At 47.0% G+C, this 567,241-nt stretch overlaps 20 protein-coding genes, 1 long non-coding RNA gene, 1 other non-coding gene and 1 pseudogene across 42 annotated transcripts; 12 read left to right on the plus strand and 11 right to left on the minus strand.

Annotated features, from left to right (window-relative positions):
- Positions 1-1,256: 1,256 nt before the first annotated feature.
- Ncan (neurocan) lies at positions 1,257-26,245 on the plus strand. Its single transcript, XM_036166376.1, has 15 exons — positions 1,257-1,394; positions 5,473-5,552; positions 7,008-7,406; positions 8,172-8,346; positions 8,444-8,571; positions 8,886-9,179; positions 10,227-10,787; positions 11,803-13,047; positions 16,514-16,630; positions 17,826-17,939; positions 18,501-18,659; positions 21,445-21,527; positions 23,795-23,939; positions 24,720-24,902; positions 25,596-26,245. Exons 2-15 carry the CDS (start codon positions 5,480-5,482, stop codon positions 25,724-25,726), a joined length of 3,807 nt encoding a protein of 1,268 aa, XP_036022269.1. The 5' UTR covers positions 1,257-1,394; positions 5,473-5,479; the 3' UTR covers positions 25,727-26,245.
- A 4,760-nt stretch (positions 26,246-31,005) lies between these two features.
- LOC118597817 (hyaluronan and proteoglycan link protein 4) lies at positions 31,006-47,658 on the minus strand. 2 transcript variants are annotated; one of them, XM_036209519.1, is made up of 13 exons: positions 47,400-47,653; positions 46,079-46,182; positions 45,280-45,377; positions 45,092-45,195; positions 44,626-44,708; positions 44,011-44,135; positions 43,511-43,612; positions 43,092-43,184; positions 38,028-38,132; positions 37,230-37,350; positions 36,645-37,007; positions 34,365-34,688; positions 31,006-33,386 (listed from the first exon to the last, which is right to left on the minus strand). In XM_036209519.1, exons 1-13 carry the CDS (start codon positions 47,492-47,494, stop codon positions 32,995-32,997), a joined length of 2,109 nt encoding a protein of 702 aa, XP_036065412.1. In that variant the 5' UTR covers positions 47,495-47,653; the 3' UTR covers positions 31,006-32,994. The 2 variants fall into 2 exon arrangements, with proteins under 2 accessions (XP_036065412.1, XP_036065413.1); XM_036209520.1 differs by lacking the exons at positions 31,006-33,386; positions 34,365-34,688; positions 36,645-37,007; positions 37,230-37,350; positions 38,028-38,132 and adding exons at positions 41,277-41,706; positions 42,573-42,692 and having other exon boundaries at positions 47,400-47,658.
- Positions 41,546-44,314, plus strand: LOC118597818. The gene is made up of 3 exons (XR_004946897.1): positions 41,546-41,652; positions 42,929-43,124; positions 44,143-44,314. It is a non-coding gene; the product is annotated as an uncharacterized LOC118597818 (long non-coding RNA).
- A 4,345-nt stretch (positions 47,659-52,003) lies between the features above and the next one.
- On the minus strand, positions 52,004-82,231 carry Sugp1 (SURP and G-patch domain containing 1). Its single transcript, XM_036209252.1, has 14 exons — positions 81,257-82,231; positions 75,081-75,252; positions 71,758-71,858; positions 68,887-69,105; positions 65,581-65,704; positions 65,146-65,246; positions 64,356-64,479; positions 59,190-59,551; positions 54,513-54,619; positions 53,985-54,162; positions 53,651-53,757; positions 52,652-52,797; positions 52,303-52,432; positions 52,004-52,165 (listed from the first exon to the last, which is right to left on the minus strand). Exons 1-14 carry the CDS (start codon positions 81,288-81,290, stop codon positions 52,139-52,141), a joined length of 1,932 nt encoding a protein of 643 aa, XP_036065145.1. The 5' UTR covers positions 81,291-82,231; the 3' UTR covers positions 52,004-52,138.
- Positions 81,602-105,490, plus strand: Mau2 (MAU2 sister chromatid cohesion factor). 2 transcript variants are annotated; one of them, XM_036209253.1, is made up of 19 exons: positions 81,602-81,945; positions 90,194-90,211; positions 90,690-90,755; positions 92,150-92,245; positions 93,047-93,141; positions 94,124-94,151; positions 94,536-94,691; positions 95,529-95,675; positions 95,746-95,836; positions 96,550-96,653; positions 97,044-97,121; positions 97,402-97,467; positions 99,461-99,547; positions 99,953-100,002; positions 100,178-100,255; positions 100,366-100,477; positions 102,898-102,988; positions 103,383-103,510; positions 103,636-105,490. In XM_036209253.1, exons 1-19 carry the CDS (start codon positions 81,652-81,654, stop codon positions 103,708-103,710), a joined length of 1,860 nt encoding a protein of 619 aa, XP_036065146.1. In that variant the 5' UTR covers positions 81,602-81,651; the 3' UTR covers positions 103,711-105,490. The 2 variants fall into 2 exon arrangements, with proteins under 2 accessions (XP_036065146.1, XP_036065147.1); XM_036209254.1 differs by having other exon boundaries at positions 99,461-99,544.
- Positions 105,491-124,348: 18,858 nt separating this feature from the next.
- Gatad2a (GATA zinc finger domain containing 2A) lies at positions 124,349-217,066 on the plus strand. 7 transcript variants are annotated; one of them, XM_036166389.1, is made up of 13 exons: positions 124,349-124,685; positions 170,102-170,203; positions 185,643-185,900; positions 205,087-205,219; positions 205,322-205,453; positions 205,649-205,738; positions 206,347-206,478; positions 206,577-206,744; positions 208,166-208,445; positions 210,102-210,403; positions 211,063-211,137; positions 211,418-211,610; positions 214,227-217,066. In XM_036166389.1, exons 3-13 carry the CDS (start codon positions 185,644-185,646, stop codon positions 214,355-214,357), a joined length of 1,893 nt encoding a protein of 630 aa, XP_036022282.1. In that variant the 5' UTR covers positions 124,349-124,685; positions 170,102-170,203; position 185,643; the 3' UTR covers positions 214,358-217,066. The 7 variants fall into 7 exon arrangements, with proteins under 7 accessions (XP_036022282.1, XP_036022285.1, XP_036022281.1 ...); XM_036166388.1 differs by lacking the exon at positions 124,349-124,685 and adding an exon at positions 150,980-151,280; XM_036166393.1 differs by lacking the exon at positions 124,349-124,685 and adding an exon at positions 150,980-151,280 and having other exon boundaries at positions 206,580-206,744.
- On the plus strand, positions 156,980-168,340 carry LOC118597790 (SPRY domain-containing protein 7-like). Its single transcript, XM_036209451.1, has 2 exons — positions 156,980-157,047; positions 167,762-168,340. Exons 1-2 carry the CDS (start codon positions 156,980-156,982, stop codon positions 168,336-168,338), a joined length of 645 nt encoding a protein of 214 aa, XP_036065344.1. The 3' UTR covers positions 168,339-168,340.
- Positions 217,067-220,170: 3,104 nt separating the features above from the next.
- Tssk6 (testis specific serine kinase 6) lies at positions 220,171-221,573 on the minus strand. The gene has a single exon (XM_036166585.1). It carries the CDS (start codon positions 221,386-221,388, stop codon positions 220,567-220,569), a length of 822 nt encoding a protein of 273 aa, XP_036022478.1. The 5' UTR covers positions 221,389-221,573; the 3' UTR covers positions 220,171-220,566.
- Positions 221,574-221,705: 132 nt separating this feature from the next.
- On the plus strand, positions 221,706-231,455 carry Ndufa13 (NADH:ubiquinone oxidoreductase subunit A13). The gene is made up of 5 exons (XM_036166586.1): positions 221,706-222,164; positions 230,081-230,159; positions 230,968-231,039; positions 231,129-231,198; positions 231,279-231,455. The coding sequence occupies exons 1-5, from the start codon at positions 222,071-222,073 to the stop codon at positions 231,396-231,398; spliced, it is 435 nt and encodes a 144-aa protein (XP_036022479.1). The 5' UTR covers positions 221,706-222,070; the 3' UTR covers positions 231,399-231,455.
- On the minus strand, positions 224,169-224,231 carry LOC118569258. The gene has a single exon (XR_004943047.1). It is a non-coding gene; the product is annotated as a small nucleolar RNA SNORD43 (small nucleolar RNA).
- A 53-nt stretch (positions 231,456-231,508) lies between the features above and the next one.
- Yjefn3 (YjeF N-terminal domain containing 3) lies at positions 231,509-237,547 on the plus strand. Of its 4 annotated transcripts, none has more exons than XM_036166580.1 (6): positions 231,509-231,690; positions 234,415-234,717; positions 235,773-235,883; positions 235,976-236,089; positions 236,164-236,314; positions 237,296-237,547. In XM_036166580.1, the coding sequence occupies exons 1-6, from the start codon at positions 231,640-231,642 to the stop codon at positions 237,499-237,501; spliced, it is 936 nt and encodes a 311-aa protein (XP_036022473.1). In that variant the 5' UTR covers positions 231,509-231,639; the 3' UTR covers positions 237,502-237,547. The 4 variants fall into 4 exon arrangements, with proteins under 4 accessions (XP_036022473.1, XP_036022475.1, XP_036022476.1 ...); XM_036166582.1 differs by having other exon boundaries at positions 234,528-234,717; XM_036166583.1 differs by having other exon boundaries at positions 234,609-234,717.
- Positions 237,548-237,990: 443 nt separating this feature from the next.
- On the plus strand, positions 237,991-244,931 carry Cilp2 (cartilage intermediate layer protein 2). Its single transcript, XM_036166579.1, has 8 exons — positions 237,991-238,054; positions 238,728-238,826; positions 239,002-239,274; positions 239,662-239,817; positions 240,804-241,082; positions 241,271-241,379; positions 241,831-241,988; positions 242,077-244,931. Exons 1-8 carry the CDS (start codon positions 237,991-237,993, stop codon positions 244,440-244,442), a joined length of 3,504 nt encoding a protein of 1,167 aa, XP_036022472.1. The 3' UTR covers positions 244,443-244,931.
- A 6,476-nt stretch (positions 244,932-251,407) lies between these two features.
- LOC118569111 (peptidyl-prolyl cis-trans isomerase NIMA-interacting 4-like) lies at positions 251,408-251,838 on the minus strand. Its single transcript, XM_036166840.1, has one exon. The coding sequence runs from the start codon at positions 251,821-251,823 to the stop codon at positions 251,428-251,430; it is 396 nt and encodes a 131-aa protein (XP_036022733.1). The 5' UTR covers positions 251,824-251,838; the 3' UTR covers positions 251,408-251,427.
- A 1,438-nt stretch (positions 251,839-253,276) lies between these two features.
- On the minus strand, positions 253,277-293,197 carry Pbx4 (PBX homeobox 4). Of its 5 annotated transcripts, none has more exons than XM_036166923.1 (8): positions 292,978-293,197; positions 272,000-272,073; positions 262,624-262,862; positions 262,163-262,353; positions 260,220-260,355; positions 255,325-255,478; positions 254,949-255,055; positions 253,277-253,579 (listed from the first exon to the last, which is right to left on the minus strand). In XM_036166923.1, exons 1-8 carry the CDS (start codon positions 293,118-293,120, stop codon positions 253,487-253,489), a joined length of 1,137 nt encoding a protein of 378 aa, XP_036022816.1. In that variant the 5' UTR covers positions 293,121-293,197; the 3' UTR covers positions 253,277-253,486. The 5 variants fall into 5 exon arrangements, with proteins under 5 accessions (XP_036022816.1, XP_036022814.1, XP_036022817.1 ...); XM_036166921.1 differs by having other exon boundaries at positions 292,957-293,168; XM_036166924.1 differs by lacking the exon at positions 254,949-255,055 and having other exon boundaries at positions 292,957-293,168.
- A 4,832-nt stretch (positions 293,198-298,029) lies between these two features.
- On the minus strand, positions 298,030-302,398 carry Lpar2 (lysophosphatidic acid receptor 2). 2 transcript variants are annotated; one of them, XM_036166781.1, is made up of 3 exons: positions 302,374-302,398; positions 300,469-301,210; positions 298,030-298,799 (listed from the first exon to the last, which is right to left on the minus strand). In XM_036166781.1, the coding sequence occupies exons 2-3, from the start codon at positions 301,199-301,201 to the stop codon at positions 298,486-298,488; spliced, it is 1,047 nt and encodes a 348-aa protein (XP_036022674.1). In that variant the 5' UTR covers positions 301,202-301,210; positions 302,374-302,398; the 3' UTR covers positions 298,030-298,485. The 2 variants fall into 2 exon arrangements, with proteins under 2 accessions (XP_036022674.1, XP_036022673.1); XM_036166780.1 differs by lacking the exon at positions 302,374-302,398 and adding an exon at positions 302,058-302,201.
- A 994-nt stretch (positions 302,399-303,392) lies between these two features.
- On the minus strand, positions 303,393-316,576 carry LOC118569195 (GEM interacting protein). 2 transcript variants are annotated; one of them, XM_036166932.1, is made up of 21 exons: positions 316,458-316,576; positions 315,582-315,612; positions 314,678-314,765; positions 314,540-314,597; positions 314,134-314,259; positions 313,976-314,040; positions 313,778-313,885; positions 311,721-311,801; positions 311,457-311,627; positions 311,226-311,363; positions 310,763-310,959; positions 309,867-309,973; positions 309,706-309,795; positions 309,280-309,357; positions 309,045-309,199; positions 308,523-308,711; positions 308,295-308,432; positions 308,005-308,201; positions 307,351-307,738; positions 304,326-304,395; positions 303,393-304,215 (listed from the first exon to the last, which is right to left on the minus strand). In XM_036166932.1, the coding sequence occupies exons 1-21, from the start codon at positions 316,474-316,476 to the stop codon at positions 303,836-303,838; spliced, it is 2,874 nt and encodes a 957-aa protein (XP_036022825.1). In that variant the 5' UTR covers positions 316,477-316,576; the 3' UTR covers positions 303,393-303,835. The 2 variants fall into 2 exon arrangements, with proteins under 2 accessions (XP_036022825.1, XP_036022824.1); XM_036166931.1 differs by having other exon boundaries at positions 315,528-315,612.
- An 838-nt stretch (positions 316,577-317,414) lies between these two features.
- On the minus strand, positions 317,415-335,145 carry Atp13a1 (ATPase 13A1). The gene is made up of 26 exons (XM_036166434.1): positions 334,560-335,145; positions 332,232-332,321; positions 331,958-332,148; positions 329,474-329,546; positions 329,141-329,296; positions 328,974-329,043; positions 328,789-328,895; positions 328,301-328,430; positions 328,151-328,206; positions 327,570-327,696; positions 327,362-327,499; positions 327,153-327,273; positions 326,687-326,844; positions 326,237-326,412; positions 326,053-326,163; positions 325,062-325,187; positions 323,908-324,016; positions 321,986-322,185; positions 321,809-321,905; positions 319,978-320,138; positions 319,793-319,907; positions 319,512-319,708; positions 318,298-318,440; positions 318,059-318,170; positions 317,834-317,977; positions 317,415-317,750 (listed from the first exon to the last, which is right to left on the minus strand). Exons 1-26 carry the CDS (start codon positions 334,944-334,946, stop codon positions 317,640-317,642), a joined length of 3,606 nt encoding a protein of 1,201 aa, XP_036022327.1. The 5' UTR covers positions 334,947-335,145; the 3' UTR covers positions 317,415-317,639.
- Positions 335,146-363,886: 28,741 nt separating this feature from the next.
- LOC118568858 (zinc finger protein 709-like) lies at positions 363,887-382,316 on the plus strand. The gene is made up of 4 exons (XM_036166356.1): positions 363,887-364,001; positions 378,503-378,629; positions 379,202-379,262; positions 380,457-382,316. The coding sequence occupies exons 1-4, from the start codon at positions 363,999-364,001 to the stop codon at positions 381,826-381,828; spliced, it is 1,563 nt and encodes a 520-aa protein (XP_036022249.1). The 5' UTR covers positions 363,887-363,998; the 3' UTR covers positions 381,829-382,316.
- An 11,096-nt stretch (positions 382,317-393,412) lies between these two features.
- Positions 393,413-401,049, plus strand: Znf101 (zinc finger protein 101). Its single transcript, XM_036166357.1, is given in 4 exon segments — positions 393,413-393,680; positions 398,408-398,534; positions 398,744-398,804; positions 399,447-401,049. Coding segments are annotated over 4 exon segments (1,479 nt in total). The 5' UTR covers positions 393,413-393,677; the 3' UTR covers positions 400,735-401,049.
- Positions 401,050-410,167: 9,118 nt separating this feature from the next.
- LOC118569021 (zinc finger protein 627-like) lies at positions 410,168-419,234 on the plus strand. Of its 2 annotated transcripts, none has more exons than XM_036166658.1 (5): positions 410,168-410,301; positions 412,997-413,361; positions 416,289-416,415; positions 416,586-416,646; positions 417,169-419,234. In XM_036166658.1, the coding sequence occupies exons 2-5, from the start codon at positions 413,323-413,325 to the stop codon at positions 418,535-418,537; spliced, it is 1,596 nt and encodes a 531-aa protein (XP_036022551.1). In that variant the 5' UTR covers positions 410,168-410,301; positions 412,997-413,322; the 3' UTR covers positions 418,538-419,234. The 2 variants fall into 2 exon arrangements, with proteins under 2 accessions (XP_036022551.1, XP_036022552.1); XM_036166659.1 differs by lacking the exon at positions 410,168-410,301 and adding an exon at positions 410,560-410,811.
- A 12,189-nt stretch (positions 419,235-431,423) lies between these two features.
- On the minus strand, positions 431,424-432,866 carry LOC118597791 (annotated as a pseudogene).
- A 20,276-nt stretch (positions 432,867-453,142) lies between these two features.
- LOC118569049 (zinc finger protein 20-like) lies at positions 453,143-460,749 on the minus strand. Of its 3 annotated transcripts, none has more exons than XM_036166752.1 (4): positions 460,648-460,749; positions 456,160-456,286; positions 455,906-455,966; positions 453,143-454,695 (listed from the first exon to the last, which is right to left on the minus strand). In XM_036166752.1, exons 1-4 carry the CDS (start codon positions 460,648-460,650, stop codon positions 453,363-453,365), a joined length of 1,524 nt encoding a protein of 507 aa, XP_036022645.1. In that variant the 5' UTR covers positions 460,651-460,749; the 3' UTR covers positions 453,143-453,362. The 3 variants fall into 3 exon arrangements, with proteins under 3 accessions (XP_036022645.1, XP_036022646.1, XP_036022644.1); XM_036166753.1 differs by having other exon boundaries at positions 460,479-460,749; XM_036166751.1 differs by having other exon boundaries at positions 460,001-460,749.
- Positions 460,750-480,389: 19,640 nt separating this feature from the next.
- LOC118568860 (zinc finger protein 14-like) lies at positions 480,390-493,906 on the plus strand. The gene is made up of 5 exons (XM_036166359.1): positions 480,390-480,508; positions 486,734-487,096; positions 491,041-491,167; positions 491,339-491,399; positions 492,324-493,906. The coding sequence occupies exons 2-5, from the start codon at positions 487,058-487,060 to the stop codon at positions 493,363-493,365; spliced, it is 1,269 nt and encodes a 422-aa protein (XP_036022252.1). The 5' UTR covers positions 480,390-480,508; positions 486,734-487,057; the 3' UTR covers positions 493,366-493,906.
- The last annotated feature ends 73,335 nt before the right edge of the window (positions 493,907-567,241 follow it).

The following is a 567,241-nucleotide window of genomic DNA, read 5'->3' on the forward strand; positions in this document are numbered from 1 at the left end:
GTGAGTGATGGTGAGTGAGTGGTGGTGAGTGATGGTGAGTGATGGTGAGTGAGTGATGGTGAGTGATGGTGAGTGATGGTGAGTGTTGGTGAGTGAGTGATGGTGAGTGAGTGATGGTGAGTGAGTGATGGTGAGTGATGGTGAGTGATGGTGAGTGAGTGATGGTGAGTGTTGGTGAGTGAGTGATGGTGAGTGATGGTGAGTGAGTGATGGTGAGTGATGGTGAGTGCTGGTGAGTGCTGGTGAGTGATGGTGAGTGATGGTGAGTGTTGGTGAGTGAGTGGTGGTGAGTGATGGTGAGTGATGGTGAGTGAGTGATGGTGAGTGATGGTGAGTGATGGTGAGTGATGGTGAGTGAGTGATGGTGAGTGAGTGATGGTGAGTGGTGGTGAGTGGTGGTGAGGGATGGTGAGTGATGGTGAGTGTTGGTGAGTGAGTGATGGTGAGTGATGGTGAGTGATGGTGAGTGATGGTGAGTGTTGGTGAGTGAGTGATGGTGAGTGAGTGATGGTGAGTGAGTGATGGTGAGTGATGGTGAGTGATGGTGAGTGAGTGATGGTGAGTGTTGGTGAGTGAGTGATGGTGAGTGATGGTGAGTGTTGGTGAGTGATGGTGAGTGTTGGTGAGTGAGTGATGGTGAGTGGTGGTGAGTGGTGGTGAGTGATGGTGAGTGATGGTGAGTGCTGGTGAGTGAGTGATGGTGAGTGCTGGTGAGTGCTGGTGAGTGCTGGTGAGTGCTGGGCTGCTGGAGCAGTTTCGCTCCCTTGCCCAGTCTCCTGGTGACTTAACATCTATCTCTTGTGTGGCGCAGGTCAGACACAAGCTGCTGGTCCCTTCTCTCCTTCCACCCTGCAGGCCTCAGGTTTGGCAGCAAAACCTTTTACTGCCGAGGAAAGATTGTTGCCTTACCTCCCGGGTTTGCCGCCGCGTGACCAGCGGCTCCTCCAGCCCACGTCTGTTCTGGACAGTGAGTTGGAGTGTCTGCTCCGCCCTTTCCCTCTGTGACCTTAGCAAACACTCCTCCCTCCCTGAGGCTGTTTCCCCACCTGTAAACTGGAGCAGGTGGCCTCAGGAGGCATGGGGGGCAGTTTGTGGGGTGCCCCTGGGCTGTGTCAGAGAGAGACTTGAAAGGAATCTCAGGCTGGGCGCCACCCCCGACCCCCACCCCGGACCCCCGACCCCGACCCCCGACCCCCCCACCCCACTCCCGCCCCGCCCAGCGCAGCTGGGGGCCTGGGCTGCGCATGCGCACAGCACCCCCGTGGTCCTTTATAAGCAAGGAGGCTGAGCCTGGCTTTCTGAGCGCCCGGCGCAGGGGCTGGAGAAGCGCTGGGAGCCGGCGGCGCGTCCTTTGTGCCCGGGGCCGTGGGGATGTGTCCGCGCTAAGGAGCCAGGTGTGTGGGGCCCGCAGAGAGAGGCAACAAGGTTTCGGACTTGGGGAAGACTGACCAGGATGAAGGCGAAGCCCGGCTCCCGGGTGGCGCTGGGCAGGGGGGGGGTGGGGGAGGGGATCCGAGTTTGGGGGGCCAAGCACATGAGGGGCGGTCTTAGGGGTGTTGGGAACGGAAGGGAGTCTTTAATGAAAAGATATCCCCCTCCCCGGTGGGGAGCGTTCCTGGTTGCGGATAGTTCTCTGGATCAAGCAGGAGGCGCCGGGACCTAGGGCTAGGGGAGGGGCACCCCGAGTTGGAAGAAAGACAAGGGCATCCTGGACATAACCCAGGGAATCTTGGGACTCAGCACCCCAGTGTTTTAGCTGAGACATCGCGGGAATTTGAAGTGGGGACCTCCAATTTACAAGTGAATGGAGGGCTGCGGTGGGGAGGAAGCCCCAATTCAAGAGTGTCTGCCGGTGAGCCTAGGTCTAGCTGCATTCTGGGCTCAGGCTGCCCCATCCTAAGGGGGACCCTGTTTTTCTAACAGATGTGGAGTTGGGGTGCAGTCCCTTTTCCTAGCGAGCATGCTAATACTGGGTGTGGGTTCTGATCTGCCCCAATATGGATGTCCAGGACCTGGATGGACCCTGCGGGGAGACAGGGAACCCCCAGATGTTGCACATCCCCACGTCATCTCAGCCCTCCACACCGGTTTTCACCCCCAGTCTACGGTGCATTTTTTAAACTATTTGGGTCTAGGTGCTAGGAGGGAGGGGACCTGGCAATGAGGTATTCGAGTGACCCCCATCCATACCACAGTGTGGCTTTGTTCATTCTAAGTGTCTGGGATGAAGCCAGGCTGAGGCAGGCCAAGGTGGGCGATGTCCCAAGCTGGGCATGTTGGGATGGGATGAATGCATGCACTGTACCGCCCCAGATCCTGGCAGTCTCAGTGGCCCCTGAACATCCCCACAGGGAAATAGGGAAGGTTCCCACCCCTTTTGTGGGGGTCTTTGTGTGTCATCATGCTATGAGGAGAGGCATAATCAGGGGACCTGGGGTCTCCTGTGGCTGATACAACTGCAGTTAGTGTCTTTTGTTTCAAAACTGAGATGGGGACCACATTACCAGTGGCCATGCATCAGACACCAAGGCCACATGCATCCCAGTCTGTGCTCAGGGCTGGTGTGACAGCCTGTGGGAGGAGCCAGACCTGGTGGTTGATCATTGGGGGCTTCAGCAGAGGGCTCCAGACTGTGGGTGTCTTTGTGTAGAGGCTGCACAGCCTACCCAGTGAGCGCCTGCATGGGTTCTCTTTGTTAGTGTCCCTGGAAGTCGCCGTGTGTCTCTCCTGGGGTGTATGTCTGGGGTGTGTTCTGTGAGTAGGGACAGGTGACCCAGAGCATGGGGGTGCAAGGCTGAGGAGTTACAGTGCGAGGGGTGGGGATCTCCAGCTTGGCCTCCCTTTTCCTACACAGTATTCCACGTTCATGCCTGTGCACACAAATCCAGTGTGAGTCTCAGGCAAGGAATCCACAGTGTCTGCAAGTGCATGTGTGTGAATGTGTGTGGCCTTTGCCCAGGACCAGAAATCCTCCTGAAGCTCATGTAACTGATGTCCCCACACCATAGGGTGCAGACAGGTACACCCTTGCTCAGACACAGCACCACAGATGCAGTCACACACCCAGTGACACTGGATGGTAAGTGCCCAGCTCGGTGGAGAGACCAGAGACAGGGTGGGTGGGAATGGGACAGACAGACACACACACATATTCACTTGAATGTGTCTCCCCTTTCCCGGGCAGGCCCCTGCTCGCATATACATGAGGCTAATGCATCATTCATGAGGGGGTGGGCCCAGACCTCAGCCCAAAAGCTGCCACTTACCTCTGGCGGCCCAGGGGAAGTATTTTAAGAGAAGGTTGTGGGTGTGTGAGGGTGTGAGGGGAAGGGAGAGAGACAGTGTTGAGGAGCATGAGGCTGACATGTGTCTGTCACTGTGTTGGGTTACCTTGGGGTATTTTTAGGGTGTTCCCAAGGTTTTGTGTACAAAAAGCTGTTTTTTTTTGGGGGGGGGGTTCGAGACAGGGTTTCTCCATATAGTTACGGTGCCTGTCCTGGACCTCACTCTGTAGCCCAGGCTGGCCTCGAACTCACAGAGATCCACCTGGCTCTGCCTCCCGAGTGCTGGGATTAAAGGTGTACGCCACCACCGACCTGCAAGAGCTGGTCTTAAATTTGGTGTATTTTTACAAGTCTTAGCTCACTCCTTCCAGATAACTTCAGAGGGTTTGGACTGGATGAGGCTTATTTTACAAGTGGGGAAACTGAGGTATGGGGGAATAAGGCCCCTGGTGCAGAGTTGCAGTAGAATGTGACATGGATTCTTTTGGGGGTTGTTTTGGAGACAGGGTTTCTCTGTGTAGCTTTGGTTATCCTGAAACTCACTCTATATACTGGGCCGGCCTTGAACTCAGAGACCCACCTGCCTTTGTCTCCTGAGTGTTGAGATTAAAGGTGTGCGTCACCACACCCAGTTGGATTCTTTTTTGAGACTGGGTCTCAAGTAGTCAGGTTTACTTTAAATTCAAAATGAAGTTCAGGGTAGCCTCAAATCTTTGATCCTCCTGCCTCCACCTTCCAAGTGCTGGGATAACAGTCTTTGGCCACCACACCCATGTGAACTCAATTGTGTGGAGAAGGCTGGGGAGAAGAGAGAGAATGAGAGAACACACATTTTCTGGCCTTGACCTCTCCTAAAATCCTGATGGGTAATCTCAGCCATTAGTGTACCTCACATTGGCTCAGGGTTCCAGGGGAAAAATGGGGATGGCCTGGGTTGAAGTTAGAGGTTGTAGACATTTGCAAGTTGGTAGCCTGTGCTCTGCTGTGCACTCCAAAACAAATAGCTAGCCTTCTCTGGGTGCTCAGGCAGGCCAGACAGGGTTCAGCACCAAGGACAGGTCCATGGCTGGCTAGTGCCTGGAGAAACAGCGAGGAGAGCAGAGAAGAAGGAAGCTGAGCTCTTCAAGGCCTCTGGAGACCCCACCCACAAGGGCCTGCTTTTCCACAGACTGAAGAGTTTGCAAGGGGCCCTGTGACTTACCCTCTCCAGTCCCCTGTGAGAGGCCTGAGTTGAGAGAAGGCCAAAGTTTTGTTGAAGAATCTCTGGGGAATGGATTTATTTTAGGCGCCCGAGGTAGAAGTCACTCAGAGGCATTTATAATTGCCTACCATATACTGGATGGGACACAGCACCTCTGGAGAGGATGGCCCCAGGGCAGGGGAAGTTACTTCTGTGGGTTGTAAACAGTCACCTGGGAGGACTGGGCTGGGGAAGGGCCTGGGGGCCCCCAAAAGGATAAGGACCCTCTGCTTCCCTTAGGAACTCCCAATCTAGTGGTGGAAGCTCACTTGAAAATCAGGATTTCAGACTTGGCAGCATGAAGTTGAATGATAATATTAGCCACAGCTAAGATGTTCTCCTTCAAGAGAGTTGCTGGAAACATTGTGTATAAGTTGACTCATCCATCCCTTTAGCCAGCTGTTATCCTCATCTGACCCATAAGGAAAGGGAGGCAGAAAGAAGCTAAGCTCCTTGCTAAAGCCACACAGAAAGGAAGAGGCAGAGTCATAGAACTTGCTGTGCTGCAGATCATGCTGGCCTAAACCTGTGCAGATTCTGTCTCCATGAGATTGTATGAGCCACCAAACCCAGCGTGGAGTGATATGCAGGACTGAAGCCCCAGCCTCAGGGCCCGGGGCTAGAAGTACAGTCCCCACAGGAATGTGGCAAGGACTGGAGAGAACCCAAAGCTATGTAAGCCTGGAAAGTGCTGGGCCAGAACCCAGGCCCTGTGGGCTCAGCAGGTGTCCCACCACTAAGCTGCACTCTGCCTCACTGCTTGGATTCTGAAGTGAGATGCTCTAGGTTCAAATCCTGCGTGGCCCCTTCCTGACCTTCAGTGACATGCTGGCCTTCCTGAGTTCTGGTTCCTAATTCTTGCTGGTGCCATCTGGTTCCTCCATGTTTGGGGTTGTGGGAGGGGGTCTGTGCCATGATTCACCCTTCCTCCCTCTCCTTTGCTCCTAGCTCCAGTATGGGGGCCACATCTGTCTGGGCCTCAGGCCTCCTGATGCTGAGGCTGCTGCTCCTGGTGGCTGGGGATCAGGGTGAGTGGGGCCTACGGGGGTGGGGGTGGGAATCCTGTCACTCTGCTGTCAACCATGGGCCAGCGGGATGGGATGAGGCCTTCTCATTCCAGAACCTTCTCCTGCTGGTCCTCTAGCTGGGTCTACAAAATAAAACAAGAATAGCTGAAACCAGTCTTTGAACAGTCAAAGGGAAACAAGGTACCTGAGGGGTTATTTTTAGTTATAACCAGCAGAGGCTGGAGGTTCCCACCTCTCACTGTCTTTTGCTAAAATGATCTGAAAAAAGAAAGGTGGGGGAGCGCAACCTAAGTCAGAAGCTCATTTTCTAGTAAAAGGAGGGACCTGTAGGGCCCTGCGGGACCACCCCCTTGGGTAACTTACCTTGCTTGCTGACCTTGACCTTGATATCCTCCCTATGCTAATTCCCTGAGAGAAGCAAACTTCTGCCCTCCGGGGTTCTCCCATTGTGCTGTAAGCCTGTATTTAAGGCCTCCTCCCTCCTTCAATAAACGACATTCAAAAAGGAAGGAAGGAAGGAAGGAAGGAAGGAAGGAAGGAAGGAAGGAAGGAAGGAAGGGGAGAGACAGCAGCACAGGGGTCAGCTACTGATGCCTGCCACTGGCAGGACAAGGAAGGAAGATCTCTGTGCTTCCCCTGGAATCTCCCCAATGGTGGTCAGTTCCAGACTTTATGAATCCCTTACTAAGTTTCTCTGTGGCCATAGGCAAGAATACTTGTTTCTTTGATCTTCAGTTTCCTAGTGTCCCTAAAAGAAGACAAGCCTTTACCACTGCAGATGGTTATGGGTATTCAGTGACTGGACTTCACCATCCACATAGTGAGTGGTATGGCTCTGTAATCCCAAGCATTTGGCCAATAGAACAGGAGGATGAGAAGTGCAAGGTCATCCTGGGCTATCCAGCAAGTTTGAGGACAACCTGTGCTACAGGTGACCCTGTCTGAAACCAGAAGAAAAAAAGGAAAGAAACAAACACACCTTCCAGTGTCTGCCTCTGGCTTAACTTCTAAGGCTTAGAGAAAGAAAGGGATTTTCCCAGGGCCACATAGCAAGCCAGAGATAATGACAGCCATAGTCCGCCCATGTAAGCAGCCTTTGGAATTCTACCGAGAGAGGAAGAGCCATGAGTGGTCTGGCCCAGCAGTCCCTTTTTGCACTGTGAAACTGTGTGGACAGCCTGGCCTTTCTGGCCTCTATCTCTTTGTAAAGTGTTAGTGTAGCTGAGTGTAGTGCATGCCTTTAATCCCACACTAGGGAAGCAGAGGCAGGAGAATCTCCTGAGTTTGAGCCATCCTGATCTATGTGGTGAGTTCCAGGTCTACATAGTGAGACACTATCTCAAAAAGCAAAACAAACAGTTAGTGAAAGAAAAAAGAAAGAGAAAATAATCCACTAAAGAAATGTTAGTGTCCTGCTGGTCCCTGCCTCTGATTCAGGTCATCTTTCCATCCCAGATACACAGGACACCATCACCATGGAAAAGGGGCTTCACATGCTGAAGTCAGGGTCGGGACCCATCCGCGCTGCCCTGGCAGAGCTGGTGGCCCTGCCCTGCCTCTTTACCTGGCAGCCACTGCTAGGCACCCTTCGAGACATTCCTCGGATCAAGTGGACCAAGGTTCGGACTGCATCAGGCCAGCGACAGGATTTGCCCATCTTGGTGGCCAAGGACAATGTGGTTCGTGTGGCCAAGGGCTGGCAGGGTCGGGTGTCACTGCCTGCTTACCCCCGGCACAGAACCAATGCTACGCTTCTCTTGGGGCCACTTCGGGCCAGTGACTCTGGGCTGTATCGCTGCCAAGTGGTGAGGGGTATCGAGGATGAGCAGGACCTGGTGACCCTGGAGGTGACAGGTGAGTTGGCAGCAGGTAATGGGCAGGCCAAAGGTGAACGGGGTGGGGCCTAGGATGAAGGGTTGAGGCTGGGAGGAGAGGCAAAGGAAGAGGAAGCTGGATAGAGAGGGTCTGAGGATGGAGATGAGGTGCCCAGGACAGAAGGGGAGTGCAAGGATGAAGGGAGAGAGAACACAAATAAAGGAAGAGGAAGCAGGGATGGAAGGGGAGGAGCTAGTGTGCAGGGGTGAGGAGATATCAGGGAAGGACCCAGCGATAGAAGATGAGGGCTAAAATAGGCAAGGGGCTAACACAGAGGGGGTCTGAGGAAGAAGGGCATTGTAGGATTGAAGGGAGGGGCTAGGATGGAATGAGAGGGGCTGAGCATGAGGGGAAGTTAGACTAGAGAGGGAGGAGCTGAGATGGGAGGGGGGAGCAAGCCTGAGGCCCAGACACTGGGGTCACCTTACAAGTTGTCCTGTGACCTTTAATCCCGTCACTTGAGAGGCAGAGGCAGGTGGATCTCTGAGTTCGAGGCAGCCTGGTCTACAGAGTGAGTTCCAGGACAGCCAAGCTACACAGAGAAACCCTGTTTCAAACAACAACTAAAAAAACAAGACTTTACTTTTTTATTTTATTTTATTTTTATGTGCTTGGATGCTTTGCATGAATATTGTGCACCACGGCCCAGCAAGACCATCTTTTAAAAAGTCTGCTCGAGGGAGGTCTGTTCTCTTAAGAGTCCACCATAAGCCTCTTTCCGGCCTCCGGGCTCTTACCCCACAGGCGTGGTGTTCCACTACCGGGCGGCCCGAGATCGCTACGCTCTGACCTTCGCTGAGGCCCAGGAGGCCTGCCGCCAGAGCTCCGCCACCATCGCCGCCCCGCGGCACCTGCAGGCCGCCTTCGAAGACGGCTTTGACAATTGCGACGCTGGCTGGCTCTCAGACCGCACGGTTCGGTGAGGGGGTGCGCGGGAGGCTTGGGACTGGGGGTCGCTCCTGGAGAAAGGGGCTCCCGGAGCACGGGGCTGATAGCTTCTCCCCTCCCACCGTCAGGTATCCAATCACTCAGTCGCGTCCTGGTTGCTACGGTGACCGCAGCAGTCTGCCTGGGGTTCGGAGCTATGGGAGACGCGACCCGCAGGAACTCTACGATGTCTACTGCTTTGCCCGCGAGCTAGGGGGTAAGGCGAGCGCGGCTGGGACCCCGAGGCCACCTGTCCTTGAGTGTCAGGTGCTTTCCCAGTCCTCGTACTTCCCTAAGCCCACACGAATCTCTCCGAAGTCTCAGTGCCCTCCAAAGCTGCACTTGGAACCCGGGCCACCTCTCCCTGAGTGTCAGGTGTTCTTCCAGCCCCCGAGTCCCTCTAAGTCCCCTCAAAGCTCTCCAAAGCTGGAGCCAGGACCTGGGCCACCGTTCCCTGAGCTTTCCATCCTCAGTTCCGAGCTTCCCTCCTTTTCCAACCCCTCTCTGACCTCCACCCTGTCCCTCTCCCAGGCGAGGTCTTCTACGTGGGCCCCGCCCGCCGACTAACTCTGGCAGGCGCGCGGGCGCAGTGTCAGCGTCAGGGTGCTACGCTAGCCTCCGTGGGGCAGCTGCACCTGGCCTGGCACGAGGGCCTGGACCAGTGCGACCCGGGCTGGCTGGCAGATGGCAGCGTGCGCTACCCGATCCAGACGCCACGACGGCGTTGTGGGGGTCCTGTCCCGGGTGTGCGCACAGTATACCGCTTTGCCAACCGCACAGGCTTCCCTGCGCCTGGAGCACGCTTCGACGCCTACTGCTTCCGAGGTGCGTTTATGATATGCCCCCCTGGGGGGTGCTGCAGGTCACATCCACCACAGCCATAGTCTGGGGCCACCCTTTGTGCGTGTGTGTCATCCAGACTGACCCCAGTTGGAAGTGTCTGACTAAACTAAGCCATGCCTCCAGGTGGTGTCCCTGCCTGACTACATACACCTGGGCCAACCCCTGCAGCTACTCCCTGTGCGTTGTGGATGTGTTCCCTTGGGACCACAGACCCACCAGGAAAGCTTGGTTATGGCCATGCCTCCATGAGTGTGTCCCATCATCTGCATTGGGTGGAACAAACCACATGCCAAAATCATTGGAGGCCACATCCCATAACCCTACCAGGACCATTGAGGATGGGCGTGCTCCATGGCTGAGTCTTCCGTGGACATGCTTCTAGATACAGGCTAGTGAAGGCCACATCCCTACCAGCTTTCATTTATTTGTTTCTCTTGAGACAGGGTCTCAGTGTGCAGCTCTGACTGGCCTGGAACTCTTTATGTAGACAATGTTGGTCTTGAACTCACAGGAATGCCCCTGCTTCTGCCTCCAGTGCTGGGTCCAGAAGCATTTCTTTCTATTGTTCTTGGCTGTGCCTGTGGTTCAGCTGGCAGAGCACATCCCTTGCAGACACAAAGCCCTGAGTCCCATCCCCATCACCAGGTAAAGCCAGCTGTGCGCCTGAGGGCCTGGGATGAAGAGGCAAAAGAATCAGAAATGTTAAGATCATCTTGGGCTACCCAATCAGTTCAGGGCAAATCTGGGCTACATGAGATCCTGTCTCAAAAAGCCAGAAAAATCATTCCCATGCCCTTGTCTCCATGGAAACCTTGTGACAAGCCGTACCCTCTGGAGGAGATTAGCTTGGGCTGCAGACAGACTAGGAAACACAGCACTAGTGGGCAGAGCTCTGGAGAAGTTGCATTCTCCCCTTGGGCTCTATTTCCCTGAGATGCCTTAACCCTAGAAATCCCACCCTGGCTGGGGCTTCACACCATAGGCACTTCCCAGGCTGGGCCATCTCAACCACTGCTGCTTTTTCTATAGCTCATCACCTTACACCACAACACAGAGACCCGGAGACCCCCTCTTCTGGAGATGAGGGGGAGATTGTGTCAGCAGAGGGACCCCCAGCCCAAGAACTAGAGCCCAGCCTGGGGGAGGAGGCAGCACCTGAGTTCCAGGAACCTGTCATGTCCAGTGGAGAAGATGAACCCCTGGACTCAACATGGACGCAAGAGCCTCAGAAGACCCTTGGTTCTATTCCAGGCCATCCCACACTGGCTTCCTGGGTGTTTACAGGTGTCCCCAGTCCCAGCAGCATGGGAGAGGACATGGTAGAGACAACACCCTCGGGCACACAGGTAGCCTCCACCCCCATGGCAAGGAGGGGCCGCTACAAAGGGTTAAATGGTCGACACTTCCAGCAACAGGGCACAGAGGGTCAGCTGCTTGGGACAGCAGAGGCCAGTGCCCAGCCTCCGACTCTGAAAGTTACTGCTGACTTCCTGGGGCCTTCTGCAACCACAGAGGCCTTGGACAGTGACCAGAGCCGCAGCCACAGTCCCTGGGCCCTTCTGACCAACGAAGTGGACATGCCAGGAGCAGGTGAGTGACCTGGGGAGAAAGGAAGAGCTAGTGAGACTCACATTGTCCCAACCCCAACCTTGTCACAGTCCCTGTGTGTGTGTGTGTGTGTGTTTGTGTGTGTGTGTGTGTGTGTGTGTGTGTGTGTGTGCAGTGTGTATGGTATGTGAGTGTGTGTGAGGGTGGGTGCATGCTTACAAGCTAGTGGAGACCAGAGGTCGACTTCAAGTGTTTCCCTTTATGGCCCTCCACCTCAGTTTTTGAGGCAGGTCTCACTAGACCTGGGCTCCCTCTTGGCTCCCCTCCCCACCCCACACCCCTTCCCCTGAAAGAGGTAAAGACCTGGGCTGCTGTGGCCAGCTTTTATGGGAATACTGTGGATCCGAACTCAAGTCTTCCAGTCTTCATAGCAAACATGTTACCCTCTGGATCCGTCATTCAACCCTGACTTTTGTGTTTTGAGGCAGAGCCTCACTCTGTACCCAAGGCTGGCCTGGAACTCAAAGCAATCCTCCTGCCTTGTTCTCCCAAGCACTGAGATGACAGGTGTGTGCTGACACACTTAGCTTTTATTGTTTGTTTGCTGGGGAGGGTGTGTTAAGACAACTTTTGTAGCTCAGGCTGGCCTCTAACTTCCATGTATCCAAGGATGACTCTGAAGCCCAGATTCTCCTGTCTCCTAACGCATAGAGCAGGCTTGTTAGCCACATCTGCTAAACGTGTCTCTGGAGGCCCTGCCTCTGTGTAGTGCAGACTGCCCTTAAATGTTTATCCTCCTGCCTCCGCTCCCAAGTGCTGGGACCATCAGTGTGTGCTGTCAGGCCCTGCTAATGAGAACTCTTTTTTTTTTTTTTTTTTTTTTTTCCGTTTTCTGAGACAGGGTTTCTCTGTGTAGCTTTGCGCCTTTCCTGGATCTCGCTGTGTAGACCAGGCTGGCCTTGAACTCACAGAGATCTGCCTGGCTCTGCCTCCCGAGGGCTGGGATTAAAGGCGTGCGCCACCACCGCCCAGCCTGAGAACTCTTTTGATGTCACAGGTCCCCATGGCAGCAGGAGTCCTCCAGAGCCCTGGATGTGGTCTCCGTCTTTGATCTCACCTACTGTCACAAGCCCTGACCGTGACCCTGGCCTGAAGTCAGGGACAGCTGAAGCCCCCATTGTTAAATCAACCCTCCGCCACCTGCCCTGGTCTTCCTCAGAGCCCCCTGTTCCTCCTTCCAGTCCCTCGGAGGCCCCAAGTGTTGTCTACCATGAGGCATCCCCTGATGATACCTCTCCAGACTTCCCCATTGTAGCAATGCTTCGTGCCCCCAGACTGTGGCTTCTGCCACACTCCACATTCATCCCCAATGTGACTCCCATTCCTCCCTCCCCAGCTTCTCCACTCCCCTCCTGGCACCCAAAAGAACAGGATAGGGATATCACTACTGCTGGGCCCATCAGTCTTGGAGAAGAAGGCCTTGAAACCCCATCTCAGACCACTATGGATGCCCCAGTTGAAGCCAGCCACAAATCCCTTGCTACAGATTCTAAAGAAATTGGGGGTATCAGCTCCATCCAGGCTACCAAGCACCCCAGCTCTGGCCCATGGGTGTCCTTGGACTCCAGTAATGTGACTGTCAATCCTATCCCCTTGGATGCTGGCATTCTAGGGAATGAGTCTGGGGTCTTGGACATATCAGAGAGGCCTACATCCAGTGGACAGGCCACTATGGGCAAGATGCTGCCCACCTGGCTACCACTGCCCAGCCAAGGACTGAACACTGGTTCCCAGTCCTCGCCATTGGGAGGCCATGGAGTCACCGTGAGTGTGAAACCTACACTGGCTTTGGAGGGAGGCATCACCGAGGGTCCTATGAAGGCCACCATGGAACTGGTCCTCAGAGGTGCTGATGCCACTTGGGGGTCGGAACCTCAAAGTTCCATTTCTAGCACTCATGTGGCTGTGAGTCCAAGCATGGACCAAGGAACCATGGCTGGAGCTCAGGGTATGCCTACACTAGTCTCCACAAGCTCTCAAGACCATCCAGAGCCAAAGGACCAGATGGTGGCCCAGGGGTCACCAGGGCCTCACAGCAGTCTGCCTTCTCATCCATGGTCATCCCTGGCCTCTAGCATGGATGAAATGACCTCAGTTTCCTCGGGGGAGCCCACCGGGCTGTGGGACACCCCCAGCACCCTGATGCCTGTGTCCCTGGGGTTAGATGAATCAGACCTGAATATTGTGACTGTGAGTCCAGGATTGGAGGACTTCTGGGAAGAGGTGGCCAGCGGGCAGGAGGGTAAGTTCTGGGTTCTCCATCTGTCCTAGTTTGGTCAGGACCTGGGGACTGGAGGCTGGGGCTTACCTGAGCAGGGGAAATGCCCTGGGTGGGCTGGAATTTTCTAAAAAGGATGATGCTAAAGGTCAGAAGTCAGGAGGCAAGTTACATTGGGCTTTTCTGGGTTATTTTGTGCTGCTGTTTGGACAGGGTCTCTCTATGTAGCCCTTGCTGGTATGGAACTGGCTATGTAGACCAGGCTGGCCTTGAGTGCACAGAGTTCCACCTGCCTCTGCCTCCTGAGTCCTGGGATTCAAAGCATTCATCGCCTTGTCTAGCTAACACTGGACCCTTTTACTACTCAAGGAATGTGGCCATTGGCCAAAGCATGGGCTCCATGAGGCACTGGGGAATTGAATTTGGGGGAGTTGAGTTTCCAAATATGCAGATCACTTTGAGGAACAGGGCAATGTGATGTCAAGGGCCTACCTTCAACAATTTTGATGTCTGTAAAAGACATCTGGATCTGGTTGCATCCCAGGCAGAGTAGGAAGAACAGGTTCAAGCAGCGTCTAGGATGGGCAGGAACCAGAGCTGGATTGACTTAGTCATGGAGATGGCAGGGGCTAGACCCCTGAAGAGAGTGGGAGGCAGGAGCAGTTTCAGTGACCAGCAACACTGCCTGCTTGGCCACTGTGTAACCCAGGGTGGCCGTGACAATCCTCCTTCCCTAGCTCTCTGAATGCTGGGATATCAGTTGTATGTCATCATGCCCAGTGTCTCAGTCACTGTCCTAATGCTGTGAAGAGACACAGTGACCACAGCAGCTCATAAAAGAAACATTTGCCTGGCGGTGGTGGCGCACGCCTGTAATCCCAGCACTCAGGAGGCAGAGGCAGGCGGATGTCTGTGAGTTCGAGGCCAGCCTGGTCTCCAAAGTGAGTTCAGGAAAGGCACAAAGCTACACAGAGAAACCCTGTCTCAAAAAAACAAAAAACCAAAAAAAAAAAAAAAAAAAAGAAAGAAAGAAAAAAGGAAAGAAAACATTTAATTGGGGCTTGCTTATAGTTTCAGAGGCTTAGTCCATTATTATCATGTGGCAGGCATAGTACTGGAGCAGTAGCTAAGAGCTACATCCTGGCACACAAGCAGAGAGAAGAGAACTGGGCCTGACATGGGCATTTTAAAGCCTCAAAGCCCATCCCCAGTGACTACACACTATCTCCAATAAGGCCACACCCCTAATCCTTCCCAAGCAGTTACACTCCCTGCTGACTAAGCATTCAAATTTATGAGCCCAAGGGGGCCATTCTTACTCAAACCACCACACCCAGCCTGTTTTTTAAAATTCATTAATTTTTTTATTATGTGCAAGCAAGTGCACACTTGTGTAGGTGCAGCTATAAACACATGCATGTACAGTGCAGAGGTGCCTATCCTCAGGCACTGTCTCTCTTGTTTATTTTGTGATTATTTTTGTTTAATGTGTGTGCATGTACATGGATATATGCATGTCATGGCACTCTTGTGAATGTCGGGGCAATTCTGGGACTGGGTTCCCTCTTTCCGCCATGTGGGTTCCAGGAATCAAACTCAGGTCATCATCTTAGCATTAAGCATCTTCATCTGCTGAGCAACCATGCCAGTTCTCCATCTTGTGTTTGAAAACAAGATCTCTTACTGGCCTATGAACTTGCCAATCAAGCTAGATTGGCTAGTCAGTAAGCCCTGGGATCCCTCTGTCTGCATCTCCCCAGAGCTAGGACTGCAGGCACACACTTATTTGGGGGGGGGAGTTGCCCACATGTATGTGCACTGCATATGTGCCTAGTGCCCATGGGGATCCTTTAGAACCAGAGCTGCCAATGGCTGTGAACTGCCATGTGCATGCTGGGGATCAAACTCCTAAGAACAGAGTGCTTTTAACTGCTGAAGCATCTTTTCAGCCCCTCCCACTTTGAGACAGGATCTCACTCTGTAGCTTTGCTGGCCTGGAACTTGCTCTGTAGATCAATAAGGCTGGCCTCTAATTCACAGAGATCTGCCTCTGCCTCCCAAGTGCCTAGATTAAGAGCATGTGCCACCATGCCCAGCCACACCCAGCTTTTTTGAAGTGGATGCAGAAAATTGAACTCAGGTCTAAGTCACGTCTACAGAATTACCCCACCCCACCCCACCCTTTTTTAGACAGGATCTCACCCTGTAGCCCAGGCTGGCCTAGAGATTTCACCAACCCTTCTGCCTCAGTCTCCTGAGTGTGAGGATCATGGGCATGTGTTCCCGTTCCCAGACAGAATGCCAGAATGGTTCAACTTTGTAACATCATGGGACAAGCTCTTGTGTGAGGGGAGACTGAAGCACAGGGATATCTGAGAACTTAGTGTGTTCATGAAGCTGTGGCTGGAGACAGAAAACAAAAACCAGAGCTTATGAGTTTTGAGCTGGGCTTGGCACAAGCCCGCCATCCCAGCACTGGGGAGGAAAAGGCAGGGGTCACAGGTCAGAAGTCAACCTCAGCTAAGAAGTGAGTTCCAGGACAGCCCAGATTACTACATGAGACTGTATAAAGATGGAGTGGGGGAAGAAGGGAGACAGGGAGGAGGGAAGGAAAAGAGGATGAAAGGAAGAGAGGCAAAGAGGAGCCTCTGTCTCTGGCACTAGCCTGCAAGATGCAGAGTACAGGCTGTGTAACACAAACAGTGGCAGCCTGGGCGGTCAGATGCTGTGGGGAGGTGGGTCCCCAAGAGTGGCAACATCTGGAGGAAAGTTAAATAGAGGTTCTGCAGTCAGGACTCTGGGTGCCGGAAGGTGGCTGTGGTGGGAGGGTGGCAAGACACCCACAGCACAGATGCTAATAAAGCCAAAAATACACCACCCTAGGGACAGATGTCTAAACTACTGCAGGACTGTTGAGTCAGCCAGCAGTGATTGCATGCCTGCTGTGATCTAGGCCTTGCAAGCTGATATTCTACAACATTCTCTGAGTGGTCAGACTGACATGTGGCTCATAGAAGTGCATGCATCATCTCGTTTTAATTAATTTAAGCATGAATGAGTGTGGTTGCCATATGGACTGTCACTGCTCTCAGAGAGAGAAAAACAGTAAGTACGGAAGGAACCCGGCAGGGCTGGCAAGGGTTCAGTGGCTAAAGGTGCTTGCCACCAAACCTGAGGATGTGAGTCCGAGCCCCGAGACCCACACAGTGACAAAGAATTAACTGCTGCAACTTGTCTTCTGGTCCCTGGGTAAACTCACTAGGCCGGTGAGTCTAGTATGACCTGAGAGAGAACTTTGCTGTGAGCAGGGCACTCCACAGATGCTGTGGTGCAATTCTTGAAAGTGGTAAGGTCTTTATCACAAAGCATGTGAGCCATTGTTCATTGGGGAGGCAACGGAGGGGACTTCACAGACAAGGACTAATTTGTGGATTCCATGAAAGATGACATGGTGGCCAGTCCATCCTCACAGTGCCTGTCCATCCCACAGACCCCACAGATCCCTGCGAGAACAACCCTTGCCTGCACGGGGGCACCTGTCGCACCAATGGCACCATGTACGGCTGTCGTTGTGATCAGGGCTATGCTGGGGAGAACTGTGAAATTGGTGAGTGTCCCAGCCCAGAGCACTGTCTTGCCCCTGTGCTTTGAGTCAGGTGAATCAACCGAAGTTAGCTGAACCTAAACTAGTTAGCTGAGGGGCTGTAGCCCAGAAGAGCCATTTCCCACCATGAGCATTAGAGGTTAGGAGGGGACAGCAGAAGGGTCAGATGATCCCTAGCAAGCAAACTATTATTGCTAAATGTGAGATTACAACACTAAGTATAAATGGTGGTTTTTTTTTTAAGATTTATTTTTAATTTATATATGGGTGTTTTGCTTACATGCATGTCTGTTGCACCATTTGTGTGCATTGCCTGCAGAGGCCGGAAGAAGGCAACTGGAGTTATAGATGGTTGTGAGCCACCATGTGGATGCTGGGAATTGAACTTGGGTCCTCTGGAAGGGCAGCCGGTGCTCTTAACCTCTGAGCCGTCTCTTCAGGCCCTATGGTGTAATTTCTTGATCACTGTGCATCCTCTGCTTGACTTCACAACCACACTAGGAATTATAGAGTCATAACTAAAAACACAAACTAGGCATGGTGGCAGCGCACACCTTTAATCCCAGCACTGGGGAGGTAGAGGCAGGTGGATCTCTGTGAGTTCAAGGACAGCCTGGTCTCCAGAGAGAGTTCCAGGACAGTCAGGGCTGTATAGAAAGATAGAGACCCTTTCTCAAAAAACAAACAAAACAAAACAAAACAAAAAACCCACACACAAAAAACAAAATAAATACTTTTTTAAAATGTTATATTTCAAAAATCCAAGAGTGACAACTGAGTAACAGCATCTAAGATTGGCCTCTAGCCTCCCACACATACGTGTGTGGGCATGCATGTGTGTGCACATGTGTGTGTGCGCGCGCGCGCGTGCGTGTGCATGTGGAGTTAGGTAACACAGAGGTTAACTGAACTGCTTGATTCTGTCTACAAACACTACCAGTGGAGCTCAGGGGCCCTTTCAGTTGTACAAAGGACACACTTTCAGGCTGCATGTCCCTGGGTGCCCGGGTCCCGCTCCTCTGTCTGGTGGTGCCTGCTGCCATTCATTCCTCTCAGCCTCCCCTTGTGGCTGCAGAGCTGTCCCACTGTCCCTACCGTTACCCAGGGGATGGTCAGAAGGACCTTGACCCATCTGTACCTGCGGTCTGGGAGCTGAGTGGAGGCTGACCTCTGACCTCTAACTATCCATGTCTCCCAGACATTGATGACTGCTTGGGCAGCCCCTGTGAGAATGGAGGCACCTGCATTGATGAGGTGAATGGCTTCCTCTGCCTCTGCCTCCCCAGCTATGGGGGCAGCCTGTGTGAGAAGGGTGAGTTCAAGTCTCCTCTGGGTCTGGCTGAGTCCCACAGGGTGTAAATTAGTTCTATTATTTATTTTATATAGTTTAAAACTTATGTGTTCTGTGTACGTGCATGGTATGGGGCATGTGTATGCCATGGCATGTGTGTGGAGGTCGGGAAAACTTTCAGGACCCCTTTCATTTGTGTCTAGTCTGCTTGCTGGGCATGGTGGCGAGCACCCTCATCCATGTAAGTGTCTCGCTAGCCCTATCTATTTTTAGTTTATTTAGTTATCTTTTTTTTGTGACAGGGTTTCTCTGTGTAGTTTTGGTGCCTTTCCTGGATCTCGCTGTGTAGACCAGGCTGGCCTCGAACTCACAGAGATCCGCCTGGCTCTGCCTCCCGAGTGCTGGGATTAAAGGTGTGCGCTACTGCCGCCAGGCTATTTTTTTTTTTTTTTTTAACAAATTTTAATTAATCTGTTTTTTTGTGTGTGTTTGGGTGTTGTGACTGCGTGTACATCTGGGCATCACGTGTGTTGCAGCCTGGGAGGTAACCAGCCCACCTCACATTCCTGTCCCACCTCCCAGACACCGAAGGTTGTGACCGTGGCTGGCACAAATTCCAGGGTCACTGCTACCGGTACTTTGCCCATCGGCGTGCCTGGGAAGATGCAGAGAGAGACTGCAGGCGCCGGGCTGGCCACCTGACAAGTGTCCACTCACCAGAGGAGCACAAGTTCATTAACGGTAGGGACAGTGTGGTGAGCTGAGTGGGGCTTGTCCCTGGACCAGTGCGCCACCCAGGAGCCCTGGAGACCTCCCTGACCGTCACGTGTCTGTTGAGTCCGCATTAGTTTGTTGATGCTCCCCAAATAGTCTCTGCACGCCTGTTATCTCCCTTGTGTCAGGCCCTGAAACATGCAGTGAGACACTCACAGGGGCTGAGGAATTTGACCATCAAGCACATGTCTAAGTAGGTAATGTGTGGCCTGGTGCTTGGATTACTTCCATGCTTTATTGTATTATTCCATATCATTATTATTATATATATTTTTTGAGACAGGGTTTCTCTGTGTGGCCCTGGCTGTCCTGGAACTTGCTCTGTAGACCAGGCTGGCCTTGAACTCACAGAGATCCACCTGCCTCTGCCTCCTGAGTAGTGAGATTAAAGGCGTGCGCCACCACACCCAGCTTTATTTTTAACACTATAGGAATTGACAAATAAAACAGAGCCAGGGATGGACCTTGGAGGCATCTGGGTCTCTACAGAGTGGCATGAGTTGGAAGTGACGCTCATTACTGCAGTCAGTGTTTCCTCACCTGGCGCTGACCCTTTCCCTGGTCATTGTGTGGTTCACTGCGTCAACCCTGTCTGACCATCCATGGTCTCAATTGGCTTCTGGTTCGGGTTCCTCACTGCTGTCCCTCCTGCCCAGCCAGCACTGCCCAGGGTGACCTCCGTTCCCCACTGTTGCCTTTCCAGAAAGAGCTGACGGGGCCTGTGCCTGTTTTCTCCTGTGCCACATTTGTCCTTTCTGGCTGCCCAATTCCCCTTCCCTCACATGACTGGACAGGGCTCCAGGCCTTCCTCACCTCCGTGCTACAACACTCATACTACACTACTCTGTATACTACACTACTCTGTATACTACACTACTCTGTATACTACACTGCTCTCTGTATACTATACTACTCTGTATACTACACTACTCTCTGTATACTACACTACTCTGTATACTACACTACTCTCTGTATACTACACTACTCTCTGTATACTACACTACTCTGTATACTACACTACTCTGTATACTACACTACTCTGTATACTACACTGCTCTCTGTATACTATACTACTCTGTATACTACACTACTCTCTGTATACTACACTACTCTGTATACTACACTACTCTCTGTATACTACACTACTCTCTGTATACTACACTACTCTGTATACTACACTACTCTGTATACTACACTACTCTCTGTATACTACACTACTCTGTATACTACACTACTCTGTATACTACACACTCTGTATACTACACTACTCTCTGTATACTACACTACTCTCTGTATACTACACTACTCTCTGTATACTACACTACTCTCTGTGTACTACACTACTCTCTGTATACTACACTACTCTCTGTATACTACACTACTCTCTGTATACTACACTACTCTCTGGGTACTACACTACTCTCTGTATACTACACTACTCTCTGTGTACTACACTACTCTGTATACTACACTACTCTGTATACTACACACTCTGTATACTACACTACTCTCTGTATACTACACTACTCTCTGTATACTACACTACTCTCTGTGTACTACACTACTCTGTATACTACACTGCTCTCTGTATACTACACTACTCTCTGTGTACTACACTACTCTCTGTATACTACACTACTCTGTATACTACACTACTCTGTATACTACACTGCTCTCTGTATACTACACTACTCTGTATACTACACTACTCTGTATACTACACTGCTCTCTGTATACTACACTACTCTGTATACTACACTACTCTCTGTATACTACACTACTCTCTGTGTACTACACTACTCTCTGTGTACTACACTACTCTCTGTGTACTACACTACTCTGTATACTACACTACTCTCTGTGTACTACACTACTCTGTATACTACACTGCTCTCTGTGTACTACACTACTCTCTGTGTACTACACTACTCTGTATACTACACTACTCTCTGTGTACTACACTACTCTGTATACTACACTACTCTCTGTGTACTACACTACTCTGTATACTACACTACTCTCTGTGTACTACACTACTCTGTATACTACACTACTCTCTGTGTACTACACTACTCTGTATACTACACTACTCTCTGTGTACTACACTACTCTCTGTGTACTACACTACTCTGTATACTACACTACTCTCTGTGTACTACACTACTCTGTATACTACACTACTCTCTGTGTACTACACTACTCTGTATACTACACTACTCTCTGTGTACTACACTACTCTCTGTGTACTACACTACTCTGTATACTACACTACTCTCTGTGTACTACACTACTCTGTATACTACACTGCTCTCTGTATACTACACTCTCACTGCTCCTCTCCAGAGCCCACCTCTGAGCTAGGGGAAGTTGAGTCCTCCCTTCCACAGAACACTGGACCCACAGAAACTGCATGTTACTGATGGTGGGGCTCTGTTCTCCATCCGCTTCCCATTCACCTGCTGAGTCTCTCACAACTCCTTCCCACCCCACTCCCGTTTTCCTTTCTTCTCTCCCAAGGCACTCACCCTCAGGTCTCCTGACTCATGGGCCCATGCTTATTTCCCACCCTCCTCCCTTCATGTCCACCCTGTTCACCCTCTCCTGCCAGCTCCTCCCTGAGTGATTCTCACTAGCCTCAGACTTTACCCTCCTCCAGCCTCCTCCAGTCTGGGAAAGAGAAGGCCCCTGGACATCATCTCTTTTCCTTCAGCCCTGGGGAGGAGCACACTCTCATAGGCCTCCCTCCCAACAGGCTTTGGACATGAGAACTCGTGGATTGGCCTGAATGACAGAACAGTGGAGAGGGACTTCCAGTGGACAGACAACACAGGACTGGTGAGTGGCACGTCCCTGTCTTCAGGCTGCTAAGCCCCAGTGGTCCTGCCTAATGGCCCCAGTTCACCCTCCTGTGAAGCAACCACTGGTGAGCATCGTAGGTCCTCAGAAGCTCTGGGGTGTGGCTTGGCATAAGAGCCCTTGCCTAGAACCTCCAGTGAGGGGGCTGGGGGCGTGGTCAGGGTGGAGCCCCGCCTAGAACCTCCAGTGAGGGGCTGGGGGCGTGGTCAGGGTGGAGCCCCGCCTAGAATCCCCAGTGAGGGGCTGGGGGCGTGGTCAGGGTGGAGCCCCGCCTAGAATCCCAGTGAGGGGCTGGGGGCGTGGTCAGGGTGGAGCCCCGCCTAGAACCCTCAGCGAGGGCCGGGGGCGTGGCTCAGCCTGGCTTATATCTGGTTCCATCCCAACACTGTAAAATATGAAGAAATAGGAATCATTGAAGTGATGTGGTTATTGCGGTGTTTGTCTGACATTCCAGTACTTGAGAAGCTGAAGCAGAAGGATCATTGCGAGCTGGAGCTTTAGCCAGGGCTACAAAGTGAATTGTCTCAAAAAGCATCAGCAAGCTAAGCAACAGGTTAAAGGCATCAATACCCAACTGCCTGCAGAGGAGCCGTGGGGTGGGGGCGGGGCAGGCGGCAAGTGCCAGGCGCCAGGCAGGCAGAATGAGGGAGTATTTTTTCCTGGATTGGTGTAGAATTTTGGTTTGTCGTGATGAAAATTTCTGGAAATAGATGCAGTAGTGATGGTTATACAACACTAAGATGGGGGTAACGTCATGAACCACGGCCTTAAAACGGTTTACATGGGGTCGGCGAGACAGCACAAGCAGGTATAAGCTTGTTGCCAAGCCTGATAACCTGAGTTTGATCCCTGGGGATCAAAGAAAAGGGGTTTTCAAAGGTGTCCTCTAACCTCCAAAGGTACATGCTATGTGTGTCCCTCTCTGGAATAATAGTTTTTGTAAGACAGGGTTTCTCTGTGTAGCCCTAGCTGTTTTGGAACTCGATTTGTAGACCAGGCTGAACTTGAACTCACAAAAAAAAAATCAACTATCTCTGCTTTTGGACTGCTGGGATTAAATGTGTGTACTACCATGCCTGGCGCAAATAAATAAATTCTTGTAAAATTTTATTTACTTCTTTATTTAATGTGTAGGAGTGTTTTGCCTGCGTGTATGTCTGTACACCGTGTACATGCAGTGCCCTCAGAGGCCAGTGGAACAGGAGTTATCAATAGTTGTGAGCCACCATGCAGGTGCTGAGACTCAAATTTAGGACCTCGGAAAGAGCAGCCGGTGCTCAACTGCTGAGCCAGCTCTCCTACTCGAAAATTTTAAATGTAATAAAAATACCTTTAAAGACAAGTTTCATGGTATTCACACACTACCACAAATTGTAGAGTACCCATTTCTTCTTGCCGCCTATGAGATTTGGCTCTGCCCACTCTCTGTCCTGACTCCTTCCCTGCCCCTGGGTCTGTGCAGGAACGTCCCTGTGCTTGGAACACTGTTCTCTGCCTGGGTGCCCCTGCCTGGGTGCCCCTGCCTGGGTGCCCCTGCCTGGGTGCCCCTGCCTGGGTGCCCCTGCCTGGGTGCCCCTGGGCTCCAGTGCTTGTAGTTAGAGTTGTCCTGTCTAGCCACAGTCAGGACAAATCTCTTACCTGCCAGTCCCACAGTCGCTCAGACCCAACCAAGTAAACACACAGAAACTTATATTGCTTACAAACTGTATGGCCATGGCAGGTTTCTTGTTATCTACTTCTTCTATCTTAAATTAACCCATTTCTATTAATCTATACTTTGCCACATGGCTTGTGGCTTACCAGTGTCTTTACATGTTGCTTGTCATGGCGGCGGCTGGCAGTCTCTCACCCCAGCCTTTCACCTCCCAGAATTCTCTTCTCTCTTGTCCCGCCTATACTTCCTGCCTGGCCACTGGCCAAACAGCATTTTATTTATACAGAGTGATGTCCACAGCAAGTGCTCCCTGTTGCCTCCAGAGGGAAGCCCTCCAGTACTTCCAAGCTGGGGTCAGCATTTTTTCAACTATGCTGTGAAGAGGGTATAAATGAGGCAGGAAGAATAGAAAAGGTGTTGCAACCTCCCAGCTAGAGAAGGGTGCCCGTCTAGAGATGGCCAGTGCCTGTTGGGGGGGGGGGCACCAGTTCTCCTCTTGTTGGAGGATCTGGCCACAGGAATCACTCAGGAAGTGCCGGGAGCTGGGCTGACACACAGGCATCAGAGTGACCACAGCTCTTTCTTTCCAAAGCAATATGAGAACTGGAGGGAGAATCAGCCAGATAATTTTTTCGCGGGTGGCGAAGATTGTGTGGTGATGGTGGCACATGAGAGTGGGCGCTGGAATGATGTCCCCTGCAACTACAACCTCCCGTACATCTGCAAGAAGGGCACAGGTACTGCACAAGCCCTTCCCACTTGTAGCTGTTTTCCTGACTATTCCTATGAGTGCCTTGGGGTTAGTGATTTCTTTTCTTTATCTTTTTCTTTCTCCGCCCACCCCCTCTTCAAGACAGGGTTTATCTGTGTTGTGCTGGCTGCCCTGGAACTCAGTCTGTAGACCAGGCTGGCCTCGAACTCACAGAGATCCACCTGTCTCTGCCTCTGGAGTGTTGGGATTAAAGGCGTGGGCCACCACTGCCTGGCATGATTTCTTTTTCCTTCCTTCCTTCCTTCCTTCCTTCCTTCCTTCCTTCCTTTCTTTCTTTCTTTCTAACTTTTTATTTGGTTTTTCGAGACACTGTTTCTCTGTGTAGCCCTGGCTGTCCTGGAACTCACTCTGTAGACCAGGCTGTCCTTGAACTCAGAGATCTGCTTCTCTTCCTCCCAAGTGCTGGGATTAAAGGTGTGTGCCACCACCTGGATACTTTCTAAGTGAAGGAAATAATTGTATGCATTCTGTCCACTTTTCTTTTGTGCTTCAGTTTATTCTTGTGCCTTATGCCCTAGGGAGTGGGGTGTGTCCAAAAGATTCCACACACACACACATACACACACCCCAAGGAGCTCCTTCCTGGTTTAGGTAAAAGGCAAGAGACAGGCCTAGTCATGTGGAGTTTTCTGGGCTCAGAGCTGTGTAGAGGTGGGAAGCTGACACCTGGAGATGTCATCTAACAAGATGTGTCACTGGCTTATCCTCCCCTAGCCACTCCCTTAACCACAGCCCTCTTCCCCAGTGTTGTGTGGCCCCCCTCCTGCAGTGGAGAACGCTTCCCTTGTTGGCGTACGCAAGGCCAAGTACAGCATCCATGCCACTGTGCGGTACCAGTGTGACGCAGGGTTCTCCCAGCACCATGTGGCTACTATCCGATGCCGGAACAATGGAAAGTGGGACCGGCCCCAGATTGTCTGCACCAAGCGTAAGTACTGTGCCTGATAGCCTGTCCCTGACAAAATTCCAGATAGGTCATCGTGCCCTGCCTCCACACCGTGGGATGGCATCATCTGTAATCCCAGCATCGATCCTGTTCTCAGCTGCTCTGAGGTCAATGCAAAGAAGCTGCAGATCCCAGGCCACCCTGGGCTGTAAAGTAGGACCACACAACCCAGGAATGCGGCTCTTTTGGTAAATGAAGCCCAGCACACAGACATGGCAGCTCACAACTGTCTGTAACTCCAGTTTCAGGGATCTGACACCCATGGCAAAACACCAATGCACATTAAATGAAAATAAATAAAATTAAAAAAAAAAAAAAAGGCAACAGGTAAATGAAGCCACACCTCTAGCGCCCCCAGCAAGTTGTTTTTTGTTTTGGTTCTTCGTTTGTTTTTTGTTTTACAAGACAGGGTTTCCCTGTGTAGCCTTGGCTGTCTTGGAACTCGCTCTGTAGACCTGGCTGGCCTTGACTCACAAAGATCTGTCTGCCTCTATATCACGAGTCCTGGGATCAAAGGCTTATGCCACCATAACCTGGCTTGGTTCTTTGAGTTCTTTTGAGACAGGGTCTTACTATGCAGCTCTGGCTGGCCTTGAACTCAAGAGTTCTTCCCTGAGTGATTTCTTCTCTTTCCATCCATCTTCACCCCTTCTCATCTCTTTCCCATCCCTACAGCCAGGCGGTCACATCGGATGCGTAGACACCGCCACCACCAGCACCGACGTCACAAACCCCACAAGGAGCACAGGAAACACAAGAGACACCCAGTGGGAAACTGGGAGAAGGACGAAGGGGATTTCTGCTAACCGTCCAGACTAAGCAAGCACATGCTCCCGCACCTCCTCCAGAGCATTCACCTGGGGAGCCAGAACCCAGACAGCCATGAGAGAGGGTGGAAACACCCTTGAGACCACACCCCTGCGGTCCACTGTACAAAGCTCAGATCTCCCCTTCCTTCCCTCCTGAGGTCCTCCTGGCAGGGATGGCCAGAGTGGTCAGCCCAAGCCTCTAGGAGCATCTCCCAGCCACGGGAAAGGGGATCCCGAAGTCTGGCTGCTAGCCTTCCAAGAGGGGGCGACAGTATGTTTGTGTGTGCTGGGAGTGGCTTTCACACCAGAGATTCAGGCTTAGTAAACAGTGGACCATCCTGAGTCCAGGGTGAAGCTATGGCTAAAGGTCACCACTGATTTGAGAGTGGAGGCTCAGCTGAAGCCCACAGTGAAACGTGACCTGCTCTGGCTTCCTGGGATTCCCCCTAAGGGTGGTCTTTGATCTGTCTGGTTTTCTTTCTTCCTTCCCCACAAGCTCCCATCTCCCCCATCCCCATAGACTAGGCAGGCCTTGAACTCACTAATGTAGCTGTGCACCACCATGCCTGCCTGGTTCATTTGGTGCTGCAGATGGGACCCAGGGCCTCATGAGTACAGCAAGTGCCCTCCCTCTACTAACTAAACCCCAGCCTTGATCTTTGGTCTTGGTGCATAAATTTAGTGTGGGGCTCTCCGTGTACTGAATTTTAGGATGTCTCTTAGAGCTTCTGGCCTCCTTGGCTTCTGAGGGAGATTACTTAGAGTGATGGGGGTTGTGTATTGCTCACTCTCCCAGGTTAGTGCAGTGCTGAGATACAGTGGCTCTGTTTTGAGATTGTTTTTGTTTTGAGACAGGACTTCACTGTGTAGCCCAGGCTAGCCTGAAACTTGCTATCTAGACCAGGCTGGCCTGGAACTCAGTGATTTGCCTGCCTCTGCCTCCTGGGATTACCATGCCCAGACTTCTTTTGTTTATTGACATAGGATCTCATTCTATAACCCAGGCTGGCTTTCAGCCCACAGCAATCCTTGTTCAGCCACGTGAGTGGTGGGATGTCAGACATACACCATCATGTGTGGCAGTTTTGTGGGTTTGCGATGACAGATCTTTCACACCATGTGTACAGAAATGAAATCTGGATGCCACTGCATTCCTCCCTCCATCTCTCAGGGAGACAGATAACCTCCTGCCTGGACCAAGATGGTGCCACATTTTCTACCCAGAGCCTGTCCTTACTAAACCCTTTCAGCAGACCTCAGTAAATCCCTTGCTTCGGGTCCTACCCCTGCCCCACCCTTTCCTGTCTCCACACTCTGCCAGTGGACTAGCAATGCTTGAAGGGACCCCTCCTTGTGGTCTCCTTGTAGAAGTGACACACACACCCTTCTCTTGTAATTTCACATTTTAAAATGTGATAGAGGCCACCTTACACTCCCTCTTCCCATCTGCACCTTAGAAAACACTTCTCCAAGCCAGGGATGGGGTCCCTCACCCAGATGGGCCAGAGATTTGTCTCCAAGGCCTCTGTCCACTTTCAGTCCCTCCAGTCTGGGGAAAAAAACCTGTGAATTTGTGTTAAAACCACAGTGTGGAGCCTGAGCACAACCTAGCAGATAAAGATGCTAGCCGAAGAAGCCAGTTTAATCTCTGGAACCCATGTTTCAAAAAGGAAAAGCCAGGTGGGTGGCATGAATCTGTAATCCCAGGGTTAGTGTTGTGAGAGAGGAGGTGGGGACAGCAAGCTTGTGAGCCAGCTAGTCTGGAGGGAGTGGAAGGCCAGAGCTGACCCCTAAAGGTCGTCTGACTTCCACATGCTCACCGTAGCACAAGCGAAGCCATCTGCACAAACCCACACACACACTGCACAAGCACAAAATTAACAAGTAAAAATTTCAAAATGTGTGGGAGGGAGCTGGTGTGGCAGGTGGGGGCAGGGCAGCTCGGGGAGAGTGCTTAGCCAGCCCTACAAGGTCCTGGGTTCCATCCCCAGTGCAGTCTCTATACGAGAGGATGACAAAGTCACAGACAGGTAGGACTGTGTTCTATGCACTGTAATTAGTGTAAGGTTGTTTGTTTTTTAGACAGGGCCTCAAGCATCCCAAGCTGGCCTTGAATTTACTGTGTAGCTGAGGATGACCTTAAACTCCTGATTTTCCTGCCTCAGTTTCTCAGGTGCTGGAATGACAGGTGTGCACCACTGTTGCTGATATATACAGTACCGGGGATTGAACCCAGAACCTGGTGTGCTTTGTGCACACCCACTGAGCTGCAAACACTACCACCTCAGCCCCATTCTCAAATTCTGGTCTTGATTTGTGCTCCAAACACACACACACACACACACACACACACACACACACACACACACACAGTAGACTTGAGAAATGATTGAGAAAAGCAATGTGGACCCTGATCCCTAGTGGCCCCTAGTGCAGACAGCCACTGTCTGCCTCTGGCTGTGGCTGGGAAGCCGGGAGCCACAGCTGTATTCATATTAACATTTCATGATGCAGAAGGGAGACCCTTAGCCAGCCCCTGGCAATCCAGAGCTGGAGGGACTGGCGCGTGGCTGTCGGGGGCTCAGTGGCTGCTGGGGCATGCTGTTCCCTGCTCCAGCCCTGCTCCATGAATGGAGAGGCTTTGCTTTGGGCTTTTCTGGAGTGGAGGCTCATCTTTAGCTCTTTTCCTCCGTGGGCCACATCTGTGGCAGGAGTGTGTGTGGGAACTGCTACAGGTTCTGTGGTTTTTCTTGGAGCTTTGATGTTCCGTGGATCTGACACTGTGGATGTTAACGTACTTCTTGGGCATTTTAATAAAATTTTTTAATGGTTCAGCTTTCCTGTTGCCCCCTGAGACTGTTTCTCACCCATTCACCTGTCTGGTATTATTGACTGTGTTTCTTTGAAGTAAATGGCTCATGTAGCCCAGGCTGGCTCAGAATTCCCTATTTATCCAAGGATGATCTTAAACTCCTGATTGTTTTTGTTTGGAAACAGGGTTTCTCTATGTAGACCAGGCTGGCCTCGAACTCACAGAGATTTGCCTGCCTCTGCCTTCTGAGCACTGAAATTGAAGGCGTGCACTGCCGCATTTGGTTTATGGGATGCTGGAAGCTTTGTGAATGTTAGCAGAGCACTCTACCAATTGGGCTACAAGCACCCCACCAGGTGAACCACAGCTGCAATTTGAGCGTTATCACAAGCCATATACTATGCTATGTGCAGAGCAGAGGAAATAGGAATCCCTTCCTCTTTCTTCTCCTCCTCTTCTCCTCCTCCTCCTCTCCCTCCTCCTCTTCTCCCCCCTCCTCCTCTTCATTTAGTTAGTTTTTAACAGTCTCACTATGTGTCCCAGGTTGACTTTGAACTCAAGATCTTCCTGCACTTGTCTCCCAGGAGTAGACCTGCATGCCAGGCGAGGAGGGTGGAATGGAGACACAGCATGAGCTAGACTTGGGGGCGGGGAGATGGCCACAGTTTTGAAAAGACCAAAGTCATCCTATAGAACGGTGATTTATTTGAAAACATGAAGGGGCTGGACAAGAGTACTGGTGAAGGTGCTTGCGGCTAAGCCTCTCGGTTTTAGTTCAGTCCCTGGATCACATGGTAGAAGTAGAGAACCACAAGGGGACCATGAAGTGAATCCTCTCCTCCCCCCCCCCCCCCGCAAAATAAAGAAATGTCACAAACAAAACATAACCAAGGAGAAAATGGTGAACAGCAGCCTTCAGCAATCCACGTCCTTACTGTGAGCACAATGTGATCCAATGCCTCATGTCCATGCCATCAAGACACTCCGATTGTGACAGACTGTATCCTGGAACTGAGAGTCTAATAAACGCTTCCTCCCTTCATTTGCTATGGCAGGCATCTGGTCACAGAGAGAAGAGAAGTGATCCACACACACATCTCAACAGAGCAGGAGTGTGCACACGCCATGCCCCAGCACTCGAGGCTCAGGCAGGAAGAGCAGCCTGGGTTACACATGACCCTGTCAAAGACAACAAAAGCAGGAAACGAAAATACATGCTGCTACATGAGCTGGAGAAGAGCAGGTATGGACAGCCTGCCAGAGGTGCAGAGTTAGGGGGCTCATTATTGATTGGTTGTCTTACTCTGTAGCCCATACGGCCTGCAGTTCATAGCAATCTTCCTGCTAAGTAGTGAGATAAGAATTGTGAGCCCAGCCAGCTACAGGGAGAAACTCACCAAAACAGCCAGGCGGTGGTGGCATACTCCTTTAATCCCAGCACTTGGAAGGCAGAGGCAGGTGGATCTCTGTGAGTTTGAGGCCAGCCTGGTCTCCAAAGCTAGTTCCAGGAAAGGCTCAAAACTACAGAGAAACCCTGTCTCGAAAATCAAAAAATAAATAAATAAATAAATAAATAAATAAATAAATTTTGTTGCTACTTCATAACTATAATTTTGCTGTTATGAAACATAATATAAATATATGTGATTCCCAAAGGGACCGAGACCCACAGGTCAAGAACCACTGCTGCAGACCAAGTTGACCTTGGACTCAAGAGATCGGCCTCTGCTTCCGGAGTGCTGGAACAAATGTTGGGTGCCACCACGTGTGATTAGGGTGCTGGGACAGCATGTGTCAGGGTGGGTGACATTTTTCCATCCCTGGAGTGGGTCCAGCTTCTGAGCTTTCTCTTCCTGTGTAAAGTCCCTGTTCACACTGGTGAAGGGAAAGAACCACCTCTTCCCTCAGCCAAGAATGGCCTGGCGCATTTCCCAGAGTAACCCTGATTGGTCCAGGACTGCATGAATGTCAACCACTGAGACTCAGGCCCATCCTCTGACCACTTGTTACTAAAAGAAAAGGAAATAAATAAGATTTACAAATAAAGATTAGGGCTGGAGAAGCGGCTTGGTGGCTGAAAGCACCACTGCTCTGGCCGAGGACCGAGGCTCAAACCACAATCCAGACATCGAGTTGTGGGGTCAAACTCCCTCTTCAGGCCTCCAGGCACATAAGCAGTGGAGACAAAACACAAACACTTAAAAATAAATGAAAATTATAGATGGCTCCCTCAATTCTACAACCAAGGCCTGACTGAACACATTTTTGAAATTACAGAATTATTATTATGGACACATCTCACAATGCACTTGAGGATGTCAGAGAGTATCTCATAGGGTCCTGGTCTTGACCCCTGGTAAACTGTTCCACCTTTTTATGTTGGGCGGTGGGACTGAATGAGGGGAGCTGTTTCCAGCCCAGCCTAAGAAGTCCACTACACTTAGGACAGAGCGTGACAGCCATGTTTCTCATTCATCAAAAGGAACAAAGGTTTATTGAATGCAAGGCTGCAGGCTGCACTGTGGTACCTCAGAACAATCCTGGTTCAAAGCAGAAAACAGCCTGGATAAGTTCTATCACTTGGTCACACATTTTACAACAAAAGCCCACAGCCACTGGCTTCCAGACTCAGAGATGGGTTTTTGCAGAAATAGATGGGGCAGGCAGGGGGCCACCAGCAAGGGTACTTGCTGCTCCAAGCAGCACCTTGGAGCTGGGAGCTCCTGCATCTGGGATGGTCTGTCTACAGTCTGCGAATGCTGGTCCTGACTCTGGAGCACACATGGGTCCTTCGAAATGGTTTGGTGTTTTCAGGCACATCCCACCCTTCTTCATCTCCAAGGAAGGAAAACTCTGGCATGCGCAGTGCCACAGCCTGTCTCTTCACCTGTCGGGCGATCATTTCAAACACTGCAAGGGCTGCGGTGGTGGCTGGTGCTCAGCTGCTGCCTGGCATAGAGTTAGCGTGCAAATGAGCTGTTGCAGACAGCTGCTCCAGAAGCAGAGCCTTATCTGAGCCCATCTGAGGAACACAGCAGGCGGCTGCAGTCAGAGGTACTCTGCCCATGGCAAGAAGTTCCTGAGAGCTGCAGGTCAGTTGTCATGGAGACATTGATGGTCTCTATGGCAACAGCTGGGCAGGACTGGACCCTGGAGGGAAAGCCTTGGAGGGACAGGTGTTCTGTTACCTTGGACACCAGAGTTTGGTCTCCATGGCAACAGTTGTGAGGTACAAGCTGTCTGGGGGTGGGGCTTGGACAGCTGAGAAGAGGCAGAGATGCACCTTGGGAAAGGGGCGGCTTGTTTCCATGGAGAGGCCTGGAGACACGAAGGCTAGGTCACCCTGAGGACACTCAGTGGGGAAGATGGTCTCCATAGTAGTCCATCAGGATGGGGACAGCCAGAAAAGGAATGGTGGGTGTCTGGGCTCTAGGCTAGTGAGAAAGGAAAAGTGTGGTAGCCATGGTTACAGAGGAAGGGAGGATGTACCATTTCGGTGGGGGTAATAGGTGAGACCTATAGTGGGTGCACTCTAAGAAGCAGAGCAGCATGTTTCTACAGCAAGTGAGATTTTTTTTAGGGGTTTCGGGTTTGAGGGAATAATCTCTTTGGTGACAGCCTCAAGGAGCCTGGGAAGGGACATTCAGGCAAGTCTACTCTCTGGCCAGAGAGATACCTGAGGGGTAGGCATGGCCACTATTCCTGGGAACCAACTGGGGACATTCTCCCATGAAGCCAGAGGTGTTGGGGCTGTCCTCCATAGTGACGAGGGACAAGAAATTACCTTGGAAACTTAGACTCTCTGAAAGAGTGGAAATACCCAGCCTCTGGGTTACCTGCCGGCACAGGGCATGGTCACCTTGTGACCCACGGTTTTCTGTTTCTTCACCAAGTGATGGGGAGAACTCAGTGGACAGCTGACTGTCCAAGACCAGTTTTCCAGCTCCTGGGAAATGCAGAGGCTTTGTGTGGCCAGTCTCCAGTTAACCCTGGGGGTCCAGCCTCCAGGTGAGTGAGGGGACTGTTTTCCAGGAGGCCACAGAAGAGTGGTTCATCTTTAGGAAACCGTGGGGTCCTGCTGGTCTACTGGGATCCTGGGGGTTGGGAGAGAGCATGGCTCTTCTAGACAAAGTCTGGAAGATGGCACATCCATTGTCCAAAGAAGAAGGCTTGGCCACTATCAGGCTATCTCAGAGGGTGGCATAGTCAGCGACCAAGGACCTCAACAAGTGGGTCAGTCTGCAACGCACTGCAGGGTAGGTACATCACGTATCCAGAAGACCTCAGAAGGTGTGGTCAGTGTCCAAAGACCACAGGTAGCTGAGTCAGCCTGCAGCGCACCACAGGGGTGTGTCGTGTATCCAAGGGATCTCTGGTGCATAGTCTGTCTTCAGGGGGTGTGCAGGGCCCCTGGATCAGCCACCAACATCCCCAAACGCCCATCTTCACGGTCCTAGACACGCAGCGGAGTCCAGGCAGCCGGATCCCTCGACCCTCCCGCCCAGCCTCCTCCGCCCGCCCAACCCCAGCCCCAGCCTCCTGGAGCCGGGTCTGGGGCACCTGGAGCGCGGTAGCAGTAGACGCCGAAGAGGCGTCGGGAGGCGTCGGGGAAACCCAGGCTGCGCACGCCGGGCCGAGGTCCCCCGCAGCGAATTCGCGGATTCACGATGGGGTAGCGAGCGCTGCCATCGGCCAGCCAGCCTGCAGTGCAGCGGTCCAACAGTTGCAGCTTCCACGCGGCGAACAGCTGCCCGACCTTGGCCACGGTTGCACCCCGCGCCGCGCAGGCGCGAGCCGCCCCGGCCAAGGCCACCGGCCGCAGAGGCTTCAGGAAGAACACGCGGCCTGCGGGACCCGGGGGCGTGTCAGCACAGGACGGGGCTGGGCCCGCTGGGCTCCTGAAGCCTGGAACTCCCAGCTTCGGGTCCATCCCATTCCCTGCCATCGGCTTCTGCCAGTGCGGTACCGGTGCCATGTGGCATTTCACTGCCCCCCTGTGGCAGCCCTGGAAAATCTCCTTCCTATAGTAGTGAAGGGCAAGCAAGGAGGAGGGGGCGGGGCCTGGTCACTTAGGGAGTGGGGCTGTTGCTCTTGGAAGCAAGGTCTATGTGCTTCAAGGAGATCTGAGTCCATTGGGCAGGCCTCCTATTTGGGGCGAGACCTATGTTTGGGAGAAGGTTTTCGCCAGTGGACCGAGCCTATGTGACGGAGGATGTGTTCTTGGGGGCATGGTCTTCACTTTTGAAATGGACCTCCAACCACGGGGTAGGCCCTATGCATTTCGGACAGGTCTTCCTCTAGGGTTCAAGGAATATGCGCTTGAAGTGGGCCTCTCTTTTTGAGGCAGAGCCTACTGTGTGTGTGTGGAGGGGGTGTCTTTACTCAAGAGCCTGTGCCCTTAGGAATGGGGCCTATGCTCTGGTCTGTGTTTCTAAAACAAACCTCCCTCCCTCTGCCAGGCCAGTCCTCCCCCAAGACTATGCACTTGGGGTGGGTTTCCTTCTAGGGGGCGGGACACATGCGCTTGGGGAGGACCTCCTTCTAGGGACTAGACCTATACACTGGGAGTGGGGCCACCCTCCGTGTGTCAGGGCCTGTGCATATGAGGTCGGTGTCCCTTCAGGGCGGGGTCATTTGAACTTGAGGGATAGGCCTCCTTCCTGGGAGAGGGCATAATGCTTAGGAGGGAGGAAAGCGGGCAGGGTTCCCTTCAGGGGGTGGAGCCTATGTATTTACGGATGGAGCCTCACTTCTTGGGGCCGGTATCTTTCCAGAGGGGCTGGGTGTAAAGACACGCTTCTTCGAGGAAAGGGCTGAACTCACCAGGGAGGTTGGACGTGAAGCAGAAGGCATCATAGCGTTCCTCAGCGTTATGGCGATAACCGTAGTTGCGCACACCGCCGTTGGTGCCTCCACTAGCTCCAGTGCTCCCGGCTCCGCCACAGGGCTCCCGGACCTGGCTCACGGGATACTGCACGGAGCCATCGCGTAGCCATCCCGCATTGCACCAGTCCAGGCCATCGCGCCAGGCCTCGTGCAGCTGCTCTGCGGACGCCAGAATGCCATCCTGCTCGGCGCATGCGCGCTGTGCTTCCGCGAAAGTCATCTTGTAGCGGCCTCCACGCGGGTGATAAGGGAAGACCACGCCTAGAGGAAAACCAATGGGAGTCTGTCAGGGTACCCCGGTTTCTCATGCACCTTACATGAACCAGAACCTTCCAGTTCATTCTTCTCTCTGGCCCTCAGACCTGGCCACACCTCCAGCCAACTCACACACATTACGGGTCCTTCAATTTTCGCTTGGGACTTGTCCCCCCTCCTTAACATACTTAATCATGCCTACTCCTCTTCTACGGTCGAAGACCTTTGCTCATGCTCTTTATACCCTTCTTCACCTGCCTAAGTCTTATTCTATTCAGCCTTCAAAACTCAACTCCGACAGGGTTTCTGTGTAGCCCTAGCTTCCTAGAACTAGTTTGGTAGACTAGGCTGGCCTTGAACTCACAGAGCTCTACCTGCCTCTGCCTCCTGAGTGCTGGGATTAAAGACATGCGCCACCACCGCCCAGTAAACTCAACTCAACCCTCCTCAGTCTCAATGTTCTGACAGCCCAACAGAATGGAATCCTTCCCAAAGGGACGATGGAGCTGGAAATGCCTGTTCCTAGCTCAGGATTCCTCTACACTGGCCCCTGAAAAGCTGGGTAGAGTGTTGAGTTCTTTGGTTTGCCAGTATTTATATTTAAAGTGCTTCTGTTACAACTTCTGTGTGCTGACTCTGAACTTGTTTCTGTGCCTAAGGACAGGGCTTGGGCTGAATCACATGCTCTCAGCGATCCCAAGACAGATGTTAAACAAAGCTGCAGTGAAGAACCAGAGCTTGATGGACAAGATGTGGAATCTTCGCCAGGACCCTCACTCATTGGCCAGGGCAATGCCGAAGACTTCTTGAGACTGAGCTCATCTCCTGGTTCATAGCTGTCTACCTTGGGGATTTGGGGGAATTAAATGAGAAGCTCCAGAGAGCCCTTCAGCTAAGTGGCTGGCAAACAGAAAGCATCTAACGAAGACAGCTACTATTATTTGCCATTGTTAAAATGTCCAAAGAGGCCAGTGAAATGGTCTTGGAGGGTAAGGGCATTTGCCACCAAGCCTGATGAATTGAGTACTATTCTAGGACCTACTTGGTGGAAGAAGAGAGTCCATTCTGTAAGTTGTTTGTGACCTCCATGCAAGCACCATGGTAGGTACACACCCAGATGCATACACCCACTATAAATTCAATAAATTTTTCTTTAAAGACCATGAGTTCGCTGGGCGGTGGTGGCTCAGGCCTTTAATCCCAGCACTTGGGAGGCAGAGCCAGGTGAATCCCTGTGAGTTTGAGGCCAGCCTGGTCTATAGAGTGAGTTCCAGGGCAGCCAAAGCTGTTACATAGAGAAACCCTGTCTCAAAAAAACCCAAAAAAAAAAAAAAAAAAGCAAAAACAACAACAAAAAACCCACTTTCTTCAGGCCAGGCGTGGTGGCACATGCTTTTAATCCCAGCACTGGGAGGCAGAGGTAGTTGAATCTCTGTTAAGTTTAAGGCCATCCTGTGGGTTCCAGGACAGCCAGGGCTAAATAGTGAGACCCTGTCTAGAAAGGGGGAGGAAGAGAAGAACTCTTGCTTCTCTTTCAAAGGATGATGAGAGTTCCCCCACATTGACATTAGGAAGTATACAACCACCTGTAACTCCAGCTCCAGGGGATCTGAGGCAAGATGCCTTGACCATGTGCACACACATTCAAACATATACATATAAATAAAAGCTGTAATAAACTTTTTTTTTTGTTTTTGTTGTTGTTGTTTTTTGTTTTTCGAGACAGGGTTTCTCTGTGTGGCTTTACTCCTTTCCTGGAACTCGCTTTGGAGACCAGGCTGGCCTTGAACTCAGAGATCCGCCTGCCTCTGCCTCCCGAGTGCTGGGATTAAAGGCATGTGCCACCACCGCCCGGCCTGTAATAAACATTTTTAAACGAACTAGTCCCCTGCTCACTAAAATCTCTACCATGTCAACTTGATTTGGTTTGTCCCCTTTCTCCTCTGCCCACGCTTCAGTCACCTTCCAGGTCCAGCTTGACCATGCCGGCGTCATCCTCTAACTCATTGGTGACCTCGCACTCATAGCGTCCATAGTCCTGCAGGGTGACATTTCGGAGGACCAGGGAGGCGTCCCCAGGGCCGTCGTTCTGCAGCTCAGCCCGCCCTCGGTAGGGGCCGAAGGCTCGGTGCTCGGGACCCAGAGCCACGAAGACATCGGCGAAGGCCAAAGGATCTACTACCTTCGTCCACTTGAGGCGGACGCCGTCTTGGCCGTGGGCGGACGCCTCGTAATGGTAACGGCAGGGTAAGACGATGGTGCCACCGCGGTGGCTCACCACCTGCCCGGGCGCCGTCTGCACCACCACAGAGCCGGAATCGCCCTCTGCGGGGCGACCAATCAGGGGTCAAAGGTGCAGTAGGGCGGGACCCAGGGAAGGGATGTAAGTCTGGGGTGAGAAAGGAACTCCGAAGAGACTGAGTGTTGGGGACCACCGCAACCCGCCACCACCCCACCTCCATCGTTGGCTCTTGGCCACAGCGGTATGTTGCGGGGGCGGGGGCGGTGGGAGCGGGGACGGGAACTAGAGCTACGCTCAAGACTTACCCAGCACGTGCACGACTTTCTTCCTACCACGCTGCGCCCCGGCAGGAACCGGGACCAGCAGCAGGAGTCCCCAGGCGACGGCCCAGAGCGCGCGGGGACGGAGGGCCGCCGGAGCGCACGCCTGCGGGCACAGGAGCTGCGCGTTGCGTTCAGCTGTACTGCCCCGACCCTCAGCAGCTCGTCCTGCCCTCCCCAAAGGGGTCTTAGCCTCGGAGCTGCCCGAGCATCAGAGGACTCCTCTCGCCTCCCTCAGGTCCCCGCCCCCGCTACCGGAGCGCACGGGAGGGGGAGCAGCAGCCCGCACCCGGGCCGCAAGGTTATCTGAGCGCCAGGAGACTGCAGCAAGCCCGGCAGCGCGTGCGGGGGCTGGGGCCAGTGGGACAGGTGCGGGAGGAGGAGGGAACATCGGGCTACTGAGCTAGGCCAGGAGAGACAGCGGGAGAGAGACATGCAGACCCAGAGACAGAGACCCAGAACAGAGACCCAGAGACAGAGACGCAGAGACTGAGATGTAGACAGAGACCCAGAAACAGAGACGCAGAGACAGAGATGCAGAAAAAGACAGAGACTCAGAGGCAGAGGAAGGAGAGACGGGTGGGGAGAAACGGAAAAAGTAAAAGTGAGCACTCTCCCCTCCCCTCAAAATAAAGGGTAGACATTGAGGGGGCAGAGAAGGGGAAAGTGCCAAAGAAAGAGAAAGAAGAGGCAAGAGGAAAACAAAAGAAGGCCAAGAGAGGCAGTGAGGAGAGAAACAGCGACAAAGCCAAGATCGGGACCCCAGTGCAGCACAGCACTCACCATCCTGGTCGCGGCCCCCGCTGAGCGGCCCGTAGCTTCCCGACTGCGCACGCGCACAACGTTCTGGCCAGCTGGTCCAGAGGGCCGTGCAATCCCGGCGTCTGCCTGCAAAGGGAGGAGGACGTGTGAGGTATTAAAGGTGCAGCGCGTGCTCACCGCACAGCACGGGATTGGGGGGGAGGGGGAGGGGGGAGACCGGCAGCCCCGGCGCTACTGATCTGGGAACACCGTGATAGTGACCTTGACCCACCACGACTTCCCAGCTATGTGGATTACCTTAGCCAGCGGAGTCTCTCAGGCCCCAGTTTTCACTCCACCCTTGGGATGGCAGGTGTGCTGCAGCCCAGAAGTATGATATAATCAACCAATGAGCAGATGGGTAAACGGAGGCTAGCTGGTCAAGCCCCTTAACCAACTCTCCCAGCTCCTGCCAGCTCAGGGAAATCTCAAGCCCACCAACCTCCCTGCCACCTATACACACTTCATTTTATGGTGGTGACTCAGTCCTGTTACCCACGTACTCCGGGGAAGAGGGAGGAATCAGTAGTTCAAAGTAATCTTCCACTACATATCAAGTTTGAGGCCAGCATGGGATGAGAAGGAAAAAAGGGTGCAGGATTGGCTAGCCTGGCCTCTCTACCCAGGCCATGTATCAGCTGGAGGCTTGGGCTGAGGCTCAGCTGGAAGAGGGCTCACCTTGCATGCATGAGGTCCTGGGTTCCATCCCTAGCACAGTATAGCAAGTGTGGTGGAACATACCTGTCATCTCAGCACTGGGGAGGCTGAAGCAGGAGGATTAGGAGTTCAGAGTCATCTTGGGCCAGTTGTAGTGGTGCATGCTCGTAAGATATGCTATAGAGGCAGAGGCAGGAGGATCATGAGTTTGAAGCCAGCCTGGGCTACATATTTGGTGCTGTTGTGGCTTACACCTAATCCCAGCACTCAGGAGGTAGAGACAAGCTGATCTCTGTGAGTTTGAGTCTACATAGTGAGTTCCAGGACAGCCAGAACTAAATAGTGAGACTGTGCTTCAAAAAGCAAATTGGGGGAGAAGTTACCTTAGGCCACATTGAGAATTTAAAGCCTGATTGGGCTGCATAAGACTTTGTTGCCAGGTGGTGGTGGCACATGCCTTTAATCCCAGCACTCGGGAGGCAGAGCCAGGCAGATCTCTGTGAGTTCAAGGCCAGCCTGGACTACAGAGTGAGATCCAGGACAGGCTCCAAAACTACACAGAGAAACCCTGTCTCGGAAAAAAAAAAAAAAAAGAAAAAAGAAGAAGAAAGAAAGAAAGATGGAGTTGGGGATTTAGCTCAGTGGTAGAGTGCTTGCATAGCAAGCGCAAGGCCCTGGGTTCGATCCTCAGCTTAAAAAAAAAAAAAAAAAAGACTGTCTTCTACAGAGTGAGTTCCAGAACAGCTAGGATTACACATTTTTTTTTTTTTTTGTCAAAAGGGGGAGTGGTGCTGGAGAGATGGCTCAGAGGTTAAGAGCACCAGCTGCTCTTCCAGAGGTCCTGAGTTCAATTCCCAGTACCCACATGGTGGCTCACAACCATCTGTAATGAGATCTGGCGCCCTCTTCTGGCCTGCAGGGACACTGTATACATAATAAATAAATAAATCTTAAAAAAAACCAAAAAACAAAAAAAGTAACTGGGAAAGCCAGTCATGATGACACAGAATGTGTTCCTAGAACTCAAGAGGCTAAAGCTGGGGGATAGCAAGTTCGAGGCTAGCCTGGGCTCCATATCCAGACCCTATATCAATTTTCTGAAATGATAGAGTGGATTAAGGGCTGATGAGCCTGAGTCTGCTGTGCATTGGCAGGAGCAGAGAGATGGCCTGATCAAGAGGTCTGGCCGGTTAGCCTCGTGTGTCCATCTGCTCACTGGGTAGTCATCCTGGAAACCCGGGCTCCAGCAGGCACCAGAGATGTGCGTATCCTCCAAAAATCCTATTCCAGCACCAAGACCCAGAGGGCATGTTCCACTCTTGCCCGTGCTGGCTGTGCCACTCGGGTAGACCTCTCAGCCTGTGTGGATCTCCAGGCAAGGCAGGGCTTCCTGTGCCTGGGTTTCTACTAGAAACCTGGTGAATGGTTGATCCTGGCCAGAGCACTGGGCCCCAGTCACCCCTAAACTACCCCCTCACCCAGTTTCTAGACTAAAGAACAGGAAATAGAGAACCCTTTCCAGCCATTTACTGCCTAGCTAGCCTCAGTTGCCCTGGAAAGTGAGCTCGTTAGGCTGGAGTTGTTCCTAACTCAGCTGTGCCCAGGTATGACGTTCTGATCTCAGTCTAGAATGTGGAGGCTTGGTGCGGCAGTCTGTTCACTGGGTCCCTAACAACGCCACCATTTGGTTATGTTGCATTCTATGTGTGTGTGCTGTGTGTTTGTATTACACTTGTGTGTGAGTTCAGGTGTGTGTAGGTCAGAGGGCAACATTAGGTGTCTTCCTTACTGATGGCCTTCTGTTTGTTTGAAACAACCTTGACTGGCCTGGAGCTCATTGTGTAGACCAGGCTGGTCTTGAACTCACAGAGATCCACCTGCCTCTGCCTCCTGAGTGCTGGGATTAATGGCATGCGCCACCACAGCCATCAGTTTCTACCTGATTGGGGGCAAGGTATCTCACTGAACCTAGAGCTGGATGGCCAGTGAGCTCTGGGGACTCTTTCTTCACTCCCTTACTCCTGTGCTGGCTAGTCTCTTACATCGTTCCCACAGCAGCTGGCATTTATGTGGGTGTTGAGGATTTGAACTAGGGTCTTCATGCACTTTGCTGACTGACATATTGCCCCTGACCCTTTTATGGGTGGAGGCGTGAGAATGTAGTACAGGCTGGTCTCCAACTTGCTGTGTGGCCAAAGACAATCTTGTGCCCTGATCTCCGGCCTCCACCTCCCCTGTACTGGGGTGACAGATGCGTACCACCATGCCCAGTTAATGTGGCACTGGGGACAAACCCAGGGCACCAATGACAACTCCAAAAGCACTTTACCAACAGCTGCATCCACAGCCCCAGATGTGCTGTGACTTCCCCATTTGACCTCAAGCATGTGTCTCAACCCTTCTGAGTCTGTCTTCACATCTGGAACATAGAGCTGTGCATCCCATTGAGAGGCTGACTGTGAGTATCCTGGCCATCTGACTCCTGACAGTGGCTGTGAGCACCCCACCTTCCTCATGGGTACAAGAAGATGGTCCCTTGCTCCAGCTCCCTGAAACACTCAGGTGGTGATGTCCTAGACATCAAAAAGGGCTTTTATTAAAAGGATGGGGGGAGGTGATGGGTAAATTCCAGGAGAGGGCATTGGAGTCCTTGTGGTCTTTGGGTCTCCTATGCTCCTTTCTGGCCTGGATTGCAATTCACCCAGATGTCCATCCAGCTTTAAAAGGGACAACCCATTCTTGGAGGGCAAGGCCTACTGCACAGGTAGAGTGCCTAGCAGAGGAGTGCACATGCTCACTGCTGCTTCTTGCTTTGGTCCTGGGGTGCCAAAGGCCGTGCTTGCATGAAGAAGGCAGGCCGCCACAGGCAGCGGAAAGCCAGCAGGTGTGGACCCAGCGCAAACATCACGTTGCTGAGAAAGAAGGTGGTCCAAGTGTCCTCGGGCACACGGTAGGTGAAGGGTGTGCGCAGGTGCATGGAGGCCCCCATGTGTGAGAACTGCGCCTGGCGGGGGGAGAGGGGGCAGGGAGGAGCACAGGTCAGGCCAGCCCTCTCAGGCCACCACCCACTGCCATGTCTTCTTCTTTCCCCAAAACAATTGTTTAGCGATAAACATCCCTACCTCTGACATGGATCCCATTCTTCCTCCTCACAAGTGTTATCACGACTTGCAGAGACTTCCTCTGTCTTGGCTGGGTCTAGGCTACCTAGACCCTTCCTACCCAAAACCCCCAAAATAGCTCTGGGCCCTCCAGTGCTCAAACACCTCCTATGGCTCCCTGTCTCCCTTCACATGGCTAGAGCCCAGGGTTCAAAGTCTTCAACATCCAGCTCCGATTTCTCTTCTTTCTCTCCCTTGATGTTCTATGCTGTTCCTGTTTGAGGTTGACCTTCCCTGCATATATTTTCGTAGGTCACACCCTCTTACCACTCTGCAGTCCTTCTCAGTCCCATCCTTCCTTCCTTCCAGGTTTCTGTTCGTTAGTTTTTGTTTTTAAGTTTTAGATGGGGTTTCTCTGTTTAACAGCCCTGCTGTCCTGGAACTTGCTCTGCAGATCAGGCTGGTCTCGAACTCACAGAGATCTGCCTGCCTCTGCCTCCTGCCAAGGTGCTGGGGAATGTCACCACACACAGCTCATTAGTTTGTTTGTTAGTTTGTTTCCAGTGCTGGGGAATGGAAGTTATGGGCTTGCACATGCTAGGCAAGCCCTGTACCACGATTCACACACTAGCATGGTTCTTTTTAGCTCTGACCACAGAGTTTGGAGCTACCTGTGGCCTAAGGGTTATGTACATCCAGCCATCTCCTTCACAACAGGGAATTCTGGAGCACTGGGCCTGGGGTCCATTATCACTACCCCACCCCTTACCTGGCCAATGGCTCCAGCGAACACCAAGGCCCAGTCCGGCAGCCAGGAGCAGCCAGGGAAGGTGAGGGCATAGGCAGCCAGGCAGTAGAAAGGTAGAGCATAGAACAAATACATCAGCATCTGGGGAGACCATAGACTATGAGAACACAGGTAGGGGCTCTACAAGGGGCTCCTCTCTTCCTCTAGCCGATCCTCCCCATCACACACAATGAGTTACACTTAGCTGCCAAGATGGTGCAGAACTCTGGCCTACCAAATTGAAACGCCCTATTTCCAAGGCTAACATGATTGACGGGGCATATGATTCAGGCTGTGCTAAAAACAGAGCCTCAATGAAACACGTTCTTAAATCCTAGAGTTCCCAAAGGGGTGAGTGAAACCCCGGAGTGCTTCTGGGACACATGTTCACCACCTGGATCCTGCCATACCTGAAGTCTACATGTGCATCTGCCTGCTGGCATGGGCTTCAGGCAACTGCTTCAAAGAAGTTTGGGCCTTCCCTTCCACCTGTCCTCTCACCTGCAACTTTGGGTAGACCACAGGGTCCCGCAGGTATGGCTCATATTGGTAAATGTAGATGAAGCAGGCGTCTGTGGGACAGTCAAGTACCACCTAAGACACATAGATAACCACCATCCATCTCAAACCTCTCACAAGGCTCCTCCCCTCTCCAGCTCCCAAGCCAAACCCACACCAGTCACCCTGGTCCCTCTCAAGCCTCCCTAGTTCTCTCCCTGTGGCTGTGGATTCATAACAAGAAAGCTGAGGCTGTGGGGAATAGGCATTTGTCATGAAACCTTCATGTTGGACTTGGTGAAGAACTTTCTCGGGTGTCAGAAGAATGCTGTCCTTTTGGCAATGAATAAGGAAATAAATGTGGGTGAAGGCTAAGGAGGGAGACTGGAGGCAAAGTGGGGAGGCAGCCGAGGCAGACTCACCAGGCCCCGGAAGAGCGTGAAGAACGCAGCCAGGATGAGATACACAACGAGTATCAGGTCAGCTGGGCGCTGGAGAAGGCCTTTGTTCTGCTCCTCCTGTACCTGCCCCAAATGAGAGCGAGCAGAGCTAGCCAGAGAGACCTGGAGTCCAGCAGATGCCCAGTAAATGCTCCCTCCCTCTATCTTCTGAGAACCAAGGAGGCTCTCCCAAGTAGACAGTTGTTTATTCTTGAGCTTACATAGGCTGAGCAAGTGTTCTACCCCTGAGCCATACTCCTAGTCCCTCACTAGGGGGATCCTAGGCCAGTGTTGAGCCACATTTGATTCCTTGGAGTTTTGAGAAAGTCTTACCATAAAACCCATGCTGGCCTTGAACTCATGGCAACTCTGCCTCAGTCTCCCCAGTGCTGTCATGATAGGCATGAGCCACCATACCCCTGGCTTGACACAAAGCCTTTGACCCAAAGCCACTCACAAGCGTGGTGTGGCAGGGCACTCACCATGTCAGGGGTGCAGGAGGGGGGTGCACAACACTGGCTGAAGATCCTCACACCAGCCCAGCATGGGACCAGCATGTATAGGATGGCTAGGAAGAAGGCAGGTCTGATCTCTGAACTGTATTTACCTGCCAGCATGGGGAGAGCATATGATTCAGGAAGATCCAATGGCAACTGGGCCACGCAGGAGCCCCACCTGGACATCTGGAGTTACACTATGCTTGCTGGAGCTCTCCTGCACTCCGTGGCTCCCCAGCATGCTCCCTGCCCTGGCCTGGCTGAGTTTACCCCAAATAGAGTCCTGACACTTGTGAGGATATCTTAGTCTCCCATCGAGTATGTCTCCTTGCTTATCATTTACAGAGCCATCTTAACATTGGGGCTTGCATTCTGCCTCCAGGATCCACCCTAAAACTCCCTTCCTGTGTGAAGAGCATTCTGGGAAACCCTTGACATCACGGCCAGTATCCTGGAGAAGAAGCAGGATTAATGTTGTCCCCCCTTCACTTCCATGAGGAGTGGAAGTCGAGGGGGTCTTGGCTGCTTGCTGGCCAGGGCACTATGTTACTAGGTCTTCAGACACGTGGAAGGGTAGAGTCTCAGAGGCTGTGTCCTTACCAAGGATGTTTCCTGGGAGGAACACCAGGAGGCTCATGGCGAAGGACCCCAGCCAGTAGAGCCCAAGGTTCCGGTACCTTTTCCTGGGAAGCGATAGAGAGTAGCTGTGGACCACTAACTCGCCATCTGAGGCCCCTGCTGGGGCCCACAGGCCCACCTTGACTCTTCAGCTGGGTCTCTCTTGGACTCTATTTATGGTAGCTGAGGATGGAATGTGGGTCCTGAGCATGCTCAGTATGTGCTAGGATGGCACCTCACACAAGGACAGTAAGCACTGGGAATGGCACCAGTGGTTCAGAAGGTGTGGGTCTCCAGTCAGCCACACCTGTGGACAGTCTCCGGAAACATCTTCTAGCCATCCATGGGTGATCATACCCCTTCTCAAACACTTCCGGCCCCCCAGTGACCTGGGACCCACCTGAGGAATAACTTCCTCCTGGGTTCCTAGTCTCCTGTCTCCCCTCACCTTTTGCGGATGGCACCAGCCATGGCCAGATAAAGTAGGTAGTGCACAGTACCATCCCAGTAGCAGATGAAGATGCCATGTGCTGTGCGTAGGTAGGGCTCACCCTGTGGGCAGGAGTGGGGCTCAGGAGCATGCACAGTGGGGCCAAGACCACCCCAGCCACCCTGCTCTTGGTAGCCACCACCTACCTCCTTGGTGTAGAAATCCATAAAGCCCATCATGTAGCCATCTTCTTGGAGTGCAATGACAAGGTCCACCACCGAGGTGAAGGAGAAGATCTCGAAGACTGGGGGAGGGGGAGGGGTGGAGCTGAGCAGGTGAGTGGCTGACCGGCAGGACTAGGGCCAATTGTGGGTGTGGCTAAAGCCAACACAATGGCAGTCTGGGCCTGTGCAATCTCAGCTTCTGTTCTTTTGACACAGGGTCTGAGTCTGTAGCTCAGGCTGCTCTTGAACAAATGGCAATCCTCCTGCTGCAGCTTCCCAAGTGCTGGGATTACAGGCCTGAAACACTGCACCTAGGTTTTAGCTCAGCTTAAAACTGGACTTGAAACATCAGGTCCAGGATGAGGTGACCAGGCAATGCTCTAGGCCCAGGCTGTACATAATAGCATCTCATTCTACATGTATGGAGGAAACACAGCCCAGGTGTCAGAAGTCCCTAGTCTAGAGCCATACAAGGTGCCAATGTTATCCCAGCACTCAGTACTCAGGGTGGAGGCATGAAGATCAGGAGTTCAAGGTCAGCCTGGGCTACATAAGTGTGTGTGTGGCCTCGTCTGATCGGGGAGACATAATTGCTTCTCTCTGGAGTTCCAACTCTGAAAGAGGATGTCTTCAGAAGTTTCCCAATCTAATGTTCCAGGCCCTCTGAGTTTTACAGTTTAATGGGAATCCTTCATAGACTGATGGAGGTCCTTGGTTGGTCCCAAGTCTAGAATGCCTTTTCCCAGACAGCCCTGCTCCCCACCACCTCCCAGTGACTCACCAGCATAGAGAGGGTCATAGGTGATCTCCCCATGAGATAGGCTGTAGACGGCCATGAAGAGCAGACCAAGTATCAGCGCACTCATCAGCACTGCGCACAAAGGCCTATGGGGGTAGGGGAATGCCAAGGGAGGACATGCTTGGGTGAGACCTCCTGGAGGAGTTACTCAGGAAGTACTAGCAAAGGAAAATGAAACTTGCCTTCCCATTCAGTAGCTTCTTCCTTAGGAATGCTACTCAACAAACTCCTACTCATCCTTCAAGGCCCATCTAGATTGCTCCCCCTGGAAACCCTCCCTGATTTTCCTGCCCCTTCTGTTAATTCCATCATTAGCTCATTCATTTGGATTTTCCTGCTCAGTCATTGAGCAAGGCTCACCCCTCGTGGTCAGACTCAACCCCTATGGGGAGAGTTTCCAGTATTCCCTGAGGCTCCCAGTTCCTCCCAGCTAAAGTCCAAATGCCTCCATCTGCTCCACCCTATCCTTGCCCAGATCTACCCCGCCGACCAGATAAGACAGGTCAGCTAGTTGCAAAGATAACAGAATCCAAGTCTCTGGGCTTCCCTGCACACAGCTGGACAAACAAACCAAAACCCAGAGAGGGGGCCTCTACCTGTCCAGTCCACACAGCAAGGTTTTGTCCAGTTCTCCTACACTACCCAGGTCCACAGTTCATGAACCTCAGCCTGGTTTTACCTAACCAGCAATGCCAATCAAACACCTAACCTTGACACTGCACAGAACTTGTGATCCTCACTCATGACTACAGTGAAATTTAGATAGAGGGAGGAACCTAGGCTCCCATAGTGCACTTGGCTCACTCAGATCCGGGAGACAGATATTGGTACCCAGGAGTCAGACCTATGGCTAAAGCCTCTCTATCCCATTGTTTGGGTCCCCTGAGCTTTGGAGTAAGGAGCTTGCTAGACCTCCAGGGTCTGTCTAGAATCAGAAGACAGGGACAGGAGTGACCACTCCGTGTAGGAGAAAGTTACTCTAAGCCTGAGAAACAGGCGATGGAACAGGGCATGCGTGCCAGAGGAGCTGGGTCAGTAGGGCTTTATCTAGGACAAAACTTTGACCCTAGCCGACTTTGGAACCTGCGCGGAGTGCATCCCTGAAATACCCATAAGCGCCCCAAACAGTAAGGCTCCACATTATTTTCCCCCCAAAACCCCACCACAGCATCCCCTTGCCTCGGCGAGGCGGGAGAGGGATTTCTTCTTGCATGTGCATCCCCCAGGCCCAGCTCCGACCCTCTTGGGCTCCACCACCCTTCATCTACCCTCTAGCCCGGTGGTCCTCGCGGACGAAACGCACTGTGAGAGCGCCGAGATGTGGTTGAGCGCGTAGGACACTGGCAGGGCGCCAAGAGACATCGCAGCGGTCTTGCCGGCCAGAGGCGGGATGTCCATGGCGGCGGTGCCCCGACACCAGCGCGGCCTCCGGGACGCTTGGTTCCGCGACCGCAGCGAGTCTGAGCTCTGGGGTGCCAGGAACCTGCCCCGCACAAAGGTCGTCCCGCGCAGAGCCTAGCCGCCAGCCTTACTGGCGCTTGTATTCCGGGCCAATATGCGGGGCCCCGCCCCATGAGACCCCGCCCACCAGCTCCCGCCCTCTGTCCGATCAGCGATTGCACTCCCGTAGCCACGCCCCTTACCTCAGATCAGTTTATAGCTCCACCCCCAGATCCTATTCTCAATGCGGCTGAACTGTAGCCACGCCCCTTCACCCTAGTCCACAAGAGCCACCCCCCCCCCCCCCCCTCACAGCTTTTTCTCTGCTGTGGCCACGCTCCCAGGCCCTACTCACAGCGGCTGCAGGACGGTAACAACGCCCTGCACAGCTCCCTCCGCAGCCCCTCACAACCGCTACATAGCTGCAGCCAAGACCCTTACCACATAGCCCTACCCTTAGCTCCGCCTCGGCCTCTCACCGTCCTCAACTCCTGTTCTTTTGTGCCATGCTCCAAGCAACAGGTCTTCCTCTTTGGATTTGGGGGAGGGAGATATTGGGGAGATGGGTATGTCTGTTTGAGTGCAAAGACCGAAGGAGGAAATCGGTGGGGTGTCCTAATCACTTTCTTTCTTATTATTTTGAGACAGGGTGTCTCACCGAACCTGGGGCTAGGCTGGCAGCCAGCCAACAATCCCCCATCCTGTGGTCATCTTCAACAACACCTGGCTTTTTACATGAATAGTGGGAATTTGAACTGGGTCCTAATGTTTGCAGAGAAAGCTCTTACAGGTGTGGATCACCATGTCTCCTTTTCGTACCTCTGCCTTCTTCGACCTGACACACTGATATCACCACCTGAACATGGAGAGGAACCCTGTTTAATTAAAGATGTGTCTGTGTGCGTGTGGGCATCACTCCCCATCTATTCCTTTGAGGCAAAGGTCTCTCAACGAACATGGAGCTTATTTTTCTTGGCTAGGCTGGAAATCAGCAAGTATCATCCTCCTCCATGCCCCAGGAACTGTCACAGGTGTACTGGGAGCATCAAGTTGTTGTGTTCTGGAATCTGAACTTTTATCCTCATGCAACAAATCTTAACCACTGAGCCTTCTTTCTAGTATCAGGGACACTTTGGAGGCTTTAAATTTAAAAATTTTGTGTATGGGTATTTTGTCTGCATGTATGTCTTTGCCCCATGTGCCTTTAGTGGCCTTGAAGGAGGCCTTGGGTCTAAAGTTAACGATGGCTGTGACCCTCTGTGTGGGTGCTGGGACCTGGACCCTCTGCGAGAACAGCCATGGCTCCAGCTCAGGTTTTTTTTTTTTTCTCTCTCTATCCCCCACCCCCCCCCCCAGAGCTGAGGATCGAACCAGGGCCTTGCACTTGCTAGGCAAGCACTCTACCACTGAGCTAAATCCCCAACCCCAGGCTTTTGTTTTTGAGAAAGGGTCTCACCAAGTATCTCTGAATGGCCTGGCTTTAAGATCCACCTGCCTCTGCCTCCTGAGTGTTGGTATTGAATACACTACTATGCTGGGTCTTTAAAATTGATATTTTGTGTGCATAATGTAGGAATGGCAAGCATGTGCCACACTTCTGTGGGCAAAGATCAGAGGACATCTTGCCTACTCTGTGGGTCCCTGAGACTGCACTCACGTTGCTAGGCTTGGCAGCTGGCACCTTTACCCATTGAGCTATCTCACTGACTGGCTCTATGTATGTGCATATGTGTACTGCTGGGTGTCCTGCTCTATCACTCTTCTCCTTTGAGACAAGGTCTAACTTTGAGTAGAAATTTCAGCTAAGCTGGTGTTCAGTTTCCATTCTCTTGTTTCTGTTCCCTGCAGTACTAGCCATATCTGACTTCCTGCATGGACACTAGGATTATAACTCAGGTCCTCATGCTTGAGCATCAAGTACTGTTTGTTATGTGACATCTCCCCAACTGAAAGGGACCCCTCCCCACTTTATTTATTTATTAATTTTTTTTTTGGTAGCACACACCTTTAATCTCAGTACTTGGGAGTCCCACGCCTTTAATCCCAGCACTAGGAAGGTTGAGACAGGAAGTGATATGGCTGGGCAGAAAAAGGAACATAAGACAGGAGACAGGAGTTTGGCACCCTAAGGACTCAGGGGGACTCAGTCTGAAGACTCCTGGAGACTGGATCTTCCCTTTTCGGCTGATGAGCTGGTGAGGTGAGAAGTGACTGTGGCTTGTTTCCTCTGGTCTCTCAGCATTTACCCCTGGCTCTGTGTTCTTATTATAAACCAATTAGGATTTATGCAACACTGGGGAGGTATGGGAACACTTATTATTTTTTTGGTTTTTTTTTTTTTTAAGATTCATTCATTCATTCATTCATTCATTTATTTATTATGTCTACAGTGTTCTGCCTGCATGCTTCCTGCACGCTTTGCTTGAAGGCCAGAAGAGGCCATCAGATCTCATTATAGATGGTTGTGAGACACCAGGTAGTTGGTGTGCCTTTAATCCTAGCACCCGGGAGGCAGAGGCAGGTGGATCTCTGTGAGTTCGAGGCCAGCCTGAGCTACCAAGTGAGTTCCAGGAAAGGCGCAAAGCTACATAGAGAAACCTTGTCTCGAAAAACAAAAAAAACAAAACAAAAACAAACAAAAACCAAAACAGGTTATAATCCAAAAGTCCAGGGTTATTTGAAACTGGAAAATATTTTCTGTAGAAAATTGTAAAAAGTGTTAACATTTTCCAAATAGCCCTTTTAAGCCAAATAATAGCTGAATGACACACATATTGATTAGATCTGGGATACAGAAGAAACCTGTCTTCATCTGTTCAGAGCTATGTTTTACTTAAGTTGTGTGAGGTTCCTATTCATCTTCCCCTTCACTGTTCCATTTACGGCAGACATTTTTCTGTAGGCTAATCCATAATCTAAAAAGATTTAGCCTCCCCTCCTGAAAGTATTTTCTTTCATCAGCTTGATATGGTACAAATTCTTATCCTAATAGTGAAATATTTCACTAAAGCCTGTCCAGTGATTGGGCAAAATCAAAACTTATTATAAGCCACAGCCATCTTAGGGTCCTCCCTGCTAGGTAGTCTCCCTGGATCTGTGGGTTGCAGTCTTTTGCTTTATATCTAGTATCCACTTATGAGTACATACCATATTTGTCCTGAGTCTGGGTTACCTCACTCAGGATGGTATTTTACTAGGTTGTTTCCAGGTTCTGGCTATTATGAATAATGCTGCTATGAACATAGTTGAGCATGTATCTCTGTGGTATGATCGAGCATTCCTTGGGTATATGCCCAAGAGTGGTATGGCTGGGTCTTGAGGTAGATGGATTCCCAATTTTCTGAGAAACCACCATAATGATTTCCACAGTGGTTGTCCAAATCTGCACTCCCTATTTTTTTTAAATCAATTAATTAATTAATTAATTTATTTATTTATTTTGTGTAGCCCTGGCTGTCCTGGAACTCTATATTATAGACCAGGCTGGCCTCCAATTCAGAGATCTGCCTGTCTTTGCCTTCCAAGTGCTGGGGTTAAAGGCACGTGCCACCTCCATCTGGCAACAGGGACTCTTAAGCCCCTCATATTTCCAGACTACTGCCACTCACAACCTGTGGATCAAGAGAGCATCATGGTGCCAGGCAGTGGCGGCACACGCCTTTAATGCCAGCATTCAGGAGGCAGAGGCAAGTGGATCTTTGAGTCTGGTCTACAGAGCAAGCTCCAGGACAGCCAAGGATATGCAGAGAATGGATGGTCACTGAAAGGGGAGCCATGTCTACTTGGATACAGCATGAACATCACTGAACTTGGATTTGAGAATGTTCTTGAAGTGACCACAGGCAAATGTGAACCCATGTCTGGGTGTGAAGCTTTGGGGTGTCATTCCCACAGGTCCTGGGGCATAGGAAGTGGGAACATACTCCTCTTAGCAGGCGTCACAGGTACAAGAGAGGTGCTGGGCAGCAGGAAGGCTCAGCTAGGCAGGGTATGGTGGAAAGGGAGGTTGGAGAGGTGCACTGGGGATATTAAGGCAGCTGTGATTAAGAACTCTGAACAGCTGGAGAGCTGTAGGCAGCACAAATGGGATGGAACCCAAGGGACCGACACTAGAAGGCCACCTGTTGACCACCGCCCCCAGCTGGGCTCCTGCTCATGTGAAGAAGGCCACCTGTTTCTACAGTGAGCACTAGCTCTGGTTTTTCAAAGACCCTTGCAGTAGCTTCTGGTATGAGACAGCCCCTCTCCCAGGTCTCTGCCTCCAGATAGGCACCATCTCCACCCCAGCTGTGCCCAGGACACACCAGCCCATGCACATATTACGAAGTGTTAGAGTCCTCTTTTTCTCCTGCCTGGGTAAAGCCCTCACCAACTGACTGGCTTCCAGTTCCTGGGAACTTAACAATGAGCCACACTGGGACCACATTGGGTCTGGAGGAAGGACAAAAGGGGTTCTTGGCAACAAGATGCTGGGAGGAGAGCATTAGGACTTTAATACACAGCACAACACTTGTGACAACAGGGTGGCCAGAGATGTAGGCCAGAACATTTCACAGTCCCAGGATGGCCGATCTGAAAGTAGACTTCGTGTTTCCAGAGTATTCAGTAATAGGGCCGCCTGGGGTTGTTCTGTGGGAGACCAAAGATCAAAAGTACTAGTGTTAGTGGGAACCTTCCAGGTAGCAGAGCTGATACCCTCTGGGGGCTGGGGCAGGGGGTTAGCTGTCACCTCCCCACCTCCAGCAGGGAGTCAGGGAGGCACACACCAGGGGGTTGGGCCGGAAGCGGTAGGCCAGCATCATCCTCTTGCGAAAGGCCTCATACTCATCATCTTCCTTAGAGAGCTCAGCTGGCCGGTCAATGCCAAAGCCAGCTCCGTCTACTGTGGTGGCACCCCTGTGGAAAGCCGCGGTCATAAGAGGGGCCCAGGATGGGACAGACAGGAAAGGACTACAGGGTGCTGGGGTGGGGATGAGTGGCAGCGCTCAGCAGCCCGGGAAGAGGTCCCAGACCCACCCACACAGCAGTGAGGGAGCAAGGCTTCACACTCAGGACAGTTCTCACTAGTCTCTGGAACCTTAAGTGTCCATTTGTGTGCTCCCTGCCAGCACTCACTTGTTCACTGGGTTCTTGATGCCCTGGCCCTCAGTGCCCAGCCCCTCGCCCTCCTTCCAGCCCATCTTCATGAGCATCTGGTAGCCAATGTTCTCCACTGTCAGCTTGAACTCCTTGTACTCTGAGTAGTCTGGCTCTCGACCCTCCTGCAGAAGAAGAGAGGACGTTACCAGCCATGGGGGCTGCAGTTATCTGCAGCTGGGCCCCAACTGCTCTTGGCCTCAGGCCAGCCTCAGACCATCCATGTGCCCCACTCCCACCAGTGGCAGACTCCACTGAAACAAATCAGGCTCTTCATCCTTCTGCCATCTCCAAGGGGCAGTCAAGTCAAGAGGGGCAAGGTGATGATTGACACGGTCTCATTGGGCTGTTAACAGTTTATTTCAAAGAATAGCTCATGTTTTAAAAACAATTTGTTCTGAATAAAGACCCAGCCAAACAGGCTCAGCTATGGAATACAAAGAGAGCCCAATTTTTGTCACAGCAGCGTGAACAGCATGCAAGGTGGGTGGCAGAGGTAGGATGACAGAAGATCGAGGCCAGCCTGGTCTACACAGCGAGTCAGGACTGCACAGCAAGCCCCACCCCCCACCCCCATTTGTTTTTTCTGAGACAGGGTTTCTCTGTGTACCCTGGCTGTCCTGGAACTCACTCTGTAGACCAGGCTGGCCTCTGCCTCCTGGGTGCTGAGATTAAAGTCATGCTCCACCACCACCCAGCAAGACCCTGTCTTGAAAACAAAGATAGAAAGAAAGAAAAGGAAGGAAGGAAGGAAGGAAGGAAGGAAGGAAGGAAGGAAGGAAGGAAAGAAAGCGAGTGAGTGAGCGAGCCCGCCTGCCCCTCTGCTTTGGAGGTGAGTGGGTCCTCTGGAAGTATTTCCTGATAGCTGGGAAATGAATGCTCCACTGTTTGTTAATTCCCTACCTGTCAGCACCTACTATGGCACAGAAAGGCTGAGTGCCTCCCATCAGCTTCCCCAGGTCTGTGCCCAGGGCTCACCTTCAGGGCCTTGAAGGTCTCCATGAACTTCTCCAGCTCATCAGGGGGCAGGAAGTCACCAATGAAGTGCTTGCCCCGACCCATCTGTGTTAGCTGCTCTGCCCACTCTGCCCAGAGAAGAGGGAAAATGAATGGTGAGGGATGAGGTGGCAGCAGATACCAAAGTTGCCCTTTCTTGACTTGCAACCTTGCCCAGTGTTCCACACAAAGCCCAGTGACTGCTCATAGAGGCTCACCCCCTTACTGAGGAAGCAGAGGTAGCATCTCTGGACCATGTGCCATGGCCAGGTGGTGCAGATAAATGGGGTCCTCCCCTCCCTCATGCTCTGCATACCCCGTGTCTTGTCCATCTCCATGCGCCGCAGCTGGTGCTCCCAGGTGCCCAGTTCGCTGTCCACCTCCTCATCACTGTCGTACCCATGCTGGTGTTGCTGTAGCGCCTTCTCCCACAGCAGCTGCATGTCCTGCATAGCACGCTTGTGCTGCATAATCATGTCATACATCTGCTGCATCTGAAGAAAGGACAGACAGGGACTTGGTGAGGATGTCTCCTTGCCTAAGAAACCGGGGCAGGACAAGAGCTGCAACCTGTACCATCCACATTCCAGCACACTCAGCCACAGAGCAAGTACTGCAGAAGACGTTAGGCTGAAGGACTGTGGCAAGGCAGTGCTGGGGGCTCTCAGGCTGTGATCCCACCTGACCTGCCTAGCGGAAGACCTAGATGCCAGAGGCCGCGGGCACTGCCCTAATGCTGGCTCTGGGACTTCCTGTCATGAACCCCTCAGGCAGCACTCATACACGGAGACAAAAGTGGCACCTTACCATGGGGCAGAGCCGAGTCCCGCACTTGTGGCCTTACCTCCTGCTGTTCCTTCAGCTGCTTCTTCTGTGCATCAGACAGCTCTGTGACACCCACCAGGCCCACAGGTTTCCCCTTCTCGTAACCAAGTCCCTTGAGATCCTGGACTGGAGGCAGAAAACAGATGGCAGGGCGGTAAGAAAGTGGCCACCCTGTGCCAGGGCTCCAGGTGCCTGGTGTCAACTCTGCCCACAAAGCCCCAGGTAGGGTTCACAGAACAGGCCCTCTTGTCCTAGATGTTGGCCTGGAGAGGCCCCACTATGGTGGAGGCTGTCATGTGTACTGGTTGTTCACCTCTTTAGGAAGAGGTCCTCTCCAGGATGGTTTCAAAGTCCCTTAGCCACCAATGTTGACACCAGGGATCAGAGAGGGTTCCATAACCCAGGATAGAAACCTGGTCTGAGTCCTTACTCAATACCACACAGTTAACGGTTGACAGGGCAGGGGCCTGGCAAAGGGACAGAAAGGACCTGTGCACGTCCATGAGCCACACATGTGCTCCCTCATGTAGAGGCCCATTGAGTTGGGTCTGACATCAGTCTCTGCCACATGGCTCTCCTAGCTCCCTTTGGGGAGACAGCTAGCTATCCTCAAAGCCACTAACAATTAATTTAACGTTATCTTAGAACCTAGCTGGAGCTACACTGATCCATGTGAAGGTGCTGTGACAGCCTATACTCTGGGAAGGGAAACCACGTCCCTATGCAGACTCCTCTAGGAAGATAAAGGGCTGAGTCCACAAAAGTTATCAAGGTGCCGGGTGGGGTAGTTGTGGTGGTTCAAGCCTTTAATCTCAGCACTCAGAAAGCAGACATAGGCTGATCCTGTGAATTTGAGGCCAGCCTGGTTTACAAAATGAGTTCTAGGCCAGCCAGGGCTGTTACACAGAGAAACCCTGTCTCAAAAAACAAAACAAAGTTATCAGGGCTGGGGTACTGCCCTTTAGAACTGCCTACCAGGGATGGATGTGGCTCAGGGGGCAGTGTTTGATCAATATAAATAAAGTCCTGAGTTTCACCCTCAGCAACACACAAGTATATGCAAACATGTGCGTGTACACACACACACACACACACACACACACACACACACACACACACTCTACACTCGGCTCCTAGTGCACATGAGAGTAGGGACCCATGACGCTGAGAAGAGACCCCTTCTTCTCTGGCCACTTCCCAACGACAGGCAGGGAATACAACACAGACTATTGCGATGTGAACCTCAGCCTATGTTTGGGAGCCTGTGCTGCTACTCTGGACCACAGCTTGAATGGACTTCAGGACTCAGGATTCTCTGCGGCCAGCAGAAGCACTCAGCCTTGAGTGGCAGTCTGTTTCTTTTTTTTTTTTTTTTAACAAGTGGTTATGAGCCACCATATGATTGCTGGGAATTGAACTCAGGACCTCTGGAAGAGCAGTCGGTGCTCTTAACCTCTGAGCCATCTCTCCAGCTCCTCACAGTCTGTCTCTTGCCTGGCACTATCGTGGCACTCAGATTTTTTCCTTGACCTAAGAACTGAAGGCCCTGGGTCTGGAGACTGGCCCTCAGAGCTAGATGGAATGCCCACCCACAGAAACCAGGAAGGCAGCCTTTCCTGTGGGCTGTGCTGGCTGAGAGCAGGCTCCCTCAACTAAGAAAGTGAAAGTCAGGCTGCAGCCAGGCAGTGGCAGTACACATCTTTAATCCGGCACTTGGGAGGCAAAGGCAGGTGGATCTGAGACCGAGGCCAGCCTGGTCTACAGAGTGAATCCTAGGATATCCAGAGCTACACAGAGAGACCCTGTCTCACAAAAAAAAAAAAAAAAAAAAAAAAAAGAGGAGGAGGAGGAGGAGGAGGAAGCAGGGGAGCAAGCCAGTAAGTAGCGCCCTTTCACAGCCTCTGCCTCAGCTCCTGCCTGGAGGTCCCTGCCCTGTGTGAGCAAAGTCCCTGTCCTGACTTTCTTCCATGATGAGCAGGAGGAATCATAAGCCAAGTAAATTCTTTCTTCCCAAGTTACTTTTGGTCATGGTGCTTCATCACAGCAATAGTCACCCTAACTAAGACAGGGACCATTGTCCTGCTAATGTGAGTGACTGGGGTACAGAATGGTAGTGGGTAGGAGAGGGAGCCAGATGGCAGAAGTTCCTCAGCCACTGTCAACTCAATGACAGAAGATCACCCCCACACCCACGTGGGCTTGTGGCAACAAATGAGACACATTTGGCTGTCCCTCAAACTCCTATGAGGAGGGAAGGTCAGAGGTGATTGTACGATCACAATGGTGGCTGGCTATGGTAACTTCTCATCTTGCATTTCCTTAACTTTCTATAACAAAAACATAGCCATGTGCTTCAAAGCCTAGGACAGAAAATAGTACCATTTTCTGTGTGACCTTGAGTAGAGGCTGACTGCAAATCATGGACACAGACAGGGTGGAAACAGATATGCCCCGGAGATAGTAACTGAGAGCCCTGATTTGGTGCTAGAGCTCTGGGTAAAACCTGCTTAAGTAAGTAAAGGTCAAGAGACATGCTGAGGAAACACTCCTTACAGAGGAAGGGACCTCCTAACACATGCTGGAGATGGATCAATGGGTGAAGGAACCTGTTACTAAGGTGATGACCCAAGTTCTAACTCCAGGACACACATGATGGAAGAAGAGAGCCAACTCCATTGGGTTATCCTATGGCGTTCACATTCCTGCCATGACACATACTTGGTGGTGCACACCCTTTTTTTTTTTTTTTTTGGTTTTTCGAGACAGGGTTTCTCTGTGTAGCTTTGTGCCTTTCCTGGATCTCGCTCTGTAGACCAGGCTGGCCTCAAACTCAGAGATCTGCCAGGCTCTGACTCCCAAGTGCTAGGACTTGAGGCAGAGTCAGGTGAAGTTCAAGGCTAGCCTGGTCTACAGAGTAAGTTCCAGCACAGCCAGGACTACACTGAGAAACTCAGAAGGAGGTCAGACTTGCTATCATCAGAAGGTTGACAGACAGAAACCCACTCCAGCCACAGTGGCAAACACATCATACCAGCACTGGGAGATAGAGGCAAGAGGATCAGTTCAGTCAGCCTTGGTCACATAGTAAAAATTTGAGACTAGCTTGGTTATATGAGACCATCTCAAAAAAGAATGAAGGGCTGGAAAGATGGCTCAGTGGTTAAGAGCACTGGTTGCTCTTCTAGGACCTGGGTTGATTCCTAGCACCTACATGGTGGCTCCCAACCACCTCTAACTGCAGTCCCAGGGAACCCAATTCCTTCTTCTGGTCTCTGTGGGCACCACATACATGTAGTATACAGACATACATGCAGATAAACACCCAAGCACATAAAATAAACCGAAAGAATGGAAGCTAGTCACGGTGGTTCACACCTGCCATCTCAGAACTCAAGAGGGCTGTAGCTGTAGCTCAGAGGCTGCCCAGCATGCTCAAGGCCCTGGGTTTGACACTCAGCATCAAAAAACATATTCAGCCCAGTGGTGGTGGCATGGACGCCTTTAAACCTAGCACTCGGGAGGCAGAGGCAGGCAGATCTCTGTGAGTCTGAGAACAGCCTGGTCTACAGAGTAAGTTCCAGGACAGCCAGGGCTACACAGAGAAACCCTATCTTGGGGAAAAATAAAACAACAACAACAAAATATATATCATTTATCATTATTAGCTTCTTAGGTTCTCTATAAAGTTTTTTGTTGTTGTTTTTGTTGGGGAGGCATCTTTACTATGTAGACCTCAATAGCCTGGATCTCACACTCAGAGATTCACCTGCCTCTCTGCCTCCTGAATGGTGGGATTAAACTATGTGTTACCATGCCCAGCCCTTTATAACTCTTAATCCTATTTCCTCACCCACCACACACAGCTCCTGGAGTAAGGTACTATTGACTACACTTTGCTAAACATGGTAGAATACACCATCCTAGCATCTAGAAGGTAGAGAGGATCGGGGTCTGGTTATCCTCAGTTACATGAGTCTATCTCAAAACATTGTCCCCTAAACCAAAAACCACAATGAGATTGTTTCATATCTACCAGGATAGACATGTATGTATTTATGTATACATGTATGTTTTGAGACAGGGCTGGCTGGGTGGTGGCGGTGCACGCCTTTAATCCCAGCACTCAGGAGGCAGAGCCAGGCAGATCTCTGTGAGTTCGAAGCCAGCCTGGTCTATAGAGTAAGATCTAGGACAGGCACCAAAACTACACAGAGAAACGCTGTCTCCAAAAACAAAACAACAACAAAAAAAGGAGATAGGGCTGGCCTGGAACTTGCAACTGCCCTGAAATAGTTTTCTGAGTGTTAGGATAACAGGGCTATACCACTAAGCCTGGCTCTGAGTTATGTCACTGTACAAAAGAGGCACTTCTGGGCTGCGGTGGTGCACACCTTTAATTCTAGCACTAGGGAGGTAGAGGAAGGTGGCCAGCCTGGTCTACAAAGTAAGTTCCAGGACTGCCAGAGCTGTAACACAGAGAAACTCTGTCTTTAAAAAAAAAAAAAAAAAAAGGCACCAATTTTAGTCATAGGCTTTGTTGTCTGTGTGGGCCCAGTCCCCACTGGAGACTCAGGGTTACTTCCAGTTGCATGGGTGCCTATACACAAACAGCCTGAGAATCCAGCCACAGGAGGGAGGTAAATTGTGGCCCATGCTCTGAAACCACCTCTAGGACCAACAAGTCAGGGTAGCCCACCTGACAGAGGTGAAGGCGAGGCATCTATGTCCCTCTGTGCCAGTTCGGCAGGTGGCAGTTCCACTTTGTCCTCTTCAGGCCCCCATCGACTCTTCCGCTTCCTCTTCACAGTGGCCGTGGTGGTGGGCTTCCCAGGGATGGATGGAGTGGGGTTGACAGCAGGTGCTGGGGCCACTGGAGTGGGGCAGGCAGTGATGGGGGGCACAGCCCCTGACAAGGTTTCAGGGGCTGACTTGCGCCGCAGGCTGGGGTTGGGAGCAGGAGCAGGGACGGAGCCTGTGGAGCCTGCCTTGGCTTTCCGAAATTCCTCCAGCTTCTGCCGGTAGTGTCTATGCCCTTGGCTGTTGGGGTCATAGAGAAAACTGCAAAGAGAAGTGGGGTCAACTTAGCTGGGTTGAGACCTGGTCCTGTTACTGCAGTTAGCGCAGAGCAGGCTGCGTGCATTCAGGGTTGTTGGAGTCACTGTCCAGTCATGCCTCAGTCAGAGGCAGTATACTGCAAGCCTGTATAAAGGCCCCTGTAGTCAGAGGCTCCTGCTGGGATGTGACTGGCACCCTCAGAACCTCCCCACCCAGTAATGACCTTACTATCAGGATATTCTGAGCTGCTGGGAGACCTTGGGTACCCCTCCTTCAAATCCAGGCAATCTCCACTGCACCTCCGTGTGCTGGGTTTCAGTCCCACCTTGAAGGTAAGTAAGTGGCTTGGTGGCAGAAGTACTCACTCCCTAAGAGCTGTAGGCAGACGCGAGTGCAGCAGACTGAGTCAACAAAGACCTCAGCTCTTCTCCACTGCCTGCTTCTCTAACAGGGCAGAACGGAGTGACTTGGCCCAGTGTTCCCAGTTTCATGTGGCAAATACCAAAAGAGACTTAGCTATTTGTACACACAGTGCAGGGGACTTGGTCCTGGATTGAGGACTGAGGATTCATGGTGTGGACCTGTGCCCATTAACCTGGAGCTGGTCCCAGCAGAGCTGTACCCCACAAGAGGGCTGTGGTCTTGGAACCCGAGGGGCTGCCTGAAGTCTGTCGCTACCTACCTACCTCTCTGTGCTCTACAGCCATAGTTTTCTCAGGTCCTGCCTGGCCCTGAGGTCCCTCAGTCGTTTATAAAATAATCATTCAGAGGCTTAATATTAATCATCAACTGTATGGCCTATGACAGGCTTCTTGCTAGCTAGCTCTTACAGTTTAACTCAACCCATAATTATTAATCTATGTATCACCACATGTTCTGTGGCTTTACCTGCATCCCATCACATGGCATCTCCCCAACTCCGCTTTTCTCTTTCCTGTCTCTCTCCTTGGATTTCTCACCTGACTCTAAGATGTCTTGTCATAGGTCAAAGCAGCTTATTTATTAACCAATAGGAACAACATATATTCACAGCATACAGAAAGACATCCCCCAGCACTTCACGCCAGTAGATTTGATGAAAGAGGCAGAGGCAGGAGGATCTCTGTGAGTTTGAGGCCAGCCTGGGCTACCGAGAGAATTCCAGGACAGGCTCCAAAACTACACAGAGAAACCCTGTCTTGGAAAAAAAAAAAAAAGAAATGGAATAAATAGAAAATGCTGTGTGGCTGTGTGGCTGTGTGTGTGTGTGTGTGTGTGTGTGTGTGTGTGTGTGTGTGTGTGTATGTGTGTGTGTGTGTGTGTGTGTATCTCCCACCCCAGCAGCCACGCCCCAGGGCATGTACCTCAAGGACATAGCAGTGTTACTAAGGGCAGTGATTCAGGGAATGGCTCAAACAGCTGTCCACTCTAGTGCGCAGATGCTCAGTTTCACCTATAAACGCTGTAGATTTGCACAGAGCCTATAAATACACTCTTGAGAGCAGAAATCAGCTGCAAGTGACTGGAAATGTCTTAAACAATGGCAGTGGAGCTGCCCTGTCTGTTCAGGGAAGAACTGTAGTCTGCACACATGGCACTGAGGAAGTATGCCTTTGAATATTTTCACCATGTGGCTTGCAAAATGCTTGGTGGTGCACCAGAGGACACAGGAGCGGACAGCACACAGTCAGATATGAGGCTTCCTTTTGCATGAGCAAGAACCTCCCACAAAGCTCCATAGATTCAGTCTATGTGTCCACACAAGCCCTAGGAGACAGCTGGAAGAAGTTTGCTAACACCTGCCACCTGGGAAGGACAGAACAGGAAAACCAAACCAAAACAAAACAAAAATCGGTGGTGTCTCCTTTGTATTCCTGGGTCATAGTATAGGCATGACCATGTATGTATAGGCCATGAGAAAAAGAGACAAGGGGGTTGGAGAGATGGCTCAGGGGTTACAAGCACCGGTTTCTACTAAGCAAGACTAGGGTTCAGTTCCCAGCAACCACACGGCAGCTTACAACTGTCTGTAACTCCAGTTCCATGGGATCTGACATCCTCTTCTGACCTTTATCATATGGAACACATACAGACAAAACAATCATAAAATTCAAAAACAGATTTTTTTTTTTTTTAAGAGACAAAGCTCTGGCCTTTAATCCTTGTACTTGGGAGACAAATGTAGAAGGATTTCTAAGTCGACAGAGCTGCAGAGTCTCCTGCCCCGCTCCCTCCACACCCCTAGGATCCCAGTACTTGAGAGGCTGAGACAGGAAGATGGAGAGTTTAAGGCCAGCCTGGGAGACAAATGCAGAGGAGCCTGCCCTTAAATAAAAATGGGAAGCAGCACAAAAAATGCACACCCCTTAACTTTGGGCTAGAAAGATGGCTCAGCCATTAAGAGCACTGGTTGCTCTTCCAGAGGACTTGGATTCAGTTCCCAGAATCCACATAATTGTTATAACTCCAGGCCCAGGAGACACAACACACTCTTAAGGCTCTGCAGGCACTAGGCATGCAAGTGGTACACTGTCACCCATATATACAAAACACACATACACATCAAAACAAAACAAAACAAACAAAAACCTGACAGGCTGTAGTAGTGAACGCCTTTAATCCCAGCATTCAGGAAGCAGAGGCATGTGGATCTCTGTGAGTTTGAGGCCAGCCTGGGCTACAGATCGAGTTCCAAGACAGCCAGGGCTACACAGAGAAACCCTATCTCAAAGAACAAAACCAAACACCAAACCAAATCAAACCCCAAAGTAAGCACAAACACACCCTCAATCCTCTTTGGCTTTTGCTCATACCATGGACTGCAGAATGAAGAACCAACCAGACCTCCCTCCTTCCTCTCTAGAAGCCACCAGGCCTCAGGAGCACTGATGGCCCAGAACTGGACAAAGACACTGTTCAGTGTGTGTGTGACGCACTCCTCAGACTGAGCCGCTTGCCTAGGTTTCCTTGCCCCTCAGAGCTCAGCATCTGAACTGGGTGTGGTGGCGCACGCCTTTAGTCCCAGCACTCGGGTGGCAGAGGCAGGTGGATCTCTCTGAGTTCGAGGCCAGCCTGGGCTACAGAGTGAGTTCCAGGAAAGGCTCCAAAGCTACAGAGAGAAACCCCGTCTTGGACAACAAAATAAGACAAAACAAACAAACAAACAAAAAACACCAAAAAATAAAAAATGAACTGAACATGCCAGTAAGTGGCTCACACAGCGAGAGGCCGGCTGCCTTCCAGCAACTGTGCAGACATTAGTCTCTGAGGTTGGAGGTTAAATCTGTGATTAACATTTCTGTTTTACAAGGTAGTGCCTTGCTAATCTTCCTGCCTCAGCCTCCTGACTCTAGTTTGTCACTACTGCTGTATCCTAATTTCAGATGACATATCTGACGTGCTTTCTGGGGCATAGCTTAGCAATGTGTTGGCTTGCCAAAGGAACATGCCTGACCCATGGCTACAAAGGGGGCTTTTCCTGTTGTTTGTTTGAGATAGGGTCTCACTATGTAACCGTGGCTAGCTAGCCTGAGACTCACAGACTCACCCGCCTCTGCCCTACTGAGTGCTAGAAACAAAGGCTTGCACCACCAGATCCAACTTTCAAAAAAAAATTTTTTTTGTTTTTTGTCTTTGTTCTTGAAGACAGGGTTTCTCTGTGTAGCCTGGCCATCCTGGAACTCTCTAGATCAGGCCTTGAACTCACAGAGATCTGCCTACCTCGGCCCACTGGCAAGCATGCATTTATTCTTCACGCTTTTGACTATGGCTGTGACTAGCTACTGTAAGTTACTGCCACCTCTCCCTAGGAAAGACTGGAACCTGGAACTGAGAGCCAAAATAAGCCTTCTCCTTTCAGCTGCTTTGCTCAGAAACTTTTCCATGGCAGCTAGAAACAAAGCTAACCCAGCAAGTGAGACTGAGCTATCCATTTTGTTCAAACTCACGTCTTGTGGGCACTGGACAGCAAATGCCCCATTCCATCCCCTGTCTGGAGAGTCACAGGAATGGGAGTGGGAACAGTCTCCTGTCAGTCACCCCACATCCCAGCTACCCACCCAGTCTTGGCCCAGTGTCAATGACAGTTATCCTAAGGCTAGGCATCTACTGCCAGATCCTTCAGGCAGACAAAGAGCCAGGCAGGAAGTTCAGGGCCACCTGAGTCAACCTTGGTGAAAAGCTGCATGGAGCTGTACCTTGACCTCCTGAGGCAGGGGCTCAGAATAAAGTCCCATCAGTCTGCCCAGTTGTTCTGTGCCAGATAGACCTCCACAGAAAATAGAACATTGAGTTTGCCAGGCATGATGGTGCACACCTTTAATCCCAGCACTCAGGAGGCAGAGGCAAGAGGATCTCAAGTTCCAGGCCAGCCTGATCTACAGAGTGAGTTCTAGAACAGCCAAGGCTACAATAGTAAGACCATGTCTCAAAATAAAAAACATAAAAGAAAAAAAAGAAAAACCCTTACAACATGAGTTCTATACTTCCACCTGCATGGGCCATGGCCAAGGTGAGCCTTTCCAATAAGCTAAATTTGAAATATCCACCACAAATTAATGTTCTCAACACCTGGTCCCTTTAAGTGGTGATGCTCTGGAAGGAGCCTTCAGGAAGTGTCCACCAGTGGCCCTCTGAGGATCATTGTCTGGCCCCTGACCCAGGTGCTCTCTGCTTCCTGGTCAGTGGAGGAGACAGCAGGACCTCCTGCCGACACACTGTAGACTCCATACTGCCTTCCTAGCCACAGTGGAGAACAGCCGGGGAGACATGAGCCCAAACAAACCCTCCCTCCCCTGTTTACTGTCTGTATACACATACAGAGCCTTACCTGAAGGCCTGATTCTCGCGGTTATTCTGTAGGGCGATGGTCTCCACCTCAGGACCCCCGTCTGCTATGAACCTGGCCAACTTTTCTGCAAGGTTCTTGGCCTCTTCATCCTCTGGGGGTGAAACTTTAAGCAGGCTGTCAGTACTGAGTTCAACTCACCACACCCAACAGCCTAATTCCTGCTAAAGAGCCCGCAAAGGCGAGCGGGGCTTGTCTTAGGAACGGTGCAAAGAGAGACAGGCAAATGGGAATCAGATTATTATAGGGCCAAAACCAGAGAAATATCACAACTATACAATCCCACCCCACCCCGAAAGTACAGGGCACTGGGGGCTCACCCTCCTTTCCTGGGGAGGACAAAGAAGAAGTCTGCAGTGATTCAAACATGTTTCCACATATCAGACTCCTGTTGCCTACCAGAGCCCTGACCCACAGACCCATCCCATCCACCTCCTGCTGTTTGTCCCCAGTCCACCTACTTGGCATTAGGTACCACACCTGCCTTGGGCGCACATGGAGCTAGAGCTAACCCACAACTTGTCAGCATGACAATGGAATGCTCCCTTGGCCCATTCCCATGTTCTAATGAGCAACTAGACAAACCCAGCCCCATAAGCCCAACATGCCACAGTCCCACGTCCTAGAGCCAATCCTGGTACTCAGAATTCAGCTGGTCCTGGGGACCTGCAGGTGTGCTGACACATCCCAAGAGTAACTGCCACTGCCCATGAGGGCATAGGTTTTGACTGCCACATCCCACAGTGCTCCTTGCCCTCCTCCAACCACTTACCTTTCTGGGTGGCTGCCTGTGGCTTCTGGGCTTCCTTTCTGATCTCAGCTACCTTCTTTCTGTAGTACAGGAATTCCCTGCTATTCTTATCATGTAAAAATCTGGAAAGGGGATTTGGAACATGGGAAACAAGGTTCAGTGGTGAGCAAAGCTGGGCCCCACTGCAGAGTATTCAGCAGGGCATTTACAAAGTGTCCAAGGCTGGCTGTAGCTCAGCAGCAGAGTGAGACCCGAGTCTACCCCCAGCACTCCCTCCCAAGTGACAATAATAATCTCCTTTGGAGCTGGGGTGTGGCTTAGTAGTAGAGCCCTGGCTTAGCACACAAGAGACTCTGGGTTCCATCCTAAGCTCCAGGCAGGTTTCTACACCTGTATGCATGACCAATGACCACAGCAAATGTGTGAGCAGCATGGCACTGCCCCATCAGTACTCACGTGAAGGCAGGATTATCCTTGTAGTCTTCCATAGCTACTTTCTCTAGCTCAGGGCCTCCTTCTGCCACAAAACGGGCCAGCTTCTCTATCACTCTCCGAGTCTCGGCTCCCTCTGGGGGTGAAACTTTAAGGAGGCTGTCAGTACGGGGCTCCAACTCACACACCCAACAGTCACTAGGTACACTCTCTCTATAGACCGCAACGACAGGGGGAGAGGAGCAGAAGATGCAGGAGGCTGCTGACAGCTATGCACCTGGATCTGGAGGATGCTTAGTCTCTACAGTCAGACAGGTTGTCAGGGCCTCTGGCAGTGAACCATCTCCAGGTTAAAAGAGGCTACTGGGAAAGTATATACAGTCTCTAGTCTAAATGTGTGTTAATTTTTTTTTTTTCCTTTTTCTTTTTCTGGAGCTGAGGACTGAACCCAGGGCCTTGCACTTGCTAGGCAAGCGTTCTACCACTGAGCTAAATCCCCAACCCCGTGTGTTAATTTTTTTAAGTTTTTATCTTTTTTGCATTTTCCAGACAGGGTTTCTCTGTGTAGTTTTGGTACCTATCCTGGATCTTGCTCTGTAGACCAGGCTAGCCTTGAACTCAGAGATCCACCTGCCTCTGCTGCCTCCAGAGTGTGCTGGGATTAAAGGTGTGTGCCACCATGCCCAGCTGTTCCTTTATTTTTTTCCTTTAGATTTATTTTTATTTTATGAACATTGGTGTTTTGCCTACCTGTAGATCTGTGTGAGAATGCCAGATCCCCTGGAACTGGAGTTACAGACAGTTCTGAGCTGCCATGTGAGTGCTGGGAATTGAACTCGGGTCCTCTGGAAAAGCAGCCTGTGCTCTTAACTGCTGAGTGGTCTCTCTAGCTCCTCAACTGTTCCTTTTCATTTCTTGTGTGTGTATGCAGGTGCAGATGTGTGCAGGTAGATGTGTGTATTTATGTAAAGATAAGGACAGAGCATAACCTCCAGTGTAATTCCTCACAACTGTCCACCTTTCTTCTTTTTTTCGTCTTTTATTTAAAAGATTTACTTACTTTAGGTTTTGTATGTTGTTGTTTGGGTTTTTTGTTGTTTGTTTGTTTTTTGAGACAAGGTTTTTCTGTGTAGCCCTGGCTGTCCTAGAAAGATCTGCAGACCACACTGGCCCTCGAACTCAGAGATCTGCCTGCTTCTGCCTCCCAAGTGCTGGGAAGTGCTGGGATTAAAGTCATGCATCACCACTGCCTGGCTTTATGTTTTTGAGTGTTTTGTCAATGTGCACGTCTGTATACCATGTACACAGCTGTTACAAATGGTTGTGAGCCACTAGGTGGGTACTAAGAACCAAAGTTGGGTCCTCCAAAAGAGCAGCAACAAGTGCTCTTAACTGCTGAGCTATCTCCAACTTTTTTTTTAAATTTTAATTTCTGATTCAGGGTCTCTCCCGGAACTTGCCCAGTACACTAACCTGCTAGCTAGGGAGCTGTGCCTGTCTCTGCATGCCTAGCACTAGGATTACAGCATGTGCCACCACACCTCACATTTCCTTTCTCTCTTCAATGTGGGGTTTTTGATCAGACTCAGGATCCCCATGCTTAAGAGCCAAGAGGACACCACCCACTTTCCTGACTGAGCTATCTTTCCAGCTCTAACAATTCTCCTTTAAAAATCACCACACGCTATGAACTGGACATCGGGTGGACTTCAGTTCATTGTGTTGAAGCTGGCTGCCAAGCACACTGGATGTGATTCCTGGAGTTTCTGATGGATTACCTGGTGCTCCGGTAATCTCTTGTACCCTCATACACTCACAACCAGCCATATCTCCAAGTCTGGGTTTGTGTTGGTGGGAAAGTATACTGGCAGCCTGCCTTCTGGGCACCAGCATACCCACTTCCTCATGCTCAATCATTCAATCACTATCTGAGATACAATGGTGTGTGTGTGTGTGTCCACTCCCCTCCCCTCCCCCACCATAGGGTTTCTCTGTGTAGCCCTGGCTGTTCTGGAACTTGCTCTGTAGACCAGGCTGGCCACAAACTGATTGTCTGACTGCCTCTGCCTCCCAAGGGCTGGGATTAAAGGTGTGTGCCACCACAGCTCAGCTCTTTTTTCACAGGCTGTCCTTGAACTAGTTTAAGGTTAGCCTTAAATTCCTGACACCCCACCCCTACCCCCACTCAAGCTTCAAGCTTCTGAGTGTTGAGATAACAGACATGCCTCACCATGTCCTAGCAGTGCTGGGAATGAAACCCAGGGGATCTGTATATGCTGGGCAAGTACTAAACCAACTGACCCCCCCCCCCCCCCCCGCAAGCCTGAGAATATCTCTTTACAGGTGGATTAGGTGCCTATGTGAGGCAGGTGGAACTTGCTTTTGTATTTCTCCCTGACCTAGTCCTGAGGCTGAGTCTGTTAGTCATTGTATGGACCATATCCTTCTATGAATATCACAAGGGAAATAGCTCACTGTCATCTGGTAGCTGGCCATTAGGGTAGATGCTGAGTGCACAGCTAATCTTATACCCCTGGTTGCTTGGTTACCAGGAAGCACAGGAATGGGATAGAGGAGACATAAGTACATATGACCTAAGGTGGATCCCAGGAGTCCTGAGGCATTCTATGCTGGATTTTATTCCAGCTTCACCTTCCTCCCACATGCATAGCAAGAATCCTGTGTAGAGAACACTGTGTAGAGAAGCAAATGTAAGGCCACATCAATTGATGCCTGAAACAGGTGCTAAGGCCTTGAGATGAGAGCATTAGCAGAGCATTGGCAAGGACAGAGGTGTGCCTCCAACCTACTCTGGGGACCCTCATTCAGAAAAGGCTGACATGGCATAGCTAAATGATCGTTTTGACCTCTGTGTCAGGGTGACAGGGTATGCAGCCAGTTCTTCACAGGGTCTTGCTGTCACAGAGCCTTGTACTGAATGTGGAGCTGAGTCACTAGAAGAGAATGACCACTGTCAGCCTAAGACCAGTGACCACCTTCCCCATGTGGGAGCACATCCTCCAATCTTTACATTCTGAACCTCTGGCCCAAAATGTGAACACAGCCACAGAAGCTCCTGCCTCAGGTGACATGAGGCCCTACCCAGGAAAGCCTTCTTTGATGGGCTGGGACAGCAGCCACTAGTTCAGAATGGAACTAGTGTCCTTTGCAGGGCTCTTCCAAGACTTCCCAGGATGGCCCCTCTGCTCAAACCCCACAGCTTCACTTAGGCACCTGTGGGTTGCTGACCCAAGCCACAGCACTGTGTGCCAGGCTCTAACCACAGCTGCCATGACAGTGGGTAGGAGCCAAGGCCATCCCACAATTTACCTTTGATCTCCAGCCATTGCTCATAGTCCTCTTCATCATCATCATCAGGGGATTGGAAGACGCTCGGCCGGTGTGCAACGGGCAGCTGCTTGGCATGTGAGTAGTTCTTCACAGGGCCCAGTGGGCTGCCCAGTCCCAAGCCTGTCCGCTTGCTGAGTAGGAGGGGTCTCTTCAAGGTGCTGGGTGTTGGTATGCTTGGAGGGGCACTGGGGGGTGGATCTGGGTTGGACAAGAGAAAACACACACTGGAGACCCGCAGAGGGCAGTGCTGCGGACACACCCAGAAAGTATGGTCATCATGGCAACAGTCATCTTTGGGCATGCCATGGTTGTGCAGACGCCCTAGACCTCTAAAGCACCACTGCAAGGCCATGGGAAGTGGGTTAAGGCACAGGAGAGAGGACTTTCAGGGTACCTAGCTACAAGAGCATATGCTAGGGCTTGGCAGATGGCAGCTCTTGCTGGATGTGCCTCTGCACATCACACACAGAATGGAAGGCAGTCAGCTCCTAGGTGAGATACCAGCCTCCACATTCCAGGTCACAACCTCCCTAAACTGAACCTGTGGCCCCAAGGGTGAAGGACTTAAACAACGTGTCCTTCTCTGACAAAGGCAGATTGAAAGTCTGTTTCAGTAATGAGCTCCAACTGGGCTGTGTGGCTTCCTTGTGCCTAAATTCCCACCCACTGGGGCAAGCTGCAAGATATGCTGGGGTGTGCCGCTCCTTCCTAAGACCCTACGTGTGGACATGGCCTGGGGTTGAAAACCTGTAACCTTAGTTACTCCTGAGACTCTGGCAAAAGGCAGATCTTCAAGGCCAGTCTGGGATACATAGTGAGTTCAAGGTCAGCCTGAACAACTATGTCTTATCTCAAAATGAAAAGCTAAAACAGGGCTCTTCTGTGTGGCAGAGCACTTGCTGAGCATGCATGAGAACCCAGGTTCGATCCCCAGCACCGCAAAATAGAGTAGTGGTAGCAGTAATAACAACCATCACCACCACCCCCTCCCATGGGTACAATTAAGCCCATGACAAGGCAGGGAGCCAAGCCCCGGAAAGCAGCACTGTAGCACAAATGGGCAAGCGGGCCATAGCACATGTGGCTTTACACTCTAGCCTTACTGTCCAAAGCCTCAGTTCTAAGTGATGCTTCAGAAGCTGAGCTCGGCTTGAGATCTGTAGGTACCCTCTGGGTCTAAAGAGAACCCCCTCACCAAACAGAAGCAGTACCACACTCCTGAGGACAGACAGGACGACCAAGACTGTCAGACACGACCTGTCAGCAATGGGTTCCTGGAGATTGGGAATGGAGAGGGAGCACGCCACAATTTCCCCGTGTTTCTTTACTAAATAAAAAGATCAGGGGCTGGAGGGATGGCTCAGCAGTTAGGAGCACTTACTGCTCTTGAAGAGAACCTGAGCCCAGTTCCCAATACCCATCCATATCAGTGACCCTCTGGCTGCCAAGGGCTTCTGCAACCACAAGATGCACATGAACTCACACAAGCCCACATACATATGAATTAAAAATCAAATCAAAAAGTCTTAATGAAAAATGCCAGGCAGTGCATACCTTTTATCCCAGCACTCAAAAGGTGGAAGCAGGTAGATCTCTAAGTCTAAAGCTAGCTTGGGCTACATAGTGAGTTCGAGGCCAGCCAGGGCTACATGAAACCCTGCCTTTTTTGTTATTGTTACTTACTTATTTTAGATTTTTATATGTTTGAATGTTTTGCCTGCATGTGTATCTATGCACCATGTTCATGCCTGTTATTCACGAGATGAGTGTTGGATCCTCTGGCCACCATGGTGGTGCTAGGAAATGAACCTTGATCCTTTGCAAGGGCAACAAGTGCTCTTAGCAGCAATTTTTAAAAAAAGGATCAGAAGGCAGGCTGGTGGTGGGTCTTTAATCCCAGCACTCTGGAGGCAGAAGCAGGCTGATCTCTGAGTTCAAGGTCAGCCTGATCTAAAAAATGAGTTTCAGGATGGCCAGAGCTACAGAGAAATCCTGTCTCGAAAAACAAAAATAGGGCTGGTGAGATGGCTCAGGGGTTAAGAGCACTGGCTGTTCTTCCAGAGGACCTGAGTTCAATTCCCAGCAACCACACGGTGGCTCACAACCATCTATAATGGGATCTGATGCTCTCTTCTGGCCTGCAGGTGTGCAAGCAGACAGAGCACTCACACATTAATAAATACGTACATACATACGTACATACATACATAAATGCAAACAAACAAACAAAAAGACTCCTAGATGCTAACAATACTAAGCATTTGTAATAAAGGATACTTAACTTTAAAAAAAAGTAAACGAAAAGAAAAACAAAAGCAAACAGATCAGAAGTAAAAATGATGGGATACCAAGCCTATGGACTCAGGTACGAGGATCCATAGTTCATCAACTTTCAAACAGACATGTGGCAGCAGGTTGATGAGGATTCTCTGCTCACAGACTATATGAAGGAAGATGACAGAAAGGCAGGACAGCGGCCTGTATGATGCCAAGTGCAGGAAGCAATGGCTAGAGATGGCACTCGATAAACTCTTGTAACACCCGATCATTAGGTGACTTGGTCACTTCCAGGATGCCTCCCTGTCCTGCACCATCCAAAGCAGGCCTAAATGTGCCATCTTCTGACACAACTTGGGTATCTCAAGCCAGCAACAGTACAACCTACCCGCACCCCACTGGGAATAATCTGGGCCCATTATGGGACATACAGGACCATCCTTCTGGTGGCGGCCTGTTTGTCATCCCACAGGAGAACAATGAGTGCACTTAATGGTTCAAGGTGGGACTTGTCACCCCCAATGTTCCAGGGGACCTGGGGGACAGAGGCTGGAGAGGGCTGGTTGCACTCACCTGTGCTCGTCTGTGCCTTCTGCAACTTCAGAAACTGCTGCAAGAAGCTGCCATCATTGGCAAACTTGTTGGAGATACAGGAGTCATGTGCGTTGGCAATTCTAGAACCAAAGCACGGGTGAGAGTGAGCTGTAGAGGAAGAGAGCCGAGGACAAGGCTAAAGCACTGAAATCCCTGGCCCTACATCCATCTTGTGCTCTTCTGCCGAGAGCCAGATTGCAGCCCCAAAGATGTCAGGGGACAATTTAGGTACAATATTTTTGAACTTACCAAGATAGGATAGATACAGGGTATTTTCTCAGAATTTGTCAAATGTTAGTGGACTAGACATTATTGACCTAATTATTGCCTGTATACATTGTATACAGTTATTGTACTTTTTGCATATAGTTTTTCTTTTATTAGTTATAACCTTTTTTTTTATTGTAGACAAAAAATATGGAAAATGTGATTTTTGTGTATGCTCTAACAAATGAAGCTTGCCTGAAGATCAGAGGGCAAAGCCAGCCACCAGTTAGCCATATGGGCCAGGCAGTGTTGGCACACACCCTTACTCACAGCACTTGGGAGACACACACGCCTTTAATCCCAGCACTAGGGAAGTTGACACAGGAAATGATATGGCTTGGCAGAGAAAGAAATATAAGGCAGGAGGAGACAGGAGCTCAGCCCTTTCAGGCTGAGGATTTGATAGGGGTAAGAAGTTTTTCTAGTGGCTGACTGTTCTATTTCTCTGAACTTTCAGCTTTTACCCTGGTAACTGACTCTGGGTTTTTATTAAGACCAATTAGAATGTATACTACAGTCAATGGTTAAGTGCAGGAAACAGGCATATATGGAGTAGGCTGACAGTACTTCTGCTTTGATGAAAATAACAATGCACATACTTGGGCTACCTCTGCTTGAGTTCCAGCCTTGTGGTCCTTACGCTCTTTCCATGCACAGCACATGTCTTACTGATAATTATGACCTGGCTTATTGTTTACTATGTATTATAGATATCTCTAGAGCAGGATGTGTGTGCACCTTGTGACTTTAGTTTTTTTGAGACAGAGTCTCTCTATGCACCCCTGGCTATCCTGGAACTTCCTCTGTAGACCAAGTTGGCCTCAGATTCAGAGATCCACCTGCCTCTGCCTCTTTGAGTTCTGCAAGTAAGGGCATGCACCACCACGTTCAGCTTTGTAGTTTTATTTTGTTTGCTTTTGTGACAGGGTCTTATGTAGCCAAGGCTGGCCTATAACTCCTGATCTTCCTGACTATACCTCCAAGTGTCAGGATTGCAGGTATCTGCTACTAAACCTAAAGCCTAGTTTGGCTTTTTTCTCCTTGAAACTGTGTCTTACTATGCTCGGTTGGCCTAGAACTCACTACATAGCCCAGGCTGGCTATAAACTTGCAAAGGTCTCTTGGCTCATTCTTCCAAGCACTGGGATTTGTACAAATGTCACCATACCTGGCATTAATGTGTATCACCCACATATGCATAATCTGGCAGAAGCTTCCATAAGTAACACACTCACAGGGAACACCCACAGCAAATGCCCACAGCTAAAGGGATCTGCTATATATTGTGCTGTGTTGGCTTGCTCCTGATCATTCTTTGATTTAGAGACAGTGTCTCATCCTGCAGTTTCCCTGTCTCAGTCACCTAAGTTCTGAGATTTCAGGCAGAGACCATTTGCCTGGAGGGAAAAAAAAGCCTTTTCTGTGTTTTTAGGCAGGTGCAGCAGCTGTACCTTGTGGTCCTGCCTTTTGGGTGGCTGGGGCAGCAGGATGGCTTGAGCACAGAAGGAAATAATGAGCCGCTGTCTCGGGATGAAGAGAACTGGTTTAGCATGTGCAAGGCCTGGAGTCTCCCAAGCACCGAAAACACTGTAACAATTAGTTGTTGGAAAAGCACCCCGAAATTCAAGTGGCATTCAAGTCTGACATCAGGGTTGAATGACACTGCCTTTTCTTTGTTGTTTCTTCTTCTATTTCTTGGATTTCCTATCATGCACATAAGTGATTTTAAAACATTTTTAGGGGACTGGAGAGTAGGCTCACTGGTTAAGAACATCTGCTGTTCTTGAAGAGGACCTGGTTTGATTCTCAGCACCTACACAGTGGCTCACATCTATCTGTAACTCCAGTTCCAGGGGAGCTGATGCCCTCTTCTGACCATACTAGGTAAGCACATAGTACACAAACATACATGAAGGCAAAACACTCACACACATAAAATAATGAAATAAGTATTGTTAAAAATAAATCAAAAATTTATTAAGTTACATTACTTACTTATTGTGTGTGTGTGTACAGGTCTGTGCACATGTGGGGGTCAGACAACTTGCACTTGCAACAGGCCCTGACACTGTCCGCACACTGCCCCAACACCTAAGGTAGAATCTTGTGGCATCTGCATGGGACACACAGTTCTTCCTTAAACGGGTTAATGATCTCTAGATGTTAAGAGTAACTACTGCACCCAGATGCTGTGCAGTCAACTGTCAATCTGTGTTGTTTAGTGAATCATGCTGACAAGATAAACCTGGGGCTGTGTGATCCCAAAACTCAGGAGTGATGCAAGAAAACCTTGTCTCAAAAACTGGGGACAGCTCAGGTCAGTGCTTGCCATGTGCAAGTGAAGACTAGAGCGAAAGGCCAGGCAGAATGGTGTGTGCAGACAGGAGCATCCCTCAGGTTTGTTGACCACTATTTGGTGAGTTATGCCTGGGCCAGTGAGAAGCTCTATCTCAAAAAACAATCTGGCCAGGCATGGTGGTACATGCCTTTAATCCCAACACTTAGAAGGCAGAGGCAGTTGGATCTCTGTGAGTTCAAGGCCAACCTGGTCTACATAGCAAGTTCTACTCCAGCTTGGATTACACAGAGAAACCCTGTCTCAAAAAAAAAAAAAGCTGTGTGACACTTAGGCTTATCTGAGAGAAATCCTGTACTGAAAAACAAACAAACAAAAAGACAATCAAAGTATACCCCCTCCATTTTTTCTCAATTCCCAGAGATGTATCACAGGGCCTCAAGCAGGCGAGGCAACCACTCTACCACTGGACTATGGTGACAATAGCAGTGTAAGGCATTTAGGCCTGTGATCCAAGCACACAGGATCAAAAGGGGTTGTTTTCTGAAACAAGTTCTCATAAAAACCAGGTTGGCCTTAAACTTAACATGTAGCCATGAATGACCCTCCCAAGCTCTGGGTGAACAGCTATGTAGTACCACACCGGGGCTCTGCACGCCAGCCCCACTTCTACTGTCACACTGCCCTGTGTCCTGTCACTCTGAGACTCTGCTGCCCTAAAGCCTCAGAATCCACTTACTCCCCAGGATGAGGGGGCTGTGGGCTGGCTGTATGACTCTGCCTGGCCTTCTGTTCCATTCTGGCCTCGATCTCTCGCTTCTTCTGAGCGATGAGCTCTTCCTGGTGGAGGATGTTCATATTCATTTTTCCAGACTTGGGCTGTGCCATCCCGAACCACCGATTAGCCTTTCCTGGGGAGGGAAAAGACGGGGTCAGAAAATGCCTTTGTTCCATCAGTATTGCTTAGCAGCAATGATGGGCCAGACAGCTACAGATATTCAGAGGACTCAAACGGTCATTTTCTCAGTTCTTCAACAAATGCTTACTGTAGCATGAATCTTAAGTGTTTTTATTAATGAAATCAAACCCGAGGCAGGTTATTGGGGTGAATGCTGGAAGATCAGAGAAGCAGAACAAGCCACGGCTATCTCACCTTGCTAGTTCCTCAGGCGATCCTGTTTCCTCAGACTGGAAGCTTCTGAGTCCTTATCCAAATGACTCTCAGCTGAACTGTGCTGCTCCAAAGCCTGAACGCTTAACCAACCAAATGCTTAACTAACTACATGCTTTACTCCCTTAGTTCCTGGTCCTCAGGCCTTATATACCTTTCTCTTTCTGCCCCCACACCCTGGGATTAAAGGTTGGATTTCTGGGATTAAAGGTGTGGGTCACCATGCTTAGCTGTTTCTAAAGTGGCCTTGAACTCAGAGATCCAGCTAGCTCTGCCTCCCAAGTGCTGGGAATAAAGGCGTGTACCACCACTGCCCAACTTCTGCTATAGCTTACTCTTCCCATTTTCTAGCCACCATTTGTGGCTCTGTATCTAGTGGCTGTCTGTTCTCTGACCCCAGATATGTTTATTTCGGGGAACACACAATATTTCAGGAACACACAACCCACTACATTTCCCCTGTTGTCTAAAATTAAAAAAAAAAGTTATAAATACAAGAAAAATCATATCCATTAAGTATATACAATATACACAGTCAAGATCACATTAATGACGTGTAGTCCCATTATATATAACAATGTCCAGTCCAGTAATATTTGATAAATTCAGGCAAAAAATTTTTCAGTACTTATCCTATTTAAAACAAGTAGTTCTTTTTTTAAAAGTAGATTCCATAATCTCCCTTTTTATCTCATCAGTTTACAGAACATCTGCCATGTACACAGCACTGTGCTAGGCTCTAAACAGAAGCTATGAGGATTCTGTCCAGGTAGGACTCACCTCTGACTGAGAAGGCAAGAGACACATTAACATGAAAAGTTAGCTGCAAGGTTGGTAGTAGGCTGAGGTAGAAGGTCAGCCTTATCTACACAGTAAGACCCTGCTGCAAGGCTGGGAACATAGCTCAGCTGGTAGACTGTGTGCTTAGCATGAGTGCCTGGGTTCCATTCTCACAAGTGTATAAACCAGGTATACTGGTGCACATCTATAACCTCAGCACTCCAGAGGTTAAGGCAAGAACAGAAGTTCAAGATTGGGGCTGGAACAATGGCTTAGCAGTTAAGAGTACTGGTTGCTAAACCCAGGTTTTGTTCCAGTACCCATATGGAGACTCACAAACATTTGTAAATCCAGTTCCAGGGGATCCCTGTTAGCCTATGTGGACATTTTAAGGAACAGGTTGCACATACATACAGTACACCCAGGTATTCACACAAAACACATAATTAAAAGAAGCTCAAAGTCATCCTCTTATATACAATGACTTCTAGACCAGCCTGGTGTACTTGAGACTGTCTCAAGGAAAAAAGTTGTCCTGTGATTTTTTCACACTTGTACAGTGTGCAATATGTGTGTGTGTGTGTGTGTGTGTGTGTGTATGTGTGTGTGTTTACTGTGCAGCATGGGGATGATGTGGAAAGGACAACATCCAGTATTCTCAGGAACCAATTGGGAATTCTGTCAAGTTTTTTTTTTTTAAGCTGAGGATCGAACCCAGGGCCTTGTGCTTACCAGGCAAGCACTCTACCACTGAGCTAAATCCCCAACCCTATTATTTTCATTTTGTGAGACAGGGTTTCTCTGTGTAGTTTTGCACCTTTTCCTGGATCTCGCTCTTTAGACGAGGCTGGCCTTGAACTCACAAAGATCCGCCTGCTTCTGTCTCCAAGTGCTGGGATTAAAGGCATGCACTGCCGCTGCCACCACCCAGGTGAATTCTGTCAACTTTTAAGTATATCTATCCCAATTATATATTCTGGGACTGGGGAAATAACCACAGGATAAGTTCAGAGACCCACTGGACCTACTGTAAGTCAGACATCAGCCAAACTCTGACCTTCATAAGCCCCTACTTTAACTGGAGGGCCACAGTATTTTTGGGGATCTCTGGGAATGAGTGTCAATTCAGAACCAGTAGACCCTGGATAATCCAAACAGACACTGGAAATTCTGATTGTCCCTTTCTCCCAGTGCACAGCTACCCTTGTGAAAGGCTGTAGCCCCTCTGGGGAGGACGGGGGAAAAGCCAACTGTAAACTAGGTTTTTACCAAGGCCCTTCCTGGGGCCGCCTGGTCATCTCATCATTCAAGGGGTTCCGGATCCGAAAACTATCGCAAGTCCGGAAACTGGTTCACTGGCTGAGAGTCCCTCCTGCCATGATCCAGTTCTTTTTTTTTTTTTTTTGTCGGAGCTGAGGATCGAACCCTAGGCAAACGCTCTACCACTGAGCTAAATTCCCAGCCCCAGTTCTTTACTTCCACTATTTGAGTCCAGGAATCATACTCAGGTGATCATGGTTGGCAGCAGAGGACTTTGTCCATTGAGCCATTTCCCCAGCCCAATATATTAAATTTAATTTAAAGAAAGAAAAAAGTGCCGGGCGGTGGTGGCGCACGCCTTTAATCCCAGCACTCAGGAGGCAGAAGCAGGCAGATCTTTGTGAGTTCAAGGCCAGCCTGGTCTACAGAGTGAGTTCCAGGACAGCCAGGATTGTTACACAGAGAAACTCTGTCTCAAAATAAACAAAAGAAAAAGGAAAGAAACTTCAAATTATGGTAAGAACTAAGCTAGAAACACAAAGAGATAACAGAACAGTGCCTGGTACGACAGTCTAGAAATAACCATTAGAAGAGACACAATTCAGCTGGAAACTTATCAGGAACCAGGGTCAGGAAGAACCAAGTGAACGGGGATCAAGGAGAGAAGGAGCAGAAGTCAAAACCAGAGACAGGAAGATGCAGTGTCCATGAGAAGACAGTAAAAACAAAAACAAAACCCTCCCAGTGGGGTCAGAGGAACCACTCAGGAGTGGGCAGGGGCAAGTGTGGCAAGGGTCGTGGATGTTACTTTCAGGGCGTTGGGAATACAGGAGGTAGTATTTGGTGAACAAGTAACAAGACCCAACAAAACTTTTTGTTTGTTTTGTGTGTGTGGTGGGCATGTGTGTTCCACAGCCGCACACATGATCAAAGGGTAAAATGTGGGGTGCTAGTTCCTGTCTTCCTCCTTGAGACATAGGCTCTTGATGCTCATAGCTGTGCATTCCAGGCTAGGTGCCCTGCAAGATTCCAGGGAGCATCCTAGCTTGGCCTCCTATCTCCTCTGGTAGCAGGAGCATTAGGACTACAGAAGTGTTGTAAGGCTTTTCATGAGTTCTGGGCATCAAGCTCAGGTCCCCAGTGATCCATCTCCTCAGCACTCGGAAGGTCTTTTATTTACATTTATTTATTTAGATCTCATATGGCCCTAGCTGTACCCCCAGAGCAATGGTTCTCAACCTGTGGGCTATGACCCCTTTGGTAGCCACACAATCTGTTTACAGGGGTCGCATATCAGATATTTATATTATGATTCATAACGGTAGCAGAATTACAGTTGTGAAGTAACAACCTAATTTTATAGTTAGGTCACCATAACATGAGGAACTGTATTAAAGGACTGAAGCATTAGGAGGGTTGAGAACCACTGCTTCAAAGTGTTATATTACAAGTGTAAGTCGCCTCAGCCAACTCCAGTTTTTCTTTTTAGTTTTTGTATGACCTTGAGTACAGGGTAATCATTCTGACAGAGAAAGTGCACAGACAGAAAGATGACCAAGACAATTACTGAGGCTCAAGCAAAGATGAAAGTACAAAGCGTGGTAGCATACAACAACTATCCAAAGCCAGGAGGCTAAGGCAGGAAGGAATATGCTTTCCACACAAGCAGGGGCTTAGCGAGACTTTGCCTTATTAAATTAGGGTTGTAGCTGGGTGTGGTAGCTCAGCCTTTAAATACTTGGGATGTAGAGCAGACAGAGCCCTGCAAGTTCAAGGCCAGCCACAGCTATGTAAAGAGATGCTGTCTCAAAACAAAAATAAGAGTTGTAGCACAAGGTTCTCAGGAAAAATTTTTTTTCCTAATTTAAAAAAAAATTTTTTTTTGAGTTCAAGGCCAGCCTAGGTCAGCTAGAACTACACAGAGAAAAATTCTGTCTCAAAAAACAAAACAAAAAAAGATCTCTTTTAGATTTGTTTTACGTGTATGAATATGTATCACCTGAGGGTTATGAAAGATTATGAGCCAACATATGGATTCCAGGAATCAGACAGAGGTCCTCTGCAAGAACAACAAGCATTTTTTTTTTTTTAGTTTTTCAAGATGGTTTTGTGTAGCCTTGGCTGTCCTAGCTCTACCTCTATAGACCAGGCTGGCCTTGAACTCATGGAGAGCTGCCTGTCTTTGCCTCCTGAGTGCTGGGATTAGTGGCGTTGTAACACCACCACCCAACATGCACTCTTTTAACTGCTGAGCCATCTCACCAGGCCCTATATAGAGACTGGCTTCTACTTGAAGCAAGCCTCCTGCCTCCTGCCTCCTGCCTCTAACTCCCCAGTGAAGATCAAAAGCATGTGCCATGACGACATTTAAAGACAGGGTCTCAGTTTATGTAGCCCTAGCTAAGCTGGTCTTGAATTCAGAGGTCTACCTGTCTCTTTTGGGATTAAAGGTGTACACCACTGTTCCTGCCTCTGCCTAATATTTTGCGACAGAAGAGTTCACGGAACCTTGAGCTCCCAGTTTCAGCTAGACTGTTGCCGCTAAGCCCCAGAAATCCATCTGTTTCCAACCCACAGTGCTGTAGTTACAGACACACAACATCGTCATCTGGATTTTACATGAGTGCTGAAGATGGGAAGCCTGGTCCTCATAATTGGGCAGCAAGCATTTTAACCACTGAGATGTCTCAACAGCCCTTAAATTCTAAATGTTAAAAGCAAGCTGACTCCCCAGCCATTATCAGAGCTGGCTTCCCTAAAAATCTCCATTTCATCCATGACAATCACGAAGGGACAATCCCAGTTCACTCCAAGGCCTATCCAACCTCTATAGGGGGAAACCTCTGCCTTCCCATAGATGGCATCTACTCATTTCAAACATCTTGAGCTCAAGAAAGGCTTTTCATGAAGTTGGAGAGATGGCTCAGCGGTTAAGAGTGCTTGCTACTCTTGCAGGGGACCCAAGCTGAAATGCCAGCAAAATCCAGTTGGCTTACTAAAGCACCAGTTCCAGGAGATCCTAATTTCTCTCTGGCCTCCGTGGAAACACACACTCGTACTCACACGCACAGACATAAATACAAACAAATAAATTTAGAGCCTTCCCTGGTCTTCAGTATATTAGCAGACACAACCCAGACCTCAGTCACCAGAATAGCTCTTTGCAAAATTTGTTCCCAGGTACTTGGCACACAGGAATTGTGGAAGCATATGGTATTCATCCCGTCCTAGAGGCATTGGGATACCTAACCCCGTGTCAAAGTGGGGTTCGGTAGCCGTGGGAAATCGTGCCCTGGCTGCACCAGTGCAGCTCTGAAACGCAGATTTTTTTTCCACAAAGCGGGACCCAAGCCAAGGGCAGCTGCCACCTGGAAGGGACCTGGAGAGGCAGCAAGGCAGTCCCCGGGTGGCCGCTATGGGCGGCACCGGCCCTAAGGACAGTTCATGGGGAAAGCACGCGCGGGGCCCACCCGGCGCCCAGGTCTTTGGGGAAGACACGGTGTTCTCAGCCCCGGGCGGGGGCGGCTAGCAACCCGAGTCTAGGGTCTCGGGAGACAAGAGCGGTGCACACGCCGTTACTGTAGGCTGCCGAGGGGCTGAGGCAAGGAGTCCGCGTGTCGGTCCGCGACAGAAAGGAGGGTGAAGCGGGAATGTGCAGTCGCGAGAACCCAGGAGGGCGCCGGAGGGAAGGCGGGGGCTCTTACCTGCAACATCCCGGTTGTCCATCTTGAGATTCATCCAATCCCACAATGCTCCGGCGCCACCTGAGAGGAGGGAGACTGTGTATAGTGCGCTTGGTCTGATGGGAAATGTAGTCGGCCTCCGTCAATCACGTCCAACCCCTTCTAGGACATCAACAGTCTTCTCCACAAAACCGCCGGCGTCAGTTCATGAAGGTGTGTCACTCTCAGCTGCGATAATGCAGAGACGTCGTCTTCTCCTCAAACTCTCCCTCAGTCGCAGTCACTGCGAATATACACTATAAATCCCAGAATGCCTTGCGCAGCAGTTCTCGCGAGAACCACCAGGGGCGCCAGGCCCCGCCCCTCGAGGTGCTTCCGCCTCTGTGTGGAGGCGGCTTGTTGTTGTGCAGGCCAAGATGGCGGCACAGGCGGCGGCGGCGGCGCAGGCAGCGGCGGCGGCACAGGCGGCCGCGGCTCAGGCGGCGCAGGCCGAGGCGGCGGAGTCGTGGTATCTGGCTCTCCTGGGTTTCGCCGAGCACTTCCGCACGTCCAGTCCACCCAAGATCCGCCTGTGCGTTCACTGCCTGCAGGCCGTGTTTCCCTTCAAGCCGCCTCAGCGAATCGAGGCCCGTACGCACCTGCAGCTCGGCTCGGTGCTTTACCACCACACGAAGAACAGCGAGCAGGCGCGCAGCCATTTGGAGAAAGCGGTGAGCGTGCGGGGCGGCCGGGCGGGCCCCGGGGTGCTGGGGGCGCGGTGGGGTCGCCTCCTCCGTGTGGGGCTTCCGAAGGCCTGGCCCTCACCTGTGGACGCGGACACGGCCCTGCCACGCCCTCACCCCTTCGCGACGACACAGTTCCCGCCTCGGCCATCTCCTGGCTGGCTGGCTGGGGACCATTGCCCAGAGCGTCAGCCTGTCACTCCTGCCCAAGAGTGACTGGGGAGAAGCAGGAAGAGACCCAGACACCCCTGGAGACGCAGAAGTGAGGTCTCAGGACGGCTGGGAGACGTCCGTCCTGGACCTGGGGTTCTGACACTCGGGGGCTGGGGCTCGGGTCTCTGTCCTTTGTGCTGAGGTTATTGGGGAAGAGGAGACTCCGAGCCTGGGGTTGAGCATCGATGTCCTGTGGGGGTCTGGAGGTCGGTCTCACCCTTGGTGCCGCCTTCTCCCACCATTTACTAGTCTATCTTTGAAGGAATCCCCACTCACCTCCAACCTGTCTTGTGACATCTTATCTTGGTGGTTCACAGAATTTAAAGAAGTAGCTGTCATTCCTACCCTCTGTGAGTGTAGACTTGTTTCTTCTCATCGAAAGGCGTCCCTTTCACACCTCCACCTCACTCTTGCCGTTTACTTATCTCTGTTCTGATTGGAGGAGCTCCCTGAGTCATCTCAGATGTTTAAATGCACTGACCCCTGGTTGGTCTAAGTAAATTGCCTTCAGGAGGGGATGAAATCCTTGCTCCACGCTGTGCAGAGTTAGCACTTCTGATCCTCACCGACCAACCAGCTTCCTTATTTCCAGAGTGAGACCACACGGGCTTACCCAGGTGAAGTGATTAGCAAAGATCACCCTGTGAGGCTTTGGGTTTGGTTTTTTGGGCAAAAGTCTTACTTTTGGGATGTCTGTGATGCGAGCACTCATCACATCAGAGGCAAGAAGTCAATAAACACAAGACTAGCCTGGGCTACATAGCAAAATGTCTCAAAGAAAGAAAGTAGGTCTGGCTAGACAACTCGGTGGACAAAGGCTTGATAACCAGAGTTCAATCATTAGAACCCGGTCAAAGGTGAGAACTGATTCCCAAATGTTGTCTTCTGACCTCAACATGTGTCTGCACTCATACATCATACACACATACACAAGTAATAGTTAAATTTAAAAATAAAATGAAGAGTTGGGTGTGGTGGTAGATGCCTCTAATCCCGACACTCAAGAGACAGGCGGGCAAATCTCTTGGAGTACTGCAGAACATCTGGAACTACGTAGAAGACCCTGTCTCAAAAAGAACCAATGATGGGCTGGAGAGATGGCTCAGTGGTTAAGAGCACTGGCTGCTCCTGCAGAGGTCCTGAGTTCAATTCCCAGCACCCACATGGTGGCTCACAACCACCTGTAATGAGATCTGGTGCCCTCTTATGGCCTGAAGGCATACACGAAAACAGAATTTATATATATATGTGTGTGTGTGTGTGTGTGTGTGTGTGAGTGTGTGTGTGTGTGTGTATAATATATATCTTTTTTTAAAAAAACGATGATGATGAAAACAGAGCAATTAAAAACTGAAATCTGGACTCAACTTTGTGGATTTTATAAAGAGATAATTATTTTTAATTATGTGTGTGGGTATATGCACATAAATGTTGTGCCCACTGAGAACAGAGGCCTTGAATCCCCTGGAGCTAGAGTTAGAGTCAGAGTCATATGTGAGCTGCCCTATTGAGGTGCTGGGAACAGAACTTGGGTCCTGTGCAGAGCAGTATGTGCTCCTAACTGCTGAGCCATCTCTCTACTCCCCTCAGTTTAGTGATCCAGTTCCCGTGCTAGAACACGAGACCATTATTGTGTTAGTAAAGTTGCTTTGTTTTGGTGTTTTGCTTTTTCTTTCATTCGTCAAGGAGATGAACTCCCCCCCCCCCCCCTGAAAGTCAAGCCTGTTTTGGACTCTGGGTATTAGCTGACTGGAACAGTCCCTACCCATGGAAGCTTTTTCTTCAGTTAGACTAGCAGTCAGTAAGGCTGTTAGTATAAGAGTTGTGGACACTGAGCCGGGTGTTGGTGGTGCACACCTTTAATCCCAGCAGAGGCAGGTGGATCTTTGTGAGTTCAAGGCCAGCCTGGTCTACAGAGTGAGATCTAGAACAGGCACCAAAGCTACACAGCGAAACCCTGTCTTGAAAAACCCCAAAAAAAGAAAAGAAAAAAGAAAAAAAAGAAACAAAGAAAAGAGTTGTGGACACTGGACCACAGGAAGGTATAGAGTTGATGTCAGGCTAATTGGGACAGTGGGGATGAGAGAGTCTGTTATTTGGATGAGTGACATTTGAATGGTGTGAGCTAGTGCAAGGAGTGCCTGTGGCCAGCAGTGGATTGGAGAGGCCAGGGCAGTAAGGAGTGCCAGGCTTCAGTGTAGACGCCGGCTGGAGGCTGCCAGGGCCTGTCTGCTTCTGAAACTATTGTTTGTTTGTTTGTTTGTTTTGTCTATTATCAGCTTGATACAGTACAACTTTTTTTTTTTTAAGATTTATTTATTTAGTATACAGAAGAGGGCGCCAGATCTCATTACAGATGGTTGTGAGCCACCATGTGGTCGCTGGGAATTGAACTCAGGACCTCTGGAAGAGCAGTCAGTGCTTTTAACCTCTGAGCCATCCAGCCCCAGTACAAATTCTTATCCTAATAGTGAAATGTTTCACTGAGGCTTGCCCAGTGATTGAGTAAAACCAAAACTTATTATCAGCCACAGTCATCTTAGGGTCCTCCCAGCCTCCCTGGATCTGTGGGTTGCATCTGATTGTTCTTTGCTTTATATCTAGAATCCACTTATGAGTGAGTACATACCATGTTTGTCCTTCTGGGTTTGGGTTACCTCACTCAGGATGATACTTTCTAGTTCCATCCATTCGCCTGCTGGAAACTCATTTCTTTCTTGTTCAGGGCAGCTAATCCCACCACCTCTCTCACTCTTGTTTCCTTGGGTGTTGGTGTGTCCTCATATTTCACCCACTCAACCGTGTGCTGCAGTTGCTTTCCTTTAGCCCTTGGCTTTGAGACCAATAACTGAAACCCTTACCCTTGTGAAGTGATTTTCCTTGATGGAACAGAAACCTGACTCCTGCGAGGTCTCCCACAGAACTACATATTGCCCTTCATAGGTCACCCCAGCTCAATACCTGGAAAACCTTGTTAATCTCAGCTGTTCCTCCATTCAAAATCTGAGGAGTTTCATTTAAAGTGGCATGTATAGCCCCCTTTTTTGTCCTTGGAATGACCCTCAGACACTGTACATAAGCCACTCTGCTGCCAAGCTGTATCACTGGCCCCTTACTTTATTCTTATTGCCCTTTCCCCAAAGCACAGCCATGAACTTTCCTATCTTGGACCCACTCAGTAAAGAATCATAGCATGAATCACACATAGACCTGTAGTCTTAGAGCCCTAAAATGGGTTTCAGCGAGCCCAGGAATTCCAAGCTAGTCTGAGCCACAGGACAAGATCCTCTTTTCTTTAAAAAAACTAAAAGTGTAATTGAGTTCTTTTAGAAAGTGCTGGGTGAGAGGTATGCAGCACCACACCTGGCTAGTTCTTAGGTTTGAAATTGTGCATTCTGTTCCTTCCTTCCCTTGCTGGTCTTCATCAGCATATCCACAGCATGCCCATGCTGAAGATGATACCACCTGTTAACCCTCTACTGTGAGTCCCCATTAGCAGATATCTCAGGTATCAAGTACAGTATGCAGTGCTGCGTTCAAGAGCTCTTAAATCTAGTCACAGTGCCTTTATCGTTCAGTCACCTTGTTAACATAGTATATAGAATAGCAACTCTTACCACAGGTAGGGTTAAGTTCAGAGCAATAAGGTATTTTGAGAAAGAGACCATGAGCCAATACTATTTTGTCATCATTTGATCAGGTATGTGGGAAAGCTGGGATGGGAATGTTGCTCTTTTAATTTTATTTTATGTGGATTGGTGTTTTGCCTGCATGTATGTCTGTGTGAGGGTGTCAGATCCCTGGAACTGGAGTTACAGACAGTTGTGAGCTGCCATGTGCTTGCTGGGAATCAAACCTGGGTTCTCTGGAAGGGCAGCCAGTGCTTTTAACTGCTGTGCCATCTCTCCAGCCCTGGGAGTGTTGTCTTATCCTGGCTTCCTTGGGAAATCCTATAAATAAGAGAAGGCTAGAAATTTCACCCCTCCATCTGTCCCCTCCCTTCCTCCCTCCCTTCCTCCCTCCCTCTCTCCCTTCTTCCGTGCATGTGTGTGTGTGTGTGTGTGTGTGTGTAAGAGAGAGAGAGAGTTGGGGATTTAGCTCAGTGGTAGAGTACTTGCCTAACAAGCGCAAGGCCCTGGGTTCGGTCCTCAGCTCCGAAAAAAGAAATATTAAAAAAAAAAAAAAAAGAAAGAAAGAAAGTGGAATCTGTGAGAATTACCCCATTAACTTCCTTCCACAGAGAACTACAATCATTTGCCAGGCAGTGGTGGCGCACGCCTTTAATCCCAGCACTCAGGAGGCAGAGCCAGGTGGATCTCTGTGAGTTCGAGGCCAGCCTGAGCTACCAAGTGAGTTCCAGGAAAGGCGCAAAACTACACAGAGAAACCCTGTCTCTTAAAACCAGAGAGAGAGAGAGAGAGAATAGGGGTGTAAAGCCATCCTCTTTAGAATCTTTGTGGGGGTGTGGACATGTGGGAATTCTCACTGCTCTGAAATGCTCCAGCAAGCAACAATGGTATGGGTTCTCCTCTTCACAGAATTTGCTTTTCTTGCTGGAGAGCCTGAAAGCTGCTGCTGCAGGCAATCTGAGGCTGCATTATGTCACACAGATCCTGCTATTCCTGTGTGAATCTGGTGTGTTTCAAAGCCAAAATGTGGCTTCTGCTTCATTTTCACACCCTTCCTTTAAGCAGACAGGTTCATTTCAGTGGTCTGCCCATCTCCATGGGACCGATAGACTGTGGGTGGCATCAGTTGTTTTCTCAAGTTTTGAGACGAATGGAAACTGAACCTGGAGATCACCAATTGGGTAAACTGGCTGGTCAGCAAGCACAGATGCCCTCCTGCCTCTGCTTCCCAGAGCTGGAATTATAGGCATGCATCATAGCACCTTGTCCATATAGGTACTGGGTGTCGGAACTCAGAGAGTACTTGCTGACTGAGCATCTCCCAGCCTCTAATTTGTGGTTCTGGGGATTAAACCTAGGCTCTTACCGAAGGCTTGAGCATGCATCCTACTGTATGCAATCTACTCCTCACTCTGCCAGCCCGAAACTTTGTCCTTTTGATCCCATAATCCCTTTTGTCTCTGGACCTGTAAGTGTGAATTATCATTCTTAGTTGCTCCCAGTTTGAAAGCCATGGAGAAGAAAGGAATTATTTTCTGCATCTACAGTTATTCTTTGGCCTGGCTGAGGATACCATGCTGATGGCCTGCTTTCTCTGGGTTGCTTTGCAAATGGGGTTGGCCTCCTAGGCTTGAGTGACCGTCCCAGGCCTCCATAATGGGCTGCAGGTGTGTGCCACACCTGCCCTATCTGCTCTGTGATGATGACTTTGCTTATCTGACCTGGAAAGCAGCTCCAGCTCCACTGGTTCAGACACTGTTACTCTCAGGGTGACCTGGAAGTTTCTTCCCTTTCTCTTGATGCCTGAGGCTCAGATGGAGCAACTCTTTCTCTCCTGGATTTTGACCATGTCCTACTATATTCCATAAGCCTGGACTAGAAACCCATGCCCAGGCTTCGGCCACTGTGCAGAGAGCAGCTCCATGTGCTTTTTCCTGTTTTCCTTTCTGCTCTCTCTGTCTCTCTCTCTTTCCTCTCTCTCACTCTCTCCATCACCTCTGACTTTAGGAACTAAAGTCAGCATCACCTTTCATTCTGACTCACCCCTGCTTGCCTCCTCCACTTCATCCTATCTTCAAAATACTGTTCTGTTTTTATGTTCATGTGCCATCCCTGCATTAAGCTCCATCTCATTGGATCCTCAGTAAACCAATGTGATAAAGACCTCCTGACTTCCCTTTTCACATTGTGTAGTGTGCATGTGTGTACACGGAGCATGTGTGCAGATCAGAGAACAGCTTGTGGAAGTCTGCTCTCTTAGGTGGTCAGGCCTGGTGGCAAGCACCTTTACCCACTGAGCCGTCTTGCCCAGCACCTGATTGCCTTGTGCCCACACTCAGGTCTTAGCTACCCATAGCAGGGCATTTGGGAAGCTCCCTGTTTCCAGTCTTGACTGTGGCAGTCTGTGATATCTCTACTCAGGTTGGTGGATTAGAAGACCTGATTTTTTTTATTTTAAGCTACTTCGTTTTCTATGAATGAGAAGCCTGTAAGCTGAGTGTGCAGACTCATCCCTATAATCCCTGCACTTTGGAGGCTGAAGCAGGAAAAAAAAAAAAATGCTATTAGTTCAAGGCCAGCATAACCGTGCCTCAAAAACCAAAAATCATGAGGCTGGGCAAATGCTCACTGGGTAACTCTGTTGGTGTTAAAGAATGAGGACCTGAGTGTGGATCTCAGTCTCCATGTGAAAGATCTGGCATGTGCACATAACCCCACTGGGAACCCAAGTGCTGTGGCTGCTGAGGAGCAGGGACAAGAAGAGCACTGGGGCTTGCTGGCTGCTAGCCTACCTCCAGTCTCAAGGGAATAAGGGAGAGAAGGACAGAGCATGAGGGAAAGGACCTGACTTCCACAAGCTGCCCTCTGACTTCCACATTCACACCATGGCCTATTGAGTGCATGTGTGTGTGAACGCATATAAATAAATCATATAAATAAATGAGATGTTTAAAAAAATCTGGTCAGGTCCTTTGATTCTTCCCCACGGGATCAGGCTCCACACCTAGGGGTGGACTCCCAGCCACCACTGCTGCATGAGTGGCACTAAGCCACCAGCCTTGTAGCCCCAGCTAGTCCAGGTCTTGGTTCCTTTCTTACCAGCTCTTCTGTATCTGGAACATCCTGCTTTCCCTTTTCTACAGAGCCCTATGCTCACATCCTACTCTAGCCTTCAAAGCCCAGCACCAAGTAGGTGCCCCATCTTCTGTGACCTTTGAACACAGTGGAGTGGGCAAAGGACACAGTCCACCTGTCCACACCTTTTGGGCTCCTCTCAAATGTTAATTCTTAGGTAACTGTTTGTTGGACCCTAGGTTGGCAGGTCAGTGTTAGGTGTGTTCTTAGGAAGTCCCTGAAGATCCAAATGACTGTACACTGCATTACACACTAGCTAGGAACCTGTTGGAACCTGCTTGAGACATAGTGGTTCCCCAAGTCAAAGCTGACCCTCTGAATACTTTTATTTATTTACTTATTTATTTGATTTATTTACTTACTTATTTGGAGAAAGGGTCTCACTGTTTAGCTTTGGATAGCTGTGTAGACCAGTCTGTCCTCAAACTCATAAAGCTTCATCTGTCTCTGCCTCCCCAGTGCTAGGATTAAAGGACCATGCCTGGCTAGTTATTTTTCTATGTCTTCTTCTGTTTGTGTGTACACCTGACTGTAGGTGCCTGTGGAAACTAAAGATGTTGAGAAGCTGGAGTTATGGATGGTTGTGAGCTGCCCAACATGATGGGTTCTGGGAACCAAGCATGAGCCCTCTGCAAGAACAGTAAACACTCGTAACTGCTAAGCCATTTCTCTGGGTTTTTGTTTTGTTTTTGGTTTTTGGTTTTTGGTTTTTTTGTTTTGTTTTGTTTTTTTATTGTTGTTTGGTTTTGATTTGAAGATGTACACATCCTCAGGTTGGCCAGCTGCTGTCCACACTGGCACTCCCCTTCTGAGACTAGCTATGCCCTCTTCAAGCCTCTTTGATATGCTGCTTCCTCAGGAGGGACTTGTCCCCATACACCAACTTCCCCCCCTCAAGTGTAACTCACTCCTCAGGCAAAGCTTTGCTGAATGTCCAAGCTTTCTGCCAGACTTAGTCTTCATCAGCCCTGCTGAATTGTGGAAAATGGCCAAGTTTACCAAGGTTCCCTCCCTGTAGTATGTGGGAGTACTAGCTCCCTGACTGATGTTAGAAGGAGAAGTCCCCTCTTTGTTAGGTGTCTCCCAAGTGCCCTGCAGCTTCCATTCCCACGACCAGATAGCAGGGAAAGCAAGCACACAGCCCCTTCCCCACAGTGCTCTTGGTGATGGGCATGCTGTGCCAGCCTCAGCATGGACCACATAGCCAGGCGCCAAGCCTTTGCCTCAAAATTGATTAATCCTTTTTCTTTCTCTTTCAGTGGTTGATATCACAGCAAGTATCCTTTTCTTGTGTGTATGTGTGTGATGGGGGGTGCCTGTGCTAGGGATGGAACCCAGAGCCTGGGGCATGCTAAGCAAATGTTCTGCCACTGAGCTGTACTCTAAGGCCCTGTACTGTGCACCTGAGGGAATGTTCTGCTTGAATGAAAAGCCCCCCTTCCCTGGCATACCATGTGCCCTAGCTGCCCTGGAAGCCAGCCACCACTCTGGGCAGCAACGTCCTCATCCTGCTCCAAGGTGTCCTCTTCTTGCCCTGCAGCATGGAGGAGGAGGGGACTCACTCGGAGCTGTGGTCCTTTTTAAAGAGATGTCTTTGCACCAGGCAGTAATGGTACACTGCAGAGGCAGAGGCAAGGGGATCTCTGTGAGTTCAAGGCTAGCATGGTTTACATAGAGAAACCCTGTCTACAAAAACAAAAACCAAACAAACAAAGAGATATCTTGCATTGTACTTCCTTAACTGGACTTCTCCAGATCCCACAGTTTGAAGATGTTAAATTTGAGGCTGCAAGCCTGTTGTCAGAGCTATATTGTCAAGAGGTGAGAACATGTTACTGGTTCTGAAAGCAGAGTCTCTCCCTGTCTCCTGAGCTTTGCAGGACATTATGGTTCCCAGTTGGATAGAAGTTCCCATTATGTTCAACCTTCAGAGACCCTGGGGACTCAGCCCATGATTGTTGCAAACACCAGATACAGGAGGTACTCAGAGCCCTTCTGTGGAGTGCTGCAGCCTGTTTACAGAGCTTGTGCATAGCTCACACTCTTATTCCTGTGTTTACTAATTCAGGGCTATGGACAAGAGATGGTGCCTCATCTGAGCTAGATACTGCCACTGAGCTTTATCCTGTCCTCTCCCCTCCCAGTGTATACTGCCTACTATAATAGCAGTGACTCGGCACCATGTCCAGTATTCTTTAAGGGGTCACTTTTCCCCTTTTTTGTGGTCCTGGGGGCACCACAGCCTTATACCTGTTAAATAGACACCTTCTAGCACTGAACTGCACCTCCATTTTTTAGATTTTGTTGTTATTTATGTTTATTTTATGGGTATAAGTGTTTTGTGTATGTAAGTGTACCACATCCTTGCCAGTTGTCCAGAGTTTAGAAGAGGACATGAGATCCTGTGGAACTGGAGTGACAGATGGTTGTGAGCTGCCATATGGGTGCTAGGAACTGAACCCAGGTCCTCTGCAAGAGCAGCAAGTGCTCTTAACCGCCATCTCTCCAGCCTCCCTCAAATTGTGTGTGTGTGTGTGTGTGTGTGTGTGTGTGTGTGTGTGTAATTTTTTAAGCTGTTTTTTGAGACATAGTCTCACTATGCACCTATACCTAGCTGGCCCAGAATTTGCTGTGTGACCAGGACTGGCTTCAAACCTGTACCTCCTGCCTTAGCTTCCCCAATACTGAGACCCCAGGTGACATTGCCACCATTCCTATCTGAATTAAGAAGCTTACTATATTTTATATTCTAAACTTTGTGCTTTGTTTTTTGAATTTTTTCTTTGTTGTTTTGTTCTGTTTTGCTTTTGAGACCGGATCTCGCTAATAGCTCTGGCTGTCCTAGAACTCACTATGTAGACCAGGCTGATCTCAAACTCATAGAGATCTGTCTCATTAATGCTGAGATTAAATGCATGAACCACCATGCATTTATATTTTAAGTTTAAAATTTTTTTTGTGAAAGAGTGTCACCCTGTAGCTTAGGCTGGCCTTGAACTCACAGGCAGTCCTGCTTCAGACTCCTAAGCATTGATAAGAGAGGTGTGAGGCACCACACCTGTCAAGAAGTGATTCCAGGAGCTGTGCAGACACTCCCCAAGTGGCAAGTGCACTGTACTAGCCTTCCCATCTCCCCAGGAGGTGGTGGCGGCTGCACCAGGGTCCAGCTCTGTTGCCAGCTTGTCCTCCTTGAACTTGAAACGGTTTCCTTTCAGAACTCTGTGGATGCAGCAAAGCCACTACTGCGGAAAGCCATCCAGATCTCACAGCAGACGCCATACTGGCACTGCCGCCTGCTCTTCCAGCTTGCTGTGAGTACAGGAGCAAGCGAGTCCTTGGGGCATGAACTCAAGTACCAGTCACACAGACTCCCCTTGGGAGCCTCCTGGCTGCCTTAGAGGGACAGGTTGTTCCGCTGTTAGTCACCTCTTCTTCCTTGCATCCTGTCTGCACCTCTTTCTCAGGGGCACCTGGGTGACCCTTTGCTGGTGTTGCCTGCCCTTGACTTAGCCATCTGTTGTGTCCTGTCTCCTGTGATACAGCCCCATCACCCACATAGCTAAAGATACTGGACTTCACAACCTTTCCCCAAGAGGTCCCCTAGGCTCCCATGCTCACATTATCTCCTTGTAGCCTCCCATGTGCTGTTGCCAGCAGCTGAGGAAGTGGGCTGGGCAGCTACATGACACTGTGCAAGGGAGCTGAGCTCTCTACCAAGGATCTGCATGTACCCTTCCAGGGCTCAGCCAGATTTGGTCTCTCTTTCAGCTGTTCAGGCTTCTGGCTTGAAGCATCCTTATTCCCTGCTCCTGAGGGAGCCCTTCTTAGTAATTCACCTGGTATCCACTGGGTCTGCCCGAGAACCCAGACTGCTGATTTTGTATACCAGTAAGCAGAAGTTACAGCATGGGTCATGTATGCAGCTGTGTACCCCAGCAATCTCTGCTGATGGCTGTCTTGGTGCTTGAGCTCCAAACCCATACTGCAGTGACTGCAATACTGCGGTGACTGCAATACTGCAGTGACTGCTGATGGAGGAGGCTCCGCCACACGGAGGCAAGGTCTGAGGACAGGCATTGGCAGCCATGGTCATTACTTTTTCTCCTCTTCAGCAACTGCACACACTGGAGAAGGACCTGGTATCAGCCTGTGACCTCCTGGGCGTCGGGGCTGAGTATGCCCGAGTGGTGGGATCTGAATATACACGGTAGGCTCCACCCATCCTTTTTCTCCCGCTCTCTAACTTGAAAAGAGTTTAGTTGTCCTGCTACTGACCCTAAACATGGCATCTTACTGTATGGAGGTGGCCTCTGGTGTAGTGAGCCATGCAGTCAATCCTAGCAAGTAGCCCATCAATAGATGAGACGTGAATGGCTGGCTGGGAAGGCAGGGGCACTGTCTCATTGGTAGAGCTGATACTGGCAGTTTCTCTATCTGGTATTTTTGAGACAAGCTGTCACTCAGCTACTTGCCTTAATCCTCCTGCCTCTGCTTCCTCCTGGGATGACAGGTTTGCATTTCCACACACAGCTTCCAAATTTCTTGAAATGGAAAGCACTGGTAGGGTTTGTCTAGCCATGGGTATTATTACAACAGGTGTGATTCTGACACGCCCTTATGGGTGGCACCTGGATGCATGTGGTGCACTTGTGCATGTAGGCACACACACAGACATATATATTTTTCTTTTGCTTTTTTTTTTTTTTTTTTTTTTTTGAGACAAGGTTTCTCTTTTGTATCTCTGGCTGTCTTGGAATTCCATATGTAGACCAGGCTGGCCTTGAACTCACAGAGATCCACCTGTCTCTGCCCCTTGAGTGCTGGGATCAAAGGTGTGTTCTACCATGCCCAGTTAATGTGTATTTTTTAAGTTCAAAGTTAAGCTGGGAATATAGAGCAATGGCGGAGTGTAAGACCTTTCAGTTCAATTCCCAGCATGCTAACCCCCCTGGAAAAGATGTTCATGGTCATCCTCAGCTGCATAGTAAGTTTGAGGCCAACCTGGGTTACGTGAGAACCAGCTTCGTGACCCCCCTCAAAAAAAAAGAAAAACACCACCATGAATATAAACGAGGACAGAAGCAGCACTCTAAAAAGTTCCGTTATTAAGCTCACCTCCCTGAGGGGCAGTCTTATTGATCCCCAGGGTTCCTGGTATCTTTCAAACCTGATGTCTTGTCTCTTTTCAGGGCACTATTCCTGCTCAGCAAAGGGATGGTAAGTTAAGGCTGGGAGGGTGCAGCTGTATTGTGAGCATGAAGACACCTGCAGGGGCTTCACTCTACAGAGTGTTCTCAAGAGCAAGGCTTATGCTCTGACAGGCTTCATTGAGGATGCCTGCTGTGGGGCTACCTGTACAGTTTCTTTGTTTATTGGAGACAGGGTTCCTCTGTGTAGCCCTGGCTGTTCTGGAACTCTCTATGTAGCCCAGGCTGGCCTCAAACTCAGAGATCAGCTTGCCTCTGCCTCTGCCTCCCAAGTGCTGGGATCAAAGGCGAGCATTGCCATTCCTGACATCATTGCACCCAGCTTTGCCCTCTGGAGGGCTGTCCTCAGCTGTTGGACTGGTAACAGTGATGCCCACCTCACCATCCCTTCCAGTTGCTGCTGATGGAGCGCAAACTGCAAGAGGTACACCCACTGCTCACACTGTGCGGGCAAATTGTGGAGAACTGGCAAGGCAACCCCATCCAGAAGGAGTCATTGCGTGTCTTCTTCCTGGTGCTGCAGGTGACCCACTACCTAGATGCTGGGCAGGTGTGTGGTCTTTTGGGCAGGGGGAGGGGTTGCTCATGATATGGTCTCATTGTTGCATGTTTGTGAATGCACTAACATAGATTCAGGTGTCCTGCTCTGGCACAGGTGCAGTTCTGCCACACTTTATAACATAACCCCAAAGGTAGAGTATGCTCAGGTGACAGGCTTTATCCTAGTAGCCCTGTTGTCCTTTGAATAAGAATGTGTGGCCCCACACCCATTGAGTGCTGCACACATGGTTGGGGTCTCTAAGGGAATCGTGCAGCAGGCTCCCCTTCTTCAGTTCACAGCAGCTTTGTGAGGGTCAGTGGGGACCTTGGTGTGGCTGCATGGTTGCGTTGAAGCCCTGGTACCTGTGTTTGTGTGATGGCCTCAGCTATGATGAATGGGAGCCACCTTGCCTGCCCTGGCCCTTGCCTGTCCCTATGGTCCCACTGGCTGCATGCCACTGTGCAGAACTGGGCCAGTGTTGTAGGGACCAGGAAGTGCTTAGTGAGCCTATTGTTAGTAAGGGCCTTCCTATGTTCCTGTTGGGCCCAGCTCCTCATGCAGCATGGAAAACATGGCAGATACGGGTTGTTCCTGACCGCTGAGAGTTACAGCTATCCTGAGAAGCTCAGGATGGTAAACAGGAAGGTTGGCAGAAGCTGCAGTGCCAACAGGGCTTCTGTTTGTGGTAGGCCAGGTGTAACTCAGCCAGTATCTCTGCTCCCTGCCAAAGAGCTAGCCTGGACCTGGGGATGTGGGCTCCTACAATAGGACAGGGAGGTCCCATGCAGGAGCTGGGCAAGAGTGCTAGATCTCCTGGGGTATGGTGCTGAGGCAAGTGTGCTGCAGGTGAAGAGTGTCAAGCCATGCCTGAAGCAGCTGCAGCAGTGCATCCAGACCATCTCCACGCTACACGATGATGAGATCCTGCCCAGCAACCCTGCTGACCTCTTCCACTGGCTGCCCAAGGAGCACATGTGCGTGCTCGTCTACCTGGTGAGTCCTGTTACCCTGGGCCACCTGGGCTGGGAGAGGGCCCTGTGACCACCACCTGCTCTCCTTGCAGGTCACAGTGATGCATTCAATGCAGGCTGGCTACCTGGAGAAGGCACAGAAGTACACAGACAAGGCACTCATGCAGTTGGAAAAGCTCAAGAGTGAGTGCCACCTAGGTGGGGATACCAAGTAATCCCAGCAGCTTCCTTGACATTAGGACATGTCCACACCCTGGGAGGTCACAGTAGCCCTCACCTACCTGCTCTGAATCCTCCATAGTCTATGGGTTCTGTGCACACACTTGATTTTATGCATCCCAGGATGCATGTGACCTTAGTATTGCTCTAAATCACATTGGCACTGTGCCCTCCTCAGCACTACTGAAGGAGGAATAAGATGGGAACACCAGAGCCTGTGGAACTGCTGCTTTTTACCCTTAAACTGGATTGGACAAGAACTAAGACCCTTTTTTTCCTTCCAAGGAGAGCTGTGCGGGCTGCCAGGAGCTGCCTGGGGTCCCCATAGCTTGGATATTGGCCCAGGCACACACAGTTCAAGACATCTTAGAGAACCCACTCAGCGGGTTCTTGAGCTCTTAGCAGGGTGGCAGTTGTGCCGGCTTCTGCAGAGCTTACCTGTGTGTGGTGTGGTGCTCAGCCCAGAATGTCCTGTGGTTTTTGGTGCTTGGTATCCAGGCCAGGACCTGTGCTTGCTGAGCCCCTGCTATACCTGAGCACCACCCAGTGGGGATTTCTTCACAGTGGCCATGGCTTGAGCTCATGTCCTTATCTAGATGGGAAGACGTAGCAGGGATGGTGTGCGAAGGGCCCTATGGGACCATGCCTGCATGCTCACCCCTACCTCCTGTCTCCAGTGCTGGACTGCAGCCCCATCCTGTCATCCTTCCAAGTGATCCTCCTGGAGCATATCATCATGTGTCGGCTCGTCACAGGCCACAAGGCCACTGCACTACAGGAGGTAGCACGCACAGAGCAGGATGGTGGGAGCCAGCCTGGGTAGGGGCACAGGTGTCAAGAGGGGAGGGTGTAGCGACCTCACTGTCACTGCTCTAGCATGGTGAGCTGTAAAATATAATGTAAAGCCAATAGCCTGGCTTCCTAAACTTTCTTTTTTTTTTTTTCTTAAACTAATGCTCAGGGAACATTGTGGTGTGACTGGGATCTGTGTCACCAAAATGCCCATCTTTCTAAGAACATCAAGAGAAAGAAGTTGGGCCAGTGGTCAGCATGGGCAAGGAGAAAGGAGATCGGGGTCACCCTCCTCCCTGTGCAGCATACCTTCCAGCCTTGAAGCTGTACTCCCAACACTGGGTACCAGAGCAGGCAGTGATTTCCATTCTCTTCTCAGATCTCCCAGGTCTGCCAGCTATGCCAACAGTCCCCTCGGCTCTTCTCCAACCATGCTGCCCAGCTGCACACACTGCTGGTGAGTGTGTCCTGGGTGGTGGGTCCTACTCTTGGCAGAATCCCGAACCTAGAACACACCTAACAAAGAACATGGTCTACCCTGAAAGAATCTGGGTGTCCCAGTAAATAACCCTGTGACACTACCCAGTTAGTTTCCAAATGGTTCCTTGTGAGCTCTGTTCTGTCGGGGGAGGGTGTCCTTTATAATAGTGTGAAGCTCATCCCAGAGGCCCAGGTACACATCATGCTTGCCTGGGGCCACTGTGTCAGCTGCCCTACATCTATCCCTGTCCTTGCAGGGCCTGTACTGTGTTTCCGTGAACTGCATGGACAATGCTGAAGCCCAGTTCACCACAGCCCTGCGGGTAAGGCTGGCTCTCTGAGTGGCAGTTTGTCAAGTTGGGTACCCCTAGTGACGATGGAGACCAGCTCAGGTCTGCTGCTAGAACTGTGGGCTTTCAGCCCACATCCTCTGCAGTCAGCTAACACTGGCCATGACAGTGACACAGTTCTTGTTTGGGGAGCTGACTGGGGTGGAGAGGGCTCCTGAACACTTTTGGCAGATATAAGGAAGGACATATGTATCGGGGCCATAGGGACACCGGTAAGTGCCAGGACACTCTCGGTCAGTGTCAGCTTGTGGTGCTCCTGGAGTCATGAGTTCTGAGGTTGTGGAGAGAGCCAGTGACTGGGCCGTGCCCTTAGCCTACCTAAGTCCTTTGATAGGTGCTCAGGGACAGAGGACAGGTTTTACCTCAGAGAGGGGGCTCCCCCACAAGACACCTACACCCTTAGGCTACTGACCTCCTACAGGCTCCTGCTGGTCCCTGAGAAACTGGTCCATTTCTCCCAGAGTGGCCCAGATGTCTCTTGGGCCAGTTCACCTCCCAGCTCTGCCCACCTGGCCCAGGAGCAGAGAAGGATGTCCCTACTCTGGCCACAATGTCCTTGCAGGAAAGCGAGGCTACTGACCCATTCCTTCAGGGAGCCCCCAGTAGACATTTTGGTGAGCAAGATTCTGTTCTATGAGCAAGGTGCTGGGGCATCTCTGATTGTGGGATGGGGGTTCCTTTCCTTGGTGGTTTACATGTCTTTGGGTTCTGGCTCTACCCTTGTTTGTCTCCCTGGGCCTCACTCAGGCCTGCCTGCTGCAATGCCAAGGCCCTTCTTCAATGCCAGAAACCTCATATTCTTATTGGTTGTCTTATTTCTATATAACTTTGGCTCAGCAGCACAATGCCAAAGTCATGTGCTGAGGGGAGTCCTTTTGGAGAATCCATGCAGGGGAGGAGCTAGGACAGACAAGGACCTCACCCTCAAACTCAGGCTCCTCCTGTTACCCACAGCTGACAGCCCAGTGCTGGTGCAGGTCAGGGAATGGTACCCCAGGGTTTTGTGTGCCCAGCCTGCTGGCAGGCTCTGTACTTCAGTGGACATGCCCACTGCACGGACCTGGGCTCAAAGGGCTTGGGCTGCCTAGAATCTCATATCCTTTCCTCCTTCCTTCTGTCCCATACTGGAGATTGAATCTAGAATTTCACACATGCCAGGTAATTGCTATATTGGCAAACTGCAGTCCCTGCTCATGGTTTTTAAGAGGATATCTCAGTTGCACAGGCTGGCCTTAAATTCTGATCTTGCCTAGCTAGATGTGGTGGCACACACCTTTGATCCCAGAATTCAAGAGGCAGACACATGTAGGTCTCTGAATTTGAAGCCTGCATGGTTTACAGAGTCAGTTCCAGGACATCCAAGACTGTTACACAGAGAAACTGTCTTGAAAAACCAAAAAAGAAAAATAAAATTTCTGGAGATTAGAGAGATGGCTCAGTGGTTAAGAGCACTAGCTGTTCTTCCAGAGGTCCTGAGTTCAATTCCCAACAACCACATGTTGGCTCACAGCCATCTAGAATGAGATCTAGCATACATGCAGACAGGACACTGTATACATAATAAATAAATAAATAAACATGCTTCAAGGCTTGGGTATACATCTGTTGGCTTGCAAAGAAAAAACAAGCCAGAGTGGTTGCAGGCCTCTCATCTTAGCACTCGGGATACTGAGGCAGAAGGATGGAGAATTCCAAGCCAGTCTGGGCTGTGTGGTGAGACCATGTCTTGCCATTGTCATCCTCTTTTGGTCATTGATAGGATCAGGAGAGCTAGCTTTCCTGATCATGTCCTAAATGTCTCCTGACAGGGCTGATGGAGAAAGAGCTAACCTCTACTTTGTGCTTAGGTTTGGAGTGAGCTGGGTGAGTTGGAAAGGAGCCCTTGAATAGCTCTGGGTTCAGTCAAGCTCCAGCAAGGTGTGACAGTGGCCAGCCTGGCCACTAAATGCCATATCTTCCATTGCAGCTCACCAATCACCAGGAGCTATGGGCCTTCATTGTGACCAACCTTGCGAGTGTGTATATACGGGAAGGAAATAGACACCAAGAGGTAGTAGGTGACATGCTTCATGTTCGGTATCCTTTCTCCATCTCTGCCCAGTGGCTGTGGGTGTTTAAACCTAAATGTTTACCTTTCTATGAGGATACATTTGAGGAGTCGGGACTGGGACTGGAGCTACAAAGTTTTTGTAGTGCTAGGTTCCAACCCAGGGCCTCTTGTATGCTGCCAAGCATTCTGCCACAGAGCCACAGCCTTGCCTCAAATCAAGGCCTAATGTCCCCACTTCTACATGGTTCCCTCAGATGGACACCCCCATCTTGAAGGTGTTCTGGGCAGGCATGCTGCATATTGTTATATTCTTCCATTGGAGTGGAGGAAGCCCTGTCCCCTGTAGCATGTTCAGGGCCTGGCCTCTGGGTGGAGCTCAGTCCTCACTGACTGACATTTCTCCACCAGCTATACAGTTTGCTTGAGAGGATAAACCCAGACCACAGCTTCCCGGTCAGGTGAGTAGCCTATACCCAACACAGATATCCCATGCTCCCATGGCTCATGGAGTGGTATGTGATCCTGTGGGCCCCAGACTTCCATACAGACTCAACACTGCTTAGACCCCATCCTTCAGACAGTCTGTAGGCCTCCCTTTCTCCTATAACTGACTGTGACTCTGCTTCCCTGCAGCTCACACTGCCTCCGAGCTGCAGCCTTCTATGTGCGGGGGCTCTTCTCCTTCTTCCAAGGCCGCTACAATGAAGCCAAGTGAGTTTGGGTTGGGGTACCATGTATGATGGTCTCTCCTGCCTCAGGCCACCTCTGCTTCTGTGTGACTGATAGGCCTACAGGATGTCAGCATCTGTCTCCTTGTGCAGGCGATTTCTACGAGAAACTCTAAAGATGTCAAATGCAGAGGACCTGAACCGCCTCACAGCCTGTTCACTCGTGCTGCTGGGCCACATCTTCTATGTGCTGGGGAATCACAGGGTGAGTCCCTACCTGGCCAGTGGGCAGGATGGAGACCTGGTGTACACCACTGTGGAGCCTGGCACTTCCTGTTCTGGAATCCAGGAAAACATATTGCAGAAGACCACACTACTGACATGCAGGGTGTGGAAGTCATGGGGGCCTGGGGTCAGGGCATCCTAGACAACAGGTTCCCTTCCAGGGTGTATATGTCAGGCTCACAAGCCTCAGACATGAGAAAGAGAGAGCTGCCTCCTGCCATGCTCCTGTTGGCTCCTCAGCACACCATCCCTCTGGAGTACATAGTCCCCTGGGACTGTCCCAGGACCTTAGATGGAACCAACAGTGTCAAAACCACCTGTGTCTGTGGCACCATCAAACACATGACTTCACAAGACTTAACTTTATTTCACTTTATGGTAAAGTATAGTGAATAATAGCCAGTGAGGGTAGCTTGGCTATAGAGAGCAGGGAATGGCCTTGATGTTTCCAGTGCCATGGCCTGCTGAGTGGGGCAGCTGCCTGGGCATTGGGCAGGACCATGTGGTTATCCCGTGTGATGGTGGGACTCTAGTTTGGGGTAGAGCACTTGAAACAGGGATGTTGGCCAGAAATCTGCTTGTCTGGCAGTGATTACCACTCCCATGGCTTGCCATAAAATACCCCCTCTGCCTGTGTGAGCCTGACTCAGGGACAGCTGGGCCTGGCATGAAGCACCAGGGACAGGTCAGCCAGGCCAGACCCTCATGGGTGAGACAAGCAAGAGCCACAGCCACATGACCAGGAGAGGGCTGGCTCCCATGAGGGTAAAACCTACCCCAGGCATCTATAGAGCCAGCCCATATTTCAGCCCTTCCTTGGGCCAAGAGGAGGGGAACAGTTCTGCCCACCGAGGCCTGAGAATCCTCTCCTGGGTTTGATTTTGGTTGTTGGAGGTGGAGGTCTGACTGTAACCCTGCCTAGTTGTGTTTGGTTAGGTTGTTCTCCCACTAAGCTGGACCCAGGCCTAGAATCTGGCTTAAGGCTTTTACATTTTTATTATTTATTCATTTTTAGATTTACTTATTTTATGTGTGTGAATGTTTTACCTGTGCGTGTGTGTGTGTGTGTGTGTGTGTGTGTGTGTGCGCGCGCGCGTGCGCGTGTGCCCATGTACATGGTACCCACAGGGATCAGAAGAATGGGGTCAGATCTCCGGGTCCTGAAATTAGACATTTGTGAGCTGCCATGTGGGTGGAAGAGCAGCCAGTTCTCTCGGCCTCTGAGCCATCTCTCTGGCCCCTGGTTTGAGGATTTGGTGTTCTGCTGCTGGGAGCTGTCACAAGACAGACCCAAATCCAGGCCTGCAATCTGGATAGGTAGAAGAGGGCAGAGTCTGGACTTTGAGAGCAACCTCCTGTTCCTCAGTGTGGGGTCACCATTAGGGGCGTGCTCCCCAGGACTCCCCTAGCCTCATCATGAGAGCACTGGGCTCTAGGTCAGCAGCTTAGCTCACACAGAAGCTGAGTAGAAGGGGTTATGGGCCAGAGGCCCCACCTATAGAAGCTAGATCAATGGAGCAGACCTTCCCATCAGTCCAGCGGCTGCTTCCTCCTGAAGCAGACCTTTGGCACAGGCTGCTTTCCCTCAGAGGCCCAGGGACACCTATGTAAATTCACAGTTCTTTTCTTTTCGTTTGCTTTTGTCTTTCAAGACAGGGTTTCTCTGTACCCCTGGCTGTCCTGGAACTCATTCTGTAGACCAGGCTGGCCTCAAACTCACAGATCCACCTGCCTTTGCCTCCCGAGGGAGGGATTTGCTGGGATTAAAGGTGTGGACCACTTCCATCTATCTAATCATTGCTTTCTTCTTTCTTTCTTTCTTTCTTTTCTTTTGTTTTGTTTTGTTTTGTTTTGTTTTGTTTTGTTTTTTTGAGACAAGGTTTCTCTTTGTAGCATTGTGCCTTTCCTGGATCTCACTCTGTAGACCAGGCTGGCCTCAAACTCACAGAGGTCCTCCTGCCTCTGCCTCCTGAGTGCTGGGATTAAAGGCGTGCGCCACCACCACCCAGCTCATCTAATTATTTCTTTCATTCTTTCTTCTTTTTTTTTTTTTTTTTTTTCCTGGTGCTGAGGACTGAACCCAGGGCCTTGAGCTTGCTAGGCAAGAGCTCTACCACTGAGCTAAATCCCCAACCCCCTAATCATTTCTTATGAGCTGTCTTTTTCTTTAGCTGGCAAGAGGCACACTGTGACCCGCTTAACTGCCTCATGTGCAGAGCTCAGTGTGCAAGGATGCTCAGTTTGTTTTTTAAGGTGGACAAGAGTACTTCAGAGGACCATTTTAGGTGGCACTGAGGTCGGATGCCTAGTTTGTCTGGCAGCACTAGAACATGAAATGGGCAGGTGGAGTCAAAGCCACTCTTCAAAGCCACCAGTTCATTCTTAGCTTTTGATTGGCAGGAGAGTAACAACATGGTGGTGCCTGCCATGCAGCTGGCCAGCAAGATCCCAGACATGTCTGTGCAACTGTGGTCATCGGCCCTCCTGAGAGGTGAGAGTGAACAAGGCTACCAGGCATACTTTTGGGTCCCTGATAGCATATGAGCAGGGTGTGCATCTTCAGAGGATTTTTATTTTTGTTTATTGAAGACAGGGTCTTGATATGTAGCCCTGGCTGGCCTGGAATTCTATGTAGACAAGGCTGGCCTTGAACTCACAGAGATTTACACTCCTTTGTCTGCCAAGCCACTATGCCTGGCTTTCCAGGGAACTTTGAAGGACTATGGCAGGTGGAGTTGGGGCGTCTCCTTATAGGGCTTTATGGATGATCCTCCTGGACCTCAAGATGGGTTTGGATCCCTGAGGACAATTCCTGTCTGCTCTGGGTGGTATGGGTTTGGCCACCCAGGAAATGAACTAGACAATGACACCTGCCTCATCCTTAGATCTAAACAAGGCATGCGGGAATGCCATGGATGCCCATGAGGCTGCACAGATGCACCAGAACTTCTCACAGCAGCTGCTGCAGGACCACATTGAGGCCTGCAGCCTCCCAGAGCACAACCTCATTACGGTACACAGGGTGGGGAAATGGACATGGGGATGAGGGACTCTGGCTCCTCAGGTGTGGAGGGGCTATGTCAGTTGTCCCTCTCTTAGAAGGGTCACCAGGCTTACCTGTGTGTGTTCTTCCCACAGTGGACAGATGGCCCACCCCCTGTGCAGTTCCAAGCTCAGAATGGACCCAACACCAGCCTGGCCAGCCTTCTGTGAGGCCCCTAAGACCTTTGTCCCCATCTTGGACCCAACACTGGAGCTTTCCGGAACAGAACCACCAGGGTGTCCACCAACCCCTCACCATTGTCCAGAGCTGAGCCCCAGTAGTGCTGCAGTCATCATCTGCCTCTGAGGGTGACAGCCAGTCCTGCTTGTACCAGGACTCAGTGCCGTCTGTTGGAGAGGACTGATGACCTAATCTGTGTCTGAGTCTCATCTGTGAGGAATAGGGTCTGTGTGGGGGGGCATCATCAGACTGCTCAACCAAACCTTGGTGCCGACTACCTAAGTACAACTGCACAAAGCAGCCCAGGGCAAGCTGAGGGAAGAGCAGTAGCCCTCACTTTCCTCATCCTGCTGTTCTTCCAGTGTCCCTGCACTCAGGGACTTCTGAGGACCTGGAAGTCAGCCTCTCAACCTGACTGTTCCTGGAAGGTGACTCTAGTGCAGAGGAGGAGCTTGGGACAGGGTGTGCATGTACAGTTGATGCAGCGGAGACCTTGTGTTCCCACCATGCCCTCGGCAAGCTCCTTGCTTATATTCAGCAGCCACCTCTTGGCTCTGCCTGGGCACTAGGCGGGAGTCCCACTGGACCTGGACGAAGGAGTTTCCTTCTGGCAGCTGTGTGGCCTTCCCGTGAGGACAGTCATGGAACCAGCTTCGCTCCTCCTCCTAGCTTGAGGGCTGCACCAAGGTGACACAGTGATGTCAAGGGACAATGGTTCCTGCCAGCTTGTGGTACCTAGGCAGGTGTTCTTTTTGGTGGTGAAGGCGGTGCTTGGGAGCTGTCATCCTGCTACCGTGAAGGCCACTTCACGGAGCTTTGGAATCCATGACTGAAGGGACAAGGCTCCAAGGCCTTGCTGTACATCCTCACTGAGCCATGTGGCAGCCACTGCCCATGGCCAGGTGCTCCCTACCTTTCTGTCTTCCTCCAGCCCTTTGGGTCCCAGGGACCCCCCTCAGTGTCTTCATCACAGTCCTGCCTATTTATTTAAGCTTTTTTTTTTTTTTTTTGCTTCTAGGGCATTTTGTACATAGAGCAATTCAAACAAGAACCTCGCAACTTGACATCTATCCTGATGTTAGAGTGCTTTTAGTGACCATGTCTCAGGCATGTGACAGCTAAGGATGGGGTCATGACAAACGCCATGATCAATGTTGAGGGTTCCACTGAAGGGAAACCTCCATGACCCCAGTGCAGTCACCACAGTGTCCAGTAACTTAAGATTGAGAGAAAAACCCAAAAGGATCAGCACACACAGGTATTATGTCCCAGGAAGTGCCAAGAGCCGGACACAAGCCACCCAGGAAACCAGGCTGGGGTGTAGCCCTAGAGATGGCTGTCACCCTGAGCTACAGGTGACACTGTTGAATGAAGGAAGGCATGTCATAAGTGAGGAGAAAGTTTTTAATGTGCTGGTGCCTGGTTTTAGCAGCCTATGCTAAAGAACTTAACAGTTTTAAGGGGGCTGTGAGAAGTCTGCCTGTATTTGCTCCAGGGCCACCACTCCCCAAGCCTCTGCATTTTCTCACCCTCCAAGCGTCCTGGCAGTTGCTCTCCTGTGGACTGCAGCCCCTTTCTGGACTCAGCCTAGTGGAAAACTGGTCCACAGCCCCTCTTTATGTTTTGTCTCGGGTGGTTGGTTGGTTAGTTTCATTGTTTGTGCTTGTTTTTAGGGCTCTGCAGTGGAACAGTGGCTGCTTGAAGAACTCAGTTCTCTTGTGTCAGCTTCCCAAGTGCTGGGATTCTAGGCAGATTCCACCATGCCTGGCTCTTTTAGTTTGGCTTTGGTGTTTTGCTCAGAAGGGGCAGTGTTTAGAGCTTTTTTTTTTCTTTGAGACAGAATCTCTTCTTTATGGATGCCCCTGAGCTCTGATTCTCCTGCCTCCACTAACCTAGTACTAGGATGTTAGGCTTTTGCCACCACATCTGCTTTATCTGGTGCTGCTAGACCAGCGGTCTGCCAACTGAGCCATAGCTTTATCCCTTAGTCCCTTGTCTTGATAACAGCATTTGGGATTTGGACCTTCTGTGAAGGGCATTCCACCCTGCAGTTCCAGCACACAAGCCTCTCGACAGGCTTGCTTCTAGACCTGGGTGTCCTTCTGGTCCCCAAGTTCGTTTTTTTGTTTGTTTGTTTTTCAAGACAGGGTTTCTCTGTGTAGCTTTGCGCCTTTCCTGGAACTCACTCCGTAGACCAGGCTGGCCTCGAACTCACAGAGATCCACCTGGCTCTGCCTCCCGAGTGCTGGGATTAAAGGCGTGTGCCACCACTGCCCGGCAGGTCCCCAAGTTCTTAGAAGGAAGAGATCAATTGGATGTGGTGGTTCATAGCTGTTATCCCAGCATTTGAAGCTGAGGTGGGAGACTATTCCAAATTCCATGCCAGTCAGGGCAACACAGTTTGTATGAATAAACCAATAAAAGAAAACCTGGGTCAACTCTTGTGCCCCAGAGTGGGGAAGGCTTTTTGCTTTCCCATGGGATTGGTTGGGATTGGTGGGTTTTGTTTGGTAGTTGAATCTTGACTGTTAAGTTGAAATCCATATAAAATTAGACAGCTTTTGTTGATAAGGGGCTTTTTTGTTGTTGGTTTTGGTTTTGGTTTTGGTTGACTGAATTTGACAGAATTTTACTGTGTAGCCCTGACTAAACTTGTAGCTGTTCCTCCCTAAATCTCAGCCAAGAGTAAGGTGTGAGCCACCACTCACAAGTTTAGACTGTTGTTTTTGTGGCTTGGTTTCAGGATCTCTACCACTGAGCCTAGAGCATTCTTATGCTTCACCCCCATGTCTCTGGGACCATAGGTGGCACCCTACCGTGCCTTCTCTCCAGCCACTTTTTTGTGGTTTTTGTGCTTTGCTGGGGTGGAACTGAAGCCTTGTGCATGCCAGGTACACCTTCCTCACTGAGGTGCACTGCAGCTGCTCCCTCAAGTCACTGTCGAGACCTCTCAAGACCGCAGTGCTAAGAGGACTCCAGGGCAGAGCTGCCTCTGTCCTTCCTGAGAGGATGTGGGTTCCAGCTGTGTGTCCATCCTCCATACCTGTGCATATCTGCCTTTGCAATTCAGCCTAAACTGGATTTCAGGTAGACTGTGCTCATTCTTCGTCAACTTGAAGGTTCTCAGAACAGACAATGTCTCTGGAGAGGGCTGTGCTAGTTGAGTCCTCATGCTTTACTAGTGTGTGTCAGTGGTTGCTCCACGAAGGAAGAGCTGCCTTGTGACAGCAGGTGTCCCCATCTGTCAGCAGTGCCCTGAACTGTCTGAGAGTTTACCCCCGAGGTTGAGGGGTGACTGTAGAGGGATAGCTGCTCAGGAGGGCGGCCTTCCATGCCCACATACATGGTGTGGCCCATAACTATGACCCCAGCACTTAAGAGGTAGAGCAAGAGGAGTTCAGGTCACCCTCGGGTCAGTCTGGGCTATACAAGACCATCTTTAAAAAAAAGAAATGAGCTGGGGAGATGGTTCAGCTGTTAGCAGGAATTACTGCTCGTCCAAAGGACCTGAGTTACTTCCCAGTATGCATGTCAGGCAGCTCACACCACCTGTAACTCCAACTCCAGGGGGTCTGACACCCTCTTCTTGACTCTACAGTTACTTGAGCAGGACATACACATAATTAAAGATAAATCTATAAAAAAGCTCCTAGACCCAAGTTAAGTCATTTCTGTCCCCAGAACCCATGTAAAAAGTCAGGTATGAGTTGACAAGATGACTGTCTCAGAGGGTAAAGGCACTTACTCTCAAACCTAATAACTGAGTTTGTTCTCAGAACATAGTAGAAGGGGAGAATCAGCTCCCAGAAGTTGTCTTCTGACCTCCACATGTACATCATAGCATGCAGACTCAGAATTGCACACGTTTAAAAAAAATAAAAAAGCGGGCGTGGTGGCTTAAGTTTGTGATCCCAGCACTGAGGACATGGAGACAGGTGATCCCTGGAGCTCAGTGGCCACCTGGCTGAGACCTGACACCCCTGTGTACACACAGCGTGCACCAAAAATCTACTGGTTTAGAGACTGCAGTCTTCAAGAAGAATCCACTGAAGCTAGGCATTGCATAAATAGGCCATAGCTGCACCGAGTGTGGTGGATATGAGGGAGAGGACAGCCAAAGGCGTTTGGAAGAGTCCAGAGCAGAGAGAGGGTGGTGAATGGAGAGTGGCCAGCAGACTGAACAGGACCATGAGAGGAGGGGGGAGAGCAAGAGAGGAAAGATGATTGAGAGGACCAAGAGCTGAACACCCAGAGTGACAGGTATGTAAGGAGACGCCACGCCCATGAGCTGTGCAAGTTTAGGGTAAGGGGTTGGGGTGGGCAGAGCTCCAGGTAGTTATGAAACAGGAAGCCTGGAGGACAGCTTGTGCTTTGCTGTTCTGTTTCCTTGGACCTGACAGGCATAGTGGCACATGCCTTTAATCCCAGCACTTGGAAGGCAGGGGCAGGTGGATCTCTGTGATTTTAAGGCTAGCCTGGTCTACATAATTCCTGGACAGCCAGAGCTATATAGTGAGACCATTTCAAAAACAAAAAAGGACCCATTGCTCTGCATGTCACCCAAGGCTGGGTCCCCACTCTGGTGGAAGTTCAGTGCACCACTCGCCTCTAGAGCACACCTCATAGTTAGCATATAGCTATGATGACGGGTGTCTTCCCATGCTGCCCTAAAAGATTAGGCACAAACTGCTCCAGAGTGTTGCTGTGACCCGGAAGTGCATTTCTCACTGTCCTCTGTATGTTTGTCCCTGGGAGCAGGGACATGCTCCTACATTGGCCACCAGAGGTCAGGACAAGCCCAGGAGCCAAAGACAGCTCAGCATGTCCTGCCAAGTAGGGACTCCGGAGGCCTCAGCCTGGATTGAAAATAGCCAGACTGAAGGCTGGCTGAGGGTGGAAAGTAGGGGGAAGAAATGGAGAGATGGCTCTGAGATTAAGAGCACTGATATTCTTCTAAAAGCTGGGTTTGATTTCTGGCAACCCCATGGTAGCTCAGATCCATTTGTAACTCCAATTCCCAAAGATGTGGTATTCTAGTTTCTGTGGGCATACATACAGTGCACAGACATATATGTGGACAAAACACTCATACACAGGAAATAATTATATATAAAAACTGATTTTTTTTTTTTTTCAAAACAATTTCTCTGTGTAGCCTTGACTGTCCTGGAACTTGCTCTGTAGACCAGGCTGGCCTTGAACACAGAGATCCACCTGCTTCTGCCTCCTGAGTGCTGGGATTAAAGGCTTGTGTCACCATGCACAGCTAAATATCAATTGACAATTGTTGGGTTATGTTGTTTTGGGTTTTGTTTTGTTTTGCATTTTGAGACAGGGTTTCTCTGTGTAACAGCCCCAGCTGTCTTGGAACTTGCTCTATAGACCAGGCTGGCCTCAAATTCACTGAGATCTGCCTGCTTCTGCCTCCCAAGTGCTGTGATTAAAGGCATGCACCACCACCACCCAGCAACAATTTTTTAAATAAAATAAAAGAAGGGGAAGTTTCGGGACATGGGAAGGGAAAGAAACTTGTCACTCTGGAATGTGAATGAAGCCTCTTGCCAGAGGAAAGCAAGAATTCCAGCCCAACTACATCCTCCCTTCCCAGCTATAACCTGTGATTTCCTCAGGATCTCATTATACATCTCATTATCACATATACAGGGACAGGACTTGTGGATGTACTGACCCCTGTGCAGCTCTGATGGCCCTGGTTTCACTTCATCAGATTATAACCTCACCCAAGGTTTCTGCAGAGCCACCTCACATCTCCTTTCAGATGAGCAAGAAGGAGCCTGCAAGATGGTTCAGCAGGTTAAAGAGCTTAGAACCCACCTAAGTTCAACCTCCAGGACCTACATGGTGGAGAAGGGAACTGGCCCCTGCAACTTGTCACCTGACCTCTGTTCATGCCGTAGGAGACACATACACACATAAATTAATACTGACATGTACAGGGCTTTTGTTGTTTAAACAGAATCTCACCATGTAACCCTGGCTGGCCTGGCTCTCACAACATCCCCCTGCCTCTGCTTCCTGAGTAGTGGGGTTAAAGATGTGTGCCATCACACCCAGCATTAAAGATTTATTTTTATTCTTATTCATGTGGATATTTGTGTCTGCCATGTGTGCGTGCATTGCCTCGGAAAGCCAGAAGAGGGCATCAAATTCCTTTGGAACTGGAGTTGTAGGCCTTTATAAACCCAAATGAAGTGCTCTGGAAAAGCCCTGTGTGCTAACTGCAGAGCAGTCTCTTCAGCCTAGCACATGTCATTTTATAAAAAAGAGAAAAGGGAGAAAGACAGTTTCTTGGCAACATGCGAAAATGATATAAATATTTAACGCTCCATGTGACCCTCTGCCCTCTCTGGCCTAAGAAGTCATGTACATGCATATACCCACACAGATGTGCACATAGACATGATTATAGTAATAATAAAAATTTCAAAGTTGTATCTTTAATTTTTGTTAGTATTTTATTTATTTGTTGTCACATGGACTTTGTAGCCCTAGCTAGCCTGAAACTTGCGCTGTAGATCAGACTAACATTAAATTCGTAGCGGTCCCCTGCCTCTTGCCTCTTGAGTCCTGGGATTAATGATGTATGCCATGGTGCCCAGCTTTAAAAATACGTATCTTTATAAATACATATCTTTAATAAAATTTCCAACTCTGATTCATAAACTGGCCAGTCATAGAAGTTTTTTCATTGCCAGGCGGTGGTGGCGCACACCTTTAATCCCAGCACTCGGGAGGCAGAACCAGGCGGATCTCTGTGAGTTCAAGGCCAGCCTGGGCTACCAAGTGAGTTCCAGGAAAAAGGCACAAAGCTACACAGAGAAACCCTGTCTTGAAAAACCAAAAAAAAAAAATTATTTTCAATGTCAAAGCCACAAACCCCAGCCTGAGTCAAGATCCCTGAAAGTTGAGGATGCTGCTCAAGCTGATTAATGAGGGTGGCAGTGTGGGGCTGTCTCTGTCACCTCACTACAGACATGTCCAGGCTCTGACCTCATCCACAGGGCTTTGGGGTGACTGTTCCCTCCCAGCCTCTCAGTTCCCTGTGACTCTCCAATCAGCTAAGAAAAGGCTCAGGGCTTCCCAGGCATCATGACACCACTTCAGTGACTGGACAGACATTTGCAGAACAGCTCTGAGCCAAGACATGGGGGAAATGGCTGGGGACTCTATAGGCACACCAGGCCACCTCCCTCACATAGGGGATTTTGAAATATATATGTTGGCCGGGCAGTGGTGGGACATGCCTTTAATCTCAGCACTGGGGAGGCAGAGGCAGGCGGATCTCTGTGAGTTCGAGGTCGGCCTGGTCTGCAGAGTTCCAGGAAAGGCGCAAAGCTACACAGAGAAACCCAGTCTCAAAAAAAACAAAAAAAGAAAAAAGAAAAAAGAAATATATATGTTGTTATTGAAGGACGTGTGGTGGTGGTCAGAGGACAACTCTGTGTAGACCACTCTCCTCCCACCTTTATTAGGGGGACATCAGGGATCAAACTCAGATCATCAGGCTTGTTTGCAGATGCTCTACTCTATCCTCTGAGCCTTCCCCCAGAGGGGACAGGGAACTTCCAGCAGTGGGCCTGTCTGTAATAAGGGCCCAACACCACTGGGGGCAAATAACTCTCGGCCAAACCAGTTATCCTGGCTTTGCAGAAGTGGAGGCAGGAGGATCAGGAGTTCTTGGGATCCCCAGTTACACAGACAATTTAGGTCAGCCTGGCTCCATGAGACCCTGCCTTACATTTTGGGACTGGAAGAAGCTAGAGAGATGGCTCTGCTGTTAAGAGCATTTACTGCTCTTGCAGAAGACTGGAGTTTGGCTTCTAGCACCCACATGGGTGATCACAACAACTCTAGCTGAGATATCTTTTTCTGGCCTCCTTGTCCACCCTCAGACATGTGCACAAACATACATGTACACATAAATAAAAAACCTTTTTTTTAACATTTGCTTTTGCTTTATTTTATGTGTATAGGTGTATGTATGTATGCATGCCTGTGCACCATGTGTGTGCCAGATACCCACAGAGGCCAGAAGAGAGCATGAGACAGTGGTGAGCTCCCATGTGAGTGCGGGGAAACAAACCCAGGTCCTCTGGAAAAGTAGCAGTTACTCTTAACTGCTGACCCATCTCTCCATCCTGCTGTGGAATAATCTTGTACACTGTAAAGATTTGTCACTCGAATTGGTTTACTAAAATGCTGATTGGCTGGTAGCCAGGCAGGACAACCAAACTAGGAAATGATGGGAAGAAAAAGGGCAGAGTCAGGGGAGATGTCAGTGAGCTGTGGAGGAAGCAGCATGTGTAGAAAATGAGATATCAAGCCATGAGCCATGTGGCAACGCATAGATAAAAAAAATATGAGCCAGGGATCGCTGTGAGTTCAAGGCCAGTCTAGTCTACAGAGAGAGTTCCAGGACAGGCTACAAACCTGCCTGGGGGAGGGGGAAGTTGAAGTTAAAGAAGAAAGAAAGAGAAAGAAATATGAGACAAGTGGTGGTAGTGCGTATCCCAGCACTTTAATCCCAGCACTCGGGAGGCAGAGGCAGGCAGATCTCTGTGAGTTCGAGGCCAGCCTGGTCTACAGAGTGAGTTCTAGGACAGCCAAGGCTACACAGAGAAACCCTGTCTTGGGGGAAAAAAAGACATATGAGTTATTTTAAATATAAGAGTTAGGTAGTAAGAAGCCTGAGCTATTAGCTGATCATTTATAATTTATATTAAATCTCCGAGTCAGTTATTTGGGAAGCACTTACCAGATATTTGGGAGCAGGCAGTTGGGACAGGAAAACTCTACCTACACCATCCCCTTAAAATTAATAAAACAAAACAAAAACAAAGTGCAGACGGACTGGGGAGATCAAAGGTCCTGGAGTTCTGATTCCAAGAATAGTAAAAGCCAGGTGGGTGTATCGGCCTGCTGCAGTCCCAGCAGTCAGGAGGTAGAGCCAGGTAGGTATATCGGCCTGCTGCAGTCCCAGCAGTCAGGAGGTAGAGCCAGGTGGGTGTATCGGCCTGCTGCAGTCCCAGCAGTCAGGAGGTAGAGCCAGGAGGTCCCCTGCAGCAAGTGGGCCAGCTAGGCTGGCAAAACTCAACGAGTTTCCTGTTCAGCAAGATACCCTGCCTAGATTGATTGAGGGAGACACATGACATCAACCTCTGGCCTCCACACATGGATTCATACGCCTGCATACATGTGTACACACATACAAGAACACTCACCAGTATGTGTGTGTGATAGAGATGGCTCAGAGGGTGAAGGATTTGACACCAAGCCTGATGACCTGAGTTTGATCCCCAGGATCAATGTGGAAGGAGAGAACAGATGCTTGCAAATTGTCCTCTGGCATCCACATGTGTACCTGCACCATGGCAAACAAACACACATACACAAAAAATAAAATGTAGTAAGTTAGGTGTGGGTCTTTCTATACCGAGCTCACAAGTTCCAGGTCAGCCTGGTCTACATATTGGCCTCAGGACAGCCAAGGCTGCATAGTGAGACTGGTTTTTTAATAAAAGGAATAAAGTAATAAAAATAAAAGAACAAGAAGACCGCAAGAGTCGGGCAGTGGTGGTGCACGCATTTAATCCCAGCACTCGGGAGGCAGAGCCAGGCGGATCTCTGTGAGTTCGAGGCCAGCCTGATGTGAGATCCAGGACAGGCTCCAAAACCACACAGAGAAACCCAGTCTCAAAAAAAAAAAAAAAAAAAAAAAAAGAAAGAAAGCAAGTGTACTTTAAAAAAATAAATAAATAGGGCTGGAGAGACGGCTCAGCAGCTAAGAGCACTGGCTGCTCTTCCAGAGGACCTGGGTTCTATGCCAAGCAACCACATGGCAGCTCACAACTGTCTGTAACTACAGTTCCAGGAGATCTGACACCCTCACACCAATGTACATAAAATAAAATTTAATAAATTATTAAAAAAATAAAACAAAAGAAACTAAGCCTCAGGTCTCCAGACTGCCTGACTGACACTCTCCTGTCTGTCTGCTCCGAGAGGACACCAAGTGGATAGGCTGCCAACCCTGCTGCTGGTGTTTGTGGAGGGTAAAGGCTCTCCTGTCACCTTGTATATTATTAACATCTAGAGGAACATCCTTAGAGGATAGAGGGCTAAAGGGAAATGAAGAAATGTCTGCAACCTCTATCCAGAACCCTCTCTGTGCTCTGTCCTCAGCTCTGGAACCATACCTTGTGTAGTGTTGGCACATCCAGACCACACATGTGACGGGTAGGTGGTTCTGAAGGGAACAGGGCTGAGTTAGTCCCAACTCCTGGGCCAGCATGGATCCAGTCACCCACAGGGATGTGGCTTGAGCCATTTTCCACCAGGAGCAAATGCAAACAATGCCTCAGTGGTGGGCCCCAACCCAAGTACCCCAGTCACCCTGTTCACTGTTTCCCTACCTTCCCTGGGAAAACAGACTTCATCTCTCCAGGAAGCTCTGCCTTCCTCCAGAACCTTCCTCTCCAGAACATTCTCTGGCACACACAGAGGAAGTCCCTATTGGGCCACACCCAGGCCACTTGTTCACAGGACCAAGGAATCTCTCACCAAGGAACCCTTCTTAGACTCTAAACCCAGATGACAAAGTATACTTTCCCAGAGCCCAACCCAGATCATATCTCAGAATGGGCTTTGGCCTGGTAAGGCTGAGTGGCTTTTGCATCCAAACTGACCCAGAGACAGTTCCAATGTGATCCTCTGAGGTGGTTTATGACCCACCCATTTTATCTTCATACAATCCTTCAAGGTCTTGCCTTAATTTAGCTAATAGGGATCTCAAGTGCTGGGTATACCTCCATCCCTAAACTCCTGGGCCCAAGCCTTATTGTGCCAGTCCCTAAGAAGCTGGGGTGATGTGCTGTGGGTTGGTTGGTTGCTTGAGGTGGGGTGGGACTAAAGGCAGTGTCACTACTCCTTGCTATTTTTTTTTTCAGTGTACACCGGCACTCAGAACACAGAGGCAGGAGGATCTCAAGCTCCAGGCCGTCCTGGGTTACATAGGAAGACCCTGTTTAAGGAGGTAGGGGTTATCCTAACATTTGGGAGGCAGAGGCTGGCAGGAAAATAGCCATAAATAGAGGCTGCCTTGGATTACAAAGCAAGACCTTGTTACAAACAAACGAACAAGGATGTGACGAAGATGTTTGAGTGTTTTTAGCTATGTTGGGTGGTGCTTACTTAGCATGCACAAAGCCTTGCACCATGTAAACTGGAAACTGGATATGGCAGCAGGCTCAGCATTTGGGAAGTGGCTGCCGGAGAATCACGAGTTCAAGGTCAGTGGTGGTGCATGCCTTTATTTGGGGGCAGAGGCAGGTGGATCTTCGAGTTCTAAGCCAAAATGGTCTACAGAGTAAGTTCCAGGATGGTCAGGGCTACACAGAGAAACACTGTCTCAAAAAACAACAAACAAAAAAGAGTTCAAGTTCGTAGTAAGTAAGGCCTGGTCTGGAGGAGAGCCTGAACCTGCTGCACCTATGAAGAGCAAGAGAGTTCAAGGTCATCATCCTCAGCTACAAAGTGAGTCTGTCCTTTGGCAATCATCCACAAGAAACTTCCCAGGGAGACGCTTCAGGTCTCCTACAGTGTCTTGGACAATATGTGGAATTCCTCAGGACAGAGTGCTCTCAGGTCTTGTTCAGTGGGTCACACATGTCCCTTTAGTGAGGGACATTTCTAAATACACGACCTGCTGCCTCTCAGCATCTGTTTCCAGGCCAGGCATCTGCTGGGAGCAGCCCTTAGTTTCAGCCAGAGCCAGGCCTGTCCTTCCGGCCTTGCAGCCTGGACACACCCTTTGCTGACCGAGGCTTTTGCCTGCTCATGCTTTCTTTCTTTCACACATTCTCTCTCTCAACTCGTTTCTGTGGGCTGGAGAGATGGTTCAGCAGTTAAGGGCTGCTCTTCTAGAGGACTGGGGGTTTGATTCCCAGCACCCACATGGTGGCTCACAGCAGCCAGGCAGGATTTCCGGTGACCATTCAGACACAGAGCAGATGCATGGAACAAGTGTTCCCCAGAAACCAGAAACTTGAGAAGCCCCCTGAGCGGTCACCCTCTGGGCTGGGTTAGCTGTGAGAGTCAGAGGAAGGGGTGGGGATGGGGGGATGAAGAGGCAATGACACCACAGACGCAGGTGGGGTGCACACACTCACACTTAAGGAGGCAGAGAGACTGCCACTTCCATTCCAGGGCACAGGCCAAGAGGTGTCTGAGATGGGGACTTCTGCCTTGTGCTCACATGTGAACAGGTGTGGGATGCTGTCTTCAGACCCACAGAAGCTCCCGTGGCCATGAGTGAGCTCACTTCCCCCTTCTTTCGGTGCAGCTCTGGTCTAAGAAGAATGCTTTCTCTTTCAGAAACTGGAAACGCTCTTCCTGGTGGTGGGGAGTCACTGTAGCTCATCGGTTAAAGCACTTGTAGATCAGCTGACATACGAAGCCCCTGGGTTCCACACATGGTGGCACATGCCTGTCATCCCAGCAGCTGGGAGGTGGAGGCAGAAGTTCGTGGTCATCCTTGGCTACATAGAGAGTTTGAGTCCAGCCTAGGTTACATGAAACCCTGTCTCAACAAATAAAAACATTGTGGTGCAGGAGAGGGAACTGAGTTCAGACTCAGCACTACATTGAATGGCTAACAACCACCTGTAACTCCTTCACACACTTCCTGCATGCACATACTCAGCCCCCATCATTAAAAATAAAATAAATATGTAGCTTGGTCCTTTTGTGGGACTTCTAACAGTGGGAACAGGGGCTGTTTCTGACTCTTTTACTGGCTTTTGGGACCCTACTCCTCATACTGGGTCACCTTGCCCAGTCTTAGTACTGGGGAGGTGCTTAGTCTTACTGTAACTTGATATACCATGTTTTGTTGATACTCATGGGAGACCTGCCCTTTCCTAAACAGAAATGGAGGAGGAGTACATTATGGGGTGGGAACAGAGCGGGGATGGGAGGGACTAGGAGGAGAGGAGGGAGGGGAAACTGCAGTCAGGATGTAAGATAAATAAACAAATAAATATAATTACGGGGTTCGATCCTCAGCTCAAAAAAACAAAAAACAAAAACAACATCAGAAGTGAACTTCTGCCAACCGGGGTTCCCCCATTGTGCTGTAACCCTGTGTTTAAGACCTCCTCCCTCCTTCAATAAATGGCATTCGGCATTCAAAAGAAGAAGAAGAAGAAGAAAAAGAAGAAGAAGAACAAGAACAAGAAGAAGGAAAAAAGAAAGAGAAGAAGAAGAACAAGAAGAAGAAGAAGAAAAAGAACAAGAACAAGAAAAGGGGGTCAAGATCATGATGGGGAAACCCACAGGTGCTAGTTGGAGCTCACTGACTCTGGACTGACATCTCGGGAACCTGCATGGGACCCAACTAGGCCCGCTGAATGTGGGTGACAGTTGTGTGGCTTGATCTGTTTGTGGGGTCCCTGGCAGCAGGACCAGGATTTATCCCAGGTGCATGAACTGACTTTTTGGAGCCCATTCCCTGTGGTGGGATATCTTGCTCGGCCTTGATACAATGGGGAGGGGCTAGGCTCTCCTTCAACTTGGTATGCCAGACTTTGTTGACTACCATGGGAGGCCTTACGCACTCTGAGGAGTGGATGGGGGCAGAGTGGGAGGGAGGTGAGGAGGAGGGAGAAGGGGAGGGAGGGGGAAACTGGGGTAGGTATGTAAAATGGAAAAAAAAATTGTAATAAATAAACATATTTAATAATATATATAACAAATACACACACACACACACATATATATATATATCTATAGATACATACATACACATATATATTTGAGACAGAAATCCACCTCTGTCTCCCATATGCTGGGATCACCATGCCTGGTAAACAACAAAAATAAATCTTTTTTTGTTTGTTTGTTTTTTTTTTGTTTTTCGAGACAGGGTTTCTCTGTGTAGCTTTGCGCCTTTCCTGGATCTTGCTCTGTAGACCAGGCTGGCCTTGAACTCAAAAAGATCTGCCTGGCTCTGCCTCCCAAGTGCTGGGATTAAAGGTGTGCGACACCACCGCCTAGCCTAAAAATAAATCTTTAAAAAATAAAATAAAATAGGCATGGTGGGACATAACTTTAAATCCAGTACTTGGGAGGCAGAGCCAGGCAGATCTCTGAATTTGAGGCCAACTTGGTCTACAGAGTGAGTTCCAGAATAGCCAATATTACGTAGAGGAACACTGTCTCAAAGAAGCAAACAAATATATTTCAGGCAGCAGTTGGGTGTGGTGGCACTACCTTAAGATGCTAAGGCAGGAGGGTCAGGACAGCCTGGGCTGCGAATTAAGACCCTATCTACGGGGCTGGAGAGATGGCTGCTCTTCCAGAGGTCCTGAGTTCAATTCCCAGCAACCACATGGTGACTCACAACCATCTGTAATAAGATCTGGTGCCCTCTTCTGGCCTGCAAGCATACATGTGGACAGAACACTGTATACACAATAAATAAATAAATCTTAAAAAAAAAAAAAAAAAAGACCCTATCTACAAAATGCTTGGCTGAAAGGGCCCTGAGCCAGTCTGGCCTTGGTGCTGTATATTCTAGCCAAGGAATGTAAATAAAGTCACAGTCTGCTCCACTCTGGCTCAGTAGGTGCCTACTTGGCTTTCTCTAGGCACTCTTGTAATAGTGAGGCCATTCCCAAGGAGAATCAGGACCAATCCCACAGCCCCTTGAAAGGATGCTACTTTCTGTAGGTCAGCGATTAACACACACCTGGTCACACAGGCTCACACACACTCACACATGCTCATACATGTTCACACAAGCTTGCCAAACACAAATGAACAATGATGGAGGCCAGGTTGGAGGTTATAGTGCTGTGCAGGATGGCTGCTCTGTACAAGGTAGTTCTGTCACTTAATGGCACTGTATAGCTTTAACCCAGTTCCTGTCTTTTCTCTCCCCTCCCTCCTTGACTCTTTCTTTTCTTCCCTTCCTCTTCCTGTGTTCCCCTCACTTTTCGTGTAGCCTAGGATGTCCTGGAATTCCATATGTAAGGAAAGATAGCCCTTAAATTCCTAACCCTCATGCCTCTGCCTTCTAAGTGCTGGAGTGACAGTTGTGGGGTAGCACCTGGTTTTCCTTCCTTTTTTCCTTGTTTTTTTAATTTAAAAAATGGGGGTGGGGATGGCAATGGTGGCCCACACCTTTAATTCCAGCATTTGGGAGGCAGTGGCAGAAGGATCTCTGAATTTGAGGCCAGCCTGGTCTACAGAACTAGTTCCAGGACACAGAGAAACCCTGTCTCAAAAAAAAAAAAAAAGAAAAGAAAAGAAAAGAAAAAAATATATGTATGTGTGAATATATACTCATATATAATTTTTATTCATGTATATATGTGTCTGCGTCCATCTGTGCACGTGTGTCTTGTGGGTGTCCTAGAGGCCAGAAGGGGGCGCTGGATCCCTCGTAGTGAGCTGGCCCATATGGTTGGTTGTCTCGGTCTCTACAGAGCAGCAAGAGCTCTCGAGCTTCCAGAGCTCACTCACTTCCCTTTCCTCTTTTCTCCTTCTCCTCTTCCTTTGCCAGCCAGCCTCAAACTCACAGCGAATCTCTCCTTTTAGTATCTGAAGTGCTGGGATTACAGGCTTGAGGCACCACACCCGATTTTTGTGTTGTTTCTCAAAAGAGGGTCAGGATCCTTCCTGCCTCAGCCTCCTGTGTGCTGACACAGGCCTGTGCCCTTGTGCCTGGCGTCTGTAACCTTCTTGCTGTCAGCAAGCGTTACTACTCACCGGTCCTTCCTCAGTACTGGTGGAACTGCTTCCTCTGTGGCGACTTCCTAGGAGACCAGCAGCAGGTCTTCCGTTGGCAGACGCCCCGCCTTCCCGACGCCTGTGGGGCCGCCGGGGCCAGCTCCCACTTCCCTATATGGGTGTGAATGTCACTCAGCCTGTTCGTCAACTTGGTTTCCCAGACCTAGGAAGGGCCACGCCTTGGTGAGGAGATGCAATCATAGCTGCCACCAGGGAAAGAGAACTCAAACTTCAGGGACCAACTATCAGGTGGCCCGAGCTTTAGTTTTTATTTCAAACCAACCAACCAACCAGGTCTATCGATGTAGCCCATGGTGGTTTTGAACTCACCGAGATCCTGCCTCAAGCTTCCCCACCGTTGGGGACTGACAGTTGTGTACCACCATGCCAGTCTTGCCAGCTCATTTTGACAGAGGTATTTTGGGTGGTTTGGGTCCTGGGCAGGCTGCCACCTGCCCTTGGCTCTGAGGTTCAGGAATTTCATTAGGACATCTACCCAGAGTCTCTCTTCAAAGAGGGTTTACTCCAGAGAAAGAAAACATTTAGGAAATTTTTTTTTTTTCTTAGTCCAGGCTGTCCTTGAAGATGAAGATGACTTTAGACATCTGATTCTCCTGTCTACTTCCTGAATTCTGGGATGACAGCTGTGCACCATCATGCCTAGTTATGTGGTGTTGGGAATGGAACCCAGGACACTGTGCATGCTAGGCAAGCCCTCTACCAACTGAGCTGTATTTCCAGTCTAGGGCTCAGGACATTTGGGGTTATTTATTTTACCAGTATAGGTGTAGTTTATTTTGCGTGTAGGCACATGTGTGTCACAGAGTACATGTGGAGGTTAGTGAACAACTTGTGGAAGTTGGTTCTGTCCTTCCACTACATGGGTCTCAGGGCAGGGGATCAAACTGAGGTTGTCAAAATTGGTAGCAAGTGCCTGTACCTCCTGAGTCATCTGGCTGGTCTCAGGAGTGGTTTACTGAGAACATTGTAAAAGGGTGCAGTGAGCTGGCTGGACAGTAACTAGAGCACTGCTTATCAATTTTTTTAACACTTATTTTTATTTCATGTGTTTTGCCTGCATGTTTTTATGTGTACCACATCTGTTACCCGGTGGATGCTGGGAACCAAACCTGGGTCTTCTGCAAGAATAACAACTAATCTAAACCATGGAGTGATCTCTCCTGCACAAATATTTTGTTTTTGTTATTCAAAACAGGGGTTCTCTGTGTAGCCTTGGCTGTTCTGGAACTCACTATGTAAACCAGGCTGGCCTTGAACTCAGAGATCCACCTGCCTCTGCCTCCCCATTGCTGGGATTAAAAGCATGTGCCACCACCGACTGGCTCCAGCACCAATTTTGAGTCTTCATATGAGCCTGCTTTCCATGAGACCTCAGTGTTTTCTCACCTTTGAGCATGGACTGAAATTGAGATTTAAAATTTATTATGTGTATGAATACTTTGCCTGCACACCTATAACACTTAGCACTTGTGAGACTGAGGCAAGAGGACTATTCTTAGGTCATCTTGGGCTACATAGTAAGTTCTCAGCTAGCCTAGGCTACACAGTAAGACCCTGCCTCAGAAAAATAAGAAGAATCATGTGCAAAAGTACCAAGGGGTCCCTTAGCTAGGCTGATTCTTGTCCTTGCAAAGCTTCCTGATTAGTGACAGAAATTAAAGCAGCTTGTGTGTCCTACTGAGTGCCAGGCACAGTACAAGGCACTTTGACTCACATCCTCAATGCAAGCCTTTGAGAAGGTTTCTGGTTTTGTTTGTTTGAAGCAGGGTCTTGCTCTGTAACCCAGGATGGCCTAGAACTTCAGATGCTCCTGCCTCAGCCTCCCCAGTGCTGGGATGTGCACTGCTAGGCCTGGTTCAGGGTTGTGACTTCTTACATAGTGAGGGCAATAACTGGCCTTTTTAGGAAGTGGCATGCATGGGCTTGTCCCCAGCTCTGGAGCCACCAGGTCCAAGTGTTTGTTTCCTCTGATTGCTTCAAACAGTTGCAGACTGTGGTAGTTCTGAAGCAGAACAAGGGCCAACAAGGTGCAGGGAACAGGTCTTCAAGTTGACCATGGCTTCCTTCCTTAGCCTGTGACTCTGTTCAGCCTTTTCACTTGAGGCCAGGTTGAGACTGAGCTCACTCAAGGAGTCATGGTTCCCCCATCCCTGTTCCTCTCTGAACTTATTTTTCTTCCATAATTTTAGCTTACTTGTAAGCAAGGCCTTCCATGTTTCCGAACTCAGAGTTCTTGAGTTCATTGTAGCTCTCATCCATTACCTTATTTTATTTTGGTTTTTCGAGACAGGGTTTCTCTGTGTAGCTTTGCACCTTTCCTGGAACTAGCTTTGTAGACCAGGCTGGCCTCGAACTCACAGAGATCCACCTGCTTCTGCCTCCCGAGTGTTGGGATTAAAGGCCTGTGCCACCACCGCCTGGCCCATTACCTTATTTGATGGATTCCTCCTTCCATTAGTACAGCAGTTTCTTTGTATCTCTTCAGTATCTCTTCTGTCTGGTGTAACAGGCCTGTTTCCCTTTACTGCATTCTTCCTGGCTCTTAAGTCCCTCCAGTAACAAGTTCCCCTTGGTAATCTGTGTACTGAGCAGTGGCAATCATAGCTCACCATTTGCATCTGCAGAGTTGGGGGTCTTTCTCATCACTACCTTCTTCATTATTTGACTCAATAGGCTACTTGGTTACCTGTTTAGGCAAAGCTGGGTCCGAAATAAGGCAAGGACTTTGGAATGGATTGAGGGTCAGGCAAGGTAGTTCATTCCTGTCACTTTGGCACAGGAGAGATGAGAGTAGAAAGATTAGGAGTTTAATGCCAGCCTGGGCAACAAGAGAATAATAGAAGAGGCTGAGGTTGAAACTCCATTAGTAAGATTAGCATAGCATTGCATAAACTGGGTGTGGTGGCACGTGCTTGACATATTTAGGAGGTGGAAGCCGAGTCTCAGGAGTTCAAGGTCTTTCTTGGTTACACTTCACATTTAAGGCCAATCTGGGCTACATGAGATCCGGTCTAAAAAGGAGATGGTGGGGCTGGAATGATGGCTCAGATGTTAAGAGCATTTGGCTGCTCTTCCAGCCCAGGTTCGATTCCTAGAACCCACATGGCAGCTCATAATTGTCTGACTCAAGTCCCAGGGGATCTGATGCCCTCTTCTGGCTTCCGGTGGGCACTGTACTTGGTGCAGATATGCAGACAAAGCATCCATTCACATAAAATAAATACTTTAAAAAGTGGTGGAAGATAGTTGAAGCCTTTTTGCTACTGTCAGCCTGATGATATGCTGAAATTGTGGGTGTCATGTGAGTTTTATCTGGAAGTGGTTGGGAAACAAAGGTTCTTGGAATGTTCCTATCTAGAGGAGAAATTGTGGAGATGCAGAGACCAAAAGAGTTAAGCAGGGGTAGTAGAATTCTAGATCATTCTGAGCTACACAGGAACAAGTTTGAGGCTAGCCTGGGATACAGGAGACTTACCAAGAAACAACCTGCCGACTTGGTGGCACATGCCTTGAATTAGAGCACCTGTGAGGCAGAGGAAGGAGGATCTCTTAAGTTTGAGGACAGCCTGCTCTACATAGATTTCCAGGGCAGCTAGGGGTACACAGTAAGATCCTGTCTCAAAAACAAACAGGGTGGACTAGATGGTTCAAAGTGTAAAGGTTCTTGTCACCAAGCCTGAGGCCCTGAGTTTGATCTCTGGGCCCCACCTAAGAGGAAAGAGAGGCCCAGCTCCTTCAAGTTGTTCTCTCACTTTAACATGCTTGTCATGGCATACACACTGACACCCAAAAATAGAATAAACGCTTAAAAAGCCCCTCCCCCCCAACAAAATAAAATCGAAAGAATTCAAAAGGCAGGTGAGTTCCAGGCCAGCTCGGGTTACATACTGAGGTCCCGTCTCAAAGGGGGAAAATGAGTTAAAAGACTACACCTTAAGTAAAGGGGGAAGGGGGAATCTAGGATTGCTCCAGTCCCACATCTCTCCCCTTGCAATGGCAGCGTGAGATCTACAGGGATTGGGGTGGGGCTTCCATTCAGATAATGCATACATCCCAGCAGCGTTCAGGAGATTCAGTGATGTTGGATCTCCCGAAGTATCCTCATTCTGGCAGTTCTCAGAAAAGCAGGTAAGAAGGCCGAGCTCGCCGACAGCGTACTCAGAACGGGACCAGCGACGGGAACCTGAAGATTCTCTTCCGAATGGGCGGCGGGGATGGGGGTGGGGTCGTCCAGAGACTCTTCAAAGGTGGCGGCGTCCCCGACGCCCACAGGAACCAAGCCAAGCAACCAGCCACCCGAGGTCTACTCAGAGGCGCCTGTCCAGGCCCGACAGCCTCCAGTGCATTGTGGGTGGGGCGCCCCTGCTGCGCACTGCAGGGGAACCCTCCGCTCTGTCAGTTGCCGGCCGCCGGGCGGTCCAGTCGAACCGCCCTCCGGCGTCCGAGCAAGCCGGCCACGAATTGACGTGTCCTCCAAGGCCGCACCCCTCACGGTATTCCCGCCCCAGACCTAAATCCCACCCTCATGGCGACGTGACTGGCCCTGCTACCCGCTCCATTTTTCCATTGGATGATGGTTTGTCAGTCATTCTGCCCCGCCCCCTCGGGCCCGCCCCAGCCACCGGCGCGATCCTGAGGGCCAGCCGGCCAACGCGCTCATTGGCTGCTGGGAACTGTCTGTCCTGAGGCTGGCCACACCCCCTGTGGGGTGCGGATCCAGAGCGCCCCGGCCAGACTTCATTGGCCTGCGGCGCCGCCACTCGGAGAGACGTGCTTCAACCCGGAAGTGTGAGAGGCGAAATCTGCCTAGCAACCGGGGAAGCCGGGCTGTGAAGCGGGCAATTTCAGTGTGAGAAGGAGCGGCGAGACCGAGTCGCGGCTCCGAGCGCGCCGAAGCAGCTCCTTCCGCCCGGGGTCAGCGCCCCGGCTCGCGCACGCGCACCCTCGCTGCCTGAGCGCGCCCCGCGCCGCCCGCGCAGTCGGTCGGTCGGTCGTCCGTCGTCCTGTCTCCGCAGCCGCCTCAGGCGCCACCCGAGGGAGCCGTCGCCGTGGGACGCGACCGGACCGAACCTGAGCGCTCTGCCCGAGGCCGGCCGGGGCCCAGCTGCCGATCCTGCGGAGCCCAGCAACTTCGGTGAGTGCGGGCCGGCGCCGCTGCCGGGGTCCCCGGCTTCCGGTGCCCCGGGCTCCCCTGGCTTCCGCTTGGCCGGGCTGGTGCGTTTCCTCACTGGACTCTCGGGGGACCCTGCATCTGGGGCCCCTGTCTCCGAGGACTCCCGTAGGAACCCCGCGTGTCCGAGTGCCCTTCCTGGGGTGCCCCTTGCTTGGGGACACCCTCTGGGGAACTTAGCGTCTGAAGGTGCCCTTTCTCCGCGGGACCCCGCCTCGGACGGTCTCCTCCGGGGAGCCCGGGCTTTCCCGAGGGCGCCCCAGAAAGGCCCTTAGGGAGCAGAGCACCGCGTGCAGAACTCAACTTTTGGAGGACCTGGGCCCTTGGTCGCCCGCCGCGCTGGGCACCCACCTGTGAGGGACAGCCTTTCTGCAGAGCTCCCAGCTCTCGGGGAGACCCGGGTGCCCGAGGGGAGCCCCATCTCCGAGGCCCTTGTCGCAGGCACCCTGCTCTGTGAGGGTGTGCAGTCGTTCTCTGCTGCTTTTTCGAGTCTCCGGCCTCAGTCCCCAGCTTCTGTGAAAAGTGGCTTTTTGTCTGATGAGCGCCCCCTCCCTTCCTTTCGGGATTCCTCGCCTCCTCCAGGAAGGTTCCACTTCCCGTCGGAGACACTCACCGTTCTTTCTGAGGACCTTTCGTCTATGGAGGGTGTTTCTGAGAGCGCTCTGCCTCTCGGCGAACCCCCTCCCACAATTTTCTGAGGAGGTCGTTGTTTCTCTGAGCTGTTGTTCTTTTGTGTTTGTTTGTTTATTTCTCTGTATAATAGCCCTGGCTGACCTGGAACAAAGATCCACCTGCCTTTGCCTCCGGAGTGCTGGGATTAAAGTCATGCGCCACCACGCCAGGCCTGTGTGTGTCCCATTTTTTGACAGATCCCCTTTCTGAAATTTCCTCCCTGCTTTTCCATCCCTACTTTGAGTGACTTCTTTCTTTTTCCAAGTTTCACAAATAATCTGAAGTGCTCCTTGGAGGTTTTCCCCACTGTCTGAACTGTCCCTAATTTTTTGGCAAGCCCTCTTTTTTTTGGGGGGGATGGGGCGGTCTCACCATGTAGCTCTCATTGGTAGCCTTGAACCCATAGAGATCTGCCTTCAGAGACCCTTGTAGCTAGAGTTGAAGGCTGGTGTCATCATGCCTGGCCTCTCCACATTTTTAAGGTTTTTTTCTTTTCTTTTTTTTTTTTTTTTGAGACTCAGTCTTGTTGCATTATAGCTTAGGTTGTCATTGAATTAAGATTTTCCAGCCATGCATGGTGGCGCATGCCTTTAATCCCAGCACTCAGGATGCAGAAGCAGGCGATTCGGTTCTCTGAGTTTGAGACCAGGCTGGTCTATAGAGCTAGTTCTGGGACAGCTAGGGCTACACAAAGAAACCCTGTCTCAAAAAAACTAAAAAATAAATCAATAAATAGAAGATTTTCCTAAGCAAGTCCTGGGATTACATGCTATATGCCACCATTCAGGCATACTCTTTTTTTTTTTTTTCATTTTTCGCGGTTATCCCTATGTCCTCCTCCCTCCTCCTTCCCCCTCTTTGCTTTTTTGGGGGTGGTGGTGTTTGAGACAGGGTTTCTCCGTGTAGCCCTGGCTGTGCTGGAACTCACTGTGTAGACCAGGCTGGCCTCAGACTCAGAGATTGCCTGCTTCTGCCTCCGGAGGACTAAGATTAAAGGCGTGGACCACCACCACTGACCCTTCCTTCTTTACACAGGCTGGTCTGGAACTCTGCACCCATGGTAATCACAAATTCATGGTCATCCTCCTGCCTCAGCCTCGTGAATGATAGCACTATAGGTGTGAGCTGCTGAGCCTGGCCTTTGTCCCACTTCAGCTATGCTCCCTTTTCCTTATAAGAGACATGATGGATTTCTCATTTTCTTGAGGGGTCCTTCAGCATAGCAGTTCCCTACCTGCTTGCTTGGGATTTTTCCCTTCTTGAGATTTTCTTTCTTAACCTCTGTGAGAGAGACTTATTATTTAACCTTGGAGCCATCCTCTTCAAGATTCCTCTCTTTATGTGGTGTATCCAAGTCTCTATTGTGAAGGGAAAGACTTAGAAATGACTAAGAAAGACTTTCTTTCTTGCCAATCCTTGGGTTTCTCCGCCATCACTGTGCTTTACTTTTTAGATATAATCTAAAAAATGTAGCCCGGGCTGCCCCTTGACTCCCCATTTATGTATCCGATGTTGTCCTTGAATCATCTTGCTTAGGCTTTCCAGAATGTTGGACTTTTTCATAACTTTTATCTCAGTTTTCAGAGGACTGAGACTTTTGTGACTAGAGGGAAAGTTAAGGGACCTATATGCAAAGAAATAAAACAAAACAAAACAAAAACAAAAAACCAAATAAACAACAACCCCCCTCCCCCATGGTTTTCTAAGTCCTGCAACTTGAGGGGTTTTTTTTTTTTTTTTTTTCCTTTTTGGTTTTTCGAGACAGGGTTTCTCTGTGTAGCTTTGGAGCCTGACCTGGAACTCACTCTGTAGTTAAGGCTGGCCTCGAACTCACAGAGATCCACCTGCCTCTGCCTCCCAAGTGCTGGGATTACAGGTGTGCACCACCACCACTCAGCTTGTTTTTTGTTTTTTGTTTTTGTTTTTGAGACAAGGTCTCTATTATGTCTTCTTGGCTGGCCTGGAACTCAGAGATATGCCTGCCTCTGACTTTCAAGCACTGAGATTAAAGTCATGGGCTGCCGTGCCCACCTTTATTTCTCTTGAGACAAGGTTTTGTTGTGTAACTCAGTCTGACCTCAAATTTTGTCAGTCCTCCTGCCTCAGCCTCTTGGATGCTGGGATCACAGGTGTGCAGCACCACATGCTGCTCTGATTATTAATTTTCCTGACCCCCTAGGCCAGTGTCAGAAGATTGTGGGCACTGAGAGACAAGACAGAAACAATGTCTCCCTATTATCACAAGGTCAAGCCTATGGAACAAACCCACTTCCTGCTGTGACCCTCAGTCCTTTCTGCAGAGAGGACCTTCCCTTCCTGAGAAAAGAGAAGAAAGGGCTCCTTTGCTCTCTCAGGGCTTCCTGCTGCCTTGAGCCCTCTGATTCACCCCTTGATCAAAAGAGGAGACCCAGGTTGTGGCCTTGGTATAAAAGGACAAAAGCAGGAAATGGGTCATCCTAGATCTGGAGAAGGTGCAAAGGAGGCAAGGGACAGAGGACTTAACTACATTTCTGTTAAGTTTTAGGTGACTTTGGCCTGGCTCAAAGGAAGGTTTTCCATGGTGTTTACAAATCTCCTGTGTACTTCTTTAGTGGACCACCCTGGATTCCAAGTTTACTGAAGTAGCTAATTTTATCTGCTTTGCTTAAAGGTAGAGCTCTCAGGAGCCTAAGGGGATGAATGCTGGCATTGAGAGATGGTCCACAGGACAGAAATGAACTCAGCTTGAAATCTGAGTAAGTTCTGCTTTGAGGCCACAGGCTGCTTTCAGGCTGGGAACCCAGAGAGCTGGCCTGAGCAGAGCACTGAAGGGGGTGAGGCCCTTGGCTTAGCATTTCAACAAGTTGTACACCACTAAGTCACCTCTCCCTGTACTTCTCTTTCTAGTTTGACTTAATGCAGTCTCTCCCTGTTCATATCCCTCTGGGTCTTGCTTAATTTGAGTCCTTTGTGAAGACTCCTTGCCGAGGGTATAATTTGAGTTCTAAATCTGTCGGTGGACCATGTGGACGCAAGTTACAACTCGAGCTATTTTCTTCTGTGGAGAAGCACTTGGAGAGTTTCCTGGGTCCTCAGCTCCTGGGATAGTCAAGTCCGGACAGGAGGCTGATGCAGACCTGTTTTCTTTCTACTGCTTTTTGCTGGTCATTTGTAGGCACTGCCCTCAGTGAAGAGGAGCCGTAGTGAGGAGCTTGGGGCTTAGGGACCTGCATATATTTATCACTTAAAAGGAACTCCAGCTCAGATAGTGTTAAAAAAAGAGGTAACTGGTGACTTAGAAGTGAGAATTGTTTCTTGTATCATTTGTTACTGTAACAAAACGGCTGAGTCAGGCTACTTTATGAAGAAGTTTATTGAGTCTTGAGCAAGCACAGGGTGTTACATGGCAAGAGACAGGAGCAGGCTGTTGGTGTGTGTATGTGTGTGTAACTGTACATATGTACACATGTACTTTATTATTATTATTAATTTTTCAAGACAAGGTTTCTCTGTGTAGCCCTTGCTGTCCTGAAACTTGCTCTGTAGAAGAGGCTGGCCTCAAACTCAGAGATATTCTTGTTTCTGCTTCCTGAGTGCTGGGATTAAACCCATGTGCCACACTCAGCTTTCTTTAAAAAATTTTATGTTTATGTATATGTGCCTCAGTGTATGTATGTGTACCATATATGTGCATGAGAACAGGAGGATATCAGAAAAGGGAGTTGAATTCTCTGGAACTGTGGGCACTGGGAAATGAACCTGGGTTCTATGCAAGAGCAGTAAGTGTTCCCAACTGCTGAGCCATCTCCCCAGCCTTTCTCTTAAAAGGTCACCAGATTTAACCAAGGGGGCTTCACCCTAAGGATTAATTCTCTTTAATCCCAAAGCCACCCTCCATTGGACCCAGGCTCTCATGAATACTAAGCAAATGCTTTTGCCATAGAACTGCACTGAGCTGTATCTCCAGTCTTTAAATATTTTTTAAACATTAAAAAATTTTAATTTTATGTGTATGGGTGTTTTGCCTGCATATAAGTCTGTATACCTCATCCATACAGTGTCAATAGAGAGTATTGAATTCCTGGAACTGGACTTACTGGTGGTTGTGAGTTACTTTGTAGGGCTGGGAATTGAACTTGGATCCTCTGGAAGAGCAGTTAGTGTTCTTAACTACTGAGCCATCTCTCCAGCCTCTACCCCTCAATTTTTTTGTTTAATTGTGAGACAGTGTCTTGATAAGTTGCCTAGGCTAGCCTTGAACTCACTTTGTTGTTCAGGAAGTTGTTGATCTTGGAATCCTTTTGTCTCAGCCTCCTGAGTAACTACTATTACAGGTTTGTACCACTAAGCCCACACCAAAGGACTCATGTCTAAGAGCATATAGCCTGGTTAAATTCCCACCCTCTGTTTGGCAGAGGGACATGGTTGAGACAAGGTCTCCTGGAGCTTCTGGGGTATGCTTGCTCTGTGACCAAGACTGGCCTCAAACTGCTGCTCCTCTTGCCTCCCGTCTTCCCGGTGCTGAGATGACAGACACACTTGGCTATAAACCTAAGGACAGCACAGTTGTGGTTTCTGTGTGGAGGACACTTAAACCACACCCACACCATAGCAAGGATGACACCTCTTTTTAGGAGGCTTTCCTTTTTCATTCATTCTTTTTTTGTTTTTGTTTTTGTTTTTTTTTTTTTCAGACAGGGTTTCTCTGTAGCTTTGGAGACTGTACTGGACCAGGTTGGCCTCGAACTCACAGAGATCTGCCTGTCTGTGCCTCCCGAATGCTGGGATTAAAGGTGTGCGCCACCACCACCTGGCACTTTTTGGTTTTTTTGAGACAGGGTTTCCCTGTGTAACAGCCCTAGCTGACCTGATACTAGCTCTGTAGACCAGGCTGGCCTCAAATTCACAGAGATCTGCCAGCCTCTGCCTCCCCGGTGCTAGGATTAAAGGTGTGTGCGCCACCACTGCCCAGCTTTATCCCTTTTTCATTCTTTTTTTTTTTTTTTTTTTTTTTTGAGACAGGGTTTCTCTGTGTAGCTTTGTGGCTTTCCTGGAACTCGCTCTGTAGCCCAGGCTAGCCTGGAACTCACAGAGATCCCTCTGCCTCCTGAGTGCTGGGATTAAAGGTGTGTGCCACCACCGCCCGGCTTCCTTTTTCATTCTTAAAGGAGTTTTTTTTTTTTTTTCCTAGTTGTGTGGCTTACCAAGTTATATCACAAAACTATCATTGTTATAAATATTGGAGCACACTGCTGTGAAGGTGATAACTCCTGCCAGAGGTGCTCAGTAAACTTGAGGGAATGAGTGAATCAGAGGTAATGGACTAGCTGGTCAGCACAGGTTGGTTATAATGCTCATGGGGTTAGGGCCCTGGCCTGGACTCTCAGGCCAGAAGGGGCTTGATACTCTGCCAAGGCTAAATACTCTCAGAGAGAAACAAATGTTGGAAGTTTTTCACTGTTTCTGTCTTCTCTTACCAGATATGAGAAAGGTTTGCTATGTAGCAGGTATTTGCTTTCGCCTTGGCATCTCCTTCTGTTAAATGGGATAATTTGTGAGGGAAGGGCAAGTACAGAGATGGGTAACTAATTAGACTGGAGGCAAAGTAGAAGATGATAATGAATTTGAAGAATTGTGGGAAGCCAAAAAGTAGGTGAGCTACAATTTTTTTAAAAGACTTATTTATTTATTATGTATACAATGCCCTGCCTGTATGTATGCCTGCACTCCAAAAGAGGGCACCAGATCTCATTACAGGTGGTTGTGAGCCACCATGTGGTTGCTGGGAATTGAACTCAGGACCTCTGGAAGAACAGCCAGTGCTCTTAACCTCTGAGCCATCTCCCCAGCCCATGTGAGCTGCAATCTTAAATGATCCTGTGCACATTTTGAAACAGTATAGGATGTGAAGCAGTTACATGGTGAGCTTCAGAACCTTGAAAAATGAGCCCTTTTCATGGTAATGGATCAGATTTGGAAACAAAAGACTGGGAAAGTGACACACCAAGGCATTTGACTACACATACTAATGGTACTTTGAAAAGACCAGTGTGTGGCTTAGTGCCCACATGGAGATCAGAATTCACCTGAGCTCCTGGACCCAGGTCTAGAGAGTTGTGGATGTGCTAACTCAGTTTCTGGGTCTGAGAGGAGTCTGGGGCAAGGTAAATTGGGAGTGAGGGCTAGGACACTTGCATCCCCACACCCACATCCCCACACCCTCTCTCACTTTTTGGGACAGGCTTTTCTATGCAGCTATGGCTGTACTTACTATGTAGTCCAGACTGGCCTCAGCCTCATGATCTTCTGACTTAGGAACCTCTTGCCTCCTAAGGGCTGCTATTACAGGCATGTGCCTCCCTGCCCACATAGGATATTCTATTTTTTCTAGTGAATTTTTTTTCTTAGTAATTAGTGAAAGCCCTATAATCACTGTGGGTGAATAGTGTGGCAACAGATGGATAAAACCCAGGGGGAAAATAATGGGTGAAAATCTGAGCCAGGCCCTCCCATGTTGGAAAAAAGTCAGAGTCTTTTATAGCCTGGGCTGGCTTTAAACTGTATACTTATCCCAGAATGGCCTTCATTACTGATCCTCCTGCCTCTGCTTCCTTAGTGCTAGGATTATAGACGTGTACCACTGTGCTTAGTGACTTTGGCCTTTTTTTTTTTTTTTTGGAGGCAGTGTCTCACATAAAATTAGGATTGTCTGTCTGTTTGTCATCTATCTATGTAAACAGGTAGTAATCTGTAGACCTGGCCAGTCTTGAATCTATAATAATCAACCTGTCTCTACCTCCTGAATGCAGGGATTAAAGGTTATGTTATCGGTGAGCTGGGCAGTGGTGGCGCACGCCTATAATCCCAGCACTCAGGAGGCAGAGGCAGGCGGATCACTATGAGTTCGAGGCCAGCCTGAGCTACCAAGCGAGTTCCAGGAAAGGCGCAAAGCTACACAGAGAAACCCTGTCTCGAAAAACAAAAAACAAACAAACAAACAAACAAACAAAAAAACCAAAATAACAAAAAAGCTTATGTTACCATGCCCACCAATCTTAGACTCTGAAATAGTTTTTGGTTTGTATGTGTGTATATACATTAAATTAATTAATTTGTTTGTTTGAGACAGGGTTCCTCACTGGTCACAGTAGGGTAGGCTTGGTTGGCCAGGGAGCTCCAACGAGTGTTGGGATTACAGGGTATTTTTACCTGGGCTCTGGGGCTAGAAGTCAGGTTCTTATGTTTGCCAGGCATGCATGTTGCCTTTTTGAGACAGGGACTTACTGTGTCACTCAGGTTGCAATCAAGCGTGACAATCCTGCTTTAGCCTTCTAGTGCTGGAATTATAGGCATGAGCCACTGTGCAAGCTAGTATTTATTTATTTATTTGGTTTTTTGAGACAAGGTTTTTCTGTGTAGCCCTGGCAATCCTGGTACTAGTTCTGTAGACCAGGCTGGCCTCGAACTCGAGATCTACGTCCCTCTAAAGGCATCCCTCTTAAGGGTCCCACAACCACCTGGCTATTTTTATTTATTTAATTAAAAAAATTTACATTTATTTACTTATTTGTGTGTGTATGTATGTATGTATGTATGTGCGTATACAAAATAAGCAATTTAAAGGATTTACTCACCCCCTGAAATTCCACCGTCTCTTGAGCCACAGACGTTGCTTGTGGATGGTGGCTCCTCTACTATGTCTGTTTATCAGGAAAATCTTTGACTTTTTTTGAAGGATCTTTACAGCAATAAAAAGCCTTTTGTAGTTAGAAATGTATTGATCTAAGTACATTTATCCAGAATAATGTAATATAGTTATCAGTCGGTGAGTATCGCTGAAACGCATGTGGGTCTAAACACTGCCTGGCCGAGGAAGTGTTGATTTATGTAACTGAAATAGCCAGGGAAGTTAGGGTTTCCTTCCTGCTGGAGACAGCACTGGGGGCATTTGGTCCCTGTGGGATGTTGAGGATAAGAAATAAGCAGTCTCTTTGGGAACTGGGAAATAAATACTGTATAGGGTGGTTCTATTCTAAATGAATGGAAGTGTTATTTGTTATGACCAGAGCTCTGCCTTGCTTCTGTTTGCAACACCACCCTTTGTGTATAGTATGTATCACTGAGTGGATAAATTCCCATAAACTGGCCTGTAAAGGGTACATGAGTACTTAAGGAAGAGTTCTAGCCAGGTAAATACCAATAATTCTAGCATTTGGGAGGCTGATTCAGGGGTGGGGTGGTTGTAGGTTTTCAGTCCAGCCTTGGTAACATCGTGAGAATTCTCACTCCCTACTCCCTCACAAAATCTTGCCATCAGTAAGGTGGTTTTATTTATTTATTTAAGTTACATCAATTTATTTATTGTGAGAAGGCATATGGTCAGAGGACAACTTTTCCAGTGGCTTCTCCCCTTCTACCCTGTGGGTCCCAGGGATTAACCTCACATTGTCAAGTGAATAAAGTGTTTTTATTTATTATTGTGGTTTTGAGGTTGAGAACCTAGGCTCTCAGTCTCACTAGGCAACTACACTTACTATTGAACTACATCTCCAGCACCATTTAAAATATTATTGTTTGATTGGTTGATACAGGGTCTCACTGTATAGCTTTAGCTGGTCTCTACTTCTGGAGTGATATATGCTGCTGGATGTGGTACCACATACATCTTTAATCACAGCACTCAGGAGGCAAAGGCAGGTAGATCTCTGTTAGAGGCCTTCCTGGTCTATGGAGTGAGTTCTAGGATAGCTATGGCTGAAGAAAGAGACCCTGTCTCCAAGAAAAGAAAAAGGTGTATGCCACCACACCTGGCCTGGCTGCTGCTATTAGGTGCTGGGGATCAAATCTTTGCTTTGTGAATATTTATTAATTATTTAAAATAAGTTTGTCTGTGTGTGGTTTTTCAAAACAGGGTTTTTCTCTGTAGCTTTGCACCTTTCCTGGATCTCACTCTGTAGCCCAGGCTGGCCTCAAACTCAGAGATCCACCTGCCTCTGCCTCCTGAGTGCTGGGATTAAAGGCATGTGCTACCACTGCCCGGCCTAAAATAAGTTTTATGTGTATGGGTTGTATTAATTAAGGTTCTCTAGAGTAACAGAACTTATAGAATGAATCTCTCTCGATATATAGGAAAAGGGGGTTATTGGAATGACTTATAGGCTGCAGTTCAGGTAGTCCAACAATGGCTGGCTGTGAGCAGAAAGAATCCAGTAGTTCAGTCTCCAAGCCTGGATGTCTCAGCTGCTCTTCAGTATATGCTGGAGTCTTGAAGAAGTAGGTTCCGATGCCAGTGAAGGAATGGATGTGTCAGCAAGTCGAGGACAAGCAGACAAACAGCAAGTTTCCTTCTTCTATGTCCTATTCCAGCAGAAGGTGTGGCCCAGATTAAAGGTGTGTCTTCCCACCTCAAGATCCAGATCAAAGCATGTGTCTGCCGTCTCAAAGGTCTGGACTAGAAGTGGGTTCAACCACTTCAAACCAAGCAAAAAAATTTCTCACAGGTGTGACCTTCATTTCTGGATTGTAGTTCATTCCAGATGTAGTCAAGTTGACAACCAAAACATTACATTGGGTGTTTGGCTTATATGCGTGTCAGTGTACTGCATGTGTCCTAGTGCCCAGGAAAGTCAGAAGGGGGCTTAGGATCCCCTACTAGAGTTACAGATGGTTATGAGCTGTTGTGTGGGTGCTGGGAATTGAATCCAGGCTTCTGTAAGAGTAGCCAATGCTTTATTGTTATTATTATTAAGAAATTTTTTATTCATTTGACATACCAACCACAGATGCCCCCTCATCCCTTCCTCTGATCCTCCCCAAACCCCCCTCCCCAGTTCACCTCTCATCCCCTTCTCTGAAAAGATATAGCCTCCCATAGGGAGTCAGCAAAGTCCAGCACATTCAGCTGAGATAGTTTCAAGTCCCTCCCCCTGCAATCAAGGCTGTGCAAGGTGTCCCATCATAGGCAATGGGCTTCAAAAAGCCAGTTCATGCACCAGGGATAGATCCTATTCCCACTGTCAGGTGCCCCTCAAACAGACCAAGCTACACTACTGTCTTGCCCATGCAGAGGGCCTACTCCAGTCCCATGCAGGCTCCATAGCTGTCTGTCCAAAGTTCATGAGTTCCCACAGGCTTGGTTTGATTGTCTCTGTAGGTTTCCTCATCATGTTGTTCTTGATGTCCTTTTTCATAGAATTCCTCTTTTCTCTCTTCGACTAGACTTCTGGAGCTGGGCCTGGTGCTTGCCGTGGCTCTCTGCATCTGTTTCCATCAGTTACTGGATGAATAGACAATGCTCTTTAACCATTGGGCCATCAATCCCAGTTCCATAAATGCCTTAAACTTTTTTTACATTTATTTATTTATTTTATTTACTTGTTTGTATATGTGTATGGGTGTTTAGTACATGCCATGGCACATGTGTGGAGGTCAGAAAATGACTTTCAGGAGTCAGTCCTTTTCTGCCTCATGGGCCCAGGGGATTGAGCTCAGATCATTAGGCCTGGGCAGCAAGTACCTTTACCCATTGAGCCATCTTGCCATCCCTTCCTGTTTTTAAAAAACAATTTAGTTACACAGAGAAACCCTGTCTCGAAAAACCAAACAAAAACAAAAACAAAAACACAGTTTAGTGCTGGGTGGTGGTGGTACAAGCTTTTAATCCCAGCACTCAGGAGGCAGGGGCAGGCAAATCTATGAGGCCAGCTTGGTCTACCAAGCAAGTTCCAGGACAGCCAGAGCTTACACAAAGAAACCCTGTCTCAGAAAACAACAACAACAACAAAAAGAAATAATTTAGGGGTGAGGATGTAACTCAATTGGTAGAGTGCTACAGAGCATGCACAAAGCCCTGGATTCAGTACTTAGCCCAGGATAAACTCAGTATGACGGATGCAGGGGTTGTTGGCTACATAGGAAGTTTGATACATGAGGTACACAAGCAAATACATAACTTGGTTTAAATTTAAACATTTGATGTGTGAAGTTAACTGGTTGATGTAATTGCCAAAGCCAGCAAAATACAGTGTTTACCTACCTGAAGTGAGTGCTGGGTGTCAATTAGTCCGTAAGTGAGCAGAATATGGTGGCTCTCACTGAGCTGCCAGCCCAGCTGCAGACAAGGAGACAAGCATGAACACCATAGGCTTTCCTGGAGGACGCCCCTTGGTGCTGCAGCCAATCTCATTGGGAGCCTGGGTGTCTATTTCTAGGAGGTTTTGAAGTGAAACTTCTGCCCATCTAACTTCCTCACCTAGCTTCTGTTTCCTTCCTGGAGGCAGAGACCAGGAGGCTCTGTGGCATTTGTGAAGTTTATGATGGCTGTTGGCAGTAGTTGATCCATGGCAACCGAGAGCAGAATGCTCAGCTTTTAGTCTTTGGAAACACACCATGTGTGTTTCTGGAGTCCTGTGGCATTCCCTCAGGGCAGAGGTATTATACAGAAGTTAATAGCTAGCAAAACCCTCCCCAACTTGAAGCTTTTTTTCTTTTTTTTTGGTGTGGTGCTGAGTATGGAAACAAGAGACCTGCTCATGTTTGGCAAGCCCTGAGATATACAGCTACTTTCTTACCTGTACTTCCCCACTTTCTTTAATTAATTTTTTGAGACAGGGTCTTGCTATGTTACCCAGGCTGCCTGAGGTGCCATCTTTCTGTCTTCCTGCTTTTGGCTATACGGTTAGAAGATCTTCCTTTGTAGCCCAGATTGGTCTTCAAACTCTGTGCTCAAAGGATCTCCCCACTGTGTGTTCTCAAGTAGCCATGACTGCAGGACTACCTGGTTTTTGTTTTTGTTTTAGTATTTTTTTTTCTCCTTAGGGTCTTGCTATGTAGCCTAGGCCAGCTTGGAATTCAGGGATCCTTGAGCACTGCTGGAATACCAGGTGTGTACCACCATTCCTGGTTGGCATTAAATTCCCACAATCCTCCTCTCTCATACAGTTCTAGGATTATAGTAGGCACCACCCTATTGGATTCAAATAAAAAATTCAGGGCTGGGGGTTGGGGATTTAGCTCAGTGGTAGAGTGCTTGCCTCGCAAGTGCAAGGCCCTGGGTTCGGTCCTCAGCTCCAGTAAAAACAAACAAACAAACAAACTCAGGGCTGGAGATATGGCCTAGTGCTTAAGACTGCTTGCTGCTCTTCCAGAGGATTCAAGCAACCACCTGTTAACTACAGCTTCAAGGGATCCAACACCTTCTTCTGGCTTCCTTGGGTATCTGCATACATGGGACAGACAGATGTATCAATAGAAATAAATCTTTTAAAAAATTAAGCTATAGTTATATACATTTCGGTTGGCTTTGAAAGTTATAAATTTACAAACTCAAGTTCCATTTGCTTTTGGGATACCATCTTACAAGGACTCCAATTTGCAGTAAGGCTTGTTAAGGAGGGAATGGCTCAGTTGCCTTTAGCCTGCTGGCTATGGGTGGGTTAGGACTTCTGTTGGTCTTTTCTGTGTCGAACACACAGATTGCAAGCCCAACACCACTTAGAGATCTTAGGCAACAGTTAACTCTGCAGCTCTCACACAACTGAGCCTGTATGATAATGAGTATTCAGAGACGGGTAATGCCTGGGGGGGGGGGGGCTCAGCAACCTAAGACAGAACGTCTGTGTGGCCTGGACAGGTGTCTCCATGATGGGTAAGGTGACCTGCTGACGTCCTACGCAACCTAAGTCAGAAGCTCATTTTTTAGTAAAAGTGTGTGTGGGGGACCTGTAGGGCCCTGGCCCCAGTTTTGGGTAACTGTTAATCCACTCAGGTCAGTGATTGGACAGGTGTTTTCCTTAACTATGGGTTGTGTGTCAGGGCTGCAGGCAGAGAGAGTCTGTTTTTTCTTTGCATCCGCACACTGACTTGGAGAGGGAGAGACGGCCCAGACTGGAGGTAGCTGTGCACAAGTGGCGATGGGCTAGTAATTGGCCCGCCTCTGGGTTCCTGCCCCCTCAAGAAGTGGGGGCTCGCTCCCTACTCCCTCCCTGAGGACTCTGCTCACACTTAGTTCTTGTGCCCCAGTTTGAGCACAGAAAACCAGTTCATGCTTGCGCTCTCTCTCTCTCTCTCTCTTTTAAATCATAAAGTTCTTTGTGAGAGGGTCTGGCTGCTGTACCTACAAACTCATGGGATGGGGAGGGTGGCCAATTGGAGCATTGCTATCCGGTTGTGAAGGTGACCTTTAGGGACAAGTTTTGGAGGGGCTGCCAGGGAGGTGTGGGGAGAACCAAGAAGCAGACATAGGCAGTTTAGCTTTTGCTGCTTTTGTGGAGTTGGTTTCTTCTGGGATGGAACTCAGGTCATCTGCTTTGCCTGTAGAGGCTGTCCTGTCTCTTTGCTGTATGAATGGACTGTTGGAGGCCATGCTTGCAGCACAAATCTTGCACTCCTCCCCTGCAGACTTGAACTTAAGTATGGGTAGTGCCATTCTGCTACCCTGGGACCTCAGAATAGGTACCTAATTATAAGTGGCCTAGTTGGTCAGGCGGTGGTGGCACATGCCTTTAATCCCAGCACTCGGGAGGCAGAGGCAGGCAGATCTTTGTGAGTTTGAGGCCAGCCTGGTCTACAGAGCAAGTTCCAGGAAAGGCACAAAGCTACACAGAGAAACCCTGTCTCAAAAAACCAAAAAAAAAAAAAAAAAAAAAAAAAAAAGCCTAGTCTTTGATACTGTGTCCTCACCTGTGCTGTAGGTATTGGGTACACAGAGGCACTCCATTAAGGCAGCTGTTACAGAGCTATAGCACAGCTGTCTACTTAAGGTTGGACAGGTTAAAGCTTCCCAGGAACAAGCTAATCTATTGTTGTGTGACAAAACTTTTCCTGGGGGGATGCAACACACCTGTCCACTCACCCCAGATAGACAGCACACGGCACACTGAAGTATGAACACCATCAAAGTTCAACTTGGTGAACCAAAGAGTTTTATTGGAGTTACTTATAGAAGAAATGACTTAAAGACAGCTGCATCACCGAAGCCCACCCCAGCAGGGGTGACAGCTTACAAAGCTGGGAGCCTGGAGCACACCGCACAGTTTTCAGAAAGCTGAACAGGTTGACCAGTGACCTTTCCGGGTGTCTTAGTTGGTCTAAACTTTTTCCAGGCAGCTCGGATAGTTTCTGCTTCTGTCAGGCAAGCAGGTCTGGTCTCTAGTCTTCTTTGCAGCTTAGTTCTGCCTACTCTGGCAGGGAGGGGCCTAGTGAATCTGGTCAGTTTCAGGGACTTGCTGAGGCTGTTTGGAGTTGTATACCTTCCTGCTTAAGGAGCTTCCTTTTGGGATGGAATGTTTAAATCTTAGAGGAAAAGGGAAGGGAGGGTAGGGTAGAGGAGGCGAACTTACACAATGTCTGTGCTGGGCCCCAGGCAGGGTACTTGGGATGGAGTCTCCTGAAGTGTAACAGGGTGGATGGGTATGAAGCTCATACCATGTTGCGTGTGACCACATGTGCCCTTGCAAAGATCTGACTTCAAGAGTGTGGACATTACTGATCTTACTTGCTGAGGGTCAGGGATGGGGCTGGATCGGGAAGGACAGAGAATGCTGCATCGAGGATGGTCTGTGTAGTAAAGAGGTTGGGAATTCCTTTTTTTTTTTTTTTTTTTTTTGAGACAGGATTTCTCTATTTGTGTAACAGCCTTGGCTGTCCTAGAACTCACTTTGTAGACCAGGCTGGCCTCGAACTCACAGTGATCCCCTGCCTCTGTCTCCCAAGGGCTGGGATTAAAGACGTGCACCACCATGCCCAGCTAGAGTTTGGGTGTTCTAAGGGAGAGAGTTTGGGTGCAGCAGAGACCCTATGTTGTCCCTTGACCTGATTTCCTTTGAACTCAACATTTTAGCATAGAAAAGCAAAGCCCAAAGTTGGTTTCAAACACAGAAAGTCTGAAATGTGACCAAGTGTGATCCAAGATTGAGCACAAGGGGAACCAGATGTGGTGGCCTGTGCCTGCAAGCCATCCACTAGGGCTGAAGCTAGAGATCAGTGTCAGTTCCATGACCACCTTCCCTGGGCACCAGAGTGGGACCCCTGTCCCTAAAACAAATAAATAAACAGGGAGTCAAATTATATAGATTAAATTTAGTCCTGTCATCTAGACTCCTTGTAAGGATCTGAAATCTGTTAAGATTTATCCTGGCATGCTTCTAGACTTTCTCGGGGGTGGGAGTTGAGGCAGGTAGGGTCTTATTCAGTATCCTAAGCTAGCCCAGAATGCATGCCACCAACACCCAGAGATTTAGGCTTTATATTTAACCCTTTAAATGCCTCTGTTGGGTGGTTATCTTTCTTTCTTTCTTTCTTTCTTTCTTTCTTTCTTTCTTTCTTTCTTTCTTTCTTCCTTCCTTCCTTCCTTCCTTCCTTCCTTCCTTCCTTCCTTCTTTCTTTCCTTTCCTTTCCTTTCCTTTCCTCCCCTCCCCTCCCCTCCCCTTCCCCTTCCCCTTCCCCTTCCCCTTTTCTTTTCTTTTCTTTTCTTTTCTTTGACATAAGGTCAGACTATGGAGCCAGAGTTTGCCTCACACTTGTAACTCTCCTGCTTCTACTTCAGCCTTCTGAGTTCTTAGATTGTACACATGTGCCACCATACCCAGTGAGGGTTGACTATTGACATCCATGAGATTATCTCCCCTCCCTTCAAAGTGCTGGGAATGGAATCTGGGGTCTAGCACATATTTAGCAAGCACTCTACCTCTGAGCTGGAATCACCAAGTTCAAGACTGGTCTTTCAACTCCCCTCTTTAGCTTAGGCAGTTCTTGAACTTGGAGTACTCCCGCCTCAGCCACAGAAGTAGCTAGGATTCCCAGCCTCTGCCAGCAGGCCTGGCTTAAATGAAGTCTTCCTGTTTTCATGCTACAGTGTGGGGCTGCTTTGCATGTAAGGAGGCATGGCTATGTGCTGTGAAGGAGAAAATAAAGTGGAAAGAGCCCCTATCTCTGTGTAGGGCGGGGCTTCTCATCCTAGAAGGGAAGCACTGGGAAGGGTGCATCTCTCTTCTGGGTAAGGAGTGGGATGTGAACTATGGGAAAGTTTGGAAATTGTTTTTCTTAATATCTGAGCCAGGGGTATTTATTGGCTAGTCAGGTCCATCCGAAGACTAAGCTTTCTCTGAGCAGGTGCCCTGAGCCTCTGGCAGCTAGGCTAGACCTCCCATCCTCTTTTACCTTCCTCCTTCCCTCCCTTTTTTCTTTCTCTCCTGTCTGTTTTGCTATTCTCCTTTAATTTATATAAAACATTTCTTTTATAAACTTTTGAGAGACTTAATGTTAAAAGTAGGTGGCATTTTGTAAATCACATGTAGATGCAAAAGGAATATTGCTTGCCCAATGGTGACACATGCAGCCAAGGACAGCAGGAGATGTGCTTCCTGGTTGCAGCAAGACTTCAGAGCAGTTACTGCTTAACCCTTTAGGGCACTGAGGTTGCTGGGAATCCTGTGGGAGCAAGGACACCATCAGAGTAACCTGGAGACTTAAAAACCATGTTCTGGAGGCTCAGGATGAGCTTAGGTGGACTTGGAATTCCATACTGTCAGGAGTGGGGCATGGCGGTTGACAACATGTAGAGCAACAGACTGGTATTGGGTATTGATGAGTGGGTACCCAGTCATCATCAAGCATTGGTACCCACTGGGTCATCTGGGCAGTTCCAGTTCTAGTGCTTTTCTCTCTCTCTCTCTCTCTCTCTCTCTCTCTCTCTCTCTCTCTCTCTCTCGACAGGGTTTCTCTGTGTAGCTTTGGGCCTTTCCTGGATCTCGCTCTGTAGACCTAGGCTGGCCTGGAACTCACAGAGATCCTCCTGGCTCTGCCTCCTGAGTGCTGGGATTAAAGGCGTGTGCCACCACTGCCCGGCACTTTTTTTTTTTTTTTTGTCTTGTTTTTGTTTTTCAAGGTAGGGGTTCTCTGTGTAACAGCCCTGGCTGTCCTGGAACTCTGTAGACCAACTTGAACTCTCAGAGATAGATCTGTCTGCCTCTGCTTAGTACTGGGATTAAAGGGTGTGCCACCAAGTCCAGCCTCTAGTGTTTTTTTTTTCTTCCTTTTCTTTTTTAATATTATTTATTTATTTGTTTGTTTATTTATTTATTTGGTTGCTGGGAATTGAACTCAGGACCTCTGGAAGAACAATCAGTGCTCTTAACCTCTGAGCCATCTCTCCAGCCCCCCAACCTTTTTTTTTTTTTTTTTAAAAGAATAAGTTAGAGCTGGGTGTTGGTGGCACACACCTTTAATCCCAGCACTTACTTGGGAGGTAGAGGCAGGTGAATCTCAGTAGGAAGTACACTTGAACGCATTGGCACAGGAGATCAACTTCCCAAAGATAACATCAACAGCACAAACACTGAGCACAACAATTAATAAATAGGATCTCTTGAAACTGAGAAGCTTTTGTAGGGCAAAAGACATGGTCAATAAGACAAAAAGACAGACTACAGAATGGGAAAAGACCTTTACCAACCCCACATCTAACAGAGGACTGATCTCTAAAATATATAAAGAACTCAAGAAACTAGACATCAAAATACTGAACAGTCCAATTTAAAAAATGGGCTTAAGAGCTAAATAGAGAATTCTCAAAAGAAGAATCACAAATGGCTGAGAGACACTTGAAGAAATGCTCAACATCCTTAATCATCAGAGAAATGCAAATCAGAACGACTCTGAGATACCACCTCACACCTGTCAGAATGGCTATGATCAAAAACACTAATGACAGTCTATGTTGGAGAGGATGCAGAGTAAAGGGAACACTCCTCCACTGTTGGTGGGAATGCAAACTTGTACAACCACTGTGGAAATCAGTATGGTGGTTTCTCAGAAAATTGGGAATTGACATACCTCAAGACCCAGCCATACCACTCTTGGGCATATACCCAAGGAATGCTCAATCAAACTACAAAGATACATGCTCAACTGTGTTCACAGCAGCACTATTTGTAATAGCCAGAACCTGGAAACAACCTAGATGCCCATCAACTGAAGAATGGATTAAGAAAATATGGTACATATACACAATGGAGTACTACTCAGCAGAGAAAAACAATGACAGCATGAAATGTGCAGGCAAATGGATGGAACTAGAAAAAATCATCCTGAGTGAAGTAACCCAAACCCAGAAGGACAAACATGGTATGTACTCACTCATAAGTGGATTCTAGATATAAAACAAAGAACAATCAGACTGCAACCCACAGAACCAGAGAGGCTATATAGCAGGGGGGACCCTAGGATGACTGTAGCTTATAATAAGTTTTGGTTTTACTCAATTACTGGGCAAGCCTCAGTGAAACATTTCACTATTAGGATAAGAATTTATACTGTATCAAGCTGATAATAGAAAAATAAATTAATTAATTAAAAAAAAAAGAATAAGTTAGAGCTGGGTGTTGGTGGCACACACCTTTAATCCCAGCACTTACTCGAGAGACAGAGGCAGGTGAATCTCAATGAGTTTAAGGCCAGCCTGGTGAACTCTACAAAGTGAGTTCCAGGACAGCCAGAACTGTTACACAGATAAACCCTGTCTTGAAATCCAAAAAAGAAAAAAAAAAAGTTAGAAAAAAATAAAAACAAAATAGAAGAAAGCTTGGTACAATTTATTATTTTTTCTGTGTTGCTCAAAATCAAAGCCAGGTTTTGTGCATTCTAGGCACAGAGGCTTCATACTCGTCCCCGTGTACTTTCTTTGTTTTCTTTTATGAGAAAGGGTCTTTCTGTATCCCAAGCTGGCTTCAGGTTGTCTGTCTTTTCTTTCTTTCTTTCTTTCTTTCTTTCTTTCTTTCTTTCTTTCTTTCTTTCTTTCTCCCCTTCCCTTCCCTCTCTTCCTTCCTTCCTTCCTTCCTTCCTTCCTTCCTTCCTTCCTTCCTTCCTTCCTTCCTTCCTTCCTTTTATTCTTTTTTGGAGCCTGTTCTGGAACTCTGTAGATCAGGCTGGTCTTGAATGGTCTTGAACTCACAGAGATCCGCCTGGCTCCGCCTCCTGAGTGCTGGGATTAAAGGCTGCACCACCACCCAGCCTGCTGGCTTCAGTTTTAAGCAGTCCTCCTTCTTCCTCTGCCTCCTGCGTGCTGGGGAATCATGCCTGCATCACCACACTTGCCTTGTTTATTCCTGTAAAGATTTCCTGAAGAAACAAATAGGGGCCTTGCACCACTGTTTGATAATAGTAATCTCAAATTGGTCAAAGCTTACAGTCATTTCTGCTTTGCCTGTGAACCTACATGGACATTTCATTATATGCCGGTTTTTGTTTTTGTTTTTGAGATAGGGTCTTACTGTAGCTTAGGCTGTCCTTGAACTTGCAATGATGCCCCTGCCTCAGCTTTCCAGATTCTAGGGTTAGGTCTGAAGAGATGGTTCAGCATTTAAGAATACTTACTGATGGGGTTGGAGAGGTGGCTCAGTAGTTGAGAACAGACTGTTCTTCCAGAGGACCTGGGTTCAGTTCCCAGTACCCACATGACAGTTTCTGTAACTGCAATTCCAGGGGATGTGACACCATCATACAGACATATACATGCAGGCAACAAAAAGAAAAAAAAACAAAAAACAATGAACATAAAATTAAAAAAAAAATTACTTAACTGCTTTTCCAATATCCACATGGTGGCTTACAACCATCTGTAACTGCAGTTCAGGGGATCCCATACTGTCTTAGTCAGGGTTTCTGTTGCTATGATGAAACACCATGACCAAAGCAAGCGGGGGAGGAAAAGGTTTATTTGGCTTACACTTCCACATCACTGTTCATAATCTAAGGAAATGAGGACAGGAACTCAAATAGTGAAGGAACCTGGGGCAAGAGCTGACGCAGAGGCCATGGATGGGTGCTGCATATTGGCTTGCTCCCCACAGCTTGCTCAGCCTGGTTTCTTAAAAAAATAGAATTCAGGACCACCAGCCCAGGGGTGGACCCACCTGCAATGGGCTGAGCTCTCCCTATTAGTCAGTAATTAAGAAAATGTAATAGAAACTTGCCTAAGCCCAATCTTATGGAGGCTTTCTCAATTTGAGTTTCCCTCCATTCAGATGAACCTAGCTTGTGTTGAGTTGACCTAAAACTAGCCAGCACATATACCCTCTTTTGGCTTCTATACATGTGATGTACTTCTGTACATGCCCACAAATACTTATACATAATAAGTAAAAATACATGAAAAGTTCCAAGATTATATCTATGAGGTACTATATCCAGTTGGTCTCAGACTCTTGAGTTTATTTATCTGTGGTGTTGGGATTGGACTCACTGAGTTTCATATGCTACTCAGACTCCTGAGTTTCAGACTTCCCACCTCTTGAACAGCTAGCTGGTTCTGCAGCCATGTGCTGTCATGTCCAGATACCAGCCCTAATTTTATTGTCTTGGTTCTGGGAATAGAACTCAATTCTTCATCTATGCCAAGCATGAGTTCTACTCTATTAATGAGCAATACCACCAGCCTGGCCCTGCCACTAGTATTTTCTTTAAACATTTATTTATTTTGTGTACACACACACACAAACACACAAAATTACAGGAGTCAGTTTTCTCCTTCTACCATGTGGGGTCCCAGGGATTGAACTCAGGTTGTCAGGCTTGGCAGTAAGCATTTTTACCTAACGAGCCCTCCTGCCAGCTCAAAGCTGGCCTTTTCATCCCCCTTTTCCAAGTATTTTGTTATAGTTCAAGCCAGCCTGCTGCTCTGCTGTTCTGGATGCCTGGAATGCTTTCTATAATTTATCTGTTAGGAGCTTCCTCAAATATCTCATCATCAGAGAGGGGCTTAGTTCTTCCTCTGTGACTCCTCAACCTGCTGGCCTTTCCTCTTTCTTCCTTCTCTTCCTTTTCCCTCTCTTTCCTTCATACTGGGGTGCATCATACTGCATGCTTGGGTCCTGGGAATCAGACTGGGTGGTGAGACAATGAGGAAAGAACAGACACACATACAGAGAAGCTGGGGTCAGGTGGACTGTGCTTGCTCTGATCTATGGCAACTACTATACTATAACCTGGCACCTGAGGGTGTTTATTATTATGTGTAGCACAGGAGGAGGAGTGAGCTAGCCTGGGTAGGAGGTTCTATAGGGAGCAGTCTCCTGTAGTGTCCTGGAGGAGGAAGCTGTGCTTACTAGTTTTTGTACAACTGCCAACATTTGAACTGGGATCAGAGGAAGGATTTGCAGTGCCTCTGAATCTCACCCCAGGAAAAGGCTTTGCCAATTCCCATGTGTCCACACATTGGGTCCTTGACTTGGCTTGGCCTATGCAAACAATACACAGTCACCCAGGACTTCATCCACTCTCCACAGTCACCCAGGACTTCATCCATCTATACAGTCACCCAGGACTTCATCCACTCTCTACCCAGTCACTCAGGACTTCATCCACTCTCCACAGTCACCCAGGACTTCATCCACTCTCTACCCAGTCACCCAGGACTTCATCCACTCTCTACCCAGTCACTCAGGACTTCATCCACTCTCTACCCAGTCACTCAGGACTTCATCCACTCTCCACAGTCACCCAGGACTTCATCCACTCTGCACAGTCACCCAGGACTTCATCCATCTATACAGTCACCCAGGACTTCATCCATCTATACAGTCACCCAGGACTTCATCCATCTATACAGTCACCCAGGACTTCATCCACTCTCCACAGTCACCCAGGACTTCATCCACTCTCTACCCAGTCACTCAGGACTTCATCCACTCTCCACAGTCACCCAGGACTTCATCCACTCTGCACAGTCACCCAGGACTTCATCCATCTATACAGTCACCCAGGACTTCATCCACTCTCCACAGTCACCCAGGACTTCATCCACTCTGCACAGTCACCCAGGACTTCATCCACTCTGCACAGTCACCCAGGACTTCATCCACTCTGCACAGTCACTCAGCACTTCATCCACTCTTTACACAGTGACCCAGGGCTTCCTACATTGGGGATAGAACCCAGCACGTCCACATGATAAGTAAGCCCTCTAGAACTAACCTAACTTTAGCTTTCTCCTTTACTTTTAAACAGTGTCTGTCTAAATGCCAGACATTGTGAAAAGGAATTTCTCGGAGGGACCCGATACTGTTTAAGTTACCCAAGGTGCCTCAAGCCTCTCTGGTAGCAGGATGATGGGCCTGTGTCTCTAGGCCAGATGGCTCTTTGTTTTTTGTTTTGTTTTGTTTGTTTGTTTGTTTTTAATACTGCTGGGAACATAATCTAGGGCCTCTAGCTTGCTAGTCACTGGCTTATTTGTTGAGCTGCAGCTGAGTCCAGCTGAGTCTCCCTCTTCTCTCTTCCTCATTTTAATTTTTTGAGACTGGATCTCCTGTGACTCAAATTAGCCATGAGCTCCTGGTCCTTCTGCTCTGCTTCCTGAGTGCTGGATGATAGATGTGCACCTGATTCTTAGGAGTGTATTCTGTAAGCTGGGGTCACTCTGTCTGTCTGTCAGCTTGTGGAGTATGTTTCTGCTGGCCTCTCACCCATGAAGCTCTCGGGACTCGTGTTCTCCTAGTTCTTGGTAGGAATGCATTTTAAGTTTTGTTCACCAGAAACTAGAAAGGAACTTTCGAATTGAAAGTGTAGTGTTGCCAGGCATGGTGGCATACACTTTTAGTCCCAGCACTTGGGAGGCAGGTGGATGAGTTCGAGGCCAGCCTGGTCTACAGAGTGAGTTCCAGGACAGCCAGTGCTACATGAAGAGGCCCTGTCTTGAAAAAAACCAACCAAACAACCAAACAACCAAACAACCAAACAACCAACCAAACAAACAAAAAAAAAAAAAAAAGAAAGAAAGAAAAGAAAAGAAAAAGAAAGAAGAAAAGTGCAGGAAGACCATCATTCAACAGGGTACACTGCCCAGTTCCTGTGCTCCTGTGCTTGCTTTGGGTCCTTGGGCCAGCCCCAGCTTTTGCTATAAAAGGAGACATGAACGTGGAATTTAGCCCCCAAGGTTTTTTTCTTCTCCCCTTCATTACCTTCATTGTGTAGGAACAGGCTCAGATGTTAGTTTATTTAATAGTGTATTTAAAAGATAATTAGACTGTTTTTACAGTGGTTGGGATATAAGGAGGCCTGGCTATTATTTATTAGCAAAGTTTGGTTTTTTTTTCCTTTTCCTTTTCTTTCTCTCTGCTCTTCCCTGGGGTTCTGGCATGCTGGGCAAGGGTTCCACTGTTGAGGTACAGCTCCTGTTAGAGAAGTGTTTTCAAAGTGTTTCACTAACAGTTTGTTCATAGAGCAAAGAGAGCAGAGGAAAACAGGACTGTTAATTAGGGTGTCTGCAGATGGACAGTGGAGTGAGTAGGTGATTGCCTCATGTTTCTTAAGAGCCTGCCCAAAGCACCAGGGTGGAGAGATTTCCATCCAAGCAGCTAAGTCAAAAAGGGACCCCCAAAGGGCCTGCATCTACCGTTCCCCTGGCTTTGCTGCTGTCACAGAAGGAAACCTTGTGGTGTTTTCCCTTTGCTTTTCACTCAATACTTTCTCACCTGGAGCAGCCTACCTGTCACCAGTCTACAAGGCAGTGTCATTAGTATGTCACAGCTGAGGCCTCCTTCTTTAAACAGGACAGTTTGTCACCTTGGTTACTCACAAAGGCCTCAACAGCTCAGACTCTGGAATTCTTACCTTAGCCTGGAGTTTTAGGTCTCCCACTTGACCAGACTTGGTTCTTTTTGTGGTTGGTGTTAACAGGAACCACCTCAGTACGTGAGGTAGCATTTTGCTTGTTTGCTTGGTTTTGCACACCATCTGATTAATCACCGTGGATTACGTTAGAGCAACGGTGCTGTGTATAATGGAAGCCCTGGATACTGCCTACCCAGTTTTGCACTGGCATGGCCCTGTAGGCTCCTGAACTACAGCTGGTCAAGTTTGAGAGCTTTGTTTGAGCTGAAACATTCACATTTCTTCCTTATGTTCCCCCTTTGGTATTTTGTATCTTTTTGAAGTTGAAGAATGCTCCCCTTCTGAGGTCCTGCAAGATGTTACATTAAACTTGGAAGTTTAGATGTACGGTGGGATCAGTGACAAAGTTGCCAGTCTATGTGGAACTCAACAGATAATTCTGAAGGGCTTTAGGAAGGCAGTGTTGAAGACGAGCATTTCTGTAAAGCTTGTTCCATAGGAAATATTTTTCAAATTTTGGGTGAGATCCACTTGTGGGTGGGAAGTACATTGACAGTTTTCTCAACTAAACACAACGGACGCCATCCGATTATGTTACAGTTGTGTGGTCACATGTTTCAGTTATGTATGTTACAAAAAAGCCACTTCAACAGTTTTCAGGAGTCCAGGTATCTGTCACATCACAAACTGTTTTAAGGCTGGAATAGGAACATGGCAGGAGCTTAGTTCGGTGATTTTAATAATGACAACTGCTTTGTGACACTAGGCTTTCTCCCCCAGCCCCATCTCAAGACAGGGTTCTCTGTGTAGCCTGGCTGTCCTGGGACTCCATCTGTAGACCAGGCTGGCCTTGATTCAGATCCACCTGCTTCAAGGCTTTCTATTCTATTTTTTCTTCTATTTTCTCCTTTCTATTCTATTCTTTAAAAAATGTTTAGATTAAAAAATGTTTATTTGATGTGTATGAATGTTTTGCCTGCATGTGTGTCCTTGTGCACCACATGAGCACTTGGTTCCTGAGGAGATGGGGAGCCTCCATGTGGGTGCTGAGAATAGAACCCAGGTCTTTCACAACAAACAAGAAGTCCCCTTAACCATTGAGCCAACTTTCCAGCCCTGAGCTTTCTTTTCTTAAGGTTTCTTTATGATTTGTATGACGTTTTGTCTGCATGTATGTCTGTTCACTAGGTATGTGCTTGAGGTCAGAAGAAGGCATAGATCCCCTGGAACTGTAGTTATGGACTGTTGTAAGCCACCATAGGGGTGCTGGTACCCATAACTGTGGAGCCATTGCTGCAGATGTGTTTTCTTTTAAATTAACATTTATTTATGAGTGCATGTTTGTGAGAATGGTACTGAATGTCTCGCTGTCTGACAATGGACTTTCTATGAACTTTATACTTTCCCCCGTTGAAATTGTAAATTGGTTTTAGGTGCTTCATGACCTCCCCAAACTCGCTTCCTTTCTGGTTATATTGTCTTCTCGGTGCTAACTGGAGAGGTTTGGGCTCAGGTTTGTTTTCTTGGGGATTTCGTTTTCTCCAGCATAGGCCAGGTGTGGATGACTGAAGGGAGACAGGGGTCCATCACTGTGTCTGGAGGTGGGTAGGCTCCGTGGGTAGGTTGTTTCATCTAAGAACTGTCGGTGGCTCAGGGGAGGGAATCGCTCAGCCGATCGCACCCTCTCCCAGGTCAACACCGAAGTTCCTGAGAGGGAGCCTCGCGAGGCCCTGGACGCGTGTTTCAGAGTTGCCAGAGGTGGCCCTGCAGAGCCCGGGCGAGGTCAGCGTGAGTCAGCCCTGGGCGCGGCCGGGCTGTTCGCGCCAAGCTGGCCACGGCCCGAGGGGGCGCGCAGTAGCTCCTGTGGAAAAGCCGGCAGCCCAGCGCTAAGTCGCAGATCTGCGGGGCGGGGAGGGCGGCGCTTGCGGGGAGGCCCGCCCGACCCCGCCCCTCACCACGCCCACACCAGACCACGCCCACAAGAGCCACTCCCCTTCCAGAGCCCCGCCCATCCGGGCGCGGGCGGGCGGCGTCGCCTTTAAGAGCTCCCCGGTGTTTTGGGGGCCGCGGGCCGGGCGCGCTGACCTGGTGCGCATGTCCCGGGCGGTGACGCCGGCGCCGGGCTCCATGTGTGCGGCCGAGGGGCGCATTATCTGGCCGGCGGCGCGGGCGGGCGGAGCGGCGGAGCGAGCGCCGCGGGCCCGGGCGGCCCCTCAGGCGCAGCGAGCACGCGCGGCCGGTGCCCCCCGCCCCCCGCTCTGTGGACACGCGCGCTGCCCCCGGGCCCGGTCGGTGCGCGGCCCGGTAAGTTCCCAGCAAACTTGGCCAGGCGGGGTGGGGGCGCGGGAAAGTGGGAGCTCGGTCGCATACGGCGAGCTGCGCTGTGGTTCGCTTCGCTCGCGCCGCGGGAAAGTTCCCCGCCGCCCGCGCACGTGGGTCTGGGGGCCGGGGTCCCGGGAAGTGGCCAAGCAGTCTCGCTGCCTCTTGAGCTTTTCGGGATGGGGGGGCCGTACCGACGGGGGCAGCGGGAGCGCAGCACGTGGGCCAGTGGCGTGGGGCGAGGGTCCTAGCGAGGGTCGGGGGTCCCGGCCCCGCGGCTGCGTTGAATCCGGCGGCGGCGGCGGTGGCGGCGGCGGCGGCGGAGGCGGCGGAGGATCCCGTGTCAGAATAAGAGTCCCCGCGCGCCCACGCCTGCAGGGCTGGCCCTCCCCTCCGCACCCCCCCTCGCCCTGCTTGGGCTCGCGCGCCCTTCCTGCTTGACCCCGGGGAGCCAGGGGACCCTTCCCCCTCTCCTGGTTCCTGGCTTCCTCATGACCCTCCACTTTAAATTTGCCTCTGGGTCTATGAGGTGGCTCTATTAATTTCTTTTTTTCTTCCACCTGGAACGGGTTGGCATCAGTGACTAGACAGCAGCAGCTGGCCTTTAAAGGATTAATGCCAAGAATCGGAATTGATCACTTCAACAAGGAAAGGCTTCTGGGCAGGCCTCAGCCGCAGCCGGACACCGATATGGGTCTGTGCTCACAGAGACCCAGAAATGAATGGGGATCCCTTATTAGGACCTGTATGGCAGTCTGTTGCCTCTCTGCCCCTGCAGTTTAGCAGAGGCTGCAAGTTCTACATACCTGACCCACTGCAGGTAGTTCACCCTTATCTTGAGGCTTTGGATTCTTTAGGACAAAGTCCGGGTGAGTCCAGAGCCTTGAATTTTCTTCTTCACGGTGTTTACTTCTTTTTGCCTTCTTGAAGTACACAGCTTTCCTCACATCCCTGTTAATGTGTGTGTGTGTGTGTGTGTGTGTGTGTGTGTGTGTGTGTCCATTCACAAAGTGACACCTGGTTGTGGACAGAACCCTGTATGCTGAGCCTAAGTCTTGTTTTGATCTCATCCTGCCTTTCAGAGAGTACAACTTTTTTAAAAGTAGCATTATACCACAGCACTGTATGTGAATACCCTCCAGTCCATAGCTGAGATCTGGCCCTCAGATATGAGAACCTCCTGTGTGCGAATGCCAAGTTTCCTTTGCAAATATAGCGAGTAGCAGAAATGGTCCCTGGGATGTAGGGTGCGTACTACCTATATCTACTTTCCAGTTGAGGAGTTAAAGCTTCTGAAGGCCTTGCTGTGTGTCCCCCTCTCCCTGTGTCCCCCTCTTAGTGGAGGGGCAAAGATGGGCTTGTGGTTCCTCTCAGCGTTAGTCTGGGAATGCTGCTGTTTTCAGCCTGCCTATGAGAACCCCCCAGCTCCAGAACATGAGCCAAGCTCCTTGTACCTCTGCATGGAGGCGGTGTAATCTGGTGACAAGAACACCATGCCAGCCTTGCTGTGTCTCTGGAGAACGGAATCCAGCTGGCCTTTGAGGGGCACAGCCACTAGGCAGCTGCAGACTCAGAGTTCTCTAGAGGAGACAGCTAAGTGTGGGAATTTTGAGAGCAGTTCCCTAGGCTCTCTTCACTCAATACTCACCTCTCATTCTTCATCTGCCCCTGAAATTCTGAAGCATTTTTTAAAATGTTATTTTTTTGGTGTTTGCGCTCATGAATGTGTGGAGTCAGCGGACAACTTTCTGGAGTTGCTTTTCCCTCCACCGTGTGGGTTCCAGAGAAAAAGCTTGCGTGATCAGGCTTGGGGGCAGGTATCTTTCCCAGCTGAGCACCCTGCCACAACCTTCTCTTTAATTCAAGTGTAGTGCAGGAAATGGGAGCATTTGTGCATTACTGATTGATCACCATGCTTTGTTAGTTCCACTCTGATGACATTTCTTTAAGAGTATTATGTCATCTCTATTAATGTGTCATTTGGCAGGTCCTGTGATGAAGCATATTATGATGGTGACGGATCTGTGCAGTGTTTGAGTCTGAGCCTCCTCAGGAAGCTTTCTGGAAGCTGTTGTGTCTGTGTGCTGCCCCACCCCCAGGAAGGAGTTATTTTATGTTGGTTTGGTTTTGTTCCTTTTTGAGACAGGGTCTCACTGTAGCCAAGGCTGGCTTGGAATCACACTGTAGCCCAGGCTGGCTTCAAACTTTGTATAGTCCTCAACCCTTATTTGAGTAATAAAGCACATTGTTAAGACTTAGATGCTCAGTTCTCCAGTAGCTGCCTGACTTGTTCTGCATCATTTAATCTGTGAATTTCTGGCATTGCAAATAGTGATTTGCAGATTGATTTATTCAGTATATATCAGTGTGTATACTGTGCCTCTGGCTTTGTACTAGAAATCACTTCTCAGGAGAGGTACAGTGAGGGTAGTGGGCTAAGAAAACTTAGAGGGGACAGAAGGAGAAGGGCTGTGTGACCTTATGGGCTAGGGCTTTTCCCTTTTGGGGTCACAGGATAAGTAGAGGTTGAGTAAGTACATCAAGAGAAAAATGGAGAGTTTCTGGAGGGAGAGTGCTTGAGCGGAAGGCAGACTGGAATTGTTCAGTGTGTGTTGATCATCAGTGTGTGGGCCCTCTGTTCTGTGACTCCCGCCCCTCGTCTTGTGGGCAGGCTTGGCAGGCTGGCAGCTGGGATTTCCCCCGAGAGCAGTGGCACTCATCAAAGGGGCCAGACAGCCCAGGCCAAGGCCTCTCTGGGTCTGAACAGATAACCGAAAGGATGTGGGTGGGAAGCAGCAATGTTGGTATCTGTTCTTCTGGAGAAATTAAGATCTTGACTTCAGAAGTCTTGGTTTTCAGCCCTTCTAGAGAGTTGGGCTTAAGACCAGACCAGACTAGCCACTGAGTGCCTGGGTGTTAAGAAAGCCCCTTCTTGGACTCCAGTTTTCCTTCCTCCCTCCCTCCCTCCATCCCTCCCTCCCTTCCCCTTCCTTCCTTCCTTCCTTCCTTCCTTCCTTTTTTTTCGAAGTACCATGTAGTTTTGGTACCTGTCCTGGCTCTTGCTCTGTAGACCAGGCTGGCCTTGGGATTTACAGGTGTGCACCACCACTGCCTGGCTATGGACTCCAGTTTTCTGTCCCTCCCAGGAGCAGCAGGGCTGTTTTCTTTACCCTCATAAGTTTATGCTCAGTGTGGAGAGCTGGGAAGATTATGAAACAGGCTATAGGTGCAGTCTTAGAGGAGCATGGCTGGGGCTTCCTCCTAAGAACCAGAAGAACAAGTTGTCAGTGCCACAGTTAGAGGCTGAATGTGGTTATTGGTTAGGCATGGATGCTGCTTCAGGAGGTGACAGACTGTCAGGTAGCAGGACTGACTTCCTGCTCCACCTGTACAAAGTGGCCTCTTTGGATTGAATTAGGAAGGCAGTGATGGTTAAGCTGACCACACAGCAAAGTATAAGTCCCCATACTGGTATCTTCAGGAGAAAAGAGTGTCCATTCCTCTAGGCACCAGAAGACTCTTGCCAGTGTGATCCAGGAGAATGTTGGGCTCAGTCCCCTGCCCCTCCCCTTCCCAGAGCTTTCCAGGCTGTATTTGTGACCTCTTTTTGTCTGATGAAAATGTAGGTTAGTCTTTTAGAAGACAAAGGGATTTATTTTAATAGAATACTCATGGGTAGCCTCAGGATGGCACTGGGAGCCTTCAGGTTGCCCAGCCAGGGCCTCTTGCCACTTCTGTGGGCCGCACCAGCTTTCTCTTCATCTTCAGAGAAGCACTTGCTGTTTTCCAGGTGTCCTCCTTAGGGACTTAGATTCCATGTTCCGTTCTAGTTCTCAGTTCTGGGGTTCCTCATAGGAAAGGTCTGGTGACGCCTCTTTCAGAGCCAGAGCACCCATCTGGCCTCAGGGGTGGGGAATGGAGAAGAGCTCCTAGCAGGCTGAGGTGGGAGTTGTGGAGGTTTGGGGTTGTAGAACTCTGGGAGCTACTTGTCCTCAAGGCTGACAAGTGCCAGGTGGAGAGCTGTGGCTCGGGAGAGGGTAAAGGCTGCTTGTTTGAAGGATTCGTTGACAACTCTTCTAGACTCCCACCTGGCTAGTTTGATCTTTCTGTTCCTGTAGCCTACCTGAGGTGGTGCTTTTAAGACTGCTGGATGGTCCGACTTAGCCTGTTCTGCATGAGTGTGAGCCCCGCCTGCCACTTGCTAGTGACTGGCTGCTGCTGAACCGCCCTCTGGTCTCCTTTTCTGGAAAAGGGGTGGTGCTTTCTACTGCTTTGGGGGGTTGTGTTGGTGAGATAAGGAATGCTCACAATCTCTTCATGCCTGGGGTGTGGACGTGGGCTTCAGCACAGTGGAGTGCAGTTAGGGATGCCAGGCCATAGTGCATTCCTGTATGGAGCACCTTCACCCTGCAACAGATCATCAATGTCTGTTTGCCTTGTGGAATCTCGCCTCAGCTTTGTGTGACAGCCTGGCCTCATGTTCCATCCAGATGAAGGAGGCAAAGTCTGATACCATGAGGAGGTGCTTGGGAGTGTCACTTTCTGGGCTGTTCTCTGAAGAACTCATCCCCCACTTTTCTCACTTTGTTTTCTCTGCTAGTCACAGAGTCTCTGGTAGTCTAATTTCTGGTAACACCAAATGGCCAGGTTGGCTCTGCCCTCAGGAAAGGAAGCAGCTTTCTTCAGGGCAGATCTGTCATGAGTCCTTTGGGAGCTGTGGGTCCTACTCAACTGTCTTTGTCATGGTGTAGCTGCTGGTGGGTTGTAGGGTGTGTACACAGTGACCTCTGGGAGCCAACAGGTGCAGTTGTTGACACTATGGTACTGGGGAGCCTCTAGCCTCCAGCCCCTCTCTTTCCCTTCTCACCCAGGGTCTGAGTGGGCAGCTGACCTATCATTCACTAGCCAGCATGTGAGCCTCCTCCATGACATAGGCACTTTGGAGATCCTAAGGACTTTGAGAACTGCGTGTCAGGAAAGGGGTGGAAAAAAAAGGAGTTAGTGGGTGGGGGCAGTTCCAGATTCCTGGCAGAGAAGCCATTTCTTCTTTTTCTTGTCACATTTCCTTTAGGTGTCTTTGACAAGCTTTTCACATACTGAGCATCTCAGTGTTGAGCACTTCAGACCTTTCTGAGGCCCAGAGACCCTGGGCTCTGCATATTCAGCATGCAGGTCTTTGCACTTCCCACCTGCTGCTTGGATGTTGGGAGGAGCATCCGCGTCCAGATAGGAGCTGAGACGTTTTGAGGAATGGCATTAATCACAGTTGCCAAAGTAAGAAGTAGTGGTTTCCTGTGGAGGTCTTGCCTGGAGCTGGGGCTGCCACTTGGTCCGCAGCACAGTTCTAAGGGGCTCCAGGAGGGAGGTGGGCTCAGGGGGCTGTGGGTCATCAAGCCACAGCTGGCCAGAATTGCTTTTGAACTTTCAGGATGGCCAGTAGGGAAGGAGGGTGTGATGAAAGTTCCTGCTTCCCGATCCATGAGATGACAGTTGGGGGTTCAGGGTGGGGTACTGTACCTCTGCAGTAAGAGGGATGGGTGCTGGTTAGGTTCTCAGTAGGGACCACTTGCCTGCTATGCAAAGCAGAGGCTCTGGGGTCCATATTTAGCATTGTGGGGAGGGGAGAAAGAAAAGAAAAAGAAGGGAGTGTGTATAGTATGCCAACCACCAGTGCTAAGACAACGATGAGCTCCCAGCAGTCGCGGGAGGAGGCTTTTCTAGACTCAGGGCTGGGCCTCTGGGACCTTCAGCTGTGAGAGAGGCTGAAGCAACAGCTGCTCTCTGGGAGGCCCAGGCTCACACTGGGGGTTGGGGCCCACATGGCTGCCTCCTAGCTTTGGATTCTAAGGAAGGACAGAGTTAGTATTTATGACTGTTTTTGCCTCAGATGTGTGATGGAAACCTTGTTTGTGGGTGCTGACAACATTGTAAGGGGAGCAGGACATGGTCTCAACTGCGTCACCGCATTCTGATCTACCTAACCTGGCTGGGGAGTGAATGCTTGCTTTAATGACAGGGACTTGGATCAGAAATGAATGGTAAGAGGTGATGAGTGGGCATCTTTGCATGGCAGTGGCATGTGCAAAGGATGGCAGTGCAGACAGATGGGCAGGTCTGAGGAGTCGGGGAGAGTCAGGCTTACTACTGGAGCTGTGGTAAGGCGTGTTTGAGTTTGTCATGAACATATGCGAACCACCATAAGGTACTGTGGGGTGTAGATGTGTCTGTCATCTGTCCTCAGGGGATGTTAGGGAGGCTGTGTTGGCTCTATTAGGAGAGATGATCCATCATCCTCTATCAGGGCCCTTCATTTTTCTAGAGTCCCTTCTAGAGAACAGCTCTCCAGGGAGCTCTTCAGCCAGCCTGAGTAGACAGAGCTGTCTGTCACTGCTTAGTTTAACCGTTTTTCGTCTTGGGTAGGCCACCTGGCCATATATCCTCAACTTACTCATCTGTGAGCAGGGGATTTTGACTTTCTAGGATAGCTGTGAGGAAAGTGGGAAATGTCAACAGTCGGGAGTCTCCCCTCTTCTCCTCACCTTGGGGCTGAAATCTCCTAGTGAATTACTCAGATTCAGCAGCCGGGTCTCTTTCTCTTTCTCTTGGAGGAGGGTTAGAGGGGACAGAGTTTCTCTGTATCCCTGGCTGGCCTGGAACTTGGCATATAGACCAGGCTGGCCTCCTTTTTTTAATTTTTATTTTTTTCTGAGACCAAGTTTCTCTGTGTAGCCTCTGCTGTCCTGGAACTCACTCTGTAGACCAGGCTGGGCTTGAACTCACGAAGATCTGCCTGACTCCCAAATCTGGGATTAAAGGAGTGTGCCACCACCGCCACTCAGACTGGCCTCTTAATTTATAGAGACCTGCCTGAATCTGCCTCTCAAGGAGTACACTACTATGTGGCTGGGTTTTCTTTATGGTGGAATCCTGCCACAAGCCAAAATTTATTTAATTTTGTGTATTAGTGTTCTGCCTGTATGTATGTTTGCACCATGTGCATGCCTGGTGCCTGTGGAGGTCAAAAGAGGGCATCAGATCCCCTGGAACTGGAGTTGCCATCATGTGGATGCTAGGAACAGAACCTGGGTCTTCTGCAAAAGCAGCCAATGCTCTAACTGCTGAGCCATCTCTCCAGCCCTGAGTGTGGAGGGTTTGGGGAGTAGGATTCTCTTCTGTGTGTCAGTTGGGCTGTCCTGAAAGAAAGAGGAGCACCTGTGTGCTAAACCCGCTTTCTGACCTACCCCAGCACTGCCCCAGACACAGCTTCAGCAGCACATGGCCTTTGATTTGGCACTGTGGAACACATTCTCACCTTAGCTGGCTGTTCACTTCAGCTGGTGAGCTGGGCACAGGTCTACAATTTCTGTCCTTTGAATTTCTAGGTGTAGGTTTTGTGATAGAGATGCAGAGCTATAATTTCTTGTGTGATTATCCTCATTTGTGTCCATAGATGGAACATTTTTCCTAGCTGCTTTTGGAGGTTTGACTAGGAAAACAGAATGTCAAAAAAAAAAAAAAAAGTGTGTATGTGCACAGCTGTTCTGTGTGCACACCCTCTACCTTGTTCCTATGAGAGAGTCTCCCTGAGCCTGGAGCTTACTTATTTTCAGCTTGGCTGGCCTCCAGTGAGGCACAGCACTGGGTTAGGCAAGTAGCTGTGACGTACTTATATGGTGCTGGGAACTGAGCTCAGGTTCTCATGTCTAAGCAGCTGGTCCTTTTACCTTTTAAGCTATTTATTTAGCCCCCTGTTTTCTGTTTTTTTGACTGTAGCCCAGGTTGGACTTGAACTTGTGGTGGTCCTCCTGCCTCTGCTTCCTAAAGGTTGGGATCACAGGTGTGTTCCATGAGTGCTTAGCCAAACTAAATTGTCTAAGAACTGGATTGAATGGTTGAGTCACTTTGGCCTGTGGCATACTTGGCTTGGGTGTCATTGACGAGACACCTGAGGCTTTTCTGCAGTGTCTCATTTGGTACTCCAGCATCTGAGTAGGTCAGATCCTGTAAGTGGTGGGGTTTCCTCAGAGAGTTTCTTTTTTTTTTTCTTTTTCGAGACAGGGTTTCTCTGTAGTTTTGGAGCCTGTCCTAGACTAGCTCTGTAGACCAGGCTGTCCTTGAACTCACAGAGATCCACCTGCCTCTGCCTCCCGAGTGCTGGGATTACAGGCGTGTGCCACCACCGCCCGGCTCCTCAGAGAGTTCTTGAGCCAGCTTGGTCCTGGAGTTCTCTTATGCCTATTGACTGGAGCACAGTTCTTGGTATGGTTGCCTTTTTCTTAACTTGCTTGGTAGATGAACTGATGGCTCCTCCAGGAAAGTTTGCATGTTTGTTTGAGGCAGAGTCTCACTGTGTAACTCTGTCTCTAGAACTTGATATATTGACCAGGCTGGTCTCATACTCAAAGAGAGCCACCTGATCCACTCTGTCTCCTGAGTGCTGGAATTAAAGGAGTGTGTCATTGTGCCCAAAGGAGATTATTTTTCAAAGGCTTACATTTTGTTTTAAAGATTTATCTATTTATTATGTACACAGAAGAGGGTGCCAGGTCTCATTACAGATGGCTGTGAGCCACCATGTGGTTGTTGGGAATTGAACTCAGGACCTTTGGAAGAACAGTCAGTGCTCTTAACCTCTGAGCCATCTCTCCAGCCCAAGGCTTACATTTTTATGTTTGCATGAATGTCTGTGTACTGTCTGTATACTTGGTACCTGCAGAGGCAGTAGAGTGTGGGATCCCTGGATGGATGGTTGTGAACCTGGATCATATGGGTGCTGGGAATTGAACCAGAGTCTTATACAAGAGCAGCCAGTTCTTTAACCACTGAGCCATCTTCAACCTGTTTCTGTTTCTGTTTTTGCAGTAGAATTTTGTGCCATCTTTTCTCCTCTCCAGCTGTAGAAGTAGTACCTGGTCCTGAATCCTCAGGAAGAGAGTGGGAGCTTGACCTCAGTAACCTGTCCTGCTTTATTTATTTTCGGATTTTTGAGGTAGGGTCTTTCTTCCTTCCTTTCTTTTTCTTTCTTTCTTTCTTTTTTTTGGGGGAGGTGGGTTCAAGACAGGGTTTCTCAGCATAGTTTTGGTACCTGTCCTGAATCTCGCTCTGTAGACCAGGCTAGCCTTGAACTCACAGAGATCCGCCTGGCTGGGATTAAAGACGTGCACCACCACAGCCCTTTGAGTCTTTCTATGTACACTTCATTGCACTGTCCTTGGTACTCACTCTATAGAGCAGGCTGGGCCTTAATTCACAGAGATTCACCTGTCTTTGTCCTGAGTGATGGGGTTAAAGGTGTGCATCACCACACCCAGCTGTTTATTAGTGTGTATGCATGATTTGTAATTGTGGGTATGTCTTTCCACCTTTTACTGGGTTCCAGAGAATGGACTCCAGTTGCCAGGCTTGTAGCATTTAAGTGCTTTTACTGCGCTTAGCCATCTTGCTGGCCATTTTGAAATTTTTTTGTTATTAAGTCCTGAGTGTGGATGGCAGTGTGATCATGTTTATCAGGCTGTTGAATTAGGAGCAGATAGGCTGAGGGTGCTGCTTAATGGTATTAGCATGCTTGAGGCCCTGGGCCTAGCCATAATAGAATAAAGAGTACCATTTGGGGGTCCAGGAGGTAGCTCAGTGGGTGAAGCAGGTGTGAGGACCTGAATTTGGATACCTAGAGCCCCTGAGTAAAGCTGGACACAGAGCATGCATCTGTAATCCTATTGTTCCTACAAAGATGAGAGTGGGTACAGGAGAATTCTGGGAAGTTCAAGGGTTAGCTAGCCTAGTGTCCATAGCAGTGAACGCTTGGACAGGGTACTTTGTTTCTAGGTGGATGGTGAGGACTGAAACCTAAGATTGTCCCTCATCGCCACACATACACTTTGGCATGCGTGCACCTGACCTGTATTGGCACACATGAACACATCTCTCTCTCTCTCTCTCTCTCTCTCTCTCTCTCTCTCTCTCTCACACACACACACACACACACACACACACACACACACACACACGGCGGGGGGGTGGGGGGGGGAAGATTTTAAAAAGTAATTTGTGCTGGGCGATGGTGGCACATGCCTTTAATCCCAGCACTGTTGGGAGGCAGAGCCAGGCGGATCTCTGTGAGTTCAAGGCCAGCCTGGTCTACAGAGCAAGATCCAGGACAGGCACCAAAACTACACAGAAAAACCCTGTCTCAAAAAAAAAAAAAAGGTAATTTAATTTTTGGGGCAGCGGACAGTTGTAGCAGCATCCTTTGTGGGCTTTCCTCTGTGCTCTGCTCTGCTGAACCCCACACTTCAGTGTGAGCCAGGAAACTCTTAATGGTACAGACTGGAAATTAAGACCCCCCCCCCAGGGGTAGACTTCTCACCACTGACTTGCAGTAGCAAAGACAGCCTGGCAGCTTTGCACTCCTAGAGTACCCTGGTTGGTCTGTCTGGTTTGCTTTAGGTTTGCTTAGGGTTAGGTTTGTTTTTGTAGGTCCACTGGCTAGTTTCCTCCCTCCTGGCCTTGTCTGCTTTTGAGCCTGAGGTCATTGTGGGTGTCTCTTAGAGGACAGGACGTGGGGAGGAAGTGATGCAGGGCTGCTGCAGGAATCTCAGGGCTTCCTGTCCCAGAAATCCAGTGGGTGATGGTTTAAAGCTTAAGCATCGCCTCCTTGTCTCATTAAGAGAGTAACTGCACCTAACTGCAGGCACACTATTTCTCTCTTTTGGTAGTAGAGGTAAGGTTTCCTCATTTCCATTTGAGACAGTGTTTTTGGCTTTACTCTGTCATGTTGTAGGCAAACATAACCAGAGGGAGCATTGGTTGTGGCTATATCCCAGGAAAACTATTTGCTTGAATGTGGATAGCAGGCAAATAGGGTGCTGACCCCCAGTTTGTAAGCTGAATGTGGACTGGAGTAGAACTGAGTGACAAGAGTACATACTTAAGTGTAAGTATACTGCTAGTACTCCGGAGGCGGGGGCAGTTGGAGCTCTGAGTTCAGGGCCACCGGGGTGGGGGGTGGGGGATGGCTATATTAAGAATTAGGAAGCCGGTGGTGGTGGTGGTGGTGGTGGTGGTGGTGCACACCTTAAATCCCAGCACGTGGGAGGCAGAGCCAGGTGGATCTCTGTGAGTTCGAGGCCAGCCTGGTCTACAGAGTGAGTTCCAGGAAAGGTGCCAAAACTACACAGAGAAACCCTGTCTCCAGAACAAAACAAAAATTAGGAAGCCAGTCCTTTAATCTCAGCACTTGGGAGACAGAGGCAGGTGGATCTCAAGTTCAGGGAAGGCCAGCCTGGTCTACACAGCAAGTACTACACACAGAACCCCTGTTTCAAAAAATAAAACAAAAAAGAAATTATGATTTTATCCAGCTGGGTGTGCTGGCATGCATTTAATTCTATCACTTGAGATGCCATGGCAGGCTGATCTGAGTTCCAGGAGAGCCTAGTCTATGTAGTAAGCACATACACAGTGAGACCTTGTCTTGGAGTGGGGTGAGGTATCTCCACCTGCCAGCACATGGGGCCTCTTTTGAAGCTCCGCTAGTGCCTGCCTTGGTTCCTCCCTTTTGGTGTTATGAGTTCCACTTCTTATGATTTGGTGGTATGGTTGCTAGGAACCACAGAGGGTCCTGGTGAGCTTTGTGAAGATGCTTGGTTTGTACAGGGCAGGTGGACTTGGTCTGGAAGGGGCAGAGACAGGAACAATGAGAATTGCTGGGTTTGGGGTCTGTCAGGATGACACAGGGTGGCAGATGTTTGGGTGCAGACTGCTGAGGTGTCAGTGAGGTCAGGTGGTAGGCAGAGAGTAGAGGGGTACACTCATGCAGTGCCATACCCAAGAATGTAACGCAGCCAGCCCTTCCTTGTCAAGGGCCAGTGCCTCCAGAGACACCTCCTGTGTTGGCCATTGTAGGCAGAAAGTTTCTCTCTGGCCCCACCTGGCCCTGTGGTCCAACAGCCACTTATAAAATAATCACTCAGAGGCTTAATATTATTTACAAACTATATGGCCTATGGCAGCTTTCTTTCCAGCTAGGTCTTTCATCTTAAATTAACCCATTTCTATTAATCTATGTTTTGCCATATGGCTGTGGCGTTACCAGTCTGCTGGCATCTTCAGAAGCGGCTGGTGTCTCTCCTGTCCTTTCTTCTCTCCGTATATCTGCTTGGATTTCCTCTAAGCTGCCCTGCCATAGGCCAATGCAGCGTTATTTATCAACCAATCAGAGCAACACATATTCACAGCACACAGAAAGACATCCCACAACAGGCCATGAATGGTCTCCAGACAAACCTAGGGGGCTCTTGCTTTTGCCTTCGTCCTGAAGTTAAAAGGGAGCATTCTCCAGGCCTTGCCCCAAAGGATCAAATGACAACAAAAGACAGGGCAGCCACAGGGCCAAGGCTTGATTTCATATGCATGACCATGACTCCCATGGCTGTCTTCCTGTCAGGTGTGGTTTTTCTCCAATTAGGACATGAGATCAGGGTGGGTTATAGGAGAGGTGGTGTGTGTGAGAGTGGAGGACCCAGGTGCAGGGTTAAAGCCAAACCATAATGATTTATCAGGGGAGGTGAAGAGTCTCCCATGAGCTGGTAATTGTGCACTTAAGGGTTACTTAATATTGTTTTACATGTATGGATTTGACATAAAAACAGCAAAGCTTTCTGAACCTAGCTGGTGAGGTGCAGTCGTGATCACATGATTCCCTTTAGTTTCAAGAAGTGCTCCTTGTTGTGGGAGTGCCAGTTGGGCTCTGCTGGGTCTGCACTCACTCCTGTGAGATTCACATTGATTGACGGAGGGCTGTGTCCTGGTTTCCTCAGACTGGCTCCATCTCCATCCCAGTCAGATGTTTTAGGTTCCTGATCTGAAGTCAGGCAAAGTATGACTGCACAAACTGTGTGCCTCACTGCTGGATGGAGGTGGAGCAGGGATGCCTTCCTGGAAAACTCTTGAGCAGATTGGACTGGGGACCACTGGTGGATACAGTGGTAGAAGCAGCAGGTAGACGATGATTCTAAACACCTCCAAAACAGGGACTACTGGAAAGTGGTGAGGTTGTGTGCGGTAAGTGTTTATTAGATTTTTAAGTGTCACAGTGGCCTGGTAGTTATGTTTAAAGTTTTTTTCAGTTTAGAGTGGAGATTAGGAATTGGTGTTTATTTTTATTATTTTGGAGGTAGTATATTGTTTGGTTGTCCAGGTTGTTGGCTCAAACAATCTTGCCTCAGCCTCCTGTATACATGTGACTGCAGGTGCAGGTGTACCTATCTCTTGACCTGTATTTGAGATTCCATCTTTGCAGATTTTGTTTCATATGGGAAATGTCCACAGTGGGAGGGTGCTTGGTGTATAAGGCTGGGACAAAGGCTAAAAATGAGATTCATTTGGGCTGGCCTCTGGGTTATGGAGATGATGGTGCTTCATGTCCAGTTAACTGTTATACATTGATTGATGGATTAAAGAGTTTGTGCTTGTGTGCATGCAGGCATGTACACTCGTGTGGGTCAACTTCTGAGAATCACCTTTCCTTCTACTATGTGGCTCTCAGGGATTGAACCCAGGTTGTCAGGCTTGGTAGTAAGTGCCTTCCTTACCTGCTGAGCCATCTTGCTTGTCCAGATGTTCAGAAACATGCCTCACCTTGGCAGAGAGAGACAGGGTGGCTGAATTCCAGACATATTTAATGTCAGAACTAGCAGGATTGAGGTAGGAGGGAGGTGTACCTCTGATGACAACAGGCAGAGGTGGGAGATGGCAGTAACTTAATGCTAGCTCGGGGCTGTACAGAGAGGTGTCTTAGGTTGACTCCTGAAGTCCAGTGACCTTCCTGTCTCTGTCCCCGTTTTGAGATTGTAAGAGCACGCCACCATGCCCAGCTTCTTTATAGGGTGCAAGTCCTCACGCTTGTGTGATAAGTGCTTATGCCACAGCCATGTGCCCATGGAGCTTTCTGATGGCAAATGCATCATATTTGCAAGTCAGTTGGGAAGAGAATTTGTGCCTTCTTGCCATAAGTAAGGGATCCCTTTCTGTTGTTTTATTTACTTTTGTGATGGAGCCCAGGCAGGCTTAGTGCACAGGTTCTCTGCCAGAGCCACACCTCAGCTCTGTTTTATGTTTTGAGACAAAAATTTCTTGTCCTAGATAGAGTCAAGCCATCTTGCCTCAGTCTCTGGTGACTGCAGTTTTTTCTTGTCCATCATGTTTCTCACCCTCTTTTAAACAGATTCGGTTGTGGCCTTAACTTCTGACCGGTTGATGTGACTTTGTGCACTGATGGCCCCGCGACTCACTGTGGTAAGGGTCCTAGTGAATCAGACAATCACAGATTGAGAACATCCAAGCAGGGGTTGGCAAGGTAGCTCAGCCAGAAGTGTTTACCACCACCTGACTACTTCACCTAAATTTTATCCCTAGAACCTGCGTGGTGGAAGGAAAGAGCCAGCTCTTGCAAGTCTCCCCTGACCTCTAAGCAGTCTCACTGCTTCCTCTCCTGGACGTGGAACTGTGAGCTGGAGGTGTGGACAGGGCCACTGCCCAGGGGGACAGCACCAGGCCATATATTGCTAGCCTTGGAACAAGTTGAAACTCCTTACTGAAAGGTGGCTTCTGCAGAATCTGTTGCTCTTGTTCGATGGTAAAGTTGAAATCCTCACAGGGTGGGGTCTGTCTGTAATGGCCTTGATCCTGCAGAGAAAGGTGCTTGGGCTATGCTAGGGCTTCCTGCCCCTTGCAGAGAGACAGGCAAGTGAGGGTTAATAGCATTCATTGGATTTCTCAGCCTGAACTGAGCCAAAAAGTCAGGTCCTGGTACTGTCTGTGGTGAGGGCCTTACATGGGAGGGGCCTTGTGCTCCTTGATATGCAAAGGTCTCTCTGTATTCACGCCTGGCTTTATTAGGTAAGTTTTCCTAAGATAATATTTCTTACACCCATGAGCCACAAATTACTGGACCTAGTTTAGCAATAAAGGTTTCATTGAGTGGCGGCGGCGGCAGTGGCAGCAGCGCACGCCTTTAATCCCAGCATTTGGGAGGCATAGCCAGGGGGGGGTCTTGGTGAGTTCAAGGCCAGCCTGGTCTACAGAGTGAGGTCTAAGACAGGCACCAAAGCTACACAGAGAAACCCTGTCTTGAAAAAACCTAAATAAATAAATAAATAAATGATGATTAGATAGATAGATAAATAGAAAGGAAGGAAGGAAGAAAAGAAGGAAGGAGCTCGGGAGTCAGAGATTGGGGTAACAACCTGAATGAACATAGAAGTAGCAAAGAAGCTACCAGTGACGGTCTGTCCTGTACCACCCCGCCCCACCCCCATTCCTTCATCCAAAAGGAGCTGAGACCCTTTCTCAGCCCTGCCCTACTACTTTATGTGTCTGCCTGTTGTCTTCAGTCTTCCAAAACCTCTATGCTTAATTTTGGTCAGCTAGTGGCTTAGCTTCACCCTCTGATTCAGAGCAAACTTTATTGGCAGCACTACTTTATTAGGAGCGTCAGAGTGCGGATCAAAATATCACACAACACCTTGTCTTGAAAACAAACAATAAAAAGGGTTGTGGTAAAGGTTTCTTGCTGGGTGTGATGGGGCAAGCTTTTAACCTCAGTGCTTAAGCAGAGTCAGGCAGATCTCTGAGTTCTACTCAGCTAGAGTTACATAGTAACCATGTCTTACAAATCCAAAACTAACTAAATAGAAAAGATTTCTTTTTAAAAAATTGTGTCTGAATCCAAGATCGCAAAAAGCACAGGGACAAATAGCCAGTCGAAAGAAAGCACATGAATTATGAACCAATGGCTGTGGAGCCCTCAGCTGGAGCAGGCCCTCTGGATAAGTGAGACAATTGAACAGCTTGATCTGTTTGGGAGGCCCCCAGTCTGAGGGACCGGGACCTGTCCTTAGTGCATGAGCTGGCTGTTTGGAACCTTGGGCTTACACAGGGACACATGCTCAGCCTGGAAGGAGGGGACTGGACCTGCCTGTACTGAATCCACCAGATTTAAATGAGTCGCCAGGGGAGTCTTGGCCCTGGAGGACATGGGAGTGGAGGGGAGAGGCAGGGGAAAGGTAGGGGTGGGGGCGGGAGGGGGGAGGACAGGGGAACCCATGGCGGATGTATAATAATAATAATAATAATAATAATAATAATAATAATAATAATAATAATAATAAAATTGTGTCTGGAGAGCCAAGAGGATCTCTGTGAGTTCGAGGCCAGCCTGGTCTACAAAGCAAGTTCCAGGAAAGGTGCAAAACTACACAGAGAAATCCTGTCTCGAAGAACCAAAAAAAAAAAGAAAAAGAAAAAGAAAAAGAAAAAAAAATGTGTCTGGGGTCTTCAACCTTTCCTCCGCGGCTTCGCCTCCCTGCCGGGGTGTAGCTATGCGGGCTGCGAAGCTCCGGCGACCCAGAAACACTCGGGCACGGGTGGAGCGGCAGGGCTGGGTAGCTGCGCCATGGCCGCGTCAGCCGGTGCCGCCTGCGCTGCTGCAGGGAAGGCGGGACCCGCCACATTCCTCTCAAGGAGATGCTGGCTGTACAGTTGCATACGCAGCACATGAGAACAGATGTCATCATCGTGAAGAACGGAAGAAGAATCTGCGGCACCGGAGGTTGTTCAGCCAGTGCGCTTCTGCATCAGAACGAAAGCTCCTTTGAGTTCAAAATTCAGTCTGCTGGAATCTGGGGTATAGGTGTTGCAACTCAGAAAGTTAACTTGAATCACTTTCCTCTTGGCGGAGACATGCATAGACTGGTGATGAGAAATGATGGAGCCCTGAACCACAACAACGAAGAAAAAAACAGACTGCCAGCAAACAGCCTTCCTCAGGAGGGAGATGTAGTGGGTATTACATATGACCATGTAGAATTAAATGTGTATTTAAATGGGAAAAACATGCATTGTCCAGCATCAGGTATACGAGGGACAGTGTATCCAGTTGTGTATGTTGATGACAGTGCAATTTTGGATTGCCAGTTCAGTGAATTTTATCATACTCCTCCACCTGGTTTTGAAAAAATATTGTTTGAGCAGCAGATCTTCTGAATGTGTTTTCAAAATTTGCACCTCTGCACCGTCACACAAGTATTCACCATATAATAAAGTTCTCCCTGATCTAGAGATGAGAACACATTCTGAAAATTTCTCTTCTTACTGTTGTCTAAGGGACCTGTGTATTCATCATACCATACTGAAGTTGGATTTAAAATGTCTATTTTAATATTTAATCTTATTCAAACTAATAAACCATGGGTTTGATTAACAGTATTATGTGGTAACATGTATATAAATATTTAAAGGGGTTTTTCTTATATAAAGTATTTGTTTGACAGTTAAAAATAATTGTGTCTGGGATAGCCGGCTGTTGTGGCACATACCTTTAATCCCAGCACTTGGGAGGCAGAGGCAGGAGGATCTCTTGTGAGTTCGAGGCCAGCCTGGGTCTACAGAGCGAGATCCTGGACAGGCACCAAAACTACACCGAGAAACCCTGTCTCGAACCCTCTCCCCCACCCCACCCCCAAAAAAAGTATCTGGGTGTTTTACCTTCATGTATGTGCCTGGCACCCAAGGAGGCCAGAAGAAGGTGTTGGATCCCCTGGAACTAGAATTACAGAGGATTGTGAGCTGCCATGTGGGTGTGGGAACCTAACCCTGGACCTCTGCAAGAGCAGCCAGTGCTCCTAACTGCTGAGCCATTTCTTAAATCTAAAAACAAAACAAAACAAAACAAAACACTAGTTTCTTATTAGAATGTTCTCCTGACAGTCATGTGGACACACACACACACACACACACACACACACACACACACACACACACACACAGAAGAACAGAGGTGGTATGGATGCTGGGCAAAGCCACATGCATAAAATTGTGAGAGTGGGACACAGCCTGGTAACAGCCTCTGGGGCCTGTGATGAACCATTCTTCTGTGCCTGTCTCATCTGCATGGCAGTCTCTTCTTTCCTGGGCACTTGTTGACCCCTGGGGTTGAAGGTAAGCTGCCTCAGTTCAAGGGTGAGCGTGGCTATCCTGGGCACCATGCCTTCCTCTTCCTCAGGGACAAGCTTGTACTTCCGCAGTGGTGGTGGTGGTTCAGAGAGGGAACCTGGCTGATCTGGGAACTGGGCTGGTTTTCTGAGTATCAGACACATCAGGTCCCTATTTTGTAAAGTGTGGTCTGCCCTAAGGCCATCCCCACTGGTCAGCACCTGTGCCAACCGAATCTTACTGTTCTGTGACTCCTGGTTTGCTGTGAGGTTAACCCTCGAATCACTTAACTTTGTGTTCTGTGTGTTGGTGGGAACAATCTGTTGTCATGTTTGTTTTTGTTTTTATTTTTTCAAGACAGGTTTCTCTGTGTAGTTTTGGTGCCTGTCCTGAATCTCACTCTGTAGACCAGGCTGGCCTCGAACTCAGAGATCCACCGGGCTCTGCCTCCCGAGTGCTGAGATTAAAGGCGTGTGCCATCACCGCCTGGCTGTCATGCTTTTTTTGAGCTTCAAAGACAGGTCTGGGATGTTGTTCACAGGTCACTCCCCTCATGTCCACTAGGTCTTAGCAATTGATTTCCTTGTCTGGCCTCTGTTGTGGAAGGCAGCAATGGCATATTTCACTATTTCTGTTCCTATGACTAAAGGCATTTTCTTGTATTGTGGGTGCATGAGACAGAACCAGAACCCAGGACCTTCCATACATTTGGCAGACTCTTCCACTGAGCCACACCCTTTCACTGGAAACGTTTGAAATTGCACAGGTTTCCAACCCTTCTTTAGAACTCAGTGTTTTTCTGTCTTTTGGTTTAGGTTGGCCTGCACATTGAGCCAGCACATCCACATAAGTTGCCTTTTGACAGAGCTGTGGCCATGGCCGCATAGTAGGACCAGCGTCCCAGACCCTGAGGCCAGGTGAGTGCTGGGGACTTGCATCTATGAAGTGGAAAGCTGGCTCAGGTAACCTCCACACACATAATGGAGTCCTGCTTGGGAAGAGAAGGCAAGTCTTACCTGTGAGACCAGGTATGACACTAGAGCCTCAGGGTAAAGACACCACATTCATTGCTCAAAGACCTAAAGAAGGGGGACCAGAGGCTAACGTCTGACCTCCAGATGTGTCTCCTAAATGGCTAGAATTGTTCTTTAGTCACTACCCAGCACTTACGTGGAAATTTCAGCTCTGCAGAACACAAAAGGGCCAGAGCTCCACATGGGGAGGAGGACATTTCTGTTCCCATCAGGACCTGGTAGTGACACTTCTGCTCAGGGCCATGTACCTGTAAAAGAAGGAGGAATTGAGTGGTGTCCTAGAAGTAGGACAAGCCTCAACCTCGGACAGCTCCCTCCTTTTTCAGACTGTGGCATGCAGCTCAAAATAGGCAGGTGTCTTGTCAATAGCTCCTCTCCACCTCCTAGCATCTGGTTGGCTACTGTGTGAGATTGGGCTGCTCTGACCTCCCTGCTATGCTGGGCACAGGCAGGATGTGACAGTGTCAGCGTTAGTGTAGGAGACCAGCTCCCACCTCCTCCAGGGCTCCTATGAGGAAGAGAGAGGGATAAGATAGAAAGACAGCAAAAAGGAGAAAGACAGAAACACAGGATAGCTTCAGGAGGGCCTCGAGGCTTTATTCAAAAGGGCTTTTTATAACATGCAAAAGACCGTTCAGCCAAGTGTAGACCCTTCCAAACACCTGGTAACCACGCCTGTGGTCAAATCATCCCATTATGCAGCCCTGCTGGGTAAAGCAAGCTCAGATTCTCTGACCCTGAGTAATTTGGGCCTGTACAGGTTAGGGGCTTATTCTATTTTTAATTTCATTTTAATTTATATGTGTGAGTGTTATGCTTGCATTGTTGTATAACACTGCCATGCCTGGTACCTGAGGAGGTCACAAGTGTCATCTTGTCCCCTGGAACTAGAGCTAAGGATGGCTGTTAACCACCATGTGAGTGTTGAGATTTGAACCTCCATAGGGCAGTGGTGGCACATGCCTTTAATCCCAGCACTTGGGAGGCAGAACCAGGCAGATCTCTGTGAGTTTGAGGCCAGCCTGGTCTACAGATCAAGATCCAAGACAGGCACTGAAACAACGCAGAGAAACCCTGTCTCAACACCCTCCCCCCAAAAAAAAAGAGAGAGAGAGAGAGAGAGAGAGAGAGAGAGAGAGAGAGAGAGAGAGATTGATTTGAACCTGGGCCCTCTGCAAAAGCAGGGAGTGCTCTTAACCTTTGAGCCATCTCTCCAACCTCATATTTTGTATTTTTGGACAGGGTGTCACCGTGTAGTCAAGGCTAGCCTTAAACTCACCTTGATCTTTTTTTTGTTTTTTGTTTTTCGAGACAGGATTTCTTTGTGTAGCTTTGTGCCTTTCCTGGAACTCACTCTATAGCCCAGGCTGACCTCGAACTCACAGAGATCCACCTGGCTCTGCTTCCCGAGTGCTGGGATTAAAGGCGTGTGCCACCAATGCCCGGCTCACCTTGATCTTTTGCCTTAGACTCCCAAGTGCTCAGATTACAAGTATATACCACCAGCTCTGGCTTGTTTCTTGAGAGAGTGTTTTATTATGCAGCCCCAGATGAATTCCAGCTAATTCTTTGCTTCTGCTTCCCAAGTGCTGGCATTGCAGGTTTTAGTTTATATTTTCTGGGGTGTGTCTTGGTTTAAATAGCAGGTCACACTCACCTTTTATTGCAACTGAGGTCTCTTGGTTCCTGGTTGTCAGTGCACCAGGCAACTCCTGCCCATTACCGAGGTACACAGACTACATGTGCACCCCAGTAGGTCCTTCTGCCTGCTCAGATTCATGGACAAAGTGTTTGTCCTTGAATCTCTCTTGCTAAGAGGTCTTGTTTGTTTGGTAGGGATAATGCTCACTCATGTGCTGGGATCTTAAGGAGTGGCTTTAGAAAAACATTTGCTAGCCTCCTCAGTGGTGGCTCATGCCTTTAATCCCAGCACTCGGGAGCCAGAGGCAGGTGGATCTCTGTGAGTTCAAGGCCAGCCTGGTCTACACAGAGAGTTCCAGGACTGACAGTCAGGGCTACACACACACACACACACACACACACACACACACACACACACACAAACAAAACAAAAAAAAACACGAAAACCCTGTCTCACCCACCTCACCTTCCAGAAAAGATAGAAAAGCATACACTTCCCAGAGAAAGTAGTGCAGATGTGGCCCTTGGCCACAGCACGATCAGCATTGTCTTCCTACTAAGGAGAATTGTGCATGTTGCAGGGTGCCTGAGATGTCTTTGCTGGAAAACACCCACCTGTCGGCTCTGGCTGCTCCTGCGGAGGGCATAAGGTCCTACCTGCATCACAGTGTTTACCCTAGAACCATTTCCCAAAACTATCCTGTGGGTCGTGGAAAAAGATTGTGACAAGGGAGCTTGTTGCTATGCCAGCACTGGGGTGAAGGAGGTAGGGATGGCCCTGTGTTCTGTGTGACAGGGTAGAGACAAAATGAGATGAAAAAAGCAGAGACAGTCCTGACTGGAGCTTCCCTTGTGCATGAGCTCCTGGGAGGTGTGTGTGCATTTGCTCTTAAAATTCACTATTGCACATGTATGACAGGTGTGCTGTTGCAGGGCGTATGCATACCGTAGCAGGGTGGCCATCAGGTGTTGTTTTTCTCCTGCATTTTTACATCTGATGACAGTTTTGTAAAGCTGGTTTTTGGAGTCAAATTTTTGGTTTTAGGGTAAACGTGCATATTTCTTTTTTCTTGTCAGATACTGTAGAAGAAACAAAGGTCTCTAAGTACCAAAAGAGAAGTGCAGAACTTGAGTCAGACTTCAGATCACTGACTTCTAAGTTTGCATTGGGAACATGGCAGTTGTGTTAGAAGGGCCCACACCAGCATCTCAGATCAGGTGGGATAGGTGGTTGCCAGCGAGTTAGATGTGGTAGTAGAGTACTGGCCTACCTAGTGAGACCCTGGCTTTATTCCAAGAAACACAACACAGTTCATGGTGAGCCAAGTGCCAGATCTCAGCTCCTTGGAAGGCTGAAGCAGGAGGGCCATTTGGTCCCAGGAGTCTAGGAGCAAAGTGAGACCCTGTCTCTAAGTAATTAAAAACATAAAAAGTCTCCAACTCATATCAATACTCAAAGAAAAAGAGCTGATCAGTCCCCAGTTTCCTTTAGAAGAGGTTGGGGAGCCGGTGGGGTTTTACATGTGGAGGAGATGAAGGCATGTACGCTGCTTCTCTAGGCTGAACTTGCTAGCACCAGGATGCAAGGGGGAGGTCCATTAACATGGACTACAGAACCTGTGTCTCTCTGGGTTGGTTCTTGTTTTTACAGAGTTTTTCTGTATAGACCAGACTAGTCTCAAACCCATGATTCTCTTGCTGTGGAAATGTGTCGTCATACCATCACTACTACTTGGTGGGTGTGCTGGAAATTTTCCATAACAGAAAGTTTAGGGCCAGCAAGATGGCTCAGTAGGTCAAAGCACTTCACCATAAGCCTGGGGTCTGTCCCCTGGAATCTCACAGTGGTCCATCTATGGGCTGCGAACTCCTGAATCTTCTGCCTCAACTTCAAGCTGGGCTTTGGCTGAGTATATTGTGAGAGTATCTTCAGGGTCTTTTAGAATTAATTCTTCAATTTTAAAATTGTTAGTGGTGAGAAGGCCACTTCTCATAAATACGTAGTATAAAATAGTAGGAGTATGTTTAGGGCTATTTCAGACATTGTTGGAATTCAGTTCTAATCCCAAGCCAAAAATTCATTTAATGATTTTTGTAAAAATTCAAGCCAGCAGCTCAAATACCAGTTTTGTTCTTGTTTTCTTTCAAGCCAGGGTCCCATTAGATAATGCTAGCTGACCTAGAACTCACTGTAGTTCAGGCTGGCCTCAGATTCTAGTCCACCTGTCTTCTCTGTAGTGTGGGCTTAAAGGGCATGTACCACCATGTTGTTGTCAATTCTTCTTCTTCTTCTTCTTCTTCTTCTTCTTCTTCTTCTTCTTCTTCTTCTTCTTCTTCTTCTTCTTCTCCTCCTCCTCCTCCTCCTCCTCCTCCTCCTCCTCCTCCTCCTCCTCCTCCTCCTCCTCCTCCCTCTCAGACTTGCTTATAGGCCAATCTGGTAGAGGCATTCTCCCCCACCCCCCCTTTCTCTTTCTTTCTTGGTTTTTCAAGAGGGGTGTCTCTGTGTAGCCCAGGCTGTCCTGGAACTCACTTTGAGACCAGGCCTGCCTCTGCCTCCTGAGTGCTGGGTTTAAAGGCGTGTGCCACCATTGCCTGACTCATTCTTTAGCTTTTGAGACAGGATCTTAAATGTTGACCTGTGGACTGAAGAGGACCACAGCTTCCTCCAGCATGGATGCTCAAGAGTGTGTTGTCCCATGCATGCTCTACAAGCTGCACTCTCGGATATTGGCACATTTACAGTCAATCCTGTGTGTGGTAAATTGCTGTGGCCCTCTGGGTCCCCCTGAGAGCTACCATGGCTGGTTTGGTGGTTTCAGACTCTGGAGCTGTGCATGATCAAGCATCTTTCCTTAAGAACTGGCTTGTATTACTGATCACCAGGCCCAGACAGCTGCAGCCCATGGGGTTGAGACCCTCCAAAAACAAAAAACAAATCATCCAGGTAAAATTGACATCCTCACCATTTCAAAGTGTGGTGTCTGATAGCATTAAAATAGTCACAGTATTGTATAATTCTCTGTAATTCCAGAACATTTTAAAAAAATTTATTTTTGTATATGTATGTGTGTGTGCCCATGTGCTCTGTGGGTGGGTGCTCAAGATCAGAAGAGGGCAACTCCCTGGAGCTGGAGTTGGCAGGCATTGTGAGCTGTCTGTTAGTCATTTGCATGGCTGCAAGAAATGTCTGTTCAAGTGTTCTCCTAATTTTTGAATTGATACGTCATTTTGCTCTTCCTTGATATGGTAGGGTTGCTGTGAACTCAGACATTCTAAGCAAGCTCCCTTGACTGTCCACAGCCACAAGAAATTTTTCTCTGTCTGAAGATGTTTTGGCTATCAGGCCTTCATGAGGAGATTTTGTCTGTTTCACTGTATTGGTATTTTGTTTGTTTTTTTCAGTTTTTCTGTGTAGCCCTAACTGTCCTGGAACTAGATCTGTAACTGTCCTTGAACTCACAGATCTGCCTGCCTCTGCCTCCAAAGCGCTAGGATGTGCACCACCATGCCCAGTTGTTAGTTTGGTATTTTAAACTTTTTTTGGTGACAGTGTCTCACTCTGTCGCCCGAGTTGGATTTGGACTCAGCAGTCCTCCTTTTGCAGACCCCAGTGCTGGTATTACCTATGTGGTAATCCACTATGCCTGGCTTGGTCTGGAATTTCTAGACGCCTTTCTCTGCTGTCCAGGCTACTTGTGGAGTACTGGGCTGCAGAAGTGTCACATGGCCTGCTGGCTTCTGTGGGCTTTCAGTCATTACCTTCCTTCTTGGCATGAAGACACTGGCTTAGTTTACAGGAGGGGACTGAGGGAAAGCAAGCTTGCTTCTATTTCGTTTTCTAGTTTATTTAGTGAGTGTGTATCCATCTAGTGCCTCTTTTGTACTGAGCATTGTGCCTGCACTGGGCCCAGGTGGCACAGAGGTGTCTCCTGTCCTCGGGAGAGGGGTGGGAATATATAAACAGGTGAACATATAGATAGAAGCTGCAAGTATCAGTTGAGACCTGGTGAAGAGCCCTGTGGGCAGGGAGTGGAGGTGCAGAGCTAGCCTTTCCATTGGGATGCTAGGGTGTGGGGCATGGTGGAGTGGTGGAGGCTACAGAGACTGCAAGCCTTTTGGTCAAGGCCAGGGCTGCTGTTTTTTTGTTTTGTTTTGTTTTTTTTTTTCTTTTCTTCCTCAGCATGATCTGACTGAAGATATACTTTGATTTTTTGTTTGTTTGTTTGTTTTGTTTTTTCCAGTACAGGGTTTCTTTGTGTAGTCCCAGCTGTCCTAGAACTCACTCTGTAGACCAAACTGGCCTCAAACTCAGAGATCTGTCTGCCTCTGCCTCCTGAATGCTGGGATCAAAGGTGTGCACCGCTTTCTGGTTGAAGATGCACTTCTGATTGCCTTCTGTGTAACTCCTCATGTGGCAGCTCAGCTCTGTGGGCTGTAGCTGTGTGTGTGGGGGGAGGGGGGGTTGGCTGTGCACAGGCAGGAAAGTAGTAAGGGTTCTGACCTGATTCTCCGTTGTCATGGACTGTGGGTCCTCCTTTTTTCTTAGAAGTGGGCTTTACAACCCCCCTCCCCACCCAGGGCCTCCATGGCAGAGGGTGCATCTGTGACAGGGACATGGAACACATCTTGGTCCCTTGACTTTTGCTCAGTGTGTCCTCTAGGGAACGATTCTTCTGAACCTTTGGGGACTTCCTGTGCAAAACCATCTGTCCTTCCTAGGCACAGCATGGATGAAGGGTCAGGCTAGGTCCTACAGGAGGGTTGGCCTGCCTGTATGGCTCCATTTCATGGTGTTAGCAGTCTCAGGCTGAAGTGATGGCTGTGGCCTGCTAATAATACCTCAAATCCAGGCCTTGGGTTCCTACGTAGCTCTCAATTTTCCCTCACATGGCTATGCTGGGCAGCACATTCCTCTCCCTGGGCTGCAGGCCAGCAGAGGACACAGCCTGAGGTTGGGTGCCCATGTGGGGCCTCTCCTAGCCTGGCCACAGACAGACGTACTGGGGACAGTAGGACTCTTGATCCCACATGTGTTTATGTACACACTAGTGAGTATTGGGAGTGTATACATGCATGTTTGTACATGTTGAACAAGGCTGGTCCGTGTGCCGCTGACTGGGCATTCAGGAGCTGAGGGTGTATAAGTGTCTGATGTTCCTTTCTGTCCTCTGTTTATTGTCTGCTGTCTGTCCTGTGAGATCTGATGCTCTTTCGTCAGGCATCTTGTCTGGGACTCTATCCCTCTCCTTGCCACTTTTGGTGTCTAGATGTAGCCGAGTGCTCCTTGGTCAGGTTTCAGTAGCCTTCAAGTAGTCATTGGACAGAAGCACCTGTGGGTCACATGTCTTGTTTTTTTAAGAGTCTGTCTCCTAGTACCTATATTGCCCAACACTGGACTAGTTGCCTCACTAGTTTTGGAGTGGAGTGGTGTTACTCAGCTAGGTAGGTCTAAGAGTTTTGAGGAGAGCAGCAGAACTGACTGTACCTAGTGTAGACTTTTAGTGCCCCATGACTTCCTTCTGGGACCTCTGTCTATAGTCGGAAGTTTTCCTGTGTGTCCCGCCTGGTCCCACAGCCACTCAGACACAAGTAAACACACAGAGGTTTATATTAATTACAAACTGGATGGCCTATAGCTCAAGCTTCTTGCTAGCTAGCTATTACAACTTAACCCATTTCTATTTATCTATAAATTGCAACATGGCTGTGCCATTACCAGTCTGCTGGCATCTTGCTGTTCCCTGGGCAGCAGCTGGTACCTTCTCCCCAGTCTTCCCTTCTTTTTTCCGTATTTCCTTGGATTTCCCACCTGCCTCTAAGCTGCCTTGCCATAGGCCAAAACAGCTTTATTAGCCAGTGGGAACAACACATATTCACAGCATACAGAAAGACATCCCACAGCATCCGTCTTTCCCTGAGGACCTTCCTGGGAGTGAAAGCCAGTATGATTCCCCATCCTCCTGGATCTCTCCATCCCCTGCCCCCAATACCTGATAAACAATCTTAGGGTCTCACTGGTGCATGTGGTCCCTCCCTGAGCTGTAGATGCCCTGGAGACCTGTCCTGATCCTGTAGCTCCATCTTAGTGCATTCAGGGTCTGCTGTCCCCCATCCCTCACTGAGTCATCCCGGAGCCCTTGGCTGAGCTCTGCACTGGAGCTGGTTAGAGTCTCATTCTCTGCAGCAGTTGTACTTGTAACATGGTACTACTTCCTTGTCTGCCTTAGAGTTCCACATGTGTGAGGTTTTTAGGACAGACTGAGGCTAACCCTGGGACTAGCTGCTTGTCTGCTCTTTTCAGAGACTTAATTAAGCCCTCCTTGGTCCTGGGTTTGGGTTGAATTTGCTGGTTGCATGCCTCTGGGCAGATCTGCTCAGCGCTGTGTTTGGGAAAGTGTTAGGACTTTGTCACCATTGTGTTAAGACACTGGAGCTGCGCTGCTGTTGCTTTTCCCTGTGGGGTTTTTGTCTGGGAGAAACACTAGCTTAGGTGGCCTGAAGGCTGTGGCCCATCATGGCCCATAGTTTTATTTGGACACAGCTGTGCCCACTTGAGTATGTGATGTCAGGACCTCAAGACAGTCCTGCCACAGAGAGGACATGACCCCAGACACCAGAGGTCCTGGACTGCTCTTGCTGGACTGCTTCCCCAGAAAAGCTCTCAGTGAAACTTACCTACAAGTGCACTGCAAAATGCCACCTCTGCTTGTGGCCATCCTCTTCTTGGGTCCCATGGCCCACCATGACACAGCAAGCTCAGGTCTCCCCAAGGCAAGAGTTAGATTCTCTGTGACATGGGTGTGGGATTTAGCTGTTGTAGCCCATTTTCTTGTGTCCTTTGAGTGGTGTTCCGAAAGGTGGTGTCTTTGGCTCCTTTTGCCCATAGGCCTATGTGTTTCCTGCCTGATTTCACATCCTAAGTGGCTTAGAAGAAACTGCAGCTGTAGGTGTGTTCTCATGGCACTCGGTGGAGTTGAAATGCGTTTGTGCTGTGTGTATCCCAGTAGGACATATCCAATGTGAGGTACACTTACTCCTAGGTTGTTATTGGTCCTGCAGAGATGATTAGGGGAATGCTTTCTACAGGGCTCTGCCTAGAGCAGTGCAGACTGCAGCCCTAGCATCCTCACACTCTCTAGGTAGCGCGTACCTCACCTGACTGAGCCTCCGTTTTGCCCTTATAAACTGGGGGCTGGTGATCACATTCAATCTTACAGGTGGTTGGTGGGCATGACCTTGGGGATGCTACTGGGTAAGGGCTCGCTGGGTATTAAAGAAGACCCTGCCTTCATGTTAACACAAAAGGAGACACAGAGTGTTTGGGTGTGGCCCAAGGGTCTTACCAGCCCCAACAACCCCAGAGAGAAGTCCACATCTCCACATCCTCATTCATTTAGTTAGTGCCTGCTGGGCAGAGAGAGAGAAGGGGGGCAGGGGAGGAAGGGGGAGGAGGGGAGGAGAGGGAGAGAGAGTTTCCTTTGCCGAGCTAGGGACACACCAAGGACATTGTCTCTTACAGAGACAAAGTCCATTCTGAGCTGCTGCTGCCTGCCTTCTTATAAAATACCTTTATGTGAAACCCTTCAGTCACCCTTTGGTGCTGGAGTCCCCCTGGCCTGACCACCCCAGAGCCTGTTGTCAGTGGCCTACTCCCTGATCACTGTACAGGGAGTTTTTGTTTTGTCCAGGGTGACTGCTCCACCTTCCTGGCCTCAGATGTATATAGTAGGGTGCACAGTGTGCCTGAAGTTGAAGACATGCACGGCACCCAGGATTAATGTGTGCCATTATTGTACCATGCAGTGGAGGATGCTGCTGCAAGTCAGTACTGGAAGGAGAATGTGGGAACTTGACTACTAGGCTTACCTAGAGTTTGGTTCCTGTCACCTTATTGAGGGGACACACCTGTCCTCAGCTTGTGAGGCTCTGGGGTGTTTGGCATCTGATGAGCCCTGGCTTAAGTGAGGTATTTGGGAAAGGCCATTTGGTAAGGGCCAGTGTGACCCTCTCACTGCAGGTCACCAGGGACCCTGCAGGAAGGGTTCTGGTCTCAGCATCTCCTCCTTGGGGCTTTCCTGATTTCATGTATGTTAGGTTGGGAGGGGCTCAGAGGTTAAGAGCATTCATTGCTCTGCCAGAAGATCTGAATTCTGTTCCCCACACCACATAGCTCACAACCATCCATAGCTCTAGATCCCAAGTTCCAAGATTTCTGGCACCTTCATCTGACTTCCTCAGTCTGACACAATACACATACAAACATATATTCAAAACACTCATATAGATAAAATATTTTTTCTTTAAAGTGCCAGGTGTAGTGACTGTGAGCATAGGCAGATTTATTTCTCAGTTCAAGGCTACATATTTAGAGACCTTGCTCAAAAAAAAAAAAAAAAAAATAAAAGGTTGAGTGGATATAATTCATGTGAACTTTTTGGGCTGGAGAGATGGCTCAGTTGCTAAGAGCATTGCAGAAGATCGTATCAGTGCCCAGCAGCCACGTGGTTGCTCACAGTCACCTGTACCTAAGAGGATCAGATGCCCTCCTCTGGCCTCTGAACTTTGAGGGCAGTGTCCTCACATGTTCACAGACACAGACCTATGTGTGTAGTTAATACAAGTAATAAATCAATCCCCACCCTGCTATCTCCCGTGACAGGGATCATAAATCTTAGGACACTAAGAATAACCAAACAAACCCCAAACTCGAACATGTATGGCTGCTGTTGGAGCTCCAGCGTCACAGGAGCCCGTCTCAGGGCGGTGGTGTTCTCCCGAGCTGTTGTCCAGGAGCAGCTGTAGTTTTCATCTGAAGAGTTCTTCCAGTTCTTTTTTACCCTGTGTAGGTAAAGCTGTTTGGTTTTTGAGACAGGATCGCACTATAGCCCTGGTAGCTGCGGAACTCACCCTGTAGTTCAGGCTGGTCTTACACTTGAAACAGTCTTCCTGCCTCAGTCCTTTCGAGGTTGAGATAAGAGGCTACTGGTAAGCATTTTAAAGCTCTGTACATATATTACTAGACAACTTGAATTTTTTTCCTTCAATCTGTTTTCAGTATCCACTCCCATGTTTTTTTGATATGCTGGTGAAGTAGGGTGGGGAAACTGAGCCTCCACTCAGTTCTCGGCTCTGGATCCTTTTTACTTGGCCTTACATAGGCCTGACAATATTTAAAGGTTGAGACTTGGGCGTTTTTTGAATTCCTTCTAGAAGAGTCTTAGCTACTCTGTCATTCGGATGTGTGGCAGGAAGTGACTTGGGCCCACCCAGGCAGGTATAAGTGTCTTCTGCTTTTGAGGAGACGTGCCTGTCACAACTTAGCTGTCATCTCCCTTATTCTGGTCCCCCTCCAAATGTTCAGGGGAGTGACTGTGCCATGTGGTCAGATTGGACAAGGCTCCCAAGCCCCAGTTGCTGATATGGGTGACCTGGCCTCCAGCTTGTGTCACAGCTCTGGAGAGTGCCAGCTGCAGGCCAGGAGGAGCTGGGCAATAGGATCTCTGTGCCTGTGATTGGGCTCCATGTGTCCTTGTCTTTGACAGGTGCAGCTGCTTCATGAGACCTGCTCTCTTCCAGATAGGAAGTGATGCTTCTCAAAGCCCCGGAATAGATGCTTCCCTAAAGGAGAGTTCTACTGCATCAAACTGTAGTGTGAACTTTTTCTTCCCCATTTCCCAAGAGTCCATTGCTTGAGTAGAACCAAATAAAACCAGACAGAGCAGCTCTCTTCCCCATTGGTGCTTGGTAAGCTTCAGAGCACACCGTAGGAAGGAAGTCTGTGTGCCACACCACCACCCTTAGTTCTTTAGAGCAAGGTGGACCTCTGTGCACCCTGTCATCATGCTTCCATGCTGGAGTCCTGTCACTTCCCCCACAGTCCATCTGGACCACCTCTATCAAGACTGAGTTCTGATGCACTCTTTCCCACCTGGCCTCTGCCTCTCTACTCCCCTAACCACTCAGACCTGTCACCTGACACCCTTGGCCATTTCAGTCTTTGCCCAGCTGTGCATTCCTGTGCGACAGCAGCTCCCCAGGGCTGCCATTGAGGGGAGGAATGGGAAGTGTTTGTTCCTCCCTCCCTCCCTCCCTTCCCCCTCTTATGTGCTAAGGTTCCCCAGGTTACAAACATCAGCTGTCAGCTTTGTCCATGCTTTACCCACTTACTGCCCTCCTCTGCCTATGTCTGGGCTATACATTTTGGAGTATTACTAACAGGTAGGACAGCAGAGTCTAACCTCTTGAGTGTTGGCATGATGATGCTCAGTTTCAGCTTGGAGAAGCTTTTCATTCTTTTAAAATGTGCAGCTGCTGGCCCCAAGCCCTTTTTGAGGGAGACTTCGCATAGTGTGTTAGTTGGCAGTTGGACTGTGTGACTTGTGTCTATGTGTTAGCAGGGGATGGTCACTGGCCCGCCATACTTAGGCTGTGCTGGGTACCTTGGCTCTAAGAGGACTTCTTAGACATTCTGGTCTCTGCTACAGCATTTGGTCTGTGGCATTTGACTTAGAGCTAGCTTCCTACCCAAGGTTCTCCAGCCTCCAATAGCAGTTAATGGTGTTGGTGCTGCCTCAGAGGCCCACCTTTGGTATACCACAGGGACTCGGTCCCCTTGGTCCCAGGGCTGGCAGAGGCACCTGTATAGGACTTGCTGAGGGAGCCATTTGCTATTCAGTCCCCACTGATGGTTGTGAGGGTTGCTGCACTGTGCAGGCATGGGGCTCAGCCCTGAGTGTTGGGAGAGAGCAGGGAGATTCTTGTTCTCGGTGTTCTAGCCCACCTCCTTAGTAGCTTGATGGCTCTTTTGACCTTCATATCTCTGCGCTTAAATTGACCATCATTTCTTGTGCTGCTGCTATGCAGGCAGTGGTTGGTGAGACTCATTCTCCTACACAGGCCTGTGGTAATTATTCTGGTGGGGCAGCTTTCTTTTTCCCTCTGGGAACTTTGAAACCTACCCTCATTTGCAAGTGAATGATTCAGCCCCTTACTCTGCCTCTTAGGATGCTTCCTAAGGGAGGCTGGTTTCTTCTTGCCCACTTTGTGCCTGCAGTACAGTGGCTGTCAGCACTAGTCCCAGGGAGACCTTGGTCCTGTTGACCTTGAGGCGGTTGGGGCTCTTACCACAGACTACCCTGGTGGGCTGGGTTGGTCACTCCTCAAGGGCACAGCTGTGGAGATGGCACAGCCTACTTGGGACCTCTGCGGTGCCTACCAGTCCAGCTCCGCTTGTCTTTCTGGAGGTGGGAAGGCAAACCCTAGGCATCCTTTCTCCTGCCTTCACTTAGCCTAAGAACCTAAGGTTGGCTCAAGGTTTTGGACCGAGGTGTGCTAAGCGCCAGGCTTCTCTGATAGGCTTCTAACACGTGGACCCAGTTTGAGTTCTGAGCAGGTAACTGTCTGCATGTGACTGTGGAAGGGGAGTTGTCCTAGAGATACAGAGAGCAGTCCCCAACCCTGTTAGACTCTTGCTTTCCCTTAGCCCTTTTCCTGGAACTCACTCGGACTCAGAGATCCGCCTGCTTCTGCCTCCTGAGTGCTGCTGGGATTAAAGGCGTGCGCCACTCAGGGTGGAGAAGATGGACTTCAGGCAGGGTCTCTGGATTCAGAAGATCTAAGAGTCTGAGGCCAAGGCCTGAGGCTGCCCTAGGAAAGCCCTTCCTAGCTGCAACAGAGTTGTAGTGGTGGAGCGTTGAGGGCAGGGCCAGACCTAGAGCTTCACTCTTTCTGGTTTTTGACAGGGTTTCACTGTGTAGCCCTGGCTGTCTTGGAACTCTCTCTGTAGCCCAGGCTGGCCTTGAACTCAGAGACTACCTGGCTCTGCCTCCTGAGTGCTGGGATTAAAGGTGTGTGCCACCACTGCCTGTCAAGCTTCACTCTGACCCCCATTTCCCACGTGCCCTTCTTGTCAGAGGCCCTGGGCTCCCATCTTTTCCTGGCCAGGCCTGGGTGTGCTTGTATCCTGTCTGAGAATACTGCCAGCTTGCCTCCTCACTTGTCCTAGAACTCAGAGCAGCTCTGCTTCAGACAGCCTTGACACCCAGGGCAGTGACTTGTTTGCTTTCACAAGGAGACAAGACAGACAGATTGTCAGCAGATTTGATGGGGTTTCTGGTCAATTGTGTTGGAGGAAGAACAAAGCTGTAGAATTCCAGAGCTGAGAGTTGCTGGTGTAGTGGAGGGGTGGGATGGATGCTCTGGAATCTGGGGAGGTTGCCATGGTCTAGTGTAGAGTGGCAGAGTTGGGGGCAGATGATAGGGTTTGGGACCCTATCCCGATCCACTCTGTACTGAGTCGTACTAGGGTTAAAGCATCAGCCATACCTAGGTGGTGCCATGCTGAAGCTCCTGGGTCCTCAGTCTTCTGAGATGGGGCAGGGAGCCTTCTGGGTCTGTGAAGAGAATGACTGGATGGGAGAGCAGGGGAGGGGGGCATGACACTCTGGTTTGGCCATGGGAGCACATCCTTAATATGATGCCCCTAGTCCCTCAGAACCTGGAAGGGGTTCCAGAACTGGCATTGTTCAGGACAGGCCTTCCCTACCATATTTGCCAGTGGGGAAACTGAGGTACCTGCAAGGAGGTACCCTACCATCTAGGTTGCAGAACCAGAAAGTTTTCCCATTGAGCCTGCTGGAGGTATGAGCTGAGGTTCTCTGCAGAGCGCTCGCGCTCTCGCTCTCTCTCTCTCTCTCTCTCTCTCTCTCTCTCTCTCTCATATATATATATATATATATATATATATATCCCATGAAAAACTAATCCCTGGATCCTGCCAGAACTCAGCCAGATTTTTTTTTTTTTTTTTTTTTTTTTTGTGCCTGTCCATAGTAAACTCTGGGTCACTCTGACTTTCCCTAGTCTGGTGTCCTGTAGTGTTAAGACCTGGGGTTTGAGCGGCCCCTTTAAGAGCGCCTTGTCCCAGACCCTGCTGTGGAATGCCAGCAAGCTGTCCTCCTGTCTCTGCTAGGGTTAACAACACTTCACTTCAGCTGTGTTGTCTGGAACCGGTTCAGACTGGTTTTCTGGAAAGTGCTTTGTCTCTCTGACTGAATCCTGGGAAGGGTCATGTGGAGCCCAGTGATGTCATGGGATCAAAAACTGACTCAGCGGTTTGTGGGTTTTGTTTTATTTTTTTTCCTCCTTTTTCTTTAAATCAAGATGTGTGTGTGCCACAGGTATAGGGCCATGGGGTGGCATGTTGGGATGGACCAGTCTGTACTCTGCTAAGAGTGTATCTCTGCCAAAGAGCTTAATGTGATCCACACTTCTGGTTCCCTGGAGGGGAGCAGCAGAAGGGAGCTCAGGCACACAGCACCTGAGGTCTCCTCTGTCTGGGTCCCCCATGTACCATCGCAGTGCCAGGCCCCTGGGCTGGTTTTCAAGCCCACACTCAGCACTGTTCCTCCATGGAAGGACCCTGTCCAGTAGCAGCTGCTACTTTCCTCCCACTCGGATCCCATGGCTTCTCAGAGAGGGCCACACCCCAGAGCCCTGCGGACCCCTTTCCTGCCCAGTCATCCTGAAGGTGTGAAGAAGTCTTGCAGGGACTTCTGTGGTCCTGTCCTTGCCCTTAGTCAACTAGCTTCCTCCATGAGGAAGACAGTCACCCTCCAGACTTTAAGAAGGGTCTGCTTCTCTGTGCCTGGTTCAAATGCTGTGTCCTCCCTTTCACATACAGAATGAGTGAAGAAGCATGTCGAACCCGGAGTCAGAAGCGAGCCCTTGAACCCGACCTAACAGAGGATGATGTGGAGAGCAAGAAAATGAAAATGGAGAGAGGACCATCAGAGCTAACCGTGGACGGAGACCCCAGGGTGGTGCCTGAACTGGGTGCAGGCCCAGCCCAGGGGTTGCTGAGGACAACAGAGGCCATGGCCACGGGATTAGGCGAAGGAATGATAGGAGACGGACCTGTGGACATGCGTACCTCACACGGGTGAGTGAGAAGAGTTGGTGGGTTGGGCTGGAGCCTAGCAGAGGCTAGGTGCAGGGTCATGGTGTCCCTGAGTCCTAGGTTGGGGCACTGTCAGTGACAGGTCCATGAGTCTCATAGGGAAGGAAGTCCCTTGCTGTCTGTGGGTCTGCCACTTTTGGGGTTCTAGGAGGACTGGAACATTCTTTTGGTGTGAGTGCCTCAGGGGCCTGCCATGCCCTACCTATATCACTTCTCAAAGAAAGGGCTTCCCACTGCTCTGACAGGCTTCTGCCATCTGCTCTGTGGGTTTCTCCTGGTCATCACTAATTACTTCAAGGGACTTTGCTGGTACTCAGGCTTTGTGACACTCAAGGGTGAAAGCCTGAAGGAAGTCAGACTAACTTCCCACCAGGTCTTCACTCAGAAACCTTTGTTTCCCAGGACATGCATTACCCTTTCTTCAGAACACTCTAGAATGGAGCATTTACCCCAGACTCCACTGAGGGCACAGCCTCCCACCCTGTGATGAACTTACTCTGACCCCCTCTTCTGCCCACCAATATCTTTTACCTTGAGGATCCCAGCCCAGCCTGCCTCATGTTTGCCCAGTGAGGGCCAGAACTGGTGGGGTGCAGGAAGCTAGTTCTCCACATGTTCCCTATAGTGCATAGGGATTTCTGTCTGTCAGCTTTGTGCAAAATCCAGAGTGTTGGATTTTCAGCTGCATAAGGAGTTGGAGGTCAGCCTGGGGTACACAGGACCCTGTCTCCCTGACAGTCCTCTTCCTCCCTCAGAAACTTCTCTTCCTCTCTGACTGCTTTCTGCTGCCCTGTTCTAACCTAAGGACTTATTTAAAAATAAGTCAAAGTGACAGGCTTAGGCTCCTTTTCCTCCCTGGGACTTTCTGGGTCCTCAGCCCTCTAGTGAGATTTTTGATGCATGAGCTCCCAAAGCCAAGGGAGAGGGAGATGCCAGATCTGTTGCATATTTTGTCCGCTGGGGCCTGCTCCTTTGTGGATGGGCTGGTGAAGTCCAAAGTGGAGTGTTACAGGGCAAGAGAGCCCCTCTTCGGTTGCCGAAGCCCAGGACTACACCAGGCCTCTGATCCTCTGGGGCCTCCCTGGGCTGTTGGTTTCTAAACAGTCTCTTGGATGTGGCGTTCACTGAAGTTGCTTAGGATGATTTCATACTTAAGGATATGGGAAACAGATCACCCAGAGACTCTGGAATGAGAGGGTTGCCTACAGACTGGAGACCCCCAGGGCCCTGGCTAGTACAAGTGTTAGAATGGAGAAGAAATCTAATCCTGCAGGTCAGTGGGCAGAGTGGGGGCCAGGTTACATGCTCCAGCTCTCCCTGGGCAGAATATCCCAGCCACATTTCTTCCTGTGTAATAGTCACCCTGACTTGCAGGTGATGAAGTAACAGGAAATGTGCTCTCAGTGGCCACCTCTGCAGTGTGGGGACAATCTGAAGGGAACAGCCCTGGTTTCTGTGTTTGGTCTTCCCTGAAGTATCTGGCCAGGGTCACCTTTAGGGACTTTTCCTCCAGCACTGTGTGTGTTCTGTTGGTATCAGGAGTTGGGTTCTGTGGAGACTCATGTAGTGAGTGTGTCCACCCACAGTAGTGAGGGTGAGGTTACCCCCCCTTTTGGGGGGCATTTCGAGACAGGGTTTCTCGGTGTAGCTTTGGTGCCTGTCCTGTATCTCGCTCTGTAGCCCAGGCTGGCCTCATTCACCGAGATCCGCCTGGCTCTGCCTCCCGAGTGCTGGGATTACAGTGCCACCACCGCCCGGCTTGGTGAGGTACTCTTGCTTTGGGCTCACCACACTTGTATTTAGAGGATATTTTACCAGATGTTTTAAGCTGCACATTTCTAGACCAGTGTTACTCTCCATACAGTGCCAGCTCGACCTGGCAAACTAGCACACCTCTGCAAGACAAAGCTAGCTTCCAGATTCAAGTCGTACAAATAAGGGTACATGTAAGGAGCAGTGTGGCCACATTGGTGGCCACAGCTTTCCAGGCTCTTCAGTCAGAGGAGCCAAACTAGAGGCATCCAGGTAGTATGTCAGCTAGAAATTGTGCCCAAAGAAGTGTTTTTATTTTCTTAACTTTTTTTTTTCCCCTTTTTCTTTTGAGGCAAGGTCCTGCTGGTAGCCCTGGCTGGCCTGGAACTATGGATGTAGACTAGATTAGCCTTCAACTCAAAGAGATTCATCTTCCTGCTTTTGCTTTCTATTACTGGTTAAAGATGTGTGCCAACATGCCTGGCTTCTCTGTTAACTTTGGGGGCGGGGGTACGTGGGAATCTGTGCTCATGGAGCCCAAAAGTCAGCTACAGGTATCAATCACTCAGAAGCTGTCCAGAAGTTGAGCCCCAGAAACCCACCTGTCTCCATGACCCTAGTCCTGAGATTATAGGCACCACCAAGCCCTGCTGTTTATGTGGGTGCTTGGGGTGGAGCCATCTCCTCAGTACCTGCTCTGTAGATTTGAAAAGTATGTGCTACCAGGTCCTTGGTCCAGACCAAGAGGTGAACATGGATGGTCCTCTGGGGTTGCAGCCACTGCCCTCCAAGGGTATGTGGTTTCCTGACTTTGGACAGCTTAGTTTTCATCAGGTTAGCTTGGTTTGTATTTGTAGACTTTCTATCTGTCCTCTTTGCCACCTGGCTTTCTTTCCACACTGTGTCTGTGAGATCCGTATGCTGTCTTCATAGCTCAGGCAGAGCTGTCTGTTTCCATGGGTTCCATGTCCCTATGGGTTCCACACTAACAGTTTCAACCAATCACAGTCAAAAATAAGGAGTAGGCTGGGGAGGGTGTAGCCTAGTAGTAATGTGTTTTCACTGCTATGACAGAATGCCTGACAAAAGCTGCTTGACAGAGAAGTTTAGTTGGGTAGTGGTTTGAGGATATAACCCATTGTGGCAGGGAGGGATGGAGGCAGGAGCGTGAGGCAGCTGATCAACAGCAGTGAAAGCAGAGAATGAGGAATGATACTGGTATGCAAATTGTTCCTTTTCATGCAGAATTGGACCCAGGCCACGGTATGGTGCTGTCTTCATTCACGGTGGCCTAGAGGTGTGTCTTTTAGGTGATTCTAAATTCCATCAGGCTAACAGTCAAGATTAGCCATCGAAGATAGAGCGTAGGACCCTGAGTTCAGTGCCCAGCACCAAAAAGTAAAGTGTGTAGGAAGGACTTTCTGGTTGCTAGTCCCTAAGCAGAGTGTCAGCTGTTTTGAGTGATGTACAAACAGTCATCCCATATTATACCAGAGGCTGGAGCGTCTCAGAACTGAGGAGTGGAGAAGGCCTGGGATCACCGGCCACTGGTACCAAGGGTTTTGACTATATGCTTCTGGAAATCCTTTTTTTCTTTATGTATATGTATGTGTGTCAGTGTATATGTCCAAGACAGCGTGTCAGCTCACAGAAGCTGGAGCTCCAGGCATTTGTGAACTACCTGACGTGGGTGCTGGGAATTGAATCCCAGTCCTCTGCAAGAGCCTGCTTCTAGAATTCTAATTGGCTCTTTTTCAAAACTTCTCTTGGTCTCATGCTCCCATCATGGACATTTTGAAGGCTAGGGTAGGCTTTGGTAGTAGCAGAGACATGGAATATCTGTTTTCTTTGAGGAGGAGGCTGGACTCAAATCACTTAAGTAATGGCTCTGTGAATATCCATATGTATCATTGCAGCCAGGTGACTTAGAACATGGATGGCAGATGTAGTGGTGGGGTCAGCAGTCTATACTCCTGTCTTCCATTCCACAGTTTCTCTGACTGTCTCGTAGTGTGTGTTTTCTATTTGGAATAAATTGAGATCAGGCGGCAATTTGGGATTATGACTGAAGAAAGCATCAGCTCTCTTTTCCAAAAGGCGACAGTGGATGGCACAGTGAGGCAGAAACTGCGCTCCTCGGCACCTGGGAGCCTGCTAGGGCTCACAACATCTTCCTGGAAGCACTTTCTCAGGAACTTACTGGCCGTGGGAGTATGTGACCTGGGACTACTACACATTCTCCCACTCCTTGGCGTGTGTAGGCTGAGGACCAGTAGCTTTTTTGGGGTATGGGGTCTAGGGCAGCACTTTGCCCATCATGGATTTTGGTCAATGAATCTTGAAAAGATAATGACCCAGTGCTGTGAGGACCAAGAGTTAAAGCATGGCCTGGGCTTACATAGTGACGACACCTGTCTCAAACAAGGAAATAACTTTAAAATGCAAAGAAGAAAGCAGTGTTTAACATAAACGAAGACAAAGTTGCTGAGGAAAAGAGAACAGGAAAGAAGGCAGAGAAGTATGCAGAGCAGCCACGGCAGTGGGCAGGGGGCAACAGGCTGGATAAAGAAGCCCAGCTCAGTCTTACAGTGTCTCTCTTTAAGTGACACCCTCTAGGTTCCAGGAGAGAGATAACAAAGCAAACACCAGAGCCCTGGGTGAGTTCATGAACAATGAAGTGATTTGAAGACAGAAACTGTTATCTTATAGGATCAACAAGCAAGAGAGGGGCTTTGGGGGTGGGAACTTGCACTGTGTAGTTGAGGCTGGAGTGCAGCACAGAGATCCTCCTGTCTGTCTTCTGAGTGCTAGGATTAAAGATGTGTGCCAGCCCAAAGAGGGGATGTTTTATAAAATAAGGAAGAAATCAGTCACGAGCACATGTGCACCTAACCACATAACTCGGAATGCCCAAGGCCTAGTCCAGTAAGATTCATGTTAGAAATAGATGATTCTTGGGCTGGTGAGATGGTTCATTATGGATAAAAGCACTCGCCACTCAAGTCTGGCAACTGAGCTTAAATCCACAGAACCCATATAAAGGTGGGAGGAGAGACCCAGCTCCACCAAGCTGTCCTCTCTGTCTTCCCCATGCACACTGGCGTGTGCTCCTCCCCCATCATGCACAAACACAATGGTAATAATTTTAAAGGACAGGTTACTGGTGCCACGGTTTACTCTTGGCACATAGTGAGGCCATAGCCACTGTAGACCCATTCGGCCTGGCTGGCATCTGCATAATACAGTGAAGTGCATTGAATATTCTCTGAGTTGGCTGTAATAAAGATGACAGACAATAGCAAGCATTAGCAATGATGTATGGAAACCAAAGCCTCTTGTATGCCCCTGGTCAGACTATGAAGTAGCACACGCAGACATTTTTCTTCAAATTTAGACATGAAGACATGACTGAGGAAAAAATGGAATCACTTTCTTCACACAGGGTAACTCATGTGTCCGTAGTCCGAGCAGCATGGTGCATGCCAGCCCAGAGGACATAAGAGATACCCAGGTGTCTGTAAAGCAAGTTAATATTGCATTCAGAGGAAGGACGTAGAGAACTTTTTAAGACACAGATGAACCACAGCTGGCCATGCTGAAGGGGCCATAGCAGACCCCAGTGACTGGCCACATAAAACTAATTTAGAGGACATGACCAAGAAAAAGGTATGCATGAGGCCTTGAGTTCCATCTCCAGCCCTGAGAACAAAAGGAAGGGTAGGATTAGAGATAAAGCCCACAAAATGGCCCAGTGGATAAAGAAATCGGCTTGCCACCCACCTAGTCTGATAACCTACGTCTGAGCCCCAGGACCCACATGGCAGGAGAAAACTTAAGTCCAGTCTCAAGGCTGTCCCTCACCTCCATGTGTGCCACAGACACACAAAACACAATGTCATTTAAAAATTTAGACTGAGATCTGGAAAGGAAGGCATGGATAGCTATGTGGGGCCAGGCAATGGGAGATTAGTACAAGGGGACATCTTGGTGATTGTCTCATAGCTGTGATGCTAAAAGCCACTGAATTGTACTTCTTTTTATTGTAGTCTCATGTCATTTAGGCTGCCTCTAAACTCTTTATCCTCCTGATTCCATCTTCTGAGTGTGAGTGCCTCCACACTTAATAGTGCTGTTCATGACACTGAGTTCTGCCGTGTGTTACCCCTCAGTGTAGATATTTCAGAAGCAAACGGGGTTCAGCAGTCTGGCTCAGTGGTGAATCGCTCCCTTTTTGTGTATAAGGCCACATGTTCCACTTCTAAAACTGAAAAAAAAAAATGGAAGTTAAAATTCTAGTTCATGGAAACAGAATCCACAGAGGTCACCCCAGGGTTTCTGTCTTGTTCTGCAAGGTCTGTCAGCTGTGAGATGTGGGTGTGTGTCACCCTCTCTGGCCTGGACCTCTGGCCAAGGCTGAGCTGGTGCAGAGGGAGCTGCTTGCTGCCCTCCATCCACTCCCTCATCCTTCCCTCCATCCACTCCCTCATCCTTCCCTCCATCCACTCCCTCCATCCTTCCCCTCCATCCACTCCCTCATCCTTCCCTCCATCCACTCCCTCCATCCTTCCCCTCCATCCACTCCCTCCATCCTTCTTCCTCTCCTTCCCCAGGACTTGGATGATAGGTGGGCTACCATGTGGGACTTGAATGACCCTTTTCTGTGGCATCGTCTCCTTGGGCTGCTGCAGGATGAGTCCTGTGCACTGTTTGGGAAGAAGGCAATGTTGGTAGTGTGGCTTCCTTGAAGGGAATGGCAGTGTTCCCTAGCAAGGCTGTCTCCATGCCCTCACACCCTGAGAGGAGGCTGCAGGGTCTGTGTTTGGTCAGGTTGAAGTTCAGTGTCTACTTCCAACCCGTCGCAGGTTGATGTTGACTTTTGTGTTGGTGGCTTGTTTACTACAAGATGGAGTGAGCACAGGCTGTGGCATACTTGCCTTTCAGCAAGCTTGAGGGCCCTCAATCTTTGGGAACTTGAAGTTCAGTCTTTGGATTGTGGAGTTCAGATCCCTAGTGTGGCATTGTAGCCTGTGATAAGCCAGGACACCAAAAGGGCACTGGTGCTGGTACTGATACCATGTCCTTCAGACAGGATCACTGAGAGAGAGCACTGAAGGGCAGTGGCACATCTGTAGAAACCTGTGGCACTGAGGTGTAGCACACCTATTAGTGTTCCCGTGTCCCCCACAAAAGCCAGGTAGCTCTGTGAAGTGCTGAGGGGAGGGCTGGGTGTGTGGCCTTGCCTCCTCTGTGCAGATAGGGCAGGCCTCAAAACACATGCACAGTGCCAAGGCCAGCAGCCCAGGTGTCTGGCGCAGTGCTTTTTACTAGGAGCTGCTTGGGACAGAGGGTAAAGGTAACTCTGGAATGGCCACCTCATAAAGAGGTCTTCAAGTCACAATGAAGAAAGGGCCTGGCATTGTTGCATGCTTTTAATCCCAGCACTCTAGGTAAGAGCAGGAAAAGAGAAAAAGAGGGAAGGTTTAAGGCTAGAGAGATGGTTCGGTGGATAAATTCCTTGCTGTATAAGCTTGAGGACCAGAGTTTGGATTCCCCAGAACCCATGTGAAAGCTGGGCAGGACATATGGCTACTTGTAACTCCAGCACTCAGGAAGCAGAAATGGGATCTCTAAGGGCAAGCTGGCTGTCTAGACCAGAGTAGTCTGAGTTGACAGTTCAGCAAAACATCCTGCCTCAACGAAGCAAGTGGAGAATTATCAAGGAAAACACTTTTAAGTAAACTCCAGGACTTTACATATGTGTGCATGCACACCACAGATGCATGCACACCACAGGTAAGCGTACACAGAGGAAAGGCTTACTTACGCTCTAGGATGTGGTTGTGTTCTGGGGCCCAATGCGTTTGGGCCTGTGGTGAAGCCACAAATGGTGAGAGTGTAGGTACAGGAAACTGCCCAGCTCCTGGTGGCTGGGGGTAGCAGAAACAAGAGTCCCATGTTCGTCTTTGTGGACACATAACACATGGCTTCTGTTGATGCACGCCGTCTGGGCAGAGCCTCTCCTAATGATGCTCTGTTGTGAGTTCTGACAGGCACACACACATTTGAATCTGCAAGGTAAAGAACCAAATCACCCAGAGCCTCCTGAAGAGCCTTCCAGTGTCACACACTCTCTACCCTCTCTGTTGTCTGGCTTCCTTGGCTCAACGTTGGTATGTGGTGTTGGCTGAGTTCTGAGTTCTGCAGCCCCCACTCTTCCTTACATGGGCTCTGATTTGGGCTGAACACTGCTTTGTATGCTATGTGATTATCTCATATGGACAGTGACCATCCTTGCCTTTACTCCATGCCCTGCAGTTGATAGCAGGCTCCTGAGTTCCGTGTGGTTTAGTAATATTCAGGAAGCGAAGGCCTCCCCCTCAATATGTCCAGGTTTTTAGTATATGTGGTAGCTTATTCCTTATGACTCTGCCACTAGGTCCCTGACCTGCATCTGTGTCAGGTCCTCCTCTGTCACCTTCCCCCTCTAATGGAAGCACAAGGCAGGTCTGTAAGAGAAAGGTAACTGACTGCCCATCATAAGCTGCATTTGGGGGTAACCATACACATGGGGACAGGTTGAACATCTTCCCCAGAATGCAGACTAGGTCTGCCTACCAGCTGTCTGCTAGAATGCATCCCGAATAAACACTTGTGGCTCACATGTTAGGGGGATGTCTTAGGATACAGCCTCAGCATGTGCATATGTGGTTCTTTGCCTCGAATTTTTTTTCTTTCAAGACAGGGTTTCTCTGTGTATCCCAGGCTGTCCTGGAATTCGCTGTGTAGACCAGGCTGGCCTCCAGCTCAGAAATCCACCTGCCTCTGCCTCCCAAGTGCTGGGATTAAAGGCTGCACCACCACCACCACCGCCACCACCATCTCTTTTAGCCCCTGTCAGGAAGCCTGTGTCCTAAACTGTGCTTCTGGTCTGAGGGTAAGTGTAGCTGTTTGGATGGCTCTCAAACCCATCCTCCACCTTGAATCTTCTGCCTGTCTCCAGTGCCCTTGAGTCCTGGTACTTGCTGCCTTTCTCTGTAATTCTGTACGCTATCTGGACTTCAGTGATCACTGGGTGACAGGGAATGCCTCCTTAAACTCAAAAGAGAAGACCATAGGCCGCCTTGTGTCGTAACTATCTTGTAGGCAGGTTCTGCTTTAGGGAATTTAGGTACATGTCCTTTTTGGGCTCTCTCCTGCCCCAATTGCCAGCTCTGGACTCCTGGCCCTTTACATCTCTTTCTCAGTTTCTGCCTCTTTTCACTGGGTTTCTTCTTGTTCCCACCTTCTCCCTCTCTCTTCTCCTGTCCTTGTCCCCCCCCCCCCCCCCCCCTTTTGGTTTTTCGAGGCAGGGTTTCTCTGGCCGTCCTGAAACTCAGTCTGTAGACCAGGCTGGCCTTGAACTCAGAGATTCACTTGCCACTGTCACCTGAGTGCTGGGATTAAAGGTGTGTGCCACCACTGCCAAGCTTTTTTTCCCCTAGACTTGTTTGCATGTGTATCTGTGCACCACATGTATGTGCCTAATGCCCATGGGGGCCAAGAGAGAGTATGTTAGATCTCCTGGAACTGGAGGTGCACAGGTAGTTGTTAGCTGCTATGTGGGTGCTAGGTACCCAACTGAGATTCTCCGGAAGATCATCTAGTACTAACCTCTGAGCTGTCTCTTCAGCCACATCAGTTACATTTGTTTGTTTGTTTTGGGTGGGGGTTGTTTTGTTTTGTTTTGTTTGTTTGGTTTTTTTGAGACAGGGTTTCTCTGTGTAGCTTTGCACCTTTCCTGGAACTCACTCTGTAGCCCAGGCTGACCTTGAACTCAAAGATCCGCCTCCCTCTGCCTCCCCAGTGCTGGGATTAAAGGCGTGCGCTACCACCGCCCGGCCATCAGTTCCTTTTTAATTGATAGCTTTTTCCCTGGCCCAGTGCTCCTGTCCTGATGGCAGAGTGGAGTGAAGAAGAGTCTTTGGTGTATAGAGCAGGTAGAAGCAAGCGTGGTTACTAGAACCTAACAGTTTGGTGGCCCCATGTGCAGCAGCAGGAGTCACATCAGAAGGCAGACTGTTGTAGCCCATGAAAGACCTCTTTAAGAAAAGAATGGTAGGCTTTCTGAGAAGGGTTCTGGATTGTATTTTGACACTGTAAAGAAGATTAACCCAGCGTGATAGTGAGTTTGCAGAGAGGAAGAGCTGGGAGCCCTGGTGTGATGTGTCTTGGTTCCACATGGCCTTGGATGCTTCATGCCTCCCCCTCAAGACCTGTCTCATTGCAATGTAAGACTTTTCACAGTGCTCAAGGGACTAGTGTGTGAGAGACTGGAGAGGGGATGTGCCCCAGACACCCGAGGGAGGAAGGACATGAAAAGCCAGGGAGATATGCTGAGTTCCCTGACGCTCAGGTTCAGGCAAGTGCCATGGCAGCATGGAAGGCCCTGTACTCCCTCAGGAGTGGGAGACGGAGAGGTGGTGTCTGGTGTCCAGAGAGATGGGAGACATGCCAGTAATTGCTGTATGTTTCTATTCTTCTATCCCAAGCCATAGGGCGGGTGTGTGTGTGTGTGTGTGTGTGTGTGTGTGTGTGTGTGTGTGTGTATACACGTGTGTACGCGCTCAGTTTGTTCTGTTTGGAACACTTAGTAGGTTTGCATGGAGAGGCTGCATTAATTAGTTTCTGTGCTATTCCAGTTTAGTATAAGTGCCACCAAAGCAAGTACTTGGGCAAGGTTTCATGTAGCCTAGGTTGTCCTTACTGTGTTGCTGAGGAGAGCTTTGAACTTCTGATCTGCTTCTACCTACAAAGTGATGGGATGGCAGACCTGTGTCACTACACCAGCATATAGCTTAAACCTTTCCTTTTAAACAGTCTCACATGGCTGTCTTACTGAGTACTGGGATAAAGGGTGTGCGCTTCTTTGCTTGGCAGTGACTTGCATTTGAAAACACAGCTTGGCAGCCAGGGAAAAAGTTACCGCAGGTCATGACATGTTGGGATGACAAAATTGGGGAATCCACCCAGCCTCTTTTCTGGAACTGGAAGGATAGCTTGACAGCTGAGAGCCGTAGCTGCTTTTCCAGAGGACCCATGTTAGATAGTTCATACCAGCCTGTAAATATGGCTCCAGGGATCTGATGGCTCCAGGCAACTTGGATCTGTGGAATATGACTGTGGACATCTAATGTAGCAGGAAAAAGTCAGTGATCATCTCTGTTTAGTAAATCTCTTGGAATACTTGGCTGCTGGGCCCTTTGTTTGTCTTTGTGCTCAGTGGTGGCTATTGGGATGGAGCGTGCATAGGAGACCAGCGTTTGCAGTACCCAGGGAGGATGGTAGTGCTGTGGGGTGACCGTGTGTGCTTCACAGGTCCTCTGCTACAGCTGCACCTCCAGAGGAGCCTGCCCCATGGATGTGTGGAAACCACTGTGTTCCTGCACACTGAACAAAAGAAACGGTTTTGTTTGTTCTGGAGACGGGCTCTCTGTGGTCCAGGCTATTCTCAGACTCATTGGAATCCTCCTGCTCCAGTCTCTCTCCAGTGCTTGGATTATGGATGTGAGTCACTATACCTCACCCCAAAGAAATATATTTTTAATGTAAGTTAGTTTTTTAAAATACTTATTTATTTTTATTTTATGTTTATGAGTGTTTTACTGGCGTGCACTGTGTGTGTGCTTGCTGCTGAAGGTCAGAAGACGACATCAGATCCCTAGAACAGAGTTAACTGTTCTAAGTTGCCATATCTGTGCTGGGAGCTGAACCCTGGTGCTCTGCAAAAGCAGTAAGCACTCTTAACCTTGTTGATCTGTGTCTTCAGCCTAGTTTAAATTTTTTGAGTATTTGTAACAACCTCTTGTATAACCCAACATGAACAGATCGCTGTGGACCATGGCACAGACAGCAAACCAAGCTTCTCAAGTATTAACCATCCTGGACTCTGGTCTCGGTGCTTTAGTTATCCTCAAATGTCCCTTTAGTGTCCCAGGTCCCCATATGGTGTTTAGTCTTCACCACATCTTCCATCCCTTGGGGTAGTTTTGAGTCTGCTGACCAGGTGTCCTGTTGTATCCCTCCATCAGGGTTGGATGTTCTGTGGTGGCAGTGGGGCTGGGGAAACCTGTACTGTCAGACTTGGTGCAGCTGGCACCGTCCTTGAGCCTTTAGTCCAGTTGGCATGTTGGTTTAGTCCTCACACACTTTGGAAAGAAAGCTCTTGTACTGCCTGTGCTAAAGTGTGGAGCTCTGGCTGCTTCCTCAAGGGAGGACTGTTCACTCTGATTTCTTAGGATTCTCCTGGGAGTTGAACCTGTTGTTGGAATGATTGAACACTCCTTTCTGTAGGCACAGAGGGACTCCAAATGTCCCAGCTTCACAAAAGCCACATTTCTAAACTTTGCTCATCAGAATATTCTACTTAATTGCTGGTCTCAGTCAGTACCAGGAATATTTTGAACTTAGGGTCTTTGTGTTGACCATTTTGGGAGAAGTTCCTACAGGTACACAAATCTTTACTTCCCCCTTTTTTCATCCAAGAAAGGTCATATGTCACACTACAGGACTGCTTCATCTGTCCCTTTTGTCACAGAGTATTAAAAAAACACATTTCAGGACTCGTGTGATGAACGGGTGTTCTGATCCACAGGTGGAGCCAGCCAAGCATCGTGACTTGAGTGCCCTTCTGTCCACACACTGACGTGCACTGCCTGACTTGGGCTGAGTACACATCTTGAAGCTCAGATGTCTGAAGGGGCAAACCAGGCAGCTGTGCTGGTGCCTCCTCTGCCTCCTTGTGGTTTTTCCCAGTATAACTCCACAAATGGGACAACAGTCAGAGCTGACAGTGCATGGGGACCAGCTTCTCTCTGTGCACATGTTCTTTCCTGAGCAACCCCCATGGGCCACCTTACCCCCCCACAGTGGCATTCTCATCCCTGGAGGGTCCAAGTTGTCCACAGGGCTTGGCTGAGTGACCCTGGGAAGCCACTGACCTAGTCCTGCTATAACTTGTGTCTTCCCTTGCACACTGGCAGTGCTGTTAATAAGGAGTGTCACACTGTAGTTGACATGGGTGGCCACTGTAAATGGTCAGCAGTTCTGTGATTCTGGGGCTTCCTACTGATGGCTTCTGCTGTTTCTAAGCCAAGCACATAGGACTTAGCTTTCCCAAGGCCCCAGCTGTTCTAGCCTCCTTGGGTGGATGATAGGCCTCTGAGCCCATGAACTTGCCACTGTGGTCCCCCAGCTGCTTCCACAACCTTCAGCTGCTCTGTACTGCCCTTACCTGGAAGGAGGTTGCAGTTCAGGCTGGGTACCAGCTAGCCTTGCTTCTCTGTAGTGCAGCTCTACAAGCCATGTGCTGCTTCTTCCTGTATCTGTGTTGGAGCTCCAGAGCAGCAGTCAGAGGTGACGTCTCCAGGAAGAGTGATGGCTGGTTTTCAAAAATTTCACCCCATCTGCTTACCTCTGTGCTGGAAAGGTGGACATGTTCTGCATCCCAGCATCCCAGCCTTTGGGTTATGGCCTGGAGGTGTGATGATGGATGCTGATCAAGGCCCGATGGCAAGGAACAGGTGGGCTCTAGAGCACCTATTTGTGTCCAGTGCTCACTGCAAGACAGGCTAGCCAGGGCTGTTGTTTTTGTTACAAGGATCCCTGAAGGAGAAAGCACCAGAGGGCAGGAGAGGGTAGGGCGTCCATGTAAATTGCTACTATGCCCAGATGGTAAGAAAGGTGTCTCCATATTCAGTCCTGGTGCTGCCAGGTCAGTTGTTGTCTGGTAGGGAATGGTACCCACTGTTAAAGCTCTTTAATAGGTACCATGCGTGGTGGTGCCTTTAATCCCAGCACTCAGAGGCAGAGGCAGGAGGATCTCTTGAATTCAAGGCCAGCCTGGTCTACAGAGTGAGTTCCAGGACACCAGAGCTACACAGAGAAACCATTTCAGGGGTGGGGGCTCTCTAGTAGAACTTCCTAGAAGTGGGTTTGTGTTTGGGTGGCCAGTAGTACAGTGAGTGGAACACATGTAAGTGCTCTTGGCTTTGAGTCAGATGCATTGCTGGTGTTGTCTGAAGCAGAAGTGCCCCCAGGCCTCCCATGGACCTTCCAGGGTGACTCCTCACCCTTTATCCTGTAGCTCTGGTCTACTGTGTGCTTGGCTTAGCCTGTCCTGCCTATAGATAAGGCTGCCTCCACTGTCCTGTGTGGGGAGCTGCCAAGTGTGGCATGGCAGTCACTAATACATTCCTCTCCTGTGTTCCTTCTCACTCCCTGCTTTGTTCCTGTAAGTGTCCTCTGTTGGGGACAGTCTAAGAAAAGAGGCCTAGACCCTCAGTGTAGTAGTTTAAAGCAGTGCTGTGTTGATGCTGTACTGCTTGGCTGCAGGCTAGCTGGTCCTATGTCAGCTGTCCTCAGTGTCCACTAGTCACATATAATGGTTGACACTGGCCAAACCCATTTCTGTCCCCTCAGACAGAGGGTTTGTCCTACACCATGTGATTTGGGGCAGTTACACGTATCCCAGAGCCAGTGTTCTAAAGGCCTGTAAGAAGCTGCTGTGACCTAGCTCAGGGGTTCAGCAGTGCGAAATGCTTTCAGGTGGTTTGGTGTTCAACAGCTACCCACACATGCGAGATTTTCCCTTAGACCCTAGATGTCACTGGGGTTCCAGTGGACAAGCCCTGTCTTGAGTTGCCCAAGGTACAGCAGTGGACCCCATCCTTCACACAGTTTGCCAGCCTGTAAGCCTGAACAGGTGTCCCTCCCTAGGCTGTGTTTGGGGGGTCTCAGGAGGGGCCCCCTCTAATCCAGATCTTTGTGGCTAGAGACCCTCTTGGAGTGACTAACCCCACCCCATACCTACAGCTCATGCAGGGCTATGACTTGTCAGAGTATCTGTCAGGGGAGTTTGGTGTTGCTGAACACTTGCATCTGCAGCCTGATATAACAGGATACACCAACCTCAGAGTTGGCTTTGAGCAGACAGCCCCACCTTTTTTGTTTTGTGTTGTTTTTTGTTTGTTTGTTTGTCTTTGGTTTTTTTGAGACAGGGTTCTCTGTGTAGCCCTGGCTGTCTTGGAACTCACTGTGTAGATCAGGCTGTCCTCGAACTCAGATACACCTGCCTCTGCTTCTCAAGTGCTGGGATTAAAGGTGTGTGCCTGGCCAGACAGCCCCATCTTGTCAAGGCGGGAACAGGTCCTTTAAGGATAGCAAAGGCACTGCTAGGTGAGCATTGGGCGCCAGAGCAGCTCTTCTTGCTGTCACATTGCCTTGGGGCAGTTGGACTCCCTCTCTTTGTGGTGCTGAGACATCTGAGCTTTCAAGACCCTGAGAAGAGTAGAGAAAAGACAGTGTCCTTCAAGAAGCAGAGTCAGGACAACCTGCTGTCTCTCACATATGGGGCACTCTCAGCAGCCTGTGTCCCATCAATCTCCAGTGCACAGCTTTGCGGGTGTCTCACCTCTATAGGAGGCAGCACTGGGAAACAGTCCCCTGGCTCTGAGTAGAAGAAGCTGCTTGACCTCTTTCACTCCAGCCTGCTCAGTCTTGGTGAGTCCAGCTCTCCTACTCTAGTGGTGGGAGCACTTGTTCAGGATCTGCAAAGCAAGGTGCCCGATCCTCCTGTGCCCTTCCTTATTGGGAGCTAAGGCTATGTCACCTATGGGAGAGGGATATACTCAGGATGGGGAATCCCTCCTGTGAGTCAGAGAAAGATGTACCACCTAAAGAGCAAGGAAGGAAGGCCTGTTCAGGGGGAAAGGCAGGCTTTCCTTGGCATGGTGTCATCTGTTCATCCTGTCCCATCTGTCTGTGTTCTTCTCACCACAGACTAGGTGACTAAGGCCACATTTGCTAAGCAACACCTTGGGGCCCCTGCACGTCTGCGTGCCATGGGGCCAGTGAATGTACACAGCCATTCTGGAGGCAGAGGACCATTGAAGGGTGATGGAGACAAGGCTGGACAGGGTTTGGTGGACAGGGTGCAGGTGTGGAAGTCAAGTTAAGGTGTGTTGTGGTCCAAAGTTTAGGTGCAGAAGGGTAGTTGGGTGGGTCATAGTGTAGTCATGCTGGGCTCCAGTGTTGGCCCTGAGGAGGACTTGTAGTTCTAAGTCACATCTTTGGGCTGTAGACCATGATTAGCTCAGAGACCCCGTGTTTCAAAGTCCCCATTGCACAGATTCTGACCTTAGGTGCTGTGTTGTTCGTGCCCAGTGTGGGTCTGGGCAACCATTTCTTGGAACCTTTTCTTTGACTTTCTGTAGTTTGAGGTGCGTAGGAGTGCTCTATGTTTGGATCTGTGGGTCTTCTTGGATAAGCTTCCCCTTAAATAAGTTTTGGGCTGTTATTTCTTTAGTGCTTCTGTTTTGTTCCCACCTGTGAACTTGTCTACTCTCCTGTGTCCAGTGTGTTCCAGTGGGCCATGATCCTAAGGACAGAGCCACTGTTTGTCATAGTCAGAGTCTCTCCCCACTACACAGTGGGTGCCAAGATGATGCAGGTTTGGGAGGACAGCATTTTCCCAGGGCCCCAGGAAGCTCCATTTGAGAACCACAGGGATCCAGTCCCTGAGGCCAACTATGTCTCCTCTATGAAGCTCTTTCCTCACTTTAGGCTGAGGGAACATGGATAGGAACTGAGCACCTCACCTGGCAAGGTCTACCCCTGTACAGGTGCTGATGACCAGGCCAGCCTGTTTCCAGGGGTCTTTGCTGGTGACATGAAGCCACTTTATCATCTTGTTTCACTGTGTTCTCAACATAGGCAGGCAGGACAAGTTCATACAGTTCCAGATAAATGCAGTTGTCCCAGGCAGCCATCTGCATGCCACTCTCCATGCTCCTCTTGCTACGTTTTATTCTCCTGCCCATAGGTTTTATAAGTTAAAAGTCTCCCTCCAGTGCCTGTTAGTTTGATCCCATGTGTGCCTGTTCCTAAATTAAAAGCTTTGTAGAAAAGTACAGAGAATCTTGAAGGGACTTTTGTTAAAAAGCTGAGCTTTGAAAAGTTTTTTAGTTTGGAAACGAGATGGGCTTGTGATTTTTCTGTAAGTGAGAAATGACCACAGGTGACCGGGTGCCTAAGACACATGCACAGTCCCCTGGAGGCTGCACAGGAAGGGCCTTGGGGTGAGTGGAGCCTCCATTTTCTGATAGCACCTGAACCTTTACCTCTCTTCTCAAAATGAAGGCTGTGTGTCACAAACTGGTTGGAACTGCCCGTTGCCATGGTTTTCACGTTGGAAGGCACAGTTAAAGGGTCACATGACCAAGCAGGGAAATGCCTTTGTCACATGACTTTTGGGTGGCCTGATTAGCATAGAGGAAGTTCACTCCCGGCTTGTTGTGGCTGGGATGCTGAGTGATTACTGGTAGTGACATCACCTCTGAGGTGTTATTGATGAGTTTGAGCCCAAGATTGGGGTCAGAGAGCACAGTGGTCAGGGCTGGCTGTCTTCCAAAAGTAGGCCTCAGTCCTAGATGGTCTTTGTCCCAACCCTACCCCTCATTCCTTGGGCAAATCTCAAGTTTTATTAAGCGGTCCACCTCAGGAAGATAGAAAAGAAATAAACTCTGCAGTTGGCTGTGCTCCAGTCTGTGCATGCCCAGGAAGCCCAGACTCTGTCCTGGGTGCTCTCAGGCCCGGCTGCTCTGTCCAGTACCACATACACAGCACCAGGCTGGGCCTCTGCTGCTGCAGTTGATGGTGTACGCAGCCTGTGGGCCTGGAATCGGAGCTACCAGGTCACCTTGAAAGCTGATCTTTGGCACTATAGGACCCATGGGACCATCGTCCAGGAGAGTCAGACCCTGGAGTATTTGAGACCTGAGGGAGCTTCCTAGGGTCTCAAAATTTTTTTTAATGATTGATTTAATTATTTTATGTGCATTGGTGTTTTGCCTGCATGTGTCTGTGTGAGGGTTTTAGATCCCCTGGAACTCCAGTTACAGACAGTTACTAGCTGTCGTGTGGGTGCTGGGAATTGAACCTGGGTCCTGGAAGAACAGCCAGTGCCCCTAACTATGGAGCCATTTCTCCAGCCCCTCCAGGGTCTCTTTTAAATGAGTAGGCCAAAGCCTGATATTCAACAGTCCCCAGGCACTTTGGACCCCAGGCTTGGGCCTTCAGACTTTGTCCTTGCCCCTAGCCTGACAATCTGGCAGCCACTGCTAGTGTTGGTGTGTAGCTGCCATGTGCCTCAGAGTGGAACCAGGAAGCCAGAGTCACATCTAGCTGGTCAGCCTCTGTCCTCCTTCCTGAGGGCTGTGAGGTCCAGAGGCTCTTTACTCAGTGACTCATCTCACTCAGCGCAAACCACTGTGTGGACTGTCAACTTTATCCGTGTTTGTCTCCTGTGTCACAGTGCCACCTAGTGGATGTCTTCTGAGCTGCTTTTCCACAAGTGGGATGGGGAAATGGGTCCTCGAAGGGTGTTGGGGTATACACCCAGGGGCAGTTGGCAGCCTGCCCTCTATTCACAGTACCTTCTTTAGAATTTGCTGCTCCTAACCCTATGGTACAACAACAGAGCACATTTGGCCCTGAGGCTTTAGAAGTAACAGATGTGTGTGCCCTCTAACACCTTTCACGAAGAAGGAAGTCCAGGAGTACTCCTGTGTGGGTTAACTGACATAGGCTTAGCAAGCCCAGCGGGCCAGTAGCTCAAGAGACCGGCAGCCCGTGCCACTCTTGCCACAGCCAGCTCATAGGGAGCTGTGCTTGGCTGTTTATTCACAGGGAAGTGAGCTTCCTACACACTGGCATGCGTATTAGAAGGTGGGGTGACAGTGGCGAGTGTTGCATGTTGTAGCTTTCTCTAAACTTGGAGGAGTGTGCAGGGTTGGGGCAGAAGGCAGAGTGTAGTGAGTAGTACGGCATTGGTGTCCTCAGCCAGAACAGTCAGTCATGCTCTGCAGATCTGAGGCTTGAGACAGTGGCTCTTTTGAGTTTCAAAACCTGTGGTCACTGCAGCCACTTGCCATGTGTGTCCTAGGTAGGCGGTCCCACAGATGGCTCCAGGTTCCCTTGTGAAAAGCAAAGGCCAACAGCATGCCATCAAGCTGTTTTGGTTTTCTGAGAGCTGTGTGGGACTGGGTTAAGGGAGGGGTGGGCTTCCCATTGGGTGGTTCCCAGTGTGAGCATGTGGGAGCCCTTGGCTTCAGAGTGTTCATGTCCTATCCTGTCCAGCACTCAGAAGCTGAGATCTGCCCACAATCTAGCTCCACAGTAGAGTAGCACTTTCCACAGTATCCATGATACACCAAGTACTCACAGGCAAGGCACATGATCTGGAGTGAATGGCCACAGTGACCAGTGAGAACATCCATGATGCAGGTGGCAAGAGAAGATGCTTGGGGACAATAGGGCATCTGGAGGAGACTGTCAGGGGTCGCGTGCTCTGCTGTTAATCCCTGTTACCTCTGTCTGACAGTGACATTAAGTCAGAGAAGAGACCCCCCTCACCTGATGTGATCGTGCTCTCTGACAGTGAGCAGCCGTCAAGCCCAAGGGTGAATGGACTGACCACAGCAGCCTTGAAGGACACCAGCACTGAGGCGCTCCTGGTGAGCCTTTGCAGGGCCTGTGCCCATGCCTGGGAGCCTGGCCACCCCAGCTTGGCAGAGTCTACTGAAGTTTTCCCCAATTGTGTGCTCTTGCTCTCATAGAAGAGCAGCCCAGAAGAGCGAGAGCGGATGATCAAGCATCTGAAGGAGGAGTTGAGGCTAGAGGAAGCGAAGCTGGTCCTGTTGAAGAAACTGCGACAGAGTCAGATACAAAAGGAAGCCACAGTGCAGAAGGTACGTGTGCTGCCCTCCTCAGAGCCTTGTCAGAATCTGGGCATCCCAGGATTAGAGGGGTAGGCCCAGGGCAGAGGCCCAACCCACAGAGTGCCTGGGCAACAGGGAGCAAGCAGGAGATGATTATAGGGTGATGTGGTGTATGCAAGACCATTTACCCACCACCTCCTGCTAATGCACCTTGCTGTCTTACAGCCTGTAGCTTCCTCAGGGAGTGCCGTGACCACCCCTCCCCCACTTGTGCGGGGTACCCAGAACATTCCTGTTGGCAAGACATCACTTCAGGTTAGTATGTAACCTGCCTGTTGCCCAGGACTACCATTACTTATAACCAGGCTCCTGAGCAGCATTGGTCCTGTGGAAGCAGTGGCTGCCTATACATTCCTTCTGAGTAAGCAGGCAAGGACCAAAGTGTCATGTGTACCCCAAACTACCCTACTAAACCAGGCTACTGTCAATGTCACAGACTGGTCAGTGTTGACCAACCAGTGAGATTGAAAAGTGGCTGAGCAGGGCACTCTTCAGGTGGACTTTACTAAGGCCTCTCAGCTCAGGCCTCTGCCCACAGGCTTTGGTGGCTCTGTCACACCCTCATGATTCCTTCCGCTGGGTTCCCATGGCTCCCAGTAGAGTCATGTGTACAACAAATAGGTGTTTTAGCTAATCTTGGGTTTTTGTATGTTGGTTTTTAATTTGTTACCTTAAAACAGAAACCAACCTAGAGCTGTGGCTTCATGGGTATGTACAGTGCCTGCCTCATGTTACAAAGCCCTGAGTGCTACATAAATTAGGCTGGTGGCCCAAACCTGTCATCCCAGCACTGGGGAAGAAAGCAGAAGGAATTCTAAAATAAAGAAAACATACATGATTCTGGGCCTCAATGTCATCGACAGACCTCCTCTGCTCGAATGCCTAGCAGCATCATCCCACCACCACTGGTCCGAGGTGGGCAGCAGGTGTCTGCCAAGCTGGGACCACAGGCCAGTTCCCAAGTAGTCATGCCGCCGCTTGTCAGGGGGGCCCAGGTGAGTCAGATGTGTGTGCTGGGGTGGGGTCAGGTGTTCACCCATGGCCTGCCAGGGTTGGTTGGTCTCAGTGGCATTTCTTGTCCCCTGTCTCCCAGCAGATTCACAACATCAGACAGCATTCCTCCACGGGGCCACCACCCCTCCTCCTAGCCCCCCGTGCCTCAGTGCCCAGCATGCAGATTCAGGGACAGAGGATCATCCAGCAGGGACTCATCCGCGTCGCCAATGTCCCCAATACCAGTCTACTTGTCAACATCCCTCAGGTGAGGCTGGAACCTAGATGCAAGGTCGGGGTAGGGTTGCTGTTAGATCTCAAGGTGTCACACACTTGACTCCTTCAAGGAAAGAGTGGAGAGACCACCAGAGGAACACCAGAGCCCTCTGGAGCCTGCCATCCTCCCCAGAGCCACTGCTGCAGTGCCTCCCGCCCCGCCCCTGCTGTCTGTGTTCTCAGGCTGGGAGGACAGCATGTCACAGAGCCTCCCATAGCCCAGCGGGCTATTCTTAGCTGTGTGTTCCTCCACCTCTGTACAGAGTCTCTGAGGAGGGGAGCAGGGTAGAAAGAAAAGGGCTAGAGTAAGGGTTTTGTCTGACAGATGAAATGACCCAGTCTGCGGGCCTTTTGCTGACAGAGAGTTCTTTCTTCCTTGTCACTGCCCGCCCTCCTCAGCCTTCCTCCAACAAGACAGGGCTGGACTCTGGACAGCTCTAACAAAGAAAGGGGCCTTGCCTGTGGTGAAGTCCAGTTCCAGTGCAGATAGTGGCTGCCTCTGCCTCCCACTTGGAAGGGTGTGTGTCCCAGCTAAAACAAAAGACTGGAGAGGGCAGCTCTGCACAGTCGCCATGTCCTACCTCTGCTGTGCGCAGTGTCACCAGGGTGGGCTGGTAGTGGTGAGGCCAGGCCCTACCAGTCAGAGGCTGGAAGCCAGAGCTGGATCCCCTTGCTGAGTGAGGGAGGCGCCTGCACCTGGGGCCCCCACAAAGGAGTGTTTGTTGGCCTTGGTTGTCTGTTCACCTGGGGGAGAAGAGTGCACGGTGCTCTTTGTGTCTTGTGGAGATGTTGACATCCTCTACAACACCCTAGGAACCTAGAGCACTAGCATGGTTGGGGGAATGCAGCAGTAGGGTGGTTGGGCGCCAAATGTAGATGTAACCGTCTTGTTAAGTAAGAAACACAGAGCCAATTGCAGAGTTAAAAGCCAAGAGGTCAGAGCAATAGCTGAGAGATGAAAACCTTACCCTTCACTGCTGCTCTGCCACCCTAATGAGGACATGAATTTGGGTGTGACGGGGGCCAAGCAGGAGCTGTAATTCCTCATGGCCCTGTGCAGACTCAGAACCAGTTGAGAAGGAGCACTCTGGGTGTAGACTCCACTGCAGCTTCCCAGCTTGGTCTTGCTGCTCTCTTAGGCATGCAAGCCGTGTCCCTATAGCCGTGGACTTAGGCAGTGACAGGCCAGTCAGATTTACTTTTGTTGGTTTGGTTTGGTTTGGTTTTGAGACAGGGTCTCACTATGTAGCCCAGGCTGGTCTCGAACTCCAGAAATGTACCTCCGCTTGCCTCCTGAGAGCTGGGATTAAAGGCGTGGGCCACCACGCCCGGCTCAGATTTACTCTTGTAAGGGTGCGTCTGACATGGAGCCTGCTTTAGGTTGCCCGGGCCTCACCTAGTTGTGTTCCACAGCCCAGCGCAGCGTCACTGAAGGGGACAACAGTTGCCTCTGCTCAGGCCAGCTCCACCCCCACCAGTGTGGCCTCTGTGGTTGCATCTGTTGAGTCTCCAGCCAGCCGACAGGCTGCTGCCAAGCTAGCACTGCGAAAACAGCTGGAGAAGACGCTGCTCGAGATTCCACCTCCCAAGCCCCCTGCTCCAGAGATGAACTTCCTGCCCAGTGCTGCCAACAATGAGTTCATTTACCTGGTGGGCCTGGAGGAGGTGGTGCAGAACCTGCTGGAGACACAGGGTGAGTGGTGGCTTTCCCTCCTGTTGTAGCCTCTGGCAAAAGGCATCTCAGGCAGCCATGTTGCCAGCAGTTCTGCTGTAAAGTCAGTTCCTGGTGTGGTCAGGGGTGAGATTGAGCATCTGCAGGAGGCTGACCCTTGGATGAGGCAGAATTTTTCAAAGCCTCTACTCTTCTTGGCCAGAAGGACAGATAGGGACACCTTTGCCTGGGCCAGGCTTATTCCTTTACTGTCTTTGGGGACAGTGTGGATAGGATATCCGCATTAGACAGGGAAGGAGTGGGTTGATGGCCCATTTGGCACCCAGACATAGGCCAAGGACCTATGCATCTTGATGTTGAGCTGTTAGGCAGGTTAAATGGTGGCCAGCCTCTCTTCCCACCCCCAAGTGGCTTTGTCAGATGCCAGGAGAAAAAAAAAGGTGAATGTGACTGGACCCAGCAGACCTCGGCACCTTGATTGTGGTCATTAGTGCTAGCTCTTCTGACACAGGTAAGGGACCGTGTGCACAGAGAAGGGCTTCTGTTATCTGCTCTACTGTGTAAGGAGGAAGGTGGTGGGACATGCAGAGCTGGGCCCATTGCCTTCCTGGAGCTGGGTTGTTGAGTGTGTGGTCCAGGCTCCTGGGACCCTCAGCCCCATACACTTGAGTTGGAGCCACATGTACCAGCAACCCAGAGCACTGATGGCCAACAGACTCAGAGGTTTGCCCAGTGCATACTCCTCGGTAACTTTTATAGCATTCCTTGAGCACAGAGTTCCTCTGAAGATAACCACCAGGCCCCTGTGGCTAAACAACATCCTCTTTGGCATGGGGTTAGTCACATATACCTCTTGAGCTTTCAGGAGAGACCAGGTGTGCATTGCTGGGAAGCCTGGGTGCTGGCACTCTGCTGTAGTGAGGTGACATTGATAGAAGAACTGCTGGGGAGAGGTATTCATATTCATGCAGGGCACTAAGTACATGTAAGTGCTGGGTCCAGCCCTGCAGGCAGGCTGTCCGGAATCTGCCTGTGATAATAGTGGCAGCAGTTGTTAGACTGCTGCTGCTCAGAACCAGAGCACTACCCATCCTCATCCTGGCAGGCCCATACCCTCCTTCAGTGTACAGGGGAGGTGGGGCCAGAGCTATGGGCAGCTAGTGCAGGGACCATCTCTTAGCTCTGGGGCCTCTCCAGAGTCCTGTCTACAGAGTCCCTCAGTGTGCATTTGTTCCTTTGCCCCATCCATGCTGTGGCCTGCAGGGAGGCCCAGAGTGCATGTCCCCAACTCAGTAAGACAGCTGATCCGCAGTTCAGCTGGGCTTCTCCTGGGACCCAGGCCTGGTTCTACTGCGAGCCACATGAAGAGGAAGTTGCTTGTCTCCTGGCCTCAGCCATCCTCAGTGTTTGGGTAGCATGTCCCCAAGAAGAAGAAGTGAATACCCACTTGCCTACAAGGCAGGTAACTGATAAGGCAGGGTAACTTTTGACACATCTGTTAGTTTAGGATATCTGCCATGGCAAGGCCAGGCAAGGCCAGGATCACAGGCTCCCCATGAGTCTGTACCAGGGATGCCTAGCCACAGCCTTTTTGAAATTGGTCCACTGTGGCCTCCATGTACCTACAGGAGGTTCCTGGCCAGGCCGGTGCCCTTGACAAATGCCCATTTATTGCAGCGGGCAGAATCTCTGCCAGCACAGCTGCTGCTGTGCTATCCCGGGAGCCCTACATGTGTGTTCAGTGCAAGACAGACTTCACATGCCGCTGGCGGGAGAAGGGTGGAACTGTCATGTGTGAGAACTGCATGACATCCAACCAAAAGAAGGCGCTCAAGGTGGAGCACACCAGTCGGCTGAAGGCCGCCTTTGTGAAGGCGCTGCAGCAAGAACAGGAGATGGAGCAGCGGCTGCTGCAGCAGGGCCTGGGTACTGCCAGCACCAAGGCTGAGCCTGCAGCCCCACATCCCACGCTGAAGCAGGTGAGAGCAAAAGCCTTCGCCATTCTTAGACTGTAGGATGTTCTGGAGACATCCCCTTCTGCCCACCCCCTGGTGGTTAACTGCAGGCTAAATTGCACTTAATGGTGGCATTTGGCAATGAAAACACTAATTTGCAGTTTCTTTAGATTTTGTAGCTTTCACTCCAGTGCATTGGCAAGTACTTCTGTCTAAAATGGCCGCTGAGAGCCTTGCTGGTCGTTAGGGGAAGCACCCTGGCCAGCTGAAGGAGAGGAGTAGAGTATGGACCTGGACCTGCACCCATCCATCCTTTTTTTCACTTCTTTTCTCTTTTTGAGACAGGGTCTCCCCATGTAGCTCCAGCTGCCCTGGAACTCATTATGTAGACCAGGCTGGCCTTGAACTCACAAGAGACCTACCTGTCTCCTGAGTGGTGGGATTAAGGTGTGCACCACCCCCCCATCCCCCATCCCCACAGTGTGCTGCTCCTTTTCATGGTTTCTGTCTGATCATACATTGTACCTCACCAGAAACATTTTTTCCACCATCTCCTGCAGTATCTGGAGCCAGCAGGTGTCGGCACTGCCGTCATGGCTGGGCCTGTCTGGTAGGGCACCCTCAGCCGGTTTGGGTTAGTGTCACGGACCTTGCTGACATACCTTTCAATCCCATTTGTGTAGGTCATAAAGCCCCGACGTAAGTTGGCGTTCCGCTCAGGAGAGGCCCGTGACTGGAGTAACGGGGCTGTGCTACAGGTCAGAACCCGGCCAGGGCCTCGCCCAGCCACAGACACGACCGCAGTCACCAGCTCTTGCTGTGCTCGTGCTCTCTCTCTCCCTCCCTCCCTCCCTCACCCCCGCCCCCCACTGTCTCCTCTCCCTCTTCTCCACCATAGTGTAACTCACATGGCTGTTTTGACTTTGGACTCTAGGGACCCAAGTGGGGGGGAAGAGGTCAGCCAGACAAGGAGAGGCTACTCCAAGCAGCCTGGCCAGCCCTGCCCGTGGTGAGCCTGGCTTCCTTTGTGTTCCATAGGCTTCCAGCCAGCTCTCCCGGGGCTCAGCCACAGCACCTCGTGGCGTTCTGCACACATTCAGCCAGTCACCCAAACTGCAGAATACAGCCTCAGCTACGGCCCTGGTAAGCAGGACTGGCAGACATTCCGAGAGAGCCGTGGGCACCAGCAAGGGCACCACCTCCAACTGGAAGAAGACGCCCCTGAGTGCAGGTATGCCTCTGGGGACCTTCTGCTACTAGGCTACCCTTTCTTGTTTGTGGGGTGTAGTCTGGTACAAGCTGGTCTGGAACACTCAAAACTCACCCAGTTCTCCAACAGCATTATCAAAAGTAGTACAGAGGGCCTATATCCCACACTCTTCTGAGAGTACAGCCTCTTGCTCCCATGTAGCAGGCTTTCTTTTGGGCTACCAACCAACTCCTAAATCATGACATGGAGATTTTATATTTATATATATATAAATTAAAACTGCTCGGCCATTAGCTCAGGCTTCCTACTGACTAGCTCTTACACTTAAACTCAGCTCATTTCTGTTAATATATATGTTGCCACATGTTTCCTGTGTGCCATTACATGCTGCTCCCTGGATGGCGGGCTGGCGTCTCCTGACTCAGCCTCCTTCTTCCCAGAATTGACATGGAGATTTTTTATTAGTTATAAATGCTTGGCCTAGCTTATGCTTGTCTGCCTATCTATTGGTCATTCAGCTTTTTATTAGACTAATCAGGTGCCTTAGGCAGGCAGGGTAAAATGACAGCACATCTTTACGTAGTTAAACAAATGCAGCACAAGCAAATGTAACCCACCTTCACACAGTTAAAGTGATGTTCTTCAACACCCCCCCTCCGGGGACAAATGACACCTTGCCTCTGGAAGAAGAGCTGCTTAGTTCGCTTTTAGCCTGTCTCGGAATGTGAGCACCTAGCTGGTGGGTGCTCACTGCTCACCCACTACGCCAGTACTAGCAACAAACCCCTCATCCTCCCTCAGCCCTTCCCCGAGTTTAGTGGTGCTTGGCTGCCCTGCTCTAGAGGTTAATGGTACCAGCTCCCAGAGTTTGCCCTCTGCCAGTGGACCAGAGCAGAACTGTGAAGCCAGTGATGGGCTGTGCTGTGCTGGGTGTTAATGGGGCAGCAGTGCCACCCTCAAAGCATAGCTAAGTGGAGATCCCTGCAGGGGCTTTCAGCCCCCAGCCCTGCTGTCCAGTAGCCCACTCTGCTGGAGAAACAGCTGGAGGAACAGGGTGTGTGCCAGTGAAGGTCAAGAGCCAGGGAGCCTTGGCAGGCAGTGTAGTTGGACTTTTCTTTGGGCCACCATCCAGCTCCCAAATAAAGATACGGAGACTATTATTTTTTATGAACGCTTGGCCTTAGCTTAGGCTTGTCCCACAAGCTGTTTTAACTTAACCTGGTTCTGTCCTCTGCGCTTTACCTTTCTTTCACACTGTGCTTGCATACTTCTGCCTCCATGTCCAGCTGGCTGGCCCTTTGTGTCTCCCTGTTGTCTCCTTTTCTTTCTCCTTCGACCCTAAATTCCTCCTCTACTTATTCTCCCTGCCTGGAAGTTCTGCCTATACTTCCTTCCTCACTATTGGCCATTCAGCTTTTATTAGCCCAGTCAGATGTCTTAGGCAGGCAAGGTAAAATAGCAACACATCCTTTATGTAGTTAAAGACATAATCTGCAACAAGGTGGCAGTGCAGAAGGGATGATGCACAAGGGGTCGGTCACACCTGGCATATTCAAGGCACAGAGCTTGTGGACTTTTCTGAAATTACCTCTTGTGAGCTGGGCTTGATAACACACACATGTGGTGCACAGTATGAGAGTAGACAACAATGACACTCATCTATTGTCCCTGCTACTTGGGAGGCTGAGGCAAGAGGATGGCTTTAGCCCAAGAGTTTGAGACAAGCCTGGGCAATGCAGGAATTGCTGCCTAACTAAGAAGAGGAGAGTTGAGGATGGAGCTGAGTGGGGCTGTGAGGCCCTGAGTTCCATCCCCGGGGCACACATCTGTCATTTCATCACTGGAAGGGAGAGGCAGGTGATTCTAACAGGAAGCCAGCCTGGCCTAGGTATTGGGTCTCAGAATCCAAGCAGTGGGCTGGAAAGAAGGCGTAGCAGTTAAGAGCATAGGGTATTCTTCTAGAGCACCCAGCTGCCTGTGGCTACAGTTTAAGGGGGTCAGACCTCCAATTCTGGCTTTCATGGTGCACACACAATTAAAAGTAATCTTTTTGTTTTTCAAGACAGGGTTTCTTTGTGTAGCCTTGGCTGTCCTGGAACTCAGAGATCCACCTGCCTTTGCCTCCTGATTGCTGGGATTAAAGGAGTGTGCCACCACCACCCAGCCTAAAAATAAATCATTAAAAAAAAAAAAAAAATCCAAGCAGAGCAAGTTGTCATCCCATGGCTCCAAGTACTTGTGAAGACTGAGGCAGGAGGGTCACTTAAGGCTTGTAGTTTGAGGCCAGCCTGGCCAGCACAGAGAACCTTAACCTCACTTATGTATGCTGTCATACACTGGGGGAGAACTGCTTTTCAGTCACACTATTATATGAAGTTCCATTGCATGATGCAGAAACCCTTGTTTGAAGTTTACTGATCTCTTAGCACCGAACCCTGACCACTGTTTCATAGTTAGGTCACCTCAGTGAGGTCTGGAATTGAGATGATTGATGATAGGATGTAGGCTGTGTGGGTCATGGTCCTACTCATGAGGAGTCCTTTGGGTGTGTGCTGAGGTGGGAGTCTAGATTGCATCCAGGGCCTGGTCAGCCTTACCTAACTGGATCACTGCTGCCCATCACTGTGTCTGTTGCAGGTGGGACCCTTGCCTTCGTCAGCCCAAGCTTGGCAGTGCACAAGACCACCTCGGCTGTGGACCGTCAGCGGGAATACCTCCTGGACATGATCCCTCCACGCTCCATCCCCCAATCAGCCACATGGAAATAGTGGGAGCCCGGCCCAGCTGAGGACAGGCCCTCTGCTCTCCCATGGCCCCCTGGTCCAGGACGCACAGACTACCCTCCTAACAAGTTGCCTGAGACAGCTCAGGCCTTGGCTATTCAGCCTTGCAGTGGCCAGAAGAGGGTGCCACCTTGGTGCCCAGGATCAGAACCAGGGACCTTCCCCACGGGCCGCCTTCTTCCTTTTTGCCTTTAGTTTGCCCGACACCAGCAGAAACTTGGACCTTGGGGCCAGCTCTGCCTGGCCAGCATGGGTGGGAGCTCACCCTGGACACTGTGACATGCCCGGGCCAGCTGGCCCCGGGGCTCCCGAAGTTGAGCCGGGGTTTTGTTCTCTTTCGGCTTTTCCCATCTTAGCTCCTCAGTCTCTGCCTCCTCATGGCCATCTATCTATAGGTTGGAGTTTGGGTTTTTGTTTTTTCCTTTTTAATCACCTCATGATGATGATGGAATTAAAAGTGAACTGTGTGGACCCAGGGTCTCCGTTGTGCACAGTGTAGTCCCTAGCCCCAGAGGATGCTCTGAGTGGCAGTACCCAGGGATGACAGGTGCCACCATGGGTCCAGTTGTGTCTTTTGCTGCTTGCTGCAGCCCCTGGCTTCCACACTTAAGTAGAATGAGTCACAGCCCAGACTCTGCCAGACACTCAGAGGTTCCAGAGGGATGCTGGGCCTACTGTGCTGGAACCAGAGCTGGCTGCTGGGTTATTTTTTGTGGTTTATTTTATTAAAATTTCTTTCCTTTTCCTCTTCATTTTGATGGACACAATCTCAAGGTGCCCAAGAGGCACCCAGGTAGGCCCAGATAGAACCCCTATGCCTGGGGTTGGCAGGGTTTACTTCTGACTCCTCAGTCCACAGGGATGTCTTTGAAAGGCCAGGTCTACTTTAGTTTTATTTCCTTCTCCCGCCACTCTTTAAAAATTGGTTACATGGTGAAAGGCAAAAACAGTTCTGTGTCCAGCTTGCACAGGGTGGCCTGCTACATGACTGCAGTGATCCCGACCAGCCCTGGCTTCCCTTGACACAATACAGTTAGGGACTTTAATTTAAACCCTTGTTCTGCAGACCACTGCCCTCTGCAGATACGAACCCCACCTCCTCCTAATAAAGGCTCATTTAACCCCATGCTCACTCGTGTGCAAATCCTCCGTCTCTAGGAATTGTTTAGACATTTGAAGGTTCCAAGTTTTGGAAAATCTTTTTAAGGGAAACCCAAGTTGCTCAGTGCTTTTAGGTTTGAGTCACTTCCCAGGGTGGATTTGGGGGAATGAACAGAAATTGACCCTTTTTGGGGAGAGGGGGTGTTTTTACACCAAAAAACTACAAAAATATATGCAAGCATTTCTTACTTGAGTATTTGTGTGCCTGGCAAGTCAGTTCCTGTTTTCTACCCTTCCTGAATGGCTGACCTCTGCTCAGTGACATGGGCCAAACGTCTTCTGGCTCCTTAGAGTAACAGCACTAGGTGGCCTCTCTGCTAGAAGCCTTCCCAGCCAATAGTCCTCAGTTCCAAGAGGTCATTGATCAGATATTACCTGGCGCTGGACGAAGACTTCCACTTGAACTGACCAGAAGGCTCTGTTGGCACACTTGTGACCTCTACTCTTCCAGCCTTCCAAGTCTGCTGATTGCTCCCCATCCTGACATTCGCCTGTCACCTAAGGCTTGTGAGTTACTGGTACACCATTGCCTAGGGATGCCAATGGACGGCACTGGTAATGTTCCGTACAAGGAGGCTGAGAGTGTGAGGTGCCTTAATTTACTTGAAAGTCTTGCCCGTTCCCTTGGCACTGCACTGGTCTAAACAGCAAGCCCTCATAGCGACATTAGTGCTGAGGACTTGGCCGGGAGGATGCTGGCTCTCATCCCTGTTCTGATGACCTGACTCCTGGGCTCCTTGCAGCTCCTAGAGATCTGCCATCCTCTGCCTCCTGAGTGTTGGGATTAATGGCTTGCACCTCCACACCTGATTTAAAAAGAACTTAAATGTGTTTGTCATGGTACTTTCATGCCTATACTTGGGAGTTGAAGGTGAGGTGAAGGTCCCTACTTCATTGGTTGCCCAGAGGCAATCACAAACTTATCAATGGCTCTGGTCAGTTGGGGCACATGTACAGGTTTGAAGGGGCCAAGTGCAAGACACGTGCCCATTGAACCACCCCCCAGCGTGGTGCCCAGTTTGTGGAATCACCAGGAACCAGACCTCTGCCAGACTCCCAAGTGTCACCTGGGTCAGGGGAACGGTGGCCCTGAGCATCCTGGGACCCCTCCCTCCACCTCAGGGAAGCCAAAGCTTATCCCAGGCAGGAGGAGTAAGGGGTCAGTGCTGGCTATAATACACCCATGCCACATTTAATTGGAAGCAGAGAACCAGGGTGAGTATCAGAATGAATGGTGTTTGGGGAAGGGTGGTCCTCACCATTCCAAATCCTGTTAGCCTGAAGACCTTGGACTGTTGGCAAAAAGTGGTTTCTAAATCCTCATGTATAACAGTTACAGTAGTGCAGGGTATGGGGGGCTGGGGCAGCTGCCACTTGTATTTATTGTGACTAAATCTTTGATAATTCTTGTTTTTAAAAAGTTTGCCACCAAACTGGAATAGATGTTCCAATAAATGAGCTGGAATTGGTAGCCTCCTTGTGTCGGGGAATTCTGAGACCCTGAAGGACAATAAAGAAACGGACCAAATATCACTGTATTGTTCTTTAATTTCCTGGGACCCCAGTATTTTGTCCCAACTTCTGGTGGCCTTTCTTAAAAAGTGGGGGGAGGATGAAAGGTGGGGTACACATGCCTTTTGAACAATGCATCCCTCCACCCTGATGTGTGTCAGATCCTATTTGATCTCAACAAGCAGGGGTTTCAGTGAGAATCCCAACTGAGTTCTGCAAACCTGAGGCCACACTGCTGGAGTGATTTTTCCCCCATTGCCTTGTGGGGCTTCACTGTTGGAACGTTCCCAGCATGGACAGAGCTGTGGCCTTGTCCCCCCCGACCCCCCATCAGTGTCTGCATCAGCTTGAGATGCTCAGTTACACATTGTGATTCTGTTTTGAGGCAGGATCTGCTTTAAGCCCAGGCTGCCTGTGAACTGACACTCCTGCTTCCACCTCCCAAGGGCAGGGATGACAGGCATCTAGCATCATCAGAGACACTTTACTTAAACATTAGGGGCTAGAGAGGTGGCTCAGAGGTTAAGAGTACTGGCTCCTCTTGCAGACAACCCCATTTTTGTCCCTAGCACCCACGTAGCAGCTCACAAGCATCTTAAACTCCAGTCTCAGGGATATGATGCCTTCTGGCCTCCACAGGCTCTGAACACAGACGTTTATAGACATACATGCCAACAAAAAATAAAAAAGGTAGGCATAGTGGCACACACCTTTAATCCCAGTACTTGGGAGGTAGAGGCAGGCAGACCTCTGTGAGTTTGAGGCCAGCCTAGTCTACATAGACCATCTTGCAGGGAGAGAAGTAAAAAGGGAAGCTGGGCTTTTGGGTGCATACCTGTAATCCCACTGCTCAAGAGGCGGGGGCAGGAGGATTGCTCCAAGTTCTATTTGGGTTACATAGTAGACCATGCCTCAAAAAAAACCAAAAACAAATCTGAGGGTGTGGCTCAGGAATACTGCTGTGGGATAACCCACAGTATGCTGTGAATATATTTTATTACCATTGGTTAATAAAGAAGTCCTGGAACTCACAGAAATCCACCTGTCTCTGCCTCCTGAGAGCTGGGATTAAAAGTGTGTGCCACACTCCTGGCATCTTGTGCCATTTTTAATGGTTTGGGCACAGCCCCCAACAGCTTCACAGTCTCTCCCTCTATCTCTTTGGCCTATAATAGCAAGGCAGGATAGAGCAGGTGGGAAATCCAAGCAGAGATACAGGGAGAAGGGCAGAGTCAGGAGAGATACCAGCTAGCCACTGGAGCAACAAGATGTACTAGAGAACAAGCAATGCCATGAAGCCATGTGTCAAAATATAGATTAATAGAAATGGGTTAATTTAAGTTATAAGAGTTAGTAATAAGCCTGAGCAATAGGCCAAATGGTTTGTAATTAATAGTAAGCCTCTGAGTGTATTTTAAAAGTGACTGCAGGACTGGGCAGACAGAAAAGCCTCCGTTTATAGGGTACAACCCATGCCTGGAATCCCCCAGGCTCTGAAGGCGATCACCTGCCTAGTCTCAGTAAGTTCTGGGTTCCAACCCCAGCACCAGAGGAGCAATGGGAAGCTGGTGGTGTAGTTCAGCTTGTGTGAAGATAAGGATCCATTCTGAAGGTGCTGGAGTCTGGAAGATGCTATGACTCCATCTACGGAATCTGCTGATGGTGTCCTGCCCAGTGTTTCAGGTGCTGAGGACAAACCTGTAACCTCAGAGCCTCCCTGTTCACCAGAGGGTGGGCTGTTTCTGTCTAGGTTTTGGCACATTCCAGACAGCACTAGAGTTTAGGCCCCTCCCCTCTTGTAGCCTTAGTTTCCCCATCTACCAATGAGGCAGTCGGAGCCCAGCATGAGGATAGAGCTCCCACTGGACCTCCAGAGCACCTGTGGAGAGGAGAGCAGGGGCCGAGCACAGCAAGACCCACAGCACACAGCCCCTCAGGCTACCTGGGCCTCAACAGGGACAGGAGAGGGTTGAAAATGTTTCCCAGTCACAATCACCAAACCCCTGTAAAGTCACAGGCAAGGCTCCCAGCCGCCTCCTCCCTCTTCAGGCTCCCTTTGAAGTACTGCATTAGCTCCCCTCATTTTCTCATTCCCTTCCCGTTTCAGCCCCAGGAGCTTCCCCAGCATCTCACTCTGTCCCGGGCTCTGTGTGTGTGCGCACACGCGTGTGTGTGCGAGTGTGTGTGTGCGCGTGCATGCGTGCGTCCGTGTGTGTGTGTGTGTGTGTGTGTGTGTGTGTGTGTGTGTGTGGTTTTTTGAGACAGGGTTCTCTGTGTACTCTTGGCTGTCCTGGAACTCACAGAAATCCACCTGTCTCTGCCTCCTGAGAGCTGGGATTAAAAGTGTGTGCCACACTCCTGGCATCTTGTGCCATTTTTAATGGTTCGGGCACAGCCCCCAACAGCTTCACAGTCTCTCCCTCTATCTCTGCCCCACCTGGCATTCCTCAGAACTCAACACTTTCCACATCTTGCCTATTTTACTTGACATTGCACTTGATTGTCACATTGCACTTTGTTGAAGGAAAGGATGGTTCAAGCCTCTTGGAGTCCCAGGTCCTGGTTCAAGACATGCAGAACTGGGCTACACACCTGTCATCCCGAACTTGGGAAGCGTAGGCAGGCCAGTCCAAGTTCCAGGCCAGCCTAAGCTGCATAGTGAGATGTCTGGAGTAAGCAAGCCACCATCACCAACCAACAGCAACAACAAAGAAAACAGCACCCGTAGCTAGGTCTAATCTCCCCCTGTAAACTACCTGTAAACATAGGGAAATTACCACCACCCAGAACTCTCTGCTTCAAGAGACCCGAGTACAAACCATAGCTATCTCTGCACAGCTGACACCTGGTGTAGGCCTCAATTTCCCCATCTGCAAATGCTCAGTTTCTGCTGACAGGCAGTCCCTCCTTCACCCATGCCGATTCCAATTCAAGCATCATCACATCTGGAGGGACGACTACAGAACCTCTAGAAGTTTGTCCAGTTTGGGGAACTGAAAGTTCCTGATTTGAATCCCACAACTCCCTTCTGAGGTCTGATGCTAGAATCTCCACATACATGGCTTTCTCTAAAGTGCTGAGACCTCCCCTCCCCTCTGCTCCGTAACAAGGGTCCACCGCTAAAGCCACTTGCGAGGAAGAGCGAATTTATTGCAGGTTCCAACCTGGAACGTGGAGTGCACCGCCGGCCAGCAGCTTCTCCGCGCCGGGGCCACCCATCGCGCAGCAGGAGCTCATTCCGCGCAGGCGCAATGCTTCCCTCTCTTTTCTTCGCGCCCCTCCCGGGGCCTTCTCGCCAGAAATCGAGGATGCGCATGCGCCCTCCAGCAATCGGGTTGTGCAGGAGGAACCAGAATCCAACAGCCGGCCTCTGCGGGCCGCCGCCGTGGGGGCAGGGGGAAGGACAGGGCTCGTGCGCAGTGGCGCGCGGCGACTTCGCGGGTTTCCCGAAGCTCGCCTGTCGCGCGTGCACCGCCCTGGCTCAGGGCCTGGTGCGGCGGGAACAGCGAGAACCCCGGCTCCTAGCCGGAGTCCCCGGCCCGCAGCCAGCCATTGCGCGACACCTGGCCCGCCGAGGGCCGGGCGGATGGGCTAAATTGTAGCAGCTCGGCGATCAAGGACTTGCATCGTTCCGACAGTTCGAGGCCGTCGGGGTAGAGCACACCGCGCTTCTGGCGCCGGGGCAAGCCAGCAATGTCCGAGTCATCGAAGGGCATGCACCCGGTGACCATGACGTAGAGCACAACGCCCAGGCTCCATACGTCGTATTTCTTGGGGTCGTAGGGGATGCCCAGGAGCACCTCAGGTGACGCATAGGCGGCCGAGCCGCAGTAGGTGGTGCTCAGGTCTGGGTAGCCGTGCGCCTGACGGCCGAAACCGAAATCCGTGAGCTTGACGCGGCGCTCGTCCGGGCTCAGCAGCACGTTTTCGCACTTGAGGTCGCGGTGCACCAGGTGGTGGTCGTGCAGGTAGCGCACGGCACCCGCGATCTGGGAGAAGAGTTCGCGCGCCTGTGAGCCCGGGATGCGCCCGTTGCGCTGCACTGCCTGCAGCAGGTCGGTGGCTGCTGCCTCCATGACGATGTACAGCTTCCCGTTGCACACCTCGATGAACTCGAAGACGTGCACGATGTGCGGGTGCCGTACTCCCCGCAGGATGGACAGCTCTCGAGGCAGAAACTTGTTGACGAAGTCTGGAGGCGCTCGCCGACGGTCCACCACCTTGATGGCCACCGTCCCTTTATACTTCTTGGAGGTGGCCACCTTCACCTTGGAGTAGCTGCCCTCACCTATCGTGCGGCCCAGCTTATAGCCAAGTTCACTCAGGAGCTTGTCGCCCGACATGGTGGCGCCCGGGGCGCGCGGGGAGCAGGAGGCGGCTGCTGTCGGGGGGCGGCCGGACTCCGATCTCGGGCCTAACCCATGGTGCTCGGCACCTGCACCCCCGTGCCCCCATGTGCCCACTCCCAAGGTCCTAGAGCCGCGATGACTTTTATTGCCCGGGTAACAATTTCTGCCTTGTGAAGTGACTGCGGGCGTCACTCAGCCTTGGGGTGGGGACCCCCCGCCCCGCCCCGCGGGCTCCCTAAACCATCCTCAGGCTTTGTGACTCAATCGCTCTGAATGGCCAGTTCCTCATGAGAGGGCACTGGCCAGGGGACACATCACTGGTGTGTAACGGGATCGGTCCCTGAGCTGATGGTGCTTAGCTGGGTGGTCTTTGCCTTGGCCCCTGGAGATAGCGGGTGGAAAGGGGCAACCTGTGCAAATCTCGAGGCTGGCCACCATCGCTCTGGAAGGAAAGTTAGGTGAACGCCAAAGCTTTTATTGCAAGGTACAGGGTGCCCAGGAGGGCTCCAGGTGCTAACCGTTGAGTTATGCCCCGGCCTGGGGCCAGAGCGAGCCGGGCTGGCGAACGCTTCAGAGTTGAGAACCACCCGGGGGACCAAACTTCCGCCACACTCAAAATGGCGATCACACGTCACCTCACTTCCGTTGGTGACCGGAAGTTGGGGGTCTTGCAAGTATGGCGGCATCGAAGGTGAAGCAGGACATGCCCCCACCAGGGGGCTACGGCCCCATCGACTACAAGCGGAACCTGCCTCGCCGGGGAGTGTCGGGTCAGTGTGTCCTGTCCGAGGTCGGAGGCCGGGCCTCGCCTATGCGGCTGGGCGGGAGCGGGGAGCCCGCAGGCTTCAGTTTACACAGTGAGAGAGGCAGGCTTAGAGTCGTGGTTTCCTGTCGCAGCACCCCGTGGGGCCAGACTGTTCATTTCCCCAGTTTTCCAGTTGACGTCCACAGTTTGGGAAATTAAATCTGCGAGAAGCTCAAACCCGGAGTTTGGAGGCTGTTTCGGCTGGTCTCAAACTCTGTGCCAGAGGATGACCTAACTTCTGGTCCCTTTGCCTCCCTTTCCCAAAGGCTGTCCTGACAAGTGCGCCGTCATGTTCAGCCTTTTTTTTTTTTTGGCAGTTAGGGGCTTACTATATAGCCCGGGCTGGCCTCAAAATCATGGCAACCCTGCCTCTGCCAACCGAGTTCTGGGATGACAGACAGGTCCACCCAAGGTTCTGTGTGTGTTGATTATACCCTAGCATAGAACCTAGGCTAGTCGCAAACTCCAGCCTCCCTAGTGTGGACTCCTCACTGGCATTTTCTGCTTTCCCCTCCTCCAAGACAGGCTTTCATTGAGCCTAGGCCAATCTGGAACTCCCTACCCCCCACCTCTGCCTCCATAGTGCCAGGATGACAGGCATGTGCCCACCATACTGGGTTGTGTCTTTAAAATTTTAAAGTGTTTTAAGTAACATTTAGAATTTTATGATTGATTTCAACAGGGAAAGAATGGAGAACATTAAGGTCCCTACCCTCAGTGCTCAAAGTTACAAAATACAATAGTTAGGGGTATAGTGCCTGCCTAGCATCTCAAAGCCCCGAATCTCACCCCTAGCAGAGCATAAATAACAGTGAGTGGTGCACACCTGTCACCCCAGCACTTAGGAGGCTGAGGCAGGAGGATCGGGAGTTTAGGGTCATCCTGGGTTACATAGATCAGCTCGGCTACATTACATGATGCCGTCTCCCCCTAAATAAATAAATAAATGAATAAATAAATAACTCAGGGATTTGGAGAGATGGCTCAGTGGTTAGGAGCATTTGATGCTCTTCCAGAGGTCCTGAGTTTGGTAACTCCACCCTCTACGAATTTAGATTTTTAATTCATCAGACTTAACTGCATATTATGCACACTATGCTTCAATTAAAAAGCAAAACCTATGTGTTGGCTCACCTGTAACCCCAGCACAAGAGAAGGAAAGATGGGATCACTACAAGTTCAAGGCTAGCTTAGGCTATGTAGAGAGTTCAGGCCAGCCAGGATTATTATATCATGAGACCCCGTTTGAAAAACCAGCTGGGCGGTGGTGGTACACTTGGGAGGCAGAGGCAGGCAGGTCTCTGAGTTCAAAGCCAGCCTGGGTTACAAAGTTAGTTCTAGGACTGCATGCATGTCTGGTGCCTATGCAGGCCAGAAAAGGGCATCAGATCCCCTGGAACTGAAGTAACAGACGGTTGTGAGCTGCCATGTGGGTGCTACAAACTGAATGAGCAGCAAGTGCTTTGTTTTGTTTTTTCCAGAAAGGGTTTCTCTGTACAGCCCTGGCTGTCTAGAACTTACTCTGTAGCCCAGGCTGGCTCCTATCTCCCCAGAGTACTGGCATTAAAGACGTGGTCCACCACCACAGGGCCAGCAAGTACTCTTTAAAGGTTTTTTGTTGTTGTTTGTTTGTTTGTTTTTTAAATTTTATTTTATGTGAGTGTTTTGTTGCATGCACCTTGTTTGTGTAGTACCTGTGGAGGCCAGGTGAGGGCACCAGAAACCTGGGAACTGGAGTTCAGGGGCAATTGTGGACTGCCACATGGGTACTAGGAAACAAACCTGGGTCCTCTGCAAGAACAGCCAGTGTTCTTAACCCCTGAGCCATCTCCCCTGCACCATTTTCTTTTTCTTAAGACTCACTCTTTCCCAGGCTAGCTTTGAACCCCCTTTCTCTTGCTCTTCCTGTTTCAGGTAGTGGAGTGTCAGAATAATAGATGTGTGCACTCAATCTGTCTCCTTTTTTCTTCAAATCAGAACATGACAGTCAGCACAGAGTTCTGTCTGCCCGTCAGAAGGTTCATCATTTGTGGCTTCTGGGAACTCCGGAGACCCGCTTTCCTTTCGCCAAAGCACTTTCCAAAATGGAAATTCGTTTATGCTTCTCACAATGGCTCTCGTCTTAGTCAATGCAAACCAAAGATGGCGGCCTCCTTCTATCAGGCCAACCAAATGCTCAACTAAGATAAAATTGGCGTCAACCCCCCCCCTCCAAAAAAAGGCCGTTTTAAATTGAGGGGCGCCTCTCCCACAGGCCCAGGCCCGGGCTCCGCACACGTCCTCTAGAGGTCGCGGCCCGAGCCATGGCTCTTGGGCTGCTAGAGCAGCTTCTCCGTGTTGGGCAGGCCGCGATGGCGCCGATGGGTGGTGGATAAGGCCAAGGTGGCACAGAACCAAGGAGACAGCACGCATTGATACACATACCATCTCGCCGTCACCTGCCGCCAATAGAGGTCGGCCCGGCGCTCGTGCAGACTATATAAAGCCACTGAGTCAATCTGTCTCCTTCTTTCCTTCCTTCCTTCCTTTTTTTCTTTTTTTTTTTTTTTTCTTTATTTATTTTTTTATTTTCTCTGTGCAGTCCTGGCTGTCCTGGAACTCCCTCTGTAGACCAGGCTGGCCTCCACCTCAGGTCCGCCTGCCTCTGCCTCTCCAGTGTTGGGATTAAAGGAGTGTGCACCACCGTCCAGCTCTATTTTTTAATATTTATTATTCTGCATGCATGTGTATAGGGAGTTTGGGAATGTGGTGGTCTGTAGCAGGAATGCTAGGAGTTCTTATTAATAAAAACAAACGTGGGCTGGGTATTGGGGTGACTGCTGGAAGATCAGAGAAGCAGAACAAGCCACAGCTACTTAGCTGGTCTTGTTTTCTCAGACTGCAAGCTTCTGAGTCCTCATCCAAATCGCTCTCAGCTGAACTGTGCTGCTCCAAAGCCTGAATGCTTATCCAGCCAGATGCTTAACTAACTTAGTTCCTGGTCCTCAGGCCTTATATATCTTTCTCTTTCTGCCCCCACTCCCTGGGATTAAAGGCTGGGTTTCTGGGATTAAAGGTGTGGGTCACCATGCCTAGCTGTTTCTAAAGTGGCCTTGAACTCAGAGATCCACCTGGCTCAGCCTCCCAAGAGCTGGGGTTAAAGGAGTGCACACCCCCCCCCAACTTCTGCTATGGCTTGCTCTGACCCATTTCCTAGCCACCATTTCTGGCTCTGTTCTAGTGGCTGTCTGTTCTCTGACCCCAGACAAGTTTATTTCAGGGAACACAGTACCACCACAGCAGTCAGAGATGACTTTGTTAAGTCAGTTTTTTTCTATCTTTATGTAGATTCCAGGAATTGAACTCCGATCATGAGGTTTCTACCAGCGGAGCCATTTGGCAGCTCCTCTTTTGTCATCTTTCTGAAGTATAACACACCCAAGCCCGTGCCCTCCTCAGGCCTGCACATGTTTGTACATAGCATGTGCCCATAGGGCACCTAGACTGAGCTGGTGGGCTCCTCAGTCGGCATAGCTTCTTTCTTTTTCTTTCTTTCTTTCTTTCTTTCTTTCTTTCTTTCTTTCTTTCTTTCTCTCTCTCTCTCTCTCTCTCTCTCTCTCTCTCTCTCTCTTTCTTTCTTTCCTTTCTTTTTGGTTTTCCGAGACAGGGTTTCTCTGTGCAGCTTTGCGCCTTTCCTGAAACTCACTTGGTAGCCCATGGCCTCGAACTCACAGAGATCCACCTGCCTCTGCCTCCCAAGTGCTGGGATTAAAGGCATATTTATTTATTTTTAATCTTTATGTATTCCTGCCTTTGTTTATTTGGAAGCAAGGTTTCGTTCAAGTTCTTGAATTCTCTCTGTAGTTTAAGATGACCTTGGGTTGATCCTGCTCTCGCCTCCTGAGTGCTGGGATGACAAGAGTCTGTCACCAAGCCTGGCTTCTGTGGTGCTGGCTGTGGAACCCAGGGCTTGTGCCTGTTAGGCAAGCACTCTGCCAAGTGAGCCCTCTGCCCAGCCTTCCTTTTGTTTAGAAGTCACATGTGCTTCCCTCTTCTTCAGATCCTGACACAGCCGTGCTTATTGCCCCGAACCTTTTTTGTTTGTTTGTTTTGTTTTTAAGATTTATTTGTTTAGAGACAAGGTCTCACTATGTAGCTCTGGCTGGCCTGAAGCTCTCTATGTAAACCAGGCTGGCTTCAAACTCAGAGAGATCCACCTGCCTCTCTTTCCCAAGTGCTGGGATTGAAGGCATGCACCACCAAACCTGACTAAGATATAACTATGTGTGTGTGCATGTCTGCATGTGAGTGCAGGTTCTCATGGAGGCCAGAAGATGGCGTCAGGTCCCCTGAGCTAGAGTTATAGGCACCCAGCATGGGATTTGGGAACAAAGGTTTGGTTCTCTGAAGAGCAGCAAGCACTCTTAACCTTAGCCATGGGTGTCCAGCCCTGACAGTTTTTTTTTTTTTTTTGTGTGTGTGTGTGTGTGTGTGTGTGTGTGTGTGTGTGTGTGTATGTGTGTAGCCTAGGCTGGCCTTCCTGCCTCAGTCTCATCACTGGTCCTGCTCTGTGCAGACCCACTCCACCTCACCAGATGCAGGGGTGTGAACACACTGCAGTGATGGGTCAGTCTCTATTCATAGCTGCACTCCAGTGGCTGTCTGGCCAGTGAGTGCACATGGCCAGTCCTGTCTCAGAGAGCTCCTAGCTGGTGGGACACTTATGTCAGCATTCCTGGTCACTGAGGCCTGCTGTGTAGCCTGGGAAAGCCAGGAGGAGCCTCACTGTCTGCAGACTTGAAGCTGGCAGCTGCCAGGCTGGTTTCAGAGTGGCGATTTTCTTCATCCTCTTCCTCTGCAGCTGGACATGGCTTCCCATTCATGGCATCACCAGCACACTTTTACACCATGCTCAGCCCTGTAATAATTGTTGTTGTTGTTATTTTTGGTTTTTGAAACAGTCTCACTGTGTAGACCAGGCTGGCCTTGAACTCACAGAGCTCTGCCTGCCTCGGCCTCCCAAGTGCTGGGATTAAAGGCACACAGCCCTCTCCCCCGTGAGGGGTTGTCTGCAAATATTTTCATTCCCAGGGGTCTGTTCAGCTAATAGTGCCATTAACAGCATGACAGTGTCTCTTACTGAAGGAAGCCCTGTTTTTGTTCTAGAGTACATTTCTATATTTACTGTTTTGGGGGAGGTGGGGGCACCATGCTGTGCATGTCTTCCTTTGTTTGAACCAGGGTCTCACTGGTTCTGGAACTTGCTGTAAACCAGGGAAGCTGCAAACAGCGGTCCACTTGCCCCACCTCATGAGTGTTGGCATTATAGGAATGCACCAGAGCACTTGGGCTCTTTTCTTTTTTCAGACAGGGTTTCTCTGTAGCCCTGGCTATCCTGGAACTCACTCTGTAAACCAGGCTGGCCTCAAACTCACAGAGATCCGCCTGCCTCTGCCTCCTGAGTGCTGGGATTAAAGGCATGCACCATCACCACAGGCTCTTCTTTTTTAAAAATTTCTTTCTTTCTTCTCTCTCTCTCTCTCTCTCTCTCTCTCTCTTCTTTTTTTAAATACAGGGTCTCACTATGTTACCCTGGCTGGCCTAGAACTCTGTGTAGACAAGTTTGGCCTGTAATTCACAGATACACCTGCCTGAAGGCTTTTGGCCCAAAACTCCCCCATGTAGCCAAGGATGATTTTGAACTCTTGATTTTCCGTTTCCCGAGTGGTGGCATGTGCCACAACTCCTGGTTTATGCTGTTAAGGATGGAGCCCAGGAATTCAGCATGTTAGGCAGGCAGGCACTCTACCAACTGACCTCAGCCATGGGACACCTTTAGCTCCATCCATTGGGAGTTATGTTCCTAGGTGAGCAGGGGCACTGTGCATCTGTGTGGCCAGTGGTCCTGTGCTAAGGAGGCTCCTCCCCCATTAAATTATTGTGGCATCTTTGTCTAAAGCCAATTGGCCATAAAATGTGAGGGTTTATTTGTGGACTGTGGATGTCTGGTTCTGTCCTGCTGGCAAACGTGACTGTCCTCATGCCAGCATTTCTTTGTGCACACACAGCTGCCTGATGAGTTTGGAGTTGTCACATTTGAATCATGCAACGTTGCTCTTGGAAGCAGCCGTTACTGTCCTGGGTACTTCCCATGAGTTTCATGACTTGCCTGTGGGTTTCTGCAAAGGAGGAGGGGTCGAGGGTCTGCTAGTGATTGTATTGGATCTGCACACTGTTTGGGGACTACTGCCACCTGCTCACACGTTCATTGATTCGGGAACAAATGACACAGGGTGGCAGTGCTCCCACAATTTCAGCTACTTGGGGGACTGAAGTGGAGGATATGGGTTCTACACCTTCTCTCCCCCATGGTACCTCCTGAAGTGGAGTCTACCCCAGTGATTACTGTAGCCAGCTAGGTGCAGGTGAACGCTGGGAGTCAAGTCAGCTTGTGGCTCCCTCATCCCTAGCCTCTCACTCTAGAGGAAGTGAGGACCAGAACTTCCCATAAGAGCCTGTTTGTTCTTCTGAGAAATTGGGGGGAATGACTCAGGTCAGATTCTAGGGCCACTAGGGTTCTCTGAGCTGTTGAAAATGAGGGTGCAGCACTGGTGCAGACACCTCCCCAGTCGGGTGGGGGCTGAGTATACCCGCAGTCAGCTGGCCAGAGATGGTCCTGAAAACGTAGGGCTTCCCCAGAGAACTTGTGCCCCTGGACTTAGGACCCAGCCACCCTGGTTGTCCATGGCTGGAGGGCCTAGCCTCTGAGCTTGAGCTTTAAAGTCTGAACTAAGTGGGTGGGAAATATTTAGCTCCTGACCTAGCGGAAGGTCCAGTCAGGCCTCACCCCCAGAACCTGCTCTGCCCCCCTGTGGCCCAGCCTTCTCCATACATTGTGTAGTCATTAGTGGATGACCCTGGAGCGAGTCCTGCCACTCAGGATTGGAACACCCCTGCTGGTCTTAAGTAATTATTTATGGTGGCCCCTGTCTCCCCTGGTGCAGGGCAGGTGGTTTACCCTGCTGAGCCGGTGGTGCCTGGACCACCCCTGGGGTCAGGAGGAGGCTATGTGGCCGGCGCCCCAGGGCACTTCCAGCCTCTGGTGGAGACCAGGCCTTTGACCTTCTGTTTTATTGTTTGGTTTGGTTTGTGTGCCGCCCCGCCCTGCAAGACAAAGTTTCTCTGTGTGTGGCCCTGACTGTCTTGGGACTCTGTAGACCAGGCTAGCCTCCACCTCACAGGTGCCTCTGCCTGAGTGCTGTGATTAAAGGCATGTACCACCGTAGCTGGCACCTTTGTCCCTCTAGACCAGTGGCTCTCAGTCTTCCTAATGCTGTGACCTTTATACAGTTCTTCACTGGGCAGTAGTGAATCCCAGCACTTGGGAGGCAGAGACTGGCAGGTCTCTGTGAGTTTGAGGCCAGCCTGGGCTACAGAGTGAGATCCAAGACAGCCATGGCTATACAGAGAAACTCTGTCTTGAAAAACAACAAGATATGGTTCCTCATGTTGTGGTGATCCCAACCTATAAAATTATTTTTATTGCTATTTCATAACTAATTTTGCCACTGTTGCAAAGTGTAACGTAAATATCTGATGTGCAGGATATCTGATATGTGACCCCTGTGAAAGTGTTATTTGAACCCCAAAGGGGTCATGACCCACATGTTGAGCTCTGTTCTAGACCCTGGGGCTCTCCTGTGTCCCTGTTGGCCTATACCTTCCAGAAAGTGAGGCCGTCCAGACCGCCTAATAATACCTGACACAGAGCAGCAGAGTTGGAGACTGTCCTGGGGAAGTGGCCGAGGAAGGACAGGCCACTTGTGGAGGTGTGGAGGAGTCAGCAGACACACTTCACAGAGACCCAGTGTTACTGAGAAGGAAACCTCACTTCTCTTGCAGGCTACAGCATGTTTGCTGTGGGCATTGGAGCCTTGCTCTTCGGCTACTGGAGAATAATGAGGTGGAACCGGGAGCGCAGGTAGGGCCCTGCTCCATACCAGGGGTTCTGTGAGGGTGATGGTGGCTAGTTGTTAGGGGCCAGGAAGTATGGATCCTACCCCTCACTTCCTGTCCTAAAGGGAAGAGCTGGAGATCAGTCTTAAGTTGTTTCTGGTCCAGGTTAGTGTAAACAGTAGGACACCTGGAACTTGGGGTCTTCTAGCTGGCACTGTGTGTGGTCACCAGGCCAGATATGATTGGGGCTTGGGACATAGAGGCAGGTGGATCTCTATGAGTTCCAGACCAGCCAGGGCCACACAGTGAGACCCCCAACAAAAAGGAACCAGGCCATGGGAGGTATGGCCCCTGAAAGCCAGAAAGACTAGGACCATGAGTGCATGAGTGTCATAAATGAGGGTGTCGCTGGAAAGGGGTGTCTCCCTGGCCCCTGAAGTTGAGAAGTTCCCGACTCCCTGTGGGGGTAATTACTGTGGGAAGACCTGCATGCCCAGTGCCCTGCTATTTTGAGAACAAAGGGAAATTGGTTTTGTAAGGCCCAGAGCCTGGTGGTGATGAGTGTGCCCCCCTCTCCACCCAGATCATCAGACAGGGCTATTTTTAGGATTAAAAAAAAAAGAAAAGTTTATTTGAAAGGAAAATGTGAAGCCAACACTTTTGTGGCTGCTGTAGTGTGTGCCAGCTGCAGACTTGCCTTCCTGTCCCAACTCAGGTGGCCAGCCTTGCCCCTACCCTCTCCCTCCCCACCAGTGTCCTGTGGCCCTGTCATATCTGTCCCACGCTCCTTCAGTGGCCCCATTTGACCTCGAGTGGGTGTCACGGTTTCACAGGCGCCTGCAGATCGAGGATTTGGAGGCCCGGATCGCCCTCATGCCGCTCTTCCAGGCAGAGATGGACAGGAGGTAGGCCAGGATGGGAGGGCCTCAGAGTCAAGGAAGGGACAGTGGTTACCCTGGGTGGGTCTGATCTTAGCCCCTGCCTGTGGCCACAGGACCCTGCAGATTCTTCGGGAGAACCTGGAGGAGGAGGCTGTCATCATGAAAGATGTGCCTGACTGGAAGGTAAATCCGGGGTGGGGTGGGGTGGGGTGGGGTGGGGTAGCCAGCCCAGACTGATGGACTGACCCCGCCCCTGCCTGCAGGTGGGTGAATCTATGTTCCACACCACGCGCTGGGTGCCACCCATCCTCGAAGAGTTGTACGGGCTGCGCTCCAAGGAGGAGTTGGACAACGCCAGATTCGGCTTCTCTTTTTACATGTAGGGCCCGAGCCCACGCCCACAATAAAGAATAATCAAATAAACGCCAGCATGTTTCTGATCCCTCTACACCTGTCTGCTGCCCGGACACCTCAGGGTTAAGTCACCCTGTGCTTTGGCCAATAGCTGCACGCAGCGCCTCCCAGCGGCCTGCTAATCAGGCGCTCCGTCACAGGGCTCCACCCACCGGACTTGCTTAAAAGGCAGTGGAGCCAGCCTGCCTTTGCGGCCATGAGCAGCAGTGCATGCAGCGACAAGGGCCCAGGAGAGGCGCCAGAGGAGAGGCGCTTTCTCAGGTCAGCAGGGGACAGGGGCTGAGGCCAGGGTGGCAGGCTGGAGGCAGGGGAATGACTGGGGTGGGCCCTAGGGTTTACTGGGAGCTTGCAGGTGCAGCAGAAGTCGAGTTGCCAGGGAAACCACATTCCAGGTTTGAGATATCAACCTGAGGGCCTTGGAGTCACACAGGAGCTTTGAATATCGACTGCCACTGGAAGCCAAGAAGGTTCAGGGTGGGGGCTGTGACCCTGGCTCCATTTCAGGGCACAGAGACCATGTGTGCTGGTCACCAGATGAGCAATGGTGATGGGTAGAAGTGTTGGGGAGAGCACCTGGGGTGCCTTGGATGAAGGGTTCCTTGCCCCTCTAGAAATGATTTGGGGTTGTCCAGCCCAGTTCCTTTTTCAGACCTCAACATTTGGCCTGAAAAGAGACCCCAGCCTTGCTGTCCCTGTCCTAGGGAATTGGGGGGAGGAGCGCTCCCCCATAGCAGCCTCCAAATAGCAGGTGGGCTTCCCTGCTGGTCCCATGAGCTCTCGTCCACTCTGTCCCCTGGTTTGGTTTTCCCCTGGACTGCCTCCCCTCAGGAGGAGACCCCCACCCTGCAGAGGCAGCCATGACTAGGGCAAAAGTGGGGACTGAGCCTTTCCACAGTGATGTGTGTGCTTGCCAGTGGAGGCCACAGGTCCACATCAGATGTCCGCCTCTGTTTCTCTACCTCAGTTTTTGCAGTCTCTCACGGAACCTAAAGTTGACTGACTTTTAGATTGGCTGGCCAATGGGTTCCACACTTGCCCTGTTTGTACCTTGCCAGAGTGTTACAGGCACAGCTACTGCACCCAGCTGGTTTTTGTTTTTTTCTGTGGGTTTGGGAATTAAACTAAAGTCATCATGCTTGCAAGGCAAGCAGTTTACCAACTTAAGGCGTCTCCTCTGTGTGTGTGTGGTACAGTGGCTGTGGAGGTAAGAGGCGCTGGACTCCCTGGAGCTGGAGTTACAGGTGGTTGTGAACTGCCTTGTGTGGTTGCTGGTGCCTTTAGGTGTCTTAGGTTGCTGGTGTCTTAGGTGCCTGCAAGAGCACACTACTCGCTTTTAACCACCGGCCATCTCTCAGCCCCACAAACTTGTTTTGAGATAGAATTTCACTAAGAGGCCAGTCGGCTAAGGGCCCTCACCGTGCCTGCTTTCTTTGTGTGTAGGTGTGTGTGTGTGTGGGGGGGCTTCTCTGTGTATCCCAGGCTGTCCTGGAATTCGCTGTGTAGACCAGGCTGGCCTCCAGCTCAGAAATCCACCTGCCTCTGCCTCCCAAGTGCTGGGATTAAAGGCTGCACCGCCACCACCACCACCACCACCGCCACCGCCACCACCATCTCTTTTAGCCCCTGTCAGGAAGCCTGTGTCCTAAACTGTGCTTCTGGTCTGAGGGTAAGTGTAGCTGTTTGGATGGCTCTCAAACCCATCCTCCACCTTGAATCTGCCTGTCTCCATTGCCCTTGAGTCCTGGTACTTGCTGCCTTTCTCTGTAATGCAGAGATCCACCTGCCTTTGCCTCTGTGTGCTGGGATTAAAGGTGTGGGCACTGAGCCTGCCTGTCCTGCTCCTCCTGACTTGTTCCAACGCTCTCACTTCTTGCTTTTACCTTTTATCTCTTGGCAGTGACTGCTGGCCAGTAGGCACCCCCTCCCCAGTGCACAGCTGGAAAGGCAGGAGAGAGAACTGTTGGCACCAAGCAGACCCTTCCCTACCCCAGTTCTGTAGAGTACCTGTCCTGCAGCAAGCGGAGGCCCCCAGTCTCTGCCCTGGCTCCTGTGCTCACTTGACATTGCTTTCTAAAAAGTTTTCCCTAGTGCTAGGTGTGGAACCCAGGACCTCACACATGCTTGGCAGGTGTTCACATATGCAACATTAAATTACTAATGACTTTTGAACAAACATGAATTATGTGATCTATTCTTCACTTCTGTTAGAGGTAGCTGGAGACAGCCCTCAGCCAAGTGGTGGTAAAGCCATTTGGCCAGCTGCCCATCTCTCTGGCCAGGTAATCTTTATTTTCTTTTTTTAAGATATGGTCTCATGTCGAACAGCAGTGGCCACGCCTTTAATCCCAGCACTCGGGAGGCAGAGGCAGGTGGATCTCTGTGAGTTCGAGGCCAGCCTGGTCTACAGAGCGAGATCCAGAGAAACCCTGTCTCAAAAAGCAAACAAAGATAGGGTCTCACTATGTAGCCCTGGCTGTCCTGAAACATGTTATGTATGTCCTTAAACTCACACAGATCTGCCAGCCTCTGACTCTTAGGTACTGGGATTAAAGACACGGGCTACAAAGCCAGGTTCAGATATCTTAATTTCATTGTCCCTGAAGATGGGCCGGCAAGGCTCTCACAGTTGAAGGTCCTACTTCCGTTTTCCTGAATGAGCTGCTAAACTGCAATCTTCAAAACCCACTGTCACAAACCTCACTCACTGCCCCTCCAGTGTTTTAGACCTTCCTCACTCATTGATTGCTGTGTCAAAAATCAGCTCACTTCCCCATCAAATTCTTTTAAGGTTTGAGGGTATGTGTGCACTCCAGTTATAAATCTGAGGGAGGAGAATTGGGGGTTCGATGACACCCTGGGATATGCGGTGCAGGGGAATCAGTCTGCGTTCAGAATCTTTCCTTCTGATTCTGGGTCGCTCAGCTCTGGGAGGAAAAAGGAAACAAAACATCACTGCTGAGCGACGTGTGTATCTTTCACCACCAGAGTGCGCGCCTCTGGCTGAGGCTGCCATTTCAAACCATGCTTGTGGGATGGGGAAAGTGGGCAAGAGATGATGGACCCGCCACTGAAACTCCTCGTGGATCGGGACTGGCCAGAGCCTTCAGCCAGATCTGGGCAGCCATCCTCGAGTCTGTTCCCTTTCTGCGCCTCAGCGTGTTGCACGACTCTGCCCGCAGCACCTCGGAGGCGGCCGCCCTGGAGCGGGAGCTGCTGGACGAGTATCGCTTTGGGCGCCAGCAGCTGGTGGAACTATGCGGACACGCCAGTGCGGTGGCTGTGACGAAGGTACCAGCTCCCTTTGCTTGGGGCTACTTCAACTCATCGCTCGGGTGGGGAAACGGAAGTGCAAGGCTTCATTTTTCAGGCTCACTGCCAGACAAGGCAGAAGTGGGGTCCCCAAAGACTCAGATGGGGGAACACCTACAGGGTGGGGCTTGGGCCCTCAAAGAGCAGGCCGGGGTCCCCTAGAAGTATGACCTACCTGACAGCCATCTGAACACCCCTAAATGCTCCCACGAGGAAGCAGGTCCCGAGATGAGCAGCGTAGTCAAATGAGGTCTGAAGCAAGACTCAAACTAGATGTATCCTGCTCAGCTAAACCTTCACCCCAGAGGTGCCCCAATATGACAGGAGAGTGTTGACGCCAGAGGTGCTGGCTGTGAGGCCACTGAGCCTGGCCATGGGGTCCTCCGTGAACAGGGGCAGGGCAATTCGGTTATAAATGCAGACACCCAAGGAAGAGTATGTCCTCTCACTGCCTGTTTCCGCCTCTCCTTTCTTTTAAATTTTTTAAAAATTGCGTTTATTACCCTGCCCCTGTGTGAGCGTGAACATGCGGAGCTCGGAGGACAGTTTGTGGCAGCCAATGTTCTTCCACCATGTGAGTCTCAGGAAAGAAACTCGGGTCCCTCCCTAGGCTTGGTGGCAAGCTCCTTTACCTGCTGAGCCACCTCACTGGCCCTCTTCGGTAGTCCAGGCTGCCCTCGTGGTGGCTCACAACTGCCAACTTAGCAGTTGGAGACCTGAGGCAGCAGGATTGGTGTAAGTTCAAGACCACCCTGAGCGAGAACTTCTCAAACAATAACACAACAAACCATGCAGACTGAGCTTCTGAAATAGAAGGCAAACAGACAGGAAATACAGAGAGGTAAAGGCAGGAGCGAGGCAGACAGAGGTGGTCTAGGCACCATGCTTGCCCAGTTGCAGACCTCCCTTCGGATAACGCCACTTTTCACTGGGCCTGGGCTCAGAGGCCGGGTCCTAGTCTGGCGGGTGGAGTCAACCTGCCCTGCACGCAGACTTTCCCCACCATCGAGCCACCCTGTTGTGCTATGTCGCAGGCGTTCCCCTTGTCCTCGCTGTCGCGCAAGCAGAGGACGGTGCTGGTCGTGTGCGGTCCGGAACAGAACGGCGCTGTGGGGCTGGCATGTGCCCGGCACCTTCGGGTGTTCGTGAGTGGCAGGGTCCTATGGAGGGGGGAGGGGGAGCACAGAGTTGGGGCTGGGGTTCCGCTGCAGCCATCACCGGACCCGGGTTTCCCCAGGAGTACCAGCCCAGCATCTTCTGCCCGGTGCGTGCAGCCGACACGCTGCACCGCGACCTGACCACGCAGTGCGAGAAGATGGACATCCCCTTCCTGTCTTTCCTGCCCGCCGAGGTCAGCTGCGCCCACTCTGACTCTGCCCTGGCCGTCTGCCATCCAGGCCTCTGACACCTCCCCACCCCCCACAGGTGCGGCTCATCGATGACGCGTACGGGCTGGTGGTGGACGCAGTGCTAGGCCCCGGAGTGCGGCCAGCGGAGGCGGGCGGGCCCTGCGCGCGAGCGCTGGCCACGCTGAAGCGGCTTTCCATCCCGCTCGTGAGCCTGGACGTCCCCTCAGGCATGCCACCTAGGGGCAGCCTGATCACCCTAGCCTGTTTTCTCTATCCACCTCTTCCAGCCTTAGTGTCCCCCGTTTGCGCGCGCCGCGCGCGCGCGCACACACACCCACCCCGCCCCTAGCCTAGGTTTTCCCTATCCAACTCAACCTCAATTTCCATGTCTGCCCTCATCCTGTTTCACACCCATCCTAAGGATGGAGAAGTTACAAGTGGCTGCCCCAAGTGACCCAGGGTCCTCTAAGTCCGAGTGCCCAGTTAAACCAGCACTACCCACCGCTGGCCCCGCTACAGGGCAGACGTGAGCTCACTCCTCAAGAGACCACGCCTGCCAGGGACTAACAGCTCCCAGCTCTCTTTGGAGGCTGCGTGGAAATGTCCCCAGCTGGAGGGCCCCAGAGCCATCCTAGATCAAGACCAAGGCATATCTAGTCTGGGGAGGGGGGGTAGGCTGCAGGGGGACGGGGGAAAAAGGAGGGACCCTGCAGTTGGAAGCCTCTTGTCAGAGAGAGGAGCAGGCGGCTTCCGGTTAGTGCCTGAGGCAAGGAGAGAAGCGCTTGTCCCCTGACAGAGTTAACAGACTCCTGGATGGTTTGGGGTGGGTCAGAGGGCTAAGACATCCCAGGCTGGAGAAAGACATCAAATCTGGTGGGGAGGTAGGGGCACAGTTCTGAGGGAGGAGGTCTCGGGTCACAGTACAGGGTGGGGACCGAAGTCAGACGAGGGGCTGGGAGTGAGGAAGGTCTGGTCTGAGCAAAGCGGCTTCTGTCCGGTGGGGCGGGAGGTACGGATCAGAAGGCAGAGGCTGGGTCTTGCCAGACAGGCGGAGGAAACGCTGTAATCCGAGGGTGGAGGCGGTCCTGCGGTCAGCAGGTCTGACCGCTACCCACGTGTCCGAGGTTGAGGCACCGGATCTGGAGGGAGACAGGGCAGACTCCGTCCGGGAGCCGCGGCCCTCCCAGCTCCTCCTCTTCCGCCCTCAGGCTGGGACGCCGAGGCTGGAGACGACGCGAAGGACGCGGTGCAGCCCGACGTGCTAGTGTCCTTCGCTGCGCCCAAGAGCTGCGCCGGCCGCTTCTCCGGGCGCCACCACTTTGTGGCCGGCAGGTTCGTGCCTGAGGACGTGCGCCGCAAGTTTGGCCTGCGCCTGCCAAAATATGCCGGCACCGACTGCGTGGCCGCGCTGTAACTGGCGCGCGCTGGGACCCGCACCAATAAACATCACCACCACCTTTTCCTCTGCCTCCTTTGTGCGCTAGACTAGGGGTGGGTGGGTGGAGAAGGAACTTCCCTCGGGGCTTGGGGAGAGGAGCCGCGCGGTTGAGCTTCCTAGAATAGAGGGTAGACCTGGGAGGGACTTCCAGGCTGTCGGGAGTGGCCTAGAGTACTTAAGACCGGAGTTAAACGAGAACTTCCAGCCGTCGAAGCAACTTCAAGTTTAAGACCAAAGGCCGCCTCCCACGCGGCGCAGGACCCAGGTGGAGAAGGCGGAGGGGGAAGGCGGGAAACACCGCAGTCTTGAGGGCGGAGGCACCTCATGAGCCATCGAGGAAGAGCAACCTCTTATGGTTTACAGGGGCGTGGCTTACGTCCCCGTCCCGCCCCCATCAGTCCCTAGTAGCCGCCCGACCCGCCCCAGTCGGTTCCGAACGCTTCGCGGAGCCGCTGCGACCTGGCGATGGCCTCACCGCTGCCCTTGTTCTCTCTCTGCATCGCAGTCGCGCACCTCGCGGGAGCGCGAGGTAAGATGCTCCGGGACCTCCGAGAGCGACCGCCCTGCACGCAGAAAACCGGGTGGGAGGCATCTCACGAGCTTCGCAGAAAGCGGCTGAAAGAGACCTCTTCCATCCTCTCGCGGGATAGAGCACCAGGCCAAGGCTTTGAACCCTAAATCGCCAGGTTTCGAAACCTGTGTGAAGTGGTCGGAGCCGTCCCCCCGCGGGCTGGTGACAGGCCCATTTCTCAGAAGACTGGGGCTCCAGGAAAAAGGGGTTCGCCTGAACCTGTCACTCCTCCTAGTCCATCTTGGAAAGTTGGAGGCCAGAGAAGCCAAGTACTTCTCTGTTGGTACCTTGAGCCCCACCTAGAAAGCCTGGGAAGAGTAGAGCAGACGGAACTTCAGGAAGAGAACGCAGCGGTCCGCGGGCAGACGCACTGCCGAATGCATGTGACTAAACTTGTGTTTGATGGACATTTGGAGGAGCAGAGTGGGACATAGTCACCCAACCGGTGGAGAGGGATAGGGCTTCAGGGCCCGCGGCTAGTAATGGGAGTAGCAGCCGAGGGGATGGCGCTGCAGTCCCCAGGGATAGAGTTCAGTTCCCTACGCCATGAAACGCAATGGTCATGACCCCCTTGTTGCACCAGAAAGGGGTCTCAGTGGTCCCCATCTTGCGCCTCCTTGCACTCCTACAGACGCCACCTCCACCGAGGAGCGCGCCGCGGCCGCCCAGGGGCTTCTAGGACGGCCGCCAGACCCCAGCCAGCCCTCGCCAGCCCTGGAGGACTGGGAGGGTGAGTCGCCTCTGCAACCGGCCTGTGTGACCTGGGCCTGGTGGGGTTATGGGGGAGGGTGGGGAGAGTGAGGAGTCCTTGGACATCGCAGCTCCTGGAAGCCCTGACCCAAGGGCCCCAAGCTGCAGGGGCTAGCGGGAGGTGGGGGCCCGGGCTCAGCACGCGGTGCCTGCAGAGGCCAGCGAGTGGACGTCGTGGTTCAACGTGGACCACCCGGGAGGAGATGGCGACTTCGAGAGCTTGGCCGCCATCCGCTTCTACTACGGCCCGGCGCGCGTGTGCCCGCGGCCGCTGGCGCTGGAGGCGCGCACCACAGACTGGGCACTACCGGCCTCCGTGGGCGAGCGGGTACATGCCAACCCAGCACGCGGTTTCTGGTGTTTGAATCGAGAGCAGCCGCGAGGCCGCCGCTGCTCCAACTACCATGTGCGCTTCCGCTGCCCACTGGGTAAGAGCGCGGCCGGTGGTCCTGGGCGGGCGGGGACATAGAAAGTGTGACCTTGAGGAGTAAAGCCCAGTGAGAGCAGGGCTGGATGGGGCCCTGTGGGCGTGACTTCGATGAGGCATACTTATCACCTTGTGGGTTTGAGGGGAGGAGCTGGGCCCAGGTCAGCTCAGTGCTGGGGGATGGCTTGGGCCCCCATTGTGTTCAAGACCGATGGGAAACAGCAGGGCTAACCAGGAACACACCTGGCAGGGAGCCGAGGTGGGCTCTGTGCAGTAGTATCTGCTGTGGGGGTGGGGTGGGGAAGGGGGAACCGGACTCGCATAGTCCAGAGAGCCCACTGCGGAGGCGGGTGAGCAGCCCCACCTCATCTTCCCTCTTGCTCCGCAGAGGCCACGTGGGGAGCATGGGGCGCGTGGGGTCTCTGCTCCAAGAGCTGCGGTCCAGGTCGTCGCCTGCGCCGCCGCAGCTGTCAAAGCTCGTCTGGGGATACGTGTCCCGGGAGCCCCCAGGAGGCACAGAAGTGTGTGAGGTCCCGTTGCCCAGGTAGGAGGGGCAGGGCTTGAAGAGGGGACGGTCAGAGGTGGGGCCTAAACACGGAGGAGCCCAGAGGGCTGGACTAGCTGAAGTGGGGGCCCCCCGAAGGGCAGGGCCTGAAAAGGCCAGGCTAGTAAGTGGAGGAGCTTGGGACACAGGTCGGCCTAGAAGGGTCCAGTATTGGCAACTGCTTTCCTCCTTTGCCCTGTTGGGCCGTGACTGCGCATAACTGAACGCAATTTTACTGGGCATAGAATCATAGGCCCTGAACTCGCTGCAAACAGACTATGCAAAGGGGGTAGGTGGATGCCAGGCAGGTATGGGCAGACTTGAGGGGTCATTTCCCCTAGTGTACACACAGCCTTGTGTGCAGACAGAAACCAGTTGCATACTCTGAGTGCACACATTCAGCATTCAGTTTCTGTCTGTCCTGCTCGCCCACGCAGACACATGCTCACACCTTGGCAGACATGATGCCCAGGCCCTCCAAGGGCCGGCCAGGAGGCCAGCCAGAAGGGGACTGGAAATTCCACTCGGGCCTGGGCTCCACAAACATGGTCTGCAGCAGGGCCCTCATAGGGTGGGGGCACGGGGTGGCCAATGGTGGGGACCCCACCCCACCCGGTGCCTCTGCTCTCAAGTTTCCGCTGTAATTTTCCATCTTGTGGAGAAGCAGCGGCATTGGAAGTGACAGATGTTGTCCAAGACAGCCCCTCGGCTCCCAGCCCACCTAGGTGCTCCTGAGGATGTCCTCACCATCTTTTATGAATCAGCCTCTTGGGTCCCTTCCTTGGAGTTTCTTCCCTGCATCTCTGGACCCAGCTTCCTCCCCCTGGTCCAGCTGTGCCCTGTCTCCAGGCTCACTCCAGCCACACTGAAGCCTGAGGGGAATCGATGGGGGGTGGGGGAGGCGGTGGTTTACATGTTTGTTGAATGACTGAGTACAAAGCTCTCCCCAAGAGTTCTCTTGCCCCCACCACCCCATGTTCCCCTAGGGTGTAGCTCTGACACCTGTGGGTGCCCTGACCACATCCTCTTGGGCTCAGTGGTCACCCAATCTGGGCGACAGCTGCCAGGAGCCAGGGTCTTCCTTCGAGCCCGACCTGGCATAGTAGCCACCAGTGACACCCATGGAACCTTCCGGGTGCCTGGAGTCTGTGCTGGCAGCCAGGCCAATGTCAGTGCCCAGATGAATGGCTTCTCTGCTGGTACAGCCCAGGCCCATGCCAACAGCTCCAACTCAGCCATGGTCACCATCGTCCTTAAAGAGTTAGGTGAGTATCCTTGTAGCCAAGAACATGAGGGTGAGTGACAGAGATGTTCCAGGCCAAGGGGAAAAAAACAAGATGTGACTCACTTGTTGACAGTACAGGGTGAGGCAGGCTGTCCCTAAGAGAATGGGAGGAAAGGGGTCTCTGGGGTATAGCAGGGTCATGAATTTGGCCATCTCCTATCCCCTCAGGAAAGCCATACCTGTTAAAGCACCCTGAGTCCCAAGTGCAAGAGGTGGGCCAGAAGGTGACCTTCTGCTGCAAGGCTTCGGGGACCCCCATGCCTAAGAAATATTCCTGGTGAGTGTCTACACAAACTCAGGGAACTAGGCCAGCTTTGGGTTGGTAGGAGTTCTGTAACCCTGTGGTACTTATAAAAGCCTAAGGTGTGGTGATGAACACATGATCCCAGCGCTGAGCTAGGATTGTTGTGAGCTTGAAGTAGTGTGGGCTACATGGTGGTGGGACCATGTCTCAGAAGAAAAACAGAGCAGGCCTGATGGGCCACGCCTGTAGAGGCTGGAGGATCAAGAGTTCGAAGTCAGCCTGGGGTACACAGCTGTGTCTCAACAAAACAAAAACCTCCTAGGAGAGAATGAATGCCCGCCTCAGTTTCTCCTTTGTTCAGAGTGCAGAGAGGCCCACGGAGAAGGCTGAACTTCAGGAAGCCACTCCCTAGCCCTAGTGACAGAGTAGTCAGGTCAACATCCCCAAGATCCTTACAATGTCATCTACCTACTGCCTTCTTCAGGTTCCACAACGGGACCCTGCTGGACCAGCGACAGCACGGGTCTGGGCCGCATCTGGAGCTCCGGGGACTTCGTAAGGACCAGGCAGGGGAGTACCACTGCAAGGCCTGGAACGAGGCTGGCACCGTGCGCTCCCGCGCGGCCCAGCTCACTGTGCTGGGTGAGCGGCCCCCCTCGCCCCACCTGAGCCCAGCCCACGCCCCCAACCTCAGTCCCCCTCCCTTGACCTGGTTGTGTGGAATTCCCAGCTCCCGGCCAGCCGGCCTGCGACCCCCGACCTCAGGAACACTTGATCAAGCTTCCGGACGACTGTGGCCAGTCCAGCGACAGCCCCGCATACCTAGACGTGGGCCTGTGCGCGGACACGCGCTGCCCGGGCCCCTTGGGCTCCACCCCCCGCTGTGGGGACGCAGGCTCTCGCTGCTGTTCAGTGCTGCGCCTGGAGAGCAGGGAAATCCGCTGCTCCGGCTACGTGCTCCCGGTGAAGGTGGTGGCCGAGTGTGGCTGTCGCAAGTGCACGCCCCGTCGGGGGCTGGTGAGGGGCCGCGTGGTGGCTGCGGACTCTGGGGAGCCCCTGCGCTTCGCCAACATCCTGCTGGGCCTCGCTCCCATTGGCTTTACCTCCTACCAGGGCGACTTCACCATCGAGGTGCCGCCGGCCACCGAGCGCCTCGTGGTGACCTTCGTGGACCCCAGTGGCGAGTTCGTGGACAGCGTCCGCGTGCTGCCCTTCGACCCCCGCGGCGCCGGCGTGTACCTCGAGGTTCGTGCGCTGCGCAAGGCGGCCGCAGTGCTGCTGGACGCGGGGCGCGGCGGTGCAATCCCTCTGGGCGGCAGGGAGGAGGAGGCGGCGGCACCAGCTCTAGGCGAGTTGGTCTTGCCGCCCGGGACCTTCCGCTACCCAGACGGCCGTCCCTACGTCGGACCAGTAGAGGCGCGTGTCACCTTCGTGGACCCTCGTGACCTGGCGTCGGCATCCGCGGCGTCCAGCGACCTGCGCTTCCTGGACAGCTCCGGCGAGCTGGCGCCACTGCGCACCTACGGCATGTTCGCGGTGGACCTGCGCGCGCCTGGCTCCGCGGAGCAGCTGCACGCGGAGCGCGCCGCCGTGCGCGTGGATGCCGAACACGTGCGCATGCCGGGCCACGCCGAGGCTCTGGCGCTCTGGTCGCTGGAGCCGGAGACCGGCCTGTGGGAGGTGGAGGGGGCTGAGCCTGGGGGAGGCGGCTTCCGGCGCGAGGAGGTGGCAGCGCGCGTGCGCAGGGAGGAGCGCGCGTTCCTCGTGGGCGCGCTGACCGTGCGCGAGCGCCGCCTCTTCAACCTGGACGTGCCTGAGCGGCGCCGCTGCTTCGTGAAGGTCCGCGCCTACGGCACCGACCGCTTCGCGCCCGCCGAGCAGGTGCAGGGCGTGGTGGTGACGCTGCTCAACCTGGAGCCCGCGCCCGGCTTCACGGGCAACCCTCGCGCGTGGGGCCGCTTCGACAGCGCAGTCACCGGGCCCAACGGCGCGTGCGTGCCCGCCTTCTGCGATGCCGAGCGGCCCGACGCCTACACGGCTTTGGTGACCGCGACTCTGGGCGGCGAGGAGCTGGAGGCCGCGCCGTCGCGGCCACGCGCGTCCGCAGCCACCGTGGGCGTAGCGCAGCCCTACTTGGAGCGCCTCGGCTACCAGCGCACAGACCACGACGACCCAGCGTTCAAGCGCACCGGCTTCCGCTTGAACCTTGCGCGCCCACGCGCGGGCCGCGAGTCCGAGGCGCGCGGGCCCGTGTATCCGTGGCGCCGCCTGCGCGACTGTGAGGACGCGCCGGTCTCCGACAGCCACTTCCGATTCTCGCGCGTGGAGGCAGACAAGTACGAGTACGACGTGGTGCCGTTCCGCGAGGGGGCACCTGCCTCGTGGACCGGAGACCTGCTGGCCTGGTGGCCCAACCCGCAGGAGTTCCGCGCGTGCTTCCTGAAGGTGCGACTGCAGGGCCCGCAGGAGTACATGGTGCGCTCGCACAACGCGGGCGGCACCCACGACGCCACGCGCGGTCGCCTCTACGGCCTTCGCGACACCCGCAGCGTGCGCCACCCCGAGCGCCCCGGCGCCTCGGCCGCCTGTGTGGAGTTCAAGTGCGGCGGCATGCTGTTCGATCAGCGCCGGGTGGACAGGACGCTGGTGACTGTGACCCCGCAAGGCAGCTGCCGCCGCGTGGCCGTCAACACGCTCCTGCAGGACTACCTAGCCCGGCACCCGCCGCTCGCTCCCGACGGCGACGACCTCACCGCCTTCGCTATGCTCGCTCCACTCGACGCGCTGGGCCACAACTATGGCGTCTATACGGTCACTGACCAGAGCCCACGGCTGGCCAAGGAGATAGCCATCGGCCGCTGCTTCGACGGCTCCTCCGACGGCTTCTCCCGGGAGATGAAGGCAGATGCGGGCACAGCTGTCACCTTCCAGTGCCGTGAGCCCCCCGCCAGGCCCAGTCTCTTCCAGCGGCTGCTGGAGAACCCGGAATCAGCACTGGGTGACATCCGTAGGGAGATGGGTCAGGCCACCCGCGATTCCCGGGTTGCCCAGACCCAAGCCAGAGATAACCCCTTCGGCGTGCGCCCCGGACAGTGACCTGGTCCACGACCTCACTCCTCTGCCTTGCTTTAGACTCTGGTGTCTTCAGAAAGCCTTGCCCCATTTGTTCCCAGGCTTCTGGGTCTCCTTTCCCCTTTCCTGCCCAGAATTTGGTCAAGACAAAAACTCCGGGAGCTGGTGAAGTTTTGGGCAGGCAGCTGTGGCTCTGTGATCAGAAAGAATGTCTGACTGTGGGTGAAGCCAGGGGTGGGGACATGACTATTACCTGAGGCCTGGGCCTCATTCCTGCTGAGGTAGGTTCTGGCTCACTCCCATGCCCTGTCCTGGAGTTCAGATGCCCTGGGTCGCAGCCTGTTTGTGAGCTTTGTGAGACTCCCTCCGCCCCAGCTTTGGTTCTGAGGTCATATTTATTGAAATAAAGTTCCAGTGGGTGGGTGTGAGTGGGGGTCCAGGTTGGCCCCATGGAATGTGGGGAAAGGGTGCTTTGGGGTCCCCATGCAGTGGAAGCTAGGGCTGCAGGGGGATGATGCATGGTGCTTGGGAATGCCCTCGGCTTGGGGGCAGGTGCTATGGGGCTCAATTAAAAATGCTATATTCCCAACCTGTTGTGTCTTTTGAAAAGGAGGAGGCTGAGAGGGCTGTGATCCCAGCACTGAGCAGCTGAGGCAGTAGGATTCTTTTATCCAGCCTGGGCTACAGAGCCAACAACGTCTCAGAAAACCAAAACCCACCAAACAAGGCTTGGAGGCACACAGAATCCCGTGTTTCAGCAGCTCAAGGACTCCCTCCCAAGTGGCATGCTACACCTGTGTCAGGCACCTGGCTGTGAGCAGAGGCCCTGAGCCAAGAACACAATAGCTATGTCACAGCTGCTGGCTGGGCCTGGCTAGAGGCCAAGAGCTATAGGACATCCCCCGGGACAGGTAGTAGCCATACCACCATTACTGCCTTGGACCTCCTCAACACAGGCCACTGTGCTGGCCTGGGTACCTTCATGCTGAGAACCAGCCATACCATGGCCAACTATGTCAGCTAAAGGCACCATTGGTGCCTTCCTAGCCTCAGGGTGATGGGCAGTCAGGGCATGGCAGAATCTGGACCTGCTCAAGACTCCAGTGGGGGACTCAGCAGTTAAGAGCACTGACTGCTCTTCCAGAGATCCTGAGTTCAATTCCCAGCAACCATATGGTGGCTCCCAACCATCTCAGAGGGATCTGATGCCCTCTTTTGGCATAAAGGCATATATGCAGACAGAGTACTCATACATAAAATAAATATTTAAAAAACCCTCCAGTGGACAAGCAGGCTGACTCCACAGCACAGGTGTGCTGATCATGCTCCCATTTTCCAGAGAAACCGATGTCTGAGTTGTGAGTCCCAACAAGAGTGGGGCTTCCCAGAGACCCTTTGTGATCCCTGCAACTCACAACCTGGAGACAGTGGGGCCCTGGAAGAAGGATCATTTTGGTTTGCGATCTCAAAACCGTAGTCAAGATGACCTGATCCTCCTGCCTCCAGCCTCCATTTCCCAGTACTGAGATGACTGGTGTGTGTGCCCAGTTTCTGTAGTAGCAGGGATGGAACCCAGGGCTTGGTGTATCCTAGGCATGCACTCTACCAACTGAGCCACACCCCCAGCCCCAAGAATGAGTTCTATGTCTGCCCAGCTTCCTGGAAACAGGGTCCTGTCAAGGAGTGGAGCATGGGGCTCCTCCTCACCTAGGGCCTATATATCCCTTCTGTATTACCCACCGTGCAAGTTTTGGCAGCAGGTGATTAGCTGTGTGAGCCTATGAGGGCTGGGCAGCAGCCAAGCACACAGGATCCCCTTTAGGGTCAACTCTTGTGGACCCCAGTTCCTCCCCATGTAGCCACCCCACAGATTTTTCCATTTTAGACTCTGCTTAGGCCTGGCCACTCACATGTTCCCCCCCGTGCGGCAAGCACCTCCTGGCAGGGGTCATTTTCACCCAAGGCAGGAACACCTTCCTGTCCCCTGAGGGATGTGGGTTCTAAAGGGCCAGTAAAAAGCTGGCAAATCCAGCCCCTGGCCTCTGAGATGGCCCCAGGGCTCCGCTGGAACTAGACAGGCAGCTTAGAGCTGTCTCTAAAACCCAGAACTGTGGTCAGAGCCACCTGGGAGAGCCCAAGGATAACCCCACCACTGCTGCTCCCCAGTAGCAGGAATGGGAGCCTGCTGCAGTCCAGGCCCCTAATGAGGTGTCTGGCCCTGTTGCCAAATACCTTTCGTTGAGAAAGTGTTGGGGCTTCTATAGCTGCCAGCTGGGTTTTAGGGGGTGACTGGCCTGGCCCTGGTCTCTTTGTTAGTATGGGGTGGGGTCAGTGGAAGCCTCTCTCTAGCTGGGCCAAGAGGGTTGTGGACCTCTTCCCCTCTCTGCCTGTTCACTGACAGGACAGCATTTGCCCCCAGTTTCGACACAAGAAAATTGAGACTCGGAGAGAAGGGAGTGTGGCAGCTGCTCTGCCTTCCATCTACCGTGGTACTCAGACCCAGCCTCCCTCTTGGAACCTCAGCCACAGCTTCTGGAAAATCCATCACCCCTTCCACCCCCAGCAAGGCTGCCAGGACGCACCCCTTAGCGGGGGGGGGGGGGGGGGATGGGACAGCGGAGGAATCAGGGCCAAGACCCTTCAGAGACCTGGGTCCTGCCACCCTGAGGTCAGCTCAGGGCACAGGAGGCCCAATGTCCCGCCCCCGACATTTTAGATTTTATAATTTTAGAACCAGGGGTTCTTAAAATTCCTCACACTGTGGTGTAGAGAAGAATCTTGGACCAGTAAAATACTTCAAACAAGTCTGAAAACAGAGAATCCAGGAGGAAGAATGGTAAAACAGACATGCACATGCTGCTGATGTGGTCCTGGAGACTAGATGTGCTTTAAGGGTGCTTAATGCATACAGAGTGTATTGGGTCCCAAGACTAGCTTTTAGGGAGAATGACTGGGTCCTCTTTCATAACGGAAAGCCTCAGCTAGTGTGGACACTCTAACCTGGGGACCATAGCAACTGACCATTTCTGTTTGGTTTTTAGAGACAGGGCCTCATGTAGATCAGGCTGGTTTCAAATTCACTATGCAGCCAAGGATAGCCTTGAACTTCTGATCTTTCTGCTTCTACCCCGAGCACTGCAGAATAGGTAGGTGTGAGCTACCATGCCCAGCTAAGAACTGGATCTTGAAGGATGCGTAAGGGTTTGGCAGGGAGGTAAGGTGGCTGGCACAATGTACAGAGTCTGGAGATAGGGGAGCAGTTTCTAGAATAAGAGACCTCCAGAGGTCAATTTATTCTTTCTCGCTGTGCATTTTGTTCATGTGTGGGTGGGCATACTTATATCACAAGAGTATGGAGGTCAGAGGACAACTTTGTGGAGCTGGTTTTCCCTTTCCTCCTTCATGTGGGTTCCAGGCTTGCGCGTTAAGCACCTTTATCTGCTGAGCCATCTTGCTGGCCCAGCCTAAGTTACACAATTTATCAGAACAGACACTGCCTCCCCCCTTATACTCCCCATGAGCTCTACTTCAGTTTTAGTATATGCTGCTCTGGTGGCATGGGGGTCTGTTCTTCCCACATGGCCCAGCACCCCCTCTCCACAGCTCAGTCCTGGCAGAACATCTCTGGCTCTTCTGTAGGGATCTTGTGGGCCTGGCGCGGCCACCCACCACTTCCCCACTGTCTGTCTCTCTCATCAGCCACAGGGATGGGTCTGTCCTGGTCTCAGACCCTGAGGGCTGAAGCTGGCCTGGCAGGCAATGGCTCCAGTTAGTGGGAGACACAGGGGCACCACTGTGGGATGATGCCTTGGGGTGGGAACAGAGATCAGGCCCAGGTCCCAAATGGGGGCATTAGCAGGTGATTAGGAGGGGACCAGCCTGGGGAGAGGGGACTCCCAGCTGTTGGACGTAGACATGGGGATACAGACGTGGCCACACCCAGGGCCACTGTCCAGGCCATAGAGCCAATGTGTCAGTCAGAGCCAACATGCCTCTGTCTGTCATCAGGCCCAAGGTCAGGCTTTCCTGGCCACACCCTCTCTCTGTCCCTTACAGTCAGATATTCCCTCCCTTACCTCCCAGCACGTCTGGACACCTAACTAGTGCTTATCATCCTAGGGCACCTGCAGATGCACCAGGCAGGGCACTGCTACCTCCAAGGAGCCACCTGTGTCCATGCCCCAGTCACCTCAGCCTAGGATGCTGGGACGAGCGGCTTCAGAGTCTCTCCTATTATGTCCTACAGAGTCCAGCTGCCCACAGCTGGGTGCACTGGGCACATCCCACCCTCTGAAGCCCAAGGATGGAGTGGGCTAGGGAACCCCAGGCCTCCAAGATCCCAACTGCTTTTGCAGTAGAGACCAGACTCCCTCCCTGTGCTGACTCAGCCCTGGGCCAGGTAGCAGTGCCAAACCTCAGCTATGTCCTCACAGGCTGCCTGGCCCAGACGGTGCTGGAGCACTGCTGAGCCAGGCTGAGGATGAGCCAGGCAGAGGTGAGGCCACAGATTCCACTCCCTCTTCCTGCCTGAGGGTTTCTGGAGACATGAACCCCCACAGGGCCAGGCTATCCCAGTCTGTTCCATGAAGTGTATAGGTTAGCCCACTTGTGAGGAGCCTGTGTGGAACACAGATATACATAGGCATGCACACAGAGCACACCCTACTCCCAGGATGGCTGCATGTAGAGCTGTGCTTAGATAATGACCCTGGGAACCCATCAGAAAGTCAAGGCAAAACAACAGGGTCTGAGTCTGGAGGACAGAGCGTTTTCAACGTGGGCTTTCAAGGGTGTAAGTTTTCCAGACTAGACTCAGAAGACTGAAGTCTTGAGTTTGTGAGGGTTTCAAGCACAGGTGTAGGAGTGTAGGTGAACTTTGACCCATGACTTTGCTTCCAGTCTGGAGCTTGAGGCGAAGCCATGCTCAGCAGGAGCTGCCCGGGTACGTGGACATGACCTTAGTGCTCAAGCCGGCATTCAACGGGTTAGACCTTGCCAACACTTGAATGTAAGCTGTTCACTGCCTGCTTGAGACCAACTGGGACCGGGTCTTTCACGTGGCTCAGGCTGTCCTGGAACTTGAGAGCCTTCTTCAGTGTGGGATTAAAGGTATGTGCCTATATCCTCATTGATTCCTATTCCCAGCTGGGGAGACTGAGGCAGGGACAGCTGGGACACAGGAACGTGTCTCTCAGACAAGTGGGCCCATTGCACACACCCTGGACTGTACCCTCAGCTGTGGCTACCACCCCAACCCAAACTGACTCTAAGGTTTAAAAGCCCAGCCCAGCACAGTGGTACATGCCTGTCCTTCCAGCACTTGAGAGGTGGAGGCAGAAGGATCAGAAATTCTGTCATCCATGGCTATCATAGTGAGTTCAAGGCCAGGCAGAACTACATAGAGAGACCCTGTCTCAAAACAAAAACTATTAGAAAAGGAAATAACAGCTAAGTAGCTTTAACTAGGGCTTCTTGTAGGAGGAGAGCCTGCCTCAGGCTGGGCAGCCAGACCTTCTGGGAGGCCCCGGCCCCGGCCTGGCCCCACTAACTGTCTGGCCAGGCTGAACACAAACATGAAGTGGCTAGCCCTACGGAATCTAGGTTGTGGTCAGGCTGTGGCTGAAGAAGCTGTTGGAAAAACACGAGGCCCACGCAGCCAGGCCCAACTTCGCTTCATCCGGCAGGAGCGGCTGCCTGGCGCTGGGCACTGAGGAAAGTCGCTGGCAGGTCACCTGCTGCTGGGCGGAGCGGAGAGGTCCATACTGGCGACCTGTGTGTCCTGGGATAACAGGCAGAGCACCGCATGCCTCCCCTAGACCGCCCCCCCTGCCTGCGGCGCCCAGCTACCAGGAACTCATCCCTTTGCAGCCCCAGTCTCTTCTCACAGGAAGCTCTGGCATGCTGACCTTGGGTCAGGAAGGGCAGTTCCACCTCCATACTCCCCTTCCCTCGAACACCTGGGCTCTGTTACTCTTCAGCCCCTTTGGGCCCAGTCATGCTTTACAGTTATCCATCTGTGTGTTGGATGCTAAAGCATTTTCCTGGTTTCTGCTCACTGACCTCTCCCAGAAGGCTGTTCCTGTGACCTCCCATTACATATAGGGAAACTGAGGCTCAGAGGGTTTCCTTCCAGTCTTTAGAATTGGTGGAGTCTGGCGACAGGATTTAGTTTTTTGTTTTTTTTAGGTTGATGGCTCCCCCTTGTGACTAAAGACATAACTGCAGTCTGAACCCTGCGAGGTCTCCAAAGGCCCCGTCTGCTTTTGGGTGACCCTAGTTTCTTCTGCTACGGCTCCCACAGTCCAGCAGCAGCAGCGTGGGGCTTGAATGCATCCACGATGGGTCATGAAATTCTTTTTTATCATTAAGAGATTTTCTTAATGAGTGAATACTGCGAATGTAATCAATGAATACCACATATTAATATCATGAGTGTAATTAATATCTTGAATGTAATTTATGCCACTAAATTGTGAACTTAAAATGATTACAATTGCAAATATGTTCATTAAAAAATAAGGTGGAATGAAATCACCATACATTATATGTATGAAATTGAAGACAGCGATGTTCTAAAATAGAAAGTGGTGATTGGCCTATGAGGATGCTGGTCTAAAGTCTATCAAATTGTGCAAACAGGCAAATTGCATAGCATACTATGTGAATTATTTGTCAATAAAGGTTTTATAAAACGTAAAAAAAAAAAAAAAGAAATTTTCTATTCATTTTACACATCAAACAAAGATCCCCCTCTCCTCCCTTCTCCTCCTCAATCTCCCCACCTCAACTCACCCCCCATTCCCACCTCCTCCAAGGCAAGGTTTCCCATGGGGGGTCAGCAGAGCCTGGTACATTCAGTTGAGTAAGGTCCAAGCCCCTCCCCTGCACCAAGGCTGTGTAAGGTGTCCCACCATAGGCTCTGGGCTCCAAAAAGCCTGCTCAGGGCCATGAAATTCTTGAAGGTAAAACCTGCCTTTTTTTTTTTTTTTTTTCAGGTTTCCGTGTGACTTTATTTTCTCCCTTCAACCATAATAATATGATACCCAAATTTTGTCTTCACAGGTGGGTCTGTAAACACAGGCTTATCCATCCCACTTACAGGCAAGGCAAATGCGACTTCTTGAAACGGTCCTACCATGGACCCTCTGGTCATCCATCCCAAGTCACCCCCTTGCCTGGCTTTATCTTCACTGTATTGTGTAGCCACCTCGCTGAATCTCATTCCAGATTTTAACTTCTCCATGGCTTCCATGATTTTGCCATGTTTTTCACACAGAATGTGTCTGACCTTTACTGCATTGCCACCACCTTTAGGGCCCTGAGCCTTCTTGTCAGCACTGTCGCTTCCAGAGGCTGCACCTCCTTTCCCCCCTTTTCCAGAACCACTTTCCCCCTTCGGCGGCATCTCTTAAGCTTCCGTCGAACTCTCCTTCTCTAGGTAGACGCAGGCCCTACCCCTTTCACTGTTGCTGTCTCAGACTCCCCAGCAGGACTAACCATTGTTAGAAGCACCTACTATCTTGCCATGCAGCTGGCGTCTCCCGCAGCCCTCCTCTGAGATATTTCCATACTGTTTGCATATGATTGCATGACCCCCCTTATTTGCCTCACATTTGCGTCCAGTTTGCCTGGCTCTTCTTAGGGCTCCCTTCTCTGAGCCAGTTTTCCTGAGGAATTCTACCTCACTCAGTTCTCCACTTAGAGGCTAAGAAAATTTATGACCCCAGCAGGGTTCACAGGGACTGGGGGAGCTGCCAACAGCTCTAGGATGCTGCTGGCTCTTGCAGCTTTCTGGGCAGCACCATTCTCCACCAATTCATGTGCTTCACCTCACACAGAGACGCTTCCAGAATCTGAAGCTTTTCCATGCAGCCTGAGAGCTGGCTGAGAAGGTGCTCAATTCAAGGCTGTGCAGCCAAAGGGTGGTGGTGAGCACTGCTTTGCACCTCAGCTGGGGGGTCTGTCTAGAATGGCATATTACTCAGCTGTGAAAAAGAGAGAGGCTCTGGGAAACAGAAGGATGGCTCAGTGGTTAAGAACACTGGCTGCAGTCAGGTGGGGCAGTGGTGTACACACCTTTAATCCCAGCACTTGGGGAGGCAGAGGCCAATGGATCTCTGAGTTTGAGTCTAGCCTGGTCTACAAAGCAAGTTCCAGGACAGCCAGGGCTACACAGAGAAACCCTGTTTGGCACCCCCCTCCCACACACACACAAAGTAAAAAGAGGCTCTGATCCATTCTACAATGCAGCAAAGCCTAAAAAATACCAGTGACAGGAGCTGGATACAGACGGCTATGTGGAATGTGTGGCCCTCAGTGACACTCTACAGCAGGTGAATCCAGATGAGTGGCTGCCAGGGGTGGAGGAAGGGGGTGGGGAGAGTCTGACAGTGGAGACAGCTGCTGTGGTCAATGAAGAGTGCGCTCTGTTACTGCAGGTGGCCCAAAGCCACTCCTCAGCCCTCAGGAGCCACAGAGTGCAGCATGACACATTCATGGGCAGGTAGTGGCAGCAGGCAGCATCTGCCACAGGGTCCTCTCAGGACGTAGACGAAAGGACACTTGGCCACTGTTGTGATGGTGGCTGACAGTGGAGGCAGGACACAGGGATACTGGTTGGTAGGTGGCTCCAGGGGGACAGGCCAGATGAAGGCTGCTACTGAGGGGCAAGAGGGGACAAGGCCTCAGGTGGCAGAGGGCATGATGGGAAGCTCAGCACCTTTTAGCTAAAGCAAACTCTGAACCAGATCCCAATCAGAGCAGGGGCCACACCACAGCATCCACGAGCTGTTAGAGCTGCTGATGGCATCTAGGCTGCCACCTGTCACCTAGACAAGCCCGGATTGAAACCACTGGAATGCAGACAAGTCAAAAACTTTAATGGGGTGCTCAGAACAAAGCCCTAGATGAACAATCCACAGTCAACCAACAAATTGTTGTTTAAAAAATCACGGCAAGGCAGGCAGGTGAGCAGCCAGGAAATGGCCATCGCCACAGCCAGGGCTTCTGAGATAATTGGTAGGACACAGGTCCATTCACCCACAGTACTCAACCAGGTTCCCAAAACCTTAATTAGACACATCTGAGTTGAAGCTGCCAGAGTCTCCGGCAGGTGACGAGGTTGGCTGTGGGGTGGTGGCCCTCTGCCAGCTGCTGTGAGCCTGGAAAGACAGTGTGAGAGTAATAACCACCCAGCCCCTGTGTCCCCAGGGGTACTCAGAACTTTCTAGCAGATTAGTTCTAGAAAGAGCTAGCTGAGCAGTGGAGTGAAGGGGTGGGCACTGAGTCCCTACCCTTCCATGAAATGCCTCTGGAGATGTCAGAACCAAGAGTCTAGCCACAGAGGCCTATGGCACAGCCAGGGCTCACAGACAACAAGAGCTCTTCCTCACAGGGGCCACCTCCTCTGTCTGCAGCATGCATGGGCACGGCACACATTGGAGCTTTTCTGCTCATCTCTCTGACGACAGCTGGACAGGTGTGCCAAGCTCAGGGGACACTGTCCTCACACACTGTGCCAGGCAGAGCAGGTTTGGTAGAGGGTCTGTTTGTGAGGCCTCAGCAGGTGTGTGCCGAAGCACCTGGGTAATGGACAGTGACCATTCTGGCAGAGTGACATTTAAGAAGAGCCAGGAGGATGGAAGTGTTGGCTTGGGCCTGGCATGATGGTGCATTTGTTTAATCTCAGGCTTCAGGAGGAAGAGGGAGGGGGACCTTTGTGAATTTGACACCAGCCTGGTCTACATAGTGAGTTCTAGGACAGCCAGGGCTATGTAGAGACCCTTTCTCAAACAAACAAACAAAGGGTCTGTTTGGATCATATTTTAGCTGAAAACTAAGGAGGATCAGGTGGGGTGTCTGCAGGGCATTGCCATGGCATTGCCCCAGGCCTGACAGGTGTGCTGGTCCAAGGCAGGGCAGGCTATTGCCTTGCTCCGATCTCACTCCCCCCCCCCCCCCCCCCCCCCCTCTGCTGGTTCTGTCCTGGAACACCGGGTGTTCAGGAAGCAGGCCCAGACTGCTTTGCAGCTCACAGCTTGTGTTAGGCTGGAACTCACAGTGACAGCAGGCAGAGCCGAAGTGAGTCAGGCCCGCTGCTGTCCTGAGCCCCAGGCTGTTACTAAGGGAGCTTCCGGGAAGCCCATGGGGCTCACGGGGCCATGGCCAGTGCCACCATGCCAGGCTCCAATATTTATGCAGTACCCTCACAGGTCCTTGTGTTCAGCCAGACCTCCAGGACAGACTGGTAGGTCATAGGGCCTACAAAGGATTCAGGTGACACTGAGAGAGCTCTAGAGGCAGGTTGGCTGTCTAGACCCCATTTACCAAACCCCAGCCTGGCAGATGCTGCCCTTCCAGGGTGAGACCCTCCCTCCCAGGTCTCCAGCCCCAATGACAGATAGGTCTGAATCCAGAGGTTAAATGCTCCCACTTTTCCTCAGGATTTCCTTCCTGAGAGACCCAGCATCAGGGTTCCTCTACTTCCCCTAAACTCAGGAGGGGGTCCCCTGGTGGCTGCAGCTGACTCACCGGGGTCTGGAGGCATGCTCCCCCAGCTGGGGGCTGGAGGAAGGCCAGGGTCCGCAGGGTGAGAACCATGTCACCTCCACTGGTCAGGGGGAAGGGGCCACAGGAACCTGAGAGAAGTGGGTGGGGTCAGGCTGACATGGTGGGGTGGGGAGCAGAATTACAGCAGAAGCTGGCCCAAAAGTCACAGGGATTTCTGGGTGGCAATTGCCCAATCCCTCATCAAAAAAGACTCTGGATGTGACCCCCTAAAGCATCTGGCCACCTGCTCTCCCCAAGCCCTGTGTGGGTGAAACTGGCTGTCTACAGGGATCAGGTGGTTTGGGTCACACCTAAACCTCTAGAAAGCTTACAGTTAAGAAGGGCTAGGCCTTGTCACCTGGGCTGGGTGTGGACTGGCAGCTGGCCTGACCCCCTGGGCCCTGGGCCCTGGTGGCCGTGGATGTTTTTCCAGTGTACATGGTGGCCTCTTCTTGGAACTTCCCTGTGTTCTTTTTGTACCGGATTCTTTTGTTGCCAAACCAGTTAGAGACCTGTGGATAGATGCACAGATAATGGATGCTGTCTTGGTGTGGGCTTGCTGAGTGGCGGTGGTAGCGCACACCTTTAATCCCAGCACTCGGGAGGCAGAGGCAGGCAGATCTCTTGTGAGTTCGAGGCCAGCCTGGGCTAGAGTGAATTGCAGGACAGCCAGAGCTGTTACACAGAGGAACCCTGTCTTGAAAAACCAAAACCAAAACCAAACCAAAACAACAACAAAACAAACAAACAAAAAGAGGTTGGGGGCTGGCAAGAAGGCTCACTAGGTAAAGGTGCTTGTCACCAAGTCTAGGAACTGAGTTCAAGTCCTAGGAACCACATGGTGGGAGGAAAGAAACAAGTGCTAAAGTTGTCCTGATTTCCACACTTCTGCAGTGACAGGCACCACACACACGCACACAGTGACAGGCACCACACACACAGTGACAGGCACCACACACACACACACACACACACACACACACACACACAGTGACAGGCATCACACACGCACACAGTGACAGGCACCACACACACGCACACAGTGACAGGCACCACACACACAGTGACAGGCACCACACACACACACAGTGACAGGCACCACACACACACACACAGTGACAGGCATCACACACGCACACAGTGACAGGCACCAGACACACAGTGACAGGCACCAGACACACAGTGACAGGCACCACACACGCACACAGTGACAGGCACCACACACACAGTGACAGGCACCACACACACACAGTGACAGGCACCACACACACAGTGACAGGCACCACACACACAGTGACAGGGACCACACACAGTGACAGGCACCACACACACAGTGACAGGGACCACACACAGTGACAGGGACCACACACACACACAGTGACAGGCATCACACACAGTGACAGGCACCACACACACACACAGTGACAGGCACCACACACACACACAGTGACAGGCATCACACACACACACACACAGTGACAGGCACCACACACAGTGACAGGCACATGGATTAATGCATGGGGTGTACATACACACACACAAATAAATAATACATAAATATAAAAAAATAACCACCACCACTACAATGAAAGACACTAAACTTGATGGTTCACACCTAGTATCCTAGAGTGGGGAGGCTGAAGCAGGAGGATCACTGTGAACTCAAAGCCATAATGGGAAACATAGTGAGTTCCAGGTCAGGCTGAGCTAGAGTGAGATCTAGCTCAAAACCAAAACCTAACCTAACTCAACAAAACAGGAAAAAGGACCCAAATAACTGTAGTTTCCAGAACAGCATGGCTCTCTGTTCTGCAAGGAGGGCAGCCATCTTCCTTACAGGCCTGGACAGTGCTGAGACCACACTTCCACCAGGCACTACTCTTTGTAAGATTATTTCATTTTATTTTGTGTGCATGGGTGCTTTGCCTGTGTGTATGTGTGTATGTGTGTATATACACCATGTGCTTGTCTGGTGCCCCTAGATGTGGGATAAGGTATTGGATATCTTGGGACTAGAGTTAAAGATAGCTGTGAACTGCCACGTTGGTGCTGAAATCTTACCAAGGTCTAGAATCTAGAAGAGCTGCCAGTGCTTTTGAGACTGAGCCATCTCTCCAGCTCCACTTCAGAACTACTACATCTTCCTCCTCCTCCTCCTCCTCCTCCTCCTCCTCCTCCTCCTCCTCCTCCTTTCCTTCATTCCTCCTTCTCTTCTCTTCTAGACAGGGGCTCTTGGTGTAGCTCTGGCTGTCCCGGAACTCTCTGTATAGACCAGGCTGGTCTTGAACTCACAGAGATTTGCCTGCCTCTGCCTCCCGAGTGCTGGGACTAAAGGGATGTGCCACCAGGCCCAGCCCCAAATTTCCTTTTTGAGGTGAGGATCTAGCTGTGTTGTCCAGGATTCCTGGTTCCGGTGATCTTTCTGCATAGCTGGGACACAGGCTACCTACTGTCGTAGCTCCAGACAAGAGCAGTTTCAGTATGGATGAGCCAGGGAGTTCGGACATGCTGAGTGGGAACCGAGGACTTGGTAACTGGCAGGAAGCAACTTTCTACAGGGAGACCTCACCTCACTGCAGGTGGGGCTGTGGCATCAGTTTTAGGGGTACCAGCCTAGAGGCCTGGCTTATTGGGTCCCATTTGGAGCCCCACCCCCACATTAGCTCAGCTCCCTTGTCCCTCTCCCCTTGGGGCTCCCTCAGCCTGAGGTGATCCTGTCTTGAAGATATCCCTGGCATCAGCAGAAGTACCTCCCGCCCTGACAGTGTCTCCTTCCTCTTGATTTCTTCTGAGATGTACCTCATGGCCTACTTACCTGTGCCCTAAATTCAGAACCTCACTTCAACTAATGGCAGGCCACTTGAGTGGGTCCTGACACCTCATGGATGTGGCAAGGTGGGGTGGAGCATCTAGCATAGTGGAACTGTTGTTGGGGATGCCTCAGGGCCCAGGAGAGTCCCTGGAATGGGGCAAGGCCTTTAAAGCTTGTTGACCCTGCTCTCTGGAGGACCTGGCACCAGCAGGGGTGGGTAAGGGAGAGTAGGGTTGGAGTGAATCTGCCTGTTCCTCACACTGTCGGTGGGGATTTGAATATGAATGCTCCACAGACACTCATGTGTTTGAATACTTGACCCAAAGGGAGTGATATTAGTAGGAGGTGTGGCCTTGGAGGGAGCATGTCACTGTGGGGCATTCACTTCTGCTGCTGAGGATCAAGATATAGAACTCTTAGCTCCTTCTCCAGCTCCATGCCTGCCTGCCACCATGCTTCTTGCCATGACAAATGAAATGAACTAATTCTCTGAAACTAAGTCAGTCCCAATGAAATATTTTCTCTTAGAAGAGTTGCTGTGGTCATTGTGTCTCTTCACAGCAATAAAAATCCTAACTGAGACACTATCCCTGGTGCCCGCAGCAGCCAGGCTTACACTTCACCCAGAGGTGCAGGTCCTTCTCTTAGCTCTGGCTTTGTTCTGAGGACACCATAGCAGCTCCTTGAAGAACAGGCAGCTGTGCCTGGGTCGCCCTCATGACTCTGGGCTCTGTCACAGAGACACATCTTGAGCAGTCTGGGCTAGGGGCTGGCGATGGCACCCAAAGGGCTACTCAACCTTTCCAACGGTGGAGCAAGGAGGAGCAGGGAGTGACGAGGGCTCTGGTGACTAATGCTACAATGCCAGTGTCCGTCCTTACTGCTGTGACGGAGGCAGAGCAGCTATGCCTGTGGGACCTGAGACCTTGCCAGATCCCGTTCCGCAGTCATACTGTCCACATTGCCTGCTGGAGTGGTCTGGCCTGCCTGCTGCCTGGCTGATTGAGCTTGCCCACAAGTCTTCAGGAATGTTCTCTTGGCATGCTGGCCTTTGCTCACTCTCTCCTTTGCCTCCAATTCCAAGACAGACAAAAGTGACCAACTGCCAAGTCACAGGGTCAGGAGTCTCACTCCAGCACATAACCCAAGGAAACTCACGGCACATATTGCTCCTGCAGCAGCCACACGACTTCACAGAGCCTGGCTGTCACAGCCTTCGAGAGCTCACACCAGCACTGGAGACTCCATGGCTTGCCCTAGCGCTCTTACGTCCTTCTTCCAGAAGAGGGAGCAGAGTCCCCACCAATGTTCTCATTCACAGTGCATGCTGGTATCAGAGCCGCCGGCTGACACACACGGACAGTGCTGCATAGTAAGTTACACTAGGCGACTTCCCAGGAGTGCTCCACACACTAAGGACCTTCCCCAGGAGTCCTCCACACACTAAGGACCTTCCCCAGGAGTGCTCCACACACTAAGCAGTCTTCCCCAGGAGTCCTCCACACACTAAGCACCTTCCCCAGGAGTCCTCCACACACTAAGCAGTCTTCCCCAGGAGTCCTCCACACACTAAGGACCTTCCCCAGGAGTGCTCCACACACTAAGCAGTCTTCCCCAGGAGTCCTCCACACACTAAGCACCTTCCCCAGGAGTCCTCCACACACTAAGCAGTCTTCCCCAGGAGTCCTCCACACACTAAGGACCTTCCCCAGGAGTCCTCCACACACTAAGCACCTTCCCCAGGAGTCCTCCACACACTAAGCAGTCTTCCCCAGGAGTCCTCCACACACTAAGCAGTCTTCCCCAGGAGTCCTCCACACACTAAGCAGTCTTCCCCAGGAGTCCTCCACACACTAAGCAGTCTTCCCCAGGAGTCCTCCACACACTAAGCAGTCTTCCCCAGGAGTCCTCCACACACTAAGCAGTCTTCCCCAGGAGTCCTCCACACACTAAGCAGTCTTCCCCAGGAGTCCTCCACACACTAAGCACCTTCCCCAGGAGTGCTCCACACACTAAGCAGTCTTCCCCAGGAGTCCTCCACACACTAAGGACCTTCCCCAGGAGTCCTCCACACACTAAGCAGTCTTCCCCAGGAGTCCTCCACACACTAAGGACCTTCCCCAGGAGTCCTCCACACACTAAGGACCTTCCCCAGGAGTCCTCCACACACTAAGCAGTCTTCTCCAGGAGTGCTCCACACACTAAGCAGTCTTCCCCAGGAGTCCTCCACACACTAAGCACCTTCCCCAGGAGTCCTCCACACACTAAGCACCTTCCCCAGGAGTCCTCCACACACTAAGCAGTCTTCCCCAGGAGTGCTCCACACACTAAGCAGTCTTCCCCAGGAGTCCTCCACACACTAAGCACCTTCCCCAGGAGTGCTCCACACACTAAGCACCTTCCCCATATGACTTAACTTTTCCCGGGGCAGGACGGCTCACCTGGGACACCGTGATGCCACCCTTCCTGGCAAGTTCTTCTTTGGTCTCTTCACTGGGGTAAGGGTTGCTCAAATGGGAATAGAAATACTCATTCAGCACTTCTGTGGCCTGCTTGCTGAAATTCCGCCGTTTCCGCCTGCAGACAGAGATCCTCAGTCTGCGATGTTCTCAGGAAAGGCATTCTAGTCACAGCTCTCACACCCATGACCCCCTGGCAGTCTATGTGAGGGTACATGTGCACATGTGTATGTGTGTGAAGATCTGAGGCTGACGTCCTGTGTCCTCTACCACTCTCATCTCTCTGAGGCAAGGTCTCTGACTGAACCTGGAGCTCACTGACCTGGCCAGACTGGCTGGTCAGCAGACTCTGGGCATCTGCCTGTCTCCACATTTCTAGTGCCTGGGTTGCAGCAGCTTCTGGTTTAAAAAAAAAATTAAAGATTTATTTTTATTATGTATATAGCATGTATGACCAGGAGAGCACCGGATTTCATTACCGATGGTTGTGAGCCACCATGTGGTTGCTGGGAATTGAACGGGTTTGATCCTCAGCTCAAAAAGAAAAAAATTATTGTGTGTCTGTCTTTCTGTGTCTGTGTGTATGTGTGCACACACACAGGTGCGTGCATGTCATGAGTGTAGGTAGAGGTCAGGGGACAACTTCCTGGCAGTTGGCTCTCTCCGTCTATCATGGCTTCTGGTGTGGACAGCCAGACCAACCCCAAGGCTTTCTCAGAGGCCCTGGTCAAAGGACAAAGGGAACGCCAGTTCTGTGTCCTTGTCCAGGAGTGGACTTGGCAAGGCCAGTCTGATGCTGGAGCCAGTGCCTCAGAGGAGTCAAGGCTATAGCTTCTGGGGACCCAGTCCTTCCCCCTGGGCTGTGGTCGTCAGTCCTTAAGCTGCTATGTCTGAGGCGTTTCATGTTCTCTTTGCCAACATTGTCTGATTTAGCTCTCTGCTAACCCTGGCCATTTTCTCCTGCAATAGTATACAGGATGCTCCACTTTTGTTGTTGTTGTTGTTTTTGTTTTGTTTGTTTGTTTTCAGAGCTGAGGACCAAACCCAGGGCCTTGCGCTTGCTAGGCAAACGCTCTACCACTGAGCTAAATGCCCAATCCCTGCTCCACTTCTTAATGAACCAGCTTGGCATAAGTTGTCACTTATGCAAAGCCTCCTGCTCCCAGCTACTGCTTAGCTCTCCTCCTGCAGGTTCAGGTCATTCTGGGTGTCAAATTCAGGTCCCAAAAGACTTTTGTTACCCACTGAGCCATCTTGCTGGCCCATGTCTGGCTTTTTATGTGGGTGCTGGGTATACAAGCCCCGGTTCTTCTGCTCACATGACAAGCACTTCACTGACTGTCTCATTCCTGATCTTCTGCAGTTTTTAAAACAGCACTTAGGAGCTTGAGAGGTGCTCCAGTGGGTAATGAACAAGTATGGGGACCCAAGTCTGAGCTCTCTGAACCCATGTAAAAGGCATATATGTCATTGCGTGTCTGTGGCTACAGTGCTCTGTGGCAAGATGGGCAGTACACAGGAGAATCCCCTGCAGCTGGTGGGCATCCAGCCTGGCATACACAGTAGAAAACAACAGAGACCCTGCCCCAAGCAAGGTGGGAGATGGAGACCAACACCCGAGGTTGTCCTCTGACAGCCACGGTGTGTGTCATGGCACACACATACTTGCCATTCACACACGGTTAAAACAAACCAGCAGTCCTCTCCTAGAGAAGCTGTGTGAGGCCGAGCTAGAACCTTTGTATGGACTTAAATCCAAGACAGGGCTGGGGTGGGGCTCAGTGGTAGGGAGAATATGTGCTTAGTGCAAAGTTCCCAGTTCAATCTTCAGCAACACAGTACAGGACAGACACCAGAGGTAGCATTAACTTGGCTGCTATTCCTAAGAGTAAACCCTTTGGGACCCGGTGGCATGCAGCCCTGACCTGGCATCCAGGAGCCGTGAGCGCAGGGTCATGACAGCCTCACAGGTGCTCTGCTTCAGCTGCCTCTGGATGGCACTGAACTTGCTGTGGATGATGCCCACCATGTGCTCCATCTCCTTGGAGGACACAGGCCTCACCCTACTCTGTTCCCGGAGAAGGTTGGTGACATGTGTGGTGAACTCACGACAGGCCTGGGGTGGGAAAAGATGGGCCAGCCTGTGACTAAGCAGCTGGGTGCAAGGCAGTGGGCTCCACACCTGACCACATCTGCCACCCCCACAGCTCACCCACAGGTCAGCATCTGAGGAGTCAGGGAAGGGCTTTCAGTGACGCCAGCCACCTCTGCAGAGATGGACTGCAGCAGGTGTCCCTGCTCTGCCACAGAGGAGGGGGCTAGCGTCCACATCTGACTGTGGCCAATGTGCATTCACATGAGAAACTCTGGCGTGCAGAAAGATCACCTGTTCATACTTCTCTAGCTCAGAGTGGTAAATCTGTCGGATCTGGGACAGCTTGGCCCTGTAGTCTGAGTGCTCAATGCTATTGTCATTTGGACAGCCACCTGGTGTTGCTGTGGCGCCTGCCGCTGCTCCTCGTCCTCTCTTCTCTGGCCTGGACACACCCTCAGCCAGCAGCATGTTATCCAGCCTCAGGAGCTGAGCGTCGGGAGGATCCTCTTCCTGATGCCGGATGCTCACGGCTACATGAAAGAGACAGGCAGACTGGGATGTGGTCTCTGCAGAGAAAAATAGCTAGGACCAAGTGGCACTGGTACCATGGTGGGGCATCTTTAACAATTTAAGTTATGCATACATGTGTGTCTCTATGTGTGGGTATGTGCATGTGTGAGTCCAGATGTCCCAAGAGTCAAGGTGGAGGCTGTCAGGCCCTCTAGAGCTGTCCAGTGTAGGTGCTGGGAACAAAACTCAGTCCTCGGGCTGGAGAGATATAGCTCAGAGGTTAAGAGCACTGCTTGTTCTTCCAAAGGTCCTGAGTTCAATTCCCAGCAACCACATGGTGGCTCACACCATTTGTAATGAGATCTGGTGCCCTCTTCTGGCCTGCAGGGATATGTGCAGACAGAACACTGTATACATAATAAATAAATAAATCTTAAAAAACAAAAACAAAACAAAACAAACAAACAAAAAAAAACCCTCAGTCCTCTGCAAGAGCAGGAAACTCTGAACCTCCAAACCATCTCTGCAGTCCCTTTATTACCACATTGGATCAGAGTCAGCTAGGAATCCACCAAGACACTGGCCCACATGCCATCTTCAGGAGCACCGTCTTGGCTGTGGGGAGGATGCCAGGACAGTAGAATGCCACATGACAACACAGCCAGGGCTGGGTGGGCGTCCTGAAGTGCTGGGGAGGGTCATGCTGGTGTTGGTGTGGACAGAAAGGCAGATTCAGGCCTGGCGAAATGGCTCAGTGAAGCCTGAAATCAATCCCAGGACCCCACACAGTAGGAGGAAAATCAAATCCTACAACTCGACCTCTGATCTACATGGTAGCTTTCCCTGTCCTCCTCCAAAGTAAATAAATGTGAAAAAAGTATTAAATAGCCTATCACTGAGATCAGGCATAGTACTGCACTGATGGGTTCTCTAATGTATGTGCCCACGTGTCCATGTCCCTTTGTGTGTGTGCACAAGCATGTGTCCATGCATGCATATGTCCCTGTATGTGTGTGTGCATGCATGCATCTGTATCTATGTATCCATGTATATATCCATTTGCATGAGTATGTGTGTCCATGTGTCTGTGTCGTGTGTGTGTGTGTGTGTGTGTGTGTGTGTGTGTGTGTGTGTGTGTGTATGGAGGGTAGCACTCCTATAAAGCAGAAAAGGAAATGTTTGATCCAGGTGCTAGTGAACTGGCTCATGCCTGTAATTCCTACACTGCACACACATGGTGCAGACATACATCCAGGCAAATACTAATAAAATAAAAAATAAAATATAAAGTAAGCCAGGTGGTGGTGACACACATCTTTAATTCCAGCACTTGGGAGGCAGAAGCAGGTGGATCTCTGTGAGTTTGAGGACAGCCTAGTCTACAGGGCGAGTTCCAGGACAGTCAGGTCTACTCTATCTCAACAACCAAACAAACATAAATAGGGCTGGACAGATGGCTCAGCTCTTGCACAGGACCCAGCTTCAATTCTCAGCATCCACACTACAGCTCACAACCATTTGTAACTCATTCCAGGGGAACCAATGCCCTCTTCTGGTCCCTTTGGGCACCAGGCATGCACAAGGTACACAGCATACAGTAGGCAAATGCCTGTTTCTCAGCTTGGAGCCCTGTGTCCTCCTCCTGGCCTGAAGGACAGCTCCTGGCCAGTAGGCTGTGGGAGTCAGGTCAGGACTGTGGAGAAGATTCTCCGAGTTGAGCCTTGGCCTCTTCTGGTGAAGCATAACTGAGTCCCTCTTGCTCTCCTGCTGTCCTCACACTCAAGTCCTGTAGGTAGGGCCCACGGTGCCTCAGTTTGCTCTTCCCCTTGCTGTGGCATCATGGCTGCCCTGGGGTCACCAGCTCGCAGGAGGCTTCAACAACGTGCTTTGCTTGAGTAAGAACCTGTCACTCCACCCTATCCTGTCGCAACCCAAACTGTGCCCAGTCAGCTGTCTGAGCCTATGGATGGAAGACATGCCCACAAGAATGTGCAGCCCTCTCTACCTTTAAGCCTGCCTCCCCTCCAGGGGCTCCCTCCAGAGGAGCCAGAAGTCCAGGATGGAGGGCAAGGTGAAGACACTCTGCTCTGTCCCCATGGAAACAGGGATCAACCTTTCTGAGCTGCTCAGACGGAGACACCTGAAGCACAGGATTGCCCTGCTGACAAGCCCAAGCCTGCACCAACTGGTTTCTCCTTCAGCTCACTGAGCAAAAGGAGCTTCAGAAATGACAGCTTGCTGAGACTGCAGTCAGGAAAACAACTTCTTGTTTCTGGGCCTTGGGGATGCATGCAGGCGGTTGAGAGATAGGGTCTCATTTAGCTCAGGCTCACTATGTTCAAGGTTGACCTTGAACTCACAATCTGCCTGCCTCTTTCGTTTTGGGATTAATCACATGCCTCCACACTTAGCTATTTCTGGCTTTTTGGCATAGGGCCTTGGTTTGTAACCCAGAGAACTAACTCTCTCTCTCTTTCTTTGAGACAGGGTTTCTCTGTGTAGCCCTGACTGTCCTGAAACTCACTCTGTAGACCAGGCTGGCCTCAAACTCACAGAGATTCACCTGCCTCTGCCTCCCAAGAGCTGGGATTAAAGGTACACCTGGCCAGTCTTGAACTCTATTCTCCTGCCTCATCCTCCCAAATGCAAGAATCAGGCATAAATACATATGACACAAATGTCTCACAGAGTCTAGGTTGGTCTCCTTGAATTTGCTGTGTAGATGACCTTGAATTCTTCTTTGTTGTTGGTCGTTTTTTTGTTTGTTTGTTTGTTTGTTTTGTTTTTTGGAGACACAGTTTCCTCTGTGTAGCCCTGGCTGTCCTGGAACTCACTCTGTAGACCAGGCTGGCCTTGAACTCACAGAGACCCACCTGCCTCTGCCTCCCGAGTGCTAGGATTAAAGGTGTGCATCACCACTGCCCGGCATGGTGCATATCTCTAATCTCAGCACTCGGAAGGCAGAGGCCAGTGGATCTCTGAGTTTGAGGCCATCCTGGTCTACAGACTGAGTTTCAGGACAGCCAGGGCTACACAGAGAAACCCTGTCAATCAACCACACAAATAAGCAGCAAGCCCCAGAGGCTACATATCCAAGGACCTATGGTGACAGGAACAACTTGTGGGCAGTGGGCAGCTCACAAAGGGGCAGAAAGGCATGGGTAGGGGCAGCATACCTCAAAAGGCAGTGCTGATGCTGCCTGGTTATTAGGTACAAGGTGAAATGGACCAACAGGACACATTTTGAGAACACTAAAGAGCATGTGGCTGTCGACTGTACCCAGAGGACAGCCATGTGGCCGTGATGGGGGTGGGAGGTAAGTCCTCTTGGCTCATTTGCATGCTGGGCCACCACGCAGAATGCTGCAGCAGGAGTGTCACTAGTGAGCAGTGCAGGGAGATCTGCTTGACGCAGATCAATAAGAAGCTTGTGTGCCAGGGTCCCTAAGAAAGCCCACCTTTTATGCTCTCATTTTCTGGGACTCAAAGTATCTGCTCCTCAGAATTTAAATAAGAAACAGATGGGAGGGGCTGAGGAGATGGCACGCCTTGAAAACAATGAGGACATGAGTTTGATTCCCAAAAACCATGTAAAAAAGCCAGGTACCGTCCCTGCAATCCCAACACAGACAGGAAGGGCCTGCTGGCCAGATAGTCTTGCTTAGTCAGTGAGAGACTGCCTCAAACTATAAAACAGAGAGTACAGAAGAAGACATGTGACACCAACCTTTGGCTTCCACATGGAAGTACACATGTGCCACACACACACCAGACAGGAAGGAAAGCTTATGTAACATCTGCACTGGGAGTGGAGGCTGAGCAGCACCATGGGGTGCCCACAAATACTCCTGAGATCTATGTTCTGAGAGTCGCCGAAAGCAGTGATGCCCCAACAGCAATGGCATGTCCAAGGGCCCATAACTATCTCCAGGGGTTCTCTGGACACAGATGGTAAAGCTGGGCTGAGGGGAGAATGTGAGGTGAGAACCTTCTGGCAGTAGGAAGATAACCTTCAGTAGGTCACAGGCCAGCTCTAAGGGCTCCCACTACCCACATCAACGTGAGTGACATCCTTGGCTGACCCTGACACAGCAGGACTGAGACACTGAGTGTGAGACCAAAATGAGCCATCTTAGAAAGAAGACCAAAATGCTTTACCCTAAAACTAAGGCCTAAGATTTCTCCCTTTTGGAATAGGCCATGAGTTACTGAAACCAGTCAGTCCAGATTCCAAAACCAGGAAGTGTAAAAGTACAGAGTCACGAGGTAATGACTGCCGGACTATGGAATGTCCTCTCCCTGGTTTCCAGGGTAACTGACCACAGAAATGTCCCCACCTGAGGGCAGCCAGTGAGAAATGGTGGCGGGCAACCACCCCTTAGAAGTAAGATTAAGCCATGATTTCTAGAAAGCCCCTAGAAGCGAGCCAATCAGAATTGTACCCATACTATCACCCCTAAATGATGTAATCTTGTGGTTTTTGCCTTTAAAAACTGAGCTTGCAGAGAGGTGGGCACTTCCTCCAGCCTCCTCTGTGTTGGATGTATTGGACAAAGTCCCTGCCTAGGCTTGTATTGCTTTTGGTTATCCCAAATTAAACCTTGCTTTTGCATTCCTGCATGCTCATCTTTGGTGGTCTTTCTGGGGGGTCAAGATCTGGGCACAACACTGAGCTGTCTGGAGGCCACAGAGCAATGAGTCAGTAACCTACTCTCAAATGGCTCTGGAGCAAATGCCCCCACCTTGCTTCAAGGACAGCTCTTTCAGATGGGGTTGTGCCAGCTCTAACCCTCAATGAAGAGAGACCATTACAAAAAGCTGGTCAAATGCTGAGAATGCCAATTGAGGTGTGCCCAGCTCCAGCTGATGCACAACCCTACACTGAAGAACAAGGGGCAGACTGTAAGAGCCAGGAAACTAGGAAGTCTCTTGTAGAATGTGTCTCCTACAAATGACAGGGAAGCCACACCCATGAAACCTTGATAGTATGGCTGCTTAAACAGGACCTGAATAAGGACTACACCAATAGATGTGCTAACATGATCAGAGAAATCTCACAGGATCCCAACCCAAGATGAAGAACTTCCTGTCAATCTCAACACTCAGGAGGCAGAGGCAGGCGGATCTCTGCGAGTTCGAGGCCAGCCTGGTCTATAGAGCGAGATCCAGGACAGGCACCAAAACTATACAGAGAAACCCTGTCTCGAAAAGACAGAATTGTCTCTCCCTTCTCTCTCTTTTAAAAAAAAAATATTTATTTGTTTATTATGTATACAGTGTTCTATCTGCATGTATGCCTGCAGGCCAGAAGAGGACACCAGATCTCACTACAGATGATTCTGAGCCACCATGTGGTTGCTGGGAATTGAACTCAGTACCTCTGGAAGAGCTGAGTCACCTCTCCAGTCCTGTCTCCCCTTTCTCTTCTCCTCTTTTCTTCTTTTTATTTTATGGGAGAAGGTCTCAGTATGTAGCCTTAGCTGATCTAGACTCATACTATCAAAGCTGGCCTTAGACTCACAGAGATCTGCCTGCCTCTGCCTCCCAAGTGCTGGGACTAAAGGCGTGTGCCACCACTGCTTGGCTTGGACCAGTCTGTTGTGTCTGAGCATAAATTCCCAGCTGGTAGTGCTGATTTGGGAGGTGGGAGACATGAGGAAGTATAGCCAGCTGCTTCACGTTCCCTCTCTACAGCCCAGAGTTGCTGCTGCTGCTACCGAGCTCCTCCCATGACAGGCGGCATCCCTTAGCCCAGGGGCCACAGCAAACCCTTCCTCTCCATGTTGCTTTAGCAGGCGCTTCTGTCACAGCAGCAAGAGAATGAACTAGACCAGCACAGCACATGTGAGGAGGGCCTGGGTCCCTCCTGGCACTGCTGAGAACAAGGCAAAACCAAAAAGAGCAGGGACTCTGGAGAGATCCTGTGCACCCCTGGATCACGGCACTGTTCCCAAAGGTTAAGGTGGGCACACATATGCATCTGTCAGAGGAGCAGATACACAAAATGTGCTCCACACACACAATGGAGCATGGGGCTGTATCTCAGTCAGTGGAGTACACCTGGCACCTGAGCACTGGGGATGTAAAGGCAGGAGGATCAGAAGTTCAAGGCCAGCTTCACCTATATAGTTTGAGACTAGCCTGGGATAAGAGATTCTGTCTCAAATAAAACAAGAAAGAAAAAGCACACAGTAGAATACCATTCAGCCTCTCTCTCAATAAGTATGAAATTAGGGCATAAGCTACAATCAATATACTTGAAGCCTTCCCCTCCACGAAACAGACAGATGCAAAGGTCCCTGCAGTGCATAGTCCCTCGAAGGAAAGTGCCTACAGCCATCAGACTGATGGAAGCAGATATCTCAGCACTCACAAGATTAAGGCAAGAGGATCAAGATTTGAGGTTTGTACTGGAGAGATGGCTTAGTGGTTAAGAGCACTGACTGCTTTTCCTGAGAATCCTGGTTCAATTCCCAGCACCCACATGGCAGCTCACAACTGTCTGTAACTCTAAGATCTGACATCCTCACACAGACATACAGGAAGGCAAAACACCAATGCACATAAAATAAATTATTTTTTAAAAGTTTGAGGTTCTGGTTTTTGAGACAGGGTCTCACTCTGTAGCCTTGGAAGTCCAGAAACTCACTATGTAGACCAGGCTGGCCTTGAACTCAAGAGCTATGCCTGCCTCTCCTGAGTGCTGGGATTAAAGGTGTGAGTCACCATGCCTAGCTTTACAAGGTCTTGTAAGAAAGGCCAGGTTCACCTTGAGTTTGCAATCTCCTGCTTCAGCTTCCTGAACTGACGATATGACTATGCTGCCAAGCTTGGCTTTTTCTTTGTATGTGTGTGTGTGTGTGTGCAGTGGATGTAGGTGTGCAATGTGTGTAGATACACCTTCGTGTGTGTGTGTGTGTGTGTGTGTGTGTGTGTGTGTGTGTGTGTGTGTGTGTGTGTAGGTCCATGGATGGCATCGATGCTGTTCTTGATTTCCATGTGTGCCAGTGTTTTACCTGCATGCATGTTGGTGCACATGAGTCTGCCTGCTTGCAAGGTGAGAAGGCGGCGGCTTCATATCCCTGGAACTGGAGTCACAGACGGCTGTGAACCACCACATGGGGGCTGGGAATTGAACCCAGGTCCTCTGTAACCACTGAGCCATCTCTGCAGCCCATCCCCTTATATACTGGGCCATCTCCCCAGCCCCTCTTCCTTACACAGAGTTAAGGCCTGTCACTTGAACCCAGAAGTCACTGATCTGACTAGTCCGGACAGGCAGCTTGACCCTGGACCCTATCGTATTAGGATTACAGGCAGCTACCAGGCCCAGCTCCATTTACAAAACTCTGGGAATCTCCACTCTAGTCCTCATGCTTGAAGGTCGGATGACTTAACCACCAAGCTATGTCCTCAAGCACACCTCTCTCCCATTGCTTGTTTCTCTTTTGAGACAGGGTCTCATGTTTTCCAGACTGGCCTAGACCCTGAGCTGTAATTTCTGCCCCCCTCTCTCCTTCAGGTGCTGGGGCTCTTCCCTTCTTATTATTGTTAATGTTTAAATTTCATTTTTAACTGTGCTCCTTTATCTGTAAGATGGGGGCACGTGCCACAACACATACATGGAGACCAGAGTCAGCTCTCTTCTACCACGTGGGTCCTGGGACAGAACTCAGGTCAGTCACAGTGAGTGGCAAGTGCCTTTATCTACTGAGCTATTGGGCTAGCCCATGCCACCCCTTCCTTCCTTCCTTCCTTCCTTCCTTCCTTCCTTCCTTCCTTCCTTTCTTTTTTTAAAATAATATAAATCTTTATTGATCTTTGGGAATTTCACATCATGCACCCCAATCCCGCTCACCTTCTAGTCCCTCCATCTTCCCCTCTCCCCTGCAGCATCCTCCTGTAAAGAAGCTCCCACCAAATCAATTATCCACAAAACAAACGAAAAACCACCCTGGTCCTCCATCTTTCCAACACCTCTTCATTCATCCTAGTGGCATTGGGAGCTGCAGTGTATCACACAGTGTACCCTTTTGTCCAATCAGCCCCACCCACAAAATGTTCATTGCAATGAGGCATTCATCTAGCTCAAGGCCTCTAGCACACTGTCATCACTGGACCCTCCCCAGAATTCCTCTCGGATGTCCAGTTCCTTCAGGAACTCCAGCAGGTCATAGACAATAGAGTGGCCCAACCCAAGGCCCAGGATGTAGGTCTAGGAGGTAACTGAACTGGTCCATCTGGGCTATTGGGACCATCCCTCTCAGGTGAGAGGCACAGCCAGCTCTCCTAGGCCCATGCCATCATGGCCAGCTCTCCCACATCCATGGTGACAGGTAAGGCCATCTCTCCAGAGTTCAGGGGTGGAGGGGCAGTTCTCCTGCTGCAGTGACCAGTGAGGGGCAGGACCAGCTCTTCCAGGGCCAATAAAGGGTGTAGCTGGCTCAGCATGGCCCTTAGATTTCAACATGCATGGTTCCTATGGTCCCCTGTGGCAATAGGGCCATGGTCATGATCACAGACCCCAGCTTCAGCAGGACCACAGGCCCAGACATGGCCCTATTGGCAGCAAAGGCCATCCAGATCAGGATGGCCCCAGCGGCAGCAAGGTCTTGGACACCAACATGGTCTCGGGTGGCTGTCCAGACCCTGGCATCTGCACAGCCTTTGGTGGCAACAGGAGTCAGACATCAACTCAGTCCCTGGCTGCTGCTGGGCCATGGACCCAGACATGGACCTATGCAGCAGTCTGGGTCTGGACAATACCATGGCCCCATGTACCCTTCTTTTTTAATGTCTTTTTAAAGTTTTTATTTTGATGTGTGTTAGTGTTTTTGTCTGCATGTATGTCTATGTGAGGGTGTTGGATCCCCTGGAATTAGAGTTACAGACAGTTGTGAGCTGTCATGTGGGTGCTGGGAATTGAACCCAGGTCCTCTGGGAAAGCAGTCAGTGCTCTTAACCACTGAGCCATCTCTCCAGCCCCCCACCCCCTTCTTAAACACAAGAGGCAGAAGACTTCCAGGGACTACCTTGGACACTTGGATTAGAATAAAATTCTGCTGTTTGAATTTTAAAAGTTGGCAGAACAGTGGGTTGTGAGGGCTGACAGGTGCAGTGCATGAGGTGGGAGCTGGGCAGTCTTAGAATTGCCTACCTGTGCTTCCCTTGATCTCACAGAGCACACTGAAGAGAGCAGACTTCATCCGATGGCAGTTGAGGGCATGCTTTCTGAAAGAGGCAGCAGAAGCATGGTGAGAAAGTTAGCTCACAGGGAACAGGCCTCCTTCCCAAGAAACCAGGCCCGACCAGCCAATGGTGACACTGGTCACGCCCTGGAAAGACAGGGTGAAATAGGCCACATCACTTTGATTCGTGCAAAATCAAAACAGGAGTGTGCAATCTGTGATGGTGAACTTTGACTACATCAAAAAATGTTCAGAGCTGGGCATGATTGTATGAGCCTTTGATCCCAGCATTCTGGAAGCAAAGCCTGGTAGATCTCCTAGTTTACAGCCTGCCTAGCCTGCATAGAGAGTTCCAAGCTAGCCAGGGCTACAACAACAGAAATGTTAGGAGTGGTTTTCTGTGAGTTTGATGCCAGCACAGTTGACAGTTGAATTCAAGCAAGCCAGGGCTGCATAGTGAGACCTTGTTCTAACAAAACTGGGAAGAAATGCCATGGTGCACACCTGTCATCCCAGGACCAAGGAGTTCAAAGCCAGTCTATATGTATATATATTTGAGTTTGAGCTAGCCTGGGATCCATGAGATCCATGAGATCTTGCCCCAAAGTAAAGACTCCACAGAAAACAGGACAGCAGAGATGTCTTGGCAGGTAAAGGCCATTGTTGGACAGCCTCAGGGCGACCCCTAGGAACCATGCTGAAAGAAGAGAACGGGCTGCTGCACGTTGTCCTCTGTCATCTACACTGTGCACTGTGTGCCCACTCTTGTGCGTACACACAGAGAGAGTAATAAAGTGAACACACACACACACACACACAAGGGGATGCTGAGAAGGCTCACTGGGTAAGAGTGTCTGCTGATGACCTGAGTTCAATCCCTAGAACTCACATGATGGCAGAAGTGGCTATCCTAAGTTCACCTCCACAGGAGCACCCACCCACCCACACAAAGTAAATGTCCTTTAAAGACCACAGAAAGGAAACAAAAAACAAAAACGAGAGAAAAAATACCCAGGGGATTAGAGAAGCAGGCTAGGTGTGCCCCTGATGGCATTTCCAGAGGTGACATGATCACGCAGCCTCTGGTGGGAACCACACAGGACATCGACAGTGGTGCTGGGAGGTGTCAGTTGTAGGAGGGAGGAAGTCCTGGGACAGGAGGTCCCTGGTGCTAAGTGCCAACCTGACACTTTGCTTCCAGCTCCGCTTCCAGGACCACTGTACCCTGTCAAGTCCTCTCTGTCATGGCAGACACTTCTGCGCCAAGTACATCTTCTCTCCCTTAGGTTGCTTACATCAGGCATTTCCTCAGAGCCTTTAGAAAACTAACTAATACACAGTGGGCCACCAGATCTGCGGGCTTGGCCTCCATGCGTCACACCAACCAAGGAGGCAGAGGTGAGGCTCGGTAGGAATGCCTGTCCAGCACGCACCAGGTCTTGGGTCCTAGCCCCAGCAAACAAACTAACAAACTAACCAAACCAATTTCAATCTTGGATGGAAAACAATAAAAAGTAATCTAGTTTTCTAAAAGGCCACACAGGCTTTTCCTTCCCATCATTTTTTCTCTTTAATTTGTGTGTGTGGTGTTTTGCCTGCAGGTATGCCCGTGTACTATGTGCATGCCTAGTGCCTATGGAGACCAGAGGGTGTTGATCCCCTGAAACTAGATTAGAGATGGTTGTGAGATACCATGCAGGTGCTGGGAATCGAATCTGAGTCCTCTGGAAGAGTGGCCACTGGAAAGTGAACCATCTTTCCAGGCTGCATCAGCATTCTTGAATAACACACAGGATATAACTAGTAAATGGGGTAATAGCTTTTACAGAGCAGGAGAGATGGGTCAGTGGGTAAAGGCACTTGCCATCAAGCTTAATGACCTGAGTCCTGTCCCCAGGACACAGGTAGAAGGAAGGGGAGAAGTGACTCCTGGAAGCTCTTCTCTGACCTCTACACAAGTGAGTAGAGGTCATTTAAAAATGAACAAAAACTGCTTACAACACACCTGCCCAGCTTCATACAGCACCCTCCAGGATGTGCAGGTTCCACACACATGTTCTAGAGCTCATAAGGAACCTAGTACCTGTGCCTTTGCCTCTGCTACATTGGGGCGGTCAGTCCTGGAACCCGCTCTGTTTGGATACTGAAGGATGCTTTACAAATGTTTTCAAAACATTTTCCTTTCTTCATGGAAACTTGCATACTGCCAACAGCTCCTCAAGAAGACTAACTTCAGAGCTGGAGAGTTGGTTCAGTAATTAAAAGCACTAGCTGCTCTTTCAGAGGACCTGGGTTCAGTTCCCAGCATGGACACAGCAGTTCACAACTGTCTGTAACGCCATTCCCAGGGGACATGCCATTCTCATGCAGACATGCAGGCAATATACCACATAAAAATAAATCTCTTAAAAAATAAAAATACCAACATCAGAGCTTGCAAAAGACTTGGGTCCAATTCTCAACATCCACATGGAGGTTCACCACCTCATTAGGCACCAGACATTCATGTGGTGCAAGACATTCATACACACAAAATTATAAAACAGATCTAAAAACTTATTTAAAAAGGAAAATAGAACACCAACTTCAAGGTCAGAAAATCTGTAAGCTACACTCACCTGCCTTTGCCTAGTGGTCTGCCCAGGGCACAGGCATGAACAGGATGTAGCCCAGGGCTCTCCCGCACTGGGAAAACCCCTACATTGAGCTTCAGTCCTTTTACTTATTTTCAGCTTGAGACGGCATCTTGCTAAATTGCCCAGGCTGGCTTTGAACTCCTGACTCATCTCTCTCAGTCCCCTACCTGCCTGGGGTTAGGGGCATGCACCATCACAGCCAGTCTGAAATAAATTTTAAAAATGTATTTTGTGGGCTGGATGTGGTAGTACACACCTATAAACCCAGCACTCAGGCAACAGGCAGAGGCAGGTAGATAGATCTCTGTAAGTTCAAGGCCAACCTGGTCTACATAGTGAGCCCCAAGACAATTATGTTTACAAAGAGACCCTGTCTCAGAAACAAACAAACAAAAAAAGATAGTAGTGATTATGCTTTGGAGGCTAGACTTTAGGAAGGAAGAGCCAGGGGACTCACCATAGAGGCCACCAAGCCTGAACAGGACTGAGCTGCAGCTAGCTTGGGGTCTCAGCATAACATAACAACAGGCCTTTAATTTGGGGAGTAGATATGAAGGACCTTCATGTAAAGTGGTGAAAGATTTTTGGGGAACAGAAAACGCCAAAGCAACCAGCATTTCTTGTCTGGGTTCTGCATGGATGTCGGACCTGGATCAGAGACTGCACAGGCACAGATGCAGGCTTCCTCAGCTAACAGGTGCCGCCCCTGGGCACGCAGGCAGGCCAGCACCTGGAGGCTGGAGCAGCACTAGCAGAGGGCGGGGCAATCACTGGCCTGGAGATCTGAGGAAGTTTCCATAGCAGATGGGGGACCCAGTCTGAAGAAGCTCAGAGACTTTCAGAAGTCACGTGAAAGGCAGTGGGTGCTGACACGTGAGGTGTAGGCAGCTGGGGTTCTATGTTTTATGAGGCCTGGGCAAGCTGGGGCCAGAGCCAAACTTCCTTCCATAAGCACATCAGCTACTCCAAAATTCTCCCCAACAACTCTCATCTCGCACACCACCAAGGCTTTCCCTGTCCTCAGTCACCATGTTCCAGGTCCTAGACAAATAGAGACATGCCCTATGACCCAGAGTAGAGCAGGTATCAACCCTCCTGCTCCAGGATGGCTCAAACTGGCCTGCCCAGCCCATCCAGTTCATTCTGGAGAAATCCTACCAAAGGTCTGGGCCCCTGCCTAGACAGACAGACACACACACATGCACAACACACCTATGGTCATGGCTGTGTATGGTATGGTGTGCACCTCCTCTTGGGAGCAGTGAGCAAATTTTTTTTTCAAAAGTGAGTGTCTCCATGTGTATCACCCTGCCACACTTAATTCAAACAAATCTGTTTCATATCCAGTCAGGATGGACCTGAAGAGATGGCTCAGTAGCTAAGAGCCTGGACCACTCTTGTAGAGGACAACAGAAGTTTGGTTGCCAGCACTCATGTTGGGCGACTCACAAGGGAGCAAAGACTCATGCTTGCTTGTATACACCCCACAGAGACAGGACACACATATGCACATAAATACACAATAAAATAAAATCTCTCTCTCTCTCTCTCTCTCTCTCTCTCTCTCTCTCTCTCTCTCTCTCTAGTGTTTTTGTAGACAAGGTTTCTCTATGTTGCCCTGGCTGTCTTGGAACTTGTTCTGTAGCCCAGGCTAGCCTCAAACTCAAAGATCCACCTGCCTCTGCTTTCGAGTGCTGGGATTAAAGGTGTGAGCCACCAACACCCAGCAATAAAATAAAACTTTTTTCCTCCCTGAGACAGGGTTTCTCTGTGTAACTGCTCTAGCTGTCCTGGAACTCCCTCTGTAAACCAGGCTGCTTCCTGAGTGTTGGGGTTAAAGGCATTTCACACTATTGCAAGGCTTAAAATAAATCTTTATAAAGAATATGCAGCTGGGCACACACCTTTAATCCCAGCACTCAGAAGGGAGAGGCAGGTGGATCTCTGTGAGTTTGTGGCCAGCCTGGTCTACAGACTGAGTTCTAGGACAGTCAGGACTTCATACAAAGACTGTCTCAAAAACCAAAACCAAAACCAATCCAGCCAAGGATAGTCATGAGTGGTGTGTGCTGCTGCTGCTGTTGCTGTGTGTGTGTGTAACATGATAAATTTTTTAAAGATGGGTTTTTGTTTGTTTGTTTGTTTGTATTTTGAGGCAGGGTTTCTTTGTGTGTAGCCCTGGCTGTCCTGGAACTCACTTTGTAGACCAGGCTACCCTTGGAACTCACAGAGATCCACTTGCCTCTGCCTCTTGACTGCTGGAATTAAAGTTATGTACCACTGGCAAGATGAGTCTTGCGTGTTTGTGTGTGTATGCACATGCGCACATGTGCGCACATTCCCATCGTGTTCAAGTACACACAGGTGTCTTGCCTGTATGTATATCTATCTGTATGAGAAAGTCAGATCCCCTGGAACTGGAGTTACAGATAGCTGTGATCTGCCGTGTGTGTGCTGGGAATTAAACCCACGTCCTCTGGAAGAGCAGCCAGTACTCAACCACTGACCTATCTGTCTAGCCCCAGGATGGGTCTTTTTTTTTTTTAAATAAATATTTTTGATTAATTTTATGTGTATGAATGTTTTCCCTGCATATATCTGTGCACCGTGTGTGTGCCTGGTGCCCACAGAAGTCAGAAGAGGGCTTCAGAACTGGAGTTATGGAAGGCTGTGAACCCCCATTTGGATGCTGAGAATTGAACCTGGGCTCTCTGCAAGAGCAACAAATGCTCGCAACTGCTAAGCCATCTCTCTAACACATTCCTCTTTTTTTTTGTTTTGTTTTGTTTTGTTTTTCGAGACAGGGTTTCTCTGTAGCTTTGGAGCCTGTCCTGGACTAGCTCTGTAGACCAGGCTGGCCTCGAACTCACAGAGATCCACCTGCCTCTGCCTCCCAAGTGCTGGGATTACAGGTATGTGTCACCACCGCCCAACCACACTCCTCTTTTTAAAACAGTGTAGCCCAGGTTGACCTTGAATACACTCAATAGCTGAGGATGACTTTGAAATTCTGATACTCAGGCCTCCACAGGATGAAGGACTAAAATTCAGGCAAGTACTGTATTAGCACTTGGCCTCCAGCCTCTGAGAGACTGCAGACAGGATCTGAGTCATATCCCTATTCCCTCACTGGAGGATTTTGGGCAAGGGCTATACCTCTGAGCCACACCCTCAGCCTTTCACTAGGGAATTCTAAGCCCATGCCTATCACTGGGCCATGTTCCAAGCAGTTGTCTACAGATCACTAGACCATAGTCTAGTGAGGCTGACCTGTGAGTCCAGAGTGTTACCAGTAGGGATGACATCATTTACTTGCCAAACCCTAAGGTAAGCATGCCTGAGTCACACTGTCTCCTTGACTCCAAGCAGAACCTCTGACTCAAAATGTGGCTATCATATTATCTCATCCTTCACTTAGCTGATGAGAATCCAGGTGCCTTGCCTGAGAGAAGCACAGCAGGGAGCACTGAATGGCATCCAGGAGCTAAGGGCTGAGGGTCAGAGACCTCCACAACAGCAGGGGCTGAACTGTCAATAACTGTGAGAATAAGAGAACAAAGTAGGAACACCCCAGGCCACGGCTTCTGGACAGCTTCTGAGACCCTGTGCCCAGACTCCTAACACAACAGAGCTCTGAGATCACAAATGTGTGGTTTATTCTTTTATCACTTATTATTTTAATCTGGAGGACTGGGACGATGACTCAGAGATAAGAGCACTAACTGCTCTTCCAGAGGATCCAGGTTCGGTTCCCAGTACCCACATGGTGCATACAACCATCTGTGACTCCAGTTCCAGAGGATCCAGCACTTCTGGCTTCTTCAGGCACCACGCACACATTTGGTAAACAGACATGTATACAGGCAAAACACCTATACACATTAAAACAAATAATAAAAATTTAAAGCCAGGAAGTGGTAGCACACACCTTTAATCCCAGCACTTGGGAGGCAGAGACAAGTGGATCTGTGATTTTGAGGCCAGCCTGGTTCTGGAAATACAGAGTGAGTTCCAGGACAGCCAGGGCTACACAGAGAAACCCTGCCTTGAAAAACAAAAACAAACAAAAAAGTATAAAGAGGTTTCATTTTTGTGTCTTTTGAAATAGGATATCTTTCTTTATCTCAGGTTTTCCTAGAGCTCACAGCAATCCCCCTGTCTCAGCCTCCAAAGTGCTGGGGTATCAGGTGTATGTCACCACACCTGGGTATTAACTTATTATCATCTTTTTGTGGTCCTGGGATGTAATAATGACAGCTTACATGCATGGCATGTCCATGTACAATGCCCCGAGCTCTGTTCCTAGCATCACAGACAAACAAACAAAGAGGCATCTCTGGAGACTGGATGGTGTGGAGGATGGATGACCAGCTACCTTTCTTCTGATCCAGTGAAGATCCCTAAGTAAGGTCAGGGTATTTTTGGAAGGACTTCTGAGTCAGGTTTGGTGGAAAAAGCCTTTCATCCTGACACTTGGGATGGCTGAGGCAGAGGATCAGGAACTCAAGGACAACTTCAGCTACATCTTGAGGTCCAGGTTGGCCCAGGCTATGTGAGCCCCTGCCTCAACAAAGCAACAATAAAAGTTGGGGAGATGGTTCAATGGATGGGAGTATTTGCTGTGCAAATTTGAAGACCTGAGTTTGAATTCCCAGCACCCACTTAAAAATCCAGGCATGGGGGCTGGAGAGATAGATGGCCTGGTGGTTAAGAATGTTTGCTGCTCTTCCAAGACCTGAGCTTGGCTCCCAGCACCCCCACCAGATAGCTTATAACTGTCTAAACTCCAGTCCAGGAAATCTAATACTGTTATAGCCATCCATGGGTACATACACATGGCATACGTTCACACAAACAGACATACATACACATAAATAAAAATACATAAAAAACAAAAAACAAAAACCCCAGGCATGGCTACACAGCTCAGAGCTGAAGGTCAGATGTGGGCAGACTGGGAGCTCAATGGCCATCCAGTTGAACCAAAAAGGACAACTTCAGGTTCAGTGAGAGACCCTGTCTACAAGGAATAAAGTAGAGTGATAATGAAAGACGCCTGTCCTTCCTACACACAGACAGACAGACAGACAGACACACACACACACACACACACACACACACACACACAAAACCATGTCTTCTGTCCTCACTTAGCAACTTCAGTGGGACAGCAGCTGAGGCAGGTGGTCTTCCCCAACTGTCCCCTCTGAAGGGCGTTAATGCTCTATGGAACCACTTCATAAAACCAACCATTTGTGCTCTGCCTGCCTGCATGCAGCCTGCAGAGTGGTGCTGACTTCCCTTGACTGACTATTTTCAGGCCACATCCCTTTCCCACCCCATTTCTTTCTTTCTTTCTTTTTCTTTCTTTCTTTTTTTTTTTCAAGACAGGGTTTCTCTGTTTAGTCCTGGCTGTCCTGGAACTCACTTGGTAGACCAGACTGGCCTGGAACTTAGAGATCCGCCTGGCTCTGCTTTCTGAGTGCTGGGATCAAAGGCGTGTGCCACTGCTGCTACCACCACCACCTGGCCCCACCCCATTTCTAATTGCCTTTAGAGTCAGGCTCCCCTTGGGCACACACCACAAAGTTTCCTTTAGGGGAACATCTGACTCCAGCCCCTCTGATGTCCCACAGCATACTCCTCTTTAAGAACAAACAATGGCTTTGGGGACCAAGGCAGCATGAGAAGGGACATGGGAAGATGGATATGTGCTTTGAAGCCTGTGGGACGGTCTGATGTCCTGGCATTTGATCATGTCTAAGTACCTCTAAGAGAGAAGTGAGGCAAGGCTTCAGTGACAACTGCTGGTAAGGAGTCGGAGGAGAGAGATAGCTCAGTTGACTCAGCACTTGCCTTGCAACAATCCCAGAACACACTAGAAAGAAAAGAAGGGATAAAGGAAACTTCAAATCCCAAATTCTGCTCCTCAGGTTTGTATTAATAAGATCCTCTCATATAAAGTTATCTGACTCTAGAAAATTCCAAATGTATGCTGAGCCGAGCCTTCTCTGAATGATTGAGTGCTCACAGACATGCATCTGTGCACACATACATCTGCTCACAGACGTGCATCTGTGCACATATACATCTGCTCACAGGCATGCCTCTGTGCACACATACATCTGCTCACAGACATGCATCTGTGCACACATATATCTGCACACATTGTCCCCCATACACACCACACTGTTCCATGAGCACTAAAGCCAAAGCTGCATCGTGACAGTGACAACATGGGTCTTGAAGGACACTCTACACATCTCCCTTTAGTAACCACAAGACAACTCTGGCAGGAGCTTGCTGCCGACCTGACTTCCTGACTTCAATCCCGAGGACCCTCATGGTGGAAGGGGAGAACTACTGTAAGCTACCCTCTGACCTCCACCCACCCACTCACAGACAATAAACAAGTCAAAAGTTTACAAAACTGATCTGTCTCACAGATGCCACAAAGAGTGAGGTATCCTAGGGTCTACATTTAAAAACAAATCAATGTCGGGGCCTAGAAAGATGACTCAATGGCTTTAGAACACTGGCTGCTCTTGCAGCTCACAAACACCTGTGATTCCAGCTCCAGAGGATCCAACGCCTTCTGTGGGCTTCAGAGAGCAACTCTCTGCTCCTCCTTCTCCCCCTACAATACACGTGTGGCAGATACACATAGACACAGACAGACACAAAAGTGAAAAATGAAAACAAATTCTTTAAAAATCATTAATGGAGTCCATCATATTTATAAACTAAAAACATCACAGGATTACATTAGCAGATTTGGACTCCAGTCTTTTCATGAAACAATGGACAAAAGTCTCAGACAGAGGATCAGAAAGCATCCTTAACTTGACAAAGTACACCAGGAAACCTTGTCAGGTAACAAAAACTTGGAATAAAAGCTGGGACTGGGGGCTGGAGAGATGGCTCAGTGGTTAAGAGCACTAGCTGTTCTTCCAGATGACCTGGTTCAATTCCCAGCACCCACATGGCAGCTCACAACTGTCTGTAACTCCAGTTCCAGGAGATCTGACACCTTCACACCAATGCACATAAAATAAATTAAAAAAAAAAAAAAAAAAAGCTGGGGCTGTCAGGTAGCTCAGTGGTAAAAGGACATGTTGCCAAGCCTGATGACCTGAGCTCAAGATCCAGAATCCACATTAGGAGGAGAGAACAGACTCCAGAAGCAAAGCAGCTTCTAATCTCCACATGCACGCCCACCCCCCTCAAGATAAATGTTAATTAGTTTAAAAAAGAAGGGCAAAAAATAGTGGGCTCTCCTTCATATAGGGACCCTAGCCTGTAATATATACATGCACACATGAAAATAGGGGTGAGTTAAGTCTAAAACTCTACAAAGGAGACCAGGGTGAGGGGGGATGGGAGGGTGGTACAAGGACCTCTGGACGAGCCAAGAGTCAGGGGAAAGGAAGGTACGAGAGGGAAAGAAACCACAAAGACACACTTTGTTCAAGAATGTCATTAATGTCAAACACATTACATGTTTATGTACAATAAAAATTTAAAAAGGGAGCCGGGCAGTGGTGGCGCACGCCTTTAATCCCAGCACTCAGGAGGCAGAGCCAGGCGGATCTCTGTGAGTTCGAGGCCAGCCTGGGCTACAGAGTGAGTTCCAGGACAGGCGCAAAGCTACACAGGGAAACCCTGTCTCGAAAAACCAAAACCAAACCAAAACAAACCAAAACAAAAAAACAAAAAGGGCCCCCATGAGAAGGGGGGCGTGGGCAGGCAAGGCACCAGAGAGCCCTATGCCCCAGCGCTGACAGGAAGCAGCCCTCATCAGCCTGGAATTTGCAGCTGCCTTCAGTGGTGTCAGCCCATGTGACCCGGGGAGCTCTGTCAAGCAGCTCAGATGGACACAAGAAGTTGCTTTTGCCACAGTGTGAGGTAGAGGCCTGTGTCTCCAGACAACCATCAACCATTCTGTTTCCAGCCACCCCTAGGTTGCCTCCAGTCACCTCTAGGCAATTCCCCGAATGAGCCTCACTCTGACTTCTTAGGCATCTCATCACAATGAGTCTGTCAGTTTGTGCTCATTGGAGGCTCCCTGGCTCCTGGCAACTGAGATTACCTTAAAATGTTAAGGCTTCTGTCGCCTGAGGAGTTCCAAGAAAATGCAGCCAGCACACACTGTCCATGGAGAAGAGCTCAGGACTTTCGACAGATGTTCAGAGGAACTATGACTCAACACCAACCAAGGACCTGGAGACTCCAGACTCCTCAGTACTAAACTGATAACCTTTAGAAACGTTCATCAATGTGTGGGGTGCAGTCAGTACACTAACCTATGGCACACCAGGGGCACTGAGGAAACCAGAAGGTAGAAAAGCCTTCCATGTGCTTGGGTTGCTGCAGTGTTGTGAAAACAGCGAGATTACCAGAAGCAATCTACAGACTTGGTGCCGGCCCATCAAAATTTCAGCACCAGTCTTCAGCAAAATACAAACAGCAATCCTGAACTGTGTGGGCCTGTCTTCCCAGCACTGGGAGGTGGTAGCAAGGAGTTCAAGGTCATCCCCGACTACCTAGACTACCTAGTGAATTGGAGGGCCAGTCTGGGCTACAGGAGACTCCATCTCAAAAACTAACCCTGGGCTGGTGAGACGGCCTCTTCAGTAAAGGAGGCTGTAACAAAGCCTGAGGGTCTGAGTTGATTCCTGGAATTCACATGGAAGAAAGAACTGACTCATCCAAGGTATCTCTTACCTCCATAAGCAAGTCTGCACACACACACACACACACACACACACACACACACACACACACACACAATGAATGAATGAATGAATGTAAAACAGACAAAACAGCTGTAGCCCACTTGCCCTGGAAGGAGAGATCTGCTCTAATCAAGAGGCTCACTTTCCCCATAAGCAGCAGCCTGTCACAGGCAAGGCCTCATTCTGAGGTGTCTGGGGGGGAGAGCCTGTCTTGGAGCTTGTCTGGAGGGTCTAGCTTTGTATGCTGGTGACAGGACAGTCCTCCTCTTCCATTGGCACACACGTTGGGAGGGGACATCAGCAGAAGCAGCCAGTTCAGCCCATTCAGCCCGGGTTATTAGTGGGCCACAGTCAGCTAACACTCACACCCTCCCTCCGTCCTTCTGTTTTTCACAAAGTGTAGCTCTAAGGTGTTTGTTATACAAATTGGTACTCACACATTAAAATCCAGTGGGAACTTAGAATTCATTACACATTTAATTCATTAAAAATATTTTTAGGGGGCTGGGAAGATGGCTCAGAAGTTAAGAGCACTGACTGCTCTTCCAGAGGTTCTGAGTTCAATTCCCAGCAACCACATGGTGGTTCACAACCATCTATAATAAGATCTCGTGCCCTCTTTCGATGTGCAGGGAAACATGCAGGCAGAACATTACATACAAAATAAAGAAATAAATCTTTTTTAAAAATGTTTTTAGAGGCCAGGTGGTGGTGGCGCACGCCTTTAATCCCAGCACTTGGGAGGTAGAGGCAGGCAGATCCTGTGAGTTCAAGGCCAGCCTGGGCTACAGAGTAAGTTCCAGGACAACCAGGGCTGTTGCACAAAAAAGCCCTGTCTCTATTTTATGGGTGTGGGTTTCCCCTGTGTGTGCATGCCTAGTGCCCATGGAGGTCGGTCGGAAGGTGCTAGATTCCTTGGAACTGAAGTTTGGAATGGTTGTGAGTCAACGTGTGGGTGCTAGGGTGCTAGGAACTGAACCCCAGGTCCTCCATAAGAGCAACAAATGCTCTTAACCCGAGCCATCTCTCCAGCCTCCACTTCATTTTTCAGTTTCACCTTCTAGTAAATAATTAGCTTCCTTGATTTTTAGCTGCTATATTATTACATTTTAAACAATTTTTTGAATATAGTAGTTATATGTACTTAACATATCCAGGGATCAGGTTGATTAGGTGGCATTCACTGCAGTACATATCTAGCTGAAATGCAGATGACCTGTATTATACTCTTGACACTACTGTAATATATGTCAAGCAGGTTTCCAATGTCAAAGGAGGACATTAATAACAACTTTCTAATTTATAATACAATTATTTTCTTCTTACAAGTACACAGGTCAGGAATAAATACACAGAGATTTGGATATAGATGTAACAGAGTAGAAATTTTACTAGGTGTGAATCCTAATGACCTGGGCTTGGGTACTGACTGATAGTCACTTTCTTTACAAACCCAGGCATATCATCTGGATTCCATATACCTTAGTTTTCTGCCGTATAAGAATGTTACAGGGAGTGATGTAGAGATATCTTTTTTTTCATTTTCTTAAACTTCTACTATTAAGAAATTTTCTATTCATTTTTCATACCAACCACAGATCCCCCTCTCCTCCCTCCTCCCTTTTCCCCCATTTTAAACAATTTTTACTTAGCGCACTTGTGTGTGTGTACCCGTGTGGAAGTTAGAAGTTCACCTGGGGGAGTGGGTTCTTTCCTTCAGCCAAGTGGGCTCCAGGGATTCAGCCCAGGTCATCAGGCTTGGAAGCAAGTGCCTTTACCTGCTGAGCCCGCTCACCAATCCCCAGTCCCTTTCTTTAAACATACTTGACAGTATGATAAAGATGAGAGGCTTCATGTGGGGCACGAGAAGTTCTTGATGGACAATTGAGCAAAACTGACCTTGGAGCTATGGGAGAGACAGAGGAACACCGAGAGACTGGCTGGGTCACAAAGAATGCAAAAGCCTGGTCCAGTCAGCTGATCAGGAGAGATGGAGTTGACTCCACCTTCTGGGCTGACAAGTCATCTGGCTGCAGTCTCTGTTCACTGGCATCCAAGGGGCAGATGCTCAATGACCTTCACCCATCTTCCCATGTACTCTAGATCTGTCTTTATGTGTGTGTGGGGGGGGGGGGCAGGTGCACACAGAGGCCAGAAGACATCACAGGGTCCTTTGAAGACAGAGGTGCTTTAAGAACGGCCCAGCATGGATGCTGGGAACCAAACTGGTGACCTCTACAACAGCAGCAAGAGCTCTTAACCACTGAACCATCTCTCCAGCCTCTCCTATGTACTTTAAAGATATATGATGTGTACCAATGTTTTGCCTGCATGTATGTGCACCATGTGCATGCCTGATGCCTTGTGAGGTCAGAAAAGGATATTGAGTTCCCTGAGACTGATGTACAGATGGTTGTGAGCCACCATGTGGATACTGGGAATCAAACCTTGGTCCTCTGCAAGAGTAGCAACAGTTCTAAAGCACTGAGCCAACCATCCAGCCTCACTCCCATGTACTTTAAAACATATCTCAATTATTTATAGTATTCAGTAGCAAATGATACTTTCACAGTTGTTGTATCCAGTGCTGTTTAGAGAATTGTTAGGAAAGAGGTACATGCTCTGTTAAAATGGATCAAATTTCCTTTCTCTTTTGTGTAAGGGGATTAAGATTATGTAGATAGGTTTTCCTGGAATTCCATATGTAGCTAAGGATGACCTTGAACTCCTGATCCTCTGGCCCCAGCCTCCAGAATGTTAAGGTTACAGGCATGTACCTCCTCATCCTCTCCTCCCTCTGTGTGTGTGTGTGTGTGTGTGTGTGTGTGTGTGTGTGTGTGTGTGTGTTGTTTCTTGAGACAAGAAGAAGCGTGTGGCCCAAGTTATCCCGGAACTCCCTCTGCATTCCAGGCTGACCTCATACAGTGATCCCCTTCAATACAATTCCCTTCTACTACTTTTGTTGTGTATGTGTGTGCACATGTGTGCAAGTGTACAAAGGCACATGAGTGGAGGTCAGAAGACAACATTTTGTTTTCTTCTTCCACTGTGTTGGTCCCAAGGATTGAACTCAGGTCATCAGCTTGGCAGCAGGCAGCTGATATACTGTGCTATTTTGTCAGCCCCTCAATAAATTTTCAGTTTAAGGTGGGTTGAATCTGTGGATGCAGACCCCCACAACAGGAGGGCTGGCTATACTGTGAGGGAAAGACCCAGCCATGCTGTGTTTCCTCTGGAGTGGAAATACCTAAGAACTGCAGCCTTCTCAGGACTTAGGTGATCTTCAGAACCCTAAAGCCCAAAGAACGAAGGGAAACCAGAAGCTTCCAAAGTCTCAAAAGCTCCAGACAAAAGTGTAAGGATGCCAATTTTCACAAGTATTTTAATAGGTAAAGAGTAATACTCCCTCCCCAATATTATTATTATTATTATTTTTAAAGATTTATTTATTTATTATGTATACATAAGAGGGCGCCAGATCTTATTACAGATGGTTGTGAGCCACCATGTGGTTGCTGGGAATTGAACTCAGGACCTCTGGAAGAGCAGTCAGTGCTCTTAACCTCTGAGCCATCTCTCAAGCCATATTTTTTGTTTTTTTATATATCCTGGCCTTGAACTACTTTTTCCTGTTCCAGTCTTCATGTCCAGCTCACTAATTAAGAACTGGAAACATGGGTTGGGGATTTAGCTCAGTGGTAGAGTGCTTGCCTAGCAAGCCCAAGGCCCTGGGTTCGGTCCTCAGCTCAAAAAAAACAAAAAACAAAAAACAACAACAACAACAAAAAAAGCACAACAAAAACCACACAAACAAACAAAAAAAAATTGGAAACATGAACCCGGGGAGATGGTGGCGCATGCCTTTCATTTCAGTACTCAGGAGATAGAGGCAGGCGGATCTCTGTGAGTTCAAGGCCAGCCTGGTCAACAGAGTGAATTCCAAGATAGCCAGAGCTACACAGAGAAACCTTGTCTAGAAAACTAATCAATCAATCAAACAAAAAAAAATTGACAATATGCTATGACAAAGAACTAATACAGTTTAAGATTTTTATATGAAGAGGTAGGAGACCAAATGTGGTGGCGCACACCTTTTTTTTTAAAATTATTTTATGTGTTTTAATTTTACACATCAGCCATAGGTTCCCTGTCCTCCCCACTCCTGCCCCCGCCCTCACCTTCCCCCAGCCCCTCCACTCCACTCCCATGTCCTCCAGGGCCAAGACCCCCTGGGGACTCATTTAAACCTGGTGGATTCAGTACAGGCAGGTCCAGTCCCCTCCTTCCAGACTGAGCAAAGTGTCCCTGTGTAAGCCCAAGGTTCCAAACAGCCAGCTCATGCACTAAGGACAGGTCCTGGTCCCACAGACTGGGTGCCTCCCAAACAGTTCAAGCTATTCAATTGTCTCACTTACCCAGAGGGCTGGGGGCTCCACAGCTGTTGGTTCATAATTTATGTGCTTCCATTCGATTGGCTATTTGTCCCTGTGCTTTTTGCAATCTTGGATTCAACAATTCACACTCTTACAGTCCCTCCTCTTTCTCGACAGTTGGACACCTGGAGCTCCACCTGGGGCCTAGCTGAGGATCTCTGCATCCACTTCCATCAGTTATTGGATGAGAGTTCCAAAACAACTGTTAGGGTGTTTAGTCATCTGATCACCAGACTAGGTCAGATCAGGCTTTCTCTCGACCATTGCCAGCAGTCTATGGAGGATAGATCATTGTGGATTTCTGGGGACCTCTCGAGCACTCTGCCTATTCCTGTTCTCATGTGGTCTTCATTTATCATGGTCTGTTATTCCTCATTCTCCCTTTCTATTCTTGATCCAGCTGGGATCTCCTGCTGGTGGTGCACACCTTTGATCTGGCATGCAGAGGCAGGACAATCTCTGTGAGTTCAAGTCTAGCCTGATTTACATAGGCAATTCTAGATCAGTGTCATATAGTGGATCCTGTCTCATTAAAAAAAAAAAAAAAAAAAAAGATTAAGAGCACTTGCTGCTCTTCCAGAGGATCCAGATTCTGTTCCTAACACTCACATGGTAGCTCACATTCATGTGTAACTCTGGTTCCATGGAATCCAATGCCCTCTTCTAATTCTGCAGGCACCAGACATGTAAGTGGTACACATACATACATGCAGACAAAACACATACACATAGAATAAAAATAAATAAGTCTTCAAAAAACAACAGTGTGGTGGTGGCACATGCCTTTAATCCCAGCACTCAGGAGGCAGAGCCAAGGCAGATCTCTGTGAGTTCGAGGCCAGCCTGGTCTACAGAGCGAGATCTAGGGCAGGCTCCAAAACTACACAGAGAAACTCTGTTTTGAAAAACCAAAACCAACTAAACAAACAAATACCACAACAACAACAGGACAAAAGAAGTCAGGAGGTGGTGGTGAGGTGGCTTAGTGGGTAAAGGCCCTCAACACCAAGCCTGATGACCTGAGTTTGACCCCTAGAAGACACAAGATAGAAGGAAAGAGCTGACTTCTGTAAATTATACTCTGACCTCCATAAGTGTCCTGTGCATGAGCCACAGGCATGCATGCATGCATACACAAAATAAAAATGTAATAGAAATTAACTTCTTAGCCTTCAAACAGACAAGTGCTTTTATTCTTTTAGAGCATTGGCCACCTGGGCAGACTGGAACCTTCAAGATTCCAGCCTTGGGGCTATCCTGGGCCCTAGATGCCTTAAGGCCACATCTGAGCAGAGCTCAGCTCTTCAGTAGCTCCCTTTCCAGAACAGGACACAGGCAGGACACAGACACATCAAAATGTTCCTTTAGTGGTGACAGTTCTTAGGTCTCATCTCTTCTCTCCCCGAAGCCTAATCCTTCTAGACCTGTGGTTCTCAACCTTCCTGATGCTGCGACCCTTTACTACATACAGTTCCTCATGTTGTGGTGACCTCCAACCAAAAAATTATTTTCATTGGTACTGCATAACTATAATTCTGATACTGAAATATCTGATATGTAGGATATCTGATAGTTGACCCTTGTAAAAGGGGTCTAGACTCTCTAATGATAATTAGATACCATGACATTTTACTGAGTGCCAGGTACCAGGCACTAGGAGAATTCAAAGTACAACAAAGTGGAGACTAACCACAGGGACTCATAGGAAAGCTGATCCCAGCCTGGCTCCAAGTTCCTCCATAGAGCAGCTTCTATTCCATACACACTAGACATTCTCAAAACTCAGGAGAGCACTGGGGCTGCCACTGATTCCCTAGTACCTGAGGCGCTCAGAGTGCAGGACAAAGGAAAGGCAGGTGCTGTGAGGGGAAAGATGTTGGCCATACAGACGTGCGGGAAAACCTAGGTCAGGGGAGGGGAATTATAGTTGGTGAGATGGCTGGGGGTGGGGTAAAAGCGCTTGCCCTCCAGAAGCCTGATGATCTGAGTTCACTCCTCAGAACCCATGACAGAAGGTTCTACAGTGCTATCCTCTGATCATCACTCACATCAGTGTGTGTGTACACGCACCCCCCCACATACCCTAAAAAGATACAATTGAAAAGTGGAAGCAAAGTGCTGGCTAACTTTCCAGAGAGAGGTTATAGCCCAAGAGTCAGCATTCCACACAAAGCTAGGGAAATGTCTGTATTTGCCTAGCAGGAGAACAAAGCCCTGAGCTCAGTAAAAGTGGGGTTGGTTGGCTGGTTGGTTTGCAGGCAGGGTCTCAGGTATTTCAGATTGGCCTCAATATATAACCAAGGTGAGGGCTGGAGAGATGGCTTAGTCGTTAAAGGCTAGGCTCACAACCAAAAATATAACCAAGGTGAGCATCACCACAGGCACGAGCTTCAGGCACTTCTGAAGCCCAAACACAGAGTCCCTTTCGTGTGTATTGGAGCACAGTGCTCTATCACCTGGCTGCACTCCCAGCCTTAAGGTAGCTTTTGTTCTTGTTAGTAAACTGATCTCACTGCAGGGCTAGAGTACACACTGTCAGACCCTAGGGAACCACCCTTACCTCAAAACAGATGGTTTCAGTAAACATTCATGCTCCAAAAGACATCCAGCGCTTTCCTATTTTTGAATCATCCCGGCAGGTGTTAATGCAATAAACTGCCTTGTAAAGTAGATTTCCACAATGCTGGCTGCTGACACTGGTGTGGGGACAAGGAACGGGTGGTCTTAAAACTGCTTTGACTGCCAGATATGGTGGTGCACGCCTTTAATCCCAGCACTTGGGAGGCAGAGGCAGAGGCAGGCAGATCTCTGTGAGTTCCAGGCTGGCCTGGTCTCCAGAGTAGAAAGTGGAATGGTGGCTGGGCTCTGTGGTGAAGGGCACTGACTGCTCTTGCAGAGAACCTGGGTTCCATTCCCAGCACCCACATGGTACCTCACAACTGTAACTGCAGTTCCAGGGGACCCAATGCCCTCTTCTGCCTTCTATGGGTGCCAGGCATGTATTTGGTACACATACATTCATGCAGGCAAAATACTACACACAAATTAAAAAATAAATCTTTAGTATCTCTGAGTTCTGGTCTATACAGTGAGTTCCAGGACAGCCAGGGCTACACAGAGAAACCACGTCTCGAAAAACAAACAAAAACTTTATAAAAGAGAGAAAGGAAAAAGAAACTGGAATACAATCCCAAATCCTTACTGAGAGTTGCAAACTCTGTGGAACTGTGTGAGTAGGCTTCAGGTTTTCTCCAAACTTGACTCTCCAAGGCTTCTGCCTATTTGGCTAGGAACATCGTTTCCCTGGCTCCTTGGAGTCTCTGGAAGTACTGTCCCTTTTCCATCTAGCTTTCCACAGCATGCCAGTCCTTTCCTTATAGCTTAGCCACAATATATAGATGTGTACAGTTCTCCTCTCCCTTTCTCTACCCCAGACTCCCAAGCTCATGAAGCAAGGACTACTTCAGCACCCGGAACAGCACCCTCACATAGTAAGTATCTAGTATTTGTCAAGTTCATTTTAAAAATGGGTCCTGGGGCTGGCAAGATGGTCAGTGGTCAAGAGCATTTGTGAACCCTGGGTTTGGGTTCCTGCACCCACATGGTGACTCACAACCATCTGTAACTCCAGTTCCAAGGATCCTTAACACAAATTTGATCTCATGAACCACATAGTGGAAGGAAAGACCTGACTGTCCCATGTCTTCCATGCACATGCCTCCATTCCACAAACAAAATGAAAAAAAAAAAAAGAGCATGCCAAAGGAAGCCAGCTGATACTCACCTCAAACCACACATACACTGTGCGATTATTCATTTGTGCACATACACACAAAACCACATCCAAACATACACCTAGACACACATACATGAAAGAAAAAAAATTTAAATGGGTTATTGATTGCTGGGGCTGGGGCTCAGTTGGTAGAATGCTTGCCTAGCATGCATAAAACCCTGTGTTCAATCCCAAGCATTACCTAAACTATTTGTGGTGGTGCATGCATGTTATCCTAGCATTTGGCTATATACTGAGCTATTTGGTGATTTTCAGGCTAACCTGGGAAACATGAGATCCTATCCCAAACAAGCAAGCAAGCAAGCAAACAAACAACAAAAACGAAAAAGAGTCCTTGGGGTGTGGTCAATGGGTGGCACATGCCTCTCACTCTGGAGGTAAGACAGGATGATCAAGAGTTCAAGGTTATCTTTTATTCTATAGAGAGTTTGAGGCCAGCCTTAACTCATGTTGGAGATATCACATGGGGGTTAAGTGCACTTGTTACTCTTTCAGAGATCTTGAGTCTCCAACACACATGTCAGGGGCACACACACATACACATATTAAAAAACAAAACCAAAAACGTTAAAAAGAAGGATGCCAGCCAGGCATGGTGGCACACACCTTTATTTGTTGTTGTTGTTTCTTTCAGTTGGTTTTTGTTTTTTGAAACAGGATTTCTTTGTGTAGCTTTGGAGCCTTTCCTGGAACTCACTCTGTAGATCAGGCTGGCCTCGAACCCACAGTGACTTGCCAGGCTCTGCCTCCCGAGTGCTGGGATTAAAGGCATGCGCCACCACGAGCCACCTTTAAATCCGCACTCCGGAGGCAAAGGAAAGAGAATCTCTGAGTTCGAGGCCAACCTGGTCTACAGAGCGAGTTCTAGGACAGCCTGGGCTACAGGGCGAGTTCTAGGACAGCCTGGGCTACATACACAGAGAAAGCCTGAGAAAGGGAGGAGGAGGAAGAAGGGGAGGAGGAGGAGGGCGAAGAGGAAAAGGGGGAGGAGGAGGAGGAGGATGGTACCCTCGGGTACACACAGCTCCCCGTATCCGTTTCTGAAAGTTCTCAACGGATCCTTCATCAAATCACCCTAGTTCAGCTCCTGAGTCGCTTCTCTTCAACTGTGATGTGTGCCTTGCAAACTTGCGGTCCTCGCCCCGGCCAATAACAGATAACTAGATCACTTACCCTTCCAAAGTCTCGTGTTCCCAGGGCTGAGCCCTCACCCCCTTTCCTCACGAAGCCATCCTTCACGCCCTCTGGCCAGAGCCCGCCCCGCCTGTCCATCACTCCAAGCTCTGCCACACCTGTCCCCATCCTCACCCCGCCTCCGCCTGTTACCTCCCTGCCTGGGCGCCGCACCTGGCCTGAGCCTCGTCCAGGCTCTGGTCGGTGATGGCCATGATCTGCTGCAGGACGTCGCTCGTGTCACGGCCCAGTGGAGCTGCGGGCGCCCGGCGGCGCGGGGCGGACTGCGGCGGCACGGGACGCAGCGGGGCAGCCATGGGCGAAGGGCCGGGCAGCGCGGAGGGACAGGTCCTGCCCAGAGTTCTCGCGCGTGCGCAGCAGCCAACCGCCGCAGACCCAGCGCCACGCCCCCTCACGCCCACTAGCCAATCGCCGCTGCGTACCGCCCACGGGAACGCCTTACAGGCGCCTTTCACCAATCGGCGGGGTGCACCGCTCTCTCCCGCCTCCCGCGCCCTAAACAGTCTTTTCAACGGATGCTGAGGAACCGGTTGAGAGTTGTCTAGGAAACAGGGGCTCCCTTCTGCATCCTCCCCCCAGGGCACACCCCCGCGGGCGCTGTCACCAACCCCACGCACTGTTCCGCTTTCCCAGCAACTGGTTAGAAACTAGCCTTCTCAACTGCCACCGAGACTTAGTAACGACGGCATTTGCTTCAGTCGGGTGCACTTTATGGCGGCAGTCCCCATCAGAGGCTCACACTCCTTGGGTGTTCCAGTGCTTCTGCCTTCTCTCTGGTCCCCGGGTCAGCTCAGGTTCCCACTTCTTCACAGGGCCCAGGTTCTTTGCAGCCCTCCCCAACCCACCCCAGCCCCCAATCTCTGAGTTTCGTTCTTCAGAGGCCTGCATCCTCACCACCTCCACTTTCTCAGAACTTTTCAAAAATTTGTGGGTGAACATGGTGGCACATGCCTTTAATCCCAGCTTTAGAGAAGAAACATATCTCTGTGATTTCGAGGCCAGCCTGGTCTACAAGTGAGTTTCAGTACAGTCTGGGCTATGAACAGAGACCTTGTCTAAAAAATAAATAACTTGAGACAGAGTCTCATGTAGCCCAGCCTGGCCTCAAATTTGTTATGTAATGAAAACTGACTGAATTTGCTAGAGGAGCATGAATCAAGCTTCTGGTTTTCTGCTTCCACCTCCTAAGTGCTGGAATGCCTGATGTGCGCCACAGGGTCCTATTTGTGTGGTGATAGGAATGAAATGCAGGGCTTCATGAACAGCAGGCAACCACTGTTCCAACTGAACTACACCTGTTTCCTAGTTTTTCAACTTGTTGAGACAGCGTCTCATCTAGCCCAAGCTGATATCAAATGTACTAGTAGCTGAAATGCCCTGGAGCTCCTGCTGCTCCCTTCCATGTCCTGCATCACCTCAGCTACTTCCTCAGAACTCGGCTCTCCCAGTTTCCCACTCCCCAGTCCTGCCTCTTCCTCAGGGCCTCCCATACCTGAGTCCCAGGCTCCTCAAAATTCTGGCTCCTTTTTTCAGTCCTTCCCACCAGTCCTGAGGGCCCTCCATACCTTTCTCAGAACTCTTCAGATCTCAGAGCCTCAATGTCCCTGTCATGTGACTTTTTCTGGGGGGAGCCACCCCTGATAAGAGGGTAGCCTGACCAAAGAAACAATTTCCTTCACGTCCAGTTTTGTGAACCAGGGACTTTATTGAGGTTACAGGAGCATGGGCAGCTACAGCACTGAAGTGTGTTACTCACACTCATTGTGAGGAGAGGGGTCCCATGTCTCCTTTCTACAAGAGCACATTAGTGGTCCAGTCCTGTGAGGGTCTCTGTGAACACAGCTGCTGAGTCAGCATGGCAGAGGCCATATCCAACCTAGAGGGATAGCTATACAACTATTCCCCACAATCCTGGGCCCCTGTGGGGTCCCTTACTGTGCTCCTTAGACATAGTCCCTTCCAGCTGGTCCCCAGAACTGTTTCCTCTATTCCCCTTATATCTGGCTGAGGGGCCAGATGAAATGTGTAGATATGTGTAGACGGCTGGAAGGAAGCTAGGGCCGAGCACTTTTCTCCACTAAGTCAGCTCTGTAAATTGTTTTAGCAAAATCCAGTTTAGGACTGACCTCAACCTATCTGTTCTTTTAAAAATTCTGTCGTGTGTGTATGTTGGCGCAGATGTGCACGTGTGGAGGTCAGAAAACAACTCTCAGGACTTGGTGCTTTCCTACTGTATGGGCCCAGGGATTGAACTCATGTTACAGGCTTGGCAGAAAGCACCTTTACCTGCTTATCTTAGGCCTGTTCATTCCTTCCAACCCCAGCATTCCAGGTCTAGCAAAAGCTAGTATGTATCTAAAAAAGGGAATGCCTACTCTTGGGCATACCCCAAGTGAGACAGAACTCTCATGGCATGACAACAGACTCCTCAAAAGAACGAAAAAGGGACAGAAATCTCTCTGCAAAGTCACAGGACCTCCCAGAATCTGTTTGATCTGAGACAGAATTCAGATGAAGGCTCAGTGAGGCAGGGCTGGAAAGCCCATCATCTTTGTTCTGTTAAGCAGCTGGTGGGGGATTGTGAGACCTGAGGGCACCCAGCAAGAAATGCAAAGGACGAGGGAAACCGTCTGGTGAAGGAAACCATAGGCTTGGCCCCAGCAACAGGAAGTAACAGAACCTTTGAAGGGGGCGAGAGTGGTGGCCCTGTACAAAGTGTCAGCCAGTGGCACTGCACTGCACAGGCCTGATTTGGTGGGAAGCAAAAGCACTGTAAATTCCAATGGCCTAAAAAGACAAAAACCTGATGTCACCCAGCAGAGAAGAGGTCAAGCTGGGCTGGGGGAGGGGAAGGATAAGCAGTTAAAGTGTGAAGACTAGAGTTCAGAACTGCAAAAATCCACATAAATGCAGGGGTGGAGTGACAGAATTCCAGCCTTGAAGGACAGTGACAAAGGACTCCCCAGGACAGCTTCCCAGTGAGACAGTCTGGGTTGGACTGAAAGGCCCTGCTTCACTGAGCTTCCTGACACAAACCTCCACATGCACACAAAGGTACAAGAACACCCACATTTGTGCAAACATATGCATACAGCTAGGCACTCTCTAATCCCAGCTCTCAGAAGGCAGAGGCAGGTGGATCTATAAGATCGAAGCCAGCCTTGTCTACAGATCGAGTTCCAGGACAGCCAGGACTACATTGAGAGACCCTGTCTCAAACAAACAAACAAACAAACAAACAAACAAAAAGAAACAAAAAATATAACACTTATAAAGTGGAAGAAGGAAAGAAAAAAAAAAGCTGAAAAGTCCCTCAACACAACCTGGACAATGATGATGAAGGACAGACCTAAGTACAGGAGAGAGAGCTGACCTCTGGAGGCCATCAGGGGGTCCCAGAGGATTTGACTGGCTGCCTCAATATCCAAAGTGACACAGGTCTAGCAGGCCTGGAACTCCATGGAAGTGGGGACAGGGTCCTTCATGGACACCTGGCAGTTCCTGGGTTATCACCTTGAGAGACTCTGGCTGTAGGTGCACACTGCCCACATTGGATCAAGAACCACCCTGCCCCTCAGCTCAGTCTGTGTCCTCACGGAGGCAGGGATGAGCATTTTCCCTTTGGAAATGGTTTCTGTGACAGAGCTCTGTGGTGGAGAACTGCCTAGTGTGTGCAAGGTCCCAGCAGGGGAAACAGAGAACATTTACTGTAGAGACAGAGACGTTCTCAGTTCTTTGGAAATGGATGCTTTAATGCCTGAAGAATTTGGCCTCAGATAAGGCAGAGGTTCAAATTCCTGCTGTTGCTCCTCATGTGATCCAAAGTGAGACTATAACTCTGACTACTCTGGTGAGATGGGGCAGGGAACCATGCTCACGGTCCACACTGACTGCCAGGGGCTTCTCTGGGCAAAGACAGGGCTCATCTCAGGCCTGGCATATCTGGGGCCTTGGGAGACTAAGGAGTAGAAAGTCCAGGTAAGCTTGTGACTTAATTCCAGGCTCCATGGGACATGGAAGCCCCTTCCTCAGGGAGTTGTCTGTCTCTCTTGGCATGTCTGTGTCATTTCCAAGCTGTGTAGTCAGACACTGGCTCCATCTCCACATGCTGTCTCAGGCTTGTCATCCCAGCACCAGGAAGCAGAGGCAGGAAGACAGCTGAGAGCTGAGCTACACAGTGGATTCTAGGATGGCCTGAGCTATGTTGTGAGATCTTGTGTCTCAAAATAATAATAATAATAATAATAATAATAATAATAATAATAATAATAATAACAACAACAACAACAATACTGGGGGGTGACAGGTTGAAGGAAAAGGCTTACAAAAACCAGAACTCGGGCAGTAGTGGCGCACGCCTTTAATCCCAGCACTTGGGAGGCAGAGGAAGGTGAATCTTTGTGAGTTCGAGGCCAGCCTGGGCTACAGAGTGAGATCCAGGAAAGGAGCAAAGCTACACAGAGAAGCCCTGTCTCAAAAAACAAAACAAACAAACAAACAAACCAGAACTCACCCTGGGTTCTTGAAGAGGGAGACAGGACAGTCAACAGAAAGAAACAGACACAAGACTCTAGGAAGAGACAGCAGCCTGGATGGTAGTGCACAGCTCTACCCCTAGAACACAGGATTCGCAGGCAGGACAGATGCAAGTTCAAGGCTAGGCCTCAAAAAAAAAGAAAAGAAAAGAAAAGAAAAGGTGGCTGGATGGGGGGTGGAGGGTGGGTGCAGAATAGGAATGAGATCAGGGCCAGGGGATTCCATGTTGAATAATTCTCGACAGCTCTGAGCCATGATAGATAATTCCTGGACACAGGGACAGACTGTCTGAATTAATAACAAAACAACCAACCGCCGGGCGGTGGTGGCGCACACCTTTAATCCCAGCACTAGGGAGGCAGAGGCAGGTGAATCTTTGTGAGTTCGAGGCCAGCCTGGGCTACAGAGTGAGATCCAGGAAAGGAGCAGAGCTATACAGAGAAACCCTGTCTCGAAAAAAATAACAACAACAACAACAAAACAACCATCCAACAAAACAACCCTGGCAGCCTCAGAGTGGAAAGGTTTGCCCTGTACAATGTGGTCCCTCCATGCTAATGGAGGCAGGTGAGCCTTCAGAGGCTGCTCAACACTCCCAAGGAGTCAGCTTTAGTACCAGCATTTGGGAGGTGGAATTCAAGGCCATCCTCAGCTATACAGTAAGTTCAAGGTCAGCCTAGGCTACATGAAATACTGTCTCAAAAAAACAAACACAAACTAGCCTCAGGAAGACATCACACCTATAGCCTCTAACAGTGGGTTGTGTGGCCTGGGACAGCTCTTGCCTCTTCCACCCTGAACACCTACAGCACCACGTAGGAAGAACCAGTCCACAGGACATACCAGAGATATTCAGTAAAATATGAAAATGTCTGTTAAAAAAACCAAACAACTAAAACCTGAGATGATTGAGAGTCAGATTGCCAAGCCCCTTTGGATGCTCTCCCATGTGCATGGAGATGTCCCCAAATCCCTGTGCCCAGAGGCAGGCAGATCTGTGGGCCTAGGGAGTATGGAGGGGCCATGCGTCTGCTGGGCCGGACGGAGTCAGGAGAACTACAAGTGGTCATGGGGTGCAGACAGACAATGCTCTGGCTGCCCATCTCCTGCCTCAGTCCAAGGAAGCTAAAGGGTGGAGTCCATCAGTGGGTGGCCATTCTCAGGAAGCATAATTCGGGTGCTGGCACCCATCTGGGCAGAAGACGAGCACCGGGCAGATTTGTGGTTGGACCAGCGGAGGCACATGCAGCAGAGGAGGCGGCGGAAGGTCCGGCGCATCTCGGCATCTCGGCAGGAGTACACTGCTGCGTTGACTAGTGAGTTGGCCTCAGCCAGGAGCAGGAAGTACTTCTCCACAGCCAGGACATTGCAGGATTTACAGTCCAGACCATCCAGGAGCAGCACCACCTGGCCTGGTGTCCAGCACACCACAAATGCCCCTGCAGGACAGAGGCGGGAGTGGGGTGGTGGGGTGGGGGTGGGGTTGACGATGGTGAGCCACCAGAAGACTTGTCTGAGCCGCTCTGTGCTCAGGCATACACCACACAAGCTCCTCAGGCATACACCACACAAGCTCCTCAGGCATACACCACACAAGCTCCCTGTAGGGACAGAACTGCTAGAAGGGGGAGACACTTTTCTCTAGTTTGCCTGCCAGAGGCATTCCTTTCCTAACTGGGGTAAAGTAGCCCAGGGCCCTGGAACCTTCTATAGATTTGTTCACTAAAGGATGGGACAGGAGTTCATCATGGGACAGGCTGGTTACAGAATAGTGGGCCAGGAATCACTGGGGAAAATCAATCCTGGACCAGGAATAGATTTCCTCCTATGCTAAAAGTCCCAAAGAGGGACTTATTGCTAAGACTGAGGACTCAAATTCAATTCCCAGAACCCACGTGGAGTAAGAAGAAAACTAATTCCCAGACATTGTCCTCAGACCTCCACACTGAAGTACATGTGTACAGACATCTGTGCATACATACACAAAATAAATGTCAAAAAAAATTATTTTATTGCTGGGTGGAGTTGGTGCACACCTTTAATCCCAGCACTCGGAAGGCAGAGGCAGGTGGATCTCTGTGAGTTCGAGGCCAGCCTGGGCTACCAAGTGAGTTCCAGGAAAGGCACAAAGATACACAGAGAAACCCTGTCTCAAAAACAAACAAAAAAAAAACCCCTAAAAACCCAAAAATTTATTTTATTTACATGTGTGTGTATGTGTGTATGAGTGTAGCCAGACACATGTGGGTACTGTCCTGAAGGCTAGAAAGGGCATCAGATCTCCTGGAGCTAGAATTGCAGGTGGTTATGAGCTGTCTAATGTGGGTATTGGGAATTGAACTTGGGCCCTCTGGAAGAACAGAAAGTGCTCCTAATCACCAAGCCATTTTCTAACCCCCAAAAAGAATAATTAAACTCCAAAGGGGAGCCAGGTGTGGTGGCACCAGTCTATCAACCCAGGGAAGTAGACACAGAGGGTCAAGGAGGGCTTCAGGGCCTGCCTTAGCTACATAGAGTTAAGGTCAGCCTAGACTCCATGAAACCCTGCACTAAAAAATAACCAGCCAGGCAGTGGTGGTGCACACCTTTAATCCCAGCACTCAGGAGGCAGGGGCAGGTGGATCTCTGTGAGTTCGAGGCCAGCCTGGTCTACAGACTGAGTTCCCAGACAGGCTCCAAAGCTACACAGAGAAACCCTGTCTAAAAAAAAAAACCAGGAAAAAAAAAAAATGTCTGGTGTGGTGGTGCACATTTTTAATGCCAGCACTCGGGAGGTAGAGACAGGCAGATCTGTGTGAGTTTGAGGCCAGCCTGGTCCACAGAGTGAGTTCTAGGATAGCCAGGGCTACGTAGAGAGACCCTGTCTCAAAGAACAAAAACAAACACCTCTGTGTAGGCTGGCTGAAGGGGCATCTACTCCTCTTTGGAGGCTTTGCCTGGTCCTGCCACTGGCTGTTCATCTTCTGTTCTCTTTTCCTTTCCCTTACATTGAAGACCATCTCCCTGGAGAACATCCCCTCCCTTCCTGCAATATCAGGCCACTTCCTCAGTTTCCCAGGGTCCTATGGCGGTAGGGTCCATGAAGCTGCTGTCAGAGCACCCACTCACCCAGGATGATGACAACAGTCTTGACTAGGCTGAGTGTCGTCTCTCGGTAGCGGGGATGGCAGCTGACATGCTCCGCCATGCGTTCCACCCGTCTACGCACATAGAGGAAAATGCGTGTGTAGACAGCTACCATGAGCAGGAAGACGAGCAGGCTGGACAGGGCCCACACAGCCAGGTAGGAGCGGCTGAACAGGGGCACCATTCGTGAGCAACTGTCCAAGTCACAGAGGCAGTGCCAGAAGTGTGCAGGCAGCAACCCTAGGCCCAGTGCAGCCACCCACACACCCACAATGAGTGTGACCACACGGCCCCGGGGCAGGCGGCTGTGTAGCTGCACAGCCATCACACTACGGTGCCGTTCTACAGCGATGGCCAGCAGTGTGGCCACTGATGCCGTCAGGCTGGTGTCCAGCAGGCCCTGTCTTAGGAACCAGCCTTTGATGGAGAGCCTGGCGGTTTGCGGGCCAGTATGGAACATGAGGAAGAGGTAGGCCACACCGGCGAAGAGGTCAGCAGCAGCCAAGTTGCCAAGCAGGTAGTATATGGGCTGGTGGAAGCGTCGATTGGAGGCGATGGCTGCAATAACCAGCAGATTGGTGAGCAACACCAGTACACTGACTGTCAGTCCCAGAGCCACCACCACCACATCCTTGGGGCGCCAGTGAAGGCTGAGCTCCTTGCCACTGTTATTATAGAAAAAGCCGATGGTCTCATTGTAGTAGCACTGACCCATGATGACCACCTGTGGATACGGAAGGAGAGAAGTCAAGGGAGGCAGGAACAGGCAGTGGTCAGAGACGAGGATCGAGATTGGGTGAGTGCAACCCACAGACTCAGAGGCCCTCTGAGCAAGGTGTCTGTAGTGAGAGCCAGAGTGACCTAAAATTCACAAGCTCTGTTTATCTACTCATAAAGCAGGGTCTCACTATGTATCCCATCTGGCCTAGAACTCCCTATGAGACCAGGCTGGCCTTAAAATCACAGAGATCCGCTTGCCTCTGCTGAATGCTGCCATGACAATTTTTAAAAGGATCTCTGATCAGCAGGGTTTTTCTGTTTTTTTGTTTTTCTTTTTTAAAATAGGAAGAACCCACAGCCAACGCATCTACATTGCAATTCGGGGCCTTGTGTCCTCGTGCCACCAATCTGCGACCAGACTGGACACCTGTGGTTTCTGAGGGTTGTGGGAGGGTTGGCTGGGGCAGTACAAAGGGGTGTGAGCTGCAGGGCCAGCTTGAAGATCACACTGGTGCCAGGGTCCTTGCACAGTGCGGAGGCCAGGGGGCGTGTGCACACCAGAGCCAGGTTCCTAGTCAGCACCTGGAGGGCAGTGCCAAAGCACAGAGGTGACTTAGCTTGAGCAGAGTAGACAAACCGCCCCAGAAGTTGAGTTACGGGCAGGATTCCGTTCAAGAGCTCTGGAAGCTGGCCATTTCGGGGTGGGACGGAGGCCTTTTGGTCCTAGGCCTCCGGGACAAAAGAGGGTGTTGCAGACAACTCTAGGCTAGAGGAAGGGTTGTGGAGAAGGGGTGCGCCTCACTCTCTCTGGAAGCCTGCACCCACCCTGGTCTGGTCGGTGCTCATCTTACCTGGGCCTCTAGTCAAGCGGCAGATGGGGCGGACTCGCAGGGGTCGAGACAGGACTAAGACCCATGGCCCTGCGATGGGGCGGTTGCGCAGCTGCGTCCGGTGTGCTTGGAGCCCCGGGCGGAGGAGGTGGGAGAGGCGGGCCCTAAGGCCACGCCCCTACCTGCTCCAGCTCTTGGCCCCTGGGGAGTGTCCCGCCCCTAGAGCGTACCACCCCCACGGTCTTCTGAAACTGCGGCAGTCCCACCTCCTCTCCACAGCCCTGTATTCCCCCTTGGGACACCCCTTCCACTCCGTCCCTCCCCCCTTCCCGCGCACCTCACGTGCTTGCCCTTTCGCGCCTTTGGGGCTGAGTCACCTGGCAGCTGGAAAGATCCTCAGAGGTGGCCTCTGGGGCGCCCCCTGTTCCTGTCCAATCCTGTACCGAGCTGCAAGCCCCGCCCTGCCGTGGTCAAGCTGGCGGCTGGACCCCCGCCCTACTATTGCCGTGACACCAGCAAGCGACCCAGACCCTGTGTGCCACCCTGGCTCCCCATGGTCTCCCCTCAGCCTGCCGCTGGCTCTGGCCTGCAGCCTCCTCCCCTGGCCTCCCCCGTCCGTAGCACACAGCCCCATTGTCCCGATTATCTGCACCGGGTTGTATTTGATTGTGTAGAACCGGATCAGGGACACAGAGCTCTCTGGCAGGGCCTGAGTGACTCATCTGGGGCTCCAGGCCCTGAGCTGATTGCCTGTGGGTTTCAGAGGCTGGCTTTTAGAAGCCTTGGTTCATCAGGTCAGTCAGTAATAAAGGGGTAAAAGACACTACTCTTACTGGTGACCTCATCTTTGTCATCCTTCCCTAGCAAAGAGAGATGTGCAAGAACGTAACAGGATTTTTTATTTTTTATTTTTCGAGACAGTTTCTCTGTGGTTCTGGCTGTCCTGGGACTAATTCTACAGACCAGGCTGCCTTGAACTCAGAGATGCACCTGCCTCTGCCTCCTGAGTGCTGGAATTAAATGTGTGTGCCACCACTGAACAGGGGACTCTTCTTGAAATCAAAATTTAATTTTGTTTGAGCGCGTGCCTGTTTATGTGTAGAGGTCAGACATTTTGCAGTAATTGACTCCCTCCTTCCACCACAAGGACTGGAAGATCCAGCTGGGATGGGTGAGGTTTTGTAGCAAGCACCATGGTGCTCAGCCATCTCACCCTTGGCAGGACATGGGTTTGTTCAGAGGTTGTAAGAACCCTGACTCGGCCAGCACATGGGAAGCAGAGTATTTCTATGAGTTCTATAACAATCTGGTTAACATAGGGAGTTCCAGACCAGCCAGAGCTACATGAGACAGTGTCTCAAAACAAACAAACAAACAAACAAACGAACAAAACAATGAAAGAAAGACATGACAGAGGGTGACAGAGCTGAACTACACCCACCAAGGAGGCGAGAGGCAGCAGGGCCAGGAGCCATGATGATCAAAGTAGTCAGACTTCTGTCTCAGAGGTCAGAGACTAGGGTAGACCCCAAGGACCTTTGGACCCGTACTGACCATTGAGTATTGATCCTGAATCACCTGTGTTGCCTTGCTGTTTTAACCTCCTCTGGCAGGGAGATGTTGAGACAGCAACCAATTGTTTTAGGATTTCCCAAAGATGGGTGGTCTTCTTTACCCATCTCTCTGGTAACCTCATCTATCCACACAACCCACTGACTTGGTATGGTCACCAGGTGGGGCAGGTAGGTAGATATATAGGGCCATCAACTCAGTCCTGGGTCCCACAGAATGGTGGGTGATCAGAGATGCTCCTCAGATTCCTCAGGCTCAGCGTCAGCACAACAGGTGGCCCTGGACACAGACTCACTGTCCAGCTTGGAGAGTAGCCGGGCCGTCTCCTGGGTGATCTCAAAGTGCTTGGGCAGAGGATTCCGGCGCAGGGGGCTGCCTTCAGGGGAGGCAGCAGCAGGGCCCAGGCTTCGTCCCCTCAAACTACCTCTGGACACTGTTGAGACAGTGACAGGAGTCTCCTCACACAGCTTGGAAGCCACCAGAGCCAAGCTGGACAGTTGATGAGTGACTGGCCGTACACCTCCCCGGGAATACTTCACTGGCTGGCGGCTGAAGTGGCCCCGTGATTGTGTTCCCAGGAGCAAGTCCTCAGGGTTGTGGGTGGACCCTGTGGAGTGATGAATGCTAAGCATCCCCAAGTTCTCACAATGTACCCCCAGGGGTGACCTGTCAGCCAAGCAACCCTGGGGCAAAGAGAGAGCTCCCCAGGGCACTCACCTTCCCCTGCCCCATCTCTGGTGTTTTCCACCTCCTTCTCCTCCCTTCGGTCCCTCTGCAGAGTTGCAATCTACAGGAAGAAACCCAAAATATGACTCCCAACAGTAAAATCCCTGTTTCAAGGTCTGTGGGGTGGCTCGGTGGGTCAGAGGGTTTACTGTGCAAGTGTGAAGACTCAAGTTTGAATCTCTGGCGTCCTTGTAAAATGTCAGGCATGGCTGGGAGTGCTTACAACTACTATTTTATGGGTTGGAGGCAGGGGTCCTGGGAGCTCATGGGCATGCCAGCCTAGCTGAAATGCTGCAAGTTCAGTGGGTGACCTTGTCTCAATACACACTGTCTGTACATAGCCAGTGCTCATCTGTTGCTCACACTCTGTGCTCATGGCAGCTAGCAGAGCATCTGGCTAACCTTCTTTCCCAGTGCTCGGAATCAAACCCCAAACCGTACACATGCTAGATGAGAACTTTGTCACTGAGATCCATTTGCAGCCTGGTCCTTGCTTCCTTCCTGTTTCCTTACTCACTACAGGACTGCATACAGCATGCAAGCTCCCACCCCAAGGCCTTTGCACCCGCTGTTCCCACTGCCTGGTACACCCTTCCCCAGATTTGCCCATGCCTCTTTCCACCTCCATGCCATGCTAGTCTTTGCTCAAATCCACCTTTCCATAAGACTTGCCCATATTATATTCCCTGCTACAAAGTCCTCTAGACCTCACCATGGGGCATCCCTTATTCCATCCTCTTTTCTCCATGGGACCATGTAATGCTGCATATTTACTTTTGGTCTTTTTCCTCTTGGATCAGACACCAAGAGGAGGTCTTTGAATGCCTATCTATTTCACTGACAGATTTGAAATGTCTGGTGCTGACTGTGCTGACAGCAGAGCTGGTCCAGTCATTTATTCTACTACCCAATGTTTACCTCTGCAGCTGGTACAAGTCAGACTAGAGTGAGTGGGAGAAATTTTAAAGGGGGGAGGTGAAATGGCTCAGTGGGTAAAGCACTGACTGAGACATCCTCGTTCACAACCACAAAGCCAAAGAGGACTGGTAAGATGGCTCTGTGGGTGAAGGTGACCTCCAGCAGACCTGACGGCGAGTTTGATCTCTAGACCCTACTTGGTAGAAGGAAAGAACTGGTTCCTGCAAGTTTTCTTCTGACCTATGCCTGTGTGCCTCTCCCACTAAATACAAAAATATGTCTTTTAAAAAGCTGGATTGGGGGTAAACACCCACAGCACCAGTTCTTCTATGGTGAGCTGGGAAGCACCCACTGGTCAGCTAGCCTGGAGTGTAAAGCATGGCAGAGACGAGGCTGGAAAAAGGGCTGGTTCTGAAACTTGTCCTCTGGCCTCTACACACTAAGTCAGTAAGTTTCCTCCGTCCCTCCCTCCCTCCCTTCATATCTCTCTCTCTCTCTCTCTCCCTCTCTCTCTCTCTCTCTGTTTTTTGAGACAGGGTTTCTCTATGTAACAGTCCTGACTGTCCCGAAACTCATGCTGTAGACCAGGCTAGCCTTGAACTCAGAGATCTGCCTGCCGAGTGCTGGATTAAAGGTGTGTGCTACCACCCAGCATAAATACTTTTCTTTTTCCTTTTTTTTTTTTTGGAGACAGGGTCTCTTTGTTATGAAGCTCTGACTGTCCTTAAACTCGATATGTAGAACAGGCTGGCCTTGAACTCCCAGAGATCTATCTGTCTCTGCTTCCCAAGTGCTGTGATTAAAGGTGCGTGGCACCACGACCCAGCCTAATAGGTAAATTTTAAAGAGAAAAGAAGATGCCCAGAAAGGAGGAGTTCACCTGCTGGCAGGAAGATCAGAGAGAAAGACCCTATCTCAAAATCAAATAAAACAGTACAATAAAAAGGCAAATGTGGAGGTGAGGACTTAGCTCAGTGGTAGAGCACTTGCCTAGCAAGCTCAAGGCCCTGGGTTCGATCCTCAGCTCAAAAAAAAAAAAAAAAAAAAAGCAAAAAGGCAAGTGTGTTAGGGCTGGAGAGATGGCTCAGTAGTTAAGAGCACTGGCTGCTCTTCCAGAGGACCCGAGTTCAATTCCCAGCAACCACATGGCAGCTCAAAACTGTCTGTAACTCCAGTTCCAGGGGATCTGACACCCTCACAGACATACATGCAGGCAAAACCCCAATGCACATTTAAAAAAAAGAAAAACAAGGCAACTGTGTCAATAAACTCAAGGTCACCTTGGCTTGCAGCATGAGTTCAAGGCCAACCTGGCAAACTAAAGGAGGTTGAGTAGGTAAAGGCATTTGCCACCAAGCTTGGCAATTTCAATTTCCAGGACCTATATGCTAGAGGAGAACTGACTCTCCTAAGTTTTCTCTGACTTCCATGAGACCCCCACCCCCACAACAACTAACTAACTAACTAAATAACTAACTAAATAACTAACTAAATAAATAAATAAATGTAATAAAAGAAATTTGGGCTGGGGAGATGTTTCAGTGGGTAAACGTACTTGCTGTCAAGTTTAAGAAACTAAATTCCGCCAGGCAGTGGTGGCGCACGCCTTTAATCCCAGCACTTGGGAGGCAGAGGCAGGCAGATCTCTGTGAGTTTGAGGCCAGCCTGGGCTACCAAGTGAGTTCCAGGAAAGGCACAAAGCTACACAGAGAAACCCTGTCTTGAAAAACCAAAAAAAAAAAAAAAAAAAAAAAGAAAAAGAAAGATAAAAGAAACTAAATTCCATCCCTAGATCCCTAGGACCCATGTGGTAGAAGGACAGGCTGTCCTCTGGCCTTCATGCTCATGCTATGACTTGTGTGTGCCTACATTCTCTCTCTCTCTCTCTCTCTCTCTCTCTCTCTCTCTCTCTCTCTCTCAATAAATGCTTTTAAAAATACAAAAGAAATAGGAGTAAAGAAAGCTGGGAGTGTGACTCAGTGGTAAGCACACACCTAACACATACCAGGCCCTGGATTCAATGTTGAGTTGTGCAAGAGAACAGGAATTAAACACAGACAAGCCCCTTCCCACATCTGTGGGGTAAGCAGGCTCCTACCTCAGGAGGTGTGACCTCAGGACACTTCTCCAGGGCACTGTGGTGTTTAGGGTCTGGGCTGGAGTCTGAGGCTATGGTCAGGGACTGTGTGTCTTGGGCAAGAAGTGGGGCTGAGTGCTGGGAAGTGGATTTGAGGAGCGCAAGAGCCAGGCCAGGGTCTTGGGTCAGGGGCTCAGAGGCCAGAGGAAGCTCATCCATTCCAAAGATCTGCTCATAGTGCACAAGAAGGAACTCAACAAGCTGAGCCTGGTGACTGGAGTCCAGCAGACAGGCCATGGGACTGGCACTGGGGGCCCTGGGTCCATCTGGTGGCCGCAGCAGCGTAGGCCCAAACACAATTCCCAAGTTGTTGGCAGACATCTTGTTTTCTTCAAACCGAGCTGCTACCCTGAGGATGGTGTGGGGAGAAGGGTCAAGCAGGGAGCTGGAGGAGAAGGGTAGGGCCTGTAGGCTAGCCTGGTGACTTGGCCACAGGAAGTAGTCTTTGGTCACTGTTTGAGACCAGTTAGTTCACATGGATAGTATCATGGGTATACAGGGTTCTGAACTCAGAAGAAATATTAAAGGTCAGAGGTTAATATGAGCCACATAGGTAAACACTTACATGTCTAGGGAAAGAGGGTCATGATTCAAAGCTTAGGGACCCATGCACACCTGAACAGATGGGCCACCAGGTGCCGCAGGGTGCTGTAGTTAGCGTCAGGCAACTGCACCAAGAGGGTCTTCAGCGAGCGGATAACCTCAGGGCTGGGGCTGGGGGTCCCAGGGTTGTCCCCAGGGTCTGCATGCAGGGTCTTTGCCAGAGAGATGAAGGCGTCGTAGAAGTGGAAGGGGACCACAGGGTCAGTGAGCTGGTGGGGACAGGGATGTGGGTGGGCTGATGAGGGTCCTGAGCCAGAGGCTGCATGGCTCCTGCCCACCATCTCAGGCCTGGAGTCACGTACCTCCTGAAGAAATCGCTTGAGGACACTGGTGATATCATGAGGAGAATTTCCCGACAGTTCAACCAGTGCTCGGCCATTCTCAAAGGCCTGGCAGAGCCGCTCCACGCGCACTCGAGACCCGCTGACCCGATAGATGCCCTGCAGAGTAAGGAATACCTTGTTTCCGATCTGGCCATCAGTGGGGACAGATCACTTGTGGTGACAATCCAGAATGAAGATGGCACCTACCTGTAGGCCAAGGGCACGGTGCTCTATCTCAGCTGTGCATCGGGTAACCACAAAGGGAACCTCCTCAGGGAAATCTCTGGGGAGCTGTAGGAAGTCAACCCCAAAGAGAGGAGTCCGGGCTGGAAGCCGCCGATGTCCACAAAGGATGAGGAGGGTCTCCAGGCAGCGCTTGTGACAGGTCAAAAAGCACTGGGGGCAAGGTCACAGGGTTAGGGGCTAGCTGAGGACAAGAAGGTTGTCAGCAGGGGAGAAGAAGATCATCAAGAAAGCCAGGGATGGAGAAAGCTAAGAGATGTTAGACCTGACCAGTGAGATGGTTCAGCAGTTAAAGGTGCTTGCAGCCAAACCTGACAACGACAACGATCCCCAGGACTCACATGCAGGAAGATAAATAAACAAACATCAAGATTGAGAGAGGTCATCAGACAAAGGTAGGTCCTAGAGCAAAAGGGCTGCAGGGACTGGGTCAGTGTGTTTGGTGAAAGTCAGCAGAGGCCATTAGGTCTCCAGTCCAGGCCATACCTCTTCACACTCTGTCCCGCTGACCATGAAGGCTTCACATTCTCTGCACTTGGCTGGGCCACGCAGTCGCCGTAGCCGGTGGGTCTGAGCGGCTGTGGACAGTGTCCACTTCCTGAAGGGGCTGCCTAGTCCGTTCTCCATCCCATCCCCCAGATCTGCAAGGAGGGAGGTCAGGGCTGTCAGAGCCACCCTCTTGTCCCTGTGAGCCCACCTGCCTACAGATGTTGAGCTTTACCAGGGTCTCGCTCCTCAAAGTCATCAGAGGACTCAGTGCCTGTAGACGATGCCTTCACAAGCCTCCGAGTGCCAGCACCTGGGGTCAGGGGGCACAGAGGTAGGGTCATTATGGTGGTCATGGGACAGGTTAAGTCTAGGAGGCAGGTTTGGTTTTTAGTGCTTCCAAAAATACCCAGAGATAACTTTGAGAGAGAGGGTCAGAGACGAGAGGCTAAGTCCAGGGACGGGCCAGACCCTTGTCTGGTGGCTTAGAGGAAACTTCCACCAAGACAGTGGACCAGCACTTGAGGATCAGGGATGTGGGACAGATCAGAGGACAAAAGGTCTAGTGAAGATTGAAGGTCAGTGCTTGGCTAGGAGCTGAGGGCAAATGGTAGAGGGTACAGGTGTGTGTGGGCAGGGAAGGGTCAGGTCCTAAATTCACCTGGGCTGGAAGTAGGGGAATCCAGAGACTGGGATTCATGACCACCACCTACACTGTCCACATCACTGCCTGGAGTGGGGCCTGGCATCCCTGGGTGAGAATAGGTTAGTTAGGCTGGCCCAAGTCCAGGTCTTACACCCACCAGGCCCCCATGAACTTACCCTGGCTGCCTAAGCTGGTATCGTCCCAAGGGCCAGGCGCAGAGGAACCCTCCTCCAGCCTTGCATGTAGGGGCCCTGAAAACTTTTTTTTTGTGTCCTGAGGAGAACTGAGAGAAAGAGATTTGATAGCCTGGTCCCCAGGAAGATGGCCTGGGTGACAGCAACTGGGTCCCAACTCCAAAGGTTTGCAAGCTCTGGTGTCCAGGGCCATCTTATAGCCCCACCACCCTAAGACTGGGGTAGTTCATCAAAAGTTCCCCATGATCCTGTAAGTACTCCTAAAGAAAACCATTGACCCATTTCAAAGCAAATAAACACAGGAAGGGGCTGGATAGGTGGCTCAGTGGCTATGAGTGTTTGGCTGCTGTTCCAGAACCCAAGCTAAGTTCCCCGCACCCACATATGTGGCTCACAACTGCCTCTAAGTCCACCTCCATAGGATCTGATGCTCTCTTCTGGTCTCTGAGGGTACCTGCATATAGGTGGCATATACACATACATCTAAATAGAAATAATTCTTTAAATAACAAGACACTAAGAGAGTTCCAGGACAACAAGAGCTACATAGAAAGACCCTGTTTCAAAAATATCCCAGGGCCTGGCAATGGTGGTGCATGCCTTTAATCCCAGCACTCAGGAGGCAGAGGCAGGTGGATCTCTGTGAGTTGGAGGCCAACATGGTCTACAGAGGGCAGCCAGGGCTACACAGAGAAAACAAAACAAAAATCCTGAAGACATTAAAGAAATGGGGACTAGTTGAGAGAGTAAGGGATTCAGCCGGGGTGGAAGGGAGCAAGAGAGGGTAACAGAGGTGAACATAATCAAAGCATATTATATACATATACGAAAACGTATATTAATACATATATTACTCCAAGCCCAGCCCTAGGGCCCACCTGTGCACCACAGGTGTGAACTCCTGGAAGCAGAAGGCAGGAGATGGCGGTGGTGGGGCCCCAGGTTGCAGTGCCCGCACAAACTCCTGGTAACGCTGGCCGGGCTCAAAGGGCGCACAGCACTCAGCCAGAGCAGAGAAAGCGCGAGGTCCTCTCTCTGCTTGAGACCCTCGCAGCTCAAACAGGCCCAGAGTCACCTGCAAGAATGGAGCTATGCATAATCTAAGAAGACTGGACCTGGACTGCTGGGGTATGGTGTGGCCTAACACTTAGCAAAAAGCAAGGCCAGTGTTTGAGAACAGGCTCTGTCACACTGGTAGGCTGTAAGGGGGTGTCATTAGGGTATGGGGCCTGCACTAATGATGGTGTCCTGGGGCCTCAGAGATGGATTAGGGACAGAGGGACGGAGTATTTATTTACTCAAGTGCAATGAACCAAGGGTGACCGTGGGGAAGGGCCTTACCCGCCTAAGCACTTCGTCTCCTTGCAATACCAGCTTGCGTACATGTGACACTATCCGCTGCTTGGTGGTCTCCAGATCCTGCTGGCGGGTATTGGCCTCCCGAACACAGGCCTGGTATAGAGCCTCTGCCTCTTGTGCCTGGGGAAACCAAGGCAGAGATGGCTTAAGTGGACTGGAGTTGGGGAGAGGAAAGTAGGCAGATGTTAGGGGTTCTTGGTAAAAGGGCTCCACCTTGGCCTGTGCTTCCTCTCGGGAGCGCCGTCTACGCTCCTGCTGCTTGCTGGATCCGGCAGACGCCTGGGGAGGAGGGTCCTCAGGGGACCCCTGGGAACGTGCCCACAGGTCTTCTCTGCGTTGAATGTATTGGAGCTGGGCGCGCCGCAGTGCCTGCACTGCCTCATTCTTGGAGGCAACGAGAGGACCTGAATAAGCCCTCCGTCTGCCGTCTGCAGAGGCCTCCACTCTGGTGCAGGGCCTACCTGCGCAGGGCCTTACCATGCGTTTCTGCTCCTTCAGCCACTGCTCCTTGAATTCCTTCCTCCACTTTTCAATTTCCATCCTTTTGGCTGCTAGAGGCTGCAGAGTGGAGGATGGGGAATGGAGAAACAGCTTCAGTACTCCCCATTCGTTGTTTCCTGCCCCACTAAACTCTGAGGCATCTCTTCAGCCCCCTTTTAAATTTTTACTTATTTATTTTGTGTTTATTTATGTGTGGGGACACATTCATGCCAGCATATGTGAGGTCATAAGACAGTTTGTGGGAGTTAGTGTTTCTCCTTCCTCCAAATGGGTTCCAGGGACCAACTTACATTGCCAGCTTGGTAGCAAGCATCTTCACCTGCTGAGCCAACTCTATGGGTTCCCTCTTTGTTTTGTTTTTGTTTTTGTTTTTGTTTGCTACTGGGGATTGAACCATGGTTTGCATGTGTTAACTAATTCTACTATTGTGCTATATCTTCAGCCCTTCTTTTTTAAAAGTCGATTGGTTGATTGATTGTTATTATGTGTGTCCATGGGCATACACGTCACGGCTTGTGTGTGGAGGGTAGAGGATAGCATTATGAAGTTGGAGCTCTCCTTCTACCTCTATGTGGGTTTCAGAGATTGAACTCAGTCCTCAGGCAGCAAGCGCCTTTTACCTTCTGAGCCATCTCACTGGCCCTCACCAGCCCTGAAACCAATCTTTTTTTTTTTATTTTTTTAAGCTGGGTCTTACTATGAGGCCTTGGCTGGCCACCACCTCAGAGATTCTTGCCTGCCTTCAGTTTCCCAGTGTTGAAATTAAAGGTGTGCACCACTGTGCCAAGCTTGAAATCAGTATTTCTCTTTGCTTCGTTTAGAACAGTCTCATATGTAGCTCAGGCTGTTCTAGAACTCACTATGTAGATCAGGCTGGTCTGGAACTCAGAGATCTACCTACCTTTGCCTCTCAAGTACTAGGACTAAAGGTGTGTACCACTATGCCCTATGAAACTGGCATTCCTAAGTTGAAATTTTTTTAAATTTGGGGCTGGAGATATAGTTCTGCTGGTAGAAACTTCCCTAGCATCCTCACATCATCCCTCCTCTCAAATGAAAGCACCATTGTGTGTGTGTGTGTGTGTGTGTGTGTGTGTGTGCGTGTGTGTGTGTGTGTGTGTGTGTGTGCGCGTGTGTGTATGTATGTGTGTGTGTGTGCGTGTGTGTATGTATGTGTGTGTATGTGTGTGTGTGTGCGTGTGTGTGTATGTATGTGTGTGTATGCGTGTGTGTGTGTGCGTGTGTGTATGTATGTGTGTATGCGTGTGTGTGTGTGCGTATGCGTGTGTGTGTGTGTGTGTGTGTGTATGCGTGTGTGTGTGCGCGCGTGTGTATGTATGTGTGTATGGGTGTGTGTGTGTGCGTATGCGTGTGTGTGTGTGTGTGTGTGTGTGTGTGTGTGTGTGTGTGTATGCGTGTGTGTGTGTGCGTGTGTGTATGTATGTGTGTGTATGCGTGTGTGCGTATGCATGTGTGTGTGTATGTGTGTGTGTGCGTATGCATGTGTGTGTGTATGTGTGTGTGTGCGTATGCATGTGTGTGTGTGTGTGTGTGTGTGTGCGTGTGTGTGTATGTATGTGTGTGTGTATGCGTGTGTGTGTGCGCGTATGCGTGTGTGTATGTGTGTGTGCGCGTGTGTGTGCGTGTGTGTATGTATGTGCGTGTATGCGTGTGTGCGTATGTGTGTATGTGTGTGTGCGTGCGTGTGTGTATGTATGTGTGTGTGCGTGTGTGTGTGTATGTATGTGTGTGTGCGTGTGTGTGTGTATGTATGTGTGTGTGTATGCGTGTGTGTGTGTGCGTATGCGTGTGTGTGTATGTGTGTGTGCGTGTGTGTGTGCGTGTGTGTGTGTATGTGTGTGTGTGTGTGTGTGTGCGTGTGTGTGTGTATGTATGTGTGTGTGTGTTGCCGTCTCATGGGAATCTGGGTTTGAATCTCAGTGCAGGAACTTTGACAAGATCCTGAGTATCTCTGGGCTCCAGCTTCCTCTTGAGTGGCACTTGCAGGGATGGTGGTAGGGGGATATGCTTACCTGGTGGTAATCTCTCTTCTGCTGGGCCAGCGTTTCCATGGCCAGGGCTCCCAGGCTGAGGTCATGCTCCAGAAACAAGGTGTAGATGTACTGGAGTGGCATTTGGCTCTGGGGTGGAGTGCAGGGCTGGTTCAGGAACTGAACAGAGAAGGATAGAGGACGTGATGGGAGGGGCTGGGTTCTGGGAAGGTCTGGTACCTGCTGGAGAATGGACACCTTGCCGGCCTCAGCGATCTTCATGATACTCTTAGCAAACTCGAGCTCTGAGGGAGGAAGAACAGTGGCATTTGGGTCCTGCAGGCAGCTGAGGTTTGGGTCCTGCTTGCCATCAGGGGCTGAGCAGAAGGAAGCCTCACCATAGTTGGCTCTCTTGTCAATCCAGGCCAGCAGCTCCTTGGCATATCGGCTCCATGCCTTGGCATACTCCAGGGCAGCATCCACACCACCCTTGGTCCGAATGAGTCGCAAATCTAGTTCTTCCTCTGGGACACATAGGGAAACCCCTGAGCCCAGCCCTCCTGTGGAAGGAAGCCTTCCCTGCACCCCGAGACCAGACCCATGGCTTCTATTCCACACGTTCATGGATCCCTAAATCCCCGTAATTTACAGATTCTCTGCACAAAACTGGGGAATACTTTAGGACAGGGGCATTGTGGGCCCTGCCCTGTTCCCTGAACCTGGCACAGAACAGGGTTGGTGATGCCTTGGTGAAGAAATGACCTCCTCTACCCACTCCCATCCTTGTCTGAAATCCTCTCCTACCTCTGAGGGGTCCAGGACCCTCTGGGGAGGGATCACTCCAACAGCTGGCTTCACTGCTCTGGGTAAGAGGATAAGAGACAACACTCAGGAGGAGCAAGCCAGGGCTGGCCTCACTGAGGACCCTGATCCTGTCCCTACCTCCTCATTCACCACTGTGACTGTGGCAATCTTCTCAGGCTCCAGGTCTTCTCTGAGTACAAGATCTCCAGCCAGGGGGTCAAAAGCCCTGGGGGGTGGAATGGGGAGTAGGTGTTTGAGCATATGAGGAAGCCATTTCTGCCCAGACTGTCCTTTGTTGGGGAAGAGTTCTGGGGATGGTAGGACAGTTGAAGGAGAAAGGGGAGACACAGTCTTTGATATTATCTGTGATTTAGAAGGTGTGATCTGAGGATTTAAGGGAGGCAGGTGAGGCTGTGGTTTGTTTGTTCTGAGACAGAAGCTCATGTATCCAGGCAGGCCTTCAACTCACTGTGTGGGCCTGATTCTCTGCCTCCACTTCGAAAGTGTGGGAATTACATGGATGCAACATCACCATGGTTGGTTTGTGCAGTACTATGGACGGAAACCAGGCTTTGTGTATGCCAGACAAGCATTTTACCAATTGAACCCCCAACTCCGCTTTCCCCTTTTGTGATACAGGCAGGATGTTATGCACTTGACCTACTACTCAGCCACATCCCCAGGTGAGGTCTTCTTCTAAAAACAGGACGAGGAAGGGCTTGAAGGGCCTTAGGTAATTTAGGGGTTCACAGAGTGGGGTTATAGTTATTTCAACCATTTTAAGGGATCATGAGGTTGTGCGTGTATATGTGTGTGTGTGTGTGTGCGCGCCTCACGACCACTTTATATCCAAACACCTGTGTATCTAGAATGCCAGAAGGTGTTTGGGAGGGTCCTATCTTAGGCTCAGGAGGTGGAAGTCAGTGTGTACAGATGTAGGGCAGCAGATAGGGAGCTTGGCTAGATTTGGCGACAGGCTCAGACTCACACGTTCCCCAATGATATCTCAAGGTTGTCCAGGCTCTGGAAGATGTCACTGTACCTCTTCCTGCCCTCAGGAGCTGGGGTTAACTCTGGGGGAGGGAAGTGTAAGGAAACATGAGCCAACTGCTGTCTCTTCCATCCACGGTGGTAGAAAAGCAATCTGCATGCACCTCAGCCACTCTCAAGCAAGGTGGAAGAGAGAGAGAGAAAAACAGAGACTTGAGTGAGTTTTGGCCTAAGTGTGGGATGGGACAATGAGTTTCGGTGGGGTCATTTTGGATCAGACAGATGGACCCAGACAAAATCAGAGCAGTGGTTGCTCACAGTCACAGAGACATCCACACAGGCACGGACACATAAGCAAAACAAGAAAACATATGCAGCTGACACACAAATGCCGAAGTAGAAGACTGGCTTGAAGCCACATGGACCCTAGGGTAGACAGATGGATATGTACGTGGGACGCACAGACACTTAGCCTGCGGCATAAACACACCCGAGTACAGCTGAAACCCCGAGGGACAGGACTGAATGACACTCGACACACACAAAGACATCTGAAAACATAACCCAGACCTAGTCACAATTCTGCCACCGCCCCTAGCCTGATGCCCCCGGGGCGCCCTGCAAAGATCCTGGCTGTGACACCCTGCCCCCATTCATCGTGTAATCAGAAGCAGAAGCGGCCACTTCCCCTTCCTGGGCCCCTTCCCCCAGGCATCCGGGGTGCTGGATCTGCAGGACACTCGGAGGGCTGGGGGCTGGAGTCTCCTCCTGTGCGCTTCGGGGGTCTCCAAGATGCGAAGACCTCCCCATGTCCTTCCGGTTCCAGTACCTCTTTCCCGGCTGCCAGGTAGCTCATGGGTAAGTGGGGCTCCCTGGGTTAGGAGCTGAGGAGCAGTGGAGGGAGGCCCCCCGGTCTCCACCCCCCTACCTGTCTCCTTAGTGTCCATGGCGAGGCCCGGGGGGCAGGGGGTGGGGTGGTGAATGCGCAGCAGAGCCGAGACAGGGACAGGGCTGCGCGCTGCCCGGGACCAGCCCCGATTTCCTGCCTCCGCTGGCCCAGTGGTATGGCCCCGCCCTACCTCTGCCACGCCCCAAGAATGACACGCCCCTCCCGGAAGCCGCCATTGGACTTCTGACGAGCTTCCAGTGCTCATCCCTGGCTCCTTGTGCCTCAGCGGGCCAGGGGTCCCTTCCGTAGATTTGTGTACTGGCAGTACTCCCTTCCAGCAAGCCTGGGTTTCCCGCCCCAGAACCCTGCCCCACGCAGCGACTAGACCAAACTCCTGGCCCAGGCTTTTAGATCCAGGGCGCCCCGTGAAGAACTGATGTTATGAAGAGAGCCGCGAACCTGCCCAGCACCCTGTGGCTTTCCTGGGTCAGGTTCCTTTTTTTTTCGTGGGGGCGGGAGGAAAGACATGTCTCACTATTTTGCCTGGCTGGCCTGAATTCCGTGTGTAAACCAGGTTAGCCTCAAACTCAGGAGATGCCCCTGCCTCTGCCAGCTGAGTGCTGGGACTAAATATTTGGTTGGGCCAGGCTCTTGAGGCGGTTCCCTTCCAGTGCCGTCAGTGTTCTCAGAGGAAGGCAGGGACACAAACACCTTGCACTGGGACCTCCAAGAACTACTCCAGGCTCGGGAGTCTCCCACCTGCACGTGTTTTCCTTTCAAAGTAAGGTGACTACCCAGTGGTGGCTGGCTGCAGGGACAGCAGCACGATGGACGACACTAGAAAACCGAGGTCTCCAGCTCCAGGCTGAATGCCCACAGAGGGTGTCATCTCACTCTCCTCCCTGGGCTTGTAGTGATGCCAGGCCTTTCTTTGGTGACCACCTGGCCCCTCCAATTCCCAGGGGCCCTGTGTGGCACAGACAAGTGGAGGCAGGCTTCATAAAATTGCAGACACCAATTTATTTACCAAAGGTGCTGGCCAGGACTGCTTTCACTAGCCTTGGCCAGTGGTTGCCCACAAGGGTCCCAGCTCAGTCTTCCAAGGGCAAGGCAGGGCTGCCTCACTGAGGAGATGGGGGCAGTGTTCCCTCCTGGAGCCATGGGGAGAGTGCTCCTGCCCAGCAGCAGCCAGGGTAGGTGGTGGATACCAGCACCATCATCTCAGGAAGGCATTTTCAGCTTCGGAGTCCCCAAAAAGAACTGTAGGACACGGTCAGCCAGGAGTGCCAGGCAGAAGTCCAGGGCCAGGACCTGGCCAATGACCAGCTTGAACTGTCAAGGAAGAGGCAGGTGAGTTGGGCCAGTGGCTGGGCCAGACTGGGCTGAGCCAGGGGCCATTGCTCAGGGCCACTCACCTCCACAGGGATGTCCACGAGGCCAAACTGGTTGTTGAAGTCCGGTGAGGAGCCAAGGAGCAAGCCAATGATGGCCAGCAGAGACACCGCCAGACTCCACACCAGGGGCTTGTTCTCAGGCAGACTCTCCATGAAGGGTGGGCCCTGTAGTGAAGAGAGAGCTGCCTGGGGAGGGCTGAACAGGGGGTAGGCCAGGTGGGAATGGGTAGGTCTGTGGGGCCTTACCTTGTAGTTGATGGCAAAGGTAGCCATCTGCATGGCCATGGCCATGATGTACACAGTGCTGTTGACCAGGGTCGGCTCAAACTCCTTGTATAGGTCTACAAACTGTTCCTGCCTACAGGGACATGTGGATGTCAGTACCTTTCTCCTGCTCAGGCACCCTGTGTCTTCCCACTGCCCTGACAGAGAGCCAGGGCCTGTCTGGCTGCTCCTCCCTCCTCTCCTCCTGGAACCCCACTTACTTCTCAGGGCTGCGTGCCTGGGCCTCACGGTACAGGTAGACGAGACTCAGAAAGTGGACAGAGAACTGCAGCATCACTGTGAGGATGGTGTACAAGTTGAAGATGTTGGGCAGGGGCCGCTCTCGGGAGAGAGTCTTGAGAGGCTGTGGGGCAGGACTGACTGTCAGAGCCAGCATACTCACTCAACAGGTAGAGAGATGATACTCCTGTCTTCTCAGGCATCTTGTTTCATCCTGATCTTGGGACTGACTGCCTATGCCCAAAATAGTCTGTACTCCATGGTAGCAATGGTCTCCATCAGGAAACAGATTTACTCTCCCTACTCCCAAGATGACAGTCAGAGTCTAGGGCCTGGTCCAGATTGCTGCTAGCTTCCCATCCTATTAAGGTGGGATCTGAGATGTCCTCAGAAGACCCACGGAACATGTTATAGTGGGGATTTGGAAAGTGACTAATCCCCTAAGGCCCTGATCTAGGCCTGGACTGAGGAAAGCTTAGATGGTGGGCCAACATGAAGGAAGTACAGCCTTGGGGAAAATCCCAGGCCTTCCTCTTTGAGCTGCTGTGAGGTGCAGAGCTCTAAATATGTATGGCCTGGAACTTCTGGAAGCCTAAGACAAGACAGACCTCTTGTTTCAAGGTGTCCCGTGCAGCCTTTCCTCCCCTAATGGGAAGTTGACACACGTCTCATGGCCACTGGGACCTCTATTTCGCCATACCAGTGACTAGTACAGACTCCTGGTTGTGGCAGCGCCCTTTCCTTAGGAGGCCTCCTTGTCTGTCCCTGAGGCCGGCTCTGAAGTCTAGGACACACTTTCCCTCACAGCACTGTGTCCTCTGCTTGCTCTTGTTTATCATTTCCTTTGCCCTGGGGACTGTGACCTGCCTGAACCCCAAGCTCACAGACAGTGGTAGACTGTAGTGGGTAGCCATTCCAGCATTGGCCTGGAAGTTCCAACCCCCACTGAGGCTTCGGTAACAGTCACACCTACAAGGCAGAGCAGAGAGAGGCCGCAGAAGACCCAGGATCCTATACCCTAAGCAATGTCACTGGCAGCTATCCAGGCCTGACCCTGTCTGCATGTCCTGTGCAGTCTCAGGGACACTCCTGCCTTGGGGCTCTAGGTCTCTGTCTGTAAGTTGGGGATGAGAATTCCAATCCACAAGAGCTCTTGAAATGTCCTACGGCCAGCCCTAGGTAGTACGGGGCCCACCTTGGAACGTGAGATGAAGAGGAAGCAGCCGGCCAGCAGCAGCCCCTGCAGGGTGGCCTGGAAGTCACTGAACTTGACACCCTCCAGGTAGAGGACACTTTGGCTATATGCCAGGATGAGGGCATTGAGGGCCAGGATCTTGAACATCTGTAGTGTCGTCACCAACGTGCAACGGCCCTGCTTGATCACGTGGCAGACTGTGGGGAAGCAGGGCATGAGTGGGCACAGTACTAGGTGAGCAGGGCTCCAGGCAGGGGCAGGGCTAGGTGTTTGGGACTCACTGCATTGGATGGAGGACAGCTTGGAGGTGAAGGGTGCTGCAATGCTGGCATCCCCCAGCTTCACAATGGGGGTGCTCTCATCCTCCAGGTCTCGAAGCACCTGGCTCAGGCGGTCCTGTGGGGTGGGCAGCAGGGGTCAGCCCTGGCTAGCAAGGGTTATGGGCATTCCCAATCTGAACACTCACCCTGTGGGAGGCTGGTGGCTCCTCAGAGGACAGGAGTGCCGACCTCTGTTTGGTTGACCTGGAGGAGACTCTGGGGCCACTGTTGCTCAGGACCGGGCTGTCCCTTGGCCGCCGCCGCCGTTCTACAACCCTCTCAGGGGCATTGGCCAGGAGTGCTACACCTGAGAAGGTATTGGGGAGGACTGATGGAAAGCGGCCCAGGGGCAGGTACCAGCGTGCAGCTGCAGAGCTAGACCTCAGGCTGAGCTCACCACCCACCAGTTCCAAGATCCCCATTTCACCTGACTGCCTATGGGGCCCTCAGAGATTGGCTACCTTGTTTTGCTGGAGAATAACTTGGCAGATAAAAGCACCCCCACACATTCCTGGCATTCGTGTAAATGTGAAAAGACCCAATTCCACAAGGTTGTCCTCTGACTTTTACAGCTATGTGGTAGCAGGCATGTGCTTCCACCAGCATGAACACACATCACACAATACTAATAACTATATTTAAAACACTGGATGAAAAAATGAAAGCAAGACTGGGGATGTAGCTAGGTGGTAGAATACCTGTACCCATGCTCAAGTCCCCAAGTTCAATCCCAGAACCAATTTTTTTTTCCTCTACAGGGTTTCTCTGTGTAGTCCTGGCTATCCTGGGACTCTATTTTTCCTGGGATTCCTGCCTCTGCCTCCTGAGTGCTGGGATTAAAGGCGTGCGCCACCACTGGCCAGCCAGAACCAATTTTTTAAAAAAGCATCACTTTCAGTTTGTAACGAGAGAATGTGAACAGTTGTTAGTAGAAGCCCTAAGAAGTTGAATGGAGATCACACCGATTCAGGGTGTCAGAACCATGCAACACAGCACAGCTGTGATCCTAGCCCTCTGGAGGCAGAAGCAGGAGGAGCTTGAGTTCCAGGCCAGGCAACACAGCAAGATCAGGCTCAAATGAGCACAAAAATCCTGTCAGAACCTAAAATGAGCAACTGAAAACTGCTGGCCTCCAAAGAAACTAATTACTTGAGAGAAAAGTCCATAAGGGTAAGAACTACAGACAATGCAGATCTAATGGAAAAGAACAAAGACCAAAGCTCAGCCTTTGCAGTCCAGGGTTGTCAACACCGGTCTGGATAGTGACCTGTGGTAACCATACCTGGTTGTGGGATTCCTACAATGCCCTCAACTTCCTCTTTCCTCCTATCCTCTGTTCCTCATGCCTGCACCCTTCTGTGACCTTGTAGCCCACCTCAAGATTTCCTTTCTTTCTTCCCTCTCTTCCTCTCTCCCTCTCTCTTCCTTCCTTCCTTTTTTTTTTTTTTTTTTTTCTCGAGACAGGGTTTCTCTGTAGCTTTGGAGCCTGTCCTAGAACATACTCTGTAGCCCAGGCTGACCTCGAACTCACAGAGATCCACCTGCCTCTGCCTCCAGAGTGCTGGGATTAAAGGCATGTGCCACCACCGCCCAGCTTTCAAGATTTCTTTTTAAAAAACAAGTTTCCATGTAACCAGGCTTGTCTTGCTAAGTATAGGCAAGAATGAACTTGGACCCCTGATTCTCTTGAGCTCTGCCTGGATGAGCACCACTGCCCAGGGAGGTTATTAGTTAAAATTACTTCTTTTTTCAGTGTTTGGGATGAAATTCAGGGTTGTGTACATATAAGGAAGACCTCTACACTGAGCCACACCCCCAGCCTCTCATTGGAGGATTCTAGGCAGGAGCTCTCCACAGAGCCATACCCCCAGCTCCTCTCATAAGAATCAAACGCCCCTGACTATCTATGAGCATCAGGGCCAGGAGATATGTCCCTACACTAGTGATGGAGACTCAGCCCCAGCTATTGGAGCTCACCCACATCAGCATGCTTCAGTGCGCCCACGTCATTGGTGCCATCTCCACACATGAGGGTCACATAGCCCAGCTCTTTCAGGCTAGTGATGACAAATTCCTGCATGGCAGACATGAGATAAATGGGGCTGCAGCCACTCCCAAAGCTCCCAGTGCCCAACCCGAGGGTCCTGCACATACCTTCTGCTTGGGGGCCACACGGGCAAACACTTGCACATGAGGGATGAGGTGTAGCAGCTGCTGGGGGTCCACAGCCTGCAGGTGAGCCAAGCCATCACCTGTGAGGCATAGCGCATGCTCCAGGGCCAGTGCCTTGGGGGAGCCCAGGGTCAGAGGCAGCACGATGCTGCTATCGATGGAGCGCCACTCACATGGCTGGCCTGTGGGTCACATCTACAGTCAGGGTTAGGACTCCAGGGCCAAGAGCACAACCTCCCCAGAACCTGGTCCTGCTCTGGGCATTTCACAGGTGCTGTGGCATGTTCTGTATGTCAAATGTGTTGCTCTGATTGGTTAAAATAAATAACGTGCTGATTGGCCAGTAGCCAGGCAGGAAGGATAGGGTAGGCGGGACAAGGAGGAGAATGCTGGGAAGTGAAGGCTGGGGCAGAAAGACATTGCCAGCCGCCTCCATGAAGGAAGATGTAAGGTACTGGTAAGCCACGAGCCACGTGGCACCTTATAGACTAACAGAAATGGGTTAATTTAAGATAGAAGAAGCAGATAACAAGAAGCCTACCATGGCCATACAGTTTATAAGTAATATAATTGTCTGAGTGGTTATTTTGTACATGGGTTGTGGGACTGTGGAGGCTTGGTGGCACCTGGAGAGAAGATCTCCAACTACACACAGGGAACACACACAGGTACAGGCAAGGAAACTGAGGACTTGGGAACTGAGCCTTGTTCCAGTAGCTGCAGGAGGGGCTAGATGCAAACACAGGAGGCTGGTTTCTCAGCAGTCAAGCCACCGTCTCCCTCTAGAAGTTACAGAACACCGATTCCCTCATCTAACAGATCTCTCTACCACCAGCCTGAACTCCAGCCCTCTTGGATACAGGATCCCTCCCATGCTAAGCCCCATGGGACCCACTTTTTAGGGTCACCTGCCCACAATCCTCAGGTCCAAGAAGAACATAGCATACAGGGCTGGAATGGAGGGAGACGTGGGGCCAACAGTTGAGAGTGATGACTGAATTCTCTGAGAAGCAGTGGGAGTTTCTAGAAGGCTTCCTCGCTGGGTACACTTCCCACCTTCTGTTCTGCATTGGGCACCCACTGCTCCTCATATGGGTCCTGCACTAAGTGACATTAAGTGACCTTAAGCAAGAAGAGGGTTCACGGCTGGGGTGGTGGTGGCACATGCCTTTAATCCCAGCACTTGGGAGGCAGAGCCAGGTGGATCTGTGAGTTCGAAGCCAGCCTGGGCTACAGAGTAAGTTCTAGGACAGGCTCCAAAGCTACACAGAGAAACCTTGTCTCAAAAAACTAAAAAGTGGGTCCACTTGCTCATGTAGGAAAGATTCTGAAGCCTGGTCTCAGAAGATGTATGCAAAAACTGGCCTGAAAGCCACTGTGTAGCCCAGGCTGGCCTGGAACTAACAGCAATCTTCCTGCCTCAAGAGCTGGGCTGACAGGAGTGCACCCTCACACTTAGCTAAGTGGACTTCCTTTTGAGTCCCAGCCTCCTTTCTTACAAGTAAGATGCCAATAGCCAGCTTAGCAGTTTATCTCCTCCTTACAATATACACAGAGCTGTCCACAGTGAGGGCAGGCAGCTAAGAACATGCTGTGCCTTTTACTCAGGATCTACCATCCTCAGTGTTGGGCACCTAGCAACCTGGGCAATGGCACAGGAGTGACCTGCCCAGCCCAAGGTGGGCAAGGATGACGAATGAGTACCTGTCTGGCAGTGTGCATGAGGCCTGTTGTAAACCAGCAAGGCAGACTCAGGAACCCACTGGTGCTCTACCCACACACCCACATGCCACACTGCCTACATTCTGAGGCCTCCTCATAGTGGGGCTGACATTAATTGTGATCAGCAGTAAAGAGTGGTAAGGCACTGGTCCTGGACTAGGGCCCCAGCTACCCAGCCTCACCTTTCTCCAAGGGAGGATGCAAGATGAGCGTGTGGGCCTTGTCAATGAAGTGTAGCTCCTGAGCCACGTGGCAGGCAGTGAGTGGGTTGTCCCCTGTGATCATGACCACCTATGGGACAGGGGACAAGGCTTAGCAGGGAAGATTTGTTGGGCAGAATTCTCACAGCTTGGCCCCACAGCTCCTCCTAAGAAAGTATGAGGGAGAAGGCCACAACCTCTACGGGACAGGACAGCCTACTAACCCAGGGTCTGCTATTCAAATGGCAAGGCTGTGCTAGTTCATCAGACACCACAGTCCTGCTGCTGAGCTGGCACCAGGGCTGCTCACACATTGAGCATACTTCAGCCTCAAGGCATTGCTTCTTAAAGCAATTCACTTTTTATTATGTGTTTATAGGAATGGGTGTGTGTGCCTTTGGATATGAAGGCCAAAAGAGATGTCTGATCTCTCACAGCTGGAGTTATAGGTATTTTGTGGGTGTCAGGATCCAAACTTTGGTCCTCATGACTGAGTACCAAATTCTCTTAACTGCTAAGCCAACTCTTGGGATCCTACTTTTTGCTTTTTGGGCCAAGGTCTCACCCTGAAGGCCTGGCTGGTCTTGGACTCACTAGACCATAGTGACCCTCAACTCAAATTGACACGCTGACCTCTGCCTCTCTAGGGTAATGGGCATGTCACCACATTCAGCTTATTGCTTTTACTTAAAGACACAAATTAAAAATTAGCTCTTTGCAAAAAAAAAAGAATTAGCTTTTGGCTGTCAGTGTTCAGGGCCTGGTACCTGCTCGTATAGAGAACATTTTAGTGATGGGAAAGGCAGATAAGTAGGCCATGACCTACAAGGGCTCAATGGGGACCAGCTGTCTTATCTGCCTCTCTCTGAGACTATTTACCAGAATGGACATAGCCTCCAGATCCCTTACCTCCAGCTTCCGCTTCCGTCTCATAGTCACAGAAAGTCTGAGGAGGTGATGTACGTTCTAAGAGGGGGCCATGTTACAGAGCATCCTCTACCCTGTCCTGAGAGTGCCAGCCATATCTATACACAGCTTAAAACCCGTGGTCCCTCACTACTGAGGACTAGAGGGGTCACGGTCCGGTTCTCTGCTGCCAGCCCCGCCCCGGCTCCCACTTCTCACTTTGCTCATACCCTGTGGGATGCGTTCTGGATCTCTCGGATCACAGCCTTTGAGTCAGCCTTGAGTGGACAGGAGACCACAATGAAGCCCACGAACTTGAGGCTGCACTCCAGCGCCTCCCGCTTGACCTCCCGGGCCTGTGGACAGATGCAGAATACCTTCACCGTCTGTCCTTCCCACCAGCCTCTTCAAACCTCCCTGAGTGAAGAACCCAGCCAGGAAAGCAGGGTCCAAGTGCCTCAGCACATAGAGCCACTGTGCATGTGTGTGATGGTGCTGGGAGAGAAGAGGCCCAGTCCCCTAAAAAGATAAGTGTCAGCGTTAGGAGGGGAGAGGAAAGGTAGGCACCAAGTGGGGTCCAGCTGATGATAGGGGGAGGTCTAGACCTAACTGTGCCTATACCTTGTGATTGTAGACATGGACATATCACAGAGCCCTCTGGCTCAATTCAAAAGTGGGACTGCACAAGGCCACCACCCTCAGGGTACCCACAAAGTCCAGGGAAGGTAGGTGGTAGAGATCACAGAAGACACAGCAGAATGAGAGTACAGGCGGGGTCAGGGTGGACAGTACCGGGGGACAGGCTCGGGACAAAGAGAGCTCTCCAGGCTCAGAAGCAAGGCAGGCACAATGTAGGAGGACAGAGGCTTTGCATCCTGGCTGGAGTGGGTCTCCACCTAGGGCTGTCAGCTGAGGTCTAGAGGAATGGCTGTAGCGGGTAAGTGGACTGAACCAGGACCAAGAAGTAGGTCAAAGGGCAGTTGCACTGTCAGTTACAAAGAAGGGCTGGGAGAGAGGGAGGGAAGCAGAGGGAGGGCACGTATCCACTATGGCCTTTTGATCACCAGGTGACAGGACAAGAAAGGTGGAATCGGAAACACCTTCTGGCCTTCCCTGAGGAAGTAGCCAGGACATCCCAGGGCAGAGAAGGTAACATGAAACTGTGCTCATTCCCACTGATGTGGCAGGGTAGCAGGGTTGTTGAGTATGGCAGACCCTCACCTGCTGATGCGTGAGATGCCCTAGCTCCTTGTACCCCAGAGCCAGGACTCGGGCTCCTTCCCGAGAGATCTCAGTGTGGATGTGGTGGTAGTCAGCTGGGCACTGGGAAAACTGCATGGAACACAGGGGCATGTCACTGCCTGATCCCTGACTGCCCCTTAACCCAGGGTTGGGGCTGGCTCACCATGGAGTGCAGGGTCTCAGGGGCCCCCTTCACAGCCGCGATGTAGCAGAGGTCAGTGGAGCCAAGCTTCTCGTAGGAGGCGAGCACGGACATTCGCTTTAGGGCACTGGCAAAATGAAAGCGCTGGTGAATTTTCAGCCCCTGAGTTTTAATACTTCGGGGGAATACTTTCTCATCTGGAAACAAATAAGTACGAGTCCTGAGGGGCTTCGCTCCAGAGAGGCAGCCAAGCCCCCCACACTCTGCCCCAGCTTTCCCACCCCAGCATCCCCAGAATCCTGCTGGTCACAGCAGGCACAGTGGATCAGTCATGGAAGACTGGACACTGACCCAAAAAGATACCAATGTGAGGCCAGCCTGGCACTAGCCTGGAAGAATGTCACCATCATGGGCGAGCCTGCCCAGGACAGAGAGGCCACCCATACCAGGCCTTGAATTCCAGTCCCTCACCTTTGGTCAGTGTCCAGTCCACAGCTGTCAGCATGGCCTTCTCCAGGGGGTCACCCACTAGGGTGCCATCTTCCAGCTGCATGAGTGAGTGGCAGGAAGCCAGGGCGCGGTGTGTCTCTATGGGAATGCTGGACACTGGGGTCACCTCCTTCCCATCTCTGCAAAGGGTACAGTTGGTACAAGATGGATAGAGGAGGGCGGGTGAGCTGCACCTCTACCAGGGACCACCTTCTGAGACTTCTGGCCTAAAGGATGACTCCTGAGATCACAACAGATGAGGCCCCACATCTGTGCCAGCTGTTCTAAATCTATCTCCCTACCCTACTAGTACTGATATCCACGTTAAGACCCTCTGTAATGGAACCTCATAAGCAGGGCTTCAGTGTGGGGGCTCAGGTCAAGCTTGGTTCTGTTTGCTGGGGGTGGGAAGGGTGGTGGTGGTGGTGGGGAGTCCCTCTATGCTCACCTCAGCCCTGCCACACCACGCACCACAAGGCTGTCACTGGTCAAGGTACCCGTCTTGTCAAAGCAGCATACTTCGACCTTGCCAGCAAAGGGGATCCGGAAAGGCTCTGTGCAGTACATGTCTGGGGGTGGGGTATGGGATCTGGAGTCAGGGGGACCCTCCAGGCTCCCCCCTGTTGTGCCACACCCCACCAATCACTCAGTACTCACAGAGCTTGGCCAGGGCTATGAGGGAGGTGTTGACAGCCAGGGACAGCTCAATGGGCAGTTCAGGAGGCACAACCGAGGTGAGGATGAGGGTACACTCAAGAAAGAGCTTGTAACGGTTCCGGCTGGGGTCCTTGGTCCCTGTGGAAACAGGGCCTGGCAGCCTGGGGCAGGGATGGGGCTGTGAAGCAGGAGCTGTCAGGGTGCTTACCTTCAATCCACACATATGCAGCTGCAGCAATGGCAAACACCAGGAGGAAGAGGATGAAGATGAAGGTCTCCAGGTTGTTCGCAGTCACCCTCTTCACCCCAAAGAGAATTGTACGCAGCAGCTTGCCCTGCAGGGATGGGGGTGGGGGACAGTCTTTCCTGGGAGGTTTATTGGGGGACAGTAGCCTCCCCTCCCTGAGAACACTAAGACTGGCCTCTCTTTCTAGGAAACCGCAACGCTTGCCTCAGACCATGAAGCAGGCAGACAAAGAGCTCCAATTGAATTTCCAACAAGAGTTAAGGATGCCCACCACAGAGCCACGGGAGGGGCAGCAAGTGCAAAGGAGAAGCCAGGCTTTCATCACTTCTCCAGGCAGAACCCCGAAGCATTTCCCAGAGCACCTCACTTAGCACCCCCTTCCTAGAATAGTTCACCAGACCGCCGTGGGCACACCCAGTTATCTCAGGCCAGGGAAAGCAGACAGCACTGTGATGGTAAGGCCTTCACTAGCCTTGGGGTGAACGTTCTACAAGGGTCCATCACACACTTTGGGCCCTCCCAGATGGGATCAAAGACCATACCTGGGAAGTGTTGAATCCAGTCCTCAGGACATAGGCCACACATCCATTGTCAACCGCTGAGGAGACAAGCAGAGGCATGTGTCATTAACACCCTGGTCCCACCTACATGCTACAGATGTAGGACACCCAGGACACCGTCAAGGCACCTACACTTCAGGCCAGAAGTCGCCTTCTGTGGGGGGATGTGCTGTACCACCTTGGTGCCCCCAAAGATGACATGTAGCCGGGCATCGGCCTGCAGGTCTAGGACACGGTCTGGACTCAGGTCTTCAATGGGCTCCTGAAAAAGAAAACGTCAGAACTGGATGACTGCCTCGCTTCAGCTTTCCAGGGCTGAGGCATTAGTAGGCTGCCTCTCTGGAGGGCCGGCCCCCAGGGATTTGCCTGACTCCCAGAGTGCCCCTGCCTAGGTCAGCAAATCCAATCCACCCGGGCTCCTTGGCTGTTGCATTCTTGCCACAGGACTTGTGGATTTAATGCCCAGTGATCTGCATTAGACCTCCTCAATGATACAAAGAATCCTATCCTGACTAGATGTGCTGGTTCTCTCCACCTGGCCCCCCACACCTATGGAAATTACTCCAGCCCTATATCTGTCTTCATGAACTGGTCGGTGCATTGTGGATCCCACCCATCACCTTCATCTGCGGCACCGACTCCCCTGTGAGCATTGCCTCATCCACAATGCAGCGGCCCCGGAGCAGCAGCACGTCACATGGCACCAGGTTCTCCTGGGGGGATCGGCCTGCAACATGCAGGCAGGAGGGTCAGCCACAGACTAAGGTAAGAGTTTCTGTCTGCAGGGAGAGAAATCCTGCCTCACCGATGGACACAATGTCCCCAGGAACAATCTCATCACTGGCGACGGGCCTCCATTTTCGGCTGCGGTAGACCTGGAAGTATGAGTAGGGGAAGTATGTCACACAGAATTTGCATGGTGCTCACCCAGGGCTGGGCAGGGTTACCAACCGCCTGTCCCATCAGCCACACCTGTATCATGTGGGGCTTGTTGCCCATCTTGCGGATCTCTGACATGTTCCTCATCTGCTGCTGCACTAGGGAAGCCTCGAAAGCCACCAGCATGGACAGAGTGAAGACACTATAGTACCAATACTCATCCAGGCACCAGAGCCCGACGCAGAACACCTGTGAGTCAGTAATCTGTCAGGCCTTGCCCACCTGTCCTGTACCCAGAAACCCCAGCAAACACCAATGAACCTTGAGGGCAGGGAGAGGCTCTGGGGTTTGCAAGGGCAGCTAGGCTTACTCTGGCTGAAACAGCCCCAAAGAAGGAGCTGGTGCAAGGGCCAGAGCTATTGTTACCTGAAACACGAAGAAAGGGGCTGTGGCTCTCTCCTTGAAAAGCTCTGAGAAGTCAGGCACCACCATCTCGGCCCTGCAAGAGATCATACCCATCAAATTCCTGGATGGGGCTGAAGAAGAGGAGACCCTGGCCCCGCCATCTCCAACTTGGAACCTCTGTGGGTTTCAAAGACACAGGCTGCACTCATGTTCCTCCTTGCCTGCTCGACAGTCAAGTGCAGACTGGCTGACAATGTGCTGTCCTGACCCACTGAGCCCCTTGCTCTGCTGAACCCTGTGACAGGCCCTTCCCAATACCATCCACCCAGGGCAAGATAAAAATCTCTAGTCAGTGACACAGGCAACAGTACTAGAGTCGTCCTCCAGCCTCCATCACCATTTCCAATGTGTTGAGATGCATATGAGCTTAAACAACTGAACAGAAATCTCAAGATGGAATCTAATTTCATGCTGTGCAGTGGTGGATACCACTTTAACCCTACAGAGTGAGTTTCAGGACAGCCAGGAGCTACACAGAGAAATCCTGTCAAGAAAAAAAAAATCTAATTCCATGTTTGTTAGGGAGGGCAGGCCAAGGAGATGGCTTATATGATAAAGTGCTTGCCTTATAAGCATGAGGACCTAAGTTCAAATCTCAGACTCCATGTAAAAAAACCAAGTATAGTGGCATGAATTTATAATCACAGCACTGGGGAGGCAGAGACAGGAGGATTGCTGGTGTTGCTACTTAGTAAGCCTATTTAGTGAGCTCCAATTCAGAGAGATTCTGTCTTAAAAAAGAAGGTGATGGTTGCTGGGATGGCACCTGAAGCTGACCTCTAGCCTCCACATGTATTTGTACGCACATGCATACCCACCCACTACCACACAAATAAAGAGAGGGATTAAAGAGTCACAAAACAGACAAATGGAGAGTGGTCACTCAGGGCATGGCAACCCTCCCAACCAAGGTCTTACACCATAAAGCAGAGGCTCCTGGCCCTCTAAGGGCACTGTTGGCAGACAAGTTCGGAGGAAACTAGAGCAGAGCAGCTTTCTCAAATGGGGCCACTGTCACCACCTAGCATTTTTGGCTTAAAAGCAGAGCTTCCGTTAAGGAAGGGAATGTCTCAGCTGCCTTTAACCTATCAGCTATAGGTGGTTTAAGACTTCTGTTGGTCTTTTCTGTGTCGAACACACAGATTGCAAGCCCAGCGCCACTTAGAGATCTTTGGCAACAGTTAACTCTGCAGCTCTCACACAAGTGAGCCTGTATGATAATGATGGGTAATGCCTGGGGGCGCTCACCAACCTAAGACAGAACACCTGTGTGGCCTGGACAGGTGTCTCCAGGACAGGTAAGGTGACATGCTGATGTCCCATGCAACCTAAGTCAGAAGCTCATTTTTTAGTAAAAGGGGGAGACCTGTAGGACCCTGGCCCCCCCGTTTTGGGTAACTGTTACATTGCTTGCTGACATTGATCTTGATATCCTCCCTATGCTAATTCCCTTCGAGATTCCACCCTCCTGAATGCTTAAGGGAAGCTCCTTGTCTGTGTATCCTGCATACTGGGCATTAACAGCTTAGATGCAAGATTGTAAAACATCAGAACTTATGGGGACTTAGCTCAGTGATAGAGCACTTGCCTTGTTCGATCCTCAGCTCAAAAAAAAAAAAAAAATCAGAAGCGAACTTCTGCCATCCAGGGTTCTCCCATTGTGCTGTAAGCCTGTATTTAAGACCTCCTCCCTCCTTCAATAAACGACATTCAAAAGAAGAAGAAGAAGGAGGAGGAGGAGGAGGAGGAGAAGAAAAAGAAGAAGAAAATGAAGGACAAGAAGAAGAAGAAAAAGAAGGAGGAGGAGGAGAACAACAACAACAACAAGAACAACAACAGGAAGAAAAAGAACAACAAGAACAAGAAGAAGAAAAGGGGGTTAAGATCATGATGGGGAAACCCACAGAGACAGCTGACAGGTGCTAGTTGGAGCTCACTGACTCTGGACTGACAGCTCAGGAAGCTGCATGGGACTGAACTAGGTCTGCTGAATGTGGGTGAGTGCAATGTGACTCGATCTGTTTGTGGGGTCCCTGGCAGCAGGACCAGGACTTATCCCAGGTGCATGAACTGGCTTTTTGGAGCCCATTCCCTGTGGTGGGATACCTTGCTCAGCCTTGATACAATGGGGAGAGGCTAGGCTCTCCTTCAACTTGGTATGCCAGACTTTGTTGACTACCATGGGAGGCCTTACCCACTCTGAGGAGTGGATGGGGTAGAGTGGGAGGGAGGTGAGGAGGCAGAAGGGGAGGGAGGGGGAACTGGGGTTGGTATGTAAAATGGAAAAAATTTTAATAAATAAATATATTTTTTAAAAAAAGATAAACTTAAAAAAAAAAAAAAAAAAAAGCAGAGCCTCTGCCCTATTGCTAGGGCTCCCTGACCAGGAGCAGGGCAGGGCAGGGCAGCAGTGCACAGGGACCCATAGGGAAGACAAAGACTCACTTGTTGCTCCCAAACTTCTTCTCTGCAGCTCGGATCTCCGAGTCTTCCTGGAAGCCTCTGTTGTTCTGATAATAGGAAAAGGTGTTCCCCACTGGGAAGGCCACTGGGAGGAATTGCTTTTTCTCCAGGGCATCATAGGAATATTTGATCTTCTGGAATTCAAACGACAGCACCTCCAGCCCATCTTCACCCTGGGGGGGGGGGGAGGACATCAGTGTTAAGGAATATCACACAAATGCCTATCCCAGTCACCCTGCACAACATCCCTACCCACCTTATCACGGTGCAGGGCCACCAGCTCAGTGGAGCCATTGTTGGGGGTTGGCACCACCTTCACAAAGGTCGCTCTGCTTGGGTCATACTCCTGTCAAAAGCCAAAGATTGTTATTGAGCCCTTCTTAACCCAAAGTGATGCCCTCACATGGTCAGATGAGTGTGGGTGCCACACCATGTTATGAATATGTCCTTGGGCTCTAGTGCTGGCTTGGCCATACTCTACTTGATCACTGGTCCTGTAGTAGAAAACTGAGGACACCAGCTTGCTCATCACCCAGGATTCTGAACACAAACTCAAATCCATATAGAACATTTAATTTGCTCTCCACTGATATGACCCAAGTCTTGCCACAGCCCACTTGCTGCCACACTGGCTCTCTCTGGCTTGCTTATTGCTTCCTAGTACACTGGACACTCAGGCTTGCCTGTGTCTGAGCTAAGAGTCTTGGTATCCAACCATGTCCTGTGGGCATATGCAACCAAAGACAGCTATGAATGTGACACAAACCATAAGCCTACTTACAACACTATGGGATTTTTCTCTTGGTAACTTAATTGTGAGGTTCCCTAGAGGAACCTCAATTATGTTGATGACTACACTGTACAGTGATGTCAAGAGATTGGTCCTGCCTCCTTCCTCTATACCATTTTCTTTGCAGGAAGCACACAGACACCAGCTCCCCGACTGTCCATGCCTTTGTCACCTACTGTGCAGCCCTCCCCAGTTGGCCCCATCTAAAGTCCCCTGGGACTCTCTTAGTGTTGCATCTTCTCAAACAACCAATGAGTCCACCTTCTTCCAGCGAGTCCTCTCCATGCTACTTTCCTGACACAAGAAACACCCCCACGAGCTGTTTCGCTACACCTGCAATGACTAGAGGCGGAGGAGGGACACCGCGGTAACCCTAAAGGAATGCCACTCCCAAGGGACTGCATGGCCCTGGAACCATACAGAAAATAGGAGCAAACACACAATGACGAGCTTAAATAACACAGAAGGCAAGCACAAGGTGCTATGTAGGTGATGGCCCTGAGGCAGGTACTTAGCCTCCCTCGGTGACCCTGGAGGGAGGTGTTTCAGCTTTCACTTTACAGCAGGGCGAAACTGAAACCCAGGGAGAAGAAACCCTGATCTCTCTACTCACTGGAAGGCTGCTTAGCTCCTCCCACTCACTTCTCCATCCTAGGAGAGGAAGTTGTCAGCTACAAATGTTTAGCCACAGTCCAAAAGGCAGCTAGACTGCTAGAGATTGAATGTCCCACACTCTCCCCCCACCAACTCACTCCCAACCCTTGGTGCCAAGCTCAGAAATTCAGGCCCCTCTGCAGGACAAATATTAATGAAGGAGGCAACAGGGTGCACTCTCTTGGTACAGAGGATTCAATGCACACAAAGCCAGAGAAGGTAAGTAAAGGTATTCTGGTTTTCCTGCAGTCCTTGACACGTCCTCCCTTTCCTGGGGACCAACCCAGCACTGGGATTAGAAAGGATGCTGGCTTGAGCAGATATCTGTGCCACAGGCTTCAAATTTAGTGTGATCTGTAGAGTGGTCACTGGGTGTTACCTGCCAACCTAGAGCACCTTGTGGTCACTGTTTCCTGTAGTGGCACTGTATTTAAAATTCTGAACTTGGATCACTGCACTGTCTTGCTGCATACCCTGACAAACCCTCATCTTATTAACTACCCTTATTTTATAGAAAGATACCACAAGACTCTGTTAGTTAAGTTACTTCACTTACAAACAACTAGCTCCTGCTCATCTTAAGCACCAGGATGAACTACATGCTCCTTTGGGTCTAGCAAGGGACAGAGGCTGAACACAGATTAGGGGAATCACCCACCCCACGGGTCTAGCCTCACACTGTGGGGGGGGGGGGTTAGGAACCAGAAATGGTAGCACAGGCTTTTAATGCCAGCACGCTAGAGACAGAAGTAGTCTATGAGTACCAGACGAGCCAGGGCTTCATAATGAGACCCTGTCTTACAAAAAACAGGAAAAACCAAGGTAGGAGACGATGGAGAGAAGGAAGGTAAGACTGTTCCAAGAACAACACGTCATACGGGAGCTAAGGTAATTCACACAAACAGTCACATACGGGTTCTGCGCTAAGTCTGTTACGTGTTTCTTGTGAATCAAAATGAACACAGCACAGTCGCATGGGGGTCAGAATTAGGCCTAAGCCACAGGGGAGAAGGCGTCTCTGGGGACTCGCCTTGCAACTGAAAGGCAGACGGGCCTGGGGACACGTGAACCGGCAGCCCGGGTCCCCTGCTAGGCCACATCCTGCCTGGGTCTGGGTTGGGATCGTGCGCGCGCACTTACCGGGGTGCAGGTGAGCGCGCAGTGCGCGTGCACAGACCAATGCCCAGACAGGACAGTAAGTGCGTGCGCGAGGCAGATGGTGGCGAGCGCTAGCAGAGCGGCCTCGGGTATCTGGGTCCAGCTGCTGCCCCAGCCCCAGCAACCGCTGGCGGCGGCGCCCAGCCAAGCTGGGTACAGCAGCCCCGCGAACGGCAGCACGGTGAGGCGCCGCAGAAGTGCCAGCCGCCGGTATGGCCATACGGCGGCCACCAGTTCGTCGCCATTCGCTATAAGCGCTGGTCCAGCGGCCAGCACCGGCCGCTGTCGCGGCCCAGGTTGAGGAGGCCCGTTGCCCCGGGCCCCGCCAGACCGGGCCTCGCAAGGAACCGCGTTGCCCACCGCCGCCATCTTTCCCAGTGCTGCGATAGCTTCCGGCAGAAGCACCGCCTCACTTCCTGTAAATTACTTCCGGTGAGGCTTGAGAGCCACCATGAATGGCTTTAGAAATAGGAAGCGCCTATGGAAAGAGCTATAAGGGTCAGGAAGGACGCTGCCATGACAGACTGTGGCTGGAAGGAGAGTAAGGGCGTTGCCATAACAAAGAAGGATTCAAAAGGTCCTAATCAGCTTGCTAAGGGGTACCACGCCGGAATAAGACAGAAAAAGACTAGGCAGGCAGGGCGGGCTTGATGGCACCAAGACTACCTGGAACGGAAGAGCCGGACACGTCTCGCTTGGGCATCTGTCAGTCACGTGGGGCGGAGCCTCTACTCGTGAAGGAGAAAAGCCAATCCAAAAATAAGGGCTTTAGGAGGTGGGGCCTTTTGAGGGCGGGGTCTAGCAGAAGGGCGGGGCTTTCGAAAGGTAGATGTTAGAGTGGCTTCTCCATGCAAGCCATACTGTAATAATTACACAAAATAGCCACGTTAACATAAAAAATGGGCTGGGCGGTCAGCACTTGGGAGGCGGAGGCAGGTGGATATCTGTGAGTTCGAGGACAGCCTGGGCTACAGAGCGAGTTCCAGGAAAGGCGCCAAAGCTACACAGAGAAACCCTGTCTCGAAAAACAAAAAACAAGAAACCATTAGAAATGGAAAATTTGATATTTGTATGAAATGTATTTTACTGTTACTCGACTATTCTGTACAAATGTTATTACTTGAACACAACCATAATAAGATTTTTTAATATTGCTAATTGTGTAATAATTAATATGCGTGAGGAAATATCTTTAAAAATATATTACATTCTATTTATGTGTGTGTCACATATGTGAACGTAAAAGAATAGCTCACTGGAATAGGCTCTCTCCTTCCACTAGATGGGTCATCAGGATTGGTGGCAAGTACCTTTACACCCTGAGCCATGTCACTGTGCTACAACAATTTTTTTAAAGCTTTTTTTAAAAAAGATTTATTTATTTATTATGTATACAGAAGAGGGCACCAGATCTCATTACAGATGGTTCTGAGCCACCGTGTGGTTGCTGGGAATTGAACTCAGGACCTCCGGAAGAGCAGTCGGTGCTTTTAACTTCTGAGCCATCTCACCAGCCCAATGCTACAACATTTTATTTGAATACTTCGAGTCATTGTTTGTGTTTTGTTTTTGAGACAAGGTCTCATGGAGCCCAAGCTTGCCTTAAACTCTCTATGTAGTAAAAACTGACCCTGAAATCCTGGTCCTCTTGCCTTGAATTCCCTATGCTGAGATTACAGGTGTGGGCCACTACATAGAGAGTCCTATGAGCTTTTCAGTTCTTTATTGCATAATTAAATTTTGTACATTATATTTTTGCATATTCTTTTTATGTGTATCTGTCCATCAGATTGTGCAGTGCCTAATAGAAGCCAGAAGGGGGAGTCAGATTCTTTGGAATTGAAACTACCTAAAGGTGTTGTTAGTCACCATATGTGCACTAGGAACCAAACCTGGGTCATCTGCAAAGTGCTCTTAACCACTGGACTATTGCTCTAGTCCCTTGTAGGGTATTCTTATGGAACACAAATATAAAACTTTATAAAAGGAGAAATAGCTGGGGGGTGGAAGGCACATGTACTTAATCCCAGCCCTTGGGAGGCAAAGAGGCAGATCTCTATGAGTTCAAATCCAGACTAGTCTACAGAGCAAATTCCAGGACAGCCAGAGCTGCACAGAGAAACCTTGTCTCAAAACAAAACAACAACACAACAACCAATTAGCTAAACAAATAACCCCCCAACAAAAATGAGAAGTAAACCCCATAAAGCTTTGTAATCAGATCACAATATTTAATAAACTGTTAAAATTAATATATTTGAGCAGAGTATGGTGGCATAGGCCTTTAGTTCCATCACACAGGAGACAGAAGTAGGATATCTGTGAGTCTGAAAACAGCTTGGTCTATATAGCGAGTTCAAACCAGCCAGGATTACCTTGTGAGACCCTGTCTTAAAATTAAAAAAAAGAGACATGTTTGTTTCTGCCCACTTTACAACACAGATCATTCTTGTTCTTCTCCAGTGTTCCTTTGCTTTGATGGCAGGCCTGTCATGTACAATTGAAGCTGAAGTGGAAAGATGGCAAATTCAGAGTCACACTGGGAACGTAATGAGACGTTCTCTAAACTTAAAAGAGTAGTAAAATGCTGGCTAGCTAAGTGCTAGAGTGATTGTCTAGCATTCTTGAAACTCTGGGTTTGATCCTCAGTGATGTAAAATAAGCAAACAAAATGGAAAAACCCTGACTGTGTTGCCTGCTGTTGCATAGCAATTTTCACTTAGTTGAAACAACACAAATGAATCAGCTGGACTAAGGAAGTTCTAAACACTAGCCTTCTCTTCTCTTCTCTTTCTTCTACTCTGTCCCAGGGGATCGATCCTCAGGGCTTGGGCTTGGCAGCAAATGCCCTTGTCTGCTGAGCCATCTTACTACCTGACTCTAAAGAGAGGCCCATTAAGAGTCAGGAAATAACTAAAGTCTGAGGAAGTTCCTGAAACTTAGCAAGTGTACAAGGATCATTCCTCCCCAAAGCTATATAAGCAGACAAGTTGTTTGCAACCATTCAGAGAACTCCAGGTTTGCAGCTTGGAGTCCTCATCCATTCTGGGGTGGGCTTTCAATGATGCACCGACCTTTGAGTCATTCTGGCCCCTTAAAGCAACCACTAAGCTGTACTCCAGTAAACTCATTGATTCACCAAGTTGAACTTTAGTGTTTACATTCATTTGTCATTCTTTCCTTCTCTGTAGGAATAGTGTCACACAGCATAACTGGTGCATGCACAAACAGGGGCTGACAGAACCAAAGATGGGGAAGAGTAAGTGCACAGTCACTGCAACGGGTGCTGAGACATGCACATGAGTGTAGCTGGAGTTCTTCTGGTCCTGCCTGGCCCACAGTCAGGACAAATCTCTCACCCACCAGTCCCACAGCTGCTCAGACCCAACCAAGTAATCACACCAAGACCTATATTGTTTACAAACTGTATGGCCATGGCAGGCTTCTTGTTATCTACTTCTTCTATCTTAAATTAACCCATTTCCATTAATCTATACTTTGCCACATGGCTCATGGCTTACCTGTCATGGCAGCAGCTGGCAGTGTCTCTCTGCCTCAGCCTTACACTTCCCAGAATTCTCTTCTCTGCTTGTCCAGCCTATTCTTCCTGCCTGGCTACTGGCCAATCAGTGTTTTATTTATTAACCAATCAGAGCAACACATTTGACATACAGAACATCCCACAGCACATTAGGCTGATTTGTGTGAGGGGAAAACATCTGCAGGGGAATCCCAGTATGTCTACCTTTCCTTTATGGTGGAGAATCATATGCCTTCCTGCTGGAGTGGTAGTTGCATGCTACCTGCAGGAGATGATAGGACAAGCAATCATGTCTGAGCTATCTGAGAATGAAATGTCTGTTGGGGTTATCCCAGGGTGACCATATTCCTTTACTTGGCATGGGTGTCCTATCTCATTGATGAACAAAATCTACTTCATGAGTATGGGGATGCCTCCAAAACAATGTATTACAACTCTGAAAGCTGAGGTTGTCCTATGATCTCCATACACACATGGACACATGCATTTGTGAACGTTTTGAACATACACATGAACATGCATACACACATACACATATACACAGGAAAACAAAATATTACAATAGTGTGTATTAGTTACTTTTGTATTTCTGACAGAGGTAACTACAACATAATTGAACTGAGTCTGTGGTTTCAGAGAGTGAGGGTCCATGACCATGGAGCAGAGGAATGGCCTCAGGAGCAGCTAAGAGCTCATCTCCACAAGAAGGAGGCAGAGAAACAAGTCCTTTGAAACCTCAAAGCATGACCCACTAGTGATACATACCTTTGAACAAGGTCACCTCTCCTAATCTAGTCTAAACAGTTCCACCAACTGAGGATTAAATATTCAAACATTTGAGCCTGTGGGGGCCATTCTCATTCAAACAGCCACATAGCGGCTGGAGAGATGTCTCAGTGGTTAAGAGCATATACTGACAACCTGGGTTCACTTTCCAGGATGGGGTGGGCAGCTCACAGCCTCCTGTGTTCATTATAACTCAAGTAAATCTGACAACCTTTCAGACTTCCATGAGCACCTGCAATGATGTTGCACACATAAAAGTGAATAAGTGCCGGGCGGTGGAGGTGCACACCTTTAATCCCAGCACTCGGGAGGCAGAGGCCAGCCTGGGCTACAGAGTGAGATCCAGGAAAGGCACAAAGCTACACAGAGAAACCCTGTCTCGAAAAACCAAAAAAAAAAAAAAAAAAAAAAAAGAAAAGAAAAGAAAAGAAAGAAAAGAAAGAAAAAAGTGAATAGTATTTTGAAAATTAAAAATAAAGCATTGAAGCTGGGTGGTGTGGTACATGCCTTTAATCCCAGCTCTCAAGAGGCAGAGGCAGTGTGGGTCTCTGTGAGTTCCAGCCTGGTCTACAGAGCAAGTTCCAGAACAGCCAGGGCTACACAGAGAAACCCTGTCTCAAAAATAAATAAATAAATAAATAAATGAAAATAAAAAGTTGAATCCACATCAATAACTCATACATTGAAAACATGATGGAACAACTTAAGGTTGTCCACGTCTTGATGAATTTTAAAGTGCTTGTCTCTTGGAAGTTCTAAGCCAACTTTTTTGCTTCTTGGATTTTTTTTTTTTTTTTTGAGACAGGGTCTTACTATGTAGCCACAGTTAGCCTAGAACTCAGTATGCAGACCAGGCTGGTTTTGAACTGAGAAGAGCTTTGCCTGCTTCTGCTTCCCAATGCTAGGATTAAAGGTATGCATCATTACACCTGGGTGCTACTTAAGATTTTATTAAGGTCCATTTTAAAATGTGTTGCATATGCATCTGTCTGTGGATATTTGCACAAGAGTGCAGATACCTGTGGAGGTACAGAAGAGGGTTTCAGATCCCCTGGGGTTGAAGTTACAGGCAGTTATGAGCTGCCCACCATTCGTGCTGTGAACCTCGCTCAGGTCCTCTGCAAGGGCAGAACAGGCTCTTAAAGGCTGAGTCATCTCTCCAGCCTTAAAGAGGCTCTTTTACACACTTTGACTCCATGGTTTCAGAAGCCTCTGAGAGGTACATAGTTTCCATTTCTGCATAACTGGCCAAGATAACAAATGGCTGTGAAAAATGAACTTACCCAAAAAAGACAGGAGAGGAAATGTACAAACAGCCAAACACGAATTCTGTAATTGCAATTCTGGACACAGAAGGCATCTGCTCCCCTGAAGAACAAGTGGAGCTACCAAGCAACTGCTTTTTCCTTGAGGAAGTGGAAAGAAAGTCTAGGGTGGTAGCACAGTGACACTTGCTTCACATGCATGAAAACCTGAGTTTAGATTCCAGTACACATATAAAAAAAAAATGTGGGGGCAGAGAGAGGGCTCAGTAGATCAAGGTGTTTGCCTAATGGCCTGAGTTAGATCCTTGAGACCCACATGATGAAGGAACTAATTTCTACAAATTGTCCTCTGCCTGCCACATATGTACAGTAGCATGCATGTTATCCCTTCTCCCCACAAAACAAATTTGAATGGAATAAACGTATAAAAATGAAAAGCCATGTGCAGCTGAAAAGCACCTGTGACCCCAGTGCTGCGAGGCAGAGATAGTGGAATCACAGATGTTTGCTGGATGGCAGCCTGGCTCCAGGTTCAGTGAGAGACCCAGCCTTAGGGGAATGAGATGGAATGGTGCATGCATTATTAATGTATTCACCCCAAATGCAGGGTTTTCATTATTCCTCTTGTCACTCTGCAGCAAGGTTTGCCTTTTTTTTTTTTTTTTTTTTTTTTTTTTTTTAGTTTAGAAAGGGAATTTGTTATAAGATTATGGGGTGGCAAGCTTAAGAGAAAAAAAGATAGCTCTTGTACAGTGGGAGCAGGTCCCAGAAGTAATGGACCTTTCTCTTTTTTTTAACCTAAAATTTTGTTTTATGAGCTGGAGAGATGGCTCAGCAGTTAAGAGCACTTGCTACTGTTATAAAGGACCTGGGTTCTTGTCCCACAACCTACACAGTAGCTCACAACCATCTGGAACTCCAGTTCCAGGGGATCCAATGCCTTCCACAGGTCCCAGAGACATGTGTGATGCACAGACAGACTTAAGAGCAAAGCACTCATAAACATTAAATACAACAAATAAATCTGTGTGTGTGTGTGTGTGTGTGTGTGTGTGTGTGCCATGTGCACATGGCTGCCCTCAGAGGACAGTGGAGGCTGTTGAGACAATCTTAGAGAACTAGTTTTCTCTTCCTACCTTGTTGAGGCAGCACCTCCCTAGTTTTTGCTACTCTATCCATTCCAGGCTAACTGGTTCAGGAGCTCCAGGTGATTCTGCTATTGCTGTCTCCCTTCACTCTGGGTGGATGCTGGGATTACACATGTGAGTCACAGGGATCAGATTTAGGTTTCAGGGATCAAATTCAAGCTGTCATCTGAGTGCACCAAGCTCTTATATCTTGAGTTATCTCTCTGGCCAAACCTTTTAGACTTTCTCCTTGTCTTTCCGTTTCCTTTTTTTTCTTTTATATTTTACCACCATGTGCATACCTGTTGCCCATGGAGGTCAGAAGAGTGTACCAGGCTTTTTCTTTTCAGCCACCAACCAGCTCCCAAATCATGACATGGAGACTTATTATTAGTTATGAATGCTTGGTCTTGCTTAGGCTCATTTCTGATTAGCTCTTTTAACTTAAATTATACCTGTTTCTCTTTATCTACCTTTTGCCTTGGGGTGTTGTATGATATTTTGTTTGTGTTTTGACACATAAAGCTTGTCTGGAGATCAGAGGGTGGAGCTAGCCACTAGTTAACCATAGAGGCCAGGCAGTGGTGGCACACAGTCTTAATCCCAGCACTTGGGAGGAGGAAGCAGTAAAATCAGGAGTTCAAGGCCACCCTGGGCTACAGGTGGTGGTAGCACACATCTGTAATCCCAGCACCAGGAAGGTGGAGACAGGATTATAAAGCTGGTAGAGACAAGATCCCACCCATTTGGCCAGAGGATTCCTAGAGGTAAGAAGTGGCTGTTGCTCTGCTTCTCTGATCTCTCAGCTTTCACCCTAATATTCAACTCAGGGTTTTTATTGATAAGACTAATTAGGATCGTTTTTTAAATCTTTTCTTTCTGTATGTCCTACTTTTCTGAGTTTGCCTGGCTGGCTGGCCTCAGGTGTTTCCCTCTCTTTCTCCCTTGTTCTCTTCATTTCTCTTTCTCTAGTCTAGAGTTCTCCTCCTACTTATTCTCTCTGCCTGCCAGCTCCGCCTGTCCCTCTTTTTGCCTAGCTATTGGCCATTCAGCTCTTTATTAGATCAATCAGTTGTCTTAGGCAAGCAAGGTGAAACAAATCCTTCCATAATTAAACAAATGCAGCACAAACAAATGTAATGTATTCGTATATCATTAAACAAATAGAGTGTAAGCAAATGTAACACACCTTTACACAGTTAAAGTAATATTCCACAACATAACAAATGTAACACTGGGCTGGAGAGATGGCTCAGAGGTTAAGAGCACTGACTCCTCTTCCAGGGGTCCATGAGTTCAATTCCCAGAAACCACATGGTGGCTCACAACCATCTGTAATGAGATGTGGTGCCCTCTTCTGGCCTGTAGGTATACATGCAGGTGGAACACTGTATATATAATAAATAAATAAATAAATAAATAAATAAATAAATAAATAAATACCTTTGTCAGCTAAAATAATATTCCACAACAGAAGAGGTTATCAAGACACCTGGAGCTGGAATTACAGATGCTGGTGATATTCTGGAAGAGCAACCAGCGCTCTTAACCACTGAATCATGTCTCCAAAACTAGAGCTCACTATGTAAACCCATAAATTTATAGAGATCTGCCTGCCTCTGCCTACTGAATGCTGGGATTAAAGGCCTGCACCACCATACCAGGTGATCCCCACCACCAAGACAGGGTCTCACTATGTAGCTCTAACTGGGTTAGAACTCACTATGTAGACCAGGCTGACCTTGAACTCAGAGATCTGCCTGTCTCTGTTTCCTCAGTGCTGGGATTAAAGGGGTATTCCTCCACTTCTGGCTTCACCTTTCCTGTTATAGTTTAGAATTTCTATTTTAGAATAATGTAGCTGGGGGCTGGAATGGTGGCTTTAGAGCATTTGTTGCTCTTGCACAGAACCCAGGTGTATTCCCAGCACCCATGTGGTTTTTGAATATGTGTAGTTCCAGTTGTAGGGAGTATGACACCCTCTTCTAACCTCCTTAGGCACTAGGCATGCATATGGTGCACATCCATACATGGAGTCAACACATTCATATACAAAAAAACAAAAATAAATGAATTATATAAAATATTTTGACCATAGGACAAATTTTATTCTACCATACAAATTTCTTTCCTTTCTATGTGATAGAGCAACATAACAAAGTTATTAAGCTGTTAAAGGAGGGGTAAGTTTAAATTATACTGTATTGTAATATAACATTCTAAGTTTACCTGCCAATATGCTGTTAATTATAGCGTTGTTTATTGCAGGCCCTGGGCATGCTTTGATTCTTCCTTAATTGCTTACACCTTTGTTGTTGTTGAGACAGGGTCTCTCACTGAATACAGGATTTAGTTAGACTACCCACCTGCTCAACAGTAGGATTCCAGTATACCAAGTCCTCCCTTTTTAAAAACATGAGTGCTAGGGGTCTAAACCCAGGTTCTTATGCTTGTATGGCAATCACTTAATCCACTGAACTACCTGCCCTGTTTTTAAATTTTGTTTATTTATTTTGAGACAGGGTCACACTAATAACTCTGGATAGACTGCAACTCGATCTGTAGACCAGGCTGGCCTTGAACTCACAGATCCATTTGCATTTGCCTCCTGAATGCTGAGATTACAGGTGTGTGCCAGTATTCTTGGCTTCTGTTTAGATTTTGTAGAGTTTTTTTTTTTTTTATGTGTATGTGTGCATTTCTGTTTGAGTGTATCCCACATGTATGCAGGGCCTAAAAAGGCCGTAAGAGAGAGTGTAGTTATGGGTGTGTGGACAGCCTGATGTGGGTACTGGGAACTGAACTCAGGTCTTCAGCAAGAGTGGAAAGTGCTCTTATCACTGAGCCATCTATCCAGCACTCAGTTTTAAAAGACTCTTTTATATATTTTTCTTGATCTCTTGAGTCTGCAAGTTATAAAACATTATATTCTGGGCCTGGCTGTCGGTTCTTGCCCTGACTTCCATCAATGGACTGTGACCTTGGATATGTAAGGCAAATAAACTCTTTCCTTCCCAAGTTGTTTTTGGTCATGGTGTATTATTACAGCCATAGAGACACAGTAGAGATTGGTACCAGGAATGGGGTATTGCTATGACAGACTGACCACGTTGTTAGGGGGAGGATTATGGAAGGAGTTTGGAACTTTGAGTTTGAAAGCCAGTGAGTGCTCGGAACTCAATGAACGATTCTGGCAGCTTGGGAGATAATGCTGATAATGGGGTCTAGCTTGTGAAGTTTCGGAGGGAAGAAAAGACTATCAGGGCTGTTCATGTGATGTTTTGAAGTAACAATCTGTACTTCTGGTCACTTGAGACTGAAGAGTCAGCTGTTGCTATCAAGAGGTCAGAACTGCTAAAGTGAAACCTGTGCTCTACTGAGATAATTAATGCTAGTTAGATGGAGCTGAGACATTAGTGGTGACGAAGAAGAGGCCAGGGCTTTAGTCCCCAACTCTGAAAAAACCCTTATTTATTTATTCATTTATTATTTGTGGTTTCTCAAGACAAGGTTTCTCTGTTTTGTCCTGACTGTCCTGAAACTCACTTTTTTTTTTTTTTTTTTTTTTTTTTTTTTTTTTTTTTTTTTTTGGTTTTTCGAGACAGGGTTTCCCTGTGTAGCTTTGTGCCTTTCCTGAAACTCACTCTGTAGACCAGGCTGGCCTCGAACTCACAGAGATCCACCTGCCTCTGCCTCCTGAGTGCTGGGATTAAAGGTGTGCGCCATCACCACCTGGCTGAAAAGCCCATTTTATTAATATGAAATACTCTGGGAGTATTCTTGAAGGTCAGCCCACAGAAGCTGTGGTCTGGAGAGATCAAGACTCATGCCAGCAGCTGAACTCAGTCATGTGTAAGAGTTGCCCAGGTGGTACTGGTGTCAGAGGTATGAGGAGGTCATGGAGAACAGCTGAGGCACTCTGTGTCGGGGACAGAGCTCCTCAATAGAGACTGGATGCAACCTTAGGTTCAGTAATGATCCCAGCATGTTGGAGCTGCCACAGGACAACCACCAGTGACAGCATCAGGTATAGAGTGGGGCTGACAGGAGTCTAGGAGGCAAACAGCGTATGCTGTGGATGAGGTTTCCGAGGCCCTTGGAGCCCAAACACTGAGTCCCAGACAAGAAGCACTGAAACTCTTTGCACTGTTGAATTTTGGTTTGACTCTATTCAGATTGTGACTGTGCCTCTTGGAGTAATAAAGTATTTAACATGTTTTTTTTTTTTTAATTTTACAGAAATCTACAGTTATGAGACTTTGGATATTTTAGAGAGACTTTATCTTTTAAAGAGACATTAGATATTTTAAAGAGACTGAATTTAAAAAATTAAATATTTTTAAAATTTCCTTTTAATTTTATGTAGTTTGGTGCGAGGTTGTCATATCTTCTGGAACAGGAGTTATAGACTGTTGTGAGCTGCCATGTGGGTGCTAGGAATTGAACCTGGGTTTTCTGGAAGAGCAGCCAGTGCTGCCAACTGCTGAGTCATCTCACCAACCCCACAACTGAATTTAAATTTAAATTTTGTTTTATTTTATGTTCATTACTGTTTTGCCTGCATGTATGTCTATATAACATGTATGTGCCCTGTGCCTGCAAAAGCCAGAAGAGGGCATTGGAGCCCTCAGAACTGGAGTGACAGGTGATTGTGAGCTGCCATGAGGATTCAGAGAATCTAACCTGTGTTCTCTGGGACAGCAGTTATTGCTCTTAACCACTGGGCCATCTCTCTAGTCCCAAGAGTCTTGGTTTTTAAATTGTTTGAATTTTTGAAGACCATGGGACTTTAAAAATTGGAATGCTCGGGGGCGGGAGGGAGAGGACAGGGGAACCCATGGCTGACATGTAAAATTAAGACACAAATATAATTTTAAAAAAATTGGAATGCTTGGTTGATGGTGGCGCATGCCTTTAATCCCAGCACTCAGGAGGCAGAGGTGAGCAGATCCCTGAGTATTGTTTGTTTTTACTCTTTTGGCTCTCTTGGCTATTTTGGGGGGGCCTGCCATGCAGCTCCCAAATAAATCACACAGGGAGGCTTATTCTTAATTATAAATGCCTGGCCTTAGCTCGGCTTGTTACTTGCCAGCTTTTCTTTTCTTTATTTATTTGTTTGTTTGTTTATTATGTATACAGAAGAGGGCGCCAGATCTCATTCAGATGGTTGTCAGCCACCATGTGGGTGCTGGGAATTAAATTCAGGACCTTTGGAAGGGCAGTCGGTGCTCTTAACCTCTGAGCCATCTCTTCAACCCCTTGAAAGCTTTTCTTAACTTTAAATTATCCCATCTACCTTTTGCCTCTGGGCTTTTACCTTTCACTCTTACTCTGTGGCTGGTTAGGTGGCTGGGTGACTGGCCCCTGGAGTCTTCCTCTCCTCCTCACTTTTTTTCTTCTTCTTCCCAGAGTTCTCCTTCTATTTATTCTCTCTGCCTGCCAGCCCCGCCTATCCTTTCTCCTGCCTCATTGGACATTCAGTTCTTTATTAGACCATCAGGTGTTTTAGACAGGCAAAGTAACACAGCTTCACAGAGTTAAACAAATGCTACATAAAAGAATGCAACACATTTTTGCATCATTAAACAAGTGTTCCACAGTATAAACAAATGTAATACATCTTAAAGTAATATTCTACAACATCTGAGTTTAAGGCTAGCTTGGTCTACAGAGTGAGCTCCAGGACATCCAGGGCTACATAGAGAAATCCTGTCTTGAAAACCAAAACAAAACAACAAAAAAGGGATGTTTTATATTGTGAAATTGATATGAATGTGGGATCTTGGGGATAAGCAAGCATTGAAAGGTATTGTTTAATAGTGTTGCCTTGGTGTGTCCAGTAGACAAGAATCAGTTGTACTTTGTTTTTGTCAACTTGTCACAAATCTAGACATACCTGGAAAAGAGGGAAATCTCTCTTTCCTCCTCCTCCTCCTCCTCCTCCTCCTCCCCCTCCCTCTCCTCTTCCTCCATCTCCACCTCCTTTTTCTTTTTCTTCTTTGAGACAAGGTTTCTCCTGTATCCCTGACTGCCCTGGAGCTTGCCTGTAAGGCAGGCTGGCCTCTAACTTACAGATCTGCCTATCTGTCTCTGCTGGAGTTAAAGGCATGTGCCACCACACCTGGCACAGGAAGAGGAAAATGTAATTGTGAAAATGACTCATATGATTGGCCTGTTGGCAAGCCTTTGGGGGCATTTTCTTGATTAATGGTAGATGTGAGAGTTTCCAGGCCACTGTGGGCAGTGCCACCCCTGGGAAGGTTGTCCTTGGGTGTATAACAAAGCAAAAATGAGCAAGCCAGGGAGAGCAAGCTAGTGAGTGAGTAGCACTACTGCATGGTTCCTGCCTCCAGATTCCTGCCTTGCTTCCCTCAGTACCGCGAGCTGGGATATGTAAGCCAAATGAACCCTTTCCACCCAGAAGCTGCTTTCAAAGGCTCCAATATTTTATCACAGTAATAGAAACCCTAAGTAAGGCAGATTTGTCTCACAGCCCTGCTGCTATGTCTTCTGTATCACAATGGACTGTAGCCCCTCTGGACCACACAAAAATGAATAATTCCCTCCCTAAGTTGCTTTTTTGTTAGGGTAGTCTATCACTGCAACAGGAAAGAAATAGCATGCCCATCCCTGCTCCTCCACTGTTCATGTCTACTTGACTATAGGACGCCCCCCATAGGACAAATAGAATTAAAGTTGATTATGGGCTGCAGGTCCAGTTGGCCTAGGAGCCATTCCTTCTATTCCTTAAATTTGACATTAAAGGACTTCATTAGCACCGACTCCTTAACATTTGCCCTTCCAAACCACTGTGGGATCAGATCAGAGCAATTGGGACATATCCCATTCTGGTAATTAAGGACACTGGAGACCAACCAAATCAACAGGTGACTAATTAACAAGGTCTTTAGAGAAAATTGTCCAGAAATGACAGAGAATGTCTCCTGTATTAAAATCACACAGGGATGGCCTTTAATCTCAACACTCAGGAGACAGAGGCAGACAGATCCCTGAGTTCAAGGCTAGCATGTTCTATACAGTAAGTTCTAGGGCAACCAGAGTTACATGATAAAACCCTGCCTCAAAAACAAAACAAACAAACCAAAATTAAATTTAAAAAAAAGACCAACTGTATCGAGCTTTTTCTGTTCAGCCTGCCAGCTCCCAAATAACCACACAGAGGCTTATTATTAATTATGAAAGCTCAGCTGATAGCTTAGGCTTGTTTCTAACTAGCTTTCATAACTTAAATTAACCCATTTTTGTAGCTGTGTGGTCACTACACAAGTGTGTAGGTTCACCTGGGTCGGTGGAATGAAGACACAGGCATCTTAAGAATGGATCTAGCCTATCATGGCTGCAGGGGGGTCCAGCCTCGAAGGACTGAAGCACTCTTCCCTTCACCTAGGGCATATTTGTTTACTCTTTTTTACAGTTTAGATAGTTAATTTCCATACCTTCAAAGCAAACCAAAAGGAGCTCCCAGAGAACAAATGCCAGGTGCAAATTACTTGATTTATCAGGTACCTTGGTTTTCCAGGTTTCCTGGACTAAGTTTTGCATAGGCCTTTGATCCTTGGGGGACTCTCTGATCCTTGACTCTCAGACAAGATTCAAATAGGTGATAAGGGAAACAAAAGGTGTGGTTAAACAAAGGGAGGATTAGGGCAAGGTGCTGCTCTCTGGAGCCAGGCCAGGAGCTCAGAAGGAATGCCACTACACATTTTTATTCATCTATGTGCTGCCACATGGCTCATGGCTTGTTACCTCATCTCCTACACGACCTGCTTCCTCTGCATCTCCTAATGATTCCACCTTCTCCCTTCCAGCACTCTCTCTGCCCCCAAAATCCTGCCTAGCTATTGACCGTTTACCTTTTTTTTTTTTTTTCTGGAGCTGAGGATTGAACCCCAGGCCTTGCACTTGCTAGGCAAGCGCTCAACCACTGAACTTGGGCTATACTCCTGAAAGGGCGGTGCTTCTTGCCTTTGTATGCGACCTCTTCAAAGGAAAGAGAAAGGGGTCTTCTTCTTCTTCTTTTTGGTTTTTTCGAGACAGGGCTTCTCTGTGTAGCTTTGGGGCCTGTCCTGGAACTCACTCTGTAGCCCAGGCTGGCCTCAAACTCACAGAGATCCACCTGCCTCTGCCTCCTGAGTGCTGGGATTAAAGGCAAGCGCCACCACCTACTGGCGGGTCTTGTTCTTCTTGGCATGATTGAATGGCCAGATGCATTTGCTCCTGGACAGAACAAAAGATGACTTCAGCTGTTTACTCAGTTCTGGATTTGTGAGTGTATTTCCTCAATTTATATCTTAATAAATTTTTATTACCCATTAAATAGACTCATGTGATTGATCTTAACAAGTGGCAATGAATTAGTACATTTAGCTAGTACCCTATAAGGGGACAAGGACTTAAATAATCCAAGAGAATTATCAGCTGAAGCTGAGAAGGAATTGGTTCTAGTAGAAAAGGAAACACAAGAGGCCCATGTGGATCCTGTGAATCTAGAACTTAACTGCATTCTGGTTACATTACCCTCCAGACACTCCCCTACAGAGATTTTGATGCAGAGGGAAGATCTTATATTGGAATGGGTATTTCTTTTTTTAAAAGAGATTTATTTATTTATTATGTATATCGTGTTCTGCCTGCATGTATGCCTGCATGTCAGAAGAGGGCGCCAGATTTCATTATAGATGGTTGTGAGCCACCATGTGGTTGCTGGGAATTGAACTCAGGGCCTCTGGAAGAGTTGCAAATGCTTCTTAACCTCTGAGCCATCTCTCCAGCCCCTGGAATGAATATTTCTACCACATAAACTGAGTAAGAAATTAAAGACATATGTGGAAAAGATCTCTGATTTGATTAAAAAGGAAAATGAAGACTTTGTCCATTGACAGGTGTGGATCCAGCAGAAAGGGTAGTACCTTTAACTAATGAGGAAATTTCCTCTTTATACAATGATAATGAATATTGGCAAAGAGCTTGCAGTAAATTTTTGGGAGAAATTAACAACTGTTATCAAAAAAGCAAGAGAATAGAATACATAAAAAGAACCGATTGGGGTTGGGGATTTAGCTCAGTGGTAGAGCGCTTGCCTAGCAAGCACAAGGCCCTGGGTTCGAGCCTCAGCTCAAAAAAAAAAAAAAAAGAACCATTGGATCCTTCCTCACATTGTATGGCAAAAACCAATCTCTGGAGTCCCCATATTCTCTACTGATGCAAATAAATCAGGAAAGGTAGGATATAAATCAGGAGATTTAAGTAAAGTGGTTCAAAGCCCTTACAATTCTGTATAAAAGTCAGAATTGTATGCCATTCTTATGAACTTCACAGAACCTCTCAGTGTAGTTACTGACTCTCAATATGCAGAGATACTTGTTTTACATTTTGAAATTGCTCAATTTATTCCTGACAAAACAAAATTAACTTCACTATTTATACAATTACAGGAAATAATCAGAAATAGAGAACATCATATATATATATATATACACATATGACATATCAGATCCCATATGGGTCTGCCAGATCCTCTAGCACAAGGTAATGGTGAGATTGATCAGTTATTAGTAGGAAATGTGCTAGAGGCCTCAGAATTTCATGAAAAACACCATGTAAATAGCAAAAGTTTGAAAAAGGACTTTTTCATCACTTGGCAACAAGCCAAAGAAATCATAAAAATATGTCCTACTTGTTCCTTCTATAACCAAACTCTATTACCTGCATGAAGTAATTCTAAAGATATACAAAAAAATGAAATTTGAGAGATGGATGTTTCATTTTGCTGAATTTGGAAAATTAAAATATGTATACCATACCATTAATATCTACTCAGGATTTCAATGGGCAACTACTTTGAGTTCTGAAAAGGCTGATTCTGTAATTACACACCTATTAGAAGTTATGGCCATCATGGGAATACCTGTTCAAATTAAGACTGACAATGCTTCAGCATATGTCTCTAGCAAAATGAAACAGTTTTTTGCTTATTACAATATAAAGCATATTACAGGTATACCACATAATCATGCAGGGTAGAAAGATCTAATTGAACTCCAAAGGATATGCCAAATAAACAGAAAGGGGTAATAATGACCCCTAGAAATAGATTACATAATGCTTTATTGATCTTGAATTTTCTTAATGCTGATGAGAAAGGAACAACAGCTGCAAAGAGACATTGGATAATAGAAAAAACTCCTGAGTTAAATCAACCTGTCTAAATGGAAACCAGGATATGTGCTACATTGAGGAAAGCGTTTTGGTTTTGTTTCCTCAGGAGAAGAAAAGCTATGGATACCAACAAAATTAATAAAAATTTGATTTGAACAGGAGAAACCCCTTGATGAGGAGAAGTTATAGCTCATCCACTGATTGTAGAGATGCACAGTAGTGAGAAATTATGCAGGATCAGAGAATCTGACCTTGCTTTACCCAGCAGGGCTATATAAGGAAATTATTTGGTCACAGATGTGTTTACTATATGTTTGGAAGGTTCTATATTTGGCTATACGTGTGCTTTGACCTAGCAAGGGGGGGTATTTACCCCTGCCCCTTGGCATGTTATAAAAAGCACTTTTGAATAAATGGAAAAGGCCACTGTGTATTGACCCAGGTCCTCCTGAAGCTGTCCTGTATTTCTATCTTTCTCTTTGCTATCATTCTATCTAATGCTTTCTTATTCCTCTCTTCTCCTCATAGGAACCATTGAAAAGGTGGGAGCTGGCCCCCCAGAGATGGTGCCCTTAATGTGGGACCCCCACAAATGATACCAGAACTTGGGACTTGAGTGCAGAGGAAATAAGTAAGAGAGAGTAGGGGTACCATGGAAGCAGTTGGACATGTCCGGTTATTAATTAAGGATTAGGCGGTGGTATTCGATTCTTTGGGAGTAAAACTGCATGTAGATAAGCAGAGAGGCTGAAAGTTAAGCTGCAGCAAGTTTTTCTCTCTGTGTCTAGGTTTCTCTTCTCTCTCTCTCTCTCTCTCTTTCTCTCTCTCTCTCTCTCTTTCTTTCTCTCTCTCTCTGTCTAGGTTTCTCTTCTCTCTCTCTCTCTCTCTCTCTCTCTCTTTCTTTCTTTCTCTCTCTCTCTGTCTAGGTTTCTCTTCTCTCTCTCTCTCTCTCTCTCTCTCTCTCTCTCCTAAATTAGGTAAAAATATGGGCTTAGGTCTAGGGATACAGTGAAGGTATAATAAGAAAGTCACTTAGGATAAGAGTAGTTTTCCTCCAAGCACAGATGGGATCTGGAATGCAAAAAGCAATGTTTGGGGCTGCCCAGCTACTGCAGTCTTTGTGGCCAGATTGCAGCTGCCCCAGCCAGGTATTGATGGCTAAGACCCACAGGGCATCATGGCAGAACTAGCAGATGATGAGAAGCAGGTTTCTGCATACTTTTGCCGTGAAAAAGAAAGGGAAAGAGCAGCAGTGGTGGCGAGAGTGCAGGAGAGGCTTTGGACCCCAGCGACCAGAGCAGGTCTGTCAGCAGGCAGCTGGAGAGGGAGCGCAGGAAGCCTTGGCTGCTGCATGAGAGACAAAGCCTCCAGAGAAAGATGCCTGCAGCATGCACACCCAGAGGGCCAGGGAGCAGGCACCTTGGAGTTTGAGTACATTCCAGGGACACCGGAGTCTCTGTGGAGGCCAGTCAGCATCCCCAAGGGTAGAACCACAGCAGAGGCAGTACAGGACCAGAGGGAAGCTGCTGGCGATGGGACACCTAGATGGGTTGATCCCTGGCATGGAGAGAGCAGTGGAGGTTTGGAAATCCTCCCTGCAATGAAAAGAGCTGAGTCTTTTCATTGTCCCTAGCATCAACTGCAATGGCAGCATGGGAAATGCTGAGGTGATGCAGAGCCATGTTTCAGGCTCAACAGTGGCAGTAGTGCTGAAGACTCAGGGGAAACTTCTGGCTGACAGAAAGCTGGTGAGATATGCTGGAACTCAGACCAGCCTGAGTAAGGTGGAGCTACCCTGAGGATGGCAATTTGCTCTGCAAGCAGGACAGCCCAGAGGCTTCCCAGACTCTGGCTGCTGCATGTGGAGACCATCAGAAGAGCAGGTAATGAAGCTGGGGGAGCAGCTATGGCTCAGTTTCCTCCTAGAGCCAGGGTTACTGAATGAGAAGCTGCAGCTTGTAGTGGCTGAGAGGCACTTCAAGCTCCAGTGGCATGAGGTGATTGAGAGCGTAGGGCCAGGCAGGCCATTTACCAGAGACTCAGACAGAGTGGGACTGTAAAAGCAATGGGAGGAGCCAGGAGCCAAAAGCTGTGCAGTTTCTCTTTGTGGTTGTAAGCAGGTCTCTTTTGAAAGAATTCTGCCCCAGCTCTCCCTGAGGCAGAGTTCCTAGGGGAAGACTGTCATAAAGTGCCTCATAGCTGAGAATGAAAGTTTCAGACACTTGTTTGAACTGAGCTGAACTGTTGCATTCAAGGGAACTGCAAAAAGTTTTTGGTTGTGGGTTTCTTCATATTGGGAACTTTAAGATTGGTATCAGAAAGCTTTCAGTGGAACATTAAGACTGGTATCAGGACTTTTTGAACTTTTCAGACTTAAGAAATGGGATGGGCCAGGATGCAGCAGTGCATGCCTTTAATCCCAGCACACACGAGGCAGAACCAGGTGGATCTTTGTGAGTTCAAGGCCAGCCTGGTCTATAGAGCAAGATCCAGAACAGGCACAAAACTACACAGAGAAACCCTGTCTCAAAAAACCAAAGTAAAAAAAAAAAAAAAAAAAAAAAGAAAGAAAGAAAGAAAAAGAAATGGGATGTACAGGAGTGATTCAATTGCAATGGGGCAATTTTGATTTCACCTATATACTCTATCAACTGTGATGACTTATGAATTGCTTGTGTATGCATATATGTTTTATTAACTCTGGTGACTCACAAACTTTGTGCTGAAATGGAACTGTTATATAGGAATGGATGGAACTGGTTTGTGTAGAAATGGAGAAGTTTTTTTGTTGTTGTTTGTTTTTTGTTTTGTTTTTTTTTTTTGTTTTGTTTTTGTTTTTTTCTACTCAGGCTCAAGATGCAGCTTAAAAAATTATAAAGAAGAAAGGGAGTTAATATTCCTCAGTGTCTTTAATTACAAAAAATATTTTCTTGTCCCTTAAGTGGATTAATCTTAACTTGTCTTAATGTACTTTATATTTTGTTAGCAAAAAATGCAAAAAGTTCTATTAAAAGATTGCTTTTGGAAGTTTGCTAAAGTTTGTAAAGAGTAAATAGTTCTTTTGAGAGTTTGCTTTTGGATGTAAGTTTGTAAGAATTGTAATTATGTATAGTACTATTCATACTAGAATTATGTTAACTTGTTGATATTGATGAACTATGGTTTGGTGAAGCTAAGGGAGTCTTTAGGTTTGATGTGGTTGCATCAAAAGTTTACTGGTTTATTTGATGCTGTTGTATCAAGAGTTTATTGATTTTGAAAAAGGGCTTGGTGCAGCTGAGGCTGCTATAGATATTTTAGACCCATTCAAAAAGAACATTCCATCTTGGTCATTCTCTACTCCTTTACTGGAAGATGTGGCAGCCCTAGGGAGAAGGAATATTGCTGCGGCTGTTCCAGCTATTTGCAAGCTTTGGGTAGGGACCTGATTTAGAGCTGCATAGAGTTAAGCTCTGTACTTTCCCCCTGCCAGAGTCTGGTAGTCAGAGATGGGTAAGTCCTTCTTGCTAGCTGCCAACCTAAGACAGAGTACACTGGAAAGTGTATCTCCATGATGGGTAAGGCTGATTAGTGAAGAAGGACGATCTAAGGCAGACACAGTCTATCTGAGGGGTCTTAGGGGCCCTTTAATATATTAAGAAGGGGGAGCTGTAGAGACTCATAGAGGTTTCCTAATGAGAAATTACTCAGGGTCAGAGAATCTGAGCTTGCTTTACCTGGCAGGGCTGCATAAGAAGATGATTTGTTCATGGGCATGATTACCAGGTGTTTGGAAGTGTATACACTTGGCTGTACAGTGTGCTTTAATCTAGCAAGGGGGAGGTCTTTTGCCCTGACCCTTGGCATTGTTATAAAAAGACCTTTTGAATAAACAGAAAAGGCCATTGGGTATTGAATACCCAGGCCCTCCTGAAGCTATCCTGTGTTTCTGTCTTTCTCTTCTTCCCTATCTTTCTATCTACATTTCCTTTATTTTATTTTATTTTTATTTTTTATTTTTTTAAAGATTTATTTATTTACTATGTATACAGTGTTCTGTATGCACATATCCCTGCAGGCCAGAAGAGGGCACCAGAATTCATTACAGATGGTTGTGAGCCACCATGTGGTTGCTGGGAATTGAACTCAGGACCTTGGGAAGAGCAAGCAGTACTCTTTACCTGTGAGCCATCTCTCTAGCCGCTCTTTTAAAAAAAAAAAAGATTTATTTATTATGTACACAGTGTTCTGCCTGCATGTATGCCTGCATGCCAGAAGAGGGTACCAGATCTCATTATAGATGGCTGTGAGCCACCATGTGGTTGCTGGGAATTGAACTCAGGACATTTGGAAGAGTAGCCAATGTGCTTAACCTCTGAGCCATCTCTCCAGCCCTCTATCTATATTTTCTTATTCCTCTATCCTCCTAATAGTAACCCTTTAAAAGGTGAGAGCTGGCCTCCCACAACCAATGTGACAATTCTACAAGTTGTAAGGAAAACTCACCAAACAGGGTTGGGGCAGGGCTCTGATTTTGTCTTTACAGGATAGTAGGAATACCCATCTTCAAGAAGTCAAAAGGCTTTGGACATCTAGATGTCTACAGCAGAAGGGAAGGCTATATAGAAAAAATTTGCAAGCAAAGAAAATTGGACCTATTAGTAACAATATACTGAACAGGGTAATAGCTCACTGCCTAACATCATCTTTGCCTCCAGAAAAGTTATAGTCCCAACTCAATTATAAATGAAATTGGCTTCAGAGTTGGAATGTGGCTCTCCTTCTCTAAACCCAAGCATGTTGCTAAAAGAAAAAATAAGAGATTCTGTCTCATAGCAGAAGAGCCAACTGGTGTGGGACAGAAGAAAGCCAATAATTTAGGGAACTATTGTTGTCAAGATTCTATTTCTCTTCATGCTTATTCTTGATCCCTTAGAACCTTTCTTTACATGTCATGTCATCTTAAAATTTAAACTTTCCACAGTGAAAAAAAAATCTTTCTAATAACAGTCTCTGAAGTCTCCAGAAGGAAGATGGGGCCCCTCAAATGGTGTTGGGTTCTTTTGGCTCTTTTTTTGAGGGGCATGCCACCCAGCTCCCAAATAAATCACACACAGAGGCTTATTCTTTTTTTTTCTTTCTTTCTTTTTTTTCTTTCTTTTTCTTTTTTTTAATCGAACACAGGGCCTTGTGCTTGCTAGGCACCACTGAGCTAAATCCCCAAACCCTCAGAGGTTTATTCTTAATAATAAATAAATGCCTGGCCTTACCTTGGCTTAGTTTATATCCAGCTTTTCTTAACTTTAAATTATCCTGTTTACTACCTTTTGCCTCTGGGCTTTTCCCGTTCTCTTACTTTTGTAAATCTTACTCTACTCTGTGGCTTGCTGTGTAGTTGAGTGGCTGGCTCCTGGAGTCCACTTCATTCTCTGGATCCTAGCTCCTTTTTTTTTCTCCTCTTAGTTTTCTCCTTCTGAATATATTCTCTGCCTGTCAGCTCTGCCTAGTCTTTCTCCTGCCTTGCTATTAGCCAGTTCTTTATTAGACCATCAGTGTCGCGCCCGCCTCGACCAGCAAGGATGACGCAACACTGGGATTCTTCTTAATACAGTTTAATCAGAACCTCTTGTTTAGTTGCATTGTCTCTCTCTCCCCCGGGCAAGCCTCTCCCAGCACCTAAGTAGGGCTGGGCTGCCAACCCCAGGCAGCCACGTGGGCACTGTCCACAGGTTCACGCATATGCCAGCAGCACACGAATCCAGCCATAGCCAAATAAGGAGCTGTTTACCATAAAGAGTGTTTGCCATCGGGAAGGCAGAGGGTAGAAGCCAGCGCCATCTTTAGGGTGCGGCTACACGCAGCTCTCTACACATCAGGTGTTTTATACATGCACAGTAACATAGCTTCACAGTATTAAACAAATGCAACACAAACAAAAGTAACACACTTTAAAATAATATTCTATTACACTCAACAATGACTCTACCTGATCCATAATGATGTCATTAAACTGATAAACACCACTGCAAACTCTTCAAGACAGTTCCAAGATGAGATAGTCCATACTATTACACTTCCGGCCAAAACTTCAGATAAACCTTACCTATTACTCTGAGACTGGCTACAAAAGTTACAGCTAGTCTTCATGAGACTTAACCATTGTTTAGCTTTCTTACAGGATCCCACAGAGATACTGTTGCCCCCTAGACAGCAAGAAGCAATTTTAAGAAAATGATGTCCCATCTACCAAAAGGTTTTGTTTTCTTTTTCTTTTCCTTTTTCTTTTTCTTTCCGGATCTGAGGACTGAACCCAGGGCCTTGTGCTTGCTAGATAAGTGCTTTACCACTGAGCTAAATCCCCAACCCCAAAGGTTTTGTTTTCTCAGAGTTATAGACAATTGTCATCTGTTAGGTGTTGGTTATAAGTTGTAATAATGTTGGTAGTGGGGACTTGGGGGGTATGGCCCCTTGATAGTTCCCTCCCAGGGTCCGGGAAGAATCTACAACCAGCTGATAATTTAATCTTTGATGAAAAGAAATGAATCTATGTACATGAAACTCCTTTGTTCATACACTTTATTATTCTGTGATAGTTTTCTCTCTACACAGCTTCTGTTCTGCTCTCATGCCTAGCTCCTTTCTTGCCTGATTTCTCTCTACACTTATCTGTTGTCTCCTCTAAGTTCTAACTTACTTCTCTCATCTTAGTTCTGCCCCATCTAGGTTCTCATCCATCTAGTTCCTTCCCATCTTAGCTCCTCTATCATCTCCTTCTCTCCCATCTCCTTCTCTCTCTTCTTGTTCTTCACCATCTGTCTCTTCCTCATCTTCCATCTTGCTCCTCTAGTATTCTATTTTAGTCCTTCAATCCAGTTCTTCCCATCTTGTCCATTTCTCTCAATCTAGGTCTTCCCATCTAGTCCGTTCCTCTCCAGTTCTTACCCATCTAGTTCTTCCATTCTCTTTTTCCCTCTCTCTCTCCTCCTCTCTGCCTCTTTATTCTCTCTGTTCTCCCCAAGCTCTCAGGAGTCCAGTTATAAACCCAAGCAATAGCAATCCTCTGGCTGCCGAGCAAGGTCACCAGACTTGAATTCTACAGGGTCATAAAGGCCGGTAAGAATTTTCCTCAGGCAGTGACCATCAGGCTTTCTTTTACAACCCAAAATTGGAGTGGTAAAACTGAGTGGTCAACTGAGTGCTAATGACCGGTTAGTATGTGAAAAGGGGATCTATGTGCTCAGTCTACATTACAAAGAAGTGGTTAGGTAAGAAGTTAGGGGTCTATTAGTAAGGTTGTATAAGAAAGGTGTGTCTCACCTAAATTGCATAAGAAATAAAGCTATCTGTCTGACCTAGGAGACAGGTGTTTGGCCTTGGATGCTTGATAGGCATTTTAGATAAATACACTGTTAGGAGTTCTTGGAAGCACGCAAGAAAATCATTTTAGGAACCTCTATCTATCTATCTATCTATCTATCTATCTATCTATCTATCTATATACAAAAGCTAAAATCACCAAGACTTCTTAAGCCATGGCTTGACCTTTGGAGAAGTCTTTGACTTTTCCAAGTAGTAGCTTTTGTGATAGTAGCTGAATTCCATTATGTTTTCCTGTGCCTTGCAGCAGGTTGGGGTTGGAACAGTAAAGTTTAGACTCAGGATTCCCCTTTGGAAAAGAAAAAAGGGGGATAGGATAGAATAATAAGGTAGATTATTGTATCTACTTGTAAACTAAATCAATAACTATCAGCTTCAGATAATTTGCATTGGTATGGATTCTTGTATATTGATATAAATATAAAATTATTTTTTATTTCTGTTTAAGATAATTTGTATATTGATACAAATGTGAAACTATATTTGTCATATTGTACATAATGAAAGGACCAAGCAGATGCCATAAGAAGTTGCTCAGTCTTCTCTCAGAGATCAGGCCTCAATTTCAGTTTCCTGAGACTTGAGCAAGCAGTTTCTGGGAGGGCCGTGAACTAAAGACATAGTCCTTGCAGTAGCTCCCTCTCAAAGTTCAGCCAGTTGTTTACTGTCTGGGACCCCTCACTATGTCTATGGCAGCTCAAGGACAGAGTCTGGACCACTGAGCCAGCCCTCACAGTCAGTACGTGGTAGGCCAGCCAGCCCCCATGGCAACTGAAGGACAAAGGCTGGGACTTGTCCTGGACAGCCCCCAAAATGATAATTGTAACCCCCAACCAAAGGTTGGGGTTAAGTTCAAAGGTTACATACCCTCACCCAATTAAAAGAGAACAGAGATAAAAATAAACCAATCCCAATAGCATCCAAGCCAACCCCCCCCAACTGCCCTGAAGGGCTTGCAGTTTTAGCCTTTAAATAGCTAGCCACACAAAGAAAGAGCATCTCCTCCCTGCCTCACTGTATTGGGTGTAGGAGTCTAGACTTGTAAACTTAAACAAAATAAACCTTGCTGTTGCATTCTGGACATCCATGGACTTCAGTGGTCTCTTTGGGGTCATGATCTGGGCATAACACATATGTTCATGTTTGAAGTATTTTGTATATTGGTACAAATGTAAAATTGTATATATATTTTATATATATAAAAAATTTTAAGATGAAAATAACCCAAATTTTTATTGTATAGAAATTCATACATATATACATACATACATACATACATATACGACCCCTCGTGATCTGAGCAGCAGCCGCTGACCCGAACCCCTCACTCAAGTTGGAGAGAAATGGCCACCAAAAAAGAAAAAAAAAGGTAAAATTATATTTGTCACACTGTATGTATGTTCTATGTCTGTTTAGGATATTTTGGATACTGAGGATATTGTTGTCATAGTGTACTATACATTTCTACCTCTGATTAAGATATTTTGTATAGAATCACAATTTTGAGGTCATTGTTCTTACTGTACATCTGTTTACAGATTATTTACTTTTATAATGTGAAGCCTTAGCCCTTAAGTTATTTAGGTTGTTAAGAACTACAGGTTTATAGTCACTCATGCTTGTAATAATCATAGTCATGTAGTCAGGTAAATGTGTGTCAGATGAATAGGTAATCTTCAAACACTTCATAGACCTAGAGATTATGGCATTTAAGTGTTTTGATAACTTAGAACTCTGTTGACACAAGACACAATTGCTCCTGGCAACACTGATCTACTCCTGAGAGAATGTTGGGCTTTGGAGATACTCCATATGGAAGTTTGTCTTCTTGGCAAAAAATGGCCTGATGGGCAAAGAACTGCCCTTGCCTTGGCTGCTGACAATATGCACACTGTCCTTTCTGGATGAACAGGAACACAAGGAAAAGCAACTGCTGAACCCTGTCAAGAACAGGGTAAGATGGTCGTTCAAAATTCCTGATTCTGAAAATGGTCTGCCAGATATTCTAGGCCTGTTGCCAAAAATGGATCCCCCAATGGTGCTGAGAAACATTAGGTGACTGTCCAGGCTGCCTGCTGTCTCTGTCAATTCTTGCAATTTTTTAGAAGTTGCTTCCTTGCACTTCCTGTTTACTTAGGCAATGTTATTTTCCTTCTCAGGTCTTTTATGGTGTTAAAGACTAGATAGTTGTTATAGTTACAGTCTTCTCGTATCTTAGCTAATAACATATTGGGTATTGGAGTTAGATTCTTCAGGACAGGACAGCTATTGGAATAATCTCTGTAATTTGCCATCTCCTTATGATCTGGACATTTCTGGACATTTAGCATGTGTTTCTTGTTTGATGTTGTTCTTGTTGGTTGTATTTCCATTTTTGTTTATATTATCACCTTTTATTTCTCCTGGACAATACTTGATAATTGTTCTTTTTTTTGTTTTTGTTTTTGTTTTTCGAGACAGGGTTTCTCTGTAGTTTTGGAGCCTGTCCTGGACTAGTTCTGTAGACCAGGCTGGCCTCGAAGATAATTGTTCTTATTTTATATAGTTTTTATTAAGTTTAGAACCTTCTTATTGAGACAAAAAGGGGAAGCATAGTGGTATTTGCTCCACCTTGGGAGCATGACCTTGGGCTATACAGCCTGAAAGAGGTGGTGTTTCTTTCCTTCATTTGTGACCTCTTCTTCTTGGAGTGATTGGAAGCCAGGTGCAATTGCTCCCAGACAGAAGAGAAGATGACTTCAGCTGTTTACTTGGTTCTGTATTTGTGAATGTATTTCCCCAATTTATACCTTAATAAGTCCGTATTACCCATTAAGTAGACTCATGTAGATTGATCTTAACAACCCTTTCCCCCTTTACCTTGTCTTCTATCTCCTGTCTTTGTCTCTTGTTCTCTGCCCTCTATCCCTCTGGGGCAAATGAATCTCCTTTGTGCTGAGAATGTGGCTGTTGGGGTCCTAAGGCAATACTGTTCCCTTTCAGTTTTATTCTGTTTATTATATTAAACCTGCTTAATATTTCAGAAGGGCTGGAGAGAGGGCTCAGTGGTTAAGAGCAGTGGCTGCTCTTCCAGAGGACCCGGGTTTGATTCACAGCACCCACATGGCAGCTCACAACTGTCTGTAACTCCAGTTCTAGGGGATCTGACACCCTCACACAGACATACAGGCAGGCAAAACCCAAATGCACATATAATAAAACAAATACGTTTAAAAAGCATTTCAGAAATATTTGTGATCTTAAAGAGGGGGAGTTGTACCTGTCATGAGAGGAGAAAAGATATTCTACGTTGATAATTTTAAAATGTTGGTTTTCATTTTACGTGGATGAGTGTATCAGTGTGTATCAGTGTGTATGGCAATAGAGGAGTTCAGAAGAGGGAGTTGTATCCACCTGAGCTGGATTTAAGGGAGTGGTGAGACACTGGAGGTGAACTAAACCAGAGTCCTCTAGAAGAGCAGGAAGCACGAACCATCTCTCCAGTTCACCCACAGTTGGGATGGGGCTTCCTATCTCAACTACCCTATTTAGAAACTCCCTTATGTACATGCTGGAGCATTGTTTCTGCAGGGATTCTAGCTGTTGGTTTTAAATAATAAGTGGCACTGTTACTGTGTGAGAAAGGTCACAACGCATGACAAAACCCAGTATCAGAGCTTTATTAGAAGGAGGGGGTGGGGGGACAGAAGAGAGTGACCAGGCCTGTGGAAGACACGTGCTCTCAAGAGGGGGAGGAGGAGAGAGCAGAAGAGAGCAGAAGAGAAGGGAGGAGTCTGTGACTGGCTTTTTAAGGATTCTCCTGCACACATGCATGTGGGCTTACAGAGCTATGCCATGCATGTGCAGATTACATAATCACTCAGCGCATGGATGATATAATGTGCAGTCATGCAGCTGGAGAAGTGGCAGAATCCTAACACTAGCTCCAATCAGGTTGATAAGATTAATCATTACACCACCTAACTTAACTGTGTTCTGTTCATTTTCTTTTTTTATAGTTTCTATTGTAAGAAATTAAACTTTTTTTTCCCTTCTTCTTCTTCTTTTTTTTTTTTTTTTGGATTCTGAGACAGAGTTTGGTTTCTCTATGTAACACTGGCTGGCCTCGAACTCGGAGATTAGCCTGCCTCTGCATCCCCAGTGCTGGGATTAAAGGCACACACCACCACTGCCTGTCTTTTTTCTTCTTTAGAAAAACAAAGAGCACACACCTTTTATCCCAGCACTCAGGAGGCAGAGGCAAGTGGATCTCTGTGAGTTTGAGGCCAGTCAGATCTATAGAGCTACAGGACAGCTGAGGCAATAGAGAAACTCTGGAAAAACCAATAAATAAATAAATAAGCTTCTAATTATTTAGTGACTATGTGTATATGTATATATGTAGGACATACTCGTGGTCAAAAGACAGATTCCTGGAGTTGGGTTTCTCCTGCCATGTTCAGTCTTAACCTACTAAGTCATTTCCTTGGCTCATGGCTTCAATTTTTGTTTTGTTTTGTTTTGTTATTTTGTTTAAATTGGATGTTTGTAGAGGCCTGGACCTGAGGGATAGGGGAGGGATGAAAGGAGCAGAGATCTTAACTAGAGTAGTATGGAAGAACACATGTGCTATGAAAATAGAGGGAATAGATACTTGTGTTAATGTCCAGCCTGAGAAAGATGAACAATAGATGTGCCGAACACCTGGAAAACATCAAGTCTTGTTCCTGGGCGTCTTTCTAGTTGTGAGGAAGCAGGATTACTGCAGTGAACACTCAGTGTGTAGTAGAGTGTGCACAGCAGCTACTTGGTGCCCAGGAGTAAGTATTGGAAGTGCTAAGAGAACAGCTTTACTAGGGAGGAGCCAGGTCTACTTAATGCACTCTCCCCTGTGCTAGGCCAGTTCAGGCCTGGCTTGGAAGCCTGGCCTAGGAGGGCGGGGCTATGGCTGTCATTTGAGTTCTGCGCCACCGCTTTTGGATGCTGGTGTCACTCAGGCCTTGCTAGCCAATCGGGCCTGGGAGCGCTGCGTCTAATCAGGAGCGCCGACGGGCGGCGAGAGGCGGGTTCCTTTAGGCCGCCATACTGTGGGCTCGGCGCCGCGTCCGAGGAAGGTGCGGTGTGCTGCAGTGTGAGCATCGCCGCCTGGAGCTGTGAGGGGACCGTGGGCGACTCCGGAAGCCGCGCCATGGTGAGCGAGGGCGGCCGTCCCTGGCGGCTAAGGTGGATCCTCCCCGGGGCTTGGGCGGGGCCGGCAGCGCTGTCCCGAGCTGCGTAGCTCCGGGCCCAGTGTCTTTGGCTCCGCGGCCCGCGTCTGCGCAAGAGCGCCGAGCATCGCAGCGCGAGGCCCGCCCTGCTCTGGGGAGCGTCGCTGTACGGTCTGGTGCGGGCGCGCTGCTCCTGCTTTGGGTATCTCATCAGAAAACTGTAAAACTCTAGGTTGTCTGGTTCCTCTTACTTTCTAGAAGTACTGAATTTTACATTTAACATTTAGGTCAAGCATTCATCTTGAGTCAATATTGTGAAATTTTAAACTTTTAAAAAATTACTTTTATGTACATTGGTGTATTGCTTGTATGTACGTTTTTGTGTGAGGGTGTCGGGTCTCCTGGAACTATTAATTACAGGCAGTTGTGAGCTTTCATGTGGGTGCTGGGAATTGAACCCGGGAAGAATAGCCAGTGCTCTCAACCGCTGAGCCATCTCTCCAGCCCCAATATTGTGAACATTTAAAAAGTTTGTCCGATTAATTTCTTTATCTATAAATGCATCAATTTTGCCAATAACATTACACCACTCTCCCTGCCGTTGAGTTTCCTTGGCTCCTATGTCTAAAAGATTATACCTTTTTTTGTGATTTTATTTCTGGGTTTTTTGTTTTGTTGATTTTTTTTTTTTTTAATTCTTTCCCAGATAGTACCCTGTCTTGATTATTGTGGTATTATTTGGTAGTCTTAAACTGTAAGTCTGTGTGCTGTTAGATTGCAGTTGTGTGGACCATTTTGAGTTTTTTCCCCGCCTCCATATAAACTTGAGAATCAGTTTTTTTTGTTGTTGTTGTTTGGTTTTTGGTTTTTGTTTTTAGTAAGTTGTTGGGATTTTTATTGCCATTATTGAATTTACAATGTGGATTGAGGAAACCTGACATTTCAATACTGAGCTTCCTATTCATAAGCATGAAATATATTGACATTTTGTGAGTTTTTGTTTGTTTTTTAGTTATAGGTTGGTCCATCTTTAATCCCAGCACTTGGGAGGAAGAGGCAGACAGATGGAGGATAGCTTGGTTTACATAGCTAGGGAGTTCTAGGTTAGCTAGGGCTACATAGTGCAATCCTGTCTCAAAGAGATGAGGAGTGGGTGGCCTGTGGTGATGGCTCAGTGCTTAAGATAGTATTGCTCTTACTAAGGACCCATCTCTGGTGGCTCACAACCCTGTAACTCCGGTCCCAGAGCAACCAATGCCCTCTGCTGGATTCTGAGGGGCTGGAGAGTTAACTGGCTCAGCAGTTAAGAGCACTTGTTGCTCTTGCAGAGGACACAGGTTCATTTCCAGCACCTACATGGCAGCTTACTACCTTCTGTAACTAGGGATCCAGGCCTCCTCTGGATCCACAGGCACCCACATGATGTACATACATATACTTAGGCAGAACACTGATATGCATAAAATAATAAATCTAAAACTAAAGTAAAAATATTCTCTCACTCAGAGAGGACCACTGCCTCTCTTGGTATGTAAAACTTGTACTTCCACTTTGCCCTTAAAACTTTTTGATGGTTTAAGAAGAATTAAAATCTTTTTTTTAAAAAATGTAGTTCTTGTCTAAAGGACTTGGTTAAATTTATGTATTTCTTTGTGTTTCCTGTCATCTGTGTTGCCATACTGGGTATGATATTGCTCATTCAGTTGTTCACTGCTGTTTTACAAGACACTGATGGACGTTATACTAACCTTTAAACATTTGATGTTTTCTTATAGTCATTGGTTTTAGTAATATAATTCTATGAAATTTTGTTGATTCTTGGAATTTATTGTAAAGAAAAACAGTTTCTTTTATTTTTTTAAGATTTATTTATTATGTATACAGTGTTCTGTCTGCAGGCCAGAAGAAGGCGCCAGATCTTATTACAGGTGGTTGTGAGCCACCATGTGGTTGCTGGGAGTTGAACTCAGGACCTCATGAAGAACAGGCAGTGCTCTTAACCTCTGAGCCTTCTCTCCAGCCCCAGTTTCTGTTTTTCTTTTTCAATGCCAATAGCATCCTTCATCTCTTTTCTTGCCACTCTGTGCACATCTGTGTCTGTGTATGTGTATACACGGAATTTTTTTTTTTTTTTCCTTTTTGGTTTTTCGAAACAGGGTTTCTCGAAACAGGGTTTCTCTGTGTAGCCCTGGCTGTCCTGGAACTCACTCTGTAGACCAGGCTGGCCTTGAACTCACAGAGATCCACCTGTCTGCCTCCCAGTTGCTAGGCTCGAAGACAAAAGGAGTGCTGGGTTAAAGGCATGTGTCACCACCACCCAGCTATGTGTGTACAGTTTTTAAAAGAAACCAGTCCCAAGCTGGCGTGGTGGTTCCAGGACAGTCAGGACCACACAGAGAAACCTTGTCTTGAAAAACCAAAAAAGAAAACAAAAAACAAAAAACAAACAAACAAAAAAACCCCAAAAAACAAAAACCCATCCCACCTTTTTTGTTTTTGGATGCTCTTTTTTCTTTGAGGCAACTTTGTCTTTGGGTGGCCTAGAACTTGCTATGTAAACTAGGCTAGCTTCAAACTCTTAGAGATCTGCCTGTTTTTGCCTCCCTAGTGCTGGGATTAAAGGTGTCTGTCACCATCCCCTGCTCATCTATCCCCCCAACTCCCTCCTTTTAAAAGATAGGTTCCTTCTTATATAGCTCTGGCTATCCTGGAACTAGCTCTGTAGACTATGCTGACTTTGAATTCACAGAGATCTGCCTGCTGCTGCCTCCCAAGTCCTGGGATTAAAGGAGTGCTCCACCGTTCCTGGCCCTTATCCCATGCATTTTTTAAAAGGGCTAATTTCTTTTTAAAAGATTTATTTCATTTCATGTATATGAGTGTTTTGCCTGCATGTAAGTGTGTGTACCTGGTACCTATGGAGACCAGAAGGGCATGCTGGACCCCATGAAATGAGTCACTGTTGTGAATGCCATGTGGGTCCTCTGTAAGAGCAGCACGTGCTTTTCTGAGCTGTTTCTTTTCTTCCTTTTGCCATCTAGTTTTCCAGTTGTTGGCATAATCTTACTTTTCTTACTTTCATTGATGTGTAATGCATTACATTTAGGATTGTTTTGCTTTTTGGGTGCTGGGGCTTGATTTCAAGCTTTGTACGTTAAAGTATATGGTTTAGCAGTTGCACTTTCCTCAGCTTCAATCACTTTTTTTGTTATTGTTATTTATGTGTGTGTCTAAGGAGGTCAGAGGGTGCAGGTCCAGATGCCCTGGAGCTGCAGTTCTAGGTTGCAATGACCTCCCTGGTGTGGATGCTGGGAATCAACTCAACTTCTTTTTAAGAATGGTGCATGCTCTTAACACCTGAGCCGTCTCTCCAGCTTCACAGCTTCAGTTTAAACATTGACACAGGTGTCAGTTTGTACTCCATTCTGGCCTGAAGTTTGTGGCATTAATACCGCCTTGTACTCTGGAACCTATTTCTGAGATTGCAAATGTGTGTTGCTGTGCCTGGCTGTGTGCTGCCTTAGAAAATACAATTTAATTTTCCATTTTCTAATTGTTTTCAGATTTTGTTTGCATCTGTCTATAGTTGGTTTTTGTTTGTTTTTTCTTTTTTCTTTTTTTTTGTTTTTCGAGACAGGGTTTCCCTGTGTAGCTTTGTGCCTTTCCTGGAACTCACTTGGTAGCGCAGGCTGGCCTCGAACTCTCAGAGATCTGCCTGGCTCTGCCTCCTGAGTGCTGGGATTAAAGGCGAGTGCCACCACCACCTGGATTGTTTGTTTTTTCAACTTACTATTTTTGTGTAGGATAATATTGGTGTCATAGTTTTAAATTAGGAAATGCTATTTATTTTATTGAATTTTCTATTCATTTTACATATCAACCACAGACCCCCTCTCATCCCTCCTCCTGCTCCCCAGCCTTCCCCCCCAACACACCCCTCATTCCCACCTCCTCCAAGGCAAGGTGTTCCATGGGGGAGTCAACAGAGCTTGGTACATTCAGTTGAGGCAGGTCCAAGCCCCTCCTCCCTGCACCAAGGCGGTGGGAGGTGTCCCACCATAGTCACTGGGCTCCAAAAAGCTGGCTCATGCATCAGGGGATGGATCCTGATCCCACTGCCTGGGAGCCCCCTAAACAATTATGGCCAAACAACTGTCTTGCCTATCCAGAGGGCCTAGTCCAGTATCATGGGGACTCCATAGCTATTGGTCCACAGTTCATGTGTTCCCACTAGTTTGGCTGGTGGTCTCTGTATGTTTTCTCATCATGCTCTCCTTGTCCCTTGTCATAGAATCCCTCCTCTCTCTCATGATTGGACTTCTGGAGCTTGGCCTGGTGCCCACCCAGCTGTAGATCTCTTTATCTGCTTCCATCAGTCACTGGATGAAGGGTCCATGATGACAGTTAGGGTATTCAGCCATCCAATCACCAGAGTAGGCCTATTCAGGCACCCTCTCTATTGCCAGTAGTCTAAGGTGGGGTCATCCTTGTGGATAGGGAACTTCCCTAGCACTCTGTTTCTCCCTGTTCCCATGTCTTCATTTATCATGGTATCTCTTTCCTTGCTCTCCCACTCTGTCCCTATTCCTGCTTGAATCTCCTGTTCCCCTATATTCTCATCCCCGATCCCTTGCCCTCCAAAACTCCCCCTCATCCCCAGTTTGCTCATATAGATCTCATCTATTTCTCCTTTGCTGGGAGATCCATGCATCCCTCCTAGGGTCCTCCCTGCTAGCTAGCCTTCCTGGAGCTGTCTGGTTGCAGTCTGGTTATCCTTTGCTAGTATCCGCTTATGAGTGAGCACATACCATGTTTGTCCTTCTGAGTCTGGGTTACCTCACTCAGGATGATATTTTCTAGTTCCATCCATTTGCCTGCAAATTTTATGGTATCATTGTTTTTTACTGCTGAGTAGTACTCCATTGTGTATATGTACCATATTTTCTTTATCCTTTCTTTGGTTGAGGAGCATCTAGGTTGTTTCCAGGTTCTGGCTATTATGAATAATGCTGCTATGTGCATGCTAATGAGCATGTGTTCTTGTGGTATGATTGAGCATTCCTTGGGTATATGCCCAAGAGTGGTATAGCTGGGTCTTGACGTAGAATGCTTCCCAGTTTTCTGAAAAACCGCCATACTGATTTCTAAAGTGGCTGTACAAGCTTGCACTCCCACCAACATTGGAGGAATGTTCTTCTTGCTCCGCATCCTCTCCAACATAAGCTGTCATCAGTATTTTTAATCATATCCATTCTGACAGGTGTAAGATGATATCTGAGTTGTTTTGATTTGCATTTGATGACTAAGGATATTGAGCAATTTCTTAAATGTCTTTCGGCCATTTGAGATTCTCCTGTTGAGAATTCTCTGTTAAGCTCTGTAGCCTATTTTTTAATTGGATTGTTCAGTATTTTGATGTCTAGTTTCTTGAATTCTTTATATATTTTAGAGATCAACCCTTTGTCAGTTGTGGGGTTGGTGAAGATCTTTTCCCATTCTGTGGGCTGTCTTTTTGTCTTATTTACCATGTCCTTTGCCCTACAAAAGCTTCTCAGTTTCAGTAGGTCCTATTTATTAATTATTGCTCTCAGTGTCTGTAGTGGATAGCCATCCCAGCATTGGCCTGGAAGTTCCAACCCCCATTGAGGCTTCAGTAATGATCACGCCCACAAGGCGGGGCAGAGGAGGGAGCGGAAGACCGAGGATCAAGAGGAGGTCGTGCTCTTGGTTCGGGGACGCTGGACGCAGGAGGTAGACCGAGCAGAGTTCTCCAGAGAACACCGCCGCACTGTGCTATACCTTTGCCAGACCCTGCAACCTACCCCTTCATTTGTAAGTTACCCCACAAAATAAACCTCCCTTTTAACTACGTGGAGTGGCCTTAATAATTTCACCAATAAGTGTCTGTGCTACTGATGTTATATTTAGGAAGTGTTCTCATGTGCCAATGCTTTCAAGACTACTTCCTACTTTCTCTTGTATCAGGTTCAGAGTAACTGGACTTATGTTGAGGTCTTTGATCCACTTGGATTTGAATTTTTTGCATGGTGATAGATATGAATCTATTTACAGTCTTCTACATGTTGACATCCAGTTATGCCAGCACCATTTGTTGAAGATGCTTTCTTTTTTCCATTGTAAGGTTTTGGCTTCTTTGTCAAAAACCAGGTGTTCATAGGTGTGTGGATTAATGTCAGGGTCTTCAATTTGATTCTATTGGTCCACATGTCGGTTTTTATGCCGGTACCAAGCTGTTTTTATTACTATAGCTCTATGGTAGAGCTTGAGGTCAGGGATTGTGATGCCTCCAGAGGCTGCTTTATTGTACATGATTCTTTTAGCTATCCTGGGGTTTTTGTTTTTCCATATGAAGTTGAGTATTGTTTTTTCCAGGTCTGTGAAGAATTGTGTTGGTAATTTGATGGGAATTGCATTGAATCTGTAGATTGCTTTTGGTAAGATTGCCATTTTTTACTATGTTAATCCTACCTATCCATGAGCATGGAAGATCTTTCCATTTTCTGATATCTTCTTCAATTTCTTTCTTCAGAGAATTAAAGTTCTTATCATACAAGTCCTCCGTTTGCTTAGTGAGAGTTACCCCAAGGTGTTTTATATTATTTGTGGCTATTGTAAAGGGTGGTGTTTCTCTGATTTCTTTCTCAGCCCTTTTATCATTTGTATATAGGAGGGCTACTGATTTTTTTGAGTTGATCTTGTATCCTGTCACATTACTGAAGGAGTTTATCAGCTGTAGGAGTTCCCTGGTAGAATTTTTGGGGTCACTTATGTACACTGTTATATCATCTGCAAGTAGTGAAAGTTTGACTTCTTCCTTTCCAATTTGTATCCTCTTGGTCTTTTGTTGTCTTATTGCTCTAGCTAGAACTTCGAGTATTATATTGAATAAATATGGAAAGAGTGGGCAGCCTTGTCGTGTTCCTGATTTTAGTGGAATTGCTTTGAGTTTCTCTCCATTTAATTTGATGTTTTCTGTGGGCTTGCTGTAAATTGCCTTTATTATGTTTAGGTATGTTCCCTGTATTCCTGGTCTCTCTAGGAACTTTATCATGAAGGGGTGTTGGATTTTGTCAAAGGTTTTTTTTTTTGTTTGTTTGTTTTTTGTTTTTGTTTTTTTAGCATCTAATGAGATGATCATGTTTTTTTTTTTTCTCTCCAGTTTGTTTATATGGTATATTACATTGACAGATAGCTACACCAGCTTGCTTTAAAAAAAAAAAAAAAAAAAAAAAGATTTATTTATTTATTATGTATACAGAAGAGGGCACCAGATCTCGTTACAGATGGTTGTGAGGCACCGTGTGGGTGCTGGGAATTGAACTCAGGACCTCTGGAAGAGCAGTCATTGCTCTTAACCTCTGAGCCATCTCTCCAGCCTGATCAGCTTGCTTTTTAAGTCCATTTGATTGGAAAGTTTTTTTTCCCAGCCTTTTATTCTGAGGTAGTGTCTGTCTTTGACGTCCAGGTGTGTTTCTTTATGCAGCAGCAGGATAGAGCCTGTTTTCATATCCATTCTGTTAGCCTGTGTCTTTTATAGGCAAATTGAGACCATTGATATTAATGGATATTAATGACCAGTGATTGTTAATTCCTGTTGTTTTTGGTGGTAGTGTTGTGTGTTTCTCTTCTTTGATATTTGTTGGTGTGGGATGGGTGTATCTAACTTCCTTAGGTTGGATTTTTCCTTCTAGTGCTTTCTGTAGGGCTGGATTTGTGGATAGGTATTGTTTAAATCTGGTTTAATCATGGAATATTGTTTACTCTGTCTATGGTGATTGAGAGTTTTGCTGGGTATAAATAATAGTTTGGGTTGGCATCCATGGTATCTTAGTGTCTGCATAATGTCTGTCTAGGACCTTCTGGCTTTCAGAGTCTCTGTTGAGAAGTCAGGTGTTATTCTGATGGGTCTGCCTTTTTATGTTACTTGGCCTGTTACTTTTTTTTTTTTTTTTTTTTGGATCCAGTCTATTTGGTGTTCTGTAAGCTTCTTGTATCTTCATTGGCATTTCCTTCTTTAGGTTGGTAAAGTTTTCTTTTATGATTTTGTTGAATATATTTTCTGTGCCTTTGAGTTGGTATTCTTTTCCTTCTTCTATTCCTATTATTCTTAGGTTTGGTCTTTTCATGGTGTCTCAAATTTCCTAGACGTTTTGTGCTATGACTTTGTTGGCTTTAGTGTTTTCTTTGACCAATGAATCTATTTCCTTTATTGTATCTTCAATGTCAGAGATTCTCTCTTCCATCTCTTGAATTCTGTTGGTTATGGTTGCATCTGTAGTTCCTGTTCATTTTCTCAGATTTTCCATTTCCAGTATTCCCTCAGTTTTTGTCTTTTTTATTGCCTCTATTTCAGTTTTCAAATCTTGAACTGTTTTCTTCATTTGTTTAATTGCTTTTTCTTGGCTTTCTTTAAAGGATTTATTGATTTTTTTTTTTTTTCAATATTTTGTCTTTTCCTCAATTTCTTTAAGGAAATTTTTCATTTCCTCTTTAAAGGCCTCTATCATCCTCTTAAAGTCATTTTTTAAAAAAGATTTATTTGTTTATTTTGTATACAGCATGTATAACTACAGGTCAGAAGAGGGCACCAGATCTCATTACAGATAGTTGTGAGCCACCATGTGGTTGCTGGGAATTGAACTCAGGACCTCTGGAAGAGTAGTCAGTGCTCTGAACCTCTGAGCCATCTCTCCAGCCCTAAAAGTCATTTTTAAGGTCAATTTTTTCTGCTTCTTCTGCATTGAGTTGTTCAAGTCTTGCTGATATAGAACCACTAGGTTCTGATGGTGCCATGTTGGTATTTATGTTATTGATTGTATTTTTGTACTGGTGTCTACCCATCTCTTTTGTCACTCAATGCAAGTTGTGTCTGTGTCTCAGGGAGTTTCTCTTGGTCTGATTAATACTCTTGGTTCAATGGGAGCTCTTGGTCTAATCAGGGCTCTTGGTCCAATCAGTGCTGATGAACTCTGTGTCTCAGGGAGCTGTTCTTAGTCTTATTGGTGCTAGTGAGTTCTGTCTCAGGGAGCAGCTATTCCTAATCAGTGCAGGGTGGGCTTATGGCTTCAGTGGTCACTGGTGCCATGGGGCATGATTGGTTTGGTGAGTGGAGTGGGGGAATAATCTGCTGTCCAGTCTCTAGGGCTGCACTGGCTGAGGGGGCGGGGTGAGTGGCATGGAATGTGCCCCTGGGGCCTAGGGGCTAGAGACCTGGTCTGTCCAGTCCAGAGATGGGGCCTTACCTGTTTCCAGTCAGTGCAGGGTGGGCTTATTGGTCTTTTTGTTTGTTTGTTTGTTTTTTGGTTTTTTTGAGACAAGGTTTCTCTGTAGCTTTGGAGGCTGCCCTGGAACTCGATTTGTAGACCAGGCTGGTCTCGAACTCACAGTGATCCACCTGCCTCTGCCTCCTGAGTGCTGGGATTACAGGCGTGCGCCATCACTGCCCGGCGGGCTTATGGGTCTTATTTATTTATTTTAAGACAGGATCTCATTATGTAGACCAGGCTATCATTGAACTCATAGATAATCCATCTGCCTGCCTCTGCCTCTTGGGTGCTCGGATTAAAGGTGTTCACCAGTATGCCCCAGGACTTGTCTTTTAGGAGTTTCAGGTTTATGTTTTTTTGATACATCCGTGCCCATCAGACTATTATCTCTTTGTGTGTTTTTTGATATATTTTTCTTTTCTAAAAATTTCATTTCATCTAAGTTACTAAGTTTTTACCCATGGGATTGCAATATTTGTCCTTTGTATGTGATATATGGTCTTCCCTCCCACCCATAGGTGCATGTGTTTGAACATTTCCCCACCAACTGGTGGTGCTGTTTTGCAAATTATGATGACCTCAGGTTGTGCAGTAAACGAGAGTTCTCAGAATCTCAGGTTGTTCTCCCTTGATTTTTGAGACACATATTTGTCATTCTTTGTGACTTCATAATGTTAAAGTGAGCATTTGCCTTTAATCCCAGCACCAGGGAGGCAGAAGCAGGTGGATCTCTGTTTTTGTTTTTTTTTCCCCTGAGACAGGGTTTCTCTGTGTAGCTTTGCGCCTTTCCTGGAACTCGCTTTGGAGACCAGGCTGGCCTCGAACTCACAAAGATCCACCTGCCTCTGCCTCCCAAGTGCTGGGATTAAAGGTGTGCGCCACTACCGCCCGGCCAGGTGGATCTCTGTGAGGTCCAGACTCAGCCTGGTCTACAGATTGAGTTCCAGGGCAGCCAGAGCTACACAGTGAGACCCTGTGGGCCGGAGAGATGACAAAAAAGTGAGCATTTGAGGCAGGTGAGATGGCTCAGTGCTTAAAATCATGTACTACTCTTACAGAGTGTTAGAGGTAAGTGTGAAGCTGGGTGTGGTGGCTCAGTTTTTAGTAACTCCAGCATTAAAGGATCTGAGACCTTCTGACCGTCGTGGGCATCTGGAACACTAACACACACAGAGGTAGTTCAATATACACATGAATAAAATATTTAAAAAATTTTATGACAGTATTTCACTCTGTCACTGGTTGACTAAAAGTAAAATCCCCCAAACAAAAACCACAGGTGCGCGCACCCACACCCACACATACACACAAGGTCTGAGCATTTGAGAATAGTTATGGTGGTACATAGCTTTAATCCTATCACTGGGGAGGCAAAGGCAGGTGGATACCATGAGATTGAGGCCAGCAAGATCTATACAATTAATTTCAGCCCAGCTATTACATCATCGTGACAGCGTCTCACTATGTAGTACTACATAGTGAGACGCTGTCACTATGACTGTTGCAATAAATGCCCCTGGAAGTCAGTTCTGTCTTCCCCAGGGTTTGCTGCCCGTGTTGAGGGCTCAATTTGCCATTTGTGTAGTGTTACCAAAATTCTATTACCTGTGTGTTGGCAGTCTGCCTCCAGAGTGCACTTTGTGTTCAGTTATGATTTTTCAAGAGCTAAAAAACAAGGCTGAAAAAGGCTACATGTGAGCAGATCTATGGATGGCTGAGTTAGGGGCCTTCTGTTAACTCAGCCAGCCTTTGTCCTTCTGCTTCCTTCTTACTTTCTGCTGAATCCAGCCTAGAGAGAAGTTGAGGCTCCAGATGAGAGAGCCTTCTCAGATGTTTTCTGAAAGTGTCTTTTCAACATTCCGATATACCTGTGTGCTTTTGTACTTCCGTTCCTAAGAGAGAATATGTTTTAAAATTTGCCTTTTGTGTCAGCTTTCTAGTTTGTATGTTCTTGAACTATTTAGGTAAGATATCTCACTATTGTTGTGAAGACTCTGACATTTGCTAAACAGCTGCTATTCCTTCTCAGTTTAGAAAAATAATTTTGGTTGACTACAAAAAAAGCCTGTGAGATTTATGGGATTTTTATAAAAGTGTGGTTAGGAAGAAGTGAACGTTGGTGGTACTGCACTTGTGCCAGCCTTCCTTCCCTCACCAGATCGTCATGTCACTGTTTGATATGGTCTGGCCAGGATTTCTGACATGAGGTTCTGTCTCTTCCCCAAAGCACCTACAACTGCTACATTGAGTTTTTTCTAAAAAGATAAGCCATCCTTCTCTTAATTCTATCATGCTTTAGCATTCAGTTAAAGTTGAAATATCACGTTCAGGGCTAATGACTAGCTCAGCGAGTAAGGATGTCTGCCACTAAGCCTGTGTTAATTCCTCAGACCCTCCACTTGGAAGGCGAAAACCCAGTCCTGCAACTTGTCCTCTGAACTCCACATTCACCCTCCTGAATAATTGAATGTAATTACCCCCCAATACACATTTTGTTACGAGAAAGGGTCTTCCTTTGTAGCCTGATTGGCCTAGAACTCACTATGTTACACTCTGATGGCCTCAAACTCTACTTGCCTTTGCCTGCAGAGTACTGAGTTCAAAGGCTTGTGCTGCACTCCCCATGTAATTAATTTTTTTTGCTATCTAGGTATAATTTCCACTTTATTTTGTTTTTCCCATGTGGTTTCATGAAGTTAGCTCTTTGCTCTTTACATGGGCTTTCTTGGTGGTCAGAGGGCAACACCAGTGGGTCTAAATCACGGAGAGTGTGTTTAGTTCTCCCAGGCTTTGTGATCAGTTCTTGACCACCTTGCTTTGAGTGGCACTACTCATGCAGTAGTACGACTTGGAGTAGATATTGGGATGCCCATAAGCATCTAAGATACTTGGTTCAGAAATGTCCCTGATGGAAGTGGCCTCTACTGTGTTCAGAATGACGAACTTCTTACTGGCCTTGTCCTTGGACATTCCCTGGGCTCAGTTGGGGCAGTGAGTTGGCTGCACATGGCTGGCCCCTTTTGCTATGGAGAGTGTTTCTTTTTTGGTAGTCTTCGGGAGTACCCGAAGAGTGCAATTAAATTATTTTTAAAATTACTTTGAGGTTTATTTATTTATTTATTTATTTATTTATTTATTTATTTATTTATTTTTGGAGCAGGGTTTTTCTGTGTAACAGCTCTGGCTGTCTTGGAACTCAGTTTGTAGACCAGGCTGGCCTCGAACTCACAGAGATCTGCCTGTATATGCTTCCCGAGTGCAGGGATTAAAGGTGTGTGTCACCACCACTGCCTGGATGTTTGTTTATTTTTTCTTTAGGTTTATTTACTTTATTATTTTTATGTGTATGTATATGGGTGTTTTGCCTACATGTACATATGTGCACCACATGTGTGCTTCCTGCCTGCAGAGTTAAGAAGAGGTGTTGGATCCATGGAACTGGAGTCACAGATGGCTGAGAGCTGCCATGTGGGTTCTGGGAACTGAACCTGGGTCCTCTGAAGAGCAGCAAGAACTCTTAAGCACTGAGCCATCTCTTCATCCCCTATTTCTTTATTTTGAGGCAGGGTCTCACTCTGTATCCTTGGCTGTCCTGGAACTTCCTATGTGGACTAGACTGGCCTCTAGTTCACAGAGATCCACCTACCTTTTCCTCTTGAGCACTGGTATTGCTGATATTAAAGGTGTTTGCCATCATGCTGGTTGAGATCTTTATTAATCATGCAGTATTTGTATTACTTGATTTAATTTGTGATACACGGGAATGTGGGGTCCACTTTAGGTGTTCTTTGTCTCGTTAATAAAAAAAATTTCAGAATACACTCATAGAAGCACAAGGACAATTTTATTAGTATTTAAAAGAACTGCAGGGCAGGTGAGCTGCCTACAGGAGAAGGGAGGAAGCCGTTGAAGCTGGCATGGAGGGAGATGCATAGCCAACAAGCAGTGTGGTGGTGGTGGGGGACAAAGTTAAAGAAAGTATGCTTAGAAAAGAGATAGAGCCGGCGGCAGCAGAGGCAGGCAATCTCTGTGAGTTTGAGGCCAGCCTGGTCTACCGAGTGAGTTCCAGGAAAGGCGCAAAGCTACACAGAGAAACCCTGTCTCGAAAAACCAAAAAGAGAGGGGAGGGGGAAGAAAGGAGGGAAAATATGCTTTTCTGAGTAATTCAGAAAAGCAGGCTGACTTAACAACCCTTCATGACTGCAGTAGGGCCAGGGGTTCTGGGGAGGGAAAGAAAGAAACTCATTGAAGAACCAATGAGCAGCTGTCTCTTTAGCATGGTTATAGTTATGGTGAGCCTGCCTTCCTAGGGGTGGTCCCTTCGCAAGAGTGACTGAATCAGCCGAGCTGGAATGTCAGGTCTCCACTCCATGATCTGGAGCTTTTTCTATGCTAACATTTGGACTGGAGTAAATTGTACTCAGGAATCTTGATTTATTTTCTGTTAGCATATAGGTTGGGCTCATTTCCCTATTTAAGTGGTGATAGCATGTGTGAAATAGTGCTCACCAGGGAAGCTCTTCACATACATTGTCCGTTATCATTGGGAGTGTGCCTGGTGCTCTAGGTTTTTCTGAGTTTGTAACAGATGACTCCACTCTCAGAAGGAAAGTGGTTCTAAATTGCCACAAGAACTCATTATGCTGAGTGATTTATCCTCATTCTTTGTGTTCATTCATGAGCTGTCCCCATTATCTTGTTCTCCACCCAGCAAAGCTTAAACTCAGTGTACATAGGTGACTAAAGACAGACAGATCTCTTCTGGGTACGGATGGTGGGACTTTGTAGGAATATGAATTAGGTGGAGCTGCAGTATATCCAATCCCCGGTCCACTTAATGAGAGGAGTGTTTTTACCTTGATGTTTCTGTTCACAGTCGTTCATTGTTCGAATTAGTGCTCCCCTGTCATGAAGTACATTGTGTGGAGACTGAGGATACGTGAACATTTTATAAGTTGAGCATACATGTCAGTTCTTTTTTTTTTTTAGTTAATTAATTTTTATTTTATGTACATCCATATTTTGCCTGCATGTTTATCTTTATGAAGCTGTCAGATCCTGAAGTTACAGACAGCTGTGAGCTGCCATGTGGGTCCTCTGGAAGAGCAGTCAGTGCACTGAGCCATCTCTCCCCCCCCCCATCCTCCCCACCCCCCCCCCCTGTCAGTTCTTTTATATACATGTGTGGGATGTTTTAGGATCTGGTGTGCTTTGAGGACGTGGCTGTGCACTTCACCCAGGAAGAGTGGGCTTTGCTGGACCCTTCCCAGAAGAGTCTGTACAGAGATGTGATGCAGGAGACCTGCAGGAACCTCGCTGCGATAGGTAAGGCTTGTAGACTCCTGTTTCTTCCCCTTAGTTAAGTTAGAGCGCAAGTGTTTCCCTGCTAGAAATGGTCTTCTGTGGTCGGGTATAGAAAGGGAAGAATCTGGTGAATGAGTGACATAATAGTAGCAGGTGAGATGGCTCAAGAAGTCAAAGGTCCTCACTCTGCAGGCCTGGTGGAAGGGTCAAACCAGTCCCCACAGTTGTCCTCTCATCTGATGTGTGTTCAGTGGCAGGCACACCCACAAAAGCTCCACTTTCGCAGTGCTACAATTTCAGAAGGAGACATGATTATAATGTACATTGACACCAGAAACTACTTTTCAGTGATTTTTTTTCAACAATTGTATTATTTTTATGTATGTGTGCACCGTGATCTTAATAACCAGGGACCTATTTTTTTTTTTTTCCAAAAAAGGGTTTCACTATGTAGATAAGGCTGGCCTTAAAGTCACAGAGACCACCTGCCTCTGCCTTCTGAGTGCTGAAGTTAAAAGTATTTGCCACCACATCCAGCTTTGTTTTTATTAATTTCTAATAATTTATCATAAATTTTTGGTGCTGTATTTTAGGATGTATATGGGAAGAACAGAATATTGGAGATGATTGCAAAAATTTTGGAAGATATCAAAGGTAATTTGCATGTATAAGTGGAAGCAAATGTCTCTTGTAGAAACTTTAACACGCTGTATAAATTTAACAATGAACAAAAGAAAGAACTTTTAACTTATTCATCATTACAAACTTCTCATCAAAAATATGTACTTCAGTGTAAGAATGCTACTAAATGTTTGCAACATAATTCACTTAGACACAGTGTCAATGAGTGTCACTATTTAATTAATTGATTGATTTAATGCTCTTTGGGAGGCATATTGTAGAACCATCAGTCAGTCTGTTTAGTTTCACACCATTCAGATATGGCAGAAAGAATACAGTGAAAGCAGTTTCTGATCTCAACCTAATAATAAGCAGTCAGTAGAAACTAGTTTGGGGGCCGGAGAGATGGCTCAGTGGTTAAGAGCGATGACTGCTCTTCCAGAGGTCCTGAGTTCAATTCCCAGCAATCACATGGTGGCTCACAGGGTCTCTCTGTGTAGCCCTGGCTATCCTGGAATTGGCTCTGTAGATCAGGCTGGCCTTGAACTCACAGAGATCCTCCTGCCTCTGCCTCTGTGTGCTGGGATTAAAGGCGTGCGCCACCAGTGACTGGCTGGATACTGAGTTATGTACACAGTAGGAGTTTGGTTTTACTTTGATTGTTACTGTGCACTCACTGGTTCTTCCCTCCTGAAGTAAGAAAGTATTTAATTTTGATTTTATAGGAGCCCGCAGTTAAGAGACTTGGAATTTTAAAAGAGATTGGCTATTTTAAAGAGACTGATTTTTTCTTTTTCTTTTTTGATTTTTTTGAGACAGGGTTTCTCTGTATAGCTTTGTAGCTCAGGCTGGCCTTGAACTCACAGAGGTCTGCCTGCCTCTGCCTCCTGAATGCTGGGATTAAAGGTGTGCACCACCATTGCCCGGCATCTTTTGTTTTTGAGACAGGGTCTCACCATGTAACTCTGGCTGGCCTGGAACTCATTATGTAGACTAGACTGGCCTCTAGTTCACAGATACCCACCTGCCTCTTGAGGGATTAAAGACCTGTACCACCAAGCTGCTTGTCATTTTCGCAGAAGTTGTATATTAGAGAGTAAAGAGTGTGATCAGGAATGACAAAAATTTAAACCCATGTACTGAACGGCAGCAAGGTTCCTGTGAAGTTAAGCTCTCTGAGTATCATGTGTGTGAAACAGTTTTCATGTACCGTTCATCCTCTAATAGGCACATCACACCTCACTCTGAATACACTCCATACGAGCATGAGGAATATGGAAACAAGCCATATGATTCCAGCTCTCTCACAAGTATTCAAGGATACATGGGTGCTCACACTGTGAATGGACCTTGTCAATGTGAGGTATGTTTAAAATCCTTTGGTTTTCCAAGTACATTTGGAATGTATCACCAAACTCACAGTGGAGAAAACTTCTATGACTACAAGGAATGTGCAAAGGCTTCTGTTTATCATAGTTCATTTTACACACATGGAGGAACTCACACTGTAAGAAAAGGTTATGAATGTAACCAGTGTGGTAAAGTTCTGAGTTCTTCCAGTTCCCTTCAAAGGCATGAGAGAATTCACACAGGAGAAAGACCCTATAAATGTAACCAGTGTGGGAAAGCTCTGAGTTCTTCCACTTCCCTTCAAAGGCATGAGAGAATTCACACAGGAGAAAGACCCTATAAATGTAACCAGTGTGGGAAAGCCTTTAGATGCCACAGTGCCCTTCAATTACATGAAAGAATTCATACTGGTGAAAAACCCTATGAGTGTCAACAGTGTGGGAAAGCCTTTACATGTCACAGTTACCTTCGATTACATGAAAGGACTCATACTGGAGAGAAACCCTATGAATGTAAGCAGTGTGGAAAAGCCTTCAGATGTCAAACTTCTTATCATAGACATAAAATTATTCATGGTGGAGAAACATTCTATGAATGTAAACAATGTAGTAGGCTCTTCATTTACCCCTCTTTACTTCAAATGCATGAAAGAACTCACACTAGTGAAAGACCGTATAAATGCAAACAGTGTGGTAAATCATTCCTTTACCCCTCTTTACTTCAAATGCATGAAAGAACTCATACTGGTGAAAAGCCCTACAAATGTAAGCAGTGTGGTACAGCGTTTAGACATCATTCTTCCCTCCGACTGCATGAAAGAACTCATACAGGAGAAAAGCCCTATGAATGTCAACAGTGTGGGAAAGCCTTTACTCGTCACACTTCCCTTCGATTACATGAAATAACTCATACTGGAGAGAAACCTTATAAATGTAAAGAATGTGGTAAAGCTTTTAGACATCACTCTTCCCTTCGATTGCACGGAAGAATTCATAGTGGAGAGAAACCCTATGAATGCAAACAATGTGACAAAGCCTTTATACGTTACAGTTACCTCCGATTACATGAAAGAACACACACAGGAGAAAAACCTTATGAATGCAAACAATGTGGAAAAGCCTTCAGCCGTCACAGTTCCTTTCAGAGACATAAATCTATTCATGCTGTAGAAAACCCCTATGAATGTCAGCAGTATCTAATTCCTTTATCTCTGTTTCCTCCAAATACATCAGACAACTCATACTGGTGAAAAACACTATGAATGTGAACAGTATGTTAAAGTGTTTATCCTTATTCACTTAAAACACATGTAAGAACTGACATGTCACGTGATAAGCCTTATCCACATAAATGATATGGTTTAGACTTTGAATGCATGAAGAAATTCATGCTGGGCACAGTTTCTACAAATGTAAGCAATGTGTAGTAAGTCCTTTGCTGGCCACACTTCTTTCACAGAAATAATTCATGCTGTAGAAATGCCTTATGAATGGAAACAATATGCTCAGTCCTTTGTCCCTTTTTGCTTCAAACACATGAAACAACTTATAGAAAATGCTGTGAATGTCAGCAGTGTGCTGGAGACTTCAGGAGATTCCTTTGGTAACATGAAAGACATCTTACTGGAGGAAAAAAACCCATGATATTTAGATGTCATTGCTCCTATAGATTCCGTGAATGAACTACTGGAAACAATTCTGTGAGTGAAAATAAAGCTGTGACACCTTCAAGCTCACAGTTCCTTTCAAAGATGTGTAATGATTGATGGTGGACAAAGCCTTATACATGTAAAGAGTATGGTAAGTTTTTGGTTGCTTGGAGATGGACAGACATTTTTGTTGGTAGTGTGGCAGCCTGTAGGTTGCCTGTGCTCAATAAGCCCCATTAAATTCAGTGGTTCCCCAGGCTGCACTTGGGTAGAATCATTTCTTTGCTTCTATCCTCAGTGCCCTATCTGGGATAAATAGACACTTGTTCAACATGTGGCCAGAAAATGTTCACATAACACTTGGTGCCCAAATGTGGGGCATAACAGAACCAAAGATGAGTTTGAGAGGAGTACTTGCCTTATCTCTGCTGTGGGTGATGAGACATGTCACTGAAGGGAAGCTTTCTGTGGGTGCATCATCTGCAGTGTTAATTCTGAAACGGTTGTTCTTTCCATTATGTCACAGAACGGTGTGTGTGCCTTCTTGTTGCAGTACCAGTTGCATTGTCTGTACTGCACAACTCCTGTGTAGGATGGAGTGGTCCACTTCTGTGACAGTGAGGTTAAAGAGTATATTACAGTTCCTGTAAGTAGGCGTCAGGTGCATGGCCCTTTCTTTGGGTAATAAGACTTGGGTAATGCAAATAAGGCTTAGCTGACTACTAACATGAACTTGCCCCTCTAATGGAGGAATTACTTTGAGGAAAAGATGTGTAGATGCTGTCCACTGTATTGGCCTCCGAATTGGCAGGAAAACTAAGGAAAGAGTGTGGGAGGGAGCATGGGAATGAACAAGCTGCAGCTGCTGGCGTCCAGTTTCTTACAGCTGGTGATGGCATAAGGGAAACAAATTAAAAGTTCTGTCTGCTAAGTAGTCCCTCTGGGATCCTAAAACTTGAAGCCTATGTACAGTCTTGAACAGTGAGGATGCTTTATTGAAAGGGAGTGAAGTCGAAGTGATAATGTCCCTTAGGCCTGACCTTTATTTAATACAGAAGAGTAGGAGGTTAGTGGTGCAGCGTGTGAGTGGAGGCCTAAATAGTAGACCAGTAGAGGAGGTTGAGATAATCAATAAATATTCTGTCTTTGGAAGGCTGTAAAGCTTGAGGAAAAGAACATCAGTGAAGGAAGACAAGATGAAGTGGTGCAGCTGAAGGTCTCGGCTTGCCTTAGAGTCATTTCCCCAGAGTAAGTTGTGTGCTCTCCTGCAGGAAAGGATGCTTGTGTGTAACTTGTTTGTTCAGCCCAGGGACCTCTCAGCAGCCAGGGACGTCTACTGAAGAGGCAGCAGTATGCTACAGCTTGGGCCCAGAGGCTGTCAGACCCAGGGAGTCCGTGGGGATACAGCAGGTGAGCATGTCTGGGTTTCCCCTTGGCCCCCTCCACCAATTTGAGAACAAGAGTCAGCTCCTTTCCCACCAAGGCTGCACTGAGGATGAAGGTGCAGATGGCTCATGAAGAATGACTAGATGGTTCAGGGTAGGGTACAACCTCCTATTTACACCACTGTATCCAATATTGGTTTTGATTTGCTTTTGTTTTCTTGAGGCAAGTTCTTAGGCAGCCCAGGCTGGTCTCAAATTTACCGTATAGCCGAGGATGATCTTAGAAGTCCTGATGTCCTACCTCCTCTTTCTGAGTACTGTGGTTGCATGCATGAGTCACCCCATCTGGCTTCCCGTGCTTCAAAACAAACCCAGGCTTCATGCATGTATTCTCAGCTGTGCTATCCTCAGGTCAGCATTGAGGAAACACTTAGTACAAATGACAGTCTCTTCTTAACATTTTATTTATTGCCCTCTTAGCTCTTGACTCCCGAGTCCAGATGGCACTTGTTTGAGATGGTGGCTTATGGGCCTTCAGTGATCCTGAGACCCCTGTGAAAAGGTTTCCCTTCACCGCTGACATAAAGCTAGCCTGTGAGTGTCCACAGAGCATCTGTGTGAGCTGAAAGAGTGAGGATTGGGAGGGAGGTCCACATGTGCACAGGGCAGGCACATGAGATTTATGTGGGATTTATGGTTGGTAAGACACAGGTGATACAAAACAAGGTGAATGAGGGAAATCCTTTACAGCCAGTGGCTAACATCAGATATTAAAAGAATAGTTGAGGAGCTTGAATGAATGTGCCTGTGTGTGTGTATGGAAAGATGCTTTTAGAACATAGGCTCTTTAGAGAAGATGGGGTGTCGGGCGGGCTACTTCTCCAGGAGGTGTTTGCCACAGATGCCCCAGAAGTCCCCAGACAGTAATGGCTATTGCCAATGCTATTAGTTGTCCCTAGAACTAGAGTTAAGACTCTTCCTTAAGACACCATATGCCTTGGCTGTTGATTGTGGAAAAAACAAGCTGACACTGGGCTGGAAGCTTCTTCCTCCTTGCCAGCATTCATGGGGCCTGTAGGTGCAGGCTACTATGCAGCACTACTTTGCTCTGGACCCTGCATGTTACTAAAATGGCAAGCAAGATGTGCCTACTAGGGCACAGCTGGTGAAGGTTCTTGCTGCCAAGGCTGGCAACTCGAGTTAGATCTCAGAACCCATGTGGTGGAAAGAGGCCCAAATCCTGCAGGTTGTCTTCTGATTTCCTCATTCATGCTATGACATGCATCTTCCCTGCACAACATAGAAATAAATGTAATAGCCTCTAGGACTACATGGCGTGACTTAATGAGAGTGACCAACTGCTTTCTGATTGAATTGAAGACTTGCTCTGCAGGGGTCAAATCACATATCTAAGACCCATCCACAACCTATGGCTAGACAGTCATAGGCCTTGGTGGAAATGCTGTTGGTGTTTTGCTAAATGGGTATATTTCTGTGAAATGACTGTCTCAAGTTCTGTGTTTATGCCTGTAGACTATTGCTCCAGTTAGTTTTGGAAAGAGAAGCTCCTTTTTGCTGTAGGCAGTAGTTACTGATGAGACTTAGCACCCCTTCCTAGGCTTGGCACATTCTAGAAAAAGGGGCACCAGAGGAAGGAATGGCATGTTTTGGAATGCTGGCCTTTGAGCATGCCATTGACAGCCTTGAAATTTCAGTACCTGTGATGACCTGCAGGAGGCCTACACAAGGTTGAGGCTCTTTGTATTATGCGGAGGGATGGGCATGGAGCCCTGGCACTTTCCATGATGATTTACAGGCAGTTAATATTCACTACAGGGAGGGATCAGGAGACCTTTGCCTCTCCCTGAATATACTTTTTTTGTTTTGATTTTTTCGAGACAGGGTTTCTCTGTATAGCCCTGGCTGCCCTGGAACTCTGTAGAGCAAGCTAGCCTTGAACTCAGAGATCTGCCTCCCAAGTGCTGAGATTAAAGGCGTGCACCACAATGCCCAGCGTATCCCTGAATATTTTTAGGCAGTTAATGATACTTAGATAGGAGGGTCTCATGAGACACCCCCCCCCCCCGATATAAAAGCAGATAATTGTTGCAGGTAAAGGGAGAAACCCTTTCTTCAGTGGAACACCTACTCCTAAGTTCCTGTCAGCGACCCTTCCCCCATGCTACTGTATTAACCTAATTAAAATAATTGTTTCATCAAGCTGTGCTTGTGTCGAATCTTTTCCTTGTGTCTGTGTTGGTACCCTTGTCTGAAGTCACAGACATTCAGATCTCAGAAAAAGTTCACACAGTTGTATTGTGTGATATGCATTATATTGACACACTGTTTAAGTTTGTTGAGAGCAGACTGGGGTTGGGGGCATACTCCTCCTTTTTTCAGATTCAAACATTTATCTCAAGTTTTCTCTATCTATCCTGCGGTATGCTGGCCTGTAAGAGGGAGAAGGTTGTTCAACAGTAGTTGTGGATATTAAAAAAACGTGGTAAGAGAACTGTTCTGGGTTCAATTCCCAGCACATACATGGCAGCTCACAACCATCTCTAATTCCAGTTCCAGGGAATCCAATACCCTCTTCTGGCCTTCTTGGGCACCAGACACAAATGTGGTACACAGACCTACATATAGGCAAAACATCCAAATGTATAAAATAAAAAAATAATAAAAATTAAATTTAGACCAACATCTGTGGAGCCTCCACAGGACTGGACTAGGCCCTCTGCATAAGCGAGACAGTTGTGTAGCTTGACCTGCTTGCATGAGCTGGCTTTTTGGAGCCCACTACCAATCTATCTATGGTGGGGCACCTCGCACAGCCTTGAGGCAGGGGGAGGGGCTTGGGCCTGCCTCAACTGAAGGTATCAGGCTCTGCTGACTCCCCACAGGAGACCTTACCTTCTTGTAGGAGGGAATAGGGGGTGGGTTAGGAGAAGGCTAGAGGGGCAGGAGGAGGGAAGAGGGGGGAATCTATAATTAGTATGTAAAATGAATAAAAAATTTCTTAATTAAAATAAAATAGTAAAAAACCAAACAAGTGAGGCTTCGAAAATCCAGCAGAAGCACACTGGGAAAGCATTGTTATTTTCACTACAATTTTGAAAGTTTACCTTCTATCTGTTCACAGAGATGTTACCATGCTTTTTTGTTTTGTTTTGAAGACAGTGTTTCTCTGTGTATAGACCAGGCTTGCCTGGAACTCAGAGATCCATCTGCTGATGCCTCCAAAGCGCAGGGATTAAAGGTGTGTGCCAACCACCGCCCAGCTGTTTTAATATTCTTGATCTATACTTAATAAATATATCTACTGAATAAATAAATATGCTTAATAAAGTCACTTCTGGAAACTGAGAGTGTGGTATTACTTCACATCCAAGTGTACTGAACAGATCTGAGAGCTGGATGAAGGTAAGTGAGATGATAAGCCCTCTGTTTATCCACATCTGTTTCCTATGTCTGAAGGATCTCGAAATATCTGGTGAAGTGGCAGAGGGTAGTTTTCTTTGAAAGCAAAAAACTGCTGGAGGTAAACTCTTTTTAAATGTGAACATTGTGAAAAATTTAGACTTCATGATTCTCTTCAAATGTATGGGAAAACTCATGGGTGAAATTTAATGAATATAGATTTAATGAACATCAATGAATACAAAAGACTTTGAGAGTTTTTTTGTTTTGTTTTGTTTTGTTTGTTTTTTGACATGAAAGGATTTACCTTGATGAAGAAAATAAGTTAAAGCCTTAAGTGTCCTTTATATTTTTAAAGACAGGATCTCTACTATGTAGCTCTGGCTATTGTAGAACTTGATTTGTCAACTAGGTTGGTATCCAGTTCACAGACATCCACCTGCCTTTGTGTCCCAAGTGCTGGGATTAAAGGTGTGTGCCCGCCGCACGTTTGGATGGTACTTTTACCTACTGTGTAATATTGGATAAAGCTGGGCAGAAAATAAACACCTCCTCCCCCCAAGGTTCCTTTATGTATCCCTGACTGTCTTGGAACTCTAAATGGAGGCCAGGCTAGCATCAAATTCAAAGGCTACTTGCCTCTGCCTCCCAAGTTCTAGGAATAAAGGTGTGCACCACTACTATTTGAAAAAAGTCAGGCATACATTGGTGCTCTTCAGCCAGTCCTTGTAATTGTTACTGAAAGCAGATCAATAGTTTCATGGATTTCATAACATTAGTGTGCTGAACTTTGACATTTGAAAGTTTAATGTTCACGGTGGTGGCGCACGTCTTTAAATCCCAGCACTCGGGAGGCAGAGCCAGGTGGGTCTCTGAGTTCGAGGCCAGCCTGGGCTACAGAATGAGTTCCAGGAAAGGCGCAAAGCTACACAGAGAAACCCTGTCTCGAAAAACAAACAAAAAAACTTTCTGAAACGGAAATTTAATGTATTATTTCATCTTTTATATATCTTTTTTAATGATTTGTTTTTATTTTATGTGCATTGGTGTTTTGCCTGCATGTCTTTGTGAGTGTCAGATACCTTGGAACTGGACTTACAGACAGTTGTGAGCTGCTATATGGGTGCTGGGACTTGAATCTGGGTCCTCTAGGAAAGCAGCCAGTGCTCTTAACTTCTGAGCCAGCTGTCCAGTCCATCGTGTATATATCTTATTCAGACCATCATATCTTGTATAAACCTTTTAGTTCTCTGTTCTTGGGAACATTCAGCCATCATAGTCCTCATACACAAATTCTTTACTAAAATGATTTCCATTTTTATATTTTTCTAACATTTTCTTTTGCTTTAATACCATGAGACATAACATTAACAAAATTATCATCTGTTGTGAGTGTTTTCTCCCTGGAGTTGGGGAAGACTAAGTGATGTCTGTCTTATAAGATCCCAGTGAGAAACCAAAGTTCTGTCTCACCAAACTTTGTCCTGAGGGATCAGTGAGTTTATTGGACTTAACAGAGGATAGATGTGGTGGTTGCTAACAGCAGTATGGGTGATTTTTGTGTGTTGAATTTGTATTTTACCACTTTGCTGAACATATTTATGAGCTCAGGGTTTTGTGGTGGAGTGTTTAGGGTCTGTCATGTAAGATCCATGTCATTTGAAATAGGGATTTTTAACATTTTTTCCTCATTTCGTCCCTTCCATTTCCTTCTCATGGTGCTCTAGTAAAACGCCAAGCACTCTGGAGCAGTAGTGGAGAAATAGACACTGCTGACTCTCTTCTGACTCTGATCTTAGTGGGGATGCTTTGAGTTGTTCTCTATTTTTTTTTTTTAATTTATTTATTTATTATGTGTACAATGTTCTGCCTGTATGTCTACAGGCCAGTAGAGGGCACCAGATCTTATTACAGATGGTTGTGAGCCACCATGTGGTTTCTGGGGATTGAACTCAGGACCTCTGGAAGAGCAGCTAGTGCTCTTAACCTCTGAGCCATCTCTCCAGCCCCCTCTGAGGTGAATCTTAAGGTCTGGTCTACATAGCAAGTTCAAGAAAGAGAGAGGGAAATTGGTTTCTAAATGGACTTGGTAGTACAATTCTAGCATATGGTCAAAGCAAGAGAATTGTAAGTTCAGGCCAGCCTAAACTACATAATAAGAATATGTGCATATGTGTGTGGCCTTGATAGATGAGGTGTGTCATAGTTGGTGGGCTTAGAGGTTTCAAAAGATTGAAGTCGTGCCAGTGTCCCCCACGCTCATAGAGTTTAACCCTCTTTCTTTCATAGGCTGCCTTGGTCGTGGTGGTTTGTCACAGTAATGGAAAAACAATTGAAACTTGATATCAGGAAGTATACTACTGCTGTGACAAACCTGACCTTGTTGGTTTTTGGAGGAATGTGGAAGACTTTGGTTGGTTGTATGTTGTAGGCAGGCTCAGGAGGATGTCCTAATAGGAGCTTGCAAAACAGCAGTGCTGAGAGCCGGCACACTGCAGGCTCAACTCAAGAGGTCTCGGGAAGGAGCAATGTTGGCAGCTGGGCTAGAGATTATTCTTGGGACTTTTGGCAAAGAATGCGGCTGCTTTCTGCCTTTGTCCTAAGAATCTTCCTGAGACTAAATTTAAAACTAAACATTTTGGGGGTTGGGGATTTAGCTCAGTGGTAGAGTGTTTGCCTAACAAGTGCAAGGCCCTGGGTTCAGTCCTCAGCTCCAGGAAAAAAAAAAGAAAAGAAAAAGAAAAATTAAACATTTTGTTGGTAGAGGAGATTTCAGGACAGCCTAATATAGACTTTGTTATGTGGTTATTAGATCTGCAGAACTACATGAAAAAGTTTTTTGTTTTTTTTTTTCTTTTCCTCTTTGCTTTTTTTCAGGACAGCCATGGCTGTCCTGGAAATCACACTGTAGAAACAGGCCAGCCTCCAAACTCAAACTCCAGAGATCCACCTACCTCTACCTCTGCCTCCTGAGTGCTGGAATGTGCCACCATGCCTGGCCCAAAAAAGGTCATATTGACTGTTGAGTGGTTATTAGTGATCACTCTTATGCAGATCTACAATGAAAAAGAGCAAGCAGGGAAAAAAGAAATACAAACTATATAATTTTAAGAGAAAAAGAGCACCAGGAAATTTTAATTTTTAAGCCAAGGCTTGTGCTGAAGGAGAAGAGACCAGGGCTGGGGAAATGCTCCAGTGGTTAAGAAGACTGGCTGCTCTTGCAGAGTATTTATGTTTGGTTCCCACATTGTGCCAATTCTCAGCCTCTGTCAATTCTGCAGCCTCCATGCTGCCAAAACTAATACCACATGGGAGATTCTTACATATTACCAAAATCAGCATCCACATAGTAGATCACAACCATCTGTTACTCCAGTTCCAAGGGAGTAAACACATGTACACAGACGTACAGGGAAGAAGCTCATATACATAAAAATAAATTCTTAAAAAAGGAGGAAAGCTGGGCAGCAGTGGTGCACACCTTTAATTCCAGCACTCAGGAGGCAAAAGCAGGTGGATCTCTGTATTATAGGCAAGCCTGGTCTATAGAGCAAATTCCAGGACAGCCAGGGCTACTCCGTTTTAAAAAATACAAGAGAGAGACAGGTGGCAGTCGGGTTCAAAGCAAGGCAAAAGAAAGTGTTTATTCAGGGCTTACTGTATGTGGTTCAGAGTTAAGAGTCCATGATCATTGTGACATCCAGGTATGGTGCTGGAGCAGTAGCTGAGAGCTTGCATCTCATCTGAAGTGGGGGAGGGGCGCGAGGGGGGGGAGAGCGAGCTGGTCTGGTGTGGGCTTTTCTCACGCACACACGTATATACACACACACTTCCTCCAACAAGGCCATACCTAAGCAATCCATCAGCTGGGAACCAAACATTCAAGTATATGAGCATATGGGGGCCAGTCTCCCTCAAACTACCCAGGTCCTCTCAGGACAAGACTCCACCCAGCTAAGCATTTAACATGGAAAAAATAAAAGTCTGAGGCATTTGCTACTTTTTTTTTTTTTTTTTTTTTTTTTTTTGCCAGAGCTGAGGACCAAACCCAGGGCCTTGAGATTGCTAGGCAAGTGCTCTACCACTAAGCTAAATCCCCAAGTCTGCATTTGCTACTTCTAAAAAGCAACATCAAAAGAATGTTGCTGCAAATGTGATTCAGTGGTGCCAGGCTACATTCCAAGAATTCAGTAGAACTTGACCATGTTGTTCTTTGTCCATGTAGAGTCATGAAGGAAACATTGGTCAAGTAGTTATGAAATCTTTTGAAATCTTCCTCTGTAGTTATGGAGAGCCACTGAGGCTAGGTGTGTAGTAGGGAAGTCCCTGCATGGAGGCACTGAGAAGCCATTCTGAGAATGAAAGTGAAGCCTGCATTTTAGTGGAGATCCCTGAGTCATGACACATCTGCCAAGGAAAGAAAGGTAGGAGTGAAGCCAGCCTAAGAGACTGTTTCTGGCAGCCTAGCAGGAAAGGTGGACCGGCTTTAGCCCTGACACTGGACATGGAGCTAAAGGGGTTGGGGCTTGCTCTGCTAGGTTTTGTTCTTGCTTTGGTCCAGCATTTCCTCACTATGCCCCCTTTCCTCCCACTTGGAATATAATGCATATTCTGTGCCATTGTGTGTTGGAAGTATGTAATTTGCTTTTTTACAGGGGTTACAGTTAGGAGATTACCTTGAGTTGTAGAAGAGATTTGGACTGTTAAATAGTGTTGAGACCATGAAAGTCTATGGATATATGGTGAATTCTAATTGGTTTTAATAATAAAAACCTGGAGTCAGATATCAGGGTAAAGCTGAAAGATCGGAGAAGCAGAGCAACCAGCCATAAGACTTCTTACCTCTAGGAATCCTCAGACTGAAAGGGGCAAGCTCCTGTCTCCCCCCAACTTATCACTTCCTCTTTCCACCCAGCCATATCACTTCCTATTTCCTCCTTGCAAGTGCTGGGATTAAAAGTGTGTGCTACCATTGCCTGGCCTCTAGTGGCTAGCTTCTCACTCTAATCTTCAGGCAAGACATATTTGTTAAAGTGAAGCACAAACAAAATATTACCACAGGAGACTACTGAGGTTGGACTAAATGCATTTTGTATCATAGTGTGGCCTGTGGGGGTCAGGGAGTGGGATGTGGTGGTTTGAATGGGAGTGGCCCCATGGCCATGTTTGAATTTTTGGTCCCCAATGGTTGAACTATTTGGTAAGAACTGGGTATGACCTTCTTGATGGAGGTGTGTCATGGGGGTGGTCTTTGAGGTTTCAAAAGACTTGTGCCATTCCCAGTGTGTTCTCTGCCCCCTACTTGTGGATCAAGATGTGAATTCTCAGCTGCTGCTCCAGCTGCTTGTGGCCTGGCCTTCAGAGCCCTCTGAAGCCATAAGCTGGGTTAAACCCTTACATAAGTTGCTTTGATCATGTTTTGTTATAGCCATAGAAAAGTAACTGACAAACAGTAAGCACTCCAAACCACTGAACCATCTCTCCAGCCCCCATTTTTTATCATCTTTAGTTATGTGTAGATGTATGTGTCTTCATGTGTGAATGTTCATGTGTGTATTGGCTAGTTTTATGTCAACTTGACACAAGCTAGAGTTACCAGAGAGGAAGGAACCTCAATTGAGAAAATGTCCCATGAGATTGGGCAAGTCTGTGGGCCATTTTCTTTTTTGTTTTTAGAGACAGTGTTTCAGATGTGTAGTCCTGGCTGTCCTGTAACTCGATCTGTAGACCAGGCTGGCCCAGAACTCAGAGATCTGCCCGCCTCTGCCTTCTGGGTGCTGGGATTAAGGACATGTACCACAACCACCTGGTTGCATTTTCTTAATTAGTGACTCATAGGGGAGAGTCCAGCCCATTGTGGGTGGGGCCACCCCTGGCCTAGTGGTTCTGAGTCCTATAATAAAGCAGGCTGAGCAAGCCATGAGTAGCCAGTAAGCAACACCTTCCACGGCATCAGTTCCTGCCTCCAGGTTCCTGTCCTGTGAGTGGCTTCCCTCAATGGATTGTGATTCTGGATATGGAAACCAAACAAACCCTTTCCTCTCCTGTAGCGATGGTCATAGTACCTAACTAGGACAGCATGGATTGCAGGCCAAAGACGTTGGGAACAGTAGTAGTTGCCGACAGTTGGGAGCCACCTGATGTGGATTCTGGAAACTGTGCTCTCAACCTGAGCTCTTTCTCCAGCTACCTCCCAATACCGATTGGAACCAGGTCTGATTACCCTTCTAGGTCTGAGGCACGAGGGCAATTATATTGGACACTGTGTTGGTAACTAGATGGTGTAACAAGAACCATCTAATGCCAGTTAGAGCCTGCTGAGCTCACCAAGGACTAGAACAAGTTCTGCTTAAACGTATTATCAACCCTGAACAGGACCATGTCTGTGCTGGAAAGGCAGTCCAGGGCAGGAACTGTGCCAGTTTATCACTTCAGCTCCTGCTGTCACTCAGGAGTCGCTGGGCGGCTCTAGCCAATCAGGGCCTCCAGGCTCACACTGTTCAACGAAAAAGCGTCGTGGGGCCGCGGGAGGCGGGCTCTGCCTGGCTGCCATGCTGTGGACTGAGCTCCGGGGCTGAGGGAGGCCTTGTGGGTGCGTGTGCCGCGAGCTGTGAGGAGAGTGCAGGCAAAGTTGGACGCCGTGACATGGTGAGCGCGGGGCTGCTGTCCCCAGACGGGGAGGAGCAGCAGCTATGGTGGCTCCTCGAGACCCCGGGCTGCGGAACTCCGGCCCTTCCTGGCTGCCGGTCTACAGCTCCGCCCCTCGGCCGCGTCTGCGCAGAACGCTGGGCGCCGCAGGGAGGCTCCGCCCTCCATGCAGTGACGTGGTCACTCACATCCGTGGTTTGGGTGCTGAACCTAGAGGCTGGTTGCTGACCTCTATGTCTCTATTTATCTTCACATTTAGGTGGAGAGTCCACTTTGAGTTAATTTTGTGGAAGTTGTAAACTCTAATTTTTTGCTATGGATGCCCAGGTTGTCGGATAATATTTGAGAATACCATAATCTCCCCATTGAGTTTCATTTGCTCTTTCGTTTTTTGCTTTTTGCTTTTTTCCTTTTTGTACTCTTATAGATAGATTTGTTTCCAAATATTCGTACACTACCACGATTTTTTTGTGTGACGATAAAGTCAGTGTTATTTTGTGTACTGTTTCTTCAGAATTGTGTTGTACATTGAGTTTTTCCCTTTACATATAACCTTTAGAATAGCTTTCACACAGGTGTTCCGCTGTTACACAAGATGTTAGGATTCTTGATGGGATGTGTTGAATTTATAGCTTAAATTGAAGAAAGCGACATTTTTTTAAAATAAATTTTTTTATGTGCGTGGTTGTTTTTTGCCTGCATGTATGTCTGTGAACCGTTGGAGGCTAGAAGAGGGCATTAGGTCACCCTGTGACTGGTATTACAGATGATTGTTAGTCATCAGGTGGGTACTGGCAATCGAACCCATGTCCTCAGGGAGAGCAACAGTGCTCTTAACTCCTGAGCTTACTCTCTTGCTCCTGGAAAGCAAAATCTTGATGTTTTCTTCTGCTTACCAAGACCATTGCATTTTTACTTACTTGAAAAAAAATTTTTTTTGAGACTGGATCTCTCTATGGAGTCCTGGCTGGCCTGAAATTCACTCTGTAGACCAGCTGGCCTTGGCTTCACAGATCTGCCTGCCTCTGCCTCCCGAGTGCTGGTTTTAAAGAACTGTGCCACCATGCCTGGCTTGACTCTTTTTGAAAAAAAAATATTTTTGTTAAATTTACTATGTTTTTCTTTGTGTCTCCTTTGATCTGTGGTACTGTACATATAGTGTGAAATTGTTAACCATTCGATTGTTCATTGCTGTTATACTGGAAAATGATGGGCTTCATGTACTAATCGTGTATTCTAAAAGTTTGCTGTAGTATCTTATTCTTTGAGTTCATGTTGGTCTAAAATTTGATGTTTGGAAAGACATGTATTTTTAAAAATTTATTTTTGAGGGGTTGGGAATTTAGCTCAGTGGTAGAGTCCTGGGTTTGATCCTCAGCTCCACATTAAAAAAAAAAAGAAAAAAATTATTTTTGAGATTACAATACAATTACAACATTTCTTCCTTCCTTTGTCTCTCTCCAAACCTTCTCCAATATACCCCTCCCTGCTCTCCTTCAAATCCATGGCCTCTTATTTTATTAATTGTTATTGCATGCATACAGCATATATATTCTTATTGATAGTCTATCCAGTTCATATAATATTACTTGTGTGTATGTCTTCAGGGCTGACCATTTGGCACTGGACAACTGACTAGGTGCCTGGGGAAGGCACCTTTTGCTGCTAGCTTGCCTCAGTTACCTTAGTTCTTTGAGTGAGGTAGAGGCTTCATGGACTTTTCCCAATCGACTTTGGCATTGGTGTCTTTGTTCAGCTCATGTTTGGGTAGTCATGTTGGTGAGACTTTATGAGTGTAGCTCCTGATAGTAGAAGGAGACACAATCTCTTAACAAATTCCCTCTGCCTGTCTTTCCACCAAAGACTCTTATTTTTTCTATCTATTTAAATGTCTTTTGAGATAGGATTTCTCTGTGTCATCCTGGCTGGCCTGGAACTTGCTCTGTAAACTAGGCTGGCCTCGAACTCACAGAAATCCGCTTGCCTCTGCTTCCCAAGTGCTGGAATTAAAGGCATGCATCACCACCACCTGGTTTCTGTGAACCATTTTTAAGGCATTACAGCCTTCCAGAAGTTCACTAGCTTTCTGTGCATTTTTCCTTAGGAACTCCAGCTCCACGTAAGTCTTGCCTCGTTTTTTTTTTTTTTTTTTTTTGGTTTTTCGAGACAGGGTTTCTCAGTGTAGCTTTGCGCCTTTCCTGGAACTCACTTTGGAGACCAGGCTGGCCTCGAACTCACAGAGATCCGCCTGGCTCTGCCTCCGGAGTGCTGGGATTAATGGCTTGCGCCACCACTGCCCGGCCAACTCGGTTATCTTAAGTGATGGGGTAGACCCTGTTCTTCACTTTGCCCTTCTTTCATCTCCTCTATATGGCCTTACTACTTTACAGATCCACTTTACCCCCATCTCTGAGATCCTTCAGTGCTTTTCCTGCATCCTAGGTATTATGTCCCACTAAGGAGCTCAGCAAAGCCACTGAAGCTCCACAGCAGCCTCAGGGCTGTTCTGCATTAACTTCTTCTTAACTCTAAGTGAACTCAGCCCTGTCCCCCTGCTGAGCCAGGCACGTGTAGCCTCTCTTATTTTCATTTCTTTATCAATGTCCACTGTGTTTTCTCTTAACTGTCTGACTCTTCTCATGGGCTCCAAGGTTTGGGTCCCAGAAAGGGCTTTTTAGCTTCAACCTAACTTGCATATTATTTTCCTTATAACTTAGTAACTATAAGAGCCACCACATCCCTCCCATTGTCTGTCTTTTCTACTTTCTTTTCCAAATTAGAGGCTAATGTAGATGCTAGCAAACACATGTCCTTTCCAGGTCATAATTCCTCCTCCATGTGTTCACTCCGGCAGCCTCACACTTCTTCTTATACAATGCAGCAGCCAGGCACCTTCCTGGGCAGCTTGCTGGTAATCTCCTCTTACATGCTGCTCTGGAGGGTATTTGTTCTAGACTACCAGCTCTCCTTAGAGAGTCCGTGAGCATGCCAATCCCTACCACGTGGCAGAAGACCACCAGCCTGGGATTCCCCCACTGACGTTCCTTCAGGGGCTCCATCTTACTCAAAGTTCTCACTGCCTATCTCATGACACATGGGGAAGGACAGCTGTATCAGAGTCCCCTTCACCCTTAACCTGATGAGCCTCAGTTGCAGGCTTTGCTACGGAAATGAATGATAAATGGCACTGCTTACCACGGGAAAAGGTCGTGAGTCATGGCCACAACTACCTGGTAGCAGAGCTTTATTAGGAGGAAGAGGGGATGGGGAAGACAAAAAGAACCATGCAGAGAGAGGGAAAGATGGTAGGGAGAAGAGGGAACAGAAGGAGAGAGCAGAACAGAGAGCGAGGGTGGGGTCTGTATCCCCCCCCCCCCCCCCCCCCCCCGAACTGAGGACCGAACCCAGGGCAAGCACTCTACCACTGAGCCAAATCCCCGAGTCTGGTTTTTTAAGGCGCAGGTAGGCTTACAGAGCTACACCATGCAAGCGCAGATTACATGACCATGCTGCGCATACGTAATCACCAGCGCACACTGATGTCGTAAGAGCAAGACCCCTTGTTTAGCTCCTGAAGTGCGCATGTACGGTCATACATCTGGAGCGCAGCAGAATCCTAACAGCTTCCCATTGCCAAGACTGTGAAATCACTCCTCCCACACTTACTGTTCCTGTCATTTCCTTATTCTGCTGCGAGTGTATTGTGTGAGACTTTCCTACACGAAGGTCTGCTCACCAGATAGGGAACCAAGGACAATCCCAAGTAACAATTTCCCCAGTGTCCATTTTGGTGAACCAATGAATCTATTGGGTATACTTAGAAGCTTGTGGCTGAGGGGTCATGTGGAGGAGCAGGGATGACTAAAGGTCTGCAACAGTATGGAAAAGCCCATCCCAGTATAGGTGATGACTAGCACTCCGCATGACAGGCCACTCCAGGGACAATGGGCCTCCTCTCTGGCAGTTGTTTGCTACTTCTATAAATTTGGGGAGTGTTTTCCCAAAGGGGTGAATTTTACTCCCCAGATCCTCTAGAAGAACAGCTAGTGCTTTTAACCTCTGAGCCATCTCTCCAGCCTGGTTTCATCTTTTTAAAAATATATTTTATTTTATATTTTTGGTTTTTTGAGGCAAGGTTTCTTTGTATAGTCCTGGCTGTCCTGGAATTTGCTCTGTAGACCAGGTTGGCCACAAACTCACAGAAATCCACCTACCTCTGCCTTCTGAGTGCTGGGATTACAGGCGTGGTGGCCTTTACCTGTTCAACCATTGTGGCAGCACCTGTAAAGTAGTACCCCTAGAGAGGCTCATTAGATTCATTAACCACTATTTTCTTTCTGAAGGCTAATGGGAGTTTAGAAGGTTCCAGAGTATTTACATAAATCATTCATGTTGAATGGTTGGTTCTTTATATTTATGTGAATTCTATCAAAATAATAAATTCCCTCATGCATTGAAAATTTAAGCATCGTGAGGAGGAATTTCTAAGGACAAGCAGGCACTTGCATGCTAGTGTTAACACTGTTCCCGACATCACATGGGAGGACTCTGAGACAGGAAATAGTAATGCACCTTAGAAAGAGGATGGGACAGAGCTGCAGCACATCCTGTGCCCTGGACCCAGCAAAGAGAGGAATGCTTGTGTTACAACTTCCGTGTTGTGGAAGAGATGTGTGGATCCCAGAGTTGAATGACCCTATTGTCAATCAAGTATGTGCAATGTTTAGGCCTCAGTGAGCTTTGAGGACGTGGCTGTGCACTTCACCCAGGAAGAGTGGGCTTTGCTGGATCCTTCCCAGAAGAGTCTGTACAGAGATGTGATGCAGGAGACCTGCAGGAACCTCGCTGCGATAGGTAAGGCTATCTATCATCTTACTGTCACTTTGTAAATTAGTAGGGAGCAAGTGTCTCTTGGTATCTTTGCTCTTCTGGGATTTGCACTGCTGAAAGGAAAGAAAATGGTGGATAAATCAGACATCATTACTATGGACATTGAAGTTAAAAACTAATTTTTTTCAGTGATTTCTAATAATTTATCCTAAATTTTCTGGGACTATCTTTAGGAAGCAAATGGAAAGAGGAGAATGTTGAAGACTGTTATAAAATTCCTGGGAGAAATCTAAGGTAATTTGTATAAAAAATTGAAGCAAAAGTACTTGAAGGAATTTTAATGTCCCATGAATATTTAAGAAAACAAGCTGGGTGGTGGTGGCGCACGCCTTTAATCCCAGCACTCTGGAGGCAGAGCCAGGTGGATCTCGGTGAGTTCGAGGCCAGCCTAGGCTACAGAGTGAGTTCCAGAAAAGGTGCAAAGCTACACAGAGAAACCCTGTCTTGGAAAACAAACAAAAAACAAAAAACAAAAAACAAAAGACAAAAAAACAAAACAAAAAAAACCAAACAACAAAACAAAACAAAAAAACAAGAAAAAAAATTTAAGAACAAAAACAGCTTTAAGTTGTATCATCATTAGAAAAATTCTACCTAAATTATGGCACCTATATATGTGATGATTAGAGCGCTGATCAGTGTTTACAGAGGGTTTTCTCTTGGAAATGCTAGTAGGAACTTGCATCAGTGAATGCTACTGTTCTGGTCATAGCTCTGTGGAGCCACATTATAGAACCAGCAACTTATTTAGTTTCATACAATTCAGATATGTCAGAAAGTACACACTTTACCTGATTTTAGGAGCAGTGTATGACATAAAACTAATAAGTACTCAGTAGTAAAGCAACCCTCGCTAACATACTTGTCCTTTTTCAGAAGTTCCATGTTAGAGACCCCTCATGAGAATTCAGGAGATGGTCAGGACGAAGAAACCGTGATGTGGATAGCAAATCTCCATACAAGCATGGCAGTTTTTCCTGAACTAACACCATGTGAATCCAGTGTGTATGGAAAGATTTCCATGTGTCCTTCATCTTCTCGTAGGCATGCCACATCTCACTCTCATTATAAACCACATGAACATGAGGAATTTGGAGGCAATCAATATGACTTGAATTCTCTTACCAGCTTTCAAAGGTGTATGGGAGCTCATACTGGGAATGGGCCTTGTGAATGTGAGGTGTGTTTAAAAGCTTTCTGTTTTCCAAAGTCATTAGGAATACATCAAGAGGCTCACAGTGATAAAACACCCTATCAATACAAGGAATGTGGAAAGGTCTCTCTTTATACACACAGAGGAACACACATTATGGGAAAGCTTTATGAATGCAATATATGTGGTAAAGCTTTGAGTTCTTCTACTTCCCTTCAAAGACATGAAATAATTCACACCAAAAGACTCTATGAATGCACATATTGTGGTAAAGGCTTTAAATATCCCAAGTATCTTCGGTTACATGAAAGAATTCATACTGGAGAGAAACCCTATGAATGTAAACAATGTGGGAAAGCCTTTAGATTTCCTGGTGCCTTGCCACTACATGAAAAAATTCATACTGGAGAGAAACCCTATGAATGTAAACAATGTGGGAAAGCCTTTAGATTTCCTGGTTCCCTGCCATTACATGAAAAAATTCATACTGGAGAAAAGCCTTATGAATGTAAACAATGTGGGAAAGCTTTTAGGCGTCACTATCATCTTCAGTTACATGAAAAAATTCATACTGGAGAAAAACCCTATGAATGTAAACAATGTGGAAAAGCCTTCAGACGGCACAGTCATCTTCAGAGACATGAACGAACCCATGCTCGAGAGAAACCCTATGAGTGTAAATAACGTGCTAAAGCCTTTACACTTCACAGTTATCTTCTGTCACATAAAAGAATTCATAGTGGAGGAAACAAATGCTGTGCGTGTATACAGTGTTGGAAAGCCTTTAGGTTCCATGGGTTCTTGCAATTATATGAAATCAATCATATTAGATGCAAACCCTATGAAGTAAACACTGTGGTGAGGCCTTTAGAGAGTCACTTCAGCTTCATAAAAGAAGTGTATACTGGAGAAAGCTGTGTGACTGTGGACATTGTGCTGAGGCTCTTAGATGTTACACTTTGTAGTACAAAAAAAACTCATTCTGGAAGAAAGTCCTCTGAATGTAAATAGTATGGCTAAAAGGTCACATATCACAGTGTTCTTCAGACATGGGTTCTTCTGATGTAACCCATATGTGAGAAAAACCCTATAGATGTAATATATATATACATATATAAATTCTTTGTATGGAACAGATCTCTTCAGTTCTTTCATACTCAATAAAACCTCTAAGGATGTGAACAGTGTGGTAAAGGCATCATCTGTCACAGTTTCAGAGAAAGTGTTGTGTGGGGTGATGTAAAAAATATTTACTTACCTCAGATGGGAACCAAAAATGATTCTTCCAGAGCCCAACTTGTTGTTGTTGTTGGTTTTTTTTTTTTGTCGTTGTTTGTTTGTTTGTTTTGTTTTTTTTGAGACAGGGTTACTCTTTGTAGTTTTAGTGCCTGTCCTGTAGACCAGGCTGGCCTCAAACTCAGAGATCCTCCTGGCTCTGCCTCCTGAGTGCTGGGATTAAAGGTGTGTCCTACCACCGCCCGGCCCCAGAGCCTAACTTGATAAGCCAATGATTTTATTAGGTTTACTTATAGGACCACAGAGAACTCTCAAGCAGATACATCACCAAACCACCCATGCCAGCTTGAGTATTGAGTACAGTCCTGTAAACCTGCACAACTTGAAGGCCACTTGGCTGTTCAGAAGTCTCTTCTCTTGGCAGTTAACTGTTCCATAATCTTGGGGAAGTACTCGGAATGTTTTAAGCTTTAGCTTTCTGGGACTTACAAGTTAATTTGTTTACTTCCTGAATCCAATGCTTCCTCTGCCTTCCTAGGAGAATGTTTCAATTCAGAGGATATGGCTGGACAGCAATCCACCTCTTCCTGTGACTCTTAACTTATTATTAAAATTACTTTTTGAGCTTTGGAGGGGGTGGTATCGATGTCAGAAACTTGACTGGTGCTTATGAGTCTCTGAGGTGCACCATCATAGTAAAAGGACGTTTGCTCCCAGGCTGAACTGAGATAACAGTAGCAGTGGTCCATGTGCATAATCATGGGTGTTTATGAGGCACTTTCTCAGACACGTCACTTCTATCCATTCAAACAGTAGCAGTTACTTTGTGCAGTCTCCAGTCATAGGACTTTGTCCTGGCTTATGGAACCAGACATGAATTTCCTCCTGCAGAGCTTCCTTCATCCAATGGGAAAGCTTGTGGTTGTACCCATAGTAGCCATGCCATTTTTGCACCAGCAAGCAGTGCATGCCTGGCTTTTTGGCACCATAACACATAGGTTCTACAGCTGAGCAACACTGTTAGTGAAAATTCACTCTTTGCAACCTGCATATAACACTCGTCACTATGGAAGGTAGTCAGTATGGAGGAGACCAGCTCCCGCCTTCTCCAGGGTTCCTATGAGGAGGAGAGAGGGATAAGATAGACAGATACGGGTTGGGGGTTTAGCTCAGTGGTGGAGTGCTTGCCTAGCAAGCACAAGGCCCTGGGTTTGGTCCTCAGCTCTGGAAAAAAATAAAAAATAAAAAAGATAGACAGAAAGATAGTGAAGAGAAGAAAGACAGAAACACAGGATAGCTTCAGAAGGACCTGAGTCAAAACTCAATGGCCCCTTCTGCCTCTTCAAAAGGGCTTTTTATAACAATGCCAAGGGGCAGGGCGAAAGACCTCCCCCTTGCTAGATCAAAGCACACTGCATAGCCAAGTGTAGACCCTTCTAAACACCTAGTAACCACACCTGTGGTCAAATCATCCCCTTATGCAGTCCTGCTGGGTAAAGCAAGCTCAGATTCTCAGACCCTGAGTAAGTTCTCACTAGGAAACCTCTGTGGGTTTGTATAGTCCTGCTGCCAAAGTGCTTGTTATCTTCAGCATTAGGGTTTTATCCTCTATTTCTGGCATATAACCAAGAGCAATGGCAATATGGTTTGTGGGGACTCAGGATCCTCCTTGGCCTACAATTCATATTGAGGTGGCATACCCTTAACAGTGGGATAGTCACTTAACAACCTTATGGGCTTTGTGTCAGTAGGGTGTGTCCTGTACTTAAGCAGCTAAAAAACTGCTGTTTTACTGTCCCATTAAAAAAAATTAGCCAGGCACTGGTGGTGCATGCCTTTAATCCCAGCACTCGGGAGGCAGAGCCAGGCGGATCTCTGTGAGTTTGAGGCCAGCCTGGTCTACAGAGTGAGTTCCAGGAAAGGCTCCAAAGCAATCACAGAGAAACCCTGTCTCAGAAAACAAAAACAAAAACAAAAATTAGCCTTGTCCCAGTATCTTTTTTGCCATGGGCCACAGCAGAAATATGACGTAGAAATTCAGCTGTTTATGACAAACAAATACTTGGAAGAAGCTAAGGGCCTTCCAGAGGAATAAGCCAAATCTCAGGGAGTATCTGGTGTTACTCAGCTTTTAATATATCAGTTTCCTGCTATGAATTATTCTTGCACTCTCATAATTTCCCCAAGAATGAGGTGGATAAATCATTAGATACTTGAATAAAGGCTTGCAAGGTCGACTGCTTCTAGACCCTCAGCTTTTTCTTTCTTTCTTTCTTTCTCTCTCTTTTTTTTTTTTTTTCTTTTTTTGGTTTTTTCGAGATAGGGTTTCTCTGTAGCTTTGGAGGCTGTCCTAGAACTCACTTTGTAGACCAGGCTGGTCTTGAACTCACAGAGATCCACCACCTGCCTCTGCCTCCCCAGAGCTGGGATTACAGGCGTGCACCACCACTGCCCGGCTCCTCAGCTTTTTCTTTAGCATTTGAATTGGATGTCTGCCTTCTGCAATTTCCCTTTAGTAAGCATCCAAAGACAAGCATAATAGCCTACCAGACCACCTGTTAGTCGCCTGAGACCCCTGAATTAAGGTAAACACCCTTATGGAGACACCAATTGCCTTTAAGCATGAGTTAGGTGAATAGCTTTGCTTCCTATGCAAACCAAGCTCAGATGTCCCTTCCCCTCATAGCCCTAGAGCAATTTCTTAGAACAAAAAGGTTTTCTTCATACCAGGTGCTTCAAGCTATATGACAAGCCACCTAGCTATGGAGTAGTCCTCCCCCTGCCCTGCCAGAAACAGTGGCATAGAAAAGTAAGGCAGTTTTATTTTAGTGACTTATAGCTTCTTTCACCTAACTACCTGTAAGAATATAGGTGAGCATATTTATGATAGTCTCATAATGTTTCACCTAACCACTTACAAGAATATATTATGAGCACATAAATTCCTTTTCTGATTTATTCCAGCTCTTATCTGACTCTGCCTGCTTTCTGCCATCACTTCCTAGGATTAAAGGCTCTTGTTACCACACCTGGCTGTTTCCAGTGTGGCCTTGAACTCACAGAGATGCGGATGGATCTCTGCCTTAGGAATGCTAGGATTAAAGGTGTGTATGCCACCATTTTCTGGTTTCTGTCTATCTAGTGGCTGTTCTGTTCTCTGGCCTCAGATAAGTTTATTAGGGTGCACAATATTTTGGGGAACACAATATCACCACAGGGTTGCAAATGAAGTTGACCAGGATGGCTCTGGTGGGGACCTTGAAAGTCTTGTATTGAATTGTAAACATAAGAGTGTTGCTGTTTTTGGGAAATATAGACCGGTTCCCCGAGAGGACTGGGCAGAATTATGGTGGCAGAGGAATAAAGCTGATGGATGAAAGAGCTCTGTGTATTTAGATTCTTTTCCCATAAATCACTCACCCTGTTAGTAGCGTCTCTTCTGGGCCTCTGGCAAGGAGATTATTAGGGCTGGACTGTAATAATTTCCATTACCTTAAGGTAGGTGAAAGTACCATTGCATCTGGTTATCTTTAGTCCAGGTCTGTGCATCAGTGTTTGTGAAATGATTACCTCATTCACTGTCAGTTTTCTGTGGGCTCTTATCCCATTCCCTTATGGGATAAGTTGGCTTATGTATGTGTCCTCTCAGAGCCTCTATCTGCCAAGGCCTCTATCGGGAACAGGCCTCACATGTGTATCCTCACTCTCAGCTTTGTGACCTGGATATAGAGATGTCTGAAGAAAAAGCAATGTTTCTGCTTGCATGTGTTTGCTTATAGCTGCTGAGTGTGCCTATTGTGGCAGCTGCTGATGTTACTCTTCCAGTCCTCTGGTGACATCAGACGGCAGCTCCTTTGGCCTTTCAGTTTACTGAACAGCAACAATTCTAGGGATTTTTCAGGCCTTCACTGCCAAAATGTGATTGATTAATGGGCATCATCAAGCTTCATGGACTGAGCAGCTACTGGATTCTCAGGCTTTCCATTGTGTACATGGCCTTTGTTGGTCTACTCAGCCCCACTGTGTTAGCTCACTGAATTCTCTTTCATCACACACATATATTCTGTCCTGTCTATGGTATAGTTTGTAGTAAAGAAGGGTTGAGAAAAAAACCCAGTTGATGGCTGGCCATGTAACTTTTGGGGCATGTTTCTCTGTATCATGCACAAACCTCTGGGTTTAATTCCATGGACTACATATACTAGGCAGGAGAAATAAATGCCTTCAAGAAAAACACTTTTCTAAGTGCCTGCTATTTAAATCTCAAACAAATGAGAAGGTGTCTTCAGAACATTTTGCATATTTTCCTGTTTCATATAGGGATTTTTTCATTGAGTCTTACAATTTTGTTAAGAATGACACTTTCTACATTTTAGGTAGAGAAAGGAAGATAGATTTAATCTCAATGTGCCAATGATGATAAAAGAGGCAAAAACAAAATACCTGGAAGGTCACAGAATAGACTGATAACACCTGAGAAAAACAAAGGACCTTGACCTATTATATTTTTATGTGTATGTGTGTCTGTTCCTATGTGCACCATATGTGTGCAGTTGCCATTGTTATGACTATTCTTTTTTTCCCTTTGGTATTTTCGAGACAGGGTTTCTCTTTGTAGCTTTGCGCCTTTCCTGGAACTTGCTTTGGAGACCAGGTTGGCCTGGAACTCACAGAGATCCACCTGCCTCTGCCTCCCGAGTGCTGGGATTAAAGGTGTGTGCCACCACTGCCCGGCATTTTTGTTTGTTTGTTTGTTTTGTTTTTGTTTTTTGTTTTTTGAGACAAGGTTTCTCTGTAGTTTTGGAGCCTGTCCTGGACTAGCTCTCTAGACCAGGCTGGCCTCAAACTCATAGAGATCCACCTGCCTCTGCCTCCCGAGTGCTGGGATTACAGGCATGAGCCACCATCGCCCAGCATTTTGACTATTCTTGATTGTCAACTTCCTACACCTGAAGTTAACTAAACCTCCAAAATGGCTGTGCATACCTGTGAGGGATTTATTTATTTATTTATTTTAAAAAACTGGATTGTTTTTAGTGGGAAGATCCACTCTAATCTAGATCTTGAGGTGGGAAGACACATCTTTAATCCAGATCTTTTGAGCTTCGAAAACCCATCTCTAATCTGGCCCATGGCTTCTGCTGGAAGCCTATATAAGGACATGGAAGAAGAAAACTTTTTCTCTTTGCCTGCTTACCCCCACTTCCCTGGAAAGTCCACTCCTTCACTGGCATTAGAGCCTATTTCTTCTGGTTTCCAGCATCTACTGAAAAGCGTTGTGGGGTATTCACCAGAAAAAAAACTGCTCAGAGATGACTTTAAGACAATAGAAAGTCTTTGTTAGCTGGCAGGTGACTATACTGGGTGTTCAGAATCCCAGTGTAGCACTTAGCCTTACCAGGATGAGCTTTTAATTGCAAAAGCCATGTTGTGGGTTGACAGACTTCAGTTGACAAGAACAATTAGCCAGAAGCAGAACTGCAGAAGTGAAAAAACAAGGTTAGTCATTTAGAGACTTCCCAGAATTATGGGCTGTGATGGATTAGATCTTTGTTTTAGTTTTGGCAGGTGGTGCAGTTTATGTGCTGCAGTCTATGTGCTGAGTTTTACAGTCTGAATGGTATTTCCATTATGGAGTCAGTTGTACTAAGGTCTTAGGGCCTACTAAGATCTGGGTCCTTTTACAAAAACCAACTGAGACATCTGGCCTCATGGAGTGAATAACTACTGGATTCTTGGACCTTCCTTACATAGGCAGCCATTGTGGATTACCTGGATTAGCCTGTTAGTCATTCTAATTGTAGAGGGCTCCCAAACAGCTTGACCACATAGCTGCCATGACAGGCTTAGAGGCCCAGACACAGCATCTGTGACAGGTTTACTGGCAGGCAACACCCTAACCCAGGGAGAGCCATAAGCTGATCCCACTAGGGTGGGCCAACATCTAAGGCATCCCAAATATTCCAACCATTAGATAAGGTGGCTAGATGTCCCTGAGTCTAGCACTCATCTATTTTTGTTTTACAGATACCCCCTAAACAAATGTCAGCCAATCAGGGTCCTGAACCCTGGAAATCCCTTCACCCCAACTTCTGCTATGATAAAAACTCTACCCTGCCTGAGCTCAGGGCTCTCTGCTCTCTCCACTACATCGGACAAAAAGAGAGACCAAGCCCCAGAGCTTGAAAATAGAGGCTCTTTGCTTTTACATATGAGATGCAGTCCCATGGTGGTCTTGTGGGGGACCCCGAGATCTGAGCATAACACTAATAAATCCCATCTATATATTTACATATATCTGTATATATGAATTAATACACTATGTGTAAATGCTTTGTATATGTGTGTATGGCCATGTTCATGTCTGGTGTCTGTGAAGGTCAGAGGAAGGAGAAGGATCCCCTGGAACTAGAGTTATGGATGGTTGTAAGCCACCATGTGGGTGCTGGGAACCAAACCTTGGTCCCTTTGAAAGAGTAGCCACTCAGTGGTTCTTAACCAGTGAACCATTTCTCTAACTCTCTACTTCTCAACTTTTAATATCATAAATGATATAAATATTTGATGTTTCCTTATTGTTTTGGCTTGATCACTGGCCTCATCACAAGAGTGTGGTACTGACACTGTTATTGGGTTGCAGTCAGTTTGTACCTCTACAGCCCATTAGCTTTTGTTTTATGAAATGAATCCTAGTTTTCTCCTGAGAGATTGTTCTCTTTAATCACCAAAATATGGCTGTGTTTATCTCTTCTAGTGAATTAGAAGCCTTTCATCAAACATCAGCTTCTGCTTTTCCACATGTGTCTCAGTGCCCTTTAGCCCTTCCTCTGTCTGCTGAGGATTTATCAGTTATGCATATTGTTTCAGAGATTTTTTTTTGAGATAGGATCTTACTATGTGGTCCTGACTATCTGGAAATCATTGCTATGTAGATTGTAGAACTTAGAAATATGTCTGCCCTTGCCACCTGAATGCTGATATTAAATGTGTGTGACACTAAGCCTGGCATGTTTGGTTACTTATTAACATTTGCTTGTTTTGTTTTGTTGTTGTTGTTTTGCTATTGTTGCCTGCTAGCTTACTTTCCACCATGTGGTCTGTTAAGTGAAGAGTTATAGAATAAGAATAGAATAAGAAATTTCCAGTCTTTCACACATAAGATTTATTGTTCCAGGCAAGCCAAGGCTACTTAGTGAGATCTTGTCTAAAAACGAACAAAACCAAACCTAAAACCTGACCTGAAGCACACACACACACACACACACACACACACACACACAGCCCCCACTGCAGAACACAGGTTTGTGTGGTGTACAGAGAGAGCACTGTGTTCCCTGGTGAATCGTTTTATTTCATGTGAGTGTTTTGCCTACATGCATATATGTGCACCATATACATGCCTGGTCTCCAGGGAAGTCAAAGAGGATTCCAGATCCCCCGGGGCTAGAGTTACAGATTGTGAGCTACTATGTGGGTGCTGGGAATTGAATCCAGATGCTATGGAAGAGCAGCCGGTGCTCTTAACCATGGAGCTATCTCTCCAGCCACCTCCCCCACATACATGTTACTCATACACATAGGTTGTGGAGCTCAATTCCATTTCTCCTTCTCAGAATGGACTAGGTAGCATATGTTTAGCTGATTGTGTTATTTTAAATGGCACCAAGAACCTAACTGAGACATGAATGAACCCCCTGAAATTCCCATGGAGAAGAAAGCCCTTAGAGCCCCCCCAGGCCTTGTCATTAGTGGCCTACAGTGTAGACTGCGGAAGGAGGGAGTTAGATCAGCCACGCCCACCAGCTAGGCCATGTGTGACCCTCAGTGTAATGAGGTTGAGTGTGTGTGTGTGTGTGTGTGTGTGTGTGTGTGTGTGTACGCCTGCTGGTAAGCATTAGCCTATTGGGTGCCAGATATGAAAAAGCCTCAGCAAGAGGCTTGGGCAAGAGTCTGGTTGATCCACACTGGAAGCACTTTGAGTCAGTTTGATTTGATCCAGGCCCGCTCTCCTTAGATATGTACCTATTTAAGAATGTACTAATCTCGGCCAGGTGGTGGTGACACATGCCTTTAATCCCAGCACTCAGGAGGCAGAGGCAGGCGGATCTCTGTGAGTTCAAGGCCAGCCTGGTCTCCTCCAAAGCGAGTTCCAGGAAAGGCACAAAGCTACACAGAGAAACCCTGTCTTGAAAAACCAAAAAAAAAAAAAAAAAAAAAAAAAAAAGAATGAACTGTCTCCCATCTTCCTCACTATTCTAGTGTGGTTTAATCATTCCTGTGGTCTCATGGATACACACACACACACACACAGCCCCCACTGCAGAACACAGTTGTATAAGTGTAAGGCTCTTTCAAATACCTTCTGTTGTTCTGGGATAGTGGTCTGGAATTCGTTCAGTTTGTGTTTGTTATGAGAAGTTCTTCTCTTTTATTCATGAGGTATTGGCGGAATTCCTGGTCCTTTGCTTCCACCCCCTGGTGTTGGGATTGCAGGAAAAGCAACATTACATTGGGCTTGGAATTTTTTTTTTTCTGGTTAAAAAGAAAATGTGCAACTTGTTAAACCTTTGGGGTGCCTTATTGAAATTCCTGATTCCTGGAGGACATCAATTCATGTTCCAGTTTGACAGGGGGAGGTAGCTGTGAGGCAAAGGGATCGCTGCCTTGGGCATTGTTCACACAAACAAGCCTATGTCCAAGAGTAAGAACGGTAAGTATCTACTGAGTGCTAGAAGACAGCACTGACAGTTCTGGGAAGCTAAAGCAAGTTCTGCTTGAACACAAATCTCTCTGGAGCAGATTTACATGACCCTGGGCGTAAGCGCGGGCTAAGAAATGCTTGTGTGGTCCACGTCTTTTAATTTCAGCTCTCCCACTTAAGAGAGCTGATCCTGTCATTCAGGTCTCATCAGCCAATCAGGCCCTGGGGCAGGCCATTCATTCACAAAGGAAGCTGCTCCTGTCATTCAGTCCCTCGTAGGGTAGTGCTAGCCAATGGACCTCTGGGCCTGGCTTCTCACGCAGGAGCGCCTAAAGGAACTGCTTCGTCATGCAGGCCATGCGAGCCAGTTAGGGCAATGGAGGCGGATCATCCATGCAGTAGCAACTAGGGAACTCTTGTCAATCAGACTTGTGGTGCAGCTCTAGCCAATCAGGGCTTCGGAGTAGGATGTCCAATCAAGAGCACCAGCAGAAGGCGGGAGGTGGGTTCTTTCCCTCCGCCATGCTGTGGGTTCTGCTCTGTATCTTAAGCAGCCATCGCGTGGTCCCGTGTGCTGCGTTGTGAGCGCCACTGTGGGGAGCTGTGAGGGCAGCACGGACGAGCTCGGCAGCCGCGCCATGGTGAGCGCGGGGCCGCTGTCCCCAGACGGGGCGGGGCGTCCGGCTGAGCCGCGGGAGCCGGTGTGCTGGGTCCTCCCCGGGGCTGGGGGAGGGGTGGGACCGGCTGGTGGACCCGGTACCCTATGAAGTTCATGTAGCAACCTTAGCCCCATCCCCGGCCAGGCCCTGTCTCGGAGGACTCCGGCCACTTCCGCCTTTCCGGCCATGTCTGCTCAGAGCGCGGGGAGCGGAAGGTCCCGCCCTTGGTGGGGTAGCTTCCGGTTTGGTGACGTCACCGACCGGTGCTGGCGCCCTGTTTGTGCTTTTGGTGTCGCACTTAAGGCCGTGTTCTCTGCACTGTGGTCTAGACGTTCTTGACTTGGTTTTTCACATTTAGGTCTAGGATCAACTCTGAGTTAATTTTGTGAAATTTTCTGAGTCCTTGACCAAAAAGTATATTTTTAGTATGGTGTCCCAGAAACAGTTCTAGAAAAGACTGCTCAGTGGATTTCCTATGCTACTTTACCAAAGGTCAGTTTGTCTTCTTAATTTTTAGTTTGTTTGTGGATCTGTTTATTCTTCCTAAATAGTGCGTTGTCTTGTGTATTTGATTGGAAATGTTAAGTGTATGCTGAGGGATCGTCAGTATTGTGCTGTTATGGTTCTTTATTTTTCTAAAAATATTTGTATATCTTTAGTAATTTCTGTTACTGTTAAGGAATTTTTAACATTTTGGGGGGAATTATGTTAAATCTGATATTGAAACTGACATTTTAGGATCTCGTGTCATGTGTTGCCAGAAACTAGACAAATACATTTGTATCTTTCCACAATGTCAGGATTTACACAATAGAAATGTAAAAGGTGTCATGCTTCCAATTGTAATCAGTTTTGTTTTGTTTTTTTGCAAATTTGTAATTACTAACATTAACTTACTATATCACACATCACACAGTAAGTATATATGTATATGCACATATGCTGTTTACATAATGCATGTCAGTTAAAGAGGCTGCAGCAGAGTTCAAAGGCTCTTAGACCATTGTCTGAGAGAAATGCAGGTTGTGTTTCAGTTGAGATAAACTAGAATCCAGGACCAGTGAGCCACAGGGAGGGAACTTTGAGTGAAGCCTGGGGAAGAGTCAGGTTTGAAAGTGTAGCTATAATGTTCCAGCTGTGAGATGAAAGGTGGACTGAGATCTGAGATGAGGTCCTGGTTCCAGTGGACAGATGGACAATCAAGAAGAGTCCCTGCCTTGGCTCACATATCATATGATAGGTTGGTTTTAGGCTAGGTGTCCATCACTTCCTGAGGCCAGGCAAGGGAGTTGCATCCTCATCTACAACATTTTAAATAAGTGTGTGTGTGTGTGTGTGTGTGTGTATGTATTTATCAGCTCACCCTGATAAATTTGTAAGTGCTCTTTTTCTACTCCCAGGAACAAGCTGTTTCCTAGTCTTTGCTGCATGGGTAATCGTTTTGAACATTATGAAGAGTGAATACAGGTGGAAGATAATGTCATACAATGCTGAGGCTTCCTGGCCTCTGTGATAGTGACTTTTGTTTTTGTTTTTCTGTCATTAGAAATGTTTGGGGTTTTGTAGTTGGAAGTTTTCCTGTACCCCACCTGGTCCGAAGCTGCTCAGACCCAAATAAACACACAGAGGTTTCTATTAATTACAAACTATATGGTCATTAGCTCAGGCTTATTACTGACTAGCTCTTACACTTAAATTAACCCATAATTCTTATCTGTTTAGCCATATGACTTGGTATCTTTTTTCAGTTCTGCCTTCACATCTTGCTTCCTCTGTGTCTGGCTGGCGACTCTTGACTCAGCTTTCCTCTTCCCAGAATTCCTTTAGTCTGCTCGCCCTGCCTATACTTCCTGCCTGGCTACTGGCCAACCCGCGTTTTATTAAACCAGTGTACAGAAGCATTATCCCACAGCAGTTCTTGTCTAAAGGCTTTTCTTTTATCTACCCTTTTCTTAGTTTACACATGATGTAGAATTGGTATTTATACATCCAGTTCTTTACTGCAGTCAGAGGAAGATGATGGTCTTTTTTATATTATCATAAAACTTAGTAGTCCTTTAGTAGTTCCTCAGGTTTTTGTGGATTTTCTTTCTTTCTTTTTATTGTTTTTTTAAAAGGCTTATTTATTTATTATGTATACAATGTTCTGCAAGCATGTATGCTTACAGGCTAGAAGAGGGCACCAGATCTCATTACAGATGGTTGTGAGTCACCATGTGGTTGCTGGGAATTGAACTCAGGACCTCTGGAAGAGCAACCTGTGCTCTTAACCTCTGGGCCATCTCTCCAGCCTTTTTGTGAATTTTCTCTATGGAAATTTTTTTTTTTTTTTTTTTAGCTCAATGTCTCCACATTTATTTCCATGTCTCTACTCAGTTATTGATATTTTCATATGTCTTTTTGGGATTTAACTTGTTGATTTGTTACATTACATTGATTTCAGTTTTTCTTTTCTAGTTGTGGGGATTGAATCAAGGCTTGAAAATGTGGACAATAGAAAGATAAAGATAGAGTATAGTCACTGGGCTTCAGAGAGGCTCTTTGAAAGGTGCCTGATAATACAATAAAGTATTCTGGGAAAAGCTTAGAACAATAAAAACAGAGCTAACAGCTTCAAAAACCTTAGATTGGAAACTTTTACCATATGTAATCAACTAAGAGGCCTGTCTCTGTGCAGGTCTGCCAGGGGATTTCAGGAAGGATTAACTGAGGTGAGAAGGCCCTTTGAGTGTGACCTCAGTAGAGAGAAGTCCAAAGAAGAAACAGTGTTACTTTCCTGCCTGCCTTCACTTCTTGCTGGTGAGTGCATCTGTCCATTGCTGCTGCTGCTACTGCTGCTGCTGCTGTTACACCACCACCACCATCCTTCACTGACATTGGAACCCAGCTTCTTGGGCCTTCCAGTGTGGACTGAAGAGCAGAAGCCATTCAGGTGTGCTCTGGGCCTTTGGCACCTGACTGAAGTTCCCGAGGCTTCCAGCCTGTAGACGGATCCTCTTTATCATGGAGACAGCCATTGTTGGACTATCCAGGCCAGATCAGGTAATCCAATCTAATATATATCTATTGTGGTATCTATTAATTTCTAGCTGCTAGAGAATCTAGATTTATTCAATGGCCACCTATGTTCACCTCTTTTTCTTAGGAGTTCCTGAATTTTTTTTTTTTAAAGTATACCACTTTTTTTTTTTTTTTTAAAGATTTATTTATTGTGTGTATACAGTGTTCTGTCTGCATGTACACCTGCAGGCCAGAAGAGGGCACCAGATCTCATTACAGATGGTTGTGAGCCACCATGTGGTTGTTGGGAATTGAACTCAGGACCTCTGGAAAACAGTCAGTGTTCTTAACCCCTGAGCCATCTCTCCAGTCCCTGAAATATTTTTAAATTGCCATTTTCTGTTTTATAGTATGCACATGTAAGCCATGTAAGAAAGGTATTTTTCCCATTTTCTTTACCAATTGAAGGCCTAAAATAATAACTGGAACAGCATGCTTCGCACTAACAAGTAATGGTGTCAGAATTTGGGGGGTGTTACTACAGTTGCCAGATGTTACCAGGAAAATTGGTTTTTTATCTTGGGGTCGTTAATTCCTACTGGGCAAGAATAAGACCACTATCACAATTTTTTGAGCCAAATTTGAAGTAAGCTTTATTAACTACTGGCCAGGATGATGGACACTGGCCAAGTCCAGGCCCAGGATTCCCAGAGAATGGTGCTGAACTATATTAGACAGGAGTTTATAAAGGCAAAACCACAAGGTTACATACTTCCTGCTTTTGTCCAATTGGGGGAAAACATACATTCTGACATGCTTCCTGCCTACATCCCTCTTTCCTGTGTGATCAAGCACATCCTATGAGGTTGGGGGCAACCAATTTTATTTCTAGAAGTAAAAACACATGGCTTGTTACCTTATATGAACAACAGCCCCCAGCATTCCAGGAAGTTATCTGTCTTTGTACAAGTGGTGCTTACAGGTTAGAGGCATTTTTTTGTTTTAGAGATCTTCACCCCCGTCCTCTCAGACGGTTTCTCTGTCTAGCCCTGGCTGTCCTAGAACTCATTCTGTAGACCAGGCTGGCCTCGAACTCACAGAGATCTGCCTGTCTGTGTCTCCCACCACTGGGCATTATTTTATAGCTCTTTTAAGCATAGCAATTTAAACTTAAAACATAACTTTAGTCCTCACAGGGTTTTTAGTTATATTAATAGAAGAATGTAAGAATGGTCCCAAAGGAAAGCTTGAAGAAATTTTTATTAAGAGTTTGAAGGAAAAACCCCAAGGCAGGCAGGCTTAAATCTTGACATCTGCCAGGAGAAGGGTGATGATGAGGAAGAGAAAAATCCATGCCGTATGAGTTAAGCCTGCACAGATGTTACCCACATGGCAGGGAGGGGGCCCTCAGAGAACAATGTAAACAACAAGCAGAAAAAGCATTCTTTTATGCTCTGGCCTGTATCTGAAAGGAAAGGAACAAAGAAAATAGTTTCATCTTGAGCATTCAGAAAGACAAACAGACCCAGAAGACCCTAATGCCAGCTGCTCTGTAGCATAGAGAAGCTTCTGTGAGGGAAATGAGCATTATCTCATTCACCTCCCATCCCTTTAGCTTAAAGCTAATCAGCCTTCCCTGGACTTGGTCCCTTGGTTATGTAATTGACCAGCTCAGATGCATTAACTTTTTTTTTTTTTTTTTTTTTTTTTTCATGAGACAGGGTTTCTCTCTGTAGCTGTTCTAGACTTGCTCTGGAGGACAGTTTGGCCTCAAACTCCAGAGATCCGCTTGCCTCTGTCTTGAGTGCTGGAATTAAAGGTGTGTGCCAACATTGCCTGGCTTTGTATCAACTCTTAAGGGCAGACAATGGCATTTCTCCACCAAGAGTTAGATTTCATTTGACTGAAAGGAACTAGCTTTTCCTTAATGGAGTTTCAGTGATGTTCCCTTTTGTGAAGAATCATTTAGGAATCAGAGAAGGATCAGAGCCTCTAAAAGTCCACTCAGAACCAAGGACAATTTCACTTTATGCTCAAGGACACAAATCAAGGCCCCTATCTCTAAACTTCCTGTACCATTTCTGTGTCTCCTGTTCCTCTCCTTCCTCTCACTGAAGAAGTAGCCCTAACTATCATTAAGGGATTTGGGACAACAGTTTATCTGGCCTCTTTGAAGTTGTCTAAAGTGAGGTCCAGTGTAGCAGTTGGTGGAGGGAACCTTGAATCTGTATTCAGCCAGGTCAGGTGTATGAGGGAAAGAATCCTTTGTTGGAACTTTGAAAAAGAAATGAAAGAGGAGTAAGACTGGGGTGGAGACGAGTCAAAGTGAACTTGGAATAGTTTGAGGAGAGGATCAAGTCCGCCCTGCCAGGAGCAGGCTTGATTTTTATACTGAAGCTTAATGCTGGAAGACCTAGGCAAAAAAAACCACAACCTGTCATCACACATCCCATATTCACTTTTGGGTTGCTGTATCTGATTAGATGTCTCTGAGCTTGAAAGTTATAAATAGGCTGTCAAAAGGAAAACAGGAGTGTTTAGAATTGCCATGTTTGTATATCATTTATGCTGAGTCATTTACCCTTAACATTTCATCTGCGCTCTCTTAGGCAGGATGTTGTTTCCTCAGACCAGAAGAGGTTAAACTCTGAGCATGAATTTCCAAGGACAGCCAGCCTCCTGATCCCTAATGTTAATGCTGTTGTATGTATCGGATGATAGGGCGTGCCTGGGACAAGAAGTGGAGATGGTTGGAGAAAGGGAATGGGCTGGGGAAGCAATGCCTCTCCTCGCAGGCACAGTAATGAGGAGAGTGATCTGTCTGCTGTCTCTGAACATCACTCAGTGGTTTTACTAGAACTCCTGTGTCATGGAGTGAGTGTGTGGGAACCACAGTTACGCCGTTGTACTGTCAGACATGGAGTGTCGTTCTCATACGCTCTTTTATATACAAATATGGAATGTCTTAGGATCTGGTGAGCTTTGAGGATCTGGCTGTGAACTTCACCCAGGAAGAGTGGGATTTGCTGGATCCTTCTCAGAAGATTCTGTATGGAGATGTGATGCTGGAAACCTGCAGGAACTTCACTGCCATAGGTGAGGCTATCATCTTACCTTCACTCTGTAAATTAGAGAGCAGGTGTTTCTGGTTATTGATGGTCACAGTGATTTGCATGTGGAAAGGGAAGAATGTGGTGAAGAAATTAGGTGTAGTTGTATTTGTACATTGTGATAATTTTTCACATATTTCTGTGACTTTGTTTCAGGATATGAATGGGAAGATCATACAATTGAAGACCATCATGAAGAGCCTGAAATAAATTTAAGGTAATTTGCATGCACAAGTGAAGCAAATGTCCCTCAAAAATTTTAATTTTTATGGTGCCATGAAAATTTAAGAACAAACTAACAAAACAAATAAGCCCAACTTTAAGCTTATTCATCAGTAGAAAACTTTTACCTCAAATGTATACCCTCATGTGAGTTTCAGATTTTGTATAGTCTTTTGGAACCAATTCTGGGACCCTGCATTAATGAATGCTACAATTTCATCATAGGCCTATGGGAACCGTATTGTAGAATCATCAGTTCATTTCTTTTTAGTTCTTTCATATGAAAGCACACACATTTTGCTTGTTTGGGTAGCAAGCTATCCAAGAAAGTTGGTCTAATAGGCAAACAGTAGTAAAACAACTGTCACTAATGGGCTTGCCATTTCTCACAGTAGTTATATTTACAGTACTCTGATACTGAAGAAGGTGGTCAGGGTGGAGCAACCTTATCCGTATACCAATCTCAGTATGAGCAACAATGTGTGGAGAAATTTCACGTGTCTTTCATTTTTAATAGGCACATCATATCTCACTCTGAATATACACAGTATGAACCTGAGGACTGTGAACAGAAGCTACAGGACTCTAATTTTCTTACAAGGATTGAAGGATGCACGGAAACTCAGACTTCAAGTGGACCTTCTGTGTGTGAGGTATGTTTAAAGACCTTTGGACTGTATCACCTGACTTACAATGGACATCACAACTATGACTACAAGGAAATTGGAGGAAGCCATACAGATGAAAATGATTATGATAATCAGTGCGATAAAACTTCCAGTTCCCTTCAAAAACAAGAAAAAAATCATACTGGAAAAAAACTCTATGTGTGTCAAGAGTGTGGTAAAGCCTTTAGGTATCCCAGTGCCCTCCAGTTACATGAAAGAATTCATACTGGAGAAAAACCCTATGAGTGTAAAGACTGTGGGAAAGCCTTTAGAGGTCTTAGTGCCCTTCATTTGCATGAAAGGATTCATACTGGAGAAAAACCCTATGAGTGTAAACAGTGTGGCAGAGCCTTCACGTATCTCAGTGCCCTTCAGTTACATGAAAGAATTCATACTGAGGAAAGACCCTGTGAGTGTAAACAATGTGGGAAAACCTTTAGATATAGCAGGGCCCTCAAATTACATGAAAGAATTCATACTGGAGAAAAGCCCTATGAATGTAAGCAGTGTGGGAAATTCTTTAGAAGTCACAGGACCCTTAAGTTACATAAAAGAATTCATACTGGAGAAAAACCCTATGAGTGTAAAGAATGTGGGAAAGCCTTTAGATGGCTTACTTCTCTGAAGTTACATGAAAAAATTCATACAGGAGAAAAACCCTATGAATGCCAGGAGTGTGGTAAAGCCTTCCGGTGTCAGGCTTCCTATCATAGACATAAAATAACTCATGGTGGAGAAACACTGTATGAGTGTAAAGAGTGTGGTAAGTCCTTCATTTATCCCTCTTTACTTCAAGTGCATGAAAGAACTCACACAGGTGAAAAGCCTTTTGAGTGTAAGCTGTGTGGGAAAGCCTTTAGATGTCAATCTTCGCTTCGATTGCATGAAAGAACGCACACCGGAGAAAAACCCTATGAATGTAAACACTGTGGCAAAGCCTTTTCAAGTTATAATTATCTTCGATTTCACGAAAGAAGCCATACTGGAGAGAAACCCTATGAATGTAAAGAATGTGGTAAAACTTTCACACATCGCTCTTACCTTCGATCACATGAAAGAAGACATACTGGAGAGAAACCGTATCAGTGTGTTCAGTGTGGCAGATCCTTCAGTCGGCATAGTTCCTTTAAAAGACATCAGTCCGTTCATGGAGTGGAAAATGCATATGGATGTCAACAATATCTACTTCCTTTATCCCCATTTCCTTCAAATGAATGAAAGAACAGATATTGGCAACAAACCCTTTGAATGTAAACCTTGTTGCAAAAATGTCCCCATCCACATAAAACACATGCGGGAACTCAAGACAGGGATGAGCCTTTTATATGTAAACTGTGTGGCATAGCTTTTCAGGGGTCAGGGTGTCCTTCAAGTCCATGAGGGAATTCATGCTGGGCAAAGTTTGTATTTGTTACCAATGTGGTAAGTGCCACTTGTCACACTTCCTTTCTGAGAAGTAAATTAATTCATACTGGGCAAATGCCCTGTGAGTGTACAGGATATGGTTAGTCTTTCATTTATCCCTATTTGCCTTAAAATCATGAACTCATAGTGGTGAGAAACCACAGGAATATAAACAATGTGGAAAAGACTTCAGGTGCCATAGTGAAATCTCATGATGGAGAGAAAATGGGAATTGAAGGTGTGTTGAAGCCTTTAGATATCATTGCTCCCTTAGGTCCCATGAGTGAACTCATATTGGAAATAGTTTTCCAAGTGAAAATAAAAGCTGTGAAGCCTTCAAGGTCACAGTTCTTTCAGAACCATAATGATGATGGGTGGTGGGCAGTTCTGTAAGCATAAGGAGTGTGGGAGCTTAATGGTTGCCAAGAGATGGATGTTTCCTTTACAGTGGCTGCCCATGACTTGCCTGGGTTCTTGTAAATACCCCCAATTAAACTCAGTGGTTCCTTGAGCCACACTTGGGTAGAAGAATCATTGTTTGTCCCTGTCTTCGGTGCCCTGTCTGAAGATCAGTAGACCTTCATGATGTCTTCAGACAAAAGTTCACACTATAGGGACTGGTGAAGTTGGGCTGTATTTGCATCAGTGTGAAACATGGAGAAAGAGGGAGACTGTCCTACGGTGCTGTGTGTCTGTGTTGGTTGGGATTGTGTTTGCTTTAGTTGTCAACTTGATACAATCTGGAACCACCTGGGAAAGGATCTCAATGCTAGGTTAGGTTAGCTTTTGGGCACAGCTCTGAGGAGTCCCTTCCTTGGATTAATTGAGGTAGGAAGACCCACCCTGAATCATGTCAGCACTACTTTATGGACTGAATCAAAAGGACAAGGAGCTGACCACAGGCATTCCTTGCTGGCTGCCTTGGGACTATGGATAAAATGTGTCGTGCTATGTCGACTCCTGCCACCATGTCTGGCCCACAGGATTGTAACCTGGAACTGTGAGCTGAAATAAACCCTTTCTCCCCTAAATTGCTTTTGTCAAGGTATTTTATCCCAGCCACAGGAATGAAGTTAAGACTTCCTGGACCTGCACACAGCAGGAACACTTGCTTTGTCTGATATGAGTGGAGACAGCACTGGAGGGGTGCCTTCTGAGGCTGCAGCATCCATGGTGGTAAGCCCAACGTGTCCTGTTCCAAAGTGCCATGAAACGGAATGCCTTCTTGATGCATTGCCAGCTTCACAACCCGTGCTGCAACATTGATGTAGTGCAGCACACCTCTGTGAAAGATGAGGTGAGCTGAAAAGGTTAGAGAATCTTACAGTCCCTGAAAGATTCATCCGTGGGACATACTGCCATCATATGCATGTTCCTTGTTGCAGGCAGTGGGACATGTAACAGGCTGAGGTGTCAGCCTTGCAGGAGCTTACCCACATGTGCAGCCATTACAAGGAGAGACATGCAGGTACTCTTCTGTGTTAGCCTCATTGGCAGGAAAAATGAGATGGAGGAGATGAGTGATGTCAGATTTAATCTGTACTTCCCAAAACAACCCAATTCTTCTGAGATCCCAAACCTGGAACCCATGGAAAGAATTAAATAGCGAGGAAGGAGAGTGAGGTCACAGAGAAATTACCCCTACGGTCTGAACTTACTATGAATCAAAGGATCACAATAGAGCATGGAGATGGAGGCATGGATAGTAGCCCTGTACAAGGAAACTGATAGTAGCAAATGCCCTGCCATCGAAGTCTTCAAGCTTGAGCAAAAAATTTTTTTAAACATTTATGCATTTATTTATTACGTATACAACGTATGACTGCAGGTCAGGAGAGGGCACCAGATGGTTGCGAACCACTGTGTGGTTGCTGGGAATTGAACTCAGGACCTCTGGAAGAGCAGTCAGTGCTTTTAACCTCTGAGCTATTTCTCCAGCTCTATGAACAAATGTTTAATAGGACAGTGTAGCTGAGAAAGTTCAAGTTTGTAAGAGGTGGCAGTTTAAGTCCTCATTAGGTATGTGTGGTTGTTTTTTTAATTTTATATTTTTTTCATTTTTCTTAAGAAATTTTCTACTTACTCTACATACCACCCACAGATCCCTCCTCCTCCCTCCTCCCACTCTCCAGCTCTCCCTCCCAAGTCACCCCACATCCCCACGTCCCCCAAATCAAGGTCTCCAATGGAGAGTCAGCAGAGCCCGGCACACTGAGCTGAGGCAGGTCAAAGCCCCTCCACACTGCACCAAGGCTGTACAAGGTGTCACACCACAGGCACTGGGCTCCCAAAAGCCTGCCCATGCACCAGGGATGGATCCCAATCCTCCTGCCTGGGTGCCCCCCAAACAGCTCAAGCCAAACAATTGTCTTCCATGTCTAGAGAGCCTAGTCTACTTTCATGGGGGCTCCACAGCCACTAGTCTAGAGTTCATGGGCTTCCACCAGTGTGACCTGTCATCTCTTCATGTCTTCCCATCATGATCTCGAAGTCCCCCATCTGCAGAATCCCTCCTCTCTCTCATTGATTGGATTCCTGGAGCTCAGCCTGGCACCTGGCCGTGGATCTCTGCATCTGCCTCCCTCAGTCACTGGACAAGGCTCTGTGATGACGGTATTTACTAGACGGGTCACCAGAGCAGACCAGTCCAGGCACCCTCTGGACCACTGCCAGCACTCCAAGGTGGGCTTATCCTTGTGGACTCCTATTCCCATGATGTCCTCATCTGTCATGGTGTCTTCCTCCCTGCCCTCCTGTCCCTGTTCCAGCTCGACACTCCCATGTCCCTGTGCTGTCATGCTCCACTCCTCACCCTGCAACCTCCTCCCCATTCCCAGTCTGCTTGTGTAGATCTCATCCACTTCTTCACAGGGTCATCCATGTGTCCCTCCTAGAGTCTTTCCCTGTTAGCTAGCCTCTCTGGAGCTGTGGGTTCCAGTCTGGCCATCCCTTCCCTCACATCTAGTATTCACTTATGAGTGAGACATACTATGTATGTCCTTCTGAGTCTGGGTTACCTCACTCAAGATGATATTTTCTGGTTCCATCCATTTGCCTGCGAATTTCATGATGTCATTGTTTTTTTACTGCTGTATATGTGCCACATTTTTTTTTTAACTGGTGTATATGTGCCACATTTTCTTTATCCATTCTTCATTTGAGGGGCATCTAGGTTGTTTCCAGGTTCTTGCTATTACAAATAATGCAGATATAAACATAGTTAAGCATGTGTCCTCATGGTAAGATTGAGCATTCCGTCTCTGCTCTGCTCCCTCCCCTCCCTACCACCTTTCTCTCTGCCTTCTGTACATGCTCTTTCCCAGGCCTCGTCTTTCCCCACCCCTCTTCCTCCTAATAAAGTTCTCTGTAACTAAAAAAAAAAAAGATTGATCATTCATTCCTGGGTATATGCCCAGGAGTGGTATAGCTGGGTCTTGAGGAAGACTTACTCTCAATTTTCTGAGAAACCACCATACTAGTTTTCAGAATGGCTGTACAAGTTTGCATTCCCACCAAACAGTAGAGGAGTGTTCCCCTTGCTCTGCATCCTCTCCAACATAAGCTGTCTTCAGTGTTTTTTATCTTAGCCATTCTGACAGGTGTAAGATAGTATCTCAGAGTCGTTTTGATTTGCATTTCCCTGATGACTAAGGAGGTTGAGCAATTCCTTAAATGTCTTTCAGCCCATTTGAGATTCTCCTGTTGAGAATTCTCTGTTAAACTCTGTAGCCTATTTTTTAATTGGATTGTTCAGTGTTTTGAAGTCTGGCTTTTTGAGTTCTTTATATATTTTGGAGATCAGCCCTTTGTCAGTTGTGTGGTTGGTGAAGATCTTTTCCCATTCTGTAGGCTGTCACTTTGTCTTATTGACCGTGTCCTTTGCTCTACAAAAGCTTCTCAGTTTCAGTAGGTCCCATTAATTGTGGCTCTCAGTGCCTGTGCTACTGTCCCTTATTTATCATTTATTTATTTGTTTGTTTATCTATCTATTTATTTATCTATCTATCTATTTATTTATTTATTTTTGAGCTGAGGATCGAACCCAGGGCCTTTACTTTCTATCAAGTTCAGTGTAACTGGATTTATGTTGAGGTCTTTGATCCACTTGGACTTGAGTTTTGTTCATGGTGACAGATTTGGATGTATTTGCAGTCTTGTGCATGTTGACATCCAGTTATGCCAGCACCATTTGTTGAAGATGTTTTCTTTTTTCCATGGTACTGTTTTGGCTTCTTTGTTGAATGTTCATAGGTATGTGGATTAATGTCAGGGTCTTCAATTCGATTCCATTGGTCCATGAATCACTTTTTATATCAGTAGCAAGCTGTTTTTTATTACTATAGCTCTATAGTAGAGCTTGAGGTCAGGGATCGTGATGCCTCCAGAGGTTGCTTTATTGTACAGGATTCTTTTAGCTATTCTAGGTTTTTTGTTTTTCCATATAAAGTTAAGTATTGTTCTTTCCAAGTCTGTGAAGAATTGTGTTGGGATTTTGATGGGAATTGCATTGAATCTGTAGATTGCTTTTGGTAAGATTGCCATTTTTTTTTTAAAAGATTTATTTATTTATTATGTATACAGCGTCCTGCCTGCACATATTTGTGCAGGCCAGAAAAGGGCACCAGACTTCATTACAGATGGTTGTGAGCCACCATGTGGTTGCTGGGAATTGAACTCAGGACCTCTGGAAGAACAGTCAGTGCTCTTAACTGCTGAGCCATCTCTCCAGCCCAAGATTGCCATTTTTACTTTGTTAATTCTATCTGTCCATGAGCATGGGAGATCTTTCAATTTTCTGATATCTTCTTTAATTTTTTTCTACAGAGACTTAAGTTCTTATTATACAGGGCTTTCACTTGCTTAGTTAGAGTTACCCCAAGGTATTTTATATTATTTGTGGCTATTGTAAAGGGTGATATTTCTCTGATTTCTTTCTCAGCCCATTTATCATTTGTATATAGGAAGGCTACTGATTTTTTTTTTTAGTTAATCTTGTATCCTGCCACTTTATTGAAGGAGTTTAGTAGAATTTTATAGTTTAGTAGAATTTCACCTATGTATATTATCATATTGTCTGCAAATAGTGACAGTTTGACTTCTTCCTTTTGATCTCCTTTTGTTTTATTGCTCTGGCTAGAACTTCAAGTACTATGTTGAATAAGTATGGGGAGAGTGGACAGCTTTGTCTTGTTCCTGATTTTAGTGGAATCACTTTGAGTTTCTATTTACTTTGATGTTGGCTGTGGACTTGCTATATATTGCCTTTATTATGTTTAGGTATGCTCCTTGTATTCCTGATCTCCCTAGAACCATTATCATGAAGGGGTATTGGATTTTCTCAAAGACTTTTTCAGCATCTAATGAGATGATTGTGTGGTTTTTTTCTTTCAGTTTGTTTATATAATGTATTACATTGACAGATTTTTATATGTTGAACCATCCTTACATCCCTGGGATGAAGCCTACTTGGTCATCGTGGATAATTTTTTTGATGTGTTCCTGGATTTAGTTAGCCAGTATTTTATTGAGTATTTTTGCATCGATGTTCATGAGGGAGATTGGTCTGTAATTCTCTGTCCTTGTCGCATCTTTGTGTGGTTTGGGTATTAGGGAACTGTAGCCTCATAAAAAGAGTGTGGTAGTGTTCCTTCTGTTTCTATTGTGTGGAACAATGAGGAATATTGGTATTAAACTCTTCTTTGAAAATCTGGTAGAATTCTGGGCTAAAACCATCTGGTCCTGAGCTTTTTTTTGGTTGTGAGACTTTCAATGACTGTTTCTATTTCCTTAGTGGTTATCGGTCTATTTAAATAGTTGATCAGGTCTTGATTTAACTTTGCTATGTGGTACCTATCCAGAAAATTGTCCATTTCTTTCAGATTATCCAATTTTGTGGAGTACAGGTTTTTGAAATATGACCTGATGATTCTCTGGATTTCCTCATTGTCTGGTGTTATGTCTCCCTTTTCACTTTTGATTTTGTTAATTTGGATGCTCTCTATCTCTGCTTTTTGGTTAATTTGGATAAGGGCTTGTCTATCTTGTTGATTTTTCTCAAAGAACCAACTCTTTGTTTCATTGATTCTTTGTATTGTTCTCTCTGTTTCTATTTTATTGATTTCAGCCCTCAATTTGATTATTTCTTGGTGTCTGTTTCTCTTGGGTGAGTTTGCTTCTTTGTGTTCTAGAGCTTTCAAGTGTGCTGTTAAGTCACTAGTGTGAGATTTCTCTAATTTCTTTATGTGGGCATATAATGCTATGAATTTTCTTGTTAGCCCTGCTTTCATAGTGTCCCATAAGTTTGGGTATGTTGTACATTCATTTTTATTGAATTCTAGGAAATCTTTAATTTTTTTCTTTATTTCCTCCTTGAACCATTGGTGATTCAATTGGGCATTATTCCGTTTTCATGAGATTATAGGCTTTCTGTAATTTTTTTTTTTTTTTTTTTTTTTTTTGAGTTGAGGATTGAACTCAATGCCTTGTGCTTGGTAGGCAAGCACTCTACCACTGAGCTAAATCACCTTTTATTCTGAGGTACTATCTGTCTTTGAATTTGAGGTGTGTTTCTTTAATCAGCAGAAGGATGGATTTTGTTTTCATGTCCATTCTGTTAGCTTGTGTCTTTTTATATCTGAATTGAGACCATTGATATTAAGGGATATTAATGACTAGTGATTGTTAATTCCTGTTATTTTTTGGTGGTAGTGTTGTATGTTTCCCTTCTTTGGTATTTGTTGGTGTGGAACTGTCTATTGCCTGTGTTTTCATGGGTGTATCTAACTTCCTTAGGTTGGATTTTTCCTTCTAGTGCTTTCTGTAGGGTTGGATTTGTGGAAAGATATTGTTTAAGTCTGATGTTATCATGGAATATTTTGTTTGTGTTGAGAGTTTTGCTGTATATAATAGTCTGGGTTGGTATCCATGGTCTCTTAGTGCCTGTATAACATCTGTCCAGGACCTTCTGGCTTTTAGAGTCTTCATTGAGAAGTCAGGTGTTATTCTTATAGGTCTGCCTTTATATGTTATTTGGTCTGTTTCCTTTGCAGCTCTTAATGATTTTTTTTTTGAGCTGAGGACCGAACTCAGGGCCTGTGCTTGCTAGGCAAGCGTTCTGCCACTGAGCTAAACCCCCAACCCAATAATATTTATTTAGTTATTTATTTTTTGGTTTTTCGAGACAGGGTTTCTCTGTAGCTTTGTGCCTTTCCTGGAACTCACTTGGTAGCCCAGGCTGGCCTTGAACTCACAAAGATCCGCCTGCCTCTGCCTCCCGAGTGCTGGGACTAAAGGTGTGTGCCACCACCGCCCGACAATTTTTTTTTATTATTCTGTATGTTTAGTGGTTTGATTATTAAGTTGTGAGGGGACTTTTTTTGGATCCAGTCTATTTGTGTCCTGTAACCTTCTTATATCTTTATAGGCATTTCCTTCTTTAGGTTGGGAAAGTTTTTTTCTATGAGTTACTGAATATATTCTCTGTGCCTTTGAGTTGGTATTCTTCTCTTCTATCCCTAGTATTCTTAGGTTTGGTCTTTTTATGGTGTTTTAAATTTCCTGGACATTTTGGGTCATGACTTTGTTGGCGTTAGTGTTTTCTTTGACTGATGAATCTATTTCTTCTACTGTATCTTCAATGCCAGGGATTCCCCTCTTCCATCTCTTGCATTCTGTTGATTATGTTTGCATCTGTAGTTCCTGTTCATTTATTCAGATTTTCCACTTCGAGCAGTCCCTCAATTTGTGTCTTCTTTATTGTCTTGATTTCAGTTTTCAAATGTTGAACTGTTTTCCTCACGTTTTTAATTGCTTTCTCTTGGCTTTCAAGGGATTTACTGATTTCTTCCCATTTTTTGTTTGATTTTTCTTTGAATCCAGAGATTCACCTGTCTGCCTCCCTAGTGCTGGGATTGAAGGTGTGTACCATCAGTACCAGGCTTTGGCTGGATGTCTTTTAAGTATAGGCTTAAAAGTGCTTCTCATTGTGCTAAAAACATCTCTATCCAGTCCATATATCCAGTCCTCTGGCAGGAGTGTTTGTTTTTAACCTAGATTTGTTTTTGGGTCCCAAAGCTTCTCCTATGATTCAAAGGCATGAGTCTCCTGTTTCTACAGTGTGTATTTTTCAGTGCAGATTATAAACAATGGTGATGTTAATATGTCCAAAACTTCTCTTTTTATAAGCTTAGGAAAAAAATGATGTAAGCTTCAGGGAGTTGTGACTTGGATCCAACTCTCACAGGTCAAACAGACTCCAAATAATTACTTCTGTCATTTAACAGCCACTTGTCTATTCCTGAGGGTGGATCTCTCTATCCTCCCTAGTCTGGGGGACTACCCATTAGTTATTATGCGGCACTGTTTACCATGCGAGAAAACTCATGAGGCACAGCAAAACCCACTACAAGAGTTCATTAGGAGAAGGGGGAAACAGAAGAGGTGTGCTTAGGCCTACTGAAAGACTTGTGTAGGAAGGTGGGGGTACGAAGAGTCTGCCTTTTATGGACTCCCCCACCCCTGCATGCGCATATGGGCTTATGTAGCCTCACCACACATATTCATAGATTATGTGATCACGCGCTTGCAAATTACATGACCATGCAGCACCCAGATTACGTAGGATGTAAGGTCCCCAGAATGACTTAAATGTCTCTACAGCACATTAGTGGTCATAGGAACATGGCTAGAAATCCTATCATTTCCCTCCCTCAACTAACAGTACCAAGGGCCTGGAAGTTTCAAATGTACTCTCAAAATTTTCCCTTACAGTCCTTAACTTTACCTTCTGTCCCAGGTCTCTATCTGTCCCAGAAGGTTTCTCATCAACTGTGGACTACAGACTGCTCCAAACACACCAGCCCTAGATGCTTCTGATCAAATCTCCTGTCAGGCAGAGCCTCTATCCCAGAAAGCTCCAAAGTGGATAGCTCCAGGTGGATAGCTGCATAACCTGGGTTGCAAGCAAACCAGATGTCCTCCAGCCTTCGTTCTTTTTCCCTTCCCAGGTTTGACCAATATCCCAGGAAATGTTTACAGAAGAGGCTCTGACATTCCTTATCATCAGCAAAAGGCTGGAATGTCAGATCTCAAAAGGGACAAATGGCTACCTGAGGTGCCTATTAACATATCAAAGTGGATGATGGCCTGCTCTCAGCAGCACTCAGTACTCATGGCTCCTCCATGCACTTCTTACTCTGCCCCTAAGCCTCTACCTCCCAGATGCTGACCTGCTTTCCTTACCCCAGCTACTCTCTCTATGGAACTCTACCATTTTGGCTGTGCTTCCTCTTGGTCCCTGGCTCTCCCCCTTCTCTCTCTTCCTTTCTCCACTCTCCTCTCATGGCTCCATTCAGTCCACTTGTCTGGTTCAGTCTGGGTCCTTCTAGAGAACTCTGAATGTTTTCTCCCTTATATCTAAAATAAAACCTCAACCATACCTAGGAGTAATCACGTTCTCATTTTTTTTTGTTTTTGGTTTGGTTTGGTTTGATTTGGTTTTTCGAGACAGGGTTTCTCTGTGTAGCTTTGCGCCTTTCCTGGAACTCAGGAAAGTAGCCCAGGCTGGCCTCGAACTCAGAGATCCGCCTGGCTCTGGGATTACAGGCGTGCACCACCACCACCGGCTGTGTTCTCATTTTTATTCAACCTTTTGTTTGCTTCCCATCTGTGCTGCTTGAGACTCAGTAGGATGATGTTTTGTGACCTAGTGACTCTATTCATGGCTTACTATGTATTTCACTTGTATTACCTTTCAAAGTTTTATCTGTATGTGTCAATGTGTGTGTGTGCATGGCTTGCTGTGGGAGTTGAGGTCAGAGAACAAGTCACAGGGGTCAGTTCTCTTCATTTTGTTCCTGGGGTTAAAATTTAGGCATCAGACTTGGCAGGCTCTCTGTGATCTCATCAGCTCTATTCTTTTACTAATGTTTGCTTTATATTTCATAAATACACTTTTTCAAAACTCAAAATTGTGGCTGTTGTCACTCATGCTTCAGACTGTACAGAACAACTGTGAAGGGATTGCACACTGGCTGGAGTTGGATGGAGGTGACTGCTCATTGAGCCCTTTGTTTATGCACATTTATCACATCTCTGAAAGTTTTCAGGTGTGAAGAGTCCTCCAAATAAAAGGTAGTGAAGCTGGCAGGACTCTTCTCTCCACAGGAAACCTGAACTGGAGGAGAAAAATCTTTGAATGTCTGGTGTACTGGCTGGTTTTGTGTGTCAATTTGACATAAGCTAGAGTCATCAGAGGAAGGAGCCACAGCTGAGGAAATGCCTCCATGAGATCCAGCTGTAAGGCATTTTCTCATTTAGTGATCAGTGGGGGAGGTGGTGCCATCCCTGTGCTGCCGGTCCTAGGTTCTATAAGAAGGTGGACTGAGTAAGCCATGGGAAGCAAGCAAGTAAGCGGCATCCTTCCATGGCCTCTGCATCAGCTCCTGCCTCAGGGATCCTGCCCTGTTCAAGTTCCTGTCTTAACTTCCTTTAGTAATAAACAGCAATGCTGACGTGTAAGCCAAATAAATCCTCTCCTCCCAAACTTGCTATTTTGACATGGTATTTTGTCACAAGAATAGAAACCCTAACTAAGATAGTCAGCCCTGGAAAATGTCAGAATTTCTAATTCCTTTTAAATATATGAAAGATTTCATGGTTGGGAACTTTGGTGAGTATAAAACATGATCAAGCTTAGTAGCTGGGCAGTTTTCTCTGTCCCACCTCGGTCCCGCAATCCTACAGCCATTTATAAAATAATCACTCAGAGGCTTAATATTAATTACAAACTGTTTTTGTTCTATGTCTCAGGCTTATTGCCAGCAAGCTTTGACATTTTTAACCCATTTCTATTAGTCTGTATTTTACCACGTGGCTGTGGCATTACTAGTCTGCTGGCATTTTGTTCCTTGGGCAGATGGATCATGTTTCCCCTGACTCCGTCTTTCCTCTCCATCTATCTCTTGGATTTCCTGTCTGCTCCATCCTGCTTTGCCATAGGCCAACACAGCTTTATTTATTAACCAATGGGAGCAACACATTTACAGCACACAGAAAGACCATCCCACAGTACTTCTTTTCTGTCTAATCAAAGAGGAAGGTTTTTGTTTTAACATAGTAAAATTACATATACTAAAACAGCTATTAAGTAAGAATTATAGTTGCATCTAGTATATTTGTATTCAGCAAAATTAGAATGTTTTATCATCTGTTTTGTATTTGTGAGTCTAAAGTTTCATATCTAACTTACCTTTTATCATAACCAAGGAAAATTATAATCAGTCTTCAACTCCAGCAAAGACCATAGAAGGATATTAGCTGAGTAAACAGGAAGTGCATTATAAGCAACTTCCTAAATTCTTGAAATGACAGAAACATCTGGCTGCCTGGACAGTCATCCAAAGTTCCTCTGTTGGGGCATCTATCTTCAGCCTATAGGCCTAGAGTCTCTAGCATATGTTTCAGTGAAGCAGGAAATTTGCAGGACTCTTCTACCTGTTGGCAAAGTTTATCAGTCACTTTTCTCTGTGTCCTGTAGAATGTCTGGCAGTTTTTTCTGTGACACAGGAACCTGTTTTGGCAAAGTTCAGTGGTCATTTTCCCATGGGAGAGCAATTTCTTGCCCAAATGGCTAGCCTTTTCCACATTGTAAGCAAACTCCATAATGAGTTTCTTTGATGTCCATCATCCTCTTTGAAGTAATTGGTGCCGCCAGGAGTGGACATGTCCCACTGTCCCAAAAAGTAGTAAGTTCTTAAAACATTTTAAATGCCATATTCTGTAGATCTTTGAAGTGTTTGAAGATTATCTAATTGAAATATATTTTTGTATACCTAAAAACATAACTAACATGATTATATGTTTATCATTGATGACTATTAATCTGTATTTTTTAATGCTATATTACAATTTAAATGAGTTGCATAGACATAATACCTTAAACAAGAATAGAAATATACAGTACAACAAGATTGACCTTAAATTTGTTAATAAACCAAAATCCATACCAATGTAAAGTATTTTGAGATTAACAGTTGCTTTTTGGATCAAAGTAGATTCAGTAGGATTATGGTCAAGTCCTGACTGGAGTATTCTGTGAGGCTGGATTATCTCAGCCAGCAGCCTTGAAGCTTTTCTGGATGTAGAACTCAGGAAACTGCAACAGAGGCACTCTGAAATGTTGGATCATCTTGGCCATCTGTTTTCAATGGAGATCTTTCAGGGGTCTTCTCTGATCAAACATATTAACCTGGAAGCAATCCATAGGTTCTCATCTTCTGTGGAAACAAAAGCAGAACCTCTTTTCCAAAGCGACGCATCCTTAGACACCAATTTTGAACTCAAGGTACCGTTAAAAAATATATATGTTGGTTTAGCTTAGCAGCCCCCATAATCAAATGTCTCTCTGCAGTTAAAAAAAAAAAAAAATCCCAAAGACAACACAATAATAGACAGTATCCAGACTCTCTGTGTGTTTTCCACTTTTACTTTTATTTTTTAACTCACTCACTCTTCCTTCCTTCCTTCCTTCCTTCCTTCCTTCCTTCCTTCCTTCCTACTTAAAAATGCTTTATTTTCACTTGGTCCCAAGACTTGGGAAGGGCTCCACAGTGGTTACAAAGCTGCCTATAGGTTCAGGTGAAGGTTCTGAGGCTGGCTGATGCAGAGCAGAGGAGGGGAGCCCCTTGGAAGGTGAGGCCTCCTAGTCATGCTTGAGAGTGAGCCTCTCGAAGAGGTACTTGCCCTGAGTAGTGAGGGTGCACCAGTCTGTGCTGGCTGAGGCCCAGCCACCCTGTGGAGGTTGGTCAGTTGGTTGCCCATCTTCTTGATGAGCTTCACCTCCTCATCCAGGAAGTGGTTTTCCAGGAATTCACAGAGGTGAGGATCTGTGTGAACAGAAGCCAGGGCATGAAGATCCAAGAGGGCCTGGTTCAGGCTCTTCTCCAGGGCCAAGGCAGCTTCCATGGCCTCCTGGGATTTACCCCACTTATCTTGAGATGGCTTCTGCACATTCTGGAATAGTGTGTGGCCTCAGTTCGTTCTGCATCTTGAGCAGCCGCTCCCTGCCCTTGAGCTTCTCCTTGGCCAGTTCACGGAAAAAGTGGCCTACACCCTCCAGAGCCATGTCATCCCAATCAAAATAGTAGCCCAAAGAGAGGTAGGTGTAGGAGGCCTGCAGGTTCAAGTTGACCATGTGGTTCACTGCAGCCTCCACTTTGGTAGAATAATTCTGACGAACATGGCTGATATGCAGTATGGAGCTCACCACGAAGAGACAGTGCTGGCTAGTCATAGGAGCCGAAGGCTGTGAGGAGATGGTCCCAGAGGCTGCCACTGGAGACACTGAGAGGCAGCTGGAAGCTAACAAAGGGAATCCATGGGACTGCTCCATCCAAACACTGTTGAAGCAAGACACAGACACAGGATCTCCAGGTGCTGCTCTATTTCTATTTCTTTTTCTTTTTCTTCTTCTTCTTTTTTTTTTTTTTTTTTTTTTTTCCAAGACAGGGTTTCTCTGTAGCTTTAGAGCCTTTCCTGGAACTCGCTTTGTAGACCAGGCTGGCCTCAAACTCACAGAGATCCACCTGCCTCTGCCTCCTGAGTTCTGAGATTACAGGTGTGCTCCACCACTGCCCGGCTCTTTCTTTTTTTAAGGACTTTCTCTACCCCTTTTCTCTCAAGCCTATGTATATTTTTAAACACGTAACCCATTTAGAGGTCTTTTTCCATCTGAGTCTATTGTTTATCTTTAATCCTTTTCTGACCAGGAGAGTTTTTAAATTAAGCTGTATTGCTAGTGTGAAAACATGGCTTTGGCTGCTGACTCTGACCTGCTCAACTTTTTAACATGGCATAGGAACCAATGAGTCATGCTTACCTCAGCAATTCTGGGAAGCAGTATTGAGTAGCATATAGCTGTGTTTTTACACCTATGGCTGTGATCCCAAGCTTGCAGGCAGTGGCTTGGAGAAACCTGTCTGTACCATGGCCTGTGGGAGAGGCTGTGGAAATCTGCCACGCTGCTTAGTTTATGGCGGCTGTTGGCCAGCTCTATCTCACCGGCAGCTGTCGGGGAATGTGTCTCTGTGCTGCTGGCATGAGACTGTGAGACTAGGATGCCCAGAATGACTCCCTTCCTGTGCATTCTTTATGCTTTCTCAGGTCTATGTATCTCAATGCCTGATGGTGGGTACCAAATGTAGCTGGACACTTTTCTCTGTCCTGGCCCATCCTGAAATCCCATAGCCACTTATAAAGTAATCACTCAGAGGCTTAATATTACAAACTGTTTGGTCTATGGCTCAGGCTTATTGCTAGCTAGCTCTGACATTTTTTTGGGGGGGGGTTTCGAGACAGAGTTTCTCTGTAGCTTTGGAGCCTGTCCTGGACTAGCTCTAGACCAGGCTGGCCTCGAACTCACAGTGATCCACCTGCCTCTGCCTCCCGAGTGTTGGGATTACAGGCTTGCGCCACCACTGCCCAGCTAGCTCTGACATCTTAAATTAACTCATTTCTATTAATCTATATTTTGTTACATGGCTGTGGCATTACCAGTCTGCCAGTGTCTTGTTCCTTAGATAGCTGGATCATGTTTCCCCTGACTCTGCCTTTCTTCTCTCTTGGATTTCCCACTTGTCCCCATCCTGCCTTGCCATAAGCCAGTACAGCTTTATTTATTAACCAATGGGAGCAACACATATTCACAGCTTACACCATCCCACAGCAAAGCTTCACATATTTAATTTTTTTCTTTGACATTATGAAAGGACTTATGCTGGAGAAAATTCCTATATGAGAAATGAATTAAGGTCTTTAGTTCCATCTTAGCCAGTGTGCTATTGGTGCCCCAAGACACCGTGGCCAAGGCAACTTAGAAAAGAAAGCATTTAATTGGGGGCTGACTTGGAAACTAAAGTTTCTAAGGGTGAATCCATGACCATCATGGCAGGGAGCATGGCAGCATGGAGGCAGCCATGGTGCTGGAGCAGTAGCTAAGGGCTTACAGCTCTCATAAGCATGAGTCAGAGAGGGAGTAATTAGGAATGGGACAGGATTTTGGAACCTCAAAACTCATCCCCAATCAGTTCCAAACAGTTCCACCAATTGGGGAGCAATCCTTCAGAGTGTGAGCCTGTGGGACCACTCTCATTCAAACTACCACAAGATCCACTTAAAGACAAAGATGACGCACGGTGGAGATAAACTCTGCATGAATGAAATACTAGGTTTTGTGTCCCAGTAAAACACAATAATTCCAGAGATCGTATATGAATGTCACTGAAACCCTAGCGGGTTTTAACTACAGTGGAATTTATGTGATCACTCCTATTGAAGGAATCCTATGAATTTTAGTGTGCTGAATCCCTGATGACTAAGGATTCAAATATGTGAGCCTATTAGGGCCATTCTTTTACAGACCTCCACTCATTTGATCCATAAGCTTAATATAGAGAGGTTAGGTTTGAACTGGTCTTTTGAAAACTCAAAACCCATTGTCAGTGATAACATCATCTAATCCTTCCCAAACAATTTCACCAATGGGACCAAGCATGCAACTATGAGCCTGTGGGGGACATTCTCATTCAAATCTGAGCTGCTGCACAGGTAACTCAGAATTTAGCTAAATTACTGGGAGCAGATTGAAAATTACATTGTGCCTACAGACCCTAGAGTTCTGGACAAGTAGAGCACATAAATCAGACTCTAAAAGAGGCCTTTACCAAGTTCACCATGGAAACTAGTGGTGATTGGGTGGCTTGCCTTCTTTTTGCCTATATCAGGTCTGAAATTCCCCATATGCCCTTGGACTTATCTATTGATTCCCCAGGGTCCAGGGGGGCTTTGCTATGTCTGGCGTCGGGTATCAGGGGCTATGTACACTATGTCCTTATGTCTGTTAACTTTATTCCTCTAAGACAAAATTCTATCAATTCAGCTATAGCTCCACCAGGCATTCAAGGCAGGAACAACTCTAGACATATCAAGCTCTATATTTGTCTACTTTATTTCTCTGGGATGAAATCCTGTCTCCGTAACTACGGTTCCATCCAGTTCCCCAGCTCATTGTCCTGCTAACTTCTATGCTTTCGTCTTCATCTTCATCCTCTGTATTCTCTTTCTCCATATCTGCTACTCTCTACTCCTGGCACTCAGAAAACTCTGCTGGAGATCTGCTTACCCTCTATGGAACCTCTGTCATCCTCTCTTCTCTCTAGCTATGCTGTTCTGTCCTTATCTACAGAATATACCTGCCTTTTCTTTCCCTGCCACTTCAGGAATGTTGTTTTATCTCTCACCTTGATATGTAAAAACCTCTTTTGTTTTTAGTCAAAATGCTCTGGAGAACCACTAGGCCTCCTCATTAGCACAGGAAACAAAGCTATGTGTCTCCAGCCAGCCTGTCTCCTAAGCTCAACAGGGCAGTTAGTAACTTAGTAGGTTCAGTATGTCTGGAGAGCTGAACTGTCTACCAATAGGTCTGGGCACGCAAGGATTTCATAGCAGAAGACAGCTGAAATATTAAAGGCTGAGTAACACCAAATATTCATAATAAATGGCTTTGCCTTTTGACAAATCCTTGGCCTGTCAAAGTTCAGTTTTAATACACAGCTGAATCTCTATGATATATTCTTGCGGCCCACAAGACTTACCCTCTTGGAGATTATGTTTGGCAGACCTTCCCCTATACTTCCCAACCTATGGGCTGACTTGCTCACTGAGTTTAATGATACTTGCTTCCCTGGAGGTGGCAGCCTTGGTGCAGAAAGATATCTGGTCATGGTTGTGCATTTTATAGGAGACAGCCCCACCTCCAAGCAGTTTCAGCTTGGAGATTGGGTCTATATCTGGCAACACCAACATAAGATGCTAGAGACTCATTGGAAGGGACTTTACACCATGGTGCTGACCACCCCCACCAATATTAAAGTCGACGGGATCACCACTGAATTCACCACTCCCTGGCTTGAGCAGTGGACCTAGAACTGACTGAACCATCGGGACCAAGACCAGACAACACCAAGCCCTGATGAAACTGGACAGTAGAACCAGACTTCAATAACTCCCTAAGGCTCAAATTGAAGGTTAAACAACTAGATGGAGGTACTCTTTCTCATGTTGCTCCTAGGTCCCCTGGGACTAAGTGGAGCCACTGATAATCCACATCAGCCCTTCAACCTGACTTGAATGGTCATAAACTTATCCACGGGAGATATTCTTAGCTAAATCTCCCAGGTAGCCCTTTTTAATACCTGGTATCCAGAACTGAACTTCGACCTGGGGCTCCTGTTTCCAGATTAGAACATATGGCAGTTAGTGCACAGCTGTTTCTGTCTGTCCTGGTAGTAAGCAGGGGCACATGTAAGGGGACAGCTGATTTCTTCTGCAGATTCTGGGGATGCAAGAGTACGAATGACGTATACTGAACACCCCTAACCAGGGTGACTCCATTAGGATGAATAGGAGCTCTAAGCAAGTGATCATGAGAGGTCACAGGAAAGCTATTACCTGTGCCAAGACCGGCCTCTCTTTTTGCAATCCCATTAAGATAACCTTCACTGAGGCAAGAAAAAGGAAAAGATGACTGATTGGATGCTGGGAAAAACCTGGGAATAACAATATTCACAGACTCCCACCTGGGGGGCCCTTTTTATTTTGTGGCTTGTGCAACAGTCTTTCTTTTCACCTCAAGTAGTAGGACATAATTAGGTTCTCCAGCCCCCAGCCAAACCCAGTATTGCTGTGAGATGCCTTTCTGTTTGCTAGGAATATGTGTTGCTATGATCGGTTAATAAAGAAGCTGCTCTGGCCTATGGTGAGTCAAGTTATAGCCAGATGGGAAATCCAAGAGACAGGAAGAAGAAAGGTAGAGGCAGGAGAGACTCCAGCCTACTGCCCAAGGAACAACATGCCAGCAGACCAGTAAGCCACAGAACATGTGGCAAAACATAGATTAATAGAAATGGGTTAATTTAAGATATAAGAACTAGCTAGTAAGAGGGCTTCCATAGACCATACAGTTTGTAAATAATATAAGCCTCTGTGTGTTTACTTGGGTCTGAGTAGCTGTGGGAATGCGGGTAAGATTTGTCTGGAATGCCATGGGCTGGTTGGGACCAGAGAAAACGTTTGACTATATTTGGCTGCCCAATGTGTTGGCTCAAGTTTCCACCTAAAACCTGAGAGAACTTAATAAGAGACTCTAAAACAGAGCTAAAACCAGCTTCCTACTTCATGTCCCATGTGAGCCATGGTACAGAAGACTCCATAGTATAGATATGCTGCAGCATTTGGGCTTGAGCATAGCATGGCAGATTCCTTCATAGGTACACAGAGTTGTCTTCAAGCTTTGCAGCATGCTGTATGACAGATTTAGCTTTTACTTGTACAGACAAAAAGGGTTTATGGGCCAGCTGCATGCTACCTGAAGGTAGCATGGACCCCAGAGTTGGCAGGGTAAGCATGACTCTCATGGGTACCTCTGCCATGTTGGGAAGCTGAAAGGCATGGAGTCAGTAGCCAAGGCTGCTGCTTCAATCTTAGCCATGCTGCAGTTTGCAATAATCAGAAAAGGATTATAGATACATAAAAGACAGATTCAGCTGAAATAAATCTCTAAATGATTTACATTATATATAAAATGTACGTAGGCTTGGAAAAGAGAAGAAAAGGATAGACAGTTATATAAAGAAATAGATAATTAAAAAAATAAAGTCTTTAAAGAGACAGTAAAAATAATATAAAAAATAAGCCACATAAAGATGGAAATCACACAGAGAGTCTGGATTATATTGTCTTTGGGATTTTTAACTGCAGAAAGTCATTTGAATGTAAAGACTGCTGAGTTAAGCCAATATATATATATTTTAAAGGTATCTTGACTTCAAAATTTATGTATAAGGATATGTTGCTTTGGAAAAGATGTTCTGCTTTTGTTTCCACAGAAGATGAGAACCTGTGGATTGCTTCCAGGCTAATATGGTTTGATCAACTAAGACCCCCTGAAAGGTCAGTATAGCCACACAGACTACTACAGCCAACATTTAACTATAATTCTTAATTTTCTCAGAATTCCCATAAAACCACCAGTGCACTGAATCAGCAGGACGAAGCCTAGAAAATTATGCTCACATTCCCCAGAAATGGATTATGGATGTTTGTCTTTGTTTAGGGGTTGGTTACAAATTGTTATTGGTTATAGTAAATCTCTTTCTAAAAGAAAAAAGGGGGATATGATATAGATATGATAGGATGAAAGGGTGGATTATTGAATCTACTTTTAAAGAGCAACAACTTGTTTGAAATGTTTTACATTGCTATGGATTTTGGCTTATTGATACAAATTTAACGTTAATTTTGTTATACTGTATATATATGTATATATATATTTCTATTCTTATTTAAGGTATTTGTTTATACAACTTATTTAAAATTGTAATGTGTAATTAAGAAATACAAATTAATAACTAGTCATTTATGATAATCACACTTAATAGTCATGTTAGTTAAGTTTTCTAGATATACATAGATATATTTCAATTAGGTAGGTAATTTTCAAACACTTCAAAGACCTACAGAATATGGCATTTAAAATGTTCTAAGAACTTAGACTTTTCTGAACAGTGAGATATATCTGCTCCTGGCAGCACCCACTTGCTTCAAAGAGGAAGATGGGCATCAAAGACATTCCATATGGAGTTTATTTTCTTCTTGGCAGAACTGACCATTTGGGCAAGAAACTGCTCTTGCCTGGACTGCTTGACAGGATGTTATATAGACTGGACTTGGAAGACCCAGGGGAAAGTGACCACTAAACTTTGCCTAAACAGGTTGAGATGGTCCTTCAGGTTCCTGATTTCACAGAGGAGACTGCCAAACATTCTGCAGGACACAGGGAGAAGTAACTTTGCCAATAGGCAAGGCTATCCTGGGTTTTTTTGTTTTTCCATATGAAGTTGAGTATTATTCTTTCCAGGTCTGTGAAGAATTGTGTTGGGATTTTGATGGGAATTGCATTGAATCTGTAGATTGCTTTTGGTAAGATTCCGTTTTTACTATGTTAATCCCACCTATTCATGAGCATGGGAGATCTTTCCATTTTCTGCTGTCTTCTTTAATTTATTTTCTTTCTTCAGAGACATAAAGTTCTTATCATACAGGTCTTTCACTTGCTTAGTTAGAGTTACCCCAAGGTATTTTATATTATTTGTGGCTATTGTAAAGGGTGATATTTCTCTGATTTCTTTCTCAGCCCATTTGTCATTTGTATATAGGAAAGCTACTGATTTTTTTTTTTTTTTTTTTAGTTAATCTTGTATCCTGCCACATTACTTAAGGTGTTTATCAGCTGTATGAGTTCCTTGATCAGATTTTTTGGGGTCACTCATGTATACTATCATGTCATCTGCAAATAGTGAAAATTTGACTTATTCCTTTCCAACTTCTATCCCTTTGATCTCCTTTTGTTGTCTTATTGCTCTAGCTAGAACTTCAAGTACTATGTTGAATAAATATGGGGAGAGTGGACAGCCTTGTCTTATTCCTGATTTTAGAGGATTTTGAGTTTCTCTCCATTTAATTTGATGTTGGCTGTGGGCTTGCTGTAAATTGCCTTTATTATGTTCCTTTAGGTATGTTCCCTGTATTCCTGATCTCTCTAAGACCTTTATTTTGAAGGGGTGTTGGATTTTGTCAAAGGCCTTTTCAGCATCTAATGAGATGATCATGTGGTTTTTTTCTTTCAGTTTGTTTATGTGGTGTATTACATTGACAGACTTTCATATGTTGAACTATCCTTATGTCTCTGGGATGAAGCCTCTTGATCATGGTGGATGATTTTTTTGATGTGTGTTTGGAGTCTGCTTGCCAATATTTTATTGAGTATTTTTGCATCAATGTTCTTGAGGTAGATTGGTCTGTAATTCTCTTTCTTTGTTGCTTCTTTGTTTGGCTTGGGAATCAGAGTAACTGTAGTCTCATAAAAGGAGTTTGGTAACATTCCTTCTGATTCTGTTGTGTGGAACAATTTGAAGAGTATTGGTATTAACTCTTCTTTGAAAATCTGGTAGAATTCTGGGCTAAAACCATTTGGTCCTGGGCTTTTTTTTGGTTGTGAGACTCTTAATGACTCTTTCTATTTCCTAGGGGTTATTGGTCTATTTAAATAGTTCATCTGGTCTTGATTTAACTTTGTTATGTCGTACCTATCCAGAAAACTGTCCATTTCTTTCAGATTTTCCAATTTTGTGGAGTACAGGTTTTTGAAGTATGGCTTGATGATTCTCTGGATTTCCTCATTGTCTGGTGTTATGTCTCCCTTTTCACTTCTGATTTTGTTAATTTGGAAGCTCTCTCTCTGCCTTTTGGTTAATTTGGATAAGGGCTTGTCTATCTTGTTGATTTTCTCAGAGAGCCAACTCTTTGTTTCATTGATTCTTTGTATTCTCTTTGTTTCTATTTTATTGATTTCAGCTCTCAATTTGATTATTTCCTGGCTTCATCCTCCTGGGTGACTTTGCCTCTTGTTCTAGAGTTTTCAGGTGTGCTGTTAAGTCACTAGTGTGGGATTTCTCCAACTTCTTTATGTAGGCATCTAGTGCTATGAATTTTCCTCTTAGCACTGCTTTCATAGTTTCCCATGAATTTGGTTATGTAGTACATTCATTTTCTTTTTCTTTTTCTTTTTCTTTTTTTTTTTTAGTTTTTTGAGACAGGATTTCTTTGTGTAGCTTTGTGCCTTTCCGCTTTGGAGACCAGGCTGGCCTCAAACTCACAGAGATCTGCCTGCCTCTGCCTCCTGAGTGCTGGGATTAAAGCTGTGCGCCACCAACCGCCCGGCCTATTCTTGTAATATTTTGATGAAGAATGTGGCTGCTTTCTGCCCTTGTCCAAAAAAAATCTGCCCGAGGCTATATTGAGGAGTTTTGGATTAGTGGCACTGGCAGAGGAGATTTTAAGACAGCCTAGTATTGACTCTGATATAAGGTTATTAGTGTTCATTCTTATGCAGATCTATAATGGATAGGAGCAAGCTGAGAAGGAAAAATACAAAATGTACAGTTTGAGGAGAAAAGGAGTGTGTGGAAATGTAATAGAGCTAAGTTCAGTACTCAAGGAGAGAAAATATTTAAAGAAAATCCTGATGCTAAATGGAATAACTGGAGTGGTGACCTCAGGGCAAGACCTTACCCAGCTGATCTTCCAGATTGTGAAAACTAATTATAGAAAAGATTAAACAATGAAGGAAATGATCAACAACAGAAAGATGATGCAGATGTAATTGAATGAGGGGGGCCAAGTTCTAGCCCCTGCAAACAGCGGCCTTGGCACTCTTGGTTCTGGCTTTAGAGTCAAGGATAGAAGAAAGGGGTTATGCAGCTAAGAAATGGTACTAAGACTAGGCATGTGTCAGGGATGTCCCTGCATGGAGGCCTACAAAGGACATTGGATAATGATGTGAAAGTGAAGCCTGAATTGCCTTAGAGGCCATAAGATGTTGGAGATGCCAGAACTGTGGAATATCTGCCAAAGGACCTGCCAACATGAAGTGGAACCAACCTAAGAGAAAGAGATGTGTTGCAGTCAACAAAGCTGAAAGGAATTGGAGATCTAAAGAATGCTTTAACATCAGACATGGAGATGCAGAGTTTGGAGTTAGCCCTTCAGTTTGGTCTTGCTTTGGTCCAGAATTTCCTCACTATGCTCTTTTCCCTGCATTTTGGAATGGTGACGTATGTTCTGTAGTAGAATATTATTTTAAGGTATGTTACTTTTGTTTATGCTGCATTTGTTTAACTCTGTGAAGCTGTGTTACTGTGCCTGTCTAAAACATCTGATGGTCTAATAAAAAATCTGGCCAATAGCAGGGCAGGAGAAAGGATAGGTGGGGCTGGCAGGCAGAGAGAATATATAAAGGGAGAAATCTGGGAGGAGAGGAGAATCTAGCAGCTAGAAAAGGAGGACTCCAGGGGCCAGCCACCCAGCTACACAACCAGCAATGGAGCAAGAGTAAGATTTACAGAAGTAAGTGAATAGGAAAAGCCCAGAGGCAAAATGTAGATGGGATAATTTAAGTTAAGAAAAGCTGGCTAGAAACTAAGCTGAAAGCTGAAAGGAGTAGGAGGTGTGGCCTTGTTGGAGGAAGTGTGTCACTGGGGGTGGGTTTAGGCTTCAAAAACCCAAGCCAGTCCCAGTGTCTCTCTCTTCCTGCTGCCTGCAGATCCAATATAGAACCCTCAACTACCTCTCCAGCACCATGTTTGCCTGCATGCTACCATTCTCCCCACCATGATGACAATGGGCTAAACACTTGGAATAGTAAGTCAGCCCCGATTAAATACTTTGCTTTATAAGAGTTGGTGTGGCCATGGTGTCTCTTCACAGCAAAGAGTACTGACTAAGACAAAGCATTATAGAAATCAGAAGAGAAAAGAACAAAGGGTCTGATCATATTGATTGAAATAGCTTACCTACCAAATTCACTTTCATAAATCCTCCACCTCAAAATCTTACATAATTTTCCATGGACTCCACTCATCCCACAGACTGAAATTCATTGCACAGAGCTCCAGGTGTCTGTTACTCACATGACCATTGTACCACGGTAACCTTGACTCATGAGACACAGCACTGTGTGAGTGCATGGACACATACTGTAGAACAGGGTGAAGCAGAGGGACAGCCAGCAATACAATTACTATTGGCTTTGAGGGAAAGGATGTTTCCTTATGTTTGGTGTGCAGCTGTTAAAGACCATGTTTCTGAATTTTTATACTGGGTACATATGTGTACCCTCACATTTTGAGAATTAAGGTCATCTTTGAGATTGGCCTGTTGATGCTTGCATTTCCATATATAGTCTACCAGGAGAGAATACTGTGGATTATCTCCAGATATGGGGCATCACTGAAAGCATATTATTGAACTGTGACCTTATGGATCCTTTAAGATGTAGCACCTTATATGTATGATGTTAACTCTCTTCACTCTGTTATTTTTAATAAAATCTCAATCATTTGATTTTACCAATAAAAACCTGGGAGCCAGATGCTGGGGTAAAAGCCTGCTAGCTCAGAGAGGTAGAGAAAGAACCTAGCTGATTTTCTTCCTCTGCCGATGTCCCAGAAGCCTCACCTCTCTCTTACCATCTCAAACAAGTCTCCTCAAACTAAACGTCCTTTCTACTTCCTGTGCACCTCTCTCTTAGTCCTCCCGACTCCTTCTTACTCTCTGATGTTTTTTCTTAATAATCCTATGTTCACTTCTTGTCAACTGGTTGCTTGCTTTGCCTTTTGACCCATGGTTGACCCAGTTTTATCCTGTTTACAATATTCAAACAAAAAGCTCTTGGATTAAAGGTGTGTGCTAGGGCTGAGCCACACCACAACTAAAACAGTTTTTTTTCCCAGGAAATAACAGCAATCTAAGTGTTCACAGATCAAATATCTTGCAGCAACTGTCAGTGTGACTGAATTTGGAATCACCCAGAGACACCACTGAGTGTATATGTGGACACTGTCAGGGGCAACATTCACCATGAATATTGGCAGTGTGGTCCTGTAAAGCTTGGGTCCAAAATTCCCATGTGATTTAGTTCCAGGTGAAATAAAAACAGAAGAAAGGAGAAAGCTGGCTGCTCAAGAACATTAATCTCTTTTTTTCCTGACTGGACATATCACAGGAAGCCACCTCATCTGCCACCTTATGTGGAACTGTTCCCCTCAGGTCTCTATAGTACAATGCACCCTCACACTGTGGCCACCAACCAGCTCCCAAATCATGACCCAGAGACTTATTATTAGTCATGAATGCTTGGCCTTATCTTATGCTTGTCCCACTAGCTCTTATAACTTAATTTAACCTGTTTCTCTTCAAAGCTACACAGAGGAACCTTGTCTCGAAAAACAAAAAACGAAACAAAACAAAACAAAAAGATCAAAGTCTGCATGAGACAAACAAGAATTTCCTCTAAGTGTCAATGACTCAGCAGTTAAGAGCATTGACTGCTCTTCCAGAGGACCTGGGTTTGATTCCTAGCAACCATCTGACAGCTCACAACCACCTATGTTCCAGTTCCTGAGGAGCCAATACTCCCTTCTAGCCTTTGTGAGCACTAAGCATATAAGTGGTGTGCAAACATACATATATGAAGGCAAAATAGACATACAAAAAATAAAATAGTAATAAAGATAATTTAAAAAGAAAATTCATTTATAACAAAGAAGAAAATGTGTGGCTCTATGTGCATGCTGGTCTTAATTTAATATGGTAGATTTTCTCTACAATGTGGAAATAGTTACAAGTGTTTTGAAAGGAAGAGTATTTAACTCAAAGTATTATTTATACTCAAAATGTTTCCCATCTAACAGAACAATTAGTTTATAACTGCCCAGATTTCATGGAAATAGTTTTTACAAAAGTATATTTAGCTCTGTGTATCTTATCTTCCCTTGAGATGGTTGCCATGTTCAGTGTTCTGTTTTGATCACATTAGGCATTTCCCCAGTTGGTGGTCCTGTCTGGGGAGGTTTGGAAGTTGTGATGCTAGAAGAAGAGCATCACTGGTGACAGATTTAAGAGGTTAAAGCCTCATGCCACCTCTCTGCTTCCTGCTTGCCACGGAGATGCAAGCTCCCAGCTCCCATCACCATGCCATCCAGGTGCTGCCCTGGATCCTCATCATCCACAATGACTCATCACTCTGGAGCCACTAGCCCAAATAAACTCTTCCTTCTCTAAATGACCTGGATCATGATGCTTTATCATAGCAACAGAACACTAATTAATACAAGAGCCAAAGGGAAATCCATTGTGTAGCATAAGAAAGTGGATCCTATTCTTGCTCTGTGTGCTGGGATGTCTTGTGCAGTGAGCTGACTGCTTCACTTCACTTATAGTATGAATGGATTTTATGATTGTCTTCCAAAATGACACACTTTTACAAGCTTCTCAGTCTTGTGGTCTCTTCACCTTAAGCAGGAAAGGCTACTTATCAAACATTTCTCCAAAATTATGTATATCTTAGGTTGGTTTTTACTTCCCACTTTTTTCCATTATTCTCCTTTGCTACTTTCTTCCTTTCTGAAACAGTCTGAGTGTCAGCCTTTCTGGCCTCTAAACAAAATCTTGATAGCAAGTCCTCTCACTTCATAAGCAGTATGGCCTGGCTGCCCCAGTTTTTAGTCATCCCCTCAACAGTGGGAATGGCCCAGTATAGATTTACGAGTGGCCCCTTCATAAGAGAAAATTAAAACAGGCCCAACTTCTAGTACAAGAAGAATCACAACTAGGACATAGTACCTTCAGTGATTCCTTTTGTAACTCATGAAAGGGCAAAGAATAAAGTTCAAGTCTTACATGATCTCAGGGGCATAAAAAGTGACCATGAAAACAATGGAGGCTCTCCAGTCAGGGCTCCCTGCTTCTACCATGATTCCTCAAGGACATTACATTATTATACTTGACTTAAAGACTAGTTTTTTTCTATTACACTTAAGCCAGTGTTGATTAACTTTCCTAAGGTATTGATCATTATTTATATACATGACATTCTCCTTTGTTTGTCTAATCAATACTTAAACAAGTATTTGACTTTCATGGTAAACAAACTAAAAGGGCAAAATGTAAACATAGCTCTGGACAAAATGGAAAAGCAGTCACCTCATAATTATTTAGAATACAGTATTACTTAACAACAAATTAGCCATCATCCTTTCTGCTTAAAACATCCCAAATAATGTACCCCAAATTACTTAAAAAATTTTTGATCATGTCGGTTGTCTTCCCATCACAACTAAGAATTTGTCTTCATTCTTTAAGTTGCTTCCGGGAGACTCTCAGTTAAACTCTGTAAGAAACATAACACCTGAAGCAGAGTGAGTTCTTAGTTTATTGAATAATACTGTGGCTAAAGCAGTAGCTCATACATTTAATCCTTTACTTCCTTATCAATTACTTATCTTTCCTTCCTATCAAGTACTGGAATTTTATGTCAACAAGGTGATGATACAGAAACTTATGCACATCATAATCTCTGCAATGATCTGTAACTCTTTATTTACAAGAAGATTTAGACTTGATAATAATGGGAAGGACAGGACTTAACTTGCATGTAACAAGCCAATGAAATAATTGTACCACTAAACAAGCAGGTTGATTATGTGTTCCACACTGATAACTGATAAGTAGCATTAGTATGCTACTCAGGATCTATAGATAATCCTTTTAAATCAAGACCCCATTTCATGATTTTTTTTTTTTTTAAAAAGAAACCCTAATGGGTATTACCTAAAATTAAACTAAAAATCCTAGAGGTCAATAGGCAGTGGTGGCACATGGCTTTAATTCCAGCACTTGGGAAGCAGAGGCAGGCAGATCTCTGTGAGTTTGAGGCCAGGACAGCCAGGGCTGTTACACAGAGAAACCCTGTCTCAAAAAAACCAAAAACCAGAAAAAAAAATTCTAGAGATCGCTTTTAATGCTTTTATAGATAACTCTCCAAGGGGTCAAGCAGCATGTTTTCTAAACAAATTTCACATGCTCCACAAAAAAGATTGTGTCCACCACTGGTAATACAGCTCAACAGTCTGAACTGGCAGCAATGAATCTGCTTTTACAGATGTTTCTAGTCACTGAACATTTTAAATGACTGCATATGGAGTAGTGGAAAGATTTCCCACACTGATTACATTGTGTCATTTCCTACAGCTTGAGTTCTTCCACGAACACAAAGTGAACTAGGATAAGCTGGTGTCTCTGGACATTCCATGTATTGGCAGGGATTTTTCTCACTGTAAGCTTTTTCTGTATTCTCAGCAACCTGGGAAAACCAAAATACTGTAACCAACAGCTGCTTCACTGTCTAGAAGGGGTCCCACACTTCTCCCCAAATCCGACAGAGCACATGCCTTCTGCTACATCTGAATGATTTGAACTTCATTTAGATGCTCAAATTAGAACCACTGCTTAGTGGTTCTAAATGTGGCTCCCACAGAGCTAGGATCAAAAAGGGACATTTGCTTATTTTGGTTCTATCCCTGTTTCTAAGTGAAAGTTCTGCAAACATTAAACCTTACATTTTCATCCTTATTATGTAGTTGTGGTGACATTATTCTAAGAATGAAGAAATATTTAGTTGTGCTTATTTGTTTTGTTTGCCTCTGTTTCTTCTTTTGCATGAAAATCACCTTAGACTTTCCCCTGGATCTTTATGATAAAACCCCAGCACTTGGGAGGCAGCGGCAGGTGGATCTCTGTGAGTTTAAGGCCAGTCTGGTTTACAAAGTAAGTTCCAGGACAGGCTCCAAAGCTACACAGAGAAACCCTGTCTCAAAAAACAAAACAAAACAAAAATTTCTAAAAAATTAGTGTCTTCAATGTGAACTATAACCAGGTTCAATTTATTCACCACACTCTTCCATTTCAATATTCCATATCACAGAAGAGTGTTGATACCAATAAACATTTTCCTCTAGTTGACTAAGTGACTGATGTTATTCTTACCTATCACATCAGTGACAGACAATACCCTTAGTTATCACAGCGAGGTTCCTGCAGGTCTTCTGCATCACATCTCTGTACAGACTTCTGGGAAGGATCCAGCAAAGCCCACTCTTTCTGGGTGAAGTGCACAGCCACGTCCTCAAAGCTCACTGAGGCCTAAACATTGCACATGCTTGATTGACAATAGGGTCATTCAACTCTGGGATCCACACATCTCTTCCACGACATGGAAGTTGTAACACAAGCATTCCTCTCATTGCTGGGTCCAGGGCACAGGATGTGCTGCTGCTCTGTCCTGATCCTCTTCTAAGGTGCATTTCTACTTCCTGTCTCAGTGTCCTCCCGCATGATGTCTGGAAGAGTGTTATCACTGGCATGCAAGTGCCTGCTTAGAAATTCCTCCTCACACTACTTAAATTTTCAATGCATGAGGGAACATTTTGTTAGAGATCACATAATTAATTACTCAGCATAAATGATTTATATAAACTCTATTACTTTCTAATCTTATTACTCTTCTGAACATCTATTAATCTGCTTCAAACTCACAGAAATAGAGGATCAGACTTGCTCCCCTCTGTAGGGAGAGTTCCTACAGAGCTCTGCAGCTGGTTTGATTCTGGAGTGTTAGCACCTGACTTTGATCTGCCTTTTGTGTCTGGTACCTTCTGTTTGAAGTTTGTAAATCTTATCTGAGAGTATCCTAAAGGTTCAAAGCCTATGCAAAACTTGGTCCTGGGAGGACTCAGAAAACTAGGATGTCCTGTGACTGGGAATTGCTTTGGTATTTTTCTCTTTGGGGAGTTTCAGGTAAGAAGTTTTGGTATGCAAAAGTTGACTTGCTAAAGGTGTAAATTGTATAACAATAAAAAGCCTATTGCAAAGCTACAGTCAGTTCTCCAGAGGCTGACTCCTCTGTGGGTGCGAAGACTAAAATTCATCCTAGAGTGACCCTGTCCTGGAACTCACTCTGTTTACCAGGCTGGTCTTGAACTTACAGAGATCCATCTATCCCTGCCTCCTGAGTGCACTGCTGGGATTAAAGGCGTGCACACCCACTACTGCCCAGCACCATCCTGTTATCTTCAAGTTCCTAATATTCATTGGGACCTCAGCTGTCCCTAGTGACTCCAAGAGCCGGCCCAACAGAGCCAGATTTCTCTTATATTTCCTCCAGTTGATATGTAGGTTTTTTTTTAAATTTATTTTTCATCTTTACAAGTTTTTTAAAAATTATATTTGTGTTTTAATTTTACATATCCGCCATGGGTTCCTCTGTCCTCCCCCTTCCTGCCCCCACCTTCCCCCCAGCCCCTCCCCTCCATTCCCATCTCCTCCAGGGCCAAGACTTCCCTGGGGATTCATTTAAACCTGGTGGATTCAGTACAGGCAGGTCCAGTCCTTCCAGGCTGAGCAAAGTGTCCCTGTGTAAGCCCAAAATTCCAAACAGCCAGCTCATGCACTAAGGACAGGTCTGGGTCCCACTGCCTGGGTGCCTCCCAAACAGTTCAAACTATTCAATTGGCTCACTTATCTAGAGGGCCTGATCCAGTTGGGGACTCCACAGCTTTTGGTTCATAATTCATGTGTTTCCATTAGTTTGGCTATTTGTCCCTGTGCTTTTTCCAGTCTTGGTCTCAACAATTCACACTCTTACAATCCCTCCTCTTTCTCGACAATTGGAGTCCTGAAGCTCCACTTGGGGCCTGGCTGAGGATCTCTGCATCCACTTCCATCAGTTATTGGATGAGAGTTCCAGCACGATAGTTAGGGTGTTTGGCGCTTCCTTAGAAAATTGGGAATCCATCTCCCCAAGACCTAGCTATACCACTCTCGGGCATATACCCAAGGAATGCTCAATCATACCACAAGGGCATTTGCTCAGCTATGTTCATATCATTATTATTTGTAATAGCCAGAACCTGGAAACAACCTAGATGCCCTTCAACTGAAGAATGGATAAAAAAAAATATGTACATATACACAATGGAGTACTACTCAGCAGAGAAAAACAATGACATCATGAGGTTTGCAGGCAAATGGATGGATCTAGAAAAAATCATCCTGAGTGAGGTAACCCAGACTCAGAAGGACAAACATGGTATGTACTCACTCATAGTAGGATACTAGATCTAGAACAAAGATGATTAGATGGCTACTCACAGCTCCAGGGAGGCTATCTAGAAAACGGGACCCTAGGAAAGACACAGGGATCACCCAATGACAGAGAAATGGATGAGATCTACATGAACAACCTGGATGAAAGTGGTAGTAATGAAGGGCAAGGTTCGAGGGAAAGAAAGCTTAGGGGAGCAGGAGATCCCAGCTGGATCAAGAACAGAAAGGGAGAACAAGGAATAACAGACCATGATAAATGAAACCACATGAGAACAGGAAGAAGCAAAGTGCTAGAGAGGTCCCCAGAAATCCACAATGATATGTAGTTTCTTTACCTCCCAGCACTCAGATAGATTTTATCTGTCCCCATATTCCAGTTTCAGGGAACCATGTGACCAATTCCTTCACTGTTTAAGTCTTTACCAGTGGTTAAGAGCACTTGCTGCTCTTGTGTACAACCCAGAGTTCAGTTTCCATGGCCCACATAGTAGTTTACAATCATCTTTAACCCCAGTTCCAGGTAATCTGAGATCCTCTTCTGGCCTCCATGTGTACCAGGCAGGCAAACCACTCATACATGCAGGCAAACCACTCATACAATAAAAGTGATGAACATCTTTAATAATTCAACACTTGACAGAACACTATCATGGTCTCTTGTACTGGGCCATTTTTAAGTGTCCCCATCTGCATGAGGACTCATGGACATCCTCTTTCTCTTTACCAAGGGCCAGGCCTAACATGTACCTTCTCCACCTTTACCTTGTTGCCTCCCTCCTCAGCCTCTCTTCCCATGGCATCCCTTTTCTGGGTCCCAGGATGAGCTCTTTAGCACAGATCTAATTTGTACTCTTTGCATCCTGCTAAATTTAAAGGGGGGAGAAAAAAACTGAAGAAGAAAGGGTTTTATCACAGTCCATCATGGAAGGAAGTCAGGAAGCCAGGTAGAATCCTGGAGGAAGAAGCTGATGCAGAAGCCATGGAGGAGTGCTGCTTACTAGCTTGTTCCTCATGGCTTGCTCATTCTGCTTTCTTTTTGCATCCAGGAACACCAGGCCAGGGGTGACCCCACCCACAATGGGCTGTGCCCTCCCATATCAATTGCTAATTAAGAAAATGCTCCATAAGTTTGCCTTATGTTATGGGGGCATTTTATCAACTAAGGGTCCCTCTTCCCAAATGACTGTAGCTTGTGTCAAGTTGACATAAAACTAGGCAGAGTACCACTCAACTGATACTACATCCTACTTAATATTGTGCCTCATAAAAAATATGCTCAGAGGCCGAAATAATTTTTTTATTTTTATTTTTCTCTTTAGAGACAGGCCTTGGTTTGCCTGGAATTCACTATGCAAACCTGGCCAACCTTGACCTCTCAGAACTCTGCCTCACAAGTGCTGGGATTATCACCATGCCCTGCTGCAATACATTCTTTAATCCATGTTGAGGCCCATACCCATAGGAAGGCATGCCACCAAATACCAAGTAGAAGAATGGCCACCCAGTACTCCTCCCAGTGACACTCAAGAAAGCTTTGTCTTGGTTGCACATCCTATCATCCATCTCATGAAGCCAGAAACCACAAAAAGCAAAATCATCCCATAGCACACAGGGAAAGGTAGTTTTCATATCTGTTGCTGTGATAAAACATCTTAAAAAGAAACTCTGAGAGACAGATAGATAGATAGATAGATAGGGAGTAGGGATGGTTTATTTGGGTTACAGTTCATGTAACAGTCCATCATTGAGGGGATTCAAGGCAGGAATTTGAAGGCAGGCCTTCAAGTTTTGCTGTTCTACACAGCATTACCTCTGGCCAAAAAGGGCAGCAAGAACCACAGAGGATGTTGCTGGCTGGCAGGAAGGCAGGCTAATGCTGGACTAGCATTCAGGAACATATACTTAGGGAATAGTGCTGCCCACAGTGGAATGGACCTTCCTACATCAATTAACAATCAAGACAGTCTCCCATTGATATGTACACAGGTCACTCTGATTTAGGAAATTCCTCGGCATTCTATTCATAAATTTATACCATGTAGGCTCTACCTCCACACCTCTTTTTATCTAAAAGCATTTTATCTTTAATATCCTTTACTGCCTCCCCCAAATTGTATCTACAATTGGCTATTTTTACTTGATGGCTTATGTTTTTACTTTTTCTTTTTAATTAAAAAATTAGAAAACAGCGTGACACACACCTTTAATCCTAGCACTTGGGAAGCAGAGGCACACAGATCTGAGTTTGAGGCTAGCCTGGGTTACCAAGTGAGACTCTGCCTCAAAATAAATATAAAAACTAGAAAACATGTCAATTGTAATAGAATACTGATGTTACAGTGATGACAGCAAGCCATACATAAAACACAGGAAAAACATATTAAACAGTCCTGGAGATGATTACTTCCCAATAAAACTAAACCAGTTTGAGATTTAAGTCCTTTTGTAACAAGCACTTAAAAATTGTTTTTCCCTAAAGGTATTTATTTCTGCCTAGTATATGTGGTCCACAGGACCCCACCCAGGTATTTGTGCATGCTCAGAATTGTGCCAAAAGAATTACATCACCAGCCATCAATTCTGTCTCTCTACAGTCCTTCCTGTACCACAAATGATTTTACAAAGGACTCTGTAGAGAACTAAGAGACTGTATGTGTGCAATGAAATGGGATTCAGTAGTGGAGTTTGCACAGTGGGGATGGGCAGCCCAATGACAGCCATGTGTATGATGGGCAGTCCAGAAGCTTTTCAGGCTATGGAGCTGGATGCCTGAGCTGTTTCATTTTGGCAGTCAAGGCCTGGAAAATTCTTAGAGTTGCTGCTATTCTTTCCATGTCGGAAGGCCAAAGGATGTCTCTGGAGGACTGTGGCAGCAGCTACACTCACAACAATCAATAGGCACACTTCAGCAACAAGAAGCAAACACATGCAGGCAGGTGACAGATATTTTTTTATATCCTGGCCACAGGGCAAAAGGTGTGACCATGTTAGGCCTATTCTTTATCATGGCCTAGAAGTCATCTTGCCCAATGAGGGGCTTATCAGCGAGGGATGTAAATATGTTCTCACTTGTGTGGAAACTGCCACAGGCCTTTTATAAGCACTTCCATGCATAAGGGGTCTCACCCAACTCTGTGTTAAATATAGGTGACAGCAGAAGGGTGAGGGACAAAAGTAGTCATTAATACTGATGCACAGAGCCCATGTAACAGCAGCCAGCTGCAATCATACTTCACCTGAATTGTAAACCCACTGCGCCTGGAGTTTTGTTTTTAATGGATTATTAAAGTAATGGCTAAAGTGTTTAAGTAGTGAAGGCATTCTGCATGGGGAGGGCACTCCCAGTGGTTGCTTAATAAAGACCCAAGTGCCAGGAGTGGAATACCTGCTGTAATTTGTTGGCCAAGGAGGTCCCTGAGGTACCACAAACCATAAAGGTTATTGTCACTGCTCCTGGTTCCATGCCAGAACAAGATGGTAAGGCCTTAGTGCTGAAGAGCTCACAGCCACTGGTGAAGCTGCTAAGTGAGGATTGCTGTGGCATAGGAGTGCAATGCTTTGCTATAGACCCCTATTTATACCACCCCACCAAGGTTAAAAAACATTAAAAAAAATGTAAGAGCCAGAAACATTGCTAACAATTTCTTTTGAATTGAAACATCGTCCATAAGAGGGAGGCTGGAGTCAGGCAATAGTGGCACACACCTTTAATTCCAGCATTCAGGAGGCAGAGGCAGATGGATCTCTGTGAGTTTGAGGCCAGCCTGTCTACAGAGCAAGTTCTAGGACAGACAGGGATACACAGAGAAACCCTGTCTTGAAAAACAAAAAAGAAAAAGAAAAAGGAGGAGGCTGGAAAGTAAACAACTAACTGCAGAAAACTAAGCCTTAAAAGATTTACAAGGCTTTCTCCTGGGTTACAAAAGCAGTAAACAACTGCTGAGAGAAGAGATTTTCTGGTCAGCTGAGCTGCCTGCCAAGCTTTGCAGAGATCTCCAGAATGGTAGCTCCTGTGAGTCATCACTCAGGATGGGGTAGCATTTTGAAGATGCAGCTGTCCATTAGTTGTCCATGTTCCTAGACGTAATCCTAACACAACTGTTGGTTTGCCTAGCTGGACTTTGGCGGAATCAGTATTTTCTGGGGCATGTGTAGACATCTGCTTGTGAGTTCTTTCATGTCTTTGGAGATGACTGTTTCGACTGAAGGCCTTACCACACTGTTTACAACCATAGGGTTTTTCTCCAGTATGGGTTGTTTCATGCCTCTGAAGATGACCATGACATATAAAGGCTTTACCACATTCTTTACATACAAAGGGTCTGTCTCCAGTATGAATTTTTTCATGTAATTGTAGATTACTATAACATCCAAAAGCCTTGCCACATTCTGTACATACAAAGGGTCTGTCTCCAGTATGAATTTTTTCATGTAACTCAAGATTACTGTAACATTCAAAAGATCGGCCACACTGTTTGCATATAAAGGGTCTGTCTTCAGTATGAGTTTGTTCATGTCTCTGCCGATGACTGTTAAGTCTAAAAGCTCTACCACATTGTTTGCATACATAGGGTTTTTCTCCAGTATGGATTTTTTCATGTACTTGAAGATCACTATGACGTCTAAAGGCTTTACCACATTGTTTACATTCATGACGTTTTTCTCCAGTATGAATTTTTTCATGTACCTGCAAGGCACCAGGAAATATAAACGCTTTCCCACATTGTTTACATTCATACGGTTTTTCACCAGTATGAATTCTTTCATGTAAGTGAAGGTAACTGTGGTATCTAAAGGCTTTCCCACATTGTTTGCATTTATAGGGTTTTTTCTCAGTATGAATTCTTTCATGCCTTCTAAGTGAACTGTAAGAACTCAAAGCTTTACCACACTGATTACATTCATAACATTTTCCTTCAGCATGAGTTCCTCCATATGTGCATAGTGAACTAATATTAACAGAGGTCTTTCCACATTCCTTGTATTGATATGGATTTTTTCCATTATCAGTTTCTGGATGCATTTCCAGTGGATTTGGAAAACCAAAATATTTTAAACATACCTCACATTCACATGGCCCATTCACAATGTGAGTTCTCATGTACCTCTGGAAGCTTATCAGAGAATCAGGGTTACACTGCTTGTTCACATATTCCTCATGCTCATGTGGGTTATACTGAGATATGGCATGCCTACAAGAGGATGAGTGATACCAGGAAATCTTTCCCCATACAGTGTGATCACATGAGGTTAGTCCAGTGGAACTTTTCATGCTCATGCTGAGATTTGGTTTCCAAGTCGAGTTTTCTCTGTCTTGATTACTACCTTCATTCTCACAAGTCTGTAACAAGTAACTTCTGTAAAGAGAACACAAACCACAACAACAAAGCACAAGGAATTTAGTAATAGTTGCTTTATTAGGTCTACGTTATACATAGTTCCAAAAATCAGACAAGATTTATGCCTTTTGCCAGATCTGAGTGGCCAGAAACTAAATGGGCTGATGTTCCATATGCTGAGTCTCACAGAGCTTTGTTCAAAACAGTGATATTCATTAACTCAAGTTCTTAAGTTTCCAAGTGAAATGCTCTGGTAGCACTAATCATCATGCTTACATTTTAGTACCTATTAAGTGTAGTTTTGGTAAAAATATTTTAATAAAAAATTAGCATTGTGCCTATTTGTTTAGTTTGCTTATTTGCAAATTTTTGTGGCACATCAAAATTCTTTTAAAGACTTCCTGTCATGGTCACCACTGAAGAACCACAGAATTCTTCAAACTCTGTGGCCATGTGTAGGGAATGAAGGAAGTCCTGGGAAGTTCTGAGTAAATGTATATTTTGACATGGGCATGGCCTGTTGAGGACTCCAAGACTAATTGGCCCATGGTAAATTGGCAAAGCCATTATTCATATGGCCCACACTTATAAGGGATGGCAAAGCTTTCTTTGGGAGTCTGTCTGACTTTCTGAACAACTGATCAATGTGTGTACAGACTAGCAACTGCAGCATCCTCCTCCCAGATGTTTACAGCCTGAGTTTGCCCATCTACAGAGACCTCCTACACACTAGCTAACTCCTCCCTGATGCCACCGTTCCAGGTTGCCGCAGTAGCAATGGCAGTAACAGTTAGAGAATTCCATCTGATCCCAGCTTCATTGTATACATGTCTGTTCTTTCTTCATTCCTTCACCACCCCAACCAGGGTTCCTGAACCCAAGATACTCAGGACTCTGAAGCCACGGGCTACAAAGTGATTAAAAACACGAGCAAGCTGAGGTACCGATAGCTCCAAACACACCAAGCTCATGTGAGACCTGATCAGAAGAGGTGGGGCTTTGTGTCCTATGAGCAGCTCTTCATGGAACTGCTCAAGGTATCCAGGGAGAAGAAAGCACTCAAATTCATTATGAAGAGGATGGGTAGACCATCCACATCATGCCAAGACAAAGCCAGAAAAATTGAGTAACATACTAGCAGCTAGGAGGAATGCTGAGGCAAAGAAAGCCTGTCCCCTTTCAACAGATTTTTATACCTTTAAAAAAATCCCTTCTGGATGCACATTACCTTAGATTTCTCCTAGGACTTTTATAATGGTCTTCAATGTTCTGTTTTTCCCATTTGTGTCCTAAAAGGTAGTCCCAGAAAATTTAGGATAAATTAGAAATTACTGAAAAAATCATTTTTTTGCTTGGGTTTAACATCAAAACCATGTCTGATATATTTAACATAATATCTAAATCTCAGAAGAGCAAAGATACCAAGAGACACTTGCTCCCTACTAATTTACAAAGTGACAGTAAGATGATAGATAGCCTTACCTATCGCAGCGAGGTTCCTGCAGGTCTCCTGCATCACATCTCTGTACAGACTCTTCTGGGAAGGATCCAGCAAAGCCCACTCTTCCTGGGTGAAGTGCACAGCCACGTCCTCAAAGCTCACTGAGGCCTAAACATTGCACATACTTGATTGACAATAGGGTCACTCAACTCTGGGATCCACACATCTCTTCCACGACACGGAAGTTGTAACACAAGCATTCCTCTCATTGCTGGGTCCAGGGCACAGGATGTGCTGCAGCTCTGTCCCATCCTCTTTCTAAGGTGCATTACTATTTCCTGTCTCAGAGTCCTCCTATGTGATGTCGGGAACAGTGTTAACACTAGCATGCAAGTGCCTGCTTGTCCTGGTGGCAATGTTTAAATTAAAAAATATATTGCTTTACTCATGCATATGTGTATATGCCTGATTGCATGTCCGTATGTACACTGTGTGTGTTCAGAGGTCCATAGAGGTTGGTAGAGGCATTAGATCCTCTGGAACTGGAGTTACGGAGAGTTTTGAGCTACCCTGTGGATGCTAGGCACTAAACACAGCAGATCCTCTACAAGAACATTCAGTTCTCTTAACCTCTGAGCCATTTCTTCAGCTTCAATGTTAAAATTTGATGGTGTAAGCGAACTTAACATCTTGGTAGAGAATGTATGAATACAAATGATAAATAAATCACTCAGTATACATGCTTTATGTCTATCTTATGGCACAGTCATATTACACTCATAAATTTACATCTCAAGACCATGCCATGAACTACACAGTACACCAGGTGTGCACTTCTGATTTTAAGAGTAATCATGGCTAATTAGGCCTTCATTTTTCCAGATTTCTCCACATGATCAACCCACAGCCAGTGTCTTGGTGACACTCATCTCTAGGTCACCTCTAGCCTGACTATCCAGACAAAACTTCAGTGGCTACAAAGTGAAAATGGGATTCACCTCCATGATGGAAGTCCACTATTTCTGCAGCTTAGAATGTTGACACATAAATAAATAAATAAATAAATAAATAAATAAATAAATAAATAAGAATGCTGACACAAGTAACCTTTAGACGAACAGGAACTCTGTTATGTCTATACATGCCTTTTCAACTGACAGTCCGCACCATGAAGGCCATGGAGGGCCTGGCACTCTCCATTCCCTCTGACTTCTATGTGGGAAGTACATGCAACTGGTATATATTTGATCCTCAGACCTCATGTGACTTTTCATGATATGTTAACAAATGTCTTCTTACCCCCAAATTGGGAAATAATGACATGAAACTACCCAAGTCTGGTACAGCAGTGAGTTTATTGCAGTTACTCACAGGAGTGAGTGAAAGCTCACCTCAGCATGGAAAAGGGACTCCCTAAAACTGTGGTAGGTTTCCTGTAACAGAGATTTTGAGCTAGTCATGTTCTTTAGCATATGTTAGTGTTTATGTTACTGTGGATGTGTACATAAAGTATTGTGACTTTTGTTTTAGGAGATTCCTGAAGCTTCCAGGTTTACTTTTTGAGTGTTGTCCCTTCATAAGAAAAATGTCAACTTACACAATGAGATATATTTTAAGGTGAAAATAAAAGCCATAAAGGAAATAATAATTTCAAACATTAAAACTGGAAATAGAAACCTACAAATCAGACTGACAGAGAAATCCAGAATATATGCAACATAAACAAACTTACACGAGGGCTAGAGAAATGGCTCACATTGTTCTTGCAAAGGACCTGAGTTCAATTTCCAGCACAAACAAACAGGCAGCTCACAACTGCCTGGAGCTCCACTTCATACACACACACACACACACACACACACACACACACACCATACACACGACACCTCTCTGAGAACATACACAGACACAGACATACACACACATAAAAAAATAACAAAATGAACACATGCTTTACAAAGGAACAATAAGCAAACATGAACATTTATGTGTGCATAGTATATATATGATGAAAAACTACTGGTATAGAAACAGTTTTTAATGTTTCATCATTATCAAGGAAATGATAATGATGAAACAGTAAAAATAAGAAGTCGAGAAAATGACTTCTCACATTGAGAACATCGACAAAAATCACCCACTTAGGTAATAAGCACAACAAGAAGAAAAAGTTGTGGATGAATGGTGTCTAGGCTGGGCTTGGTGGTTCATACCTGAGGTAGAAGCAGGCAGATCTCTGTGAATTTGAGGCCAGCCTGGTCTACATGGTGAATTCCAGGCCAACCAGTGCTACATATTGAAATACTCTGTACCAAACAAACAAGTTTATTCAAACACGCTACTCTTTCCCAGAATTAGAATCATAAGTCTCTGTTTATGTCAGATGTGTTAGAATACCCTAACTCCAGAAATCAGATGACCGAGAGAGATCTCTAGTTCAAGTTCAGCTTGCACTTTGAAAATAAAACAAATAGACAAAAATATTTTCTTTGATTCCCACAACGGGAATGGTTTGTTCTTTGTTTCTTCTACATTTCTTTTGGTATTTAAAGACAGGGTTTCTCTGTGTAGTCCTGGCTGTCCTGGAACTTGCTCTGTAGACCAGGCTGGCCTCGAATTCAAGAGATCAGCCTGCCTCTGCCTCCTGAGCGCCAGGATTAAAGGTGTGCACCTTACCTGAAGGAATGGTTCTTAACATCACTCCTATGGCAAAATGATGTATCCTGGACATCAAAACATTTTGAAATGGTGATTTTGCTTAAAGGAGTTGAAAATCCATCACATCAAAACAGGCCTAGAGGATTATACTAGCACTACGCCTAACATGGGGCAATCAAAATGAGGAATGCACACCCATGCCAAGGAACAAAATATACAAAACTCAATCACACTTCTATACACACATGATAAAATACTTGAAAGTGTAATTGGAAAAACACATCTATTTATCACTCAAAACATAAACACATGAATCTAAATTCAACAATTAATATAAAAGCTGTAGTTTGAAAACTACAAAGCTTGTTAAAAAATCTGATTTTTAAAAAACATTTCTCTATGTGTGCATGTGTAGGCATGCATTTGCCATGGTGCATGCGTGGAGGTGAAAGAACACGAGGTCAAAGAAATAAATACTTGTGACGTTCCATTCTCTGCTACTATGTGCCTTCCAAAGATTAACTCCAGGTCTTAAGACTTGGCAGCAAGAGCCCCCAACCCACTGAGGGATCCTGCTGGATGAAAAATCTTAAGTGTTTTGTTTTGTTTTGTTTCTTTTGACACAGGTCCTCACTTGTGGTGTAGTCCTGAATTGCCCGGAACTCACTATGTACACATGAACTCAGAGATCCGCCTGCTTCTATCTCCAGAATGCTGGGATGAAAGGCAAGCGCCAACATGCTCGAACCTAAGTTTAAGTAAAAGGAAAATCATTCTTATTCAAGGTCACCAGCTTAGCAGTAAGATAAGATGGCAACAGTCCTTAAACACCTAAGGAACCCCAGGGGGCCAACCTTATCAGATTTGAAAACTGCTTCGGAAATTCATGGATCTGCAAGGTTAGAATACAGGAATGCCCCTGGGAAAGAGCAAAGCAGAGATTCACCGTTCACAGTTCAAACTAACTTCAAAGCAATTAGCATCAAGATAGGATAAGGCTGCAGATGGGCCTCAGGAGCAATAGAGCACTTACCCCGCATGCTATGCACAAACTCCTGCATTCAATCCCCAGACTGGGGAGGGAGGGGATGTGTGTGTGTGTGTGTGTGTGTGTGTGTGTGTGTGTGTGTGTGTGTGTGTGTGTGTGTATGAAAAACAAACTGTACTAGGCTCTGGGATATACAGCTCAGCTGGTACGAACCCTTGCAACACAAGCCAGACAACCTGAGGTCGGTCCGCGAACCACGGAAGGAGAGCGATCATTCCATAACGTTGTCCTGTGACCTCACACCAGTCTCACTGCACACCCCCAGGGCACACAGAGCAGTAAAGAAGGTTGATTTCAGCAGGTGAGAAAGCCAAAGTGGGAAGCAGCGCACCGCAGCGCAGAGCGGAGGGGCAGCCGGCCGCAGGGATCCTCCACTCTGTAGACCCGTGAGTCCTGCTCCACGCATCTCCTCCCTGTCCAACCCTGGGGCGGTCCAGGGCGGCCCCTCTCCCGGAACAGCCGCGGGCTCACTCTGAAGCCCGCAGCAGTGTTGGGTACGTTAGATGCAAGCTGTCATAGTCCGCACTCAGAAAAATGTGCGCGGGCGAAGGGGAGAGGTGTCCGCAGACGTCCTCAGGGAGGCGCCTCAAGGGGCCTGGCGTTCTCGGTTCCCCGGCCCGCGGCCCTCTTACTAGCCGTCAGCCCTCCCGTTACCTGCCCGGTGTTCGCGACTTCGCCGTTTTAACTCTAATCTTCACGTGAAGCCGAACTGTCCTGGAGCCGGTCCCACCCCTCCCCCAGCCCCGGGGAGGACCCAGCACACCGGCTCCCGCGGCTCAGCCGGACGCCCCGCCCGGTCTGAGGACAGCGGCCTCGCGCTCACCATGGCGCGGCTGCCGAGCTCCCCTCACAGCTCCGGGCAGCGGCAGTCACAGCTAAGAGCTGCCAACCCGCTGCGCTTGCCTCCACTGCTGGGCGGAATGCACAGACGGACTGCCGGAAGGAGCCCGCCCCTGGCGCCTCTGATTGGACGGTCCGTCTGAAGGCCCTGATTGGCTAGGGCCGCCCAGCGACTAGCAGGTTGAGTGACAGAAGCGGATCCCACAACAGGAGCCCCAGTGAATTGAGGCAAACAGCACAGCCCTTCCTGCACTGCTTTCTGACCAAACCTGCGGGGGTCGTGCAGGGTACTTCAGTCCTCGGTGATCTTCAAGAGCAGTTCGTATTCATCCTGGGTGGTAGTGTCCACAGTCCATTTACAAACTCAGTGTCCAGTGTAGCAGTTTCTTGCCTTAGGCCTAGAACTGATATTGGCTCTTGGATCTGATGGACTCCATGGCCCTGGAGTTTTACTCAGGCAAGCCAAAGATTTTGTTAGAGTGTGGACTGTCAAGCGCGATTTGGTGGTGCAAGTCCCCTTAATCCCAGCACTCACGTGAGAGGCAGAGGCAGGTGGATCTCTGTGAGTTCTAGGTCAGCCTGGTCTACAGAATGAGATCCGGCCAGCAAAGTTGGACAAACTCTGGTCATGCATGGTAAGAGGACAGAACACAGGCGGAAGAAACCAGACTGCGCTGCAGCTCTTTCCTGGGGTAGTTAGGAGGCTGCTGTCTGTGATTTTACAACTCTTAATTTATAATCCAGCCCAGTACCTGGTCCTCCTGTGCTCATCTTCACAGTTGGAAATAAGATAATAACAACTTCCAAGAGGATGGAGAAAACTGAAGCCGTTTTAAAATATTTAGTTCTGTAAAAAGACATGGCAACACAGAGAAAAGGCAAAAAATGGATGCTCATTTGGAACAAGACAAATTTTTTTTTAACATCCCCCATACCCTGGGTGAGAAATTCCTGCCATCTTCTCCCATTGGCTAAGTTTGCCAACTTCTCAATTTTCTTATCTAATTGGTTTAGGACACAAAGCCTTATCTAATGAATAATTTAGGATTTGAGGCTCCCCATTTTTCTTGTTGTGGTTTCAGTTACATAGCAGACCACGTGTAACTCTCAGAGTTCTTGGATATGGGCAGGTAATAGTGCCTAGTACCTACTGCTTATCTCTGTAGATGGTGAACTCTTGTCGAAATGGACCACAATAGCCTAATTCAATTGTTCTCAACCTGTGGATCATGACCCCCAAAGACCATTGGGAAACACAGATATTTACATTATGATTCATAATTATCAAAATTACAGTTATGAAGTAGCGAGGAAAATAATTGTATGGTTGGGGCCATCACAATATGAGGTACTGTATTAAAGAGTCAAAACATCAGGAAGGTTGAGAAGTACAGTTAAGAAACCCCAGAACTAAGGAGGCATAAGCAACATGATCTAGATTTCAAGGTCAGCTATTGCTGCCTAGTGTTTTTTGAGACCAGCATGGGCTAGATGACATCCTGTGTAGCTGAATAGTTTCTTTCCAGCTCCCAAGCCCCGGCAGTCCCGCAGCCCACTTATAAAATAAACACACAGACTCTTATATTATTTAAACTGTTTGGCCTAATGGCTTAGGCTTCTTGCATCTTAAATTAACCCATTTCTATTAATCTATAAGTTGCCACATGGCTCATGGATTACCGGTATTTTAACATCTTCTCATGGCAGTGGCTGGCAGCATCTCTCTGCCTCAGCCTTCTCCTCTCTCCTTGTCCTGCCTATACTTCCTGCCTGGCTACTGGCCAATCAGTATTTTATTTATTAACCAATCAGAGCAACACACTTAACATACAGAACATCCCACAGCAATCCTGCCTTGAGAAAACAAAATTAATAACTAAATAACACATGTCAAATATTTAAAAAGTGAAATAAAAAAACACATGCCAAAAAGGAAACAAAATTACTAGGGCATGTTAAAAATGTGGACTTTGTAAAGAAAGAGATTAGATCCTTGAGACAGTGAAATGAAAGAACCTGACTATCGCCAAAAGCCATATCTTAAGATCATTCTTTAAGTATGCACATCATCGACAAGCCCTTTGCTATATTGACTTTAATAATGATGGAGGCACTGGGAAGGTAAGCCATAATAATTTATCAGAGTTGCTAGGGTTGGAGATTGGGCACTGATAGCTCTAATAAGCCAGGCTTGGACACTATCCCTGATAGGCAAGTTACACTAGAAGCAAGGGTTGGGGATTTAGCTCAGTGGTAGAGTGCTTGCCTAGCAAGCGCAAGGCCCTCAGTTCGGTCCTCAGCTCTGGCAAAACACACACACGTACATGCACATGCACACGCTCACAGAGAGAGAGAGAGATAGCCACCCAGGATGAATACGAACTGCTCTTGGAGATCACCGAGGACTGAAGTACCCTGCACGACCCCCGCAGGTTTGGACAGAAAGCAGTGCAGCTGTGCTGTTTGCCTCAATTCACTGGGGCTCCTGTTGTGGGATCCGCTTCTGTCACTCAGATATATACACGTGTGTGTGTGTGTGTGTGTGTGTGTGTGTGTGTGTGTGTGTGTTCAGTAGACTACATTGGTGATGAGAGAAGCAAAGAAGTCTAGTGACTTCAAGTCCCACTCCAGAGTCTATAAAGCAGTTAAGGTTTAATAGAAGGTGAGAGGCCAGTGTGGCTGGGCATTTCTGGTGAAGGAATGGTCTGTAAGGGCCTTTCTAGAGAGGACTAACAGAGGCGGCAAGAGCTACCCTGTGGGTAGGGGCAGTATACACAGGGATGGGACCAGACTTGCTTGAAAGGAGAAAGTGTGCTGACCACTAGTTTTGACCACTGCTTACTGCTTCCAGAATGAAGGAGAGATGTGAGCAACTGTCTCACACTCCTGCCAGTGCAGGTACAGCCCCTCACACCAGCTTTCCTCACCATGACTGGAGCCATATTTAACCCTTCCCTCTCTATGTAAGTTTTTTTTTTTTTTTTCAATTATTTGGTCACAACAACGAAAAAATTGGTATGGAGGACTGGAGTCCTTATTATGAGAAACCCAAGTGTGTTCTTGCTTTATAGAACTGATTTATAATGGGAATATAGAAGATTTGGAGCTCTGAATGACAGAAGCCCTAGAATGCTTTAAACAGCGGAATGGACCATTTGTGGGGTATTTGTTCCGGGACAACTAGGAAGGACTATGCTAAAGGGAAATTTTCATAGTGGGTAGAAATTTGGGGAGTTCACATGGTTATATATTTCCATGGAAGGTCTAACTCAGTGGTTCTCAACCTTTTTAATGCCATGACCCTTTAATACAGTTAGTTCCTCATGTTGTGGTGACCCCAAACCATACAATTATTTTCATTGCTACTTCATAACTGTAATTTTGCTACTGTTAGGAATCATAATGTAAATATGTGTTTTCCGATGGTCTTTGGTCATGGTCCACAGGGTGGGAACCACTTGTAACTGATGATGCATGATAACATATGGTTGTCTACTGAATGAAACAACCAAAGTAGCTGGGATTTGTGTTACCTATGGGCTCAGTTACATGAGCTTCCACTCACCAAGACATATTTGATGCTGGTGCTAAATGCTTTGGTTAGATGGTTGGGAAATTGGAAGGAAAATAGAAATTGGTGAGGAAAGATGGATGGTTCTTTCCATGTGTGTATTAGTCACCTTTGTCATTATTATGATTAAAAAACAAAATAAAACCTTGACAAGAAGCAACTATCATGGAAGGATTTATTTTGCACTGGTGTTTAAGGGATCTAGTCCAGTACTACTCGGGATGAAAAGTAGCAGGAATGTGAAGCAGCTGGTCTGACACAATAGGGTGCAGAAAGCAGACAAGATTAGGACTTGGCTTAGATACCCAAGGCTTGCCCTAAGTAACACGAATCTAGCTAGGTTTCACTTCCTGACCTTTTCTCAGCTGAGAACCAAGTGTCCAAAATTATGAGCCTGACCCCGTAGAATCATGGCATTCTCATAATTCAAAGTGCATTTATTCCAACATCAAGGTCCCCATAGTCTAACAATTGGAACACTGCTCAAAAATCCAAGTTTCTTCTGAGACTCAAAGTGTCTCTTCTTATTTTTTTAATAATTATTCCTTTTACTTTATGTGTATGAATGTTTTGCCTGCATACATGTATATGCACCACATTCATGTCTGTTGGATCCACCGGAGCTGGAGATATGGATAATTGTGAACCTCCATATGGGTGCTGGGAATACAGCTCGTGTCCTCTGCAAAAGCAAGCTCTCCAGCTCCTGTAATATCAAAACAAATCACATGCTTCCATGTCACATGGTAAACAATTCCATCCCAAAATGAAGAGAAAAGAACATGGAAACGAAAGATAGGACTGAACCAAGAATGAAACCCAGTAGTGAAAACATCCAGTTAACTAGTTCCAGTCCAGTGTCTGGGCTAATTTGCAAGCCAATGCCTTGGGGTCGCCACAAACCCAGGTCTGCTTCCAACAGTTCACATAGCTTCTCTTTTGGGCCAGATTCACTCCGGGTCTTCCCTCTGAAGGTATCACACAGTCTTTGTATCTCTACCATCCTGAGATGATCCCTGAAAGTTAGGTTTCATCTTCACAATTTCATTCAGTGTTCTCTTAGGGCCTCACTTTAGGGAATCCAGTTGTGAATTTCATTGCCTGACCTAAGGAGCTCTCTGGAGCCTTGCTCCAAGACTCTATGACTCAGTTACTCCTGTTATTTTGCATGCCTACAAACACTGAATTATGGGGATGGTGTTGTCAAGTTTTGATGCCAGCTTGAGAGATGACATAGCTGAAGAGGCCTAACTTAACATTAATGCCGCCATGATAGGCTGCAAACTAACAATACCAGAGGTCTAGACCTCACCTTAAAATAACCAGGAAAAGCCACAAACTGTACCCTGTGGGGAACCAATCAGAATTGAGACAAACAAATACTAGACGCTCTAGAATGATAGGAATTCCAGCCACACCCCCACGATCGCCCATGCCCCAGCAGGACACTCAGTCATTTCCCAGTTATAAGTCCTACATAGCCCATGTGCTGAGTGGTCACGTAAATTGTAAGCAGTGTGACCATGTGATCTATGTGCATGCGTGGAATAGCTACATGGGCCCATGTGTGCATGGGCAGGGTAGTCCTTAAAAGGCGGATCCCATGTCCCTCCCCCTCCTCTTCACGTGTCCTTTTATCAGACCTGAACACATCTGTCCTTTCTCCTTTTCTTAATAAAACTCTTGTTAGTGGGTTTTTGTTGTGTTCTGTGATTTTTCTTCACAGGGTAATAGTGGTGCTAAAACCAATGTTGGTGCTGTGCACAGCAGGCCCTCCTGGTACTTTGCACCTGGGAACCTATGCTGGGGATTCTGCTCCATCCACGACAGCCCACTTTCCATTTGCCTGGTCATTGGATTCCTGCACATACCACCGGTTACTTCGATTGGCAAGTCCCCCACTTTTCAGGCAGCATAAAGAGTCTCCTGGACCCATGGAATGACTGTTGAGTGTCTGATGTCCCTGAGGCTGGGGGTACCCCTGGCCACAGCTTTCACTGGCTACAGTCAGTCCCTATCACAGGCTAAAATTTCTAGCCATCTCCCACATCTGCAATTTGAGATATAATTCTTGCAGTCAGACCCCCGTCCTCGGGTGCTTTCTCAGGCTGTATAAGGCTGACACATTTTTCTGGCTTGACAAAGCAGTAAAAGCTGTTGGACTCCCAGGGAGTCCCTGCCTTCACATGCCTTGGCCCCCACATTACGTTTGATGAGATGTCTGGCTTGTGCCTGTTTACAGATCTGTCCTTAGGGACACATGAGGCTTTGGCTTTGGGTCAAGTTTGTTTGTTTTTATTTATTTTTTATTTTTTTCTCTTGGCTGCAGACATGGGAAATAAGGCTTCCAATCCCATCAGCCCCATCTCTTCCCCTAGGATACCTTCTGGAAGCTCTAAAACCTCTCAGCTTAATGCCTTGCTTAAAGATTCCTAAGCTTGTCTGCCTCTACACTAAGAAATGGCCCAAATATGCCTTAGAAAATAACAAAAAATGGCTGCTGAGCAGTTCCTTAGACCCTGGTATTTTATGGGAATTATCTAACTTCTGCCAGCAAACAGGCAAATGGAAGGAGTTGCCTTATATTATAGCTTTTTTTAAATCTAAGCTCTAAACCTCTTTTAGATTCCTTCTCTCATGCCCATGTGCTCTTAGCTATGCCTGAACTGGATGAATCTCTGGCTCCTGAACCTCTGACTCTGGATCCTGCAAATGAACCCCCGCCTATCTGACCTTCCACTCCCACTCCTGCTCCCAGGGCGCCTGTCCCTTCAGCTCTTCCTCTGGCTTCCTCCTCCTCTTCAGCACTGGGCGTTTCCAAAGGCCCAGCTCTGGCTCCAAACTTCACACCTCCCACTACACACTCTTGGACTGCTAAAGGGTCTGACCCCAGCCATTTAAACACGTCAACCATTTTCAATTTGCGAGAGGTGACCGGAATGGATAGACTGGTTAAGGTCTGTGTCTCGTTCTCTCTCGCAGAACTTTCTCAGGTAGAAAAGTAACTTGGTTCCTGTACCTCTAATTCTGCTTCCTTTATTAAACAATTTCAATATATTACTCAGTCTTATAGTCTTACCTTTCATTATGTATATGTGATACTTGCTAATAACCTACTTCCTGAGGAGCTCAGGTGAGTTTGGGAGCAGGCAAGAACACATGCAGATGAGGTTCACCAAACTAACCCCACACACCCTCCGGGGGCTGAGGCAGTTCCTGATCAGGACCCACATTGGAATTATAACACCCAGGGTGTGTCTCTGGCCAAAGATAGGTTTATTACCTGCCTGTGGCAGGCCTCCATAAGGCTGCCCTAAAACCAGTAATCTATGAAAAGCTAAAAAAAAATGTAATTCAAGATAAGGACGAAAATCTGTCTCACTTCTTAGAATGGCTTACTAAGGACCTTCTTCAATATACTAGCTTAGATCCTGAAAGCCTAGAGAGCAGGCAGCTCCTTATGCTTCCCTGACATAAGGGCCAAACTTAAGCACTTGGAGAGAGGCCCTCTGACCCCACAGGCAGAAGTGTTAGCAGTGGCATTTAAGGTGTACCATGGGAGAGATGAAAAAGCCCAAAAAGGGAACTGCCAAATGCTGTCACACACTATCTGACTGGCTCCCCAAAAGCCACTGGGTCCCTGTTTTAAGTGTGGGAAAGAAGGCCATTGAGCTTGGGCTTGCACACTGCCCCATGTGGGGCACTGATAGGGCCTTGCCTAAAATGCTGCCAGAAGGGCCACTGGTCAGCTGACTGCCCCAGTGCACCTAGCAGCATAGGAACACCAGATCAGGACCACCCTCTGGCTGACTTCCTAGTCTTGGCCTTCAGTGATGACTGAGGCTGCCCCGTTCCCAGCCTGGCCACTCCCATCTCATACAGGAAACCCAGGGTGGTAATAATAATATCTGGGTGACCCATTTCCTTCCTTCTGGACACTGAAGTTACTTACTCAGTCCTAAGGGAGTTTTGGGGACCCACCTCTCCTCATCTCCCTATTATTGGGGTAGGGAGACAGCCTTACCTACATCATCAGACCCCACCACTTAATTGTATTTTCAGAGGCATCCCTTTTACACACACATTCTTAGTGGTGCAAACCTGCCCTGTGCCTCTAATGGGAAGGGATTTTCTAGCTAAGGTAGGAGCATCTGTTCATTTGCTGCCCTCATGCGCCTCACCCCAGATGTACCAGCAGCTCCTCTCCTTCTAGCCACCCACCCTACCAGCTCTAACAATTCATTTCCCTTGACAGCCTCTCAGGTGGACCCAAAAGTCTGGGACACCCAGAACCCTTCTATTGATAGGCACCTTCTGCTTACTACTATCCTGTTACAGGACCCTACCAGATACATTACCCAAGCTCAGTACCCTCTCTCACTCTGGAGTCTAAGGGGACTTAAGCCTATCATTTCTGACATTCTCAGGGAAAAGCTGCTCCATCCAACCTCTTCGCCTTTTAACACCCCCATACCTGCAGTTAAGAAGTCCAATGGAACCTACCGCCTGGTTCAAGACCTCAAGCTCATTAACTCTGCAGTGGTCCCTCTCCATCTGGTCGTGCGTAACCCTTTTATTCTGTCCACTATCCCTTCAGTAACCTCTTACTTCTCAGTTCTAGATCTCAAGGATGCCTTCTTTTCTGTTCCTCTCAGCCCTCAATCTTAAAATATCTTTGCTTTCACCTGACTGACCCTGACACTATTCATCTGTCTACACAGCTGACCTACACTGTCTTGCCACAGGTATACAGGGACAGTCCACACCTATTTGGTCAGGCTCTGGCCTCTGACCTGCTCTCTCTGTCTCCCCCTGGCTCTAAACTAATGCAATATGTAGATGACATTCTACTCTATAGCCTGTCCTTATAAGTTAGCCAAACCAACACCTCTGCTCCCCTAAAATTCTTTTCCAGCTGAGGCTATAGGGTATCCCCTTCCAAAGTTCAGCTGTCCACTCTCCAGGTCACCTACTTGGGTCTAACCATTTCTCCAACCCACAAAATTATTACTGTAGATAGATGTTGGGAACCTAAAATTGGATGACTGCACCTTGACCTTTCTTGCTTGGATGATCTGGCATAACTACACCCTTGACTTACAATACAACCATTACTGACTTACAAAACAATCGTTCCTGGAAAAAACCACAAAATGTACTTTTAGATTAACTTTTGATTGATAGGTTGCTCAAGCACTGGACCAAAGAGACCTCACCCTGACCCTTTTCTAATTGATTGATCGGTTGCTCAAGCATTGGACCAAAGAGACTTCATCCTGACCCTTTTCTAACAATTTTTCATCTCCCTTCCTTCCCCTCATATCCACCAGTATATAAGCTTGCTTCCCTTTGCAATAAAAGAGACCTTCACGTGACTCAGACTGTCTCTGTCTTTCTTTATGCACCTGGTCTCCTTCCTCTCTCGCCCCCATTGGTCTTTCAGGTGGTTCCTCCTCGGGTCCGACCTAATAACCTGGCCTGCAGGATGGGTCAAGTGGCGCCCTAATGTGGGGCCCGAGGCATGGTGACCCACCGGACGACGGATAACCACGGAGCTCTGGACCACGCAGGGTAGAGACGCCCAGACCACATCACTTGTGCAACGTGGGAAGTCTTGAGGTGAGTACAGTCGTCCCATAACCATGGGCAAGGGTCTATCAAAAGAGGTTCTTTTTATTAAGGAAATGAGGGGCAATCTCAGGGAGAGGGGAATAAGAGTTAAAAAAAGGATCTAATTAAATTCTTCTGTTTTGTGGAGGAGAAGTGCCCTTGGCTGGTAGTTAATGGCCCAGGGATTCACCCACTAACTTGGAATAAGATTGGAAAAGACATCAACAAATTACTTAAACAGGGGGAAAATGTTCCTGATGCTTTCTTTAGTTTTTATGGTGTGATCAGAGATATTTTAAAAGAGGCAGAGGGAGACGGGCGTGTTTCACATTTATTAGCCCTTGCAGAGGTTTCTCTCAGACTCTTCCTGCCCAACGCCTAATAATGAGTCCGGAGCCGCGGCGGCTGCTCTGCCACAGAACGAAAGTAAAATGGAGATGGCCACTTTACCCCTGGCAGAGACTCAAAAGGACGTTGAGATCACCGGCAGCCCTGCAGCTGCCCCGGCCTCGAGTACCCCCTCCCTTATTGATGAGCCTATCCCTGCTGCTGAATTAATCCCTCCTTCGTTAAAGCCTCCCGCCCCGGTCAAATCCTATAAAAAGATTTATCCTGTTATTCATAAGAATGCAGCAGGCGACGACTGGCTTGACCCTTCTTCAGAAATCAGCCTGGAAGAAGTGGCAGCATGTTACGAAAGGGGGAGATATGATCCCCCTCCCTTTTCCACAGAGGAAAAACAACAGAAACTCCCAGCAAGGCTTCTGGCACAGACGGCCCAAGCAGTGCTGGTGGCCTGGCGAGCTGTGCCCGCGACAGGGGCAGCCACCACCTCCCTGTCTAAAATAGTCCAAGGCAACAGCGAACCTTATGCCCAGTTCATTGCCAGGCTGCTAGAAGCAGCTGAAAGAATCCTGGGAGAAGATGGTTTAGAAAATATTGTGGTCAAGCAATTAGCCATAGAGAATGCCAATGCAGCCTGCAGGGCGGCCTTGAGGAGCAAAATTAAGGCTATGGACCTCAATGGCATGATTAAGCTATGTAGCGATGTGGACTCATTTGATCATAAAATTTCCAAGTCCATCAGTGTGGCAATAGGTGCCATGCTCCAGGCGCCCTAACAATGGAACCAAAAATTGTTTCAAATGCGGGCACCCGGGACATTTTGCCAGGGAATGCCCTGGCACCCAGGGTGAGAGATCCCCCCCTTTAATGATAATCTGAGAAACCCACCCGCAGGGCTCTGCCCTAGATGCAAAAGGGCATTGGGCCAGAGACTGTCACTCCAAGAATGATGTTAACGGCCAGCCATTATCTGTGGTCTTGGGAAATGGGCTGTGGGCCCCGTTTCGGGGCCCCACCCATCCATCACAGCCCCGTATAACACCCAACAACCTCTTCAACAACAATCAAGAACAGGGAACCCCACTGCCCCAGACAGCCTTAGCCCAACTTGCTCGAGCCTATCCCGAGCCACACCAGGAAGCACAGGACTGGACCTCTGTTCCTCCACCACCCAGATTGTAACCCTGGAAGAGGGCACAGTGATTATAGAGACCGGGATCCTTGCCCCCCAACCTCGCCTGGAATGTTCTTTCTCATTATAGGCCGAGCTTCCAGCTTGCTGCAAGGACTCTCTATCATTCCTTCCATAGTTGATTCTGATTATCAGGGAGAGATAAAAAGCCTGGCCCTAGCCTCTCGGGGTCTTATCACCATCCCCGTGGGCCAATGTATTGCTCAGGCTCTCCCTCTCCCGATGGTCAGACAATTTCCCCATAAGGGTCCAACTTGTGGCCTTTCAGAACCAGGATCATCAGACATATTCTGGATCCAACAATTAATGGAGAGCCGGCCCACAATTAAACTTTCTCTGGAGGGAAAACAATTTCTGGGCCTTTTGGACACAGGCGCTGATGCCACTGTCACAGCCAAAAAATATTGGCCTGACTCATGGCCACTGGAGCCCACTGCCACACATTTAAAGGGGATAGGCCAAATCCAAAATACACTACAAAGCTCTAGATTCCTAAAATGGGAGGACCCCGAAGGAAATGCTGGAACAGTAAGGCCCTTTATGGTTGAGGGGTTGCCGATAAACCTGTGGGGAAGAGACATAATAACACAGATGGGGGGCATCATGATGAGTCCTAATGATAAAATAACCCAAATGATGCTAAAGACAGGCTTTCTGCCTGGCAAAGAGTTAGGAAAGTTTGAACAGGGGCGAACTCAGCCCATCATGCCCATCCCCAAGCTGGACAAAAGGGGATTAGGGATGGACCTTTTTTCCTAAGGACCACTGCTCCTCCTGCACACCAAGCCGATAAAATAACTTGGAAGTCTGACGACCCAGTTTGGATAGACCAGTGGTCCATGCCTCAGGAAAAGGTTCAAGCTGCCCTCCAGTTGGTGCAGGAACAATTAGAGCAAGGGCATCTTGAGCCTTCCACATCTCCATGGAACACTCCCATCTTTATAATAAAGAAAAAAAAAAACTGGAAAATGGAGGTTGTTACGGGATCTTAGGGAAGTAAAAAAGACTATGGTCCCCATGGGGGCATTACAGCCCGGGTTGCCATCCTCTGTGGCCATCCCTAAAAAACATTTTAAGATTGTTATAGATATTAAAGATTGCTTTTTCTCTATCCCCGTACATCCTCTGGATTGCATATGATTTGCCTTTTCTATACCTGTTGTGAATCATGTTGGACCCAACCCCCGATTTTAATGGAAAGTATTGCCCCAAGGTATGGCCAATTCACCCACATTGTGTCAAAAATATGTAGCTCAATCCATTGATCCAGTGAGGATCCAGTACCCTGACGCTTATATTATACACTATATGGATGATCTATTGATAGCAGGGGAGTCTGAAGAAAAAACACAATATATAGCCCAAAAGATGATTACTTTACTTCAAAGCCGAGGATTCTGTAAAGCCCCAGAAAAGATACAGACCCAATACCCCTTCTTGTTTTTAGGATTTGAGTTACATCCAGACCTTCTTTATACTCAGAAAATTCAGATCAAGAGAGAGAGGCAAGCTCTGTTGTCTTAATGACTTCCAGAAACTTCTGGGGGATATCAATTGGCTACGACCTTATTTAAAAATGACCAAGGGAGAGGTATGTCCCCTTGAAGATATTCTCAAAGGAGATTCCGATCCTCGGTCCCCTAGATACCTTACTGTAGATGCAGAAAAAGCATTACAAAAAATTGAGTCGGCCATCGCCCAACAGCACACAGGATATTTTGAGCCGGCCTTACCCTTATATTTGATCATTTTTTTCTACAGATTTTGCCCCCACAGGCCTGCTCTGGCAAGAACCCGTGCCCTTACTCTGGGTACACCTTCCTGTTGCTAAGAGGAGAATCCTTCCCATCTACCCCTCCTTGGTTTGCCAATTTATCATGCTGGGGATAAAAACTTCCACACGATACTTTGAGTGAGACCCTGATGTTATTATTATGCCATATGATAAGAAACAGCTTGAATGGCTATGCACCCGTAGTCCTGATTGGGCCATCCTTATTTGTACCTATATAGGGACATTTGATACACAGATGCCCAGTAATAAACTCCTACAATTCTTTTCCCTTACTTCTTTTGTTTTTCTCAAAAATACCCGAATGGAGCCCATCCCAAATTCCCCTGTGCTTTTCATAGATGGGTCAAAAAATGATAGGGCTACTTATGTCCACAATGGCCAAAAGAATGTTATGACAACTCCTTTCAAGTCAGCTCAGTTGGTGGAGTTATATGCTGCACTTGCTGTCTTTAAAGATTTTAAAAATTGTTCCTTTGATTTATATTCAGACAGTCGATATGTGGTAGGGGCTTTACAGACTCTGGAAATGGTCCCAGTAATTCAACCTATTACTTCTACCTTCCAAATGTTTTCTGAACTGCAAAAGTTAATCCAACAGAGGTCATTACCCTTTTATGTTGGCCATATTCGTGCCCACACAGGCCTGCCTGGACCCTTGGCTCAGGGAAATTAGCTTGCTGATTCTGCTACAAGTTCTATCTTAATTTCTCATCTGGAACATGACCAGATAGCAGCTGCTCATGAGGCTCACTGCCTTCATCATCTCAATGCTCAAACTTTGAGACAAAGGTTCTCAATTACCAGGGAGCAGGCTAGGGAAATTGTAAAAAGCTGTAAAAATTGCCTGATGCTCCTACCTGAACCCCATTACGGAGTAAACCCCAGAGGGCTTATACCTGGACAAATATGGCAGATGGATGTCACCCATGTTCCCTCTTTTGGTAAGTTAAAGTTCATACATGTCACTGTAGATACCTTCTCTGGATTTATTTGTGCCTCCGCTCACAGTGGAGAAGCCACCAGAGATGTTATCAATCATATGTTACATGTCTTTACAGTGCTGGGCCAGCCAAAATGTGTAAAAACTGATAATGGCCTGGGATATACTAGCAATAAATTTAAACAGTTTTGTTTACAATTAGGAATTAAACACATCACTGGATTTCCCTATAACCCTCAAGGCCAGGGTATTGTGGAGAGAGCTCACCAAACTTTAAAAAATACTCTTAGTAAACTCAGCTCACAAGAGACACTGTTTCCCTTTAAGGGGAACCAAAAGGCTCTGCTTTCCCATGCCCTTTTTGTGTTACATTTTTTGACATTGGATATTTTTGGAAAATCTGTGGCCGAGCAGCACTGGCACCCAGAGACCAAACAAGGATATGCTCAGGCCCTTTGGAAGGACCCAATCACCAGAAAGTGGGGTGGCCCTGATACAGTTATCATTTGAGGAAAAGGGGCTGCATGTATCTATGATTCCAAGGAAAATGGGGCTCGTTGGCTACCTGAGAGATTGGTCAAGCCATATACTGCCCCGAAAACCCAATCTAAAATCGATGGCCAAGATTAATGACCATCACTGTTTATGATGTCCAGGCCTTAACCCTGAGACAAGGAGTCTCTCTTCAGGTGTGGTTGAAGCCTCCTACAGAATGAGGGATTCTGCCCTTACCTGCCTTATCATGTGGCTCATGCTGATGCCTGCTGTTGACACCAACTCCAGCCCTCATCTCTCAGTTCAACAGACCTGGCTTATTGTGAACCCTAATACTGGAACCATTGCCAATTCCACCTCCTCCAGCAATTCCCAAAAGGGGCATGGTTCCCAGACCTATATGTAGATCTTTGTGATATAGTGGGGGGAGATTGGGACCCCTCTGATCAGGCATTCTTCCCGGGGTATGGCTGTTCCTCTCCGGGGCGACGTCATAGTACCAGAAATCAGAGATTTTATGTCTGCCCTGGACATGGTCGGTCCCAAGCCCAGTTAAAAAATGTGGAGGCCCGGGGGATGGCTTCTGCGCTGCCTGGGGGTGTGAAAGCTCCGGTCACATCTGGTGGCCTCCCCCCATAAAAAATGACCTCATCAAGGTCGAGGCTTGGGATCGGGATCGGGACATGTTGGGTACAGGCAAGTGTGATGGACAGCCCTGCGGACCCTGCTATGATTCTTTAAAATGGCCTGGCAGATCATGGGCCACTCCAGGGGGCCGATGCAACAGACTAAAAATTATATTCACACCTCAGGGTAAGATTGTTGACTGGACACAGGGCTTCACTTGGGGACTCTGCCTGTACCAAACAGGCTCTGACCCAGCCACAACCTTTGCCATTCAACTCCAAGTCGAAACGGTGTATGCTGTTCCGTTTGTACCAAACCCTGTATTGCCCGCTCAAAAGACGCCTTCTAAGACACGCCCCACACCATGTCTTGCCTTTAATCAGTCCCCTAATTATGCCATCATCACGGGTCCCAAAACCACTTGATCCCCTTCTCCTCTTGGAACAGGGGATAGATTTCTTGAGTTGGTCCAGGGAGCTGTTCTGGCCCTAAATGCCACAAATCCAAACAAAACCTTGGGTTGCTCGCTCTGCCTTACCTCCAGTCCCCTTTATTATGAAGGAATCGTGTTTCAGTCTGCTGCCAGTAACCTCACTTCCCCGAGCAATAGGTGTCAAACTAGGCCCCACAAATTGACACTCACTGAGGTCACTGGGCAAGGTTTCTGTTTAGGCAAGGTCTCACCAACCCATAGCCACCTCTGCAAACAAACTCTGACACTCTATAAAGGGAGCTATTATCTCGAGGCACCCTATGGGTCCTACTGGGCCTGCAACACAGGATTGACCCCTTGCGTGTCTGCTCAGATATTTAATGATTCTCATGAATTTTGTGTGATGGTCCAGCTATGGCCTCGTGTCACCTATCATGAAGAAAGCACAATGATGGAGTCCTTTGAACAAAGGGGCAGATACACTCGAGAACCTGTGTCTATGACTATAGCCCTCTTGTTAGGTATTAGGGGCATTGCTAAAGGAATTGGCACAGGGACTACTGCCCTTATACAAAACAACCACCTTATGCAGCTACAAATGGCTATGACTACCGATTTAGAAGCCATAGAGAAATCTATTTCTGCTCTTGAGAAGTCCTTGACCTCACTCTCAGAAGTTGTGCTGCAGAATAAAAGAGGTCTAGATTTGCTTTTCTTGAAGGAGGGAGGCTTATGCACAGCCTTAAAGGAAGAATGCTGCTTTTATGCTGATCACACTGGAATAGTTAGAGAATCTATGGATAAATTAAGAGAAAGACTGGCCCAAAGAAAGTGTGACTCTGAAAATCAAAACAACTGGTTTGAGGGCTGGTTGAAGGGATCCCCTTGGCTTTCTACCCTGATCCCCACCCTCCTGGCCCCCCTGATTATTTTCCTTCTCCTCCTCACCTTTGGTCCTTGGGCTTTTCAACGGCTAATACAATTCATAAAAAATCAGATTGATTCGGCTCTATCAAAAACCATCTCAGTACACTATCATCGTTTAGAGACTCACGATCAAACTGATAAAACAGGTGAAAGACTAAGGGTCAGCACCCTACAAACCTAAAAACCCCTTGCAACTAAAGGCTAGAGGGTACTCAATGATGGGATTAGTATGGGGCCTGTGCTGGGGGCACAACGTACAGAGGTCGTCGAGACCGGCACGTTGCCAGGCATGGGACACACCCCATATAGCCTAAGACAGGGGCCCTCTCGAGTCATGACCAAAGCCTGCTTTGGCCATTTTAAAGAAAAAAGGGGGAATTGTTGGGAACATAAAATTGGATGACTGCACCTTAACCTTTCTTGCTTGGATGATCTGGCATAACTACACCCTTGACTTACAATACAACCATTACTGACTTACAAAACAATCGTTCCCGGAAAAAACTACAAAATGTACTTTTAGATTAACTTTTGATTGATCGGTTGCTCAAGGATTGGACCAAAGAGACCTCATCCTGACCCTTTTCTAACAATTTTCCATCTTCCTCCCTTCCCCTCATACCCACCAGTATATAAGCTTGCTTCCTTTTGCAATAAATGAGACCTTGATGCGACTCAGACTGACTGTCTTTCTTTTTGTGCTTGGTCTCCTTTCTCTCTCTCCCCCCATTGGTCTTTCAGGAGGGGCCTCCTTGGGTCCGACCTAATAACCTGGCCTGCAGGATGGGTCAGATAGAAAAAAATCTAATCCAGTCTCTTGCAGTCCCTTCTACTAAACAGGAGATTCTGTCTTTCCTAGGAATAGCTGACTTCCTATGGTCTTGGGTTCTATCTTTTTCTCTCCTTGCTCACCTCTTATACCAGGCAGCTCAGGGCTCTCCACACGAGCCCCTCCTTCATCCTGCCACTAAATCTTTTCAGAATCTCCAACAGGCTCTCCTCCAGGCCCCAGTGCTTCACCTCCCAAACCTCCCTTCTCCCTCTATGTAGCAGAGAAGGAAGGATTTGCCCTGGGAACCCTAGGGCACCAGCTGGGACCCTCCTTTGCACCTGTAGCCTATCTGTCAAAGAAGTTAGACCTTACCAGTCAGGGCTGGGTACCCTGCATTTGTGCCTTAGCAGCTGCTGAGCTCCTTTTTTGGTAATCAAAGAAACTAACCTTTGGGTCACCTATTACTGTCTTCTCTCATCTTAACCTGTCCCATCTCTTAACTTTATAAAGGCTTACAAACTTTACCCCCCTCTCCAGGTGGCATTATTGAGGATGCCACACTTACTTTCCAGACTTGTCCACTTCTTAATATTTCAAGCCTCCTCCCTCAACCTAATGCTGACTATTCTCCCTCTCCTTCCTGCACTAAAACCTTGGAGGAACTGTTACCTCACCCTTCACACATACAGGAGGGCACATTGCCTCAGGCTACTTATACCTGGTACACAGATGGCAGCTCTTTTTTACATGAGGGGACCCATAAAGCAGGCTATGCCATAGTGTCAGATACTGAGGTAATAGAAGCACAGGCATTACCTGCACACACCACTAACCAACAGGCTGAGCTGATAGCTCTCTCCCATGCCTTCCAATTGGCACAGGGGCAATCCATAAATGTTTACATAGACTCTAAATACACTTTTCATATCTTCCTGTCCCACTGCTATTTGGAGAGAATGTGGGCTCCTTACAGCAAAGGGAGGATCCATATCTAATTCAGGCCAAATAAAGGCCATGCTAAAAGCTTCCCACCTCCCCAAGGCTATAGGAGTTATCCACCGCTGGTCTCATCAGACCGAAAGCTAAGGGAAATAACTGGGCTGACCAGGCAGCCAGGACAGCGGCCCTCCAGGGCCAAGTCTCACCCACCAAACTGCCACGAGGAGAAACTCAGACCATTAAGCTGCCTACAACTGTGCAGGAAGCTCCGTGGACCCAGTTTTTGTGACTCATTTCATGAGTTGCTGTGTTGAGTCACTCTTGTTCCTGCACCAGCCCCTCACCTACATTCCTGTTAATGACCCCAGTAAAAAGTCACTGGTTCGCTAAATTGGACTTGGTGCAATCCTTCTGTCTTCTGTGGCTCCCGTCTGGTGAGGAGGGTGTGTGTGTGTTGCCTCTCTACAGGAAAAAGTCTGCCATAGAACATATGCCTCTCACCCTTAAATGTGTTCTTTTCAGTGTTGTGCCTATTTGGGAATTCTCACTGGCAGCTACTACTTATTTCATCTATGTCCTTGTTGGATTGTTCCAATTTTTCCACTTTGTTTTCAAGCTCAAATGCTCAGTGTTCTCTCCTTGATCCAGTCAATTGATGAGGCTATCCACAGTTAGTCCTTTTGATTTGACAATGTTCTTGTCTTTAATTTCTGCATTTCAGATTGGTTTTTCTATCTCTTTCTGGAGTCCCTCTTTCATATTATTGATAGCCTTCGTTATTTTGTTCAGTTTGTGTCTTTGAGCATACTTATAATCATTATTTGGATTCTCATTCTGTTATTCCATTTAACTCACTCTCACTAGATGTTGTTGCTGTAGGGTTAATGTTTAAATATTTATTTATTTTACATGTAATATTTGTGATCCATGTGAGTACTGAACCATTCAATGATGGATACCTTTTTTTTTTTTTTTTTTTGAGGTACAGTTTCACTGTATAGACCAGGCTGACCTTGATCCCACAGAAATCTGCCTGCTTCTGCCTCTGGATTTGCTGGGATTAAAGGTTTGTATGACTGTGTTCAGCTTTTGACTTGTTTTTTTTGAGGCAGGGGGTCACTGGCCTCAAAACCACTATGTAGTGGAGAATGACCTTGAACTTATGACTTTCTAATTTTCATCACTGGTGGGGTTACAGACAAATGCCATGTTAGTTAGTTTATGTGGTTTTGAGGATTGAACTCAGGGCTTCCTGCGTTCTATGCAACCAAACCACATTCTTAGCTATTCAACTAGACACTTGAAATATTTATTTTTATTTTATGTATATTAGTGATTTACCTGCATGTTTGTGTACCACATGTGTGGTTGGTGCCCATGGAGGCTAGAAAAAGGCATTGGATTTCTTGGAACTGGAGTTACAGAAGGTTGTGAACCTCTATGTGGGTACTGTGAATGGAACCTGGATCCTCTGGAAGAGCAGCCAGTGCTCTTAACTGCTGAGCCATCTCTCTAAGCCCCTCAATTACATACTCTTAAAATTGTTTTCTCCAGTTTTACATGTGAAGAACTCGAGTATCTGAGGACATTCCAGAAGTTACAAGTTCTCTAATGGCTGTTCAAGAAAAAATTACGCCCACTCATGATGGCTTAGGGCCTATGATCTCAGAATTTAGCGGGTTAAAGCGGGAGGATTAAAAGTTGGAGGCTCTTATGGGCTATATACCAAGACTCTCACCAAAAATATTCTGGAGAAGCTATGGCACAATGACTTCCTGAGATGTCAGGACCGAAAATTAGTTTGCTTTTTTCAGTGAACTGGTTCCTAGGTATCTCAGAGTCACAAAATGAGGCTTGACACTGACAACTATTTTCACTGGCCAGGGTTGTTTAGTAAGGCACGCCTACAAGTACACAAGAGCCATGGGCCTATGTTGCCACCTGCTGGCCAAGATGTTTTAAAGCTCACAGCCTAGCTGCTCTTGTCACTCAGCCCACGCAAAACAGTTTTAGCCAACCACAGCCTTCAGGCAGGTTGTCCAATCAGAAGCTTCTGGGAGGCAGTGGGGGGGGGGCCAGGGCTCTTTCCGGGCGCCATGCTAGCTAAGGGTTCTTCACCAAGGCTGAACCAGGTCACTGCGGGTGCCGCTGCCCGGAGCTGTGAGGGCAGCGCGGACGAGCTCGGCAGCCGCGCCATGGTGAGCGCGGGGCCGCTGTCCCCAGACGGGGCGGGGCGTCCGGCTGAGCCGCGGGAGCCGGTGTGCTGGGTCCTCCCCGGGGCTGGGGGAGCGGGCGCGGGGACACGGCATCCGCTCAGCGACCTGGGCCCTGCCCAGCGGCCTGTGGGTACTTCCGCCTTGATGGTTCTCTTCCGCGCCAGCGCTGAGCGGGAGGCCCCGCCCTGCGGGGGTGGGGGAGCCTTGCGCGGGTGACGTCACGGTCGCGCCTGTCCTGCTTTTTGGTGCTGCCCTGGAAGGCAGCTTGCTAGACTGAGGTTCTTTGTGGTGTCTTCTAGAAGTACTGAACTTTGCATTCCACATGCAGATATAGGATCCTTTTTCGGTTAATTTTGCGACATTTGTAATTTTGCGACATTTGCACCTGGGTGTTCTGTATTGTGTTCATCATTTCTTTTATTCATTTCCACACACCTTTTATGTTCCCTGTTATGATAAATATATATATATATATATATTTAGGATTTTATTGGAATTGTGTTGAGCTTCTAGTTTAAACTGAAAACTGACATCTTATTATTAAGACTGTCTATCACGTGTGGTATGCTAGATATAGATGAACACATTTGTATTTTCCCATAGTGTCAGAATATTTTTGAATAACAATAAATTCAAAAGGTACAATGGTTTTGAAGGTAGCAATTTCAGATAATTCCACTTACTTTGGTAATTGGGACAAGGCTGATGCAGGTTTATTCCAGTCTTAGTAATATTCTTAAATCACACAGCACAGGATAGCTATGCATACATGTAGTTTATAAAATGAATACAAGTAAAAGAAAAGGCACAGAAGTGGGCTGAGAGACATTCAGGTAGAGCCTGTATTGGTATGATAAGGAACTCAAAACTAGGATGTCCCAGGGAGGACTCAGTTTTGTCAGTCCCGTTACAGAGTTCTAGTTGCTAGTTAGAAGGTGGAACCTGGCTTTGAGAACAGGCAACTGGGTTCAGATCCAGGTCTAGATTGGGAGGGATAGGCAGTGGAAAGGCTGGGCTGACAGAGGTTGGACCTAGTTTATTTGAAACCTTGGGGACAGGAGTTCCCTGTCTGTCCCTTCTTCACATACATGCCAAGTATGAGATGATAGGTTGGTAGGGTTGGGGCCAGCCATCCTACTGCTTGGTGTCCATCACTTTACAAGGCCAGGAGAGGGAGTTATATACTTTTCTGGTCTGGCAGGTTCTTGGGCCTTGTTTCCCTGATAGCGTTTTAATACACTCATATGCCCCTCTAGTGTCAACTCACCCTCATAAACTTATAGAGTGGCTCTCTTTCTGTTCCTAGGAATAAGCCATTTATCAGTCTCTGCTATTTGAGTGAACAGGTGGTATTGTTGTGGATCTACTCTAGGGGCTGTAGTCATTTTCTTCCCTTAAATGGAGTCACATGGAGTTTCAGGGCAAGGCATTGCTTAGAAAGAAAGCCACTGTTTTTTACAACATGGAGTAACTGGAACAGGGCACAACCTAGTCTCAACACTGAACATATCTTGGATATCCAGAATTCTGCAGTAGCACTCTCCTTATTAAGTAGATTGTTTTCATTAGAGATTTGTAGTTTGGAGCTGGAGAGATGGCTTAGTGATTGAGAACTTGCTGCTCTTCTAGAGGACTGGAGTTCCATTCCCAGTGACCACCTGGTAGCTTACACCTATCTGAAACTCCAGTCTGAGGGGATCTGAAGCCTTCTTCTGGCCTTCATGGGTACCAGGCATGAATGTGGAGCAAACACCCATATAAATGCATACTTATTTAAAAAAAATAATTTGTGGTTAATGTCTGCAGGCTTCCCCCCCCCCCCTTTTTTTTTTTTTTGAGACAAGGTCTTATTGTGTGATGTGTCTGACCCGGAACCCTGGAATTTTGTAGACCAATCTGTCCTGGAAAGCATTCTGCCTGCCTGTGCCTTCCAAGTGTGTGCAGCACCATACCCAGCATGTCTGTAGTTCTTTGTGTATTTCTTTCTGTCTTTTATCTTTACTGGTATACAAACAGTATAGTATTTTTATTTTCACATCCTATTGCTTATTGCCAAGGTATAGGAATAGGATGGAATTATGTATCCTATAGTATCTTGTTAGTTTCTTGAACTTTTGGTTTTTGAGATTTTCTTTTTTATTTCTTCTGAAAAAGCTCCTTTCCCCTTTTGTTGTCATACAGTCTCCCCTCACTCCCCCCACTGCCCAACTATTTGTATGATCAAATAATTTAAATTTATTTCTATATTTTATATTTATCTGCCTGCATTTATGTCTCTGTTCCATGTACATGCTTGGTGCCTGTGGAGGAGGACAGAGGAGTGTTGTGGGATAATTGTTTTGTTCACTGTGAAGATATGTCTCTATCTAAGGTGCCTTTTGATTGATTTAATAAAGAGCTGAATGGCCATTAGGTAGGCAAGAGAGAATAGGCAAGACTTCAGAGGAGAGAGAGGAACTTGGGAAGGATCTGAGGTACTTAGAACTAAGCTAGTGAGATGCACATAGCAGAATGTAGATTAATATAAATGGGTTAGTTCAAGTTATAAGAGCTAGTTGGGGAAAAGCCTAAGCTAAGGCCAAACTTTCCTAATTAATAAGTCTTGCCGGGTGGTGGTGGTGCATGCCTTTAATCCCAGCACTCGGGAGGCAGAGCCAGGTGGATCTCTGTGAGTTTGAGGCCAGCCTGGACTATTAACTAAGTTCCAGGAAAGGCGCAAAGCTACACAGAGAAACCCTTTCTCAAAAAACAACAACAAGACACGTCATTATTTGGGACTGGTGGTACAAAGAAAGTCCGACTACAGAGGAGGGTGTTGTATCCCCTGGAACTGGAGTTACAAATGGTTGAGAGCCACCATGGTGGTGGGAATTGAACCTGGATCTTCTGGAAGAGCAGGCAGTGCTTTTAACCCCTGAGCCATCTCTCTAGCCTGATCATAGGATTTTTGTTGTTTACTTGTTGATAATATATTACATTGATTTTTAACTTTTTGGGGGAGTGGGAAGTGAACTCTGGTCTTTGTGTGCTCTGCCATTGAACTCCCTCCACAAACTGAATTTTGAAGTTTTAATTGGTTTTGCACACCTGTCTTAATTTCTACTTGTTTGTGGTACGTAAGTTTTTGATTTGGTTTAGTTAATTTCTTTTTGTATTGAGGGAGGCCCTTGGGTAGTTAAGGATGTCTTTGAACTCCTGACTTTTGCTGCTGCTTCCAAAATGCTGGAATAGTAAATATGAACTGGAACACCTTTTTCCTTAAGATTTTTATAACTGTTAACAAATTTCCCCTTTAATTTAGTGTCTAAAATGCATGCTGTGGCTCCTGTCCTCTAACAGCCCTCACAGTCCTAGTCCTGCCTTACCCTTCAATTCCCTTTTAGTCACTGGTGTCTCCTTTCTTCCATTTTCTCTTGGAACCCACTGAGTTAACCAGGATCACCTATGAGTTAGGGACTATTCATGGGAGCTTGGTGGGCACCTCAGTGGGCACACACCTAAAGACAATGACTTCTTCCTCCAGAATCTATCAGTGGTCAGTAATCCAAAGAAGAGTAGTACCCTTCTGACCTATAATTGACTATTGATAGGTGCTGTTTTACGTAATCCCATTGGAGGTGACCACAACCACTGTGAAGTCCTGACAGCATTGACTGCCATACCCAGAGATCAGCATTTTATAGCCTTTCCCTCTCTCCTTTGGCTACTACATTTTCACCCCTCCTCTGCTGTGATCCTTAAGAGGTAGTGGTAAAAATGTCCTATTTAGGGCTGGAGAAATGACTCAGAAGTTTAAGAGCACTGGCTGCTCTTCCAAAGGACCAGAGTTCAATACCTAGCACCTACATGGTGGCTCACAACCATTTGTAATTCCAGTTCATCTTCTGGCCTCTGTAGGCACTGTACAGACATGTTACACAGAAAGACATGAAAGAGCTGAATGGTGGCGGTGCACGCCTTTAATCCCAGCACTCAGGAGGCAGAGGCCAGCCAGGGCTACACAGAGAAACCCTGTCTCAAAAAACCAAACCAAACCAACCAACCAAACAAACAAAAAAAAAACCCAAAAAACCAAAAACAACAACCAAGTCCATGAAGGCTTAACATCCACACACATAAAATAAAAATAAAATCTCAAAAGCAAAATTAAAAAAAAAAATTTAAAAATGTCCTATTTAGGGTTGAACACTTAACCATCACTTATTCTTGGTGCTTTGAACACCCATGCATCCTGTGTTCACTGACATTGCAAAGGGAGGAGTATCATTTCATTTGTTTATGGGTATGACCATAAATATTTAGAAAGTAACCTGGTCTCAGGACAGTTTAGCTGAACACTATTAGTAAGATTACTCCTAGAGGCTAAGACCTCAGCTGTCTGTTTTGGCCAGATTTACAATGCTAGGTCTGCATTCCCTCTTGTGAAGCATGTCTCAAATCTAATCAGAGAGTGGTGGGTTATTCATTTAACAGTTTTTTAAAAACTTGCATATGACCCAGTGTCTTAAGTCACTGTTCTATTTCTGTGAATGGACACTATGACCGTGGCAACTCTTATAAAAGAAAGCATTTAATTGGGACTTACTTAGAGTTTCACAGGTTTAGTCCATAATCATGTCAGGGAACCTGGTGTCATGCAGGCAGACATGGTGCTGGAGAAGTAGCTGAGAGTTCTATATCTGAATCTGGAAGAGAGAGAGGCTGGGCCTGGTTTTGACTTTTGAAACCTCAAAACTCACTCTCAGTGACACACATCTTCCAACAAGACAACATCTCCTAATTCTTCTCAAGTAGTGCTACTCTCTGATGACTAAGCATTCAAATCTATGAGCCTGTGGGGGCTGTTCTTATTCAAGCCACCACACTCAGCTATAACATTCCTAGGCATATACTAACAGGACTCTGTATCTTACTACAGAGATATTTGCTCAACCATGTTCATCATTGCTCTGTTCAAAATATCTAGGAAATAAGAACTGCCTAGATGTCTACCAATGATGAATGAATAGTGAAAATGTAGTATGCATACACATAATGTGTGTGTGTGTGTGCATGTGCACACCTAATTTATGTTGTGGTAGGATGATGGCCTCGTAGTTTAAATTCAGAAGTATTTGCTTTTCTGGAACACATGGTACCAGATTGGTATAAATTTGTTTTTGTATTTTTAAGACAAGTCTCTATTAATTAATCTCAATTTGTAGATCAGACTAGCCAAACTCAAGAGATCTCCTGCCTGCCTCTCGAATGATAGGATTAAAGGTGTGCATCACTGCACTCAGCATGGTGTCAATTCTTAACTGTTTGGATCTTCCTTATTTTTTTTTTCCATTTCAATTTTTCAGATTTTTTCCCTTTGTCATTTTACTTCTTGATTTTTATGGCTGTATTACTTGGTTTTCTTTGGTACATTGTGCAATCTTTATAAATAAAACACTGAGCTATATGACAAGAGCATGGTGAGAACATGGACAATAGAAAGGTAAAGATAGAGCATAGTCACTGGGCTTCAGAGGGGCTCTTTGAAAGGTGTACATGCCTGATGATACACGTAATAAAGTATTGCTGGAAAAGCTGAGAACAATAAAAATAAAGCTAACCACTGGGTGTGATAGTGCACACCTTTAATCCTAGCACTCAGGAGGCAGAGGCAGGTTGATCTCTGAGTTTGAGGCCAACCTGGTCTACAGATTGAGTTCCAGGATAGCCAGGGCTACACAGAGAAACCCTGTCTCGAAAAACCATAACCCAAACAAAATAATCCCCTCCTACTTAAAAAAACAAAACAAAACAAATAACAACTAAAAAACCAGAGCTTGCCACTTCTAAACCTCAGATTGGAAACTTTTACCACATGTGACTTTAGCGAGTTTGAGCCTCAGCCTAGGGAAGTCCCACTCAGGTCACCCTTCTGAGCCCAGGGGTTTTAGCAGAGCTTGCAGCAGACTATGTGCTAGGATTTGGCCAGCAGTATGATAGGGAAGAAAGTACAGGTTGCTGCTAATGGAGCTCAAGACACAGGTAAGACTAGTCTGAGAGGAGCCTGTGGGTGGAGACAGATGGATCCAGAGGTTGTGAGGGTGGAGTGTGAGGGAGCATACTCAGTGGGAACACAGGTCCTGAATATTGCTGATTGCTTGTATGATGGCTGATCTTCAGTTGACTTGATTGGCTCTGGAATCAACTAAGAGGCTTGTTTCTGTGCAGGTCTGCCAGGGGATTTCAGGAAGGATTAACTGAGGCGAGAAGACCCTTTGAGTGTGACCTTAGTAGAGAGAAGTCCAAAGGAGAAACAGTGTTACTTTCCTGCCTGCCTTCACTTCTTCCTGGTGAGTGCATCTGTCCATTGCTGCTGCTGCTACTGCTGCTGCTGTACGCCACCACCACCATCCTTCACTGACATTGGAACCCAGCTTCTTGGGCCTTCCAGTGTGGACTGAAGAGCAGAAGCTGTCCAGGTGTGCTTTGGGCCTTTGGCACCTGATTGAAGCTCTTGAGGCTTCTAGTCTTCGTGGATGGAGCCTTTCCATCATGGAGACAGCCATTGTTGGACTGTGCAGGCTGGATCAGGTAAGCTGTAAATTAGATAAGGTAATCAAATAAACTCTCCTTGTTATTTGTTCTTTTAGTTCTAGCCTCAAGAGAACCCTCATTGATCCTATTTTTCTTATGCATACCTTACACATTATTTTAAATCATCATTCTCTGTTTAATTTTACACATTAAATTAATTTAATTTAAAAGAATTTGAGAGCTGTCTCAAAAGGAAGCTTAAGGACAGTTTTATGAGTTGAAAGCAAACCCTCAGGACTGGCAAGCTGTAAGCTCTGGCAGCTGCCAAGAAGTGGAGCTAGATAAAGGAAGAGAAAGCAATGCCACATGAGTTAAATTGGCGTATGAGTCCCGTGGCAGATAGGCTCAAAGTACCAGAAAAACCACATTTAGGCTCCAGCCAGCATCCTAAAAGAGAAGAAAAAGGAGTTATCCAGGAGATCTCATGGCAGCTGTTAGCAACTACACAGGGAGCCCTTGTCCTGTTTGCAAATATTAAATATTTATTTAATTTCTTTCCTACATGTGCATGTACATAGTTATATTGTTTAATCGCTTTTCTTGATAGAGTCTTCAAATAACTTGCCTGTTTTATCTAAGATACTCTATCTGTAGTCCAATAATTTTCTCCACTTACTCCTTTATGACTTTTGGGCTAGATTGCTCATTTCAAAGAATTTATTAATTTCATATAAGTTACTAAATTTGTGACAGTATTCTTTTATGATTTTCATCATTTGAATGTGTTTGAATTGCCCCTCTAGGTTCATGTGTAAGATACTTGATCTCTAGCTGGTAGCACTGTTTAGATTCTGTGGTTACTTAAAATTCTCAGAGATGACTTACATTAAGCCCCCCCCCCCCCATTCCATTTGTCACATTTGTATTTCTCTGCATTCTTTCTGTATTTTTTGGTTGTTAAAGGTGAACATTGCTGGCCTGATATTACATGCCTGTATTCCCAGCACTTGGGATGTTGAGGCAGGTTGATTTTTATGAATTTGAGGCCAGCCTGGTCTACATAGCAAGCTCCAGGCCAGTAAGCAAGGCTACATACTGAGAGACCCTGCCTTTAAAAAAAAACCAAAAAAGAACTCAAAATGAGTGAACATTTTTTTTAAAACTCTTTTTACTTTCTTGGCTCTTTGGGGTGGGGGGGGGGGTGAGGGCTGCCACCCAGCTCTCAGATAATCACACATGGAGGCTTATTCTTTCTTATGAATGCCCAGCCTTAGCTTGGCTTATTTTTAGCCAGCTTTTCTTAAATTATCTCATCTATCTTTTGCTTCTAGGTTTTACCTTTTTCTATTTCTGTATATTTTTTTCTTTCCTTCTTATTTCATGTCTGGCTGTATAGCTGGGTCTCTTCTTTTTCTCCCTCCTTGATCCCTCCCAGATTTCACCTCCTATTTATTCTCACTGTCTGCCAGCCCCACCTATCCTTTCTCCTGCCTTGGTATTGGCCATTCAGCTCTTTATTAGACCAATCAGGTGTTTTAGACAAGCAAAGTAACACAGCTTCACAGAGTTAAACAAATGCAACATAAAAGAATGCAACACATCTTTGCATCATTAAACAAATACTCCACAGCACAAACAAATGTAACACATCTTAAAATAATATTCCACATTTCCCCCTTTTTGTCTAAATAAAAATGAAAGGTTTTAACTTTAACATAGTAAAACTGAACACAACAAAAACAGTTATCAAGTAAGAATTATATTTACAATATTCATTCCATTTGTATTTAGCAGAATCAGAGAAAATACTCCATTATCTATCTTAGAAATTCTGAAATCTGCTAGGTGGTGGTGGTGCACACCTGTAATTCCAGCACTTGGGAGGCAGAGGCAGGCGGATCTCTGTGAGTTTGAGGCCAGCCTGGGCTACTAAGTGAGTTCCAGGAAAGGTGCAAAGCTATACAGAGGAACCCTGTCTGGGGGGGGGGGGGGGAAGAAATTCTGAAATTTTATACCTAATTTACTAATAACTAAGGAAAACTATAACTCTAATTAGTGTTTAACTCCATCAAAAACTCCCAGACAGATGTAACATTATCTAACAACAGAGACATCTTGCTGCCTAGACAGTCATCCAAAGTTCCTCTTTGGGGTGTCCATCTTCAGCGTACAGGCCCAGAATAACTGGCAGACTTTTCAGTGAAGCAGGAAATTTGAAGGACTGTCCCATCTTGTATTGGCAAAGTTTGTCAGTCTCTTTTCTCTGTCCTACAGAGTGTCTGGCAGACTCTTTTATGAAGCAGGAACCCTGAAGGACTGTCTCATGTTTTGCAAAATTCAGCAGTCACTTTTTTTGTGGGTCATGCATGTCCAGTTTTTACAGCAGTGAAGGCAAAAGCAGTTTCTTGCCCAAATGCTAACCTTGCCACATTGAAAGCAAACTCCTATGGAGTTTTTTTGATGCCCATCATCCTTTTATGAAGTAAATTGATGTGCCAGGAACAGATGTGTCTCATTGTCATGAAAAGCCCTAAGTTAACAAGACATTTTAAATGCCATATTCTGTAGGTCTTTGAAGTGTTTGAAGACCATTTATCTAAAATATATCTCTGTATGATCTTGGAAATAAGCCTAACACAGATACAAATTTGATTGTTATAGATGACTAACTACTAACCTGTGTTTCTTTTTTCTTTCTTTTTTTTTTTTTTTTTTTTTTTCGAGACAGGGTTTCTCTGTGTAGCTTTGCACCTTTCCTGGAACTCGCTTTGGAGACCAGTCTGGCCTCGAACTCACATAGATCTGCCTGCCTCTGCCTCCCGAGTGCTGGGATTAAAGGCATGTGCCACCACCGCCCAGCTTAACCTGTGTTTCTTAATTATCCTAAATAGTTTATAATAATAATAATAGCTTTCAGAAACTAGAACTTTATCTTATGTTTTTATTTTTGTTTCTTTTTAATTAATTAATTAATTAATTAATTAATTAATTTTGTTTTTTTGAGACAGGGTTTCTCTGTGTAGCTTTGTGCCTTTCCTGGAACTCACTCTGTAGCCCAGGCTGGCCTCAAACTCACAGAGATCTGCCTGCCTCTGCCTCCTGAGTGCTGGAATTAAAGACATGTGCCACCACCGCCCGGCTACTTTATGTTTTTAAATGAACTGCATAGGTACATTACCTTAAACAGGAGTAGACACATATATACAGTGTACAAAAATAACTTTTAAATTTGTACAAATATTCCACAGCATAAACAAATGTAACACATTTTAGTATTCCACCACACATTTGGGTCAGTGCTATGGCTCAATAGGTCAACACAACTGCCACTGAGCCTGATAACCTGAGTTCAATCCCTGGGGCCCACATGGTAGAAGGGGCAAACTGACTCCCACATTCACAGTGCTGTTGTGTCCCCATGTGAATAAATGCACACACACTAAATACTTGTCTTAAAGAGTGTATATGATTATGGAGTACTTACAGAAAATCAGTTCTCTCTTCTCTAGGGTTTGCTCTTTCTGTTTGTTGTCTGTTTGCTATATTCTTAAGAATATTTTCAAAGTACTTGTTCAGAGATTCTATTATTTTTATGTATTCACGGGACTCCATGTCTTTTTCTTTTTTTTGTAACCTTGTTTTTAGAAATTTCTTTGAATGTTAGGAATATGGAGGAAGAATCTTAAACTCTGAGCATGAATTTCCAAGGACTGCCAGCCTCCTGATCCCTAATGTTAATGCTGTTGTATGTATCGGATGATAGGGTGTGCCTGGGACAAGAAGTGGAGATGGTTGGAGAAAGGGAATGGGCTGGGGAAGCAATGCCTCTCCTCGCAGCACAGTAATGATCTGTCTGCTGTCTCTGAACATCACTCAGTGGTTTTACTAGAACTCCTGTGTCATGGAGTGAGTGTGTGGGAACCACAGTTACGCCGTTGTACTGTCAGACATGGAGTGTCGTTCTCATATGCTCTTTTTTATACAAATATGGAATGTCTTAGGATCTGGTGAGCTTTGAGGATCTGGCTGTGAACTTCACCCAGGAAGAGTGGGATTTGCTGGATCCTTCTCAGAAGATTCTGTATGGAGATGTGATGCTGGAAACCTGCAGGAACTTCACTGCCATAGGTGAGGCTATCATCTTACCTTCACTCTGTAAATTAGAGAGCAGGTGTTTCTGGTTATTGATGGTCACAGTGATTTGCATGTGGAAAGGGAAGAATGTGGTGAAGAAATTAGGTGTAGTTGCAATGTACATTATGATAATTTTATCACACATTTTCTGTGACAATATTTTAGGATATGAATGTGAAGACCAGAAAAGTGAAGAACATTATGAAGATCCTGAATTAAATCTAAGGTAATTTGCATTCAGAAGTGCAAGCAAATATTCCTTGAAGTAATTTTAATGTGCTGTAAAATTTTTGTTTTTAAGATTTTTTAAAAAAAAAATTTATTTATTTTATTTTTTGTTTTGTTTGATGCAGGGTTTCTCTGTGTAGCCCTGGCTGTCCTGGAACTCACTTGTGTAGTCTATGCTTGCCTTCAGCTCACAGAGATCCTCCTGCCTTTGCCTCCTGAGTGTTGGGATTAAAGGCATGCACCACCATTGCCTGGCAAGATTTATTTATTTTTATTTTATGTATATATGTGTTTTGTTTGTGTGTTTGTCTGTGCACTACGTACATACTGTGCCCTTGGAAGGCATCAGATCCTTTGGAATTGGCTTTATAGCTGGTTGTTACCCACCATGTTGGTGCTGGGAATTGAATCAGGGTTCTCTGGAAGAACAGCCAGTTCTCTTAACCACTGAGGCTTTTCTTCAGCTGCTGTGCCATGAAAATTTAACAAGTTAACAAAACAAATAATCTCAGCTTTAAATTAATTTATCAGTAGAGAATTTTTACCCAAAGTATTGTTTTTGTTTAATCTTTAACCCAGAACCAGTTCTGGGACCCTACATTAACAAATTCTACTAATTTGATCATAGGCCTATGGGAAGCATATTGCAGAACCATCAGTCCATTTATTTTTAGATCTTTCTTATGAAAGCACACATTTTGTTTGTTTGGTTTTTTTCCTTTTTGGGGTAGAAAGTTGGTCTAATAGGCAAACAGTAGTAAAACAACTGTCACTAATGGGCTTGTCATTTCTCACAGTAGTTATATTTACAGTACTCTGATACTGAAGAAGGTGGTCAGGGTGGAGCAACCTTATCCGTATACCAATCTCAGTATGAGCAACAATGTGTGGAGAAATTTCACGTGTCTTTCATTTTTAATAGGCACATCATATCTCACTCTGAATATACACAGTATGAACCTGAGGACTGTGAACAGAAGCTACAGGACTCTAATTATCTTACAAGGATAGAAGGATACACAGAAACTCACACTGTGAATGGACCTTCTGAGTGTGAGGTATGTTTAAAATCCTATGGACTGTATCACCTGACTTACAGTGGACATCACAACTATGAATACAAGGAGTGTGGAGGAAGCCAAACTGTACGAAAATGTTATGAATGTAACCAATGTGGTAAAACTTTGAGTTCTTTCAATTCTCTTCAAAGACATCAGAAAATTCATATTGAAGAAAGACCATATAAGTGTCAACAATGTAGTAAGGCCTTTAGATGTCTCAATGCCCTTCAGTCACATGAAAGAATTCATACTGGAGAAAAACCTTATGAATGTAAACACTGTGGTACAGCTTTTAGCAGACTTACTCACCTGCGATTACATGAAAAAGTTCATACTGGAGAAAAACACTATGAATGTAAACAATGTGATATAGTTTTCAAATCTCAGAGTTCCTATCATAGACATAAAATAATGCATGGAGAAACATTTTATAATTGTAAAGAGTGTGGTAAGTCCTTCATTTACCCCTCTTTACTTCAGATGCATGAAAGAACTCACACAGGTGAAAAGCCTTATGAATGTAAACTATGTGGGAAAGCCTTTAGATACCATTCTTCCATACGATTACATGAAAGAACTCATACGGGAGAAAAACCCTATGAATGTAAACACTGTGGTAAAGCCTTTACACGTCAGAGCTATCTTCAGTTTCATGAAAGAAGCCACACTGGAGAGAAACCCTATGAATGTAAAGAATGTGGTAAAGCTTTTAGGCATCACTCTTACCTTCGATTACATGAAAGAAGACATACTGGAGAGAAACCATATCAGTGCATACAGTGTGGCAGATCCTTCAGCCGACAGAGTTCCTTTAAGAGACATCAGTCTGTTCATGCTGTGGAAAACCCCTATAAGTGTCAACAATATCTACTTCCTTTATCCCTGTTTCCTTCAAATGCATGAAAGAACTTACACCAACACCAAGCCTTCTGCATGTGAACAATGTGATAAAATGCTTATCCTAATTCACATAAAACACACATAAGGACTCAAAATAATGACGAGTCTTTAAACAATGTAGTATAGCCTTCAGGGGTCACCAGGACTATAGAACCCCACAACCTGGAAGCAGTTACCAAAGATGATATCTCTTGCCCTTCAACCTCCCATAAAAGTTTGTGGATATCATGTGTCTCAGAGAGAAGTAATGCAGGAAGAAGGCCAGAAAAGAATGACTGTGAGCCACAGTAACTTATCTTCAGATCCCAACAACCAAGAAAGGCCAGCACTTGGACTTTGGGGACCATCTTGAGGTTATACAAACTTTTCTAGCAAACATAGGAAATCATTCCCTATAATCACTAGAAGATAGGTCTGCCCTTTTAATGAACTCTCCTTTTTTAATGAAAACTTATGGATTCAGAGGTACACACTTGAGTCCACTCTTATTCTGTGGAATGTATTCTATGCTGTTATTCCAGTAAATCTATGTATACTCTCAGTATTACTTCTGTGTGTCTTACTCATTTCTTTGAAATAATCTGTATATCACATCCTGGACACCTCCCCACTCCCTGGGCATAATTTGAGGGCTTTCATACATGTATACAATGTGTTGGTTAAATCCTATCCCCACTCTAACCTCTCTAATCCCTCCCATACTTCTCCCTCTTTTTTTTAAAAAAAAAAAAACAAAAAAAACAAAAACAAAACAAAACAAAAAAACTCTGTCCTTGGACTAACTGTAGAAAAGGTTGACTTTGAACTTAACAGAGATCCCCTTGCTTCTGCCTCCCTAGTGCCGAGATTAGAGGTATGTGCCACCAGAAACATCAGTGTACCTTTGTGTGTGTGTGTGTGTGTGTGTGTGTGTGTGTGTGTTGGTGTGTGGTTTCCACTGAATCCAGATAATAATGCTGTGTTTCTTTATTCCTGGGTTATAGTACCCAACCCAAAGTAACAAATACATCCTTATTCCTACACCTTGCTACCAGTATTGACATTTCTACTCTTCCCAGAAGTTTATTCCATGTGATCTAAGGAAACTGCAAAGACATTTCCTAAAGGAAATGCGAGGTAAGACAGTGCTGATACAGACTCAAGTATCACCAAGACCCCAGAGGTGAGGTACACATTGTGATCTGTGTGGTCTTGAAGACTTGGGTTTTCGGATTCATACAAAGAGATGTGCTTTGAAGTGTATGGATATTGGTGAGTTATAATGGTGGGAGAAACAAAACTAGATCAGACAGAACTAGTGCAGAAACCCTGGTCATAGTGCTGCAGATTATATATTCAAAAGGTATAGGTGAGTGGGCTGTAGAGATTGTTCACTGACTAAGAGCACTTGCTGTTCTTTGGAGAACATGGGTTCTGTTCCCAGTCCCCAAGTCGCAGCTTATAACTGCCCCAAGTTCCAGGGACTCTAATGCCATCGTCTGGCCTCAATATGCACCTCTACATATGTGGTGTATATACATACATGTAGGCATACACAGAAAAATTTCTTAAATTACAATTTATTCAATTTTGGGGCTGAATTCTGGGTCAAAAGATTGCCTTCTGTAAATGAACCAGTAATGCCTGATATATCAAAAATTAATACTGATGAAGAAATCCACAGACCCAATAAATTGGAATGATGTACCATGTAAAGTCTATTTTCAGTGTTGAGGTTGAGAATAGTGCCTTTCACTCATAGTACAAGAAACAAATGTCAGGAGCATCAGCGTATATGAAGAGCTCATCAGTTGCCCGTGTCCGCAGGCCAGGTCTTACAGTAGTGGGTGGAGCAGCTCAATTTGAAAACCTGAATTCAGTGGTTTTAATGGGATACTAGAGCGGCAAGTGTCAAGTGTAAATACTAAATTGCAAAGGGCAAAGTGAATGTGCTTATCTGATGACAAGATTGGCAAAGCAATGATTAGAATTGTCTTACTCAGAACTGAAGTGCAGGCACATTCTCAAAGTGTTCCCAGAAATGAAATAGGAAGCCTGGTAAGTCTGTCTAAACTATAGTATATATACCTTGATTTGTAGTCACAGGCACTTTTGACTGAGACTGAGACTTGACTGAAGCAGTAGGCCAGGTCCTCTTGGGTCCCCTGCAATTTTACGTTCCTGTATATGTACATGAGTATGTACATGTGAGTAAATGCACCCACAGAAGCTAGAGGAGGGCATCAGAATCACTAGAGTTGGAGTTATAGTGGGTTCTGAGCCATCCAGTGTAGATTCTGAAGACCAAACGGGTTCTTTGGAAGAACAAGTGCTTATAGGTGCTGAGCCATCTCTCCAGTCCTCTGTTAATCTTTCTCAGATTCTTCCCCATAGGGACCTTTAGTCCTTTACCTGGAACTGTTCCTTGTGAAATAGGACATAGCCAGACCCACAGGTCCTATTGGACCTGGGCTGAATTTGGTCATTATGGGCAATCCTAAATAGTGTGTGGCCCTCCTATTAAAGTAAATGCTTATCAGGGGTGGGGGACAGGCGATTACTGGAATTTCAGCCAACATGCAATTCATACTGGGTCCAAGAAGTCATTATGCAGTTATCTTTCCAAGCACAGAATTTGTAATTGGGATAATTATACTTGGGTATTGGCACAATCTCCATGTTTTCCCTTACCTGTAGGTTGAGGACTATGATGGTTGGAAATGGCTAAATGGAAGCTATTAGAGCTGTGATTACTAGGGAAAATAGTGAATGAAAAACAGTATAGGGAACAACAGCCTTGCTAGTGAGATCTTAGTGATGGTGAGTGGTGCCATGCCCCTTCTGCCTTGAATCCTTTACTCCATACATATTGCATATTATTGACACCATCAAAGACGTGGAAGATGTAGGTGTGGGTGGTTCCCTCCGTACCTCTCTCTAATTATATTATCTGACCTATGCAAAATTGGGGTGGATCTTGAAGAATGAGAGTTTATCATTGTAAACTTGTAATAATGTAATGGGAGTGGTATGCATGTGTGCCTGAGCTGGTTCTGAAGACATGTTTCATGAAGAAGTAGCCAGTATGCATATGGTCCCTACTCTTGCTACATTGATTTTTCTTCCCAAGCATACACTAATGGTCTCGTGTGTGTGTGTGTGTGTGTGTGTGTGTGTGTGTGTGTGTGTGTGTGTGTGTTCATTCTTTATGATTGGTTGGGAAGAAGACTAGGTCCTGGTTTGTAGATGGTTCTGCAAATATACAAGCATCACTCAGAAGTAGACATGCAGCATTACAGTGTCTTTCTTGCACAACTCTGAAGGAATGTACTGAAGGGAAATCTTCACAGTGAGCAGAACTTCAGGCAGTGTACATGGTTGTACATTGCATTTAGAAAAATAGCCAAAGGTGAGACTTACCTATAACTATTGCTTTGGCTGGATGGTCATGAACTTTGATTGGAAAATTAATAAGACATTTGTGGAAGGGTTCATTGAATGTAAACATGAATGGTTCTTTCAGTAGAAATGAACTTAAGTGATTAAGGAGATAGGATGATGTGTTCTGAGGAAAATAGTCTCCTTCACTGGACATCCCAATGAGTATGTGCATAGCCTTGGCATGGTAGCAGAATTGGAGGTTATGAGTGTGCTCAACAACATGGTCTTATGCTCACCTGGCTACAGTGCTCTACAGTGTTATGTATACTGTTGACTTTTCACTGACTTACACAGATCTTTGTCTGAGACCTGGGATCTGAGGACCTGGAAGAGTGGGGTGGACTACAGTTTAATGCTGTAGACAACATTATTTCAGTTTTGGTGTACTTTTATACACACATGTAACATTGATCAGTGGAAGATTGTTTGAATTCAGAAAAACATGTAAATAAATGCCAGTAAGCACATACTAAATATTGACAGAGTGGCCTTTCCCCAGAACTTCCTGAGACCACTTTAAACACAATTGCTGGGCACATACTACAGATTATATCTGGGAAATCATGAAAGCAAGGCAGAAAGCCAAATCCAGATTCAGGTACATTGACCAGATTGGGTTCTATAACTATGTTCTGACATCTAACAAGAATAAACATGTCTTATAATTGAAGTAAATGTAAATGTCATTAGAGGCATGAAATCACATCCAAGAACAATCCAGGGAACAAAATACACCTGAGATAAAAGGCCCTCTGCCTTTTTTCCTGGAACCTCTCTCATAGTTCCCCAAGGCATTGTTTACTGTGTGTCATTCTTTTGACTGTGTTCCGACAGTATACCAACAGTATACTGACAGTATACCAATAGTAGAAAGCAATGAGTCTCCAGTATGGCTCCATTCACCATGGTGACCAGGTCTTAGGCAAATTACCTACATTGGACCACTTCTGTCATAGAAGGTGTAGAGTTGTCTCACTGAAATAGATACTTAGGATATGGATCTGCCTTTCCTGCACATAATGCTTCCACTACCATCCAAGGAGCTATAGAATGCCTTATCCTTCATCATGACTTTCCACAAAGCATCACTCATAACTAATTAACTCTCTTTACAATCAAAGAAATGCAGCAGTGTGTTTGTGTTTGTGGAATTTAATTATAGTTCAATGTTCTCTACCATCTCGTAGCAGCTGGCATTATAGGAAAGTAGAATGGCTTCTTATAGACATGGAGTTCCAATTATGAGACAATAACCTGGTGTCTGGATCCAGGTGTCTAGATGGCATTATACTCTCCCAAGTCAGTGTCCAGTGTAGGGTATGGTTTCTCCCATAAACAGGAATAAAGGGTCCAAGATTCAAAGGCAGAAGGGGTATGGCACCACTCACCATCACTAGTGTCTCACTGGCAAAGCTGATGTTCCCCCCAGAACTGTATGGTTTGTGTATGATTTGTGCTGGTTTGTGTATGATTTGTGTATGATAGAAGACTGGTTTCCAGAACAGGGGTTGTATCTGTCAGAAAGTCCAATAAACATTTCATTAACAGCTGCTATTTCCCCTTACACCACTGGGTTCTTGGAGTCCTGAGTCACTAGACTTAAAAAGGAATTACAATGTTACCAAGGGTGATTGGTCCAGATGAGCAGGGAGAAATTTGATACCACTCTGTAATTCAAGTAAGGAAGAGTAAGACTATGCCTCAGGAGGTACTTGAAGGTTTCTCTTAGTGTTGCTGTGTCCTCAGATTAACATCAATCAGAAAGTACAAACCCCTGGCAAGGCAGGGTGATAAATGTCCCAGTGCTTTTGGAAGTAAATGTGTGGGTCATCCCTTCAGAAATGAACTAAGATGAGTTTCAAAGGAATACAGTGTGGATAGAGAAGCAAATAGTTATAATTATTGTGTATGGTTGAGTGATCCCTGATAGAAGGGAGAATTGTAATTATCAAATGCATTTTGTTAGTCATGTTCATTGATGATGGTCTAGGGTTTAAGAAATAGCTTATTCTTCGTCATTCCTTCTATGCAAGTCTTGCATATAGTAGTGTCCTCCTAATTGAAACATCCCCCCAGGAGAGGGGGAGGCTCAATAGACTCAGGAGGTAAATGTCACATGTCCTCAAAAGATGAAATTACAAGATTCTTTGTAGGCCCTTATGCAGCTTTATAGATAACAGTAAACAACATTTTGGAGTATTGGCTGCAGAGAGATTTCTGGGACCTGTTGCTGCCTGTAGGTTGCACAAAGAGCTATAGGGTCTGAGCTGAGCTTAGCTTTTTGGGATGCAGCTGCTTTATCTCATCCATGATCCTTTAAGTCACCCTGCACCCATGCTCAATACAGTGTTAGTTGTTGTACACTATATGAAGGTGTATTGCTGTAATTGGTGTAATAAAAAGCTTAATGGCCAATAACTAGGCAGGAAGTATAGGTAGGACTTCTGGGGATAGAAAGGAAGAGGAGTTGGAATCTAGGTGTGCAGGAGAAGCCAAGAGACACAGAGAGGAAATAGGAGGTGCAAGATGGAAGAGAGGTAATGCCACATGATAGAATGTAGATTAATATAAATGGGTTAATTTAAGTTATAAGAGCTAGTTAGGAACAAGCCTAAGATATAGGCCAGGCTTTCACAATAAGTCTCCATGTCATTATTTGGGAGCTGGCTAACAGGACAGGAAAAAAAAAAACTCTTTAAATATGGCACTCAACATGGGCTATGACCACAAGGATAGAGAAGTCACACCAGCTGCCACTGCCGCAGTTGCCCTGTGGGTCTCTCTGTGAGCACTCACAACAGTTGGCTGCTGCTTATGGGACTCTGGAAAATGGGCTTAACAACTTCCCAGAGCTGGGGTGGTAGGCTAGGCTTTCAGGGAACTGAGGGGGTGAAGTCAGCCACTAGAGCCAAGTGGAAGAGGGCCTAGCTGCCACCTAACAGTTTAAGCTTTGGTCATGGGGTCACACTGTGGGTGCTTAGTAAAGCTAGGTCTAGACTGGCCAAACCTCTAAATAGGTACAGAATGCTTAAAAATATGCTTAAATTAAAAAGAAAGAAAAGAATAAAATGGGTATAAATAGTCAGAAAAAAAGTTTAAAAATAAAGTCTTAAAAAATAAAGTAGTAAAACAAAACAAAACAAAACAAAAAAAAAACAAGGCATGTAAGGATGGGAAATATACAGGTTATCTGAATACTATATAGTGCTTTGTTGACTTTGGATTTCTGAAATGCTGATGAGTGAATGACAGCTGATGAGAGGCATTGGATTATGAAAGGGACTGCTAAGTTAAACCAGCCTATATTCTTTAGAGATGTCTTGGTTTCAGAATGGAAGTTGAGAAATATGTTGCATTTGGGGAGGTTATGCCTTTGTTTCCACAGGAACGGAAAGCTATGGATTCCTTCAAAGTTAATAGAGATCCAACTTGACCGGGGGTTAGGGGGACCTCCTGAGGATCTTGGCTGCAGACACAAGGGAGAAAGGCAAAAAAGACTACAAGACAGGAAGACAGGTTATGTGTATGCTGATCCATCGACATGGAAACAGCTCTGAGATAGGATGAGATGAGATAAAACTTTGTTGTCATTATCCTTTCATATGGATGGATAGAGATTTATATTACAGTTTGGTTTTATATAGCCCAAACAAACTTATAAAATTGACTGATGTCTTTTACCTGCTCAAACATAAAACAAAAAATCATCTTTAGCTGACTTGTGCATTCCATACTTATGTTAATGCAGATAATATATGTTACCATTAAAAGTTTGTGTGCTTAAAAAAAAAAAAAAAGACCAGATACCAATAAAAATAGCCCAGATCATCCAGCCTCTTAGAGTGCCTCTGTTGGCAGTTTCCTCAAATTCTACTTCCAGAACTTCAAAGCTGCTAGCTAAGATCTCACAGACTAAGCAGTCAGATCTTCAGATAAGTGCTATACTTTATCTTTTTCTTTCTTTTTTTCTCCCAGCCACTGATAGTTGTTTTTATTGAGTGGAGCCTTAAGTATTTTTATATTGTTAAAGATAGATAAATTTACAAAAGAAGCCAGGCGGTGGTGGCACACGCCTTTAATCCTAGCACTCGGGAGGCAGAAGCAGGCTGTCTCTGTGAGTTCAAGGCCAGCCTGGTCTCCAGAGTGAAATCCAGGAAAGGTGCAAAGCTACACAGAGAAACCCTGTCTCAAAAAACAAAAACAAAAAACAAAAAAAAATTTACAAAAGGAGGTGAAAACACAGTACTGGTACATATGCTAATTCTCCAGAAGATTATGACATAAGAGGATTTTCAAAATAGCAAATTATTATCTTTTTGAATAAACATTACCTTTATATGCTTTTGAATAAACATAAATAAAAATGAGTGAGTCAGAAGTATTATTATATAAATCAAAATGGGTGAGTGAAGTACAAAATAACCTCCAGGACATGAAACTCCATTCAAATATTATTACTGAGGATTTTAAAGAATACCAATTGTAGTAGAAATTTACTCAAGTTATAGTCAATATGAAAAACAGGAATTATTTGTGGGAATACTTAATAGTGTGTGCATTATATATGTATAGGCTATACATTATCTGTAGTTTCTGCTTTGGTTTTAAATTTTTATTATTAAGAAATTTTCTATTCATTTTATATACCAACCACATATTCCCCACTCCTCCTTCCTCCTCCCCCCCAGCCTTCCTCCCCAACCCACCTCCCATTCCTACCTCCAAGGCAAGGTCTCCCTTGGGGAACCAGCAGAGCCTGGTACATTCAGTTGAGGCAGGTCCATCCAAGACCCTCCCTACTGCACCAAAGCTACACAAGAAGTCCTACCATAGGTACTGGCCTCTAAAAACCCCACTCATCAGGGATGAATCCTGATCCCACTGCCTGGGGACTCCCTAAACAGTTCAAGCTGAACAACAGTCTCACCTATCCAGAGGACCTAGTCCAGTCCCATGGGGGCTCCACAGCAATTGGTTCACAGTTCATGCATTTTCACTAGTTTGGCTGGCCATCTCTGCACATTTTCCCATCATGATCTCAATGTCCCTTACTCATAGAATCCTTCCTGTCTCTCATCGATTGGACTTCTGGAGCTTGGCCTGGGTCCTGGCCGTGGATTTCTACATCTGCTTCCATCAGTTACTGGATGAAGTCTCTATGATGACAGGGTATTCACTAATCTGATTACTAGAGTAGGCCAGTTCCAGTATCCTCTCTACTATTGCTAGTAGTCTAAGGTGGAGTCAACCTTGTGGATTCCTTGGAACTTCCCTAGCACCCTGTTTCTCCCTGTTCCCATGATGTCTTCATATATCACAGTATCTGTTTCCTTGCTCTTCCACTCTGTCCCTGTTGCAGCTCAAACTTCACCTTCCCTTATATTCTCATTCCCCATCCCTTGCCCTCCATTAACCTCCCTCACTCCCAGTTTGTTCATGTGGATCTCATATTTTTCTCCATTGCTGGGTGATCTATTAGGGGTTTCCTTATTAGCTAGCTTCTCTGGAACTGTGAGTTGTAGTCTGGTTATCCTTTGCTTTACATATGGTATTCACTCATGAGTTAGTATATACCATGTTTGTCCTTCTGAGTCTGGGTTACCTCACTCAGAATGATATTTTCTAGTTCCATCCATTTGCCTGCAATTTTCATGATGTCATTGCTTTTCTCTGCTGAGTAGTAGTACTCCATTGTGTATATGTGCCACATTTTTTTTAAAATCCATTTTTTGGTTGATGGGCATTTAGGTTGTTTCCAGGTTCTTGTTATTATGAAAAAAAAAATGCTTCTATGAACATAGTTGAGCATGTGTTCTTGTGGTATGATTGAACATTCCTTGGGTATATGCCCAAGAGTGGTATAGCTGGGTCTTGAGGTACATTGATTCCCAATTATCTGAGAAAGCACCATACTGATTTCCAAAGTGGCTGTACAAGTTTGTATTCCCACTAACAGTGTAGTAGTGTTCCCCTTGCTCCACATTCTCTCCAACATAAGCTGTCTTCAGTGTTTTATTTTATCTTAGCCATTCTGACAGGTGTAAGATGGTATCTCAAGAGTCATTTTTTATTTGCATTTCCCTGATGACTAAGGATGTTGAGCAATTCCTTAAATATCTTTCAGCCATTTGAGATTCTTCTGTTGAGAATTCTGTTTAGCTCTGTAGCCCATTTTTTAATTGGATTGTTCAGTATTTTGATGTCTAGTTTCTTGAGTTCTTTATACATTTTAGAGATCAGCCCTCTGTCAGATGTGGGGTTGGTGAAGATCTTTTCCCATTGTCTTATTGACCATGTCCTTTCCCCTACAAAAGCTTCTCAGTTTCAAGAGGTCCTATTTATTAATTTTTGCTCTCAATGTCTGTGCTACTGATGTTATATTTAGGAAATGGTCTCCTGTGCCAGTGTGTTCAAGACTGCTTTCTACATTCTCTTCTGTCAAGTTCAGAGTAACTGGATTTATTTTGAGGTCTTTGATTCATTGGGGCTTGAGTTTAGTGTATGGTGACAGATATGGATCTATTTGCAATCTTCTACATGTTCACATCCAGTTATGCCAGCACCATTTCTTGAAGATGCTTTCTTTTTTCCATTGTAAAGTTTTAGCTTCTTTGTCAAAATCCAGGTGTTTATAGGTGTGTGGGTTGATTTCAGGATCTTCAGTTCAATTCCATTGGTCCACATGTTGGTTTTTATGCCAATACCAAGCTTTTTTATTTTTAAACTATAGCTCTATAGCTTGAGGTCAGGGATTGTGATGCCTCTAGAGGTTGCTTTATTGTAAAGCTATCCTGGGTTTTTTTGTTTTTCCATATGAAGTTGAGTGTTGTTCTTTCCAGGTCTGTGAAGAATTGTGTTGGGATTTTAATGGGGATTGCACTGAATCTGTAGATGGTTTTTGTTAAGATTGCCATTTTTACTATGTTAATCCTATCTATCCATGAGCGTGGGAGATCCTTCCATTTTCTGATACCTTCTTTGATTTCTTTCTTCAAAGACTGAAAGTTCTTATCATACAGGTCTTTCACTTGTTTGGTTAGAGTTACCCCAAGGTATTTTATATTATTTGTGGCTATTGTAAAGGGTGATGTTTCTCTGATTTCTTTCTCAGCTCTTTTATCATTTGTATATAGGAGGGCTACTGATTTTTTTTTTTTAAGTTAATCTTGTATCTTGCCACTTTACTGAAGGTGTTTATCAGCTGTAGGAATTCTATGGTAGAATTTTTGGGGTCACATGCATAGTATATCATCTGCAAATAGTGAAAGTTTGACTTCTTCTTTTCCAATCTGTATCCCCATGATCTCCTTTTGTTGTTTTATTGCTTTAGCTAGAACTTTGAGTACTATGTTGTATAAATATGAGGAAAGTGGACAGCCTTGTCTTGTTCCTGATTTTAGTGGAATCGCTTTGAGTTTCTCTCCATTTAATTTGATGTTGGCTGTGGGCTTGCTATAAATTGCCTTTATTATGTTTAGGTATGTTCCATGTATTCCTGATCTCTCTTGGACCTTTATCACAAAGGAGTGTTGGATTTTGTCAAAGGCTTTTTAAGCATCTAGTGAGATGATCATGTGTTTTTTTTCTTTCAGTTTGTTTATATGGTGTATTACATTGACAGATTTTCATATGTTGAACTATCCTTGCATCCCTGGGATGAAGTCTAGAACATCTGCATTTTGATCTTGTTAGAAAAATGTTTCTGAAACAAGGTCTCTTACATTGACAGCAGTAACCTTGCTGTCCTCTATATGACACATGCAAAATCTTAAATTGAATGATTGTACCACCTTAGAGTTTCAATTTACCCATTTGAGTCATGGAATTGAATATCTATTGCAGTAAAAGGAAAATGATTTGCATGTGGAGCCAGAATAGAAGAAAGAGTATATTGTATACACTGCTGGGGAAAACAGGGTAGACAATCAGTTGCTGGAATTACCATTATGAAAAATGACTTGATTGTAGCAGGGGGTGTGATTATGCAATTTCCCAACTTGTGCTAATTAATGTCTTGTGAATGATGATAGACCAGACTGGTTGGTGTACACTTTTGGAAGGTTAATTTGCACCAAATGATACTGAATTTTTAATTATACAACTCTCCTATGCACTTATATTCAATCCTGCTTGCCTCTGTTATGTCAGCTCAGAGGTTTGAGAAAAAGGCCATTGTGTGTCAGGTTACAGATCTCAGCAGCCAACAGGTGCATATGGGAAAATCAACCTATTTCTTATAAATGACATTCTGTCTATATGAGAAGGGTGTACTATTCTTCAAAGTCAATATAGCTAAGTTTTTATATTAAAAATATTATTTTTATCATTTAAAATATCACTTCTTGGTATTATTTTTAGCATTTACTTTAAGTGCATTACTACTCTTATCTATTTGTTTCTGTTCTGTAATATTTTAAGGTCATTGCACGTTTCATTCCTTTTCTCTCAAGAGCTGTTGATTATTGATTTCTGTGTAGAACAATGTCTTCTGTAGCATAGGGTTGACTCATGCTATGTAATTGAGTATTGCACTGAACACCTAATCCTGCCTCTGCTGCCCAGTGCAGGGGAAACACTCCTGGAACTCCTTCCAGGCTGGGCACAGTGAGGAAGAAAACTGGAGCAGTTAATGAGTGTTCCCAGGCTGTCTGGCTTTTTATGGGGACTTACAAAACCTGTGACAGAATTGAGTTCATTCACAAACTTTAAAGTGACAGTGCAGAAAAGGAGGGGCAGGATGGAGGGTGAGAGCTTTCCTGCTTCTACAGTATTTGAGATTAGCAATGTGGAGTCAGGTAATCAATAAAGTTCCTTACTGGCCTTTTAGTGTGGTCCACAGGCCAGGGCACTCAACAATATGGATAAAGAACTGATCTTATGAAGAAATCAAATGACTGTACTTACATGAGTTCAACCAATATAGAAGACCTGCCTAACTGGACTGCTATTTTCCTTGGTTAAGATGTATAGATAGCCTCAGGGGAAAAAAAGATGTCATTAATCCTTGGTTTGCTCACATACAAATACGTAGTCCCTGAAACACATGGCTATGAATTCTGTTTCAACTTTTCAAAATAATTATTTGAGTCCATGACTATGCCATGCCATAGTCTCTTTCCTGACCTGGAGCACTACCATTGACTGCTCATTGTTTTCTAATTCATGGTTTATTTTTCTTTAAGAGTTACACATTAACAACAGTTCCTGTGTGAAGGTGACCTGCATTTGGGTGCAGGACTTCCCAGCTATGAAACAAAGGGTTGGCTGCACTGGACAATCAGTGTGTTTTTGTACACAAAGGACTCTGTGCTTTGGAAGGGTAACAGGAAGTACTCTGGAAGACTAGAAGTATTTCTAATAAAATACAGATTTCTTGGATTATGATCCTGTCTCCCTCTAGGGTGGAAGGGCAGAGCAGAGAAGGCAGATGCTATCTTTGTCATTTGATCTCTGGTCACACAGTAGTGGACCTGCTGCTGTCCAGAATCTCAGTAGGGTAGCCTTAGCTAATGTAGGATCCTGGGAAGGCTTAGCTATTAGGAGCACACATGGGAAAGAGCTTGCAGGTTCTTTCCAGGATTCTCCTATGGCTCTGATTTAGGGAGCTGTGAGGGAGAACACAATCCATGCCATGGTGAGTGTGAGAACCACTGACTACAAACCAAGTGGAGCACTTCTGCTGAGCTGTCAAGAGCTTCTGTGACTGGGAGAGACCATGAGCCACACTGTGGTTCTGTTGGTCCATGTGGTGACATGGGTCCTTCTTCTGTGAGACTTCCTGAGTGTGGATTCTATGGGGAAGGGAAGGCTTTGCTGCTCTGGATATGGGAGGCTTTGATATCTGTAATATATTTGCATGTTGTTAGGCAGGTAGATCGAACAGATTCCAGATCATGTGCCATATTCTATGTGGTTGCAGTTAGACATTAAATTATTTTTCTACACTGTTTTGTAATTGGTCATCAGTGGGGCTGGGTTTGCCTGAAACCACAAGGGGACATGAGACTTTGCAGAGCCATTTGCCAACCAAGTTGTAGAGTTTGGGGTTCTCTCTGTTTAGAAGATATATTAGTAGCTGGATTGTCAGAAATATATCATTTAATATGGGTCACTTTGAGTTAATTTTGTGGGAGTTGTGAAGTGTGTATTAATTTCTATGCACATAGAATCATAAGTAGTTGTGTAACATTGGTGAATGACACACTTGTCCTGGATGAGTTTCCTTTAGTCTTTGGATTAAAAGTTGACTGTATTTTCCTGCCTTTGTTCTTGGTTCTTTCTATCTCCATTATTCTTTCACAAATATTGTCCATGTTCTTGATTGTTGAAGCTTTGAGGTAAATACAGAAGTTCCATGGTGTCAATATGTTTATTAATTTTCATAATCCAGTTGAGCATTCTGAGTGTTTCCACTTTGCATGTAGCATTGGAATCAAGAAGCCTATCATAAATTGTCAAAGCTTTTCTTTTGATTATTTTCAGTTTATGCTATAAATTAGCCATGCACAACCTCTTAATATTGATATATCCTATTCCCATGGAGCATTTATTTACTTCTTTATTTAGGTTTTGCTGCTGTTAATCTTTGGAAGACTTTTATTTTAATGGATAAGAAGGGCTTGACAGGTGAAGCTGTATGTACTCTTCTTGGGGATAACCTGACTTCATATCCCAGTATTCAAGTTGGAAGGCTTGTAACACCTGAAACTCCAGATCCAGCAGATCTGACACCTTCTTTTCTTTTGTTACCTCTATACACTTAGAAGACAAACAAACATCTACAAAATGTGGAGATAAACTTGTATTCAAAAGTTCTTATGACTCATAAAGCAATTAGGGCAAAATAAGTTTCTTTAGATGTATAATACAAATTATACACCATTTCATTAAAAATTTGTTGTCAGGCACTTGGTTTTCCTTTCCTCACTCTGATGTAGACTTGCTTGCAATTATCAGTCATAAGAAGCAAAATAGTGCCTAAGTGAGCCTAACCATTATCCTGTTCCTTATTCTAAGACAAATAAATCTTTTTTAGTAATCAGAACAGATTTCTACAAAGTCAAAATATCAGTAGGCTTCTAGCAAATCTCTCAAATGTTAGTGGAACAGCTCTCCTCACCCTATCCATTTTCTATTATTGCCAAAGATAGAACTGGAGTGCACAGGATAAGTGCTGGCCAGTGGCTTCTTGTGGGTTAAATTTGATTAGAATCCTATTCTTGTTTAAGGGACCATGATATATATTTGTAGATATATATTTTTTCATGTTTGGTCAATGGTAACACCTATGTTGTTGATTTTACTAATTGTCATAAATTTATTGTTTCTCTGGAAAATGTTTGATCTTCAACAATATTGTTTTCAGACTATTTGCTATATGATGTTATGAGATCTTTGAGTTTTGCAGGTTTAGGAAGTTTCTGTGAAGAGACAGTTTTACTTTTCTCTTCTTGATCTTTGAGTACCACTACTCATTTCTTGACATATGTGTGTTTTCCAGTTGTTGCTACCTTTATGTTTTGGTTTTTGCTACTTAAGTAATTGACATGGTTAATATTTTGGGTTTGTGTTTTTAAAATATTGTAATATTATTGTCTATGTCTTAACAGGCTTCAGCTGTCAACATGATGTAGCCTAGAGTCATCTGAGGTAGTGTAAATTGTGGCTCTGCCCAGATCAGAATTGCTAGTTACTATGTTTGTAAGAAATTGTGTTGATTGATGTGGTAGGGTTCCTCCATTGAGGTTTCAATACCCTAAGCAAGTGGCCCTGAGATTGTTGAGATATCTAGCTTAAGACAAGACAGTGACGAAGCAAGAGAAAAAGCCAGTAAACAGAGTTCCTCTGTAGTTTTCGCCTTCAGTTTCCTAGCTTCAGTTTCTATCCTAAACTTACACAGTTGTTGATTATGATCTGGGAAAATCAGTGAATAAATCTATTCATCACCAGAGATGCTTTTGGTTAGAGAGAATGTAATCACAGCAACAAGCAAGTAAATGAGAGCAAAATGAGGTATACCAAAAGTGATTTTGTTGCTGGGTAGAATGTGGGAATGTTGTCTTTTGAAGGAATGTGAAAGATATTAGGAATATAGATGGCAAAAGCCAAGGAAAGCCACACACAGAGTTTTATTGGCTATTTTTGTAGGACTAGGAATATGGGAGTCTTGAAAGTAATGCAGACAGTGGAGCTTGAGGTAACAGTATTTCAGTGGGAAATAGACACTCTGAAAAATTTAGCTAGAGGTCATTTCTCTAATATTTTGTCCCTATATCATTCCTATTTTCTCCATTCTGAGAAAATGTGTAAGACAGAATTAAAATGCAATTGGCTGATTTCTTGGACAAATTATTGATTCTATTAGATGTTTTTTGCTGATGACCCAATTAGGTTTACAGTGGAAAAAAATGGTGTGGAAACAAATAAAAAGTCAGTGTCCACATCACTTTATTTTTTAAAAAATTATTCTTGTCTTATAGAATACATTGAGAAAAACAGCATGAGGTATTTTCAAATGGCAGTCCTGTGGTGAAACATGGGTAGGAAATTTCAAGAAGTTAGGCACTATTAAAGAGAAAGCCCTTCTCAGCATTTGAGACCTAGGAAGGTACCTTAGTGTAAGAATCCATCCATCGATGCCTTTGATTTATGGAAGGAATAGGCAACTTAATTCCTAACCTGAAGAAGCAACTTCATACAGAACCTGCTGAAACTCTGGTCCAAGCATCATAGCACCCATTACAACTTAAAAGTTAAATTTAGAGGCATAACCCATGTTGTACTGGTTCTGCAAACAAGAAAGACGCAAAACTTATAGGTTATGGATTCTTACTCGGTGGTGTCAGGTCAGCACTGCTGCACCCATCTATGTTTGGCAGAATCAGAAACCCTGTGAGGAGACTGTGAGAGTTCATGACATGAAGCTGTGAACATGAAGTCAGTTTTGCATTTTGAGATGATTTAATATTGAGATTCCCAAGCTATGAGACATCTGCCATTGAGCGAAGCTATACAGGGAGTAAAGTAGGAAATGGGGGACATGTATGAAAGTTTTCAGGGATAGAGCTATCTAAGCCCTTTGAGAATGAAGCCCCACCTTTCTGAGACAGAGTTACAAGATTTGCTGTTTGCTCTGCAGAGTTTTAGTCTTGCCTTGGTCTAATCTTCTCTCACTGTCCACATTTCTTTTATTATCAAAATGTATGCTTCTCTCATACAATACATCCCAACTGCATTTTCCCTCCCTCCTCTTTTCCCAGTCCCCTTTTCTGCTCCTCTCTCTACCAGATCCACTCCTCTTCCTCCATTTCCCTTCATAATGGAGCAGATACGTCAGGGATACCAACAAAATCCTGAATAACAAGTTACAATAAGACTTGGCATAAACTCTCATATCAAGGCTGGATGAGGCAAACTAGTAGGAGGAAAAGTGTTCCAAGAGCAGGAAAAAGAGTCAGAGACACACCCACACTCCCACTGTTAGGAGTTATATAGAAACACCAAACTTCATAACAATAGCACATATGCAGAGGACCTAGTTCAGAACCCTGCAGGCTACAGCTTCCAGTTTTAGTCTCTGTGAGCCCCTATGAGTAGATGACGCTGTAGGCTGTGTTCTCCTGTGTAATTTTTAAGTTGGGAAAATTTTTGACACTGAGTTTTTTGAAGCTATTTTCTGGGACTTTTGCTGTGGGCCGCAGCAGGAATATATCATAATAACTCAGCTGGTTATGGCAAAGTCACTACCTGGAGGGATCAGGAAATTTCTCCAGAGGAAGCCAAATCCCAAGGAGTTTTTGGTGTTACTTGGCTTGTTATATATCAGCTGTATTCTGTTATGAAAATTGTAATGAGCACATACACCAGTTACAGGGGAGGAATAGTCACTCTTGATTCAGACTAGGTATAACACTCATTTATTCACACAGTAAGATTACAAGCAATATTTATCCTGTCTTCCAAGTGGAAGCAGGAGTACTTCTCCAGGTGTACAGGTCCGGACTTGCCACGTCTGTTCCTCTGGATCTTGGGTCAGCCATGTCTGCACTGGGGACAGGATCTCACGTCTGTGGTGGAGGAGAGTCATCTCACGCGAGGGCCTGATGAGCTCTGTTGGTTGGGTCTGGGGTTTCATCTTTTATATTCTTTTCTGGCTAGGTTTCTAGTTTTATCCCTACTTCCACACATAGCTTATAGCTTATCACTACTCCATTTGTGGTTTTCTTATGTCATTCTATTGCTTATCACTCCTGACCAGGGTTGTTCACCCTAGGCCTTACATGTTCCATACAAAAATCATGTGTGCCTTCATAGTTTTCCCAACTGAATTTTCCCTAAGAAGGACTAACAGTGTGGACTGATCACTCTGTGGACATACACATTCCAGAAATTTGGAGAACAGCCTCAGGAAAGGCTTTCTCTAAAATCAGGTATCTCCCTTAGCCACTTTCAAGGACTACAGGAAGCAACACCCAGGTGGGTGCCCAACTTCCGAGGACTAACAATAACAGCCCACCCCATGTGCAAGTCTCCTGACTTAACATAAATTCCACAAGGAGACAGCACCCAGGTCCAACTTTCAAGGACTAACAGTGATAGCAGCCCACATACAAGTCTCCTGACTTAAGGTAAAGTCCACAAGGGGACACCACCTAGGTCAGGTGGACATTAAGTAATAGCTTTATACATTTTAGCTCAGACCCTTTATATACTGGGACTTCCATGGCACAGGATGAAGAAGAGAGAAGAGAAAAGAGAATGGAAGAACTAGATGGGTAAGAACTTGAGAGGAACAAACCGAGATGGGGGAAGAACTAGATTGAAGGACTAGAAGAGAGTACTAGAGGAATGAGATGGAAGATGAGGAAGAGCCAGATGGGGAAGTCCTAGCTGGGTAAGAACAAGGTGAAAAGGACCTAGGTGAGGCAGAATTAAGATGAGAGAATTAAGACAGAAATTAGAGGGAGCAATAGATAAGAATAGAGAGAAATCAGGCAAGAAAGGAGCTAGGCACGAGAACAGAAGTGAAGCTGTGTATATAGGATGTTATGCCAGAGGAATTAAGCAAGTGGACTATGGAGTTCAGTGTGCTGAGATTCTATTTCCTGAAAATAGTCCTCACCATTAGTAGTTCTCTCTCCTGAGCCCCTGGGATGTATAATATTAAGGCTGGTCCTTCTAATATTATATAAGGAGGAACCTCCAGTAAGCTGTTTAGGAGGAAAAAAACTGGCAGGGAATTAGCATAGGGAGGACATCTGATCAAGGTCAGCAAGCAAGGAAACAGCCACCCAAGGAACGGAGGTCAGGACCCAACACCAAATGTCTTGGATGCTTTGTTTTATGACTTTGTTGGCTTTAGTGTTTTCTTTCACTGACCAATCTATTTCTTCTATGGTATCTTCATTGACAGAGAATCTCTCTTCCATTTCTTGAAGTCTGTTGGTCATGCTTGCATCTGTAGTTCCTGTTTGTTTACTCATAATTTCCATTTCTAGCATTCCCTCAGTTTTTGTCTTAATTGTCTCTAGTTCAGCTTTAAAATCTTGAACTGTTTTCTTCACCTGTTTAATTGCTTTTTCTTGGCTTTCTTTAAGGGATTTATTTATTTCTTCCACTTTTTTGCTTGTCTTTTCCTCGATTTCTCTAAGGGAAATTTTCATTTCCTCTTTAAAGACATCTTCTTAAAGTCATTTTAAAGGTTGATTTCTTCTGCATTGGGATGTTCAGGTCTTGCTGATGTAGAACCACTAGGTTCTGGTGGTGCCATATTGGTCTTTATGTTGTTGACTGTATTTTTGCACTGGCATCTACTCATCTCTTTCTCCACTTGGTGCAAGCAGTGTCTGTGTCTGAGGGAGCCTCTCTTGGTCCCAACAATACTCTTATTCCAATGGGAGCTCTTGGTCTAATTGAGGCTTTTGTTCCAATCAGTGCTGATGTATTCTGTGTCTCAGGGAGCAGCTCTTAGTCCAATCAGCACTGGAAGGCTCTGTCTCAGGGAGCAGCTGCAATCTCAAGGGGTGGATTTGGGAGCGGTGGGGCTTGTAGGGTACAGGGTCTGGTGGGGTGGTGGTGGTAGTCTGACCTGCCTGCAGAAATTTGCCTGTAGGGCACAGGGTTGTACCCCTGGGCCCAAAGCCTAGAGACTGGGATGTTAGGCTATGAGAACAAAGACTCACCTCTTAGTCCATTTGGTGCTGGTGGGTTCTGTCTCAGGGAACAGCTGCAGTCTTGGAGGGTGGGTGGGTTTGGGGGAGGTTGGGTTTTGGAGCTCCAGGGTCTGGTAGGGGATGTTGGTATTCCAACCTGTCTTCAGGACACCTGTCTGCTGGCCTGAAACTGGGACTGCAATGGGTGGTGGTGGTACCTATGCAGTTTTGTCCCTGAGCCTAAAGCCTAGAGGCTGGGGTGTTCAGCTTTGAGAACAAAGACTTAACTCTTAGTCCAAGCACTGGCAGGCTCTGCCTCCATCCTATAATTTTTCATCATGTAGAGACTAAATAAAGAATAATACAACTAGCTTTCCCAGGATTTCACATTATCTCAATTTTCTCATGGTTCCCTAAAGATTCCATTGCCCCAGACAACAGAAAACAGTCCAAAAAAATGCAACACCCACATTTCCCAAGAGGTGAGGTGGATGGTTTTTGGTCATTCAGTGGTTTATGGGTATTTTTCATTGTTTAGGGGGTTGGTTACAAGTTGTTATTGATAATGGTAAACAAAACAAAACAAAACAAAACAAAGGAGATTAGATTCAACAATCTCTTTCTGAAGGGAAAGGGGAGATATAGTATAGAAATGATGGGATAAAATGGTAGATTGTTGAGTCTAGTTTTGAACAACCACTAGTCTCAAATATTTTACATTGGCATGGATTTTTGTATATTGATACAAATTTAAAGTTATTTTTGTTATTATATATATATATATATATATATATATATATCATGTATATATGTTTCTACTTATGTTTAAGATATTGTATCTATGTAGTTCATTTAAAAAATGTAATGAAAAATTTTAGTCCTTGAAAGCTATTTAGGATAATAAAGAAGGATAGGCTAGTACTTAGTCATCTGTAGCAATCAAATTTATAGTATTGTTAGGTATGTTTTCAAGGTCAAACAGATAGATGGTCTTCAAACATTTCAAAGACTCACAGAATATGACATTTAAAATGTTTCAGTAACATAAGGCTTTTTATGACAATGAGACATGTCTGCTCCTGGCAGCACCAATTTACTTAAAAAAAAAAAAAGCACAGAGAACCTCCACATGGAGTTTGCTTTTATTGTGGCAAAGTTGGCCACTGGGCAAAGAAACTACCCTTGCCTTGGCTGCTGACAGTATGCTGTCCAAATTGGACAAGCAGGACACACACAAAAAAAGACAACTGCTGAACTTTGCCAAGACAAGGTAGGATAGTCCTTCAAAATTTCTTTTTCACAGAAAAGTCTGTCAGATATTCTAGGTGTATAGGCTAGAGATGAATGCCCCAGCATTACAGAGGAACCTTGAGTGACTGTTCAGACAGCCAGATGCTTCTGCTACTATAGTTTTGGAAGTTGCTTGCTCTGTACTTCCTGTTTACTCAGGAAATAATATATCTTTTTTGAGTCTCTAATGAGTATTAAAGACTAGATAGTATACAATTTTCCTTGTTATCAAATTCAGAAAAAAAACATCAGAGACACAAAGTTTATAAGGTTGAGAAACAAAAACTTAAGTTGTTTATCTAAGAAGATGTTTTTAGGTTTAAGAAGACATTTTTTTTAGGATGGTAATACAAGTTATGATAGAAAATGGTTCAGGTATAAAACTTTGGACTCACTAAGATAGGATAGATAATACAGTACTTTCAATGAATTTGCCAAATAAAAACAGACCAAACTTTGTGAATATAATTATTACTTGATAGTTGTTTTTATTGTGTATAGTTTTACTATGTTAGAGTTAAAACCTTTCCTTTTTATTTAGACAAAAGGGAGAGATGTTGGATATTTGTACACTGTGTGAAGGTGTATTGCTGTGATTGGTGTAATAGAAAGCTGAATTGCCAATAGCTAGACAGGAGATATAGGTGCGATTTCTGGGGAGAGAAAGGAAGAGGAGGAATCTAGGCATGCAGGAGAAGCCAGGAGACACAGAGAGGAAATGCCACATGATAGAACATAGATTAATATAAGTGGGTTAATTTAAGTTATAAGAGCTAGTTAGGAACAAGCTTAAGCTATAGGCTAAGATTTCATATTTAATAAGTCTCCATGCATGTCATTATTTGGGAGCTGGCTGGTGGGACAGAAAAAGACTTGTTACAGTTAGTGACCATCATAAAAACTTATTGGTTAAGGTCAAGAGGTAGCTCACTAAGTAAGAGCATATACAACTTTGCAGCAGAGGACCCAAGTTTGGTTCCCAGCAACCGTATCTTGCAGCTCCCAACCACCTGTAATCCCAGCTCCTGGGGATACAATGCCATCTTCTTACCTTCATGATTACCTACACAGATATGGTACATTCCCACCCCAAAACAAAACAAATCTTAAAATAAATGAAGGAACTGAAGGAGCAGCTTAGTGGTTAAGAACACTTACTGTTCCTGTAGAGGACCTGGGTTTGGTTCCCAGCACCCAAATGGTAGTCCATAAGTGCCTATAACTCTACTAGCAGGAAATTCAACACACTTTCTTGATCTCTATGATTAGTTCATCCACAAGAATCACACATATACACTCAGGTACATATATAGAAAAATTTAAAAGGTGAAATATTAATTATATTTAAGAAGTCACTGGTTCAATCTGAAAGGCCCAATATCAGCTTAGGACTCCCCAAGACCCTTAGCACAAAGATTTATTTGCCCCAGAGGGACAAAGGGCAGGAAATAAGAGACAAAGACAGGAGATAAAGGATGAAGGAAAAGGGGAGAAGAACAAAGGAGGGGAATGGGACAAAGGACTGTTTCTGGATAGAAAGGATACAGATGTGGCCAATAGAAAAATGGTAGTTCTATCATTAAGATGAAGACCACCATCCAGGGATTTGCCCCATAGACATTCTAAATCCTGATGGCTCTGCCTGAGTTACACACTACTCAAAGCCAAGAATCATGCAACTACCTACTGCCATAGTGAGAAGACACACTACATGCTAGGATGAATTGTTTAATTTTGATTGGGCATGTTAATTAGGTGAGCAAAAGGGAGCTTTTAATTGCTGGACTTCAATACTTTGATAGCTGGACCTGGGTAGTCAGCCTCAGGAAGAGGAAGTGGCTAAGAGAATAGACTTGGGTGGTTAGCTTTAGGAATGTAATTTTAATGGTTTTTAGCAAGGCAGAAGGAATGGGTAAGAAGGGCAAGGCTTGCCAGTCATGTTTGTCATGCTTGGGCTGGCTAGAGTCCCTTCACAATCAAGTTGGATTTTGGTGAAACATCACTTTGATCAGTCATGGGTTCATTTTCTGAGGTGAGCAGATGTGTGTGTCTTGTGTGTCCCCAGAAAATCTCTCACACAACACTTAGTACCTGAATAGAGACCTGACAGAACCATAGATGAGTTTGGGAGAAATGACTGCATGGTCCATGCTGTGGGAAGCAAGGCATATAACTAAGGCTGAACCATCTGAAGATGGAGCATTCATAGTGTGAATTCTCATACAACTAACCTTTCCCATGCAGTATGTAGTAGTGTCTTCTCACTATGGCAGTGGTTGAATGATTCTTGGCTTTGAGAAGTAACTCAGGATGAACCATCAGGATTTGGAATGTCTATGGGGCAAATCCTTGGATGGTAGTCTTCTTCCAAGTTGTATGGCATGGCACTGCCTGATGAGTGGGGTCCACCATGTGAGCATAAAGATGCCCTTAAAGTGATTGAAGGTTTAGAGCAAATTTTGAAATCTTTTGAGAGTAGCATGTAATGACTGAGAACATAGGAATGTGGCCATAGGGGTTGCATAGTTGCTATTATGTGTAATAAGATGTACATTTGAGGCAAAGTTTCTTGTATAAAGGAGGAACTACGATAAGGAATGATGTGGCCACCATCCTCCATGCTAGCTGTTAGCCTGTGATTTGGAGGTGTTGGCTTATAATTTCTTATGGTTCAGGGTTGAAAGGAAAAGAACACAAGTTAGGTATGTTCTATAAAGTTATTTCTGGGATCTAAAAACTTGGAACCCAGGGAAAGAATTGGAGGGTGAGGAAGAAAAGAACATGGTAAAAGTAATAGAGGATGTCCTTGAGGTCTGACCATTAATACAGAAGAAGAGAAAGTCTGATTCAGTATAGAGCTTTAGCAATGATCTGTGATATGTTTTTTCCCCAGATAATGTTTCCCTGCTGATGCAGTAAATGGGATCAAGTGAAATTACAAGTAGAACAACAGGCCTATTAAGAACAAAGCAACCCTCAGGGCAGGTTCACTGGTCTCAGAGAGCAAGGCCAGAGAAGTTGAACTCTCAAGCCAAGGCAGGGAGATTTTTTAGACCTTAGGTAAAGGGTGATGACATGGCAGCCATAGGTTGGGACTGTCCCTAAATATGGTCAAAAGCTAGGTCCCTGAGCAGGTACTTGAGTGCCATTTCTTTGTTCAGAATGTTTTCAGTATAGGCAGGTTGGGGGAAGTAGGGCAGTTTTTCAGCTTATGCAGGGGTAAGACAGAAGCACCAACCAAAAAGTCTGGTACCAGAAACCATAATGAGGGGATACTCAGCACCTTAACTACTCAAATTGATAAAATTTTTCCATTATTTATTTTATGTGTATGAATGTTTTGCTTGCATGGGTATGTATGTGCACTATTATGTGACATATTTCTTGAGGAGATGCAACACATACATGCCTATTCATCCCAGAAAAGGAGTTCATGACCAACCAAAGAAATGACTGCACCAAAGTCCAATTTGTTAACCAATGAATTTTTAAAAAATGTATTTATTTATTAAAAATTTTTCATTTTACATACCAACTCCAGTTCCCCTTCCCTCCCCTTCTTCCACCTCCTCATCTCCCTCCTATTCTACCCCCATCCACTCCTCAGAGTGGGTAAGGCCTCCCATGGTAGTCAACAAAGTTTGGGATACCAAGTTGAAGGACAGCCTAGCCCCTCCCCATTGTATCAAGGCTAAGCAAGGTATCCCACCACAGGGAATGGGCTCCAAAAAGTCAGTTCATGCACCTGGGATAAGTCCTGGTCCTACTGCCAGGGACCCCACAAGCAGATCAAGCCACATAGCTGTCACCCACATTCAGCAGGCCTAGTTCGGTCCCATGCAGGTTCCCGAGCTGTCAGTCTAGAGTCAGTGAGCTCCAACTAGGACTAGTCAGCTGTCTCCGTGGGTTTCCCCATCATGATCTTGACCCCCTCTTCTTTTTCTTCTTCTTCTTCCTTTTTTTTTTTTTTTTTTTGAATGCTGAATGCCATTTATTGAAGGAGGGAGGAGGTCTTAAATACAGGCTTACAGCACAATGGGAGAACTCTGGAGGGCAGAAGTTCGCTTCTGATGTTTTTTTTTTTGAGCTGAGGATCGAACCCCGGGCCTTGGTGCTAAATCCCCAACCCCCGCTTCTGATGTTTTATAATCTTGCATCTAATCTGTTAACATCCAATATGCTGGATACACAGGCAAGGAGCTTCCCTTAAGCATTCAGGAGGGTGGAATCTGGCAGGGAATTAGCATAGGGAGGATATCAAGGTCAAGGTCGGCAAGCAAGGCAACAGTTAGCCAAAACAGGGGCCAGGGACCTACAGGTCCCCCCCCCTTTTACTAAAAAATGAGCTTCTGACTTAGGTTGCGTAGGATGTCAGCAGGTCACCTTACCCATCAAGGAGACACCTGTCCAGGCCACAAAGGCATTCTTAGGTTGGTGAGCGCCCCCCAGGAATTACCCATTTCTGAATACTCATTATCATACAAGCTCAATCATGTGAGAGCTGCAGAGTTAACTGTTTTCTAAGATCTCTAAGTGTCACTGGGCTTGCAATCTGTGTGTTTGACACAGAAAAGACCAACAGAAGTCTTAACCCACCCATAGCCGGCAGGCTAAAGGCAACTGAGCCATTCCCTTCCTTAAGGAGCTTTACTGCAAATTGGAGTCCTTGTAAGATGGTATCCTGAGAGCAAATGGAACTTGAGTTTGTAAATTTATAACTTTCAAAGCCAATCGAAATGTATGTAACTATTGATTTAAATTTGTCATGCCTAATAGAATGAAAAATTAACTAACTTTTACTGCTACTTTTGCTGCCAGGGTCTCCACTGTGTTAGCTGTAGTAACCAGTTATGAAATGGCAATCCCAGAAACAGTAGTAGTGGTGGTCATCACTGTTATAACAGCAACAATGGTAGCAGTGATGTCAGATTCTCTTCAGGAGCGTGTGGGTATCCATTGACATGGACACAACTCCAGGAACATGAACCGCTGAGGCCCATTTTTCTTGATCCCAGCATGACTTAAGCTGGCAGTTCTGCAAAAGAACAACTAAGAACCATAAAGAAAAAACAGGCAGCTCACAAGGAGCAGAACGGTCTTATAATGGCTACATTCAGACTCACAAATTGTAAGGTATCTTCAAAGGGAGCTAAATGAAATTCAGGAGGCCAAAAAATGTTGCACAGAGCCACTCCTGAGAAGTAGGTACTGCTCCAGCATGAATAGGATTGTGAGAATGAAAATGCTTAGCTGGCACGCTACTGTTACTAAATGGAGGTCAGTGATCTTCAGTGTTATCCTTAATCTCCTAGGTGTCTGGGTGACACATTCTCAAACATACCTGAAAGAGCAGTTATCATACATTACCTTCTGGAGAATCCAACCACATGGCTGCAGTTCCTAGGCTTACGTTAATGCTTGCCAAAGCTGGCCATATTGGGCTTTCAATCCCCATTGGCATTGGAAGGGGAGAATTTTTCACAAAGGCCCAATAGGTCTCTGCCATGCTGGGCTTCAGCTGCAGCCACAGGGCACACTCAGTGCTCAGAAACCCAATGAGGAATTTCATTGTCCTGAGGAAAGACATAAGCAGAACCCCAGGCCCACACCAACACCAGATTGGTTCCCCTCCAAGTGTCAGTAGAAAGATCCTTCCATCGCTCCAGGGTGTGATTTGCAACAGGTGTCCTCCAGTGTTTGTCTGTAGTGGATACTCCAGCAGAATCCATGGATAAAAAATTTAAAATATATAATACAAGGGAAAGAATAGAATGTGGAGAGGAATGATGAGCCCCTAGTTTCCCCTTTTTGCTTTAGCAAAATATGTTTGTTTGATGTTTTTTAATAGTTCAAGTTTTGCTTTTCTTTTTTATTTTTTTAGATTAATTAATTAATTAATTTTTCTAGTATCATCTTGATACAGTATAAATTCTTACCTTAATAGTGTAATGTTTCATTGAGGGTTGCTCAGTAACTGAGTAAAACCAAATCTTATAAGCCACAGTCATCCTAGGGTCATATATAGCCTTATGGTTCTGTGGGTTGCAGTCTGATTGTTCTTTGCTTTCTATCTAGAATCCACTTATGAGTGAGTACATACCATGTTTGTCCTTCTGAGTCTGCGTTACCTCACTCAAGATGATTTTTTCTAGTTCCATCCATTTGCCTGAAAATTTCATGCTGTCATTGTTTTTCTCTGCTGCATACTACTCCATTGTGTAGATGTACCACATCTTCTTAATCCATTCTTCAGTTGATGGGCATCTAGGTTTTTTCCAGCTTCTGGCTATTACAAATAATGCTGCTTTGAACATAGTTGAACATGTATCTTTGTGGTATGGTTGAGCATTCCTTGGGTATATGCCCAAGAGTGGTATGGCTGGGTCTTGAGGTAGTTCGATTCCCAATTTTCTGAGAAACCACCATACTGACACTTCTACAATGGTTGTATAAGTTTGCATTCCCACCAACAGTGGAGTAGTGTTCCCTTTGCTCTGAATCCTCTCCAACACTGACTGTCATTAGTGTTTTTGATCATAGCCATTCTGACAAAGATGCTTTCTTTAGTCTCCCACTCGCACCAAACAGCCAAGGTTATTTTGACTTTGAGTGGCATGACCCAGACATTGGAATAAGCAGGCAACTGACTTGAACAAGACTGCCACAAGGATTCAAGAATTCGCCCACCATATTTGGTGAGAGTCTCCATGAGGATCTGAATGAGTACCGCTCCCAGCACCCCCATGTCTCTCTTCTACAATATATAGGTGATATACTAATAGCCTCCAGGTCAAAAGAGGAGTGGAACCGAAGACCTCTGAGGACACTGGGGACACTGGGCTATCGGGCCTTAGCTAAAAAAGCCCAGATCTGCAAGAAACAGGTAACTTACCTAGGGTATGTGCTGAAAGAAGGAAAGAGATGGTTGTCCAAGGTCAGGAAAGAAACGGTGTTAAAAATACTAACACCTAGGATGGTAAGGCAAGTCAGAGAGTTTCCAGGCTCTACAGGGTTTTGAAGACTGTGGATCCCAGGATATACTGACATTGCTCGCCCCCTCTATGAGGCCATGAAAGAACAGACTCTGACTTGGAACTCTGAAAGGCAGACTATCTTTGACACCATTAAGCAAAAAGTTACTAGCCGCCCCAGCCCTAGGTCTGCCCAACATCAGCAAGTCTTTCCTCCTGTATGTGGATGAAAATAAGGGGGTGACAAAAGGAATGCTGACCCAGAGCATTGGGTCTTTGGAGGAGGCTGGTGGCCTGCTTATCTAAGAAACTGGACTCTGTGGCAGCAGGATGGCCCCCGTGCTTACGCATCATTGTTGCGGTGGCCTTGTTGGTTAAAGATGCAGACAAACTCACTTTGGGGCAAAGCCTCATGGTGGCTACTCCACATGTCCTGGAGTTGGTTCTAAGGCAGCCTCCTGACAGATGGATGAGTAATGCCAGAGTGACTCATTACCAAGCTCTACTCCTAAATTCAGTTAGAATAATGTTCCAGGTGCCTGCTGCCCTCAACCCAGCCACTATGCTACCTGATCCAGACCTAGAGGGCCCCCCTACCCCCACTCCATGACCACAATGAGATCCTCTCCCAAGTGCATTGCATTCGACCAGACCTCTGTGACACACTACTGACAGATGTAAAAGAAACCTGGTTCACGGATGGGAGCAGCTTTGTATGGGACGGACACAGGTATGTGGGGGATGTGGTCACCACTACCCAGGAGGTAGTCTGGGCAGAAGCCCTACCGGCTGGCACCTCAGGCCAGCAGGCTGAACTAATAGCATTGACAAAAGCTTTATGACTGGGCAAAGACAAAAATATCAACATCTACATGGAAGTAGGTATGCTTTTGCTACCTTACACATTACATGGAAAGGGGGCTACTGACTGCTGAGGAAAAGACTATCAAAAATAAACAAGAGATATTAAAACTGTTACAAGCACTCTGACTCCCAAAGAAGCTAGCAGTGATGTACTACTGTCCAGGACATCAAAAGGGGACAGATGTGGTTTCAAAAGGAAACAATTTGGCAGATAAAAAGCAAGGGAGATGGCTACACTTCCCAGCACTGTAGCTCTAGGCCCTCACAGCTGCCTTTGCTGCCAAAATACAACTCAGATGAAGATGCCTGGGCTGGTCAATTAGAAGGAGCATACAAGAAAGATGGCTGGTGGCAATTACCTTTAGGAAAAATACTGCTGCCAAGATTATTAGGAAAGCATGTACTCAAAAGAATCCATCACACTTCCCACTAGGGGACTGGAAAGCTAAGAGAATTGATCTCTGGGTCCCCACTGAAGATTCGACAGGCCAGCCTCCTGACTGACAAAATGGTGACGGCGTGCGAAGCTTGCTAGCTAGTAAATATCTACAAAGCAAAAGGAGAAAAGGGTGCCCAAACAAGAGGGACTCTCCAGGTACATACTGGGAAACTGACTCCACAGAGATCAAACCAGGTAAATATGGATATAAATACCTGCTGGTTCTTGTAGACACCTTATCAGGATGGACTGAAGCCTACCCCACCAAACATGAGACAGCTCATGTGGTGGCCAAGAAGATACTGGAAGAAATCCTTCCCAGGTTTGGCTTCCCACACATGATCGGGTCAGACAATGGCCCAGCCTTCATCTTGCAGGTGAGTCAGGGAAGAGCCACTGTACTGGGGACCAAGTGGAAACTACATCGTGCATACCGACCCCAGAGCTCAGGACAGATCAAAAGAATGAATGGACCCTAAAAGAGACCCTAACCAAATTAGCCCTAGAGACTGGCAGTGACTGGGTGACTCTCCTCCCCTTTGCCTTGCTCCATGTAAGGAACTCCCCTTATCAGCTGGGAATGACACCCTTTGAAATAATGTATAGTCTACCTCCACCCCTTGTGCCTAGCCTCCAGACTGAATTGATTCTGCCACCAGACCTTCTTAAGAGCCTAAAAACTCTGTCCCAAGTGCAGAAAGACATTTGGCTTCAACTGCGGGCCCTGTACTCATCCTCCTCTCCCCCTGGACCTCACAGTTTTGAGTCTGGAGATTGGGTCCTGATCCAGAGACATCAACGCAAGTCTCTGGAGCCATGGTGGAAAGGACCCTACCTCATCATCTTGACCACTCCAATGGCTCTCAAAGTGGACATATCTCCACTTGGATCCACCACACCCACACCCAACCTGTGGTGCCTGCAGCTGAGGAACATCCAGCTGGTACCTGGAGAGTGTCTAAACATCATACTGATCCCTTGAATATAAAGCTACACTGAAGACCTAGTGATGAAGCTCGCTCTGCTAACCTGGTGCTTCCTGATTCACCTGCTTGTCCCCCAGGGAGAGGCAAAAGCCCAAACTAACCTCCATGAACCTTGGAGCCTGACCTGGACCCTGACCAATCTTGAGACTGGACGAATTTTCAAATTGGTCATTGAGACCCATCCCTTAGGTATTTGGTACCCCCAGTTAACCTTTGATTTATGCACTCTAGTGAAGGACTCATAGACATCAGCTGATAGTGACCAAGTCTTCCCCAAACACTCCTTCCCCACTTGTCAGTATAGGTACATCTGCCCAGGGGGTAAGCGAACTCACCAATTGGGGGGAAGGGGTCTGAGGCATAGTATTGTGCTGCTTGGGGTTGTGAAACTAGTGCTTCTAGATGGGGGACTAGCAAACCAGACCTGATCTCTTTCACTCGCCCCTACTATGGGGAGCCCACAATCGCTATTACCTTTAATGAAGAAGGGAAAAAGTTTGATTGGTTGACGGGCAGAATTTGGGGGCTTTGACTATACCTCCCAGGCAAAGGAGATATAGGGATCCTATTCTCCTTAAGGCTGGTTGCAACGCCCCCTCTGATTGTGGCAGTAGGGCCTAATAAGATAATCAAGCCTAGCCTAATGGAGAAAAAAACCTCTCTCTCCCTCTAACCCCACCATTCCCATGATGTCCCTAACATGTCGGTTGTATTTACACCTAAGGCATCCTGGGTAACTGAAACTATGTCTGTTAAGAGCCTTGGATGCCCCAGACAATCTTACAACAGTCATTCTTACTTGAACAGAATGACTATGCAAAGCCACCACATTACGAGAGAGTGGCTGTGTTGCCCCCATGACAGCCCTGGGTGGCAGGGACAAAAGGAAGCTATAGGGTCTTGCCAGTAGTTCAAATATTTCCCTCACCCTTGAGCAAGTCTCGGGTCAGGGACTATGTATAGGAATGGTGCCCCACCAATTCCTGCCTTTGTAATCATACCAAGTCTATTGTCAGCCAAGCTAGGTATCTGGTCCCAGCAAATGACACTTGGTGGGCGTGCTCCTCTGGCTTAACACCCTGCACCCATGTTACTGTGCTGAACCAAATTGGAGGGTTCTGTGTGCTTGTAAGCCTAGTCCCCGGGTAGTTTTTCATGCTGCAGAGGACCTGCCTGGCCTCAACAAAGTCACTCTGCTGTGGACGTCACTCTGCATAAATAAAATGCTGTTTGGCCAGTGGCCAGGAAGGAAGTATAGGCAGGACAAGAAAGAAGAGAATTCTGGGAGGTGGAAGGCTGGGGGAGGAGGGACGCTGCAACATGTAAAGACACCGGTAAGCCACAAGCCATGTGGTGAAGTATAGATTAATAGAAATGGGTTAATTTAAGATAGAAGAAGTAGATAACAAGAAGCCTGCCACGGCCATACAGTTTCTAAACAATGTAAGTTTCTGTGTGTTTACTTGGTTGGGTCTGAGCGACTGTGGGCCTGGCGGGTGAGAGAGATTTGTCCGGACTGTGGGCCAGGCAGGAAAACTCTAACTACACCACTCAGTATGCCCTCAGACAAAAAGGAGAACTGGTAACAGCCCTTACCCTTGCTATCTTTAATGGGCACTAGCAGAAGCAGGACTGGGGACAGGGCAGCTTCCCTTGTTACCCAGCAACGCTATTATGCAGACCTTTGCATATCAATAGATGAGGATATTCAAAGAATAGAAACCTCCATCACCCACCTACAGGACTCTGTGTCCTCACTAGCTGAAGTAGTCCTGTAAAACAGGAGAGGATTAGACATGTTATTCTTAAAGGAAAAGGGGCTATGTGCAGCCTTGGGGAAGAATGTTTCTTTTATGCAGATCATTCAGGAATAGTTAAAGATTCCATGGCAAAAGTCAGGGAAGGTTTAGTAAAAAGAAAAAGAGAACATGAAGCTATCCAAAGTTGGTGTGAAAGCTGGTACACCTAGTCCCCTGGCTTACCACTCTGGTCTCATTCCTCATACGGCCTTTAATACTCTTCTTAGTGGCTATCACGTCTGGACTTTATGTCATAAACAAGCTACTACAGTATATGAGACAAAGACTAGGCACCATACAACTCATGGTGCAACAGGGTTATACTGAAGTCAGGACCACCGAGTATGAGTCATATGCAGATCCTGAAGTAAGGACATGGGAATCTCATGAACTAGAACAAGTTTGGGGCCCATGATTGAGCCCCTCTTGGGCCAAAAGAAGAAGGGAATGAAAGACCCCCTACCCCAGTTCCCCCTAAGGCCTGGAGAGCTGAGGGAAGGGATGTCTTAAAATAACCAGAACTGAGTCAGTTCCCCATTCCCAGACAGGGTGAAGTCAGAAGTTTTAAAAGTACAAAGTTAGGATGTCTGGTGGTGACTAACCACAAGATGCCCCCTCCCCCGAGATAACATGACCAGACTTCGGAGATGGGCCGTAAAACTGACAGAGCAAACAGACAAACTAAAATAAGATAAAGTCCAGGCTCAGGAAAACTGGACCAATCAAGGATGGACCCGTACTAACCCCCTCCTCTCTGAAGAATTTTGTGGTTTTTGCCTTCAAAAGTTAACCTCCCCAAGAAAGAGGAACTCTCCTCCCTGCTTTGCTGTACAGGGCGCTGAGGATGAGGGTTCCCTGTTAGTTTGTACTGCACCGAGAAGTAAACCTTGCTGTTGCATTTGGACATCCTCAGTCTCTGGTGGTCTCTTTGGGAGTCCTAATCTGGGCAGAACAATAACTTGCAACTAATACTTGCATTTAAATACTTAAGTCATTTTTATCATAATTTAAGCTTTTACATCTTCAGACTTTTACAGCTTGTATTTATATACCTTAATATACCTTCTTAGACCTTAAGACATTTGTTTAGATCTTCACAACTTAAGGTTTAAACTTTACATCCTTTTATAGATTTATACATTTTTTTTTTGGAGCTGAGGACCGAACCCAGGGCCTTGTGCTTGCTAGGCAAGCACTCTACCACTGAGCTAAATCCCCAACCTGATTTATACATTTTTTAAACTAAATCCAATAAAATGAACTTATAAATTTGGAGGTGTTGAATGTTTATATAAATTAAGTTTAATTTTTTTTTTTTTTGATGTTTCATTTTTAGTGTCTGTGTCAGGAGGCTCAGCCTGATAAAGGATATACAGAGGCTTGTAAACATGCTTGAATCTAGGTAAGGGGAGAGCCAGATCTAGAAACAGCTTTTTAATAAAATAGAGCATCAAAAATAATCCTTAATGTTATCTATACCAAAGGATATGTAAGCTTTTGTTAACCCGAATCTAGTGGCCAGAGGGCTCAGGTATATTCTGAGGTCCCACTAATAAGGAATAGCCACATGGTGATTTGCAAAGACAATAAGAGTCAAAGATATTTAACCCATCTTTGTTTTTATGATATATTTAAATGACATTTGTGGACATACCAGAATGCACAAACAGATGAATAGACAAACTGTTAACAACACAGCTTTCGTGAGAAATAGATAAACAAAAACTTCCCATGAGAGGGATATTTCTTTATGAATTATATAGATTTTTAATTTTGCCTGATGGGCATCCTATAGATTTTGAAATAAAAAGTTAGTAGAATAATTTTAAGATATAGAAAGAAGGAATTTTAATGGGTCTTTAAGGTTTTGTAGTCAGGATTGTAGTTTTTGGGAGATGGTAAATGGCAGCATGGTGGAAGTGTCCTGCACCCAGTGGCTGCCGGCTTGGGGAGGAAAGGTGAGGTTTCCCTGGGAGGGAGGCAGTGCAGTGGATTGTGGGAGAGTTCAGCAGGCCTGGTATTAAGCAGGTTGTGCTGCCAAGAGGGTGCAGGGTGGTTTGGCACATTTTGGCACTATCCCCCAGCCTCTTTTCCCACCAGGCCATGCCAGTCATGGGGGTCGGGGGAGAACAGTCTCCCACGGACCTCATCCCTGGCCTCGTCCATCCATCACCCCCATCCATCCATCACTGGCTGCCATTGGAGCTACCGGGCATGGGGTGAGTGCACTTAATTTGTGATGGACCAAGCAGTGGCTCATGTGGGCCTCCAGATGCACTCACAGTGAGACAAAAAGCCCTCACCCCTCAAGTAGGCTGTCTGCAAGCTGCAGTTGGGAGTTCAGTGTGGCTAGGGGCTTACACCCCTGGTGCAGGCTGTGCTGTGGTGGCGGGAGAGCATAGTTTTTGTTTTTGAGGCAGGGAGTTGGGGAGGGGTAGAGGCCTCTCCTTCTTGCAGGGCAGAAGGAATCTGCAGCTGCAGCTGTTGTAGGACAGGGGTGAGGGGTAGGAACCTCTCCATCTGACTTACACATTGTAACAAACATATGAACAGGAAATTTATGTAGTTTAGGGAGAGAAAGAGCAGTTACAGGGGCCCAGCCTGCACCCCCGCAGGACTTTAGATGGGCCCCATGAGTGGGTAGCCCATACATGGCAGCCTGGACAGGGGCTCCATTTGCCCTGTTCACAGGAACATGGACTCTGCTTGTGGGGGTGGCTGGGGGGGGCGGGGGAGTCTCTGTTTAGCCCCTGCTGGAACAGAAGGGCTTCCAAGAGACAGGCTCTGTTCTGTGCTCACTCGTGTGTCAGCCTCCTGTGCGTTCTTATGTGAAGAGGACCTGGTGAGAAGAATTTCCTGTTATAGAAAAGAGAGGAAATGCTATCAGAGGCATTCAACATTCCCGAGGCAATTAGCCCAGGGGCTTGAGATGGGCTAACAAGCTTAAGCCTATCTGCAGATTGGAGAGGTTGGCAGCTGCCCTAGTGGTGTTTAACTGGCTGCTGCATTACTAGGTTTTTTTTTTATAAGAGAGAAAAAATAAAGGTCTTTGTTCTTGTCCAGTTGGACTATCAAGGTCCAGAAATCAGGTAGAAGACCTTTAGTCAATTTCAGAGAGTTGCCCTGGTACTTTGCAGCAAGAAAATCACTTTTGGTGTACCACTTTTTGTTCTAACTTGCTTGTTTCTGGCTGTGATTAAAATTCTCTAATCAAAAGCATTTCAGGTAATGAACAGGTTTATTTGGCTGGTACTGACAGATCACAACCCACATTAGGATAGAAACTCAAGTTCATGGCTGAAGGCAAAATCCACAGGGAGCATTGTTTACTGACTGTCTTTCTTGTCTGGTCACTTGTCTCATTCTCAGCTAGCTCTCTTATCCATCTCAGACCCACTTGCTTAGGGAATTGAACCTCAGTGAAGAACCTTCCCATCAATCAATGCAATTTCTAACAGACAGCAACCAGCCATTCTGATGGGGGCATGCATTCAACTGATGTTACCTCTGATGATTCTAGGCTGCATCTTGTTGACTGGTGGAGCCAATTAATACAAACAGACAATAATATATGAGAAGGTTTTAAAAACCCCAAACCAAAGTATTTACCATACCAATCATATAAGCAGCAAAGACCCAAACATGAAGATAGCAACAACTAGAAAACAAAGATATGCCAAGAAACGAGGAGAGGCAAGGCTCTAAGATCAAGAAAATAAAATTATCTCCACAGAAAGTTTCCAAACCAACAAAACCTCAAGGAACTCATAGCAAAATACAGTAAATTTTCTGATTATAAAAATTGGTGAAGGTCTATCATTATCTACAGAAACAACAATATTATTAGATGATAATTAGTAAAATCAACAAAATAAGTGGTATTTGGGTGGGAGCTCCACCCCAACCCCTGGCACACTGGCCAAAGAGTCTGGAAGAGCCACTTCAACTCCCCTCCCCCATCTCTCTCACAAAACCTGCTCCTTTAAAGCCAAATATAGCTCCCCCACAGAGAGACTCAAGACCACTCCCACAGGGTATATAAGCTGCATCCCAGAAAATAGACACACAGTTTTCTAGTCTCTTGTCCCCATCTCCTGTAGGGCCACAGAATCACCTGGGAATGCTTTACCCATTAAACTGGGGCTTTTTTCTAATTTGGTCTGATTTGGATTGTTGTGTCAGTGGAAAGGCTTATGGGGTGAAAAACCTATCAAGTGGCACCACTGTATGAGAGTGTTACAACTCTGGTGGGGGTGTGTGTTAAGGTTTCCTGACTGCTTGGGGAGTCAGACAATACCTTGAGCTGCTAGGACAGCTTTGGTGGCTGGAGCTGCTACAGGACAGCTCAGCTCTGGAGGTAAAGGTATCCTTACCATTTGGGGAGTCAGGCTATACTCTGAGTTGTGGTACAGTGTGGGGTGGTCTTCCCACAGGATATAGCAATCCTGCTCCTCTCCTGGAGAGCCACTACAGCCGAGCTTTGCTCAGACCCCACTTAAGGGGGCTTCCCAACAGAGCTCTGCTCCTTCTCTGGACCAAGATATTGCTTCTTTTGCTTCACTCTGCTAAAGGGGAAACCCCTGCAGAAATGAAGCAATCTCCTCCATTGAAAAGTTGTTACTTTTTCTGCTCCACTTTGCTCATTCCCCTAAGAAGTCTCAGTAAGGTCCCTCTGTTTAGCTCTGCCTTGCTCAGCCTCCTAAGGGAACAACCGTTTAGGCAAGTTGTTGTTTTTGTTTTTTTATACTCAGTCCCTAAGGGACATCTTAGCAAGTCCCTGTGCTGGCAAATGAAGATCTTCATACCAAAGACTCTTTTAAGATATTTATTTGGGAAGGAGGAGTCTAGGACACTGGCTGCCTCTACCAGGGTGGAAAAGAACAATCAATAACTGAACAGGCAGGGTGGTTTATACAGGGTTTCTTATAGGCAGAGTTTCTCCAAGGAGATTTTCTGTTCAGGGATTGGTTAGTTTTTCCTGCTCAGAGGTTGGTTAGTTTCATTGGTTGGGGCAAAGATGGCCCTGATTTCAGAGCCAAACTGTTGCTTTCACTGGCCTTTCTTAGCTTTTCTAAGGTCAGGACATATTTCTTTCACTGGCTCTGATTCTAGAAACAAAGTGTGTTTCTTTGGCACTAGTTTCAGAGTCAAGGCATATTTCTTGGGTTCTGAGTTTGGGGATAAAGTGTTTCTTTCACTGGCTCATGTCCCAGAACTAGGCTGCATTTCTTTCATTGGTTCTGAGTTCCAGGGTCAGGGTGGGTTTCTTTAGCTGGCCCATTTTCTCTACAACCACTGACAAAATGAAACACACAGACATAGCTACGAATATATCATGGTCCTTTAAATAAGAACCACAAGACTCTACTTAAAATCCAAATCTAAGAAATCACTGGCCAACATTCATCCTGTGCATTCTAGCTATCTCCTTTGCTAATAATAGAAAATTGGTTGTTTAAGGAGGGCTGTTCAAATGGAGAGTTTCCCCTGAAGCTTTCTAATGTTTTAACATTATAGAAAATAGATTTGACTACTAAAAAGGATCTCATTTTCTCATGATGTAAAGGATGTTTGTTAGGATCACTTGAAAACCATTTTGTTTCCTATGATTGATGATTGGATGTAAGTCTGTATTATTAGAGTGAGGAAATGAAAACTTTCCAAACCAAAAAGGAAGGTGACATATTTTTAAAGAAACAGTGTATGGTTTGTAATATATACCTAAAGCAACTTGTTTTGCTCTTATTGTTTTATAAATCACAAGAAAATTTGAAAACAAGCTTATCCCCATTGTTTTGTATATATTTGTATGTGAGAGAAAAATTCTTCCCCATGTGACATACTAGAGAAGAGGCTGTTGGACCCTCCTGATTTGGAGAAGCAGGTAAGGTTATAAGCCTCCCAATTTGGGTGTAGGAATCTGAACTCAGATTATCCCCAGGAAGAAATTGTGCTGAGCTTCTCAGTACCATAGTATTTATATCCAATAAACTAAATGTCTTTCACAGATTAATAACAACAACAACATAACCTAAATAAAGAAGTAAGTAAATGGTCCTTGGGAACATGATGCAACAATATTAAGATGGTTGTGAATGGTTAAATTTGCAGCATGAATTGAATACAATCAAAGGAAATTTCCAACAATTTATAACAGGAAAGCTGATTACAAAGCTACAAAGTAGAAACACTCAGTATGTTCAAAGGGATTGTGAAAAAAACAGATCACACATGAATACAATGTGACTTCTGTACCTACCACAAAACTACAACAATCAAGAATGTATACAATATTTGTGAAAGAATGAGGGGATGGAGAGAAAGAGCCAAGAACAAAAGCAGGAAAACACAGTCACCTTATTTTTTTTGAGACAGGTGTTTTGTAGTTTTGGTGCCTGCCCTGGATTTCCTCTGTAGACCAGGCTGGCCTTGAACTCACAGAGATCTGCCTGGCTCTGCCTCCCAGGTGCTGGGATTAAAGGCGTGTGCCATCACCGCCCAGCTACAGTCAACTTTTAATCAGAAGACCAAAGGAAATTCAGCCAGGAAAAGTGTGATCTTAACCAATGTTACCTAACTACCTATGATTCTATATGTATAGAAATTAAATAAACAAACTTTACAACTCTCACTAAATTAACTCAAACTGACCTTTAAAGTGTTATGTTTCTGATCCTCCAGCTACAGATATTTCTTCCAAAGAGTAGCCCCATGCTCTAGAGCTCTCTCTGCAAATAGAAGTAATCTCCTGCTATGGCTCTGCAAGCTCTTGTGTCCCTTTGTGGTTTCCGACAAATCCAACCTCACTGATTCCCACACACAACACAATGTAGAAGAATAACTTAAGGTCTATTTCCTGTCACATGGATTATGGCACAAGATGTGGAATCTGCCCTCTCTACCAACCCAACACCATGCATACCTGAAAAACCCCTGCAGCTCAAGAAACTCCTTTTCTTCCCAGGAATTTCCCTGAATCATTCCATTGTGGCTGGAGGTAGCAGAAATGTAAATACATTCTAATCATGTATAACTGAAGGATGATACCCACCACCTCTTTCTACCAGTTTCAAAACTACTTGTAACATTTATAAAACAAACTTGAAGTGGAATACAAGGTTGAGAACTTCTAGAAACCAGACCTTCAATTTTCTTTCTAACTTGCCTTCCCATTGCACACCTAAAGCAATACTTGTGTGTGCACACTAGACAGGGATATTACAACCATCAAAGCCTCCCATAGCCAGCAGAACCTCTTTCTAACAAGGGAATCTACCCAACAGGGAAGTTCAGAGGTCAAGGGCCACTGCACAGATTGGTCACCACATGTATCAACAGAACCACATGATGGCTTGTGGTCCATCCCAGTCCCAGCACCTCTGACAACTTGTCTCCTTGTCTGGGAACAGTGGCCCCACACTCACCATGACAAAGCTTGTGGTCTCCTTCATAGCTACCTATAGCAGAGGCAGAGAATCCTGGGAAGAACCTGAAAGCTAACTCCCACTGGTATTCCTGATTGCTAAACCTTTCTAGAATGCCTCATTAGCTAGGGCAACCCAGCTGGGCCTCAGGACATTAGCAGCTCCCCTACTGAGTGAGCAGAGATCAAATGACTAAGACAGCATAGGCCTTCTAAGGTCTTCCCTTCTGCCCTAGGGGTAGAAAGGGCCCTGATGTAGGAAATTTGTATTTTAGTAGAAATTCTGCCAGTCTGTCAGAACACTTCCTGTTACTCTTCCAAGACCCAGAGTCCCTTATATGCACCTTCTACTACACTTACAACGTGCAGTACAGCCGACTGTAGGTGTAAGAGACTTATTAAATAAGAAACACAGAGCCAAATGCAGAGTTAAAAGCCCAAGAGGTCAGAGCAGTAGCTGAAAGTTGAGACTTAAAACCGCATTTTCTTACCCTTCACTGCCACTGTTGTCCTTCCCCTCAGAAAGAGGCCTACTTCCTGTGTGTCTGTCTTTTTATTGACTTTCTGTTCTGCCTTCTCATTGGTTGTAAACCCAACCACATGACCTCCTTGTCACTGCCTGTCCATACACACCTCCAGGTCTTCTATGGTTGGTACTGAGATTAAAGGCGTGTGTCTCCATGCTGGCTGTATCCTGTCATGTGGTCTGGATTAAAGGTGTGCACCACCACCACTACCACCTAGCTTCTGCTATGGCTTGCTATTAGCTTTGACCCCCCAGGCAACTTTATTTATTAACATACAAATAAAATCACATTTCAGTACAAATAAAATAGAAAAAGACTAGCTTTAAATACTTTACATTGGATTGGATTGTTTTATATTGTATACATATATATATATATATATATATATATATATATATATATATGTTTATATTGTTAGAAAATGCCACACATATATTTCTAATCTTGTTCAAGATATTGTACTTATACCATTAATTTAACAATGTAATGCAATTTGCTGATCCTTGAATGTTATTATTACCAACTCTTAGGATAAAAAGAAACAAAAGTTAGTAGTTAGACATTACAATCAAATTTGTAGTCATATTAGGTATGTTTTCAACATCGAGCAGATATATTTTAGATAGACAGATCATCTTCAAACCCTTCAGAGATCTACAGAATATGGCATTTAAAATGTTTTAATAACTTAGAAAAAAATTTTTGATGACATGTTGGCTCCTGGCAGTATCAATCTACTTCAGAGAAAATATGGGCATTGAAGAAACTGCATATGGAGTTAACTTTCATTGTGGCAAAAGTTAGCCACTGGACAACAAAGTACCCTCGAATCAACTGCTGACAAACAGGACAGACAGGACATGAAACAAAGGACTACCAATTCTTGCCAAAACAAGCGTGGTTGTGGCTTTATCAAAAGGCATCTTCTGAAGCCAGGACAATATGGCACCATCCCTGAAGTGAATGGCCTTTGCAATCTGTAAAAGGTACCGTGCCCTTTTCTTCAAAGGCAACTGAACAGGCAGTGGGCCAATGGCTTCTGATGTGCAGTGGAACAGCAGCTGAAACAGTTATTCTTGAAGAGTAAGCTGACAGAGTCTAACCTCTCAATGGTAGACTGGCATTTAATAGGATGTGGAGAAGAAGGGGATGCTGAGAAGAAGCCACACACACATAGCCAAGAAGAATGGACAGCTGAAGTAAAAAACATCAACAATTTCCAGAATTTAAAATCCTGAATCATGACATGACACTAGTGGAACTCATGTGTTTCTGGTACATGGACTGCTCTTACCAAATGTGAGGTCTAACTGTTGACCTTGTGTACATCCTAGTTCACAAATGAGTCTGTCAGATACGCTGAGCCTATAGGCTGAAGATGATGCCCCAACACTGCGGAGAAACCTCAGGTGACTGTCCAGGCTGTTTCTGTCAACTCACATTTTTTTTGAAGCTGCTTGCGTGCACTTCCTGTTTTTATTTTTATTAGGTAATATTATTTCCTTCTTGGGTCTCTGAGGGAGTTGAAGATTAGTTAGTTATATGTTGAAGATTAGATAGTTATAGTTTTCCTTGTTAAGAATTTCAGAAAAGAAAGTAACTAAAAAGTAAGTGTATAAATTTAAAAGCTGTTATAAAATAGTTCTGTTAGTAATATAAGTTAGGAAAGAAAGTGAATCATTTTGGACTTACCAAAATAGGATAGATAATGAAATTATTTTCTCTGAATTTGTCAAATGCAAATGGACTAGACATTGTTTAGGTACTTATTGCTTGTATATATATATATAGTTACTGCACTTTTGTATATAATTTTTCTTATATAAGTTATAACTTTTTTCTTTTTATTAAAATAGAAAGGGGGAAATATGGTGATATTTTATTTGTACTGAAATGTGATTTTATTTGTATGTTAATAAATAAAGTTGCCTGGGGGTCAGAGCTAATAGCAAGCCATAGCAGAAGCCAGGTGGTAGTGGTGCACACCTTTAATCCCAATCACATGACAGGCAGATCTCTGAGCTTTGTATGTTCAAGGATACAGCCAGCATGGAGACACACACCTTAAATCTCAATACCAACCATAGAAGATCTGGAGGTCTGTATGGACAGGCAGTGACGAGGAGGTCATGTAGTTGGGTTTACATCCAATGAGAAGGCAGAACAGAAAGTCAATAAAAAGACAGACACACAGGAAGTAGGCCTCTTTCTGAGGGGAAGGACAACAGTGGCAGTGAAGGGTAAGAAAATGCGGTTTTAAGTCTCAACTTTCAGCTACTGCTCTGACCTCTTGGGCTTTTAACTCTGCATTTGGCTCTGCGTTTCTTATTTAATAAGACCCTTACACCTACAGCCAACCCTTTGTTTCACAGCTGGTTAAGTCTAGCAGCCAACCATAGATCACACTCAAGCAGTGACTGCTATTGCCATGTAACTGTTGTTAAAGCAAAAACAGGCCATGAATTAGAAAAGAATGAGGGGTCACAGCAGGGCTTGAAGATAGCAAAGAGACTGTGGATACCATGTAGTTATATTCAAAAAATAATTTTAAAAAGTTGAAACAGGCTTTATGGCAATGTGCTCATCACTAGGAATATATAATGAGAGCATACTAAAGATTACTTACATCTTTCTCTTAGACTCTGCATCTTAAACCAGGAAAATAACAGTCCTGTTAAGCAGGGTCACACCATTTTACCCAGATCTTTTATTTGGTTGAACTAGAGTACCTATAGTAATTTGGGTTTAAGATAAGTTCAGTTCTTTATTCTGATTCTTGATTGCCCTGGTCTATGGACCCCAAGAAATGGCCAGTCAGGAGAATTATGGAACATCTAAAATTAATTACCCGATTCCCCATTGCTGGTTTTCAACTATTGTCAAAGTAAAGAAACTCTTGCCCTCTTTTCTGCCCTGTAACAATACCAGCTTCAAAGTTGGTAATAAACTTAATTCATGCACAGGTCCCTCTTCATTTGGAAATCCACAATAAAAGCCAGACATATTGGAAGACACTCATTAACTGGTCTATTTTTCCTTCTCAATGATCAGTCAATACCCAACTTGGAAGGAGTTGCAGGACTGTCTTCCTAGCACTGGACAGCAGAGGCAGGATTAGGTATTCAAAGCAATTCTCAATTACATAGTTTAAGACAAGCTTGGCCTAGAAGAGGCATTGCTCTAAACAGAAATGAATAAATCAATAGCACTTGAGAAAAAAGGAATGAAATTCTTAATGACCAAAAAATCCTGGAGAACAGAAACAGAGATTAGAGAAGTAACGTGTTCAAGGAAAATGAAAATTTAAAATTTAAAAATGATACCAATAATTCACTTTTAAAAATAATTCACCTTTAAAAATAATTCATTTTTACGATTAAAAAACTTAGCTATATTGAATTTGAAAAATTCCATAGTAGAGGGAATATCATAAATAAGATATGTGCATGTCAGCTTCTGAGATCCATAATCTGACACACAGAGTTACAATCAATGGCCTGTATCTCAAACCTCTGATCTAACTTAACATTGTCAAGTAGGATTGAACATATATATATACACATTGGAAAGTTCTGCTATTGGAAATTCAATATGCATTGGCTCAAGCTAATCTTATATTGAATACCCACCAATCTGGTCTGCATTCTTCCACATGACATGAAGTAATACATGCCGGGATATTACAAAATCAATGACCCTGCCACAATCAGGTCCTTTTTCATAATGGTGACTTCAGAAGCTGATTGCCTACCTTGTTTTCCCCTGTAGTGTACACACTAAACTATTCCTTCTATTCTGGTCTGAAGGCGGAAGCAATGCTCCATATGTAAATTCTTTTCCTGTGACTGCAATAGATAGTTACTATTGTAATAGATAGATTACTCAAATGGATAACTCTGAGGTGGTACAATATTTAAAAATTTTGGGGGTGTAATATAGATGATAACAAGGTTATTTCCCTGGAGATTCCCTGTAATACCACCTTAATCAACATGACAGCTTGTCTCAGAAACATTTTTCTAAGAGGCTGGAAGTACAGCTGTTCTAGAATTAATATTCCTTCCCAGAGAGAAATCACCTCACACAGTTAAGAGATTAATAAAGAAAAATCTCTTTAATGATAGCATGCATCCATCAATAGCTAATGCTACTCACAATGGAGCCAGCCTAGGACAGATCATGCATTCCACACATGCTGTCATTCTTAAGTTTCTTTTCGGTTCATGCACCAGGTTACACTTTGAACAATTTAAATACGGACAGGAGTCTGAAGTGTAATTCTTATTGGTCTTCACAATAAAAACCCAGAGTCAGATATTCAGGGTCAAAGCTGAAAGATCAGAGAAGCAGAGCAGCCAGCCACCAGAGACTTCTTACCTCTATGAAATCTCAGACTGAATGGGAGGCCATCCTGTTTCCACCCGCCTTATATCCCTGTTTCCACTTCCCTAGTACTGGGATTAAAGGCATGAGCCTCTCGAGTCTGGGATCAAAGAATGGTGAGACTCCCAAATGCTGGGATAAAAAGCATAAGCCTCCCATGTGCTAGGATTAAAGGTGTGTACCACAACTGCCAGACTCTATTTCTTTTAGACTGGTTCAAGCTTGTATAGCCCAGGGTGGCCTTGAATTTCTGATCTTCCTGATTCCTCCTTCCAAGTGCTGGGATTAAAGGTGTGTGCCACTACTGCCTGGCCTCTATGGTTAACTAGCAGCTAGTTCTGCCCTCTGATCTCCAGGTAAGATTTACTTATCAGAACACAAACAAAATATCATAGAAAAGGAGACTGCAAGTCTAGCCACTTAGGCAGATGGGAGACTTAAACAGCAAAGCTATTACCAGAATTCCTGTAATTTATAGAGCAGAAACCCTAAGTACATTACACTATTTTTTAAATCTGGCTAAGCAGAAATTAGTTTAAGACTGCCTTAAACAGTCAAAGTGTACCATCCAAATGTTTGTATTATAAAATAGAAATTCAATAAAATTATACTCAACAGCTATTTCTCTCAAAACAAAACAAAACAAAACAAAAAAACCCAACCAGAAATGTAAAAATAATGGTTTGACAAAAAGCTGTATGACAAATGTCTTATCATTATTGTTCAAATATCAAAATTTACAAGCATACATGCTTAGACCATGTGCATACCTAGGTGTTTTCTAAAAGTAAGGAAGAGTACCAGAGTTGAAATATTAAGAATTCTGATTATATATACTCCAGAACTTCAAAAGTGTAGGCTGGGAGATCAGGAATCCCCAGCATGGGGCACTGTTTCAAAAAGATGAAAAAATAAAAGCATTACTGAGTAGCTGGTGAGAAAGCTCAGAGGATAGAGAGGCTTGCTGCCAAGCCAGACCAGAGTTCACTCTCCAAGCACCACATGATTGAGGAGAGAGAACTTCTGACCTCCACACATCCCCAATACACAAATATGTGAATGTAATTTTTAAAAAAGTAACTAGGGATGCTGAGGCAGGGAGATCAAGGCTGGATAAGACTATTACAATGAAACCCTGTGTCAACAAAAACAAAAATTGAAAATAAAATTAGACTCCTTATATTTAAACCTCATTCTGTTGATCACAAAAATTTCCTGTGTTTTTTTAAACTCACCTGAAAAGATTTAATGAATGTAAGTCTGTCAGTGTTGTTTTAAACCTAGGTTATTTTTAAAGAAAGAAAAATATTTCTCTTTGCACTAGACCAAAAATACTTATTAGTTAATCAAATTATTGAAATACACATATTAATATATTAAATTCTGTACCAAATTTTCAGCCTCATTTATTAAAAACACAATAAAGAAGCTTTATCCTAAGAAGAAGGAAAGTGGCTTCTTCCCAGAGAATTTTTGGTATGATTTAAAGTTGAGGCACCTTTTTAAATAGAAAACACTACCAAGTAATAACCTGGCCAAGAGCTATACATGTATACTGTAGTATAATGTCCACAGTTCTAAATTTGATATTACAAATTAGTTAGGTAAAAACTAACCACTGAGGAAAGCTTAATGAACATATTATAAGAGCATAGCCAAGTTTTAAACTAATTTATCCCATATTAAACACTACCAAATAAGTTTTCAGTTTGTCTCGTTTGGTTCAGCGTCTGGCTACTAGTTTCAACTAATCCCTAGGTAGGATCTACCACACTAGCTTCTGAGGCTCAGGTGGCTACTCCTCACCATGTAGCAGCATCTGAGGTCACTTGTCCTTCAACACAGTTCCCAGCAGTCCTGTTCACACTGCAGCACAAGGGCTCATTCTGAAATCCCCAAGTCATCCCAGCCTCCAACAGCAGCAGGAGCTCACTGGGACACACAAGCTGATAAGGGAAACAGGTAAGCCAACTGAAGACTCCCTCCTCCCCTCCATATCTAATCCCCCTTTCTCATCCCTAGCACTACTACAACAGAATGCCAGATGCAGCCTCCTCCCTCACCCATCTCCTCCTCCTGCCTGTACTTCCTGTTGATCTGTAGCACGAATCTTAAAAGTCTTATTAATAAAATCAAACCTAGAGCCAGGTATTGGGTTAAAGCTGGAAGATCAGAGAAGCAGAACAAGCCACAGCTTCCTCACCTCGCCAGTTCCTCATCTGATCCTGTTTCTTCAGACTGGAGGCCTCTGAGTCCTCATCCAAATGAATCTCCGCTGAACCATGCTACTCAAAAGCTGAAAAACTTAACATGGCTCTGGTTCTTCATTCTCATGCCTTAAATACATTTCTGCTTCCTGCCAACACTTCCTGCGATTAAAGGCTCTTGTTACCACGCCTTGCTGTTTCTTTCCAGTGTGGCTTTGAACTCATAGAGATCCATGTGGATCTCTGACTCTGGAATGCTAGGATTAAAGGCATGTGTGCCACCATTTTCTGGTCTCCATATCTAGTGGTTGTTCTGTTCTCTGACTCCAGAGAAGTTTATTAGGGTACACAATATTTTGGGGAACACATTATCATTGATTCCCAAAGACCACCTCCACCTATCATCCCTCCCCCGACTCAGTTTACCCCGGCCCCTAACTCATGCAAGTACCACCTGCAGATCTTCTCTTCTCCCTCTGTTCCCCTAGGTCCAACACTTCATCTCATCCCTAGCTCTGCAGCAGAACACCTGTGGCAGCCATCCCTGCCTGCCTGCCTGTTCCCATCTCCTATGGATCCCACAGATCTTCCCCTTCTAACTTACCTCTTCCTAATTAGTGGAGTGATTATGTGGTGAGACATGTAAGAACTGTACCCTAATGGAAGATTACTGATTCTGCTCTCCTCACTAGAGATTGCTTTCTTAACCTGTAGGTATTTCCACCATTGTGATGACAGTAATCATGATATATGGCATAGATAGCAGCATGCAACAGCCTGTGAAATGTTATTTTTGATTCATTCTCCAAAACTGTTTTAGACAAAGTAAGTCTTACATGTGAAAGCAGAGTCTTAGTCATGTATACAAGCTGGAAGTTTAGTCCCTGGAAATTTTACAATAAAATATAAATTATTGAAAATGCCAGTCCTTTCACAAGATGACATCATAGATCTTAAAGAAACTTGTTAACAAGGAAAATATATGCAATATTTCAAGTAGCAAAAGCTGGACAAGAGAAATGGTGCATAAAGGATATAGGAATCTGAAATTTAAATGTCCTAATTCTGGAAAAAGTAATGTCAATTACCACTCAACATAGTCTCACCTAAGTATGCTTTTATTATCTCTGTATGCCTTTATTGGAATTCCCTTCAAATGACAGGTGAACCTTTAGAAATCCAGGATGGACATGAAACAAATACATTTATTGTCAGAGTGTTTGACCAAGAGTACCAGGAGAGAGAAAGGGATCAGGGATACACAAACACAAAGATCTGTGGCCTGGGGACAACTGCTGCTTTCAACCTTAAGCAGAAAACCTCCTTTAGTGAATGCAGAAACCCTAGCTCAAGGCGTTGAGGATTATTTAATGTTGAGGTGTTTTTTTTTTTTTTTTAATTTTTTTTCCATAAAAGGGACATCTACATCACTCCCTCTATGGCTCAGAAAAGATTTTGGAGCCCCCAGCAGCTCTTACAGGTTGCTCCTCCTGGTCTGGGAACAGTGGCCCCAAACTCACTATGACATCTTTTGTGATCTCCTCACAGATCCCTAAAGCAGAGCAAAAGAAGAATCCTGGAAAGAACCTGTAAGCTACCTCCCACTGGTACTCCTGATTGCTAAGCCTTCCCATTGTCCCTCATTAGCTAGGGCCACCCAACTGGGCCTCCTGACATTAGCAGTTTCCCTACTGGGTAAGCAGAGGCAAATGACTCAGACAGCACAGGCCTTCCCAGCTCTGCCCTTCCACCCCAGCAGATAGGGCCCCTCAGTCTGGGAAATTTGTATTTTAGTAAAATCTTCCATTCTCCCAGAGTACTTCCTGCTCCTCTTCCAAAGCACAAGATCCTTTGTGTGCACATTCTATTACACACTCAATGTTCAGTGTAGCCAACCCATTGCTTCACAGCAGGAACAGTGAGCTTGCCCAGAATCAAAGAACTGTGCTTCCTACACACATATCTTCAACTCTGTATCTCCTCAACCATGTTCAGTAAGTACTCAATAAACTCATTGGTTCCCCCAGGGTGGACTTTTGTGAAATTGTATTTTGCATTGTCATTGGGACTTATGGGGATGGTATAGACACTGCTTCGTCCCCCTCCACAGGGGAGAAAATTCTCACAACAGGTCATAAATACATTTGTTAATGTTCCTATGTCTCCTGGTATTATAAAAAGGAACAAGTACAGAAAAGAACAAGATAGAAGAATGTAAACATGGAAATGGCCTTAGGAGAGGACTTAGATATATGAAGATGATAATCACTGGGTGGCTCCAGAATAAAAAAGACAAGAAAGCGTTTGCAAGTTATGAAGCTCTGACTAAGTTGTTTAAGGCACATAAAGGATGAGATTTAGAGATATTATATTGTATTTAAGTTGACAAGGTCAAATATCAACTCTTTCAAGGACTGGCTAAAATGTACGTCAAACAAAAGTTTATATGTGGCTACTGAAATAGTATACAGTAATTAAAAGAACCCAGCTGGTATAAAACTGATCTTCTGGTGTTTCATAATCATTCTTGGAGGCCATTCTAATATGGTTAAAAGGACTAAAAGGGAGAATATTTCTCCCCTTTCCCTACAAGGTCAATGAGGTGCCTGGGGACTAAGGCCATTGATCACTTGTTGTCTTGTTCATGGAGACTATCGAGACCCTACTAACCCCACTCAACAAATTTGAAATACCGTCTGGTCTACAAAAAGGAGGGTCAATGTAGGGAAGATTTCCTCAAGACTTCAAAGGAAGCCACAGTACATAAAGCAAAGCCTTTGACTCATCCTCACATTGATGGACAACTGGTAAAAGAAGGGCCGGAGGAGTCTGAGGTTCCTGCTGTGGGATATTTTTCTGATGCTGTGAATGTGTGTTACTCTGATTGGTAGATAAATAAAATGGTGATTGGCCAGTAGCCAGGCAGGAAGTATAGGCAGGATAAGCAGATAAGGAGAATTCTGGGGGAAGGCTGAGTCAGGAGTTGCCAGCCAGACACAGAGGAAGCAAGATGAGAAGGCAGAACTGAGAAAAGGTACCAAGCCATGTGGCTAAACATAGATAGGAATTATGAGTTAATTTGAGTGTAAGAGCTAGTCAGTGCCAGGCGTTGGTGGCACACGCCTTTAATCCCAGCACTCAGGAGGCAGAGGCAAATGGGTCTCTGTGAGTCTGAGGCCAGCCTGGTCTACAAAGCGAGTTCCAGGAAAGGCACAAAGCTACACAGAGAAACCCTGTCTTGAAAAACAAAAACAAACAAAAAAAGAGCTAGTCAGTAATAATCCTGAGCTAATGGTGGAGCAGTTATAATTAATATAAGCTTCTGAGTAATTATTTTATAAGCAGACTATGGGACTGCAGGGTCCTGGTGGGACCAGAGAAACTTTCCAACTACAGGTTTCCCTCAAGCCCAAGTGACCCCTGAGGACTAGGTGCTCAACTAGCCTTGACGGCACAGAAAGAAAGATTAATTTTACCCACTTCCATGGTCCTTATCACTCAGCAGGAAAGTATAACCAAAGACTAAGGGATTGTACTCCACAGACATTCTAACTTAATTTTACATGAGATATTATTTAGACGACCAATCTCACTAATATTTTCTTCTTCACAAAAAGATGTTGCCAAGATGTGAGATGTCAGACTTTGGCTCCCCAAGCACCTACCCACAGCCAAGAGAGACATGTCCATGATTGTTTTAATCCCCAAATTAAATGATGCTAAATACCTCTTCTCTCCCTCTCCAGAAGCCACATGGGAAGGGCTTCATGCTAACTTTTGGCTGATGAAACAGCCTTGAAAGGGTGTGAAAGCTTACTGTGGGTTCATCACTCTGGAGACCAACTGTAGAGGTTAAAGGGAAACATCTAATAGATGGGGGCTATTGTGAGCCCACCAAGAATGTCTTAGTTTATTCCTTCCCAGACACCAGTAAAGGAATTCCTTTCCTGTCTGAATCTGAGGTCCTTGTAAGAGGCCCTTTGGAAGGGTAGCCCAATTGCCACCTGATACCTCAAATTCAGCTGGAAGGGACAGATCAGTCATTGCTCTAATCCCATAATGGCAGTTAGGATTGCCTCTTCAGAGGGGGGGCGGTTAGAACTGGAGGTAGAAATCAACTAGACAGTCTAGGGTAAAAAAGACCCCCAAAAAAGTAACCAGTTGCTTTCTTGACTAGAAACCAGAAGTAACACTGGGACTCTTGCAATTCTGTCCTTGTCAGAGGCCAAAGATGCCAAAAGTGTTTGGGGAATTCTGATCTCTGATGCTAAGTGATTCTGGGAACCTTAGGAAGGCAGAAAGTTAAAAGTAGTAAAGAAGGCCTGTTGAGAGATGAAGACCTTTGGTCAAGAGAATAGAATCTCTGTCCTGGGTGCAGATCTAACATTTCAATGGAGACATGTCAATCTCCTGGCCAAGGAACCTGCTCTGTAGAGTCCAAAAAATGGCCACTTGTGACATTTATTGACCAAATATAATTGGTTCACTGTTTGCCCATTGGTAATCCCAACTACAGACAAAACTGGAAAACTTTCAAGCTCCTTCCTGCCTCCCTCCCTTTCTGTGCTGGGACTATAACAGCTTGTAATATATGAACAATGAATTCCCAATCTTACACAAGCACCTCTGCATTGGCACTCCCCAATAAAAGCCTGTGCTGCATTAGAACAGTCTCCTTTTCCCCCTTGCTGACCAGTCAGGGCCAAGCCTGGAATGATTGACATATGTGTCTTCACATCACTGAATGGCAGAGATAGGATTGGTGTTCAAAGTCTTTCTCAATGACACAGGCAAGCATGGAGACATTGTTCCAAACAGAAATAAATGAATAATAACCACTGGAGGAAATGGAAGTGAAGTTCTTAATGACTGGGAAACGATGGAGAACAGAAACCAATAGTGATTAGAGCAGTGAGCCTTGTACAGAAATGAAATTTAAAAGTGATACAAATAGTTGACTTTTTTAAAGGATAAAAATAATTAGAACTAACTCTCAGACATACTGACTTTGAATTAAAGTAGATAGAGAGAATGCCATTAGCAAGATACTGTTTGACCTTGCATCTAAGCAAGGACAGCACAGGATGACATAGGACTTCAGCAGCTGATAATTATAGCTCAAAAATTATCTTGGAAATATCTTTGGAGTATAAATCTCTCCTTAACTAAGGACTGGACTTGCAATCTTCTGTCTCTATTTCACCTGTTTAAAGTATAACAAGGGACCAGACCTGAAAGAGATTTAAGGATTAAGATTTATGGGTGTGTGGAATGCATAGACCTAAGGTATACATAAGTTATCAAAATCTATTCCAGGCCAGCTCCTCTTTAAGCATTAGCCAAACTTGAATTTGCGCTGCTATTAAAGAGCTTTTTCTTTATTGATCTCTAAGTGGTGATATGATTTCTCCCTGAGATGACATATTAATTCTAGAACAACTGCATCTCCAGCATTTTTGAAAAGTAGCTTTGAGTCAACATCTCCAATGTTGATTGAGGTGGACTTGAACCCTGTCTGTAGCCTCACAGGAAATTGTCCTTGCTGTCCCCCTGACTAACCACCCTAAATCCTCGGATTACAGGTCTGTAGAATCACAGAGTTCTAAACTTACCAGTTTGAGTCACACAGTGGGTTGTCTATGGTAGTAATAGGAGAAGGGTTTGTGTGTGGAGCATGGCTTCTCCCTTCAGAACAGAAGAGGAACAGTGTGCTGTGTACACTGCAGGGGGAAACAGATTAGACAATAGCCAGATCACAGACTGAAGTTTAAGACAGTGAACTGCAGGGGTCTCCACCATAAAGAAGGACCTGCTGGGGCAGAGTGAGTGACTTTCTGTGTAATTTCCCCGGATGAATTAATTCATACCCTGGGATAAAGGCAGAAAAAGCTGGCTGTACAATTTTAAGAGGTTAGCTTGAGCCTCAATATTTAGTTTCCAAGTGGGCAAGACTTCTACACAGTTAAGTGCAAACCTGGCTGACAAAATCAACAGTGGTCAGAGAATTGACACTGGGCATTTGGTTCAGCGTCTCTGGCTACTAGTTTCAACTAATCCCTAGGTAGGATCTACCACACTAGCTTCTGAGGCTCAGGTGGCTACTCCCCGTCTCTGGGGACAGAAGCCCCTTGCTCACCATGTGGTGGCATCTGAGGTCACTTGTACTTCAACACAAACTGATAAGGGAAACAGGTAAGCCAACTGAAGACTCCCTCCTCCCCTCCATATCTAATCCCCCTTTCTCATCCCTAGCACTACTACAACAGAATGCCAGATGCAGCCTCCTCCCTCACCCATCTCCTCCTCCTGCCTGTACTTCCTGTTGATCTGTAGCACGAATCTTAAAAAGTCTTATTAATAAAATCAAACCTAGAGCCAGGTATTGGGTTAAAGCTGGAAGATCAGAGAAGCAGAACAAGCCACAGCTTCCTCACCTCGCCAATTCCTCATCTGATCCTGTTTCTTCAGACTGGAAGCCTCTGAGTCCTCATCCAAACAGATCTCAGCTTAACCATGCTGCTCAAAAGCTGAAAAACTTAACCTGTCTGCGGCGGGCAGGGCTGCGGAACTGGGCGAGGAGGCGGTGGGGATGCCTTTAATCCCAACACCTGGGGAAGCAGCCATCTCCGTGGGAGGAGACCAGAACGGATCTGAACACTGTCTGAGGCCAATCCAGGGCCCAGCTGCCAGTCCTGAGAAACCCAATAACATGGAGATATTGCTGAAACTACCCTACTCAGCTGAAATCCATCTGGGAGAGGATTCAGAAACCTACAGTTTGCAGTCTGAGGAAACAAGAGCAGCTGAGGGTTTGAAGAAAGAGCAACAACGTGACCTGAGAACACAAAAGAAGGCACCGCCCAGCCACCGAACCAGATCACCAGAATTGTAAGTATACACTTCACCCACTGAGAACAGGTAAGCTCCCAACTCCAGACCGGCAGATCAGATCTCTAACTCCTAGGCCCTACCCATTGGAGTCCCAGCGACCAGACAGCTACCTTTCCCTACTCCCCAGTCCCCAACCCAAAAAATCAAAAACAAACAAACAAAAATAACTGAAACCATAAGCACACCCCACACCAACTGGGAACAACTGCTCCCAAAGATAGAACCCACTAACACTGATTTGACTAAGCTGATCCTGAAGAAACAGAGCCCAACAGCACCAATTTAACAAAGAAATCCTAGTGAACCAAGACTAACAATTAGAACAAGAGAGGCACCTTCAGACACAGACACTGCGGGGTTTTGATTTGGGGTGTAGTAGACCTAATTGTCATTTGATACATGAATATCCTATAAGTAAGCAAAATCATAAACACAAAATATTAGATCAGAGAAAGCACTTTGCTATCAACACCAAGAATCTTTCCTTTTTCACGTTGGCATTTAGACCACAATTTAAAGCCAAATTTGAAGCATGTTTTAATTAAATACGGGCCAGGTGGATGAGCTCTGGCCAGGTCCATCTCTAGGTTTCCAGAAGATGGCCCAGACTCAAGTATGGCAAGGGCTTAAGAAGGAAAACCCATAATTCATTGTATTTCCCCTCAGGTCCAATCAAGGGCAAGCCTATATCCTGACATATTTTCTTTCTAAGTACCTCCTGCACACATATAATCAAGCACATCAGTGCAGGTGGGTCAAACAAACTTGTTCAGGGAAGTGAAAACATGTAGCTTGTTATCTCTCAGAAACAATAACCTCCAGGATTTCATGAACTGTCTGTCCTTGGGCAAGTGGCTTGCAGATCAGAGGCATTTTTATTTCATGGATCTCTTAGGCTCGCATGAACACTCCTAGAATGTTTGCTGTGCCCCATGTCCTGTCACTTCTTTTGACTTTCTTAGGGCCTTTTCACCACTGGACATGATACTGTTGCCCATTACATTTTGTCCATATTCAAAATTTTGCACATGTCCTTTGCATCCAGGCTTTTTGTCTGGTATTTTCACCTGGACTTTTGTGAAGTCTTTGTTACAGGCTTTTGTGCCCTGATTGTTTCCATGGATTTTTCTTCTGGATTTTTGACCTAACCTTTTTGCATAGCCTTTTTGCTGAGCATTTAAAAAAAATATTTATTTTTCACGTACACAGTATTCTGTCTACATCTATGCTTATAGGACAGAAGAGGGCGCCGGATCGAATTATGGATGGTTATGAGTCACCATGAGGTTGCTGGGAACTGAACTCAGAACCTCTGGAAGAGCAGACAGGGCACTTAACCGCTGAGTCATCTCTCTAGTCCTTCCTGAGCATTTTAACCATGATTTTCAACCAGCCTTTGTGCATGGACTTTGCCACTTCCTTCACGCCCAGCTTTTGTTTCTAGCTTTTTTGCCTTGATTTTTCTTCTGTGTTTCTGGTCCAGTCCTTTTGCCTGGTCTTTGTGACTAGACTTTTCACTTAGCTTTTGTATCTGCATTAGAAAAATTGTAGCGAAGGACAAAAGTTCAGATCAAGTACTCTTTTAATTCAACTTAGGTGAAGAAATGAATACTGTACTACATATTTAATTTAATTTATGTACATTCATGTTATACATGTTTATGTATTATTTATGTTTGTGCAGCACATGCATACAGTGGCCACATGTCTGAAGAGGACATTGAATACCCTGGAACTGGAGTTAAAGACAGTTTTTAGCCACTATTTGGGGTCTGAAAACTGAACCAGTAGTGTCGTTTAGATGCATATTTAGAGCATGGTTGTTGAGGATATACAGTTCTTTACAATTTGTGTCAAAAGAGACAATTGTAAACTCTGTTTTTATTATATTTTGGTTTTCCTGGCCAGGCTTGCTTTGTGTACCCTTGGCTGTCCTAGAACTTATTCTGTAGCCCTGGCTGGCATCAAGCTCAGAGATCTGCTTGTCCCTGCCTCCAGAGTGCTGGGATGTAAGGTGTACAAAACTACCACCTTTTAAAAATTACTCAAGAGCTTATCTTTTAAAGTGACAGGTACCCAACTCTTTGGGTAGATGAGCCAGACTGACTTCTGAGAGATCTGGCAACTCAAATTCGTTCTCTTTCTGTAGCCACAGATATTCCTAGGAGAGCAATACTAGTAAGAGATCAAGACTTTCAGAAGCACAGTGTACATTACACTCTCTATAATTGTTCTGGATATTGGACATGGTGATACAGACCTTACACACATCAGGCCTAGACCCTTTGGGATTAGGAGAAGCATGAATATACTCTACAAACTGCCCATGTAGACAGCACTGCTAGAATGTTTGCTGTGCCCCACACCCTGCAAATTCTTTTGAATATCTCTGAGCCCTTCCACCACTGACCCATGATGCCCCATTCAGTTCTATGAGACCCTTGGAAGAAAGATACCAAAGGTCAAGTTCTTGGAAGAAGTATCTGCAACCACAAATTAATTCTTTTACATTTTTGAAATTAAGTTATATCATTTACTACAGTTTGTGTTCCTTTTTTGTTATTCTGTTAATATTTTTTTTTAATTTCTTCAGAGGTCTAATTCATTTTACATTTTGGGTATAGCATGCAGAGAAATAGGTTTTATTCTCACAATTTCATATATATAAAACATTACACTTTCATAGTTGGAGTTTTCCTGCCTGGCCCACAGTCAGGACAAATCTCTCTCACCATTGGTATAGATTTTAGTCTATTGATACAAACTTAAAGTTAATTTTGTTATACTTTATGTATATTTCTACTCTTGTTTAAGATATTATGTTTGTACAGCTCATTTAAAATTGTAATGGATAATTAAAAATAGATTAATAACTGGTCATCTATGATAATCATACTCATAGCCATGTTAGTTAAGTCTTCTAGGTATACAGAGATATTTCAGATAGACAGGTAATCTTCAAACACTTCACAGGTCTACAGAATATGGCATTTAAAATATTTTTAAAATTTAGACTTTCTGGACAGTGAGACATGTCTGCTCCTGGCAGCACCGATTTACTTCAGAGAGGAGGATGGGCATTAAAGACACTTCATATGGAGTTTATCTTCACCTTGGCAAAAATAGCCATTTGGCAAGAAACTGTTCTTGCCTGGACTGCTTGATCGACTGGACGTGCAGGACCCATAGAAAGGTGACCACTGAACTTTGCTTGACAAAATGGTCCTTCAGGTTCCTGCTTCGCAGAGGAAACTGCCAGACATTCTACAGGACACTGAGAGAAGTGACCAAGAAACTCTAGCCCTGTGGGCTGAAGACAAATGCCCCAACTTTACAAAGGAACATTAGGTGACTGTCCAGGCTGCCATCTGTCTCTGTCTACCCTGCAAGACTCCCGAAAGTTGCTTGCATCCTTCTCCCGGTTCTCAGGTAATATTATATCCTTCTGAGGTCTTTGATGTGGTTGAAGACTAGATAGTTATAATTTCCTCAGTTATGATAAAAGATAAGTTAGATATAAAAACTTTAGACTCACAAATATAAGATAGATAGGATATCTTCTTAAATATTGTAACTGTAATTTTTGTTTGATGATTGTTTTGTTATATGTAATTGTACTATGTAAAAGTTAAAACCTTCCTTTAAAAAAAAGGGGGAAGTGCTGTGGATATCGCTCTGTGTAAATAAAGTTCTGATTGGCTAGTGGCCAGGCAGGAAGTATAGGTGGGACAAGAGAGGAGAGAATGCTGGGAGGTGGAAGGCTGGGTGGAGAAAGACACTGCCAGCCGCCACCATGACAAGATGTAAGGTACTGGTAAGCCACGAGCCATGTGGCAAAGCATAGACTAACAGAAATGGGTTAATTTAAGATAGAAGAAGTAGATAGCAAGAAGCCTGCCACGGCATACAGTTTCTAAACAATGTAAGTTTCTGTGTGTTTACTTGGTTGGTTTTGAGCATCTATGGGCCTGGCTGGTGAGAGAGATTTGTCCTGACTGGGCCAGGCAGGAAACTCTAACTACACACTTTGTCCTTATTTACTACAACTTTGTACCAACCTTTTCACCTCACATTTCACTAGAGTTTTCCACCTGGTTTTTATGCCCACACTTTTCACTTACCTCTTTGGTCCTGGCTTTTGTACACCTAATTTTTGCCTAGATTTTTCTCCTAGATTTTTTTCCAAGAAAGGTTTCTCTGTGTAGCTTTGGAAGCCTATCCTGGAACTCACTTTGTAGACCAGGATGGCCTCGAACTCACAGAGATCCGCCTGCCTCTGCCTCCTGAGTGCTGGGATTAAAGGCGTACACTACCACCACCCCACTCTTCTCCTAGATTTTTGGCCTGGCTTTTTCACCTGGCCTTTTAGCCTGGCCTCTGTCTTGGCTTTTTGTCTGGCCTTTTTGCCTTCTTGCCTAACTATTCACCTTTTATTTTAATCAAAACAAAATTACATCCATAGTCAAGTGTGGTGCCAAACCCCTTTAATACCAGCATGAAAAAGGAAGAGGTAGGAAAATCTCTGAGGTCAGGTCAGTCTGGTTTAAATAGTCAGTTCCAGGGCAGTGAGGGCTACATATTGAGACCCTACCTTAAAACAAAAATTTAACAAATATTAATTTATCTGTGTGTATACACGCCACAATTTGAGTATGGAATTCTGAGGACAACTTTCAGGAATGGGTCCTCTCCTTCCATGCTCACACTCAGCTCATTAGGCATGGCTGTAACTGATTTTATCTGCTGAGCCATCTCAATAGCCCTTATTTATTTAGAACCTGCAGGATAAATCTTACCAATGAGAGACATTACAAAATGAAGGAGGCCCAAGGTTCAATCTCTAGTTTCAAAGCTAACAAAAAAAGTATAGAATGATAGTTTGAATAAGTAATAATGAGGTAATTTTTATATTTTGGTTACATTAATGATACAATACAATATAATAATACAATCAAGAAGATTGTGTTAGAAGTTACAATAGCAAGAAAGGGTAAATTATATTTTAGGGGAAAATTCAGGCTTTTGAGCCATATGTATAATATGACTTTATAAATTAAAAAAGTAAAGCTGAATGATAAGACTGTGGTTTGTATTTGTTTTCTTCACAATATAGCTGCATATATAGTTTATACAATGACAATAATATAAAAATTCTGCAATGAGTATAAATTTCTTTTAATAATAAGAAATAACAAATGTCATAGAGAACAACATAAAAGTTTAAAAGCTCCAGGCTGGAGAGTTGGCTCAGAGGTTAAGAGCACCGACTGCTCTTCCAGAGGTCCTGAGTTCAATTCCCAGCACCCACATGGTGGCTCACAACCATCTGTAATGAGATCTGGTGCCCTCTTCTGCATACATAATAAATAAATAAATCTTTAAAAAAAAAGTTTAAAAGCTCCAGGGAATAAATGATAAAAATCAGAAGGGCAAAGTTCAAAGCTTGATGTAATGCGAAAGTGGGAGAAAAGATTACTGAGAGGGCCATGAAAGGCTCATGATTGGTCCAAAATAGGCCAGTAATTGGCCTGTGATAGGCCTGTGATTAACTTATGGAGTCTGCACTTGGGCCAGACCTGAAAACAACAGTAAGTAGATTCCCAGCTCAAGCTTTCTTTCCAATTCACTCCAGGAAGCCAAGGCTTAGGGAACTACATGAGTCATGCTTTGACTTCTTTGGGACAAGCCTCAATGACACAGAAGACAACACTTTATACAGAAAAGCATGGAAATAGACACTCAGGGACACATCATCAATGGTGTTGGTGGCATAAATTATATTTTTGTTTAATTCTTTGAGTTGGAATTTCCTTTCAACCAAATTACTCCCAGAATACTTATTCTGTCAAGAACTTAGGGTCATTCCTGTACCCTTAAGGGTTGATAGTATAGCTAGGGTGGATCCCAGGGAAGAGCATTAGGATGTGAGTACAAACCTGAAAACACAAAATGCATGCTGCCATGTTTGTTGCCATGATACTAGACTAAACCTCTGAGACTGTAAGCAAGGCTCTAATTGCTTTCTCTGAAGATAGTTGCCTTTGTTATGTGTAGATGAATTTCTAAATGGTCTTATTAAGTAAGAAACACAGAGCCAAATACAGAGGTAGTAGCTGAAGAGATCAGAGAAATAGCAAATAGCCACTGACTAGCCTTAGCTTACCACCATGCTGTAGATTCCCAAGAGATAGCTTCTTCCTGTCTAACCTGTGCTTTTATTGTCTTCCTGTTCTGCCTTCTCATTGGCTGTAAGCCCAGCCACATCACTTCCTTGTCTATACATACTTCCAGGTCTCTATGGTTGGTACTGGGATTAAAGGCATGTGTCACCACACTTGGCTGTGTCCTTGACCACATAGAGACTCTGCCTGGCATGTGATAGGATTAAAGGCATGTGCTACCACCACCTGATGTCTGTTTATGGCTCACTATGACTTCTGATCTCCAGACAGTCTATTTATTAACATATAAATAAAATCGCATTTCAACACAAATAAAATATCACCACTATTATGGTGTCTCTTCACAGCAATAGAACAGTGACTAAGCTATTCCCAAACACACAGACATAACTAAGACTAAAACTGATGACCTTTATTTTGCCTTTGCCTCAATATTTGCATGCTAGGAATTTTTCATACTAAAAGTAAAAACAAAACAAAACAAAAAACAAAAACAAATGAGAGCACATGAAGACACACATGCTTCACTTATCAAACGAATAAAGATAAAACAATATGACAAAATAGTGCTGGCAGGAACACAGCATTCTCATAGAGATCCGCCTGGCTCTGCCTCCCGAGTGCTGGGATTAAAGGTGTGTGCCACCACCGCCTGGCCCGCAGCCTGAATATGGTAAGTGACAATATTAATCCAAAGCTAACAGCTGCTCAGATATGGAAGCCATTCTACATCAGAGCTGAATTTCTAGGACAAACTACCAAACAGAATTTGGAGAATGTTTTATGCTGAAGAACCAGCTCCAATAGGTCAGACTGGAGAAGAGACGTGGGGTTGGAGAAAGTTAACACACTCAGGAGGCTTATCTGAGGGGGCAAAGATTAATTCTTCAATTTACTTTTCTCTTTCTTTTTCCTCCTTTCTTCTTCCTTTTCCTCCTTCTGTTCCCCTTATCCCTTTTATACCACCTAAGACAAAAATTTCCATGCAAAAAAAAGATTACCTTATAACCACAAGTTACATATTTTCCAAAACAAATTAAAATCTTTACACAAGAGGAAATTACATTATGAACATAGGTTGCATGTTTTTCTTAGAAGCTCACAAGTAGCTAAACATTTTTATTTATATTAATTTGTATTTATTTTTTCAGCACAATACCTACACCCCAAAGCAATGATTCTTTTATTATTGATTAGCCAAGTTTTAAGAAACCCAAGTATATTTCAGCCAGTTCTTTTGTATTGACAGGCAGCTGTTTACTGTTTTAGTGTAGTAGATTCCTATGCTGTTTCTACTGTACAAAACCTTAAACAAGTGGTCAGTTCACTATTTATTTTTCTTTTTTCTACACACACAATAGGGTCATTTGACTTCCTTTCACAACTGTGTTTTTCCAAGGTGCATATTGAAACCTGTGATTAATTCTTTTTTAAAAAGTTATTATTATTATTAAGAGATTTTCTATTCATTTTACTTACCAACCATAGAGTCACCTGTCTTCCCTCCTCCCACCCCCCACCGACCCCCCTATTCCCACCCCCCATTCCCACCTCCTCCAAGGCAAGGTCTCCCATAGGGGGAGTCAGCAGAGCCTGGTACATTCAGTTGAGGCAGTTCCAGACCCCTGCTCCTTGCACCAAGGCTGCGCAAGGTGTCTCACCATAGGCACTAGTCTCTAAAAAGCTGGCTCATGAGTGGAGGATGGGTTCTGATCTCACTGCCTGTGGTGCCTCCTAAACAGTTTAAGCTAAACAACTGTCTTGCCTATCCAGAGGGCCTAGTCCAGTACCATGGGGACTCTTCAGCTATTGGTCCACAGTACATGCATTTCCACTACTTTGACTAGTTGTCTCTTTACTTTTTCCCATCATGGTCTCAATGTCCCTTGGTCATAGTATCTATCCCCCTCTTTCTCATCAATTAGACTCCTGGAACTCGGCCTGGGACCCAGCCATGGATCTCTGCATCTGATTCCATGGCTGAGGGCTCTATGAAGACAGTTAGGATATACAGCCATCCGATTACCAGAGTAGGCCAGTTCAGGCACCTTCCTGACTATTGCCAGTAGTCTATGGTGGGGTCATCCTTGTGGATTCCTGGAAACTTCCCTAGTACTCTGTTTCTCCCTGTTCCCATGATGTCTTCATTTATCATGGCATCTCTTTCTTGCTCTCCAACTCTGTCCCTGTTCCAGCTTAAACCTCCCATTCCCCTATGTTCTCATCCCCCATCACATACCCTCCATTATCCCATCTCACCCATAGTTTGTTCATGTAGATCTCATTTATTTCTCCTTTGCTGGGCGATCCATATGTCCTTCCTAGGGTCCTCCTTACTAGCTAGCCACCCTGGATCTGTGGGTTTCAGTCTGGTTATCCTTTGCTTTACATCTAGTATCCACTTATGAATGAGTACATACCATGTTTGTCCTTCTGAGTCTGGATTACTTCACTCAGGATGGTATTTTCTAGTTCCATCCATTTGCCTGCAAATTTCATGATGTCATTGTTTTTCTCTGCTGAGTAGTACTTCATTGTGTATATAGACCACATTTTCTTTAGACATTCTTCAGTTGAGGGGCATCTAGGTTGTATCCAGGTTCTGGCTATTATAAATAATGCTGCGGTGAACATAGTTGAGCAAGTGTCCTTGTGGTATGATTGAGCACTCCTTAGGTATATGTCCAAGAGTGGTATAGCTGGGTCTTGAGAAAGATTGCTACTCAATTTTCTGAGAAACCACCATACTGATTTCCAAAGTGGCTATACAAGTTTGCATTCCCACCAACAGTGTAGGAGTGTTCTTGCTCCACATCCTTTCCAACATAAGCTGTTTTTAATCTTAGCCATTCTGACAGGTGTAAGATGGTATCTCAGAGTCATTTTGACTTGCATTTCCCTGATGACTAAGGATGTTGAGCAATTCCTTAAATGTCTTTCAGCCATTTGAGCTGCTTCTACTGCAAATTCTCTGTTTAGCTCTCTAGCCCATTTTTAAATTGGATTGTTAGGTATTTTGATGTCTAGTTTCTTGAGTTCTTTATATATCCTGGAGATCAGCCCTCTGTCAAATGGGGGGGGGGTTGGTGAAGATCTTTTCCCATTCTGTAGGCTGTTGTTTCTCTTATTTACTGTGTTCTCTGCCCTACAAAAGCTTCTCAGTTTCAAGAGGTCCCACTTATTAGTTGTTTCTCTCAGTGTCTGTGCTACTGGTGTTACATTTAGGAAGTAGATTCCTATGCCAATGCATTTAAGACTACTTTCTACTTTCTCTTCTATCAAGTTTAGAGTAACTGGATTTATGTTGAGGTCTTTGATCCACTTGGACTTGAGTTTTATGCATGGCAACAGATCTGGATCTATTTGCAATCTTCTACATGTTGCCATCCAGTTATGCCAGCACCATTTGTTGAAGATGCTTTCTTTTTTCCATTGTATAGTTTTGTCTTCTTTGTCAAAAATCATTCGTGTGTGGATTAATGTCAGGGTCTTCAATTTGATTTCATTGGTCCACATGTCAGTTTTTATGCCAGTACCAAGCTGTTTTTTATTACTGTAGCTCTATAGTAGAGCTTGAAGTCAGGGATTGTTTGCCTCCAGAGGCTGCTTTATTGTACATGTATTCTTTTATATATCCTGGGTTTTTTGTTTTTCCATATGAAATTGAATATTGTTATTTCCATGTCTGTGAAGAATTATGTTGGTATTTTGATGGGGATTGCAATGAATCTGTAGACTACTTTTGGTAAGATTGACATTTTTTATACTATGTTAATCCTGCCTATCTGTAAGCATGAGGGAACTTTCCATTTTCTGATATCTTCTTCAATTTCCTTCTTCAGGGACTTAAAGTTCTTATCAGACAGGTCCTTCACTTGCTTACTTATGGTATTTTACATTAATTGTGGCTATTGTAAATGGTGGTGTTTCTCTGATTTCTTTCTTGGCCTTTTTACCATTTGTATATAGAAGGGCTACTGATTTTTTTTTTTAGTTAATCTTGTATCTTGCCACTTTAATGAAGGAATTTATCAGCTGTAGGAGTTTCCTGGTAAATTTTGGGGGTCACTTATATACACTTCCATATCATCTGCAAATAGTGAAAGTTTGACTTCTTCCTTTCCAATTTCTATCTCTTTGATCTCCTATTGTTGTCTTATTGCTCTAGCTAATATTTCAAGTACTATATTGAATAAATATCGGAAGAGTGGACAGCTTTGTCTTGTTCCTGATTTTAGTGGAATTGCTTTGAGTTTCTCTTCATTTAATTTGATGTTGTCTGTCAGCTTGCTATAAATTGCTTTTATTATGTTTAGGTATGTTTCTTGTATTCCTGATCTCTCTAGGACCTTTATCATGAAGGGTGCTGGGTTTTGTCAAAGGCTTTTTCAGCATCTAATGAGATGATCATGTGTTTTTTTTCTTTCAATTTGTTTATATTGTGTATTACACTGACAGATTTTTGTATGTTGAAGTACCCCTTTCATTCCTGGGATGAAGCCTACTTGATCATGGTGGATAATTTTTTTGATGTGTTCTTGAATTTGGTTTATCAATATTTTATTATGTTTGCATCAATGTTCATGAGGAAAATTAGCCTATAATTCTTTTTCTTTCTTACATCTTTGTGTGGTTTCAGTATCAGGGTAACTGTAGCCTCATAGAAAGAGTTTGGTAATGTTCCTTCTGTTTCTATTGTGGGGAACAATTTGAGGAGTTTTGGTATTAGTGCTTCTTTGAAATTCTTGTAGAATTCAGGGCTGAAACCATCTGGCCCTGGGCTCTTTTTGGTTGGGAGACTTTTAATGACTATTTCTATTTCTTTAGGTCTATTTCAGTTGTTTGTCTGGTCTTGATTTAATTTTGGTATGTGGTACCTATCCAGAAAATTGTCCATTTCTTTTACATTTTCCGATTTTTTGAAGTACAGGTCTTTGATGATTCTCTGGATATCCTTATTGTCTGTTGTTATGTCTCCATTTTCATTTCTGATTTTGTTAATTTGTATGTTCTCTCTCTGCTTTTTGGTTAGTTTGGATAAGGGTTTGTCTCTCTTGTTGATTTTCTCAAAGAACCAACCCCATGTCTCATTGATTCTTTGTATTGTTCTCTTTGTTTCTAGTTTATCTATTTCAGCCTCAATTTGATTATTTCCTAGTGTCTAACCTTCCTGGGTGAGTTTGCTTCTTTTTGTTCTAGAACTTTTAGGTGTGCTGTTAAGTTGCTAGTGTGAGAATTCTCCAACATCTTTAGGTAGGCACTTATTACTGTGACTTTTCCTCCTAGCACTGCTTCCATTAGTTTGGGTATGTTATACTTTCATTTTCATTGAATTCTAGAAAATCTTTAATTTCTCTTTTTATTTCTTCCTTGACCCTGTGGTGATTCAGTTGAGCATTATTCAGTTTCCATGAGTTTGTAGGCTTTCTCTATTTTGTGTTGTTGTTGTTGTTGAATTCTAACTTCAAGCCATAGTGATCTGATAGAATAAAGAGGTTATTTCAATTTTTTGTAACTGTTGAGATTTGTTTTGTGACAGAGTATGTGATCGATTTTAGAGAAAGTTCCATGGGGTGCTGACAGGTAGGTATATTCTTTTGTGTTAGGGTGGAATATTCTATAGATATCTATTATGTCCATTTGAGTCATAACATCTTATTTCTCTGTTAAGTGTCTGTCTTGTAGACTTGTCCATTGGTGAGAATAGGATGTTGAAGTCTCCCACTATTAGTGTGTGGGGTTTGGTGTGCATTTTAAACTTTAGTAATGTTTCTTTTATATGTGTGGTTACCCTTGTATTTAGGCATAAATGTTCAGAAATGAGACTTCATCTTGATGGATTTTTTCTGTGATGAATATGTAATGTCCTTCCCAATCTCTTTTGATTGATTTTAGTTTGGAGTCTATGTGTTAGATATTAGGATAGCTACACCAGCTTGCTTCTTAAGTCCATTTAATTGGAAAGTATTTTCCCAGCCTTTTACTCTGAGGTAGTGTCTGTCTTTGAAGTTCAGATATGTTTCTTGTATGCAGCAGAAGGATGGGTCCTGTTTTCATACCCATTCTGTTAGCCTTTGTCATTTTATAGGTGATTGAGTCCATTGATACTAAGGAGTATTAGTGATCAATGACTGTTAATTCCTGTTTTGGTGGTAGTGTATGTGTATTTCCCTTTTCTGGGATTTTCTGCTGTGGGATTATCTGTTGCCTGAATTTTTGTGGGTGCATCTAACTTCTTTAGGTTGGAGTTTTCCTTCTAGTGCTTTCTGAAAGGCTAGATTTGTGGATAGGTATTGTTTACCTGGTTTTGTCTTGGAATATCATGTGTACTCTGTCTATGGTGATTGAAAGTTTTGCTGGGTATAGTAGTCTGGGCTGGCATCTGTGGTCTCCTTAGTATCTGCATAACCTCTGTCAAGTTCAGAGTCATGACTGAGAAGTTGGGTGTTATTCTGATGGGTCTGCCTTTATAAGACACTTGACCTTTTTCATTTGATACTCTTAATATTCTTTCTTTATTCTGTATGTTTAGTGGTTTGATTATTATGTGGCAAGGAAAGTTTTTTTTGGGGGGGTCTAGTCTATTTGGTCTTCTGTATCTTTATAGGCATTTCCATCATTAGGTTGATAAAGTTTTCTTCTATAATTTTGTTGAATATATTTTCTGTGCCTTTGAGCTGGTATTCTCCTTCTTCTACCCCTATTATTCTTAGGTTTGGCCTTTTCATGGTATCCTAAATTTCCTGGATGTTCTGTGTTATGACTTTTTGGCTTTTGTGTTTTCTTTGACTAATGAATCTATTTCCTCAACTGTATCTTCCACACCAGAGATTCTCTCTCCCATCTCTTGTATTCTGTTGTTTATGCTTGCATGTGTAGTTCCTATTCATTCACTCTGATTTTCCATTTCCAGCATTCTCTTGGTTTCTGTCTTCTTTATTGCTTCTATTTAAATTTTCAGGTCTTGAACTATTTCCTTCACCTGTTTGATTGCTTTTTCTTGACTTTCTTTAAGGGATTTATTGATTTCCTCCAATTTTTTGTTTGTATTTTACTTGATTTCTTTAAGGGAAAATTTCATTTCCTCTTTAAAGGCCTCTATCATCACCATAAAATTATTTTCAGTCTTTTTCTTCTGTTTCTTCTATGTTGTGATATTCAGGTCTTGCTGTTGTAGAGCTGCTAAGTTCTGGTGGTGCCATATTGGTCTTTATGTTGTTGTATGTATTCTTACACTGGCGTCTACACATCCATTCTTCCAGTTGGTGCAAGAGGTGTCTGTGTCTGAGGGAGCTGCTTTGGTCTCTCTGTGCTGGCTGCATCTGTGTTTCAGGGGGTCACTCTTGGTCCAATAAGCACTCTTGGTCCAATCAGAGCTCTTGGTCCAGTCAGAGCTAGTAGATTCTGCATCTCAGCGAGCTGCTGAGGTGGCAGGGGAATGGATGGGTTTGGGGGAGTGAGTGGTGAATATTGTAGATTGCATGGCCCACTGGGAGGTATTGATGGGGAGGCCTGACTACAGAAGTCTTCCATGCTGGCCTGCAAATGAGGCAGCAAGGGGGGGAAGGGGTTGTGCCCTGGGGCATAGGTCCTGGAGACAAGACTCTCTGTCTGGGAGAAGAGTCACTTACCTCTTGGTCCAATCAGAGCTGGCAGATTCTGTGTCCCAGGGAGCCACTGAGGTTGCAGGGAGATGGGTGAGTTTAGGGGAGGGAGTGGGTCTTGTTGATTGCAGGGTCCTCTAGAGGGTGTTGGTGAGGAGGTCTTCCCTGCTGGCCTGCAACTGGGGCAGCAACAGGTGGTGGTGTTAGGCAGGTTGTGCCTTGAGGCCTGGGTCTTAGAGGCTAAAAGATTTTTTCTTTCATAAGAAAGCTAACTGCACTTAACTCTATAGAAAAATTTCCCTCAATACTTGTTTTGTCAAATGTAGGAAAAGTGAATAAGATGGTGGATGTTGATACTATTCTTACAATTGCAAGTCTTCCCAAGGAAATAATTATTCTGTGCAGTCACTGGTAAAGTTTTCTTACCCATTGGATGGCTGCACACCCTTGCATGTATGAGAATCATTAACTGGACCTAGGGTGTATAAAAAATTTGAAGTTCAGAGGGGGCATGTCAGAAAAATATAGGGAAAGATGCAGGAGTAAAGAAAGAGGCAGATATAATTATGTTTCAGTGTGTGTGTGTGTGTGTGTGTGTGTGTGTGTGTGTGTGTGTGTGTGCATTATTTTCAAAGAAAACTTAAAATGGAATCAGCAATCCCAAATGTGGCTTTAGAAAAATAAAACGACAATTTTAGGTGCTAGTATAGTCCAAATAAGATCTTTAATAGTATTGAATTAATGATCATTGTCTTTTTTTCTATGTTTATATAAGATGTTAATGCTGTCAGAATAAGCTTCATCTACAAATTCTATGATGTAATTTTTGCAGCTTCTATGTGCTTATAAAGCAACATAACTTCTTTTTAAGTCCAACCCAGCTTGCCTTGAGCTTTTTGCTTGCAATTAGAGAAATGGTAGAAATGATCAAGAACTTTTTTTATCCAACCTGAGGGAAGAAATTAGTGCTCTACTGTGTATTTTAATTAATTAATTTTTATGTTATATGTATGGATGTTTTACTTGCAAGCATGTTCATGGATGCCTGAGGAGGATATTGAATGTCCTGGAAGTGAAGTTACAGACAGTTTTTATCCACTGTATGGGGTCTGGGAGCTGAATCAGTGTCCACTGGTAGAGCAGCTAGTGTTCTTATGCACTGAGCCATCACTTCACCCACTAGACTGCATGTGTAAAGCATGGTTGAGGACATACATTTCTGCTCTTTATAATTTCTATCGTAAGAGAAAATTGTGAAGACTTTTTTTATTAAGAAACATTTTTCATTCATTTTACACACCAATCAAAGAGTCCCCTCTTCCCTTCTCCCACCCTCTCCCTCCCAAACCCCCCCACAAGAAGGCAAGGCCTCCCGTGGGGAGGCACATCCAATAGAGGCAAGTCCAAACCCTTCCCCCTGCCTCAAGGCTGCATGAGGTGTCCCATCATAGGTAGTGGGCCCCAAAAAGCCCGCTTATGCACCAGGGATGGATTCTGATCCTACTGCCAGGGGCCTACCAAGCAGATCAAGCTACACAACTGTCTCACCATGTAGTGGGCTTAGTCCAGTCTCATGCAGGCTCCACAGCCATTGGTCCAACTTTCATGAGTTCCCCCTAGTTTGGTTTGGAATTTTTGAGACTGGGTTTCTTTGAGTAGCCCTGGCTGACCTGGAACTCTCTATGTAGCCCAGGCTGTCCTCAAACAGAGAGATCCACCTGCCGCTGCCTCCTGAGTGATATGATTAAAGTTGTGTGCCACCACTGCCAGTAGACTGTAAAGACATAAAGAAATCATACTCAACATACTCTTTTCTAAAAAACAACAGATACCTGACTTTGTAGATGAGCCAGACTCTGGCTTCTGAGATATCTGAGGAACTGAAATTGGTTCTGTCTCTTGACCCACACATTCTTTTGAATATCTTTTGAATCCATTTCACTGTCCACAGTTCTTATAGATATTAGGACTGGGATACAGACTTTCCAAGGACATATTATCTATCCCTAGTCCTTTTGGAATTAGGATAAGCATGAATATGTTCTACAAAGTCTACTTATATAGACAGAATACTGCTAGAATGTTTGCTATGTCCCATATTCTTATATTTCTTTTGACTTTCTCATAGCTCTTCCACTGGCCCATAATGCCTCATCCACTTCTAGTAGACCCCCAGGAAAAAGATATCAGGGGCAAACTGCTTGGAAGAAGTATCTGTAGCCACAAATTAATTCTTTTACATTAAAAATACTCAAATTATGCAAATTTTATAGTTGATGCTTTTTTTTTTTCAAGTAACATTTTTTTACTTTCTATTTAAATCTAACTCATTTTCCATTTGGAGTTTAGCATGCAGATAAATGGGTTTCATTCTGGCAATTTCATACATAAAAATCATTGTACTTTGTCTTCTTCATCACAACTTTGCATCTGGGCTTTTTGCCCAGCCTGTTTGCCTAGCATTTTCACAAGGATTTTTCATCAGGCCTTTGTGTCCAGACATTTAGTCTAGCCTTTCTTCATGGCTTTTGTATCAGATTTTTCACTTGAAGTTTTGTCCAGGCCTCTATTTGTCTAGCCTTTTTGCCCGTCACTTTCATCCAACCTTTGTGACTGAACCTTGCCCTTGCTCTCAGCTTTTGTGCTCAGATTTAGAGAAATGTTAGTGAAGGACAAAAGCTCCAATCAAGTAGTCTTCTTATCCAACCCAGAGGAAGAAGTTAATGCTGTGCTGTATATTTTATGGATGTTTTGCATGCAGCAAGGTTAACTGAACACATGTATTCAGTGCCCACATATGTCTGAAGAGGACATTGAATGCCCTAGAACTGGATTTACAGTTTTTAACCACTATGTGGAGTCTGGGACAGGGTCCTCTGGTAGAGCAGCCTATGCTCTTACCTAGTAAGCTATTGCTGCAATTCCTTTACCTCATTTTTAAAGCATGGCCTCTGTGTACAGACCTTTTGCTTAGCCTTTGCTTATAGCTTCTGTACTCAGATTTTTCTGCCCAGCTTTTCCACCCAGCCTTTTTCTCCCCGCAGTGATTCTTTGGGTATTACATGGGTCTCTATTGCTCTCTCCTGGTTTCTGAGGGCATTGCATGGGAAGGTATTGCTTCTGAAGGCTTTGGGTACTGCATATGGATACATAATACTCTTCTGGATGCTTTGTGTATTGTAAAGGTATCTGTCATCCTTTTCTTGATGTCTTGGTTATTTCATTGGCAAATGTCACCCTCTTTTGGGTGCTTTGTGTACTGCACAGTATCTATGATGTATTTCTGGATGTATTGTGTTCTGCATGGGGATCCAACCCCCCTGGATGCTTTAGACACTGCAAGGGGTTCTATTGTTCTCTTTTGGATGCTATGGGTACTGCACGGGGCTTGATTGCCCTATTCTGGGTGTTTTAGGTATTGCATGGGGTTCAGCAAATGGAACTATTACCGTTTTCTGTATGCTCTTGGAACTGCATGGTGCTCTATTCTGGGTGCATTGATTACTGCATAGGGTTCTATTGCACTCATCTTGCCACTTACAGTACTGCATGGGAAGCTATGCCCATCTTCTGGATTCTTTGCATGGGTACCCATCACCCTCTTCTGACACATGCTGGTACTGCATGTAAGGTATTGCCCTCTTCTGGATGCTTTGGGCACTGCAAGAGGATCTAATGCCTTCCTCTATGTGCTTTGGATATTGTGTGGGTCTCTATTATCCTTTTCTGAATGATTTGGGTATGACATGGAGATCTGCATGTGGAACTCTCACCCTCTCCTGGGAGCTTTGTATACTGCATGGAGATCTATTGCCCTCTTCTGGCTTCTGACAGTATTGCATGGGATCTAGTGCTTTCTTTTGTGTGCTTTGAATATTGTAAAAATACAACTATAACCCTCTTCTAGATGTTTTGGGTACTACATGGCTAATCTATCATTGTCTTCTGGGTGCTTTGGGTACTGCATGGGGAACTCTCTGCTATGTCGGACTTCCTTTGGTACCACTTAATGGTCAAACTTTTACCTTCTTCTTTGAGGTTTTGGTACTGCCTAAAGTTCATCATACTCTTTTGGTCACTTACTGTACTGCATGGGAAGCTATCACCCTCTTCTGTATGATGTGGGTATTGCAAGGGAATCTTTTGTGCTCTTCTGGGTGCTTTGGGAACTGCAAAGCAATTTATCAAGCTATTCCTGGTGATTTGGCAACTGCAAAAGAATCTATTGCTCCTTTCTGGATGCTTTGGATTCTGGATGTGTTGGATATTGTGTAGAGATCTAGCACTCTCTTCTGGATGCCTGCATAGTGGTCTGGAATGGGTACTAATGCCCTCTTCTGGATGCTTTGCATAGTTCATGGGAATCTGAATGGAGATCTATTGCTCTCTTTTAGATATTTTGAGTACTGTAAGGGGATCCTCTTCTAGATGCTTTGGATCCTGCCTGGGGCTCCACTGTTCTCTCACCCTTTTCTGGGAGCTTTGGGTACAACATGGGCATTTATAAATTACCCTATTCTAGATGTTTTTGGTATTGCATTGTGCTCTGTTGCCCTTTTCAGGGTGTTTTGGTTACAATGTGGGAGTTATGTCATACTCTTGTGGTCACTGACAGCACTGCATGGGAAACTATTGCCCTTTTCTAGATGCTTTGGTTATTACATGGTGATCTACCACCCTCTTCTGGATGCTTTTGGTACTATGAAACACATCTGTTACCCACTGCATGAGTAATCCATCATTGTCTGTTTTGGGAAGACAATGTCTTTTCAAAGGTGCTTTGGGAACCATTCTTGGTGATTTGATAACTGCAAGGAGGTCTATTGTCTTTCTCTGAGTGTCTTGGGGATTTCATTATTATCTATTGCCCTCTTTTGGATGCTTTGTGTAAAGCACTATCTTCTGGATACTTTAGGTACTATATGGGATTTTTTTCCCCTCTTGCAGTACTTGATGGTACTGCATGGGAAGATATCGCCCTCTTATGGATATTTTAGAACTACTTTGGGATATACCACCTCTTCTAGGTGCTTTGGGTACTGCTTGGAAGCTATTGTCTTCTTCTGGATGCTTTTGCTACTGCATGGGTTACTATTGTCAACTTTAGGATGTTTTAGGTACTGTACATGAACCTATCTCCATCATTTGGCTGCTGCAGCAACACTGGGTGCTTTGGTTACTGCATAGAGGTTACAGCTTTCTTCTAGGTGTTTTGGGTTCTGAAAAGGGATCTATCATCCCCTTCCATATGCTTTTGATACTGATGGGAATCTGCATGGGTATATATTGCTCTTTTTTGGTTGCTAGGGTACAGCATGGATAATCTATTGCCCTCTTCTGGATGCTTTGAGTACTGCATGGGGATGTATTGTCCTCTTATGGGTGGTTTCAGTAATGATAGGAATCTGAATGAGAAGCTATTGCCTTCTCTTACTTGCTGAAGAGACTACGTGGAGAAATATAACTCTCTGCTTTGGGCACTGTATTGGGATGTATGGCTCTCTTCTGGGTACTTTGAATAATTTAAAGGCATCTATCACACACTTTTGAATGTCTTGGATAGTGCACTGGGATATATCACCCTCTTCTGGATGCTTTAGGTACTGCAAAAACACCTTCTTTGGGTGCTTTGGGTGCTGCATGCAGCTATGTGGCCCTCTTATGTGTACTTAGGGTATTGCATGGGAATCTATCACCATCCTCTGAAGGTACTGAACAGGAAGCAATTGCCCTCTTCTGGGTACTTTGGTTACTGCATGGGCTCTATTCCAATCTTCTGGGTATTTTGGGCACTGCAAATGAATATATTACCTTCCTTTGGATGCTTTTGATAGTGCATGGGGTTCTATTGACCCTCTCTGGGTTCATTGGGTGCTGCAAGTTGTTCTATTGCCCAATTTTGGATGCTTTTGGTACTTCTGGGTCTCTATCACACTCTTCTGGATTCTTTGGGTACTGACTGGAATATGCATGGGAATCTTTCAACCTCTAAATGATTTACAATGTAAAGATGTACATAGGTTTGAAAAAGAAAGGAAAAGGAGGATAGACAGTTATATAAAGAAATAGTTTTAAAAAGTAAAATCTTTAAAGAAACAGTAAAAGTAATAAAAAATAAGCCACATAAAGATGAAAATTACACAGAGTCTGGATTATATTGTCTTTGGGATTTTTTAACTGCAGACTGAGTTAAGCCAATATATGTGTTTTAAAAGTATCTTAATTTGTGTCTAAGGATACATTGCTTTGGAAAAGAGGTTCTGCTTTTGTTTCCACAGAAGATGAGAACCTTGGGTTGCTTCCACGAGGGAAACTAACACCCTTTTCTGCCTGCTTTGGGTACAGGAAGGGAATCATCTCATTCTTCTGGTTACTGTGGAGCTATCACTCCCCTCTGGTTGCTCTATGTACTGTAAGGGTTTCTTTCACCCCTTTTGCTGATGCTTTTGGTGCTGCATGGGGTTCCTTGGCCCTCTTCTGGATGCTTTGTGTACTGAATGGCAATCTTTATGGGGTTCTGTTTGCCCTCTCTGAGATTCTGTGGGTACTGAGTACTTCATGAGGAATTGATTGCTTGGTTCTGGATGCTTTTGCTATTGCATGGGGCTCTATCACCCTTTCCTGGATGCTTTGGGAACAGTATCTACTACCATCTTCTGGGTTCTTTGTGTACTGCATGGAGAACTTAATGGGAATCTGTTGACCTCTTCTGGATGCTTTCAGTATTATAAGGGGTCTAGTT

This window comes from Onychomys torridus, chromosome 17 (genome assembly GCF_903995425.1).
Source record: "Onychomys torridus chromosome 17, mOncTor1.1, whole genome shotgun sequence".
Taxonomy (NCBI): domain Eukaryota; kingdom Metazoa; phylum Chordata; class Mammalia; order Rodentia; family Cricetidae; genus Onychomys; species Onychomys torridus.

Excerpts from the sequence above, each read along its gene's own strand:
- Ncan (XM_036166376.1), top strand. The coding sequence starts at position 5,480 with ATGGGGGCCACATCTGTCTGGGCCTCAGGCCTCCTGATGCTGAGGCTG. Across the intron at positions 13,048-16,513 it reads GGTGGCCAGCGGGCAGGAGG|ACCCCACAGATCCCTGCGAG; the intron begins GTAAGTTCTGGG and ends TCCATCCCACAG. Across the intron at positions 18,660-21,444 it reads GGAGCACAAGTTCATTAACG|GCTTTGGACATGAGAACTCG; the intron begins GTAGGGACAGTG and ends CCCTCCCAACAG.
- LOC118597817 (XM_036209519.1), bottom strand. The coding sequence starts at position 47,494 with ATGGACATCCCGCCTCTGGCCGGCAAGACCGCTGCGATGTCTCTTGGC. Across the intron at positions 43,185-43,510 it reads TCACGCTCTTCCGGGGCCTG|GTGGTACTTGACTGTCCCAC; the intron begins GTGAGTCTGCCT and ends TATGTGTCTTAG. Across the intron at positions 33,387-34,364 it reads CTTCACGTCCAACCTCCCTG|GCCGCGTGTTCTTCCTGAAG; the intron begins GTGAGTTCAGCC and ends CGGGTCCCGCAG.
- Sugp1 (XM_036209252.1), bottom strand. The coding sequence starts at position 81,290 with ATGAATCTCAAGATGGACAACCGGGATGTTGCAG. Across the intron at positions 69,106-71,757 it reads GAAGGCACAGACGAGCACAG|ATCCACCCCCCAGTGCCCCT; the intron begins GTGAGTGCAACC and ends TGTCCAACCCAG. Across the intron at positions 59,552-64,355 it reads CGCGAGAATCAGGCCTTCAG|TTTTCTCTATGACCCCAACA; the intron begins GTAAGGCTCTGT and ends TTCTCTTTGCAG.
- Mau2 (XM_036209253.1), top strand. The coding sequence starts at position 81,652 with ATGGCGGCACAGGCGGCGGCGGCGGCGCAGGCAGCGGCGGCGGCACAG. Across the intron at positions 94,692-95,528 it reads ACTACCTAGATGCTGGGCAG|GTGAAGAGTGTCAAGCCATG; the intron begins GTGTGTGGTCTT and ends AGTGTGCTGCAG. Across the intron at positions 95,676-95,745 it reads TGTGCGTGCTCGTCTACCTG|GTCACAGTGATGCATTCAAT; the intron begins GTGAGTCCTGTT and ends CTCTCCTTGCAG.
- LOC118597790 (XM_036209451.1), top strand. The coding sequence starts at position 156,980 with ATGAGCTCCCAGCAGTCGCGGGAGGAGGCTTTTCTAGACTCAGGGCTG. Across the intron at positions 157,048-167,761 it reads GGCCTCTGGGACCTTCAGCT|CCGGTGCCGCCTGCGCTGCT; the intron begins GTGAGAGAGGCT and ends TGGCCGCGTCAG.
- Gatad2a (XM_036166389.1), top strand. The coding sequence starts at position 185,644 with ATGAGTGAAGAAGCATGTCGAACCCGGAGTCAGAAGCGAGCCCTTGAA. Across the intron at positions 208,446-210,101 it reads GAACCTGCTGGAGACACAGG|CGGGCAGAATCTCTGCCAGC; the intron begins GTGAGTGGTGGC and ends CATTTATTGCAG. Across the intron at positions 210,404-211,062 it reads CACATCCCACGCTGAAGCAG|GTCATAAAGCCCCGACGTAA; the intron begins GTGAGAGCAAAA and ends CCATTTGTGTAG.
- Tssk6 (XM_036166585.1), bottom strand. The coding sequence starts at position 221,388 with ATGTCGGGCGACAAGCTCCTGAGTGAACTTGGCTATAAGCTGGGCCGC.
- Ndufa13 (XM_036166586.1), top strand. The coding sequence starts at position 222,071 with ATGGCGGCATCGAAGGTGAAGCAGGACATGCCCCCACCAGGGGGCTAC. Across the intron at positions 222,165-230,080 it reads GCCTCGCCGGGGAGTGTCGG|GCTACAGCATGTTTGCTGTG; the intron begins GTCAGTGTGTCC and ends CTTCTCTTGCAG. Across the intron at positions 231,199-231,278 it reads AAGATGTGCCTGACTGGAAG|GTGGGTGAATCTATGTTCCA; the intron begins GTAAATCCGGGG and ends CCCTGCCTGCAG.
- Yjefn3 (XM_036166580.1), top strand. The coding sequence starts at position 231,640 with ATGCAGCGACAAGGGCCCAGGAGAGGCGCCAGAGGAGAGGCGCTTTCT. Across the intron at positions 231,691-234,414 it reads GAGGAGAGGCGCTTTCTCAG|AGTGCGCGCCTCTGGCTGAG; the intron begins GTCAGCAGGGGA and ends TTTCACCACCAG. Across the intron at positions 236,090-236,163 it reads TGTCTTTCCTGCCCGCCGAG|GTGCGGCTCATCGATGACGC; the intron begins GTCAGCTGCGCC and ends CACCCCCCACAG.
- Cilp2 (XM_036166579.1), top strand. The coding sequence starts at position 237,991 with ATGGCCTCACCGCTGCCCTTGTTCTCTCTCTGCATCGCAGTCGCGCAC. Across the intron at positions 239,818-240,803 it reads TGTGAGGTCCCGTTGCCCAG|GGTGTAGCTCTGACACCTGT; the intron begins GTAGGAGGGGCA and ends ATGTTCCCCTAG. Across the intron at positions 241,083-241,270 it reads CATCGTCCTTAAAGAGTTAG|GAAAGCCATACCTGTTAAAG; the intron begins GTGAGTATCCTT and ends CTATCCCCTCAG.
- LOC118569111 (XM_036166840.1), bottom strand. The coding sequence starts at position 251,823 with ATGCCGCCGAAGGGGGAAAGTGGTTCTGGAAAAGGGGGGAAAGGAGGT.
- Pbx4 (XM_036166921.1), bottom strand. The coding sequence starts at position 293,120 with ATGGCTGCCCCGCTGCGTCCCGTGCCGCCGCAGTCCGCCCCGCGCCGC. Across the intron at positions 262,354-262,623 it reads AGCTAGAGAAGTATGAACAG|GCCTGTCGTGAGTTCACCAC; the intron begins GTGATCTTTCTG and ends TTCCCACCCCAG. Across the intron at positions 253,580-254,948 it reads GAGCATGCCTCCAGACCCCG|GCTCACAGCAGCTGGCAGAG; the intron begins GTGAGTCAGCTG and ends CTGTCTTTCCAG.
- Lpar2 (XM_036166781.1), bottom strand. The coding sequence starts at position 301,201 with ATGGGTCAGTGCTACTACAATGAGACCATCGGCTTTTTCTATAATAAC. Across the intron at positions 298,800-300,468 it reads GACTGTTGTCATCATCCTGG|GGGCATTTGTGGTGTGCTGG; the intron begins GTGAGTGGGTGC and ends TCTGTCCTGCAG.
- LOC118569195 (XM_036166931.1), bottom strand. Across the intron at positions 314,598-314,677 it reads TCACAGTGGTGAATGAGGAG|AGCAGTGAAGCCAGCTGTTG; the intron begins GTAGGGACAGGA and ends CCTCTTACCCAG. Across the intron at positions 313,886-313,975 it reads AGGTGTCCATTCTCCAGCAG|AGCCAAATGCCACTCCAGTA; the intron begins GTACCAGACCTT and ends ACTCCACCCCAG.
- Atp13a1 (XM_036166434.1), bottom strand. The coding sequence starts at position 334,946 with ATGGCGGCGGTGGGCAACGCGGTTCCTTGCGAGGCCCGGTCTGGCGGG. Across the intron at positions 328,896-328,973 it reads TGGGGACATTGTGTCCATCG|GCCGATCCCCCCAGGAGAAC; the intron begins GTGAGGCAGGAT and ends TGCATGTTGCAG. Across the intron at positions 328,431-328,788 it reads AGTCGGTGCCGCAGATGAAG|GAGCCCATTGAAGACCTGAG; the intron begins GTGATGGGTGGG and ends TTTCTTTTTCAG.
- LOC118568858 (XM_036166356.1), top strand. Across the intron at positions 378,630-379,201 it reads CAGGAACCTCGCTGCGATAG|GATGTATATGGGAAGAACAG; the intron begins GTAAGGCTTGTA and ends GCTGTATTTTAG. Across the intron at positions 379,263-380,456 it reads AATTTTGGAAGATATCAAAG|GCACATCACACCTCACTCTG; the intron begins GTAATTTGCATG and ends ATCCTCTAATAG.
- LOC118569021 (XM_036166658.1), top strand. The coding sequence starts at position 413,323 with ATGGAGACAGCCATTGTTGGACTATCCAGGCCAGATCAG. Across the intron at positions 413,362-416,288 it reads GACTATCCAGGCCAGATCAG|GATCTGGTGAGCTTTGAGGA; the intron begins GTAATCCAATCT and ends GGAATGTCTTAG. Across the intron at positions 416,416-416,585 it reads CAGGAACTTCACTGCCATAG|GATATGAATGGGAAGATCAT; the intron begins GTGAGGCTATCA and ends ACTTTGTTTCAG.
- LOC118569049 (XM_036166751.1), bottom strand. The coding sequence starts at position 460,039 with ATGATCGCTCTCCTTCCGTGGTTCGCGGACCGACCTCAG. Across the intron at positions 456,287-460,000 it reads GGTTCGCGGACCGACCTCAG|GCCTCAGTGAGCTTTGAGGA; the intron begins GTTGTCTGGCTT and ends TGCAATGTTTAG. Across the intron at positions 455,967-456,159 it reads CAGGAACCTCGCTGCGATAG|GACACAAATGGGAAAAACAG; the intron begins GTAAGGCTATCT and ends ACTACCTTTTAG.
- LOC118568860 (XM_036166359.1), top strand. The coding sequence starts at position 487,058 with ATGGAGACAGCCATTGTTGGACTGTGCAGGCTGGATCAG. Across the intron at positions 487,097-491,040 it reads GACTGTGCAGGCTGGATCAG|GATCTGGTGAGCTTTGAGGA; the intron begins GTAAGCTGTAAA and ends GGAATGTCTTAG. Across the intron at positions 491,168-491,338 it reads CAGGAACTTCACTGCCATAG|GATATGAATGTGAAGACCAG; the intron begins GTGAGGCTATCA and ends ACAATATTTTAG.